Raw genomic sequence first — 457,622 nt, forward strand, 5'->3', positions numbered from 1 at the left:
GGGAACATGGTTCTTCGCTAGAAGGTGTGGAGCTTCCGTATCCCGCGGAAGCGCATACCTTCCAGCGGAAGTCGATCTTGTCTCAGGTACTCTCTCTTTGTCAGACAACCTAAGTCGGGTCCTTCGGGCTCCCGGCGGGTTGCGTTGGAGAAATGGAGACCTCGATTCAAGGTTGCAGCATCCATCTTCCTATAGAGATCGAGTTAGCAAGGGCAGTAGATTCGGTCCAAAGATCAGCTGTACGGTTCAGCATCGCGTCGCGTCGCGTCTCTCACTATTTAGCTTCGTCCCCATATTAAACCAAATAATTACTTGGTATGATTATCTAGATTTAAGCGTCGCCGACTTCATTGTACGCGTCTTCGTTACATGCCAAGTAATTAATAAACAAGTAGCTACTTCTCCTTTCGTTCCCTCGTTCTCTGCTTCGATCATCATTGTTTCATTGAAGGAAACATGTGATCGGCCGTCCAGTTGGTCCGAAAGATCTAATCGCCTTCCTTTGGTAGCTCGGTCGAGGGAATATGGTTCTTCGGTGGAAGGTGTGGAGCTTCCGTATCCTGCGGAAGCGCATACCTTCCAGCGGAAGTCGATCTTGTCTCAGGTACTCTCTCTTTGTCAGACAACCTAAGTCGGGTCCTTCGGGCTCCCGGCGGGTTGCGTTGGAGAAATGGAGACCTCGATTCAAGGTTGCAGCATCCATCTTCCTATAGAGATCGAGTTAGCAAGGGCAGTAGATTCGGTCCAAAGATCAGCTGTACGGTTCAGCACCGCGTCGCGTCGCGTCTCTCACTATTTTAGTTTCGTCCCCATATTAAACCAAATAATTACTTGGTATGATTATCTAGATTTAAGCGTCGCCGACTTCATTGTACGCGTCTTCGTTACATGCCAAGTAATTAATAAACAAGTAGCTTCTTCTCCTTTCGCTCCCTCGTTCCCTGCTTCGATCATCATTGTTTCATTGAAGGAAACATGTGATCGGCCGTCCAGTTGGTCCGAAAGATCTAATCGCCTTCCTTTGGTAGCTCGGTCGAGGGAACATGGTTCTTCGCTGGAAGGTGTGGAGCTTCCGTATCCTGCGGAAGCGCATACCTTCCAGCGGAAGTCGATCTTGTCTCAGGTACTCTCTCTTTGTCAGACAACCTAAGTCGGGTCCTTCGGGCTCCCGGCGGGTTGCGTTGGAGAAATGGAGACCTCGATTCAAGGTTGCAGCATCCATCTTCCTATAGAGATCGAGTTAGCAAGGGCAGTAGATTCGGTCCAAAGATCAGCTGTACGGTTCAGCACCGCGTCGCGTCGCGTCTCTCACTATTTAGCTTCGTCCCCATATTAAACCAAATAATTACTTGGCACAACTAAACTAGAAGATCGGAGGGACTTGGGTTCCTTCTATCTTCTTAGTTTGGTCATTCAGATTGTAAAATTGCGAAAGGGAGATCGATGGAACTTGGATTCCATCTATCTCCCTTTGGGTCTCCACTCGCAGCAACCTCCACGTGGTGAGACCTGGGTAATATTATTTAGCATTTAATTAATAATCCTTATTACTCTTAGCCGGGTAATGCAATTATTAATTAAAAACTAAATAATATTAGCAAATTGGCTGCGATCCGCCTTGCATAAGTCATCATAAATATAGAGTTTCTTCACTAGATTATTATATGATGTTCGGCCACCCCTGAGAAAAATTTTAATGGGGGATTTTAGAGGCCAAAATAAGATGAAAATCAAGAATACCAATTTGTTGATAAAGGCTTTGTTAAACAGTTATTAACATTTAAAGTTCCGACCGTACTGAATTTTTTTCTCAAAAATGCGCAAGATTTCGAGGGTGTCTATTCACTAAAAATGATTGTAATTGACCCCCGCAATCGAAAATAATTTTTTTAGAACGATTTGAAATTTTTTAATTTTGTCGAACAATTTCAGCACCTACAACGATATTAATGATTTATGCAACAAAATGGATCTTTTTGTAACCTCACTAAATATATTCAAGCGACTCTCTATGCAATATTTCACAACTGGCGTGAGAAAATATTTACAAAAACAATACTTGCGAATAATAAATTGTTTCTCTAATTACCAACTCTTCTATACTTAAGGAACCGTTGTTAATAGCGTTTCAATGTACAGTTCCAAGTGTATATTCATTATAAATAAATAAATTGTACTTACGTAAACCTTGAAACATATTTCTGAGTGAAAACAATTAGAAATTTTTGTAAATAGTCATTTGCGATAATGGAAACTTCAATTTGAAAAGAATAATCTTCTTATTAAGGTAATCGCATATGTGCGACGTTATAAAGTCAAAGCAACGTTGGTGGCGGAACTCATCGAGTCTGATAGTGCTGACATAAAACCCGTTGCGCAATTTATCGACCATTCTGTATCATCTCGGTGATCTTGCAGTGAATTTTAGTTAGTTAAACTATTCACAGGCTTCTGTAAATCTTTCGTCGGGCAAACAGAATGAGTAAGAAATCGACAATCAAGTTTCCTGTAAAACCGCCTGGCCAAGCAAAGGTGTGGGATGTGATCGAGTATGTAAAAAAGAATAGTAAGGAACCACCGGTGAAGATTTTCATTCAAGAAATACCCGAGGACAGGTATGAAGAAATGCTCGATCACATGTGCACACACTTTCTTGCCGATGAGCCCGTTTGCAAAAGCATGCGTAAGTTTACGAAATAACAATCTCTCGATCTCCCACAATTTGGAAATACCGATTTATTTGAACGAACAATTTAACACTAGGTTTACGGTACGCGTCAATTTGATGCATTCGGATTCTAAACTTAACGTTATAGGACTCATAAATATTATTTGTTAGCAATTTATGTTGAATTGAATTGATGTAATGATATGGATGTATACTCTAATTAAAAGAAAAACTGCATTTTAATGCAACTGTCAACGTAGCGAATTATAATAAAAATATGCGCAACGAGTGTCCGTAAACCTAGTGTTAAATGTACTTCGAAATAGCTGTTATTCTTTCGTAACGCATCAATTCGTCTATGTAAATATTCATATGTTATTTTCAAATTGAAAGTAAACATAAACTGAGAAATAAATCCCTACGATAAATTACCATAAAAACCATACGGATACCTAGTTTTAACTATTTGACATTTATCGAGCAAATTATGTAACGTGTTATTATTACTATAAAACGATGAAATTTCAGCTGTTGGACGTATATTATGTTGAAGCATACTGTTTGCGAAAATACGCTAACGGTCATGCTCCCTTATTTTACTGGCATTTGTGAATGTGACACGGCAAAAGAAAAAGTCCACGTAGCTGGTGTATTTATATTTTAATCACATGTTTTCGTATGCTTCACATTAATTAGTTACGCGAGGCTACAATTAGGAACAGAACGATATATGGCGAGCGATCAGTTTCGGCGACAAATAAAAAAATAAAATAGAACAATCGGTAAAACGAACAATTCGGCCTACAAGTTTTTGGGCTCGGACTATAATCCTTATTTTGTTAATATATTATTCCTCGATGTTTATAACCGTTCTCATTTATGTTCCGTTTCGTCACGTTTTATCTTCATAGTTTACTAACGCTCTTTAACAGCTAACACCGCAATCAAAAACGTGAAATTTTTACAATTAATAACCAAGCGTTATCCAACACGTACGATAAAATAAACAATTTTAACAAGCTTTATAAGTTGAAGTATAGAATTGGAAATTTATCATATTGAAAGCTAGCAAACAATTTGTATATCGATAGTTTTAGTAATGCATTTGATTCCATCGGATGTTTCAGAGGGGATAGACGACCCGGAGTACGTAGCAAATTTCCGAAGTCTTTGGAAGGAAATATTGCATCAAGGAGTGTCCGTAGGGGCGTTTGCGGAGGACCCTAATGGCGGCAAACCAATCGTCGCAGGTTGCAATGTGCTGGGAATATCTTTCGAAGGAGAACACGAGGAGATTGATCGTTTCAAGGTGATTCGTTTTCCTTTCTTCCTAATTCTGAGTCAATGAAATATGGACTCGGATCGGAATAAAAAGTTCCTTGCAATACGATTTACAGTCGGAAAAGGGGAAACGCATAACACGCTTTTTAAATGAACTGTACAACGAAGCCGGCGTGTACAAGAAATATGGAGTAGACAGATACCTGTCCGCCATTGGCCTGTCCGTGGACCCGTCGTATCGAGGAGCTGCTCTGGGCGCCCATATTCTTAATGCCAGGTACGCAAGCTTGTAATTAAACAGTCGTCAGTTGATTATAGCCATTTCAGTATTCGAAACGTTCGAAATTCCAATCTTGCTTTCGTAGTCTCGCGGGTTGTCACAGAGTTATCGTCGACGCTTGATTTCTGTCGCAGGGAGAAGATAGGCAAAGAGTACAACATTCCGGTAACAGCCACGATATTTACGTCGCCGATTGCACAAAAGCTGTCCGAGCGTTGCGGTTTCGAGGTGCTCGTCGCGAGAAATTACGACGATGTCCTGGACGAGGACGGTACTCTAATGTTTCCAGGTATCCAGGCGAAACGTATTACAGTGTCGGCCAAGAGGCTGTTTTAACCTGGAAGATTAGGTTGTAAATTTCTTTTTGTGCTTCAGCAATTACTTTGAGTTAGAAAGTATTTTGTCTGTAGAATAAGTACATCAAAATCGAATGAAAGATGTAGCGTATGAGATGCAACTGCATCCTGAGAAATTGGAACTCAGCTTGAACGTAGATGTTGCAAGCGGTTCCTTTGTCAGCTCGGATATCAGCTAATAGTAATTATGACGTAGAAACGCACGTACAACAATTTATTACGTGTTTCTTAATCCTAACTGACAGCATAATTGAATAGCACGGCAAATGGTATTGCGATTGTCCAATGCACAACCAAGTCCCTAAGGCTAGGCACGCATTGAGCAGGTTGAATGCTGCTTCAATCGTCGTTTCATTTCTGTTGCTGTTCTGTTCAATTATCGTTACAGAATAATCCATTGGATTAATCATGGATAAGTTGAATTTCTCAAACGTTTCTTAATCTTTTCGCTTCAATTTTAGTTTTTAGTTTTCTCAGACACTGTTAAAGTTGATTTTCAGGTTAATTAAACATTTATTAAATTGCCATTATTCTGTTCTACATATAGAAGAGTATTTCTTTCAAAGGATCCATAGTGACGGGTTGTCTTCGCTTTTAATTTCCCGTTTCCGCGAACGAGGAAATGAAAAATTACGCTCGTTTCTCGTCGCGCTATTTAATAACAAGTAACAAACGCTAGAGTAAAGTTTTCCACCGACGCAATTTGCGACGGTTTGTCCCGTAGTCGGTTAATTTGTCAGTTTTGTTCCCCTTTCGCGCGTGAAAACGACTTGTCGCTAGTATAGTTTCAAGCGTTTCGCGTCCCTGTGAACGCTATGACTGCCCTATCTCCTTTCTCAGAGGTATGCTGATGTTCTAAGGAAGACGATGCTTCCGAAGGGAATCGTTTCTCGCTGACGTTTGCTGCTATTAGCACCTTACAGGGTCCTTTCAGGGATCGAGGCAGGTCTGAAACACTTATTCAGAAACTCCTCACACCCCTTTACAGACTTCCCAATATATTATTCCTTTCAGGCTTGGAATTTAGACGCGGATTTAGCCAACAATGGAAGCCACGAGTTTCGAAACAGCTCAATTCTCCGTTAAATATTACGATCCTTCTTCTGAGAAACGTTCATAGCTTTATACTGTTTTCTAAATCGCCAGAGAAATGTACAGTCAGTTTCGATAAGCAAAAGTAACGAGTGTCCTTTGAACGATGCGTCCAGCAACGATGACGTGCCGCGAATGATCAATTGTCCGTTGTAGGCTGTTCGCCTAACTGTTTAGTCATCGATGCGCGCCGAAATGCGGGCTATCTCGCTTCCGTTGGTTTCTGATAAGCAAAGACATTCGAATGCATTCGAGACTTGCGAGACTCGGTCGGCGACGTACGCGTTTCGACTGGCTAGCGATCGAATGCGGGCGCGTAATTAATTCGGTGCAGGTTTATAACTGTTAGTATTTGATGTTTAAATAATTACAGTCCATCGCAAATAGCGATACATCTACGTATTTTATATTGGAATTGAAATTAAACGACGACCTCTTCCATGTTTCCATGCTCTCTGTAAAAGTTATATTTATGAAGTTTTATAAATGCACTGTAATTCTTTTTTGAATGATAATAATACCATCGTTATATAAACCTATATAATATATGGGCACGAAAATTATACATTAAATGTATAATTTTAGAGCGGCTTTTGTATCGTAACAATTTTTGTTATAACGTATAATTTTACAAACTGTTCAAGGCGAACACGTTAAGTAAGCCACCTTGTATATCGATCGACAGCCACGGTCGTTTTTCTTGGTCGTCCTGACCGTTTCTTTGATACGCGACTCCCGGTGACAGCAAACCTTTTTACGGTATAATCCACCGAGGCTTTTGAAATTCCTGTTTTTCACGAAATTTCTTTTACAAAATATCCCGTTTCGCGCGGAGCAACTATTTCAGAACGATTTTCTATGCCCCATTCTTCGCTGAACACGATACCTCTACAATTTTGACCAAAAATAAATTGTTGCGTTCTAACCAAAATACTCGGAAAGCCTGAACAACGATTTATTTACCGAACAAACTGTCGATCGATACGGAGCAAAGAGATACTTATTATTATCGTTTCAAAAGTTAATTCTGCCCGGCTTGTAGCTATCGCGATCTCACAAGTATTAAATCAGGACTGGTCCCGAATGAAAGACAGAAGAGACATTGACTTTCATGTAACAGGTTTGCACCAGAGTAACTTTAGTGAAATGGAACAATGAAGTACGAGTAGCACATGGTGGATTTCAGTCGTTCTCGTTGGAAAATATTTTTTTCAAATTTTGTTCTACGCAAACAATATTAAAAAAAAAAAAAAATAACGATCGATCAAAAATGAAGATATACGCATTGTATTAACTCTAAGGTTGAGTCACAATCATTTCACCAACAATGTTATCATCGGTGCGATTTTATCCACATCGAATTTCGTCGACAATGTTTATTTATCGTCTGAAATCGCCGATAATCATTTCACCCACACTAGCTGTCGTTGAACAAAGTATATGCGTCATAGGTTATCGCCTACGATGCATCATTATGTACAGGGTGTTGCTAAATCACCTGTCACAGGTGCCACAGGTAAATTCTACACCCTTGATATGATAGAAAATACATTACATTAGATCATATTGCACCGACAATTCCAGGTAAAATACTGTTTTTAATCAAAATAATTACAAAGGGTCGAACGTCACGCGGGACAAAATTTAAGGTATAAAAACATTTAGTATCACGGTAATCAAATTCTACGTATTCGTTTATATATTTTTATTAAAGCCTCTGTTACGATGGATGGGAGCATAGGCATAGAAAATCGAAAGGGGAGGGAATCGCGTACCGAAATAAAAAGGTTAAAAACATTGATCCGATACACCCCCGCGGAGGTAAAGTTCGCGAATGCCGGGACTACGGTTCCGGTCACGTTTCGACCAGGATCTTCTTCGCACATGCGTACAAAGTCATCAACTCCTGTGCACGCACGGTATTGGTCGCGGAAGTGTAAGTAAGAAAGCGGAGTCGCCGGGAGTTTGTCGCGAACTCCGCAGTCGCGTTCGGCGCGTCGTACGAGCAAGTACGTTCTCGTTCGTTCTGATCCCGTTTTCCATCTTCCCCCTGAACCTTTTCCCACGTAATCCTCCCTGTTTCGTTGTCCCCGTTGTATTTCATCGACTCCCGCGACAACGCCGTGACTCAAAGGGACGATCAAATATGTACCGATCTTAAAAAAAACGGCCCAAGGATTCTCGTCGAAGGTGAAAAAGCCAACGCGGCGCTTTTCTCTTGTTCTCCACGATCGTCCTTGCTATAATTGTCGGCCAGAATTCATTCCTAGTGCGACAAACATAATTTTATTTCAATAAGAATTACGACATATTTCTTTTATGTTCTTTAGCCTTTCTCGGTTAACTCTGTAATCGTCGTGATTAATAGTTGTCCTTTTCATTCTTCTTGAAAAGAAATTTGGCAAGGTTGAACCCACAGACGAGCAAAAGTATTTCAGAATGAATATTATATTCGAGTAAATGTCGCAAATAAATTGCTGTACATTGGTCTCTATTGGTTATTTATCGTTTGGATAAAAACAAACGCGTAATAACGACGAACAGAGGCTGTGTCTGCTTTTGGTTCGTTTGAAGAATATTTCAGTACGCTGTAGGTTTTCTATTAGAAATAATTCGTTCCTGTGAAAATCCTTCGACCGTTTCGAACACGAATTTATTCTCATGGGTTAATTCGATATAGTCCTCTCGAAATAGATCGAGCCGACGAAAAGGTAAAAGACTGTAACCTGTTGCGTGACGAGGAGAGATCGTCGACGCTCGTCAGTGTTTCTCGAAAGAAATATATTTTGTTAGGTTCGATTTCTCGAAATTGGATGCCCGACCGTTTGCAGTCTATCCTCTAGACATTCTGCTGAAGAAGATTCACTATAGTTTACTCTAGACTAGATCAAAGAAGTTCGTAGAACGATTGATTTTAGACCAAAGTCCGTCCATTGTTCCATTCATTCGATTGATCCCACTTCTCGGAAAATACACGAAACGACAGGAATCTGTGAAAAATTGCAGTGAAAATTGTGCAGTATGTATGGACGGATATTTTAGATAAGTTTAATGCAGGGTAAGCAATCTTCAGGTATCAACTTCCAGTTTAACATACGTTCGTAATTTGTGCAAAAAGTAAGAAAACAGAAGTTATTTTTCTTTGCAAAAAAGTAATTAAAATGTCACGTTCTAAATTGTAGAAACTTTCATTTTAGAAATAATTATTTGAAGAAATACATCACGATCTTTTGTTGTTTACTTGGAATATAGTATTTAAATAAAACATTCGACGATACACACTGTACAATTTTATATTTGACGTGGGTGTTTGCGTTCCAATAACACATACTGTTAAATTAATTCTTACATTCGTTAGGTTTCTCGGGATTGACGTTTAATATTTATTCGTATTCGCGCGTTCCGACATTTTGACGCACGCGAAAGCAATTAATCCATCATACGGCAGTATTCGCGAACGAAGGAACAAAAGGATCATTCACCGACGAAAAATTTATTAGGTATCAATTGCTCGCGAAAGTGAATTTGCCAGGAATTGGCTGGAACGCGCTGGACACATCGATTCGTAAAAGGGAAATAGAACACACACAGAACTGTGACAGGACGAATATTATCTCTGCTTCCTATCTCTGAACGAAACTTGCAAATAGAACGCGGAAAAGTCGGCTTAAAAATATGAATATGCCAAATCCGTTCTTTTTTTCCACTGCTTTAATTGCATTTGCCCATTGTTGGAGAACAATATTGCTGCATTTGTAATACGATTTGTGATTACAAATTTTTAATTACTTCGTGTTTAGTAAATCTACGCGATTTAAGTTTGATTCTCTTCAGTGAACGTGGGCAAGGTACGTCGAATCTTTTGTAGGAATTCGTAATAACGAGAATTCCTTGATCGAGAGAGTTCAGGCAACGTATTCAACAAAACTATTCCTTGTAAAGAGAAACACGATTGTGTACCAGGGCATGCAAAATGGAATAAAAAGGAGATTTATTGAAACATTATTTTGATGAGTATTTCGATTGTCGATTATTGAATAGAATCCGATAATGACAACAACGTTCGAATTCAAAGGATTAATATTTCAAACGCGTGTTTGTAACCTGAATTGAATGTAATATGTAAATACGTTCCATTATCAGTCTCTTTTATTTTCCAACGAAATTACGTGGATCACAAGTAACGAAAAGGGGACGACGCTAAATACGAGGATAAATTAATTTAAATGTTATCTACAGAAATGAATTTACTCGACCCAAATATTCTATTCCATAAACGCTTTTTGCGTTCCAAAAACGAAATTCCTCGTTGAGCAGGGAATTATGGTTGAATTATAAACATGAAAAGAAGAAGATCTTGATGTTATTACAGCGTTCATGGAATTTTTTCTTCCATTTTCCACGATGCTATATTTTCAACCTTTTGTAGGAACATTTTGTCGGCCATCTTGTGTTTATGAAAGCTGCTACGATAATGAAAAAGGACAGACAAAATCATATTCGTATTTGATACGCCAGAAACTGCTCGGTTCATCGTGAAATTCACCTTTTTATGAATAACTCTACGTTACGTTTGATACAAACGATATTCTCTCAGCCGCGGAAATAACAGTTTTCTTAAGCACGGAAGATGGAGGTCGTCGAACGTCGTCAAGGATCGTTGCTTGGATTTGTTCTATAGACGACGAATGTGCGTACATACGTGGGTATAAAGCTTGTACTCTACTTCCGTCATATCTCACCGTAGTGTCTTCGTTTTCTCTGTCCCGGTATCTACTCCTCGAATCTTGCGGAAAGGTCGGTACGAGAAATATATGGCCGCTATAACGAAACTCTCCCACGTAGCGAGGAAACGTTACTCCTTCTGAAACAGGTTCTTCTCTTCCGCAAATCCTGATTTTTACGAGTCCCATTTGCTACCGGTCACGTCGCGGCCTTTTGTGCGCGTCAACATCGTTATATTCTTTCTCTCGGTTAGGTTTCGTTCGAAAACATTCTACAGGATCCCAGCTACCTCAAATTATCAACGTCTCGGGTGAAAACTTTGATTGCATTAATTGCTAGTCCCGTCCGTTCGGGAATAAAATCGATCCTTCGTGCAACGCCACGCCAAACCCATTATAGCGAGCATTTGCCTACAGGTGGGCAACATTTTAGGGGAAATTCTGCACGCCAAAATAAAATATCAAGAATAACGACATCGTGAAAGACTTTATCGAAATTCGAGTGGACTAGTATAGCACTACAACTTTATTATGTTGCGTTAGTCGAAGAAAAGTAACGTCCAGTGATTAGAATCACCCTGTACGGTTAGCTAAATTACTTGAATTGGTTTTATTTCGCGAGTAGAAAGTTTTATCGTTCAATGATGGGTGATATAGCTCCTCGAGATTCAAAATGAATGTTTTGATGCGATAACATATCTTCTTCGTGTGTAAATAGCTGCATTTCAGTCATAGAGGATTTACGTTTTAATACGAGCGTCTCGCGCCTCTCGAAAGCTCCAGCGATATCAATGTACAAAGTTTTCAGTGAAAATCCACGTTTTCAAACTAGCCTTTGGGTCCTCTTTAGGAGACGTTAATTTTGTAGACTATATAAATGGAACGCGCACGGAATCGTCCAAACACACAGTGATTATAACAATAAAATAAAGACACAAGTATGAATTATGTTTATTTAATTTATAGAGTCGCTTTTGAAGCGAGTCTTGACCGAAATAGATTAATGATAATGAACGTTCGTAAGACGCGAGATATTTTTGGGAATGGCTGTTTCTTGAAAAAGCTAAAATTACTTCAAAGAAAACTTCGACTATGTCTATCTTTTTCCATCAAAAACAAATACCAACCCTTCGCTCAACAATACTGAATCTCCGTGTACAAAATCCTGCGGTATTTCCATTCAATAGTTTTAATAGGATTTCAGCAAGATTCTGTGTTTCGTTATTTGTACTTCAGCTGTCGTCGAATCGAATCATCAATACGCACCTTTTGAAAGTTCCGACTACTATTCTGGGCCTAAATTTTTCGTTTTAGAGTTAGGCGTGGAGTGTGGGTTATAACAGTTCTTAAAAGATGAATATATGGAACTAGCTAACAAGATCCCGACAAGATATAAACAGATATTACAAGATAACGCGACGTTGGATGAATTACAAGCACGATCGATTTTAGATTTCCATTTTATGAAGGCACGAAGTCCAATAAACACATCTGTCTTTTCGACGTGAAATATGTTTCTGGTTATTCAAATTTTCCGCAATTCGACGAACTATATTAAAACTAATACGTTGGAGCGATAATAATAAACGTTACATAACTTATACTCGTATTAGCTCGAGTAATTTATGGCCAAACTCGTTTTCGACTAAAGTTATCATTAAATAGACTATTTATTCGTAATGAGTTGTCGACTTTCAATTCTTTCAAAATACATTCAAAGGAACATTAATTTGCCGGTAAATATAATTAACATTTAAATACAATCATCGATAGTAGCTTTAATTTATATTAATTTAATCTCCCGTTATCAGAGACAAACCTTCAATTGACAAACGCAATAATTAGAAGTAAATATTTTATCATACTATTCGGTGCATTTAGGTGATGAATTTCATACGGTTAGATAAACGATCATCGAATAAAGTGGAATCGTATTATCTATAAAAATAGAGGAAAATAGAGAAAAATAATAGATCAGCCAAGAAAATTGTTGCCATCGCGGAAACGCAAATTTCGAAAGCTGGAGCATTTCCAGTCGGTTAATAAATTTATAAATTGCGAGCACCGTCGTTAGCTTCGTTACTTCCGTAGCCAGTCGTTTCTAGTGAAGTATTCTTCTCAGGGAATCGAGGTGGAAAATCCTAGTTCCCCGATCAAAGGACCATCGACCGATTCGTATAGTTCGAAAAGTTCCTTTGAATTTCGCCCTTTGACTGCTGGAAGGATGTGCAAAGATCGATCGCGTGGACTGTAACCAGGGGGTCGCGATAAATCGACCGAGTAATCGAGCAGCTTCCGGACGAGGAGATCATGAAGTCGTCCGGCGTTCGAAGCGACGAGTATTTTCGCGACGATGCTCGACGACGCGTGAGAACTTAAATCCACGGAACTGTTAAAAACCGCTTTGGACGACATGTCCGTGGAAGGTGACGCGGAACGGGGAACAACCGAAAGGAATCAAACGAAGCTGGACGAACCGAGTCGGGGGAATCAGACGGAGGATCGCTTCGACAGCCTTCCGGAATACGTCAACGTCACTTTGTCCGACGCGAACGCGACGGCCGAGATCGACTCCTTCTACTTCTACGAGGTGAGTTTCAGAAAACATGCTAAAAATACAGAGGAAGAGCGATAGCGATCATTAAAAATTCATGGACCGTTCGTTTCGTTAGTTTGCGTAATAAATTAAAAACTACGAAGTGTAGAAAAAAATCTCTGATCTTGAATTTTTATGAGAAGACTGGTGCAAATGTTTACGAAATTTCGCTGAGTATGTTTACTTCAGGCGTTCGCAAACTTCTGTAATTAACTGTATTTACATTTGGCGAACGAAGGGCTCTTGCGGTTCGGCTCATAGTTAATTTATACTCGATTCTCATAATTACTTAATCTCGCGCACACTCCCCTTTTAATTAGCATTCCCCACAAACCGCGCGAATCGTGTCGATGATTTTATTTTGTGTACTGTATCGCAGGTGTTAAGAGATTAACATAGGAAAGCCTGAATAGATTTCATGGGGTTCTTTTTCGCGGGAAAGCTTCTCGAGGAAAGCAAAGAAGGCGTTGGAAACTGCGAAAAAGCCCGGTTGCCGCTTCATTTTCTACGTCACTATCGACTTCTTGTATAAATCTCTCGCGCCTGATATTTCGGCGGGAAGTTCGCGAAGGTTTAAAACGAGGGGGTTGTTAATGGCGCCCGATCATAAATCGCGCAACGTTCCCTGACAGAACGGATGGATCCTTTAGAATTTCCCCGGTCGCGAGGAGAAGGTAGACACCTCCGGAAATTATTTCGTTCAACGGTTTGGCGTTTCGACGTAACGTTCAACGAACGCGGAAGTCGAAGCGTCGCATACGAATGAATTCTGGATGAAATTGGGACGGAGAAGATCAACCATCTTGTAACGAAACGTTCGCTCATCTTGCGACTCGGTGTCTCTCGGATCGTGGAATTGATAGAGGTCTGCAATTTCTTAGAAATGGGGACCAAAGATAAATTATTACGAGAGGAATCGTTAATTGAATTTTAAATGAAATATGAGGGGTAATAAAAATATTGTTCCATTAGGTATGTAACCATTATATTCTTGGATTTCGCCGGTGTCTTGAATCAACTGTTCGCCAGGTCTGATAACGCGTTTCTCTTCGTAATTGGATCGTTCTGTGGGAATTGATCCCAACGTTTGCTCATCAATTAATGGAACGAAATGCAACTATGCGCGAGTACTGGACAAACAGCGTTTGCAATTACCGGAAATTATATATTCGGTGTCGCAACGAGAACAACTTTCAACGACAGTTGTTTACTGTCTTGATGGAAGAGAGCTCTATTTTAAAAATAATCTAATTTCCTTGCGACACCATTTCGCTAATACTTTTCTCTCGGACAAAAGGATCGAAAGTGAAACGTTATTGGTGTTTTTTCGAAATATTTTACAAGCACGTTTTCATATAAAACGTTCGATCGCGATCACATTTCTTTATTGCGCCCTCATCGTGTACTGTTCGGGAGTGGTTGTGACAAAAGAAAGTTTAGATACTCCTAGAATGACGTATTTATGGTATACCTCGGTGGAACATAATGGAAAACTGTGATAACGTCGGATCCGCGTACTCCTTACGACCCGTAAGGTTTCTTTCATTTTCTCGCGATCTCTAGCAACATAAATTTTCTTGCAAACATCTCCCGTCGCTCAGGATAAAAAGACGATATTTCAGAGCGACCACCATTGTACCCGTTCGATCGCGATCAAACGATCCTACCTCCGAGGGATTAAAAATTGAAATCAGAGAACATTGACTTCTTTAGGTCTGGCGGAACTTTGCCAAGCTAAGAGTTAAATCAACTTCTGTCGAAAAAAAACAAGCACGAAGTGTGTACCTGTAATAGGAAGATAATTTCGTTTCTCGTCTTCTTCGAGACTTCTCGAACTGAAAGGTGCTGGGGCTGGACGAGACAATCCCATTTCCGCCCTCGGTTCGTTCGCCTTTCAGTCGAAGAACGTGGAAAGTATATTCAACTTTGGACGGGATCTATTATAGTAAGAGGATCCAACTATTTTCAAGCCGTTTTAAATCGAAGAACCTGATAATCTTATGAAATCTTCTTGAAAAGTTGTAGTTCGTGTAAATAGACTTTCAATTTTTTCCTAATTTTATTTCAAGCTTAATATCCAAACTGCGGACGATAATCTAGCACAGAGGCACGCTGATCCCCCGAAATTCGATTTTGTCCAATCGGGGTGGACCGTGCCGATATTTTCGACGGGCGTTAAAGCGAAATTTATGATTGTTTGAGTTCCAATGGAGATGGCTGTGACGTTCGGGGACCATATTTCTCCGGTGCTCTATTCCCGGCGAAGTGTCGAAAGAGAATCGTCGCTGTTCGAACGTGAAATTGTCGTAGAGCGCACGCGTCGCGTCGGTTACGGACGAGGATCTAGCCAAAACACCGCGAAAAGCGTCGGTGTTCGAATTAAAACAGGCGCCTGTGCGTCGTCTATGGTGATTCGTCAACGGTGGACGCCCAGCGTCTTGTCACCTGTGTTCCTTTTCCACCATCCGACGTGACACGTGTCTCGCACGCGCCCCCAAAAAATCACACGCGCGCCATTTACTACTAAACGACGCACGTCGTGCCAGCGACGCTAAGAATTCCGCTGGACGCGCGATAAAACTGTTCGTTGCGAGAAATACCAACGTAGCTTGTCGATGGAAAATATTTTAAACTAACCCTGAAACGGCACGCTGTCTTTTCGTATGTAAAATATACAAAATTCTAGAAAAATTCACTGAAATAATTTTTTTTTTTATTAATAGGTTACGAAACCTTACTGGGGGACTTAAACTTTTTATCTCTAGCTTAAGTTTCGATACATTTATTCTTACAAGGAGAGTTCCCAGATGGCTTAAGTATAGACAGTTGCCATTACATTACATTTTGTGGCGACGCTTACTTCGCTGACAACGTCGCTCCTCGTCGTTTCAGTATAATCGTACCCTAAGGTGGTTATCCTGGCTGTCGACGATCTGATCCTGTCACCTACTCGTTTCTTGCCACGGTTGCGGGTAACGCGAGCACATGGGTTCAGAGTCGAGCTTTGTAAAACCATCTCGACGAGTTCCCTCTTCTCGCGCCTCCGTTCGCTGATTGCAGAAACCCCGGTCGCGGGGAACTCGCTTATTTTTACTAGGAATGCGCGTTCGCGAGAAAAAGGGGAGACGGGAAGAACGGACGACGGCAAACAAAACCAGAATGAAAACAGCCGGGGAGGAAGGAAGGAAGGGGTCATTGACGCGATGCTGGAAACAGGCGAATGATAAAATTAAGCCCCGCGAGACGATCCCATCGTGAAATGGCAAATACTTGTTCCACGGTTTCCACCGGACGAGACGACGCAACCGGAAGCTACCACGGATCGAGGAGGGATCTAGGGACCAGGGGATCTGGACCACCGAGACTCACCCTTAACGTTCCAGGAAAAGAATTAAATTTACATTTTGAAATTGCACTTAAACGAGTCTTTGAAAAATTAAAACACGAATGAAGGTGCTTTTTGAACGTGCACCTAACTAACTGTAAATTTCTAGAAAATTTGCTCGATTAGATCTGAAGGATTAGATCTGTTTTACGGCCCGCCAGTGTCGACATTTAAAGCATGCTTAATATTGGAATACGCGATCTAAATAGGGCATGCTATTATTCATTTTATACGATGGAACCTTAGTTTATGTTGGACGGAGTCCAACATTACTTCGTATTTAGAATAAGTAGGAAACCAAATACTAGAAGCATAATCCAAATGAGGTCTAACCAAAGTTTCACATGGAAACTTAATAATACGAATATTTAACAAAATTTAACGTTTGGTGTGATTGGACTCTAAGGTTATTACTTCCTACAACTCCCATTGACTCAACAATTTTTAAATTCGATATAAAATTGGAAATACCCTAGAGAAATTCAATCCCATTTTGTTCTCGATCAACCACCGATTAAATTTAGCAAAATTGAGGTATAAAAGAAACTTACCGTGAATAAAAACATCGGTGATTAATTTTACGGTAAAGTAACTTGCAAGTTGAAATTTAACTAAAAGTTTATACCTCAGGATCGACGTTTGTTTCCGTACCGAGCTATTTTTTTTAGGAAACGAACCAAAAAGTAGGTTACCGAGGGTTAAAATAATTTTATTGCGCGGAACAATGAATTTCGGTGGAGTTTTATCGACGTCGTTGACGTCACGTCGCGACGCCTGAAAGTTTTCGCGAGCTTCCATGGATCAGGTTGATTATGCCTGCGAGAAAAATTATTATTCGTTTTATCGAATCGTTAGCTAGTGCGTTGCAGTAATCCTCTTATTCTTGGCTCATTTTCTACGTGCAAAGACTATCGGGACTGCTTGCAAGGGAAATATATGCTTTGATTTAAAAATCCAGAGGAGATTGAATTTTCATATCATAATGGGACTTGAATTAGCTCATTTCGAATGAATTATAGATTCAAATTTAACGAACGTTAAAATGGCACAGTATATTAAACAGATAATCAAATTATACAGTTCAATTAATTTATCATAACGTGAATTTTGTTTGTAAATTTGCAAATATATAACAATTCGGTTGAACAAATAGACGGAAAATAATTGAGTCCTCGAAAGTTTTGATTTGATAATTCTCAGAAAATTTTACCTTTGAAAATGGGTCACGTGGCATTATTGAGAACTCAAAATCGATAGATTTTAATACAAATAACTTGATTTCCTAAATTAAAAGTTTTAAAACAAATAGTTTGTAGTGGAGGTTAGTTCCAGCAATGAAGCAATCACAAAAATATTCAAACTGCAAAACTCGACAAACTGAAAGCACTCCTTAACTGTTTGAAATATTACAGTACGTTATTCAATATAATTAATGGTTAGGAAAATGTAATTATTTTTAAAAATAAAATTTACACCTGAATGATATACAATGTTCGACGTAACATTCGAACTCGGTTGCAAAAACATTTTTCATTTTCTAATGATACAAAAAAAAGAAAAATTAACGAAATGTTTCGCGAGCTTTATCGCCAGTAATTATTATACCGGTTGAGTCACCTAACTCGACCGCTTGAAATTACTCGTAAAATGTTCGTTGCAGGAAAAAATGTTTGAAACAAAGTCGTATGCAAAGTTTTAACATTATAAAAATTCTATTCGTGTGTTTTAATTTCCAGAATGCCCCGCGATCGGTTGTCATATCTTATTTTCTATGAATGGAGCAGGTTTTCCACGGTTCGCTCGTAAAGTATTCAAAGGTCGTATTAGTCGTTACGCGGGTAAATTGCTGGGCAAACGTTCGAGAGTTAAGAAAGTTACACGCACGCGATGATGTACACCAACGCCGAAAACTTTCTTAATTAAATGAAACTCCAACACACTCCACTAAGTGCATTGTTTCCCCGGCTATATTGTTCTCGGGCTAACAGCGTACCGAATTTCCCCCCAAACATCCCCCTCGAAAGCATCGTTTCCGTCCAACGATTATCGTTTACAATAATTCCAGAAGACAATCTCGCGTGAGAGTATTTTTTTCGTGAAAACTACACAACACTACTTCTAGAGATATTCTATGAATTGAAAAACTGTTTGTCGATTTCTGTACTAGAGAATAAATAGATAAAGCGTACCGAAAGATGAACAAATCGAGTGAAATCGCGCGAAAGGAGAGAAGAAGTCGGAGGAATATCGACTCGGTTGGCTTGCGGAGAGGAAGATACGGTACCCGCGATATCCATCGGGGAAGGTTGCAAGAGAATCTCATAAAGCTAGGCCGCAGTGCATTTAAACCGCGGAAACTGAGGCTGGGAGAGGTTTTTACGGGTTCAGATTGCGTCCCCCCGGTATCCCAATGATCCCGAAGATAGAAGACCGCGATGGAGTTGTTTACGGTCGCTCAGAGAGAATGAACCACCGAGATCCCCGCGTCGTTCGAGACGTAGGGAAGAAAAAAGGGAAAAGAAGAGAGAGACTGCTCCGTTGTCTCCGCCGTATATCTTCCCTAGCGGTACCTATCCCTTATCAGTACAGTCGATTACTTGATGGCCGAGTCGTGACTTTGCCCATCTTCGACCATGGCCGAAGAATTCGCGCAGAAAGTGGCTCGAACAAATATTTTCCGCCCTTACGACGGGTCGGGCGACTTGTTATTCAAATTTCCGCAGATAAAAAAAAAACACGTGTTTGTTATCGGCATTATTAAAAAGTTTGTTCGACTATCGTTCTTGCGTTTGTACATCCAACCGATAACCCATAATTATTCGAAAGATGACGCACGTTGCTTCGTTCATGTATTTAACGGTAGGGAAACGTAGCAGTTTGGTTGTTATTTTAGTTACATTTTATTTAATTTAATCTAGTCCAATTCTAGAATTTCGGCCTTCGAAAACGTTAAACGTTCGGAGTAAAGCGTTCGAGGTGTCTAAAGCAACCAAAAGATTGAATTTTTCCATCGCGATCAGCTTCATAGATTATTTATTCTAGGAGAACTCTCTGCAGCAGAAAGCGAAACGCACTGAGTGCATCGAATCGAGCATGCGTTTCAATTTTCATGGATTTTCCAATTTTTCCGTTTCCCTTCGAGTAAACAAGATACCGTTATCGCGTATGGACCATTAACTGACGGAAAATGCTTCAAACGTTGCCCTCTCCATTGATGAAATTCTATATTCTCGGGGCTCTAATTTCGTTATATGTTGCTGGACGACATTATTTTAAAATATGAAAATTCCTCTTGGTAGTTGGAGTCGAAACGTTAATGCTTCAATATTTTTACTTAAGGCAAGAGCTTTACAATTATAATACAACAATTGTGGGATAAAATTTCAATACAATAAATCTACTTTTACACAAACTTCAGTGTTCCATTTTCATAGCTAAATAAAATTGTCAAATAAGACTCGAGTGTGTTTTTATTAGAAAATAATATGTCTATTTTATAATATTAAATTCTTGTATATTCTTCGTGAAAGTTATTTGCATGTCATTAGTGGTTAACATGAACACTAACATAATGGAATTTCAGTTATCTTCTATTTGCGAAACAGCATGACATTCATTCCGCGACATATGCCGTCAGCCTGCATCGTTCATTAATGTAACAGTTCCTATACCGCTAATTGCACTGTCCCCGTTGCTCGTTAATCATCTATCGGCACCGATTGCCGCTAAACCGTACGTGCCTCCAATAATTAATCTAATTACACGAAAATTTTGGAAATCTCCATTGACAACAATTGAACGTTTCATTGTGTTCGAGAAATAATCAGGCGATTATTGATCAATTTTGAACCGACAAAATATCCACGCTCCTTGTGATTTTCGTTCATTTTCAAAACGGGAAGGAATCTGAAACTTTTGTTCGTTATTTGCAAGTTCGATAGTAGTAAATTATTATTTCCCAAGTATATATTATCGAGGAAAATAGGAGATTTGCGACAAAATTGCAGACTAATGGATGTCATTCCGTTCGTAACTATAGAAATAATAGTAAAATGAAGAACAATATGTGTAAGAAGCGACGTCGGTCGATAAAACGAGCTTTAAGAAGCTAATGGCACGGCGTCAAAGCAACTTTACAAGCCCACGGATGCAGATAAATTTCGACGAACCATTAACGGTTGAAATTCGCCGTTAAATTTGGAATAAGGTCGTCGGTGTATGTTTTGGACGTACCTCATCGACTTTACGACGGATTGCTACGTATTTCGTCGGTGTCGAAGTCTATAAATACTTCGTTTTCGTCGAGGAAAAATCACCACAGGTGTTGCGATGGACGTTCGTGGCGATTCCATGAACAAAAACCCCCTGTTTACGCCGGTTAATTAATTTGCTTTGGAGATTCAATTTTCTGGGAGACGCGAGATAATGTCAACAACGGGAATGTATCTTTCACGAAATCATGGCGAGACGTTAGCTCTCTGTTTCCCGGGGACACGCGACGAAACCACCGATGTAATTATTCTCGAGCTGACGCGAGATAAACGTTCACGAAACGAAAATTATATGGACACCGTAGAAACGTGAAACGAAGTCGAGGATAAATTCAGAGTTTATCGCGGTCCAATCGAGACCTCGATGCCGCGGCGTTAATCAAAGATGTTTATGCCTTTGAGCCAGTTTTAGCTCACGAATAGATTTTTCCGAATTTTCGCCGAAAAAATGTCGGGCTAAAAGCTATCTAAAAGGATAAACCTTCTCGTTTGCGTACTCTAGATAACGGTTTAATTTAGTTTGTTTAACAAGTGAGTCTGTAGATCACTCGAGTTTTCCGTGAAATATATTTAAAAATTCGAATTTTTTAAACTACTGTCCCAGAATAGAGTGGCAAATCGTACGTCTCGTTGGCTAAAAGTCCAAGTAGAAAAGGCACGTGTTTGGTAAGACAGAGTGCCAGCGGATGGCTCTCAGAAGCTAATGGACAGTTCGACGAAGTCGCAATCGACTCGTCGACGTTGCATCGACCCGTGGCCCATAATTACAGAGAATTTGCGGAGCTCGTAAATCTCACTTACGCGAAGTCGTCGCTGCACACGAATCCAGAATTTCTGATGTTAAACCAATCGTAACACGGATTCGACTGGGTGGCTGGAATCCTGACGCGTTCAATTTCACGGATGAGGTGCAATAAAATAGTAATCGACTCCCAGCTTCGATTAAAAACAGCGATTTAATAAAGTAAAAGTCGTAAATGGAAAGGTTTATAATAAAAGCTCGCAATCTTTTCTATGTTCGACGCTGTCAGTGCCTTTAACATAATCGTGACAAACAAAAACGTCGACTACAAGGATGTCGGTTCCTTTAATCGAACCTTGTCCATGTTCCATTCGAAAGAAACGTCCATCGATCAATTACTCGCATAAGCATATTCTCTTGTGCGTACGCCGTGTCGAATGTCGAAGTTGATATTGATGTCTCTATCGATGACATTGACATACGATATCCTGATCGATTTCCTTTTATTCGTACTTCCTAGGCGAAGATTACTCGAGTAATATCTCGATCGAAGAATCTATTCGAAAGGCTACTGAAATTCTGTTTCGTTCGCGATAAAACTATATTCCGACCGCGAAGTTTCACGCGACTCTTGAATATTCAGTTTCGCCCGCAGCAATAATGGCTGTACGCGGGGCGTTTTCATCAAATCCATCATTAGAACTTGCCACGGTCGTGATCAAACTGACGCAGTCGAAACGATCGCGTATATACGAAGTGGTCCGATCGCCATCGCGAAACTGCCGTTTCGACCTGTCACCGACTATTACGGTTTAAACGTTATTACGAATAATCGTCGTTCCCCATTGTTCTCTAATTACCTCGTAAACGCGACGACGACGCTCCCGTACCTTTCGTTTCCCCTCGGATGGAATTTTTGCGACGCCCGACGTTGTTGTTCCCTGGCTGGACGACAAAAGACGACAAAAAACGTACACAACACTAGTGAACGTTAAAATCGTTTATGGGGGACCATTTACGAATTAAAAGTACCATCGTTCGTTTATCCGGTACGTGGACGCGATCGAAACGGTAAAATTTGGATTTCAAGCAATCCTAAACTATGAAACCTACAATTTGTCGTAGCACCTACTTTTGCAGCCTCGTTAAAATTCATGAATACAATCTAGATTTATTTTCATCGGCGCCTTGACTTGGACAATGGATTCGATTTGTATTCTTTTTAAAAATCAACCCCTTTTCGCATCGTGAAATGCCAATCAGCTTATCTCGAGTAATTTGTAACAAGAACGATCTCGTAATAAAGCGTGCTTGGCTCTCGACTACGCTCCGTGCATCTTGGAACAAACAATCGTATTGAATGCAAACTTAATTACGCACCGAGCCAAGCTTATACTATTTCAGACTGAAAGAAGTAATATTAAGAAGACATCGTGGAGTTGTAAAGGCGCGTTTCATCTTGATTATTGTCAAAACTCGGCTGGATGCTGTCGAGTCACTTTAATAAATACAAGGAAAATACAGGGTGGCCCTTTGAGACAGATCATTCGAATAGTCTGTTTTTACGTATATCGACGTTATTAAATTCCATGCTGTTTTGAATTTTATTAAACGAGAGACAAAGATTGGAACCGGGTACGTCGCGTTCGCCAAAATGGCGCCATGAAAAGAGAATACGAAATGCACGGAAAGACGCGTTTTCCGCTACCGACTGATCACTGTAATTTCCAGCAACCCGATCGATATATGCGCCGTGTAATCTTAACGTCTGATATATGAGGCCACTTTTCACCGAGGACAGCCTGCCATTTTCGAGATTACAGCATCTCTTATTTCCCGCGCGTTCAACGTACCGCGAATAATATTCGTTAAAGTGTTCCATCGAACACGGAGCAAGAACAATACCGAGAAACGGTCGTTTCCGAAACAAGTTCGTTGTAACGTTATGCTCGTTCATAGAGAGAGTAGTGCTTTTGACGTAAGTAGAGGTATTATTAAATCGATATACCGAAGGAACAGAACTCCGTGACATTAGATCGTGAAACTTACCCGAGAGGATCTTTCGCGTTTACTGATGGCGGAAGTTGTCTTCCGCCGGAAGGTGAACCGCCTTGCGGGCATCTCTTTTGATCCAACTTTCAACAGACGTAAAATTCAATCTCCCCGCGGCGGCGTCTTTCTCATCCCCGGTGTTAAATACTCCGGGCTTTCGCGCTTCTTTCCCCACTTTCCTCGGTGCGCGTTTCTTCCACATTTTGAGCATCCAGAGATCGTTCGTTTACAGCAGTCGCGTCAATCTCAATTTAGCTCTCAAGCCAATTTACACTTCGCCACCATGGCGCGGACGAAAATATTTTAAAGACCATTTCTGTAATCGTAGCCAGCCATTAAACCACCACAGTGGAGCCCAAATACTTGTGTTACTTATTGTATGAATCCCGTCGAGATTACTGATTTGTAAAATCACTTGGTTAATTAAAAATTGAACGTAGAAATTCAATGGGAACAACGACAGAAGTATCGCAAAATTTACGCGCCTGCTGGATGCTGTTTTCCAATACAATATAATTTGTTGAAAGCAAAGATCAAAGGCTGGATATTTTTCCCTCTCATTTTCCAACTTAGTTTAGAACACGTATGGAGAGACGTACTGTGATGATTTTTAAAGCAATTTTACTTGCGTAACGACGTTTGCTTGAAGTTTCGCTATTAAATTCTAAACAAATTGCCGGACAATCGCGATTGTTTTCATATATGTCGCATTCCGAACGAATCGTCGTAACAGCTACTTCGCGATGCAATTGGATTCCATGCCGTTAGAGTGCAATCTCGAAAGTGTTGCAGAAGGCCAGTCCGCGATCAAAAAAGTATCAGGCGTAAATCGATGGCCGTACGATTCCCGTGGGAGCAATAAATCGCAAACGGGATTCCTCACGGTTTCTTCTAGGCGCGTGTGTCTGTATATGCGTGCAAGGGTTAGCAATCGACCCACAAAGAAGGGACACGTTAGAATTTTACAAGAATCGAGCCCCAAGGGGAAGCCAAAGAGTTCACTATAACCGGCGAAAAAACATAATCGAGATATCGGAACCAGGGCGATCGTAAATCTTAATTTAAAGCGAGAACTTTCGCAATTAAAATTAATTTACTCCTGAACACGCTTCGTGATCAGTCATGGGTAAAATAGTAATTAGTAAATCTTCAGCCAGTGGAAACAGTAGCTGCATTATTCCAACATAGCGCGTAAAAATCATTTTGAAAAATAAAATCGTCTGCCATAAAAACAGATTTTACTCGACGTTCGAAAATGAACGGGACAATGGTCGTGTAAATAAAACCGATAAAAAGCATGGAAAATCAATACTGCGCTTGTAATAAATAATAATAGTTGTATGTTTATTTTTATATATACGTTTGATACCCGAAGTTGTAAAAAATATATTTAATATTAGCAGAAAAACAGACTGAATCGATGAATATGTAGGTGGAAAGCAATGATGCTACAGAAAAATATTGCAAGTTACAAAAAAAAAATAAAATTGTGAAGCTAGCGAAGTTTTGTTTCGAGGTATGGTCGAGGGAAAGTACATTTCACCTGTGCCAACCAAACGAGCACTTTCAAACTCGCCTTACCATCGTTAACCACCGTGTAAAACTTGCCAGAAGCTCTACCTGCTTCGAATATAAATGAAACTTGCCGGGATTTTAGTACGGTAGTTAAAATTATTTCGCCGAAAATGCATTTCCCGCAAGTTTCCAGTGTCCCAATCATCCTCGGTTAACTTGAAATTCCTGTCTCCTCTCTCTCTCTCTTTGTCATTTTTCCTGTGAAGGAAAATTGCTTTATACTTCGTGCTTCGAGTTTGCACGCCTGTTTGCTCTTCAATCACTTAATTTAAAATGTTTCTTTTGCTGATACCAGAGCTGTTAATTTTGTGACCATCGTCGATGTTTACTTTTAGAATGTTCGGATAATTTTTGAAAATAAAATACGATTATAAAGTAGATTAGAATTTTCGTTTTGAAGGAGAAGACGGAAGTTGGGTGCTCGTTAGTATCTGATCCCCAATCTGTCGACGAACTAATCAGTGTCCAAAACAACAGTTCTGGCCAAGAACTTTCTGGGAATCAATAATCAGCGGTTTGACGAGAACTTTCGAACGTAGAAATTACCGGGACATTGTACGATGAAAGGTGCAAAGAATGTTAAATATCAATTTACTTGTTATAATTTCGCTGTTAATGGTATCTTCGTAGTATTAATTTGTGGGGAAGTTCGTAAACTATTCTTGCTGAGTTGATGCTAAGTATTAAATTACCTATTAACCCCGGAGCTCCATATTACTTAGCCCTTTAACGAAGATTTGAAACTGTAAAAAGTATAATATACTTCCGAATGGACGAATTTGATCAGGTTCACTTTTCCACGAGAGATGTTTTATGACCGTGAGTTGTGTGCCACAAGTGGATACTTTCCCTTGCAGAGAATAGATCGCGTTTTTGGGGGCGTCGTGGCCTCCAGGTATATGACCAAGCAGTTCACCGAAATCGCAGAGGTCAGCATTTCGGCAACCTATTGACCTCTCTTTCATGGCGTGTTTCTAAGGACTTCCGGATCGAGTGGCGTATAGAGTCGTCCAATAGAGAAAAAATTCCTTTCGCGCGATCAAAGCCTTTCTCGAAAGATCAGTCGTTTGGATTAAACTTCAAAAGCAACATTTTAGAGCATTGTTTAGAGTAAAGTCATCTTTCTAGCGTAAAAGAATCCCCAACTAAATTCAACTTGAAAATAACCCTCTTTTCTTGGAGTTATAATAACGCAAAAATTAAAAACATTTCCGCCAAGCGTCATATTTACGAACAGACAGTACGTAAAAATTCTGACGACCGTTTTTAGTCTCAGGGAATACCGAGATACAAGAAACCAAGGATGGGTTGAAGTTTTGACAACAACTTCCTCTTCGTTGCATTCAATAACAGTCCGGGAAAGTAAAATTCGTTTTATCGGATTGACGAGGATCCTTCTTCGAGGGGAAAAAGCAAACGCCGTGGCCACATTTTCCGCGAAGAAAAGCGGTGCACTTTACGGTTCGTCGTTTCGCGGCGAGGAAAGCACCCACCTGCGATAAAGTGATCATCTCCCGACTCTGCTTCGTACCGTTGCCACTTGATAAAGAACGTTTCCCGCTGAAACGACGAATCCGCAGGGAAAAAACAAAGAACGCTCCGATGCGTCCTATCGATCGCGACTAGAACGGAAAATTAATTCGAATTTGAACGACGCGATTCAAACTGCGGACGAACAATGCAACTTCAAGCGATTATCGAAAGCTTTGGAACTCCGTTCAAACGTGTTCGTCCCGACGAAGCGATGAAAAGTTTCGTTTCTACTTGATATGAATTCCGCGAGTACCTTAAATCAGGAATATTTCCTGCGACCGAGATCGTCCATCAAACGTATTTTTTAGAAGAGAGAAATTACAGAAATGCACCTGTAAAGGTGAACTTAGACGGGTTTCGCTTAACAGCAACCACAACGCTGAAATTCAACCACAGAATGCTGGTTTCTCGGAACCGTAGCAATAATTAACAAGGGCTTGGAATGTCTTGCGCTATTCCAATCAATTCTGCTCTATCGTAAGGAAAAGACTCGAGCAAGATAGGTTTTCGAGTTTTCAACTTTTTGATATAGAAGTATCATTGTTGTAATCTATATCCTAAAAATATAAATAAGTAGATAGAAATGTATTACTCTGCAACAACTTGTCTATCACAGTTTTCTATTTTCTCGTTAATTAATTTTATATAATGAACGCTGTCCGTTCGTGTCTTTACGAGTTTTATTTCGATCTTTTCCATCATGCTCAATTCTTGCCCACACCGTGATACTTCCACCATCCATTCGTCGACGACTTAATAATTTTTCCTATTTTCGTACGTCACGGCGGTAATAATTGCAGCCATCTGGATCGTGCGAATTACATGTTTTCTCGTCCATAAAGACGATATTTATTTTTCCACCCACATATATTGAACTGCGAATCTCAAACGAACGTGGTTTCTTTCGATGTAAATATGTGCATTCTTTCGTCCCAGGTTGTAACGTTCCTAACATTGACTTTAGCGCTAATTGATTCCGTAATTTGCTTGCAGACAGTCCCTCTACTTTTTTTTTTCTTTTAACACAACCTTTTCCCTTGTCTCTTGTTAATTACAACAGAAACCTACGCAGACTACGATGGAATTTATCGTAAATTACAGATTTTCTACGGGAAAATAAAAAGAATAACCGAACACGTGCGGTGGAAAAGGATACGAAATAAATCCATGATTTTTCCTCGCGATGGAATTCCGTTGGTCGCGTAACAATGTGCAATCTGCATTTTCCGTGCGTCTTGCAGGGAAGAACGTCGAACGAGCACAGAATGCACGCGCGTGTCTCTCAGCGAAGTTGAAACGGGCCGCGTTCGTCGAGTCTCAGCAGCCCAGCGAACACGACAACGGGAAATAGCAACGGGGATCTAATTCAATTTATGAGATACAGACCACGGAAGAAGAAAGAAATGGAAGTCCCATGGAGAAGGTTGATTCTATGCAACAACTTCTTTCTACGGTCCGGATTCCTCTAACTCATACGCGCGATATTTTCCTCCGTGAACGCGGGGGTGGTTTCGATCGACGAGCCGAAAATCATGACGTCCACTGACTCTCCAATAATTCTGCACCGGGGAAACTTATACTCATTTTCAGTATAGCTGCTTTTGTATTATAACGCAAGCAAAATATAATACTCAGGATGTTGTGTTATCGTTCAGAGTGACGAACGTCAAAACAAGTTGAAAATTGAAACATTTAATGGAAATTAAACTAATTGCAAGCGGAATATGTCGGTAAAAAGTGCTCGAGAAAGAAATGAACTCGTCTATTTATGGAGAGCAATAAAAGAGATAAAAAATGGGTTCGTTTGAAATACAATGAACTGGATTCTTGGACATCTCGAGTGGAAATATAGAGACCAACGCGTGCTGGACACGCCATTAGTCGTGGACCTGCTTTGATCTCGCCGTTGCTCGGATCGGCTTACAATACGCGATGACAAAGAGATGCGATCGCGATAGTATCTGACAACTCTGTGGATAAAATTCAAATATTCGTTGTAATTGAATTTGATACGAAATTTCAAGTAAAGACGTCCGAAAGTAGAGTTTATTTATTTGAATTCAAAAGTCAAAATATGCGTGACGTTTCGAAAGGCACAAAGTCTGAGAACAGATCTAGATCTTCCGGGAATGTGGTCGTGATATATTTTACATATCCGAGTTATGGTATCTACGTGATCTAGTTAGAATCTATAAAAAGTCTGCACAAACAATGAGAATCTACCGGGAAGATAAAAATTTATTTTCTCGAGAAACTTTGGACGTGAAATGATTACCGAGGACTTTAAAAAGGAAGGTCGTTGACATTTTTACGGGTCTCGATGGCGGTTATATCGAGAGGAGTCAAAATATTGTCATAAACGTGACGCAGGTCGTTCGTGGACAAAGGAACGTAGAGAAACTAAAGCGGTATTGTTAAAAATAGAGAACAGTCTAGGAAAACATAAGGGGGTGAAATTGGAGAAAGAACTAGCCAAGTCTGAGAATTGCTCTCCTAATAGAATAATTTAAGGTCCTCGTGTCTTGGAATATCGTCCAGCACACGAGTCTAGCGACGAAAGTTTCCACCCACGCAAGGACGGGTCAACGGCCGACTTTTCATCTCAATTTCTCCCGATGAGGACGAGCTGGGGGCATTCTCGTCTCATCAGATTTTTCGCGGCAACGAGCGCGACCCTCGACGAAGTACTTACTCCCCGTTAAGGTCGTCGTCGCGAGTATAGTCGATGAAACTTAAATAACAAGCTCTACCGTCGTTCCATTTTCTCTGGCGACGCTCTGGATACTTTTCCCCGTACATTCATCCTTTCGTTTAGATGGAAATTTCACTTTCGCGCAACGGCTGCCGGGGACACGTATCTCGAAAACTTTTCCTCGTAGTCGGCCGTGCCATGGAATAACCGTTAAGCCAGGAATTCTCCGCCGAAAATTCTATGCACGCTGCATTCCGCCAGAATTACCAGAGAATGATGCAAAAGAAATGGCCGGACGACTTCTAAGTGGGCCACGAATTACTGAGGGGGAGGCCACATTATTACACAAGTTCATTTTAAAGGACATTCTCGAGGGGGTTGAAATTACTTTGAGTGGAATGAGACAAATATCTATTGGAATATTAAAAAATTCCCCGAAACCCGGGACTGTTCAATGTAGCCGAGAACGAAGGCTGAAACAATAGACTGAGAATTTCAACGTGGGTGAGCATCGTGCTGCGAAGTTAGAGGAAGTAGCCGAAACTAAGTTAAAGCGTTCTTTACACTGGATCACTGAGCTACCGGAGATTCCGGTTTTTTGCGAAACTTCCTTCAGAATCAACATTTTAGGATTTGGAACAGTTTCTTGCTGGAAAGAAAAACTCATTTCCTAAACGTTTTAAACCCGAAACTGAAAAGACAGATATTTAACAGACTTGGAACAAAATGGTATTTTTATTTTGCAAATAGCATAAGAATGCTGCCATTTACGAGATGTTTGCCCAAGCACTGATGGACGTACGTCTCGTAGACGCATTTTCCGCGATTTCCCTGTAGTCTCGCGTACAATTGAATTTCGTTGGCGGAGAAGACTGTGCAGTTAGAGTGACAGTTCGTTCCCCATAACCGGAGGAAGAACGAGCCTGGAACAACCGGAGCGAAAACGAAAATCGCAGAGGTGCGATACGGTTCTCCCTGTTCGACAATACTTGTCGCGGGTTCTTTGTGATCGACGTTACGTGCACGTCGGGCTTAATTCCGAACTCTCGACGTCTTCCCCGTTATCGCTTTACAAACGACAGAAACGATTCCGATAAGGGCTGGAATACGTATTACGTTGGAGGGGGATGCGAGTCGGGTTCACCTATTCACGGCATCGTAATATAAATCCCGTGCACCGACGAGGAAACTCTCGACAAATGTCTCGCGAAAGTCTGTCGGATCTATTCCCCGCCCTAAACAGTGTATCCGGAACGCGAGTTAAGTAAAACTCCCACGCCCGTGCGAAACCGTGCAATAAAATGCGTCTCGTAGCGAAGGAACAATAACATAGGGGAGAGTCTGCGAGGATCGATTTACTTCGTTCTAGATTGATCCTGTTGTACAAGACGTCCCTCTCAAAGAATGACTGAAAGAGAAACAGGACGACCAAGGGTCCAGGGAATGGTTCGTGTTTAAATCGGTACCGTAGCTTGTGATGCGACTCGCGATACTTTCGAACACTATTTCGGCAATCTCTTTTCTATTCTATCGTGTCGAAGGCAATCTTCCGTGAAAGACAATTGCCCAGAACCGGGGGAGAGAATTCATTGGCCGTTCGAAGGAGGGAAACTTTTCAGTCGGATAGTTTTCTTTATTTTTTACGACGCGTTTCTTTCGGATTAATTGTTGATTTTCTTTTACCGGATACAGTTGTACGATCGCTAACACTTCTGTTTAAAACGAAGGTTACAATGTTGTTTGTTGAGAGATTTTTTAAAACTTTTGAATACTCGTTTCCTATCTACAAGACGTTTTAACGCAGTACGCCCACGCAAATTTCATTTCCTTTTTACGACACTTTTGAACAACTTGTTTGGATTACGCGCGTGGCAAGTTTCTGCGTGGGAGGATGTACCATGACCGAGAGATTCTAGCATGGGCGTCTCATGATTGGACGAAGACTAATCTCGTGCATCTTAAGTTCTCCAAAATACATTTCCTCGAACTACTCTGGGGTGACGGTCACTTTTTCCCCAACGAAGCAACAATTTTTTTTTATCTAAAATGATATAACCGGATGGATACTGACGCCGTGCGGCGCGTATAGTTTCGTTGTCTACAAAAATTGAGTGCATTCGACAACGTAATTATCGCGAGGGACGCGGAACCGTTCGAGGAGCAGAAAGGTTGCGATAATAAATTTTCAAGTGACTTTTATGAGGCGCGGTTCAGAGTTTCTGTAATTCTCAATCGATCGTAATAATTCCTCCACATTGCGTATCGCGTCATGAAACGCATGGAAATTATTTCCGTATCGTGCAAAGGTTACGGACATCAATAACTGTGAATAGGGCAATTAATGAAACGAGATATATTTGAGTTTGTTTCAGAGTCCTCGTCTATGGCTCATTATTTGTTTCATTCGCCATCCTGGACACGCTACATTTGTGCAGGATATTATTAATAGATAACAATTCGTTTTTAACTCAGGAATTTTAGTATTTTCAAACGAAAAAATTCTTTCCGCGAAGGGGGAAAAAAGAAACAGGCCCTTGACGCGACTTGAAAAGATTAAAAGATTTCGAATCGGTCCACTGGACGTGACAAGCACTATCGACTGATCGGATAAAGAACAGCGGACGTTATCCACGAGTACATACTTTTGTCGGTGGACCACGATAACGAAACATCGTGCAACAACAATTTTTATCGCGCTCGCCTCTATGTTACATCGTATAACACAAATTACGAGAGGGACGTTACAAAGACCCGATCGTCGATCCCGGCGAAGAGTTTGTCGCTGGTAAAGTGTCTTCATTTAACGAACAATTTATCGCGAGTCTTTACGGTTGGAAGATGATAGCCTATCTCGTTAACAAGCATTTTCTTGATGTTCCAAGCCAGCATGAAGCATGCCTCGAGTGCATTAACGCAAAACCTTGTATCTCGTTAACGACGCGGCAAAAAGATTCGTTTGCCCAAAACTGCAACATTCCATACCGCGAAACCTGTGCTGTATCGTCACTGTAAACAACTCACTGGCTCCCGAAACGATTCAACGTCTCGTTACTTTGAGAAAAATAAAAAGAACTTAACGGTACGATCGCTTGATTAAATATTTAAAAAAATTGTGGTCAACGATGACCAGAATTTTACTCGAATAATATAGCTGACTCGCAAATTTATTCCTGACGTTTATTCTAACGAACAGTTCAATTTTTACTATAAATAACAAGATGTCCATTCGTTAATTGCGAAACAACTTGTACAAAAGGACTCTGCTTTTCATCGGATTATAATCCATCGTGCTTTGAAATTGCACGAAAAAGATACCAACGACTCGTTGCGATATAAATAAACTGTAACATTTTTCACCATGACTCCTGTTAGTTCTCTGCATTTTAATTTATCTATCTTTACTGGCTGGCGACATCAACCGGTAGGCGAAAAAGAAAAAAGTAATAAAACGCGTTTGCAAGCTAAATGAAATATCCGATATCGTTATAGGGTAACATAAAAGAGAGCCGATGTTCAAAAGATGTTCCGCACCTGTACCCCTAAACGTGTATCCTATCTTGTTAATTAAAGGAGGTTCCGTTCCCCGGGGGAGCATTGAATTTCTTATACTGATTTTAAAAAGTTCGCGAATCTCTACCTGCAAATGAGTATGAAATACTATATTGCAAATGTTAAGACTATGATGAACATCCTATGCAAGGCTCCGAACAAAATTTCAATAAATCGCGTAAATCGTTTCCCGATAATCGCTCTTCCCGACAATACATTTTCATAGGATCTAGATTTCCGGTGATCGACGTCACACCGTATTGGCAACGATTGAACTGCAATTTGCAGCGAGGTAATTCGAAAGGAAGTCTCCGCGCGGAGCAGCGAGTTCCAACTTCCGGGAGTTGTCGTTAACCGTCGAGAAGGAAATTAATGATAACTCGCGATCACGTGTAACAGATTTTTACGGTTATACATCGCGCCTGTTCGCGGTGGATTAAGTGGGCTAATGTCGTCTCTAAACCACGGCCAGACTTTCTTTTAACGTCGTGCCGCATCGCCGCGAAACGAGACACTAAATCAGCGTCCGTGTATTTTTTCTCTTTACGAACCGCGAAATTACAGGGTAATAGAAACGACCGCGTTATAAACCATTCAGAACCACGAAATCGCTACGTCTTTCGCGAGTCGTCCCGTGTTGGATAACGAAGCGATCCCGTTTAAAGGACAATTTGTCTTCGACGTCGTTCCTACTAATCATCGTCCGCTATTTTAAATACAGAGGCGAAAATACCGCGACTCGCAAGAGTTTACAAGAGTAGAGGCAGTGTAAGCAGTAAAGAAACAAACAAATTTAGAGAGAACAAAACGCAAAAGGTGTTGCGGTTTTTCAAAGGACATACGACCGAGTTTACGCTGCAGCCGACGAGGAACGGCGCCATTTTTGAGATCGTAATTCACACTTTAATTTGTACGTGTTTGCTGCAGACTCGAGGACTGCTGGAAAATATCAGTTAACTGTTTCTCAGGGAAAACCGTGTGGCTGTGTTCCTCTCGATGGCACTTGACGTTTCGTAAGCCCCGCGGCACCACGGAAGGACAGAATTTATGGGCCAGTTTCCAAGCACAAAGAGGTCGTTCGCAAATTACGACGCGTGGATACACCCGATTTTGAAACTCGTTGTCACGCTCGAAATCCACCCCTGACAAATTGCGACGCAGATTCCGACACATTGAAACAAACCGTGACTATGGAAGAAGCAATAAAAAATGTTCCTTCATCCTATTTAAATAAAAAGAAATGTTTAGATTCCCGAATTGGTGTCGGTATTCGTTAAGGTATGGGAGTGCAAAAAACTGGAAGCGACCTTGGAAACTGGAGAAAAAAAAATTGACTATAATCATCTTAAATCTCTCGTTGAGAAGATCTGTTCATCGGCCCGAACAGCAGAATGATCTAAACTGATCGGGTTCTGCGGTCCACCCTGTATTTAAAAAGCTATTACGCGGTTGCTTAATAACTGGCCTGGTTGCCTCCATTAGCGATTATGGCTCGGTAACGCGTCACGGAGTGCTTTCTATCAATTTTTCTGCATACGAGACGAGTAACGACTTTCGTATTTTACGAATGTGATGCGTCAGTGGTTTTAATGATAAACCGCGGTTTCCTTGAAGCTGTTCCTTCATAATCGACCATACATTATCGATGGGATTAGCATGAGGGGACCGAAACGAGCCATCCGACGTAACGATACAGTTTCTCGTTTTCCATTCGAGTCAGATCCTTCGATCTTTGGGGTCGTTATCTCCCGGAAGCATCCACGTGTCCCTATTCTGATCGAACCAATGTTTAATAAATGTAAGAAACTCTTTCTTTAGTGAAAGTGTAAACAATTTCCATCCCTGAAAACGTTTTGATGCGAACAGTAATTTTTACATTATTTGAGGTGATCGATTTAAGCGATTGACCCCCTAGGTTTAGATTATGACCTTTCCTCTGCCCTATGGGTAGTATTCCACAAACACGGCGTTCTTGCGTTACAGACTAAATCGCGATCGAGTTTCGCGCAGTAGCGTGGGCCAGCGTTTCTGTTTTGGTTTCTGGAGTGTATTGGGTATCGCGTGATTTCCAGTCACGCGCGTATAATAATCGACCTGTTATCGGAGCGGAAACCAGCTCGCGCGCACGAAGCATGTAAACTAATGAATCGTCAATGGATACAGTCGAACGCATAGCGCAGAGTAACCGGGAACACGATCGTGACAAGTATTAATTTTCACCCTTTTCAACTCTCTTCAACAGCGTTGAAGTTTTCGGCTTTCAAAGCATGGAGCCGATTGAATTTTGTGTAAAAAAACACGGAAAAATATTTAACGTCGTTACGATGTACAAACTACATCACTATGTTATGATTAAAATACGAAATCGTACTGCAATCACTGCCCAATTGCGACGTAACCATAATCGTAAATCTTTAAGAAGCATAATGATTGTTTGATTATCGTTTGATTACCACGCGATTACCGTGCAATTACATACAATCATATCACTGCAAATGTAATCAGAGTTCATTTTGACCAACTCTGATTAAAGTACCGCAACGGATTCAGGTACGTGGCTGTGCTATAATATTTGCGGTAACGTTCACCGAAGGTTGTGGTACGTCGTTTGAAAATTGAACGCGGTCGTCGTCGGTTGGAAAATCAAAAACACGCGCGCGTGCACACGTGATCCGTATTTTCTCTATAAACTTTGGTCCGATAAGATCATCGTGATTATTATTAGTTTCCCCTAGTTAAAATTAATTTTACCCAGAAACGGATTTCAACGAGCGTGATCACTAGAACTAGGTGGAACTAATATTAATCCTACGATTTTAACGGGATATTATTTGTTCCAGCTAGCTCTGACTAGTTAGGAGACGTTAACAGGAGAACAGATGATACCTCGCTATCGTCAATGTATACAAACACCGCGAGAAGTAGAATTAACGAGTAATAGACAGACACACTTGCCAAGTCGTATTCCATTTTACGATGATTCGTTTTACGACCATCTCCACTTACGACACTTTTCAATTACGCTTTATGCTTCGTTCTTACAACACGCGATCCCCATTTAACTATCTTGAAAGGTAAAAAATAGTTTAAGCGCCCTAAAAAACATTAACGATATAGCGAAAATAGTATCGTGGGAAAGAAAAAATTTCGAAAGGAATTCCGCCCCTGGCTCGACTAAAAATCCGGAATGTAGAAAAAGAATGCGTTTCGAATTTTGCTCTTATTGTTAGCGCGTGACGTGCGTGGAACAGGATAGCGTTGCTCCGCCATAGAAGCACGAAATCCAAATAGTTAATCGAAAGCATAAAATTGCATCAGCCTACGTGCAGGCAATACCGCGCGGAAAAAACATGGATTTTCTCGGCGTCCTTGGTACGACCGTCTGGAAATAGTTACGCGTCAAGTTTCTCTGTCACAGAGGACGAACACACGATGACGTTGGAATCGTAAATTCGGTGCTAAACGAAGGGAAAAAAGGCGGAAGGCCAATGTGGCAGTTACGCGGGGACCTTGGTTTCCGTCGACTCGGCGATATCTTCTCGCCGATGGCAATTTGCCGTTCGAGAAGAAGTACCGGGACCGAGCCAGTCCTCCATTCTGGCCCCCTCAACCCCGAACGGTGTAATCCATGGATCAGAAACGTACCGGAGAAATCTCCCTTCGGCGAATGTATTCCCGAAAAATTCACCAAATCGAATAACGTGGGCAGATTATTGCCCCGCGGATCGAACTTCCCCACTTCCGATATTTGATTCATCCTCCAGGACCAAATCCTCGGATTGTTTCGACCGTGCATCGAGTGACGCTCTTTCCTCGTCGGAGAGGCTATCCATTATTTATGTGTTATGAAAGGATCTCGTTCCTGAATCATCGGCGTTTTACGCTTAAGGATAAAAACTTCGAAGATAAGTAGATAAACTTGAAATAATGCCATTGTCTCTTGAACACGGCCATCGACGACCCAATAAATAAAAAACAACAAAGCTCGAAAGTATTGTCTCCGAATCGCGTACAGACTCGCGTTGAATGTATTCCCAGTATCTAATTCACCGAATTGGTTTTACAATCTCCGGTCCCGTTTCTTCTCCGTGCGGCGTCAAAGTTTATTCCGGAACGAAAAATCGCGCCACGACCGCGTCTCCGGGGGGACACCTATTTCAACCTTGGATTACCGTGTCCTCCAGCGATCCGGCTTCATTTCTGCGACGAAATTAAACAGAAGCAGCTGGGAGTTACGTAAACCAACATGGCGTCATTTCTGGGCTCCATAAAAGATCCGAGCGCCGTGTAAGGTGAAAAGCTGACGCGACCACTCGAGAGTCTCCACTTGTGAAAGGCGTGGATATCGTTGCACGCACAACTTTTCCTCAGCCAATTGGCTCGCGCATAAAATACCATTCGGCCATTCTGTTCGAGAAACGTTCCTATTATCGAGCGTTGCCCAAGCGTTCCAATATTTGTTAATGCTGCCTCTTAAGTGGCTTTCAATTGGCCGCGTTGTTCCACTGATTATTTTAACAGCACGGATTTCACCGCCTTCTATTTCGACCAGACTTCGCCGAGTAACCTGCCACGATGGTTTGTAAACATACTGGTCCCATAATCCTAGACTTCTGCGCGAAAAATTGGAAATTTGTCTGGGCGTCTGATTATTTATAGTACAATCTACTTGCTGTACCCACGCCAGGATTTATAAGGAGATTATACTATGATCGATCAGACCCCTAGTCTGACGTTTCATCTCTGCACTGTACACTCGCATATACGTGCATAAAAAATTTGCTATGAATAGTCAAACTGTACTCGGTGTATTCTGGAACTTGTTTTATCGAATTTCATAACTTTTTGAAAAGTTTAATTAATCGCGCTTCAATTTGTGGCTCGCTAATAAAAAGCGAGTAAAAGGATTTCACAAAGTAGCCTGCAACGAGAGTTCATAAACGTTCCGGACTTTAAATCCTAAACGACCAAGTATTTTGCGAGCCAACTGGCCACGCTCCGCAGCTTTTACGCTCGTTCCTATTTTTTTTTCTTTTAACGTGGAACTTTTGTATCCGGTCGTCCAAAAGGTTGCCGACCCAGGGTGCAGATCAGTGTTTCTCAACATTTTTTTGCTCGTAACCCTCTTCTGGACTGAAGTTCGTTGATAAATTTATTTTATATTCCTTTCTTTATAAATATCTCGAGTACCATTATTATTATTGGTCGACAATCTGCCACGAAGTAACGATTAGCACACGACTACGGTGACCAATCCATGGAAAGCCTACTAGGTACATTTACGACTATCTGGGCACTAAGCTGGTCCATCAACATTGCATGGACCGGGCGGATTAACCCCCGAATGGCAATGAGAATTCGATATTAGCACGAATCACAAATTCCTACTTCCAGTGGAAAATAATTCGATCGACCCACACACGGATATATCAATTTCCATATCGAACGATTTACCATCGTAATTCCTTTAAAAAAAAGTATCGAGGGAGAGGATGAAACTAACGAATCGTCCCGATAGATACCGAATGTAAAATAAGAGGTATAATATTTCTGATTAAAGATTTATTCCCGTAATAAAATTCCAATGTCATTATAGCGTTGTCTCGAGCATGGTCGCGACGATATTTGCAAATCGTCGTAAAATTGAACCGTCGAACGAACATATAAATTGGTTCGTTAGTCCGAGAGTCGCATTGATATGCATTACTGAATCCTATACGGACAATCTAATCATATGGCGAATCGCAATACGAAAGATAGTCACGCCATTCCCACCGGATATAAACTCGTCAATTGTTCATCAATGGCGCATCAAGTACATCGAGTCCCATTAGCCGTTCTTTTCTAACGTGTTTCAATACGATCTCTCGGTCAGGGAACCAATTATCCGCGGCTTTGGTTTTCAAGCTACTAAAAGCGATCCGTGCTGCCTTTTAATCGCAAACCGTGAAAAAAAACGACCGAATCGGCTTCTCGCAATTAGAGTCGCGAGCGATTCAAACAAGACCACCGCGAACCGAAAAATCAACGCAAACATTTCGGCCGTGATTGGTCAATTACTTCTCCATACTTCAACTCCAATAACAGGGTACATAACTAACAGGCCAACTAAAGCTTACTTAGTTAATTAAACGCGGCTGTATCGACACGTGCAACGAACGCGAGTCGATTTCCAATCGAGGCTGATTTACGATTCATAATCGACACAGAGCGTGACGTATTAGTGAAATAACGGTGTCTCATTAATCAGACTCGGTACATTGGCAAACCAAGTAAATTGATTTCGACCAGATACTCGTGCAAAAGTACATGATCTGGGTATTTCCTGGTGTCGATTCAATTCACGCCGGATATTTAGCGGTTTCCTTGCTTCATCGTTACGATGCGATCTATAGACCTTTCTTCTCGACTGTGTACATTGGAACTGGAGTCCTCGTTGATCTTAATTTTTCCTGAAAATTTGGTTATACTAGTCTTTCGTTTCAGTGAGGTCGAATCGGGGAGGAATAAATTCCTCAGAAAAATCGGGAACCTCCAAAGAATCTCTGTCGTATGTTCGACTAGCCAAAACATTGAAACAGAGGAGTAATGTAACCAAATTTACGAGAACGGTAGAAGATGAATTCTGAATACGCCGAATAAGGGCAGACAGTCGAAAAGAAAGAAATACATCATAAACCATGTCGCAATGATAAAAGGAAAAAACCACTAGGGATCCAGAAAGTATGAGTTTAGGGTGGGTTGACAGAATAGGTCGAGGAGAAAATAAAAGACGCGAACGTGGAAAAGCATAAGTAAATATGTTGTGCAGATGGTCTCTGTTGCCTTATTTAGAGGTTCCTTGCTTCAAAATCTCCCGTTTGCTTGTTTAATTCATCTAATCTGCAGTACAAATAATTCTTTGACTACCAAATTTCAATTTTCCGGTTTCTATGCGCTAGTCTACTATTCTGACATATTCGATCGATATACGGTTTCGAAATCCAAAAAATTTCATCTTTGAAAAAAAGCAGCTTTAATCCATTATACTAGATTTTTGGATATATGAAACGACCAGTTTGAAACTGGCTGCTAATTGGGGATTTCAGTAGTACGCAGTAAACCCTCTTCTTTTTTTGAAAATCCATGCTTAAGCTACTTTTCGATCCTCGATTCCGAGCGATATCGGTCAAACTGTTATCAGGCATTACTTTAGCCCGGAAGTCAGTTTTAAATCCACGTACCAATATTCGTATTCAAATCTTTCAAAAACTCGTAGGATAACATTCGACGAATATCCACTCGTGAAATCTCCAAATTTAACGCGGTGATGAAATTCAATTTACAATCTAATAGCAAATGATGGTGGAGAGATGCTTCGAACTTCCAATGCCTGATAATTGTTTACAATGGAACAGCAACATTTCGATCGACGTAAATTTATCGATAATTGGAACGTTTGCCTTACATTTAAATAAGTAAATACGAAATCGTTACTCGAGAATGGCGGCACGGAAGCGGCGTGTGCTTCGGTGTAATTGCTTTAGTTTCGGTAACGAGACCGGAACGCGTATCTCCGAACGACCAGATTGGTTTAAATCGTGAATAGTCGGGGGTTGTATCACGCCGGTTATACGATACAACCGCCATAAGTGCGTGGTCGGTTGTTGCAGGTGGTTCCCTGCGAGATCCGCAACAATAAATTTCAGTCTTAACGATCCCCACCCACTTTGCAACGGGATTCCAACATTGGGCGTGTATCGAAATGGAAACTAATGATCTACCATTGAATTCGGAAGACCGGGTCGACGACTTTCGAGACTGCACAGGACGGATCGTGCGTCGTCCTACCATCGATTTTCCATAAATGACCGACGCCGTCAAATCCGGTGGAAATACCATTCGACCGGATTGCGGCCACCAAAACTTCTCCTATTTTGCGGTTGACAGGCTTCACGATTTACGCGCCAATGTCTACCGCGTCTGCCTTCGAGAACCTTTAATAAAGCCTTTGTCGCGATATTCCCAACGCAAAACGCTTTCTGACGCTTCAATGGCTTACAATCTCGTTTTCGCGATTCGGATCACCGACTCCGATTTCTTCCCTTTGTTCGAACGCTCCAAAGTTTCTACTTGTAAATTACAGAACCTTCCATTAATTTTAATTCTTCACGTAGAACAAAAATGGCCCACGAAAAATGATGGTAGTTTTACTTTATTTAAAGTCTTTATCGAAGAAACCATTATACGTCAGTGCTATAAAATATAGTACCCAGAAACGCGTCCGTCCAATAATCACTATTTCTACTTGCGTCCAAGTCCAAGTAGTAAAATTTTATTCTCTGCATTCGATTTGCTTGCTCGCGTAAAATCAACCCCTTCTCGATTGCACCGTCGATACTGCGAGAGCCTGTATATTCTTCACAAAATGTCACAAGTCTTTTAAATCTTGATTAGTTTGCCAAGAAATCTAAAATTAGAGATTATGCTGAAACACGGGAGAGGCAACTTTATTAGCGTATTTCCATATCCGTGACCGCCAAGGATAATCGAACGTTCCATATTTACGAAAGCATCCTGACCATGTGTACGACCCCCCAAGTAACGTTTCAACGGTAACCGATACTTTTCTATCGTGCATTATTTTCGCAACGTGAGCACAGTCGCTGAATCTAAATTCGATTCCGCGGCGTTTCCTGTGTGTTCTCCGGGCTCTTTACAAATTGCTCGTTTGCTCGCTTTAATAACCCTGTCACGAAGGGAATTTCTCGCAGAACTCTTGTTCTAGATCTCCCAGGAAAGAACGGGCACCATTAACGAGCGCCGATCGAGCGCGACGGATCTTCGCCCGCTTATTCGTGACTTGTAATTATCCCGCTAATAAATACACTGGGTCCGATAAGCGTTGATTTACGAGAACGCCTCGCGAGCCAAGAAAGAATATTATACGACGAGTCCTCCACTTAGGATGGCTTTATATTTTCACTTCCATTCCGATCCATCAAATTCATGATCAATTTACGTTTGTTCGTTTCTTTTGTTACAGACGGAACAATTCACGGTTTTGTGGTTGCTGTTCGTTATGATAGTCGTGGGTAATATCGCGGTGCTGTTTGGTCTCTTATGGGGAAAGCGACGAAAAACGCGGATGGACTTTTTCATCAAGCAACTGGCACTCGCAGGTAAGTCCATCCATTTATTTATTATTAAGAAATTGCAACGCTGTTAACGATAGTTACGAAACTTTTGCTCTTTGTTGAATTATGGCTTCGATTAACGATGTAGCGCAAGTATCGCGTGTCCTGATCTATCGGGTACACAATGCTCCTGTCTGAGAACTCGGACGAAGAACTTCGAGTCGAGATTGATCGCCGAACTTCTTCTCGCGAAGATAGCGCCTAAACGCTCGAAAGAAGGTCAGATAAATATGATGCACGAGGCACAAAATATCCTAGTCCTGAGAAACCCAGATATGGTCTCGTTAAATTATTAATCCATGCAAAACACGACTCTTTGGTCAGTTTGCCTCCGAGCATCCCATTAGTGCTCTTATTCTCTCATTTATTCAGACTATTTACAGTACGATGGTTTCACTTCCAGACGAGTAATCTCCTCTTTATAATACTCAATTAGAAAAACAAAATCCTGCAACGGTGAAAATTCTCTTTTCCGCTTATTATCTGAATGCATTAACGTAGAAGCAACTATCCGTTTTGAAACTCGTGCGTTTCCAGATTGGATCTGCGTTTCAATTAAATAGTGTCACGTTTAACTAGCTCGTAAAATTGTTCGACGATTCGCTGAAGATGTTATCGCGGATTTAGTTTATACACGATCCTATCGAGTACCGTATTTATGCGACACGTCGTAAACGGACTCCTAGAAAACATGGAAACAAAGACGAGGTTATGTCAGCGGGTGAGAACAATACGCGCGTAAAGTAAGATCGTAGTAAGATGTCAAACGTGTCGTAAAGTGACGAAGGTTACTTTTGACTCGCGTAACTTCGCCGTCGAAGTTCCTCAAAGGCTGTCGTCTCGAGCACAGGTTCACAGGAATATTGCTTCCAATGGCGACTTCGTCGAATGCACCATAGTTGGAGTATGTTTAACGAAGTGCTGCATTAACGATCGACCGAATATAATTATTCTGGAGATGGACGAAAGTCGAGTTATGGAGCCGTAAAGATTTATAAGTGTCAAGACGACATAGTTGAAATTGAACATTATTCTAGTTAAATAATAGGAGACGGCACGAAACCAACGATGGAGTTTAAAAAGGGCTTCTAAAAATTTATTTGTAGATCTTTTAATAAGTTTGTAAATTTGTTCGAATGAAAAACTAGAATTCTATAGGAAATAATATTCTCGTAGACTTTTTTGTCGGAAACCTTTCCCCGCGGAATGAAAAAGCATAGTCTTGTCGAGCTAATGAAGTATATTTAATGTTGTCGGCGACCTCGATTTTCACCACCTTCAAGATACTAGCTTTATAAAAGAAATTACGAAAGGAAATATAAAAGTATGAAAATACAGAAAGAGAATAAAAATGTAATTATAATATTTCAAGCGTTAATTAACGTATCTGCATAAAAGAACAAGTTTCCAAATATTAGCACAGAAATTAAGCATGAATAGCAAAGTTATACGATAAATAATCGTTGTAATGTAATATTCGGTGTTCGAATAATGGCGGAAGTAACTGTACGCTGACGTTTATCAGCTACTCTTACTTTGATTGCTCTTCACTCTTTTGTAAACCTTTCTCTTTGTTCCCTTTCAGTTTGTTTGTCTCGTATTGTATTTCCTGTGGCATCCTTCCGAAGCACATCCATTGTGCGTGCCGAGAAACCTTGCTTGCTAGCAGAAGCCGAGACAAAGACGCGGTCGTAACTTCGAAATTGTCTTCGTTTATTCTACTCGAAACGCCCAGCGTCCGCTGTCACGTCGTTCAACCCACAATTAAAATCACCCACCTTCGCAAATATGGAAGTAATTGTACGGTGGTGTAATAATTGCTACTATCGACCAAGTATTACACAAATGTTCCAATTTCCAAGTTTCAATTCTGCTCTCGTTCGCGTTCTAACATTCCAATCTTACCCGTTTATTAGAGTCTGACAAACTATTCTGAACGTTGACGAATACAGTTAAATGTTTGATAATTTTTAATAATGCGAATGATGAAAGAACCAAAACGCGAACGTATATTTTTGGTCCAACGTTGTGTACGTGTCCATCATGTTGTATAACTATGATCTACGAGTCAAAACAAGGGAAAAGTGAAGGCAAACACACGTTCGAAAGCGTTTTCCCTCGTTTGGCCTTATTTTCTCCAAGCACGTCGTATTGATTTCCCAGATGATGCTCGGAGGAAAGCTGTTTGCAAGTGCAAAAACGCGCCAAAATATAAGCGTTATTTTACAAGCCGTGTGAAATCGACGAACGTAAACCCGGTTGTCCATCCGATGACAATGGCCTCTCCGGTACTCGTAAAAGCTATAACAACGACGCGTAAACGTGGTCGTGTATCGGAAAACGAGTATCGTGGCACGAGTTCCTGGTTTTCGCACGAGAAGCGGTCGCGTAAGTGAGAACACGTCGTCGCGAAGAGGAAAAGAGGCCAAAGGTGAAATCGTTCGCGCATTGCTCTCGCTGTTACAGCGACTTCCGCTTTATCGGGTCCGGAGGAGGGCGCGTTTATTGTTTCGCGGATAGCTGATCGAACAGGGAAAACATTCGACGTCCATGATCGCCACGATGGAAAAATATAATAGCTTATTGCATCTTTAAATCGCATCAATAACGCGTACACCGTGAATATTGCAATTAACGTACTCATTAAAATATTCCGTTTAAATAATTATTAAGATTGAAACGATATTGGAGCAACGCGTTGGAAAATGTTATAAATTTAAATCGACGTCCAGCCTAAAATTTCGATTCGTCGCTTGCGAATAAACTTTGCCTAATTTCGCCCTGGTGGGATTCGCGCGATAGTCGATTCGAAATCGAGGAAAGTCAATTGGTTCGGTTGATGTGCACGAAACGAGGAATTTACGCGAGATCGAATTGTCGCTCGTTTCGCGGATTAACGCAATCAACGGCGGTATCGAATGGGGCATTTGCAGTGAAATTAGAAGACGAGGCGGTCGTAATTAAGACACCGAAACGAGCGACCGACAGTCGCCAGAAATCTGTAAAACGTAACGACCCGATCGGTTTCTGCTTTGAAAGAAAAGTGAACAGAGGTCCCGCGGACGCGTCGTAAAATTCAAATTTGCGAACGGTTCGTGAGCGATCGAGAACGATAAATTACACGGAACATAAAGACGTAAAATTTCAATCACCTTTTGAGAACTTACAACGAACTCAAAGAGATCGATTAATTCTTTCATCGATGCCTGTACGGTGACGATCGGTTCCCGTGATCCGCGTTATTATAGGACGATAAGTTCCAATCGAATTTCAATATCGGGGAAAATATACGGCCCGGTGCGCCCTTCGCGAGAGGACCCTTAGGGTGAAATCTTCTCACTCTCAGGGTTTTTTTTTGCTTTATGACGGTCAGAATGGCGCATCCAGGCTCGCAACACTCGATGCGATATCCTATAAACCGCTTTTTTATAGGCCTCCTCTCGTCACGCGGCAAGTCAAACGGCTCGTAAGATATGTGGTCGTTCTTTCACTCGTCGAAAGTCTACAAACATGATATGTTCGTCATATTTTATTTAACGTGTCAACTAGTTCTACGATAGTTTGAACGAATTGTCTTATCTCACAGAATCATTATCCTTCGTGTTATTGCTCGTCGTAATGCTTGTACTTAGAGTACTCGAAAGCAAACTATTCCTTGGAACAACGATACTACGAGCACCATCTCCTAGGAACATTTTTATTCTCGTTAATCTTTATCGACCCTGAGTGACGTTAATGTTATACTTCGACTGTTGTTATTTGTACGATGTTTGAATATTTCAGAAAGAAGTTTTATTCCCAACAGATTACTGTTCTTAAAGAGGAATAAATTCTATTTTTTTGGAACGTCAATGAACTTAATTGCGCCGCGATCCTTACCGCGGAATTCGCGGTTAACGAACGGGTCGCTTTTTCCAGACAGGCCAGCTTAAGTTCCGCGCGTTTATTCATTCGTAAATTAAGTGGATGCCGGGTGGAGGCTGTTTAATAATAGCGTCACGATGAATCATCTCGCCACGTTGCATTGCATATCTTGTTGCAGATTTATTGGTCGGCCTGATATCCGTCCTAACGGATATAATTTGGAGAATGACGGTGACCTGGCACGCGGGCAACGTTGCCTGCAAGCTGATAAGATTCATGCAAGCTGTCGTTACGTATAGTTCCACCTATGTTCTGGTCGCGCTGTCGATTGACAGATACGATGCCATCACCAGACCCATGAACTTCACTGGCAGGTGTAAGTACATCAATTAATCGATTAATCGTGTCGAGCTAATTGACAAAGCGAGGACAAGACCTCTCGATTTAAGCTGTCTTATTTCTTGAAATATAATTTTAGCCTCACCATTCAACAAGTGTGTGTCGTGATTTATATTTTTTTGCAGAACAAGACAGATAGAATATTTTTGTCTTTACCGAAATAAAATTGATCAAAGATCCAGAATGAATTTGCAAACTTTTTCAACGCGCCTAACTAATAATTCGGACTACCCGCCATGAAACGCTGGTGTACGACTATCGTGAAGTAAATAGTTGCTTCGATGGAGCCTGTAAGGCCATAAAGTTGCGATAGAATTACATCGTCCTGCTCAGCGACGCAATTTCTGATTTCAGTATCGGGTAAACGATATCGTGGCTCCACGAACGATCGCGATTTTCCATTTTCCGCCGCGAACGAAGCTCAGGGGAATCGTGTTCGTAATATCTAGGGGGTGATCGTCATCGTTATCTTCGATTGGTTCGCAAGCGCATTAAGGGATTGGCGGTGTACGTCGTCCGGAGGAGGACACTCGACTTTTCAACACCATCGAGAGCAAACAGTGATTCAGAAGTCTCGGAGGTTTCCCGTAGATATAGTACTACGGTTTTCCCTTCTTTCGCGTACGTCTACAGCCGCGGTCGTATTTACTGCTAGCCAAGAAATCGCTTCCAGCCGCCGGACTACCGAGATCGTAACGGTTTTATTTTCATTTTATTCCATCGGGCTATAACGTTGCCCCGAGTACAGTAAGAAAGGCCACGGCGGTGACAGGGTAGATCGAAAAGGTAAAAAACCGTAACAAAATAAAACGCGATCCTCATCATCGATGAAAGCTACAAGACTGGCATCAAACATTCATATTATATCTGAAAATGGTAACGAAGAAACGTAGATTTTAATACTATCCACAATTTGTACCGAATGTTCAATAAGACATCGCTGTTTGAGAAAAGAAATTAATTTAAAATGCAATAAAAACATGAATCACGATTCACAGTTTTGTTCCTTCTCGCGGACGTGTTTCCATTGAAAATAATGAAATTTCTGCATTATGAATATTAATAAATCATCGTTTAAAGTAATTAGCTCCGGTCGACATGAATATTAATCACGGACCATTTGAAATCGTTAAAATTCCATTTGTACGAATATTGATCAATTTAGCCCGTGCGATGGAGCAACAATAATTGGTGAATCGGTTCCAGTAATTAACGTAGTTTCACGATGTATATACAGTGTGTATATTCGATACTTTTCAACAAATTTAGCCAATGTTCTACCCTTTTAAAAATTATTCTACGCTTTTCTAGTGCTTCTAGAAACTAATTGAAATATATTGTTCAACAAATTTGTATTTCAAAAGTGCCTACGTCTCGATTATTCTCTTGGTCGGCAGCCAAAATGGCGTTTCCAGAGCGCCGCGACACTGCAGTTAATTATCCGAGCTGATTTAGATATAATCTCGAAGAGCTGTATCAAAGGATGCCGTTTCATAGAAACTCATTAACGCTCACGACGTTAAAGTTTGAATCTACGCAAAATTTTGCCTGTCGCTGACAGAACAGTTTATTTTACACGTTTGAAAAGAGGTACTATACGAGTGACGTTAATGCCGATCTTGTTAATAACAGATAAAAGTGCATCGTTAGGTTCGAGCGACGAACAGCTTCGTAGAAGTTTGTTTATTACAGCGACACGCGTAGTTCTAGTCCCTTTTATTATTTTTCTCCATTACACGACAGCTGTGGCGAAACTTTCACGAACACCACACCTAAGGAAACCCGTGGACGCCGGAAACTTTTGGAATCCACAGACCTACATTTGTTCATTCACCTTGGAGCGCAGTATGCGAACATTCAAGTCGTTTATAAAATTGCTATACCCTTCATCCCCCTCTGAGCAATATCTGTTGAAGTTAAATCGAAATCTTATTCTTATTTGTATTATCGTTCTTCGTTTACTTGCTTTAATTTAGCTTTTCTCTTCTTTATAACTGTTTTGTATTGTATGGGTTATAATATACTCTGAGAAGAACCGTTCATAGATCGCCTAAGTATAAAAACATGATATGCTTGTACAGACTAGGACCTTGTATATACCACGAGCTTTTGCATTTATGTAAATTTTTAATAACAGGGTGGAGAGCCAGAGCTTTGGTGATAGGCGCTTGGACCCTATCAACGCTGTTCAGTGCCCCAATTATTTTCTTGTACGAGGAAAAACTTATACAGGTAGTGAATATCTTATCATGCATCATAATACATTCTGTGGAAAAGCGGATTTTCTTGCGTGTACTATTAAGCCAGTGTATCCCAACCTTTCCTCAATTTTATACCACGTCGACTCCAGTATTTTGTTGGCACAAAACAAAGACTCCCGCTAGCATATACAGAATGGTATTTTAAATTTTTCACTCATCCCTAAAATATTCAAAATTGCCCCCAAAGTTGGAAAACACTGAGCTAAATATCGGAATTTGTCGAAAGTATGTTACAATTTGTTTGCAGCGTGTTCAGCGACGAGTAAAAGTGTGGTAACTCACGTTGACGAATTTATTATACTATTTATTTGCAAATAAACCTCTAACGTTTACTTTTGGACGTGGACGAAAGTAGAGGCGAAGATACACCCACATAATTGCCTACACTTTTTCTCGTCGCTGTAGTTAAAAAGAAGCGACTCGTGTAAACCGAGGGTTGGCAAACTTTTATGATAAACGACCGAATAATAAAAACTTTGGACTCTGCCAGACTACGAGATAATATTGAAAACATTATCTACATACTTACACGTATGTAAAATGATCACAATTTTTTTAGAATAACCTAATGTAATCAAATTACTTTTTGCTCAACTCTGGGATTCGAACGACAAATTCCTCAACCGCGTATTTTCTATACATCGGTCGTATTACGAGCATAATCGGGCAGGATGGTTTGCCAGGGGAAGACGCAATGTTGGATAGAGCTGCCCACCCAGACGCAGTGGAAGATCTACATGAGCCTGGTCAGCTTTACCCTCTTTATAGCCCCAGCGCTGATAATAGGGGGTTGTTATGCTGTGATCGTAGCTACTATATGGTCTCAAGGAGGGGCGCTACGTCAGGGACCTACCAGGGACACCAGAAGAGCGTCCTCGAGAGGACTTATTCCCAGAGCGAAAGTCAAGACGGTCAAGATGACCCTCGTCATAGTATTTGGTGAGTAAACGATCCCAATTACAAGCTTTGCCCGCGATTTCGTTCTACTTGATATTTTACGCGTCCACTTTTAAAGCATACAGCAATAAATAGCTTACCACGCTCGAATCAGAAAGACCCATTAACCGTACAAACGGTTCGATACGAAGGTATAAAAATTTAATGAACGCAAGTAGTTTTAGCTCGGGAATGACCAAAGTTATCCAACGATTGAAACTGCGTTTATCGGAAACAATAAAACGTAACAACGACCCTTCCCGTCCCTGCGATAAGCGAAATTGGTTTTCAAGATCTCTGGTACTTGTACAGATCGCTGGATCGCCATAGCGCGTGAAATCGCTGACCTATGAATCCATATTTTTTTCTTCTGGTAAGGAATTAAACGCGATACGAAGCCAGAAGCGTAGCTCGGATCGTAATAAACGAAAATTACTCGGGGCGTTCAATATTAGCTAATAATGTTAGCAATCGAGTGGAATTATTTGCACAGTAACTAACCTCAGGACGTCCCGGAAGATGACGACGCCAACGATATTTGTCAAACACTCTGTAGAAGCCTCAAGTACTTGACGTTCAAAGGACTATCGTCTTTCCTTTTATTTCACAAGGGAACGGTTCTACGTGTACCAGGAATTGCTTGGTCTAATCAGATTCGGTTCCCGACGATGCCACACGATGGAATTTCTTCCTTTTTTTTTAGCTGACGGAGGCTGTTTCGTTTGAAACGTATCAAAGAACTGAGATCTAACCGAACAACTCTCTCCGGTGCGCTCTTTGAAACAGAGAAAACTAGCAAAATGAATACGTATCATTTCCTTACGAAAGAACGACCACGGATCAATATCTCCTGCTAAGGGAATAATGGAAACGTTATTATATTTTTGGTAAAGAATTTTCTTCTCGAAAGTGCGTTTTTTTTTAAGTAGACGTTAAACTCTATTTTATAAAACAACTATTACATTTCTGGAGCTTTTAAAGAAGTCAACATTTCATCCAAGCAAACCAGAACCCTTGTATCAACACAGATGCAAACGTTGCATTTGCTGTAATAGAAACAAGATGGTCGTTCTACGCGCCCCAAAAGTTTCATAGTTCCCAACCACTCTGTCTATCGTAACAAATGGGTAGCACAGAGCTACTGGCAGCTTGCTATTTCACGATGTTTACGGTAGAAAGTATCGTTTTCCGCCACTGTTACCATTTATCCAATCGCGACGGGAATTAAGTGGTTCGCGTTGCCGAAATATGCGCGCGGTGTGCGGGTTCGACGAACCCTCGAGCACGTCCAACGCCTCTTCCGGAACAACAATAAACGCGTTCATCGATTACGAAGAGAAATCGCACAATGCACTTCGTTCATGTAAGTCATTCCTGAGTTTCTGCGCGTTCCGATCGGTCATTAACCGTCCGCGGAGTCACTTTCCAGACAAGAGATCTTTAAGGAGGCCCGCCATCTCGAGCAGTCTAAAAATAAATAAAGATCGAGAACTTCTTCATAAATAACTACCAAACGAAACGTTTAGATTTTTTTAGAAGTAAGAATGTCCTTTAAGAATATAGTTCAAAGTTCTCTGATAATAGAAAGAGTTTAATTCTCGTAAAGGGTTGATTAATTTGGTAGTAATTCGTCTTTTGTCCGGTCGAGTACCTCCGCAAGGAGGTTGACTACTTCCGGTTATTTCTTCGCCGCCACCGTCGAGAACTAAAGATAAACTTTTACCCGATTCTCCGATGTGTCTTGTTTAATCAGTCGTTTTATAGTACTCCTACTGTCTGCTCAAGGGTGAAATAGTGGGCGGTGCGAGTGCTAAAATTCTTATCGAAACGTTCGCGCGTCGTTTCGATTTAAAGCAAAATCGATCCACGTTCCTCAAGATAAACGTTTACAAAATAGAGAGCGAGTCGTTCGAAGTTTTTTTAAATTAAATAGCGCGCAAGGGTTAATTTACAGAAACAAATTTACGAAAAAGGAAGCAAAGAAACTGCGCGATCTTCCATCGTTACTGGCGGAAATTAATTTACAAGTCCCAACATCACCCAAACGTTTCCGTTCGCGACTTTTTCCATTTTCTCGGAAGCGCCATTTATCCAGATTCGACGGAGACGAAAAAGGGACGGAACGAGGTTTACTTTCAGTTTCCTTCAATTTTTAAGAATGTTTAAAAATTGATGAACACCTACTGTTTGAAATATCTTTATTCGATATGTTCTTCTCGTATCCTTCGGACAGCTTCATAATTTCGTATTCATAAAATTCTCTTTTTTTCCGCGCAAAAAGCTGATGCAAGTGCCGTTTAATGGCTTTCTCGGAATCGAAGCTCTGTCCATTGAGGGAATTTTACAGAGATCAAAGAACGGACGGTTATCCGAAGGAACAAGGTCCATTGAATATGAAGGATAAGGTGGGATCTCAGCTCCGTGATCCTACCTTCTAAAAAGCAAGGATAACGAACCGCTTCTGTCACACGCGTTCTTTGATGGCATTATCTCGTGTAAAAAAAGGTGGAAAAGGAACAAAACTACTTTTGGTACACGCGTTCTTTAATGGCATTCTCCCCGTACGCCTTTCATAAATTTTTACAGGTTTGCGCCTCGTTGTTCCCCAAAAATAAAACAACGTAATACGTCAGGAATGTTCCCTGTTCGTAAAATTACGTCGAAAGTACGAAACTTCTAACTATTTGGTTAAAATATAAAATATCTAATTTTGAAACCGGATTGTTCACATTGTTCTCGAACTGTTTCAGTATTCATTCTCTGTTGGAGCCCGTACATAGTGTTCGACCTCCTCCAGGTGTACGGTTACGTGCCGACGACACAGACCAACATGGCCGTAGCTACTTTCATTCAGAGCTTAACACCCTTGAATTCAGCCGCCAATCCGATTATATACTGTCTCTTCAGCACGTCATTCTGCAAAACTGTGCGGTGAGTATTCAGAACACCGAATATGGACTACTGAGAAAAATTTCGTCGAAAGCTATTACCAGGGACCAAAAATACAAACGATTATTATCTTCGACTCGAGTAAAATGTTTTTAAACTGTTATTTTTCTCTTTTGATCGTGGTCTTTATATTTAATATAAAATCGTTCGTTCTGGAGGAGCAGGCTTCGATCGAAGGGGATTTCTCGCGCACAAATATAGCGATAATTATTCGATAGGAACATGCAGGCGCTCTCGTGGGTTTCTGGATGGTGCGCGACGAATCCTCATCACTGTTTCGGCACCGGTGGTCCAAATAGTAGCACCAGGACAACGGTAACGACATCCTTGACTGCTCATTCCTCGCGGAGAAGCGGTCACATCGCGATGCTACACTCCACCGCCAGGAAACGGGTGATGGTGTCTCTGGTATAAACAGTGGACAATCTTAACGAGGTTCTGGCGTCTAGAACACTGTCCTCCGAACACTGCTTAGAACTCTTCCGCCAAACTTCGAGATACCACAAGTAACACGCGTCTCTGAAATTATGTTCCTACGATCGTGGCGATTCGGGATCCTCGGACGACGTTGACGCTTTTTTATACCGAAACCTCGACCCTCCCGTTGCCGAATCGTACCAAAGATTTCAAGGAATTGCTCGCGACCAATGGGACAACAACGACGCGAATCGCGACCAGCCATCAGAAACATAATTTACGAGACCGGCCATTGAAACGTGAATGATACGAGTTTTTTATTCCCGCATTTATGTGATCAGTATTCTATTAAAGGTCCGATCTTGCGTCGCGATGTCTCTTATCCGATATTCGACCGTCGCGGAAATATTGCGAATGAATTGTTCGCCGATGAAGTCGCGCCATTAGACGTTTATAAAAATTCAGGAGGACGGAAGGGACATTAGCGCGACAATCGATCGACCTACGTGAAAAATGATACGCTCAAAGTATACATGTACATATATACATATCGAATGGACGGCAGCTTCGTGTATATACTTACGTATAACCATAAATGTGTAATATATTAATGTATTCCATCCGTTGCGATCGTCGCGAAAATGCTCGTCCTCGCGCAATCTTGCAATCTTGCTCGCGATCGACGCGACAATAATTGATACCGGCGCTGAAGTTAGCGATGGGAACAATATTGAACGTAACTATCCAAATTTCAAACAAAAAATTGCAGACCTTCAATATAAATTCGATCGAATAAAAGACGTAAATAATTAATATGATAGCAGTCCCATCGCTAATCAAAGCTTCTCGAGATTCATCGAATTCAACGAACACATGTACAGTAAACCAAACAACCATCTTTGTACCTCCGAGCGATCGTCAGCACTCTGCGATCGGACTAAAAATCCGCGTAGGGATGCTTCTTTCGATTTTGATAAAATTTTCCCGTCGTTCAATTGGAAGTTTTGATCGTTTGCTTGAAATTATCGCGGAAGTTTGTAGCTCGAGCCTTCAACTTTTGTACCGTTACCGTTGGAAGTCAGAACGAAATCCTCGAAACCAGGAATGCGCTTAAACGCGACGCAGGTGGGTGAAACGCGCGCAAGTAACCAACTCTCTAGAAGTTTGTATAATCGTTTAGGCGACAGTAGGCAAAGCTGTATTTGTGACTCGTCTATTTATTATTTATTGTACTCTGTTTAAGGGGGAAGGCAGAGGGTAAGGTCGACACGACGCCGCGTCGTGCTACGATATTCGTATTTTCATCGATAAGAGATATAATTTGTACATACTGTCGAATAAACTCATCCATAATGCGCTACGAGTGCACTGTTTCCTTTTTTTGTAAATAAGATTGAGAATTTATTTCCAAGTAGATAACAATATTTTTCAGAGTACTTTTGGTAACAGTTTCAGTAGTAAAAGCTGAATTGCAAGTTCGTATTAATTATATCCTGCGTTGTCTACGGTTTCGACTCTTCGTCGAAAACAGCTCTTACAAAGCAACGTTCGCGAATGATTCTCCGGAGAAACGCGTGCAAGCAAATTTAACGTTCAATTTAGCGTTTCGTCGTCGTTGTTAATCGATTCGTGAAATTCGAGACAGACTAGCTGCACTTCGGTGATCACGTTCATTGCTCCATCACCGCGTTCGTCTGTAGCAAAGGGTAATTGCAAGATAGCATCCCCCGCTTCGCGGCATAGAGGAAGAGATTTTCCGATATCGCGAACACGAATTGCCTAGCTTCTCTAATTAAATTTTAATACTTTTGAACACCGTTCGTTCCAACAGATTTATAAAAGAATATTAGTCCTTGTACAACTAATGCAGGGTCATTTTCACTCAGGTAAGGTTTGATTAAACGTAGATTTTCATCGCCACCGTTAGTTACCTCGTTTCCTCGCCTTGATTTCTTGCAATTCCAATTTCCTCTAACTGATTAACTACATTTTCTCCTAACACTTTCTCTGTCAAGAGGGTATTCTATTGTAAAAGCTGCTTTTAGCAGGAACATGGTAACGCTTCAAAATTTAATTATAATTAAATTTTTGCACGCTTCGACCACGTTTCGAGTATTTCGCCCGACTATACAGGAGCATAATTAGCGCAACAATTTGAAAGCTATTCTACAACAGAGCACCATTCTCTTGCGGGCCACGCTTTCCATTCTGTTTTATATAATTCCGTTCGTTCGCGAAACGTTTTCGAGCTCGTAAAGAATTTACGAGCTCACGATGCCACGCACATGCCGACCGAATCACGCGGCAAGAACGGGACGCATTTCGCAGTCGAAACGAAATAAAATTTCGTCGCGTTCCGCCATTTCCTTTTACGGCCTACGCTGTGCCGGCTGTAAAATCCAGCGGTGCGGAGGCGCCATGATAAGTCAGATGCCGGTTGAACGATCGTTTCGCCCTTTTTATCGTCACTTATTTACTCCCCTGTCGGCCGGAACGATCCATCACGATGACGAACAGGGCCCGAATTAATTCTAATCCGACATCACAGCCCCCGAACGATTTTTATCCCGGCAGTTTCGTTTCGAAAGGTCGGTTTCGAACGAGTTTAAACTACCAGGATCGTTCAATAAATAAACAAAAGCTTTGGTTCGAATAATATTAAAGAGAGACTTTAAGAATGAATAATTGGGAATAAAAGCCCAACCGTGGCATTAAATTCTGATTTAACTATTCATAAATATAAAATTAATGTATAGACTCGATATAAATAGACCTTAAAAATTTAATATCGTTCGGAGGAAACAAATGCCAGCAACGAGCGATCGTACGAACCTAACCGCGAAAATTTCAGGTCAACGAGGGCGTAAATGTCACGTTTGCAACCTTATTTCGGTTTAAAAGACCACTATCGATATTATGTGAGGGTCCAAGAGGGTAGAAGAATTTCTCGTGATCCAGGTCACAGGAGACCTGTCGATCCTAAGCTTGGCTCTTCTTCGAGATCGAATCTCCCACATTATTGACAAGGGGAAACGTCCGAGTGCGATTGAACAAATTTCTTTACGTTGTTCCTTTAAGAAGAAATTGGTTTCGAGATGTCGTGCGTGCATTATCAGGCAACGGATCCTTCGAGGGAAAGATGCTGCTACGACACCCAGTACAATCGTTATGTATCCCCGTCCTATACGCCCAGAATTCGAACACCGGAAGCTTATCGAAGCGGTATGCAATCCGATTACGTTCCTCGTTAACAATGGATTCGTGTTATTTGTCGGTCAACCATTGTTGCATCCTTCAATAGACTTTGCACCGAGGTATTCACAGCCGTATAATGCTAACATAGAGGACACCGAACCAAAGCTTCCAACCCTAACTCGAACCTGGTTTGGTTCTCAATTTCGTAAAATAACTAGGGTTATTCTACGAAACTAAGTTGCTTTTATAATGCTACAATGTACACAAATAACACACTCACTGTAACGATTGTCCTGAATTTTATCGAGTACGTTGTACACTGGCTCTTACACTATCACGAAGAATTCAGTCGTTTCCGTGTACTTTCAGGGTATTATGCCGGTTGGAGACCTCTCGAGTTTCAATACAACAACGTCGAATACCCCACGGCAGGTAAAATGAAACTAATAGCAGAAGATCAGCGTCTTATTCGAAATCGACGGCAACCAATCCCCCTCTCACGAAAGATAGCCAAGTACCTGCGCTCTAAACCCAACAGTTTGAAAGTTATTACGGTTAAAGTTGTTGTGGTAGCGACGCGGATCTACGAATGTGTAAATCGTCGATTTGGAATAAGGTTAAAATGGTAGTTGAAATTGGGTAAATATGTATACGTCTGTCGATAGAGGTAACTGGTTTGATGGATGATATGTGTTTGCAATTCGAAACGTCGCATGGTATCGACAGTTCGTTCGTGCCGCGCTCTCTTAGCGTGTTTTTCTCGGGACGTGTTACTGACATCGCGGACATCAATTTACCGTTAAATCGCGATATCGAAAAACGTTTAGAACGAAAATTGAGTAATAGAATAAACTTCCTGTCATTCTACGATGATTCTTTTTAAATAAAATCGCCTAGATTTTCCTTTTCCGCGTAAGAAAAAGTAACTCGCGCGTACGAAAATGTCGACCAGCGCCGCGACACGGGATTCCTCAGAATCTAATCTAAAATCTGGAAATTCTCCGTAGCCAGAGGCGATCCGCCGTTTCCGGATCCTCGAATGCAACCCGGAAGGATGACGCCGTGCAAGCAGGAGGCGATAAAACACGCGGACGCGCTCGTCTTCGAGAAAATGCAAACGAGAATGAAGCTTCTCGAGGACAGTAATACGGCTACGCAGTCGCGCAATCAAAACCTTATAGCCGAGAACAAAGCCCTATCGTCCCGGTGAGTATTTGCGCGAACAATGGACAACCTTAATCGATATTCCCTTCGCTGATCCCACGAATACGTGCACGGAACTGTACACGATGGCAAAGATGATTGAGACACGAAGAATATGCCTTTGTCCCTCGCCCGTGTCATCAGCGACACGTTTTTCTCGCGAATACAAATTTTAATTGCGTACTCTGTTACAATATTTATTATACGTATCAATAATCCCAATTTATGTGATTGTAAGTCTGGAGGTGGAACAGAGCGAAGTGAAAAGGCTCGAAAATAAGATGGTATCTCTGCGAGAGGAGCTGAATGACGAGAAGTCGAAGCTGGCGGAGATGACGAAAGCAGCGGAGGAAGTCGGTGCATAAACGTTCACACGCGATCAACTCGTATTAAAAATGAAGTCTCCCTTCGATTTCAGAGGAAAATCGTGCCGACGATGAGGGACAGTGGAACGTCGACGACCAACGTTCTCTCTAGATTCGATCGAGGGGTGCAAGTATGGGCAGTGTGCGTGGGATGTCAGAAAAAGTTGGACGGTTGTGAGAAAAATCCACCCACTGTCACCATTACCAAGTGAATGTTTCATTCCTTCTTTAATCCGCTAATCTTTTAACGAGAAGAGTTTTCTGTATCGTAATAGATCGGAACTGGAAGAGCTGGAGAAGGACATGCGGACCCTTCGAGACACCATAATCGCTAGAGAGGAGGCGTGGGACAAGGCGGTGGAACGCGAGCAAAATTATAGGCAACAATTATTACGATTGACCACAGAAACTATCACGGCTCGCCATATATCCGAGACGCGTCACGAAGAGCTTGAAAATGCATCGAAAACGCTCACGGTAAATAAATTTAGAAATCTGCAAAGCTCCGTCGATGTTAACACTAAACCTACCAGCACTTCATGTACACCTATATATGTAAGTACACAATTTATGATCCAGTTTTATCGCATACCAGTCGTATAGTCAATAGAAATTGTTGAAACTTTTTTAGGTATACAGGGTGTTCGGCCACCCCTGGGAAAAATTTTAATGGGGGATTCTAGAGGTCAAAATAAGACGAAAATCAAGAATACCAATTTGTTGACGAAGGTTTCGTTAAACAGTTATTAACGTTTAAAGTTCCGACCGTACTGAATTTTTTTCTCGAAAATGCGCAAGATTTCGGGGGTATGTCTATTCACCAAAAATGATTGTAATTGACCCTTGCAACCGAAAATAATTTTTTCAGAATTAATTGAAATTTTTGAATTTAATTGTTAATAACTTTTTAACGAAGTCTCCATCAACAAATTTGTATTCTTGATTTTCGTCTTATTTTGAGCTCTAGAATCCTCTATTAAAATTTTTCCCAGGGGTGGCCGAGCACCCTGTATAGCGTCAAAGTAAATTTAAAAATAAACATAGAAGATAACAAAAATTATAGTAGTTGGTATAGTCATTCGATAGAGGATGAAATGCCCTTTAAAATGAGCGTTTGTACGAGTCGATAGCTTTATTAGTTCCGGAGATATAGCGATTTTAGTTTCGAGTTGATGCGATGGCTAGTTTCGAAGATACGTCGCGTGGTCAATGAAATTACTACGGCCCGTCAAGGTCGTTGGCCGCACGTGATCGTAGTAAATAGTAAACGTGACGTCACTCGGTCACTCGGTTAGTGGGTCAACGTGCGACAAGGAGGTCCGGCGCGACGCGTCAGACGGAGACAGAGATAGTCGAATTAAGAAAAATTACCTTTTACATAAATTACGATATCTCGAAAACGGAAAGTCCGATCGACAAAATTCAAAAACCCCTTTAAAGGGGAGGCTTTGCCGCTGCTGACGATGTTCAATAATTAATATAGCACTAGTAGTTTCGGAACTGCACGCGTCTAAAGTTTTATGATTTTTAATACGCGTTAATAGGCATTTCTAAGGCGCCGAGCGAGATCGTAGTCGAATTAAAAAAAATTACCTTTTACATAACTTATAATATCTCGAAAACGGAAAGTCCGATCGACAAAATTCAAAAGCCACTTTAAAGGGGAGGCTTTGCCGCTGCCAACAGTGGCTCAATAATTAATAAAGCGCTAATAGTTTCGGAACTGCACGCGTCTAAAGTTTTAGTATTTTTAATACGCGTTGTTCAACTGTTTTAAGATAGTGGAAACTGAAGATTCTTTCCTTTCGTCTTTGCTATACATATATTTCCTATTTGCATCGGAAGCTGACTAGAATTTGGTACCGTATTTTGTCCAGATTTTTACAAAAAAATATAAACCATTCAACCGGTCAGTTCTAACAGAGAATTATAGCTCGTGTTTCATTCACTGGTCATTTCCTGTGCAAATCTGTACGTAACGTTCTCGTTTAATTGCTTGGAACGATTGATACTAACGACATCCTCTACGATCTATTTTTTACATTTCTACGATAAAGTGTCGACATTCTGAGGCAATTTCTTCTGCAAGAAATAATTATTTGAAATATGCAAAACACTAAAACAGCCTTGGTGGATTTGCAGGAAAAGGAATCGGAATTGAAGTCGCTTCAAAAGGACAATCTATACTTGACCAAGCTAATAGCAAAATTATACAACAATTATCAAAGGTAAAGGGCTCTCTTGCTTCTAGAATTAAATTTGTTGTATATAACAAATAGATTGCATTGCAGTCTGTGAAACTAGTCTGTACGATTATCTCTTGCGAACGAAGAATTACGTTCCAGAAGATCCCGAGCGACCTGGTCCAATTTTTCCAGAGCTTCGCGCAACCAGCCGAAGTTTCCACTTAAAAACTTTCCCTGTAATCATTAATTAGATCTGGACTGCGCGTAATCGCGCGCAGCAGAACTAAGTCTGCGCTTGTCTTGGCTTTAAAGGTCGCCGAGGATCTTCCTAACCGTTTCGCGTTCATTGGACTGCACAATTACGAGTGGAACAAAGTTGGAAAGAATAATGAACCAAACTCGTAGACGAGTTTGCAACAAACAGTTTTCAATTACTCTGAAAATTGTTTCGAAAGCGCCTTCCTTTTCTATTGGATTTTCTAATATGAGCGACGAAACTTTGCACTACTTGAAATAATCTTATTTCAAAGTTGATGTAGACTATTTAGTTTCTCTCACTATATCTATATATAATGACTGTTTAATTATCGTGTTCAATTCGCAGCCGCAGAGGACAAGAGGAGTGTCGAAGAAGCAACTTAGCGGCAGATATAAATGAAAAGGAACAAAAGTTTATCGAGGAAGTCGTCCAGCGAGTATCGGCTGGCAAAAGCAAGCAGAAACCGAAGTCGAAGTCTGCCTATTCGGACAGAACCCCTAATCTCGGCACTTATCAAGCCAGTCCTCGTGATAAAAGTTCGAAAACAACGAAGGAGCAAACGGGATCTTTTAGAGAACCGAAACGTTAAACCAAAAATAATTGTATAGAGAGAAAGGGGCGTTTCGCGTTATTAAAATTTTTTTATTATTGTTTTAGAGATAAATTTGATTTGCTTAACTATTTTAAATAATTCACTTTAGGAATATATCAATTTGATAACATTAAATAATTAGCATACAAATTTGCCACATATTTCTGTTATTCTTACACCTTTTGCATAATATTCTTTCAATTAGAATAAACATTTAAAGACAGTTTAACAACTTATCGTTTATATCCTACTGAGGTATCCTATCCCTAAGATATGCAAGCACTTCTTCCGTAGATTTGGCTAATATTGCTTGTCTTGGTTGCTTGAAACAATTTCCAGACAAAAATAACATTCTGCAAAAATGTATTTTTGTAACTATCTTAAATGATTTAGTACGTACACTTGACACACCTTAGATTCTTTAAATTGCCAAGTTCCGGCGGTACATGTCCGATGTTATTGTTAGCGAGATTCAATATTGCGAGCTTTCGCAATTTTTGTAAGGATAATACGTCAATTTCGGATATTAAATTGTCATTTGCTATAAATATTTCCAACGATTCAACATCATATATGGATTCTGGTATTTCTTTGTACCTGTGCAATATATCGATACGTTAATATGTATTTTCTATAACACATTAGCTGTTACTTTCATTCTGCTCTTTGACATATTAATTCGAATATGGTAACTATTTATATAGTGTGAATACGCAATACCTGTTAAACGAAATATTAATTTCTCGCAAATATTTCAGTAAGCCAATGCTAGAAGGCAGCGATTGTAAAAAGTTTTTACTTAAATCCAAAGCTTGCAAATATTCATACTTTTCACCAATCCATTCTGGTATGTGAGTTAGTTGATTAGAAGTTAGTTTCAAATCACCAACTTTTGCAATTATCGATAACTGTTCAGGCACGGTAGATAGCTTATTTCTACTTAGATCCACTGTGCCTACATCTGCTTTACATGCATCTTCCAAGACTTCCTGTGGTAATTCAACAAGATTCTGCCCGGACAAACTAAGTAATTTTGTACTTTGCATCGTATATCTAAGATGTTATAAATAATTCAAAAATTACTTGTTAGTAATAATACTTTTTTATCCAAACAACATCCGCGCATACACGTACTTATCTGGATAAATATTTGTATCTGCATCTGTTATTAAATATTCGTTTGTACGTAAATTTGTACTGTTAATGCTCTGTCGTATGTGCTTCAAAATACGAAATGTACCGCATCGTATTATATCGGCTCTAACATTTTGTACATCGTTTCCTTCAATTATAAATTGTTTTAAATTTGGCATTATACCGACATAGCTTGGTATCCTATAAAATAAAGGTCATACTTAGAATGTTTGTTTTTAATATGTAATGATATATGTAAAATAACATACATAGTTAAACTGTTGTACGATAAATCGAGAATTTCCAGATTTACCAATTTTATTATTTCTTCCGGTATTGCATCAATTTTGTTATTTCCTAATGTTAATATTTTCAATTGTCCTATACCTTCCAAACAAGACATATCAATTTCCTAGAAATGACATGAAATGAATTTTGCAGAGTTCCTATTACTCATGACATACTACCTATTTTTTTCTTTTTTAGCAAGTGATTGTTATATTCTAAAATACATATATCATAATACGTACAGTAATGTCATTATCAGCCAAGTGTAATACTTTTAAAAGTGTACAACCAGACAGGTCAGGAAATGTCGTTAATTTATTTGTTTGCAACATTACTGTTTCTATCTTCCGCAATTCACCCAGCGGCGGCAACACTTCCAATCGATTATAGCTTACATCTAGCTTTTGTAACACTATTTTTAAAAAAATACACCTTCTATGAAATTTCCATGTATATCAATACCAATACTCAAAGTCAGGCATTTAAGTTTAGCCAAATCATTAAATGCTTAACCCTGCATTGATATAAAAACATAATGAGTCATACCTCTCATACTTGTTAAATCAGATGGCAATTCTTTTAACATGTTGTGACTTACATCCAAAGAAATCAATCTTACTAAATATCCCATTCCCAGTGGTAGTTCAGACAAACAGTTACATGACAAATCCTACATATACAAAAGTATTTCAAAAATTTTATTACATATAACTATACTAACATACATAAAAATTTCGTTATAATTTACCAGATGAGACAACATTATCAAGTCACCAATTGCAGGGTCTAGTTCTCTTAAAGTATTGTTCTTTAACCATAATTCATGTAATTCATTCAACTTGTAAAATTGATGTGGTAAGTTTTCTAACTTGTTATTTGATAGATTTAGTACTTTTAATTTACTTAAATTTCCAATCTCAGGAGGTAAATCTTCTAATATGTTATCGTGTAACTAAGAAAATTACATAATTTTATTTTATCAAACTTTCTATATAGGATATAGGAAATGTTATAACAAGTTGAACACGTACAAGTAATGTTGTCAATTCTGTTAAACATTCTATTTTTGAATCAATTTTAGTTAAGCTATTATGACTTAAGTCCAATATTTTAAGTGGCTCCTGTTCCCACCAACGTTCATCTTTATGAACATAGTCAAGCTCAAAATGTAGCTCCTTCAACTCTTCCTGTGTTAATTCATTTATACTCCATACTCTATTAGGTACTGCAACATATTTCATTAATTTTAACATGTTATAAATTTTCTACAATTAACTAATTCTGAATATAAGTTTATATTACACATATAAATTCTACAACTAATAACAACTTACCTCAACCCATATTTTTGGTGATCTTGTATGATATTATTGTGAATATTGCTTGTTCTATCACATTATTCATAGTCTAACATGCAAAGCTATCTATGAATTAAAATAAAAAAAAAAATGATTTCATGGCTATAACACAACTGAAAATATTATGTACTATATTTATTCAATTATTTAAACAGGATGTCTTACTTATTGGATAGGTGCAAGAATACAAGAAATGATATGTAGCAAAACATTGTATTTGTAATAATTTTAATTTTTCAACAATGAAACAATAAGAAATGAAATGCTGCTGATAAGCATGAAAGAGGTAGTGCAAGTTTTTCTAGACTATAGATGTTCCCTGATCACAAAGAATTAGTACCTGAATTGAGTCTGGCTAATATAACATAATATATTTCATAATACAATTTTGTTACTACGAAACAATGGAACAAAATAACAATATAAACAGTCTGTCATTCTCGACATTCATATAATAAATGCAAATTTTAAAAAACATTTTTGGTACAAAGTTTTATTTTTATTAATGCTGAAGATGTCTTCATTAAAAATGCTGAAACGACGTAAATTAAGAACCATCAAAACAATACGACAAATACGACGGAGACATGCACGTTAGATCATTTACGAGTGCAACATCGATATATCAAGCATTTAGATGATTTCGAAATGTGTTTAAAAAAATATCTGGACAACATTTATCTCATTTTTAAATGTTGCAAATACCCGTGTATAGACCTCTCGATGAGAGGTTTAAATTTCCGGTCTTTCTCGCAGATATAATGATAACTTCAGATAATTCAGCGTTATCATCATGTTTCGTTCGTTGTTTATACACCGCTAAATGGTTAATCCTTTTTTTAACACCACTCATACTGTACTTATTGCGAACATTGTTGACGGATTGATATCCGCAATATAGAATGATTTAATGATGAATTACCCCCCACTTTTTCATGACGTAACGTAACTACGTATAGTAGTTACAATATTGTAAATACATAGTTTTATCACAGCCAAGGTAACAGAAGTATAGAACACACCATTTACAGGCACAGTGTAAAGAGTTCTTACTAAGAATCGACTCTATTCCTTTACTTATGTAAGTTGAAGTAAGAACCTCTGATACAATCCGTTAGGTGCTCTACTGAAACATTAGTTTATAGTAGAGATTCCTGTTTCACGTGTAGTAAATGTACCCAGATTTCATTTATGTAAGTACATGGATCAATATTCATAAACCCCCTAGTCTGAATAGAATTATAAATACTAAATAGAAGTAGGAATGAAACTTGAAATAGAATTCAAATTTCCCTCCATGAGTGCCAGCATCGGCCATGAAAATCCCTTTCCTTCTGTCGCCCCCTTGAACTATTTAGTCTGTAAACAAGTCGTTTGGAGCGCTACCACAGGACCAGTAAAACATATGAGTTTGCTATAATGGGAGTTCTCTACCCCTGGTCGTTTCTAGACTCGAGTAGCATAGAATAATGACGTTTCACTGTTAAATATGATTGTGTTTACGTAATAAAATATGTAAAGAATTTAATAATAATGTTGTATATATATATGCTTTTATTATATTATTCTTTCGAGAAATTTAAACCGTAGTTGGTGTTGTTATTTTTACACCGATATTTGTTTTAAAAACCAGCATAATGAAGAGAGTTTTACGTAAAACGAGTCAAACGGAAAAAGCAATTACAACAAATAAGACACTAGTTACAAGCAATGATGCAAATACGAATAGTAAAAAACGAAAGGCTAATAATCTTCTGCTACCAGGAAAGAAAAAACAAAAAATAAATACAGAGGACATTATTACAGATAATGAAGAGTCAATAGATTCACAGAAAAAAGTACCAAAAGGTAAAAATACAAAAATTAAAAAGGAAGAAGCACAAAGCCTCAGCAATGGGAACTTTAAAGATATGCTGAAAGATGTAAATCAATTAAATTTTAATACCATAAAATGCAAAGATTGGACTGATGTAGATTATGTGAGTGAGGTAAACAATGTTAAAAAGCATATAGTACAAAATGTGGTGAAACTTTTCAATGAAGAAAATACAATTCCATTTATTGCAAGATATAGAAAGAACATGACTGGTGGTATGGAACCAGATAAATTGAGAGCATTGAAAGAAAGTTTTGATCAGGCTAAAGTGATTAAAAAACGAGCTGCATCTATATTGAAAAGTATTGATAAATTAGGACAATGGACACCTAATACACATTCTGCTATTGTATCTGCTAAATGTTTAGAAGATCTAGAACATATATATTCATTCTTCAAGCCTGCATCCAAGCGATCCTTAGCTGAAAGAGCAAAGGAGGCAGGTTTAGGACCTATAAGTAATGCTGTGATACAGGGTCAGACATTACCTCATTTGTCATCTCTTATCAATTCCAAAAAGGATGGTTTAAAATCTGAGAAAGAGATTAAAGAAGGTATTGTACATATAATAGCAGATATAATATATAAGGATAAAGCAGTGTTTGATAGGGTCAAGGAACTACAAAGTGAATCTATTATAAAAATACAAACTACAGAATGTAAATCTAAGAAATCTTCAGATATTAAAGAATCTAAATCCAAGAAATTATCAAACACCAAAGAAAAAGCTATTAATAGAAAGTATGAGATTTATTATAATTTTATTGGAACAAACAAAACTATTAGGCCCCATCAAATATTAGCCATTAATAGAGGAGAGGCACAAAAAATTCTTAGTGTGAAAATCATCTTGCCAGATTTTCTTGAAAAAGCATTTAAAACACACTGTTGTAAACAATATAGAGAAGCTATGGCATCATCTAAATTCCATGTTATAATGATGAATGATAGCATTGACTATGCTTATTCGAAATTTATTAGCCCTTTAATAATTCGTCGCGTTCGAAATGAAATGAAACAAAAAGCGGAGACAGCATCTATCGAAGTTTTTGTAACTAATGTTAAACAATTGCTTCTCACTCCGCCTGTACGCGGGAAAATTATTCTTGGCATAGATCCAGGATTCGTTCATGGTTGTAAACTTGCAGTAATTTCTGAACATGGAAATGTACTCGAAACGGGCGTAATATATCCGCACAATAAGACGAAAAATTCGTACGAGGAATCAGCTAATATTTTAATAACTTTAGTAAAGAAGCATAAATGTACAGTTGTAGCACTGGGTAATGCTACCGCGTGCAGAGAAACCGAAGCGTTTTTAAACAAATTAATAAAATCTGATTCGTCCGGTTCGATAGATATTTCGTACACGATAGTGGACGAATCAGGAGCATCAATTTATAGTTGTAGTACTAAAGCAAAATCAGAGTTCCCGGACCTTGATACCAACGTTGTTTCTGCTATTTCTATAGCAAGGCGTCTGCAAGACCCACTTGCAGAATTAGTAAAAGTAGATCCTAAGCATTTAGGTGTAGGAATGTATCAACACGACCTACCAGAGAAGGAATTAGTTGCTGCATTAGACGAAGTAAATATGACATTCTACAGATTTATTATTATTTAAATAATTAATAGAAATAAATAACGATGAAAATTATTGCAGGTAATCTCGGAGGTTGTGAGTTTTGTTGGGGTGGACGTAAACACCGCGTCTGAGTATCTTCTAAGAAGAGTTGCTGGTTTAAATTCATCTAGAGCAAGCAATATCATAGAGTGGAGAACTGAACATGGAGCATTCAGGAATAGACAACAGATATTAGACGTGAAAGGCATCGGAAGTAAAACATTCGAACAGAGTGCTGGATTTATCAGAGTATTGCCAGAAACTTCAATGACTAATAATTCAGTAAAAGTTAAAGGTGCTAAAAGTTCGAAGAACGCTCCTAATTTATTAGATCAGACATGGATCCATCCTGAGTCATATACAATAGCCGAACGATTTTTGAAGCATTGCGACTGTAAGTTAGAAGATCTTGGAACCACCGCGTTCATTGAACGAATAAAATCATTTGCCAAAGAAGAATATGCCGCTTTAGCGACAAAGTTTGGTACAGACGAGACAACGATGGAAGTAATAGTTAAGGGTTTATCTATGAAAAAAGACGAAGACATAAGATTAAAGAGTAGTTATCCATTGTTCCGAAACAGCATGCTTACGATTAACGATATAAGTCCCGGAGCAACGTTAACCGGTGCCGTGCGAAATATCACACATTTTGGAGTATTCGTGGATGTAGGAGTAGGCAGAGCAGCACTCATACCAACTAAATGGATGAAAAATAATACAGTTTCGATAGGTCAGCGCGTCGAAGTGAAAGTACTTACAGTTGATATTGATCGTAACAGAATTAACTTAGAATTAATGCAAGTTTTATAATAAATTGTATAATATGTTTGCATTGTATACTGCCAAATTTTATAATTTATTACGAATCTTTTGGAAATACATTTTATTTTTATACGTAAGTTTCTGTCTTTTGGAAGGTGAAGTACAATTCAAGATCTGTGGAATCAGATACTTTATAGAGAATGGATCATTCGATGTACATTTGTAATTTAATGTTTTCCCCCCGCAGAATAAAGATCTCTCGTGGGCTCTATGAATAAACATAGGTGCAGGACGTATTATACGTTGAACTGGCATTTGCATATTTCACGCGCCGCTTGATACGAATTAACGACTAACAATAAATTGTCCCTCGTCACTACCGCGCATTGACCTGGAATTAATCATTCCACCGAATAATATATGTGCATTTACACGTTTATTAATCGTTTTGATCAAATCATCTGGAAACTCGTGTCCCTTCATCGTATACTACAATTATCGTTTGTTATATTGCAATTAGATTCTTTCCCCTTGAAAACTGTTATAATTATAGGTTTGGGTTTTCGAAACAGTTATTCAGAATAGAAGTTCTTCGTAACAGTTTCGACCAGAACTTTTATATAACGGTTTCAAACAATTATTTTCGAAATTTTTCCATCCCCTATCCGAAAGTAATCTACTATTCTGAGCAGAGATAAAAATAATGATTTCAAACGTACTTGCGAGCCTGATTCGTTAAAATCATTAAAATTCGCGAGCGCGACCGCAGCTCCCTACTTTCCTGAATAGATGTCGCCAATTACACTCGTATAATTACCAGTCCGATTTCAAGTGTACACATATCGCAAGCCTCAATTTCCACTTAATATTCTCGCTTATGTATTCAGGCTGTGAACCGTACCATTTAGGAGACGGTTCGCTGAACGGAATAGATGGTGCAAATGGAAGCGTCGCGACCATGAGACGCCAGTTATTAAGATTTTATTATTCCTACGTATCATCGCAGTTACTTTACGCAAGTTTTTTCTCAGAATATTTAATAATTACTTTAATCATTCTTCAAAGTTGCGACCACCAAGATTCTGGTGTCACTTGCAACATTACCAGCAGGCTATAGAAAGCGATCATAGCGCTTATTATGGTAGGAAATGAAATTACAGGAACTTTTTTGTTTTTTAATGAAATGAAATCAGTCCGGTCCAGAATTGGGAATCAGTCGATTATCAAATGCGATTGAAAATTTAGTCGACAGAACGTTGCGAGATATCAATCTAATTCGATTCCAGACAGCAGAAAATGGAACACGGCAATCTTTCCCTGCTTGGGATTTGTATTAGTATTTGAATGTAATAGCCAGTGGTTAAAACTAACCCTTGCGTCGTCTTTTTACAGGCGACGAGACTGCACTATTTCTCCTTTTTCTCTGTCTGGGATCTCCCACCAGACTCTCTGCAACTCGTCAGACAATGGCTCGCCCGCAGCACCCGTTGCAATATGCTGGACTCACCTACGGCTTATGCACATCTACTATTGCAAGTCTCTGAACACTTTTACCGAAAGTGGTAAAAGTTACGCGCGGCCTTGGATCCTAATACGGTGAATCAGAAACGATCCATGGATAATGTAGTCACAATCAGTCGACTGAAGAAAAATACAAAAGCCTTTTGCTTGATTTTATTACGTACGTGAATTATATCCAAGAGATCCGCAACAGAGAGTCGAAGGAAACAATAGTCTCTATTTCCATACGCTATAATAACGTTGATGAATCGTTTCTGCTTCACCCGGTGAGACAAAAGGACTTGGATCCTACGTACGACCCTCTAACAGAGTCGAGGTCTGGAAAACGTGTTCCCAGATAAAAAATAAAAACGTGAAAATCTCTCGGTTCCCATGAGGGTACGCGCGTAGCCGGTATTAGCGCGCCAAGCTCGCCTCGCGCGGCCTTTAAATATTTAACAAATTCAATCTTCCCCATCTAGTCGTGGTCGTCGGGACTTCTTGGCAAAACGCCACCGTGTATACTACTTTCTCGCGTGTGCGCCGATCCCGGTTCGCTTGTTGCGATAATGCATCTGTAATTTCCCGCGGCTATATTTAGTACCTGTTTTAGCACGTGTTAGCGACCCTCTACTATGAGAGATAGTGGATGTTCCATCTGGAATATAGTAGCTCTCGTGCTCGTACGTCGCATCATTGTGACGTTCGCTACTTCGCCACTTCGCCTAAAGGCAGCATGCGGCCTTTTGATGTCTTCGCCGAGACCACGTCGCGTATTTTGTCAATTACGTATATTATCCGTTTATAAATTACACCAGAGTGTCTCGAATTGGAAGCACGTCGCACGGTGTTACAAAATGGGGTAGACGAAAGCATCGAATTAAAAATTTACCGGAAATTAGTAAGATATTCATCGTTGGAGTACTTTCTGAGATACACCTTCGCCCTAGCTCTAGTTTCAGCCCGGCAATTCCTCACAAGATTTCGCGCCATTGGCGAGTAACTCGACGCATGGCTCGAGCAGTATTTCACCAGGAAACTTTCCTCCGTCGTTCAGTCAAAACTGGCTCGGCTGTGTGAACAAGTTTCCTAAATCAAAGGCGAGGGTGTTTCATCGGATCAGGTCTCTCGCGAGCTTTAACGATGAAATATCTACGTAGCCGCGTTCGCTGGACGCAAAGAATAAAAAATGGAAGAAGATATATGGACGATAAAAAGTCTCTTCTTAGAATTTTTTTCCGCCTTATAATTTCAACAAAGAAGTTGTTTTACTTGGAATACTTAAGTAATATTTGTTAATTCGACAAATATTGTTTTCTTCTTATATATTCTGTGTCGTTGAACAGAGTTGTTTGTCAGACGTGTGTCTACGCAAGGTTTGGCGACTGCGAGGAAATAGTAGAGCGCACAAAGGAGGAACGAGAAACCCGGAAACAGGAAAACAACGTTCTCGAAGTCGGCCATATGCGACTCGTTTGATTCACGGACTCGCGCGTGTCTTGTAAAATTCATCGGAGATTCGAAAGACAATGGACGGGCCCGGAATGGAACGAGCTTAGAAGTTTCCTGATAGGAAGCATAGAGCCCGGTAGATTGCTTGCTGAAACTTTGAACGCGACCCGGAACGAAAACCCGTGTTTTCTGGAAACGATCTCTCCGACCGAGAACACAATAACGAAATAAAATCAGCGAGCACGATGCGTTCTCGCAGCTGAGCCACGCGTTCGCCTACCTTTGGCCTCTCGTCTAGCAATACGTGCACGTGTCGCCGGCGCTCTCGTCAAAGTATTCGTATCCACGAAACGTTTTCAACTTCGTGTCCATTGTTCGATGCACACAGAGAACTTTGTTTCAGCCACGAGTCGCGAATCTCCGCGCGTTTCCTTTCGCGACTCGCTATTGACAAATTAAAACCTCGCGGAAAGTATAAGGTGATCCGTGACAGGAATCGCTTATCAGGAAATCAAGAAAACTGGTACCCGATTATCCGAATAACTATCATAGAAGGTGGACAAATTTTTCGGTGAAATTAATTTGTGGGGATCAATTACAATAATTTTTGGTGAATAGACACCCCCGAAATTCTACGCATTTTAACGAAAGTGCTTATTCTCTCCTGTGTCTCTGTGGAACTTTTGAGAAATTTACGCGACTCTTCTAAGCATCTTGCGATGATATCTTGTCAGCAGTTATTTGTTTTTAGGAACTCTTCAACCGCTGTCAATCGTTAGAACGACAGTTTCGAGAGTCGAAATCCGTTCATATCGCGGACGATAAAATGTCCGACGGTGGGAGGAATCATCGGGGCATTAAGTACAACCGCAAACCTTCGAGCAGAGGAAACAACAGACTGTTCCGTGTGTTTGCAGCGGAGGCCCACAATGCCATAACGACAAAATGCAGGCAGATATTGCGCGCGGGTTGAGGCTGTAGGTGCAGCCCCGGGTGAAAAGTAGTTTCAGAGCGTCTACTCTAACAATAGCGCGCATGAAAAGAGAAGAAAAAGCGGGACGCATGAAAAGCGTACCGGAAAATAAAGGGAAGATAGCGAAAGCAAAAGAACGACGGAGGCGGAGAATTCAATGCCAAGGTTCGGCTGCGGAGTTAAATCGATATTCGATATTTTCAGCTGGCAGACCGATATACGATATGTCGCGTCAATATTATCGCGTTTCGCGTGCTCGATGATGGCCTTTCCTTTCGCTGTTGACGCCACGGCACCCGCGGGTATTTTTCGGTAAATAATTAATGATTGCGTACGCGACACCACGGATGCGCGAAACAGGTGTGCGATACAGAGAATGCAAAGAGACACCGGTACGTTAATAAATATTTAACACGGTCTACCGTTTTTGGTACGCGTTAAAATTCACTTCAGTGCCAAACGATGCAATGTATTTATCATTAATCCGTATTAATATATTTTCGTTTAAAACAAAGGACAAAAGAATGGCGATAATTTTGAAAATTCTCAAAAACGCGAATCATAATATTCATGGGCGTGAACAGGGTAGTTTGGATAGGAAAAAGTTCTACCCTAAGCACATGGTTATTCGATAATACAACCTTGATCGCGGATACAATGAAATTCTTATCTTTTGTACTTTTCTCCCCCGTCGCGCATTACGTTATTTACCTCCCTCTGCGTTCGAAGTGCTTCCGAAGATTATAATACTTTAGCCTGACAACTGAAACGGTCGATGCGTGGTGGCGTCTTCGGTCACGTAGGGACGATTTCTTTCTTATCGCGTCTAGCTCCTAGTTTTCTAGATCGTTTCACCTCAACATGTGAGCGAGCTTTCTATTTTCTATCGAAAATACATTCGAGGTGGGCATTGTACGTCGCATCGAATATACGTCTTCCTGGCCGCGAGTATTCCCGATCCCGCCCAACGCCGCCATCTGATTTATCCGATCGGTTGAAGGAAATCAATTGCGCTCGTGGAACTGTGAATAGCGGCTGCCAGACTTTATTTCGCCGTTTCCGGCGTATCCGAGGCTCGCGACGTTGATTAATTTGAAACGCGATTGCTTATCGATTTTACCCATTCTTATCAACGGGAAACACCATTTTGCCGGGTATCCTCCGTACATTTGTAATCATTCCAACGTTATGACACGCTTCGATTGCAATTCGATCGACTTTAACGATTTTACAAGTCCCCGGTACCTACGTTTGCAACCAGTGGTTCGAAACGGTTCATTTTCGAAACGTCGTAAGGAGAAATTAAATTACAGGGTGTTAACGTAGGGCAGCCACGTCAAATCCAGTTTAGAATAGTTATGATTTATGATCTTTGCCACGAGTACACGTACTTTACATAGACCCGAACAACGGATGATCTAGGACTCGTAGAGCGTTCATAAATTGAGCGTTAACACTCGCCCCTGTTAAATTTAGTACCCATCCCCTCTCCCACTCGAGCACTTAAATATTCCAAGTTTATTCGTAGTATTAAAACAGCTGTAAAATACTCGAATATTAAATTATTCAAATAGTCCGAGCCCTATTTCCGATGCAATTTATTTATCGCTCGGCGTATGATCAACTTTTATCGCGTCGTATCTTCCTGCCCCGCGCCATAATCGTATATAACCGTCGAATAATACGGATACGAGTGATCTGTAAATAATACGCGAAACTTAAGCGCGGTACAAATTGTTTCCACCGGTTGGTTGGTCGATGCTAGGCTTCAGCAGCGTGCAACCTCGTCGCACAAAGCGCTCCTCTACCGAAGAAGCTTTTTCCGGACCGTGCTTTCTTTACCGCCCTGCTATTTCGACGGCTTAAGTCCTTCCGAACCGGGGCTCGAGCGACGCTCTCGTAACAAGATATAATATTTATATAACACCGTGAAACTATCTTCTATAAACACGGAGAGACGAGATTTACACAGAGATAAAAGTCAGACGCAAGAGTTCCAAAGGAATTAAAAAATATCCTTGTATTTAAAGCGGGCATTACTATAACTCGATGCACGCTGTTCTACATTTTTTAACGAGTTTCAAATTACGTATACCTTGTACTCAACACGTGTGTCTTTATAAGAAATGTTACGTTGTTTTATTAGACTGTTAAAGGGTTAATCCAAACCGGGGAGGAACAGCTTCGTTCGCGCGTTGTTTTCAGTTCCCAGAGACAGAGATTTATCTTCGTTATAAACACCATCGATATTGTTTCGTCTCTTTTTGCGAAGCTGGCATTTTTTGTTGTTGTATCACTGTAGGTGCTTCGGGGATGGTATATTTCCGGCAGTGTCACGGGGAGGCTCTTGCGCGTTGTTCGTGCCCAAGCATCATCGCGACGCTGTGGTATGGCGGGGGTGTGTGCCGCCACTATGCCGGAGGTTACTTAATTTCGGTCGCGACTCATAGGAGGCTCGGTGATCCAATTATCGCGGTGCACCGCGAACGTGAAGTATGGATGACGCCGTGGTTGTAACCCTCCGTCCTGTCGTTGTCGAAGGGGAAACCCGTCGGTACCTGGAGCGGTAACGATCCTTAAAAGCGGAACGGATGGTGTCTCGCTCCCGGCATTACGGAGACGACCACCATGGGCGGATTTCTCTCCTCTGACGGATATCAATTCGTTTCCTTCAAAAAAAGTCGTGATCGCTGCGTTAAATCTCTGCGCACTCTATCGAAATCTTTCTCCGCCCCCGCGATTATTTCGCGTCGCTGCGTCGTTCTCTGCGTTTCGCTTTTAGAAGAACCGACCTACTTCCGGTTCCGCGCGTCTTCGATCGATCCTCGTCGAAATCTCCGACCTTTTCTCGCGTTCGCCGATTTAATTGCTTCCGTCGTTTCTCCGATTCGCCTAGATTCCATCGATCTTCGTTCCGTTCCTCGAGACTCGATTGTTTCGGCTGGCTCGTATTATTAACCCCTCGCGGACCCCGCTTTTTAGTTATAATTATTTTACGTATGTAGCTCGAAAGTTTCGCGGTGCAAAGCAATTTTCCTCGCCGGTCTTAAAATCCCGGTTTGCACGTTGAGACTCACGGTCGCGAAGAATTTAAAAGTGAAAAATCGGAACTTTTAATTGCGGTCCGTGTCTCGTTGTTACGCGACGGGAAAAGTCGCCCGTTGTCTTTGTTATCTGGACAAGCGTCGCGCGGAGCGTGGCAAATTCGAAAGTTGCGAACTAAAGCTGTTTCAATAACTGCAACTCCGCGGCGGACTTTTGGCACGATCGAGGTTGGCTGAGGGGAGACGGCGAATTCGTACATATTCATGGCAGCCATTTCGAATAGAATATCTACGCGCGACGCATAATATTCGTACCGGCGTATGAACATTGGACGTGAACCAACATCGAGTGTCGTTCCGCCTCAAATATGTACAATTGAAATGAACTCAGTTTATCTTTCCGTGCGTTCTGTCCTCCATTTGGTTGGACCAGTGTTTTCCAATGTTGGAAAGGGGGGAACACGACTCTTGGGGATGGGAATGTCTCGCGAATTAAGGAAGAATCGAAAGATGCGTAGAATTTAAATATTTTTTTATATAGGCACTTAGCATATAAGAAGTACAATCTTTCTGGAGACATTTTAAAGCCTTCTATCAAGGTTTAGGAAATCTCTATATTTTACAATCGAGCGCTCGAGTATTCGTGTTCCGTTTCCCGAAAATTTGAATCTTCGAAGCGTTCGAATATTCTGAATAGAGAAAAATTCAAGAAGAAGTATCAGGCCTGGGTGCAATCTCGTGTTGTCGTTAGGTTCACAGCCGTCGTTTGTTCGCGAGTCTAGTCACACCGGGCAGAAGCCAGAGTTGCGAAGTAGTTAGCCAACGGGGTGGGGAAAAAGAAATAGTTTTCCGCGCTACGCCACTGGACGGAATATTGATCGACGGGGTGCAAAGAGACTCTTACACTCGACGCCAGTCGCGAGCCAACCCTTACGTAGGCACTCGCACGTTCGCGTTATGCCTCGCGAGCCTTCCACGATGGAATCGCTATGGAACATTAATTTCTCTTCAATATTTCACTTCGTACGACTACCTTTGTCGGCCTCGACGAGTACAACGTACCGTGTCAAACTATGGAAACGAACCGCGACCAGCAAACCGACGGACAACGATCGCCGATGGTTTTGTGGTCCAAACGAAACGTTCGAGGACCACGAAAACCATCCCTTTAAGCGATTTACTTTATGAAATTGTCTCCTATTCTTTTCTGTGATTCCTCTTGACACTAAAACTACCGACAATTATGGTGTATTTATTTGTAAATACTCGAAGAAATGTATAATGCAATGGAAATAAATATTTTTTGAAAAAATCCAACCGAGTAAATTGTTTGCAACCTATGTTAGAAATTATTAATGGGTCATTTTGACCGCTTCGATAGTTCCAGTATTAATATCGATATGTATGGGATTCGATCGGATTTCGATATTGCTCGCGGTGTGGTTGTACCCATCGCTGTCGGCGGCAGTTCGTCGAGTCGTGAAGCGCAACTTCGTTTCGAAGAAATGAAATTTTTTTTAGGAAAATCCACTTCTCGCCGTCGACTTTCGCGCGACTCAGTTTGCCGGCGGCGGCTGGTATTAATTTTTTCAATTAAAAATGCCAAGCGCGCAGTCGGCCGCGCGCGTTCCCGGAGATTTTAACAGGGTGTTTCGTCCAAGTTTGCGGCGCTCTCGACGAATTAACTTTCAACGTCGATAAACGTATTTCCACCGAACGCGTTCCCATTCCTAGAGGTGGGTACAAGTTAGCATACTACAATTGCTAGCGGAACAATAAATAAACAGCGTTCTCTGATAAAGTTGCGCGCGACGGGGAGGACTTCGGTTTCGATAGTTGGTTGTAACTTCTCGGAAAATTCGAACCGCGAGGTTTACCATTAATTTCCGGGCAGGTGGCAGAACCGAGGCTGTCCTCGCGCGGATTTCGCCGCGTAAGGGGAAAATTGCATTCGCGTTCGTCCGATAAATCGGACACAGCCGTTCGTGATATTTAATTGTAGCCACCGTGGCGTGCATCGACGACGGCTGAATTCCCTCGCAGTGCTGCAATTAATTCTCCCGATCAACACTCGGGGATGCAAAGCGAATGTGTCGCCGTGTATAAACACCGCATGGAAATTCCGCGCGCGGACGATAAATCGATCTTTGCGGGGGAAATTCTCGAGTTTACACCGTCGCGCGAGATGTCTGACTGCTGTTTAATTCTGCGGTCATCCGGATACCAGAAATACCTTATTAACGCGTCACCAGCCAATCGGGTACACGATTTTCAAAAAATCTTAACACCTACGTCCTCGAAACTCAAGTAACTGATGGAGCAGTTGTTGGAAAATAACTACGTTATTGAAAATATCGTAAAAGCTAAAGCGACACTCATGTGTCCAAGTATGTGGCGAAGTATCTTTGAAGAGGTTGAATTCGATTCGATCATAGGCATCGACCAAACGCGTGTAGATAGTTTCTCGTATCGGGATGACAGGTGGGATGTCTCTTACGTTGATTTCTTGTTCAGTCCCACTATAATTTATCTCGTCGATCGTTCCCTCCTACAAATGTATGATGGAGTCAACGAAAGAATCGACTTGAACGACCTCCCGCCACTTGCACCGTCGAGGGGAACTTTTCCCCTTCTCGGTGCCTTGGCCGACGGCTTGGATGCTCAGAGTTCGACAGCCTTCGATGAAAGTAGCGATGGATTCGAGTATATCTCACGTGTTATTGTTGAATTGATCGATACTTTCGAATGGAATGTTAATATTTCATTTGTGCGCGTTTTACGTGTGTTCTCTATATTTGCATTTATCGCTAATCCACGTAATCTACGGTTTAATGATAATAATAAATAATTACATCAATGATAAATTAACATTATTATCGGTTGGTCGAATACAATCAATAACAGCATCGTTTGGCAAACGTGAAACCCTACGTAGAATACTGTGTATAACCCATTCAAATTATAAATAGAAAAAGTGTTGAAGTTTTAATTGTTCAACATTTCTCATTGGGGGGTCATAAGCTCCACTGATAATACACTCTGTATAAATGCTTCTACAGGGCATTGTTTCCTTAATTTTTGATTTATTAACGAGCATTAATTAATTTATTAGTATAATGAACCGTTCTCTATCCATGTATTTTCGATATTTCGGTTCTCGGGTAAAAATATTCCTGCAATGTTCTGTGTGGATTTGAGTAACAAAATGGACAAACGGTCGTATATTATAAATTATAATCCCGCGTTTCGCGTGGTTGTAAATCTCGTTACACAAACACGCAAGATAATACGCTCATCGACAGTCTACGTCAACTTAATGAAGCGAGGCAGATTCAAATGAATATTAACACACACTGACCGACGCTAATAAAAATATAACTGTTCCAGCAAATGCATACACGAAATCTTAATGTGGTGTTTGGTAGCATGCTGAAAGTGCATGTAAACATTGCATTCTTCGTGTTTATTTGCGAATGGAAGTTTCGCAACACTCTAATATTGTATAATAAAGTACCGTAGCCCATATTGTTCGGGAACGTTTTATTAAAATTCCAGTAAAGTAGACCAGTTACGTTAAAGTTAACGCGAATTATCGTCGAGGGAATGGGAGCACAAAATTGAGCATACCCAACCATAAAACCGAGCCCGCATATTGGATTTTAATTAATACAAACGGAAATCATTAGCTGCCAAAGTGGAACATCGATTAATAACGTTTCCTTTTTTATTTTTTTTTTTTTTTGCGGGCGGTTCTCTCCATTCCCCCAGATTGCAATAAATTATGAGCGGTTTGGCACACGGTATTCGCGGAATGCTTCCATCATCGACCATTCCTCCTTCGCGTGTTTCGTGACTAAATTGGACCAATATATTTCATTGTCGCGTAAAAAATTATCTTCGATCGTTCTTGTCGCGTACAATACATTCGTTCGCGTTTTTATATTTTTATTTAATATCGCGTACAGCGAATTCCACGAAACAAATGTTTCGATTAAATTGATATCGCGTTGGAAGAAACAATATGCAATGACCTAGTAATTTAAATTTATTTTCAGTCCAAACAATTTATCATAACTTTGCGTGGTATGAAAACAGTATCTCGACAAATCGAAACGGTGCAAATACACGCCAGGAGTAGATTGTCAAGAACAATTTGACGGGTAAAAGTTTGATAATCGTACACTGTCATAGCATGACACGGGGAGGCAGAATTCGAGTCGGTTCAACGAGAAACTGCGATGAAACTATTCAGCGAGCTGACGCGTTGCAAACTGCATCGCGAATGCATTCTGACCAGAATGGGGCGCCTTTGAATATACGCGGCCTGCTTTCGAACTTATTGCCTGCGTCCGAATTGGCAACGGCCATTAACACCAGCCGGATTCCATGGTATTATCGTGTTTATCCAGCCAATTTATTGCACGATACCAAGAACGCTAAACACCGGTAAAGCAGCTCGAATTACTCCCGGTAATGAAAGAGAAACACGGGCTGCATTTGAACAACGAGAAATTGCTTCGGGACTTTTGCTACTAGAACCAAACTTCTGATTTTCACGATCCATTATTCGAACGGCGAAAAGAGGAGTTAAATCTTTAACTGCGGCGCATTCTAACCCGGAACATCGCTTTTACGCGTTCACATGACAAAATTACTATAAACTACTTTGAGCTAGGTAGCGGATTCCTTGCAACGCGGAGTCGAGATGTCCGCGAAAAAGAATGGGCAATAAATTGCACGATTCCGCAGATTTTGTACAAGCCGCGAGATCGGCGTCTCGCCAAACTGAGGTTTTATCAATGGAGCTACATCATTTTTATATTTGGAAAGATTATACTTCCCAATACGAACCACGTCGCATAAATCAGCGATGGCTAAACCTTGTCACGATAGGAACCATATATCGTGTATCAGAAATACTCGAGAGCCGCATTCTTTATTGGAATGGTAATTTCGAAATATGCAGGATGTTTATCTATCGGTGATAAATATTTCAAGAGCTGATTCTACGGTCCAAAGTAAGATGAAAATCAAAAATGATAAAATTGCATTTGAGGTTTTTTTATGGAGCTACTGTAAATCCATAGATACCGATAAATAATCATAAACAAATTTATGCAATTGAGGTTGGCTGAGTTTCGTCAGCAGCCGACTGTATTTGACTACACCTCGACGGCGCAAGCGACGCGAAATTTAATTAAATTAGAAGTCCGTAAATAAGTGACATCTGGTCTGACCGCAAACGCGTTGTAGCGGCGATCGATTAAAATCGTAAGATAATTAGCAATTAGCGGCCTGTTCCGTCAGGACTAGACAAGAGGCTGTCGCCGTTGGGGCGAGGGGCAACGCGTAATGAACGCGAGCTAAGAGTTAAAATGTCAGAGGGTGAGGCACGTGCGTACGTCGATAACCCTAATAAAGTCGTTATTGCATTACCGCTTTCCGTCCGTCACCGAGAGGAAACTCCTCCGTTCCTCTAATAGAGACCACAGACGAAGGGAATCGAACGGCCGAGCGGTCGGTCAACGAGATAAACTAGTTTATTTCAACAACCGCGACGCGGTCCTTTGCGTTTACCACTTGTTTAGCGACGCCACGCATTGGGGGAGAAATTAATTTTTGTTTCTTTTCAATTCGAGTCTCAAAACAATCTATGCATTTCATACGTCTTGTATGTGGTATGTGCCTTCGACATTTCATTAAAATCGATGAGGATCGGTGTGTACTGACGTCAGTGCTCGAAGCAACTATTAATCCGCAACTTCGCGCCAATTATCGGTATCCATCGCGTTTTTCCAATGTGAGACGCGACGCCGCGACGCAGGCACGATCACGCCTCGTTGTCAATTTAATTCCCGCCTGTCGTCGACCACTCGAGGGAGAAAAAAAAAATAAAGTTCACTCGTTATTCGTACGGTGGCCATTGAATATCTGAATCTAGCCGAACCTTTATTTTCCCCTGTTCGAGGCGAGGTCGTTGGGCGGCGGTGAGGGGGCGGGCGAACAACGAGGGCGGTTTTCCCGCCGGCGTCTAGACGCCGCGGCGCCTGTTCTCAGGCATCAGCTGCTTACGGAAGTACGGTCGATGCTTGAAATTTGCTTTTTTTCCTCTTCCTTCTTTCCTTCCTGCTTCCACTCTTCGCAACGGTGTTTCTCTTCTTGCTCTTTCGCTAACAATTTCGATCGAGCCTTTCGGTTATTAGAGAAACGACGGGGCCGCGGGGGGGAGGAGGCGAAGTTCGACGATAAGCTCGCACGAGAGCTTTCCAGGAATGATAAAGGGCGTTCGAGTTTATCGGCGACGAAAGTTTACGGAGTAATCAGCCCTTTGATGCACAAAATTTCCTTCTTACGTTGGACTTCTTTTTCGATCGACCGACGCTCGAAACGTTTCATTATTTCGCGTTGCTTTAAAATTGCTCCTCCGTAGTTTGTGTTTTTAATTGGAAACTTGTAAGAACCGTTTTGGAAAGAGAAATGATCGAAATAAAAAATATTTTGTTCGAGACACGCGATATCAACCGTTCCATCGAGCTGCACAAACACACCCTCGCGAATCTTTCCTGGAAAACTCGATTCTCGACTGTTTCTCCCTTGGTTTCCTCTCGTCTAGTCGCCGACAATATCATCCCCTGGTGCGTGACAGCCACGACAACACGAACGTGAAATAAAATTTACCGCCTATCAGTCGAATCACTGGTGTACCAGCCTTTCTCAAAGCGAGGTCTAAGGCCTACCGTAAACCCTGGATGAGTAAAATGGGGTGCGGAACACCCTATTTTAAATCTAAACATCAAAAAAAGTAAACATAGCTGTCGGAACTCTTGGAAAGGAAAAACTTTCGTTGAAACTTCATAACAGAATATTCAAACTCTACGACAACATAGTTTAGATAGTTTTGCAAGCTTCCTAAGACGATATACCCAATATACAAATTAAAATATAGTTCGTAAATGACCACAACTTCTTTCGTTTAAACGGTCGGAAAAGTTTGAGAAACCCTGCGCTAAACATCTCCGTTTGTGTGCGTATTCTTTTACGCACGAGATCCCGGTCAGCGTCGATTGTCTTCAAAGGACAGAATGAAACTTTCGGTGGATCGCATGTTAGACCGATAAGAGCGTCTCGGTTCTTCGGCGAACGCAATACCGTGCTCTTTGTCGACCCTTCGAGCTTGTTGGCCATCCCGTCCGGGTTAATCTCGTCGTCGAAATCGGTTCCAATTTCCGCGGGGCGGAAAAAACGTGTAGGAGAAGAAAGACTGGTCGGGGGTGACACGCACACGCCTTTACGGCCCTGTCGCCGCGCGTCCGGGGAGCGGATTTTAATCAGTCGATGGCTCATGCGAATTAGAATGGGCTAAGGGCGGATCGATTTTTAATCTCTGTAAGAGACTCAAGGGAGCGCGCGTTACATTCGAAGCGCGCAACGATAGGTCGGGTACGCAACAACGCGTCGCGACGCCTGCACCGCCGAAATCACGTCCGTAACCTGATTTTTAACGCGGCGGTCACTAGTTTCAAACCGACGACGCGTCTTTGAAACGCTTGCAATAAACATTGACCCTAGGAATACTCCATCGAACTGTTTGTTACAATTTAAAAAAGCGTGGATCTTCGAAACGGTAGCATAACCCCTGGCTGTCTAGCATCCCCGAAATCTATTCGTCGTCCGTAATCGTGGCTCGACGGTGCCACGGATTTCGTTACGAGCGTGTCGGGTCATAGCGCGAGTGCACCGTAAATAGACAGTATAAGGGAGAAAAAGTTGCGGTAATTCAACTTGCTCGCGCTAGAGAAACGACGCGTCTGGCGAGGAACTGGTCGTTGGAAGTAAGACGAGCTCTCCCCGGTGCCGCGGGAAAAAGGAAAACCCGTGCGAACGAGGAAGAGGAAAAAAACGGGTTTATTACGCTTTCGCCAAGTTTTATGTCCTTTAATCTGCGCGACACGCACACACCGGGGGAATTGTTTTACGCCGATGTCGCGGCCGCGGGATTTTACGGGGCCACTTTGTATAGGACCGAACCCTTGCCTTCCTCCGAAACTTCGAATTGCGAGATTCGAAACGCATGGATTAACGCGTCGCCGGAATTGGGGTGGAACTTGGGGAAATATGGCGGCGGGATTGCTTCCGAAAGTAATTTTCCGACCGAGAATTTTATGAGGAGTTTGACGAGGGTTCGAACCGATCGACTGTTTCCTGATGTTTCTTTTCTATCGGGAAATTGTAATTGAATATAGAACGTATCGTTTTCTTTTCGCTGCACGGAGAGATTCTATTATGTTACGAAAGTCGAATCGAAACTATGAGAATTACAATTACGAAACGATTGAATTACATCGTAACGCGAGAGCAATATGCGATCTATTCGTCATTTTGCATATCGAAAATGTAATACTTTAGGAGATATTTCATATTTTATGCCAGGATATTACTTTATCCCAGCAGGTGTTCAAACGTTCCACCGTGGACGTATAAACATTTCATTACTGGCTTCTTTACATTTTTCATAACATTGTTAACCCTGGGAAGGTAAATTACTGTCACTAACGATGTCAACTGTTTCGTAATTTGTATTATACTGACTATTGTGGTAAAATTGTAGAAGCTTAATTCATTTTTATGGTCATTCGAATTATTAGATTATACTTAATCGATCGAACGTTTGTTATATGAAAATTTATATTATCGATGATATATGCGTCGCAATTTCGTTTCATTTCCTGGGCTTTAATAACGCCTCCTCTTTTACCAGATTCAAGGGACGCAATTTTTTGCAACGTCAAGTTACATTAATTTAACAAAATTAAACGTAGAATTACAATGTAAAACGAGGAAAGCCGGGGCAACGGACGTGAATTGCGAAAAACGATACGCTTTCTTGCATATATTCTGGTTAAAGTGTCCCTCGTTAGAAGTAAGAAAGGACTAATTGTTATGTACAGGGTGACTGTGGAGGAAGCAGAAACAGTAGAGCTAATTTTAAGTGAAAAATGTTCATGGACTTCCAACTAGATCCGAGTCCAAGTCGAATATTCAAGAGACCCTGGTAGTAAAACAAAAAGAAATAGTATAGCTACAAGACTCGGAAGGAAAATATCGTTCGGTTGTCTACATCGAAAAACCGTAAAAATTCATTGTTATTGGGCTAGTCCATAGTTTCGTGCGGTCTTCATTTCATATTGAGTGTATCTCGTAACAATTGTCTGTCTGCTATGTCTTATAAGCTATTTGATAGCTTTTGTTGTCTTCTTTCGCGTGCAATTGTCTGTAATTCCGCCTTCTCTCCTTGGACGAAGTACAGTTATCTTATCGATGATGTGCAAGGAAAATTCCGTGTGAGCAACATGACTTTGAAGCTTTCGATACTTAAAGGGTAGACCAGATTTTTTGTCGAGTGACGATAAAACCTGCCACTTGCGTCTAATTCCTTGGCTGAGACGACAATGGGTATTCAATCGGTTTCCGTCGTCGGTCTTTCGAAGCTACGGTGCTAGGTCGCAATTTTCTTGGAAGGCGAGCCTCGTAAAACACGTGAGCATTTTTTATTCCGGGTCGATGGTATGACGGATTTAGTGACCACGGATCGACCGAAGTATCCCATCTGGCCACGGATCAAGTCATTAAATTCTACGTGCTTTTAACTTCCGCACCGCTCCCTTCGTGTCGGTATAAAACCGTGAGTACAACACGGCTCTCCACTATGTTTCCCATCGTCGTGAAAAGAAATTCCAGAAAATACAGCCACCTCTCTCTCGATAGGACGGCATTCAGCGTGCACACGACCCGCGGAATCACGATATTATCGCTTGTACGTACACACCATCGACCATAAGTATAGGCTTCTCTAATAAGAACGATAGATCCTAAGATTGTCATAGTCGCCATAGTTGTTGTTCGTTCGTTCTAGTCACGCGACATTCAGAAAGTTTCAAGTAATCGCGAAGAGACACACGGTCGCTCAACGTGTTCACGTTACTCAAATTTATTATAAAAATTTCGATGGTAAGAGAAATAAGAGGATTACGACGATTTCGTAAACCGTTTTTAATGGAGTTCGATGGCCTCGAAATAAAGTAGACGGCCACTGGGATTGAATTATGGCGTTGCTGTAAGCCTTCGAGTACAATTTTGTGGTGGCTCTAAATGCTCGCAGCTTTATGGACACTCGTGAATGTTGAGGCATCATGTAACGATGCGATACGATGGTCTTCCGTTACGCAGTATTCTTACCTACATTATCTATGCAGGAAACAAGTTCGTTTTTTACGACGTAATATAATTTTTACAACTATTTATTACTCGTATGTAGGAATAATAATTAATGGATGCGTGTAATATTTTATTGTACCCGTTCGGATTATGACGGCTTCCAGTTTCCTTTATGACGAAACTTTTAATATCTTACTCCACAGAATGTATCCACAATCCTAACTATTTATTGTTCTTGTTTCTGTACGTGCAGTTGTTCATTAACTTTATTCCTTTATTCCTTTTAATTTCCATCTATTATTATTTATCAGATAGCGATCCTCGCGTCTCGGAGTTCTTCCTGCATTTAATCCACGCGCGAAACAATGCTTCTGCAGATGTGTTCGTGCTCGATTGTCCTCTGTGTCGTCAACAGAGCTTGGTAACCCCGAAAGCGGAGGAGTCCTCGAGTTTGCGCAAGTCTTAAAGTACAGCAGCCGAGCGGTTTTAAACGCTCGTCTCTGCTTCGTGAAAGCCTCGTGGATGTTTCAAGTAACGTCTCTCCCGTTAATAAGGATGAAAATTCCAATACCAGTTGGCCAACGGTCGACATCCTCGCATAGTTATCGGAATTCTCGTCGCACACGGACCGTCGAACCATCCCCATAAGAAACGTGAATGTTTTTCGATATTTCTACAAAACGGAGTACACGTTATTCGCGACCATAGATCATTCGTTTTTTAAATATTATCTTTCCCATCGCATTGTTTTCTTTTAGACTTCTTCGATGAAACGAAATTACAAAGAATCTACGGAGTAGCTTGCAAAATATGGTTTTTGGATTTTGCATAAAAACACCAATTGAAAATATAGAATAGAATATCCTTGCGCGAGACTATGATTTTAAGAAAATGAATTTCGAAGTTTCGACTGAAGCGTCTGCCCATTATTCGTCATTTCTACTTGCGTTGCTGTTCGTGCATTTATGGCGTATACTATCATGGAAAACACTTGTAAAACGTATGCAGGATATATTTAATCAATCACAGATGTTCGAACGATGGACATTTTTGCACCCCTAATACCAAGCGTTTCTCAGATATTCTAATTTTGTATTTGTCATACTATAGTCCCGTAGGGAGTTCGTAGCGTAATAAATAAATAAAAAAGACCCGTAAATAATCCAATAACGCACGCTTACGGTCGAACGAGCCCCGGTGGTCGAGGATGTTTATTAATTATACGAAAATTAAGTTGATTAATTCAGTGCAGTTTTCGTGTTGCCGCTAAACTGCCGATATTCCGATGCAACAGCGGCTTAGTTTTCATGTGGTTTGAACAGATCCCCGTTTGAGCTTGTATCGCGTTGGCCGCAGGCTTAACGAGGGCATCGAGCTCGTTACCGGCTCGATAATTAGATACGAGGGAGTCTCTGATTGCACTCGTCACCTTGTTTCAAAATTTCCTCGTTGCCTTTGAGACGACGAATAAGCAGGAATATCGGGGTCGCTCTTAACCGCGGTCGATGTTCTCGCAATGATAATTTAAATACAACGAAACATCTACGGTCTGAAGCAATCCGGGTATCGGCCTAATTAAACGAAAGAATAACGAGGGTTTCATTAGCCCATTGACGTAATAAATTTTTTTTCTTCCACTCATAGGCACTCCGAAGCTTGAATTTTTTTAGCGAAATTAGGGAACGTTATTCTCTCCTTTCGTTTGCTCGCGTACGAATCCAAGATAATTTTTTTGGTTTATTATTATATGAAAAAGCTGGTTATTTTTTATACTGAATGCACTGCCTTAAACTTTGTAAAAATACTGTTCCAAACTAAACGTACAGGTGGAATATTTTCGTCAAAATATGGGTTGCATTAGAGCGTTGATATACCTCTATGTGCAATAAGTTATACTAATTTATTTTTCGGAACAGCGAACTATGCACGCTGAGTGATACACCGTGACTGTGAAATGATGTATAATTTATGTCGTCGTTTCTCAACAATGGGCTCGATTTAATTAAGAAATATTAATACTGCGAAGGTCTGAGATACACGTGTTAATGAATGGACTTAACTGCTCTGACAGTCTCTCAGACGGTTGTTGAGACCAATGGGTTAATGAGATGTTGCCGTGGTAGCGGAAGTATATGGAAACGAGAATAAGAACTGGAAATGATAATTTCTGTGGTATGTGTCGATTGCACTGGAAATTTAAATTTTCAAGGCTTAGCTGCGATTGTATGCTCGAAGATAAAAAAAAAATTGTTAATTTTACACGAATAGTTGAAAATAAATCTACCGGTGCAAGGTTACAAGCCACGTGCTAGTTTTGTTTGATGGTGATTTCGTTAGATGTTAGTTTTGTCAATTAGCTCATAAATATACAGAGCACTATATATATTTCATACTAATCATGCTCGCCATACTACGGCCGTTGCATATTCTGTAACATGTCAGTGCCACGTGCTCTGTATATTTATGAACTTTCTGGCAAAATTAACATCTAACGAAATCACCATTAAATAACGCTAGCACACGGCTGTAACCCTTCATCGGCAGATTTATTTTCAATTACTTTTCGCGTGTAAATATATTTTCGATTCATGTTTGTTCACCTCGACCTTCCTTTCGAAGTATATTTTCCTTCGCGCACAGAAATTGTCTGTTTTCCAAGGAGGAAGCGTTCCAAAATGTTTGAAGACCACTGTGTAAGTGGTCTGGCCTCGCAAAATTTATAGCATCCCCCCGGAACGTTCTTCTCGAAGGGGGTAAGAAACGTAATTATCCCCAGACGTTCATCGATCGTTCGATTTCTCGCGTGATGCTTTAATCTCTCGAGTCCAAAATTCGCAATCGTGAGGGGTGGGGGCCGGAGATTTCGTGATTTGAGTAGCGTGGATGGCGGAAGAAAGGGGAAACGAAAGAAGAGCAAGGAGCGCGTATACATGTCCAGGGTGATACATTCGTATACACACGGATGGAACGTACGAACACGGACGCGAACGGATACATTGAACAGGGACGCGTGGGCGTAGATACGGGCAGACATGTACACCGGGCGGATTTGAAGAGGTTGCTCGCGCGGTCCATGGAACCGAAGGCAGCCTGAGAGCTCTCGTCGTAAAGACGGTAGGCTGGGAATATCACGTGCGAAGCTAACATGTCCTCAGGGAGCCAGAAGGGTGTCTCCTATGTGTACATAGCTGGTATCCGGGGACGCGTATGCGACGGAGTTCCTTTCTACCACATTTACAGCTTCTGCCGTACACACTGTCTGCACGCATAAGCTGCCCCAAGCAGCTTAGGTCATTCTTCCTATTTTTAAATGTCGCTAGACATCCTGCTCGCTACGTTCTATCCCGTTCGGACCGACGAACCTCGCTAAGACGTCTTACTTACAGTGTCCGCCATATAAACAGCAAAATGATTTTAATTCTCGTGAAAATTGATATCGGGTCGAATTTAAATCGTCTCAATCTTCCGTCAATTTTTTGTGATTTTAATGGGAAATATACTCGAAACTTGAAAACTCTATTCTTGTTTTATGTAGATTTACACAATAAAATGAACATCCCGTGCGGAGATGAAAAATTAAAATTCGAAACGTATTTAATTAAAGTAACCATCGACTATTATTTCAGCGTGTTCGACTGCGAATCGTACGATTCTCTGGAATTTTTGCAAATAAAATTTTCACGAAGCATATTCGGTTAATTTCAGTCGCGTTTCGAGTGCCTTGAAAAATGAATGCGATTTTTCAGCGTTCGTCCCTTGCGTCCGGTTCTTCGGATCTTAATTAAGAAAAGTATAACGAACAAACCGGATATAACACAAAAGCGGAAAAAGAATAATGTGCATTGTCGGCCGTTATAACAATGAAAAATTCATCGCGCCGCGTTTTATCTCTCTCAAACGGAGGATCAGGAGTTACTTGTTCCCATTCAATCCTATTCTAAATAGAAAGTAGACGATAAAAAGGACCAGACTTCGCGAGCAGACATTTTTCATTCGTCGAAACAATCGGTCCGATACGGGGTCTGTCCGTCAACGATTTTCGTTTGTCAATGTTCCCATCGAACTGGCTAATTATTAATCCTCGTTGCGATCCTGTTGTTTCGCGTACACGGAAGACAAACTGCCCGGAGAAACGTCACATTTAATCAAGTCAATTGCGAAATGAAGGCAGACGGGAAACGTAATGCGCTTAGCAAAGGAATAATCCCGAGAATAGCGTGTCGTTCGATGGAAATTGACGCGCTTTTTATCGTTTAATTGTTAGTGCAGATTTCGTCGTTCGCGTCTGTTGTGTAAATTGTAGAATACGGGGTGATATTTCCTTGTTGTCGAAAATGCGACACCGTCTGCGGTTCAAACTGCGGACCAAAGGGAATAGCCTGCAATAGGTAGATCGTACCGAGGTCCACGAACTACCGGGAAGCCGTTTCGCTGTTGTATTCCCTGAACCATATCATTATAGCGGCGTCGTAGACATCGTTTGTTCGCATGGCAAGAGATTCAGGGAGGTAACTTATGCGCGATTTTATACGATCCATGGTCCGATGGGAGTCGTTTTCGTTCGAATAACGGCCACGCGACAGCTCGTTCAAAGATTGAATAGAAACTTCGCTACGTTCGCTTCTTTTCTTTGCTCCCCGGTCCCGCATAACGGCGTTATGTAATCTTCTCCACTCGAAGAACGAATTTTCGGCCAACTTTCGAGAATCGAGACGTTCGCGGAAGTTTTTCAATCGAGAGCGTTTCCTTCTATCTTGCAAGATTACCTCGAGCGTGATTCATACAAACGATAATATCCGCAGTTTCTGAATCGATCGAATTAATTTGGTTAGCGAGTTGGAGTATTCCGAACCGTCTGTGTAGATTCAGAAAATTCGCGAAAGATCGGCGATTCCGCGATTAAACGTTTTGCGATCAAAGTGGAAGAACAGCGTGCATGTCGGACGCGTCAGACACAGCCAGCGCGGATGAAGGAAAGCGCTTGGGCCTTCTGTCTGGTTTTATCGAGTGTCGCGGAGGGAAGTTCCGCATAGTTCAACATTGTTAGACGTTAATTAGAGAGAGATTCTGAATTCCAGAGATGCTTGTTAGATAGCTCGCTAATGGCGCCCTGCGTACCACGGAAAAAGCCCTGAATGGTCGCGATTGTAATAGTCCACCCTCGTTTTACGCGGCGGAAACGTACCGTGTAAAAGAAATTAATAGAAACGTATAAAACTTGAGTCGAAATGTAGAAACGCGACGTAAAATGTAGAATAAATGTAGCGTGTTTCCAAACGCCGTGGAGAAGAAACGAAGAGGGAAAGCTGCAATTGCAGTTGGCAACGACATTTGATCTTCGATCGGTCGGAACCAAGGAGACCTCGAACCGTGGACGGGTCGATAGGCCAGGCCTGATTCCGCGGCCTAGCGTGTGCTAAACGAATCGTGATCACGCTTCTTCTCCGCTGCTCATTTTAGCGTAATTAGTAGCCGTGCCCTCGCAGGTTAACGTTCCGTCCCGAAGAGACTGACGTTGAATGAGTAATACAGTCGACGAACCCTCCAGCAGAGCTTCGGTTCCCAGCTTCGGTTTATTTAAATATTAGATCGTCCCACAAGCTTAGGCTTTGTATTGGAATTTAAAGCAATAAAATATACCATAGAATTTTGTGAAAACCTTAATTCCCTTCTTGTTCGATAAACTACCCCTACTTTGTAAAAATTTTATTCGATATTGTTTTGCTATACGCGTTGCAGAAAATAAATGAATATCGTATGGGATAGATTAACCCTTTGACTACGGTCGATTTTAGTAGTCAAAGGTTTAAAGCAGATGCGAATAAATACAGTACAAAATCGAATCGTAAAAATGTAGAATAAATAAGTGTTAAATACTTTTTGGAGAGAAACTTCGCAAATGCATGGATTTTAATGTAAAGATATTAATCTCAAGCGACGCTGGAGGCTGGAAGGTTCGTCGACTCTAACGCGTCGGCCTTTCAGCGGCGGTTCCTCGAGGAGTCGTAGACCCCGATTCTTCCGGAGGTTTCCAAGCACGCCTAAAAATCCGTGCCGCGCTCGCGACGCGATACCACGCAATCACAGAGAGGATAGTCCTTTTGAGTCGTTGTGAGCGCGACGTGGGGCGGGTTCGGGGTCGAGAAAGCTGGGAACGGTAAAACGAATGGGAAACAATAACGATACAGCGTTCCATAATGCATATCAACGGCTGCCGGGCTCTCATTTCCCGCCACGTTTTCCTCCGCTCGCCCCCGAGCCCTCGCCTCTCCCTCGCCAACCCCTCCCTTGTCTCTCTGGTCGGTACATCATTAAGCTCGCGTCGCGGCGCCCTCCAACCATTCTCGAGGTTCGGATACACCGTATTCCGTGTGCAGTTGCGATACGTGCGCACCCTAGTCTGATGCACACGACCTCGCAACCCCTACTGATGGCCTCAAGACAAAGATGGGCGAAATTTTATTCGAACAATAAACGACGTAACGATCTCCGCCAAAATATTCCGTATAGGATTTTTTATCGACGAGACAATGAGAGTCGAGCAAATAACAGACTCTATTTAGAGAGAAAGACTCGAGGGAAAAACCACCCTACGATCGAATATACTTTGGGGTGAGAATAGTCGTTTAGTACCTGTTCCAGGATTCTGAAAGACGAGAAGGCTGGGTGTTCCGAGTTTCAAAGTTATTTGATTTTTATTCTTCGTCCGAAATTTGTATCTGGATAAGAATTTTGCTCGTCTCCGAGGACCAGACCCACCCCCGAGCACCAAAAATATTCGAGCAGCTCGATATTCCCAACGAAACGAGCCGGTCCGGTCGTTCCAGCGATAGCTCCAAACTTTCACCCTTCCGATCGTATCGTGGAAACTATTGGATGTAAGAGAATTGCTAAAACCCTGCCACATAAGATATTCTATCTTGTACTTTGCGCTAATTTGTATTCCGAGCTGAATTCAGCGGTTCTTAGATCGAATAATAATTTCTATTTATTATTGTCGCGTCTAAAAATTGTAAATTGTGTCCCTACCATAAAGTGCACGATATCTCGAATGTCGTTGCGCGTATGGTGAAAAGGTATGCAACGAATGTTGTCGAAAATTAAATTTACGAACCTTTTGGTCCCATAAAATTTTTCCATGCGATCGATAGTAACCAAGTTACGAACCCTGCAAGAACCAGTACCGGAGTCCCGTTCGTTTGCGCCGTAGAAAATAATGCAATAGAACTATGGAGTTTCGAAGCAACCGGCCGAAAAGGGGGTCAAATATTCGTGTTGAAAGTATTAAAACGGACGTTTCCGCTTTGAAACTCGGCGAGGAAACTCGAACGGTCCTGTCTCCGGCTCGTCGCGAAAATGACGCGTCGGAGTCGTAAGTTTCACGCTCGCCGCGTAATTATCCCGATCTGAATCGTAAGAGGGTACAGCGTGCAATTTCCACGCATTCCTCGGGCGTTACATTAAACGGTTTCCGAGTCTGAATGCCCAGCGCCGGGCCCATCCTTTTCACCGTGAAAAATTTCTATTTATCCGTGCAGACTGAAAACACGCCCGGCTCGAAGCGGCCGGGGGGAAAAAGCCGCCATCGGAAGCAGCGCGCGTCTCTGTGCCATTCATCCGACGAAACAGGCGACGAGACGAAAGGACCCTGTTTACCCGGTTTATCATTTATTCAATAGGACCGGGCGAGATCGCGCCGTTCGTTTCTTCGCGAGAATCAATCCCGACTAAACGCTTCTCTGAGACTTATTGAAAGCGACTATTATGAAAGCGTCACTGTCGTTACGCGGGAACGCGCGGAACGTACCAGTACGTTCTCGGGGAACAGTCCGTCGCTAAGTACGATCATTAGAGAACGGTGGATCCGTCGCGTCGAGCGATGGTTTCTCAGAGAGTTATTGGTAGAGGGACGAGATTGTTTGTAGTTGCATTGAAAACGAATGGGACGTATTAATACGTGGCGGAAGAGCACGTCACCCATAATCTTCATTCAAGACGGAAGAGCTATCGCGACGCGTAGTTTTTACGCGAGACAGATACGTCGAACCTAGTGAAAATTATCGACGGGAAAATCGATTCCTATTGCTACCTACACATATGATTCCTATTTGCCAAAAGAAAATTTATCTCGTCCGTTCTGTCCAACCGTTTTGCAAAAGTTCCGTCCGATACAGCGAAGAAGCTTCCCTGCCTCTAAACGGTCCAGTAATTTGAATTATTTCAAAGTATGCTTGATTTAAGACCAAAGGGAACAGTCTGTAAAGTTTAGATTAAAGGCGCAAATGAAATCCGAGAGCCGGGGCACCGTTCGTTCCTTTATTTATACTTCGTTAATTTGTTATTCCCGGGCAACGTCGCGTTTCCGTTTATCATCGTCAAGTTTTTAAACGAAGAAAGACGGCGGGGATCGGCGAACGAAAGCAACGAAGTAACAGGAAGTAGATCGATAGGACGGATGTGCTTTAATCATTCCCTGAACACCGTTATTAAGACCTCCACCCTCCTCTTAAATAACCTTGACGGTTGGCAAACAATGCGATCGCTTGACATCGAATTAAACGTACAATATCCCGCGAAATGAATGGAACGTATTAATACATGTTTGAAAAGTGGAACGTTGCGATTTGCAAACTCCGGGGAAGACGAATCCGTCGCATTCAAGAGTGTCTCTTAAGGATGGACTTATTACGACCTTTTCTACTCGGGGGACAATGATTCGAGAAATTTCTTTCAATCCGCTCTTATCACCGCCGTTGAACGAGCAGGGGTGGAAGAGGAGTGGGAAAAGAGGACCTTATATAATATCTTTTTACGAGGGGGCGGAGTCGCTCGCAACGAACGTAACCGAAAGAAAACGTTTCGCACAATATTACTTCCGATGCGGTGTATAAACTGTCGCAACCGGTAGTACCCGTTCTTGGCGAATGAATTGAAGTGCAAAATAATTACGATGCACTGAATACGCGAGAGCTTTCCTTTCCTTGCCTCGTCTTTTCGTTGCTTTGTTGCTACCAGCCGTCGTTTTAAAAATTGTTCGCTTGTTCTTATGGTCGAGCAAAAATTCTATCGCTAGAAAACTAAAGCATTCGCGAAAAAGCAAACATTCGATGCATTTTATTTTATAGGCACGGGCTAAATTGAACGCGTTTTTTGAATTTTTTTAAAAAGAATGTCTAGACTACGATCGTCCGGTTCGATCTCCATCTCCAGAAAAATCCGTGTAACGCGAGCATTCTTTCATCGTTTGTTATTGTTCCCTTATAACACAGTATATTGTAGAACACGAATAATAGGAATTTTTCCATTATACTGTCTTGGTTGAAATAAACAGAGAATTCACCTCGTAGTACTGCATAATAGAAAGGAACGTAGTACTATACAGGGTGATCGACCACCCCTGGGAAAAATTTTAATGGGAGATTCTAGAGGCCAAAATAAGACGAAAATCAAGAATACCAATTTGTTGATGGTAGCTTCGTTAAGAAGTTATTAACGTTTAAAGTTTCGCCAATACTGAATTTTTTTCTCGAAAGTGGGTAAGATTTCGGGAGTATGTCTATTCATCAAAAATGATTATAATTGACCCCTGCAACCGAAAATAATTTTTTTAGAACGATTTGAAATGTTTTAATTTTGTCGAAAAATTTCACAACTTCACGAATTTATTTCTAGAAAGTGGGTAGGATTTCGAGGGTATGTCTATTCACCAAAAATGATTGTAATTGACCTCAGTAACCGAAAATAATTTTTCCAGAACGATTTGAAATTTTTGAATTTAATTGTTAAAAACTTTTTAACGAAGTCTCCATCAACACATTGGTATTCTTGATTCTCGTCTTATTTCGGCCTCTAGAATCCCCCATTAAAATTTTTCCCAGGGGTGGCCGAACACCCTGTATAGTGTAGCGATAGTTAGCGTTTGCGATTGCTAGGAAAACGTAGCATAACGCGTATCGGGATTGACGGTAGCCCTGGGGGAAACTTCCTTATTCTCAGGTTGTACGTAGATAACGGCCAGGCGGTTGTAGAGTCGTAGATATCCTGCTCCCGAGCAGTGGCCAGCGAATACATTTGGATGCCAGTAAATACTTCCGTTAGAAGAGTGCGCGGAAAATAAATTCCTCGAAATACGTATTGATTAGAAAAACGGAGATCGAGCGCGGAGTCGTTTGTCCGTTTAATGGGGAAGATCTTGACAAAAGGTCTACAAATCCCTGATAGGAACGAACGGAACACCGGCCGGGATAAAAGAATCAGCAAAAGTAATGGAAAGCGGAGCAGTAAATCTGCTGGGAAAGGGCTATCTGGATGCGGAACTTCCGCAGGAAATTTAAAGTATCTGTAGTTGTATGGGACTAACAGTCGAAGAAAGCAGTTGTTTCAATTATAATTGATCGTGGCCAGAGCTGGAATGGTTTAGGCGATTCCGTGAGGCTTCAACGACTCCACAGACGAGATATCTGTGAGATAACCCTCTTAAGCTGTGAGGAATCATAACTGGTGCAGCTAATACAGCTGCTTTGTGTTTCTTGGGCACTACCCTGAAAAGCAAACGCGAAGAAATAGTCGCAACACTAACAAAAATCGCGATCAAATACATATTATTTGCAACTTGCAACGCGAGTAATATTTATATTTCGCTGCACTACAATAAACCGTGATTAATGTTTAAGCGCAACTCTACCCTGGAAAAACAAACGCGAAAAATTTTCATTGTTCGCAACACTAAATTCAACTATAAAATTAATGTTATTTACTACTTTAACTAAGCAAAGAAACGCGAATAATTCGTACTTCGCAACGCTAATAACAAACCGCTATAAAGTTTTATTCGCGACACTACTCTGAAAGAAACCACGAAAAATACTTATCGTTCGCAACTCTAACTGTTATCATAATATATTAATATCAGTCGCAACGCTATCCTAGATGCAAACGCGATTAATATTCATACACCGCGACACTAATAAAATCGCGTGTTAAACAATGCGCAACGCTAATTTTTCTAATGCGTACAGCCGTTCCAGGCTGCCTCGTGATGCTGGAGAAGGTACCATCTGAAAAGCTACAAGTACTACAACTACAGGCAACTATAGTGACATCGTAGGAACATGGAATGACTCTCCATCCTCATCCGAAGATGAAGATGAATAGCCATTTGTTGCAGCCCACTCTTGCGACAGTTTGTCAGGGCCTCTTCGACTCCATCGAGTCTCTTCTTTCTTCGGCGGTCCTGCCAAAGCCTGAAACTTAAACCTACGCTTGAGATTCCACGCAATACACAGTCCTCCAACGATTCTACGAATCGTTATCGGACCAGGTGTGCAGAAACTCGAGCGGGACGAGCGTTTCGGGGAACCTGCCGCGAACGAACGCGACCGCGAAGAGCGACTGTAAAGCCGCGCGATTCCAAAAATCGAAAGTAGAGCCAAAACAAACGGTACAACCCGTTTGGATCGGCTAACGTTTCGATTCTTCAAATCGAACTACAGGTACAGGACCTGTGACAGTCCTGTCCTGACCCTACCTACTTATATCTAACACGCATACCAGAAAGTAAGTTACCTACCTACCTAACCCTATATTTAAAAAATTGCAAATCTCATTCTCGCAAACATACGCTCCACGGTTCTCACACATAATGTCCGGGCGCAAAAGCCTACACTAGAGAGGATTCCCCGGGGATCCTCCGACACCCGAACATTGCATACAACATTCACACTCTAAGGGTACGTACCAATCCTGAAATCAGCTGACAAAGGTCAGTGACTATTGCGTTTTTATACTCTATACATAAACATTTACATACAGCTTTTTAATTAAATTAGATAAAATATATTTTATTATGTTTATATATTTGTTATATATTTTTATTTATTTTATTATATTTGTATATTTGTTACTTCTCTACTATTTATACTAATATCATCATTGACTTTCTTAATTTACTTATGTCAAACTCAAAAACTAATACTATTAAGTATTCAAGAACCATTATAAAAATAACAAATAAAAGTTTGATATTCTTACTGAATTTCAGAAACATGTACTGTTACGAAGTACAATATTATTTGTAAATTATAAAGAATTTTAAAACGACGCATTTCCACATCCTAACCACACACACACATGTGGAAACTACGTCGTGCACAGCTCACTAACGCAATGTCAGCCGCTAAAGTATATTATTAAAGATTTTTACAAACTAAATCATCGTGCGCATTGCCTTCGCTCATGCAAGTAACACCTGGGCACGTGCATGAGTTTAGGCAATGAACACGGAAAAGTGTCCTGAAAATCCTGAACTAGAAGCTGGTTAATAAGTAACAAAGTATAACGAAACGGTATATCAAGAGCAAAATACTTTAATATTGAAAAATGTTATTTTTAAAGAAAATTATTGAAATTTAAATTTAATTATTTAAAAGGGCAAATGTTAATCAAGATGTTCCCTTAAATTAGTTTACTTTGAAAATTTTAGATAAGTCGTTCAAATAAATTTATTAAATTATTAATTAAAATATTAATTATCCTCGGTCGATTCTGTTGTCAAAGTAAATTTCTCATTGCTTCTTACTTTCACTCAAAAATCGACTAGTCGCGAAATGCTTTTTTGTACCTGATATATTATACATTATATGTTGCAAATAATTAAGGAAATGATCAATATTCAAAAAGTAGTTTTTCTGAGGTATTCATTTTATGAATATTTAATATATTAAAAAAACGAAATTTCTTGAACGAGCAATGAAAGTCTATAATATGTATATTCCATAATCATCAATGTATATTATAATTATTAATTTACATTTTAATATGAAGTGAGAAAAATATAAAAAGAGAATATTCATTAAGAGAATCATCACTGCATAATGAATTTAATAAAAAGTGAAAACATTCATACTATAAAAATTATTGTGTGTCATTTTATTGAAAATAATAATTATATTTGAACATTACTAACTTATATGCTCATATTCATTTAATATGCAGCATTTATCATGTTAAAAAACGCGGGGTACAAAAAAACCCTAGCCTAATCTACAAAATACAACAATATACATATGTTCCTACTCACGGGTAAAAAAAATACCCGTGGTCACTATTTGCCAAAAATACTACGTATACAACCGGGCACCCGTGTTGCTTCGGACCTTTCGTCCTACAACATGATTGGGGACCGGAGGGATAAAAAATCATAACTCACCAATTGTTGACTATGACGATGATGATGCTGCCCAGCCAAATACATCAGCAAAGTCATCTGCATGGTCCTGCTGCTGGTCTCCAGGATGTAAGGATGAGATCCATAGTCTGTAAAGCACAGAAAAACAATTAGAATCTACCGTAGAAATTATATACATTTAATAAATTAATATAAAAGATACTACGTTGAAAACTAATCACAAATTTTTGATAATTTAAAAAATTTTAAATCAATAGCAAAATTTGAAAATATTATTTTTTTCTAAACGTGCATAGAATAAAATAGGATGATACTTACGTTTTTTATTCGTAGACTTTCGCTCAATATACATATATTTCTCTTCGGTGATGCAGTGATTCTAACAACGGCGTCAATTTTAATTTTTAAAAGCAAAAAAAAAAAGAAATATTTAAAAAATGGTAATCTAACGCAACCGAAAATCAAAATCGGCGAACAAGAGGCTCTACTGTCGCGATTTAGAAAGCAAAGAGCCACGATGCTCTGGAAAAAATAATACAAATGCGCAATAAACACTGACTCGACCTTCGCGTATGCCTAAAGTATAAACCAAACTCTACTCGAAGCAACTGTGCTTCGAAAAACAATCAACTAATCTACGCAACAAACACTGATTCTACCGACCGCATTGCGCGCGGTCACTAAAATTTCTGGAAAAAAATACTGAAATAAGAAAAAAGGAATAATTAAATAATCACTCAGACTTGGCTATTTATAGACTTAGTATTAAATTTGACCGATAAAAACACAAAAATATATAAACATATATAAGTGCACACTCACTTGTTGTAACGAAGTTGATTTCCCGAATATTCTATTTCGCGTTCCTTCCATTAGCGAGCTGCAAGCATAATGGCGTCCACTGCATGCCGGTAGCGTCCTTTCCAGTCGAACTCGACAATCAAAATCTGTAACAGCAATAAAACACATATTACGTCCCAATGCGTTCGAATAAATGTACCTATATCTTAATTAAACATCGATTGAACCCGAAATATGGACCATGAATTGTTAATTACGCTTACAGACGTCATAATTGACGACAATTATGTATAGGAAGATCACGTATGAAACAGATCGAACATTTTTCGCGATTCCGATTGACTTGAACGTTAGAAACGTGTTCATATTACATAAACGCACCAATAGACAATAAAGGAAAGTACTGTGTGCGATTTGGAACATTAAGATGACAATAATTAAAAATTACGTACCTCATTAGTCGCGAAGCCTGTCAGTGCGTCTCATCATACAAGATTCCACAGGACGAATGGCGGACAGCAACGGTCGTGTCTACCGCGGGAGGTACCGGGTGGGGGGAGCAGGGCGCGATAGTCACGTACGCCAACATCTCGATTCACAATCCGTATTTCGGAAGAATAGGTTAAACCTTATATCTCGAATAAATGAGAATAAATAAAGTAAATACATAAAATAAATACAAAATGATAGCAGACAAGCAATTAATTAATGATTTATTGTCTTTATATCCTTCTGACGTCACAATAAATAACAGCCAATCACAGGCTCTGTTTCAAGAAGTAATATCGACCTGTTAAGTGACTCGTAGGTAACTAGATCGATTGAAATATATCAATTATAATCATAGAAACATAATATCTAAATATTAATTTTAAACTGAAGTGCAAGCAGTTTCTCTTGTGTATATTATATTTTCGAAGATTATTTATTTTAATTCATTCTAGATTTACATAAAAATCTATCTTGATCCTGTGTCGATAACATTGGGTTTGATTTATGGTAAGAAGTTTGTAGTACAGGCCTAAACGAAGTTTGGAGTAGATGTCAGAACAATATTTTTTCGTGACACACAGATTAAGGACACAGACAATAAGAAATGGAGATGTGTAAAGCAATTGCTTTTCGTGTTGCGCGGACAAGGAATTCGTCTGCCCAGCTGCAAGGTGAAGTCGAGATGCCGGCGGCCGCGAATATAAACAGAACCTAACCAAGCGTGGAAGTGTATCGGATGACAGTCCTTGGCTTTCGAATGCTAGCAACGGTAAGAATAAAATTACTTTTACAAAATACTGTAGAATATAAAAGAAATAGATACAGACAAGTAATAGTCCAGGGCAGTACTTAGTGGGAGTCAGAGTCCCATGACAAAAAGGAAGAACATCGTGAAAAATTAACGTCTTTCCATATTCTATATATACATATTATTTGTCTATTGTTGTTGCATTCACAAAATTTGTATAAAAAGCATTGATTAAAATAGTGATAAATAATGTATTTCAATCGATCTAGTTACTTACGCGTCGATTAAAGAATCGATATTACATCTTGAAACAGCGCTTGTGATTGGCTGTTATTTATTGTGACGTCAGAAGGATATAAAGACAATAAATCATTAATTAATTGCTTGTCTGATATCATTTTGTATTTATTTTATGTATTTACTTTATTTATTCTCATTTATTCGAGATATAAGGTTTAACCTATTCTTCCGAAATACGGATTGTGAATCGAGATGTTGGCGTACGTGACTATCGCGCCCTGCTCCCCCCACCCGGTACCTCCCGCGGTAGACACGACCGTTGCTGTCCGCCATTCGTCCTGTGGAATCTTGTATGATGAGACGCACTGACAGGCTTCGCGACTAATGAGGTACGTAATTTTTAATTATTGTCATCTTAATGTTCCAAATCGCACACAGTACTTTCCTTTATTGTCTATTGGTGCGTTTATGTAATATGAACACGTTTCTAACGTTCAAGTCAATCGGAATCGCGAAAAATGTTCGATCTGTTTCATACGTGATCTTCCTATACATAATTGTTGTCAATTATGACGTCTGTAAGCGTAATTAACAATTCATGGTCCATATTTCGGGTTCAATCGATGTTTAATTAAGATATAGGTACATTTATTCGAACGCATTGGGACGTAATATGTGTTTTATTGCTGTTACAGATTTTGATTGTCGAGTTCGACTGGAAAGGACGCTACCGGCATGCAGTGGACGCCATTATGCTTGCAGCTCGCTAATGGAAGGAACGCGAAATAGAATATTCGGGAAATCAACTTCGTTACAACAAGTGAGTGTGCACTTATATATGTTTATATATTTTTGTGTTTTTATCGGTCAAATTTAATACTAAGTCTATAAATAGCCAAGTCTGAGTGATTATTTAATTATTCCTTTTTTCTTATTTCAGTATTTTTTTCCAGAAATTTTAGTGACCGCGCGCAATGCGGTCGGTAGAATCAGTGTTTGTTGCGTAGATTAGTTGATTGTTTTTCGAAGCACAGTTGCTTCGAGTAGAATTTCGTTTATACTTTAGGCATACACGAAGGTCGAGTCAGTGTTTATTGCGCATTTGTATTATTTTTTCCAGAGCATCGTGGCTCTTTGCTTTCTAAATCGCGACAGTAGAGCCTCTTGTTCGCCGATTTTGATTTTCGGTTGCGTTAGATTACCATTTTTTAAATATTTCTTTTTTTTTTTGCCTTTAAAAATTAAAATTGACGCCGTTGTTAGAATCACTGCATCACCGAAGAGAAATATATGTATATTGAGCGAAAGTCTACGAATAAAAAACGTAAGTATCATCCTATTTTATTCTATGCACGTTTAGAAAAAAATAATATTTTCAAATTTTGCTATTGATTTAAAATTTTTTAAATTATCAAAAATTTGTGATTAGTTTTCAACGTAGTATCTTTTATATTAATTTATTAAATGTATATAATTTCTACGGTAGATTCTAATTGTTTTTCTGTGCTTTACAGACTATGGATCTCATCCTTACATCCTGGAGACCAGCAGCAGGACCATGCAGATGACTTTGCTGATGTATTTGGCTGGGCAGCATCATCATCGTCATAGTCAACAATTGGTGAGTTATGATTTTTTATCCCTCCGGTCCCCAATCATGTTGTAGGACGAAAGGTCCGAAGCAACACGGGTGCCCGGTTGTATACGTAGTATTTTTGGCAAATAGTGACCACGGGTATTTTTTTTACCCGTGAGTAGGAACATATGTATATTGTTGTATTTTGTAGATTAGGCTAGGGTTTTTTTGTACCCCGCGTTTTTTAACATGATAAATGCTGCATATTAAATGAATATGAGCATATAAGTTAGTAATGTTCAAATATAATTATTATTTTCAATAAAATGACACACAATAATTTTTATAGTATGAATGTTTTCACTTTTTATTAAATTCATTATGCAGTGATGATTCTCTTAATGAATATTCTCTTTTTATATTTTTCTCACTTCATATTAAAATGTAAATTAATAATTATAATATACATTGATGATTATGGAATATACATATTATAGACTTTCATTGCTCGTTCAAGAAATTTCGTTTTTTTAATATATTAAATATTCATAAAATGAATACCTCAGAAAAACTACTTTTTGAATATTGATCATTTCCTTAATTATTTGCAACATATAATGTATAATATATCAGGTACAAAAAAGCATTTCGCGACTAGTCGATTTTTGAGTGAAAGTAACAAGCAATGAGAAATTTACTTTGACAACAGAATCGACCGAGGATAATTAATATTTTAATTAATAATTTAATAAATTTATTTGAACGACTTATCTAAAATTTTCAAAGTAAACTAATTTAAGGTAAAATCTTGATTAACATTTGCCCTTTTAAATAATTAAATTTAAATTTCAATAATTTTCTTTAAAAATAACATTTTTCAATATTAAAGTATTTTGCTCTTGATATACCGTTTCGTTATACTTTGTTACTTATTAACCAGCTTCTAGTTCAGGATTTTCAGGACACTTTTCCGTGTTCATTGCCTAAACTCATGCACGTGCCCAGGTGTTACTTGCATGAGCGAAGGCAATGCGCACGATGATTTAGTTTGTAAAAATCTTTAATAATATACTTTAGCGGCTGACATTGCGTTAGTGAGCTGTGCACGACGTAGTTTCCACATGTGTGTGTGTGGTTAGGATGTGGAAATGCGTCGTTTTAAAATTCCTTATAATTTACAAATAATATTGTACTTCGTAACAGTACATGTTTCTGAAATTCAGTAAGAATATCAAACTTTTATTTGTTATTTTTATAATGGTTCTTGAATACTTAATAGTATTAGTTTTTGAATTTGACATAAGTAAATTAAGAAAGTCAATGATGATATTAGTATAAATAGTAGAGAAGTAACAAATATACAAATATAATAACATAAATAAAAATATATAACAGATATATAAACATAATAAAATATATTTTATCTAATTTAATTAAAAAGCTGTATGTAAATGTTTATGTATAGAGTATAAAAACGCAATAGTCACTGACCTTTGTCAGCTGATTTCAGGATTGGTACGTACCCTTAGAGTGTGAATGTTGTATGCAATGTTCGGGTGTCGGAGGATCCCCGGGGAATCCTCTCTAGTGTAGGCTTTTGCGCCCGGACATTATGTGTGAGAACCGTGGAGCGTATGTTTGCGAGAATGGGATTTGCAATTTTTTAAATATAGGGTTAGGTAGGTAGGTAACTTACTTTCTGGTATGCGTGTTAGATATAAGTAGGTAGGGTCAGGATAGGGCTGTCACAGGTCTTGTACCTGTAGTTCGATTTGAAGAATCGAAACGTTAGCCGATCCAAACGGATTGTACCGTTTGTTTTGGCTCTATTTTCGATTTTTGGAATCGCGCGGCTTTACAGTCGCCCTTCGCGGTCGCGTTCGTTCGCGGCAGGTTCCCCGAAACGCTCGTCCCGCTCGAGTTTCTGCACACCTGGTCCGATAACGATTCGTAGAATCGTTGGAGGACTGTGTATTGCGTGGAATCTCAAGCGTAGGTTTAAGTTTCAGGCTTTGGCAGGACCGCCGAAGAAAGAAGAGACTCGATGGAGTCGAAGAGGCCCTGACAAACTGTCGCAAGAGTGGGCTGCAACAAATGGCTATTCATCTTCATCTTCGGATGAGGATGGAGAGTTATTCCATGTTCCTACGACGTCACTATAGTTGCCTGTAGTTGTAGTACTTGTAGCTTTTCAGATGGTACCTTCTCCAGCATCACGAAGCAGCCTGGAACGGCTGTACGCATTAGAAAAATTAGCGTTGCGCATTGTTTAACACGCGATTTTATTAGTGTCGCGGTGTATGAATATTAATCGCGTTTGCATCTAGGATAGCGTTGCGACTGATATTAATATATTATGATAACAGTTAGAGTTGCGAACGATGAGTATTTTTCGTGGTTTCTTTCAGAGTAGTGTCGCGAATAAAACTTTAGAGCGGTTTGTTATTAGCGTTGCGAAGTACGAATTATTCGCGTTTCTTTGCTTAGTTAAAGTAGTAAATAACATTAATTTTATAGTTGAATTTAGTGTTGCGAACAATGAAAATTTTTCGCGTTTGTTTTTCCAGGATAGAGTTGCGCTTAAACATTAATCACGGTTTATTGTAGTGCAGCGAAATATAAATATTACTCGCGTTGCAAGTTGCAAATAATATGAATTTGATCGCGATTTTTGTTAGTGTTGCGACTATTTCTTCGCGTTTGCTTTTCAGGGTAGTGCCCAAGAAACACACAGCAGCTGTATTAGCTGCACCAGTTATGATTCTCCACACTCTGCGATGGTTGGACTGGATCATTAGAAGCAATGGTGTCCATGATCAGCTTGGGTCACGAAAGCTTAAGGTACGGCTACTTGTGTATCTCGTTTGTGATTCAACGATGGTCAAGGTTTCTGGGGTTCGTTTCTGATATCGATATCGATTATTGCTGCCTAAACGAACGTTTCCCTCGTCAAGGACGCGTATCGTCTCCACAGGTTTATTCTTGCTTCGTACTCGTGTCGGCTGGAAATAAATTTTCATTTTTAGACGACTCCACGGTCCGCCTTTAACCTTGCACTTCGCTTTTTTCGTTTGACCGATGCAATATATTTCATTCTCCTACTGTCCGGCGTATTACTATAACTCACATCTCACTATGGCTCGTTCCTGAGCACTGTGACACCTACACCTACAAACGCGTAGCATTTGAATTCGTTATTAAATACTGCACGCGATAACTCTTTATTATTTTCTTGTTGGTCTTCCCTTTTGCTTTTCCTGTTCTATTTATGTAGAACTGTAGATTTGATTTTTGACATTTTTTAAAATATGAACGATATAATATTTACGGTCAAAATTATGCAAGCTTCTGCTAACACTACGATGAGACGATTTGTGCCAAGTGACGCAGTTTCTCAGCTAAAAAAAGATTTGGAATCTTGCTGTTATTTTTTGCTTCGACTCGATGAATCTATCGACGTAATCGACACGTCAGTAGCTATTTTTGTTAGAGTGGTATTTAACAATTTTACTATTAAAAAAGAGCTTTTAAAAGATCGTCCCTCGACTGTAATAAAATTTATATTCGCCGTGTTTAGCAGAACGAAGCTCGATAGTTTCTTTGGCCGTGTCTTGTAGAGTTTTCAACTTAAGGACGATCAGAGTTTAGCGAGAGTGTAGGGCTTTTCAAGAACATGTAGCGAGAAAAGCGCGTGTAGAGAGCGTTCTAAAGAGATGAGGTTACGCGAAAGTATAGTCCATATTAATTGTAAAATGCGAAGGATGCAGTATGCAAATTGGTTGCACCGGTCACCGTAAGCTTAATCTTTTAAGCTTCTTTGCGTGCTGCACCATCGGCGCGAGCGTTAATTGAAAATCCATGCGATCCAACGTGCTTACGCGATTTAACGAGTTAAAATCGCTCGCTAAACACGCGTGGACCGACTTTCACGGGGTTTGTACAGAACATGGAAGCGAAACGGGAATCTCGCGTCTTTCAACCGCAGTAAAAGATCGGTTAAATCTCTCTTCGAGCAGACTTTGGGACTTACAGCGTCGAAGTGGATCAGATACTTTGATATACGAGCCCTTCCACGCCAAATCGATCACTTGTGTATCCGATGTCAGAGATTTTGTACAAATTAAAATATATTGCACTCTGCGTGAAAATAGGAGGGGTTTAAGTCCATAGTTTGTCTGTTGTTGAAATTGTTTAATAAACGTAGCCTCTTTTTTGAAACCGTAGAAGTGGTACCTCCCCTTTAAAAAAATGCAACGACGGACGTGTTGGCTCCATTTCAACGAACCACTCAGACGCAGACAATTAAACGGTGTCAGATTTTTGGCTGTTCTTTCCGATTTATTTACGGTTGGATTCATAACGCGCGCATCGTTCTCTCGGGATCATTTTTTAGGCGCCGTTAAGTCGGATCGACATCGGTCGCGAGAGAGAAAAGAGGATAAGATCGGGATACTCTTCTCAGAGTGCACCGCTAAGAAAATAATCGGTGTGCGGCCGCATAACCGACGGGATAATTACACGGACACGGACGTATGCAAAGATATTTCAGGGCGAGCGGTTCGCAAAGTCCAGCTTGACAAAAGGAACGTAAAATTAGTGGTTGAAAATTGCAGTGCACCCGAACGACTGATAGATCCGCCCATTCCTGGCATTTAACACTTCCACCGCGTATGCCGACCCATGATTTTCTCATTTGATCGTAAAAACTACATTTTCCATTTATTTTTTTTATCGCAAAATTATAGTATTATTACTGATCTAGCTTGCAACGAACATTTTAATAGCTTTTTAACCGAGTAAAAATAAATGCGACAACGATAAGGTGCTACCTGTCCCGTTGTCGGACAGGTAACGTGTTGTCCATCTTCCTAAGCAATCTCTTTATTATGTCATACAATAATGGTTTATATTCCGCGAGTGTAATGTCCGGTTTCATTTTCACGCTTCTTACGTTACGACGAAACGCGATACATCAGGGGACCTGGTTGCTTGTACCACGACATCCGCAGACAGGTATGCACATGGAGAAACACGAGAATACACGAGGTATCCATTAAGTGTCGAAACGCCTGTGGACAAATCGTGTGGTCATTGTTCACCTTCGATCAGATACGTTCCATCCGCGTGTCGAAGAGACTCGACGTTCGAAACCAGACGAGACAGATTCTAAATTTTAGTATTATTTCATTAATGACGACAGAATCTCCTTTACATTCCAATCGCAGTTCTCTGTACGCCTTCGTTGAATTAACCGTAATTCAGACAACTCGCCTGCAGTGTCTCTCAAACTTCACCTTCTTCAGATCTATAAATTTAAATTCTCTCCTAAATTATTTTTAATTCGCAGTCATTAGCCGTTACCCACGATAGAAAGTTCTTCTACTTCAGAAAAAAGTTTCATTGAAATATATTCACTATTGTAGGAGTTACAGCTGTTTCAAAATTGGATCATTTTCGTAGGGGTTCTTCACTTTATGGGGTTAAGGAGCAAGTTTCCGAATATTTTTAGAATTTCTACATATTCTTGATTACAGAACGCGTAACTAGGAAATCTAAGAATGTAAATTACTTTGAATATTTCGAGAAATTTATTCTTAGTACCATGACCTCGAACGCCAAACAATCGTCCGAAAAATAGAGTTCCAAACGAGAATGCTGTTTTAAATCAACCCTTAACGAGCGCAATAAATTCAGCGATCCTGCGAGGGTTCGTTTTCTCCTTGTTCTCGAACACCCTCGCACTCGTCAGACCCGTTCGAAACCACGAAAGTCGATGCTTCACAGAAGCATTCTTATCATCCCGTGGTCCCATGGATACGCTTCAAATGGTACGTGAGGTTATAGGTAAAATTGTGAATCTTCTTGAAGGTACCGAAGGGTCCAGTAGATCCTCGCTATAGAAACCTCAGGGATCAGTAACCGCACGAGTATACCGATACACACAGATCCTATCGACCGGCTCCTGTATTATTCTCTCGGTTTACATTAGACATTTTCCAACAAACTAAACTTTTCCATTTAAAATTCTTTCAGCTGAATAAATTAACAGATTTATAATTGGCGAAGGTGGAATCGGTGAAACAAATTAAACGTTGGGAAAATCAAAGGTGTTAGCAAATTCGAGGAACAAATATAGGGCTGATATTCTTTATTGCACGGATGTACCGATTACGTCGCGTCGTGTCGGAATACGGAATCAAAGGGTGAATTTTTTTGTTCCGTTGTGCAACAGATATCGCGCAGTACGAACTGCGTAATCAACGTTTGATTCCCGTAACAAAGCACGATCGCAAGGGCTTCATGTATTTGCTAATAATACGTAATTCCGTGGTGGAAAGTTTCCGTATGAAATATCCGCGTCGACCGGGAACTTCGCAGCCGCGGGTAACTTTTTTATTCCGATTATTCCGCGAACGCAAAGGGGTTGATTGCGAAGCACAGTTATTCCAGCAATGCATAAAATAAAGTTCATAATTGCATTCCCTTTTTGGTTCTCATTAGGCTCTGTTTCATTTAATTCGAGCGGCTTTCAAAACCCTTCGACTCTTTCGATTCTCAGAAGATAGCGAATCTTTCTTATCATTACACGGGTACAAAATGAATTAGATACAATATAGATGGTTTAATTGTAAGTTGTAGATCCGATTTTCGCCCTATTCGTTCGGTTCTGGATTTAGTTTCGACATGCCTTGTCTCTTCAATTGTGTCGCAAATTTTTGACACATAAATCAGTATGTGCCTTACAGTTTCCTCTGGAAGGAATAGTATCCGAATTTAGCGGGAGAAATAGGAGAAATTGGTAACGGGGATGGAGAGAACATCCTTGGTACTCTCGCGATACGGAGTTTCGATGTCATGCGAGTACGAACGATAATCGGGGGTGTCCGTGGGGAGGGGAGAAACCAGACAGGAGTCTCGAACTCCCGATTTCGCGGTGGTGGAGAGTGCGGGGGTGGAAATAATTCGCGTGTTAACGCGGAATCGTCGGGAAATTCCGCGCAGAGGAGCAGAGTGGAATCGAACGGGTGTTGCGAGATGCATACGGGATCATTGCGACCGTTGCCAAAGACAGGTGCGTACAGAGACGTCTGCGAGGGGGTTGGTTATCCCCATGGCGTGAAAGCAGATTGCTTTCGCGCGCGACGAACGGCTCTGCAATTTCTCTTTCTCGCGAGCAGACGCGCCCGCCTTTTTTTTCTACTTTTTCCTTTTTTCCCACGAAGCGACCGGGTCTCTACCGTAGATTCACTTAGCGCGTTTCGATAACGCGACACGCTCCCGGGAATCCCCATATCGCCGCGAACGAGGAACGTGACGTTTTTCAGGAATCTCGCGTTGTTCCGACGTAACAAAAATTATCTCGCGCGATTCTTTATTTAAATAATTGATAACACGTCCGTCTCTTGCAACGTAAGTAATTCATTTTAACCCTCTATAATCCAGCGTAACTCCGAAGTTACGTATCCATTACTTATATTCTCCAAGCCTGATTCGATCCTATTCTCGATAATATGGTGAAGCTTGGTACGACAAGGGATTAAATAAAACAGTATTAGACCGAGTTTATCCTCTGAATCCTTTAGAAAAGCACCGACTTCCAACGCAAATCGCCCACCGTAGTAAATAGATCGTTTATCATTGCAACTTGTTGCGAGCAACTTCGAGAAAATCAACCGTTTCTCGAAGCCGATCGGAGTTCTCGAAACCTGTCGGTCGCCAGACTATTCTGGCTGCCAGTTTACAAAGTGGCATCGTCGAACTAAAGTTCCATCGAACGAGAGTCCGGATCGTGAACGTTCCGCGCCCTTAGATCTCGGGTAAACGAGTGAAGTTCTCGAAGTCGCAAAGAAACGACAAAAGCCGAACCGATCGAGCATGTTTCCCTAATCTCATCGATTCCCACCCCCAAACCTCCTTCGAACGACGCTGGCGTCCGTCGACGTTCAAGTTGCTCTGTTAAGAGGAGACACCATCCCCAAAAGTAAGCAAACTTTGGGGATTTTTGTCATACGTATAATTATTCAATATTTAGATTCTTTCATACGGTGTTGCAGAAACTTTCAATTTTATTTTCCGATTTTTGAACTTTGTAAGATTTTTTTCTATTAGGGAGGTTGATCGATTTGGCAAACGAGTGGCTCATACGACTCTGTGTCTGTTGGATGGGGAATAATTCAGGTCCTATCGCGTGTATTTTGATAAAACGTGAAAAAATCGATTGTTTGATTTACAGTAATCAGGCTAGCCCTTTAATGGTCGCGTTGTCGATCGAAGCCCCACGGCAGAAGGCTTCCTCGCCCCATCTTCCATTCTTCTGGCGTGCCGGCCCCCGACAATGCGGCAGCTATCGACCGCGGACGTCGGACTTTAAAGTCGAAGAACACGTCAGCGATATCCTGTCCGGCGGTCTCCTTGAACCGAGATTGTCGCGTGCGTGGGGATATGAATAGCCTCGCGCCGACGAGACATTTTTCTCGAGCGAATAAAAATGCAACCTCCGCGCAACGGCGCCTGGGGAACCCTCGATGGCCTCCGCGAACGTTCGTCTTCCGGTTTCCGATTTCTCGCGGACCGTTGTTGCCTTCGTAAAGAATTTCCAAAAACTGCCAGGGCTATTTTTGTTAAAAGGGAAGATCAACAGTCTGTTTTCATTTTTATATGACGTTTTAACGTGTGGTGATAAGCAATTCCTCGTATTCTACTATTGAAACAGTATATTAACCTATTTAGAGCCAACGGACCGATGTATCTCGTTTGTTTACGTTCAGATTATCGTTCTCGACCATGTTAAAGCCTACGTCTCGTTCAAGTTCTGGTATGTCTATCCACTATTCAGTGTTTCTACTTATGTTACCTTCCAGTGTAACTTATCCTTAGCCTTGTGATCCTCGGGAAATCGAAGCTTCCTAGACTTTTCGTCGCCAGTCACCGGTGGTTGGTCGATGTCGTACAGGGGAAAATTCATGGTACCTCGATGGTAAACTTTCGAGATCTGGTTAACTTTAACCAAGCAAGATAAACGTACGATCCCGTGGCTGGAGGCAACGGTCTACGTGGACGTCTCGATTGCTTGGCTTCAGGAAAGCCCCGCGACTGCCTTCCAGGCGGCGCCGTCGCGAGTACGGTGCAGTTCATTTGAGCGAGTTACGCGATTAGGTTCACGGACCCTTCGCGGCTCCTCGTTTAATCTGACAAACGCGCCGGGACCTTTAGCGTCGATCCCGCCCGTAGTTCCGTTTGCGTTCCTTATTGGACAATTAGAGCAGTCCGTGGCCCGGACAGACTCGGATTGGACGATTTTACGTCCGAGCAAAAACGACCACTCCAACGAAATCTGTCTGAGCCAGCGTTAACTCCAGCATTCCGACCCTTGGGAGCCCTATTTATTTCCCTCCGTTGATACCGCAGACTAGAGCGACTGTTGTTTCCGGAGATTCGGCTTATCAATTTTTATCTTGGCAGAATTTAAACCCTCGAACCTTGGAGTATTTTGAAGTGAATCAAACTTCTTTTATAACCGCGAGTATCGTCGATTAAAATTTCCTGTCTCGAAGACGAAGGGGCACGCTCGACCGTTCCCTTTCCGGGCGACCCGTTTCGTGCGCGTAATTCGTAGCTGGAAAATTACGAATTGTTTAAGTGTATGTATCTATGTAGCCGCGACGAACGTGACCGTTTTGCGTTATGCGGCATAATTATCCGCGTCAGGTCCCGGGACCTTAATCAAACCATTATCGATGCCGCTGTGATTCCGCCGGCATATCTTAACTTTCTGCCCCCCTCCTTGGATTTAATCGATGTCGTCGTGTACGCGTCTCGTGCAAAAGGGGCTTGAAAGCTAAGGGGGTGGACTCTCGAGGTCCAGAAGTTTCCTCGGTTCGTCCTTAAAGCACGAAGGCCCCGTCACCAATTAGTTCGTGGAACAAGCTTGCGCTCGGATCAGAGAGACGAAATTCAGCCAAGTTTTTTCCTCTCGCCGGGCATACGGAATCGCGACACCGATTCTCGATTCAATCGAGACACCCGGAAAAGTTCGTCCAACTGTCGCGGACTCGAAACTATCGCCTATCGATCGGTCGTTTCGTTTGACGCGTCCGCAGCGTTCGAAAGTCAAGGTGGAAAGGAAGAGAAAGTCGTTCCGCTTTTCGAACTTCGTGAATGAGTTTTCAGCGTCTATGACCTTGTAGAAGAAGTCCCTTTCGTAGCGTAATATCTCCTAGGAAATTCAACGCGAAGGTAGAAGGTTCAACCTTCAAAGCGATCCCAGAAATATTATTCTACGACGGTCTGAAAATATTTGTTTCGAACAGTTGCAGTCTCTGCAACTAATACAATAATTAACGTCAATATTGGTTGGTCCGTGAAAGTAGGAAAAATACATTAATTAAAAACGAAACGTTTCCCAGACCTTCCGCGAGATACATCGACGAATAAAAGTTTACCGAAGAGTTCAGATAAATAGCAAGTCCGGGACAAGCTGTGTAAATGTTTGCATAAACGACTGGGCATGTTTGATTTTTGGAATTAATATCGTCAATCGTTAGTTTTGCGAAGTTATTGCTACGCTGAAACTGCATCGCTGATCATTAATATTAACAGTGATCAATTTTCGTGTTCCTCTCCTACCTCGTCGCCTTGCATAAATCAATACAATCAACAACCTGTTCAACGACAGAGCTTGTAGAGTTTGTAAAACGAGGATGGAGTCACGCTGCAAATGTCTCGCGTCCAAGATCGCAGATAAAAGACAGCGTGGGGAAAATATAATTGGAATTGAAAGATAATGAGTAAGATAACGCGAACGCACTCGTTAACGTTTGAGTATATCGTCAAAAATTTCTCGTTAAAATGAAATTACGCAGTAATTAGGAAACGTGTACATAGTTACGCGAAGGAACGAATAATATTTGTTTTTATATAAGCCTGTACTCAATGATTTATCGCGAACTGTAATTTTTGAGCAGGAATGGAATAATAAGACTTTGGTAAATCTCTCGAACGTCGTCTAAGAATAATTTGCAAACCATTCGAACATTCCAAGAAGGCGACGTACGTACACAGGATGGCACAAAACTTATTCCGACGTCACAGAGGTGCGAAGGATTTCGTAGAATAACATTGGTGACTGACATTCTACCAATTGGGTAGTCAAAACGCGCTTCGCACCACACGTGCATCTGTGACGTCAGAATAAGTTCCGTGTACACACGTGGTATTCAAAACACGTACTTCCACTTAAAACAATTCCTGCGATACTTTGGCTATCTGCACCACCTTGTGCAGATCAACCATAATCAACAATTCGATCGACAGCAGAGCGCCGGAGGCTCGTAACATCAAGGTTGTAGATACTTCGAATCTTTTAGGTTTATATTTATCGATATGATTCTTGCACTCAAGGTTATTTATCTGGTTTAACAACATCAAAACACGCAGCTCCATTTAGAGATTAACTCTCCCAGACAGTGCACTTCACGCGTTGAAGATCGTAGATAGAGAGCAGTTCTAAAAAGTAAAGTTCCTCTGAAAATCATCCACTCGTCGTAAAGAGGGCCTCGAACGGTGTTGGTACACGCGGGGCATATTCAAATCACGTAGCTCCATTTAAAGACGAGTCCCGTGTTCTTCGGATGAACCGCAATCAACAATCCGATCGACAACGGGGCGCCGAAGGTTCATAACACGGAGACACGGCCGGACTGGAAATTTCCCCGCGTCGAAGATTGCAGATAGGAAACAGCCTCGTAAAGGGTGGCGTCCCGAATCCCCCAGGTTTTTCACGTACACGGTAGCCAGGTCGTTTGAATCCCGTGGACGGCGTCGAGTCGCGTTGGCACCTGTCTCGACCACGTTCGCGAAACCGAGCGAAGTGCTGCTGAGGTGGTTGTCCGCTCGCAGAAAGGTTTGCGGGTTCAAGCCCGCTAGATTGGCTTCTTTGTTCGAACGGCCAAGAACTGTCCCCCATCTCCGCAAACCCCCTTTCCGCGCATCTTACCCCCGACCATCGTTTCGCCAAACACCCACCCAACCCGTCCTCGCGTTCCTTTCTTCCCCACTTCCGGCTTGGAGCGTTTTCGAGCGTACCCCTAGACCCCTCCCCGAGGAACCGGAGGTATTACGGAACTGACGTGCTACAGAGCGTGACCTACCTGTCAACTATTTTGCTCGTTTTGCTCGTTTTGCGGCGAGGTCGCGCGCGAGCCATCGTGTTTGTTCTTTTTACGATCGGGACCGAAATGAAATTAGCCGCGTGGTCGTTGCTCCTGGCATGGCGGTTTGGACGAAAGCTCCGAAGCCTCCCTGTGTCTCTGGTCGTGGACGGTGTTTCGGAGGGAATGCGGCGCATCGATCGGTCGTAATCTGATCTGCTGAATTACTGATCGAAAATGAGAATTGTACGGTCCGGTGGTAAATTGAAAGCACATACCTCGTTTGATGCACTCTCTATTGTCGCGAAAAACAGGAAAAATTGAGCTTTAAAGCTTGAACGTTAAAGGCTGATTAACGTCGTATGAACTTGAAGGTTCAAGCTTCAACGCTCAGCTCTGAAAGCTCTTGGGATTCGAGGAAGAAAATAAATAACAGTTTTTATTTTGGTATCATTAATAATTTACACAGAAAAATAGCCGTAGACGTCTATTGGAATAATCCAAGTTGGAATAATTCGATTTTAATTCGACACGTGCATGTGTCAGAATCCCAAAAGAGGTTGAGTACACGAACGGACAAGTGGTTGTGCAACGTTTGAATGGACTCTTGCTCCAACGGATCTTGACATTTTCCCGACCGTCATTTCGAATCAGGTGTTAGCTGGTTTGAGACGCGTTTAATAACGTACCATAACCTTATTTGGCAATTATCGAGAAACAACGGTTGAGTAATTATTTAATTAATCGACGGTTTGATCCTCCGAGTCGTGTGACCCTTTTCAGAATTTACGACGTTAAATAATGCAAACTGTAGAAATATCGGATAATTAATAGCTCCCATTCTTACGTTTAGGGTAGAAAAGTGCCGCTTAATCTTCGAAGCGCGACCCAAATTATTTAATGAGTATTATTTGGCGGTGTTAAGTCCGTGCCAGGTAACGTTTCGTTTTCAATTTATCTGGCGCATTAACGAGAGCAGAAGAAAAAACAAATCTTCCGATGTTTAATCATATTTGAGCGGACAGGGACCGAACCATCAGCGTAAATCACGTCCAGTGTTTCGCCCAAGAGATTAATTCGTACCGGGTTGAAAGTCAAAACGTGATCTACGCGTCCCCATTCATTTTCTTCTTCCGCGATCGTTCCTCGAGCAAACGCTATCGTTGGCTGCGGATTAAGCTGGGTCTATGGGACCTCGTTAGACCCACTGAACCCCGTTTCTCGACGTTACATTTCCCCGGAGCATAATTCGTAACAGGTTGAAAGTCGCCGCGTGACCTATCTGTCAATCACCTGGCTCGCACTCCGTGTCAAAACTTGTTTCTTAATATTCCCCGCGCCTTAGAGAGTCGCTGGAACGTGATCTATCGAACGGTTAACGTCTTCTTTTTGCTCTTTTTCGTCCATTGTTCTTCGAGAAAATCGTCGTCGAGCAGGAACAGTTGTAACGGGAAACGCTGTTATACAAGTTAGCAAGGAACTCGACTTTGAAATACTTTTTTAAATATGGTAGAGTACTAGGAGTTTGATCGATGCATCTTGTATCTTGAAGAAAGTTCGAAATTAGATGAAATTTTCACCCACTCAACCGCAAACTCATAAACTAAGAAGAATCTTTCCGGTCCAATTTTTTGCTCACCAGCCACGAAATCTCCGGAATCTCTTCCGCTAACTAAAGTTTCAGCGAAATAGGTTCGTTCCTTAGATCTTATTTAGATCCCAGACAATTTCTTCGAACTCCGACAGAACGCCGCAAACAGACCCGGTTCTTTCGCGTTTGTCCTATTTACTCGGCCGCTGCCGTGCCGTTTATTTTCGTTCGTTCTCCCATGAAACACGGGGCAAAAGAATCGATCAGCTCCAATTGGCACGACTTCGTTTCCTCTCCTCGCGTCTTAATTTTCCTCGATAATTGCATCATGCTCGCTTTTCGAGCGTCGTTCGAACGCTCACCGGGTAATCGATCAATTTCGTTCCGTGTTCTGGGCTCTCGTGCCAGTTGACCAGCGTCGGCGTTGACGTTTCGGATATGTTTGCCAAAGGTCGCTTCGTTAAAAATGCCCTTTGTCAGGTCTGGTTACCGACGAAGCGTCGAATCGATCCAGACGATCCGATGGAAAGGGCGTTTTCGTCAACTTTACAGCGGACGAATCCGTTCGTTAAACGGGAATGCACGATCGAGCGGGTAGTTCGTTTGTACGTGTTCCGGGGCTGTTTACTGCACTTCCGGTTGCTCTCGAATTAGGTCGACGGAGTATTTTATCGCCGGGAGCGTTAATTTGAAAAGCAAAGCGGTTAAGGGGGTCTTTAGTGGTCGCCGATAACGGATGAATCGATTGCATTTGTTGTTCGAAACAATTTTTTCCCCAATACTGTTATTGCGAAAAATAAATTGAGTCGTGGAAAAGTGTCGATGGCATCCAACCTCAGGTAACAGTTCGAAGCGGTTGTTTTCGGAACCTTTTCAATCTATGCCTCGCAATAGAAGGAACAATCCCACGTGAAAGGTTCCCGGCGTCTACGAGGCTCGCTCCCTTTTTTTGGTGAGAGAAAAGGAACAAAGATGAGACCGACATAACACCCACGTGGCGTTTTTCGTAGCAGCAAATGCCGCATTGTGCCGTGGCCCGCAGGCGGTATCGCTTTCGGTCCCCGTTCCATACGCTCCGCTGATAATATTATGGCAACGTATTGTTGGAAGGGCCCACGAACACGTCTGGATCTTATGAATCACGGATAACCATCTAAGGGTGAACTATTAATGGCGCCAGCGAACGCGACGCGTGCGGCGGACGGCTGCATAATCGACCAAATTATTATATTATTCCGTGAATATACAGGGTGGATCAGCAGCTTCGTCCATCTTGAATATCTTCACCAAACGATAGGGCAAAGTTAAAGGTATAGAGTTTCGAGAGTTTATTTATTTGTTGATTCGAAGACAAATGTGATCTAGAAGGGTTAATACGTTAGGAAACAATGGCCCTTCAGGCATATAATTTGAAAGAATTAACGCAGCCGAGGAGGAAATCGATAGAATTATTTGCATAATTACACAATCTAGTAGCAGAATTGGAATAAGGAGAGTTAATTCGAGTTTAGGCGCGCCTCCCAGCTGGAAACCGTCTCCCATAAAACGAAGTTCGTGTAGTCTAGTCTGCAGGGACATCGGTGACGATGTAACTTATTTCTTTACGAAATCTAAACAACTTTAGAAAATTAATTTGCATTTTCTACAGGCGAGGAAAATGTCGGGTAACGGGGGTAGTGCACGTGGATCGACGCGATTGTTTAAAATAGCGGAGCTATTTAAGGTGGACAAAGCCAGAGCGAGCCACCCTGTATAATGGCGGGTATCTGGTTGTTCCTGGAGGCTGGCCGATCCCTGCAATCTCCTTGGTCGATCATTGCGAGAACCGTAGATGGCGAGTTTAGACAAGGGCCCGCCGCTAAATGGATTCGCGCGGGACGAGTTAAAACGCCCGCTAGACGCTTTCACTAGATGGTCTCGCGAACATGAGCGTTCGACAGGCCAGCGGGTCGCAATTGCACTCGACCATGAAGGCGCGGACGCTCAAAGCGTCGCGAAGTAAAAGCGTGGCGAACGCTTTGCGATCTCTGATAGGTGGAAAATCTTGTTACGCGTCGCGCGGGCAAATGCGCGACACTTTTTTTCGCCACCGAGAAGTTATTCCCTTTTGATTTCACTCTGTCTGTCCGTGGTTGCCCTTTTTATCAACGATTGCAGTCGTAGAAAATTGTTTCCTGCTTCGACGAGGTTGACCAGTCGAAGCAAAATAGTAAAAGTCCCTTTAGTTTTCGCTGTATTATCGTTCCATGAAAAAGTCTAATTACTTAAATAGAAATTCAGGAAGCTGGTGGTTTAATAACAGCCACGAACGTCAGCATTTCTACGTCCGCCATTGGTCGTTGAGTTCGGAATCCTGCTTAGCCATTACGGCGAAGATGGCGAGCGCGAAAACATTGAATTAATAAAATTCGTTATCGGATGTAACCCAGATGGTCAGCGCGATTTCGGTTGGCAAAATGGAGTTTATTCGTGCGTCAGCGTTAAACTTCCGACGATTATACCGAAGCGTAGGTGTCCCCCCTCCACTACGTTCAGTTTCAGAGTAGGTAGCGGCGGTCGTGTTAAAATCGATTAAGCAGCGAGCTGAAATTTGTACAGTATAAATACGCAGCGTGGAACCACTTTCTAAAATGAGATTACGTAACGCGTTTAAAAGCTGTTCGTTGGATTGCAGATTAAGGTTCGTTTACATTGCTGCGAAGAAGACCCGCGGACGATGGTTCTAGCGTTCGCTGTGTTAAACCAAACGATGTGAAATATTTATAGGACGAACTTGACTAATTCGTACCAGTTAGCAAGAAAAACTTCAAATATAACTCGTTAATTTAGCTTATAGATCATTTATATCGAATCCCATTAGTTTGGCGTCTAATTTGTCAATGTTCACGAGTCCAGAAGCATCTACATCAGAGTTCACGAGTTTAGTATCTGTGGTATCAAGTTCTGTTTGTCCCCAATATCGTTTGTATCGCCTCCCATTAATCTGGTGTCTAGTTCCTCAAGATCCACGAGACCAATATTGTCTACATCAATATCCAAATGTTTGGTATTTACAGTATCGGGTTCTATCGATTCCTAATATTATTTGTATCAAATTTCAATAGTTTATCGTTTAATTTGTCAAATACCATCAGACCAATAAGGTCCACTTACACGGTATCTACCGTACCAAGTGTTATTAGCCGCCAAAATCCATCTTCAATATTGTTTGTATCAAATCCCATTAGTCTGATATTTGCATTTTCAAGGTTTATGAGTCCATTATCATCTCCATCAAGTTCCACAGGTTTGATGTCTACGCAATCAACTCCCATTGGTCCTATATAATCCACATCGGATCTCATAAGTTTGGTGTCTACTATGTCAAGTCTTATCGATCCAGTATCCTCTGTAACAAGTCCCACGGGTTCAGTCTTGCTTCTATCTACCTAAACAAAACTTTACTCTTGTTTTATCTACGTTTCCTCGCAACGGATCGTTTTGCATACAAATACTTGTTAATTAAAAGTCAATGAAACCCGGAAGAGAACCAAGCAAGTCCGATATGTGCATAGCGCGTAGGACGACAAATGTTTTGTAACATTCATCGTTTCTAGCGAACGTTTGCTTTAATTTAACTCTGTTCGTTTCCATCTCGTGCGTGGTATTTCCCTAACGTTGTATCGTCGCTGGCAGCCATAATTTTCAAACTCCGTCGCAGTTAACGAAAGATAATCAAAAGTTATTATTTTTGCATTTTGACGAATTAATTGTATGCTCGTATTTCGCGATATTCTGGTCCCGGTAAGAAACCGAGCAATTTTGTTTCGTTTCAAAGCAAATGATTTTTGCCGCGCCAGATCCTGGATTCCGACGATCGAGAAACGCAAGGAATCGATCGTCGAGTGGAAGGGAACCTCCGCATCCTTCTCGAAGAATAATTACACGATTAAACGGTTAATGAGCAACCGCGAGGTATAAGCGTGGCTTGTATGCATAAATTTACATTTCGAGGGTGGACTCGTTCGCGAAGGGGGGACGTCGACAGCGTCGCGGGAACACCGCGTGCATATTTTAGGAGCTGGAAGACCGCGGGGAAGACGTATATCAAAACGACGCCCACGCTCGTAATAACATAATCGGATGACCGTCGCGTTAAGCCCGGTGAGCGCGATATAAATTATGATAAATCGCTGCGTTTAATGACGCGTCGGAAGGTTGCGAACTGGACCCGTTCCACGCTCCCTTCGCGTTTTAAATCGTTCGACAAGTTTAACTTGCCCCGACAGTGTGTTCCTCGGACGCGTTAACACATTATGGGCCCAATGACGTGCAACGAGTCCCAAAATTATCGTTTTTTAATCGAGAGATTAAGTCCTCGTCTTTGACCCATTAGTGGTTAGCTTTGCACAGAGTGCTAGTATTCTTCCTGTAATTTCTTTAAAGAAAACACAATAAATAAGAGATCCAGAAGTCTGTTCATAGTAACATTTGTTTTAATACCGAGGAATTTTTATTGAATAGGAGCGTTTTACAGCCTAATCAAACCGCCTTTTTCTCCGTTCCGGCGCGGGCGTATTACGGGTTCGCTGGAGGACGGATTATTTATGGGCGAATTGGCGGCGGTGTACTGGTTCACGTACCAGTTTCTGGTACGCATGGGACAAGGAAGATCGCGTGCAATATTCGCCCGGTGTATCGCGTCTGTAACTCGCGGCGAACGTCGTCGATAAATTGGATTGAATTACATATGGCGGCAGTTCGTAAAACAAATTGGTCCGTGGGCCGATGCTGGGCAGAAAATTTCGAATCGTTTCCCGCGGCGTTCAGCTTTTCCAGCGCGTTGCGATGAACGAAACCGACTCACGCGAGGCGCGAGTGAATCACTCCGCGGAAGTGCCGCTAACATTCACTGACCACAGTCACGGTTTCTGGCAATAAGCGTTAAATGCACGGGACCGTGATGCGGCTCGATGTGTGGGAGTAATAACGCACGCACACGCCGCTTCCAAGACGTTGTTTTCATCCTGCGCCAGTGGTTTCCAAACGGGATTAAGAGCGTGAGTCGCAGGGAATGGTAGGTCGTGTCTCGAATTTTAACCCTTCGGCGGACCTCCAATTTTAGTTTAACCCTTCGTTATCCGATGTATCGATCTAGGAATCTTGGTCGATAGTTTGTAGCATACGATCGAGCGTCGGCAATTCGAATATCTTGGGAAGGGAACAAATCGAATTATAGAGATTTGAGAAAAACTCCTTTACAACCGAATATTGCAGTTTGTACGCGCGTGAAAGTTTCGACCTGCCTCTGTTAAGTGGTAATTATCTTAACCATAAGGAGAAATTAGTCACCGTGGTCGGTTTACCGTTAACGTTTCTATTATAGGCGGATGACTGCACGGCGTAAAACTGAACCGATGACAGCATTCGCTGGTTCCCTTATTCGCGACGCGAAAGAATAATACACGCGCGAATTATTTAAAATTCGCCGCTTTAAACCAGAACCTGTTCGTGATTCATCGTAACGAGAGGCGAGTGTAATAAAGTTGCGCCTCTAACCGAGGTGGCAAATTAGCATGCGCAACGTGTCGTCGATGGTCTTGCCTTAGCAATTGTTTCCGGAACAAGTTATAATTTGCCGGCCTCTGGATCCTCTAATCCAGCCATGTCAAAACACATGGCTCGATCCATTAAATTCTACGGCGCTCTTGATCGTTACAGTTCTTCTATTTTTTCTTATTGGTTGCAATTGTGGTACTTGCTCGCTATCCCTGCTTGGAAAACATATTTTAATATAGGAAATTTTAAAAAAAGACATCGAATCAAGGACTGGATCTGTAAATCGTAGCCATTCCTAGTAGTCAGGGTATCTTCGCGAAGACTGTTCGAACGTTTAGTCGTATCTTAGCTACTAGATGGCAGATCCTTCTCGCTTCAGAGTATGCGCAATCCGGAGGCTCCACGTATGGAAACAGGTTCCAACTGGAAGACGAGTCGAAGGCAGGATCTGCTTATAATAACCTCGCCGTAGAGTTCAGTAAATTCGGGACGAAACATCGTAATTTTGCTCCTTAAAATCAAATAAAGTACACCTCGCGCGCATAACTATTTGCGATAGTTCCCATTACGAAGGAAAATGACCGAAGCACAGTATCGGAAGTTTGGGTTAGGTAGTAAAACAGCCTCGTTCGCCGTACCTGGTCGTTTCATCCTGCTCGGTATAGTTCTTTTACGTACATTTTTATTCGGCGAATAAAGTCGTTAAATAAAACACGCGAAAGGAAAAATTAACGAAACGGGGATGATTTTATTTTATTGGCGAGTCGTACCGATTAGATAAGATTATAAAGCGAGCAATCGCAAAGTGTCCGAATGTTAAAGTTGCTCACAGTGTATAAGACCGCTTTTAGTTATTGCTACGTTCACTGTCGAACTGGTTTCATGCAGTCCGGCCGCATAATTACAGCACACATCCCAGGTGGTCTTAATAAATGAATACCGTAATAAATGACTCTGTCGCTAGCAAGAAGAAAAGGTCAGGTTTGAAGGTTTAAGCGCTTCTGAAAAAGGAAGAAACGTTCGATAATTGCGCAATATTATTTTTAACACGGACACGGCCGCTGTCGCTTGCGCGCAGTGGATTAACCGCGCAGTTTATGCGACCGCGGACGATTTACTGTTAAACGATCGCTATATTTTCTGGCACGTAGAGATTCAGTCTTTACCCGCGCGTGGACTCCTACGGTTGGCAGCAAATCCGCAACCGCGGCTTCCGTTAGAACGTGTTCGGAATAGGTTATGACGCACACGAAGACGATTAATTCGAAACGATGGAACTCTTTTATCCGCCGGATGAGGGAAAGGTTTGCCACGGTACCGATAACATATTTTCTTCCACAAATTTCAGTGTTCCGAAATCCTCTTTTCTCCGTAAGACCGTCCAGTTAATTTTGTACAAATTGTACGTACGCTCATATTACCCTAGAATAACCTTAAGGAATCATCCGGGTTAAATGCACGAAAGGGAAACGTTTATGATTCAAGGTGTATAAGCTCGGATAACACCAGTGGATCAATGCCACTCCTGAATCGAGAATCCGACGCTTATTACAGCCGATAAAACTACAGAGTCACGTTCTATCGCCATTGCCTACGAGAAAACCTCAAGGAAGAAAATAATCCCGTCGATTCTCGGACCGGAGTCGTCCGGGCGTCGTCGAGGCTCCTCGAAAGCGTACACCAGCCTTGCAGCTCTTTTTACATGGTCCACATTTGCATCGGCCTCCGCGTTGTACCCAGTTTCGCAGAGGGTGAATCTTTGGCCCGGGCTGCGTCGCGGGTTTCGCGTTCCCCGCGAGAGATTTCCCTGGCTAATCCCCTCGGTCGGGTTTCACCGACCAACGATCCCCCCATTGTCACGAACGGTCGCTTCGAGACGTCGCTAAGTACGACGGGTTCGACGAAAGCCCGGTATTTACGACCGGGTCCGGTGCTGTTCGCGCGCCTCCCCGGGAAAACTCGAAAAACCCTGCGAACGAGCCACCAAAACACGTCTGACATCGTGGACATAACGACCCAGTTTATGTTTCCAATTCACCCGAGGAAGAAAGGAGCGGATCCGACGGGAATGAGCGAAAGAGGGAGCGAAAGAGGTTGAACGCAGGGGAAACGGCTGACAAGGACATTGATAGCGGATCAGGGGGAGAGGGATAGGGATAGGGATAGGGATAGGGATAGGGATAGAAGAGCGAGCAGGAGGGAAATGTTTGAAGCAGAACACCCGTACGACAGCTGAGTCCCGGGATGAAGGCAGGAGAGGGTCGAATGGGGAGGTCGAGTGGGGGTGGGAGGGAAGGTAGGGGAAGAATCCGGCATGGTTAGCACAGACGGAAAGAGCAGCGACGGTGGTGGGGATAGCATCGAAGGAGCGACGGGGAAGGTGGGTGGTGGGGGGCAATAAACACGCCGGCGCCTCAGTATCGTCGCGTCCATCGAGGGAGTCGGTTCGTGACGATTTCGCGTCCTCCTTCCGCCGCGGAACAAAAGCTCCAATTCGGTCGGTTCGTTTGATTCACGCGAAAACTTGAATCGAAGAGCTATCGTGCGCGGTACGTCGCGTCATCCGTTCTCGACCGGAATCGTGCGTCCCTCCGCGTCCGAAAGATGCTCCGTTCCATCGACGACCAGGGCTAGCCTTGCCCTTGACGGAAACTTTTTGAAGTGATCGACTGTCGGCAGTGCGCGGCGCCGCGCACGACGTTTCGCCAGCTGGTGCCGGAATCGCGTCCGCGTGTGTTTGTGTTCGACGTTTTTTCCTTGTTTTTCCCCCTCCGCGCGTTTTCGCCAACCGACGCCGTGACAAAAGAAGACCTTATTTCCTTATACTTTCGTGCTGAGTTTCCATCGTTGAGTTCTATTTGGTGCTTATGGTGAATACGCCGGGGACGATAGCTCGAGGGAACAAAGGGACAGACCAGCGACATCGTCGCGTATCGATCGAGAGCGGAGCTGCGGTTGACGTAAGTCGATGAATTTTGTCCTTTGCGAGTAATGATCGAAACTGCGGGGTACGCGCTCTCGCGGACGCATCGGCGAACGCGTCCCTCGTCTCATCGGAACCGTATTATTTTACGTAAGTCACGTAGCCCTACGCGGTGAACTGGTTTGCTTCTCTCCCTCGCGCGCGTTTCTTCCTGCGCCTCGGACCGCTTGAAATAGTCCGGGGAGAAGTTCACTGCCTTCTGCCGATTGTGTCATCGAGGTTACAGACGACAACGCGATCCTACGATCGAACGACGCGCAATTGTCTCATCACCAAGCTTGTTACGTGCAATTTTCTACGCGTTCTCCTCGCGACGTCCGGGTGTTCTCTCACGTGGCTCGCGATAGGTTACGCGATAAGCCACGGCTTCGGAGCTGTTCTCATGCTTTTGTTCGACTTTCCGTCGTCGATCCGTATCGTCGATGCAAACGATGCACGATGATTTAGGCGCGATTCGCAGCAAAACGGAGCAACCGACGCGAGACGCTCGAAAAACGAAATATTTCTGGAAAAGGAACAAAAACGTTGCTTAGGCAAATGTTAGTCCCTGGCGTCAGATATAGAATGCTCTCCGCGTTTCCCTCCGACCAGATGGTCTATTCACATAACACTCCATTCAACTCCGTCACAAACGGCCTCCATGTTCCCACCGACTTCTTCCATTAAACTTTCGAAAATTTTCTGAAAGTTTACCCTCTTAATGGAAACTTTAATAACTTCGCGAGAGGGAGTGCCTTTTCAACCGTTCGATTCTTTTGTGACCGAGGCATTTTTATCTCTCAGCGGTCCCCTCGCCTCGAAAATGGTTACGATTCCGTTTCGAACGGAAATGGACTTGGCCGATTCCACGAAATCGCCACGGCGGTAAATTCGCGGAAGAGGTTGCGGACTCGCTTTGTTTACGCGAAGCGCAACGACTGATAAGAGTTTGGCAAAAACACAACGGATGAAATTGGTTCTTGGTAACGGTCAACGACGTAGCGCGCGATCGATCTCGTCGGCACAGCGATACGATACGCCGTGACGTACCGATCGTAACTCGAATTTATCGTCAACTAATTAACCATTCGTTTGCACGGTCGAGCGCGTTTCTCGTTTCAATTCGACGAGCTTGGAATTATCTTAAACGCTGAGTGCTCGAATTACCGACGGATATTCATTGGAAATAAAAATGTTTACGGGAATATATCGACCATAAAAACATCAATCGCCTTAACCGAGTGTTAACGAAACTAGGGAAACGTTGAGCGTTCTAATTAACATTTCCTCCGAGTGCTCTCGACCCGTTTGCTAAACGTATTTCATTTATTGCGATTAAACGGTTTGCTGCATAAATTAACAGAAATAAATCGAAGAAAATTTGGAGCAAATACAAACAAACAGACGTACAAAAAGGTAATTTTGTTTTTGCAATTTCACGTAAAGATTTTGTTTCTTTTCCGTTTGGGCTCGCGTAAATCTGGAAAATTGTGCAAAAGAAGGTAGTTTGGTCGTCTTGTTGCATTTCTGCGTAACATCACGGCTAAGGTATTAAGATGTTTCTCGTCGAAACGCCTCTGCCGCGTACGCTCCGTTAAATACTTTCAGAAACTCGCAGCTCGCGAGGCTGCGTATCGCGTTCTTGGTAAGTGCACCGCGCTTGCAAATGAAGTTCCGCCACTTGGAATAGTTGGACGAAGCTCACATATTCCGTCCAAGACTGACCCATACCCCGGGGTGCAAGCAGAGAGCTGTAAGACAGGTAGTGACGTCATCGACCCAGCTGCTTCGCTTTTGTACCTATCGTATCTGTCGGCGAACAGAATCTCGTGTCTTCTTCCCTCCGGTGTATTTGCATTTGGCTCTCCGTTCAACCTTAACGTTTAACCCCATTACACTTGCAAAGACGAGAACCATCGATGTAGTTAGATTCCTCGAACGCCCCGTGTGACACCAGAAATATTATTACTAAACCAATTTTGTTCAACTCTCTTTAAGATACAAATAAGCATTCTGTGAAAAGAAAAGACTCCACTTTTGGAGCAATTTGACCTCCGTACTTTTTTCAAACAGTCACACGGTAGAGTAGGGAGACGCTTCCCTCGAATTAACTGGTATTGGGGTAAACGAAGGATTGCAATTTCTCAACGGGACACGCGCATCCAGGTGTTCCAATTCGCTCATGCAAATATATCCCCGTCCCTGGCCGGTAGCGTCGTTCTCTCTATTTATCTCATTCTCTGCTCCGGCATCGTACCGAATTCATCATGACACGCAGTAAATGGAAAGATGGTCGCGATGCGTTCGGTGGAAACGCGGCCGACGGCGTGTCCTCGTGGAATTCCCTGGTGGATGGACGACCTCGGGTCCGCGGGGATCCGCACGGCCCGTGCAAGACGGCTGTTTGACGTCATTGACTCACAAAGAGATGATACGAACGAAATGAGTGCTTTTTGAACGAAACCAGGCTTAAAATCTAGGACGCGATGAACTGAAACAGATTCCAAAGTATTAGCCGTTTTTAATCCTTAACGTCAAAATTTGGAGTCGTTTTTAATTGCTTGATCTGAGGGGTCCTGATAAAATTGCTCTGTTTTGAAATTAACAAATATCTCTATTAACATAATCATGTGAAATCAATGGATAAATTCGGGGCAATAATGACAAGAGGGCCTTCGAATGGCCTTGAGCACTGAAATAAAAGAGATCGTTTAAAATTCACGTTGTTATTGCGTATGGAAAATGGTTCAGGTTATTTAAAAGCCACATTGTCATCGTGTCTGGAACATAGTCCAGATCATTTGAAAGTCATATTGTCATTGTGTGTAGAAAATAGTCAAGGTCGTTTGACAATCCTATTGTCATAGAATCCATTGTCGAAAGATGATTATACGGTATTTATAGCAATCAGAAATTGAAAATTGAAAAGACGAGGAACTATACTGTGGTATAACAGTGTCGATAGTATTGTAATTCTCAGTGAGCAGTTGGAATCTGTAGCTAGACTGACATTAAGATGCGTTTAAAGGTTGTAACAGAGAACTTGGAATTTATAGTGACGAAATCTACATAAATAAATCACAGTACTGATTCTCTGTTCGTCTAGTTGCCATTGCATCATGGTGTACTGTTAAAGTTGACGTTGAAAAGTACGTCTTCAGAGAATTATTTGGATTGCAATTAGAAATCTTTGAGGGCTACCCCTCTTAAGGGGATAGACATCGATTTTTCATTTGTTAAAAAAAAAGTTATGACACTTCCGAGGCGACTAGACACTACAATGGGTCCTTAAGTGGTTAAAAGAACGTCGCCGAATCGGTAGCGTGAAAGTACCTACTCTGGCAGAAAGTACTCGAGCGGTTGTAAGTACAAAACTGGAGGAAAGTAGTCGGCCGCGGAGCGAACCGGGCATCACAATCTCCGTACACGGGTAATAACTTCATGTAAGCGAGCAGTAGTTTGCATATCGTGCAGTCGCCAAGTATAGCGGCCTCGCATTCACGAGGAATACTTTGCGGGAGGAGCGGGGTCAACGACGCGAGAGACCCGTCTTCTCAAGCCGTTGCGACTCCTATCTACGGACGAAATTTCAGAGAATTCGTTGCATCGGTAAAAACGCAAATATACAGGGTGTGCCCCGGAATCGTAACACCAGAGATTGCATCTGGTGCGAAGACGAGTCGTAGTTTTTTGTTCTATTTACGATACTTCAACCGGGAGTACACGAGCTTAGAAAAATCTGCTGCGTGAAAACTGTTTACTAACGAAAAGTACTTTCCACCACTTTTTCTTTCGCTGGAGAAAATTGTAATCTAGGTTATTCGTGCAGTTAGAGGTGGTTTAACAGCAAATTTCACTCTTTTCCTTGCATTTACCTCGTTCTGCTACAGTTCTCCCAAGTGCAAGGACTTTTTAAAACTGCTCTCTTGTTTCCTGAAGAAAGAGTTGTTGATCCATCCGATCTCTTCTCTTCTCGAGAATTTTTAAATCCGTTTTAAGCTTTCCTCTTTCGATCAACGGAGCCACGAAAAGGGCCGGTCCAAGGAATTCCCGAAGCGTAAACGGGGAACAACGGGAGCCCTCTTTGGGTCGGCTGGCCATCGCGTGGAATGTTTTTCCACGCATTCCGGGGTAGTTTGGCGAACGGGGTCGAATTTAATATTGACACTTGCGGATATGCGAGCTTCGTCTCGTAGAATATCTGCGACCGCGCGATCGGTGCAACTGCAATCGCGACCAAGGAAAGTGCCAACCGTTTCGACGAGCAAATATGTTCCTCCGCCTTCTCTCGTATCTCTCGGTCTCTTTCACGCACGAGTCTCTCGGATGCATTTCCCGACGGAATCGCTGTATCGATGTACGACGTCGCTCTCGTACATCCACAGGCGTGTGTTTGGGCACGGTTTAATTGATTCCCCAGCCTCCGCTCGACGAATATGCTTTATGCCGTTGCGCCACGGGTCTCGGATGTTCCGTGCACGTCTGATTTTAATCAGTGCAGCCAAATATTACCGAGACTGCCTAACGTGTCATATTATTTATAGCGGATTTTATGCACCGTACTTTCGTGGTGGCTTCCCTCCCCCATACCATATGGCTTGCCGCGAGAGAAAATATATTCGTTCTTTCTATTTTCCACCGTGAAGAACTTTTAATTTAAACCGAACAAAGTTATCGAATGCAATATTTAAAACTTACTGGCTCGTGAATAGTAGCGAATATTAATTTTTCAGCAGGCTTTTCTACACGGTAATTGCGCCACGCGCGATCGGTAGAAGCGTGCATAAACATCGTCCTCGCAGTTTAATTGATTTCCCGCATTGTCAGGCGTATCCTGCGTGCGTTTAATTCCAATAGGATGCGTCGAAAAGCACTGGAGACGTCAGTCAAACATTTCTTCGCTCGTAGTTCCACGGACTTTCACAGATTTCCTGGGAACCGTTCTTCTTCCGAAGTAACGTTCCCCGAAGCGGAACAGAAGAAGCATAAAAGAGATTCCGTTGTCGTAAAACTTTTATCGCGACGAATGCCGTTTATTCTTGTTCACAATAAGGGGAAGTTCGGCTGCAAATTTTGCGGTGTAAAATATACGAGTACCTTTCATTCCATTCGTTCTGTTTCTTTTTCTTCTTCCAGAAAGAAAAGGAGGCTCCGGTTCGAAAAAATTTGGAGCTTCTGCGGTTGTACGTTCCCCTCGTACGATGATATTTTATATCTTAAAATTATTTTGGCAAGGAGACTTTCTACACGATTTCGAGCTAGGAATTTCGTTCCAGCTTGTATATGTATATTTTTTAAAACTCGATTCGAACGTAAAAATGAAGGGACCAGACGGGACCATTCTCGGCGAACGAGTTTCACGACCTGGGGTATTTTCTTTTACCCCACACACATGCTGGGCACGATCGATTTTTTACTTTTACTCGTGGATCTGCTTTGTGCGTCTGTCAAGCGCAACTCGCGGTTGACGAACGTCAGGAACACTTCCGGAAACGATCGAGAGATGCGGAACGATTGATTCCGTCTAGTAAATAGGAAAAACCATTATCCGCTGGACTATCTAGTGATCGGTTCTTTCTCTAGTTAAAGCGCGAATAGCGTGAACAATGACCAGGGCTTTCGATGCTTTGCAAAGTCCATTATTTCAGCAATTTTTTATTAATGTTACAGTCGTAGGTGCATCGATAAAACAGCAAAGAATTCTGTCGAAAATAGGTGGATCGTAAGAATTTGTATCAACATCGTGTACTATATTTAAAATCAACGTTAAATCTAAGATTACAGAAAGTTTGATCATAATTCTGTAAACTTCGCGGAACGTTGCCTTTAATTGTGTCATAAACCTGCGGCGATGACTTTTCTCGCTTTTGCAACTATCTTCCTCATTAAAATAATACCGGAAGACATCTTTCATTGGCTTATGGGCTCGATATAAACGACTTAAGCTTCCCAAATGGTTCGATTTAATGACGATCGAGTAGCTGTTTTCGCCAAGTGGTGTCGTTCAAAATATTTCCTAGATTTCTTGTCTTCGAAGATACGATCTTAATCTTAAAGATTTAAAACAATTAATTGTACGTAGCTCAAGCATTAAATTCAAAGAAAAGATCAAATTAAAGAATCTCGGATCTAATGATTGTCATTTTGATACTTAGGTTCGTAATATGAACGATAGCGACGTTAAAAAAACAAGAGATAAAGATTCGGCCCTCGTTGATCACTCTCCCTCTGATAAAACCGATCTGTTGCAGTTACTTAACCTCTTAATTGCCATTAACCCAACTCCATGAGCTATTGACCTAAAAAACTTGAAAAGGTTGAGGCCCACTTGTGATATAATAATAAATGGAACAACTTTAGTGTTTTTGTTGCTGCTTAGCATTAAAAATGAATACAAAGGAAACCTTTTCATTTTTTACATAGAATTTCTTTTTACCGGGACTTTTGCAAAGAAATTCGTCAGACTCTTTGTACTTCCGTTATGAAACGGTCTACGAAATGGCGGCTGTATAACACACAGTGTATATCTTTACGGATCCTCTGTCGCGAGAAATTATGAGCCATTCTATTTTGTTTTTCTTGGTTTTTCTCTTATATATTACCCAGTAACTTACGGTTTATTCGAGATAGTTCTTCTTTTGCTGAGGCGTTCTCTTTGTTTACGTGAAAAATGTATGCTGGCGGTCATGGTTAGGACTTTACGAGTGATTTAGCACTATAGCATCCATAAGTCACTGCAACTTAGTATTTCGCATCTACTAATCTTTCGTTTTAAATAAAAAAGACAATTTTCGTTTCATTTAATTGAAATATATAGAATATCGTAAATAAAATATCTTAAATACAAGTAAAATTCAAAATAGAACGATGAATATTAAAATGTTCGAGTATTTGAATAGTATTCGGATTACATGTATATTCGTGAAATATTTTCAATCATCGGATCGACGAGTCGCGATTCCGTCATCGATACTATGAGGATTTATTTGACCGTCGATAACGCTGTGATTGCGAGATTGTTTTTTTTTTTTGCGCAACAAATGTCCCGACGATTTGCCAAGCACAATTTTATCGACGTTCGAATCGCGTGGAACGATGTTAAGCCGCGTTTCCATACGCAGAACGTTCAGCACAGAAACCACTCGATGCACTTCGAGCAGATCGCTTTTCAAACGCGTGCCAAAGACGTTTTACGTTGCATGGCTCGTGTTTCCCAAGTGGAAATGTGGTGTTAAGTTATAGGTTTAATCGTGCGTTGAATGTGATTGTTGATTGATTTTTTATAGTAAAAAATTTGCATTATTCCCAGGGTTTGAATAAGAGTTTCAGAACTTCAGACAAGTCTGGAGTCTCTCAGATGTAAAATTACTTTAATTTGATTTCAAACTTCCATATGGGATAGGAAAATTAATTAGAGTAATAATTTAGTTGGCAATATTCGCTCGTGAAAGATTAGGACGTTATAAATACTATGTATCTATAGAGTCGATGGCCATTCATGTAGCATTACGTCTTTCCCTAGTCTAATTAAGGATGTTGTTAATTTTCTATATTTTTTTTATCAGTAAACCTCGACATTTATTTACGTTTTCTCGTTTGACAAAATTAAGAACCTTTATCGTCGCGCATTAACTTCCCACTTAATCTTTGATCTCATTATGAAACTGTATTGGAGATGGTTACGAGCAATCCGCGTAGCATTAAGTCCTCTTATTTGACATAGAGTCGTTGATGTAGTATGCATGGTTTCTCTGTCCATAAAGATGGTAATCCTTAACGACATACTATTACAGGAGTCGTTAACATAATATATCTTTTCACTGCGAAGGTTGGCAACACGTCGTTGAGTTTTGCCATTCTGTACAGCTGTATAATTCTACGTCTCAAACGTTGACCAACGCAGTACTGCTTTCTCCAATATGTTTTTCACATATACTGTCTGTCTTTAAAAGAGTTGTCCACCTAGTACTATGTCGTCCTATTCAAAAGATTGCCTATTTGGTACAATGTTTACACAAGTTTCTTGCACACAAAAGAGATTAATACCTGATTACATGATATGTACATTTTACTACATTTTTATAGAAATTATCTAATCGCGTTAAGACTCTTCGACAGTTCTATAGACTAGATTATTGCATGCACTTCTAAAGGAAAATTTGAGAGCCGTATATTGGAAGGAATGGCAATTATTTATCATAGAAACTGATATTTGGTAAAAGTACAGACGAATCAGGGTGTAGCTGCTATTTTAAAAACTAAAAGTCATTATTAGATCCCGTAAGCGATGTTGACACTAGTCCCGTTATCGTTGCCACCATTGCCGCGCAGAAATCGAGCTAGGTGCACTCTACACGCCTCTGTGTACAATTCACACGCGGATCCGGAACTGTGTGTGCACACGACAAAGGTTTACCTTCATTATCCATTACCAAGCCAGTCGAGTTCCGGGCGTCGATCGATCGATGGTCGATCTTGATCGTCAATATTTTCTCGGGACTGATTGAAAAATTCTGCGATGCTTTTACACCCGCTCAAGTTTCTTTTTAAAGATTAGTTCCTCAAATTTTCCACTGGTTCTTGTCAGAATTTTCAGTTTGCTTATAGTCTCAATCTCTCCTCAGATCTAATCGTGCTTAAATATTTCAAATAAAAAATTGTTTCTAATTTCCTAACGCGTAATTTAACGTTTCCGTCTCGATCTTCGACGGTTCTTTCTCCGCGAAGATTTAAATAGAGGGGAAAAGATTGCTTCCGTAGCAAACTAACGATCGATTGGATTCGGACTCCGGCGATCACGATCCATCGCGTTCGTCTTGGAACGAGACAAGCAAAAGTTTAGCTCGAAGAGGCAATTGCAGCTTCCAGGTTCCATCGACTTTTCCTTTGGCAAGCCAGGATGGATAGAGAGGAGAGTAGAATATCATCGGTAACGAGTGGGAGTCCCCGTCTGGTACGGACTCAAAGCTTTCGACGCTTTAGGCGTCTTCGGGGTGCATTATGCGCTCCCAAGGAACGGCGGCCAACGCTCGGGCCTCGACACTCTACATTTAAACGGGCCGCATCGACACAATAGGCTTTATGCTAGCAATCAGTATTCTACTTCCGTGACTAGACATCTAGGCGCTTCGTGTATCGATTCGCTTCCTTCAATGTCAATAACCTGTGCCTCGCTCGCTCGATGACTGACGTATCGCGAACGCGTGCTGTGCTCGACAAACCGATCGTAGATTCCACGGAGCAAGATTCTTTTCGCCAAAGAAATCGTGTGACGTGATCGAGAACGAATCCCAAATAGTTTAAATCGCAGATAAATACAGTGTCGAACAAATATTCTCCAACGCGAACGATTTTCTTGACCTTTGTTCTCTTTATCCTTTTACGAACTTCCTATTTCGTGAAACGTTATTAATTGAACGTTGATCGAAGAATACGTGTTACTAAGATTGCAATAATCGAGGATCGAAAGGGGTAGTTAATTTTTATTAATAGTCGAGAACTATTACACAAGAACTTCAATTTATATTTCGTGAATTTTGCTCGAACCAGGACTTTCATTTTCAATAATTTTTATTTATCCGTTCTCATCAAAACTTATAATGCGATAACTTTTATTATAAAAGTTTCGTTTCCACTGTTTCGACTCCGTCCGATACTCCATTCTGGTTGTATAACCGTAAAAATAACAATAATAATAATCATCGGTTCGGAAATAAAACCCCTGAACCACACTGTTTTCGTTTCATACTTTTTGCTGTGTTCGGAGCACCGGTGGAGTTTTGATAAAGGGAACTCTGTGACGTAATCTGTAACTCTTCGTTTTTCAGCGTTCGGAAAAAACCAACGAAACTCGACCGTGAAATTTATACCTTTAACAATACGCGATCGTGATATATATATTTTCATCCGACGTTCGGGCAATTCAGGAGCCGTTTCTCGTGTTTCGGAAAAATATATCGACAAACAGCGACGCGATAAATAGGTTTTGAATGGTGTTTGCTTTGCCCTGTGGATGCGACGAAACTGAAAATTGTTTGGCTACGCGTTTAAATAACTGGTACTCGCGGACTCGCGACTACCAGCTGGCAAATAAAGCGTCTTTGATGGATATTTACAGACGCGTTAGTGCACGGAGTTAAAAAGTCGTCACGCATTCTCTGACGTTTGGTACTTCACGTGCGCGCGGTAAACAGCGTTCTTGAAAAGCTTTGTTACTTTTGAGCACTGTCGCGCTCGCGCTAGTCAAAGATAGAAAGCTTGGGAAAGAATGTTTAATGCGCAAAATGGAACACATCGGTACACGCTACGAAACACCTTCCTACAAACCCGTTGAATGTACAGGGTGTTTCCTTGAACGCGAATATAATTTCAAAGACTTTTACGTTTCCACAATACGTGCTTCTTTTTTTCTTTTTTTAATTTCACCTGACACCTGTTATTCTCTGTATGAAAATAAATGTGCTCGGTACAGAGAAATTGTAAGAATTTTAGAATGAATCGCGTCGCGACCAGCAAAGATACATCCGCATTACAGTCTGTGGCACTACGCCAGTTTATTATTGATTCCCTCTTCTTCGTCCCGTCGTTTTGCACTAGTTCACCGAGAGTTCTTCAACTGCTTTTATACCCCCATGGATGCTCTTAAATATTTCACTATTGAAAGTCGCGGAAAAAGCACTGTCGTCGTTCGGTGTGCTTACAAATTCGATTATTTTCGCCAAAAAAACGTGACAGTGTTTCTACGAAATCTTTTTGTATCGTTCAGGGGCAACAGAGATCTACGAATTCGTACTTCCAGCGGGAGGAACGTGTTTGAAATCCTCCCAGGATCTGAAAATCTCATTTAATTTTCATTGTTCCTGGGGATCATTGAAATCGGGAATAATGACTGGAGGAAACTCGAAAACGCGAGCACGGCGTTCTTGGTGAAAATTTTAACGACGATTCAATGGCTCGGCTCGACTGGTTATGAAATCACCGATAGGGGCTCCGTTTCAGCGGAGCGTTAATTGAAAACAAGCGGTCCGCGATTAGTCGGAATCGTAAACGACGAAGGCCGACGATTGAGCGCGACTTTTCTCTCCGTCGAGACGATTGATGGCATTGAAACGATAAAATTCGTCCCGATAAAATGCACAGGCGAGAACCGCTTTGGAATACGTGAACGCTGGACGCTCGCGATCGACAGAGAGAGAAAGAGAGCGAGAAAGAGCGAGATAGATTAATTAGAGAGCATTTGTATTCCGTCGAAGGCCTAACCGCGAGCGAATCGTCATTCTTGCGCGATTCGTAGGACTTTGAGACTTTCTCTCGAGGTCATCTCCGTGCGTATCTCCGGGAATGTGTTGCACGTTTCGCACAAAGAGGAGCTTATCCGAGGTCCCGAGCTTGTCGTTCGCTCAACCCGTCCGTGACGTCATCGTAATTACTGAAATTACGTTGCTTCGTCGAGGAATTCCATCTCGGAGCTAGTTCGGTCGTTGGAACAGAGTGGCTGGATGTACCTTGCGGGAAGAAAAAGAGAATTGGACGCAGAGGATTCTGGACTCGAAACAAAAGGACTCTTCTACGCTCGCTCCTCGACGAGTGTTCAAAGTCTACCCGCTGTATTAATTCAGGTCTGCCGTAGAACGCTGATTATCCGAACCAATACAGCCTTTGTACTCCAAATTCGTACTTCTTTTTTAAAATCAAATTCATCCTTTTGTTTCGAAGTACGCTAGGACTTCATTTATCCGAACTTCTTTTATTCGTTTCTGTGATTATGAATTAAATTCCAGACTTTATCCTGCCATTCTGTAAATATTAAACATTTAAAGTACAAATGTATCACAAATTCACTAAGGAAAATATTTAAATATTTATAATTGACTAATCAGCCAGTTTGCGCTGAGAGATAGAGTATTGGGGGTGGCGAAACGGGAGGGGCAAGTGGCCAATTGATTTCACTGGCACTGTAACACGCTCCGTACTCTGTCATCGCGTTTGTTTCACAAAGGGAACGCGTAATTCTATCCCGCAGACGGCGGAATTCGCTGTAATGGGATCGAATCGATTCCCTCCGGTGAATTTTACAAATTTCGACTGCACTTTATTACAAGACTGATACATGTATTCCGCGAGATCGATGGGAGACGATTCGAGGGGGGCCACGCGAGCGTTTTCATGAAATTTGACCGAGTCGTCGTGAAAATTCCAACGGTGCGTTCGTTACGCGTAACCCGAAAACGAAAGAGCCCCCTTTCTTCCCTCCGTGCGTAGGAACGTTGCCAATTTGCACGTGCAAATTCATTTTGTCGCGTGGGGCTCGAACGTTGAATTGCTTGTGCTCGCAGTGACAAAAAAACGAAAAGAAGAAAAAAAAACGAATTAAAAGAGGAAACAAACAATCGTGCAAATAATGTCGAGTGTGACGGGTTTTCGAAAACGCTTCGACATCGAATTTTTCTCCTCGAACGCCCCAGTCCTCGCTTACCAATTCTGTTAGCTTTTTCTTTTTATTGTTTGCAGAAATTGTCCATCGGTCGCGTCGTAAAATTTGCAGCCACCGACAAATTGAAAATTTTACACCGCGTACGTTTTACCCGACGCGTGCTATCGTTGTTAGCGGATCGACGTATCGTTGCTTTATTCGTCGCGAAATCGGGCCCGAACGACGTTGTAAATTATTATTACGCTCGATGGAAGGGAACGCGAGCGCAGTTTTTGGCGACGATGTTGTTACAGCCTGCTGTGGACTTTTTTGTTTTTGTTTTTGCGCATATTTTGCACCGGACGCGCACGATGAAATTTATTTTCCTGCGAATTGGAATTTTATGAACGCGTACAGCAATATAACGTCGAAATTTTTCAGAAATTGTTCGCTCTTCGAGATGAATATTTCGCTCGTCCCATTCGAGATTAGATCGAGAGTTTGCATCGCAATGATTATAATTCATTATTATCGCAGTTTTCGTATATAAAGGAATGCTAATTATAAACAGAATGTTTAAAGCGTATTACCATTAAATACGGATCATTAAATCCTCCGTAGAAAATCCGAGAAGAACCTTGCAAATATGCCAATTCTATTTTATTTATTTCTATGCTTTGCGTTAAGAAACCACGTATGAAGAGTTTAAGTTGGAGTCATTTAAATCGAATAAAAATTGCTTAAAAAACCTGATCTGCAATATAGAATCTAGCTTCGATTTCTCCACGTTTCGAAAGTCGAAAGTTGAAATTAATATAGAGTTAAAGAAGCGTTTAGTTTTTCGCAGCTAATAAATTCTAAAAAAATTCAATACCGCCATGAAACTGACGAGATATTGCTGTTGGGAGACTTTTGTAGTCTCGTTGGGAACTCTGTCCGATAATATATTTGGCTTCATCAAGATTCTCGCGTCCGCGAAGAAAGCTAAACTGCGCGAATTAATTAACCGGGAGAATTTCTCGAGGCGGCCGCGGCGGTTGGCACAGATAACAAGGCGACGTAAATTGTTATAAAAATTCTTTAACGAGGAACATTTCTCACGTCGACGACGCGGCCTGAAAATTTAACGCAACTCGCGTTTCCGACGTTGTTATCGCGGCCTCCGTCGCGTCGATTTCGCGTAATTTTCCTTCCGCGTCGCGTGGGTCACCGTTAGCAACCGACGTGAAATTTAATTGCGATCAAATTTCTCCGCGATTAAAATTTATTACATTTTTCTTGCGATGTCGGAGCCTTGTTGTTTATTAATCGCGCACAACATCGTTCTTTACCAGGCAAAATAAAATGAAATAGTAACATAGTTTACGAAAACAGTTGAGTGTCTAAAACTTCGATCAGTGATTCGTGAATAATTTAGCCCTCTCTCCGTGCAAAGGGTTAAATAATTCGAACGATAGCAGGTCCACTTCGAAGGTCGACGACGCCATGCGTTTCGGGGCGGCTTCGAACCACCATATCGACGCGCGACGTCCGTGACGTCGTTCCGACTCGACTTCGAACTTTCCGACCGTGAAAAGCGACGGTCGCAGCGGAGGAAATCCGGGAAACCGAAATTTTAAGCTCGACCTTTGACCGAGAGTTCTGTTCGCGGACCCTGCGATTAACCTAGTTTTCGACTTTTGACTCGATTTTCTCGCATCCTCGGAAAGTGAATTAGTTCGCAGCGATTTTCCGCTCGCCAAGGGCCGGTCTGCAAATATTTGCATCACGACGACTACGTTAATTCGCTCGCACGGGAATCAAGTATAATTGAATCGTTACTATTTTCAAGGACCCAGAGCAAATTTTATTCGCGAATAACGGGTAGAAATTTTCGACTCGTAAACTAACTTTTTCTTTAGGTTTTATTTGTAAATTAAAATCCAGCGAGGGATTTAATAGAAAGCTAGCTTTCGTGCGGAGAATTCATCGTTGAAGCGGTTCCCACATGCTACGGAGCATCCTATATAATTATAAGGTCGTTTTTTTGCCAGCTTCAGCCTTGGAACGTACGCGTTTTAAACAAACATTCGATTCGGGCACGAGGTTGAAACAGGTCGACCAATCCTGCTACGTCTGCGGTTTCAAACACGGAAGCGTAAGCTCCGTGTGTAATTTCCACATTTGCAGTGGTGGCGTGACCTAGGATTATCGGTGACGACATTAAATTATTTACAGCGAACGTAGGTGTCGGCAAACCTAGTTCGACTTATACTCTTGTCTTCTTTTCACGTCGAAAGGCATAGAATCGTGTACAGGGTGGTCCGTTTCTCGTGGTAGAGGATAATTTCTTGCGAAAGTAATTATTTTCCAAGTTTAATCACTAGGATGATCATATACCTTTTGGTCGAAATAATTATGCTGAAGATTATGATAGAAATAACGTTACGTAACCGAGGATATTAAGCTAAGATTATGTCGGAGAAAAATGTCTGAATCGAATTTGCTGGTGATTAATTCTGAAAAGTCTAGGAGAGGAGCATAAAACGATTATCGTTGGTTAATTTCGCGCGGTAGTTTTGCACCGTTGGTACAAACCATAGGCGAAACAGTTTGGCTCGATCGATAGAATCGGAAAATCCATTCAGTCGGCCAATTAACGTTTAATTACAGGTTCTGGCCCACGGACTCCGGTACACTCGACGCGAGGATTCGAGGATTTAGGACACGAGGTCGGATAATTCTGGCGGCCCGCGGAAGAGATGATTAACCCAGTTTCAAGAAAAGTAAGTTTTACCGGGTTAATAGCTTCCGGGCTGATAAGGGGACTGGGAGAGCACGTATTAATTCTACGACAGATTGGGATGATTAACCGTTAGCCCTGTCGCGCGATGGAACTTATTGTTCGCCGCCTCTTCTCCCTTAATTCCTTGCAATTTTTGTGGCTGGAACGGCTGGCGGACGTGACAAATTCTCTGTCACCGATATTCTGACGTTAGATTGGACTTACAAATTTTTTGGAAAGTGACTTGAAGAAACGTTCGTGACAGTTTCGAGAACCTAAACCTACGTTGTTTTCAAGGCCCGTTTTTGACGCGTTTGGCAGAAACGGCGTTAAAAATGTTTTCCTGTTTCGTACCGGGTAGGAGATAAATACATAGACTGGAACCGTGGAAACACGCAGAGGTCCGTTTATCGTGTTTCTCGTCGAAGCGAGTGCAACCGCAGCCGATAATAACGCGAAGCCGCGATAAAGCGACACGAAGCCACGGACGATTTCTTTCCGTCGCCGGCGACGTGGACATCTGCGGACTCGCGAGGTGTTAATTAGTGCTAATTAATTCGAGCGAATGCTAATCGCTACTAATTGATTCTATGCTAATTAAGCCTTTTCCCACCGATAGGTCCTCTCGCGCCGGCTACCGAATGCTCGGAGCACCGGCCTCTGATCGATAAATGATTAAGTATTCAACACGCGATCGCGAAACGAAAAAAAAAAAAAGAAAAAAATTGCTGACGCCAGCAAAAAAATACAGCCGACCTGTAGATTCTCTGTTGCCACGAGACGTTAAACCCTAAATGGGCCGAGTCAGGCTTCGATGAACGTATTAGAACCTCTTTCGCGTTGGATTTTATTTTCTTTTTCCTCGAATAAAAAATTATCGATTGGGTTATTTATGTATCAATCGATCGACGATGCTTTTCGAGTTGAACCTGTTAGATAACTCCGTCTGGGAATACCGATTGGTAATTTTGTAATATTACCTCGGTGAAAATAGTGGAAAATTCTCTTCTTCTTTTATTTTTTATTTTCGACGCGTCAGTGCCCTGTAAAGGTGGTCCAGATCGCGTCGATAGGTTCGTTTCGATTTCTAATCGCGGCGATATCGGATTCCGAAAGCGTCGTTTGATGGAGCCATTGAAATACTTCGTCGAGCACGTTTCACGGCATCGACACTCGGACTTTTGAATTATCGCGTAAAGGAGAAAGGTCGCGCGCTGGCGCGTGATATAATTTAACTCCGCGTCGGGCAATAAACCCGCCAATTTATTCAATGCTAACCGCGTAATTTTAACGTCCTTGTTAAACCGTGCCACTGAACCATTTTCACGGCGGGGGAGGGCGCGTTTAAACGGCGTTGTCTCGCGAAACTTGGCAAATAATGCGTCGCGCTTCTCGGCGAAAACAATTTGCAAATTGGTGTCTCTGTAACTCGTTAATTGGACGAAACTGTTTCGCTCGATTGTGCGAGGCAAATAAAATACCGACGGAAACAGATCCATCCGCTCGCGAAACGCGCAAAACCAGCGGGGGGTACCCGAAGCGTCGCTGTCCAAATTAAATCGTCGCACTAATTTTCAATTCTGCAATCTTAGTTTCTTTAAGGGGAGAATTAATTAAGAAAAATATTAATAAACCTACGGTCATTAAATTTACTCTTGTCCAGTTATATCGGCGATCCCGTCACGCTGCGCGTCGTTTGGAAAATGCCCGGTTAACTGTTAGCTTTTAACGATCACTCTGGTCGAACGCGTTCGAAGAGGAGCAACGTTCGCACTTGGGCTACGTTCCACGACCGGACGTTTAAAAAAAGTGGTTCAGGGAGCATGTGGTGGCGGTCGGATGCGTTATGTCATCGAGGCCACGCATACGCGGTCACACGCACACCTTGGGGATTTCGTTTTATTCTGATTCGCGCGCTTCTCGAGCACGGCGTGACGAAAAGCTGCCCGCGAAAATAAATCGACCGTACCTCCTCCCTCCCCCCAGGCCGACCATGGAAACTTTTTAGTCCGTGAGTTTATAAAGCGCGATACAGCCCGACGGTTGTAAATCCCGTTTATTTCCGTAAAGTACACGGCCGTGCGTTGAGTTACACGTATCCGGCTGATTTGTGGGACTCGACGGAACACGGTCAACGAAGATAGCCAGCTTTCGCTGCTGCATCGCCTATCCTTCGCACGAACACGAACAAACAAAATTGCAATAAACTTTTATGAAGATGTCACGGCCAGGTACTGCAATTTATCGTTAACGATCGCGATTATAAAATTATAACGACGGGTAACCATATTTCGTTGTAGATTTAATGTTCAAAAAATTTGAATTTTCAAGTGTTAACGGTCCATTAACCTTCGCATGGGCGATCATTCGAATTCCTTTTTATTTCGTAAATGTTTGAGACATCAATTTCGTAAGGAAAGTTGGTGTCTGCGAGTCGTTTTCGCACCTGCTGTCTCGATCGTGTAAACCTTTCGGTTGTGATCTCTCATTTTCCTCGGGAGAAAGGTAACATCCGCGGCTGGTTCCGGGGAAAAATGCGAGAGAGGGAACAACGAGCAGCGTAAAGAAATAAAAGGAACGCTAGACGGCTAAGACGAACGAGCTCGAATGTGTCACGGCCAGATGTTAACGATAAGATTTATGAATTTTTCAAGTTCGCTGTCCGGGCTATCGTTGTGCGAGATCTCGTCGCGCCGGGTGCCCCGTTTCACTCGTCGACTCCGGGAACAATGCGATTTACCCGCAGAATTTCCTGCCGGAAACTTGACGGATGAATTTTTTAGACTCCCGAAAATTCTTCTCGTGTTTCTCTTTGCGCGACTCGAGCGGGTCTCGGAGACGTTGGTCCATTTCGTTGCGAGAATTAACACGGAAAAATACTTTTCCAGCATGCACGGTAAATAATCTGTGATCAGTATTGGTTTCTTACGTGTCTTATTTTATTATTAAACGATGGCAATATTTGGACTATCGTAACTTCGTTATTTCTGGAGTCGTTTCAAAAACTGAACCGTCTACTTTCACATTCCCGTGTCGAATTTCCCCGAAGATCCTCTTACGCGAGCGAGAAAGCGAAGACGATTTTACTCTGAAAAATATTTAAAATTCAAACGACTCCCAAAAGTTTAACTTTGAAAGCTTCCTCTTTGCAACGACCGCTTTGGAAGTTCATTCACGATCGTTTCATTTTAATTCATTGAAAACTGATGTAGATACCTTTTCGCAAATTTCCATTGTACAAGTGCTGTGCTCGAATCGGAGGGGGATGAAAGAACGGAGCAGAGGTTAGAGAAAATTGAGTTATTCGCGTGTTTTTTCATATTGGTTTATCACGGCGCGAAAGATTACACAGTGAACTGTTTCGCCGATCAGTTTCACCGTTGCAGTTGGTTTTATTAAGGTCAGAGGAGCCCGGGTACCACTAAAGGTTGATTTACACTAGCGGTTCGGTAACGGTACGGTTACGGTACGTTGTCTCTGTAGTCATGGTTCTGTCACAGCCACCAGGATTCGCGATATAGTGCCAGTCACAACGACGACCATTTCTCTCGGCACTTGCGAGTCTAATTTCCCTAAGCGTATTCAAGCCTTGGATCCGGTGTACACTGACCGCGGTCTCATTAAATATTATTCATCGTTCCTCGGTCGCAGAAACGTGTGCCGGCGTTGTACCACGTTGAATGCCACTTGAAGGTACCGTGATTATACCGTGACTGCACCGGTAGTGTTAATCAACCTTAATGCGGCACCCTTAGTCCTCCGGAGAACCTTAACGATCCAGCTTAATTCACAGCCCCGAAAAAGAATTTTTTCCGGGCAAATTAACCACGATGCATGTGCCATTCTTTTTTCAAAGCGTTCACCGATGTTTCGGGTACGTTGATAAATATTGTCAGTAAAATTATTCTAATGTAAATTACGACGATCGCGAACTATCTAAACCCTTAATGCAAAAATAAAATATTCTTTTAAAATATATATAAAAGCAATAGGAAACTAAGAACCCGTATTACCCGTTAATATAATTCGTATCGTACGAGGAGGATCCTCGTAGAACTCGATTTCCTGTAACACGTACCGTGTTAACAGCGTTATACAGGGGTCTAGTGTATCATTATTGTCACTCCTAGTCGGTTAATTGTCTTAATAGAATATAACGCTTGAATTAATGGGTAAAAATGATTTATCCGAGTAGATTTGTTCGGTGCCGTGTACGTTGCAGTGTGCAACGGCGGGAAAAATAATGGCGGGCGGAGAACGCCGTGAAATATCGTCGACGCGTCGTGCGTCGCACCCGGATAATACGAGCCTGCAGCGTGCCTCTTAAGTACTTTGCACTAGATACCGGTGAAAACATTGCAAACCAGTTGCCGACGGTCATAATATCGTTTTATTTATTGGCATTGCCGCGGAGCAGAGGCGTGCAATTGTACATACCAGCTGCAACGGTGGTCGCCGGCGCACCGTGCGCCTAACGATCGAGACAGCCGCTCGATCCTCGATCAACCGGACTTCTGGCTGCCCATGAATGCCCTCGAACGGAAGTCTCTCGGGAAATATTTCGAACGAGGTTCTTTGGGAAACCAGACACCGAGCGCCGTTTAGCGCCGCGGTGGCTGGGCTTTCGACGCTTGAATATTTTTCACGCTCGTTCCGCGGAGAACTTCGCGTATAATCGTAGCTTTATCCGGAGGAAAACAGTTCTAAAATCGTTATCGAACGAGCGCAGATTTTAAAGCGTCGCGATTTTTCAGCATTCCGCCTCGCTGGGAACCTGAATTTTAACGCTCTCGCGCTTTGGGGATTTTTTTTTCGACAGCAGAGATGAACCAAACGTTTATCCGAAAAGTTTTTAAAATTTCAATGTGGTCAGAATTTTAAAGGGTTTCTTAAAATATGCCAAGGAAGATAAGGGGTATAAAGAATTTTGTTCTTATTTTGAAGGGCGATGTATCACCGAGTTACAGTATTTTTCTACAGAATCCTGCAATATATAACCAGGTGGGCACTTACGCTTCAGTGGCCATAATTATGGATAAGGGCCGCAATAAATAACGCAAGGAAAGCTCGTATGTAAAGTCACCGAGACGGCGAATAATTCGCGCATAATTTACTCGTTTTCGATAGGGGTGGAATAACGTTTTCGTGGTTTCTAAATCGACGCAGTGCTTTGGAAGGAAATCGTGGATTCCGCCGAGGCTCGAGAATCTCTTTACATATTATACCCCGTTGAATCGAAATAACCGTTCGAAGGGATGCTTTTCCCGAAAATGCTGGCTGTGCTTGAGTTACGAGCGTTTTATATCGGAACCTATTCCGCTTTTTCCATTAAACGCATCGAGCTTCCTTTTTCTCCTTCAAAGTCCTCGGAATTCCTTCCCAATATCGTTCCGACTATACATATCGTAAGGTAACATCCCGTTCAATGACATTTGCAGCTCTCGTCTTGTACTCGATGGAAAAAAACGTAGCACTACGTTGTGCAGCGTTCCCTTTGCCGTTTCCGTCCCATTCCAGCGCAGTTTTCCTGGCGCAGATTGTGGACGAAAACGTCACGGAACCGCGCGTGCAATCGATATCCCATAAAACGTCCGCAATATTTATCAACATCCCCTGGCGAACGTGTGCACACGTACGAGGGGACGGAGGGGAAACTAGCGTTTCTGGCAGAAGGCCCAGAAACGTTTCGTGAATCCGTCGGTCGATTTCAGAGCGAGCCAGGTGAAAGGGAACAACGGTGAAAAAACATCAGGCTCAAACGAGAGAAGGCTAACGAACTAATTAAACTACTGTCCAACGTCGAAGAGCGGAGCTTCCGTTTGCTCGTCTTTTCTCTTTCTTTCGTGCGGGGTTGGACGTCCTCCTTTTTCCAACGAGTTCTGTTGCCTTATGTACACAGGACGCGCGACTGTTAAGGCGAACCCGCGACCACGGGACCGAGAACACGCTGTGGATTAATGAGCCAGCGCTACGCATCCGTGTCGCGTTTTTCGAACGACTCGTTTTTGCGCTCACGTACCAACGCAACGATGTCGGTGGCGATCCTAGCTGGACGAACCGTGATCAGAGTTTCTTGCAACCAGTCGATTTCGCGCTGAGAGTACTTTCGGCCATGAGAACTTAATCAACAATTCCGGGACGTTCTTGACATTTCGTTTCAGCTGGTTTCCAGCTACGATTGAGTTTGTTTCTCACTCCCTTAAAGAAATAATGAGGTTTCGTATTATCGCGAACGGATCTTTATTTTTGTACATTGCTAGGAATGAAATTTGACCGACATTGGTACGCCTGGCATGGACGCGAGGATTTAGAACTTTTTCTTGTCTAAATAGAGTAGGCGTTTGGAATTCGCGTAAGAACGTATCGGGAATCGGAAAGTTCTTGGGTAAACTTTCAGATTTAGTTCGTGCAAAGGTACATTGGATTCTTGAAGGATTACCTGAGGCAATAAATGGAGGGGTTGAAGTTTAAATAGGAAGGTATTTAATTAGGAGGTCAAAGTTAACTTCGCGAGAAAATTGAAGTTTGCATAGAGAATACGAAGTTCATAGGTTGTTCGATCGAAAAACAAATCGAAAGTTTCAGATTCACGTAATACGGAAATTGTAATTTAAACTTTGGCGCAATATAGTGTCTAAAATGTTAAAAGTACCTTTCGATCGGGTGTTTTAAGAAATTAACTCAAATTGGGAAAATAGAAGGTTTCTGAAATAGAAAATCTGAGCGAGAACAATTTTTAATCATGAATTAATCTCAATTACTGTTCAGAGAATAATTCCAAATAATTCAGAGGGAGATAAAGAGCGTTTAAAATATTAAAAATATCCTTCGTTGAGGGTGTATAATGAATTAAATTGGATTAATGGTCGTCAGGTAATCCAGCGCAGGATGAAAAGTGTTTAAAAAAAGTATTTGGCAAATACTTCAACTTAAAATAGAGAGCCTCTGGAATATTAAAAATATGTTTCATTCAAATTTTGTAACGAGATAATTTGAATCGGTGATCGAAAAGCAATGGAGCACAAGGGATGCCTGAAATATGAAAAATATCGTTCGTTGAGATTTTGCAACGGGTTAATACGAACCGGTGGTCAAAAAATAATTCAGTACGAGAGTAAAAATTTCATCGATGAATTATTTCTGGCAATATCGAGTTTCGATATTCAACGTTCCAACGCGTGAAAATTCTCGCCACCGTTGCGTGTATAGTGATAGATACGATACTCGAAACCAGTGTACACGGTCCCCGTGAACTGCTGACGGGGGAGTAAATTCGGCTAACGTTTGCTCTGCGGCGAAATTATCGAACGAATAAAAGTTGCATGGTTCTCACGGTGCAAACGATTCTGTCGATAGGTATTCACTTCGGACAATTAGTCGAACTGTTTTTCAAACAAAACAGTGATTTTGCAAATCGAATTTCCTCGAACGATATCTGTCCGGACCTAATTAAAAGCCAAATGAACTATCGATACATCTATTTCCATGTTTGTCCATTAAAACGATATTAATATTGCATTTCAATCAACCTCGATGTTCCCGAAATGTTTCTCTAAATCCATTCGTATGCGTATTCAATAATCGAACTCGTATATTGAAATTTTTAACGTGGTTTTGAAATTTACGGCAGGATCGCTTCTTTTCTGCATAACCAAAAGTTTCTATGGGAAGAGTGTGAATTTTAAACTCGTATAATATATGAAATTTTTTAAAATAAAGTACTATTTAAGGAAGGCATATTCGCGGGATAGAAAGGGAACATTGGGACGAAATAAGCTTTCGTTAAAACAAAAATGTCTCGTGAAAAATTACCATTGGAGATAAGGGTGGAGCGCGACGGGGTGGAAGGGCCGCAGGGCGAACAAAAGGAGGAACGTTTTCAGGAGTTCGCGCTACCGCGAGGTGGAGCTAATAAACTTTTTATCTGGAAGTTTGGGCGTTTCAGCGACCGAATTACAAAAACACAAACGCGGTGGCCCACATTACGGTTGAATACACGGCCCCGAGTCGTTGCTCGTGTTCTAGATAGCTACGAACCACCTGCATAGATAACAGCTTGCGCTATTACATACTGCACGGTGCACGAATCGAGGATCCCCGCTTTATAATCGTTCCTATTGATTCGTCGATATCACGGCTATGTATCTGTCGCACAGAGACCGAACAACGCGCTTCCGTTGTCGAAACGTATCCATCGAACGAAAGACAAAAGTCGATGTATACAAGTAGACCTTACAAATTTTTCGCCAAGTGACGAATCGAAAATGCACGATTGAATTTGACAAATTTATCGAATTAAATTTGGAACGCAAATTGAAGAGGATCACAAAAATAGGTGGCATTTCGTTCGGGGTTATGACCGACTCTGGTATTAGAACTCTTAAAGTAAATTTACGGATCTACGTTACACGATGAGTCATTTAAAATTAATTTAATTTTCTTTAATCGTATTATCCCCTGGAAAGAAGGAGTTAAAGAGCGATGCTTCGTTCCTGTTATATCGATCTTCCTACGGATAAACGTAAAGTTCCTGCAAGAGAAATCCGTGATGATTTCGTTGAGAGTAATGTGCATTATAAATCTACTTCGAAAAGATATTCTGCTTTCGTTTTAAAAGAGACAAAGGTCGCCTCTAAATCTTCGAAATGCCACCACCTAGAAAGATTTCGTTCCATCCCACTTACGTCATCCTTGAAACTGTGCTTTCAAACTTATGGTTGACCCATTTATCTCCGGAGATAATAATATCAACGTAAATCAAGATGGCAATTTCGAGTGTCTCACCCTGTGTACGATAAATTATGAGTAAATCGTTTTACTGCTACGATGCACCCTCGATTAATCACGTTTAATGCGACTTCCCTAATCCTTGGGAGTATCAGGTAGATTCAAAATAATATGTGGATTATAAATTGAACTCTGACGGAGGATCCAATAATCGAATTAGAATTAATTTTCTCGAAAATCTCAATATAGCTTCTGTTGGTAGGTTCGTGACCTTTGAATATTGATCTTTCTCTAACGCCATTCACTGTAAATGTTACTGACATATTCGAATTTAACTTTGAACTCCAGGATCGGCACAAGTTTCGTTCGTGGACCGATGCGACTGAAAAGCGAAGCAAATTATCGTAAAAGTGGAGGTAGTTTGTGGCGTCACTATGCAGGTGGCTTTGGGAGGCCAAAATACTTGGCTCCCACTTTACTGTACCGCCGGTAAACACGAACGAATCAACACAAATAGGCCCGCGCCGAGCGGGAACGATCTCATGAATGAAGAAATATATTCATTCGCAACGATTCATCTCCGCGAAATCGACTCCCTGTCAGCTTGGACTATTTCTGTCTCGTCGATCATCCGAATCCACTCGCGCGATAAATTTATCGACCATCCTCTACGATTCTATTAAAGCCCAACGGACGGAATTTCCGGTTCCTTCCCTCGAAATGTGCATTGCGATTGTTTTAGTATACATAATACTGCAAAATATTTTTATACGTATTTTATTCGTTCCAAACCATCCACCGACGCAATTGTCGTCGATCGAGGGACACGATTAGCATTCGCGTTCGTGATCGTTCGATGGCTAATTGACTCGTAACGAGTAACGACATAATTACCGGGGGTCTCGTTCGTTATTTCGACAAGACCGCGAGAGAAACGAAACACCGACGGATCCGAGCGGAAGAATTCTCGCTCGTTGGTTTTTGTTCGCGGCGTGCTCGTGCTCGTCGGAGACACGGCGCTTTCCAGCGTCGGTTGGCTCGTTTTCAGAAACGTTTCGTTGCATAAACGAGCGCGAACAATGGCAGACGCGAGCACGAGCAAACCGTAAGTGAACAACGGCACACGCGTGTTGCAGCTCGACGACGACTCCGGCGAATGCGGACTCTGTCTTTCAGAGCGGAAGATGATGGGAGAGTCTCTCGAAAGAAGAGCTAAATGTTCGTTGGTGTCGCGAAAGAAGTCTCTCCTCGCTTGACCCAGATATTACTGAAACTATTCTTCGTTGGCCTTCGTAGCTTCAGAATATTTTCAGAATAATTGCATCGATAAAGAAGGTAACGCGGTAAAAGTTTATAGAAATACCGGTTCCGGAAAAACGCGTCGCTTTTCTTGGAAATAATCAAGGAAAAATACCACTGTCTGGGCTTAGAAATAAAGAAGCACTCGCAGTTGCATCAGTCGCGACCGTAGACGGAACTTTTCCGCACGATTGCGACAGTTTCCCCTAGAATCACGATCGGGCGCCCGATCTCGTTACGTTTAACGATCTCTCTCGTGGCTTTTGATCCTGGCGATAATAAACAACGCTCCTCGCTCTGTTGCTGAAATATTTCGTCCTCTCTGGACTCGTTCGTCAACGGCGCCCGGGGTTTGTTCTCTCTCGTGGCAGCGTTTTCAGAACGTGCACGTAATCTTAGAACATGCTCTCGAGCTACGGACGAAAGTCACGGCGAGACGTTTAACATCCAGCCGTAGAAATTGACGATCGTTTCGCTCTATCCGGAGCACAGCAGGCTTTCGCGCAGCTTAAACTACGTTTCGTTCGTTTAATTAGAAATAAAACAACCGTGAAATCTTAGTCAGTCCGAACGGAGTCGCGCACAATTCTTACACAAGTTTCCAACAACATTTACACTTGCTTAAACTTTCCTTCGAAACGCTTGAAACGGATGGTATCCGTATGAAAATTTGAGGACATTTCTAGACGTGGAAAATGAGCATGGCAGGCAACGTGTTGGAGAAGAAGGCTCGTTAAATTTGATCCGTCATTGCCTTCGACGCCGATGGGAACACTGGCATTATTACCGTCACGTTGAGAACGTGATTCCGTGCCGCGCGGGATGATAGCGTGCCGTCGATACCAATTTTCTCCCACGAGTGATTTTCTAACGATCGAACGCGCCCAAGCATTTGGAGCACGATACTTTCACCCTAATCGATCGCGCGAGCCTCGTGATTTATAGGGATATTAAAATGGTCGCGTCGATCCTGGGCTTGGCCGTTCCAGCAAGCATCGAGACCGACGTTTCTTAACGTTTTATCGCCCTTATTTATGAAACGAAGGAAATGACACTTCCGGCCAGAACCGCTGGCTATCTTCGTCGCGGTACATCGACCGTTTCAGGCCTGCACCCTTTAACAGCTCCGAACGTTTTTGCCTACCGAATGTCTCCAATAAAACCGTTCTCACGATCAAAGGGAAGCCAAATCGTCGGAGATAGTGGCAGATAACGACGAACGAGGCACTGACAAAAATTAATGTTACTAGAAAAATTGATCGTTGGAGAGTATTCTAAAAGATACCACGTCACGATTAATTTTAAATTAGCCCAATTGCTCACAGACCTACTGGGACGAAATGTTAAAAATGTCTCCGACCGTAAAGGGTTGAGAATGTTCTCGGAGTATTGTGTTCTTTCGTGGGGAGTCCTATGGACCACCCCCGGGGCGACAGAAACTCCAGTCACGGCATCTGCCCGCACTCTTTCCTCGAAACGTCCAAATTGAAAAATTCACGTATCCGTGCAGCAAGTATAAAAGCCCACGTGGGTCTCTAAACATTTCGCGTTACGTCAATAACCCTTTCGGTCGCAATTCAAAGGTACGTAAGGTACTTTCGCGTTATCCGAGCCCCCCATCGACGTCTCTTAGAAATTCCCCCTTTTATCCCCCGCGGGGCTTGAAAATATTTGGCTTGCCGAAAAGGTGTCCGAGGGAAGATTTTCGACAGGGTGCCCGAGAACGTCGGGAAATATTTTCTTTTAATCGCCGTGGAAACGCGGATTGATAATGTTTCTCCGTTCCTCGGGAATCCTGGTCGAATCGGGTCGTATCTTATCGAGCGTCTCTCCGACAAGCTGCTCTTTGAGCACGAAGTACACGCTACAGCCAGAAAGAGAGTATCGATCTGCAACATCTGCGACATCCTCGTTCGGCTGCTCAAGAATTATTCAGTTCACGAGTCTCCGCGTCGCTACAAGCTGCCTCTTTATTTCGTCAAGAGAGCCGGGTTTTCGCTGGAATGGCAGAGATCACTGCAATGAATACGCCACCGCTTGTTACTCGAAACTGCAAGGGAATGTGTAACGTCGAACTCGAACCACGACAGAATTTTTTCCCTTCTTTTTTCTGCATCTTGTTTAGCACGAGTAATTGCGCACTGTGGGCTGCTCTCGAGCTACTTTGCTCGTGTAATATTCACGCGTCCGACGCTGTACGGAACTTCAGTTTTCCTAAAAAGTTTGGCTCGGGAAGAGCGTGTCGCCACATACGTTTACAGAAAATTAGAAGTTCGACTGAATTTTAATCGTTCCACGTTTCATTTTACTATGTCGTACTTGGATATCCAAAACCATTAACTTTATATTTGTCATTGTATCGTCCTGGGGATACTACCAATGAATTCTTGGAGTTTTCCCTGTGGAAATGAGTACAAACACGACTCTGCTTCAACCAACCACTTTCAATTATGCGAGTTGAAATTTTGAAAAAGCGAACAAAGTCGTTGTACTCATTTTCACCGGAGAAATTTTGCCAATCCATTTGTAATATCGTCAGAATAATATAATAAAATATATAGAAAGTGCAGATTCGACTAACAAATTGTTCTTTATGCCCAGGTCGCACGATTCTAAGCGAATTGTACACCGAGAGACTTGTGGTAAGTAATTCGCTGAATCCTATTAGAGTAACAGTCGCTGGTGAAATTCGCGCGAAACTTTCAGATATTTATCGAGCCTCCGAGCGTCCAAATATTCGAACGCGAAAGAATTCGATTAGTTCTAGCTCTGGTCGCTGATCAGCGAACGATCGTGTCCGGAAATTTGCGATCTCGGAGTTCCGCGTCAGTAGGACGGGCGGTCGGTCGATTTTATTGGTTGCAGTTATTCGATCGAGCAAAGACATCGTTTCCATGGCAGAAAACTGGCACACACACACCTGTAACGCGTATCAAAGGACATTGCAACCAACGCGTTGCTCCACTTTGTAGGTTTTTGCTCTCCGTCCCGGTACAACTGACCCTTTCGTCAATCGAATCAAACCGATAGAATTCGGTTGCTGTGGCAGCGCCTCGATTGGCACGCGCTTAGTGCTCCGTGGATGTAGTTCTACTGCACCCTAACTACTGAATGCGATTGATACGACCGATTGAACCTGCAACTGTTCTCTGACGCGTCGAATAATACATACAAGATGTACCATGCAAATTGGATCACTTGATTATCACCGGTATTTATAAATGTACGAATATTTAAGGCAGTCTCGACATTATCGAATTACTTGACGTATAAAACAATTTTTCTAACGCCTTCGATTTCGATTTGTCAAAGTCCTATTTTGCTTTTGCCTTTTGCATAGCGTAACTTTGGCGATCCTGTTGTTGCGTAGTTTCGTTACTGTACGCGGAGAATTTCCGTGCTTCCATTTTGTCCCTCCGAGATTTACTGCCGATTTTTATCCTCTTAGCGCCGTTTCGAGGCTTCGTGCATAGCGAAACCCGTGGATCCGAGGAGAACGTGAGCGAGAACGAGCCTCTTCCAGAAACTTGTTACGGCATTCTTCTCGGAAGTGCCTTCCGCATGATCGCATGAATGAATGAGTAATGCATCGTCATGAATTAAACATACGGACGCGTGCGTACTGGACTCTATCTGTCTCAGTTTCTCCTCTGCGTGTAGAATGCGTCGGTACATATTGCAGTGTTCATCGAAAATCTATCGGAACCTGGCAAAACGTACAACTATTAAACACGCGCGATATTTCCACGATCGGCAGGGAAATAATGGAGTGATTCGAGTGTTCGTTCCTCGTGCACGCTCGAATTCGTACTCGGAATTCGTAGAATCGAACGTTTACCGAAGATTTGTTGGAACACTTTTCGCGAACGGTTGCGCCACGTACAGGAATAGAATTTCCTGTAATCGATTACGCTCCGGTGGATTATTTATGTCTATTCTTCCTTTTTTTTCTTTTTTTTATAGCTCGTAGGGAGTGCCGTGTGATTTGTAGAGCTTGTTATCGGGACAGCGATGCACGATAATTTCGTACCGAGCTAAATAAAATAAAACAGTCTATACGTACGTCGATGGCTCGCAACAGATATATTGCACGTTCATTTTTAGCGTATTTAACGCGCGGAAATATTTCGGACAGACTTTTTCACGCTCGAGAATGATATTTGAATTTTATATAGAAATAGAAATTATTTGGGAATGGAGCTTCTGTTCGTCGCGATTTAAACGGTGATTGCACAAATTTCTGGTAACGGTATATTAAAAAGATTAAAATTTAATTCTACTTCAAGACATCCGGTAAAAGTTCGCCTACGTGGGTTAGTCAATAAGCGAGCTGCCCAATCATGGTAACTTCCGTTCTAGAAGAGTCATGTAGTTGCCACTTGATAGCTACATCGACGCAACATGGTTGTTGCTGCATAGCAAGTATCAACTGGATTGCATCGGTCATTCGTGTCTTACGGTATATTAACACGTTGACTGGCGTCACCCATATTTGGGTCACAAGGCTATTCCCTAAAAAGCAAATACAATTAATTCTCGAGGTAATTAGTATTCCGATAAACTGTTTAAAAACGACAGACAGCGTTACGACTGAAAATTCGCAACGGTTTTCCACGACACGCTAATATTTCCACCAGTGTTACACTCACGGTGCACCGAACGAGCAAAGGAAACTGGCCTAATTGAGCGAGCATAATTGAGCCTCGGGTGGCGGCTGCGAAGTTGTTCGTTGTGGACAGTGCAGTCGTAAATATTACGAAACGCATACCGTGCTCCTGTCCGCGTAATAAAGCAAAGTGTTCACAATTCGTAGACGCCTACGGTAGCGAAACCCATTACACGGTTAATTTTAAACCGAGTCGTTTTTATAATTTCTATTGGACACGCAACGGGTCGAAATTTATTTATCTTTTTATTCTCTGCTCAAAACCGTTTGCCTAACGAGACTATTTACGAAACTGTTTTCCATACAGAATATCGCCGCTAATAAACGTCGCGCGCGAGATCAAATGTATCATGCAATAACTGAATTTGAAACGCCAAGGCGGATGCGACGCGCGATATTTCCAGGTGTTGCCGTTGAGAACCTCCGCCGTGCAAATTCGTTGTTGCATTTTTAATCCGTTTCGTATCTCCGGCCTGACAGCTGGACGAATTATGTACAGCCGAGGCGCTCCAAACGGGGCCACCGTCCCCGCGTGAACTTTTCTGCACTCGGATGGTAGCTACGTAGCGTAACTGTTGCGCGAGAAGAAGACATTTCTGTAATTCACACGCGGCACAGGGCAGTTTTTCATCGAGCCTCCCTCCGGAGCAATAAAACCCGCGGACGAGGGTCTCGACCGATACTAAATATATCCTGGACCCGTACCCTACCAACGAAGGCGTCGAATCTTCAAGACGCTCGGTACGGTTACACCATTCGTCTGCGATCAGTATTTCTCTGCGTCGTATTATGTCTTTCTCTCCTAACTAAGAAACCCCATTGAAGTAACATCAATCTATGTTACGTCTACATGTTTGTGGAAGATACGTTTTACGTATCACTAAAGATTTTCACGCTATCATAATCCTATCGCAAGAAAACAAGATTTTGTCTGGGAGTGTATATTTTAACAAAATTAATCTAGACTAGAACAACCCCGTGAGTCTTTGACGTTGTCAGCGCATCGTTAACTCGAATGGATTAAATATACTACGTCGTCCGTTTAGATTGTACTCGTAACGAAAAGATCCAGATGGTGTCGCACGTTATTCCCAAACTCTTGATGAGCGAGCTCGCGTCGGGCGGTTGACGAGGGAAACTCTATCTAAAATCGTAATGTCCGACGGTTCTAGTAATCAGCAGTACGCCGCGTCTACGGATCGCACCGGAAGAGCCAAAGGGGAAAGAGAAGCACCGGGAGATAAAACTGCGAGAGGAAATGGATAGCGATTTTCTGCGGCGTAATGCCTGGAATATTCATCAGACGATTTGTCTTCCGGTGTAACGAAAAATCGCGCGCTGCTCCGACCGGTAAATTAATCCCCGGGGATATTTATGATTTTTACGAGCCCGGCGATAAAATTCCCGGGTCTTAAGCAGCGTCGCGTTAAACTGCGCCGAGGAGAAACGGAAAACGAGATGGACCAATTAAATCGTGAATTGTATTGCGCCCGACGTGGCGGCGCTTTTCGGGATACAGGCTGATCGTGACTATTGGAACCGGACGAAACGGTTCTGACCCACTCTGCAGCCATTTCGCAGTCGTTGCAGCACCCTCGATTCCACGATTTTCCTATTCAAACGCTCGAATAAAGCTTATTTCTCGTTTAAAATCGCCGGAGGGTATTAACTTTACGAAATAAGAATAACACGGAGTCGCCGATCCTAATGACACTTTCAGACACATAGTAAAGAATCTTAATTCGCGTGTATTTAAATGGCAAACTCGAAATATATTCAGCTTCCGTTTTTCCTCGTTAATAAGCGTGAATGACGCGTCAGAATGCTTAACGACACGCTAATATGCGTCCGTGTAAATGTTCGATGGCGCGCGTTCGCGGTTCAGCAACGAACAACTGCTCGTTATCGGACTGCCAGCAATAACTACCGAACGATATTTATTAACCATGGCCGATCGACGCGAATTCCTCGGACGTTCCGCGCGTACGCGGACCGTTTTTATCTGCGTGTCCCCGCGGTTTCGATTCTTGCTCCCCCCATTGATTTGTTGCCTCCGATAGAAGTAATGTATCCGCGGACGTACCGTTCGTTTTTCCAGTTTCTTCGAACGTAACGCTACGTGTTTTATTTATTACAATCGCATCGTACAGAACGCATTCGATACGTTTCTCTCATTAAGGTCAAATCGTAGATTTGAGACGGAACTTTTCGTAAACTTTGAGAGTCCAGGAACGCGAACGACTCCATCTGGACCTTTTCATTACGAGCGTAATGTCCGAGGATCGTTCACGGAAAGTTCATTACCGCTGTTCCGGTCTGGGAAACGACGCTAGGTGATCCTGGCGTGCGAGCAATCCGAGTTCCTCGTACTCGTTCACCGTCCAGCTTCTATTATGCTTTATACTGTACACATGCGATAATTAATCCCACGCGTGGACCACTCTCTCTCCGCAGCCAAAGACCCGTCTGCTAAATTACTACGTTAAAAGGCTGCATTCGGGTCTGTTTGACGTTCGCGCAATTAAATGCGTTTCGCGTTCCAAAGCTTTTTCCATCGACCTGGCGCCGCGCGCTACGGCAATAATGCTCGATTAGAGAACACGGAATTTTGTCGATGATTAATACTGGCACGGCTGATAACATTCTTCAAATTTTATGAAAGAAATCAAAGGTAGATTTTATTTGAAAAAGGATAGCTAAATAATTCGTTCTTATTCGAATCGTAAGATAGATTGGAAGCTCGAAGAACAGATTGGTTTGTTCGATCGGGTCTATATTCTTCTCCTCTCGCCAGTCTGGTGCTCATATCGAATTTTACAGTTGGCGAGCTGGATAATTAAAGTCGCCTCCGTGTACGTGACCTTGTTAATCTGTAAGAACGACGACTCACTCGCGGCGGAAACGAAATCTCCGAGCCGAGGAAGGGAAACGGGTATATTCTTTTTCCCATGACGACGTCACGGCCTTTGAGTTTCGTTCGTTGTCAACCGAGTGTGCACGCCGTCCATTACTGTCATAATACGTCCTCAACTACCGGCGACGAACTTCCTTATTTAACAGTGCTCGCGTGGCCGCGTGCTCTCCGCTCCCTCGATTCCGTCATACTCGGGTCCTCGAGTTTGAGAGTTTCTCGTTTGCGTGTCGCGAACACGGACTCACCTGCTTAACATAAATTGATCATTTGCATTAGTCTGTATCTGTGCACGTTCGGGAACCGAGCGATACGAACGAGCCTCCCGAGATTCTCTCGGCGTTATCTTGCGTCGCGTTGGTTCCGTCTCGAGCGAGAGAAAAGCCATAAACTAGACGGAGAAGACGATTAAATTGTACCGCGTTATTATTTCATTTTTTCCTCGGACACGACGTTTACTTTTGTCGTGTACCCCCGGTGTTGACAAAGTGGCAGAATACGCGAGACAGTGTCACTTGCACGTTAAATTAGCAACAGTTTACAGCCACGAAGGTTTTCTTCGCACTTGGACGAAGCTCGGAGTTAGCAGAGAAACTAATAATTGTTCTGGCGTGTTCAGAAACTGTTATGCAACATTATCATGCCCGTTGTATTACCGCGCGAATATATGGCCATCTATTCCTTACTTGTCCGAAGTGTCAAGGAGAACTCCCTCGCAGCACCGTGTCTTGTTAACTTTACGCAAATGTTACTAACTCGAGCTCTTCACTAATCCTTCGCGACGCGACGCTTATATTTCTCGCTTGACCGCAATCGATACTGTTCCCTTCTATGCGACACATTCTGTTCGACGGTTGTTAGTCCGTTCGAGGCTTTAATGGCTCGAATTTCTTTATATCATGAAGGTTCAAACCGTTTCAAACGTGATTCGAAGCTGAGCAATTTATTTTATTACTGATAATGTCTCCCATAGTCTCTCAGATTCTCTTGATACGCGTCTAAGGTCTTTGAGATTTTCAATATAAAATGGAAGGAGTCGAGCTAATTTCGCTCAGAACCAAAAGTGGCGTCGACCCACGGCATCCTTCGTTCCACCGTGAAACGTGGCGAACTTTTCCGCGAAGCAACGCCCACGCGAGCATCATTACCGAAGAAAGAAACGAAGCGGCGGTCACGCCGCGCGGAAAATGTTAAGACCTTCTCAGAAAACGACGCCGTCGATCGTCGGATAAAGGAATAAGCGGTGAATACGCCGCGGCGTGGCAATCGGCGCGGAAAGAGAACTCGGGCGATACCAAGTAGGCGAGAATAGATTCTCTAACGAGTTCACCGTCGAATCTCTTCCTCGTCGGGGCAATCTTTGCTCCTCCAGCAAGGTCGCCCACGAGATTAACCCCTTAACACTTGAATTGTTTTCTCAAAAGCGATCGAGTCGATTTTTTTGTACAGGGTGCGCCAAAACGATCTCCCGCATTTTGTATTCGCCAGTATTTGGGCTCTAGAGGAGTAAGGTAGACTATATCGAGCTCAAACCAATATATTAGCAGTGAAGAGACGAGTTAGAAAGTACATAAAAATCACTGCTTTCATTAATTCGACGAACATCATAATTTGTCAACTAAAAAATACTAAAAATTTAATCGTGTACGATGGATCGTAAAGCAGGGAAGAATACATAATCCCACATGACAGTTCTCTCTCCCAATAGAGCCGCTTCCCTTGATTTATGTGCGAACGTTACCCCCACTCTTTGCCAGATAATGCTAACGCTCGCGATTCAGAACCGACTCTCCCAATAGTATCGCGGGTCCAATGCAGAAGATAATACGTGTATACACATATTGGGATATTTCGTTCGATGGTAGCAATATATATTTAAATTAAAAGTATTCATTAGATACAATTTAATTTGTATTTATTTTATAATTACTCTGTAACTGTTCGATCGAATTAATCGCTATACGGTGTTTCCATTCACCTATTATTCGAATAAAATAGTGTTCCTATGTGGTCCCGAGCGGCCAAAATCGTTTGTCCCAATTATAGCCACCGTTTCTGGCCACAATGGTGACGTACACTAGGGCAGAGAATTGTCCCTGATTTAGAAGGGGCATTGTAATCTTCTGACGCGGGAAATTGTAATCTTCCCTTATGGGACCGTGTAATCTTCTGTTACGAGAATATTATGCGTATCGCGAAAGGAAGGACCAAGTCCAGTTAGACAAAAATTGGAGACACGAGTAGCGCGGAAAGACGATAACTTTTGCCAGGAACGAACGAACCTCGTATCGGTTAAATTGGAGTACGAGATAAATTTATCGTCTATCTACTTCCACTGTTATATTCTTTTTCAGAACCCAATTGTATCAAATTTAAATTTTTTAAAAAACATCTCTCGTCGGACGTGTTATGATTTGTGCTTCAGAATCGTGCCACGGTAGGAGAAAAATCTCGTTTAGTCACTTTTATCGGTAGCCTTGCTGTATATTATTTCCTCGAGGACCAAAGACAAAGCGTTCCGCGCAGAAACACTATATTCCGGCAATTTTGAGATTCCATTACAGAGATAACGAGTTTTCGAAATCGATCGACTGCTCAAGCCAGCCGGAGGCAATCGCTTATTCAATAGCTCCTCGTTGAGAGGCTATTCAAAGTAATCCCTTGAGTAATTCGCGTTCTGGTAATTCTGATGAATAGAGAATGCTACACCCGATAGATACAATTCGAAATCTTTACGGTGTACAAAATAACCAATGCTATCTAGACACTTTCGCGACACCTTTCTGCACCTACTGCATAATGCTGATGTGCTAATTCTTGACCACTTGTCTTTTTCTTGTTACACAAGGTTCGATTACACATCGATGGCAACAATAGAAGCGTCGTAACACTTTTACTGGCAGTCGTAGTGTTTTCTAAGAACGTCAGATCATTTTCATTCGAAACACAAGGTACGATTACGTACGATTCTTAAACAAACTTCACATGTTTCACAAACACGTTTCAATATCGTTCGTGACTGAGAAGTTATATAGTCGTAAATCAAATAAATAATTCCGATACATGGTGTTTCTCCCTGAAAGACGAAAAATCGCGACACGGTTCCTAGATTGGATCGACAAATGTTTGTACAAACTTCCACAAATAGCGGCGTTCCCTTGTAAGTGACAAACGCTGTTTCGCGGCAGGAACGATCAACGTGTTCATAAAACGTCATCAATCCGAGCTACTCGTCACTGAAAAATCTTGGGGGAAAAAATAGCAAACCGCGTTTGGACATCCACGATTAATCAAGCCGTTCAGGGTCCCAGGAACTGTCCACGAACGAACGTTACCCAATCGGTCGGTCCGTTCGCGAGGGATCATTAATCAACGCCGGCGCGAACAGCCTTCCCTCGCCATTGGACGGCAAGTTTGAGTCGTTCTCGTCGTTTCGGTCGTTGTCACGCGATGTTGGCGCGCCGCGGTACATTCTATAGCGACACCTTCGCCGACACAGTGTCACTCGTGTACACACTTGCTGGCCAGTGTGAGACCCGCTCAATCCGCACCAATTACACTCAAACAACACCTCGTCCAACGTCGTATACGGACATGTTATCAAAGAACATTTTTCTTACGCTGCAAACGAACTTTTTAGCGATCTTTTATAAACGACAATCGAGAAGGTGATGATCTACGTCAAAAAGCAAATCGAAAATTAGAGGTAACATTTTTCCATTCGAAGCTTCCTTTTCGAGATAATTGAGTTTGAAAGTAGTGTCTGATTTGTCTGTCCACGGCTCACTGATTCTACTTACGCCGAAGTCCAAGTAGTACTCCACCATATAAGGGACGATTGAAGTCGATTTTCCAAAGTCTAATTTTCTAATAGAGAATAAAATTAGCAAAGAAATATAAGAGGAACAAGAAGTTTGGATATTGCTCGTTTTCGGAGAAAATGTAAAAAGTAAAAATGGCATTTTCGAAAGGTTTACTGTGGAGTACCTTCTGGAAGCGTGTTATTGCGTGTGCAGTTCGCGAAAAGTGCACGTTTGGCAAAGCGTAAACGTCGTTGGTGACCGAGCATGTTGCGAGCACATGGTGCTCCTTAGTCCGACCATGTTTGAGAGAAGAAGCACCGGGGGAACCGTAATGACGCCAGTACGCATGCACGCGATCATCGCCACCGTGTGTGCGTGGGTGCGAAACGCACCGGTCACACACACGTGGTCATACGCAAACACACGCGAGAGGCCGTTGCGCGGCGCTTTCGTCGGGGACATCGCGCGCGCGGCTCGAGACATCCGGTACAATACCCTCCGGTTATAATGGGCCCGCTAGTTCCTCGCATTGTTCGAAGGCTGCATTATACGCGCGTAGACCCTACCGACACAGAGTAACGTGTACCGGCGCGATTCGAGCCCTAACCCACCGTTGCGTCGCGTATTATACGGGATGCGTCCTCGTCGGTTGTTACACGCGCGTAATATTGGTCGTCTCCGCGCGTACGCTCGAATCCGCATCGATACGCGTCGATTTATCGTCACCCTCGAAACGATCCCGTCTCAGTTTCCCTCGTCTTTACGTCTTTCATCCCCCGCGGCTCACGTGAAACACGATCGCGTGCTTTGGAACAAACAACGAAGTTAGCGGGGATGAAGAGATTCGACAGCGGATCATCCTGATTTCGTTTATCGCGTTAAGATCAGGCGGCAGTTTACTACGTTTCACGTTGCGTGTATAGAAAATGGGAGGAAGTATTTGTAAGTGCAATCAAAACATGATTCTCGTGACAAAAACGAGAAATATAATGGCAGATCATTGGCCACACATTATATTTGCAGTAAAGTAAATAACCTAACTAAAAATAATTTTTTCAGAATGATTTGAAACTTTTCATTTTTGCCGAAAAATTTAGGCACCTTCTATTATAGTTATTCGGATAACCGGGAGTTAAATCGTACATGAATGTTTGTAAATTGCAGGGATGATTCGTCGCCGTGAGTTTGAAGAGGTTTTCGGACAAGTTAATTCGTCATAGAGTGCACTATGCGGAGGTTTTTGAGCGACGAATTAATTCGCGTTTCGCGTTTAATAGGTTAAGGGATTAATATGGAGCCGAGTATAGCGTCGAGAACGCGTGGCAATGCACTCACCGTCGATTGAATTCGATAACCCGGACGTTTAATCCAGATTTCAGCCGGCGTCTGATGGGCCGAAATGAACTTTCAGTCGATTGATCTCGGAATTGGTTCGTCGAAGAACTTTGATGCGCATATCCAGCTGCCGATGTCTGCCCGCTTTAATATCACTTATTATTGATCCTTCTTGCTGATCGATAACCGGTCACGTGTATTCTATGCACGCAGGACGTTCCTCGTTATCATCTGGATCCGAAACAGAATTCAACGGGAAGCTTCATACGATTCGAAACACGGCCATTCCTCGCGCAAAAATCGTCATTTCACGTTTGAAGCAGGCAATTTCCAAAGACCATAATAATTTATTAATTGAAGTAGATGCAGTAGATCGTTGGGATCAAACTATATGATACATCAATCTCAAACTTCTGTAGAATGCTATCTTTCTAAATAGTGATCATAAAACACTATCGTAACTTCGTAACTGGAATTTCGTTCTCCATTTGTCGCTATAGTTTTGCTTGCCGAAAACAGCATCGTAGCGTCGGTTCGCGTGGTAAATCCGGTTCAACGGGAATCCTAACAATACGAATGTTTGCATTTCGACGTCCGTGGACGAAATTCGTGCGTCGAAACCGAAAATACCCAGCAGAAATCCACGAACGGCCGGTGCACGTGCGTCGAACCGTGAAGTACGCAAACGGTTCCCTTCCACGCAGCCGGCGCCGCGTACGAGTATCGATCAGAACATTCGACTCGTTCGCCGTTACTTTCGAATCTCCGGCACGTCTGCCCGCGAATAATCAGATCGCCAATTAAACGGTCCAATTAAAATAATAAATCAGCGCGCGCGGATCTACCGCTGGTATTTCGTTTTCCGCGGCATTTCGACAAAGCGTCGATTCTTTCATTCATTCCACTTTTTTCTCACCCTCTCGTAATTCGTTTCTCTTGTTCTTTCCCACGCTCGCAAACAGGGTCGAAATTACACGAATAATTTCGTATTCAAATATTCGATATTTGAATAACATTCGAATATTATTCTTCGAAGGAAAATGTTTTCGTACAATCATTGATTTTCGTTTAATTTTAAAGATGTTAGAATCATATTAACTTGTTACAAACTTAAGTTTATGAACTTATCATCAAAGGGGAGAAACAAAGTGTCGTTGGACAAGGAACGAAAAGCCTGGTGCTCGAAAATAAAAGAAGGAACGAGCCGAAAGAACCGCGAAACATTTCGCTGGCCGATGACCGCGTAATTGCCACTTCATTTTCGCACTTTGCGCGGCCGACAGCAATTAACGTGCTTTAATTTCATCGAGTGCCGCGTTGCAAAAAATGGCCAGCGGACCAGCCATGAAAATGCCCTCTAAAATCTGTCGCGCGTCGCTAAACCAGAGATGGGACAATTCCTTATACACTAGGGTGTCCCAGAAAATAGTGAATATTTCAAAAATTTAATTTATCAAGCGATATTTCCTTCTTATAAGCATTTCTCGATTTGTGTTAATCCTATTGGCAGTTCTTTTATTCCCCTAGTTGCAATTAACCCTTTGAGGGTAGTTGATAGAGTAATTCCTAGAATTTAAAATATATCTTAACGTAAAGTTTGGATTACAGAGGGTTAATGGTGGTTTTTCAGGGTCACGACGGTGTCGAGTCGCGCACAGGTGGGTGAGAATGAAAACACGACCGAAAATCGCTCTACGTTATAAATATTTTGGCGTGTCGGGGCCATCGAGCCGCGGGCAAGATATCGAATCCGTGGCAAGCTCTCGCGAAAGCGGTGGTCGACCGTCTAGACGTTTGATAATGGTGTTTTTATACGAGCAGTTCGCCCCGTGTAACACGAAAAGTCCCTAAGGCGCAGTGCGGTGGTTCGCTTGCAAAACGGGGCGAAACAGGGACGGAGGCCATGACTTAATCTGCCGTTATACGCTGCCGGTGTGTCATAAAGTTCTCAAATGGTTTTTAGAGGTTAAGACGGATCTGTCTCCGTGGACACATTATCCCTGGTATTACACGCGTGTACGTTCCGTCCTAATTGCGTCACGATTTTCGCGGAAACGGACAGACCATCTCGAAGAAATGAGAATGTCACTGACTGCACGGTCGTTTTAACATTTTGAATCTTCTAAATTTTGGGGAAAATCCTCCCTGGGAGTGTCGTACCATTTTGTAGAAGACTGTACAACGGTGAAACGCAACGCGACGAAGTGCGTGTACGCGGTGTCCAGCGTCGAATAAATCACGCTCTTCAACGGGAGTTCGAGGGTGTGCTGATATTGATGCGCGCCTCGTGGCTATCATTTATTCGAGCCACCTATGCTGTCGCGAATCATTGGTCGCCAACCACAGATTTTTAATCGATCGCCGCGTCGATTAAAAAGTCACAGAACGGTGGTGACCCTACGGTGTTCCGAATTTTTATATTTCATCCATCACAATGATATCGATACTTTCAATCGTTGCTTCTTGATGTACCACACACGGACAGAACGCGTTTGTGATCGAAGGGAAACTATTACTCGTCTCGATCGAGCTAATGATAGATTCTGCAGGAAGCACTTTTTACAGGGGAAACGATCGACGATCGATCGAACGAAATGACAGATATTACGGTTGCAACAGCGTTGGTCGCGGTCTAAATGAGCGATACTTCCGTTCGGGGGATCAAGAATTTGACAGATCATCTGTAGACTGTCACTCGCGGTTGAGAAGACGAAATTAGCAAACCATCCGACAAGACGAGCTCGTTGACAGCTGTCTGGTCGAAGATTCAAAGGCGGTCGCGGATAAAATTAACACCATTCGGACGTCAAGCCGGCGAGTCGACAGATTTTATGTGGACCAGTTGTTTCGGTCGCGCGGAAAATTAATACCAACTGCCGTCGCGAACGAAATTAGCGCCAATTGCGACCGCGGGCAAAAAATTCCCATTTGCGGTCGCGGTCGAAACTGGCGCCGCTTGCGCGGCCATAGTGACATCGGTACGCTAATTAAACGAGGCATTCTCGTCGAACTATTTCGAAACGTTCGCGTAATCACGGACAGCTTTTTTTCTGCCCCGACGCCACTGACTATGGCGAACGAAAACGCGTCGTGGATCCATAAATCAATCTGAACAGAGATTCTTTACATAGATTGTATCTGTCGATGTGATCGCAAATATTTGAAAATCCTGTTCGATCGCTACATTCTGAATGGACGTATCTTTCGGGGAGGATGGGGTCAATGGTATAACGCTTCGACTTCCTGCTGTTGTTTTTATTTCTAGGCTTTCTCTTCTGATTGTCGAACGAACCCGTGACATTTCCACAGAGGTCCGTTTCTGGACGCAGGTCCGTTTCGCAATCGAAGCGGCGCAGCGCAGATTAATGCGCGAACAGCTCGCGACAGATTCATTCACGTCGCGGAGTCAATTTCTGAAGTGGCCGTGAACGCTTCCGGTGCTAACGATGGCTGGAGCGGTGCTTGTCGATCATTAATTACAACGACGAGGAAAAAGTTGACGGTACGGTATCCCATAGACGAATTAGCATGGAGTCGGTTCGATGATCGATGAACGGATTCGTTCCCGTTCGCGAAACAGGAAGGGGGCGAACAGTGTTAATTACCGCGCTCACGTTACGCGTACGTGTGCTGTGTTCTTCTCCGTTCGTTACGTGCTTTATTTTTACGTCGAGTTTCCCGTTCGTCGAAAGATTTGTTCGCCTGGAAGACGATCCTCCGCGAACTTCCTACGGAGAAGATTTGTTCCGTAGCCGGATTTGAGGATCGGATAACTAAGTTTCGTCTAACTGCATCGCGTGATTGATTCGTCGCTGATGAGAATTCGATCCTTCGAAATTGTCTCCGCGTTGAGGATAGGCTTGTAGAGACGATCGACGGTTAAAATTTGTTAATATTTTTCTACTTCTGTCTCGCACAAGCATAACATTCGTAGTTTATTGTTCGACGATTGTTTCGAGGGATCTAGGTTTAGCAGAATTTGCCACCGAATCGTTCTTTCTTTCCAGGTCGCGGAATCCTTGGGGAATTGGTGTACACCGGGAGACTTGTTAAGTAATTTGCTGAATCCTATTAGTGTAACACCCACCCGGTGAAACTCACGCGAAACTCCGGCCAACGACATGCATTAGCTTTTTTCTTCTCCGCCTCGCGTGCCACGCCGAAGGAAACGCAACTGTAATCTGTCGATGCCTTGCGGAGTAATTAACTTTGAAAGAAAAAATTAGTTATGCGGTTGAGGCCACGTTCCTCGGTGAACCTGCTTATATCGAAGCAGGAAACGACGAGATCTATAAATACGTTCGCTCGTCGATCTATGTTTGAAGCTTTTGTGAAATGGTAAAACGTAGTACTACGTGATTCAGATTTTCGAGCTCGAGACGTAACATTTTTTGCACAAAAACAGGGAGGTTTTAAAAATCCTAGCAGAAAGTTACGACCCAATCCAAGCGTGGGTAGACCTAAACGAAGGCTGTTTGTATTTTAGAAGGTCGAGAAATTTTATCGAGCCAGTCTCCACGGAAACGGTCGTCAAAAGGTAGGGAAACTGGTCCACGGAACGCGGGTCCAGAATTTTCAATATCCAAGCTGGGAAAATTTATGCTGGCTGTATAGGGGTCGACCCTCTGCCTCTGTGTTTCTCTCGGAGAATTCCGTTCCGAAAAAAATCGCCCCCCGAAAAGCCGTACGAAGTTCCATTGAAGCCTCCCCACCCGCCTTGTAATCCACTTATAAGTTTTCCCTTTCTTAGGAATCGGCCGGGAGTCCCGAGGCGACGGCAAATAGAATTCTTCTTTATGCACGCCGCGCGCACACGAATGGCGCCCGCCTATAGGTGCAAATATTAGATGGCTGTTCTGATGGCTTTTCAGAAACAACTCTGTCTCTCTGCCGACCCGTACGGGGTTGCTGGCTTCGAAACGGCGAGACGTATCAGGAATTCGTTGCACGCCCCTTCGAGCCCGGTTCCCCCGACGGTGCTTTACCTCCAAGAGGTTACTTCTACCTATTCTTGCGCGTATTCATACAAGTTCGGTAGACTGGCGATCAAGACGGGGATCGGAGGATACGAAAAGAACGTTGAACGACCGTCGTACGTTCCGAAGAACGATCTGTGACGAGAAAATTCCTATCCCCGGCTCGTTGTCGTACACCTCCGCGTCGTACGTTTGCATCAGACCCGGGGACAATCTTGGCTAGAATTTTGTACGACGGCTGGCTACAAGATTTACGACTATCGCAATCACCGTTTTTATTTATCAAGGTATACGAAGTAGGACAGAAGCTCCGTTCGCCCGAAATGTTTTTATTATTAAGCGAGGTGTCCTATGCAATTGGGAAAAGTTACGTCTCTAAAACGGTTAGAGATACAGAAAAATGTCATAAGATGCATCTGGTTCTTCGCAGCGTGTTCCTTTTTCCTGGAAAAGGTCAGCCAATGCGCCATTTCATCGTTTCTTGCATGTTGCACCGGCATTCCTACAGTTGGTCCTTTGCCTTCTTCCCTTGAAGTTTTCTTTCCATAGAAAGCGAAGTAAATCGTTCTCTTTTTCTGCTATCTCGTTTTTCTCTTTACACGAGCAAGCAGCAATTCCTGTTTCGGATTCTAGAAGTCTTTATTAAATCTCTTGACATTTTCGCATAGGAAATGGTACTCGATTGGAATTGTACAGGTGGTGTAACGAGAAAAGAATGTAGCACCTTGTGTAAGTGGAACGTGGATAATATTTATTTTTTGTTTACCATCGATTACAGGCCTCGCGAAGGCTGACTAAAGTGTCTGACCCAGTACGATCCGCGATCCCTTCTAGAATCGAATACGCAGTTTCCAAAGTTAATCGAAGTTGACTAGGTTCGTATTTAATCTTTTATCTAAGGAAAATATTGAATAAAGGGAAACGTTATTTAATATCGAAATGTATACTACAAACTATGTACATATATGGACATAAATGGAAGCATAGCCGCGTAGCAAAGGAATCCGCGTAATTCGAGACCTTGTAACACGAGGACTTACTGCGTGTAACTTCGAAGCTACATAGCCATATATACGAGCATTACAGATAGTTAAAGGCACCCGGTCTTAGTAGAAAGTTACACATAGTAATACGTGGCGATGCTCGTTAGAGCTTCGACGCATTAAAACACGTAGTACTACGTCTACTTTACCTAACAAGTCTTAAAAGTTTTCAAATGCGCGCAAGATAAACGAAGTTCGACTAACATAGCGATAAGTGTGCCCCAAATGGGCATTGCTACGCGTTTCGAGTAGATTTCAAGAAATATGTGCGGCCTTTTCAACGAGGTAGAAAAATGGTGCTCGCTAGAATCGCGCGGCGCCAGTAAACGAGATTGAGTTTAAGTGGAACGTATGACCGACTTTCAACCGAGAAAAAGCGATATATCCTGGTGTCTGATGCATTTCCCGCCTGTACTTGAGTTACGAGTCGTACACGTGTTAGGATTTCACTGAGGACGGGACACTCGAAATCTTCGAAATCTCAGCACCCTTCGAAACTAACAAATTTCCTGCTCTCGTAACTCGAAACCCAGGTAAATAATAACTTGGATACAGTAAGGAACCTGTCGAATAGTTTTCTCATAAATGTAGTTATCAGTTTCTAGGATAACTGTTGTTTTTGGTCCCTGATTTAAAGAGTTTAACGCGGTAATTGACTCGTTCGACGGTTGAAACATCTTCGAATGCTTCACAGATTCGAAAAACTCGACCTCTCCAACGCGTAATCTTCGTCAAGTGATTCGTTCGATCTGTTGGAACAGAGCTCCTCGAAAGGTGTCGACTCTACCGTTTCCTGGCTTGGTATTCCATGAACGTTATCACGTGTGAATTCGACGATGGTGCCGAGTGTCAAGTGTGCGTCTTAGGTACGGTACGTGAAGATACTGCATAAACAGGCGTCTTCCACGGTTCACGAGCGGCGTTGTTTCGTCACGTTCGACCTTTCCTGGACATCAGGCGATAGAGACTTGAGCCCGCAGGACGATTTTCCACGCCCGTTCCCAACGACCGAGGTTTTTACCGCATGGGCTCGATAACCCGTCGATCGTCCGTCGTTTCATAATGCAGAACGCATCGCACGCCATTTTTCCGCCGTGAAATCGGCCCCAGTATTGATGGTACAATCGAAAAGGGGGCGATACTACGTAAAAAAACAAATCGAAAGTGAAGAATAAAATTTTTTCATTCGAAGATTCGTTTTCCGGAAAATCGACTTGAACTTCGGTACAAGTAGAATCAGTGGTTAGTGGGCAGACATGCCCCAAAAACGAAGCACCAAACTATTTTATCCTTAACGAATCTACATAGATCGTCTTGTAGGTAACAAGAACACATTTGCATTTTGTGAATTTTAGCCCAGTCGAATCACGGAATCTCTGCCAGCTCGAACCCAGACCCGTTAGCCATTACAGGAATAATGGACCAATTTATTTGCAACCTTTTCTGTATTCTTGATTTCGGCGAATTCGCAACGATCGTGGAATCTGGTCGAACGAGAGACAGACGCCGCAACTCGAGCATTTTATCGCGACGTTCCTTTTATAAACGACTTCGATAGAGCTGGCGTTACACAGTCACGCGGGAGAATTGAATTTTTCTGATGGGAACGCTTCGAATTTGCTTTTATCGTTTATAGAGACGGACGGTGGGCAAAGGAGGAGCGAAATTACCGGATCGGGGATCGAATTTATTTGGTTTTGTTATTTTCTGGGCCTCGTTCTTGCTGACTCGATGCGTGGCGATACGCAACGATTGGGAATAAAATGAAAAGGGCTCCGCGAGATGCGACGCCGTAGGGACAGAGGAAAATAACGAGCGAACCGTGAATAACGCTCGACGATTTATTTACGACTCGTTTCACCTTACGTTCGTACATTTTTTTTTTTTTTTCATTTACCGTTTATGCGTCGCCCTAACCATTCGACCGCGAACATCGATTTTAGAGAATCAATTCGACGACGTGGGAACGACTCGCGTATCTTCGCAATTTCGCTTCCAAGCGACGCGTCGCGCGTTGTTCGGGTAAATGGCGAACGTCGTAATTTGACGAATGTAATTGCGTAATTGGTGGAAAGTGTTGCGAAAGCGAAATTGCTCGATTCAATATCCGCGTAATATGCAAACTCATGCATATACATACTCCGTTAACGAACGCTGACCGCTATTCCATTTTCGTTGACAAATAGAAAACGTTCTACTACGTGATCCGAGTACCGATCTCGCGACTGTTAGTACTGATGTATTATCCAGTACGCTTGTTCACGAGCTTTGGTATTTTGCCATTTCTAGAGTTAGAATACAATATATCGTTACACAGAACAACTCTCGTGGGTACAAGTTTGCTTTAATTGACAGAAATTAACATTCGTGCCTTAAAATAGAGCATAACTTTCGTAATCTAAGATAGACGATGAAATACCGTGGATCACAATGCTTAAAATTATCTTTTGTAGTAATCGTTTGATAAATTCCGGTTTCGAAATGCTCGATATCTCGCGGGATGCCCGAATATCGTTGCTAAAAATATTCACGCAAGAGTGTACTGAAAATAGCGTCCCGAAGCGTACACGAACCGTAATTGAAGTAGCAACAAAGAATCAAGGGGCACAGTAAACGAGGCAATAAAATGTTTAGGTGTGGTGCTATAACAATCGTTGGTCCAGGGTCTCAGGCTCGGCACGACGTTGTATTTTCGTCGTTCTTTCTATCGTCGGGAACAATCGCCGGAACTCGTTAAAAGCCCTTACGTCTGTCAGTCGGCACGACGTACGTTAATAATGTACACTCTTCTGCATAACGATCGCCATGATCCTTTTCTTCGTCCCTCTACGCGTTCGTTCTGCATGCTTACTCTAAGCACGACACGTCAAACGCTACCAAATCGTCCGCGATCCTATCGCAATCGTCTGGGAAATTGCTGCGTCAACGGTATTTTCTGAATACCAGCGTTGACGTGTCTCCTCCCGGTGATTGCATTCGAGTTCACCGAAGCGTTCTGATACGACAATCTCGAAGGTAAACAAGTCGACTATTTGCCCGTGATCGATGGAAACGATACTCCAATTATCCAGAAGGAAGATAATCTAGCATCGTTTGCGGCGATTTATCGCTAAACACCGCGCCGCGTGCATCTGACTGCCCCCTTATTTTGACTGGTTAAAGATTCGACAAAGTTTTATTTTAATTTTTCTTTGGAAAATGCATTGTTTTGAAATTATTTTACATCTGGTCCCCTGCAGAAATTCGACAAAATAATAGGGGTGTAAATTTTCGATCTACTGTATGTTCGAATATCGATCGAGCATTCTCGGTTGTACCGAACATTCTCGGGTGTCCCGAAACTCTCGGTTACTCGGATGCCTCTGGCAAGAATCCGTTCTCAAGGATGTCTTAATTTTCTGTTGGCGTTCGCGAGGCCGTTGGAACGGATACAAAGTGACACGCGAAGCAAACCGCGGGCTCGCGTGTCGATCGAGGCCCGTAGATGCAACGTCACCGTCGACACCTGTTTCCGGGTATACCTTACCAATCGACCGTGTACACGCTCGCGTACGCATACACGCGCGGATGATTCACGCTAGAACCTTGTTACTGACAGATGCTCGAAGCGCGTATCTAAACGTTGCACGGGTTGATCGAGGTGAACCGATGTGAATCGCGCATTGTTACTGACAGAGTTATGCCGTGTATGCTATCGCGATAACGTTATCGCGATCCTCGAGCGTTATCGAGTTACGCGGTTCAAGCTCGAACGGTCGATGTTTAGGTATCGCGGTCCGACTCCGATACATTTTTATTTATTTATTTGTTTCATTTAATGCCTTCATTGCGCTGCAATAAAACAAGATAGAGAGGGAAAAATGAGACACGGTGAACGGACGAGGCTAGGCAACAGCTGTTTTACAACTTGAACCTAATCTTATAATTCTATGTTAACCTTGATCGGTTCGGATAGGATCGGATAATTAGTGTGTTTCGAATTGTTTTACAATGTTCTGCATTTCACGGGTGGCTGAAATTATTTAGGATTTAATAACTAGAAAATTATAGCGAAGGTTGATCGTTTCAGTGATATTTATAGATAGTAGTATAGAAACCTGTGTGGTCTTTTGCATGAATGGTTTGATATTTTTCGTGAAATAGGAGAAGCACCGTCGCGTCGCGTGTCACTATTTGACAAGGCTTACGAAATTATCCTTTGTACTCAGACGGTTAGAGGATAATATTAAATTCCATGTACATTACAGTGTACAAGAGATCTGAAGAGGTTAAAATAAAACGAACGTTATAATGCTGCTGTGTACAAAAGGAAAGAGAAGGAAGAATTATAAGAAAATGAAGCTTAAAATTTGGAACTGTCGTGTATACGTGTATTAACTGTACATGAATTCTCATTTATGAAATTATTCCATACGTAACATTAGAGTACGAGAGTTGCAATTATAGTAGCATTGACAGGAAGCCGATAATAACATCGTTCATAATTGTCCATAAAGAGAAAGAGAAGTCGAACAACTCGAAACTTACGGTTAATACATGTATACTGGATTTTTTCGAAAACGAAGGTTATTATTACTAATAATAATCGCATATAAAAACAGATTGCACCGTAAAAAGAGTCGAATAAATTGTACGGAAGAAGGAATTTTCATTTAATTTTCCAATGGCCAAAAAATACTGGCTAGATAAAGACCGTGGAACGTCCAGAGTTATGCTAAGCCTAAACAGTGATAAATTTCAATTACGGCGGACCCAGACAATGTCGCAGACTCGCGTTATGATAATGCTAAATTACGGTACGTCCAGACTATGTTAACATTAAATTGTGCTGGGTCTTGACTGGATCCGGACGTTAATACTAATTTATGTTAAGTTTAAATTCTAAATTGCTACGGTACGCGATTATAGCTGGTAGGTTGTACCGTCGTGAGATCGCAAGTCCTGTCTAGGACCGTCCTAGGACATTGGGAGGAGCTTCCGCGGGTAAAGTGGTTAGCCTGCTTGTTTGTATCTGAAAGAGAACACGAGTTCAAGTTCCTGCAAGAACGTAAATACCCCTCTTTTCGCGGATCCTACGTAACGTCAGCCTGACGATCTTAATGCTACGTTACGCTAAGCATTCTAATAAGTGGCTCTCCCCCCCTTGCGGGAATTCTTATTGCGGTCGCAGGTTCCGTTCGTGGTCTGACGGACGAAGTGGTTTAGACCCTAGAGACCTGTGAGTCAACATTATTTGCAGTCATAGTGCCGTTTTCTTCGCGCATCGTTCGATCGTACAAGGAAATCACGCGAAACGCAACGCTCAGATTTTAACGGAACTTTGTACGATGGATAGAAGATCAAACAATATTTATTCCGATAGCTCCACTAGATATCGATAAAATAATCTTGATCAGACCAGCCATTGCTATTTGGTGTTGTAGATTAATTACCCCCGTCTGTGTTTAAAAAAAGGAAGTCTGGTACTATATTTCGCAGCTTCCCCTCGTCGATTTCGCCCAGCAGGATCGCTTTCGATCCTAGTCATCGTGTCTGGGAAAGGGTTCTCAGGGACGGTCGTGGTTGGAATACTTGCGATCGATCGTTTCGATTCGGTCGAAAAAGGCCTGCCGGAACCATCGACGCGGAAGTCGATCGTAAAGTCGTTAGTCAGTTCCCGCGCTACAAAGCGTGGCACGATGAGTGGGTGGGGGTGGTGGAGGGTGGGGATCAGGGCCCTATCCGTGCGCGCGCGTGCTCGTTCTGAAGGCTTGCGCTCGCGCGAGCACACGGAGGCCGCAAGCCACCGTTAATTAAAGCTTCTTAGGACGGTCTGGAGTAGGCGGCCGTGTATGTAATTGTGCATTCCCCTGTTGGCAGCCCTGTTAGAGAGGCTTTGTGTCAAGAAGGGGCAGGGGGGAATTCGCGTAGGTCTCTGCACGCCCGCAGACAATGGTGGTGGACTACAATACAACCCTGTTTGTATTTCTGCTGCGCGAACCCCGCTTCGATATCATCTACGATCCTTCCCTTCCTCCTCCACCCCAACACCCACACCCACCCCCTCCTCCGCAGCAAAGTTTTGTCTCCGTCTGCTTCGACGACCCTCCTCGTCCCTCCGAGTTTCTCTTCCGCTCACCGACGTAACTTCTATCCAGGCATCTATCTCTCCCGGGCTCGGTGCTCGTTTTCATTTCTTTCTCCGCGATTCTCTCGGTCCTCTAGCTGTACATACATCTCCGCCACTCTCTGTCCCTCCTTCCGCAGCCTCTTCCCTCCTTTGTCTTCGTTTCAACGCCCGTCTTTATCCGTCTGTGCCCGGGCGCTCCTCCTCGTCCGCTCGCGATCTGCAAAACGACGGGATTTCCGACGGGGACGCGACTTTTTCGGTATTTTATAGGATTAAAAATTTTCCGCACGATCGTGCTGCCATTAATACTAATCTTCCTAGCGACTGCGTTAACTTTCCCCCGTCTTCGTTCCGGATGCGAGCGTTTATCTGAACCTTGCTATATTTCCGTCGCTGCGAAACACGATAAAGTTTCAACAATAACCGTTATCGAGGGAAAAATTTCAATCGTACCACGATATATTTTATACCGTACAGACAAAAGTTCAACCGTCTGATCGAATAAACATCACGAATAAATTGCTGGACATCGGTTCTATCGGTTATCCATTATTTCCGTAAAATAAAATTTTACTTTGTACAGAGCAGAAGGAGAAAGAACATTCGGATATACGATAGATAGAGAAGCGTAATAGTTGCGTTGATAATCGTAATTCCCGCGGACAGAATCGCTAGCAGCCCGTCAATTTTATCGCTCGCAACCAGCGAATTGTACTTTTGCCGCGGCGTTTTCTAAACGAGTGACTTTTTCCAATAAACATCCGATGGTCCTTTGAACTTTGCGTAACGCAAAAAGCGCGGAATACGCAAAAACCGCGCGTGATTATCGCGGAAAACGCAGTCGCATCGCGGTTTGAACATCTTCCCTCTGTCTTTCTCGGTTTCTCTGTTTCCATCTGTGGTGCCGATACGCGTTTCCCTTTCTGTTATCCTCTGCTTTGTGCTTTCTGTTCTCTCTGTTCGCCGGTTCCCTGGTCCCACTCGGTCCTCGTTTTCCGCGTTCCGCTGGTCTTTCTGCCTCTCTGGCTTTTCTATTCAATCGCCCTGTTACTTTGTCCCCGCCTGACGATACTCTGTCGTCGAGTGATCATTTCTGCGCCATTTCGAAAGCCAGCCGCGACAGCCGAGACGAAGCTGCAATTTCGACGAGTAATTGGCCAAGGCCGGGACTAATGGGCCCTAGGCCTCGTCTCGAATCCTCTGCTACCCGCCATTAATAACGTTGCTGATTCAAGCACCGTCTTGTCGCGCGGAAGATAACCAAAAGAGGCAATCGTCTCGAACGATCCCGCTTAACCCTCCAACGAGTGCCATTTTACGCAATTGCCATCGTTGCTATCTTCTATTTTGCCAAATCTATAAAGTTCTCTGTAAAATTGCATCGTGTAGATTCTGTACAAAGTTCGTGGGTCACGGTTCGAAGTTTGTAAAAATTTATAGGGCAGCCTTCGATTCTGTAGATTAACCAAGTTCGATCGACGTTCGAATTCTATATATCGTACGTTCAGATTAATCCTAAATTAGTTTTGAACGTGGAACACGGTCGAGGAAGTTCCTCGAAATTACGGATTTCGGAGTAAATCTTCTTCCCGAATCAGTTCGGTAGCTGGTAGATAGTTGAATCGTCTGATCTGTACTTCGAAATTTATATACCATGACTTCCTCGACAAATCGAGGATCATCGACCACTCGACTGAGTAATTGCTTTCGATTATCCGTAAGACTTCTTAGAACGCTTAAATTTATCTTCAAAGCGTACGATCCTTGAGATTTATCAGCACCGACTTTCATCGTCCTCTTCTTCCAGCTAAGAAGCCTTTGAATGCATATCGAAGTAACTTACTTCGCAAACTTAGATCAATTTTACTCTTTTGTGAAACTGTGGACGAATTAGCTACCTCGATGAAATCCGTAACGAAAGAGAACTCTTCGCAACAAATAATCGTTATTAATTGCAAACCTTGTAACAAACGAATATTTTTTCATATTAAATTCTGAACAAACGTTGCGGATATTCCTAAACATGGAGAACAGGTGTGTTAACTCGTAAATTGCGTTGGTACGTACGAACATCTTCATTGTCTGGTAATTACGTTCATTACATTGTTCTCCCGTAACATGCAAGATTTTCTCTCGCGAATTTTTATTAAAGAGAAAAGCGGTCCAGTACGCTAATAATCTGATATTCCCCTGGCACGAGAATCGTGATTGGAGGGAAGATAACGAACCATATTTGTCTCCTCGGCCGCGTTGATGTTTATCGAGTACGCATTTGCTCGTTCTATCGTTTCCCCCATCGTCAGTTCCTTGTTCTGGTCGGTGAACGGACCCTCGAGGACCCTCTCATTAAATCTCTGCTATTTAGAACCGTATTCCTCTCTCCGTCCATTCTTCGGCGACCCCCGAAAAAATTCATCCACGATTGTAGAGCTTCTGAACACAATTATACTTGTATTTGGACTCCTAGTTTCATTCTCAAAACAACTGTAAATTAGAACGAAAATGTGTTAGCTTAATATTTAATAATATGACAAGGCTTTTCCCTTTTAGACCTTAAAACGAATCTCGAGAATCGTGATAAAATAGAGCAGCTTAAAGTATTTCGATATTTTTGCCTAGACAAGAACGAACGATTCACGCGTGGTTGTTACAACCTGCGAACGTCGAGGTTGTCATGAAACGTGGAAACTATGGGATTGGAACCGATTCCGGGATCAGAGACGCCCGAACGCCCGCACCCCGTATAGTTTCGGAGTTGGAGGAGTCGTAAGTTAGCCGGATATCGTCCAAGATAACGAGAAATTCTTATTCCCATCCGCGTCGATTGCTATCGAGGCGAAATTTACCGAGCCCCGTTGTCTTCGTGACTAAGCCTAAGTTTGGTGTGAACGCACCCTCAGGATTGCTCTTATCGGCATCCACGCCGTGGCTCTGGTCGTTTTCCACCCCTTTGGCTTATCTCGGCGGTGCGAAACCCTCTTTAGCCGACGATTCCCCACCGTTCCACCGGCTGGAAACAATACCTCCTAAAAAGGTATCAAAGTTTTTAGCGACGACAAAAAACAGGCGAGAGGGGGAGAAACGTGGAATAGCTTAGAAGGGTACCAGGGAAACAGAAGCCTGGAGAACGCTTTATTTCGATGCTGCCGCCGCGACGTACCCTCTTTTCTTGCCGCTACCCAACCACCCCCCATTTCTAGCCCCCTCGAACTCGTAAAACCCCGTTAGATGCACTCACACCGTTCACGCGGTGCGTGCCTGGTTAAATGTCACCCCCATCGGCAGTTCGAACAACTTTTCCCACCCCCTGTCCCTTTCTCTCTATCGTTTCAACCCCCTTCATACCCTTATTTCTGCCCGTTCTTTCATTTTCTCGCTCTTTACTTACTTCGCCTCTCTACTAGTGTCACCCCTTCACCCTTTCGGGGTGCAGACCCTCTTATTTTCTTACTCTTTCGTTTCGAACCCCTTCTTTGCTCCTTTTCGAACGTGCTCGTCGCAATACGCTCACGGTAAAGTTTTACCAAAGATTTTTTTACTCTTTTGTTCACGTTATCGTGTCCACAAGATTACGCTCTTCCTGTTGATTAACAATAGATACGTGTAGTTTTGCTGTAATCTTTCTGGCTGCTGACAGGAGATTTCGTTATCGTTTCCCCATGTTTCAGCAAATCGAAATCACCTCGCTGAAATCCCAGTAAACGCTTAGAGGATACTTTGCCGGAGTCGAACGGGGCTTTGGTGTTGCAGCTGGAGTTTGCTTTGGCGAAAGCCATTGCTTAGTTCCCTTCAAATTGTAGCAGAGAAACCATTCCTTTTGCACGGTTGCAATCCTGCGGAGAAACGACTCCTTGTTATGCTTTGCGCGTAACGAGTTACATGTTTTTTGTTGGCTGAAGGCAATTCTTCCGAGTATCTGTGATCTGTCGTACAGATCTACAGATCTAAACTGTGCCTATGATTTCTCCCTTGCTGATAGGACTCTTATCGAATTCGAGGTTCATCGGAGAAATAATTTTATTCGAAGTTAATAAAAGGTTTCGCACGAATTGGTTGGTTGAGAATTTATATCGAAGCGACGAGTGTTATACTCCACTATACGTATCCCCTTTCGTTTTCAGCTGTCACGAAAATAAACAGTAGGAAAGTGGCGAAAACTTTGCGCTTTTATCCGCAAACAATCGGCGATAGTAATTGTGCTTGAAGCGGCCTCTCGTTTCGAGAACAAACAAGACGATTCGCCGGTTTTATGACAGTAAATTGTTTTACGTTCGCTTTCACCGACGGCAATTTCCTTCCGATTGATCCCCCTCGAGTCGAGGAGTTTCGTTTACGACGGCGCGGCGCCATTAATAACTCGAATTCTCCATTTGAGCATCGTCGACGCTGAATAATCGAAACCGCGAACTGATTGCGAAGACACTGAACTCCTTCGTTCCATTTCCCTTTCGTTCCGCGCGCAATTACGCGGACGTTCATTGTTTTTCCAGCACGGTTTCCTGTCGATATTATTTCCTAAACCGATAACCGATACGATCGTCGAATTTTACGGACCCGCGAGCACGGACGCGACCAGAAATTTAACGAGGGAGTTGCAAATAAAAGCCAACACAAACAATACAAATTTCGATTTCTGCTTTATTGCGTTGAAAACGTAAGATACAGTAAAATGAAATGATTATTTTTGGAGGGTTAGATTGAAAAATGTGCGAGCATCGCGGGGTTGAACGTCTGAACTTTGCGAGAGATTTAATTTATAATCGATAAGAGTGCAGGAACGATGTTGTTTTAACGGACGAAAATAAATTAAACATCTTTCGTTTAAACTGGCGTGAAAAAATGGATATTAATAGCGCGAGAGGGGTCGTAAGGGAGCATTTTCCCCTCTCTCCTTGGGTTCGCCATTGCTTACAAGTACATCGCCAACTTTCAGACGGATCGATTTTGATCAAACTTTTCACGAATGTTCATTGGTCCAGCCTACGAGCTATACTGTATTTCGTTCCTGCTACTTATCGACTTTACAAGAGAAACCACCCCTTAGACCGGACCCAGCCATTTTATGTTTGCCTGTAAAACTCTTGAAAATGTTGGAAAATATTTAAAGAAATACTTTCTTTGTTCCACAGATGTTCGATGAGATCCATATCCGGTGATTGCGAAGACGTATGAAACAGCTCTGGTAAGTTCGATCAAAATTAGATAAATTCTATTTTCTAAGAAACTAGAAACAAAGCATCGAACGATTTACTGGATATTTTCGAGACAAAAAAGTCGTAAATTAAAAAGTAATCAGTTTTCTACGTGGAAACTTTTCTAAACGAAAATTATTCTCCGTTGAGCCAGTATTCGAGAAATTATTCTTCGGCGTTTCGAAACGGTAGTACAAGTTCCTGGGAAAAATGTTATAACATCATTCATGAATATTCCTCGCGAAATATTATCTTCTACTATTACCCAGTTCTCTAGAGACGCGACCGAATTTCCAAAGTTGAAATTCTCACTGCAGTTGCAATATTAATATTCCTCGATAAAGTGCGCGAATATTTCAACCTTAAGGACTACGTACGATTAAACGTCCTTCATTTTCAATTATGTTGTTTTTTCACGTGGTAATTCTGCCTAAGAATTTTTTATAAGCCTCAATAATTTATAGAGAGTGTATATACAATAGCAAAGTATTTCTCGACGATGCACAAGAAAATAGTGAGGTGGCAAGCTAATTAAATCATGCGTCAAGAGGTCGAGGACCGTTTTAAGAGGGTGGAACGGAAGTAACGAAAGAGGAAGCGTTTCTTTCGGCATCGCGTCCCGTCCCAACGCCCCGTCGAGTCGCGTTTCGTCGAGCAACTCTTTCTGCTCTTTCTGGGGCACGTGCCCACGATGTTTAATGCAATTTCCAGCGACCTTATCTGTTCGGAGTTTGGTTCGTCGCGGCGTGCCAGCTAGTCAGCCATCCCCCGCGGGGAAAAGTCTCGCCCAGCGGCCGCCTAGGGGCAATAAATTGGTGCTACTCGAATCAACTTTTGAATTACGGCTCGAGAGAGCTCGTTACGACGGCCGGCGAAATCCTGTTAGCCGCGTTACAACCGTAATGAACTCGTCCGGCACGAAAAGGAACACCGCCGCGGACGGAAGTGCACGGGCATTCGTGCGATTTACCAGGACAGGGAACTCCGGCTTCTTCGTAGCTGCGGTTTCTAATTAAAAACAGGCGACACTTAACCACGCATCAAACCGTTCGTCCGAAATCTCCGTCCTAGAAAAGATGTCGAAGACCTACGAAGACTTTGAATCGTGTTACGTTTGAATAACAGAACAGGTACGAAGGACGAAGATCGTAGGCGTTGAAGAGAAAGAACTTGTCAGGCGTCCAAAAATCAAGAAGAATCGGTGTCGAGCATCGTTAAGGGCGGAAATCAGGGAACCAGCCACGATTGCGAGAGAAAAATGAATTCGGCGGTCCACGGACGGGCGAATCAAGCCCGAATACATTATCGATACCGCAGGATATATGGGCCGATTCGGTATCAGCCGTTGCTCGAATGGTCCGATAAGTTTCGCAGTTGAATCTGCGAAGTTAAGCGGATTGGAGGAACGGGAAAGGATTGCCGCGCCACACGCCCCAAACTTTCGGCCCCGTCGAGCTCAATCTGTAATCCGATATCGATTGAATTCCCTTCGATTTTTTTCGTTTCCCTTTTTTCCCTTTTCTCTCGTTTTCATGCGTGTCTCTCTCTCTCTCTCTCTCTACTTTTTGGTGCGTACTTTTTTTCGGTTGAACGACCGGCAGGCTTCTGTCGCGTTTACACGGCACGGAACACCGAGCGAATCTGTTCGACGGTGACAGGTGCTTCTTCCATCGAAATTGGACTCTACGGTTCCGCGCGTCAGAGATGCCGTTTCATTCGAATAATAGATAACGAATAAAACCAACGAGAGACAATGCTTTAGAGAAATAATGCTGAAATGCTATAAATGATTCTTGCAAAACCAAGTCGCAAGAAGACTTTGATTGTCAACACACCGGCATCGAAAATTCCGGTTAGACGAGTTATCTCCGAAACTGTAATAATTACGGTCTTTCTAAAGAAGCGAGTGCATTTGTTTTCCATAATTCGCAATACACAGGGCCAGTTTTTACCGGTTTCGCACAAAACTCGGTCGTGAAATAAAAGAGATTGGTAGGAATGTAAAGCAGTGTTCCCCGAGCCCGAATAAAACTGTTGCAAATTAGCCAACGTCGAAGGAGAAATAACTGTGAAAAAAAGAAGAGCCCGGCATTAATTAAGACTTGTTCGTTAAAGAAATGCATAATTCGCGGGCTGTTGTAACGGCGTTCGCCTTGAGGTTGCGTAATGTTCTCGGTTTATTTATTCGGCCTGCGTTTATTATGCAATTGGGGTAATGCGTTTAAATAATAGCGGTTACCTTTTAGAAAGCATCGGTTCTCCGTATTTATGCAACGCAATTTGGAGAATGTCGCCCGCTACGGATCGTTTGCGTTCCGTTTTTACGAGCGCGCGGAATCGATGGCGTCAATGCCTTTAAACTGTCGCCACAATCGACTCGTATTGAATGAAATCTCAAGCAATGGACCGCCGTAATAAAATACGCATAAAAGGACTCGTTAATTGTTCGCGATTCAAAGTTACTAAATCCGTTCGAGGGCCACGACTGCAACTTCAACCGCTTCGCAACCGTGGACGATTAATTTTAGTTTAATAGTTTTTATCTACTTGAATGTAAATTATTTTTTCTTGTACCATTTTAACCACTTATCTCTGGTTTAGAAATTTTATTTTAGCTTAGTGGTGTGCCTGCCAAAGTGTTTGTAAATGCGACGTGGTTCTCTAAATGAAATACTCGAGTTCATGAAATCCATACTTGACCCAGTAGGGTCGTGACCCCCAGTGGAATCGCTAGGTGATCATGCGCCCCTGCTGGGAACTCCAGTGGATTAGGGTTCCTCGTGTCACACTTAATGAAAATAAGTACATACATCCGTAACGTTACGTATTTCCTTCTGTTTTCTGAATTATCGAGTGTCGTCGATCGGATATTTCATCAATGGATTCTTTCATTCGATAATGTCGATATCAATTAACGGCGGTGATCATCATCGACAAAACCATCGCTCTGTTCCGCAAGATTATCAATTTTCCGCTGATAAACTCAATGGATGATTAATGCATCGCGGCCAAACGACACCGCTGATCGATGGTGTTTGCCAACAGACAGAGACAGATATGGATCATTTCGCCGTCGGTGCTCCGACTGGCTAATCGAGTTACGCCGTTGAAAATTAATTCTTTGTTTCTTAATCGACTGTATCGAGCATTTTTATTTCGCCTTTGTTATGCAATGCTTTCCTCGGTACGAATATAGTTTAGACAGTTCCGTAAGGGCTATTTAATTCTATTCGATTCTAAAAAAGAAATATTAATAAAGTTCAAAATGAACCCGGAGTCCACTAGGTGAAAGTCAAAGAAAATAATTGCGAGGAATGAAATCTGGGAGTGGAAAATTGCCATGACGAGGCACAATGTATGAAAAGGAACCCAGGGAGTTTAATGCAACTATATTTTTCCCGTTCGAAGTGAAACTAGCATGGTTTCTATCGAATTGGTTGATTCGCGAACGAGAAATGTCATCGCGAGGCTAGATGGACGTCGAATCAAGGGCCATTTTACTCTCTCCAACGAGCCGTCTGTCCTCTTCCGTCACGCTGATTACGCGCACTGCTTTTTACCGCAGCCATTGTTACGTTTCAATGACGACACGATGACCGTAATTGCAGCATCGCGGTTCCGCGTGCCGATCCGTTACGCAACGATGTATCGGCGAGCTTTTATCGAACCTGATCCATGTTCTTTCCTTTGGGGGATGATCGACCAAAGGGATGCACGGTACCGAGCTCTTCTAATAAATAAATATGCGAACAATAGACTTTGTCCTGACGAACAGAGATAATAAAAATACTAAAAATTTATATTTCGATAGAAACTGTACGTCTGATTAAAAATATCACAATTACTCGTCTATTATTCGCCGTTTGAAATTTTTATCAAAGTATTTTGCTCGTCTGTGGTTCCTCCAATAGCATGGGCGTCGCATCTTTTACGCGAGGGAACTGTTGCGGCAGTTAGTATCGACTTTTGCTGTTCCTTTAGCCCGGGAGCTTTCGAGGAAACTTTCTGACGTTGCTCGTATTCGTTTCTCTCGAAGTCGCGGAAAATGGCTCTCGAAAAATCTGTTATACGCCCGCGCGAAAGACAGGTGACACACGGTAAAGAAAGGGCATCGTTCTACGGCCGCGCCACGCGATACGTTTTCCCGTCCCGGTTTCGTATTTCCAGTCCGCGGAACAGCAAGCATCACGTACACACCAGGGGGGGTTCCACCGAGTATATTTCCGGTGTACGTAGCCCGTGCTTCCTCCGTCTGGATGGCAAGAATTACATTCCTATCGGATCGCCGTAACACGTACGCGACGGTGGAACTTTTTCCCGATACGTTTCGCGACTAATGGACCTTAACATTTTCCGCCAGAATTCGGCCCTCCTACTCTTTTTGTCCTCAACGACGCCGACAGCCCCTATTAAGTATCTCCGAACGTCCTTACAGGGCGATTCTAAAACGTGTAATCCAACTGTAGCTCATTTTCAAGCTGCGTTAATTTCATTCCGTAGAAATGAATTCAGAGGGGAATAGAAAAATGAGAGTCAAAAGTTTTTAATGATCACGCGATACTTTGGAAAGAAAGTTTGGAAAACAAGCGCACGTGTGCAAGTTGCGTAGAGAAAGAATCGTATCGTCAAAAGATGATTCCCATCGCGGGATTCAACCTTTCTTCCTCCATCGGTTCTTTGTATCTTCGCTGGGAAAAGAGCTGCATCTTGTCCTAGTTTCTAGAATCATCCTATATATACGGGCGTCTATAGGTCTCTTGGTGTCGATTCGATATTATCAGGATGAAACGACTTGGTCTTTTGTAACGTTGTCAAAGGAAGAGGATACGTGTTTCTGACGCGTATCTAGGTCAGATCTATGGAACAATCGATTCCTGTGTGATTCGTGTTCAATGGTAGAGATTCTCAATGGAAAATGGTCTCCCTTAATCAGTTCACCATACGTAGGGATGTCTTCAACGTTTATTGAAATTATAGACAAACAGAAACGCTCGATAGTTCAATATCTCAGAAATGTACAATAAAGGAGACAAAAATATCGAATTTAAATAAAGTCTAGATAAAAGAAACTTGTTCTTTGCTTTCTGTATCAGAGGATAATCTTAAATAAAGACTTTCTTCCGGAAGAAAGAACATTGGGCAGTTTTATCCAATAGGTGTAGCATTGAATAGCATAAAGGGACAAAAGCTTTGTAATGCTGTTATGCTCGAACACCCTCGTGAGGAAGCACGCGGTGAAAAAAAAGGAACGTGGCCCCGTTCTTATAAAGACGTTAATAAAATGCAAATCTTAACCTACGATACGATCTTAACTTTTATGTTCGCATTAACACCTTCGCAGCATCTTTATAGAAACGTGTCCACCATCCTTTTTCCATAATGCATTTCCTCAAGAAGGTGTTCGAGCACTCGAGCATTACGAAGCTTCCATTCTTTCGTAATATTTAATTCAATTAATACTGCACCACCGTGCGCGTACAATTATCATTCTGCGAATCCTTTCTTTTGTTCTGGGAACACGTTGAACTCGAACAAAACGCTCGAACGAGTTACTTGGCAAATTACAGAATATTCCATTAATATAATTACAGATTTTATTTTCACACGCCAACCTTTTATTAAATATTTTATAACGTGCAATCTTGAGAAATACGTGTTTTCTTCGTGTCATTCCAGTAATGGAAAACCCCCGCATCTTGTTTACGACCACCGAACGATTCGATCTCCTTTATCTTCCAATCATACTCCGCACTATAAATTTCATATTTTCAGTGTATGTCCAGAGCATTTTTGGCGGAAACGAACATCGTGCCCGATGCTTGGTATCGATTTCCGATTTTCCATTGTATCGACGGGGAAAAGAATTCGGCGAATAACCGGCAGCAATTTTAATTCAATTTAATAACGCTTTAACGAATCTCGAAACCGCTCTTTTTTTAACGAAACTCATTTCGCGTCGCTGTTTCATTCTATCGCGAGAATACAAATTTTTCCATCGACCGACGTTACAACGGAATCGTGGACGATGGTGTTTTGCGGCGCGACGTTAAAAATCACGCTCTTTCACGGAGCTTCGAACGCAGCCAACGACTTTTCCGATACGTTTCGCGGCTAATGGCCTAGACCATTTTCGCTAGAATTTCCTGATCGTCGTTTGCTTGCCAGTAGCGGTTACTGGCGGCCATTAGTATCCGCTGCGCGTCCGCCTTGGATCGCTATTTCCGCTGAAATCGTTGAACCGACTGCAGACGACAGCGGATTGATATTTTTCTTTAATAAGCTGAACGTTCCGTGCCGTTATAATGGGCGTCATTTTATGCAGCCGATACGGCCATCCTACAGATTTGTACCTTGCTCTGCGATCCGGCAGCTTCTAATTTTATTTTCTGCCCCAGCTTGGCCAGCTTACTATTCCATTCGCGTCGAAAGCGACGTTTAATAAAATCTCTCGTCTTCGAGGAACATAGGTGGAACAGTGATGCATCGATCGATGAAGTCCAGCCGCAATGAAACTCCGTTTAATGGAATTCGGTAAATCACCGAATGTAATTACGCGAGTGATTCATTCCGAGGTGCTTTCTTCCTCTTCTAGCGCGAGGTGCTTGTAAATAAATTTCTCCGCGAAACGAGATCGTCCGTTCGTATTGGATAAAAACGAGTCCGCGAGAACGGACGATGGTCGGGGGAAAAACACGAGAGCTCGCGTTCGGAAGTCGAACGTCACTGCTCGAGATCTCTCGGGAACGATGATATTTATTCGAGAGATATCCCAACGCGAACTTCGCGCTACCTAGATCCTGGTTTTCAACCTTGTTAAAATCACGACAGGAATTAACGAAACAAAATTAAACGTGTACCGTCATTTCATATAGAAATTAATAAAAAGAGGATTTGGGCGGAAAATATCATAGACAACAATATGTTCTTTCCGAATATTGTAGAAAATGTCTGCCCAAGGGTTTGATATCTCGAGATACGCCAGAGTAAAGCTGGGGGCTTCAATTTACCAGAGAAAATCCACCGATACTAGGATGTTGGCTCGTCGTAGGCGTGTTACTACTATCTCGCCACCATCCTGTGTTTTTCTAGCCGAACACCAAACCGGAAATCAAACTTCCTCCTCGCTTCCGGCCCTGGAATCACTCGTATCGCGCGAAAAATTAATTCGTGGTCGCGTGTAATGAAAATCTTGGAAGAACCCTGTCTCTTCTTCGATGGCCGCGTTAGACTCGTAAATCAGACTTATCGTCAAGATCCCTGGACGGATTCTCGAGCTTAGGTAATACAAAGTATGGTTTATTACTGAGACTAAGCTCACCGTGTAATTGTACGTGGACGCGTTTCGCTTAACAAAGTATGAGGGGAACGATAAATCACTGGGCGTAGGGAGACCGACCTTTGGAAACGGTAGTTAATCAATCCACGCTCTTTTCTTGCTGCGAGACAGAGGAGTCCTCCGAGAGGAGACGCCAGAACCTCGGAAAGAAGGCTTTCGTCGGTTATCTGGACGATTACTACCATCAGTTCACGTTGGAACTTTGTCACGGAACGATCGTTTATGAAAATAACAATTACGTACTCCTAATCTTTTAACTCGTTCATTTTTCAATGTTTCAAAAGTGACGCTTTACGCGTTGCTTCTCTCCCAATCTTTCCCTTATAACAGTCGATAGAGAATAAAAAATAAAATATAAAACAGTTTGATTTTCAACGAGGATGTAATAGCTTCGGTTTCAGCATATCGAGTCGAGAAAAATGATTCCAGGCGTGGTGGGTTGGGTGGACGAGGGATGGTAATTTGGTAATAATTAAAGAGGAAAGAACAAAGGGCGAAACAGGAGGGACTTATTCACGCGTCCCCGCGTTTTCATAAAGAGTCCCTGTACTGAAAAATATTACACGGTTGCGTGGCGTGTCCGTCAGTGTTTTGCGCTTATACGGGCTTTGAATTAAAACGTAATTTCGCGAAAAACCACGGCTGAAGGAAGAGCAACGGCGTCCGTCGGCGAAACACCGCGCGAAAGTAGAAAATCCGGGAAATGGAAGGCGTCGTAAAACGAAACATTATACATACAAATAGCGCCGTTAATAGATGCACCCTCCAACCCTCTCGCGGGAGTTTCGCGAAAACGTCACTATACTCCGGTTATCCAAATGTTTGCCCTCTTTCCGCTAAAACGCGCCTTAATGGCAGCGAGACACTTTTATTTCCCCGCGAACAACAGCGTTTCGCGAGCCCTGCGGAAAATACTGCCTCGTTAATCCCGCCGTCACGGAATATCAGCGGTTCCCTCCCCGACTGCTTATAACAAATTTATAACTGACGAAAATCACTATAATCCTTTGCTTGAAATTTCCTACGCGTCAAGTTGTCCCGTAAGTCCCTGTCGCGTTTTACACTGCACCAGTAAACATCTCGTTCGACGTTTCATCGTCGTTATAAAACTTTCTCTAATTTTTCATTAAAATGTTATTCCACCCTGTTCTTCGATTCATATTATCTACTAGAGCTATTGTAATTCATTTTTAAAGCACCGTGAATAGATCGCGACGGTGGAAGATCCTTAAATCGTCGCCGGGGGGAAAAAGTCGAAGCACCGTCGGAATTATGGGACGTCGGTAGGCGTCGCGGGGCGAATCTCGGCGCGTACACGTTGTAGCACGTTGCTTTACAGGTATACAAGAAACTGATGGCGACGCCTTGCCTCGAAACGCGACAAGAAACCCGTGTAGTTCGTCGGTCCGAGCGTGTTGAACAAAGCCAGGACGGTCGAAGAACAGCCATGAATGGAGATTTATCTTGTGAGCGATTTTCTGGCTGCTCGACAACGCGTGCCTCTAATTCTGTCGGAATCCACGGGCGGAAAATCCTACATAGAGCTACAAACCCTCCCTTTCCATAGAAATGTTAGAAACCGGACGTGACACAACGATTACTGTTTCAATCTATTAAATTTAAAGTCGAACCTTCGAATATTTCATCCAACATTTATTAGAAATAATTCTACGTTTCACAGTGGAACATTTACATCCAGAAAGAGCTCAAAATTAAAATTATGCGGGTATTAAAATTACGACCGAAACGTTGAGAAGATAATTAAAATTAACGTCACTCGAACCGTAAAAATTTTATAAACTGAAGCGGTTGGCCATATCCGTTTAAATACTGGTAATTTTATACGAAGGATCGTCGAATCGGGGATGCAGGATTTCGTTCGAAATGCTTTCTGGACGTCCACGTTTGAGCAGCTTCCGTCCGAAAGGCGGATAGCCAATTTTTTGGCACACGAGTACACTCGAGCGAGAAAAGCCCGGTGGAAAAGCTTTCCACGACGAGACCTAGGGGATAATGGGGTGGAGAGGTGATGCAAAGAGCGTTCGTAATGCAAAAGCTCCGAAAAACACTCAACGTAGAGTTTTCTCTCTGCTTTCTTCCCTCATCTGTCCTCGGTGGCGACAACTTAACGGCGAGATTCCCGTCTTCGATACTAAATAGCCCGACGTTACTCCCGCGAAGATCTCCACAGCAGCGAAAACGTTTTCGAGACGCGGGAGACCGTCTCCCTATCAATGTCGCACGGACCTCCCGTGGATTCAAAGGGATTCTCGATATCTTATTTCTATAGCTTGGCCCGGAATTTTACGAAGTTTTAACAATTAATTTCTATAATCGTCAAATCGAGATCGTCGTTCCAGCGAGAAACGTGTTTTACAAAGCCGCTTTATCGCCGGAAACAGAAGCGTTTGCTCGATCGAAGTGGATCGCCGGGGGTTGTTGGGGGGTTGGTTGGGCGAACAAATCAGCGTCTGTCAGGCCGCGACACACACAATGTGGCTCCGTGGCGTTTCTCGCGCGTGCAAACGTAATTCCACGGTTTTCCTTGACTTTCCATCCCGGCTCCCTAAATGGGATTCCTGTCGTTTAGATCTGAACCCGCGATGCGCCCTTCGGAATTCTGTTGCGCGTGCCTCGAGCTACGAAAAAATTAGACTCGTTTCCTCGCGAAATTACTTCCACGATATAATTCTGGCACGGGGTAGGGGAGAAGTTATTTCGGCGGAGAAATCGCTGGTCGGAGAGGAGAATCGGGGAGACGACGGGACAAAAGGGAAGCTACGGCGAAGGGAAAAAGGGAAATATCTTGACGGGGAGCATCGACAAACTGCCCCACTTTCTATTTTGACGAACCCTTTGTAGGTTTGTAGAGCTTGCGTTAAGGGTTGCGAATTTTTCTCTTTTTTTTTTAATTGCTTCGATCTCAACCATCAGCGATATATATTACAGATATTAGGAACGAAAGGGGAGTACTCTACAAATGGCGATATTCAAAGCAATTAGTAATAGATGTCTGGTATCCTAAAGTATAAGCTACTTACGTCAAGCCTCGCGTTTATGAAAATTAATTTCGTAAATTCGACGGCACAAAACTAATCCACATCGCCACAGTCGCGTCGAAAGTACAAAGCCTCCCATTACGAGAACTACCTTAGTAACATTCTGCTAATGAGAAGTCGAAACGCCATTATGGTACTCATGGACAAGTGTATGAATGCCTGTTTTAATCCTTCGTAATTCAACACAGTTTTGATATTACATAAGTAGCTTATACCCGACGATACCAGCCATTTATTTATACGGTAAAGTTATAGGAAATCGTGTTATCTAAAATATTGCGTGTCGTGTCTTTTCAGAATCCAATACACGATAAAAAGAAGAAAAGGAAGGTTGGTTTTCACCAAGAATTCTTCGTAAGTGCTCCACCAATATTTCCAAATTTCGTTTGCGCGCAAGTATCTTCGACAACGACGTAATTTAAGCGGCGTACGAACGAAAAAACGACGTCGTTCAGAATCCCGGCCGCGTTCAAAGAAAACGGAACGCAATTTGCATTTCCTATTTGGCCACCGGTTTAAATAGATTCTACTCCGCGGCCCCTTTACACGAAATTCGGGTGCAAACGTCGGAAATCCTATGTATACCGCGGCAAGAAGTCGGGAAAAGCTGGGGAATTACATTGGACCGTAGCTACCTTCTCGAAAACGTGGGAAACCGAGGGGTGCATCGGCGCTATTACGACCCCCGTTTTTCCGGGAAATCCTCTAACGCCCATCGGAACACGTGTACATCCGGCGCGTACAAAATGACGTACGTGTGCGGATCATAAGCGTGCCGGTTCCAATCCTCTTATTCCGACGCATTGAAAGCTTTCGGCTTTCGGGGCTCAAAATTTCGCGTAAACAAATTCTCGCGCCTCGAAACGGATCAATACGAATACAGGTATCGCTTAACGAAAGGACTATTCTGCGTTGCATCCGGTCGCCACGCGTTTCAAATCTCGGAATCTTAGTCTTTCCCGAATTTCAAACCCACTGTTCGCGAGCGTGTCTCGCGAAACCAAGTTTCTTCGAAACAGACGTTTCACCGCGAGTTACGTTCATTTTAACGAGACGCGTTAACGTTAGCTGCGAATGTTTCTTTCAAGAGCACGTACACGCGAGGAACGTTGAATGCGGTGTAAGGCCGTACGAAGCCCGACGGTGGTCGCTTTCAAGCATCTTCTGGCGCACACTTTTCCAAACAACGTTAACGAGGGTCCCCCTGCAGCAGGCGAGTACGTTGGCACACGTGTCGATACAGCTAAAAATGAACTCCCCGACAACTCTCTCGGGGAGCCGTGTTATCGACTCCGGGGCAAATATCGGCAACGGGGAACACGGAAAAAAGTGTGCCGTCGCGCGTGTAACGCGCGGGCGAATATATTTACGATCGGGCAGCAGCGTGTCCGGGGGGGCCCCGTAGCAAGTTTATTGTCTACAAGGCTGCCGGGCCATTAATTGCGGCTTTTAGTTCGATTATTTCCTTGGCGTGCTGGCGCGGCAACGAGAGAAAGAAACTCGATAAATGACCTGTTAATTTGTTGTAACTTAGCCGCGCGATCCGACCGTATATGCAGCCACGTACGAACGTAGGCACCGAATGCCACTGAAAAACCGGTTCTGGGCGTGCGACTTAGGACGCACGGCGTCGTTGAATTTATGTATACCCCGCTGTCGACAAGCTGCTACAAAGGTGACTCGCATTAATTGCATTAATCTCTCCGCGGGCGAAAAAAAATCGAAAAATCTCCGCTGTGACCCCCGGGATCTCGCGACGGGGGGGACACTTTGGTCCACGTGGTTCTCGAACTGACGTCGTCCGTCAATGATCGTTACGAGATAAAGTTGCAAACCGGCGTCTTATCCTTGCGCCATCGAATCCATTATCGTCGCGTGGGTATCGAACTAACGATAACTTACAAAACATGCTACTATTCGTTAGCTTGGTAGACGTGAAATGTCTATGCCCCCAAACTGATAGATTTCATCTTGCAATTCATCTCGAGCAGTCGAACTATTTCGCGACTATTTGGAATCGATGTTTGATGCAGTTTGACACCTTAAATCGTCCACCTACAGACCCCCAGTTTTCACTTGACCAAAAAGATCAGACTGTGACAGAACAAAAAAACGGAGAGACGGTTGAAAAAGTTGGGCAACGATGCAGAAATTTATGTACCTCTCGCTGTCGGCGAGTTTCTGCAAAAAAGGACTCGAATTAATTGCATTGATCTTTCCTCGAGCCATTAATTGCGCGTGACTCGGCTGCAAAAATATGCACGCTGGCCCTGAGATCTCGCGACGGGGTATGTACGTGTCCTCTCGGTTTTCGATCCCATCTGTAAGTAATTGGTACGGAACAAAGTTGCAACCCGATCTTGCAACAAGGCCTTGCCATCGGATCGATTATCTACGTGTCGTTGTCTGACTACCAAGAATCTACAAAACATTACGCGCAAGTGCTTGTTTCTTGAAAAACAAGATACAAGAGAAATATAATCGCTATTATTGCTCAGAGCAAGAATTTTATTAAACATTTCCTTAAAACGTACAGAATAATTGCAATTCTAAAGTAGATATTTTCGAGTGATCGATACGACAATAAAAGGGACGATGCTCCATAAGAGATGATTCCAGTGATTAAGGGTTGAATTCATTCCGGTATCCGACATCGGGATGTCGAGTAAACAAATAAGTGGATGAATAAAGAGCCGAAAATGTTGGCTAACGACACAGAAATTTATATGTGCCATCCTGTCGACAGGTTGCTACAAAGGTGACTCGGATTAATTACATTAATCTTTCCGGAGGAGATTAATCGCGCGTGTCTCGACTCGTTAAATCTGCTCGCTCAGCCCAGAGAATCTCGCGACGAGGTACTTGGACCTCTCGGTTTTCGACCCGACACCATTTGCAAACGATAGCTCGAATCGATTATCGTCGTAAGATTATCACGAACACACGTAATCGCCACTTCAATACAACATATTACAGTTTATCGACAGTGTCACAATTGCTCGATAAACTTAATAACGTTTCCACTTAATTATAGATTAGCTTCAGAATAACTTGTCGAATACTTTTATTTAACATCCTTGTGATTATTCCGTTTAATATTTTTGACTTCGACACGTATTTGTATAAACGTATCGATTTATGGAATCACCCGATAAATAACGGGTGAAAAGAATTTCTTCTTTGAACGATGGAACAAAATTCGCGCAACGGAGAGTTATGGGTTTCCACTTTCTACCGTTAAACGAAGGTCTCGCGAGGATTCCCGCGCGCAGGGCCCGCGTTATCAGCGATTCTCGATCGAATTCTGCGAACGAGCGCACGGGGCCCGGCTTTATTCAGCCGCGACAGGGAACAGACGTTCCACGGCGGGGGAAACGATTTTCTTAATTAGTCCCAGCATGGTCAGGTGCAAACCAGGAAGTCGAGGGACGCGCGGCTTTCTTGCGATCGCCGCGGAGATTCATAGACGCAAGCGTGCGCGCAACACGGTCCGCGCGAGGCAGATCGCCGCGGAAGATACACGCCGTTTCTCCTGGATTCCCGATCGCGAGGCTCTTTATTCAGCAAGCTGGTTGTTCGAGCGAGTATCCGTGAAATGGGAGAATTCAATCACGTCCGGAAATAATTTGTTTCCCGGTACGCTCAGTCGTTAACTTGGATCGGTGGTTAAGACAGTATTCCCGTCCAGACCAGGTTTCTTAGAAATTTTTTTTAAAAAAGAGTATCCCTTTTTTCGTTCGATTCGAGCCTACACTAGCACTACGTTTTAAGAGTCTTCACAATTTTTTTCGTAGAAAAATATTAAAAATTGTAGAAGTAACGACGAATCCAACGAAGGCCTTGGTATTCTGTTCCTGAATTACTTATTAGTATTCACGAGTCCATGTTGATATTAATAAGTATGTCATCGGATTAAATCCATCGCCAGTTATAGGAGTCGTTGATATTCGGGTACCGCGGGGTGATTGGAAAATTGTGTTGCGTGATAATTTAATGAGGCGTCCGTGTCGGTTCAAAGCGCGCGCTTTAGCTCGAGGTGCAATGGACGCGAACGAGCATCGAAAGTCAGGATGCGCGGTTATAAATCTTCTTTCAACGCTGGATATCTGGGCGCGCGTAAAATACGAGAGGCTAACAGGAAAGTAAAATAACTGCCGAATGAACTTTCCCAAAAGCCAGGAAACGAGGATTTTCTTTTTCATTTTCTCGCGACGTGTCCCTATTCTACGTAGATCACGATCAATCATGGAATAATATAAAATTCATCGTATCTAAATAAGGCTCGATGTAATTTTAGAAAAAATATCTACCTACCCTTACAATAAAGATAGAGAGTTGAAATTTGGTGTAAATTTTTGCTTTTAGCCTCGATAATAGATAATATTACAATTCCATATCAATTTAGGGGCTCTTTCGCATGATTTTTCGCTTACACTCCTTGGGAGAACACTGTATAACTCACGGAACTTGGAGTAAGGTCTCTAAAATTGCAGCAATTTTTGCTTCTTGGGCTCTAGCCATTTCTCACTCCCTCTTAGAGTTTCCTATAAAGTTTCCCACAAAGGGTCGCCACCGCCATGAATGCGAAGCAGGTCTTTGATGTATATTATGTACAACAGATCCTGCAATTGGGAAACTGGTGCGGAAAATTGGAAAATTGTCCCTCTTTATAGTAGCTTCGGCTCGAACCGGTTCGAGCATCTATTTTATTCGGCGGGTGCCTGCAGTGTTTTATTTCCACGAAGAAATTGCTCGAACGGGAAACATCGTTCCCCTTTCGGGTAATTTGAATAAACTAATTAGAAATCAAGTACTGTTTCCCTTTCAATCTTGTAATAAATGCCGTAAAAAGACCGTATTTATTACTTGAAACCAAATTCCGTGTACACCCTTTGATTATAGTGTGCAAGTGAATTTTCTCGCGATCGACCGATCGATCATAATTTCCCGTTCGTGTGGAACGTGTTACTGGAATCGTACCGATAATACTAATTTATTATCGATTCTCGGCTCGCCACGTTCACCGACACGTGGGCAGCGCGGGTCGACGTTTACCTGTACAAAATCCTGCACAGGTGTCACTTTCACGCCTTCTTTGGCGAGTGGTGCATCCAGTGCACTTGCATACGTACGAGCATGCACCACCATAAATCGATGTTCCGTTCGTTATTTACAGACGAATGTTTAGATTTCGTTCTTCGCGATTCACCCGTTCGAAATACGATTTACCCATCTCTGATGGAAACCAAACCAAGCAAGATACACAACGATCGTTTTCATTATATTACGTTATTGTTCGAGCAACGTCGAGTCCATTTTCCACGGCGTTGTGTACCCTATCAAATTATTATTAAACCCACGTTGCGATCTCATTCCGGGAACAAACACTGCTGTCATTTTCGTTTGCAACCCCTCGAGCACAAATTAATACGGTTGCTCGAAATACTCTCGCGATAGGTGTCCTAAAAAGCGTAACTTCCAACAAGCTTAACCAACATCCTAGGTCGCGATAACTGAAAGAACAAACCGAATTCAGTGGCGAGCGATAAGGAAACAGGTACAGTAGGCGTAGGAAGTATTCGTACAGCGAGCAGTCGCGACAAAAAGATCGTATCGTGTGTTTATTTAACAAACAATCGTGAAGCAAACAGTTTGCACGTTCTACGGGGATTGTAAGAAATCTAATCTATCAAAAATAAACATGTAACGAGTATTCGTATAATTCTTCGTTTATAAAGATTATGAAACAGTTCCCCGAATGAATCTTATTTGTTAATTGGCCCAATTGCTGTAAAAAATTCCGAGAAAATTATATTTGTATCCACCTCGTGGCCCAGTTTCCAGAATCTGTTCCTAGATCCTTTGTGCCCTGTAAAATTCTTAATAAACGCAATCGCGGAAAGTTTCGTTTCAAGTTGGCCGCCGCGCGAATACTCTTTGCGCCCGCCTTATAGAAACCGAGCGTACTTTCGCGAGCGTAATTAGCGAAGGATTTCTCGAATAACCGCATCGCGGCAATCGGGAACAACCGAAACAAAGATTCTCGATGTGAATGGGATTGAAGAGAGTTGCCGACGGCGGTGGGAAAGGTCGATTGCTGAAGGGAAAGAAAAAGAACTAGTCTCCTTTTCTAAACGAGCCAACGAAACGCGTGGCGATTGTGCGAGGTCTCCCTGAATTACGACACGGGGGAAATGATATTTCGCTAAATTGGAAAGCCTCGAAAAGCTTCGGGGGTGGCTCGGTGAGCTACCAATCCAATGAAAGGATAAGGTAAGCACCGTGGTTACCACTATCCCCGAGCATAGGTTGAATGTAACGCAAATGAGGCCGGCAAGTAGGAAGCAGCGAAAGGGTCAAATTGAAATTGTCGGGGGTGTGTGCGTTCAAAGCCGAACCCGCCGAGATAATTTCCATCGCCTTTTCCTTCCGTAATCAAACCGTCCCGCAGCTTCTGTGCAATTACGTTGAAATTGATTTAAAATCGGATGCACGCTGCGTCCACCTCCCCCACCCACCCGTAGAGATCGTATTACAATTTCCCTAAAACGTTTTGCAGAGGGAACGGGGAACCGGGTACATAATTATTCGATAATTTCCTTTCCCTTTTGATAATTCTTGACTCCTGTTTCCCCGGCTTCTTCTTTCGTTCTACTGTCGCCGCCCCCGAAAACGTTTCGCTGTTTTCGACATTCTCGAGCCTTCATTGTCACGACTAATGGAGAGCCGCCCGTTAAAAATATGACACAAAATTTTCGGGGCGATAAACACGACGCGTCCGCGATTATCCGACCGATGGGGACGAGGGTTGGTCGCCTAATCGAGGGAGTCGGAAAATTGGGGGATTTTTTTGTCACAGTCGGTGACTCTGAGGGCTGAAATGAACCAACATTGTGCCAGAGGCGAGCAAAATTTAATTCGACGAAAGAATTTTGCTCGTCTTTATATCTTACACGTTACACGGGTGGACATACATTTTTAGACCACCCTACGAAGTACTTCCACTAGGTATTTCAAATCGTGTAATTCGTGTGAATTGTTGCTCGAAACGTTCTTCTACCGCCGTACGAGTTCACTGTCCCGATAATGCCAGTCGTGTTTGTTAAATAATTAATTTCTCTATACGCGCCTTTTGTGCACGATGTAGTTGATCAACCAATTCCGGTGCATCAATAATTGATTCGATATTAATGCCAGGTTGTGAACGGTAGGCGTAATGAATAAGCCGTAAGAAGCACGGATGAACACTCCCATTGTAATTGGAACGTCGCGTTGGAAAACACGATGCAATATCACGCGCCGCCGCCAGTGATACTGCCATAAACTTCCGATCTGGCGTCGGGATTTATCTGGAAGGGTGTCCCATATGTCTCGACCACCCAGTTAAGAATGTACAATTGGTTTTGTCGAACCCATAATCAACGGTGTCGTTTCTTATAAGTTTGCAACGATAAACTTCGATCGCGATGAATCGTTACGCCACTGCACACGTATCAGCGGGCGTAGAACGCGTCGTGTATCCATCGTCTGGGTCGACGTGGGCCCACGTGAACGACACAGTCGCTGGTTCTGTCAACCGTACGTCCACGCGCCTCTGTATCACTCTGCTTTAACGCGACAAGATTTATCGACGCTGCTGAAAATGCATTTTCGCGTGCAACCCACGGATAAATTCGTCGTTGCGTGTCCGCGTTAAATGCCTGCGTCCATTGGCGCGGTGGAAGAATCAACGCCGTGGGACCGCCTAAAGTTCAAGCCTCGATCGTTCATCGAACGCGGAGAAAACTCGATCGTTCACGAGCCTACGAGTGCAAGTGATCTTTAAATCCATCGAGGAGAAGGTCATATCGTAGGACTTCCGTCTACTTTTACTTTGGAATCGGGCCGTTGGCCGTCCATAGAAAAGAGGAAAACATGGTCAATTTCTAAGGAACCAGTGAACCATCGTAATGGTTTTCGAATTCGTCTATCTTTGAAAGAAAACCAGACTGTAAATTTCTCATCGAGCGTTGCAAGAATAATATTGACTCTGTTCGCACAGAAAGACCCAAGAGAAAACGTTCTCACAATCGAATATACTTGAAGGCAAGAAGAATCATTTGAATACCTTTCTAGCGTGTTTCTAAAAGATGAGAAGATCATTCGGAGTTCTACCCCTCGGTGTTGCGGTGCCTGGGGGTGGAAAACACGTTCGTGATCTTCGAATCAAAAGGTTTTAGGCCACGCCTCACGGTACTGTTAGCGTCGCTACAATCAGCGTAGACTCGTCATCAAGGGTTGCGTCTCTGGGGTGGTTGATCGATAGACTTCTAAGAAAGACCGGAGAGATTTTTACAAACATTGCACGCTCGAATTAAGCGGGACAAGATCCTTGATCCTGAGGACCCGTTCCTTTTATAACTCGGATCACAAAGAGGAGGTGGAGCCAGGAGATAGAACAATATTCGTGATTTACAGATCAAAACGTTACGAGCCTTGTTATTCTCAGTTTCCCTACGCAGAATTACGATCATTGTGGTTTTGTTATCGGGAGTTATCCTGGGAGAGTCAATCGATGGGCTCAGTCGGTGAGAAAAATTCATTCCTACAAACATTGCACACTTTGATAGAGAATAACGAAGAGGAGACTAGTTATTTCGAGTCCAATAACCACCCTCTGATAATGGTAGAGATCCAGAGGTCGCAGACACGAGCTTTGGCGTTCCTAGCATCCTCCGCAGGTTACCTTCGTTGAAGACTACGCGTGGAAGTCGCTCGATAAACACGAGTATACTCGGATTGGGAAAAATTCGGGTCGCAGAGGCTTTGTCTGTTCGGTGTAGCTCGGTTGTTCCTGAAACGCAGGGAGGAGCAGACCGTCTATAAACTGACGAGCAAACGCAACGCCCACCTTTGTTCAGCCGACGCAGCCCAGTTGCTAAGCGCACACAGGGAGGAGTAGATCTCCTGTAGACTAGCAAACAAGAGTCCTCGACGTCGTGTATGCCGTCGAACATGGATAGGAAGGGAAGGGAGGAAGGCTTCGTAATTCTCTTCTGTAGCAATTAGGGAATTAGTCAAGTCATACGGTGGAACATCGAGTATCCGGATAATTGAGAGACAAACCAATTTAACGAATCGCCAACAGTTTACCTGCTTGATTATTTCGACAACGCTGTCGTTAACACCTGTTGCCAAGATAGCCTCGAGGATCATTACAAACGCCAGGACAATTCGTTGCTAGAGATCTTCCACCGCGAAATCCCTGTTCAAGTTTTTCGCTAGTCATCGATTCGCCTCAAATTGCGATTGAAATGGAACGATCGAAAAATTTCGAATAAAATCAGCGGCGCGTGGGCGTGTATTTTCATTTAGCAACCCGTCCAGAGACCTGAAAATACCAAGGTTACGCCACTGCATTTGTCGTCCCCCCGCGCGGTGAACGTGCTCGCGCCGCGGAGAGAATTCGGTGACCTCTGGCCGCGAACTCAATTTCGCGTTACATCCGCGACGAGTACAGTTATCAGGAGGCAGGACTCGTCCGCCGGTGGCTTTTTTCGTTAACCGAACGAATCGCGTCGCGACGTGTTGCCGGTTATGCGGCTTGGTAAATCGTTACGTCAGCTGCCCACCCGCTTGCATTGATTATTCTCGTCAGCCGCGCGCTTCCGCCGCGAATGGAATTCGCTGACCTCGATGAACTGGGAGACTCATCTGTTGGGTAGGTTCGTTCCGGTCGGTATCCATCGACGAGATAACAGGAAACAGTTTCCCGTTCAAGATTTCGTGTTTGGCGTCGAGATAAGCAGCCAGGGAGATCCGCGACGCCACCAAACCTCCAACCTTTAAATCGCTGTCAAATTACTTAAGTAAAGTTCTGACTAACTTCTTCAGGGATTAAACGACACACTAACATTGGTGTGTGTCGTGTGATTTGCCTGTGGGCTACGTCACGGATCATTACTCCAGTTATTTTAGTGCACTAACGACACAGAAACCCGTAATGAACACTTTAAAATCGACTGGGCAATTAACTGGTAGTAGCTCGGAAATCAATTGGGAACGGATACATCGATCGAAAGTTGACGTGAAATTTAATTATTAGCAATTTAGAGGTAGAATGTCTAATACATTCGCGATAAGAACTGATTGGTAATATTACAATGATTAAAAGTTGGCGTGAAAATGCACCGCTGGCGTTTTAGAGGTAAAGTATCTAAATCGTTCACGATATAGAACCGAATCGATAATGACAGTAATCGAAAGTCCACTTGGAAACGATCTAGCGGCGATTCAGAGATAGTGTTCGATGCATTAACAATGTAGAAACGAACTGGTAATGATACAGTGATTTAATATCGATTGGGAAATGAAAAAGCCACTCAGAGGCAAAATGCCTAGGATATTGAAGGAATAGAAAATGATGACCACTATGGGGTACAATGTCGTCAAAATGGTCAGGCAAAGACACAGCGATTTTCAAGGGTTTTGGAGCATGAATACGGATTAGGTGGCACTGGGTAAGGCTATCTCGAATTAGAAATATTACCGTGCGGTCCACGGACTAATAAATGGGCAACATCTGGTGGCCAATTTCGCCACGTGCAGAGGTTGAAGCTGGATGCCAAGCGCGTCATTATTGCGGTACATTATGACAGAAGTGACGAACGACGGAGAAACATCACGGGTACCAAGATAAAAAGACTAATTACATTGTAATGTAGCGTTTTCTGAAAGAAAGTGCCAATAAGAAGGACGCGAGAGGATTCATCATGCTGCCTAAAGGCAATGCGATGATCCGACAGAGCGTGGATCTCAATAGACATCTTAGTTGCCGCTGACACATGAATGATCGCTCGTGTACCGTCGAGAAATTTTCTTGCGAATCTAAAGCTGAACAGATTGCAGACTCCAATTGTGTTTAAATGTCTTCGACATGATTCAAATTAGAAACATTTCAAATTCCATTATAAAAAAATGTCAAACACATTTTAATATATTTTATTCGCTCGAACAAAGGACGGTATCGTTTCTCTTCGACGTTCGTGCGTCCCACGCTGCTCGCAGACGCGTCTGAAGGAAGAAGCATGACGTATACATAGACTCGTTTGTTCCACCCCCGCCGAAAATTCTTGCCGTTTCTGCGACAACATAAAAATCCTTTCTCCGGTCGTCTCGAGGCGTTACGCGCGGGTGCACGCGCGCTTATTCGAGTGCAGCAGAGTCGAGAGAAATTAAAAAGCGGACGACAGAAGGGGGTAAGTTGAAGCAGCCTGGAGGGTCGCGTCTGTCGCGTGTGCTCATCCTTGCGAGCGAGGTCGGTTCGCGTACTCGTAAATCGCGGATAGGCGTCTCCTTTTGGCATTCATACGAGCCACGTACGGGGCGCGTTTAACGAAACCCCGAGTTAGGTTTGTCCTACCCTATTCAACCGGTGTCGCGAAACGTGACGTCGTTATTCCCAGGCTGGACGATTTGCGGGGTCGTCGCCTGGTCTAAGCGAAACTAAGAAGACCCTGAATGGCATCAAGTGGCCATTAAAGGATCGCCTTCTTGCCAGAAAGAACGAGTTCGACGCGAGCCAACTGTTTTTTCGGGGAACTCGTCTAATGGAATTACGAGCAAAAGGTGTACGGATGCACCAACGGACCTGTATGGACCAAAGCTGTTGAAAGAAGTCGCCGGGAGCAGACACGGTGTCGCGGAGAATCAAAAAGACGGCGAGAGGATATTGTACGGGGGAAGTTGGAGAACGGAGTTAGAGTCTAGAGACGTCTGAGACCAAGGACTCAGGTGTCTGTATCGTTAAGCTGTATTTTAATTGCATGCTAAGTCAGCTGCATTTTAACACCGGTCGAATCGAGTTTCGAGTCTGGCGGTACCTTCCACGCTCGTTGGTAAAGGGATTTACATAAGTTACAACTCCGCCGTGGTCTCCCGTCTAGTCCTTCGGTTGCTTCGAATAGATCGACGAAAACACCTTTGGTACAAGCTTTCGCGAGCCATTCTTTTTTTTCCGGGATCAAACGTTTGAAAATTATGTTCATCTGGCTATTCATAGAAACGTATAACTGTTAGATCTGAAAGAAAAATTGCTTACTGATTATATTTTTTAATAACCCATTGGAACGACGAGTTTTGATATATTTACGTATACATTGGGCAGATGATTAATAGGAATAGGAGAAGAAAAATATTTGAAACCACTACTATTTAGTTGGCAGTCGCAGAGAGTCGACAAATGCCTGAAGGAAACTATTATCGACGTCTGTGCACAGGCGACGAACGGCTACGAAAACGAAGCTAGTCGGGCGCGTCTTAACGTTCCAGCGATGGCTTCTCACAAATTACCCCTAAGCGGAGCTTAGCAATCTTTTCCTACAGAAAAGGCGCTGGGCTTTCTGGCCGTTGTTGCGATTCAGTCTAGACGAACTTTTGTAATATCGAGATACAGTCGGCTCCCTTGTGGATTCAGACGAGGAACCAAGATCATTTCTTTTCCGCCAGAAACACACGCTTTCATCTCCGACCGGCTCCATCCGTGTGATGAAAAATAAAGGAAGAACGATTCGTTCGCGTTCCCAACGATCGTACGAATCAACGCGAAACGAAGTGATCCGGCGAGAAATATATTCCGCGGAAGCTACGATCATCTGAAAGCTTCCGAGTAAAAAGTACTCGAAAACTGGGTCCCGATGAGAAACGTTGACGATATTTTTCAAACGTAAATTATAGAATGTTTCTCGATCTTTTTTTGGCGCGTGGCCCAGATCCAAATATTATTTTTCTCTCTAGCCTCCTGTTAGCTGATCAAACTCATACTTAATTTAAAATATACAGTCTTCGATAATCCCATGTCCATTTCGATAAACAACTCAAAACTAACCAGAAGGTATCGTGACTGAAACGTCCAATAATTTTTAATTAAATGACGGATTTCTGCGGGCTTATTTCACAGAAGTACCTCTTGAAATTGATTGGAAAGTTTGCTGGAAATTGGCGGAAATTCTGTCGGAATACACTAGCCAATTCTATCGGGATGAAATAGGGCGTGGATAAAATATTTGTTTACGGTTTGTTTCTTTAGCAGTAAAGAAGATTACTCAGAAATTGCGTCCGATACAAAATTTCGTCGAGACCACGTTCCCCTTGCGTTTTGGTATCGATTCGAACCTGACGCGGAGTCACTTCTAGTAGTTCGAGCGTGTTTAAAGGCCGACATGGCGCCAGCCTCGAAGTGTCATAAATAACATTTCCCACATTCTGAACATTCAGCAAGCTAACGCAGGTTCCTGGACTAACCTCCAAACTAACTAACTTAATTAGGCCGGCACCGACCGGCCACTTAACTTCATCAGACCGCACTGTTGATCCGCACATTTCTACGCGAAACTTGGGAGTCAGTTTGCCTCATTGCTACCCAGCACTTGACCGGACGTACTTTCTGTTCAGCCAGTTTGATCTTCGTCTTGGTCGGAGGGAGCAAAAAACGTTCCTAGTTTCCAAAACATCGGACAAGACTTCGTTTTGAGAAAATAGAACTAAAAGTTAATCTTGAATAAATTGTCCGTGACTCGACTTTCAACGAACAGTTCAAAACTCATTGAAAGGAGAACAAATTTTAAAGAAAAATCGACAGGGATTAGGTGGACTTTTTCGACAAAATTAAAAAATTTATTTTTAGTTGCAGGAATCAATTAAAATCATTTTTAGTCAACAGACATACCTCTGAAATCGTACCCACTTTCGAGAAAAAAAATTCTTTACCGAAAATATACATTGAATGTAAGGTTTGCTCGCATATCTCGTTTATGTTTTGGCGTAACGAGCACCGTCATTCGGATCCTCGACTACAGAGGATAAGCATAAAATTTACTTTTTAATTAGCAGGAAGAGGAGGCATCCGAATAAAGTATTCTGTCTCTTCCATTTTGAAAGAATGTTTAATCAAAGGTACGTTCAAACGGTGTCCCGCAATGTCGGCAAATAGGAACGTTTCGCCGCTGCAAAAGCTTGAAAACGGTTTCGCAAGATGAGCAGCTTCGTAATGTTTACTCGGACGAGAAAACGAGTTGTTTCGCCGTTACGCGGATGAGAAAAGGACGTAGAAAATCTTTTCATTTCCAACGAACATTATGCAGGAAAGCAAGCGAACGACACTGCTATATCGGAATACAATGATTTTACATAGGAATGGTATAGTTACGTCGTTTTCTTTGTGGCGTCTAGGAAATTCACAGGAAATACCGTCGGGATTATCTTTCGCGATGGAATCGTTTCTGCTACCAAAAAGAACCGTACCCGCGTTAAAGGATATTCTGCGGAATATCAAATTCAGCGAGAAGTCGAATTTCAGATACTTAAGTCTATTTTTTGCCACGCTCCACGAATATACTGAAAATCGACCGGGCTTGATCGACACAAAATTAACGACATAAGTACAACGTTGCACCTGAAAAATTCAAATACGCTTTTTTTATTAATTACAAATTGTCGTAATTATTTTTTTACCACGCGATCCATAAATCTACTCTTGAGGTCAAATTCTTTCTTTTAGATTATCAATACTTTTCTCTGAAAGAAGGCCTCGATTTTAAATAGCGGTCCGTACGTCTGACCGTTCCGCGATAAAAATTTCCGTAAAAATCTATAACGCACAATCGACGCGATCGTGGGTTAACAAAAGCTAAAGACCGCGCCTGTGGAAACGATTCTCGAGAAGAAGTCGTGGCACGACGTATTGTCAGATAAGTCGTTGGAAATACGTTACTCTGTTCGAAGAAATACGGTCGGAAGCGGCCGCATACTCTTCATTTCCGGCGAATTCCGTGGCGAACGTCGATGCGCGATAGCGTCTCGTACGCCGACTCGAATTGGCCAAGAGAGCTTCTCCCACCCCCGTTTTCTTCTCTTTTTTTCGGCCAGGCACGTCAGAGCATGACAGCGATATCAGTTGATTGAATTCCATGGAACTCCTCGCTCGATGCCCATAAATTTCGCATTCTCATTCGGGGCTGTTGCTCGCGAGGGAGGAGTACCAGAGAGCTAGATAGTAGGGGGGATATGGAAATCGATCGGGTAGATACGTGAAAGGGAAAAGCGTGACGTGGGAAAGGAAACATCGACAGGAGCCCTCAGGGTTCAACGAGATTCTCGATTCACGGCTCGTACGAGCCCTCCGAAGACATTTCTCATTCGTGAATCTATGATTTCTTTCAATGACGGTGCCGATACCAGGAACCTACTCCAAAAATACCATCTCCGGATCGAATGCTCTCTTAACTGTATAGGATACGAAATGTTTTCGACCAACCCCCGACGATATTAAAGCTGATGGAAGAATTTATTCGAAATGGAAACGATCCAAGTTGGAATTGTATTGGGGAAAAATACGAAAGACGAATGTATCCAGGAAAATTGTTTTGGATTCTTGAAATGGAAAATCGAAGCAGGGAATCTTTTCTAAATTATCGTCGAAATTCCATCTGAACTCCTGCAAGAGTTTTAAATTTAAAAAGAGCAATATTTATCGGTTTGCATAACCCGAAACGACGGTTCAGAGTTCCGGTTCGCAACCCTTTCGACGGCCATTAACCGGGCGAACCCTCCTCCTTGACATCGGACTAACTCGAAACTATCTCGCGAATAACAATCGAACGAGGTGAATGTTTGACGGTTTCCTGCGGGATTACGACATCCTGACGACGCGGCGGTCGCTCGTAAAAGCAGCAGATACGACGATTCGTTCGGTGTATACCGAAAGTGGGTGGACACAACGCAAGGGAGACGCAACCTGCTGCCCCGGAGCAGCTATGTAAAGCGTACGTGGCTCTTGGCAACGCGACTCGTTGAATTATCCGAGTTAGCAGAAATCGCCGGAAGCCCGGACAGACTTAAGGCATCGGCTAACTCGCTGCATACTTGGGCAAACTCGTTCGTCTCGACGGCTTGGAATAATTAATAACAATGCCTTCCGGGCCAAGTAGCGCGTCTTTGCCCCGGTATCGCACACGCCTTCGAGTGGATGTGCAAGTTTTATGGTTTTCGAGAAATCTCCATGCTCGTCCGGATCCGGTGTCGCGTTAGGTAGGTTACGACACCCCTGGGGACTCGTATGACGACAGAAGCGAACATCCTTTCAATACCAGAAGAAAGATGATTACTTCAGGATTCAGGATTCTTCTTTCACTGAAATGCAATAACGTGTCTTTGCTGACATCTGACCTATTAGCTTTTAAAATATCGATGCGTTCGCGTATCGCGTACAAGATTATTCGGCTGACGGCGAACGCATTATAGATTTGGATCATAAATAGGATCAGGAGTTGCATCAGCGTGTGCCACGAATGACTGATTGAGATCTAGAACCAGTTCCAGCCTGATCTACGACGTTCCGTGCAAGAACGGTCGAGGAATAATGGGAAAGATTCTACAATACGATGTTGGTATCTCGCGATAGAATTACCCCGCCTCGAAGCCGTTGTAACACTTTCACGAGCGACTTTTTAATGCAACGAATGATAGGAGAGGCACTAGACGCGATAATGTTAGACCTAACCGAGTCCTGACCCTGCGCATTGCGAGAAAGCAGGCTGCACAAGGCGAGAAAATGACCCACGCGCGATTCAGCGTAAACGGCCCGAGCACGTGCAAGCACAATAATCCACGATCGTCGAGAAAATTAGCGCACTTTGGCTTTCACCACTTCGAACGGTCGTTTAACCAGCCGGATAAGCGGCCCAGTAAATAGATGTCCTATCAGATTATGTGTCACGGGAGCGTGACACGCGAACATGTTTTGAATTAACACGTTACAGGCTCAACAAACCGGGAGTCCGGTTGACTGGCATTGATCGAAAACTTGGATCGGAAAGATAAGAGAAGCACGCAGTACGGTTAACTCGTATTCTTACCAGAGACACCCGACGTAAAACTCAAACATCCGACTGTTGCCGTTTACGTTTGTTAATTCACTGGTATTATGCAGTCGAGATTATCGGGCTGTTTTGACTTGCAAACGGCTACAAAACCGTGTTCTTTAACACCCTCTCGACAAACATAGAATTTGATAAAAGTGCCGTCAAGAACCCGATACAAAGAGTAATCGAAATTTATAGAATTTAACTCGAGCCGGAGTTGCTGGCCTCGTTTCTCTTTCTTTTTTTTTAGGCTTCGTATCGTGTCGCGATAAATAAATGTATCAGGTGTAAGTAGCAGCTAATACATCACTTCGCGTAATAATCCATCAAGCGTACAAAAAACGTGCGAGACAGGTTTACTGTCACGCGACTTACAGAAGCGTCGCGCCTGATGTTCGTGACGAGATTGTTCGCAATTTTGTGAATGAATTATGAAATAATTTATGGAAAAAAGACTGCATTATCTCCGGGATGCAAAATTCGCCGAGCAATTGGTGTCATAGCAATTTCAACTTTCTTTAGTCTCGATAAAAAGTTCTACCGTCAGACATATGGTTCGCCGATGAGTTTCCCTGTGTCTCCAAAAAACCATTATGGACGATGTAATGACACAACTACGTAATGACTGTGTTTATAAAACCTTCCATGTCTTTAATTCCGTATATCCAAGGATAAAATGTACCATGGAATTAGAATAAATCTATTAAGTTCTTAGTGGCAAATACGTACACTGATTGATACCGCAAAGAAACGTGGTAAATTAGAATCCATATTTTTAAATCAACGTCCAAATTTAGTACTTTCTAAAAAAGTATGTTTGAGAAGAGTCGTGGAGGGCTACGACGAGGGAATGATAAAATAAACAGGCAAATGTCCGCGAATGAAAAATAATATTGTACGACGGTTCCATTGTTACGATCGTATAATGATTTGGACGCATGCATAATGCAATCTGCGTCGCAGAATCGTGCGATTTATCGAGGAACGTATTCATTAAACAGAAAAACAGGCACAAGTGTCGCTCGACCTCGTTACGCCCGTGCAATTATGTTGGATCCTCTTGCATTCTTGAAAATGTAGGAAATTGAAGGAAGGAAGAGGACAGGGGGAGGGGTTGGGCACATCCATTAAATTCATCTTCGTCCCCGTAAAAAGGTCTTGTCTCCCTCGATACAATTCTCATCGAAGCGTGCAGCCGTTCGCAGTCACGGCCCGTTGAATTTCAAGTTTCAGTTCTAAAAGAAGAGAGGAAGTGACCTGTTTTTTATGCCGAATCGGACTTTCTCACGCAAACCCTTAATTAATAATTCGCGAAAATGTAACGCGCGGAAATGCAAAGAGAAAAATAATGTTACTCCTGTACTAGGTAAAATTAAATTTAACCGCTTCGGTGGTTCCATTTTGCAATGTTAATATGCCCAAATACTCCCCAAATTTTATAGTTGCTTTAACAACTCCTCCATCAAAGGTTGCTATTGCCTACATTGTATTATACAACGTTACTTCGATGGATCCATGGAATAATAAATATAAATATTTGTACAATATTCTTGGATGCCAGTTTTTACTGGTGACACGTTCAGAAACACAGGAGGAGCGGACCATGCGATCTTTCAACAGGGCGCTAGGGTTGAAATCGTACAGAGCGAGGGTAAGTGACCTTGAGCAGTCAATATTTTCTACCCCAAGTGGCGCTCTTCGTGTGTTGACTGCGCATCAATTATACTCGGTGGAAGGAACGTAGCAAGGTATTCGAGGCACACTCAAGTGGCACGGAATGCGATAACCCGAGGGTACAAACCACCAAATGTGTTTCTCGCCACACAGTGACGCACAGACCCGCAACCACGTTGATATACGCAGGCTGTTAACGGGCCAAGGTGCAAGGAGCGTACACAATTCGTACCTGGGATCTTGACTCCCCATATCCAAGCATGCTATTCCTTCCACTGTTTCTCCAACCTTACTATACAATAGAACCTCGATACTGCTGGAAAAGGGGGCTGAAATGTCCTGCAATGGTCGAGGCTCGTGCAATAATCGAGGTAACCAATCCAATGAAGGAACTCGAAAGTTATACCTCCATTATCCATAGTCGCTGTTACTTCCCCCAACTACCCCCTTCGCTAAGTGACCCTCCTCCTACAAGAGTTGCAACTATCGAGGTTCCATTCTATTCCTCAATAGACAAAAGTTTTGCACAATTTGCTTTAGACATCCTCGCTACAACATATGTAGCACCCTTTCCCTTAATGTTTCGTTTGCCCTCGGGTCAGCATAATTGTGGAAACGCACATTTCGCAGGATGCAACGGTCGATGGTCGTCCTGTCGAAAGAATAATAGCCAAAGGTAAGCGCGGAGAGTCGCATAGCGGAGAAAACGGGGGCAGATGATAGGCCTCCTCTCGCCTGGCTCCTCTCGAGTTAAGTGGTTAGCTCGGGAAGCGGTTTCGATTAGCCAGCTCGTTGAACCCGTGGCTCGTCGAGCGACGCCGACGATCGGCGTCGTGCAAGAGGCCCCGCGAGGATTCCGACCGGAGGATCCTTCTTTCTCCACCCTCCCCAGCCGCCCGACACTTTATATTGCGTTTGTCTGCTCGTGATCTATGACGGCGTGAATTCGTTCGATGGTGAAATTGGAGGCAATTGTTTCGTCGAGAGGACCGCGGGGATGATCGTCGCTTTATTCCTCGACGATTCGGTACGAGCTTCGATCGTTCTCTACCCTCCGCCTTGCTCTACGTTAAATTTTGTTACCTCAATACTTAGGCGATTGAAGGGACCACCGATGCAAATATTAATTATTATGCATCATGTAAAAGTTATACTATATCTGGAGCAGATTTTTCCCACCGACTATTATTGGATCCGCCACATTACTGTTTCAGTATCAGTACAATATTAATGTATCTGTTCCTGAATCGATACAATATTAATATCCTGCGACTATGTCCATTCGATGTGATCATAAATTCATTTGCCCGAAGGGATAAAAATAATTGATAATATTTATTTTCGATGTTCTTATACTTCTCAGGCGGAAGTAACGATTATTCGTGCAAAGTTTCGTATCGAAATCGACGCGCGATGGTTAACGACGTTTCGACGTCAGCCCCCAAGCCTCCAAGACCACTACTTTCAATATGTCACAAGTTTGGAATTCCGGGTAAACTTGTTCCGGACGTTTGTCCCAAATCCATCAAAGTATTAAAGCGTAATGTTTTCGTTCGACGTTAACCGCGTTCTCGTTTGTTTCAGAACCCGGCGGGCTGTGACGAAGGAAAGCGCGACAAGAGGTGGAAATTCAAAGACGGGAAGCCGAGGAGGCAGGTGCAACGCTGTCGAGGGTGAGTGTGGCGTAGCGTGGATTTTAAGAATTTCAGACCCGGGGGGGGGAGAACGGTATCCACCGAAGAAGGATGCCTAACAAACTCAAACGGAATTTCGCTTATGACATACTTTCCCGTCGAAAGAACGTGTTTGCCGACGGCTTACGCCCCCGCGTCTTCCGCGTCCGTCTTCGGTAAACACGTCCTCCAGAATCCGCCTATGCAGTTCCCCCGTTGCACCGTTCGCGGATGCACGACGGATGGTGCTTAACCGATTTTACGAACGAATTCGCGACCGTTCCACGTGCATCGTAAACAACCTTGCCAGGCGAATTCGTGATGCGTTCAAAGGGTTACCGGGGTAGAAAACATCCTGTAGCCTCTGTTCGGCGCTGAATGGAACACAGACGTCGTATTGAATTCGAGGATTAGAACAGTCGGAAATGGTTTACATGTCGCTGCTCTTCTGTGAATCGAAAGACAGGAAGAAGCGAATGGAAACTGAAGTGGACAAACACTAGTGGCCGGTTCTGAGCCATGTATCGATCAGGAAGTATCGTTATAGGTGACTAGTTTCTCTGATTATTACTGTATGAATTAATCGATAATTGTTTAAAAGATCATTGAGGACATACCGTTACAGTATGATGATATGCTTGGTACTCCAACGAAATTAATAGAGTGTACATCCGAACAAAGCTGCCGAAGTTACCGAAAGCGTTTCCAAGTTTTACGACGACGATACTCTCTCGGTCCTCGTCTGACGTTAGTCCGTTTAAAGAGAAGCGTATCTCGCATAGTGGCTAGAAACTCGAGGCACGTTCTAATCGCGAATCGAATCGGAAAATGAACAGCTAGGAGGCCGGTCCCGTGCACGGTCGGTCGTGCACGGCGCCAAGCTTGCAACGGAAGCGGTTCCTGAATCATTGAAATCAGGCAGTCAGGCAGGCAGAATGCGATCCGCTGCATCTGCGTCTATCCGCGGCGGAGGAGCGTTGAACGCGATACGAATGGTTCTCGTGTCGTCTTTATTCCGGTGGCTGGGTCGGTCGACAGGCTGTATCTCAGTCTCCGCATCTAATAATAAACGGGTCGAGCATTGTTGGAAAATGGGTCGGACGCTACGGCATCTGCCGATGTATCGAGCGTCTGTACGTGTGCATGCACGATGCACAGCTACTTTCCTGCTGGCGCTGCCGCTTGCATAATGCCGCCCCCATCCTCGAGCTGTCCGAAGCCTGACACGTGGCAGGCCGAATGAATGCTCTCAGGAATCGGCACAGTTTCGAACTTGGAGCACTCGCCGAAGACGTCCTTCTCCGTGCCTTTCACAGACGCCCGGCGGACGTACTCGTTGGCGTCGCTTGGGGAAACGGAACGACGACGTTTCGAACGTTTCGATCAACCCCTGGCGAAAATTTCCTTTATCGGATACGGTTACAAGATAACTGGGAAATCGATCGAGGCTGTTGCGTCGCAAGGGTTTCGATCGGTTACAATTGGCTTTCTTTCTCATACCTTCATCCTTGGAATTTCACTGCACCCCTCCAGAGGAATCGGTTCTCTTCGATAAATTTTCTCTAATTTAATTTCGTATGCAATTTTTTTAGAAGAAATTTTGCGATTCCCCGTTACGCTTTTATCGAACTTGAAATTGTCTCGACAGTTTCCAGTTCGTCCTCCGACGCTTATCAGTCTTCGAGCGGAATTACGTCGGCCATGACGATCGGTCGCCACTCGGTCTGAGCGTCGACGAACGAGAAAACGAGGCGAAGCTAACCGTTTCGCTCGAAACCCACAAATCCAACTGTCGCGTAGGCGACACGATAAATTTCCGCGAGGTGCGCGGCTAAAGATCGACCGGTTGCCCTGATAATATAGGTGCGAAGGACCGCAAATCCAACTCCGGGCGAAACTGGGGCGATAAATTCACGTTTGTCTGTCGTATAAGGGACAATCAGTCGCAGGACACGGTGAAATAGGACCGCGGAAAGCTCTTTCAGCCTTTGAGGCAGTTTAATAACTTTGGTATTCTCAATTACGGAGAAAGCAATGACCGGACTGACGCCTGGAACCCAACGCGAGAGACAAATGCCGGACGATAACTTTTCCGTGGTGTGTTTGGTCCGCCGGAAGTTCGCACGTTTCTGCTCATAGTTTATAGGATGTTTTGTAACGCAGGGTACTTACCTAGACAGAGGATATAAAAGCAATGAAAAGGGTTCGAATAAACATGAACCCTATTTAAACTCGTTCTAAATAATCGTAATGGTCGTGAGTTTCGATCAGGGTTTATAGTTTCCGAAATAATAACCACGTGTTCTGTATCGTCCTGTAGAACGCCACGAAACTAAAGATCCGCCGCAAACTCCATTTGTTTGGTACTTTTCACAGTGGACCTATTTTTGGACCACAGAAAAGAACCGGCAGAAAAGTCACGACGATTCTCGCGAACCACACCTAGGGGAACCCCCGAAAGTTCGAAGTAAGCGGCACATCTGTTACAAACTCTCGACCCGTTTCCTTGACTTAAATTTCGCCGGTGGAACGGTGGTAAGAATTTGAAACTCTGCCCAGTCTCGCGGACTCTGGCCTCGTTCGTCACCGCACGAGTTAGGTGGAATACCCAGTTGGTCAGAAGTCCAGGTGTCTCTGACCACGACCGGGAATCACGACAGGCAAGAAAATTGCTTTTTGGTTCGCTTTCGAACTAACACCGACGTACAACTATAGACCGGAGGAACAGAGAGTCTAGTAAAAACGCGCCAAGGCACCGTGTCTCTAAATATATTTTAGAACTTACGGGCTGCATAATAATTATCAAAACGAATACCCTTATCTGATAGATATCAAAGAAATGTGTCTGTTTCAATGGATGACTACTCTCCGTTAATGAAGTTGAACAAAATTGTAACGATTTAAATAGTTGCCCGCGGATGCTGTTTCGTGTGCAACGACCAGATAATAAATTCTTTGGTCAGGAGCGGTATTGCGGAGTTGGTGGAACGTCAGAAGCGAATGAGATTCCAGCAAACGCGATTCCGGTGTTCATACAGCGGTTATAAATAGCGCGGAATAAGTAGCGCGAAATGTAGAGGCGAACTTTCCAAACTTGGACGGGAGAAATTTATTTTCTCGTTTTATCCGGGTTGTTCGGTTAGCCGCACCGGGGACGACCAAAGCAATTTCATCTCAGGTAACACAAACTGATATAGAGGAAGCTTTGTTCCCCGGTGAGCTGCGATACCGTCTGTCCTATGCCATGGGAACCTCTTCCCTTCCTTCTGCCGGCATCCCGAAACTGCCGCTGTCTGTTTCAACTTCCAAGCTCTCTCCAGTTCGGGATTAACAACGACGCGACCGCTAATGAAACAGGCTGTGGTCAGATTAAGCTGCTCTTCGCGCGGTTAACGACACACCTTCGAGGGTGGTCTCGTGTGTCTTCCTGCTCTTTCCTCTTCTCCCCATTTTCGTCATTTTCCTTCCATCGAAGCCTTTCCATCCACCCGTTTCTCAACTTTTTCATCCACTGCAGTGGCAGGGTAAACGTGTCATAGAAAGTATCGCAAAATTATAAGAGCGTCACTTTGTACGTATCAGGTATTTACAATTATTGGCATTCGACTCTAACAAATAACAAATATGAGAATTGAAAGTTCCGTGGCTCGTATTAGAAAACCCTATACTAAAAGCATCATCCAGTTGTTAGTACGAGCACACAACAGCATGACCCGAAGGTATTGATCGGCACTTGACACAAATATGAATTTCCCGTTGCTCGAAGCGTGCTCGGTGCATCCATCGGGACTCCGGTAAAAAAAGCACGAAACTATTTACGGCGAACAAGACGCATACTTGGTCGTCGTAAAAACAACAACGTTATACCTCGATACAAAGTGCATTCGCACGAATAACGGACCGACGTACGCCATATCTCTTTCTGTCTAGTTCCTCGCTCATCATCGTTCCCTTAATTAAGCGCTATAGACACGGGAAGGATACTCGCACGCAAAACCAGCACGGCTATTTCCCTTTGATCTTGCGGTGTAATTGAATTTTTTATCTCGCGGCGGCCATTTTATCGTTTTAAATATCACCGGTGCGCCAGGCACACGTCCGTTGGCCTATCGCGGCCGCGCTATACGCGACTTGCTTCTTGCCTTCTGATTTAATCCGGCCCCGGGACCGGAATTACCGTACTATTTTACAGCGCGCAGAGGGTTACGGCGAATAGGAAGTGCGTCCTCCGCCTAGGATATACCTCGGCCACTTTGTAGGTGAACACCCTACCACCACAGCCGCGATGAAACACGAGTCGCGGTGAATTACAACGTTGTCCCGCATAGAAGCCGCCTCGTGATACATATTGGTCCACGGCCAAGGCGGTTCCCGGCAGCCTCCGAGCGACCAAGAGTTACGACGACCATGGGAGGGAATCCCCTAGAGGAAGGGACTCGGTCTTCTATTCCTACTGCAGAATTTCAAAGGGCCCGGAAGTCTGGGTGGAAAATAAATGACCGATCGAAACACGCTGGGATTTGCCATGTTACGACATCCCGCCTGGAACGTTTCAGAATTTTGGACGATGGGTTTCGCAGCGTGAACGGTTAACGACTTTGCGTGGACATAAAAATAGACGTTTACAAAGAGACGCGGTGCGGTGCAAAGTGTCGAGGTATCAACCGAAAGAGTTACGTTGGCGTTACCCCTAAAAATTGTTGAAAAGGATTATAGTCGCCATTTTATGTCGCGTGCTCCAGAACGTCGGGCGTCGAACGAACCCCGTGTAATTTGGAAGGCATACTGCGAGAACGTTTGCAATTCATGACGTCCCGTGTTCTAGCATTCGGTCCATAAAGTGCTCGCGCATACAGTGACTGTTTATTCTCTGGGACGCCAGGAGACACCATTTCCATCTGTGTCGCGTTCAAACGACGCAGAATGGGATACTAATTCGAGCAGCGTCGCACAGCGACTGGATAGAAGGTGGATTTTGCCAAGAAGTTAACACTTTCGTATCCGTGTATGCTAAATTTGACCGTGAACGTGGGGAAATTATTAAAATCTAATAAAAATGGTATCATTCTTTCGTGTTAAAAATACAGGGTGTTCGGCCACCCCTGGGAAAAATTTTAATAGAAGATTCTAGAAGCCAAAATAAGACGAAAATCAAAAATACCAATTTGTTGATGATTCGTTAAAAAGTTATTAACAATCAAATTCAAAAATTTCAAATCGTTCTGGAACAATTATTTTCGGTTGCGGGGGTCAATTACAATCATTTTTGGTGAATAGACATACCCTCGAAATCTTGCGCATTTTCGAGAAAAAAATTCAGTACGGTCGGAACTTTAAACGTTAATAACTGTTTAACAAAGCCTTCATCAACAAATTGGTATTCTTGATTTTCGTCTTATTTTCGCCTCTAAAATCCCCCATTAAATTTTTCCCAGGGGTGGCCGAACACCCTGTATAATGCTGTGAGAGTTGCTAGTTTGGCGTATCCTTAGGTGAACCAACTCCTGTCTGGAAACATTTAGCACGATCAGCCGCCTTTCCTGTGAGCTGAAGAGCCAAGAAGGGCTAAGTTTCCCTTTTTTCCCCCCTCTTTTCTTGGTGCGAAATTAAAGATTGCCCCTCGCGAACTCCTCGAGTGGCGAATTTTAATATCGAAGCACTCCGTGATAAGCACTTTCGAACTTTCGGTAGACACCTCGTCGCGACTTCTTGGCCACGGATGATGTCGTCGATGATTCTAGCCTCGACCTAAGGTCGATTAATATTATCCGGCGCTATATAGCGCGTATAAAAGGTTTGATTTGTATCGGAGAAGTACGAAGGAAAGTACGACCGCAAATGAAATAATCGCGAGCCGGTACTATGCGCTCCACGTTCTGCATCTTCGACCTGGGAACCGCAAATGAAACCGATTTCTCTGCAACCGCAATCGGAACGACCGCAAATGAAGCCACACTAGGTGAACATTACAACACAGTAGGTGAAAAGCTGCTGGGTATAATCGTACGAAAGTGTACTAGGTTGGAAAAGACCATGGCAGCCGTAAATTATGCGAAATACCGCTTGAATATGTTCCATGAAATTCTCTATCGCTTCCAGTGACTTGAATGCGGGCGTTTGTTTCGCGACGAGACAACGGCCGTGAAATTCGAGTCGTACAGTTGATAGTTCTGGATTGAAATCCGAGCACGGTACTCGACAGAATTATAGCGACTTCTCAAGCTGAGGGAGCTTCAATTGCAAGTATCCCTAACGCGATTCGATGTAAGAAGCGAGGCAGTACTGTACTCGGTAGCACCGGAAATATCGAGTAGGGTTGCAGAGATTTTCGACTAACGGCGTTCGAGTACTTAGATAAATTCGAGTCAAAAGATTCTGGTGCTCAAATGGATTGCGTCGCGTTCACGGACCAATTAATTCAGGGACTCGTGGTCCGTTCACCTGACGGCGGACGCAATGGAGCGCAGAGATATATCTGAAATGTAATTCGTACGCGTAATATCCACAGGACTTCCAGGCAAGTGTATCCAGCGTTATCGCGCTGGGGACGAGAATTACCATGGAAATAGATATACTACCGGCGATTATTACCGGCCAGACAGAAAGTTACCGGTGTCCCTCGACTAGATCGACCAGATCGATACGACGTCCTACGTGGACCAAGGAACCTTTGCATTTATTATATTTATTATATATTAATTTAACAATTCAACTCCCACGCGTTCTCGTAAATCTATCTACTTTTCGAAATATTACTACATTATTTTTATGTAGAAAATGAACCACGTAACACAGCCCTATTCGTGCCTTTTGCTGGAAGGGACATTCCAGGAATGATTAACTAGTAATTAATTGCTGAACCTTGCCCATTGACCATAATTTTCGCTCTCAGTGGATGTCATTATTGCATAATTAGCACTATTCCGTTAATGGTGCAATTAAGTCGATATTATTTTAGACTTACTCGGGTACGAAATGTCTGCCAGGGTACAGGAGGCATTCAAATGCCCTCATTTAGGATATACTCGCTTAATCCTTTAGTCGCAGCCAACGTGGTAACAGCGTTCCGCAATTTTGCGATCCCAGAATTCGTCGTTGCTGATAAATATGAAGGTGGAAGGGAACCTTCCGTTAGAATTATATTGACATTATCGATAAAACTCGAGATACGTTTAAATCCATTACTGCGAACGAGAGGCGTATGGGCGAATTTCCGTCTCGAATTGAACGCGCTGCGAAAAAGAGGGGAATAAAGAAACGGTACGGTTTCGCTGAGCCAACAGAACCAGTGCTGATAGATGAGTGGTACCTGCGAACCGGTGGCTGGCAGGTCCGGTACACCGTCGAATAGCATTAGGGGCACAGTTTTAATCCGAACCAGGCGTCGTGGGCGTCGAGATCTTGTCGTTACGTGGCACGTTCGTGTTCCACGAGTCAGCCCACGTGTCCGCCATTTACCATTTACCGTGCACACCGGCCACGCTGGGTATCTTAGGAAAATTGGCGCCGGTTATAAGGACTACGCGCCATTCGGGAATCGCTATTGTAATTCGCGCGGGACCAGCTGCCGTGCTTCTATTCCACGGCGGAATCAATTTTTGAAACGTGATACGCGCCGCGTCGACCGTTTCTTATCGCGACGACGCGCCGTTTCTTCGATATATTAAACACCGATCGTGCGTTCAGCGATTTTTCTGCACACCGATAAATATCGGGTTCTTTCGATTACGTTTAAATTATATTTACGAGTCGAGTTTAGAGCGCAGTCACCATCGTTAAATAACAAACGCATCCTCAGCTTTCTAAATCCAGTCGGAGATCGTAGGACGATGGGAGATGCACCTTTTTCGCCATCAAAAATTCCAGAATCGCGACCATACGTCGGGATCGTACGCGTCGAAAGGAACAAGTGCAGCCGGCAGCCGCGAGCCTTAAAATTAATCTAATCAGACGCGGCGGGGCGCGCCTAAGTGGATTCGTACATTAACAGCGAGGGCGTTTAGCGAAGGTGGCCGGAGCACCTTCGAGGAGCCGTGTTCCAGTCGCTAGATTTACCTAGCCCTTACGTTGCTCCCGTTCATTGACTTGCAGAATAATTGGTAATTAGTGTCTGCGTGCAAGCGCGTCGCGGGGATGGCGTCAACTTAGTACCCGCTTAATGGAATTGCCGGGAAAGTATCGCTATTTAGTCGAAAATACGGTGTAGAACAAAATGATAACATGCATGGGAGAGATCCTCGTATCTTACAAGTAGCCTTAATTACCTATGTCTTAAATTTCATTTCAAGCGTAAGAAACTCTTCCTTTCCGAGATGTAAACACTTTCTGTTCGTCTCGAAATAGAACTACGGCCACCCTAACGTTTCGAGACACTGTTATACAAGGGTGGTTTACTCTAATATCGAGTAGCCTTTCCTTTCCACGTGTAAACAACGTTCGCAATACGCCAGAAAGAAAGTTTTAAGCATTTCCAAGATACTCATCTCCGAATCAAGTGTTTATATCTGGAGAAGGAAGAGTTTCCGGACCTCTGTATTCGTAACACCAAGGTTTATTCTATTTCCGGGGCATCTTGAACGTCTGATATTTTAAGTCGAGCTATTTTAGGAATACGTTTTAAATTTCAACGACGATCCTCTCGGAACGTAATTGTTCGACGCTTTCGACGCCGCGTGAAAAATTGACCCACCTTCGTCGACGGACTGTTAAATATAGATAACGATTGAAAATTCATGCGAATCTTCGGCTCGGAGAAGTTTCTGAAGTTTTCAGACTGCTCGTAAAAATTGATGGCGGCCACGGCCGGGTACGCGGCCGCTCCTAAAATAGAGAGCACCCCGGAGTCGCTTTTCTGGCAAGCCAGGGCTATAAAAAAGGGGACCGTCGGGGGTAAGAGACTACGGGGAAGTTATTTTAATGTGAAAGCTCATTTACGAACTGGCAGCGCCGAAGGAGCAAAGCTAATGGCACCGAATAAATTATCGTGCCATTCAAGGGCACGGAATGCCGGGCAAGATACCCGATTACCCGTGTCGGGTGATACGCTCTGCTCAATCAAGGCGTCGCATGCCAAACCTAATTAATTATTTTCAATCGGAGCCGTTTAAGGGCCGCATAAAGTCCTCCGCGCGGTACGCGATCAAGAATGATCACCGTGTACAGTGTAACGCGTTTACAAGCGACGTTTCTTGTTCGGCTTCGATTAATTGGTAGTTTATCGTTTCTGTCAGTCAAAGACGAGTAATTAAAACACCTGCAAGCGTTGCAAAATCGGTGGTCCGAAAATGGAGTATCGTGTGTTTTCGCGTTAGGCCTGTTCGTGGCGGTATCCAGAGTTTATAGAACAGAAAACAATATTTATAAAGAATTTAGAGAGTGGTGTTCGTAGTGGTGACCAAAGTTTCAGATACATTTCTGTCGCAACTTTTTATTCGAATTGATCCTGGATGTTCCCTGGCGACGCTGGTTGAGAGACGCTGTCGAACGGCGTCGCGACAAGTGGAGGAGCATCGAGTTAACCTTGACGCGAGAAATTCCGCTCCCCACAATAGCACTTGAACAGAATCGCGGAAAAGAATAAATTAGGACCAAGGCAGCCCCGTTTCTTCTTGGGCTAATAAACGCGTCTGTGGCAGGAACGGAACGATGAGGGCAAAGGAGGAGGTTTCGCCCCGTCGCGTGAATATTAATTACCAAAATTGTGGCCAGCGTACTAATCCCCAACCACCACCCACCCTCTCCCCACTCCGAACTCCGTGCGCTAAACGGAAGTCCCTCGTTTTAAGTTAATATCGCGGGCGGCGTGGCCCCGAGGCGGTTGGAAATTGTCGGAAGTTGGGGAGAGCAAGGAATGATTAAAGTCTTGCGGGCCCCGGCCAAGCTTTCAGAGGAGCCGTCTCCGTGAAGATTAGCGGCCGACGAATCAATTAGTCGGGCCGCCTGGCCGGCTAATTGCGAGGCTCTCACTCTCTTTCTCTCTCGCACGGATCGGGAAACGGAAAAATCCGACGAACAGACCGCGAGCGTCGAGAAGAACCGTCACCGCGATGGCTCGCGTCGCCTTTGCGAATACCCACGAAACACGGGAATTTCAATATTAGCTCACCCGAAACGAAAGAGACAAAGAAATTCCAGCGAACGGTTCGCCAGACGCGTGTCGCCTCGTCGACCTGTACGGAAGCCCCCATCGATTTTTCTTCGGGACGAACGGAATGCGTCCGAGGAATCTCGAAATTGGACATAAGGCAAAGGTACCAGTTGACCGCTTAAAGAATCCCAAATAAATGGTGTATTTCATTTATCGATCGTGGGATCCGCATCTTTGGTTCTTCAACCCCTTCATTTCGATGACTCTTCTACTTCTGCTGGGCTATATTGGCCTATCTCTGGATAATCGAGACCACTGTTGATCTAATCCACGGTTAATCGAGGCTCTACTGTACCGTGGCACGATTCGATCGAATTCAACGAGCTTGCTTTTAATCTGGACAAAGTTTCGACCATTCGCGTGAGCATCGCGAACCGAACAGTGATTATTGTAATCGGTAGTAGGACGAAACGCACAAATTGCGGTGAATGGGCCGGACGAAATAATCAGGAAAACAAGGGGCAGGGGGCAGAAACGTGACCATTAGCGAAAACGCGAAGGTGTGTGAGGCAGGCGAAAAGAGCAGTGGTCAGTGTGCATTGCGAATGCGGTGTGGCAGCGTGGACGACAATCGTTAAGCATTCGAGCGAGTTGCACGTGACCGGATCGACAATTCAGTCGATGGACTCGACCCAGCGCTCGCTTACACGATTATTTCGGGACACGTACCGGCGTCGAACTTTTAACCATGGTTTGGAAACGTCGCAGAATGTCTTCAAGATAAAGGAAGGCCGCGGGAAAAAGGAAGACGCCATATTGGAGAACGCAAGGGCAACTGTAAACCGAGGAAGAACACACGATATTAAGAAGGAATTCTTTCTTGATGGCAAGATGATATTCTTTGGATTTCAAAGACCCCTTTCTTTCTTGAGTTACCACTTATCTTTCTGTCTTAATCATCCCCTATTCAAGTTACATCTGGATTTTCCCAGGGCTCCCACCTTGCTCCAAAGGCTTTTATCACAGTTTAGTGCCTTCAGGCATGGAGGATATTAAAAAAACTAATAAGTAGCTTGAGAAAACAGATAATACCGTGATGAGGACCCGATAATTTTTCACTTTCGCGCGACAAGATCGACAATCTGTTATATTAGCGAACCGTGCCGATCAGGAGATGGAATATAATCGTTGGATGACGGTGTTTATTTATTAATTATTAATTTATCGTCGGCCGCTTAAAATAAAGCATCGTTAAAGCGGCCAACAGCAGGCCGGTAATTATAAGTGCCAGGGAAATTATTCGATGCTCGGGCATTGCCGAATTAACGATCTGTCGCTGGTGTTTAATTTGTCCAGGGTTATTTAATACGCATTATTTCATACGTTATATAGCAAACGATGCATTAATTCCGCGTTATTAGTGAACCGAGCGGTATCGGGCCGCGAAACTGAATTACGGAACGAACCGTTTGCGGAAAATGAAAATTAACGAAATCCTAGAATCGAACGATCTTTTTCCAATCGATATCGAAACAATTTCTACTTCGTTTGCAAAGAGTGAATTTGATTTGCAAAAAGGTAAACACGATCTGCAAAGCTTGTAGGCCGTTCAAAGGGTTTGCGACTCAAGAACTGGGGTGCAAAAATGCCACCCTTTCTTTCATGAAATTACTCGACGAGGCCAGTGATGAAAGACGGGTGCTCAAACGAAAACGAACCCGATGGATGAAACCGTAACTGTGAATTATCGATAATGACATCGAATGAAAATAATCGCACTGTTGCATATTGCATCCCGCGTAGCCTTATTTGCATCGCCGCGCCGGCGGCATTCCGTGGGCAACCGACCGATCGCGACACTCTATTTTAGCACGGCGATAGTGTAGGTCCAAGGGAACGTTTAATCGATAAATGCATATAGATTATCGTGCTCCAGTAAAATGCCCCCGCGCGATAAGGGAAACCGGCGATGTAATCTGCCAGCGAAATCTGAAAATCCCCCCAGTGTTAGCACGGTAAAATTTAATTGAAATGCTCGCAGGAACAGGATGAGTCTGTGTGTCGAACGTGCGCAACATCTTCGGGACGTTTGATATTCAACGTGCCGACAACGAAAACAATTTTCGAACCCAAGTGTCGAGGCTTTCGCGCCTCACTTTTTACCAGCGTTTAAAATTCACTATTAGCGTTTGTAATCGTTCGAATTTAAATTGGAGTGTGAGTACGTAGGCCGGAAGAACCCAGATCGTCGTAAGATTGGTTCTGAGTCGAGTACTTAACGATTGTACCCATTTGTGCAAGTCTAGAAATAGAAGACGTGGAACTCGTAGTGTCAAGATGTTTATTCGCAATATCTTTCTAATTATAAGCCACTAGATAAACGGCGATACGAGGAAATAAACTAGTTACGGTGGACTAGGTGCGATAAGACTAACAGCAGATTCAATCTGACCGCGAAATCTGTGAAGCCTCGTTTCGTTTTAATAGAATTCCAGTGAAAAGCATTGGCGAGCGTGCGCGTCGCGACGCAGCTCGACGCGCATGTACCTATTAACCTAACGTCGATTTATATCCGGGTGTAATAGCGCAGCAATTACGAAGAGACTTTGTCGTTTAATTCGACGGAAACATCGTTCCTGGGCGTTGGTCTTTCTCCGAGGCATCCTGCTTTGCTTAATTAACGCATCGGAATTTATTTTAAGAACATATTTCTGGACGCGCCGCGTAATTCCACGTGAAAATTACAGAAGAGAGCATAACGTATGCGCGAGAGTACGCTTCCCTGTGTAACGCAAATGGAAATATGCATGATGCCGTCGCGCGTTCGAAAATGCGGAAGCTTTTATGCAAACGCGTTCGACTTTCAACGAACCTGAAAAAGCTTTGATTTTCGCGATTAATCGGTTGAAAATTTATAAAGATATTCGACTTGGAAATCAAGGAACGATCCTAAACTATTGGTAATAAGCCTAACCAATAGTCTACACACTCGAATTGCCCGTTCAAGATGGCTGTTCTAACATCGACGAAATAATTTGAACCACTTCGTATTCAGTAATGGCCATTATTAATATTACGGATTGGCAATGCGTTTCGTCTGGTTTCTGGAAAACACGATAATGGTTTTCTTGTATCGTGTACGTTTCACACCCGAACCGGTTGCGAAACGTACTTTATTTCCTGATATTTGCATACAACCGTCGAGATCGTTATTTCTCAATTCCAGTTAGTATAACACGATCTAGCGAAGTGGCTAACAAGAGAGGTTAAAAAATCTCCCGCCACGTTGGCGCTGATTGCGCATACGCGTGTTTAAAATTACCCTAATTGTTCACATTTCAATGTAATATTTTAAGAAAATGTTTCTAAGCCCTGAACCTGAGAAAACGTAAGAAGGAAGAATCGATCAAGATCTTAAGATATTTTATTTTTATTAGGAAAACATAAATGTTACACAGGAAAACGTATTCTTCGTAAGAGCAGGGTCAAAGTCGTTTCCGTGTAAATCTCGAAACGAGTCAGGATAAGCCTTCGTGAAGCCGAAAACGTAAATCCAAGTCGGATCTGATAGTCGGCCGAACGTAAACGGTACGGCAACCTGGATCGTAAAAAACCAATTCGTTCCGGTTGGCAACGTGGAAAAAGTATAAGAGAGAATAATTCGCAAGAAGCACGGCAACCCTGGCTGCGCGCAAGGCCAGTTAACCTCTAATTAAGAGAAACGACTTCAATTATATGTTAGAACAGTGAAATACCCGAATCGCGACTCTAACAGCGAATTAATTCGTGGCAACGTTTTTACGACTCGACGGTGGACATCGGGTCGTTCGCGATCAAAAATAAATAAAAGTAAACGGTACAGTAATTGGCCATTTAACCAACGGCGCCCCATAAATAATAAATTTCCATTCCTGATTCTAAAATGAAATCTGAAAATGAATAAGATGATAAATAAAACGAGTTTACAACATCTAATAAACTGTAGCCACTCTTCTCGGATTATGTAAAAGCATTCTTCTTCGTTAGTTTCGCTTCCTTTAATCAGTAAAACACCGTTCTTTCGCTTCTTTTTCCCAACTTTCCTTTTACAGATACTTCCGTTCCCCTTTCTTTCATTGTCTGCTCTTCATACACCAAAATTTTCTCGAGGGTATCAGTTAATATAGCAGGTTTTCCTCTTTATTCCTTTCTTTGTTTGCAATCTAGGTCGTACTTTTGGGAGACGAATTTCTGGTGCAGCTACAGGGAACAGATCTATATGAAACGTCACCTCGAAAAGACGTGCTTAAAAGAATAGTCCGGTGAAAAGTTCCAATAACGAAACTAGACATTTTTTTACTATTATTTGAAAATTAGCGGTATTTAAAACTTCGATCGCGTCGTATTTACGCGTCACCGGGCAGAAAGTTTGCACGCCCATTGACAGTCAACACAGGTATACCAATCCACCACTAATTACTGTTGGTAATCAGATGTCTGACCGACGCAGCAAATTGGCTAGTTACCAGTTGCGCCAATAGTCAATACCGTGCATCGATCACGAGCCGCGGGTCAGCTACAACTGGTCCGTTGATATCTGCAAACAATTCACGTTGATTTTCGGTTTGTACGCGAGCCCCGATGCAACGACATAACGTGCTTCGACGCAGTGTTCTAGGGAATTTGTTAATCCCTCGCGTCGTGCCCAGGACTGGATTAATGCCAGCCTTAAAAGAATATTCCCTACCCTGTGTGTCTTCTCCCTGTTGGCTCACGTTGAAAGCGTAAAACGTAATATTAAATATCCGTAAAATAGTTGGTAGCCACCGTCGCATATTCCGGCAACTTCTGCACCGTAATAACAACCGTGTTTACGAAGTTCTCTAACAGAGACAGGGAGGCCACACATGGCACGCCTCGACGATGATGAGAGGAATAACTCATTAGCTTTGTAGCATAGCGTGCGCGCCACGGAGCCACGATACCGTCTTAATTATACGGCGAATTACATTAATACTGGATGACAGAGATTCCCCGCGCGAACGATCGTTTACGCGGGCATACATCACCGGTTGTCCAGGCCGAAAGTTTTTCGCATAATTTTCGAATAAACTCGAATATTTTCCAAGCGCAGTCCGAAGTAATACTTCCGCGGAAGGCCGGCGTAAGTTGTAAATCTTTGAAGTGGCTTTCGGAGAAGGAAAGATTTCCACGACCGTTCCAAGACCGAGTTTTCTCCAGCCCTCCCGCCCCCTATCCCACCCCCACCCACTGCCGGTTACTTATTTCTGCTCGCAGGAACGAGTAGGAAGAAGATAAAAGGGCCAAGTTTAATATTAAGGCAATAAACCCCCGCAGCCTTGAATTCTTCCGGGCAATATATCTTCGACTATGACATCGTGTTCTCTGGTAAACGCTGCTCCCAGAATCCTCCTTTGCCCGCGAAAGTCGAAACTGACGCGGAACCGCTCAAGGTATTTACTAAAGACATTTTTCGAAAATACCTCCAGAACTAATAATTTCTTTCCCATTTATCTTTCTTTCTTCCGAGAAACGCTGGTCCATGGAAGGGCAATTTGTCGCGGAACGAACGGATACCATCGTTTCAGCATTGGTTTCGATGGACGGTCTGGTCGTCTGGCAGTTTTTTCCCATCGGATAATCCCACGTTTATTTTCACGAGCGCTGTTTTCTTTGACGCGTATTTCAGGATTTACCGACACCGTGGCTAGCGGTACACGCATTTCTCCGACTCACTTCGCCGCGCAGCTAGCTTCATTTTCAACGAAGAGCAACAGTCGTAAATTATACGAATACGATTCGCCTGCTGTGATTCACGCTCCGCGAAAAACAGCCACCATCGCCGTTAAATCAACGGACCTTTCGACCGAGATTCCTCAAATTAATCTCCGGGTGCGAACGCGTGAATCTCAGGTGATCCCCGCGCGTAAGAATAAACGAGAGGATCCCCTAAGAAAATTCTTTTTTCGTGACGGATACGTAGCCCGAGTTTGTTCGCAGATACGCGTCAAGATAAGACGACTCCGCTGCGAACAAATTCCTCCAGCGACCTCTTAATTTGCAATTGCACAAGCCTTTCATTGACTGAGTCAAGCGTGCATGACTCATCGGCTTTGAGATATTAATTAATCGCGTTACTTCTCGCCTCGTATTCCTGTCTTCTTACTTTCTAGCGCTTCGCCACTGTACATAAGGAAGACGGTGCTGTAATTTATATCCAGACCGAGATTCGAATGGGAAAGTTACTTTATTTGAATAGAAATTGTCGGAACTAACGGTGGCTCTGGCGAGCGAAATAATTAGAAACGAGTTTGTATTCGAACACACGATATATATTTTATTCGTTGCACCGCTTCTGGAACTCGACGAGAACCCGGATCGTAACGGAATATCGAGTATCGGGAATAATCGATTCCAACGAACGAGCACTTCAAATATTTTGTAATAAAAATAATTAAAATAGTTCTTTATATCTTTGTTAGTTCGGTATAACAGTTATGCGAACGGTATACGTTAAATGAACAGGAAAATATGACCAATTCTCTTTTAACGTTTCGACCATTAGCATATGACTTTGTTCAAACAACAAATATAATCATTGAAATTTAACGATAGTAAAGGACGCGTAGTAACTTTGGAATGCTCAGTTTGTTTAAGTAAATCATGTGCAGTTTACGAAAAGTATTAATAAACGCGACACGGCGTTGCTGTCGATCAGAAATGGAAAAGTCGGCGCTGCTTGTGGTCACGGAAATATTAGTGAAAGTCGCGATGGCGAGATTATTAATGCGGACTGGTGGCCGCGGAAATATTAGCGAAACCTAACGATCGCAGGAATATACTTATGGTCGTTGATTATATTTTAACGCGAGCCTATGTTGGTCTTTCGATTCGGGACAACGATTTTACCGGCAGAATCGAGAAGACAATGCCCGTGCCATGGAAATCGCGCAACGTGGGAACGCGATACAAAATGTAAATCCAGCTTAACGCCCACGCTGAAATCTCTCCTGATCGAAGGTGCCCGGTAAAGGTATTCGCGCGGTTGCGCCGCACCACTGCTCTAACATTGGTAAACGTACAGATTGTTCGCGATTTATCGCTCGATTACAGCGTGTTCCTCGAATATTCATGAGCCGGAGGCATTGCTTTTTGAAATTTAAAGGACTGGAACGGCGTATTAAGTTGTAGCTAAACGAACGCGTGTCTTTGCAGCTGTCGTCGTACGTAACCAGTGACATTAATTATAGAGTGGAAATATCAAAGGGGCTTGGCGAAAAAATCGAACGGAGTGGGATTTTGAAAAATCGCAATCCGTGTCGCAGGCTCGAGTATTAAATTACTCGAACATTTTTAAGGCAGCCGCGTAACGAGATAACGTTTTCGAATATCCTCGGTTTCGAGGTACATTCGAACGAAAAATAATATAGTTTTACGTTAGAAATATGTAAATCTTAATAGAAACTGCTAAGAAACTCTAAATAAGGATCCCTGTCCGGGTATCGCGCGAGTTCATTGCATTTCTCCCGTAACAATCAGAAGTGTTTCCAACGCAGGAACATCAATTTCTCCTCATTGCGGGTCGGGAATACCATTCGACCAATTTCCTTCGCTATCCCAGGATCCGACCGATAATTATCTTTTTTTTTCTCTCGCGAGACAGAGACGAAGAGGGAACAGAGCAGAAATAAGGGGTGCGAGGGAGACGGAGGCAACGTTTGGTCAGATGGGGTTCGACTCTTGCCAAGCTGGAGGCCGCATTGCAGATGCACGTGCAGCCTCCATACGGATTTTCGATTTCATTTACTTTGTTTTCGCAGAGCTCCCTGCGGTCTGGGACTCTCAAAGAAAGCCTGGACCGGCGAGACGGACGTGAACGACGATTTTTCCTCCCGCGATATGAAAATGAACCATCGAACTTCGCTTTTGGCTAAAATCTGTGGAAACGAAGTAATCATTGGCGTTTGCGATTCATTTCAAAGCTTTAACATCCCGCACGGTAGTTTTCGTTGCAACTTTGTGCGATTCCGATGAAAACCTCGACGCGAATAAAAAGAACGAAATATTCGCTCAAAGTACCGAACCGTATGTTTCGATGTTTTAATTAACATCGAGTATTTTCTCTATTCCAGACCGCCTGACGCAAAGCGAGGGGAATACGCAAAACCACGGGGGATAAAAAAAGACCACCCAGACAGAAATACGCTTATCGTATCGACTGCACCGTCGAGAAAATCGAACCTCTGGGTTGCTCCTTCTTGGCACACGGGCATTGCGGGTCGGAGCGGCAAAGGTAAAAAGCAGCAAAATTTCTGCACGTTAAAACGCCCGGTCGATCCCCGCGGCGCGATGGGTTCTATTTGTTTTCACGTTCCGATTTTCATTTGCTTCATTTCCGCGGTGTGCCGTCTAACTCAGAGAAGACGGGGGCGCAAGCAGAGAAACGGCTGGGTTGATCGACCATCAGAATGTTTCTCCCTTCTTCCGGTTTCCTCTGCAGCAAGGGTTCGCTAGTCTCTCGATCCATAACTAAATTCTTACTCCGGCAACAAGACGCAGAATCATTCCCACCCAAGAACTATACAAAGCTCCTCTAGATAAACTAGCTTATCTTAATTGCTCGTATCTCGAAAACGAAGCTTCAGGATTGCAGAATGATGGAGAAGGGGAACGCTGAGTTTAAAAGTTCGTCGACCCCTGCTCTATCGAATTGCATCCCCGAACGCAAACACCCTCGAAGACCGCTATTTCCGATATAGAGGCATCAGGCGCATGTCGCCGCAGATTAACGATTCAGCCTGGTGACACGTGCATGACCTATCGGCTTGCAGCGACGCTGACTTTGTGTCTGCACCGCGCCGCAGCCCACGGATGCTTTGTTAATTAATTTCGCAAGGACGAGCCGCGAACTTATCGGAGGGTGGCGTCTTACCCCCAACAGAGGCTCCCGCGAATCCTCGTCGATAAGAATGCATCGCGGTTTCTTCGGTCTGGTCGATACCTCTGGTCTTTCGGTGACCCTGACTTTGACGGATGATGGCAACTTCTGCACCCCTTGCCGGCGGCTGTTATCCGGGAATGATAACGACAAGTTGGCGACGACGTTTCTTGCCGGTAGCAAAGAATTTTTCTCGATACTCCGGGCTATTGGTTCCGGTAAAGTTTTCGGTGGCCATCGGATTACGGCCGCCCGAAATTCCCAACTTTTTCGATACTTTTAACGAGATTACGAGGCATGAGTGAAGTATAAGCTGCGCCCCAAAATGATAGAGCCACTCTGGAAAACTGTGGTTCCACGTATTTGGTATACGTTAGGAAAAAGGTAGCAATGTTGCTAAAAAGCAATCAATTTTAAAATAAACTATGGGAAGAGGAAGAGTGTGTAATTTCGGAAAAGGTTAAATCATCCCGGTTGAGTTTGCAAACGCGTAACGCGATACGCAGTTTTAATGAAGCGCAAAGTTCCTTCGAGCTGTTTCGAGTTGATCTAAACTAAGCAGGGCGTTTTCCTGCATGCCTGTGGGAAGATTCGAGACCCAGAGCAACGGGGATAGCCCTCATGGTTGGGGTAGTGGCCTTGAACGGAAATTAACTCTCCACAATTGGTCACTCCTCCACCTTCGAGGGTTCGAGCAGATAGAAACGAGGGGACAGCTTGTCGATACTTTCCCTACTCCTTGACAACATTTTCTCGGACACTTCTTTTTTTAATTAATTTATTTAAGATCATACAGCGTGAAATTGATGCATCAAAGAATGTATCTTTATCAAATTATGTGGTTATCCTGAATATACGAATGGATATTTGGTTGTTAACGTTGTATGAGGGATGGGTAAAGTCACTCTAAGTCACAAAGTACAGATATCATAACCATCCGTTAATAAAGGAAGAAAGGGAAACGAAGTTAACCCTCGAAAGTATCTTCCTTCTTCCATTTACCAATTCCTCTCTGCGAAATCTTGACAAACCTCTTGATTTCCTCCGACCGTATCTTCAATTTTCCCTATCCAAGGTACTCTCTTCGTTGTATCCATTTATGGTTTGAAATAGGTCGGAGAAAAGTGTAGATACAACCGTTAAGTAAACTACATACACTTAAGAACAAAAGTTAAGAAACGAGTTACATGGTTGCATAGTTTTAGTTACAGTGGGATTTCTTAATATAGTGCACACGTTTATTAGTTTCTAATGCATTATTTACACTGCTGCACAAACGAAATCGTGAGAACTATGTCTTTTTAATTTCACTCGTATAATTCGGTGTATCTCATAATGATATGTAAATTGTAAGTTCCACTCTGAACTACTCTCTGCTCTCATAGTCATATGCTTTACCACTATCAATTTCTATTATTATTATATCGCTAAGCTTCATGTATACAATTGACCTTGTCTTGTAACCGCGTAAAATCTAATTAATTTTCGCTCGAGCTGATTCCATTATTGAAATCCATTTTTCTAGGGCTTCGAGACTTACGAAACAGACGCATGTCAGAATCGTTATCGCGGCCGAATTAAAGCAAACAAATCATTTCACGGTTCGTAGAATGATCCATAAAAAGCTTAAAAAACTTATTTATGGGCCGAAGTTGCCAACGTTTCGAGGTTCAACGAAATCTAACGTAAACAAAGATCGTCGCTTCTCAGACGCCATTCGAGTCGCTGCATAAAACCCAATGGCGACCGATAGTCGCCTCCCCAGCGCAAAGGGGTAAATATTATCCTTTGGAATCAATTGCTCCCGATGACTCGGTGCAAATGTAAAGTTTCTCAACTTTCGTCCGTAAACATAGATAGAGCGGGAGGCGGTTTTCTCCCAACAAGCTCGGATTGGCTGCGTGCAAAACAGGAGAAACACACTGGGACGGGATAGAAATCGCTGCAATTAGCGAAATAATTGGCAATTAATCAGCCCGGTGTTGTGCAAAAATCCAAGAGCGCCCGGCATCGGTCTCGGTCTAAATTCCTTGCGATTTCGTTCGGTCGTTATCACGCAACTTGGGCAATTACACGAATGACGTCTCATTAAGTCACGCCACGCTCGACGGCCGGATAATTGACTGACGTAATCGTTCCGCGTTTTGAGCCGCTTGTTGACGTAACGGGAACGAAAATCGAGGAAGAAGAGAAGCGGGGAAATGAAAATCGAACGGAGACACGGGGCGTCGTCGACGTTGCTGAAATTCCCCGGGAAAATTTCAATAAGCGATTCCACGACTTCGGGGGGAGAAGCCAGGAGATATCGCGTAAAGATTGCTTTAATAAAGAACCGGGCCCGGAGTTTCGGCTTTAATGCGAGTCAACTTCCTGAATAAAGTGCCCGGTGCTATTCCTTTCGACGGGGGACGCCGTCACGGCCGACAGAATTTCCAATAATAAATGATAAAGCGCCCTTGGTTGAATCCGATCCGCCCGCGAACGTGATAAATCTATTTCGTCGTTTCCCTGCCACTTGTGAATTATTAGCGAGGAACTCCACGAGAGTTCATAGGTGTTGATGGCCCTCACCGACGCGGACTTTTGTTACTTTTCCAACTGTTATCGAATGTAACAAAAGGGAATCGCTATCGATCAAAAGGACAATCGAGGAATCGTCGAAACGTTATATAATAACTTTTTTTTTTAATGGATGAACGGATTGTCTGCTAATTTTTGGAATGATTATTTTGCCGATGTATCGTCATCCGAAGAAGTATCACTAGAACTGAATATTTTGATTCCCTCGATTTCTACAGCGAACCACATTTCGTAAGTGGAGCGGTCTCTTCTCACAGAACGCACAGCTTTCCTTCTCAACATTGTTTCTGCTGGGATTATTAGCCCGTTTCGCCGTAAATTTCACGCGTAGCCAGTTTTCTCACATATAATTGCCGCAACGAAAGTTTAATTTATCCTCAAGACCATGGCATTTGCATGGTGGTCATCGGTGAACGGCACTACATCGTAAAATCATTTACGAGGGAAGAGCGTAAACAATTTCATCGACGCGAAAGAAATATTTGTTAAGAAACCTCGTACGGGTCGATACTGTTTACTTGGACCAAATTCTCCGAAGAACAACGACTGTCCCGTTAAGCAGGAAATTAACGAAACTCCGCGTTAAAAAGCGCAAAGTCGTTGTTACGGTAATAAGACCGTTAATCGCCACCCCTGCGGGATAAAAACGAACGGGGTTGCGCCTCGACGCGATAAACAAATTTATGGCCAAGAGGGTAGACGTCCACGCACGACACGACACGGAATAAAAGCGAAAATGCGACCGCGGAGGGAGAAAGAAGTCACGGAGGAGGTAACTAATAGCAATCTAATTAGCATGCCGCCGATCGCTGGGAACGCCCACGAAACCGGGGAAATTGCACGGTGGCAATCAAGGTGACGGTTCCAATCGTTGCGCTCGGTGGCTTTCCTTTTTCGCGAGAACGAAAAAGTCGCGCAGAGGAATTCGTTCTCGCGAGATTAATATTTATGTTCGATCAACCCCTTCGCTGTCAGGTTAAAAAACAACTGTACCGTGTAAAAAGTATGTTTTCTGTACGACTTCTACCTTTTCTAATTCGTTTTGCCTTGAAATTTCAACTAAGAATTATGTCCTCGAGTTTACGACAGATTTCATAGCTAATCAGCAGGAGACCGACGACATTCTGTTCTTATCTAGACGTATGTGCCAATACTCTTGGAAAGGTTAGTAGAGTGACGCGATAAGGGCCCGAAGGACGAACGAACTAATGAAATTTTGGCAAATTCGCCACGGAGAAGACACCTTCTCGAGTGACACGACGAAAGTTTTAAATTCCGTTCATTCAACTTTTTCAATTTTCGAGCAGAGTGCAGAGGCGTGTCCGGTGTATCGTTTCTCAGCCTGTCGAAGAACACCTCGACGAACTTTCGCCGTGTCTATTCGAACGAGACGTCTCTTTCTCGAAACTACTTGCAAATATGCAAACTATTACGCGAGAAAAATTTAAGACACTTTCTCAAATCATATCGAATCCTAAGTGTCTTGCGTAATCTTAGAAAAACAATTTTTGTACGAATGCTATCGAAGGGTACGAAGTAATTTCAAATATTGATAGGAAGAAAGAAATCGAGAACCACTTAACGTAGTCGTGAAAAGGCGTCGGGGACATCGAAACGAGGATTGACTTTCGATGCAGTTGAAATCTCGATCTAACAGAACTTGGAACTTTTTGATTCCATCCCGTCTACCAAAGTAGATTGATCGTCCGAAGGGCAGAAGCTTTCGTATTCCACTCGCATTAGTCTACAAGATGCAAATGCTGTATCGAAACTTCTGATTGGAAATGTACAAGGAGACAACACCGACACGTTTTCCAGCTCCCATCGATACGATTCCACGTTCAATTTACTTGACTCTCTAATCAATATTCACTTCTATTCTTATTGTTCGTTTTCTGAGAAAAATATATAGTCTGTCTTGCCTACTACGACCGGTCATCTGACTGGTCGAATGATTTATAGTTCTTTTGTAAAAAAACTGGACAAAATTTGGTATCAAATTCTGGTTAACTTCCAATATAAATTAAACTTTAAACTTTAGACGCGTGCAGTTCCGAAACTACTAATGTTTTATTATTTATTTATCCACTGTTGGCAGCGGTAAAGCTTCTTCTTTAAAATGGCTTTTGGTTTTTGTCGATCCGACTTTCCGTTTTCGAGATATCGTAATTTATGTAAAAGATAATTTTTTTAATTCGACTACGATCTCGCTCGGCGCCTTAGAAAGGCCTATTAACGCCTATTAAAAATCATAAAACTTTAGATGCGTGCAGTTCTGAAACTATCAGGGATTTATTAATAATTAAACCACTGTTGGCAGCGGTAAAGCCTCCCCTTTAAAATGGCTTTTGGTTTTTGTCGATCCGACTTTCCGTTTTCGAGATATCGTAATTTATGTAAAAGATAATTTTTTTAATTCGACTACGATCTCGCTCGGCGCCTTAGAAAGGCCTATTAATGCCTATTAAAAATCATAAAACTTTAGATGCGTGCAGTTCTGAAACTATCAGGGATTTATTAATAATTAAACCACTGTTGGCAGCGGTAAAGCCTCCCCTTTAAAATGGCTTTTGGTTTTTGTCGATCCGACTTTCCGTTTTCGAGATATCGTAATTTATGTAAAAGATAATTTTTTTAATTCGACTACGATCTCGCTCGGCGCCTTAGAAAGGCCTATTAACGCCTATTAAAAATCATAAAACTTTAGATGCGTGCAGTTCTGAAACTATTAGGGATTTATTAATAATTGAACCACTGTTGGCAGCGGTAAAGCCTCCCCTTTAAAATGGCTTTTGGTTTTTGTCGATCCGACTTTCCGTTTTCGAGATATCGCAATTTATGTAAAGGGGTAATTTTTTTAATTCGACTATCGCTGTCTCCGTCTGACGCGTCGCGTCGTACCTCTTTGTCGCACGTGAGTCGTGCTGACCTACCCCACGAACGTGACTGTCGTGACCTAGTTTCGGCGTAGTGTTTCCAAGAATTTACTACGCACTGTTTACTATTGACGCGCGAGCGAGATCAATGAATTCGCGAGCGCAACAACGAAACGTAAACAAACTTCAAACCCTTATATCTCCGGAACTAATTGAGCTATCGACTCGTACAAACGCTCATTTTAAAGGGCATTTCATCCCCTATCTGATGACTATACCAACTACTATATTTTATGCTGTCTTCTATGTTTATTTTAACATTTACTTTAACCCTATGCACCTAATAAAGTTTCAGCAATTCCTATTGATCATAAAGTTGAAGTACCAATCGTGCACGTTTAGAATAAAAGTATTAAATATTTTAATGCTTTAAAAATAATTATGCTGCATAAAAGAGCAAAACTTCAAAACACAACTATCTATAGATATAAAGCAAATTTAAGCATTTAGAAACTCTAGGTCACTGGTAGGCTATCAACAACGGTGATTGGAAATAAATCTGAATTTGTACCTAACGCGTTACAGCAGTCGATTGGACATGGTGGCTGAAACGTATCATCAGTTAACTCCATACATTCCACTTGCTTGACCTCTCGGCGAGATAAAATACCGCACGTGCTCCGAAAGACAATCGCGCAGCCGCGTTAAGCAGGTCATATAAATACAGATCATTTTTTTTAAAGATGACACATAAACCGGCCACTAAATCGATCGCATTCTATGCTTGGAATTCGGCAATATGTCCTATCAATTTCCATTAGCGCCGATGCTCGAGTGTTAAGTAATGAACACGTCGAGCGGTAAGTCTGGACTTTGTTCAGCCGCGTCAATATTCTCTGCCTAATATCGTAATTAACCTGCCCTGTGTCGGATCTGGGTCGCGTTGAACTCGAACCGTGATAAGCATGAGTGGTACTCCACCGAGGAGAGTTCCGAATTTGTCACTAATTCTGTGATTAATTCCACGGTAGAGGTAACAGTTACAAGCAATCCAGGTTACGTTTGGTTTAATCTACTCTGAACGCAGATTATGTCGAGTGTGAGGCGCTTTGTAGATAGAATTATAGTCCATTACTAATTTGATGTTAACTCTAAACAGTTTGTATTCTATTGAGATAGAAAGTGACTAAGGAAAAATATTATTTATCTTTTGTTTGAAAAATACATCCACGATTCTTTTCGCCAAGTTTGCGATCGATGAGTCTACGTAACTTTTGTACAAATGGATAGTTTTCTCCCACGTTCAATTATACTTGAACCTACTTCTGGTAGATTGTTGATCCCATTAAGAGCATTCCTACTATTAAGATCACTTGTCGTAATTTGTTAACTATTACATTTTTACTGTATTCGTACAATTTTTCTACATTTAGTTGCGTGGAGGAACCTGTACGAAAATCCCCATAATGTGAATCACGAAAGGGATTCGCATTTGCACGCCATTAAGTCTTTTGGAATTTCATCTATTCAGCTTAGGTATGCTCCAGACACGATAAATAGTGGTCGAACAAACGTGGGCGGAATTGCGGAAGAGAGAAAAACGAGATGGAGAGCTTAATTAACGCGTTTCGAGATATTAGACTGACCGTGGGCTCGGCGGAAGTTCTGGTAATTGAATACAATGCCTTCGTTTCCGCGATCGAGACCAGCTAGACTGACTGGTTAGTTGCCTTTCGGTCGAACAAATTGGAAACAGAAGGGGCCAATGGAGCTACGACAGCGGAATAATTTTTCAAGCAAAGCTTGATTGCAACGGCTGGCCGTGGATCAGCCGAGTTAAACGTGATACCAATCGATTGAACACGCGAACGTAAAAATTGAATTGAACTTTGTTGGGAAGCTCGAACGCTCAAGTGACTCCGATCCGAATCAGTGCCACTTTGAAGCTTTTGCTTAACAGGCTTGTCTCCTTTTTCGATCGCGAACAAACGTTTTAAATCTGTTCGCCAAAAAATTCTCGTTCGAACATTTTTTAATCTAGATTTTAATTACAAAAATATGCATACAATCATCTTTATTAGTATTCGTACAAACTGTTCCAATATTCCCTATCGTTTGCCCCTAAAATTGAATATCCAAAACGCAAAGCGGCTAGTGGATTGGATTTCCTCGCCATTGTTCGCCTAATAATCGTCGCGTTATTGTTATTACGTAGACCGATAATAATATTTACCACGTAGAAGGGATAATAGAGCTATTTGTTTCGTGCATCCTTTGAGCGAATGCGATCGTTGGCCAATCGAACGATGGTATGGTCTCTACAGCAGAGTTACGTATTTTGCTGAATAACGTTCTTCGCGAATGGAGATGTAAGATTCACCCAGCGCCGTCTTATTACGTTAATTTCTAAATTATAATTAACAGAGTTGATTTATACGCGACTCCCGGATCAACGAAGAGCACGATAATTAATGGAGGTTGAGAAACACGAGCGTTCGAGCATCAGTTGTACGTACGTTCGCTAATTAACAGATTAATTCGATGATATTTTATGATTTTCCGCTTGTCTGTTGTAGCTAGGTAGCTCCGAAGAGGAGAAAATAATTAATCGAGCGGCGTATCGTTACGAAAATATTGCACTGTTCTTTTATTATACGCGATTGTGCACACTACATACAATTCCTATAATATAATAAGTACAACTGTCATAAGTCTTCGTGAGAATTATAATATAAAAATTATATAATGTGGAAGAGTAGTGAAGCACGAGAAGAACTAAATTAGACGAAGGGACCAGTCGAAATCGCGATAAAATTCTAAGCACGATTTTAGTTACCTGCCACTCGTCTCTCTGTTCTTTGTCGGACCGTGGGAAATTAAACTGCCGAACACGATATCCGTGAAAAGCCTCCCCCAAAAATCCGTCGTAATTTACGAGCGTGTATAGCTTATAAATATTTCAAAGCTGGCTTTCAGCGGAGACTACGAACGAAGATCGTTCAGACGTGCTGCGACTCTGTTCCGTTTAGAAGGTTAAAACTCCGGTTCGGGGATTCTGGAGAACTCGATTCGGGGGATCAGAAGTTTACCGAAACATACTGAATTCGAAGTAATTCATATACTATGCAAACGTTCAAATTTAAGAATATCTCTTAATCACTTGGTCTCGTTACTCTAAACATCGAAGAACACGATTCGAATTAATTTGTTTTATTTTCTGTGTTTTCGAGGAAGGAATTCGATGAAATTCAATCGTCGATTACCGTACTTCGTTCGACAGTTTAGGAGGATCTCTGTGCAGGAGCATTCCTGACCGATGAGCATTTCCGTTCTAAATCTCTCTCCCTGCGGTCCGTTCAAACATGTCAATTTCCAATACTAATTAAATCGACCGACACACAGCGGCTACCGATTAAGGCAAACGCATCGGAACACGGCAGAATCGAGTATGTACAAGCTGGCTGACCTAAGACTGATGTCCCGACCTGTCTGAAACGAGGCCGTTGCTCAATCAGCCAAATATGGCGCGCCGCGAACGCCGCGGACGCATTAACGATCCTGTACGTTCAAGATCTAACAAGATAAGGAGCAGCTTCTCCTTACTTACAGGAATTTTGACATTACTCGTTACACGGGATCCAGCTTTTCCGACTATACGCGAAGCACGCGCGCATTCCCTTTGTTCGTGCCATTAATTAGCTCCAATGAGCCGATCAGCGCGACCGCTGCTAAAGGTGTTGTCGGTAATTGTCTCCCTACATGGACGATCCTCGCGTATCTCGTACGATTTCTTCTTTATACTTTTGGTATCGCAATGGCAATAAATATATACATTACAGACGATCGATTTTCTCCTTTGCCGGTAACCGGTGTTACCGTGACGATAAGTTTTCTCGTTAAAGATACTTCGATCGTTAGAAACGAAGGCGATCGGTTTTCCAAAGTTCATACGTTCGATGCTCCCTTTCGAGGAGTTACGATGATAAATGGGGTGATTGTCCTCATTAGCGTCGCCATTAACCCCTTGCTTTACGATCTATTCACCGGCAAACATATTTATTACATCGTGATTCAATTACAGCAAGTTCACCGTAAGTTTTCGCCAGAAATTCAGGAGCTTCGACGCTTCTTTTCGAATCTAATCTAATCTAATTTGGTTATGGAAAAGAACAGTCCGGTACTGTACGTTCAACGGTTCGCGCGCGCATTGCTGGGTCAAAGGGTTAACCGTCGAAGCGAATCGAAACCGGTAGGAAAGCTCGATGGTCTTCTTCGTCGACGATCCCTAAACACGCGCCGCGCGTGAGTACGGAAGACGATCCGTTGTGAAATTGAATTCCCGTCAGTCCACTGTAAAATTGAACTTTCTCTCTCTATCCCTCGGCGATAATGGTCTCGAAGCCCGGCGGCTGGTCCCTCAGTTCCCATTCAGGTGAGACATCTCAATTTGCGTCTTCGTCGGCCGCCACCTCCGGTAGGTGAATGTGCCGCTTTATTAAGTACTGAATTTGCGTCCAAGTGGAACGAGCATTGTCATTCCAGCGAACTAACTTCGACTCGATTTCCTTCTCCGCAGAGGTTTGATCCTCATTGTTCGAAATGTACCGCCGTACCCGCCAGCTCCATTAAGCAACCTCCTCCTCTCTTTTCTCGTTTCGCTTATACTCCCTTTGACTCCTCCAGCTCCGCCGTTATCGTCATGAGCAATCGCTGCTGAACCACCGTCAGAGACGCCGATGTCCCGCGGTGATGGATTTTTCTTTATTCCTCCCTTTCTTTGAGCCACGCTCGTTCTGTCGCCGATTGCTGAAAGTGCAGCCTTTCCGTGACGAGTCTCCGCGACGATCGAAACTCCCATATCTTGGGAATCGCTTCGCTGCTCCTCCCGGATATCGATTAACGTACGCTGGATCTGAATTCAGGATCCCTTGGTGCGATCAAAAGCCTGGAGTTCGATCTTAGAAAAGATCACGGTTGCATTTTTCAGACGTTAGAATTTTTCCCTGTACAGAGATCGATGACGGAGGCAGCTACGAGAGCTAAGGAATTCGCAGTACCCAGCAACGAGTCGACTATTGACTCATTAGTATCGTCTGGATGCCCGATGACTGCAAACTACGGCATTCAAACAGCTGTCCGGGAGATGTTAAAAGCGCGACGTTGGTCGTAACCGGGCATAAATGTTGCAGAGGCCACAATCCAGCTGCGCGCTGTTTAAAATTCATACGAAGCGAAGTCAAGGCAGGCCTGACCCACTTGAAGCTGGCAGCTACGGCGAACAGTGCCCTCCGTATTTGGACAGCAGCATGTCTAGCCCGCGCCGATGCACTCTGTTCATTAAATTCAAGACGGATAGACGACCTCGGGGACTTCAGACAACCCCAATCTCGCCGTGGTCGTTCCCCGTTACTACCAATACGTATCCAAGCTTATCATCCGACGCGAATAGCTTCGAACGGTATTCTAGATTCAGTTTCCGATACCCGGCGATCCACCTCCCAACGACATCGAACGATCTTCGATGATGCATCGGAACAGTGCTTCGGCATTTTACATATCTGCCCTGTGAATCAACTATGTTGACTTCTTCTTTCGAATGGTACCTTCGACGAGACACCGGAGACTCTCTTCTTGCAATCGAATCGCGACCGCCAGATTTCATGCGAAGAGACTTGAAATAACTTTTCAAAACCTATTGAGAGTTTCAAGACTTCATAGTCTTAAAAACTTCGAAGTATTACGAAACTGGGTCGCTTCTGGCCATTTTTACAGCCATAAATCACTATCTAAATCTACGATAAATCAGCATAAAAAATTGACCTGCCCATAGAGCGAGCAAAGGGGAAAGATCGCGTTTCTCCAGAAGTAATTTCACTTGGGAGTGATTTAAGGCCGCCCTGTAGGTTTTCAAACGGAGTCGTATAAAACGAGCAGAACGCCGACAATGGACACGATCCGCTCGTGTCAAGGTTTATCGTGGCTCGATTGATAGCCGAGGCCGGACACCGGTTCGGGACATGCGAGGGAATTCCGAAAATTCGGTATCGGTGGCGCGAGTGACGGTTCCGCGCGCGATAAGCCAACAACTGCCAGCATGACCTGGATATGGCTGGCAGTAAATTTTGAATGGTACCCGTTGCTTAACAAGCAAGACAATGAAGAGGCTATTCGCGCGTCTCGGTCGTATAATTTGCGTGAAACGGTTGGACCACTTGGAGGACTTCCGGCGCTGTTATCACAGACAGGGTATACGAGTGCACCCTAAACTTCATGCACTTTCGTCAAACAAATTTATTAAAAATGAAAAAAATTTTAAATCGTCCTATAAAAATTATTTTTGGTTGCAGGAGTCAATAACAATCATTTTTGGTGAATAGACATACCTTCGAAATCCTACCCACTTTCGAGAAAAAAATTCAGAAATGTTTTTAATAAAAATTTGTTCTCTACGCGCACACTTGGTAGCAGTTTTCACTTTCGGTTTGTTCGTGACTCTCGATGATCGGGGTTTAATTGCATTTCTGTAAGATATTTATAAAAGTCGTCGGGGGTCTCGAACAATTGATCGTCGCGAGAGAAGCCGAGAGACGGCTGAGTGCCAAGGGAAAACGCACTTTCACGTTTTCGCAGAGCTCTTACGCCCGACGTGGGACAGATTTACAGCAATTAAAACGCGCGAATCCCGAGAAACCCCGTTCACGCGGAGCTAGGATCCTCCACCGGAGGATTGGAACGAGCTTCGTTAAAATCATTGTGAAAATCAAGAACGTATTCCATCCAAACGTCTCCCTAGACTATTCTAAACGACAAGGTAACGAGTGCAGATAATACGCTATCTTCCTGATAAATTTCCCCCCATAACAGCGCTCCGTATTAAATAAATTCCTGCGAAACTTTGATGAAACACAACCAGTACCAGCTCTCGGGTAATCTATGCTAGTCAAAGATGAACCGTGTACAAAATTTCGACTTGCTCGAGAAGTCTTTGTTTAAATTTGCCCTCCCCCTTTTCAACCCTTTTACAATATCTTTTTTTGTTGATCCGCTATTGTGTACAGTGATTACGCGTGTCTTAAATCCAAGTAAAAAATGGCAGTTTATACAATTTCGCGGCGACAAAGGGTTAACTTTAGTTAGTGAACGCATGGCTATCGATAGGTTAGCCCCTCAGTCTCATGCTTTCACGAACTGCGTGTGCAATTAACGCATTACGGTGGGCTGTAAGCCTGCGAGCAGCTCGTGCGTGAAACAATATCGACAGTCGCGCGAGACAAGCAATAAACGGGGCGTCGATCCATCGAACGTTTGAATTTCAGCTCGTACGAGGGCCGAGTAATTAGGTGACCCGACTCTCGAACGCCCGATGTCATTATCCACACGGAATCAGAAGAAGGGACAAATGCCCGCCCCTCGCGCCTCCTGAGTAGAAACCCCCAACGATTCATAATTATCGCGGACCCGTTCTTCTCCGTCTTTCCCTTCCGCGGCTCGTGAATCGAGCCCCGGGTGAGAAATTAACTAGACTCCCGCGTAATTAAAGCAGTTTGTCAGGTAACACCGACGATGCAAATTACGCCCGACGTTTTCGAGACGACTGTCAGACCGTTTGTTGCGCCATCGCGGGACGAGATTTTGTTAATAATAAAAACAACCACTTGTAACGATGCAATTAAACAGCCGACGACCGTAGGAGCGTGTTCAGCCACTATTTACCACCCCTATAATCGTACCTAAAAGAGTAATCTGAACTCTCTGTTTAAGACCAACTCTATTTAAATATTTAAAATTTACGAGTCAATAGTACCCGCGCAAAGTACAGATAATATTCCAAAGTTGCACAAATCACTCATAATGGTTTGAAAGTCCGCGTAATCGTTTCCTTCCAGCATAAATAACCGTGTCGATACTTTAGACATTACACAGACATCTCGACATCGTATAGTAACTAGTTACAGAACGCAGATCTATGAAGGATACTACCTCCTCTTCCTTTCGACTCTCAGAAGTCTGCTCAATGTTCAGAACCACAGATCCCAACAACGAGAATTCCTTTCGACTACGTTTTCGGTTTGAATATTAAATTTTCCAAAGCTCTGCTTCTATGTGGTATGTAAAACTGGAATTCTAAATAAAGCTAGATAAAAAAACAAGTAATATAGACATTGTTTTTGGTTGTTATAAATATTCGTACAAGGACTCGCGTACTGTGCCAGTACTTATGTCCACCACTGTATTATTCAACACAAGCTATGAAGTATTTATAGTTCCCCGAGGTACACGACTATAAATGAGTTTCCGTTTCGCTGACACTAAACGACAGTCTGGATTCGTACAGAGAAGTCTTAACAAGTGCAAACACGGTAGCCATAATTGGAAAAGTCTGACGCCAAGATACGTATTCCCTTCTCATTAGTAGAACTAGTTTGTCATTAACACTCCGCATTTTCGCTCGTTTCGAGCATTCCCTTGTAATTTCATCCTATCTGTCTTCCGCGAACAGACAATTATTACGTCCATTAAATACGAATTTTAGATCACTCGTCGTTCTACGAATAACTCTGGGGCGGAATTCGAGCTTTCCATTAGTCGCGACAGGATTTCACGATCTTTCGACGAAGCGTCTCAGCAAACGCGACAGAACAAGCTGTAAATCGCACGATGGTCTTTGTTTTCATTACTCATATACTGGGTGTTTAACCATTTTCGAAATAAAATAAAACCAACCCTACTCTGAAGTAGAAAATGTCCTAGAGAGATGCTCGATTAACATTGTCCCCGTTTACGGACGAAAGAGCCTAAAAAGGACAACGAGAAGCTTTTGCGTCTGAAATCAGCATAATTTCAATGCAAACAAGTGCCGGGGGAAATAGCAAAATTCCCTTTAATTGCCTCCGGTAAATCCCCGAACGGTCGAGGCCTTCCCGCGACAGAAGGGGTGTTCTCAGACTTAAGAGAAATCACGAGTAACATTTCCACGGGGTGCTGTAACCGGGTCTGGTTTCGCTGTTCCAGGTAGAATGCAGCGATACGAAACGCGGTGCTCGTCCGCAACGAGGCGATGAGAAGCCTGAATGGAGGCCGAGGAAGCCTCAGAGCCCCCTGGGGCTCCGACCAACGTCTCCTCGTCAGTGTGCAACGAGATCAACCATAGCTGCGTCGCATCACAGCTGGTCTAGCTCGTAATTCTCACGAGTGAAGGATGCTGCAACGGGGCTGAAATCGAAATCATCGTCGAGCAACGAACCCAACCGAGGCCACGCGTTTCACGGAACCGTCAGTTCAGCCTAGAACACTAATCGTCGCGGAGAACTCTTTTAACAGACGGCCTGATCTTCCTTCATTTCCCGACACACCGACCTATTATCGAACAAAAGAATCGAATTACTATGACAGTAGATCTCGCGGGGGATCGACGCGCACCGGCGTACAATCGCAAAGAGCAACGAAACGTAATCGCAAACATGACCGGTGTCGTTTTAATCGGTTAGGCTCGAGTCATCGACGCGACGGCCGATCGTAGAACCGTGAAGATGGCCGCGCCGGTGATCGAGAAGAAGCGGTTCTTCTGCCGCGAATGGGTGTTCATCAGGCTGTCCCATTGCTTGGAGCAAAGGCCAGCCTCGAAGACATGCGGTGCTCTGATCGTCGGCGGCCCAGGAAGCGGGAAAACCGCCCTCTGCGCCGAACTAGCGTGGCCATCGACCGGCGCCAACGCTAAACATCAGAGATCGTTGAACAGGAGACTGCTCGCCAGGCATTTCTGCCAGGCAAGAAGCGAGGCTTCCTTGTCGCCGGCTCAATTCGTTAGATCTTTGGTTGCTCAACTTTTGCAGGCTAGCTCGGATGGTATTCACAGGTTAGTAATTGCGATAGGACTCACGAACGTTTAGGGTACTCTTGAGAAACCTACGATCTCGTTGATCCGAAAGTCGCGACCATGCCCCCATTTTGCAAAACGCTGGTTCAGAACGTCCGAAACTGTTTAAAATTATTCGTAGAGTGTCGACAAGCTCGCCGTCTCCTGGCAGCACTACTACGACGACTACCAACGCCACGTCGATCCCGTCGACTTCGAGGGAAGCAGTGGCGGAAGCTTACGCGGAAAAGCTCAGAACGGATCCGGATATACAGGCTGCCCTGCAACCGGACGTTCTCGACCGAGATCCCGACGACGCTCTGAAAAAGGCTCTGCTGTTTCCCCTGTTAGAGGTAGAGCCACCGAAGAGCTGCTTGTTCCTATTGGTTGATTCTATCGACGAGGGTCAAACCTTGAATCCTCCACAAACCGGTACCAGAGATTCGAGGAGAGAAAACGACAATGTCAGTAGGACGATCGCTGAATTATTGGCCAACCATCATCACCTGTTCCCTCAATGGTTGCTGCTGGTCTGCACCGCTCGACGACAAAGTAAATCGATCTCGCGGATGTTCACCGGATTCCGTAAAATCTCGTTGGACGACCTAAGGAAATCTCACGTCGTGAGAGACGTCCAGCAGTACATTCTTGCACGGTTGGATCAAGAAGAGGCGCTCAGGTAAATGACTCTGCTGTAAAAATTTTTTTTTTTCATGGATATCCTACGTGATTCAAACGTCGAATTAATTTTCCTTCGTTTCTTCGATCAGGCAGCACATCTCGTGCGACACGGCCGAGATGCTAAACCAGCTGCACATTAAGAGCAACGGTTGTTTTCTGTACCTGGAAAAAGTTCTCGACGGCGTGGCCGAGAACTTCATCGTCCTAAGAGAGGTTCGCGAGATACCAGGCACCCTGAACGGTCTCTACCTCTGGCTGTGCCAAAGACTCTTCAGCAGGAAACAATTCGCGAAAGTTCAACCGCTGTTAAACGTGATACTAGCCGCGAAACTGCCGATCACCAAGGAGATCCTATACAAATGCGTGAAAACAGCCTGCACCAGCATCACCGTGGAGGATTTCAATCGACGTTTACACCTTCTGCGCAGAGTGATCTCCGTGTCCCGTGCTGGCGCGCTGATGCTGTTCCATCATAGTTTCGCCGAGTGGTTACTCGACGTCAAACACTGCACGCAAAAGTATCTTTGCTCCGCCATCGAAGGTCACGCAATGTTGGCGGGTTATTACACTCTTCGCGGTACGGAGTTGAACCCTGACGAAATCTGCGTACTGGGTCAACACCTGCAGCGAGCCATAACTAATGTAGCCACTGCGAACTGCAACTTGGACGTCCACACGCTTCAGGTATTCTGGATGATAGGCAGCGGAGCGCCCATTGAAAATTGCTACTTGGACAGCTCCGAGTGCATCCTATGGCCCAGACAAGAGGTGAAATTACTGAGACTGCTCATCGACGCTGGAGCTAAACCATCCGAAAAGGTGGCGGAAGATGATGCCAATAAGGACGCTATTTCTTCTAGTCAGGTATTAATTTCTATTCCGACGTTCGCTGGTCAAAATCAATTTTATATTGTAAATAATGGTAAAACATATTGTTGTAAGTTATTACTTCGTTTATTCTCGTTATTACGATAAAGAAAGATACAAAAGTAGTAAGGTACAAGTAGGAATAGCCAAATCACGCGCAAGCCTGCTGGAACGAAATGTACTTTTGTCATAGGTCTCGCAAGATGTGAGCCCAATGGATGAATCTCCTAGCGAGTCATTAACGGAACTGCTCGGTGAGAGCGGAGATATCAATCAAACTGATTCTTGCGGACGAACAGTGCTGCATACGCTTGCTGCGGATGGCAATGCATCTCTGTTGGAGTTAGCTTTAGCAACGTGCCCTCAGGTGAGTTTTCATTGCCAATTACAACATATTTATTTACGCGGAACAGCAGAAAATATTTGTATTATACGGGAAGTTCAGCTAGTTGAAAGTAAAAACTGGTGCTGCACGGTGTTTCTGAAAATTAAAAAGAGAAAAGGGAAAACGTGTTAGTTTATGACTGATTCCTATGAAATGTACAGGCAAAATTGGAAGCCACTGACCGTCATGGTCAGACACCATTGAACTTGGCTGCCAGACACGGTTACGCGGACGTGGTCCAAGTACTCTTGTCTGCTGGAGCCTGTGCGGATCATGCGGACTGCGACGGTTGGACGGCTCTCAGAGCTGCTGCGTGGGGTGGACACACTCAGGTAATCATTCCACTACAATTAGCGAACGATCCAGGATACTTCTGAAATACATAATATAAACACTTAAGAAGGGATTCTTGTTTTTCTTCTTCATACATACAGGATGATCGGCCACCCCTGGGAAAAATTTTAATGGGAGATTCTAGAGGCCAAAATAAGACGAAAATCAAGAATACCAATTTGTTGATGGTGGCTTCGTTAAGAAGTTATTAACATTTAAAGTTCCGCCAATACTGAATTTTTTTCTCGAAAATGGGTAGAATTTCGAGGGTATGTCTATTCACCAAAAATGCTTGTAATTGACCCCAGTAACCGAAAATAATTTTTTTAGAACGATTTGAAAATTTTTTTTTTCGTCGAAAAATTTAGGCACCTACCCCCTGTCGATTTTTCTTAAAAATTCGTTTTTCATTTTTAGTAATTTTGTTTGACGCCCTACAGAAAAGTTGTCTAGTACTTTTTTGTAGGTACACATGAGCTCTACTTCGGAAAAAAGTTTCATTGTAATATATTCACTATTGTAGGAGTTATGGCTGTTTGAAAATTGGACCATTTTTATGGGGTTTTTCTCATTTTGCGAGGTCAGGGACCAACTTTTCGAATATTTTTGCGATTTGTACATATTCTCCATCAAAATACGCGTAGTTTGCTTTTTTAGACATTAAAATCGTCCAATCCGTTCAGAAGTTACGACGTTTTAAAGATTCACATGAAAATTCGGGCAGACATTTAAGCCTCAGATTATATTTTCGTTAAGGAATTTTTTTCTCGAAACTGAGTAGGGATTCGGGGGTATGTCTGTTGACCAAAAATGATTGTAATTGACCCCAGTAACCGAAAATAATTTTTCCAAAACGATTTGAAATTTTTTAATTTAATTGTTAATAACTGTTTAACGAAGTCTCCATCAATAAATTGGTATTCTTGATTTTCGTCTTATTTTGGCCTCTAGAACCTCCCATTAAAATTTTTCCCAGGGGTGACCGAACACCCTGTATATGTATATGTATCTAGAGCGAAAACCACGAACAACAAATGCACTGAAAGTAGGCTTGCTAGATTGTTGCAACGTGCAACTTTGATAAACGATCAAAAGGTGGATGAAAATCTAATAAAATCTCAACACTAAAATGTAGGTGGTCGAAATGCTCTTGACGTACGGAGCATTGGTGGATTGCGCTGACTGGGATCAACGAACCGCACTGAGAGCAGCTGCGTGGGGTGGCCACGAGGACATCGTTAAAGCACTTCTGCAGCACGGCGCCGACGTCAACAGAACGGATGACGAGGGCAGAACTGCCTTAATTGCTGCTGCCTACATGGGTCACAGTGAGATTGTCGAATACCTTCTAAACTTCGGCGCGGAGATCGATCATGCCGATAGCGATGAAAGAACAGCCCTCAGCGTCGCTGCTCTGTGTGTACCTTCCAACCATGGCTATACGAAGGTTCGTTTCCTCTCCTGTTTGAAAAAATGTATAAATCAATGTTAAAATCAACACTAAGCTTTGCTATTGCACAAACAACACACAATATTTGACTAATTTTCGTTCATTTTCTGACGGACTATACTTGTAACGAATTGTCATCGTAGGTGGTTACGATACTCTTGGAGAGGGGGGCAGCCGTTGATCATCAAGACAAAGATGGCATGACTCCGCTATTGGTAGCAGCGTTCGAGGGACACAGAGACGTTTGCGAATTGCTTCTGGAATACGATGCAGACATAGACCACTGTGACGCCACCGGACGTACACCTTTATGGGCAGCAGCCAGTATGGGCCATGGATCGGTTGTCGCTCTTCTGTTATTCTGGGGATGTTACATTGATAGCATCGATAACGAGGGCAGGACCGTTCTCAGCGTGGCTGCTGCCCAGGGTGGTACAGACGTGGTGAAACAATTACTAGACAGAGGTACAGGTGTTCCTATTTCATATCGATGTCTATTTCCATATTTTTGTTGCTCTAAGAACGAATGTATCAAATATATCTTGTAATCGTTAATCGATGAAACACGTATTACCAAGTGGAAACGTACGATGTATCAGGTTTAGACGAGCAGCACAGAGACAATTCGGGCTGGACACCGTTGCACTACGCGGCGTTCGAAGGTCATATCGACGTTTGCAAAGCGCTGCTAGAGGCTGGAGCCAAAATTGATGAAACCGACAATGATGGAAAAGGAGCTCTGATGCTCGCCGCTCAAGAGGGCCATTACACGTTAGTCGAAAGGTTGCTGAAACAGCACAACGCGCCGATCGACCAACACGCTCACGACGGGAAAACAGCTCTGAGGTACACTTTCGTTCTTGCTCTTGATATCAAACGCTAACGTAACATTTCGTCCAAGTGCCTTGCGTAAAATATTTTTTACCAATAAAACATGATCATAGACTTGCAGCTCTCGAGGGGCATTACGACACCGTAAGAGTGCTGTTGGCGCACAATGCTGACGTTAACGCAAAAGACGCGGACGGCAGAAGCACTCTCTACATCCTCGCCTTGGAGAACAGATTGGCAATGGCGCGCTTCTTGTTGGAACACGCACGCGCCGATATCGAAAGCAGAGATTCGGAAGTAAGTAACATCCTTGCGTAAAATCTCTAATATCACAGTAAGTATCGACGAGATCTGAGACTTCTTCGCGTCATTATATTCTCTAATTTTACTTATAGAATTAATTTAATCTGTTATAGCTGCAGATCCGTATCAAAAATTTATCATAACTTTACAGGGCAGAACTCCTCTGCATGTAAGTGCTTGGCAAGGACACGTTGAGATGGTGGCTTTATTGCTAACAGAAGGTGGAGCCAATGTAAACGCCTGTGACAACGAGAACAGAACTCCTCTTCATTCCGCAGCCTGGCAAGGTCACGCTGCCATTGTTAGACTACTTCTAGAACACGGAGCTACCCCTGATCACACTTGTAACCAAGGCGCAACAGCTCTAGGTAAGATATTAATTCCTGTTTAGAATTTCAAACGATGAAACGAGCAAAGAACAAGCTGGAATGATATCATATACGAAACATAGATCGCTATGCATCGTTAAAATTGACTTCATCTATAACTATAAATCAGGTATTGCTGCACAAGAAGGCCACGAACACTGTGTGCGAGCACTTCTTAATCATGGTGCTGATCCCAGCCATTCCGACCACTGTGGTCGAAATGCGATAAAAGTGGCCGCTAAAAGTGGCCACGACACTGTGGTGAGACTACTCGAAGAACATTCTGCTAATCAACGAAGTCTAAGACCTGGTATCAACGGAGGTTGGTTAGCTTTGCAACATCAAGTATAACGTTATCTCAAAACTCTATTACAATTTGTTTGCATATTTGATACAGGTGGAAGTAGTAGCGCTACTTCGGTAACGTCGAACTCAACGGCAGAAACAAAACCATCGTCCGCGATCCTAAATCCTCTCTCCACGCAGTATAGCCCTGCAGAATCGCCAGACTCGACGAAAAGACGAAGCTGCGTTTCCCTGGGCAATAACTCTAGCAACAGTAAATCCAGCAGCAACTTGACTGGCAGCACGAAAAGCGACCAAGGGAAATTCAATCAGAACTCGATGGTGAATCAGGTAATAAAAGTAGGTAACAATGATGTATTCAATGCTTTCTTCCATTAACTCGTAACTGTACTTGAAGAATTTTCAAATCCGATACCACTTCCAATCAATTCATCCATCACACGTTTCATTAACAGCTGCATGTTTTGTTAATTCTGTTCTATGCACTCGTGTACAGATCGTTTCTCTCGACGTTTTTTTTCTTTTTTTCTTAACAAAAGACATGGAAATACTTGTCTCTCTCTCACGAGTACAACATACTGGCACGAACCACATACGTATGACGTTCGATAAGATGAACGAAAATCTCCATTCGCTTCATGTAGAAACCAATTCGATCTATACACGCTATGATCTTTATAACAAAACCAAACGAACGAAAAAAGAAAAATTGGACGTTATCTGACTCCTATAATTTTAGACACCATTATCTTTCACACAACAACTCCAACAATGTTCGAGGGGAGCAAAGAGTCGACCGCTCAGCAAACTCTTGTCGCCTCTGAAAAGCGAACCGCAGAGTCCGATCTATGCTTCGCCACCTCATTCGCCATTAAGCGACAGCCTCATACCCTACTCACCTACGAACACGAGTCCACCGAGCGCCCAAATAGCAGCGAACGTGATACAAAGTCAGCTGGGGGTGTCTTTGTTAACCGGAAACCAAAATATACCGTACAAAACACAGATCGGAGGGTACAATCACACGCCAGCCATTTACGAACCGATCAACATAAAAACCGAGATCATCGATAAGAATGACGTTAGTAAACCGTTCGAATTGACGAACGAAATGTTAGGTTTAAATGTTGGGAAAGAGAAGAAGAACGGGCTCGACAAAAAGAGAATCTCGGCTGATACCCATTTCACTAGAGACACTCACATGAGGATAATTCTGGGGAACAGTGGAGCAGGTGTTGGGAGAAGCGTGAAACATACTACGGACCATACGCCTGGCAGGTAATGATTTTAATGTTTTAAACTTTTAATTACTTTAATTAATATATTAATTATAAACGTGCGTTTATTACTCGTTACTACTTTTTTTAAACGGAGTTTTTTATACAGTAAGTCCTAGAGTTACGCAAATTTGAAAGTAAATTAAATAGAAGTAATATAAAAAGTATTTATACGATTCGACTTACGCGGAAAACTTTGAAACGAATCGTCCGCGTAAGCGAAGGACTCACTGTATTCGATAACCATACAAATCTTTCAAGCAGAATCGTTTTTTTTTCGTTCCAGTGCAAGTAACGCAAAACCAAAGCGCAATGGCTTGGTTTCCAACCCAGCCATGAGATTAGTAGCGGGTGTTAGAAATGGAATTGAGAATGCAACTAATAGAAATAAACCTATTACAACGCGAGTAAATGGATTTCAATGGAAGGCAGAGGCACGAAAGGAAACACCTTTGTAGGGACAGGTATTAACAGTTTTACTTTTGAGGATCGCAGAAAACATCTCTGATCATAAAATCAATGTATGTTTTAAATAGACTATCTATTTTAAAGATGTGTAAAAAAAGAATAAACCATAGAAGTCATAATCAGATTTTTGATTCTTATAAGATTGTATAAATGATTAGAATGATGTACTTGCTGTATTTCTTATAATGCACTGTATTATTTCGTTATGCTTCATAAATATATGCAACAATGTTCATTAAATCGTACACTTAGAATTAGAATTTAAATATTTTCATTCCTTGAATTTCATTTAATTCGATTCCCAATATTAATTTCAAGATTATTGAATGATAAGTTCTTGGGTTTCTTTTTATTTTTGAAAATTTAGTTGTAGTTTCGTAAAATGACATTACAATATCCGAATGATTACACAATTTATAAGAAATAGATGTAGATAAACCTTATGCACTGTAATTGCAGTGTCCAATTTTGGAAGTGGTATCAGTAGATCTTTGCATTCCTTTTACTAAATCATAACTTATACATTTTGCATGGTCAAGAATAACTATGTATAACATTAGATTTTGCAATAAAATTAGTCACCTAGCGACCATGAATTTTTATACTTTTAATATTCTAATCTTTTCAGAATAATTGGTCTCACTAATCTACGTTTAAGTGTGTTTGTGTTGTTGTGTCGAGTTCACTTGTATGCATAATAATTAATTTTCATAATTAATTATGAATATAGATAAGGATCTAATTGCATTCGTAATTTCTGTGCTATAGGTTGTATTGACAGAACCACCTCAGCAGGGCACCGGGGTCCGTAATTGCGCCTGGCGAATCGTAATCACCAAAAAGCGAAAGTCAATAAACAAATTTTTCTCCTTTTATTTGAGCAAAATCAAATTACCTCACATGAAAAAGTGAAACAAAAAAGATCTATAAGAGTCCTGATTAAAAGGGAAAATGAAAATTGCGTACTATACAAAAAAAAACCAAATATTAAGCAGCATAGGAAAATATGTAGATCTAGATATGTAAACTTACGAAACATGACTTTGTATAAATGTAACGTTAATAAATTTCTTTACTGATCTCACTAATACTTCATATAAACGACAATGAACTAATTATTGGAACTTTAAGGATCGATAGTCATGATTTTAATGGAAGAACGATAGATTATGACATTTTTCTTCAGAAGACTGGATGCAGATGGAATGCATAATGCATAATGTGATGTTTTAATGATTAACTCAAAAGATGATGCAGAATTGTAAAGATATGTATAAATTATATTAAATGATTAAAGAAGTATATAGCATAATAATGCGAACTCAGTTACAAATACGTAAAATTATGGCCTGAAAATTAAAAACGTGTGTAAATACACATCCTTCATGTATTGTGCACGATCATATTTATTATATTGTAATAGGTGCAAAATAAATAAAAAGCAAAATATCAACATTATTTACTTATTTACTTACTTATGTACTACGATTACTGTTCAATAATGTAATTTTGTAATAATTAATTAAATAATCAGACAAAATCTCGTTCGTGCATTCGTAAACAATTCTAAACAGTCATCGATACATTTACTATCGAGAATAAGATATTTTACACGCGGTAATAGTTTCTATTTTTAAGTAATCTGCTACCCGTAACGTTTAAAACAAGACAGCACTGTTTTGAAAAACTACACGACAATATGATAAACAGGAAGACTTGATGCAAACTACATAAAACCGCGCTTTTATTTTATCATTTTATCAGATAAGAATTCTTATCTTTGTATATATGCATTAAGAACTAGACAATTTTATCTAACTAACGTTTATATCAGCGAACTAAATATAATTTATTTATTCTAATATAAAGTATGCATCCATGTGGATCATATACAAGTTATCGCACTATCGATTGTGAACATTAATAACAAATTAATATAAAATGAATGTGTTAAAGAATTTATTAAAACAAAAGCTAATACTACATACAATTATCGGTGTATCTACTGGAATTGTAACAGGTCTAATCCTTAAGATTTCTACAGATCAACCATGGTCTGAACGAAATCTAATGTATCTCAGGTTTCCAGGAGAATTATTTATGAGACTAGTAAATTGTTTAATATTACCTCTTTTAACATCTAGCATTGTAAGTGCTACTTGCAATTTAAAGAAATCAGGTAAATGTGAAACAATTAATAGTGTCATTATTAAACAATATAATTCATCTTTATATCGTTTAATATCGTAAAATCCGTAGGTCGCATTAGAGTAATGGCATTGTACTATTACACGACAACAACAATACTTGGAATAACATTAAGTGTTATACTTGTTGAAACAATAGAACCTGGAAAATTGAATAAAAATGAAAATATTGTATTACAAAATACTACCAAATATTTCATTACGGAAGATACGATTTTAGATTTATTTCGGTAATTCATATTGACATTTCCGATACAATTTTATTTCATATATTTATTCAATTTTATTTGTTTTTATCATAGCAATCTGATACCAGATAACATAGTGAATGCATGCATAAATCAGGTAATGGAATTTTTATTTTATATCCTAGTGGCCATTTCGATCGAACAAAAATTGTTAAAACAATACGAAAAATTTAAGATAGGGAAAGGACACTAGGTATCATTAAAATTTGGTCATCTAATTATTTTCGTTAGCTCTGTTTATTGTTTTTGAACGATGAATAAATTATATATAAATTTGTTTTCATTGTCATATTTTTGAAAAATTTTTCGATTATTTTTTAAGCAAAAAAACAATATGATTTTACTTGTAAAATCAGGTGACTTGTTTTAAATGATGCATCTTCTATAAAGATATTGTTTTAGTATCAGACTGTGTTAGAGACACCAGTAAATAAATCAGGTATGTTAGAATAATACAAACAGCTTTCCCTTGTATACACTGAACCGACAAACAAGTGTAATTATTATATTTTTCCTTATTTTATAGTACCAATAGACGAATGGAAAATAAAGCATAAAAATGTGTCAGGAACAAATGTTATAGGCTTGGTATTCTTTAGTTTAATACTGGGTATAGCAATTGGAAACATAGGTGCTAAGGGTGAATCTTTAAAAAACATGTTTCATTCTCTATCAGAAGCAATGATGGAAATTATGAATTGGGCAATAATGTAAAGATAATAATTACCGAATGCAATGGAGAAAATTAACGACTTTAGTAAATAATATTTATACCATATAGGATTGCACCAATAAGCGTATTCTTTCTTATCTCTGCCAAAATTCTGGAAGTAGAAAATTTTGGCAGTGTAATCAAACAACTGGGAGTTTATATATTGACTGTGTTCAGTGGTTTGCTTATACAAGGCTTTGTATTGCTCCCTTTGTTATATTTTATATGTACACACCAATCTCCATACAAAATTATACTTAAACTTGGATCAGCTTTTGCCACTGCATTTAGTACATCATCCAGGTAATTAATCATAATGAATCTAATATATATAATTTAAACAAAATTTGTTGAATTATTTCTTTTCAAAAAAATTTTAAATATCTAAAAATTATACTTTAGTACAGCTACAGTTCCAATAACAATTGCATGTTTAGAACACATTGGAATACCATCTAAAATAAGTAAATTTATTGTTCCAATCGGTGCTACAATAAATATGGATGGTATAGCATTATATGAAAGTATTGGTGCAATCTTTATAATTCAATTGCATGGAATAGAATATTCATTAATTCAAATAATAATAATCAGGTCTGTATTATAATTGTTTTCATCGATATTCTCATGAAGAAATACAAAATAATTAAATACAATTACACTTGTATGCTAACATTTAAAAAAAAAAATGTTATAGCATCACATGCACTATATCATGCATTGGTGCTGCTGGTTTACCTAGTGGTGGTTACGTAATGTTAATAATGGTACTAAATTCTGTGGGAGTTCCAGCAGAAGATGTTTCATTAATTATTGCTATCGATTGGCTCGTGTAAGCATCTATCAATCTACTTAAGTAATCTAAATCATTTGTTCGATGTAATAAATTAAAATATTGCTTCTCAGAGATCGTTTTAGAACCACCTTGAACATCATAGCTGATGCTCTAGGTGCTGGCATAATAACCCATTATTATGAAAAAAGTAGACAAAATTCTGTACCTGAAAACATTGAATTATGTACCCCAAATGAAATGACGAGATTATAAATTTAACTGTTGTCTTTGGCCAAGAATAAATCACAAGTCTGATGCGATTGGTCAATAAATATATTTTTATTTGTAATATTTCATACATCTTTACACATTCACTCTAATCGAGTACTTATCTATAGAACTGTAATTATTATAGATTAATAATAACATGATCTTGTATGGAAGACATTAAAACAACAATACCAAATATCTCATTGTAACTAAATGTATAGAAAATTAAAGAAATAAACAATTATTATTCTAAATTTTAAATGGATTGTACAAAAAGCGATTTATTTCTACCTAACCTAGACCACTAACTCCAGACATTTAATTTTTTAACCAGGGATACATAAAGCACAGTCATAATTAACTAATATTAAAAGAAATATGATAACAATTGTTTTAAACTAAAAATATAAACAATCAGTGCTCCGTAAACTCTGCAATAACCACTCGAAGGTATGTATAACAAGCATTTTAAATATTATTCGAATCTAATTAATACTTAATTAAGTTCTCCAACCATTTTTCTACACATCTTTTCACGTAAATAATTAATTATAAACGATTACTGGAAGCGATAAACATTTTAATCATGCTATTAAAAACTCCAATACTATTTATACAGACCCCCTCTCGCCCCCCACGATTTGGTGACGACGTATAGTATCGCCATCTAAGAACAGGTTTCAAACTAAAGGCGGAGTACAAATCCCCTCTCGCCCCCCACGATTTGGTGCAAACGTATAGTATCGCCATCTAAGAACAGGTTTCGAACTAAAAATTTCGTGCCAGGATCACAGAATGTATATGGAGGTATCCGGAGTACAGCTACCCCCACTCCTCCTACTCCTGATGTACACTACCTTGATTATTCATTAATAACTCATTTCCTGGGATTCAAATATGAACTTTTAGAATTGGAGAATGTAGTATAAACCCTTGGCAAGATTCAAGGATAGTTTTTAGAACCATGCCTTGCCTCGTTAAATAGTTATTAACAAATATCGGAAGTCGGAACATTTACGGCTGTATCACTGCCTGCTTTAATCGATGAATTATCAACTTTTCAGCAATAGCAGGCATATTTTGGCTATTAGAGAACCAAGTAGACATCTCTGGCAACATTCAAGGATCGATTTTGCTACGCTCCATGCTCTAATTAATTAGTTATTAACGATAGATGCCTATGATGTCACGTTAAAAGGTTAGAAACAGTGGGCCGACTGCCGATATTCGTTAATAACTATTTAATGGGGCATGGCATAGCTCTAAAAAGTATCCTTGAATGTTGCCAAGGGTCCATACTAGATTCTTAAACTCTAAAAGTTCATAATTTGTTCCCAGGAAACGCGTAATTAATAAATTAAAGAGCAACAATTTATTACAAGCCGAGAAGCACATAGTACGCTGTTGTCGCCGCTAGATGGCGCCACCATCCAACAATCAATAATTCTCTGCTTGTCATGAACTACTGCTCCTTAATTTACTAATTACGCCTTTCCTGAGAACAAATTATGAACTTTTAGAGTTTAAGAATCTAGTATAGACCCTTGGCAAGATTCAAGGATACGTTTTAGAACCGTGCCATGCCTCATTAAATAGTTATTAACGAATATCCGGAGTCGGCCCACTGTTTCTAACCTTTTAACGCGACACCTTAGGCGTCTATCGCTAATAACTAATTAATTAGAGCATGGAGCGTTGTAAAATCGGTCCTTGAATGTTACCAGGGATGTCTACTTGGTTCTCTAATAGCCAAAATATGTCTGCTATTGCTGAAAAGTTGATAATTCATCGATTAAAGCAGGCAGTGATACAGCCGTAAATGTTCCGACTTCAGATATTTGTTAATAACTATTTAACGAGGCATGGTATGGTTCTAAAAACTATCCTTGAATCTTGCCAAGGGTTTATACTACATTCTCCAATTCTAAAAGTTCATATTTGAATCCCAGGAAATGAGTTATTAATGAATAATCAAGGTAGTGTACATCAGGAGTAGGAGGAGTGGGGGTAGCTGTACTCCGGATACCTCCATATACATTCTGTGATCCTGGCACGAAATTTTTAGTTCGAATCCCGTTAGTAGATGGCGATACTATATTTTGTCACTTTTTAGCGCAATATTTAATCGTTTCCAGTGATCGTTTATAACTTATTAATTGCATTGAACAGTGTAAAGAGAAATGATTGAATAACTAAATGAAATTCAAATAATATTTCTAACTTTAGAATTTATAAAAATTAAGGAATTACTGAGATAGGTAGAGGAGAATTTAAATAAGAAGATGGAATATGTACAGTGATTTTTATTTTTTATCAATATAAATACAAGGAATGTTTTACACGTTTCTAACTTTATTAAATAAAAATATGCGTCGAAATCTTGATAGCCCGTTTTATAAATAAATTTAATTGATGAGTAATACGTTTTTATAATAATTGTTAAATGAAGGTATGGTGTATACATATGTACGCTCATACATAGGAATAATAAAAAGAATTGGCTTTGAATCAATAGTTAAAATATGATCCGGAAGTCTGAAAACGTATTTCCATAACAATTTCCATAACAATTTTTCATAATTTTTGTTTCATTATGATTCGAAAGCGAAAAAGGAAGACGCACATTTGTTTTCTCTCTCGGCTCTCTCGAGAGGGTCCGAGGTGCATCCGTGTTTACTTCGAACAGCTTCGGTGAATCGAGGAAGAGGACGTGTGTCAATTTGTCTTTGTCGACGAATGCATGATCCGATATAGTATGCGAAAATGGAATGAGGATTTCCTGGTGAACCTAGTGCCCAGCCTGGTAATACTGATTCCTGGTCCACCTAGTGCCCGATCTGGTAACACTGATCCCTACAGCCTCCCTACTCCCAACTAGCAGTGTTTCCAGATGCGACCGAAAGTTGCATCAGTGAAGTACCATGATCCAGTAAACATAGTTATCATATGGACCCCTGTTGCAGAAAATCAAAAATCTGAAGACAAAATTTATCGCGCGATATTCATTTATAACACAACATTTTTGTTTTACCTCTTCATTTGAGCTTGCTAGACTTTTAATGCCCGTATAATCATCTTTAATATTTGCTGTGCTGGCTATGCATTTCAGTGTCCACGTGCGAAGTTACCCAATGAAGAATAAGACTGCAGCTCTAACAGAATGACAGTAATTATAATTCACTTTAGCGTTTGTCAATTATTTTAAATGTAATTTCAATCTGGATCAACGTATTACATTTATGCTTCCATAATGAAGCACTGCGTTCTTTAAAAAATATTCTAATTCTAACTTCATGTTGTAAAACAAGTTTCTCGTGCCATAAATTAATAAATAGGATATATAAACGAGTAATTACACAAATAAGTTTATCAATAAATTGATATAATTTTTACAGTTTAGAAAGACAATGTCCTAGGTCGAATTAAATAGTGAAATGTTTATAGGAAATACGAATTCAATACCTACGTATTAACTGCTCGATCACTAACAATAAGAGTGGCATTTGTACGAAATGGCAATCCTGCACGTGTTAGTAGCGGCAACTCTGTACAGGCCGTAAGGAGAGAGACTTTATACGTTTGCCAGGTTTATCGATTTCAGAGGTTCAGTTGACTATAGTTTCTAGAGTTACCGTTTTTTAAACGAAGAGGTCGCTTTAAAATCACTATTTTTTACGCGGTCGGTATTTTAGTTCGTCTCACACGAAGTCCCATTGAATGGTAGATCTAGACTATTCTTTGTCTATGACTGTAGCATCGAAACATTCCCTAAAAACATTCAATCACAGATATAATTAATACAGCATTTTTTCTAAACATTCCCTTGAATTGAGATATCTATACTCTTTATTTCCAATTAATATGGCATTTCTTTAAACGCTGCCCTGAATTGATGCGCTATTGGATTATTATTTTGTCCCTGAAAGAATGAAATGCAGTAAAAAAAATAGTTCCATATGTACATATAATAGAAAACATATCGTACTCAAAAAGCAAAGCTGTTTGATACTAACGCTATGTTACATAAATGATTATCATATGTAACGTCACTGATTGACTAATGTAAAATGACTGTAGAACTTTTAAAAGTGATGTCCTTTCCGTCCTCGTCACACGCTTCGCAATAGTGTGGACCGTCTATGGAATCATATTATCAAATGTTCCTAAATCCACTGAAAATTTTATCTGCAAAGAAGTCTGTATGCAACGTTATACGTTCAACTACATTCTGCACACTCTATGTTGACAAACTAGCGAGCGTAACTAACTTATTTGACGAGGCACTACCAGCGGCGACTCCTGTGATATTTTCTAGAAGCGAAATGTCTATCTATGTGAACGCTATGTGTATAGGAGGAGATTTCAGAATGGCGACTGTCTTTACTTAGGGGAATACTTATTCCCGCCCAGAAATTGTGTAATTAACGTGTGTTTTTGAAAAGTTCCATGTGTTTTCATCGCATATTCACTAAAAATGATAATAGAGAATCCAGATCAATTCAAGGCGTGGCTCACCGCCGTCTTGGAGCCGCTGTAAGTAGGCCAGCTTGCCCGAGTACAGTTTTAGGTGTATGTGTATGCATTTGATGTTGTAAATGGCCGTACATGTGCTATGCTTTATACCCCATGCAGATTTATATTTACGTAGGGTACCTTGTCTGTTTCTAAATGATCTTCGATAGATCGTCTCGGACAGCGTTATCGCACCAGATTGATCGCGCTTTTGGTAAAAACCAATAGAACAACAATATGCCCGTTCGCGATATATTCCTCATGCAATTTGCAGCGAATACATTTCGAGTAATTGAGAGTAAAATAGTTAATTTTGCTAAGTTTTATTACAGAGCTTCAATTCTATGCATATTTCCCTAAGTATCACGAGCGGATGACCCTCTTTACTTCTTACTCAATTTCAGAAATTGGCTTATTCCATAACTATTTGTTGACAATACTGATTAATTGAACATGATCTCCTCTGCAAATAAATTCTGATTAAAGATATTCGTTTATCTAATACAAGATTTGCCTTGTAAACAACTTAATGATTACTAAAACATGTGCAAAGAAAAGATATTGAAATTTGTTGCAACTATATAAAAATATTAAATGTGTTATGAGCTATTAATATATCTTGTATCATATTTTTTGTATCATCACAAATAATTTTATTATTGACATATAATTGACTAATTACAAGCATGTAATTAACTTTATTTATAGATGTATAATTTATTGATCTAGTTTTTTTGTACCCTGTAACTTACAGAAATGTTATAATAGATTGCAATTGACTTATTTAAATAATGTTTATTATATAGCCTAATACTTTATTCTTTTGTCTGGTGGAAACTTATACATAATCATAATTGTTAACATGTATTCATCTTTCATGTAGACTGATATAGTAAAAACACCATTTATATTTTCTGCAGTAATATATAATAATTATATGTTGCATTAAACTTTCATACTGTTAAATACATTTTGTAACAGTCTATAATTAGCTAATCTGTAGTTAAAATTTACATCAATCGGAAATTAAACTTGTATAATTATTTTCTAATTATTCACATATAATATTAATATTATTTATTTACCTTTGCAGTTGTGATGCTGATCCTGCTGCATTAGCAAAATATGTATATGCCCTTGTTAAGAAGGACAAAACATTGGAAGAATTGAGAGGTGGAATGGTTGAACAACTTGATGTATTTCTGCAACATGGTATGTTTACATTAATTATAAGAACAATTTATTTGCATAAATTACAAATTAATTGTTTTACCATGGTGCTTTTCTCATAGAAACCAAGAACTTTGTAGAATTGCTATTTAAAACATTGGAGACCCAAGAATACATACTTCCACCTGCAAAGAATGATCCAGATAGTGGTGGGACACCACCAGGTGTAAATCCACCAGCACCTGCATTAGTAACAGAAAAAATAGCTGAAAGTACAATTCCAGTTACTACTGTGAATACAAATATCCCTGTGCCCCTCCAAATAAATGGATCAGCTCCTATGGCAATAGGTAAACGTGAAACTAGAAAATCAGACTCTGACAAAATTGACAAAGAAAAAGAAAAACGTTCACGAAGTCGGTAAGTTTAATTGAAATAACAAAGAAGGGGAAATTTATGTAATATATTTTTCTGAACCGTAAATTATGTTTGCTTTAGAAGCGGCCGAATGAGATCTAGAACAAGATCACGTTCACGTTCGTGGGAAAGAGATAGACGTAGATCTAGAAGCAGAGAACATATTCGCCGTGATCGAGAACGCGACAGAAGTCGACCCTGGAGAAACGAGTCTCCACCAAATACAAGACGACACGATAGAAGGTCTGTAATAGTATTACATCGCGAACAAAGTATTTCAATTTGTACATTTCGTTCTTCTCTACAATATTTGATGTTGCACGTAGACGGAGTAGAAGTCGTAGTACATCGCCAATACGACCCAGAATACGAGACGGCCCTGACAATCGTGACCACAGAGCACGATTTAGGAACAGGTCTCCAACGCCTCTTCGATCAAGATCTCGATCAAGATCATTAGATCGTAAGAAAGTAGATCGGTCGGAAAGAATGGATGTAGACAGAACAGAAAGAATTGAAGGAAGTCCTGGTGGTGGTACTCCAACACAGGATAGTAATCACGGAGATGTAGACATGAGGTTGTCTACTACTAGTCAATCAATTCAAAGCGTTGTTGCTGTTGCTTCTAGTGTACCAAATAACCAACCAGGATTCCAAACAAAGAGGAGGTGCAGAGACTTTGACGGTTTGTATTTTCCGATTTATTGATTGATATAGTAAATATTGCGTTACAAGATATTTAATTCTCTAAGAAAGAAACATGTACTTACAGAAAAAGGCTATTGCATGCGAGGTGATTTGTGCCCTTATGATCATGGTACAGATCCAGTTGTATTAGAAGATGTAGCTTTAAGTCGCGTTCTGACCTTCGGACCGCATAGTGCACAAGCACCGGGAACTGTACCTGTAACAGCAGTACCAGAACCACCTCAAGGACCTACAGGAAATGCACCACCTCAACACCTTCCTCTTGCGAGTTTACCTCCGCCTCATTTAAGAAATCAACATCATTCTAATATGGGTAAGCATTAGTTTATTAGTGTACTGTTGTATTAGTGTTTTAACATGCAATGAATTTTTACAGATGCATTCGCAGAGTATAATCCAGACGCGCCAAGCATGGAGCCACGAATGCCATGGGGAAGGCATCCCCTACCAGGACCTGGAATTTATGGACGAGGTCAAAGAGAATTAATTAGTGTGCCAGTTATTCCACATACGAACTCGTCTGAGATAACGCATACTCAGACGAATCCGTTAAAGCGTAAACAAGCATTCGATTTCAATCGTCTTGGACCAAAACAACGAGTGGTACATAATTCGGCCAACTGTTCTTTGGAACTGAAAAAGGTTCCTCGCAGCCTGAACAACATAACCCAATTGAATAATCACTTCTCAAAATTCGGTAAAATTGTAAATATCCAAGTTAATTTTGGTGGAGATCCTGAGGGAGCGTTAGTTACCTTTCAACTACCAACCGAAGCAAAGGCTGCGTACAGAAGTACAGAGGCTGTGTTGAATAATAGATTTATCAAAGTGTTTTGGCACAACAATGTTAACAATAACGCAGCTGGTGATGCTATTGAAAACGTACCGCCAGGTAAGTTTGTATAAAGTTCGTAATTGATTACATTTTTCTTTAAATAAAACAATTCAATATTTAACCGAAGACTTCATTTTATTTAGGATGTCGACCCTCTGTTAAAGAACGATTGGGTGCTGCTATACCCGCGCCAGCAAAAACCGAAGAAAATGAATATATTCCCACTCGTCGTTCAACCGAAGAACAAGTCACGCAAAGCTTGGTTCCGACATCGCCAAAAACCACCACCACTGTTCCTACGCGGGAAGATAAAGTACTTGCAATAAAAAAGACACAAGAAATACTAGCTGCTAAGGAAACCTTAAAAAAGAAACAGGAAGAGAAACGTAAAGAGGCATTAAAGTTAACCGCCGACCTGCGAAAAAGAAAACAAGAATTATTAGATAAGCATTTGATAGAAATTCGAGCATTGATTGACAAAGCCGAAAAAAATCCAGAACAAAAAGATGCACTTATGACAACGATAAAGACTATGCAACAAACTATTGACAATTTACGAAAGGATCTAGCTGCAAATGGTCAAATTGGTGGAAATAAGACACAAGCGAAATCCAGAGAACAAACCCAAAAAGAGATATTAGACGCTGAGTTAGATTTAATGACTGCTCAACAAGAGGGACAAGACGCCGGAGAGTTGCAAAAGAGATTAAACGAGCTACGAGCTCAAGCTGCTGCGTTAGGTTTAAATGCAGGTCCAACTGTTGGTAGAGGTACAAGATCCAGTAGAGTTATACGAGGTACCCATGCATTATCATATAGAGGTCGTGGTAGAGGAAGTTTTACTCACGTTTCGGTAGATCACAGACCGACGAGTCTTCTAGTCTCTGGTTACGAAACCGAAGAAAAGGCTGAAGTTTTAGCGCATTTTCAAGTAAGTATCCATTTATCCTTCTGCGTTCCAGTTCCAGCTATGCTCCCCACTGTATGTTGTTCCATTTAATTAATTTCTGTACTAATTGTGTGTTTCAGCAATTTGGAGAAATAGTGAATCAAATAGTAGATGATGCAACACCTTCAATTGTAATCAATTTCAAATCAAGAAAAGAAGCCGAGGTGGCTTTAGTAAAGGGACGCACATTTCAGGATAGATTATTATCTATAACATGGGTTTCCGGGCATCACTTACACCGTGGTGGAGGTGGTAGCAATACAAACGCATCAGTACAACTTTCTTCACGTTCCGAACAAGCACCACCTACAACAGATGAAGAAATTGATTTAGAAGTAAGCTCCTAAGACTTAAATTTAATTATAATATTCCTTCCTGTTTGGCAAATATTTCAGAACAATTGAATTAACATTTCCTGTTCTGTTTAATGTAACATTAAATTAAAGAAATAAAGAACCATTCTGTTAATTTTATATACGTTAAATTTGATTTGTAACAGGGTAACGTAGAAGCATTACTTCTCGAAGAGAACGAAGAAGAGGAGGATGAAGATGGTGAATCGCGTAGCTGGCGGCGATAGCAGCGTCAGCGTTATTCGTGACAAAAACTTGATACCAGCTACAATGACTGTGTGATGATCTGGGCAAATCAATACATGCTCAGCACCTGCGCCACTGCTGCACCGTCGTTTGATGCATCAAATGCCATGATTTTCACGAAAGAGTCAGGTTACGAGCTCATACACGTTATCATGAGTGTTACACTATTTGTTAATATTATTAAATATATGCGTGTGCGCGTTATAACGATATGAAAAATATATACCGTGCCGAGTTGCGCGTCGCAAAATAGAAAACTGATATGCAAGTTTCCAACAAGAAAAAATCTAACCAAAGGGTGTAACCGGATAAGATGATCAAAAATGACTCTAAATCAAATTGAACTTGTCATGCATCAATCGATGGAGGGCACAGAGAAAAACCTTTGCAATTTTGGCTCTAGTTATAGGATGAAACACAGTTTTTGCTTGATTTGTCTTATTTACATCAATCGAAAATTCTGAAAAAAATTAGGTATATTTTAGCCATTGGAATACACACCTGTGAATCTTTTCAGAATTTTTAGCTTCAAAACCGATTTTAAAAAATAAAAAAAATTTTTGAAATGCCGATTTCTTATAGAAATTACGAAATGTCTACATATTTTTATAGTTTTAGCACCTGGTTAGGATTATTAACATATCATTTTTTCAGATTTTTCAAGATGGGGGCACATATTTTAAAAAATCAAAAAGCCGGTTATTTGTTAGATTACTGACGACGTCAATCTTTTGACTATGTTGATATTATTATAGTTTTATTAGCTCATTATAATCGTTAACTTGTAATTTTTTCAGATTTTTTAGAAAGGTGCGTCATATTGAAAAAATTAGAAAACCATTATTCTTTACCTTTTCCATATCCATACAAGTATCACAATCATACGACTCATATAATTAATTTTTTAAATGGATATTATATCGAATTTTAAATAACGTGCATTTAGATTATTTTCTACAAAAAAGTTATCCTACTGCTTTAGTCTTCGTTGCTATCATCGTTGATTACAGGATGTGTTTCTTCAATAGCAAAAATTTTGGAGAGGATTTCTACCAGCAAAGTTTCTTTACCAGTTTCGTTACCAAACGAGAATCATTAATTTCCAATGTGGTTCGTTGATACCGTTTGCCTTAAACAAAAGGCATAACTATTTTAAATCTATTGTCTTCCAAATAGTTTATCGCGTCTCGAATATCATCAATTATGATCCATACAGTCTTCTCAAAATAAATATTTGTTTCCTTGTTTCATGTGATGCATTGATAGTATTACTTATAGAGCTGCAGACTAAGCAATATCTGTGACTTAAGATAAATCTGAAAAGTGGCATTTTAATATATTCATACTCGCTTGCCTGTCTAGAATCATTTCTGTTAAAAATGCAGAATGAATCTTCTTTTGATGGTACAGAATTAGATGATGATTTTCTTGGTGAAGAACATGCAACACAATCAAATAAAGCTTTTTTTAATACATCATGCGAAGTACTGGACAATGGTACTTCATATTCTTCTGTGTAGATATTTCTTCTGTTTCTATAACACTGTCCAATAAACTAAAATCTTTTTCTGTTGTGCTATATCCGCTAGGTATTCCTAGTAAAATTTCAAACAGGAATGCAGAAGTAGAATTGTTCCATCATTCTTAGTCTTTGAGGAGTATGAATTTTTGTGAAAAAGTACGATTTTTAGCAAAAATGAGATGTTGCATGAAAACTAAAAACTCTTTAACCGTTTGAATGGCAGGAATAATTTTGAAAAGCGTGTCGAATACTGCCACGCGAGGCGATAACGCTTCATCTGTTTCATATCGAAAAAAAACCAATCAGTAACATTAAATCCTTAACGCTCATATGTTTTATGGATTTTCAGTCGAAATTGCACAAACTTTTGTTTTGCCTAAATTCACGTCCTGTGAGCATTGTAATTTTGTTTCGCAATGCTAGTAGTCTACGCGTATTTTACGTAGTTTTAACTACTTTTGCTAAAATACACGAATGTTAAATGACTGACACCGTCAGTAATATGAAAAATTACCGGTTTTTGTGATGTTGTTCTGCCCCATTTTGAAAAATTTGACAAATATATATGTTAACAACCAGAACGAGGTGCTTAAACTGTTTGAATGTAAACTTAGTCATTTTATAACTTCTATAGCAAATCGGCATTTCAAAATTTTTTTTATTTTTTATTTTAAGTTCAGTTTTGAAGCTAAAAATTTTGAAAATATTCATAGATGTATATTCTGATGGCTAAAATATTCGTAATTTTTCAAAATTTCGATCGAAGAAAATAAGAGAAATCAAGAAAAAATTGTAAATTGCGATACATCCTAGAACTACCTCAATCGTGCGGATAGGAAACTGAAACTTTGCAGAATGGGTTTTTTCTCTGTATCCTCCATCGACTGATGCATGGCAAATTTATCTGGTTACGCCTTTTATCCCATTATTTGTAGAATAAAATCGCTATGTTTTGTATGGGAAACATCTTATTCTGAATTCAAAATCCTTTTCTTTCGTGTGTAGAACTGTGAATTGTCTCTTGTTATTTCTTTCGAGATATATCTATAATAACAGTAGACAGACTTTTAGAATAAGTAGATACTTATAATTTTCAGAAATTTTACAATCGAAAGTGAGGAAACTATATTTATAACTTGTAAGATACAAATACAATTTATTATATAATTACTACATAAGATATAGCGTATAACGCTTCGAAATAGTGTAATTTGTTTTTCTTTTTTACTTTCACTTGATGTACTATTTAAAGTTTGTTCCTGTAATGATGTACAGTGTAATGTATAATTGTCATGATTTCCTTTTATCAAATGTCAATGAAGCTAAGTTTATTAGAATCGAAAAAGCTTATTCGTGCATAATTTTACACTAGTTGTTTCAATATATACTAAAAACAAAATAATATACCATTGTTACAAACAAATTCTTAATTTTCAAGGTAAGTATTAAATTCCGCAATAAATGAAGCACGTATACATTCTACGCGAATTTTAGAGAAAAGAAAATCACAGACTATGTTTCAATGCCTTTGGCATTTCATTGTACATATGAATAAACTTATTTGATACATTTTGAAAATAATTTTGAGTAAACTCCTACCCAATAACTCATTAAGTATTACATTTTTCAATGATAGATTAAGCTCTAAATTATGTAGATGCATTAAATTCTTTAATTAAATTCTAAAATCTTAATCTACATAAATTTCAAGTTTAAAAACAAAGACAATTCTCTAGTACATAAAACTATTAATGTACAGATTTTTTGAGTATTGGGATATATGTAAAACATTTTTAAGATACTACCTGTAATGCATTTTAGAAGAGTACTTTTTTCATAATATATTTCGATATTAGTTTAATGAACAGAGTTTATTCAAGAATTTATTTGTCATATTACAAAAAAATAACTGGAAAATTCTTTGTATATTCCTGTAAATTTTCTAATCAAATTGACGACTGTAATATACGAACAACTATTTGTTTCTTGTTCCCATAATCTAGCAATACATACTAAAATACTTTGTAATGTCTCAGAATTAAAATTGTTATAACAAATAACACCTACTTTTAGTCTTATTTTTTAACGAAAATTAGTTGTATATTGAATTTAAAAAGACAGTACACATAATATAAGTAACTGAAAAGAAGAATTGATATTAAATGGGAAACAAATAAAATACGCATGCAATTTTAAATGAAAAATAATTATAACAAAATGTACACGAATTTATTTAAATTGCTCACATAACATTCACATTATGGGGACAACCAACTAGCTAATAAACTGCCTAACAATAATTGTGCGACTGGTAGTATAGACAGTGGCAAATTCACTGCCGGACCATGAGCCGAACCATGGTAAGCACCACGTAAAACCCAGCTGCCAAGACCCACTGACTTGTGTGTAGTTGTAAAAAGTGCAGCTAATAAGATATTCCGAGGTAACCATCGAGAGCACAAAATCCAACACAAGCAGCTAACAAAGAGTTGTCCCACGCAAGCTTGAACATGAAAGATACTAATACCATAATGGACTGATATAAATCGTGCACGTCAAGAATATTTTGACATATTTAAATCATATAAATACATGCGACAAAATTGAACAAAAATGTTCACAACAATTGACGTTAAACATTTATCCAGTTATATAAGTGTACGTATTAATATAATAAATACTAATAAACTTACCAATTAGTATGCATAATAACACATCACTGGCTTGTAAAGATGATGCATCTATTGATACAGCATCACAAAACCAGTGATATGCTGTAGCTAATAACAATGCTTGAGAAAACCATGGCGACTTAATTTTAAAACAAAAATCATACTTTAAAATAGTGAGTTGAATTGCAATACCAATGGCTAGTGGTACAATTGTACTGTAAATGGTTTCTCTGACATTAACACCGACCAAAGGAGGTGTAGATGCTCCTAACTGTAACAGAAATAATGTACTTTCTGGTTAAAGGAATTTTTATAAAATAGCAGAAGCGCAATTAATAATTTAAATTTTAGTAATAAATAATAATCGTGCGATTTACCACAAAGTACAGTAATACAGGAGATATGAATAATCCTGCAAAATGAGAAACTAAAGTTATTACAATACTTGTTGACAAATCTGCTTGTGCCAATCTACATAGAACAAGATTTGTATTCAATGGAGGTGGCATACAGTAAAGTACCTAAAATAAATAAATATATCTACAATTAATTATAATCAATTCATCATTTTTACTAATAAGAAACATCTGCAAAGTGTCCTTCCCCACTATACTTAATTTTTGGGTAATTTACAAACATGAAATTTTATCAAAGTTGTGCATAGAAGGGAGAGAGACACTTTACGTATGTGCCTTGTAAGAGTATCTTTATTTTTATTTATTTACTTCCATTCCCTTTAACATCCATATATTAACATCTGCATAAGTCAAGAAACATACTCCAAGCTTCATCAACGAGGGCATTAGGACATAGATAAAGATCATTGTAAATATTAGAAGGGAGTAATTGCTTAATGTTAAATAGAGAGATTTGGGATCACACAACAACCCTGCTTCTAGGTATGTTAAAGGCACTGCAAAGTATCGAATAATAATATTCCCATTCAAAACACCTACAATGCACAACATAAGAATAATATAAATAATTACACATAATTCTAAACTTAATTATTTTAATATAAATACCGTTTGTTTTCCCCAAGTGTGGTCTAAGGGATGCAAGTATCATACATAAAAGCATTGATAAAAAATATCCATATCTGTATAAAAGTTCACTTTGCCTTTTCCTTTGCTGACCTTCTTGTGTACATTTTGGATACATTGTCAAGGTGTATCTGTAATAATTAAAATATTTTAACAAATATAAATTATGAAAAAGTAATTTTATCAATGTGATTAAATATAAATAATAAAGTAAGTAAGAATGGAATATGATGTATATAATAAAGTAAAATTTAAATATTAATAACAATAAAGAAGATTCAAACCATTTTTGTAAAAATTAGAGTGTATTGGCCTGTAAGCATGTTCAGCCAATGCAGCATTTTTTCTGGATTCTTTTTTAGAAATGTTTCATGCAGTCTCCTTTAAAAGATTTTGTGTGTGCACACTTGGGTGAAATACTATACATCTAATCCTATTTCAACATGCTCAAAATGTTATAATTAAACAAAGCAAGCATATTTTATAGTTTGTAATACTGCAACAATATCTATTAAATATAGTACCTAGAATCATTCTCTTAAAAACTAATCTATACTATATCATTTTACTGCTAAAATCTCTATAAAAGTATTTTACCTAATAATCTTAGTACAAGATTAAGTAAAAGTTAAAGGATGGATGCACTTAAGGCAAAGCGTTATTTGTAAAACTCTGAATGCAATAAGATATAAAACAATATGTGCTACACATAACATAATTTCTTGTCAGTTATTCTCATCATTGATTGTAAATAAATGAAGATTTGTAGCGTATTTTCTTGGTGACTTAATGCAATTGCAAAAAACTGTATGAAATATCAGTGCTTTGTGCAAATTTAATTTAATTTTAAATCTTAAAATATAGTTATTTATTATATGTATGTATTTACTCGTTATTGTACATCGATAGACGTTTAAATCCGAAAATTTTACAACAATCAAATAAGAAAAATTATCTCGACTAATACGAGAAATAAATGTAAGATTTATATTTGTTACGATTTGGCAGTATCTCTTACTAAGTACTTGAAAAATATCAAAAATCGATAACTTTTATATAAATGTTTAATTGTTCTAGTCGTTATTGCATTTAATATTTCGACTGCCAAACATAAGCAACAGTCTGGCAGAGATGTCAGATTGAGCACCGGGTGCACTACTCAACTATGCCAGATCACGCGTACGTGAGCTCGTAGAATTTCGGAAGGTTGACAAAGAGAAACTGACACATGCTCTCTTTCTTGATTCTCCGAAGAAATCCGAAATAGTTTCGAACCGCCTCGTAGGAGTCAAGAGACCCGCCCAAGTTTGTCGTGGAATAGTTTGTTATTTTCAACGATAGATGGCGCTTATTTATCGACCTCAGGCCCCCTGGTGCTAAAACGCCCAAGTTTGTCGTGGAATACTTCGTTATTTTCAACGCTAGATGGCGCTTATTTATCGACCTCAGGCCCCCTGGTGCTAAAACGCCCAAGTTTGTCGTGGAATAGTTCGTATCATCCACGCTAGATGGATTTCTCGACAAACTTGGGCGTTTTAACACCAGGGGGCCTGAGGTCGATAAATAAGCGCCATCTAACGTTGAAAATAACGAACTATTCCACGACAAACTTGGGCGTTTTAGCACCAGGGGGCCTGAGGTCGATAAATAAGCGCCATCTAGCGTTGAAAGCAACAAACTATTCCACGATAAACTTGGGCGTTTTGCCATCCGGATTTCGAATGTACCCGGAACATTTTCAAAATGCTTGCGGCCTTGGGAAGAGGTGGCATGTATCTTATAGCTAAGGAAATAATGGGGAGAGGAAAAAAAAAATAAAAATGATGAGAACACATAGAATTCTTTAAATTATATCATTTATTGTCATAGATTAACATTATACAAGGCTTTAATACTTATATATCATGTCAATAGTTGTCAACGAAGGTCAGCAGTGGTTAGCAGGAGCCTCCAGAGACCAGCAGAGACCAGCAGAGACCAGCAGAGGCCAACGGAGGCTGGCAGAAGTCAGTAGTAGTTGTTATACGTTGTCAGAAATATAAGCAGTGGTCAGCAATGGTTAACAGAGACCTGTAGGAAAATTCAAAAGTACTTAAAGTATTTTGATTTTGAAACATTGTATTAATAATATACATATGTACGCTCATACTTAGGAATAATAAAAAAAAATTTCTTTTTTCTCAATAGTTAAAATATGATGGTGGGAGGTACTTTGCTTATGTTAGCTTACATAGGTCGGAAAGCAAAAATGCCTGGGCAGTCGAGATTCCAAATCGTAAAATTCGTTTTTGATTTGTAATAAATTTGTTTGATGCTATACGGAAATGTTACCTAATACTTTTTCGTAGATATCCACAAGCTCTACTTCCAGACTAAATTTCAATGAAATCCGTTAACTATTGTAGAAGTTACGGCCGTTTGAAAATTAGACCATTTTTATGGGGTTTTTGTCACTTCACGTAATTAAGGAACAACTTTCCGATTAGTCTTGAAATTTCTACATATTCTACACCAAAATACGCGTTGTTTGCATTTTGAAACATTAAAATCCTTCAATCCGACCGCATTGATTAAAACATTATAATGATTGAAATATATGCATGATTTTCAGAGAAACATTTTTAACCTCACATTATATTTTTGGTAAAGAATTTTTTTCTCGAAAATGCGTAGGATTTCGGGGGTATGTCTATTGACCAAAAATGATTGTAATTGACCCCCACAACCGAAAATAATTTTTCCCGAACGATTTGAAATTTTTTAATTTCGCCGAAAAATTTGTCTACCTATTGGAATTTTTTTCTCGAAAGTGCGTAGGATTTCGGGGGTATGTCTATTGACCAAAAATGATTGTAATTGACCCCCACAACTGAAAATAATTTTTCCCGAACGATTTGAAATTTTTTAATTTCGCCGAAAAATTTGTCTACCTATTGGAATTTTTTTCTCGAAAGTGCGTAGGATTTCGAGGGTTAGGTCTGGGTTAGATTACTATACATCCTATCGAAACACATATAATACATAGTCGGGAAGAATTAAACAGGAAAGGAATATATATACTGTCAATTTTCGTATTATTACGTATGCGTGGTTAATAATTTCGATTGTATATCACCAATATTATGATTCATAGTACAAACTTTTCGTTACGATACCATGAAATTATTAAACCTATAGAAGTTAACAATTAAGTTTATGTACACGTGTTGAATTATCTATTAAATTTTAGTATAAAGTACATGTTTTATATACCTAAACGATATCTACCATAAATGATACAATTAAGAATAGCTGGACTAGAATTTCTATGATTCAAATATCAGCATTTGATATTTATTAGAATTATTACATTACGTAAATTACACGATTAGACAGTATGAATGAATCTTACATTTACATTACTTTACAATTGTTTAAAGTATTATTAGTTTTAAAAAAATGTAAAAATAAATAACTAAGAAAATCAGTTCGTTAATTATCATTTATTATAATAATATTAATAATATAATATAATAATATTAATAATAATAAGATTAATGAAACAACAGTTCAGAGTGAATGTGAATGTGGCACATTACCACACACTTTAATGCCAGAAATTGGGGTCTACCCTTTCTGGCACACATTTAAAGACTTACACCGCTCGTTTATCGATTATTCAGATTTTTTCTTACAGAAGTTTGTAACTTTTATACATATCGCGGTTTATGACTAAATACATAACATTGGTTGGTAAACAAGGTTATACATAAGTTACAAGATTCAGGAGAAGTAACATTTAATTGCATTACCTTTAACACTTTGATAATGCAACAAGAAATTTTTAATATACCTTGTTGAAAGACCAAATTCGTATGGCAACTAAAAAACGCAAGTAGTTTGTATCGCAAACTACAACAAAAATACTCATAATATTACAAAGTGCTGCCCAGATATTTTCTAAAATTTTTTGTAAGTAGTAATGCAAAGCATTACACATGCTATTACCATTTTAATATAAATATCGAATTGCTTCAGTAACGCAAATATAAAAGATCACATATTAGCATGCTCAGCAACACGAAAATGTTAAATAAGGTACATACAAACAAAGGCAGTTTTTTGCCAGCTAGAAGCCATGATTTTATATAGGGCATCTAATAACTAATTTATACCGCCTTGAAGAACAAGAATATTCATCAAATGTATTTGTATGATACAGATCATCAAATTCATTACACCGTAATGAACTGTTATTCTTTGAAATTCGTGATCAAGAAATAAAGCTCGTACAAGAAAAAAGTTAAATAGAAAAGTTAATTGATAATTTATCCAACATGGAAAATATATGTCTTCAGATGGCTGAAGTGATTGCATGTTTTTTGTGAATTTTATGTTAGTAAATAAAATAAAGAACACCTAATCAATAATACCATCTACACTAGAAACGCGGATTATTAAACATCAGTATTTAGTCAATACATATAGTAAAAACACGAGAGAAAATTGTATAATACGAAATCCAGAGCATGCCAAAAACAATAGGACTAAAAAAAATACTATAAAAATAATTTAAACTTACAACATTTTACGTTCAAAGGGTCACTCTTTAATCACTTATGATTTTAAGAGTAGTTGTTCTTTCATATAAGGTATACACAGAGTGAAATTGAAATTCTTAGGGCTAGGAAATATGCTTGGATGAAGTGTGTTCTATCATGTCAGCTATCAGTTCTAATAAACGAAAAATGATTACCTTTCCATGTCATCAAAAATACATATATACAAACAGGCAGCGAATAATATCAATTTTTCGTTATCATATTAAAAAATATAACTCCTTAATAGCTACTGAGTTTATATTGTGAAAAAGTATAAAAATTAATCGATATGACATATTTAAAACAGCAGTCTTCTGTCAGAGTACGAAAATTTGAATAAACGAAAAAGAAAAAATCGTGAATTGAACATTTGACAAAAACCTAAGAGTAACAAACGATGGATAATACAGACGTATTAGTAATTAAACACTACACGATATGCAATATTGAACTACTGGTACATGTAAATATTGGTATATAAAAGTACAATGTATTAGTAACAAATAATTTGTTGCAGTCTACTACTAGCATTCCCAATTATTTACTACAATAATTCTCAAACAAAAATGGAAACACAATGATATGTAAAAACGTTTAACTAGTTAATTACTAACCAATATTAAAAATATTTACTTTACTTTCTTCTGTTTTTAACATTGCGTTTGTTATAATACTGTTGATTGAACTAAAAAATTGGAAATATTATATTATAAATGTATATCGTAATTATGCAAAGTAAATACGTAAAAACGTTGCAACAAGAACATTAAAGGCTCATTGTGAAATATGTAGTAAAATTATTCTTGTTTATTTTTTAAAGAATAGTTTTAAAAATTATATATATACTAAGATAATGATGAACACTGGCAATAATTGTTGGACACTTTCTAACCTTATACATCTACTTGTTATCTTACATTAAAAATCAAACACAATATACACAGATTAACAGTAATAAACTACTGTATTACCCATCTTTATATTAAAGTTGTAATGAAATGTAAGATATAAATAATTAAGAAATTACCTGTTTATAATTTTTTTGTAATTCATACTCATTTTATTAATGTAATATCTTCATCGTGGCAAGAATGATTATACCCATGACTATCATGCAATTTCACTCTGCATATTTTTTTTTGTATTTCCATATCATCAAATATTGATCATATTTTCACTTATAAATTACAGTTAATTCATATCACAATGTCAAGGCACTTAAAAGAATCATTTATTCCTTAAGCACCTTTACCCTCTCCCTTTCATCGTTTAGTCCGACACAAATATAACACAGAACATTCAGAAATTTGTAGTGCTATTACTTCGGTTGACTTTTTTACCCACTACCCGAGATGAAGTTCTAGTCGGCGTTGGTCTCAATTTATAACCTCCAGCATTCATTGTATTATTAATAGCAGCTACATTTGGAGCAATGGTTTTTAAACATTTAGCTGCTTCTTGCAACTGTTTTGACAAAATTTCGTTTTTTAGTTTTTCTGCATTCAGTTCTCGTCGAAGTTGAGCTTTCGTTTTATTTCCAAACGGACATAGTACTCTATGCTGAATAAGGCATACTGCTGAAGGTCTCATTTCAGGATTTGGATGAATCATCAACTGTAATGAAAACGAACACATTTATAAAAATAAATAATAACAGTCTTTTTATAAATTTTTACTTAATCAAAAATCCGTTGTACGAAAAAAAAAATATTTCAAGAATACTTACTTTGAGTAATTCATTAAGATCGCGGCTGTAATGTGGCAATTCTTTTAGATTTCCATTTCTAATATCATGCCATTCAGGCCCATTTTTCGGCAATGGACCTCCGCCGCCTGATTCATAAACAGTTAATCCCAAAGCAAAAATATCAGCTTTTGGTAAGTGGCTGAAGTCTTCGCGTAAAATTTCTGTTGGTAGATATCTACAATCTCCTTCTTCGACTTGAGGATTATTAACAGATGTAACATGACCTAAATCGCCTATTTTATATGTAATTTCTTCTTCAACAGTTTCTTCTTCATCAAATCCATCGTCTGCTGAATCGTAATTAACTGCTAGTAGCCTTTTTTCTTTTGAAATAAAAATGTTTCCAGGTTTGATGTCCATATGTACTAATTGCATGCTATGAATATATCTTAAACCTTCAGCAACATGTAGCAAAAGTTGTCGCATTTCTCCCTCAGTAAAATGTTTATTTTCCTTTTGTAAATTGGTAATAGCATCTGCTAGGCTACCACCATTACAATATTCATTTTGAATAATCATGTGATTATCTTCTGCCCATGCTGAATAGTATCGTACAACATGTTGATGTTTACCAAGTACAGCATGTGCATATACTTCGTTTAAAGCATTTTTTTCATTGATACTCCCAGCGACAGGCTTAATACTTTTTTTAATAGCATAAATGCATCCATCTAATCGATTGATACATTTGTAAACTGAACCAAATTCACCTGTACCAATCAATCCAAGTTCGTGGAATTCTTGATGATATCTAGGAATATTAGAATCTTGCAATGCCACACGCTTTGTAGCTTGTTCTATTTCGTTATCTGAATCATCAGAATCGGCAAGATCGAACTTCGGAATCTGAATATCGGGAGAGCTAATGTTGAAAGAAAAAACATTGTATTAGATAAATATTATATACAAAAAGTATACAATTTTTAATTTTACAGGAACTAAAAACATTATTGTCATTATTACTTTACTTGAAACTACACTATTTATTCTCTTTATTAATATATTTTTACTCACCCATTGAGACTACGTTTGGATCTAGTACGTTTTCTTGCAGTTAACAACATTCCATTAGGTGTAAAAGGATTTACATTTGCTGCAGGTTTATCAGATTTACTTTGATAATTGCAAGGTCTTGGTTTGTCTAATGAAAATAATCTAGTACATTTGGAAGGAAATGGAGTATGCAATGCACTCTTCTCCATTAAAGTTTTGGGAGTAGCAGGTGAATCAAAAAGACGTAAAGCCCTAACACGTTTATAAGGTGGACTACATGCCATTGACACTTTTTGTGTGCATGCATTCTCACGGGGAGGAATTCTTATCCTTGATGTACCTGCAACAAAAGTTATCAAAACCATTTACCAGAGTAAAGAAAATCAAATTAAATAAAATATATTTAATTTTATAAATTAAATTAATGTGTTCCTCTGTTCAGGTACAAATGAAATATAGAATTCTTTTATTTGAAATATAAAATGATGATTAGGTATATAGAATAATGCATATAAACATGCATTTAATTTTCTATTATAATACAGAAAGAAATAATTAAAACCACCATAATAATATCAGTACACAGTTCAATTACTTTTACTGACTACTTCTCAAACATCTTTCTACACATACACAATACGCATGATGCAAAACAATTGTCCAAAAACAATATCAATTTTCCTACATCATGCACAAAAATCATATAATCAAGCATTGATACAACTACCAATCTACTCTAAAACAGATTTCTACACTAATGAATGTTTAAACTATAAAATTAAATAATTTATACAGAAAGTATATAATAACATCAACAAATCAAAAAAACATATGCAGATAACTCAAAACACTTTATCAAAAGATAAAATAAATTATAGAAAATACTTGAAGTACTCAAAGAAGCAATATCATGCAGTACAAAATATTCAAGAGTTATGAAACTTTTTAAACGAATTCATCACTTTTAATTAAAAATTAAATAAAAATAGAAAGCATGAGATAGTATACAATATCTTTAAAGATACGTTACGATCAAGATGTTGTGTAAAAACAAATTACGAAGAGCATAAAATTTAAAATTATACTAACCTGTCACGTTACTGATCGGAGTTTTGTTATTATTAACTGGCACCGTTTGGTTACTTTCACTGTCACTACAGTCCATCGTATTACTAAATGATAACTTTCTTGGTTGAAGGGACGGTGAACATCCAAGATCCTCCGCCGAAGAGTCTAAAATATCGTCAACATCACAACCGGAGCTGTTTGTACGACAGCTGATATTCAGTTCCTCGTCCTGAATGTCGCATGCGTTGAAATGCAACTTCTGTGCGACTTCCATAGCTTCAAACTGTCACCATAAGTTCCCGTGCATGCAACTGTCCCGTGTACACTTCGTATACTAAACCAAAATCGGTACTAATTATAAAATCCTGTCAATTGCGTTTGAACACGTTCATTCAAACAATCGCTCGTACCACGCTACGTTCGTTATGGCGGGTGGCCCGATGTTACTTGGGAAATTGCTATTGACCAATCAGAGGCTTTCTTAAAAGTGAGAGTTTATTGAATTCGATGTAACGTGCTCTCCTATTGGATGTGATTACTCACAATGGTGGTACATAGTAGCGTCATCTGCACTTACTTTTCGAGGGTGAGACCATTGCGTAGTAATATTCTAAAAACTTTATATCACACTTTTATTCTTTGAAAATTTCGACCAAGATCGAAAGATTGACAATGATCTCATTCACCATTTAAAAATGTCATGCTCCTGTAACATATAAAATTATGTGCTATGATGTTACTATTAGTTGATTGTTTATAATATACAATTTAATTAATTTGAAAATATGTATCGCATAAAGCTGAATCGAACAAAAATGTTAGGAAACGATGAGCTTTTATGAGAGATATATTCAAATGTGTTCTAAAACTAAGTTTAGAATTAATTGAAATTAATTCGTTTACATCGTTTGATAAATTACGAAAAATACGTATAAACCCTTCACACGGTACTTCTCTTTTTATAAACTGTATGATTCAAGAAATCCAGACAAAACAACATTTATTCCGATTTCTCGATGAACGACAATATGAAACGTTTGATTCGAAGGAAGCATTTGACGACAAAAGAAAAATAGCATGCAATAAATATATTTTAACGCACCAAAAGAAGTACGGCAAAATTGTCTTCTTTATGCCTCTTGAACGAAAGCATCCAAGCTCTCGTACAAGGTAAGAAAAATCTTTTGCGTCTTTACCTTATCCAGACAAAGAGCCCTTTTCGTGAAAGAAGTTTTACGAAGAAGGCAGTGAAAGAATTTTTATCGAGCAGCTGCAACCTGTAGCGTTTGTATGGCGAACGCCATATGTGTTGGTGTCAGCATACACGATGGAGGGGGTAACATAGTAGTTCGATGTGCGATATGATGGAAATTTTAGTGCCCACTTCTTGTCTCCCCTCTTCTTCCTGATTCCTGGAGGCGGATGCATACTTCAATATTGCGTTTTGGCAATGGGCTATACACGTGTAGGGAAAATACGCAAAAAACTAAAAGGGCAAACAACCCTTGAACAAAATTTATTTCTTCTAAGATTATGAACTGACAAAATTTCACTGTTTATTGAAAAACGGGAAATACTTTAAAGTACATAATGTGTTTGAACAAAAAACTGGTCATTTCGTTTCCGATTCAGCCAAAAAATCCCTATCGTGTCACCTGCGCTACATGTTTGGATAATATATACATTTCTAGTTAACTATTCAAGCGTTGTCTACTTTTCAAATCACGTTCATGTTCAAACGTCGTTATCACGTGATCTTGAAACTACATTTATACGATACTGCAACTACACGTTTTTTCTAAAACAAGGCTGCAAACGTCACACGGTGGGGGTGTTGGGCTTCACGCGTAAAAAAAGTAAAACAACAGTATTTAGCGTCTTTGTCGCACATTGATCACTTCTAAAGGTTCGAACGACAAAAATAAAGAGGATGGCAGACGTGGAAATCGAGATTGCAGGTGACATGCAAATACCCCAACAAAAGCAAAAATCTGGCAGCGGGTAATAATGAAGACAAGATTTTAAATGTTCATTGTCTAACTAATAGATATGAAACGTTGATGGTGTTACTATCCCAATGATCTGTCACACTCTGTTGACCCATCTGGAGTGGAATTTTTTATTTTCAAAATAAGCTGATTGAACAAATTTCCATAGAAATTAGCAATTCAAAGAAACAGGAAAAATAAAACAAAAATTTATTTCTGACATGTCCATAGTTTCCATATGAGAACATTTCAACATTGAAATATGTGACCCAGATTACATATTATTGTCATTTCAGTGATATTTAATAACATTACATTATTCACATTTGCAAACCATAGATTCAAAGATTTTATATTGTTTATAAGTTAGATAATAATGTAGCAATGCTGTTGACATTTTATACAACCAATGCATTTTATCATTTAGGCTTGAATTTCTACAGATACCACAACTTCCACTTAGTCATATAGGGTACCCACAAGCTCATGAATGGATTGAACATCGAAAAGCTAATGTCAGACCATGGTCCTTGTTTCTTAATACAAGCAACTTTAAACCTCCACCCAGTTTCCCAAGATTGAGTAAAAGAATTGTCAGGAATATTGAATATTTTCAGAGCAATTATTTATTTGTATTCGTTGGACTAGTTATATATTGTTTGTAAGAATTGCTTTTATTTATCTTGATTGTATGTACAATATTTTCATCTCAAAAATAATATTGATCAAATATTAGGATTACGTCACCGCTTTTGCTGATTGCTGTTACAGCATCTCTTGGAACATGTTACAAAGTTTCACAACGCCATGCTAAACAGGAACTTATGATATTTAATCATAAATTAACATTAGCTCAAGTATATACTTTGGTTGGTGTTTGTTCGTTGCCAATATTTTATTTAGTAGGTGCTGGTGCAGCACTCTTTTGGGTTCTTGGTAAGAGAAAGGAATGCAATTTGAATACAAATTTTGTGTTAATTTAAAACAAATTTACATGTTTAAACTATGTTTTAGGAGTATCTTGGTTTTTAATAACTCTGCATGCAGCATTCTATAATATTGATTCTGTACTATGCCCAGGAGAAGATGAACTCAATTCTTTAGTTATGCAAGAAGTATGATCTGTATAATAGTTGTACATAAGAAAAAATGTATGATTTAATCTTTAAACAAAATATGAAAATAAATACAAAATTGCGATTGAAGATTTATATATCTATAAATATTGTAAAATATTCTAGATTTAGATAAATTCTTGAATCATTGAAACATTTGTAAGATATAATTTCTATAAAAAATCCATATATTTTATTATTAGAAAATAGCAAAGATAATATTAAATTCCACAATTTGTTGTAACGAAGATGTATTTGTATTATTCAGTTTATATATTAAGACCAAAAAATAATTTTGTACTACTAATGTTTTGCAAAAAATAAAATATTTGTGTTTATAATTCGAAATTAAATAAAATATTTGATTATTTATGTCAATCTATTACATTTCTATAAATAGCTAAGATTTTTAATGATGCAAAGTTTAAATCCGATATATTCTATAACCATAATCTTGTATCTTAAAAAATTGTTAACGATATATTCTGAATATCTAAGAGATCTTATGACTATTTAAGTGGCATCGTAATTTACATTTCATAGAACTGATAAATAAATAAATCTTTTATGCAGTAGAAGTTTATGTTGACCGCGTAATCATTTAACGCAATTGTAACTATATACAGTAGCATTTAGTCATCCACACATGACGTATCCATAGCATTAATTTCTTTTTCATCTCTGTAGCATGGATCTAAACACGGTTAACGTGTGTGTATACACGTAAATATACAATAGATTTAATAATAATAAATATAATGCTAAAATAAAATTTTAAAGTACACGTATAGAATTATAATATCGATACAGATGTACGATATCTTATTCTGTATCTTACCAGCATCCGGAACCAAAGATTTTCAATGGAAATATAATGAAAATTCTGTAAGTATATTGTACATTTGAATTATTGCCTTTTCAAAATAACTTTACAAAAATTATGCTTGGTTATGTATAAAATTGAGATTGTAATAGTATTTTTGCTAATCATATTTTATTTTACATATAAATTGCACTTGTACGTTTGTTTGGATAAAATATTTTTTATGTGTTTTATTTTCCAAACAGAGATTATATTACTATAGTACGTGTTTAATTATAAAGTTGTAGCATAGCATTAGTTGTAGTGTATTTGTACAAAATATGTTTAGTATTTTTTTTACAAATTCCTTTGTCTGGCTTGCATGTATAAATGCAGTTTGATTCAAATAAGTAGAATTTGAATACTGATCAATTCAATTAAAAATGGAAGAGGATGATGAAGAAATTTGTACACCATGGATACAGAAGAATAAAAATAATACATCTGAAACTAGTCTATATCGATCGATACAAAGTAATTTAAACACTGGATCTGTGCAAACATTATACCAAAGTGTTCGTAATACCTTGTATAACGATGTTGAAAGTATGAGCAACTTAAACAGTATGCAAAGTGCTATTTCTATGGAAGATCTTCAGCAACTAGATATTGATGATGTGTCAACTGTTAACAATGATGCTAATGTCACAGTTATTGATGGTAGTTGTACAGATTTAAGAAATAGTAGAAGAGGTTCAAAAACAGTGAGTTTAATGATATTCAACAATATATACAAATAAAAATGTATTAATTATAAATTATTGCTTTTTTCACAGGTTTCAAACTCTGAGGGAGCATTTAGTTTATACTTTCGTGATAAAATTCGTACAATTGATTTTATTCTTGTTTGGGATGAATTTGATACAGAAGCTCAAACATATCGTAGTATTGAATACAGACGTGTAAGTGAACATATAAACAAATGATTTTCTATAGTTTGATGTACACTCATAATTCACAGGTGTTTGAAAAGAATCTGGAGAAAGAAGGTTTACAACTGGAATATGAACCAGTGGAACCAAATGGTCTACATTTCATTAAACTACATGCACCACAAGAAGTGTTAAGACGGTATTCTGAAATACTAAAGCTTAGATTACCAATGAAGGAATTACCTGGTTTAACAATTCCTGACAATCGTAGCAATACATTAATCGACGAAGTTAATTCTTTTTTCAATAGAATTATGCAAAAATATTATATCGATAAAACGATTTTTCCGACATTGAAGCATAATTTCACGGCAGTTTATAGCCGTGATAAAGAGTATTTATTTGATTTAGATTCCCCTAACTTCTTTACTGCCGCAACGCGTGCCAGAATTGTGCAATTTATCTTAGATAGGACCAAGTTCACTGAAACCAAACATGACGATTTTGCATTTGGAGTAGAAAGGCTGATATCGGACAGAGCATATGTAGCTGTATATCCTTTACACGATGTAAGTTATATTGTTTCTATCTTGAATAGAATAGATTATTATTGATTAAGATATACTTTTGCTTAAGTTATGCATACGCGTACATTCTTCGTGGAACGTTACCGCTATTCATTACGGAATCCCCGACGTACCGTAATAATAATAAAACATTGTTTTTTTTATTTGCCCACTGTATACTTTGTGCTCACACCCTCTAAACAACCGATTAATCAATGACCGATTTTTATGGGAGGATTCGTAATAAATCGGCAAAGCCTCTTCTTTTAGAATGTAGCCATTCTGTTTGACTTTGTATTGTAAAATAGCTTATAGGATTTTCATGTCTTGTCCTAATCTGCTTTCGTGTACCTGTTCAGATAGAGTATACTTAACTGGAGGGGCATGTATTCGTAGTACAACCATCGAGGGCAATAAAATTACAGTTGGGTATTTAATCTTTACCTGAACCGTCCCATTCTACGAGTACGAAAGAAAGTAGGAAATATAAAACTTTTAAGAATTATTCTATCAGTTGAATAGTAAACAAGTTATCCAGATGGTGTTTCTTAAATGCTTCACTCTTTATAATATTTCTTTTAATTATCGTAATGTGCCGCATTTTACTATGTACCAAGAAGAAGGGTACCATAAAAGTAATTTCCTGTATTCGAACAATGTTTGAAGCGATTGGGGTCTAGCAATAAGCTCGCGCCCTCGAAGGCAGGACACGTATTATACCTGTAGTTTTATAATACCTGTTTTGCCCCTTATACCTGCGCGATTAGGGGACCCTTCGTTAATGCACGGTAATACTAATGTTTCAGAAAAATGGTTGGGATTCTCATTAGTTGAAATATGTCACTAAGTAAACGGTATTTCAATATTTTCTCACCGTTCAACGATTCCTTTAAAATTTGATAGAAACATACTGTCAAAATGAAATAATTAAACGTTGAGCTATCAAATTTGTCTATAATATAATATTTTTATTTTTAGGGCGATCTACAAGCACCAGATTCTATGAGATATCTTTTGTACACAGAGTGGGCAAGTGTACAGAAATGTCTTCATTATCAGCCTTTGGATTATATCAAAGAGTACTTCGGAGTGAAAATCGGACTTTATTTTGCTTGGCTCGGATTTTATACACATATGCTGATACCTGCTTCTATTGTTGGTGTTTTTTGCTTCATATATAGCTGTGTAACGTTATATTCTAACGAACCAAGTGAAGATATTTGTAATCACAATGGTACCATTGAAATGTGTCCGTTGTGTGATCATATTTGCGGATACTGGAATTTGAAAGAAACGTGTCTGCACTCAAGAATTACATATCTATTTGACAACCCATCTACTGTATTTTTTTCTATATTTATGTCATTATGGGGTACGCGATAGTATTATTTTAATAATTATGTTATAAGTACTAACTTTTAAAGCTTTACAGTTATTCTAATTTTATATTTGCTTTTTATTAGCTACGTTATTCTTAGAATTGTGGAAGAGGTATTCGGCGGAAATAACTCATAGATGGGACTTGACTGGTTTAGATGCACAAGAGGAACATCCTCGACCTCAATATTTAGCACGTTTAGCACATATAAAAAAGAAATCCCTTAATATTATTACGAATGCAGAAGAGCCAACTGTTCCATTTTGGAAAATGAGAGTGCCTGCCACGATTCTTAGTTTTTCCGTCGTTTTATTATTGGTACGTTCATTTCGAATAAACGAAGAATTTATTTGTGATAGTCGCTACCATTCTTTTGTAGTAAATTTTTTCTTAATCATATTTCACATTGCAGATTGCAATAGCGATGGCTGCTGTGTTAGGAGTTGTTCTGTATAGAATGTCTGTGTTAACTGCATTAAGTGTTTACGGTCATCCAGTGGTAACAAGTTATGCAATACTCTTTACTACAGCCACTGCAGCTAGTATTAATTTGTGTTGCATCATTGTGTTCAATTGGATTTACGTTTGGTTGGCCGAATATTTAACAGAGGTAGTATTACATAAAAATTAATTTTACAACTATGAACTTTTTTTATTATTTCCTTTGTAATACTTATTTTCATTTTTATAGATCGAACTTCTTCGAACTCAAACTGAATTTGACGATAGTTTAACATTGAAAATATACCTACTTGAATTTGTAAATTATTATGCTTCCATATTTTATATAGCATTTTTTAAAGGAAAATTCATTGGGTACCCAGGAAATTATAAACGTTTTTTTGAGTATCGACAAGAAGAGTGTGGCCCTGGTGGCTGTCTTATGGAGTTATGTATACAATTAAGCATTATTATGATTGGCAAACAAGCCATGAATACGATACTAGAAATGCTCTATCCGTTGTTTTTCAAATGGTTAAATACTTTAAAAGTACATGTTGGAATGAAAACGAAAGATGGGCAAAGAAAGAATGCATCCAAAAAGTACCTTCAATGGATCAAAGACTATAAATTAGTAGAATGGGGTCCAAGGAGTTTATTTCCAGAGTATTTAGAAATGGGTAAATGATAGTAAATTATTATAAACTCGTTATATGTATTTAAATTTAATTTAATTTCCATATCATTAATTTATTGTAGTACTACAATATGGATTTGTTACTATTTTCGTCGCAGCATTTCCATTAGCACCATTTTTCGCATTACTGAATAATATTTTTGAAACGCGACTGGATGCAAAAAAATTATTAAGAATGTACAGAAGGCCAGTAGGACAACGTGTTATAGATATAGGTATATGGTATCGCATTCTTGATTCCATTTCCAAATTGTCCGTTATAACTAATGTAAGTTCAAATATTTATAAAAAGAGATATATTCAATATTCAAGATTACAGTTTGTATTTACAATCGACATTTTTTTAGGCATTCATCATAGCTTTTACATCGAATTTCATACCAAGATTAGTTTATCGAATAACTGTTTCTGAAAATTATTCTCTAGAAGGATTTTTAGAACATTCTCTCTCGAAATTTGACACACGTGATTTAAAAAATGGTACTGAACCATTTCATATTCCTGATCAAGAACAAGTAAAAATATGTAGATATCCAGATTATAGGGAACCACCAAATTCGCCAAATAAATATGAATATACTATTATGTTTTGGCATGTACTAGCTGCCAGATTAGCTTTTATTGTTGTATTTGAAGTATGTTCACATTAATAATGCGTGTACGTGAATTAAGTCCTCGCATTAACGAAATTTATGTTTTTTAGAATATCGTGGCTCTCGTTATGATACTTGTACGATGGTGTATTCCTGATATGAGTCCACAATTACGGGATAATATTCGACGTGAGGCTTATATAACTAATGAAATAATTATTCAACAAGAAGCATCTCGAGCTTGTGGAAGATCAACTGATTTGAACGAAAATACAAATCGGTGGAACAGAGTCATGAGAAATAGTTTATCGAATTCTGAATTTGATTTAGAAATTCATGGAAGCCCTGTGTCTCCTGCTACTACGCGATCACGAGTTGGACCTGCCGCATTATAATAAACGTAGATCTGAGAACTACAATTGTGATACTAGTCTCGATAATATACACTGGTAATAACAGTCACAAGAATCGATAACGCTATTATATCACTTATAATTGGTCATATATTTTGACTAATGAAAGTAAATTATATCAGTCCAAAAAGGAGGAATAATTTCATTACAGAAAGCTTTAACTACTCTTATATCAGGAAAGTATATAATGTTAAAATACTGTTTCTCATTGTACATAAAAAAAAGAGGAATTATAGTAATTTAATTTATATTTGCAAGAATGTTATGCACTATGCATGTTACATTCTTATTATTTGTCAAATTATACGGCCATCCAGAAAGAATACTTATGCCTATGCAAAAATGTTATGCACATATGTATGTACTTTACTCAGCAACTATTGTGATTTTCATAAATTATAAAGTTAAGTTTACAATGAAACGATAAGAAAGGTCTAAGACTTTTTTTATATAAAGTTTATCATTGCATAAAATGCACTTAGGTAATCATTAGCAACGAATCTTATTGTCTACGCGGTAAATTATTTTATTTGATCTACATCGTGAAGTAAAGTGTATTTATATGATATTAATTCAGAATTTAATTTTATAGATCAATTTATAAGTCTTCCTCTTTTTAAAGTTCCTGTAAATCATATTACTATGTGGGACTAACTTTTAAGGATGAATTTACTACATGATATTCAATTTAGATATGATAGTGATTGAGACAAAATTTAGTTTGGTTTGTTTTTCATTTATGTCTCCATGACATATATTTTTATTAATAGTATAGTGAAATCTACCTCTACTATCAATGAATTAATTACATAAATTTGGACTATAATTTTTACAAAATCTATAACCCTTATGTATTTACAATTAAGAAATATATTTTAACATATTCAGCTGCCATGTCTGATGAATATTGATAATGTTATTTTTATGCAATTAATATTATACGATTAATTTTACATACGTACATATATGTAAATGTTATACTTTATATAACAAATGTATTTATGCATTAAATATATACAGCAAGATAAAACACGTATTTTCATTGAAATTATATTCATTATAAAAAAATATAAATTTATCTTTGAAATACATACGTTTACTATAATCCAAAGTACTTTTGGGGGACATCTAAAGGATTTTTGTTTCTTTTTTTTTGCTAACGCCGTCCTATCACTTCGAAACGTAGTAGTAATTTGCGAATATCCTCTTTAAAGATCATGTTTCTTTTGATATACTACACTAAATCGACGTATCACTAATTAGCATTTCTTACAACGTTATAATTACGATAAAAATTGAAATATAGATTTATAAAATGCAATTAGGATTTAGAGCCTTTCCCATTCGTAACTGTTATACCGTAATTACGCTTCTTATAAAAGTTTCAGTCAGGACCTTCATATAACAGAATCCCTTCAATCCCTGACTCTAATTTACAAATGAATTGATAAGTGAAACGTAAATTGAAGTTAATTTACAAATAAATTTTAACATTTTTATTCATTATTTGTGAATAAATTCGCTCAATCCTGATTGCCACATTAGTAAAAACACAGTATTCTAGAGGGCGATATCGCACTACCGGTGATAGCATGTCACACTGCTTTTTCTCTCCTTACTGTTCCGAATAATAAATTTGAAAAATTTACCACTTTTTTTTGTTGTTAAATATTAAAGGGGCCCTGACAAAATTTGGTATAATATTTTAACGTGTCTTTCCATTGAGACGAATAAAATTAATTCCAATTAATATGGGAACTGTTCGCGCAAAGGTAAGCGCTTATTATTAGAAAAGCACCGTATAACCTGAAATTAAGACTATTAATTTACACCATGAGTAATTTCTAATAATAATTTGTGGCACTGTTAGTTTTTGTTTACTATTAAGTTTATATATTTCTATTGATTTTATAGTATGTTCATTTTATGTCTAATACATTTTTTAAACATGCTTTGAATTAATATTTTTGTTAAAATATTTTTTAACAATTTTTTTATGTTTTTTTATCGTTTTAGGAAGCAAATATGTCTGAAAACTCGAATCAAGACTCAAATGATGCTATTCCAAGGGGCAGATATAATTCTAAAATGTCAGATGGTTCTGTAAGTAAAAATTTATGTCTTTATTTAAAAGATAATTTAATGAAGTAATTCTGTGCATTTATTTCTTTAGATATACTATTATTTAGGAAGTACCAATTCATCTAACAATTTTTATTTTCAGTCAGCATATTTCAATTCGGAAAGGGACTTATTAGAGAAAGAAGATACTAAAGAAAAATCTATTGATTTGCAAACAGTAAAGGCACGTTTAAATTTAAGTATATTATTTAAAGCACTATCTATATGTGTAGTATATGCATCAACATTTCAAATTTGAATGTTCCATAAAATAGACTTGTGATAAATTCTTGTATCAAATAGGCAAGAGTTGATAGAATACATGTAGATGGGCTTATGAGAACAAAGGATGACATAATAAAGGCTCAAGTAACAGACCTTTTTAAAGCTCAGGATATGCAAGATGTTATTATACGTGCTTATAAAGTCAAAGGAAAACTTGAAGCTTTAGGATGTTTTAGGAGTATTGGGATTTACATTGATACCAGTCAAGGTCCTCATGCCAGCCCAGAAGGTGTTGAAGTGGGTCTATATAATTTTATACTGATTCAACAAAAAATATATAATTTCTCAGATTTAATTTTTCTTAGTTTGTTATCAAATTATTTGTTTAAAAGTTAACAGATATTCTTATGAGAAACTCTACATTATATTCTATCCTAGATCACTTTTACTGTACGTGAAATGCGGCGGTTGATGGGTGGAATTAATACTATGGTTGGAAATAATGAGGGTTCTGTTATTATTGGAGCAAAGGCACCAAATTTATTTGGAAGAGGGGAACGTCTTCAAATGGAGTATTCTCATGGTACAAAAAGTTCAACTAATATAAATATATCTGCTGTCAAGCCCTTAGTGGATAGTTGGTTTCGTACAGTGTATGTAAAATTGTTTCTCTTTTGACGTTTAATATTTCTATTATTTACAGTTTGTTTTTTTTTTCAGGTTAACTGGTAGTGTGTACAACACAACCAGTGATTTTCCATGGTCTGGTTATCATCAATGTGACAAAGGCCTTCTATTAGATATTGCTCTTAATCCAGATGGAGCAGGTATATTGAAGCATAATTTACAATATGAAGCTACATATAGAAAAATGATTTGCTCCAAACAAGCATCGTTTCGCGTTCGTGAACAGTCTGGTCCAAGTTTAAAGTCTGCATTACGACACATTTGTTCTATTGATAAAAGGGATTCCTTAATATTTCCTACTATGGGAAGTCTCATACAGTTTTCAACAGAAATAGCTGGACTTGGTGGAAACATTGGATTTGTTAAAAATGAACTTATAATGCAATCTAATTGGACCCCGCATGAATGTCTTGCAAGTATCTTTCAATTTAAAGAGTAGATATTAGACCCTTTAATTACTTATGCTTGGCACAATTTATTATTATCATTAAAAAAAATTTAATTAGTCCTTTCAATTGGGTCTGCAATCTGGGCTGCTTCGAGGAATTAACGACAATATGAAAATAAACATAGCTGATCAATTCTTTTTGGGTGGACCAATGAATCTTAGAGGTTTTGATATGAGAGGTTGTGGACCCCGACATGATGGTAATTCGATAGGCGGCGATGCATATTGGGCACTTGCATTGCATTTATATACACCACTGCCGTTCAGACCCGGTCGACACGGTTTTGGGGATCTGTTCAGGTTACATGGTTTTGTGAATGGTGGAAACGTATCAAATTTCACATTTAAATTCGGTACGAGATTTTTCAGAATTATAAATATTTTCTAATTTCATTAATTTATTAATTTAACTTTTTCGGTTGGTATATAAAAAATAATTAAAATTTGATTATTTTCAGCCAACGATTATAAAGAAAACATGAAAATTTTCACAGAAAATGTTCGTTGTTCCGTTGGTGGTGGCATTGCAATGAAGTTGGGAAATGTTGCAAGACTCGAGTTAAATCTAGTTATGCCTTTGTTATTTATCAGAAGCGATGTATTGCAAAAATTCCAATTTGGTATTGGTTTGCAGTACTTGTAAACATTTCTTGCTTTGGGGTAGTAAATTATATATATTGTATTATTTTTTATCTCAATAATGTGAATATAATAAACTACAATTACGATTATAAATTTATTACTATTATGAAACACATTCTAATATCATTCGAAATAAACGAACGAAGCGTTTCCAATAAAAACTAGTACAAATTTGTATAAGCATTTAATAATTATTTTCACTATAAATGGTGTCGTTCTTCTGAATCCTAACATTCTTTAAATGTTTATCGAAACTATGTACACATAGAATAAATACGTTTACTTTTCAATTTGTATTAGACACGCAATATGTACGAATTTCTGCAGAGAAATAAAAAATTTCATCAGTTTCTATATAGTTAAAAATCAAGTACTACAATTTTTCTATCTGTACATAATATCTTGCATTTAATATTTCCTGAGTGCGAGACAAAATTTGTGCGTTGTTTTCAAATGATGCGATCTATCTATATCATTTGATGATAACTTACGCATAAATCATCAACAGTAGCGCCTCCTATGTGCATGAATCATGAGTGTATAAATTAGTTGAAAATGGCTGCTTGAAAATTGTTCTCGAAATGTGTGCTGTAATAATGTGTCATTTTACAATGGAATCCTTTGAAATTATTGAAAAATCAAAGCGAAGTATCGTACCTGAAGCAACAAGATTTATTAAAAATTCTTTGTTCAAGGATAACAAGTGTGTTACAGTAAAGAATCAGCCTTCGTATTGCAAGCAAGATTGTCTACGTGATTGCGGTTGTCACGGTTGTGGAGGCTATAATTGTTGTATGTATGCGTAGAAAAAATATTGTTGTATAGGGTTATTGCATTATAATGTTTGATATTAAATCATAATGTCTAACTGTACCAATGCTGAATATCTTTTTGACTTTGATTGCTTTGTCACTGCGATTTTTTTATATCAACCAATGCACTCGATAAATCCATGGCAAGATCACGTCGTAATTCAAACGTTATATCGATTTGCGAGTATTTCCAAGAATAAAAGAATTAATGGAATGTAATTCGTCACGCAGTTTTATGAATTTTATTACTGCTAAGTAACATGTATATATAGAATATATATTATAAATAATTCTTCCATCCATTGGTAGATGTTGGTCAAGTAATTTGATAAATTTGTAAATACAAATTCTTTTTTATTTATATATTAATATTTAGATGTAATTTTTAAATTATTACTTAAAACACAAGAAAAGAATCACAACTATTCATTTTAAATTTCATCGAGCTTTTGTAAAATATCATTAAAAATCTGCAAATTATCAATCTACAAAAACTTAATGAAATCCAAGTTGGACAATTGAGGTCCTTCCCTTGTTAGAAAAAAAATGCTGAATAATGTTTTTAATACACCACATTTTTTTTTATAGTGCAACATAGAAGATTTATGAGAACTAAGAGAAGTGCTAAAGGAATATCAATCTGTTGAATAAAGTATGCATGTAATTTCAAAATATGCAACTCCTCAAAATTTGGATTCTTTGTCTGAGTTTAATATTTCGAGTTCAACAATACCTTCTGCTTCCATACTTGATGTCTCTTCTATGCAACATCTGCCTTTGAAATTAACAATGGAGAAAATGTTTTCAATGAACAACAGTACATTAAGCATGGAGAATAATATGTCAAGTCCAAAGAAAGAGAACATGCTCCATAGTGTGTTCAATGCTTTCAACACAATATGGGAACGATTTTCCAAAGTGTCTGGTTCCTTTATGGCAAGCATTAATCATCCATTATCAGTAACAGTTGTTCATAATGAAGGTATAATTTCGCACGAATTTTTTAAAAATTTGACAACTAAAAGGGATATGTTGAACACTGATAATGTATACATTCAAGGCACTCAAATAAAGGAATCTTTAAATGTTATTGAAAGTATTCATCATGATATATTTGATGAAAAGAAACCTTATGAAAGCAGAATTTCTAATGAAAATATAAAGGAAAAATTAAATTACAATTACAAATGCAATGAGAACAAAAATAATGATGTAGAAAGATCTGATAAAAATGAGTCTGTTATTACACAAAAGAGTAAAAGTAATTCAATTGATTGTAATTACTTATTACCAACAGAAGAGTCAAACGAAATGTTGGCAGATACTTGTTTATATATAAATACAAACAAACTGCTTGTTGGAAATAATTTCCATAATTATGCAAATATTTGTAATGAAGATACATTTACAAACAAGCAAGTTTCTCATTGCATTAATGATAACGTGAACGAAAAACCAGCGGAGGAAGAATCTTTTTCATCGACATCCAGTTCAAGCATAGTATGCGTTGAGTCGAACAAACAGATTACAGTATCAAATATGTTGACAGATATGTGGCATAAAGTTTGCGACAGTGTGACAGATCGGTTCTATAAGACAGATTTAATTGAATCAGATATATCGATGAAAGGATCACATTCGCCGAAACAACGGCGGAAACTTAACACTATAACAAAGGGCAGAGGTCGAGGCCGAGCAAGATCGCAGCTGAGACGCTCTGGTGTAAGTCAAACTAGACATAGAAAGGAGCGCACTAAGCATGATTTAGAAGTAGACATTGAAAATGATTTCAAAAGTTGGCAAGAATTTGAGATGTATCATACAATAGGAAACAAAGAATTAGAAGACTGTTTTAGATTAGATGAAGACATGATAGACACAGTAGATACAAATAGTTCTATGTCATATACATTTGCTGATGTAGAACCTAAAGTTCAAAAGCCAAAGATATACAAGATGGTTGATCAAGATAAATCTAAATTTTCCACAAAAATGAGATGCATGCCTGAGTGCAGGGAAGGGATAAATGCATTTCATGAAGATTGTGTTGAGAATAGATACAATTCTCAGAGAAAGACTTTTCGACCACGTCTAATGTCAGAAAGTTCGATTAACTCAGAAGATAGTTACTGTATCGTATTTGAAACAGAATCTGAAGTAACTTACAGAAGTGATCTTGAGGACAGTGATGAAAGTGATATGGATGAAACCAGCGAAGATGAAGATAAATGCAAGGATAAAGAATCTGGATTTCCAGTTCAAAAAGTAAATAGTTATTTACATCTCCGAATTGTTTCTTTTAATTCCGAAATCATAAACATTAAGATTTTTATTGTAGGTAAAGTTTAATCTAAAGCCAATTGTTCACACAATGGTACATTGGGACTATGCATACCGTGCTGCTAGAAGAGGACCATGGGAGGAAATGGCTAGAGATAGGGAACGATTTAAAGGTCGTATAAATTGCATAGAACGTGTTCTTAACCCCATATTATCTAACCAACATCGAACTCACATTTGGCAAGAACGATTTGCAATTACCGAATGAAACTTGTATTCGTGATACTTGTAAGGTAATTCAACGGTATGCGTTGTAGCAGAAGAGATGATGTATTATAGTAAGAGAATATGTATTATTACAGTAGGGGTGTTCAACCTAACTGTATAATATGTCTTCCTGGATGACAACAGAGGCTGTGAATAAATAGCGTAGACATTTGTTTTAAGATATTTTTCATTACAATAGTACAAGTAAATTTATCATTGTTTGTGCTATTACATTGTTTCTTAGACAGTACATATTTGTCTTCGTTATAAATTTTTAAAAGTGTAAGCTTTAGATTCTTGTCAGTGACCATTATTTCAGAAAATGCTAAGGTTTACTTTATGCACTACATGAATTATATTAAATGATAAATATGATTGTAATAGTAGTAATTATATTAGTAATAATTAATTTGATTATATTTTATTAAAGAAAGATAAAAACATCATATTGTATCACTTAATATAATTTAAACTGTGTCATTGTAAATATAACGTATTTAACGAATAATAAATATAAAAATTTAAGTTACACTAGCATTTTTCAGAAATATTTTTGTGAAGTAGCTGTATACAAGATCAGTTTAAATATTTCTGTAGTATATACATACATAATTAGATAAATTAGTAGTCATCACTAGTCATTAAATCTGAATAAATTAACAATTTTTTTTTAATATGTTGAAAGAAGTTTAGTGGAAGGTGTTAATTATTCATATTTCTCTTGTTTAGTATGTGCCATCATCTCTTCTTCTATACACTTGTTTTATGCCAAAACAGAAATCTTATGATCATACATTTTCAACAATTAAATAAATTGTAGAATACATGCACTCTACAAATACATGAATTAGAATTACATAATTTAAACTACACATGTTTAAGACATTTCCATTGCATATAATACATGTTAGATTTTGTATGAAACAACTTAAATATACCCTCTTTGCATTAACAATTTACAGTGAGATAAAATTAAGTGGATATTATGTGATAAATTGTACCAACGTATTTTGCAATGAAAACTATAGATTGCAATCAAAATTGTATGATAAAATTTTGTATACAAATATTAACATACTTTAAACATGCCTTTAATGTGAGACATATGTCTATATTAGGTAAAGATATTTGAGATATTTTCTTTGACTTAAAAAATTTCTTATTATGAAATTTAACTAGAAACCATAACATTTTTAGTATAATGATATTTAATTATAAAGTAAAGTTTTAGTTCAGAACTCAATGTATGTTTGAATATATATATATAAATAATATTCATTTTGTTTACTATTCATTCAGATATATTAATTTCTCCAATTTTTTTCTTTGTTTTTTTTTAAAACATTAAATATGTGTATCAGTTAATAGGTTGTATATTTTACTATGATGTAAATTTATTATGTACAATATGTAGTTAAAATACTAATAATTAATATATGTACATACCATACTAATAATGTATTATATATATACATATAACATTGTACTTTAAAATGTCTAATTGAATTATATTAATTTCCTTCTTATAATAATTTAATATAGTTTAGATTTATTGTAATTTTCAATGTACACAAAAATGTGTACAAATGAAAATTAATCCTTATTAATGGTTGCATTCAGTTAATGTTTATTAGGGGTTACTGTGAAATTATAAAAATTACATATGTATTTAACATATAAAATAAACAATATATGTATATATTTAATTAAAATAAATGTATTCATCTGTTTTGTAACAGTCTATAAAATTTCTTTTTTTTATTACTCAAATGAAATAAAATGCTTTCAAAGAGTATTTGTTGAACAGTTGTATTTATTTCCCATTTTCAAAAGAAATGATTCTTTAATCTTTGTTATGTATAACTGATTTTACTATTTGTACTTAGATGCACATATTTATAATATAATATTGTATAAACATACATGAATTTATGAAAGAAGAATTTAGTGGCATATGGTAAGTCTAATAGTATTAATTTACCTGTCATGAGTAACTTGAGAAGTTTCTCAGAACCTAACAATGAAGTAATAATACAATTTGAATTATGCCAAGGGCAAGTTACATGATTGCAAGTACTTGATTGGTGGTCAGAAAACTAACGTTGCATTTACGAACCCTACTCCTTAATTGTGCACCTGCGGATCTATTTTGAAAAACAATATTCTTTCGACACACAGTCGTTTCGCGGTTGCGAGGCAATAAATACGGTGATTTCTAATAACGAATGATTTTATAGGTTACCGAGATGAAACATCAAACAGCTACTTTTCCTTTTTATTTCGTTATAATTATAGCTTTGGAAAATGCTACATTTAGCAGAAGTTCAGTTTAAGAACGATTGATTATGCGTCGCAATTCAATCTCATGAAAATTAATTTATATAGTGATTTAAAAATGTTTACCCTCACACACACACGCTCACACTGGTTACGAAAAGGGATCCTTCCATTAGTTGATACTGATAGCATAATTAAAATAACGTATGAATGACCAGAGTTACTGTAATAATTTATGTAGTTTCATGACCGAGATGCATATTTGTACGAAGCATTGCGACGATCGAGCACAGTATTCCAACGGTATATTCACCATTGTTCGAGAAATTGCTGAAAGTCCAACGAAAAGAACTGATACCCTAGTAACTGAACCGGAAGAGGATTGGCACGATTTTAACTGGATGATTGTCGCAATGGAAACAATTTCAATTGTTCCTTACAACTGAATTATTCTAATCACGAATAATTGCGAGCAATAACGTTGTTATTATTGCTAATAGTGGGTAGCATTATTAATGATATTCGCATCCGAATAGATGGTATAATGATTTTCAAGTAGTCATGATTGAACCTATAATTTGATTCTACAACTTACTAGAGGCTTCGTTAAAAAGTTATTAACAATTAAATTCAAAAATTTCAAATCGTTCTGGAAAAATTATTTTCAGTTGCGGGGGTTAATTACAATCATTTTTGGTGAATAGACATACCCCCGAAATCTTGCGCATTTTCGAGAAAAAAATTCAATACGGTCGGAACTTTAAACGTTAATAACTGTTTAACGAAGCCTTCATCAACAAATTGGTATTCTTGATTTTCGTTAATGTTTACCAATTGGGTATCGTCTGTTTATCTTTTTTCAAATAATAATTATTCATCATATCGGTAACGTCATTTAGAAAGATATTGTAATTTTTTATGCCAGTAAAATATAAAATTCGATAAAGACGTTGGACGAAAAACCAAAAAATAATTAAATTTTTATCTACAGGTTTAGTATTTCTTCTTATTATGATCTGTTAAATAACGATGGTCATCCATTTTTTTGTAATGTAATTAAAGCACTCCTTTTTTTATTGAAAGTTATTTGTATCGCGAGTTCAACGACGCGCATCAGAGGGCGATTCTAACGAGCTTGTCACCTCTTGCAACATCGTTTTCTTGGTTGTGATTTCACGCGGCACCTTTGTGTCTGCTGTTTGAAGAGAGAGAGAAAAAATCGTCGCTACTATTCAAGGATTATTCCATGCGATCTGCTTTCACCTTTTCACGATCGCCGATGCCGGAGGTGTAGAGAACCAGTTGTGAGGCCTCGTAACGCACCGCATAAAATTCTGAGTTCGAGATAAAATTTTAGAAGGTCCTCCTGACACGTCCGGTTAGATAATGCGGTTGTTCTAGTTACTAAGTTAACATCGACGACAAGATATTTATGTTCGGTAATACGGATCATGCTTTTTAGCCTTTCTTGAGTCGTGTATGGTCTGTCGGACCTGTCTTCAAGCGTAACTAATTGATGTGCCTACATATGTACATATACATATACATGTTTGCTGGATGAATTTCTTTTCTTTTCGTAGTTCAGACAGCTATACAACTAACGGAGTCCATTGGAGTCTTCGGAACAGTCTTCTGATCCGAATCCACTTGATTTTTACTTGTGGAGCCATTTGACGAAGAACACCTGATGATATTTTCTAGTGAAAACTGAAGATTTCGAACCTCATTCCTGACCACTCAAAATATCCACGTCAAAATGAGTTGTTCGTCACGCCTGGAAAACATTGAATCGAATAAACCGTTCACATAAAAACATTTACATTAATTCGAGAACCCGTACGCTATAAATTTCGGCTGAAGTTTTCTTTTACGGAATCTGTACTATATGTATACTGAATACGCATAAACGTGAACATAACATTGACGTAATGCAAAATTTTTAAGTACAGTTATAACAAAAATTTATAATTACGATATAATTTAACTAGATCATAACGCTACACGCATTAACGCCAGAATGCAACGTTGTCCGGTATAACTCGGCTGTTAAAAATTACATCATCCGCATATCCGGCACGAATTCACGTTTGTTTTGCTTGTACGAACAACAGGAACGTGGTTCGGGGCATCGGTGTATTTCGCAATGGCTTTCTTACAGGCATTGAACGACGGAGTGTTGTAAAACTGAAACTAACAGAAGACGAACTAGTCTACTTGTTACTTCGTTATTAAATACAGAGTTTTTCCCAATGCCCTTTCACCACGGGGTTGCCACTCTTTGGCGCGACTAGGTAAACGGTCTTCACGATAAAGAACTTCGTTATCAAAATCACGTTTAATTAATTTATGAAGTCACCGCCTTCTTGACGCACATAATACTTAAGATAGAACACATCAGAACTTCGATATCACATATAAAACTCGTAGTATGTTAGCACGTCGTCTGTACGTAACTGTAAATACATATATTTAAAAGCACAATTCAGTGAATTCTTTCAGTATTAATTTCCTGCGTAGAGCGCGATACGTTTCGCGTCTCAACAATCCCTACACTTGTTAATTACGTTCCAGTGTCCATCTGAAAAGAAATAACCACGTAGTTGTTTACGGATTTCTTTCCGATGTCCTCGAGTATGTTTGGTTTAGCCACGAGGTTCAACCCGTTGGTTTCCTTTCCAATCTTTGCCTTGTCGTTCGATTTCACCAGCGACTACGTCTTTATCTTCGCCAGAGCTTCCGCCAAAACTCCTCCTCTCGCTTTCTCTACCGACGACTCTTCAGCGATCGTGAGTTTCTCCCCAATGGCTGACGAAAATGACGCCGCTTGTTTAGACCTCAATCGCGCGATAGAAAAGGAGAAACTCCGTTAGCAGCTACATTCTCGAAACCCTTGTGATTTTCCACCTTCGAGTCGGTCAATAAATCCGACGGGCAGCGTGTCCCTTCCGTCATTGTTATTCGCGAACGCGGTTCATAAATTTGTTCATTCCAAGCAACGAAACATACACTCCGCGACGAAAAGATAGCATAATATGTAATTTTCTCAATCATCGTAAATGCCATTGAATAATAATAATTGGGAACTATGCAGATTAAATACGACATAAGACTTAAATCCGAACAAATTCAATAAGTTAATCGAACGATGACATACTGACAGTAACAATAAATCACGTACACGTGTCAGCGGTCGGTAACGGCTGGCAATTTCTGATGCTCCACCACATCCCGACCGAACAAGCTTTGCACTCGTTACAGTGGGTGGGACTGAGCTTTCGTGAACCTAACTGAGACCTATGGAAACATAGACTAGAGGTGACGAACTGGAGCCTATGGGCTATATTGAATCCTTGTTCCCACTTACTTGGCTCATAGACCTATAGAAAAGCGAATACCTGAAAGAGAATTTCGCCAAATTAATCTCTTATCAACTGAATTTATCGCAGAATGAAACGGTGAAAGTCAATTAGTTGCGCACGATACAAATCTGTATCATGTTTCTACATAATAAGTAGAAACGACAAACAATAAGTAAAGACCATTTGCAATCCAGTCATAAGATAACATTAATCATTTATACGCACGATTTGAACATTCTGAATTATGGAAATTTGGATGGAGTTTCCGTGTTTCTTTATTGTTGGCGAATGTATATAACAATTGAGCAGTACTCGAGGCAGTATTTTCCACGAAAAAAGAATTTAAAGATCATGTTACGCTTTCACGAGTTACAATAATTTGTAGTCTCGCACAAGCTGTACACAAATATGTTCGAGTTCTGCAACGAAAAACGGAAAATTAAGAATAATTTACGATATGAATGCGCGTTCTTCTAGATGTAAATCATTAAAATCGAAAGGCCCTTAAAATCGAAGTTTACGGTGACCAATGCCAAGGTGGTGTCGAGAAATACTGAAGATCTCTCGAGGAACGCTGCAGCCGCGAACTTGCGAACGACCTTGTAGCCGGAGAAAGTAACCGAGCTCATGTAGACGGAAGTCTAAGACTAAGTCTAAGCCTAAGCAAAAACCGACACAGCAGCCAAAGTAACGATCGCCGTTTTCAGCGTAGTCAGAACAACCATGGAAGCTGAAGAAGAGGTCGTCATCGTGGAAGGTGTGAAACTGAGAGCTATTGCTTTGACAATAACCGCCCGCACGACCTACCTACGACCTCCGCTTCGCGCGGAACACAAGTCTTTGTAGCGGAGGCCATGGAAATCGCGGAGGCGACAGTAAAAAAAGTTACGTGGGCACGACAATGATCAAAGTATAGCGAAATATCCGTATCCGCGATTTGTTATATGTTGATCACATATCCGAACAACTCAATAGTTACTAGCGTTGTGTGAGTCATATCGTAGCATGCAAATGTAACGGCCCAAAAACTTTGTGGTTTGTACTCAACGAGGGTATTGCTTAATAGATCACTCGAAACTGACTTCATTAAACTACCATATACAACGTTCTATCAAGTATACCTATCTTGAAACACGAGGAACACGGACCTGCTGAAGTGGTGTCCGACGAAGCACGAGGAATGCGACTAACCGAGTCTAACCGAGCGAGGCGACGAAGTTAGGGCAAGTTCAACCGTGATACGCATGCGTTTTCGAACCAACGAATATCCTAGAATTGGAAGAAGCAGTCGTTAACAGGATAATAAAATCGATTTACGTACAAATCATAATTGTAAGGATGACAAACTCTTGCAGCAAATGAATGCGCGTTTACCTTTTTCTTCCCCGTACCTTTCTCTTTGCCCTACCAGACATAAAGTCATCACCACATGGAGATGAAAGGTAGTCTGGCACGCAGCTAAACGTTAACGCTCTCGGTTACGCGTTGTTTAAACTTACTACTGTATATGCACAATACAAATTATGCACACCAAACCTGAAACAGCTTTAAAAGAAACGTTTACCTTTGGAATTGATACAAAAATGAATTGTCTATTTTCCATATATTCGGATATATGACAGACTTTAACGTTTAAAATAACCCGAACTTGTTCCTAACTAATGATTCAAAAGGTTACAAACGCTTCGCTTGGGATAAGGATGCCAGTGGGCAACTTTCCCTTTCTTCTTCACTTTCCTACTGCATGATTTTACTGTACGATACCGTTGGATAATTTCATCTTGCTAATTAGATTCCAGACGAATAAAATATAACCATGCAAGTGTTGCAAAGCTATCCGACACTATTGCGTTTGAAGATACTTATGTACAGGTTGATCAAGAATTAGGTGATCTTTAAGAATGTATTTTACGTATTATAATAGAAGTAGTTAGGAACACTAATTATTTACGGTAGAGTTTTGCGAAAGTGCCTAGAAAGTTCTTAGAAGTTTGATTTTAGTACAAGTATTAACTCTTCCTTCCTCCTGGTACAATCATAGGTTGACTTATCTGATTACGATGGACGAACAAAGAAGATGGTAATAAAACTTGTATATCTAAGCTTTTATAAAAATTTACGTCCTATTTTTGCACTGTAACTGTATATTTATCTCTGCATCTTCGTATAACGTATTTAATCTATCTTGATTATATAAACTGATTCATGAAAATGATTCGTATATTGTGTGCAACTCTGGTGCAACGGAACCATATTGTTATTACTGTAAGGTAATTACCGAACGGTATCATTAAAGTTTCTCGAAAATTCGATCATAATCGTATTGCATGAACTTATTACGCAAACGTTATTAACCGTAAGACGTTCAACCTTAATTCCTTCCTATTTTTTGTTTCAAATAGCCCGGAAGAAACTCTCTACGGCATTATTATTACTTATATCGGTCGAACGATTGCTGGTAGCCGTGTGTACAACAGAAGACCGTTAATTAACAAACTACTTTAACTTTAAAAGCAACGAAAGTTAGCAAAAAGTACAAATTGTAGCCCAACCAGGAAAAAACAATTGCCGTCAAAACAGCGATACGCTTTTACAAGCGTCTGCAATCGTTTGGCACAGTTTCGTGTTTAAAGAAGTTAATTCGTACATATAATTGTAAATAAACTGAATAGCAATACATTTTTATTTACAGATCCTTCTAATATTCGACCTGTATCATTCAATTTCCTTGTCGTTGCTACGCATAAATAACAGCATTGAGTAGATCTATTGGCTGTCGCTGCATTACTTTACCTATCAATCATAGTAAATTGCATGTTATGAAACATATGAATTTCTTTTCCTTCGGTTACAAGATTGTTGGAAGAAGTGATTTTATAATTCTCCGTATATTTATATGTATGTCCGTAAAGTAATTTCCGTCAAGTCTTTAATACAACGAATCCTAGTTTAAATCTTTTACTTAATTCAAAGAAAGGCTTCGGAGATTGTCTACAAAAAATTACGATGTATATAGAAATTTAACTTGTAGTGTTTAATCAACCTATCTTTTTCCCTGCAGTGTAATCCCCGAAGAAATTCAGTCGTTACTCATCGCGAAAAGCGCGAACGCGTCACGTGTAAATATGACAAAACGAGGCACGAAAGGGAAAACGAGTTCGTCCAGACTCTTCCTTGTGCAATACGCTTCGAGTCGCGTGACGCAGTCACGAATGTCGCCGATTGCCTTTGTTTATCTGTCCCAAATTGGGCACACACAAACGAATTGTAATATATGTATAGAATATAACACGCGATATTGGAAAACCTTGGCGGCGCAAAAACAGTATTACATTGATATTCAATTTGAATCGATTCAACTCGAGGTTCTGCATGAATAAATGTAATTCAATTAAGAGGATGAAAGTGGCGTCACAACAGGCCCGACCGAAAGACGGGACCGAGAAAAAAGAAAAGAACAAACAGTCTGTGAATTGAACCGGTAACCCACTTCGTCATATGTATCGCGGATAAGTGAAATGCATTGGTCGTGGATCCGATTCGATTTACATATTTCGATAGTGTGTGAGAGGAGCCGCATCAGGTGACACCTCCGATAAAAAAAAAAAACCTGACCGCGATAATATGCTTGCTAATACAAACGCTTGGTCGCCGCTAGTGGAGAGGATGCAGTATTCGAAAATTCACTATTCGTTAAGGAAGAAATGGCAACCACTCGATTGGATACGCTTTCTTTATAAAAATTAAATACAATAGTTTTTTATGCATCTTTCCTCGAGTAGTGCGACCAAGTTTCCCTCTTATAGTGTACGTACATACGCGTGATCGGCGAGGAGCTCGAGCGTCAAACGCGAACGATACTTTGGTGACTGGTGGTTCAAAAGGTGAGAGCGGTGTGGCTAGATTTAGCATAATTGAGTGCATCGATGACGACATTAGCAACGACGAATTTCCTTTAACGCTGAACGGAGTAGTGCTCCATACTTCGCGCAAATTCGGACAATCGAGAAAGAAGGCGAGTGTGAGCCTTTCCTTCGTGCTCTTGCAACAGCTGAAATCCGACCTCGCGACAATCGGCATGTGAGAGACCATAATGTCTGGTGGGGACTGCAGGACCCCGCCCCGTAGACAGCTATAAAATGCCCGTACGAGAATCGGACCCAACCAGTCTTAATCGGTACACGAAGGCCCTTTTTTTACCTTCCTTCTTCGATAGGCTCGGTTTTGATATCCTCCCTCTCCACATCATCCTGAGACCATGAAGCTCATCCCGATCTTGTTGCTTGTCGTCGGGGTCGTCTTTGCCGCCGAAGAGAAGAAGGAGGAAGAACGTCCTAAAACATTTAGAAGGCTCATTCCAGCCGATGTTCTTCGCGGTGAGTCTTCATTTTCAAAATTCTATCACCTCTAGTTTAGGTCTTGTCGTCAATCCCTTCGCCGGTAGACTATAACGCAATTATAGTACCGTTAAGTTTTTTTCCGTTAGGGATGTTGTAACGTATTAATCCCGTTGATCACATGACGTTGCAATTGCAGTTTTTCTTCCTACACAAGTTTAAGTAATTCAGTTCACGAACGATAAGTTTTAAACTTCGCAAAATTGTACAATATTCCGTGAATCTATCCTAAATTTTGTAGAAGAAAGAACATGACATGCAACAGATAATTTTCAAGAATAAGTATCACGATACACAGTGCAATTCTAGTGTATTTATATTCATGCACATTTTTTACACAATTTTCATCCGACAAACCGATCGTCAGAGCGAAATAGTTTCATCGAATCGAAAGAAGCGCGCGTACGCAAGAGTTTCGAAAGTAGGACGATTTTGACCACTTCAGACAGAATTTTAATAGAAATTATATTGCAAATATAATACAGTAGAAACCCCTTGGATTCGAATACCAATTATCTGAATATTTTACTATTCGAGCACTCTATGTCTACGAATAGTTTACCAGTTCTGTAACATAGTAAAAATGTGCTTAAGCATAGTTTCAATAATTCTGGATGCAAATGCTGTTCCTCCAGTTTTCCCATTCACAATTAAAAGAGAGCCTTGAAACGAGACTCTTTTTACCTCGTGCTCCACCATTGTGCTTGGCAGTCATCTCGTCGCGTTGTTTATCGAACCGAGACTGTTTCTAAGACAAATGGTCACATTCTTCTCTTTTTTCTCTCGAAGAAACGACGATTGTTCTCGGTGACAGGCGTGTCCGTCGACTTGTAAATCTTGATTAGTTGTTGCGTACAATTTGGGCGGACATGCGTGCAGATAAATAGGGAACAATGGTCGCAGCCAAGATCACCGGAACCGCGTGAAAGTTTTATAGTGTAACTCTCGCTCTTCTTGACCATATCCCACAACCAGGTTCGCTTCGTTTTCTCGCATGATTTTTCTTTATACGGCACGCCCTGCATCGGTCGAATGCGGCTCCGTCTTCAAGGTAAATTACCTTTTACGAAATCAGCGCCCGTAATCTGCAATTAATCGCATTACGAGACGCTAAACTGTGTCTTTTGTAGATTCGAGGTCGATCGCTCGATACGAAACAGTGTCAATTCCCAAGAACAAAATTCCACGTTCCTTATAAAAGAAATTTACACTTGCTTCAACTGACCGCCAGATTATTAGCAGCGACGACGCGTCGACTGCATAATGTGCATACAAGTGTGCAACGGAATAGAAATGGAATTGACGCATCTTATCTTACGGAAATCGTAAGCCAATAAACTCACGTAGCACAGTTATTACACTTTACATTGGTTATCGCGGGCAATTATTATTAATGGTTAAAGTTCCATTATTTTTCAAATAGTGAACAGATTATCACAGTGAATTTTATCGCACCTATTTTTGTTAATTTTTACTATTATCAAAAAATATATTTAAATTATTACGACTATACTTGTATTGCTTGTTGAATTCGTTCAGGTTCAAGTTTTATGTCGCAGTCAGTTAATATAAACACACTTGTTATGTATTTTTAAGCCCACTATCCTGCGTGGCGCAACGAAGGATATCTTCTCGATCGGTTGTCAATGTGTTAATAGTGTCCTTGTTGATTCTGATTCATACGATATCATGGATCAGGCCCCAGGCAACGTGACCCAGATACTCCCTAGATTTTGCTCCGAACCTAGATTCCGCTGAATAATCGAATTGCTCATGATCAGTCGTTTTAAATCCGAACACGGTGTTACGTACTTACTTTTATGTACGTTGTCGCGTGTCCAGGGCAATGTTCGAACACTGAGGACACGCTATTTATACGCACGCGGAATAAGGATAACGAGACAACATTGCATTACGAAATTCGAACAATAGAAAAGATCTGATACAACACAAAGATGGGCATAGCGTTCCTCGATCATTAGATAAATTATCAAACCAATATATCGCAACTTATTTGTAACATCGTGATATTAATCGTTGGAATAGGCTTCAATTAATGGGTGGTTTATCAGTGGATACTTAAAAGATTATTCGTGAAACGGTTCATTCGTTTTCATCGAAGTTAAGTTTCTTAGTCACGAACGTTTGGGTGTTCTCGTTTCAGAACAGGATGATCGCAGAAAGTAGAACCCTGGGCTGGGTCGTCCGCGATGAAAGTGTGCCCCGAATGAAAATTCGTTGTGAAAGATGATTGCACGTTTTCGTTGGTAAATTTTCAAACGAATCGTTTACCCTTCGATTATCCTATGTCGTGCAATTCATGATTACACGTTGCACTAGCGACTGCTTTATCTCCTGACTAATTCGCCGTAACAGAAGTCTCTCTAAATGAGACACGCACGACTGCCCCGCGATAAATAACACGTTATTACGGAGAAACATTAGACACTTGTCGATACGACAGCCTGTGTATTTGTTACTCGAATAGATGAACGATAAGAGGTATAATTATCCCTTACCACAAACTTCTACTTAATTAATTGGATTTCAAATTTAGCGTAGAAGCTTAACTTTTCGTGAGAAATAAAGCGAACAAACGTAACATTACACCTACTGACATGAAAGCTAATCCTTGCAAGCAGACGAATCTTAATGTCGGTGAAAGTCTAGAAGTCCGCTATGAATCATGTTCTACCGCTTCCTGAAATGGTTTTCTTCCCAATTATGTAGTGACGTTTATTTCACCAGCGTTACAATTAATTTACAGCTGCTCATTTTATGTTAAAACGCTTTTAAAATAAATCATACCGGCAGGTTACACGCACACGTGTATGAGTTTAATAAATTATCATGTCGATTTCAACGTTTTTGCCTTTTACCGCGTCACCGTTAGATTACTTTTTCTTGCCGCTGCAATTTTACAATGTTATTAATAAAATTACTCAGCGAAACGTGGAATCGTGTGTCTGACCCTTTCTCTTTTCGAGAGGCTGGTTTCTCGGCATACAGACAGTACAATACTCTCTCATCGCGATTTGTGTGTTCAGAAATTAATTAGCATCAATTGCATTTGATAAGGCGATTTTTTCACCGTAGTAAACGTGTTGTAGTACTTACAGTTTTCGAAAGAAAAGTGTTACGGTGTTGAATACGTACTCCAAGGTTCATCTAGAATGTCCGACCATCTGACACGAAACTTCTCGAACTACTTTCTTGGGATCCAGGTGTCCCGCAAGAACTGGTACCATAAACCGCAGTATCTATAGAGTTGGCGTGAACGTCCATCACATAAAACCTTCGGTGTAACGATGGCATTGAGAGAACTGTAACAAACACGTCACTACTTAAATAAATCACCTCCTATCTTTTACACTGAATTAAGATAAATGTGTAAAAAGGAAATATGTATTCATGTTACACGAAACAGTTGGATGACCTCTTTTTTAGACAGTACAGTAATTCAAGTACACTATTCTCCAAGTATATTCAACGATATGTTGGAGTATCCCCGATGTTCATTATTTACTAATTAGTCAAATGGTTTGACCGAGTGATTTTAATTATTTCAACCAATATAACCGTACCTTTTGTTGAATATTCACGTCGTTGTTTCCGTAATCAACGAGCTTGTGAATTTTAAACTAAAGGAAAAGAAACATTCGAAGCATATCAATCGATTCAATCGGAGTTAGCGAATAATTGCACAAGTGGTAACTCGATGTGGCAGTGAAGGTGTTTCTCCTTGAGGTTTTCAATTCGCAAATTACCGTCAACGAAACTTCTCCGTCGTGTCTATAATACATTAGGACGCGTTACAGTAGAATTCCCTTTTCTGCGACGTCTCTGTATGGGTACATCGAAAGGCATGACGATGCTGATTAAAACAGTTTTACTGCAGCACATAGGTATGTATATACATTAGAAAGTAACAACACCTTTCACGAGTGCATAGGTATACATGTATATATATGTGGCTAATGCACTGAATTTACGAGATCTTCCGGGTAGTGGACATCTAGTTATTTCTAACAGATGAACCAAAAGATATCGATACCGTTTCCAAAATGAAAAACCCCGTTAAGTTGTGGTATGTTTTGCTACATAAATATCATTACATTACGTAATTATGTATTGGATTCCAGTTTGTGCAATGTACTAATCCGATACTTCCTTTACGTAACATATTTGATGTAATTCGGAAACATGTTCTCCATATACTACAAGCCAGTTTACTGTTAGGATGAATCCACACACAATGTTATCGTATCGATACAGTGGTGTTTTTCGAACGATTGTTTATGATTATTCATGACACATATATGTATGTTTTGTTATAGATTTTCCTGGCGTATGTTTCGCTTCTACAAAATGTGCAACCATTGAACCAATGAAATCATGGGATCTGGCACCGTTCTGCGGTCGTTCCACTTGCGTACCAGAAGATGACAATTCTGGTCGCCTGTTCGAGCTTGTAGAGGATTGCGGACCTCTTCCGAAAGCCAACCCGAAATGCAAGCTTTCGGAGAAAACCAACAAGACAGCACCATTCCCAGAATGCTGTCCGCAATTTGAATGCGAGGAAGGAGCGAAACTCGAATACCCGGAAATCCCAACTTTGCCACCACCCACGGAAATCGTGGAGACCGAGAAGTCTCCGAAAACGGCTCCAGCGAAAGCTTAATACTGGACATAACATTTGGCCTCTACGAATCTAACTAAACAGTCAATTGAATAACAAAAATATTACTCGATTTCATGTTAGATCGTGATTTTGACACAAAGATATCCTCTACTGTTTTATTATATCGTTTTCCTATCGATTTCTAGTTAACGCGGTATTTTATATAATTTATATGACAATATGGGTTTCGGTTTTCTTTCACAATACATATTACGAATACCGCAACAATTTTACAAATATTCATCCTCTAGAATCTCTAGAGGAAATTCAAAATTAACTGGAACAGAAAAATACTAATCTGTTGGGAATTTAAGAGAGTAAAAGATTAAACAAAATTTGGCGCCATTGGAAAAGTAATCGTAGTTGAAGACAATATATGTAAAAAGAAAAGAGGAAGAAAGATTGTAACGTTGTAATAACAATGCATACCTATATCCAAGAAAACATTTCAAGGAGGCCACATAACAACTTCCTGTTACCTTTCAACGTGATTTGACTTCACGCGAGATTAAAATTACGTTGTATATAATTGATGTACTTCCATTTTTAAAGTCGATACACAATTCTGCAGAAACAAGCAGAAAAATAAAAATACAACAGCAATATTATCGTTAATGTTAGCGAATCAGCGTCGTTTTACAGCATTGTGTCTATTCAGTCTCCTAGTCCCGGAAATGAGATTTAAATGCTATCGTTTGTTCTTAATTTCGGTTGCAACAATTTTACCCCATAGAGAACTAATTTTCGTTTTTTTTCTGGAAATAGACAGTTCTGCGTATGTAATGTAAAAACATGTGTGATTGTAATTATATGTAATTAAATAAATATCTATTTAATTAAACACTCGTCTCATTAATACACATCATATGAAGATCCGCTACACGGTTCAGCATCGCGCCGCGTCGCGTCTCCTACAATTTAGCTTCATTTAGCTAATGGCAGCGAATTAAAAATAATTTCTTAAAATATCTGATAAAATTGTTAATAATAGCAACACTATACGCCATGTAAGGAAAGAAAGATTTTTCTACGTTGCTTAACCTTACCGATTTCTGTAATTCAATTGACCACTGGTTTTTTTATCCGATCGTACGCAAGTAAAGGGGTAGTTCCCTCATGGAATCAGTCTGCCATCAGACCACCTTTATGCTTTATTTAGAACCTGGAATAGTTAGGATGGTAACTTCCTCTTTGAACTGAAAGTTAAGTTGTTAAGTAATGTTTAAACGAAGACTAAAATTGGGCATAAGTAATGAAACTACAGACGAGGTATACGAGTAGACCTTTCACCCTATACATATATTTTTTCGGCCCATTTTTCTGGGGCTCTAGAGCCCCATTACTATTTTCGTGTCATTCGCAACATTACCAACAGATTTAGAAATGAATTTCAATCACTTCCCCATAGTCAACTCGCATGTGTATATACCCATGTATACCTATTACACATAAACGAGGTAAAGAATAGACCTATCGTTAGTGGGATGAACGCTATCGCTGTACGAGTATCTTATAACATGAGATACACTCTTCCAAAGTGGAACAAAATGTTAAAAAGATCGTGCATCAAACTGTAAGGGGATCCTCGTAAGAAGGCTTTGATCTTCGTAATAGTTTTAATGGATCGATGATCAACAATGACTAACTTATGGTCACTGGTGGTCAACAGTGAGGTGGACATCTAGGTCAGCAGTCCAGTGAAGATCCAAAAATGGTCAAGAGGTGGGACCAATCGAAATAGTATTGTTCTCTAGACCAAACGGTTCTTAACTCTTCACGTTGACACTGTCTCCCCACTCTTCGATTTCCCCACTCGAAGACTACCGCTGGACAAATTCTTCAGTACCCCTGGAGCATCCAGGGGGAACGGGTCTCGCGGGCCTACGCCAGGCCGTTCGTGGAGCGCTGACCACTGGGGACCAGGAGTGACCAGGACTGACCAGGACTGACCAGGACTGACCAGGACTGACCAGGACTGACCAGGACTGACCAGAACTGACCACTACTGACCAGTACTGACCAGCGCAGATCCGACTACTGACCACTACTGACCACTACTGACCAGTGCCGGACCGTGATGACCACTGGTAAGAATTATTTAAAATTGCTCTCCCCACTTCTATTTTGTCGTTCAATACCAATTGAACGTTATGGAACTGTTCATCGCTTTTGCTAAATTACGAATCGTTTCTTATGTTACAGCTGGACCTTTGGTGCTTCCTTGGTAATGGTAACTAATGCTCAACAAGTAGTAAGTTCACTTTACTTGTTTATGTTATTATTACAGAATTGACCAGTTTATTTTATTTGTTTGGTCATAATTTAATGTTGTTTGACTGTCCGGTTTCATCTGATTACTATGTTTTCTTCCTCTATTTCTACTACTGTCTTGGTTTTTGAATTGGCATGGTTGTGTCGAATCATATACCATTTTTGTTTCCATATTGTTTTATGAATTTTGATGTCAATAATTAGAATAAGATTTTTATTCTTGTTCTATCTCGCCAAGGTATTTTATTTAATTCTTGATTTTTCTTGATTTTCAATTCTGTTCAATCTTTGTTTCTGTTCGTCTTCGTTTGTATGGTTCTTCAGATAATTTTTGTAATCGTTTGCTGTTTTACTTCGACATTATTCCATGAATTGTTATCTCTCGTTACGCAAGTATAGGTAGAATACTTTGTTTCTATCATGTAGATTTTGTACATTTCCTTAAGTAGGTCTAGCATCGAGAATCTTATAGATTCTCACTTTTAGGTACATTAGCACGACAAATTATTCCATCGCTTCGTTTAGTTTGCATGGTGATTATTAAATTTCCTTTCGTATGTCACTAATATGTGTATCAATTTTAGTTTCAGATTATTCGCAGGGACATCGAGGGAGTACGCCACATCCGCCGAGGGACATTTAATTCTAAGTCGGTTAGACTTAAGCTTCGTCGCGAATCTTAAAATTAACGTCGAAGATTTCTTTATTGTACATATTTTCGCGTTTTACCAAGCAATTATTCAATAAGTAGCTTCTCGTTTTCTCGTTCCCTCGTTCCTAGCTTCGGTCACCGCTGTTTCATCGATTGAAACATGTGATCGGCCGTGTATCTGGTCCGAAAGATCTAATCGCCTTCCCTTGGTAAGCTTGGTTGAGGGAAAACGGCACTTCGCTGGAAGGTGTGGAGTTTCCGTATTCTGCGGAAACGCATACCTTCCAGCGGAAGTCGACTCTGTCTCAGGTACTCTCTCTTTGTCAGACAACCTAAGTCGGGTCCTTCGGGCTCCCGGCGGGTTGCGTTGGAGAAATGGAGACCTCGATTCGGGGTTGCAGTTATCTGTTTTCTTGTTGAGATCGAGTTAGCAAGGGCAGTAGGTTCGATCCTCGGATCCGCTGCACGGTTCAGCATCGCGTCGTGTCGCGTCGCGTATCCCACGATTTAGCTTCATCCCTCTTTTTAACCACATAATTGCTTGGTACAACTAAATCAAGGAACTTTGTTTCCTTCTATCGTCCGAATTTTAGCTTCAACTTGACTAGACTTGAGCTTCGACGTTAATTTTAAGTCTCTAGTGTATCTGCGTATGCCAAGTAATTATTTAACTAGTAGCTTCTCTCGACTCGTTCTCTCGTTTCTTGCTTCGGTCACCACTGTTTCGTCGAACGAAACATGTGATCGGCCGTCCAGTTTGTCCGAAAGATCTAGTCGCCTGCCAATGATAGATCGATTTCTAGAAATAGAAATCAATCTACCAAGGGTAGTGTTGATTCGATCCGAAGATCTGCCGCACGGTTCAGCATCGCGTCGCGTCGCGTCTCCAACAATTTAGCTTCATCCCTTTTTAAACAAAATAATTACTTGGTATTTAGACTTAAGTCTTTAGTGTAGTCGCGTGTCCTGCCAAGTAATTATGTAACAAGTAGCTTCTCTTTCACTCGTCTCCCGTCCCCTCCGATCACCACTGCTTCCATGTAGAAAGCAAGTGATCGGCCGATTAGCTGGTCCGAAGGGTCAGTTGCCGTCCTCTAGTGAGACGATCCAAGGGAAAGGGTATTTCGGCCGCAGAGGGGATCAGGGACTGTTCCTGTCTACGGTAGCCCCGACTCAGGATCCCTCTCTCTGTCAGACATCCCGAGTTGGGTCCATTTGGCTCCCAACAGGATGCTTGGGGGAAATGGGGAACCCGTGTCGGGTGCGTCGATTCCCTTACCCTTCGATCGGACTTGCCAAGAGGCAACGAGCTGACCCTTTTGACCTCGCTATTCGGTTCGCGTCTCTCGTTCCTTGCACTATTGCATGGTGCATCGCGTCGTATCGCGTCGCGTCACCCACGATATAGCTTCGTCCCTCTTTTAAACAAAATAATTACTTGACATGACTAATCTAGTTTCTAAGGATGTGAAAGAGAGATCGATGGAACTTGGATTCCATCTATCTCCCTTCGGGTCTCCACTCGCAGCAACCTCCACGTGGTGAGACCTGGTAATCGGTGTCACCCACGATAGAAAAGTTATTCTTCGTGGGTGACACCGAGCTAATGGCTGCGAATTAAAAATAATTTCTTAAAATATCTGATAAAATTGTTAATAATAGCAACTCTATACGTCATATAAGGAAAGAAAGATTTTTCTACGTTAATTAACCTTACCGATTTCTGTAATTCAATTGACCACTGGTTTTTTTATCCGATCGTACGTAAGTAGAGGGGCAGTTCCCTCATGACATCAGTCTGCCATCTGGTAACATTGCCTCGGACTACCTTTATGCTTTATTTAGAACTTGAAACGGTTAGGATGGTAACTTCCTCTTTTGAAGACTGAAATTAGGCATAAGTAATGCTATCAACTAACTATTGTTTCTGCAAGTTTATAAGACTGATTTTGATTATAGCAATTAAATTGTAACATAAGCCAACCTAAAATGCTTAAGACTGATTAATAACTTTCTTCAAAAAAACAATATGTCTTTTTTTATTTCATAATGTTTCTGTCTCTTTTATTTCTTCGTGTTCCGCTTTTAAAACAAAAGAGACAGTCTCATAAGCAGGAAGACCTTAACAGGTCTACCCTATGACGATTACTATAGTAAAAGGGATTCTAATCTAACCATATAAAAAACATTTAAAAATAAATTTTTGCATTATCAAAAATGTTAAAAGTTTCTTTAACGACGCCTCTATCAACTAGATACATACATGAATAGAAAGAACTTGAATAAAAGCTAAGATTTAAATAATAGTCGAGTTCTCACCTTCAATGGTTTCATATGGCTACAGTTCAAACACCGATTGTTTTATGAAAAAAATTTGTAATGAAGTATCAAACTCTATTGTATCAGCCTTTTTATTTGTATCGTAAATAGACGAGCGAAGATTTAGTTTTATTGTTACATATGCATATATGTTGCCAGCACGGAAAAATTCTTCCAGCAAAATTCGCTATGCCTAGAACCAAATTTAATGGACGTGAGTGCAAGCATAGTGACCAGATGGGCCACCTTTTTGCGCATGCGCATCGAAAATGGTTTCAGCAAAGTAGTAAAATCGAATAAAAGAGGGTATCGTATGGCCCAGTGTGTGATTAGATTAGAAAATGATATGAATTTTTGTGGAAAATGAATAGAAAAATTCCAAAAGAGAGACAAATATTGAAATAACTGTTGTAACATATCAGTTTACCACGAAATTCATTACATGAACACAATGGACTACGTTCATAACACAACAATGTTACGCGGTTGACTCGCATGTTGGGGGTCCACTAGACTTTACACCCTCAACATAAGCTAAGCACACCGCTGTTTTCCAATGCGCATGAGTGAAAAAGGCGGCTCATCTGGTCACTATGTATGCTACGAGCGTGAACTGGTTAAAATAAACGTTGATAAACGTGGTTGTTCGAAAGACTGTGTTTTCTATACAAGAATCTTCCAGTAACCCATAACAAAAATGAGTGAACTCGTTTGGGGAATAAAAAATGGTGATTTGGAGCAAGTGCGGGATATCGTTGAAAATAAGGCAAATGTAAGATGTTAAACCACCTCCTTTCTTTCATCTGCGTTTTGATTGTCGGCTAATTAGAGACGTCACTGTGATACCTTTCTTAGTATTTATTACTGCATTAATCTTTGTATTATTTGTTCTAAATGAAAAATTATCGTTAATAGATTAAAATAACAGTTGTAAAAATTATTTATACATTCATTCTAAATGAAAAATATATTTTTTCCTGATTAAACGTATATTCAGTTATAAATCTGTTTTTATTGATAGGATATTGACGTTAATCAAATGATTGATGGAAGAACACCACTGCACTATGCAGCCGATTATGGTCAAAGTGAAGTGATCAGATACCTTTTGGAAAAGGGTGCAAATGTTAATGTAAGTATATTCTAACTGTTAGATTAGTACATGCCATAGAAACATAAAAGTCATTTAATTTTTACAAAAATCCTTGCATGAACTAATCAAAGTACAGATTAAATTATTTACTTATGTCAGTGATTTCCAAATTTTTTGAAAGGTATTCCACTAAAGACAAATATCTGTTCAAGATATGTAGAATAAAAAATTTGTATTTTATTTATTTTAATTAAATAAAACAGTAATATCCTTAGCTATTAAATATAGTATAATGGAATAATAAAAATGAGTGCTCCATTATACTGATAAATCTTATACTTTGAACAAAACTATTATTTTTTATTTTAATTTAATGAAATTCTTTACTTATTGAATATAAAAAACAAATTAAAAAGAACCTCTAGTTACTAGATACACAAAAAATATATTCTTACAGTTGTCAAGTCCTGAATGTAAATGTATTAATATACAAAGAGATGTGTAAATTGTCTACATTTTTTGTTGTACTTCCTTAGAATTGTAAAGTGGCTTCTTAGGGTTTACAACAACTAGTTTGGAAAACACTGACTTATGTCTGTATCTGTTTTATATTTTCTTCACAATATGCAACTTTAATTCATTATCTTTTTTCTTAAGAAATCATATTTGTTTTCATGTAAATTTAAGTTAGAAATAAAACAGTATCTTTATGATATATATGCAAAAGTATCATATAAACTATACAAATGCAGACAACATATTTATGTACAGGCTACAGATAAGCATGGTATAACAACATTATTAGCAGCAATTTGGGAAGGACATACAAATTGTGTGAAATTATTATTAGAAAAGGGAGCTAAATCAGATGGATTAACACCACATGGAATCAGTTACTTGGATGCTGCTGAAAAAGAAGAGATCAAATGGCTGCTTAAACTTCACTAACATAAAGCCAAACAGGATACAGAGCGATAATTTTGTTATTTTAGTATTTTAATGTTCCTCATAGGAGTATTACAATTGCTTTGTCTTAATTTCTTGCATATGACTAGACTATCATATTTATGCACTTTAAATTAAAAAAATATAGATACACGAATGTAGTTTTATAATAATATATTGCACATCTGGAGCATATAATCATGAACTCATATTCTTACATGGTTATTCTTAGGGATGCAAAGTATCTATAATTTCAGCTTTAAAGTAGTATATCATACAAGTTCTTTTATAAAACCAACAGGAACAAATTTATTTTTAAAGCATGTAACTACATATAGCAAAAAATATTTTGATACATTCGTAAGAAGCAGCATCATATTTTAAATATGTGTTATTAATTTATGTATGTTACGAATTTTTTTGTACATTTTTTATGAACTACAATCGAAACAATAATTCCGCTTTATTTTAATATTTTTGCGAGAAAGTTATTATAAATATACAAAATACTAAATACTCGATACGAGATATACTTACATAATTTAACTGAGTTTCAAGAAAGACATGTATAAATTATAGAATGAGTTTAAAGAGCTATCTTTATGGTACTAATTACCTGACATGTCGTAAGAGATTTTAAAGGTGTACAATAATCAAAAATAATAAGCCAATGCATCATTGTTATGTATGCTGTTGTATTTTATTAAACCCGAATTTATCATTTATTTATTATTCCATCGAACATTGGAGTTTTAATAATTAGTGAAATTTCCAAATATCAATAAGTCTTCTTATATGCCAAAATTTATTTATTCAATGTCAATTACTAAACACACGAAGACTGTATTACATTTGATGGTCCTATGATATACATCTTTACAGAAATCTTATGCGTTTTATAGATACATAAAATGTATTATATGTAGCATATTAAAATTTTCTCAAGTAGATACTTTACAATTTCTAAAATGTAATACAGTTTATTTCATTCCACAGGTCTATTTCATCTTGTAAACTAATTTATATTTTAATAAATAAAAAATATAACAGGAAAATGAAAAAAATTTCTTTATAAATTTTATGCTTTTAAGTGAAATATTTGCATTTGTATTACAATTGCATGCCAAATAAATTGTCAATATTAATAAAAAATAATTAAGTATAAACATATCTTTTAATAATAAACGATGTACTTTTATTTAATATTGTAGAATGTATATTTAAAAAAAAGGGAACTAAATACGTTTATAAATCCTAATTTTATTATTCCTGTATAAAGTACCTCATACATTACAAAAGTCGACCCCTGCAATTAGACGCGCCACATTTGCATATAATAACTTTACCCGGTATACTTCCGACGTCATAGCTGTAATTCCATGTCAATTCTTGACCTGCTCTAATATAATTTAAAGCAAAAAATGCCACCCAAGGAAATCTTACATCATGTGTGTCAACAAATACATTTTGAACGAAAACGTTTGGATCACAAGAATGCTAAAATATCGCCAACAAAATTATTTTGAATTTATACTTATAATTTACTGTTCATCGAATTGCTCATTAACGTTTATATTTTAAGATAAAATTTGATACATTATATTTTACTTACATTTAGATAGCGTCCAATATTTCCAGTTGTTTTAGCATCCATTATATAAACAGCCTCATCCTCTCCAAAGAAATCTCTTACTGACTTAAATGTAGGTCTTTCTAATTGTGCTGGTTCTACTGTTGGATCGAATCTACTTGGTTCACGTCTACCGCTTCTGTTTTCTTCTTCATCGCTTATTGTGATTGTATCTTGATCATTCGGACGGGTTTCATTTATAGAAGGTTTCATGAGATTTTCAGAATTTTTAGTACTACTTCCGTCTTCGCTATTTTCTTCGGATCCGTCATGGTTAGGTTCATCTCGTTTTCGTTTCCTAAGCCGTTTCCTAAAGCATTACAGCATTGTATTTTATTAAAATACGAAAAAGGTTTGTACTCGTTAGATAATATTATTAATCTTTTTTTACTTACCTGATAGACGAAGGTTCCGTGGAATCTACATTAAAATTGACATATTTAGTAATATCAAAGTCTTCATCTGAATCATTACCATTTGTTTTCGTATTATCTTCATCATCACTTGTAATAGATTTCTTTTTATCTTCTGGAGTAGACAATGGCATTTCTGGCTCAAGAACATCGCTTTCGTAACCTTCCTTAATTCCTTCTACTACTTCAACATAATCCAATTCAGCAAGATATTCATCTCCATAATTTTTACCACCTTCGTTAGCTCCCTATAGTATGAACAAATATTAAAATGTTAGTATCTTTTTGTTTAATATATACCATTAATAATAGTTGATATTATATTTTTTGACAATTACCTGTTCTGTAAGTAATCTACCAGCATATATACAAATAAAAGATCCAAGAGGAATATCATTTAGACATCTTATGCCCCAACCACGAGGAGCCGTTTTGAATACTTGTAACTTTAATGTTAACGGATGTTGCACTACTCTATTGAGACAAGTTTTTATGGCACATTTACACCCTGAATTACATTCGTAAATTCCAGTAGTTACTGGTTCTGGTAAACGTTTATACACGTAACCAACAGATGTGTTAGGTACTCTTCCTCCAAGAGTTGCACCTTGTATTGTTAATTGCCAACACTGACACTTTGTTTTGTCCTATAAAATAATAAAATAACATCGATAAAGCGAAATTTAAACAAGACTTGTATATAACTAGTAATAAATATATATTGTCTTAATTAAACAAGCATACTTCACAATCATCTACGCAATCACAACTACACAAGAAATTCGGATTTAAATTAAGATTTACGCCTTCCGTCGGTTCTCTTTGTGTACTGTATCGTATAGTATCTGGTTGAGTGTGATCTAATTCATTGACACATGGTATTGGTACATTTTCTACACCATAACTGAGATCCTTAAAATTGAAAACATAATTTAATTACATGATACAAACTATTAACAGAATTTTATAATGTACATTGTTTACTTACCTTTATATTAATGAAACACTTATCTAAGACGAACTCCGCTAAACAATGTACCCAATAATCAAAATCAAAAAGATCAACAGACATTGGACTACCTGTTTTACGAAGATACTGATGCAACTCTTCCATATTTCGTAGTCTAACACCACACGGTGCTTGATACAATGTAATTTTTTTGCCTTTAGGATATTTACAAAGTTGTCGGTTCCATCCACAAAGTAATGGTATTGAAAGAGGCGAATATCCTCTTAGATCATCAGGTGTAAAAGATATACCCTCAACGCATTGAGGACCACATTTATGTGAAACGAATTTCTTTGTCTGAATCTTATTTTGTGTTTGATAATACTGTAATAAATAGATAATATCATTTCAAATTATAAATCTTAATTCATAATTCATTTTCAATTTTTTTGCAAGAATTATTTTAATTGCTTTATACCACATGCTTACAACTATGCTATGCGAAGGTTTCGTTTCCGTAGTAGGATTATACGTATTTGTATCTACAATAGTTTGTTTTTTACTAGTACTCTTTCTAGCGACAGCACGTGTTTGTTGTGGTGCAATTGAAGTAATTACACTTGTACTTTCACTTATTGTAGGCGCCTGTTCTTTCTCTGCCTGAGAAATTCTTTCTTCTTCATTCTCTACATTAGATGTGTATTCCACGTAAGGTAAATTGCTTTTCTAAAATATTAGTAAATTTATCTTCTTCAGTATGATTCTTATAAAAGTATGATAGAAAATAAATGGTTTATATACATTAGAAATAACAGGAAGTCGATGTCGACTTGGTGTATTAACAGATGCATGATGACCTTGTTGCCTAGCATTGGCTTTTAAAAGTTCAAGATACAGTGGTCCTAATCTGGCAGAACCTCTATAGATCCATTCTGTCCTTCCATCAGCATCAAAATGCATTTGCACTAAACTTGCATCAACTTGTACTACCCTAGCAATCCACCACTTGCCATTCCATTCTGTTTTTACTACTTGTCCTGTTTGCAGCTTTACCATTGGTCTTTCAGGATATGTATCAATGTATTTTTTCACAAAATCTCGAGATTCATTAGGTATATCTTCCCAAACTTTGGAAGAAGATTCAGCAACTAAATAAATGTGTCCATGCTCCACATATTGAGCATACCCATCATCGAAGAATACCAAATACCTAATTATCAAAATTCAGCATTGTATTGGAACTAAATTTATATATTGAAATTTTATACAAACAATATACCTATATTTATTTGTAGCTTTTGGTGGTTCAGCTATAACGCCGCTATAAAAATTACTAGATGAAACATCTCGGAAAACTGCAACTACTCGTGTACCAACTGGGATTATCACCTGGCTAATTATAGCAGGTGCAGTTTGTTTGCCAAAAACAGACTTAATAACTGAATTATATTTTTTTTGCAATAACTTAACACGACAATGTAGGGGACTTTTTGAAACTACAGTTTGGACCTAATAAACAATAAATTAAATATTAAATAAATATTAAAGAATGAAACTATTTTGACAACATCTAAATAAAAGTTAATCTATTAACTTTTCCCTTAATCCATGGCATAAGTGGGTGCTTCATAATATATACAATGGCATCCACATCTATTTGTGGTCTTACAAGTGGTCCAGTTGGAGGTAAGTCCAATGCTATAACTTGTTTATTGTCTTGTTCAATAGGTAGAATCTCAGGTTGATTATCCTGTAATACAGCAGGTGAGACTCGTACTTGTGTAACTTTTTTTGTTGCTACCAATGAATAAGAAACATTGTCGTTAGATACATCGTCAATTTGAAGCTCTTGAAGCATCTGAATTTGTGGTCTGAACTCATCGTATAAACTATTGCGTAATGTGTCCATAGTACGCATCAAGTCTCTAACAGTTCTGTCCAAAACTTCATTTTCTTCTATTTCAGAAAATTATATTACGTTATTTTATTTTACTATATATAAATACATGTTTTGCAAAATAATAGTGTACCATTTATATTATCCAATTGCTCTTTTAATATATTGTGTGCTTCATTAATTTGATAGTCAACATCATACTTTGTAAGAATATTTTTTAATGTACTGTCTAACATTTCCTCCATACTAATAAGCATTTCATCAGGTAAATACTTTTCTGTAATTAAATACAATACAACTAATCAATAACTTAAACATATTGCATTTGATTGTGTGATTGAATGAGTCAAGGTTGTAATTGGTATCATGTAAGAAAATTTCAATCTCACCCTCATCATACAAGTCTTTCTTTTTTTCATCATCTGAATCATCACTGTCAGATATTTCTACTTCCATTGTATGATCCGGAAATTCACATTTCAATAATGGTTTGTGATCCACAAAAGCTGCGACTAATTGCTATGAAAATTAATAGCATGTTATAACTATTTAGTAGAGATCAATATTGTTGCAATAATACACTAAGAATATAAGAGAAGGTATTTTAAACAAAAATATACCTTTTGATGGTCTAATGCAGCACTAAAACATTTTTTGCAAATCATACGTTTTTTCTTCTTTTCTGTATTTACTCCATAAAAAGCACATGCAAATGAAGGTGCCGATCTCATGTCTGTTCCAGAACAACATTGAAAATTTATGCAAGTACTGTTATAAGTTTTAGGACTTTTATTCTCTTTCATATTATCCTCTATTGCTTCTTCATCTGATACAAGCTCAATAACTTCCATTCTATATAACATTGAGAACAGTATTATAATTCTTTTAACAACTTACATAAAAAAAGAAAAACAAAGTTTTGTTTATTTACAAGTACACAATTACATACAACGATATAGGTTATGAACACAAATTCAGTTAAAGGTTAGTTATTTGAAACATAAAATGATATAATTTATTAAAACAAATATTCTTCCGTTAATAATAAATGGCTAAATTTCTTTATACAAATTATATAACACATTTTTCTAACAAAACATATACCTACCTGACAGTATATCAAAATTGATTTATTTTCAGTTTATATAAAAATGTTTCAACATTTCATGTTGCAGTAACCCTACGCAATTAATTGTATCATTTCTTACTATAAATAAATTATGATTTCAAAATTTACTAAATGACACTTTTTTGCCGGATAAATCGATGTTCCCTACCGGAACAGTATGGTCCAGTGTAGCTAGATTTGGCATAATTGAGTGTACCGACGGCCATACTAGTAACGACGAATTTCCTTAGCATCTAACGGAGTCGTGGGAAAATCAAAAAAGAAGGCATACAATTTCGAATCTTGACTGCCCAAACATTTTTATAGCCCGACCTTTATAGGCACATATGTATAAACAAAAATTTTTGTTCTTATTCCTATGAATGAGTATATGTATACATATGTATGTTATTTATACGATTGAGCATAAACAGCTGAGAAAATTTATACTCAATATGTAAAGAATAGACTTTGCTCATGTTCATGTTCAAACGAACCAGAGTTGTTCGTTCTGATCGTTGTCTGCGAAAGATCTTCGCAAACCAGAATTCTCGACCCTGAATGGAACGAGTAATTATTTTTCTTATTCAGTAACATAGAGTAACCGAGTTCAGTAAAAGATGTTCAATCTCAGAGTTGTTCGTAACACGAAAAATATGATTTTATGGTCCTTGAAAGATCTCTCCAAACTAGAATTTGAATGCTGCGTAGGCGCCATTCTTCTCGCTTGACCATCTTCGAAAATCTTGATTGAATGTAAATCTTCAATGAAATTCTTACTCTCTCTTCTCGCTCCGCCTTGCTTGATGGTTAAGGGATGTCTGCCGCGGGTGCGTCAAGGGGCTCGGTTTTTATGCAACATATTGGAGCCTAACTGACCGCTGATTGGCTGAGGGGGTCGCTAGTTGATAGATATGATCAATAATTCAAAATAACATTAAAGAATCATTATTTGAAATAATGGCATACTCATAGATATATAATAGAATTTCTACATATTCTTCGCCAAAATACGCGTTGTTTGCATTTTGAAACATTAAAATCCTCCAATCCGTTTAGAAGTTATAATGTTTTAAACATACGCATGAAATTTCAAGCGAACATTTCTGTATGTTTAAAACATTATAATGTAATTATAAGAAGTGCCGAGCTCAGGTAACATGGCTTGTATGGTAGGATATGTCGACTTTTCCTACCACTCCGTTTAACGCTAAGGAAAGTAAATACATATATAGTGCATACATATATTTAGTCTTATTCTTATTATAAAGGATATTAAATGGCACCTTAGATGATAAATGACAACACATTATTGTTACTTCTAAGAGAGTATAAAATGAACAAAAACATAAAAAATGCACAAGTCTTGAATATTTCTTTTATTTTTATTTTATCATATTTAATCAATATGTATTGTATCTACCTAGCCATTAGTATATTTAAAAATCACAGTCTTAGTTGAAGAATTGACAGCAGAAAATACTATCTGTATCCTATCCATATAATAAATGTTTACAATGTACATAGTTTGTTTCTGCATACATACACACTGTATGTATCCTAAATGAATAATTATGTATAATGTGTTATGTACAATAGTTTGGATTATGTTGATCTACACTTTCCATTGGTATGCACTGTTGTGCGTAATTTTTAGCATTGTATGCCCAATTTCCATAAACAAAGAATTTTTTGTTCAAACAAAACCGAAACCGTAATTTGGAATAAAGTCTCAAAATTGGTTTGTTTACACGAAACGGAATTATTTTTTATACAAAAAACGATATATGACAGTTTTAATTATATACAAAATATGAAAAATATTTAAATATAATTTAGAAAAATAAGTTTCTTGTAGAATTAAATTATTGCTTTAGGATATTCTTGCAAGTATATATCAGGTGTGTAACCACTTTCTTTTTATTCTAGTAATATACTTAATTCATATACCAATAGTTGTATTTTTAAATACCAGTACATAATATAATATGAAATATCCAAAAACAATATCTTTCCTACAATTATCTATAATGAAATATATCATTTATGTAGATAAAAAAAGTGTTTGTATTGCAAGATGAACAATCTTCAAGAAATTATTAATATATATTACAATATTCAATGATATATTCATTATAATTTTCGTCTAAGTGCACATGTATTGAAATTGTTATCTAAGTAAAATATACCAAAGAAGTAACACAAATTATAAAACAATTAATGAACAATAAATTATGGAAATTAGGCATTATATAATTTTCAAAGGCTACTCTCACTTGGCTAACTAATAAATTATTCATACAACTAAAAAGAAAAAGTGAATTTATTTACGTTTTGATTTAAATAATATGAACGCATTTTTGGTTTCTTCAAACCATGGTAATATTATTAAGATACATAGTCAATATGTACACATTTTTATAAGAAAATTGATAATAAAATATATTGTAAGAACATTTACGTATTAACAAAGATCGAATGAATCAGAGTATTAAAAATAGTTAACTCAAATAGAATAGCCTGTATAATGTACATTTCAGAGATCTCTAAATAGTACGCATCATGTATATACATCAAATTTCGTTATGTACATAAATATAGAAGTATCATTACTTCCAGCAAATTCAAATTAACTCACGATTAAAATTGGAATACTCTAACAAAAAATGTACTGGTTCAAGAAGTATACAATGCTATATAATTCTGCTTGCAGAATACAGCTTATATTTAATACATACATTATTTTTTAAGTTATACCTTTGGATATATTGTAAAATATAAAAATCAATCAAAATGATACTACATAAAATATATTATGTAAGTTTGTTGAGGAAGTAACAAAATTAAATTATTGCAATATTACTTTCTGAAATAAAAAGGAAATAAGCACTGATGTGATAAGATATAATATTAACGTATGAGTACAAAAAATATACTATACAAGGTATTTCCTTTAACGTGAACATTTGTAATATCTCAATTTCTGTTGAAAACACAAAGAAAACAAAAAAAATGATTATTTTAAACTGTTTGCAAAAATCTTCGTTCACTGAAATATTCCTTTGCATTTTTTGTTGACTCTTTTTGTATCTTAAAAAAAGAAGATATTCTAGATGTGTATCTTTAAGGAAATATCCTGTACATAAGTTGTATTCTGCAAAGTGTACATTGTAACTTGCACTATTGACAAAAAACCTTTCTTCACTTATTTTTTTGTTGTTGCTTACTTCATAAACAAGTAAATTTAGAAAAATATCTTGTTTACATTATATGAATTAAATCTTCTATTTCTTTCGTACACGACACTAATATAATGTCTTTTATCTAATCATTGTAACATAATAATAAGAATATGTGCCAACCTAGTTACAATTTCTTCTTGCATTAACTAGCAATTACTATGAATGCTTATATCTTCCTTTTGTTTTTAAAACACGAGCAGTAAAAGATATACCCCTCATGTTCAACAATATAAAAGCAACTCGACTCTTTGGTTACACAAGGGAGAGCTAGTTGCACACTTTCCTTTTTAAACTGTGACAATTAAATGCTTAATAAATGAAACAGATGGAAAGCACACTTCTCGTACATCAATGCTTTATGGTTTCAAAGATTCATAAAATCATTGATACTGAAATTACTAAGCAAATATCATTCGTTCATAAGTTGCAATAAACGCAAATATATGATTTTAAAAAAGAAAGATATACAATCGTAACTCAGTCTGTGTAGTTTTTGAATTATGAACCACAATGTGTTTGCACTATATAAAGATTATGTATACATTTTTAGCTACTAAAATTAAATTACCCAACAAAGTGGTATTTGTACCAGAAACAAAAAGGCAAATCTTGCACTCCCAATTAACATAAAAGACAGGAAAAGATTTCGATCTTTGTAGGAGAAATATTTACAAACATGGAATATAGACCATGAAATTAAAACTGTTTGCAATGGCAATCGAATAAATATAGTAAATCCCATATAAAACATCCCCACTACGTTAGAAAGACATGTATCATGAAAGTACTTGCCACCGAATCCGGTACAAAAGACGCTGTTCTTTTATCTATGCTAAAAAGGGCACCCGATCATGATTTAAACAGTAAATTATGAATTTACTATCTATAAACTTCTAACATGAAGATAAACATTCTACAAAAAGGAATGGTGTGTGATGTACATTACGATTAAACTTCCATGAAAATCGTCCTGTTTTGTTAATACTTAATCATTTAAAAATAGCAGAACCTCAACTTGCCTGTTTAAGGATATTAAAGTCTTAATACCAAGACTTTAAAAGAAGTTTTTAGTAGAACATTTTCGTTCCAACTTCATATTATGCGCAAGTAAACCTAAAACTTTTCTTTTTTCGATTTATATGTTAAAAAAAGAAAAAAAAAGACCCACATTCAAAAGTGAAGCACAATGAATGTTACACATATGAATGTATCAATATGAAGAATGGTATGCTTAAGGTACCGCTCGTATGTATGCAGCATGCATGTGCAATACTGTAATGAGTGGTGTGTGTGGCACCAGGAATGTAACGTAACATATAAGATATTATATTATATGCTGGTTGTCGTCAAACGGTAATGCACGAGATCAGCTGTTGACAAAGTTGACTGTATTGCAATTGGTCCCCACTAATTCTTCGCATTTTAATGCCTTTTACTTCTTTTTCTTCAGATTCACATACTCTCAGTTCGATTTGAACACCGCCTGGATATTCTAAACTAAGCCCACTACCTTTCACTTCTTCTCTATTAAAGATAAATCCCTTTGGTGGAGCTCTTGCATCTATAATTTGTTTCACACGGCCCAATATAGCTTCGGAATTCAATCTACTCGATTCATCCGATAAAGTGACTTCAACTTCCGTAGGTATTGATGTATTTAGCGGCCTACCGATACCTCGTGTGATACTGGGTCTTAAAGGATCACATGGTTCTGAGATAATAAAGCTGGGAAGAGGATTATAATGAGGTAATGTATCTTCAAGTGAATCAGGTGATGGAGATGGCGAGGGTGAACAACTGATAAGCGTTACTTGCCCTCCAAGATCTGTTATAGATATTTGAGGTGGCACCTACAACAAATAATCATTACATTGTAAATACTTTCGTAAAAATACTTAAACTATAAATTATATTATTTTTCAAATTATTTTCTTTAAAAAATAATACGGATCGCTTAAGTGACACTTGAAAATAATTACTTACTCTTGGTAATTCTACAGGATGTTCTTCCTGAATCATGTCCAAAGCAGGACTATTACTAGGTGAATAACTAACTGGTGTTGTTGCTGGTGATCTATGATGTCTTAGTGGACTCAAATCTAATGGCGTGGCTGGTGGTTGTGTTGGAGTACCATGTACAATGCTGCCTTGTACTGTTGCTGTGGTTAGTCCACTCAAACCTATTAATAAAACAAATAATTACTGAAATTACTTGAAGCACGATGAAGAATCTTATAATTTAATCTTAACATTTAAAATATTATTAATTGATTTAAATGAAAATGAATAAAAATTTGTAAATATATGAAGTAAAGAATACCTTGTGTGATTGCTGCTACCCCTCTCTCATGTACAGGAGATCCAGGTATACTTGCAGGACTATGCGACGGAGATGCTAACCTTTGCAGTTGTTGATACTCTTGTTGAAGTGCCTGAATTCCAGGTCCAGATGGACCTGAACCCTCTGATGCTCTCCGAACGGGCGAGTACCTTTCAGTGGCAACATGAGTGCTTGGTTCCTTATACGAGTCTCTATTACCAACTGAAAACAGTAAAATAAAATATTGAACTATGTATTTATTAAAATTGTGTAAAACGTACTTGTACACATCATACAATGTACATAAATATATAACGATGTTAATAGTGGATTTATAGAACGTAGAACAAATTTGTCCGAATTACATAAAATGCAAAAAGAAATCCACACAAGAATTACCAGTGCTAGTGTGGTACAAAGAAGTCTTCCTGTGGTGTGGAAGCGTTGATCCTCTAAGGTGAGTTGGTAAGAGTCGTGATGGAAGGTAAGCTCTATTCATCCTAGCTTCCACCTCCATAACCATTTCCGGATTTATAACTACATGCATATTACCAACCAACGAGGCATGGCAGTGCAGTGGACACAAAAAAACCATGCAAAATTAAAAATAAAATCAAATGAAACATTATATAAATGCTAAAGTAAAAAAATTTTTAAAGAACGTGGTAAATAAAATGCACATATGTGTTGTATTTAGAAAATAAAATAATATATAACGTGAAAGATCTATTTACATATAGTATACAATAAATCAAGATAATACAATAATTACAGTGCTTAATAAAGATGTGTAAATATGTGAAATACATGTAAATAAGTAAATATAGTTTATAGACTTACTTTATCAAGTAATTTTTACTGGTAGCTAAGACCGATTTATTGTAAAACTTATAAGTAAACATTTTCCATGCAATATAGTACTATAAAGGAGGAAAAAAACATACCAATATACAAATACTGCAAGAGCAACGAGGTACGAACAAGGCATAATGATCATACTTACAGCTTTAAAAACGAAGTAATATAGCAAGCTTTTAAACTAACTGATATAGCAAATCATAATAATCAAATCTCACTGAGATGGTATGAAATATGATGTAATAAAGTGCACCGATAATGTGCACACGAATACCTGAAAGATATAATAGTACCTGGTCTTTGCATGACGGCAGTAAGACCACTTCGTCTTCTTCTATCACTGCCTCCACTTCCACTTCCGCTATTATTGCCATTCGTATCTCCACTTCCACTACTGACTCCTACGTTTAATGACTGAGTACATGGTACAAGTGTTGGGCTTCCACTTTGAATCTGTTAATGGTACAAAGTTTAAATATGAACTTTAAGTAATTTTTAATATTTTTTACTATTTCTCTTACAGGTTGCAAATGTTCTCTACTGCCCGGTTGACTCCAATTTCCGTCGTCTCCACTACCAGAACCACTACCATGTTGTTGATAAAAGACATGAAGATTAGCTCCACCATCTGAAGCTCTTCTACCAAAACTTCCCGCTACATTCAAGCAAATATTTATTAAAAAATAACATAATTAATCGTTGGGTATCGTAGAAATAATTTATGTTACTCACTTGCTCCCATAACGGGAGGTGGTTTCAATAAATGCTGATCCTTGATTTGAAAGTTCTGTGGTGGTTGATGTTGAACTAAAGGAAGGTTTAATGGCAAATTTGTATGAGGTAACACCTGAGGATCAGTATTATTACACTGTAGTATAGGAAGGAGTCGCAGTGCCGGATCGCCCGATGTATGATTATAATTATATGGATATTGTGTAGGTGGTTGATGTGCTGTATCTCCAGGTCCTACTGTATGTCTTCTTGTTGTGTGATAAGGTGTACCAGGTGTTAATTGCATTCCACTCCTTTCTTCAGTTTCTGCTTCTGCATCACCATACTGAAAAAGAAAGAATTATAAAATAACGTTAATATTTACACAATTGAAATAAAACTATTTATAAATATTACCTTTTCTAATTGATGCGCTCCATCAGGAGCATAATCTCCTGGTATAGTTTGAATACTGGGTAAACTAGGCATTGTTGGTTCTAATTGATCAACAAGAAGATTATATATTGCTGATACATGATCGAAAGCATTCCCTTGAACTGCTTTTAATAATGTGTCTGCACTGAGTCCTGGTAATCTTAACATATTTTCTATTACTAACTGATTTAGCTGTAGTGGCACATTTTCAGAATTGCACCTACAAATACATGATTAAACAATCTCACAATATGACATTTTTAATTTGTTCCTCATAAGTGTAATGTATTATCATTAACATTTCTATGTACCCTCCTGGTTCAGGTTCTGTTACACCATCTCCGCCCATCCAGGAGTGTGCTAAAATCTGTGAGATACTTAAACGTCGTTCTGGTTCTACTACCAACATATGTCTAATCAGTTTCTCGCATTCTACAAAAACAAGTAAATTGCAGAATAAATCAGAATTATAGAAAACAATTGTCTGTAGGACAACATTTTATACCTGCAGACATAAAAAACGGTATTCTAAATTTTCCTGAGATTACTACGGAACGTAACAGTTGCATTGTAGGTCCATCAAATGGCAATGCACCACAAACCAATATATACAAAACAACACCAAGGCTCTGAAATCAATTACTTATATCAAATAATTGATACTGATTACTTAGGGTATTTTACATGTACTAAAACTGTAATAAAAAAAATACTACCGAAATTAGGACTTCAACAATTTGTAACATACCCATACATCAGCCCTTGGGCCATCATACTGTTTTCCTTCAAAAATTTCAGGAGCAGCATATGGTGGTGATCCACACCAAGTGCTAAGTGGAACACCTGGAGTATATTCATTACTAAATCCAAAGTCTGCAAGTTTTATATTATTGTCTGCATCAAGTAGTAAATTCTCAGCCTAAAATAATAAAATATACAGATGCATATAATTACGTGAAATTAATTTCATTTTTCTAAATTTCTAATACTTTAATAATTAAGAAACAGATATGCATTTAGACCTTAAGATCTCGATGAACGACTCTTTGTTGATGGAGATAACGAACAGCAAGAACAATTTGACGAAAAATTCTTCTTGCTTCTGGTTCTGGCATTCTTCCATTCCGTACAAGATGATCAAATATCTCTCCTCCAGGAGCATATTCAGTGACTAAATATATCATCTTGTCTGTTTCCATTACTTGATATAATCTTATGATATGTGGATGCCTTAATCGTTTCATTATGTGTACTTCGCGAAAAATTTTAGCCAAATTTTCTTCATTCAACTTTGTTTTATCTATTATTTTAATAGCCACCTATAATAGAAATATGATTACATATGTAATAATTACTTTAATAATTAATAAATGAAGGTCTCAATAATATTAATAATATATGTTATACATGATACATATTTATAAATCACAAAAAATTAATATTGATTTTATATATGAATTTAATTAAATACTTTCATAAGTATACCAATTTAACATTATAAAATTAAATAAATATATGTATTGGTATACATAATAAACCATGTGCACTGTCAAAAATTCTTTAAAATATTGAATCATTATAAATATATTTAATACATTAAGAAAAGAGTTATACTCATTACTTATTACGTGAGCTTCACACACTATTCAAAATATATAAGGCAATTATTAAATAAATAAATTCTATATTCTTTCATGTACTTATTGCATGGTTCTACAAATTAATTAAATTGTATTATCAAGAAACTATTCAATTATAGTACTATAACATTTGAATTGATTTTTGCATAAATAGAAAAGAATATACAAAGAGAAAAAAGCGACACAAACGGAATGTAAGTTGAAACAGAATATTGAATATACAAGTATATATCTATATAAATTTTCGTACAAACTAACACGCGATACTTTCATTTTCATTCTCAAAACGATATTTGACATGTAATAGCTGATAATAATTTGAAAAACATCGAAGAAACATATTTCAATCGATGTAGCAGTGTCTGTTGGTAATAGCGGTTTGCAAAACATTTTTTAAGCTTGCCAAGTCCCTTTATTCCATGACACCCTGTTATTAGATAGAAAGTCATTCAAAACAATAAAATAAGACGAAATTTACGCATTCACACTGTTATCCAAAGATATAACGACAAAATGACGGATTCTGTGTTTGTGAGAAAAATGTCTTAACAGCGGTCTTACCTTAGATTTTGTCACGACGTGGGTAGCCATTTTAACAACGGCAAAATTTCCCTTGCCAATAGTTTTCTCCAATTCATAATAACCAACACGGATAAGTTTGTTGACAGAAAATTCCTGCGAAACCTCATTGTGCGACGTCGTCGCGGATGCCATTTTTTAATTACTTGTCTCGCTCAACTCGTTACCAATCACTTACTGCTTAGTACATTAATATTTCCGATAGAGACGCCACCAGTCATTTCGATGCCTCTGCCATCTACCGAAATAGTTAAAATTAAAAAAATGTTCGCTATACACGGAAAATCGAGCGGTATCATTGCTTATAACGAACATATTACAACGATGTCTTATGTAAAATGTTTTATAACTATAGAATATATAAGGTTCGTTAATTTTCTTTATTTCTTGATTAAGCATTGTTTGTTTATTTTTTATGCGGTCAGGAGTAATTGTTGCATTTTCTCTCAAACTCATCACTAGAGGGCTGTTAATTCTCACAAGTTCTCATTTAAAACTTAATACTTTTAAATAGATAATCTTTTCAATCAGAAACATCTCTACAATTAAGACAATATTTGCAAAATAAGCATCACCGATGGTTTAATGAAATTAAACTGGTTTTGTTTATAACTTTGTAAATAAAAGTACAAAATTGTTCATTTCTTCCCCCTCCCCTGCTCATGTTCTAAACATTAATTTTTCTGTAGCCGCCTGTTACAGGCAACAGTATTTATGCAACTATATATAAGTATATTTTACAAACAGTACAATTCATATCAATTTAGATTTACTGACTTCTTGTTAAATTTATTAACAAAAGGTTGATGCTCCACTCCTATTTAGTTTATGGCGGTACATGAATATATTTAAATGGGTAGAAAAATGATTATTCCTTTTTAAATACATCAGTTTTCTGATGAGAAAGAATTTATTTTCGATGAATTGTTCAGATATACTATTGAAATACGTTAAATGTGGACCATATATGTAATCGAGGAAAATGAAAATTTTTATTAAATTATATTTTGTTACATCTAATATTGTGTCTTCTATGGTTGAAAAGTGGGTTGCTTTCGTATCATTGTTATACTCATAGTATTCACCGCGAAAATTGCTACGTAGACGAAAACAGATTGATAAGGATTGTCAAGAATTCATTTTTTAAGCAGAATGCAATAGTTAAGAATTAAATTCTTTTAACAAATATAACATAATTGATCGTTTGATTAAAACCGGAAATGTAAAAGTACTAGTTAGATGAAATAAACACTACTCATTTATTAAAAAGAATTATAAATCTTAAAAAATGGAAGAAAGTTCGGTTTTATGGATGCTTTCCTTCGTAATGCTTATTGGTTCCTGTATAGCTGGGTCCTTACCTTTAGTTATGAATTTGTCTGAGGTAATTTGTGTTTTGTTGCATGATAAATGAAAGGATAAAAGTTAATTTTTATCTATCATTTTCTGTAATTGTCATGCGCTTGAACTACTGGTTACAGATCCTACAAAGAACTCCATGATCATGAACATCATGAACCTTTAATCTTTCTAGGACAAATTACAACTGGTTTCGATACTTGGTGCTGGACTTCTTGTAGGCACTGCACTAGCTGTAATTATACCAGAAGGTATAAGAGTATTGTTTACTGGTGGAAACAACAGTGATCAAGGGTTTTACAGTTAGTATCTTATAGTAATTAAATTAAATTATAATAGTATTATTAATAAGTTAATTTATTTTATCTAATAGAAACAAAATGTTGTGTTTTTGTTATATAAAAAGGAATTAAGTATTGCATTTACATCTAAAACCAATTCAATTTATTACAAACGTTTTCCATGTATTAGTTTCTTATAAAAAATTATTTAATTTTTGCAGCTAATTAAAATATTTGAGAGTTAATTTTCATGTTATTTAATCAAAATGTAATTTATTGTTCTTGATCTTTATCTTTTTAGATGCTCCTCACTCCTTAATAGGTATTAGTTTAATACTTGGTTTTGTATTTATGCTTCTGGTTGATCAGTGCTCAGCTAGAAGAAATGGAGGAAGAGAAAGGAGCGTTACTGCTACTTTGGGCCTTGTAGTTCATGCAGCAGCTGATGGAATAGCATTAGGAGCTGCTGCAACTACATCACAAGCTGATGTAGAATTAATCGTATTTTTAGCAATAATGCTACATAAGGTACAAACAATGAAGTTATATAATATTCCTTATCTATAGTATATAGAAAATCGTACAAATTTGTAGTTTATATTAAACAAATAAGTCAAAAATATTTATAGGCACCTGCTGCATTTGGTCTTGTGTCATTTTTACTTCATGAGGGAGTAGATAGGAAAAGAATAGGTAGAAATCTTTTAATATTCTCTTTTGCCGCTCCTTGCCTTGCTCTTGTAACGTATTTTGGTATTGGAAAGGTAAATTATTATGAACCTATAAAATTTAGTTAATATTACTTGTATATTTGTAACGATTTAAGATTGTTATAATTTTTTTTTAGGAAGGAAAAGAAACGCTTAGTAATGTCAATGCAACTGGCCTGGCAATGTTGTTTAGTGCAGGTACATTCCTGTATGTTGCAACTGTGCATGTGTTGCCAGAATTAATGACGAGAAATAGCAATTACACGCATCTACCGACTGCCGAAAATGTGACAGTGTCTTCTGGACTTAAAGTTAAAGAAATATTAGTTTTAGTGATTGGTTCATTTTTACCTGCATTAATTACAACTGGTCACCATCATTGACGAAGTATCATACAGAACATTGCATTTGTGTTTTCACTATGTACAATATAAAATGTCCCCCTCATTAAAGGGTATAATTTTTTTACAAACTCCATGATTTTGGTCTAAAATCGTGAAACAATGTCTAAAAAATTTGTCAATTTAGACATTTTTTAAAATAATAACCAAGTGATATACTTTTATGTATTGTATATAACTGTAGAAATGGCATATCGTAATTATTATAAATTTGTAAAAATTTAAAGGTAGAAGTATAAGATACAAAACTATGTACAATAACTATAACATTTCAAATAAGTTTTCATTTTTCAATGATACTTCATAAATATTTATTGGTAAATGTAATTTTTGATACAAAAAATAATTTAAATTTTTTCTTTCCAATGTTGCTCTATGATGTTATTGTTACAGTATATTTTCTAAAATATATATAAAATATATACCTTAATAACTACGATTCATATAGTTATTTAGAATTAATTGAACAATACTATATGTGCACATTCAAACATTAAAATTAATCGATTTATTTATAGTATTCTATTTCATGTTTCTACTTTTTATGTAAAATATAAAAGAAAAAAATTTGTTTATTTCTAAAATTTGTCTTCTGATTATGACATACAACATTGTATGATCATGAAACTGAATTTTATAAAAAAAAAACAAAGATAGTTTACATGTTCTGCATTATTGTTAGTATGTTGTTATAATAATATGACTAGGAAAACAACTTTTATACGCATAAAGTATAATCATTTATTTACAAATATACAATAATTATTTCAATAAAAATGACATTTGACGTATATATTATTTTTTGTACACATATTTCCTGTTCAAATTAAAATAGTTTGTATTAAATCTCTTAATAATTTTCAATATATTTCCTTATTACAAAGAAGAGTAAAGTAAACTGTAAAATATAAAAGAATTTGAGAAAAAGAAATAAAAATCGAAGTGTTTATTGAAAATCGCAATATAATTCCAATAAGTGGACAATTGTTTTCAGATAACGTGATTGGAATACTTTCAAATTCGAGCGCTAGTATAGCCGGTGCATGTGTTCCGGAACTTGGGTGATGATGGTATCCTTTGTTATCACAAACCGTGGTGGCATACAGCTGTAATTCACAACAATGGTGGTGCCGGTCGTGTTTTAGGTTAAAGTTGCGTGGCTTCGAGTAACTTTAGTCCAATTAGCATTGTGAAAAATGGACAATAGGATCACAATATGTGACCCGGACGAAGAAGAAATCAACAATGAAATATTCCAGGATATCGAGCCAGTCACGTGGATCAATGACGATCCGAACTATGATTTGGATGAAATCAACATGTTCTTCCATAGGGTGGATTCTGATCAGATTATATACGAAGAAAAAAAGAAAAAATGTAAATTTATCGGTAAATATGTTATGGGTGATGTTCTTGGTGAAGGTAGTTACGGAAAGGTGAAAGAAGTGCTGGACTCAGAGACACTTTGTCGTAGAGCAGTGAAAATTTTAAAAAAGAAGAAACTTCGTAGAATCCCGAACGGAGAACTTAACGTTCAACGGTATGATAAATAAATTTTTCTATTCTTTTATGGTTTTTTTTTTATTTTCATAATAAGACTCATTATGGAATATTTTTAATTATTAGTAATATGTATTAGGTTGGTGCATGTAAAATGTTTAGGTTGATGTGAGTCAATTTGAACAATGTCTTTTAGAATTGCAACTTTCCTTGGATTTTTCCCTTAGTTGAGTCGTCAATGACATTGTCAACTTTTAATTTTGAAGGCTAACACTGTAACAAACATCTTACATTAGTATAATTTTTTTGTATTGTTGAATGTATTTGTACAATATCTATTGAATAGATTTTACATAAAACTCTTTTTTCTATCCTATAGCATATTAAAATTTATTATTAAATATTATTACATTTACTTATTGCAAATTTTACATTCTTAAGAAAACAACATTTCATGTGCATCAACCCAATATACAAATTATTAATTCTTTGTGGACTGGTGTCACTAAATAGATACAACAGACTTTCTGGTATTATGGATCCATGATATTATTATAAATATTTACAATATGTCTGTGATATCTTTTTCAAATAAATTAAGATGTTTTTGTTGTGTGACTAATACTTACTGCTAGGATTACATTTCTTAAATAATAGATAATGGTCCTTTCTGTACATATTTCTAATTGATCATATTGGTTTTGTGCCAAATGTATAAAACAAAACAGTAATGCAGTGGGCAAAAGTAAAGTATATTATTGTTGCAATATATGTTTATGTAAATCAGACTTGCATATTGTAAAAAACATTTGTTTTTATAATGTGCCAAAGGTTGTTTATGTAAATTAAAATTTATTACTTTTATAATGTAATCTTTAAGTAAATCATTTTTTTACAGCATGTTCCTAAAACTTCTTATCTAGGTTAATTCTTGCATGTTAGGTGGTCCAGTCCACAAAGGATTAAGATAAACACAGTACCAAATGAATTGTGTATTCTGCATTAAGTTGTATAATTTCTCATTAACTTAAAAAAAGACAAAAATAAGGGAATTTACTTACTTAAACTTTATATCAGTATAATGAAATTATAAAAGAAATTGATACATTACATGCAATGTAAATATTTTTGAAATTGTATTTTATAAATTATATAGTATCAATAAACATAAGACAGTAACATATTCAGTTTATATTATATAAATATTGCTAACATAAATTTATGACAAGAAATATAAATATTTAATATTAGAAACTTTAAAATGCATTCAGTATGATTCATTATGTATTCTTTCAATTTGCATAACATTTTCTTCTGAAAAGATTAGATTGGTATGCAAAGTTAACACATTTTTTTAAGTCATATATGTAATTACTTTCTATAATTCTAAATACTGTTTGTTCATGTTCATTAACAGGGAGATAAAACTATTAAGGATATTAAAACATAAGAATGTAATTAACCTTGTAGATGTTTTGTATAATGATGAAAAGGAGAAGATGTACCTAGTTATGGAATTTTGTGTATGTGGATTACAGGTAAAGTTTAAAATCCTTATACAGTTTATTTTAGAATGCATTGCACATATACATCTGCACAAATTGATACTTGATTATATTTATAGTTTCAGACACAATCCTTGAGAAAACTATCTCAACATTTATAAATGTTACACTTTTACAAAGATTTTGAAGCATTCTATTATATATATTGTAATAACTTTTAAAGTTCATTTGTGTCATTGTATGTCCAATGAGAATATAGAAAGAACAATTTTTGAAGTTGTTGATTTTAAAATGAGTATATTTGAAAGATATGAAACAACAAATACTTTTTCATACCATTAATTCAAGTATATTCCTTATGATATCTGGAAAGAATATTATTTTCTGCAATTGTTATATAGAATAAAGGACTGCATGGAATTAACAACAACTAGATTTCTATTTATTAGATCTTTTACAGGATATGTTGGGAAGCACACCACTCAAGAAGCTCCCAATTTGGCAAGCACATGATTATTTTTGTCAGTTGCTGGATGGTTTAGAATATCTCTACAGCAAAGGAATAGTACACAAAGATATAAAACCAGGAAATTTGTTGCTAGCTTTAGATGGTACATTAAAGATCAGTGATTTTGGAGTTGCAGAGGTATGTATTCAGTTTACTCTGTTTTCCAATTTTGGAGTAATCTTTCAAATTTTATTTTTATGTATTGAAATTTCAAAAAGCAATACTATTATGAACACCATAGACTGTTAAAATTTTACAATTTTGTAATCTTTCTATTAGGCATTAGATATGTTTTCTGAAGATGACACATGCAAGATGGGACAAGGTTCACCAGCATTTCAACCTCCTGAAATTGCAAATGGCTGTGAAACATTTTCTGGTTTTAAGGTAGATATATGGAGCAGTGGAGTTACATTGTAAGTGAATCTCACAAACTTTAACACATACAGATTTATATGATAAAATTATCAGTAAGTATAATTATTCTATTAATAAAGACGTGAATGTTTTGCAGGTATAATATAACAACAGGTCAATATCCTTTCCAAGGCGACAATATTTATAAATTATATGAAAATATAGGAAAAGGTGAATACACAATACCTGAAGAAGTTGAAGAGCCTTTAAAATCTCTTATACAAGGAATGTTACAAAAAGATTCAGATAAAAGATTTACTTTACAAGAAGTTAGAAAGCATCCATGGACTATATGCAGGCATCCTAAAACACAGGAAGAAGTGCCTATACCCCCTCTTAAGGGGCACAAGTGGCACAGTATGACTGTACTACCGTACCTGATGGAATATCATTACGGAGGTGACGACAATCCTACATATTACACTGAACATCAGTTAAATGGTATGTACTTCCTATATTTTCATTTTGCATCAGGCATTATGCATTATGGTATTCCAATTTTGTATTAAAGCTTAAATTTTTATATTATAGTATTTGATATTTTATTATTTGTTTGTTTGTTTGCGTGCGTGCGTGTGTGCTTGTAACTAATAAAAAAAAAGGTAAGGTAAGTGCATTGAGATTTGCATGTGTGGAACTATCTTAAAAAAGTATAAGAACCATTGATATTAATACATTTGATGCTTAATACATTATAATTAAAAGACTGCATTGTTGAATAGATGTCATTTAAATGTTATTATAGTTATAATAATAATATTATTTAGTGGATATGTGTGATTTGTTTAATTTGTATCAGTAAACTGTGTTTTAACAAAACGAGCACATCATTTGCATGCATTTGTTTGCAAACTAAGATTTGTATGGTATACTTTTATTGTTTTGTCGTAATAAATAAATATTGAAATAAATAAAACGAAAATTTTTCTTACAAATATGTTAAATCATACCAATTGTCTTATTACAAATAATTCCTTATGACACATCACAAAGGTGAAATATAACTGGAAAAATAATTCACCTATACAAATTATAGTCATAATAGAATAAAATACATAGGCAATTCAATAAAATACAGCTTTTGCTTTTCAGATTTTAAACGGAATACTGAACAATCTTTTTCAAATCGACTACTAGTATTCTTATCAAAGACATGCACCATTCTGTAACAATGACATACTTATACCTACCTATGATGTTGCGAGCTGATAAAAACGGGTACTCTCTATATAGTGTATACCCTGTTTTACCCCTACGTATTTTATAACGTTAAAAGTTTTATATAAAGCAAATATTGAATTGATATCTTTAACTCAATAGTGTTTGTTTTGAATAGTCATATGCATTAGCTTTTGCAATGTGCCATGCATGTACTAAAGTAATAGCAATAACATTACAATTATGACAAAAAGAAAATTTGTATTTTATACACTGCACGATTAAGCATAGTTACTAGTCTAACTTGTGTATTTAAAAGTGCATATTAAAATATTTTTAAAGGTATTAACCCTCATAATAAAAATACATAACAATCATTAATAAAATTTTCCTCTTTATCTAGAAGAAAAAAGACTTCAAGAAATGGATAGAATCAGTGAAGACCAAAAAACTACATGGAATAGTCACAACAGTAAACCAAATTCACATCAAAGTAAACGAAGATGGCGTAAACCAATCTCATGCATTAGTGTTAAGAAATTTCCGTCTTGCAAGCCATCGTGATTTGTCTTATTGTCATGCTTATCTTTTATTATATATTTTTCTGACTATGTCAGGTACAAAGTTTCTCTGAAGTGGAGATGACTGAGAATTTAATAAGTGCTGAAGTGCTAGGACAGTTACCTAGCTGCAGCTCGAATTGAGTATAAAATTTGAACTAATTCAAAAGCATTAAATGTAAACATTTGTGATATTAATATTAAATAGTCATAGTAGATAATTCATCATGCTCTATTAATGAGGTTAATGACTGGACGCCCAAATAAAGTGATTTTCTTTCGTGTGCCATAATGAAGTTACAATTATTAATGGTATCTATGGTTACGAAATTTTTTGTACAACTTTTTCCTCTTTCATTTCTTATTAATTTAGATGGTAAAGAGACATCAATTAAGAAAAACAGCATAAAGATTTATACAAAAATTTAGTAATAGTTATTATTGTCTTGTTTTATCATTTAAATTACTCTCGTGTTATTGGCAAATTGAAGATGTATCACTCTAAAGCTAATGTTGATAGCATTTTTTATTAATTTCATCATTATAAAACAAAAATGTTCTCTTCAATAATTAAGCAAAAGCAAAAAGTTTTGTTTGTCAAAGAAAAATTTTTACATTTCTCAAAGTTTCTATTTCAGGCTCCTTTATATATCATATTAACAAAGTATTTGCAACATAAGATCTCTGTAGTCTATATTGTCAAGGAGGGCAAGACACAGATTTTTCGAGCATATAATTTGCTTGGTGCTGGTTGATATCAAACGTATGTCACAAACATCGTTTTCAATCGATATTGAGAAATTCTCTCCAACATGTGTACATGTTAAGAATATTTTATATATAATTGTTATTTAGAAAACATGATCTGTGTTTTTAGGCTCTGCATATATTATAGTATTACCATTGTGAGATAACTTGCAGACACTTAACGCAATGCTTGTAACATGACTTAACACATAACAGATATCGATTTACCTATGATGCAAGAATGTAAGGATTGTTTCACATGTATACTTACAATAGATATTAATGAGGCGTACTTGAGTATTATTAAGGGTAAACATGATATTGTTGATTCATATATCTCCGTTTGAACTTCGTACTAAGTGTTTCAAATTCGTGCTTTAAAAGTATATAAAATATTGTCAATGTGGTGTGATAAACCTGACGTACGTTATCTCTGTATGCAGACACGTTACACACATATATTTCAAGTACGAATCATAAATTTAAGGTTTTTAAAATATGCGTTCGATCAATTTGTTTGGAGCAAAAATATATCGTATACTTGACACGTTTCCACGATAGAATTATTTATTTCTCACAGAATATATTCTTGGTGGCTAAAAAATTATAGAAATTCTACTATGGCTGGAATAAGTAATATTTTTTATCATATGCAAAGATTGAATGATATCGATATCGATATTATTTGAAATACCGTAATTTCATCTATATAATTTATATAAGAACAAAATCATAATGAAATGTTATAAAATAATGTATTACGTAAAATTCGAAGTATAACTAGTATGAAGTATAAATTGTTCTTTCCTTGCAGAAATTAAGGTGCCTAAATACTGCCAAGTACTCAAAGCACATGGAGAATAAACACACATTTTCTGATTGTACATATTATATATTGTTTTTATCTTTACATAAATAACAAGAAATCATAATTACGTTAAGTTAACTCGAATAAGAATGGAGAAAATAATAATAGAAAGTAGACGTTTAAACCAATTTTTTTCTTTTTAAATCTCTTTATCGTAAAATTGATTGCATATGCCGCATTGCAATAACATTGTTATAAAAAGGTGTATCATAATAATTTTATGGCGAAGTAAAATGTGTACATTGATGAAACGTGATAGCGAAATTTATATATTACTCTGTTAAATTTTTTTAATTATCGTATTTTACAAATTTAGAAATCTACAAGTGAAATTAACAAAATTGATAGCAGATTTAAAAAAGAAGACTTATACATAAAAAGTATATACGCATTATTTTTATATATTAGTCGATTATGTTCCCTAATATGTTTTTCAGTTATATGTATGTACATATTATATACACACAAGATACGTTCAACATGTTTAGATATATCTATAAAATTACCTCATTGATTTATTATGAAAACTGTTTTCAATTTTACGCTTTGTCATTTTAATTGTCAATTTATGTGCATGTCAAAAAGGTAATTTTCGTTTAAATTGTAAATAAAAATATTTAAATTCATAGATTCAGCTTGAAATTTGTTCAATTGTTACGTCGTTAAATAAACTTGTATATGTCACAACTAGTATTAATGTAAAAATGAATAATTTGTGTTGAACAATTCTTTGATACAGGCGTAATTTCAATTAGTAACATATATTTTTATTAAAATGTCAATAATGATAAAATAAAGTTGTAAACGCACATAATAAAGGAACATTGTTTAAAAGATTTTTGCTAAGTTGAGATATATCATTGAAAGGCACTATCTATATAGTTCAAAAGATTAACTGTATAAAAACTGTATATTATTGTACAGAATAATACTTGTTAATGTTTGTAAAAATGTTTACCAGAGGACATATATTCATAGAATTAAGATCTACAATATGTGTAAATTTATTATTTTTTCATTTCATTCATATGTTCCACGGAATAGGTACACTTGAAATGTGCTGTTCAAAAAAGCAAAGTGTAAATAGGTGTGAATTGTAACTTAAAACTGTAATGTAACTGTATTCGCATACAAAAAAAATGAAAGAACAATATTGTCATTGCATCTTATTTTTAATTTAATTTTTTAAAATACAAATTTACCTTTAAATTTAAAATAACTTTTGTAGATTATTAATTTTAGTAAAATATTTAAAATTGAAATAGTATAGACCAGATTGCTCTTTCTTTTTGTTTTTGTTTAATTGTTCTACATTCAAATCGATTTTATTTAATTCTTGAACATATATTTGCAAGATACTAGTTTATTATTGCAGTATTTTAATACATAGTTAATAGTCATAAGTACAGAGAGATAATTCACATTACATTGTTTATTAAGCACAACAGGAAATCTAATGTGATGTACAATTTCCTTTGTGGATAACTTAATTCAATATCGATATAATAAATTTGTTTTAACCATTCAACGATATATATAATAAACAGTCATGGAACAAATCATAATTAAACATTACTCAAAATAATGTACTTATTCATCTAAATCTTGATTTATTCGAAATCAAAATCTTACAATTTAAAGTCTTCACAATTCTCAAATGTTAGTAACAAAATAAATATTTATATACCTAACACATTTGGAATGATTTTGCAATAATTCTTTTCAAAAATACCTATAAAAGGTAATAATTATGTAACTATTAACAAACATCAAACAATCAAGTACATACATTCATTTACAACAAGAATTGCAATAAACTTTTGAAATAGTAATAGACACTAGGGGTGGGCAGGTTCTCGACATTTCGGGTTCGGGTCGGGTCGAGTATTTTTCGAGTCACGTTAAACCCGACCTGAGGCTTAGGTACCCGCCCACTTCTAATATACACACAGTAGATAGTTATATGGATATACATTACATCCAAACGGGGGCATAAAAATACATGTTTACAGTATGTATAATGTAAATTTTTCTGACAAATAAATGTGTTTACTATTGTAACAATCATTAAAAAGGTTTTATTACTAATATAGAACAAGTATATCTTACTATAAAACATAATAATAAATTAAAAGTAAAGGAAGCTATTTTTTGCAACTTATAGAAATAAGTTTTGTATCTACACAGACGAAAAATACATATCTATTTTACATACATACAAGGTGTTCCCGAATAACGTGTATAGGCGAGCGGGCGGTGATTCCTTATGGGAAAATAAGAAAAATAAAAAGAATAAAAATTTTTTTATTTCAATTTACTTTTCGAAATAATCAAGTTTGAAAATTCGCTCCGTGTTATACGCACTAATGGCTAAGATACGATTCGCTCAGTATTTACAGAATATTTACGAATTACTGGATTTAAAGAAAATTAAAAATGAATTAACGTCACCACTTAATATTAATTACAGAATTTCTGAAATTGATTACCTCACTTTCGCTGACGAATACTTCTACAGTCTTGTAGTGGTCGTTGAGGTTGACATGTGTATAGCTTTTAACAACCATTTTCCAAAAGATTTCTTTATATTTTTTTGTATCATTTTCCGATCGGAGATCCTACGAAAACAGGAAATCTAATGTCTACGATGAACCGACGATTTGAGTAGCATATCAAAAGCCGTAGAACATTGTTTATAAACATGGTAGACACTGTACGTCACATAACGAATTGTATCTCAGCCGTTAAACTTGATTATTTTGAAAACTAAGCCGAAATAAAATTAATTTTATTCTTTTTGTTTCTCTTATTCTTCCATAAGGAATCACCTCCTGCTCACTTGTACATGTTATCCAAGAACACCCTGTATATTGCCATTGCATTAAACATAATGAAGGTTTGAAAGCATCCATAGCAAAATAATAATTTGAAATTTTTTTTATAAAAAAATGCTTTGTAAATATTTAATTCTATCTCTTTTCCTAACAGAACTTTTAATCTTTCAGCTATTATATTTTCTCTTTTTTACATTTTGACTGTACATTTGTAATAGAATTGTTTTTGAATTATAAAATTCATTTCAAAATTTCAAGCTATTTATAGTAACTTATCACGTAAAAATACATAAAGTACTGCATAATTAAAATTAAAATAAATACTGTATTCTTTGATTTTTTAAATTATTTTCTAAACTTACTTAAAAGAAATGTAATTTTTCTAAATAAAATATTATAAAATATATTTTATAATGTTTATAAATTATTCAAATGCTTTACTTATCTCTTCCTATGACATGTATATAGTTTTTAACAACTTTATCAGATGTTCTTCAACTCACTTACGTTTAAGTGCATTTAAATGCAAATTGGTTAAGTACTTACGCACTATATATTGATTTTCATTAAACAACGTCTAATTCATTTCTACATAAACAATTATGGTTTTAAATTAAACATTCATTACTCTAGTCCGCCTTCCTCTTCTAATTTTGAAAGGAATTTTGCAACTCTGTAGTTTGATTCAACTTGGCGTGCCATATCTATTAGGCATAGTAACTTCTTTATACCAATAAATACTCTGTAACGAAAATTACCAAGATTATGTCTTCAAAGTTGATCTATTTTTACAACAGTCATTACTTTCTAATGTATAATTAAAAGTGTACCGTTTTCCTTGAAGTTTGGCATGTAAAAATGCCATTTCGTCTTTATTAAAGAGATCTACTTCTTCTACAACATTCAAGAGATGATCAGGAGTTGACAAATTGGGTACATGGAGAGTTGTACTAAATGCTGATAACATTTCCATATCATCCAGAACTTGCCTATGGGAAGTATATAAATCACAATTATTATCTTAATTATCGTAATTTTATATAATCAATTTGATAAAGATAAATGTTTTACCTGCGACTTGTAGTGCAGAGTATTAATAATTTGCGGCCACGTGGTGGTTGTTTTTTCAATAAAACTAAGAGTGCTTGCAAAGTTAAGTTAGAATATCGTGGTCCAATTGGACCATAATCTAACAAACGCTCGATATTATCAACTAAAATGCAACTAAGTTGTGAACGATACGCATCATCAAATATCTAAAAAATAAAAAAGTAAAATGAATATTCTGCTTATAATTGTTGATTCTGTCGTTTAACTTCGTCTATTTTTGATCGAAAGAAATTTTTTGTTTGCCTTTGAAATAATACAAAGTGTCAGAGAATGGTGAGAGACGCCAAAATATATAAAGAGATATCAAAAAGTCCTATATCATTTTATACTTTAAAATATACATTTTCAAAGTATGTATAAACAATTAATGTTTATTGACGTGGCTCCTGACAAACGCTATTTATATCCCAGTTGTAGAACACACATGCGCCAAAAATACAAATCGAAATACGAAAAGTATATATTACCTTTCGGATAGAAAGACATTTTGCAGGTTCAGTAAAACCAACCATGTCCTCTGGTGTGCATACTTTAATAAATGGAAAATCGGAATTTTTAGCTATTTGAGCAGCAAGAGCTGTTTTTCCACTATTTGGTGGTCCTTCTATAAGAACTGATACAAGGCCAGAACCTTCAGTAGAGCGAGCTTCTTGAATGTAGAGATTACCATCGGACAAAATTTCTGCCACTGGTTTACCCCAGTTAATAATACCTCGTGTAAGAAGATGATCCAAAGCTTCTGCACTAGTACCAAATGCCTAAAATAAATATTATATTAAATATCATATTATATAGTAATGAAAGTATAATGAACAAATTACTTTTTTTAATACTACTCGAATCTTTCTAAAATTACTTACAGGTTTAACATCATTTTCTAAAGCATGAAAGAAATCAGTTCTAGAAACCATAAGCTTTTCCATTGCAGCAGGATCCACTTCCACTTTGCTAGAGGCTTTGATTAATCTGTTCATAGCAGTACTTTGCGCAGCTCTAACTAAACCTTCCAATTCTGCACCACTGAAATTTTTAGTTTTAGTAGCTAATTCTTTCAAATCAACATCAGGTGCTATCTTCTTATAGTCTCTCATTCTGGATGTATGAATATTAAGGATTTGGAATCTACCATGTTCATCTGGTAAACTGATTTCCATTTGTACCTTTAAATATGCATGAGTTTTATTGAAATAATTATTTTTTTTAAATAGTATCTATATTCAGTTCAAAATTATTAAAAAATACCTCTAATCTACCAGGTCGTAACAGTGCTTCATCAATCATATCTCTTCTATTAGTCATACCAATAACAAGAATATTATTTAATTGTTCTACACCATCAATTTTTGCAAGCAGCTGATTCACAACAGTATCATGTACTCCTGTATTTCCAGCAACACTGCCTCGGGATTTACAAATAGCATCGATCTCGTCAAATATAATTATGTGTAATCCACTGTTTGGACCAAGCTGAGAATTAAATTTGATTCATCATTGTTTTGATATTCAATATTTTAATGAAATTTCAGAGAAAAGTAAAAGTGTCTTTATACCCTTTTTTCTTCATCTTCAGCTTCTGCAAATAATCTTCTAATATTAGCTTCACTTTCTCCAACATATTTATCCAAAATCTGGGGGCCATTGACGATTTTAGGTTCCCTGGCATTTAACATAGTCCCTATCTGTCGTGCCATTAATGTTTTACCTGTACCTGGTGGACCATAAAGTAAAATTCCTTTCACATGTTTGCAACCTAATTGAGTAACAATCTCTGGTGGAAAGACACGGGATGCAAATGCTCTTCGAAAAATTGCGCTAAACTCTTTATCCAGTCCACCAATTCCCATTTTTTGGAAGTCCCAATCGGGATTGATAATCGACTGACGAACAACTTTTCCTTTTGCTTTACCAATAAGATTCAAACTTGAATTATCTGCTTTTTCAAACTGTATTACAGTATCGCCCAAACATCGTCCCATTTGTGTCTTTTTAGGAACTGTATTTTGTCCAGAACTTATAGCAGAGAGATCAGCAGCTTCCAAATTTTTAACCACAAGACCAAGCATTTTCTTGTCTTTAAATTGAAACACCAACTGCTGACCCACGGTGAATGCCTGTCCCGAAAATTGCAATAAGAAGTCCTTGGCCATTTCATCAGTATTATATGGTTCCAAAGAAGTACTAAAATAAATTGTATTACAAATTATGTGACAAATATTACTATTATAAAATTTATTCTTATCAACATAAGTATACAGATAAAAAAATAAATGTACATACGACTTTTTTTGTAAAAAGTCAGCTTCTAGTACAATAGTGCATAAACATTCTGTACTTGAGGTAGGATTGAAGTGATAAGGTTTAACTTCAATATCTTGATTGAGGGAAAGAGTAGCCCATCTTCGCTGAGGTAAACTAAAACCCACAGTTCCCCTAGGTACTTCACGATGTCTTTTTACAGTAAATACAAAATGATTTTGTTCAGTAATAACTTCAATATGCCTAAAAAAATATAATTATATAAATGATTGTTCCACCATTTTTTACAAGTAAATGTACATATTCTTATGCTATTATATTATATTTCATATGATTTAATCTAATATTTCTTATTCTCAATATTATTATTTTGATAAAATATTAAATAACAATTTTAGATATGTAAAACAATAAAAAATTTATTCTAATATATGATATATAATTAACATTATATAGTCAATTTTAATACAATTATTATTAATAAACTAGAAATTATACAATATCTTTACCTAATTAGTTAAAAACTTTTCTAAAATTTAAATTGCATACATTACTTCCTAATTTTTAAATCCTCTTATAAGTATTAAATCAATGAAATAATAACAAGATGACATATCTGTACCTGACATCATCTGGGAAGTCATCTGGATTAATTATAGCACAATTACAGAGACTGAGTTCATCTGTGGGACATCTCACTGCCCTCATCCTCTGTGAATGAATAAATTTTATCATTTAACAATTGAGTTATATTCACTGAAAGCATGTAACATCCATACTCAAAGTATTGATGAGATTTGCAATAAGGAGGGGGAGGTCACAAATAAGTTATATTTAACTATTTTTTGAATTAGGTTTCCGAGATATTTGTTGCTATGAATACACGAGACGAAGAATAAAACAAGATTAATAATCATTTTTATATTTAAACTTACCATTACTGACATTTTTTTGACAGAATTTTGTGAACACAAGTCTCTACACAGTACGGAACCTGCAATGCAGGATATTAGGGCAGACAGTACAGCCAATAATATAAATCTAAAGTTGAACAGTATCGTGTTAGGAATTTTATTTTTATTCAATAGAAAATTTTCCTATAATCTTATTGCATAAATACAAAAATATTAATTTACCATTATTAAACAAATATTTTGCGTGTAATATAACAGTTAGTACATAGACATATAAATATTTATACATTCAAACAGTCATTAAATTCGTTTAAATATTTAAATGTTATATATTTCTATTTACTAAATATAAATTCGTAAGTAGAAGTATAGTAGAAATAATTTGATTTAATTTGTAAATATGTTACATACGTTTAACTAAAGGGCTAGGTACTGTAAACAATGTGATTTCGCTTGTTACTTTCATATGCTACCGCTTAGAGTGGTACAACTCGGTGTTCTACTATTTAGTATAAACTATGATATAGAATCAATTCATTTTAATAGTGAAAATCAGCCTTATCCTTTGTTATAATAAATACTCTTTAAAAAATGAAATTCTCTTATTCTCTACAAAACATTGTGTTACAGGTGATTGTGAAATAAGAATGTAAACAAAAACTCATACTATAGTTAATAAAACGAAATTAGAAAAGACTTCGGGAAAGAAATATTTATTTGCTCGACTTAATGAAAAACCAAATGGCTCGAGAAAGAAATATTCTTAATTTACAATTTAATCAGGATCAAGGTGACAATTAATTACGGTTTTAATAATTGGGTTATTAAGAATTATGACGTATTTAATTCTACTATTCTGAAATCTAATACTGTTATTGCATTGTTTCAATTCTTTCATAAGATTAAAATTTATGAAACTAAATATTTGATGATGGATTTATGTATATTTGCAACTGACTAACCTTTAAATTCAATTATTAAAATCTCAGGTTACTATTATTAATAATGACTCCCTATCATTTTTTATATTAATATGATTTTTTAATATTTTAATATCTTTAAAAAAATGTATATTTAATTTTTATTTTTCTAGGATGCTTTACATGTTGTATGGAATCTGGTCTTAGGGTATATAATGTAGAACCATTAGTTGAAAAAGCACATTTGGAAAATGATGTAGTAGGAAGTATAGCTATTGCAGAAATGCTTTGGAGAACAAACATTATTGCTATAGTAGGTGGTGGTACAAGACCAAAGTTTGCAGAAAATACAGTACTTATTTATGATGATATATCTAAAAAGTTTGTATTGGAAGTAACATTTACCAGTCCTATTAAAGCTGTCAGATTACGCAGAGACAAGTAAGTTTATTAAAAAAATTGAATTTTCTGTTCAGTGAAAATAAAGAATACATTTACTTACTTAGGAATAATTTTAAAAAACAGAATGATAGTAGCGCTTCAACGTGAGGTACATGTTTTTTCATTTCCTGTGCCAACACGAAGATTGTTAACTTTAGAAACAAGAGATAATCCAAAGGGATTAATTGAAGTTGCTACTTTGGCTACTCCACAAAAGCAACTTCTTGTCTTTCCTGGCCATAAACAAGGCAGTATACAATTAGTTGATCTTGGTACTACAGAAGCTGGAAGTTCTAGCACTCCTGCAACTCTTATGGCACATCAGGTATGCATATTTTATAAAAAAAAAACTTGAGTAAAGGTAATATTACCATGTCTCTTATTAGTACTTTATGTTTATAAATAATACTATTAGGGTGCATTGGCTTGTCTCGCAGTTAACAACAGTGGAACTATGATTGCAACTGCTTCCACACAAGGTACTCTAGTTAGAGTATGGGACAGTATACATAGGCACTTGCTGGTAGAATTGAGAAGAGGTGTAGATTCTGCTACACTCTACTGGTGAATATTATCTTTGATTGTTAAAAAATAAATATACATTTTGTAAAATATATTTGTAAGATTGTATTTAAAAAAAAAATTTTATGCAATGTGTTTCAGTATTACGTTCAGTAACGATTCTGAATATTTATGTGCTTCTAGTGACAAAGGAACAGTACATATATTTGCATTGAAAGACACACAATTAAATCGCAGATCTACGTATGTAAATAGAATTGAAATTTTAATTTGTTATAAGAAATCAGTGTTGGGCAATATGTAATTTAATTACATTTGCCATGATTATTTCTATACAGTTATCAGATTATATTTTACCTAACACTGCAAGAAAAACTGACAAAATCAATTTATTTTTATTACTAAATTAATGAACTCAATTTCTTTTTAGTTTTTCAAAAATTACATTTTTGGGAAATTATATTGAAAGTCAGTGGGCAATGGCAACTTTCACAATACCACCAGAATGTGCTTGTATGTGTGCATTTAGTACAAGGAATTCTGTAATAGGTATTTATTATACAGTAAACAAATCTAATATTATGCTAATATAAGATATTTATAAATACACTATTTATTCTATTTTTATTTTATATTTTTTTTACAGCTATTTGTATGGATGGGACATTTCATAAATACGTTTTTACCACTGATGGAAATTGCAACCGTGAGGCATTTGATGTTTTCTTGGATGTTTGTGATCATGATGATTTTTAATGTATAGTGTATATCATATTTATTCGTTTTTATGCCCGTAGGAAAGTTTCTAGTCATGCCAAATATGAAACTTCTTGCAGCAAATGTTTGTACAGCAATGTAATTAGATTAATAATTGTAAAAAGAGTGCAAGTCATTACATTTATTGATTTTTTAACTTAGTATTCTAAATATTCTTTAATCCATTTTGTATGCATGGATTTTTAGTGACTTATGCCCTCTCCAAACTAGTGGTCCAATTAGTATGTAGCAATAAAATTTATTTTATATCATAAATGTCTTCTTAGCAGCCTTCTTTTCCTACCAATATTACTTTCTTTTTAAATATTTTTTCTCTGAAATCTATAATTATTTTTGTGGATACTTTTCTTTTGCTTGTTGTTGTATTAATTCTAAAATAATTAACTTAATTATTTTATAATCAATGTTAAACAAAATTAATAATGAAAAAAAACGAGTTATACACACTATATGGTTCTGGATTAATCATAGGACTTATTATTGTGAAATAGGAATGTGTTCCTATAAATCCTACAAAACATCCTACAAATGCAACATATCGCCAACCTGTCAGTTGCATTATTACTGCTGAAACATAAAAATGTATAACATAAACAACATTATAAAATCTAACACTATACATTTATAAACTAGAATTTACTTAAACTACATAAATAGAACTTTTAATAAACACATTAAAAATTTTTTAAATGTTATATGATATTGTAAATTCAAATACTTCAATCACGTAACTAAACATACACGTTTTACTTCCTTTTTTTATAATTCCACACATATACCAAATTCTTATAAAACAAAAAAGTAACCTGAAATTTATTTGCTAGTAATGTATAAAACTGTTCTTACTCAGTTTTACTCATACTCTTACTCTTTTTATTTCCTAATGTAAGCATTAAAATTATAATTGTTTAATTTAAAATTTCTGTAAGAAAATAAATTATAATAAGTTTATTCTTATTTTTATCTACAAACATACTTCATGAATAGATCAATATGATGTAATTTAATACAGTTTAATACAGCCATCAGTTTAGATATGATGCAATTTTCGAAGCCATGCGTATTATTTGAAAATTATTGAAAAGTAAATTGAAAATGATCAACAAATTTGTTTAAATATTTAAAAAGGGATCTCGATTCGAATCTTATCGCATGACACTGAAGTTCATAACGTAACACCTTTACATCCATATTTACCCGGTCATCGGGGTCTACTTCGTCCCTAATTTTGATGCCCGTAATCCATAATATGTACTGACTACGTTGTGTACCTAATTGCGAATGCTCACCTTAAAATCTTGTTACACTAATTCACCGCTAGATGGTCTTCTAGATGAATAATGATATCCTACTTTCTCACTAGTGTTCAATCCGACATTTCTAAGTATATATACTTCTGGCGAAGAGAATCACTTGTACTTGCTTCGGCAGTACATATACTAAAATTGGAACGATACAGAGAAGATTAGCATGGCCCCTGCGCAAGGATGACACGCAAAATCGTGAAGCGTTCCACATTTTTTGTTATTTAAAATAGCAAAATATTAATTTAAATTCTACAAGAATATATAGCGTAAATTTTATTTGAAAGGATTTTTATTTTTTAATCTATTAGATGAATTTCATAGTTTCTAAAATAGTTTCCAATTTTATTGTTTCAAAATAGAAATTTCTATAGACTAAATAAATTTGTCATATTATTATTCTTGACTTTTTCGACAGAAATTTTTATGAGTTATATATTATAGTACAGATGAGGTATCGTTGACCAGTAGATAAAATGATAAAACCATCTACCTATAAAAGCATAAGAAATTGTATTTCCGGCTGTGCACTACGGTCTGAATTGTTGACAATGGAGCGCGTAATTAATTTAATTTCGGTTTAATAACATCAAAGGGGACCGACCACTTTGTTGAAAACTGTATTTTGAAAAATTGTCAAGACATACAATTGTTTGATTAAATACCGACTTATTATCCGGTATACCGGTTATTACATACAACAAATGTATGAATGATTTGTAATTTGTTAGAAAAATGTGGAAACAGTGGTTGTCAAATTTCATATTAGCCGGTACTATTAGATTTTTATTAATGAATTCTGGGTACCAAAAAGTTATTAGCGATCGTGTGGAAGTTTCTACTGCATTAAATTCTTGGAAAAGAGGTTAGAACATATCAATTTGTTGTTTAAATTTTTTGCATAACAATAATAAGAATTTGCTATAAAAATAATGAAAAACAAAAGTATGTACGTTTATAAATTTATAGATTAATTAATGGTCAACATGATAATGTATTAGTAATGATTATATTAGAAAGTATTAAATATCATAATGATGTTTTCTTATTTTTAGTGACTGAAGGTGTTCATTTATATAACTTTGGCATTGACCCTTACATGGGTGATTTATTTCATGAAACTCCTATTGGTTTATATATTTTTGATCTCATACAACGGCATCTACCTTGTTGGACTTTATTCTTTTTATTTATCTTCACTGACTTATTGACTGCTTTACTTCTTGCATTTACAGCAAAACAATATGCAACTGAACTGGTTAGTTTATTTTTATATTAATATTGCAATTTCTATAGAATGTAATTAAATTATATTGTTTAAATAATATTAATCACAGGCTTCTAGAAAAGAAGAAAAATTGCATGATGATGTAGAAAATCAAAATCATGGTTCTGCAATATCTACTTCTATGATGTATGTCTCAGCAGGATATTTATTTAATCCATATATAATACTAAACTGTGTTGGACATACAACAACAGTATTTACAAATTTATTGCACTCCGTAGCATTGATTTCAATGACAAAATTTTCTATATTTTGGAGCTGCTTATCAATTTCATTATTGACATTACAAGGACTTTATCCTATTTCACTTATGGTACCAACAGTTGTTTACATTACTCGTTCTAAGAGTACAGAACAAAAAAGAAATCTTATCATTTTTATTATTATGATATTTGCTAGCATGTTAATGACTCTATTTTGCATTTCATACTGTATCATGGGAAGTTGGTCATTCATATGGAGTACAGCAGGCTTTATTTTAACAGTTCCTGATTTACATCCAAACATAGGATTATATTGGTACTTTTTTACAGAAATGTTTGAGCATTTTAGATGGCTCTTTATTTCTTCTTTTCAAATAAATGTCAGTTTGCTGTATATAGTACCATTAGCATTGAGATTACGACATGATCCAATGCTATTAGCATTTTCTTATTTAGCAATTGCTGCTATATTTAAGTCTTATCCATGTATAGGAGATGTTGGATTTTACATGTCTCTTCTGCCACTTTGGAAACATTTGTTTCAATGTGAGTTTTTACTATAAACTGTATTATTTTTTATTTCTTTTCATAGAATATGATGATTTTTGTATTCCTTTTAGATACTCAGCAGGGGTTCATCATAGGCTGTTTCATGTTATTTTGCACAGTTTTTGCACCCACTGTTTGGTACCAGTGGATTTATTCCAGATCAGCAAATGCAAACTTCTACTTTGGAGTAACATTGGCATTTGCTATAGCACAAATTTTTCTGGTAACAGATATTCTTTTTGCAAGTGTAAAACATGAATTTGCAATACGTCATGGTATTAATAAAGATGTTAGTGGAAGTAAGGCAAAACTATTTTTAGAATGAAGTTGTATCTTACAAAGTTCAGTATTAAAACTGTTTATTAAAATTCTAAAATTAGATGACTGTTCTTCAATGACAATTTTAAACTATTTTAAATATAATCCTTATTTTTATGGATGAATATATTGACCTATATTAATTCATAAAATGTTTAGTTGTTAAAGTTCTTTAACACAAATTAGTATGGAATCAAAAAAAAGTAGATACTTATTTATATCTAATGTTTTATTTTCGTTTTTAATCATTTTTAACAAAAATAATATTAGACAAATTTATTTAAATTTAATTTTATGTATTTTCTCATCGTACAAATAATAATTTCCATTAAATAGTTGAACTAAAGCGTCACTGAATTTGTTTTAATTAATTATATCATTTTTATTATTTTATTTCGATCGTATGACTAATCGACGAGTAAAAATGTAATCCCAAATTCAAATAAATTTATACATTTACCATGATCAGAGAAATAAAATCGGAATTATAACTCATACAAATATTAAACAAATATATTCAAATATTATTATCAATTGCAAATGCCACTAACAATTTTTTATAAAATAATGTTTGTTTAAACTAAAAGATGATTACTATCTGATTTTTTTAATACATCTTACTACCTTGTAAAAGAGTAGTATGTACGGTAGTGTCCACTTAAATATCAAACGATCGGAATTGAGTGTGGATATTTAAACGGACAGATTCGTGGACATTTAGTGGACACTACTGTACATTGTTTCACGTTATAAAATTCAGTTTAATACTGTATTATATTTTCGTTTGTAGCTTCTTCTTTATGCAAACTTTAATTACTGTTACTGAATTTTCAATTGTACATTCCAAATTTAGTTCGTTTGGTTTCAATACACTGATGTGATTATAATTGAATACTTTTCACATAAGATCAACAATATTCTATAATGTTACATGCATTGTTCTCATCACAATATTCCCATAAAGTTTTCCAACATCTGTCTTTACATAGTACATCTGGATTTCCTATTACTATTACAAATTGTTTTGCTCTTGTTAGGGCAACATTGAATCTCTGAAAAACAACATACACTTGTATACTTTGGTATTATTATATAATATAAATTCAAATTATTCAAATTAGCAAATTACTTCTTTTAGGTATTGAATAAATGTATACCTTTGCATTTGATAAAAATCCAATATGTTCTTTATCATTATGTTTGAAGACTTCAGATCTTACAGTAGACAAAATTATAATTTCTTTTTCTTGCCCTTGAAATATTTCTACTGTTCCAACAGTTACATTATTTAACCCACATTTATTTAAATATTTATCAATCATAATTTTTTGTTGTTTAAATGGTGTTATAACGCCAATATCTTTCTCTTGAATTTTACGCGAACCAATTTTAGCACGCATTAGTTTTTTCATATAATATGCTACAATTATGATTTCTTCTTCATTATAAACACTACAAAACAATGCATTTTATTTTTGTTGTACATTGTACATAATATTTTCTTCAATTAAGTACGAATTTTATAAATTATATCAAAGTTACATTGCAATCACCTTTTATTTAGAGTTCTTTTTTCTTTACCTCTAATTTCAACAAACAATATAGGAAACGTTTTATTTAATAGTAGTGGCCAATTTAAAGTTATCTTATTTATATTTGAGTCACGACAACATAATAATTCATTATCATAAAATAATATATTGGACACATGCAAAATAGGTTCTTGGCTACGGTAATTGCGAATTAATTTCGTTATGTAACGTGAATTATATTCATTTTCCACTTTTTGATATGGTTCGCATTCCATTAATCTTTCTAACAGTGACTTTCCTAAAAATATAATTAAATTTTATATAAACTAGCAATAATCTTTACTTAAGTATTTCTTTAAAGAATATGAAATTACATTCACTCACCAAGTAAATGCTCAATTCTTTTACACCGAATTACGGGTCCCAGTTGATGAGGATCACCGGCAATAATAATTTGAGCATGTAGTGTTCCTGTGCATGTTTTATTTTGCGTACTTGATAGTGTAAATGGTATTAATGATTCTAGTTCTATACTTTGACTTGCTTCATCAATGAATATATATGAAAAATGGTCACTTTTTAAATTGAGCTTTACCAATCTATAAAATAAATTGTAAATCCTATTGTACAATTATTACTGTAATAGCAATGCCAACAAAAATGAAGTCAAAACATACCTTGTACATGTTATCAATGTTGTAATAACTACCCTTTTTAAAATAAAAATTTCTTTTGGCAAAAAAAGGACTTCACTATCAATAAAATTTGAACTAGGATAAATAATTTGATCTATATTTTCGCTGTACATAAAGAAAAGAAGGTAATAAAGTAGTAATTATTTATGAAAACAAATTTGTAACATCTTACCAATGTTTGGACGATGCATACATCCGAAATATGTCTTTAGAAGGAAGTAAAGCTAATAATCTTTTTCCAATTTCATCAGCAGCTGCATTGGATGATGAACATACTAAAATATTTTTGGACTTCCATTGGTTTCTAATCTATAAAATGATAAAAGTCTTAAGACAAGATATTTGTTCCATAGCACACGGATTAGCAGCAATTCGAGCCTGTAAATAGTTTACTACGGAATTTTGGCAAATAGTTTAAATCGGTTTATTTTTATATTACTTATTGTTGAGGGCCATTAGAAACGGTGCTGTGAGCAACCGATTCGGGCCGGATGCAAAATTTTGCACCCGGTACGAAGGAAAACCAAAAGATGATCAGGACCAAGGGTATATAAGCTAGGGCCCCAATCGCCGAAGATCAGTTTATTAGTATATCATGAGATCAATAGAACAAATTATCACGAGTACGCGGTTAAAGATTAATATCCTCAATGTTCGCGAACAGTCATACACTATTCTGTTCTGCATTGTACAACTACCGTGTCTAACAAATACATATACTCTTTTTCCGTCACACTTTGCCAACAATCATTTTAATCTAACTAATCCCGACCGACTTAACAGGATGTAGGGATATCATACTTCGTATTATTCCGGGTGTCGAACATATTCGAGACGAGGATTTACGACCCTCGTTGACGAGTCACACCGCAGACGCGTCTCATCCTCGAATTGTACAAACAATATTCAAAAGGTACTTCATTTAAATGTACAGTATCATAGATTGCACTACATAGATTATACCTGACAAATGGTTTCAACTAATGTTGTTGTTTTTCCAGTACCAGGTGGACCAAATACTATATATGGTGCAGGATATGCGGAATTGCTTAAAATATTAATTACTGCCTGTTTTTGTTCTGGATTACTTGCTACACTTTTATGGGCCCAATTCAAGTCACTATATCATAGCATAAATAAGAATGTAATATAAGTACAAAAATATAAATATAAAAAGGTAATTCATCAATTAATCTTGATAAAACTTACACTTGTAGTAAAGCATGATAATCCCTACTTATTTTAGGATAAATTAAATCGACCAAATTATGCTTACATATAATATGTAAAACATAATGACAACATTTTATTGGCCAATTTGATACACAGAAGTAAACAGTGACTTCTTTATCCTGGAGATGTTTTTGATGTTCCCTAAATGATTTTTAGAAATATTTATTACTTCTTGTAGTATGTAAAACGTTAATTCATATAGTTGTTCCAAAAAAATTTGTTACACATGAAAAGATTAACCTTCCATTATTTAATTAAAACAAAAATGAAATCAATATTTTCATTGCTTTGTAACACATTGTTTGGACCATATGGTATATGGGTATGTATTTATACTTACGTATTGAATAATTGTAGCACTACAGTTTTTCCTTCAATATCCACTATTCTACTATAGTACATTTGTGTTGAATTTATAATCTGCAATTTTACTATATCACCAAAAGTAATGAATGGGTCATTTTCATCTAGGGTAGGCACCTCAATAAGAAATTTGTTTGAACCTTTGCTACGTAATTGTTTAGTATTGAAATTATGCTTTGCTACAAGTAACTGACATTCATTGTCTTCTATATATAATAAAATTTTAAATAATATTAAATAATGTTCTGGTTTTATTTTTTTGATGTTTGGAAGATTATTGATAAGTCGTATATAATTTCTACATAATTGAGTATCATAAGGACTTTCTATTAGATAACATTTTAAAGCCTTTTGTAAATCAGGAGGTAGTTTAAAATTTTGTAAGGACAATTGGTTAGATACACCAAAACTGGTACAATGTCTGAAACATAGTAAAGCATTAAATATAGTTAAAATTATAAAACAAATATAAATCATTTCACTTACGTGCTTTTTCCAATAGTTGATCTTTTGTTCTTCTGTTTAATATTATTTGCCATTTCCAAAAAAACTATTTAAATAATATATAGATTATATTTATTTTGAATATACAGAAAAATATTTATGTACAATGTTGTTGCAATATTATTAGACTTTTGTTATTCAAAGATTGTAATGCAATAATTATTTACTTACTTACATAAAATTACTTTTTTCTATTATGTAATTATTGGATTTCTATTAGAATGAGGGAAAAACAGTAGTTTAACACAGCAAATATTCGTTTGTATAATTACTTTCAGTTAAAATGAACACTTGTCGTTTTAAGTAAAACGGGGTTTTCTGTTAACGGGTAACTATACATACTTATAAACTTATAGCAGTTTGACCATCATGCTTACGCGAAAAGAAGGCTAGCTGTTCCCTACTACATTATCGGTTTCTATAGTTACTTTTATAGTTACTGTTAAAAAAACCACATCGTTAATTACATCGTGACCGTTACATGTAATCATATAGTAGATACGTATGAATCATATTTAATAAAAACGTTATCTTATCTTATATTAGTGATATTTAAAAAATAATAGTAATTGTAGTAGTAAATCATTATTAATAGTAGTTTAATACAGGATATTTTAAAGGATTACATATCATCCATGAAAAATAAAGAGAGGAGCAGATATAAATAAATAGATCACCAGAGGTCAAACGTCAGGTGTTTAGCTGAATCAGTTGTCATTCGTTTGTTATGACACAAAACTGCTATTTTTTAAAGAATTGGTCATACTGATTGGGATAGTGATTTGTATTGGAGATTCAGTTATATTTTTTTTGAATATACATAGTTACATTTCATAATCCTTTGTATAATGTGTTATTATGAAAATACTTTAAAAATAAATCAAGTAAGAATTAATAATATTTTTGTGGTATAATAATTATGTATTTTTGCTCTTGCGAACCTCGGTAATTTATTGGAGGTCGTTATCTAGATAGCATATTGGGAACCCCTTATGCCTAATGTAAAAGAATCAAATGTGTTGAAGTACTTGCATGAAGTAATTGTTATCAGTAGCCCTCTAGAATTAATCCGAGAGATATTAAAAGTATCCTCGCATAATTTCCACGCATCGTATCTGGTAATATGCATCAATATGGACTAAGGTGGCCAGATTTGCCATAATTGAGTGTATTGGCGGCAACACTAGTAACGACAAACTTCCTTAGCGTTTAACGGAGATATGATCTACCGCACGAGCATTTCGACTTTTCCCACTACTCCGTTAGACATTAAGGAAGTTCGTCGTTTCTAGTGTCGACGTCGATGTATGTACTCAATTATGCCAAATCTGGCCACATTGATACGACCTATCATTTCTGAATGACCATTTAACAGTGTTCATGTCAATTCATGTGACATCGATAATTTTGACTGTTTTCTACAGTGTACAATCAACGATTTAATCGTAAGAAAATGGTAACATTGTATTTCACGATGATAAAAATATATTAAAATGTAAATGTAGACGACGTGAAACATGAACGACTTCGTATGTCGTCGAAGTAGATACATCAAATACGATTGTAAATAGTATTTTGCTAATTTGTACTTGGTATTTTTATTTGCATCTGTTACTGTTTTGCTGTTGTTCTCTCTATCAAAATTTGGAAGATTTCTACATTTTCTTTATTAAAAAGCCAAGAAAAAATGATTCATATGTGGAAAATCAGAAATTTTTCAGTATATGAGCTTTAAAGTATATTCTTTATTCAAAATTATATAAAGTAATTTAGGAAGCTTACGAAACGTAGGTATTTGTAATGAATTTAATTCTATATCTATGATTGTATAGTTTTTATTGTAGAAGTTCTTATAAGCAAACAAAAGAAATTTTAATAATAGTAAATATATAAAAAATGTATAAATGATTTACAGATATCTTGTAGTTGTAGCAAACATGTCAGAATTGATAGATAGTTCTGCAGAAAAGATTGATGTAGTCCTTCCCAGGCAAGGCCTACTATATCAAGAAGAAAATTTAGATTATATACTTTGTAAACCTAAATTAATTCCATTAAAATCAGTTACATTAGAAAAGTTGGAAAATATGCAAAGAGATGCAGAGTTAAAGATCAGAGAAACTTTGGAGGATGAAAACAAAGTGAATGATAATGAATAGGATGTAAAAATGGATAAAAAGCAGAATTAAAAATAACCAAAATGACTGTTGAAGCATTTTTGACAGACATTGTAGTAGCATTTTGTCTTGCTGCAACCTTATTGTATAAATATGGAAATATTTTTCGTCATCATATCTTTGTTACAATTTCTGTACTCATAGCATGGTACTTTTCAATACTGACAATATTTATATTACCATTGGATGTTTCATCGGTAAGTAAAACTTTAATAAAGTATGTAATGTTAATGGTTGTAATTAAGTTAATTGAAAGTTAATATTAATACATTAATACATTTTCTTATAGACTGTGTTCAGACAATGTGTTGAACAAAACATTCATAATGTCACTAAAGCAAGTTCTGATAGTACAACAACAATATCATATCACACTTGCAAAGAACCTTGGCCTTATGTTCCAGAAAATGTATTTCCAAATTTATGGAGAATTGTGTATTGGACATCGCAATGTTTAACATGGTTAATATTGCCACTTATGCAGTCTTATATAAAAGCAGGTGATTTCACTGTTCAAGGAAAACTGAAATCTGCTTTGATTGACAATGCTATATATTATGGGAGTTATTTGTTTATATGTGGAATTCTTTTAATATATATAGCATTAAAACCTAGTTTAGATCTTGATGGGTCAGTATTTTATGCTAATGTGTTAAATGATAGAAAAATATGTTGTATACTTACATATATATTCATCTCATAGTCAAAAGTTAAAGGCTATAGCATCATCTGCATCAAATACATGGGGTCTATTTTTGCTGGTATTACTTCTTGGATATGCACTTGTAGAAGTTCCTCGTGGTTTATGGAATGCTAGCAAACCTGGGTATACTTTAAATTATAGCTACTTTAAAGTAGCTAAATTAAGTTTAGATAAGTGTGAAGCAGAAGAAACAGTAGATGACATACTGGAGGTAACATTTCACACTAGTTATGTAGAATAATTTTCTATTTTCATTGCATTATTTATTTTATTGTTTAGTCTTTGCAAGCTGCTACAGTGTCTATTGGACCTGGACACCCTTTTCATTGTAATTTAGAAACGATTTTTCAAAAAATTCCTGCAGAATTAAAAGATAGAATGAATAGAAGGCAGTTACCAGATGACACACCAACTGACACGCCGTCCGAAAAATCTTTGATTCGTCTTCATAGACAAGTTGATTATTAATTGAAAATATCATATATGTTTAGTATACAAATGTGTACATAAATATTAATTTATTTATTCCTTCCTTAGACTATAAAATCGCTGCAAACATTACAACGTATAGAAACACAGTGGGGAATTTTAGTTGATAAAATAATTGATTTAGAAGATATAGCAAAGAATCAAGTCAGTCATGATAGAAGATTTAAATCAACTTTTCCTATACATCGCTCATTTCCACTTCGTGTTGTTTATAACCCAGTTATTGGTAAGTATTAAACGTTGATGATTGTAAAAGAATTTGTCTTTACTTAATGTTTGTGATTATTTTAAAACTTTTAGAATGGTATTGGAAATGTCTCCTGAAGAGTTACGTTCAAAAAATAGCAGCTATTGTTGTTGGGTGTCTTTCAGTAGCTGTTGTGTGGTCAGAAGTAACATTTTTTAACAAATCTCCAGTGCTGTCATTATTTGCTCAGTTCTTAAATCTAGCTAGAGAAAACTATGATTATTTTACAATTGAAGTGAGAACATATAATCAAATTTAATCATGTCAATACCCGAAAATTGTACAGTACGTCAATGCTAAGGGTTTTGGTTATTGACATAATTATTAAAAATTAGCAAATAATATTATTTATTTCGAGAATTGAAATATTTTTTTCCAGTTACTATCTACACTGATAATTGCGTACCTCTGTTACTGCGCTTATTCAACCGTTTTAAAAATTCGTGTCTTAAATTTATATTACCTGGCACCACATCATCAAACTAATGAGTATAGCTTAATATTCAGCGGTATGATGTTATGTCGTCTCACACCGCCTATGTGTTTGAACTTCTTGGGTCTCATCCACATGGATTCACACATTATAAAAACTCACATATTAGAAACTCATTACACTCAAGTAAGTACATTATGTTAATAAAGAATAATTGCTTAATATTTTATGGTTGATATAATTCATACTATAATTTATCTATTCAGGTAATGGGTCATATGGATGTTATTTCCATTATATCTGATGGATTTAACGTGTACTTTCCAATGGCTATTTTGGCATTTTGTCTAGCAACATACTTTAGCATAGGAAGTAGATTACTTTCTATGTTGGGTTTCCAACAATTTCTTGATGATGATGAATTTACAACAGATCTTGTTGAAGAAGGCCGGGAGTTAATAAAACGAGGTAAAATGGTGTTTGTGTAATTATTTTTGAAATTATTAGTATATTTGGCTTATACTGTTAACAAATGTAGCGGTGCTATCACTTCCGCACACATATATTTACGAATCGTTTTTAGAGAGGCGTAAACGGCAAAGGGCAGAAGATTCAATGTGCAGAAGGCGTGAACTTCAAGAAAGATTTAGCAGTACTGTAAGTTCGTCTCGTTACCGAACATCTCGACAAAGCACTGATACAGGCATGTAGTACTTATTCTATAGGATTAATATTAAGACTTACTTGAAGCATTCAAATTTGCGACTAATCAAATTATACATATTAAAGTGCGTCCTTTGAAGCGAGACGAGTCAGTAGAATCCGCAAGAGCTGGCCTGTTACGTGATTTCGATCTTGCGGATTATTATATTGGTACAACATCCGGTGTTGATAGCTATGGTGCAAATAATAGTTATGATAGAAACTATCAGGCGGATGATTTTTATGAAGAACGCATGGACAGTGCAAGAGCATTTACTACAAATACAAACCGTGTAGGTCCTCCACCAAGAGGATTGTTCGACGATATTTAAATGCAAATTAATACATACTGTTTAGTTTTATTCAATAATATGGATTACTAAACAAGTACATTTATAGTTAACAATACTCACATTTAAACTATCTATCCTTGGTACATACTAGAATTTTCTAATGCAAAGGTTGTGAATATAATTAAATTCTATGTTAGAATGGTAAAAATTATATAATGTAGTGATATCATTAATAGAGAATTAGTTGAAATATGCATTGAAAATGGGATTTAAAAAGTCTCAATTTTACGTACTTTTACAGCTTATTATCAAGTTATTTAACAAAATAATAATGGCATGCATGCATATACATAAAATTGTCACTAAAGATTTTAAGAGTTAGATTAATTTTATTCATATTTGTATCTTCGACAAACTTTTATCATCAATATAGTAATAATACATCAATTATCTATGAATTGAGAAATCGTAGAAATAGTTTTATTGATCTAATGTAAAGTGTTAAATTTCATATAATATTTGATATATTTTTAACAATGTATGCATAATATATATAAGTAAACATTACATATTACTGTAGTGAAAGGGATTAAAAACAAAATAATTATAATTATAATTTTAGTAAATTTTAAACATCTCTTGTTTCAATTACTTTTTTTTATTTTAAAGAACAGTATGTTTTGAATTCAATATACATATAATTTTTATGTATACATTTCTATGCACGTAAGTACAGCCAACTGTACATTACTTATGACATAATAAAGTAAGTTTAGGAGAAAGTTAATTTTAAGTATGAGGCTGGAAACAGTCGAGCGACTTTGCCATTGCGACATCGCAGCGATTCTATGTTTTTCCTTGTTTTGCAATTAAAACAATGAAGACGGAAAATATCGATATACATGTCATTAATCGATTCGCACGACTATCGTATGACTATCGCACGACTCATCATTACTGCTGCGACACCGTAACAGAAAAAGTTGATATTGTCTGTCTTCGTTGTTTTAATTGCAAAATTAGGAAAAACATAGAATCGCTGTGACGTTGCAACGGCAAAAGTCGCTCGTCTGTTTCCAGCCTTACGTGTTCCTGCAGTGTATATCATAACAAAATGAAAGTAACGTATTGATTTTTTTTATATTTAGAACAATTAGTTATACCATTATGTAGCCTTACATAAGGTAGTATTTATCATTCTTATCATAATATTGAAACATGCTATGATATTCAATAGGAAATTATCTATTACATGATTCTGTTTATATTTTAAGAATAAAATTATTTAAATAATTGTAATAGCAAATGCCAATAGGTATTTATCTTTGTTACGGACGTTAAACGTTCAGTGTTATTATTTTAATGAAGTTTTAACAAATTGATATTTATATTTATTAAATTCTACACATTCTCAGTAAAGTTTCAGATTCAAAGAGACTTTTATTTATCTCGATAACAATTAAATTTTATTGTAAATAGTGTACAAACATTCATATTATATGACTCGACGCGTATAATAAAATTTATTTATTGTTATACGTCAGGGGTAAAACGACGAGCTTAAAAAGGGATGGAATCAATAATGTTTTTTTTTTTATTGTGCAAAATCAAATTATGTATATCAATTTTATTGCAAATTTTTCATACAGTTATGGAAATAGTTATGAAAATATGTATTCAAAATATATCTGCAATATTAACAGTATCTGCTAATAAATATTTAATGTATTAACAAATTGTAAGCATACAAATTTTAACAATCTTTTGTTTTATGTTAGATACAAAATATATTTTCAAGATTGTATTCGTGTAGTAACAGTTTTTTATAATTTGAAAAGTGTATCAAGAATAAATATCAGACATATGTTAATAAAATACGAAAATTTCACTATATGTGAAACTTATGTTCCTTTCTTTTTATATTTTTGTGCTGTTAGTAAAATTGTAGGCATACAATTTAAAAAAAATATCCTACATGATTATACTGAAACAAGAGCAAATCAATAAATCTTAAATAATATTAATAAACTGTAATTAATTAATAGAATCATAATATGCAGTATAGTAATTAGCAATGATATATCGAATTCATTATTTGAAGTTTGTATGCGACAAATGCATGAAAAAATAACATACTTCATAAATATTTAATTAGAAGTAAAGAATTCATAAAATTTTTAACAATTTATGTTCTACGAACTTTTTTAAAATAAATAATATTCGACCAAGTGTATATGATAGTATTCACTTAATAGTTGTCGAATATATATTCAATGTAAACTTTTAATTTAATAATTTTTTCAATAAATACCAATAAGTATCATTTGTATTTTAAATAATTTTTATAAACTAAGTAAAAGTGTTTTCCTCTAATTTCACATGATCATCATAATTCTTATGTAAAGTAAACTATATAAAATGTAACTGTTGCTAAAATGAAGAATGAAAGAGTATAAGCGATCACTATTTTTATTATTTTTACGTGCTCTGATTGCGAGATACGATTTTTTCCGTGTCTGTATCTGGGACTCGTTAATTCTGGCATCAATAGTAATGGTTCCAACAATAACAAACTGGACCGATTTGCACGGTGTTCGATCACATCATCTTGTTTCAGACTGTGAGATCGAAAAACATCATTACGGTAATTCATCCAATTCTGCAAATCGGTGTTATATCCAATGTGTTTTATAGTGTTCAGAATATTATTATGATTTATATGAAATGTCATGGGTGCAATGCCATTATTAGATATTCTTTTATAAAAATTACTTGCACAGCGATGATACAATTCTGTGTTTACACTCCCCTTCACATCGCCGTTTATGAGAAGAATATTCGGTTTTAATGCCGTTTTCAGATCAAAAATATCTTGTAGTTGACCATAAAAATAGAATATGCTGGAGGCATTAGTTTTTAAGTAATTATAAACTATCAAGCAATGTTGATTGTTATCGTACTGCGAAAATAATGTACTGCCATGTTTACCATTTTTTGGACAGTATTTGAAGCATACAGTATCATTTTGTTGAAATTGATGAGCTTCTCTGGCATATAAAAGTTTTTTCCCGTATATTAAACGGTCAGAGTATATTGGACTGTCTTTTAAACTGGCACATTGTTTACAAATTTTTTGTCGTGGAAGAAAAAGTGTATTTATTAAAGTCTTTGCTGTAGTTGGACTATACTTTTCATAATAATCCATAATATCACATTCAAGTGCATTGACTTCTTCATAAACATGATCCACTTTTGATGAGTATTTTATATATGTGTTATAGTCCTCTGCATGTTTCTTTATGAGTATATTGTTTTTATCGATCAGTTCGTTCTTAAACTTATCCGAAGGTTTATTTACGTATTTTAAAGGTAATGTTGATTTGTGAGGTTCGTTTTCTAATATCGTTGAAAATTCTATAGTATTTGACAAGGTTTCAATCGCTTCTGCATTAGTAACAAAAGTAGAAGATACGTATTCATGTTTGACGTCTGATTCGCTTGCAGTTTTTTCGGGTTCCTGAATTGAAAAAGAACTATCGTTTGTAGAACTCACATTAACGGTTACAAACTTGCACGATGGCATGTTTGATTTGTCTATGTGCGAAATACCATATGCGTGTGTTTCCGTGCGTTGTTTCTCTATAATTGTGTTCGAGAGGTGCAATTTGTCATCGTGTTCTTTATGTCTAATTCTATGATCTTTCTCTAATTGCAAACGTTCTAAGTGTAGTTGGCGGTGGTGAACACACGCAAAATTATATCAATTCGTTCTTTCAATTTCTTCAGATCGAAACTCCCGTTTAATCTTGTCTAAGTCGTAAAGAACCTGAAATTAAAAATATAAAAATACATAATAGAAATATTCAGTTCTAAATCTTCTGACAAATATTTGCAGTACAAATAGAAACCTCTAGTATAGAAGAAGCACTCCAAGCTTGAGTTCTGCAGCTATCCTTACAAAATTGTCCATCATTATTAGTAAGTTCAGGAAGACCTCTCCAATAATTTGTTGACGCCTCTATAAAATGTCGAGAAATGATAGTTTCGATTGATTCGACCGTACGACGTAATTCTTCTTTTCCTCCGACTAATGGAGCAAAATATAATTGAGCTCGAAGGAAATAACCCACGGGCCAAAGCCATTCCTGTAAAATACAATAAATTATATTACTTTTATTTCAGAGCGTTTTATAATGAAATATATTTTCAACACAATTATTTACAGGTCCTTGATGATAATTCCAACCATGAGCTAATTTAGTATCTCCACTGTTGTTAGAATTATCATAATATCCATTATATGCCCAATCAGCAGGATCTAATGTTTTCATTCCAAGCGGTCCTAACAAAATTTCTTCTGCTTTTTTCAATGCTGTCCATGCATGTTGCGGATTAAATAACTCTGGAGCCTTTACAAATATTCATATCTTAATATCGTGTAGTTAATGTCTTTGTTATATTTTATTTAAAGATAAACTATGAGAATGAAATACTTACAACCACCATTGCGATAGGGAAATTTGGTCGTAGTTGATAATCAGCCCATGCTTGTGTTGCTCCATGGCTATCTTTAAAAATTCCACGACGATGAATAAGTTCTGGTTTCAGCTCTCCCTCTGTTGGTGTTTCATTAATATAGAAGTACTTTTCAAAGTTTAGTGAAATCTTATCTGCCCACTGTTTATAACTCCATGTTACCACAGATCCTGTAATAAAGTAAAACCGCGTAATGGCAAAATGGAATAGAAGTAAAACTAAACCTGAAGCTTATCTTACCATCACGGTTTTTTCTCTGTACACTACCATAAGGGAAAAGGTTTTGCTTATACAGTTCAGCTAAGAAACTAAGGATACTCTTATTGAGTCCCACTATTTCAACAGCTGAACCATCTCTTGGAGTAGCAGGTTTCCCTTTGTTACCAGCTTTTTCAGAAGATCCCATTTTGTCCATCCATGTACCACAATTCGCATCATTTCCACCAAACACAAATCCAGTATCTGGATGTACTCCAATTTGATTATTGAAGCCACGGTCTGTCATGTGTTCATCAATTTGTCTCCCAGCATTTCTTTCTCTAAAACAAAGCCCTTGAAAATGTACCAAGAGAGCTTCTTGAATGACATCGTGTAGCGGTTGTTCCTGAAAATACATTGCAAAATATGGTATATCCAATACAAATATTTATTAATTTGTTTACAATAAATTATTTTTACATACTACTTGACCAGCAGGCAATGCTGGAGAATCATCAGTCGGAAATAGTCTTGAGACTTTATCTGTTAAAATTTTCAAACCATTTGGCACTTCTTGTATATAACATTGTATTGTGTACAGCCACCACCACAAAGCATCTCGACAATTATATCTGAGAAGTATTGAAGACGTTACTTAGAAAATATAAAAATAATCATAAACTATTAAATGTAAAAGTTTATTTTTTACCTAGCGTTTTTTCCTTTGTCTAGTAGATTAGGAATAAGACCATGTCGCAAAGTTCCTGCATAACCAAGAATAATGAATCGTGCTTCACTATATCTGCCTGTTAATATAAGTAATCCTCTTAAAGCAATAAATGTGTCTCTTCCCCAATTTCTCATGTAACCTGTTGCAAAATGTGGCAAACCGGCAGATAACGTCATGCACATTTGTTCGCTTTCGCCATTATATTGTTTAACTGTTGGTTTAGGAGAATCTAAATTTGGAGATAAATCCGGTAATGGAGCTGATCTTACTACGCCTCCAACTTGTATTGAAATTAAAGATAAAATTTTGACGAAGGTAGAACCATCTTTCACGAAGCTAAAAGAACATAATAAATTAGTAAAAATAAATATAAAAACATAAAAATCTATCATTTGATTAAATACCTTGATGTTAAACTATAACATTGCTCAAGAAGAGTCATATAAACATTTACGATTATAACGTCGAAATAACTGGGTACTAAATAGCGAGGTATTAGTTTAAATGGCTCTGTTGCTTCTTCAAGCCATATTCCAAGATCTTTAGTTCCGTCGTCTTCTTTTAAACGTTGCCATGTGTAGTCTGTATATGTTTTTTTTTAAATATCAAATCTGATTAATTATACGTTACACGACAATACACAATACGTTGGCTGTAGTATACTTACCTATCAACCAATTGCCCTGTCTGAGATTAATGCACAGCGGATGGCCTAAATCATTATTTGGACGAATATCCGCTAACAAAGAAATAACACCTGAAAATTTAAAAATATTTCCTTGTATTGCATATAGGAGTAAGTAGAGAAAATGGATGCATAATTTACCTTGCAATCCTGCGTAAACAAGGGGGCCGTATCCAGGAATGTCATACACGCCAAACCTATTTGAGGTTTCATCGCGCTCTTCCTGATCGCATCTATACAAAGCTTTGTTTAGATCTACCAAATCCATGCGAGAAGCAATAACACGTAAATCTGAACTTTTCGTCGATGTTACTAGCGAAATAGTATTATGAAGTTTTGCAAGAGCAGGCTTTATGTTAGCGTGCAGTGATACCCTAAAATTCAATGCATCAGTGTTTATGTTTCGTGTTAATTTCTATAAAAATAATGTAGGTAAATATTACCGTATAGCAATGATAGAACCAGGTTGAAAGTTCACAAAATTCAGTTGAGTTATTTTAGGATCTCCGGAATCAACTTTTTCCAAAATATCTGAGTCACAAATCTGTATATGTTCTTTGAGATTTAAAACATACTCCGAGAAACCATTTATATAATTTTCATCTCGCGCATATTTTTCAGAGCAGAGGAAAGGTGAAGTGCCATTCCTAAAATCACCATGACATCAAAATGAGTTTTAAATATATAATAACAAGGATTCAAATGTTCTTACTTTACTCCCATGTGAGATAAAGATGCTTCTAAAATAATTTCTTCCACTACTCCTTCTACTCGCAATGGTTTTACGTGTCTTCTCAAATCATTAGCATTAGAATCTGGATGCTTGAAAGCTGTAAAAGCGACTAAAACTACGCTATCATGACTCGTTGGAGAATGTCTTGTTACAGCTACAACATCGCTGTCTATTTGGTCGACAAAAACCTGTAATTTCAACAATTACGATTTAAATAATTTGTTTAAAATAAATAATTTGTGTAAAACACATATTACAATAATGTACCTGCGAAAAGTTCTGTTGTCCGAGAGTATAATGCAGATTATTTAATGCTTTTTTCCCTGCAATTATACCAGTCTTTAGACCTACGAGTCCAATACCATCTAAACATTCATCATCTGTCCAGGAAGCATATTGTCTTGTTTCATCTACTACATGTATCTGTAAACATTAATAAAGATTTCCTTAATGAACATTCATCGGTTACTAAATTGATTCAGTTATTAGAGTCCACTAATAACTAATACTTTAAATAAAAATATAATGCATGTAGTGGAACTTACATGATGAGGAACTAATTCATCGTATCCTCTGTTGCTGCCACTAGCACATGCTGCCATTGATACGAGTGCTGCGCTTGACAGTAAATCAAACGTACTGCGTTTTTCCATTGGACTTGGATTGTCATGAGTTAGATCTAAGAAGAGGGCATGTGCTATACCAGGTACCAAAGGCCGTTTACGTGGTTGTAAAAATGCTCCAACCGGTTCACCTCCATATCTATACACCAATCGACCTTCTTCATGACTGTCCCAAGCAGACATGGCTTCTGTTGTGCATAATGAAATGAAACATTTAGTAATAATTTACATTTGTTTCTAAAATCTTGCAACATAAGGTATATCTACATACCTCGAATTAAAGAAGTGATACCAAGTCGATTAACAAAGATATTGTCTTTTTGATCAGAATTAGTAAATAATTCTGCAACGACGTATAGATTTGGACGGATCCGTCGAGCAATATCAAGCAGGTACTGAAAAATTATGAAATGCATTTAAGTAAATTTAAATTTATATATACATTTTTAAGAGTTTTACAAATTAAATGGTACCTCTGCAACCGGAATAGGTGTTGAATGACAATTATCTAGACGAATACCGTCAAATATTTTAGCCGTCTGTTCAATATAAGTAGTCATGTGTTGCCATAAAAAGGGACAATCTTCTGGTTTATCTCCGTATCTATAATAAATGCAATGTAATTATCTTACAACATAATAATAATTTTCCTAGAGCAGTTGTATTACCTTAACTTGACACTGTCACCCCACGCAATAAGTTCTCTTCTTATATAGATGTTAGAATCAGAATCAGCAAAATTTTTCAAAGGATCACCATTCATCACCCACCCATTATGAGCCATAAGATAACATCCTGCATCTGAGTACATTGTTGCTTCTCTTTCAGTTAATGTTTGAGGCGCTCCATAGTCAGTAAAATATCTAAATGAAATCACGATAATAATGTAGTGCATTTTAAAATAAGTTATACCTGAATGGTACAATGATATTGAATGTTTCTAGAAAATACATACCTAGGAACAAGCGGATTTCTTTCACTTATTTCTTTAACTCTTGGTCCATCTGGTTGTACTCTAAAATATCTTATACCAGCAATTGTATTTTCAACAGCAGCATTCAGATTATTTTGTACTTCATTAATGATAACATCATTAAGTTCTTGTAATTTCTTTCTTAAATCTTCTGCACAACGCTTTAAACGAGTTTCTTCATCAAAACAGTCAGCTCTGTAATAATAAATGTTACAAGCAATAATAAAACAAAAATAGTAAACAAACAAAAACAATTATACATTAATATCTTATTTATACTATAATTGTAACACAATTTACCTATATATATTATATTTTTGTAGCGAAAGTTGCATATTTATAGTTGCTTTTAGCCTGCGGAATTTAGGGTCTTGTATCACTTCAATGTCTTTCAATATTGGCTCAATAATATCCTGAGGCATTTGATTTCGTGCTAAATTCAAGAATTCAGCAATAGTTTCATTAACGTCTAATATATATAATTCGTGTATTTTTACAAGCGGTAGAAAATATGTATGAAGTGCATGTCGAATTGACTGTAAAAATAAAAACTAATAAATATATAAAATATATAAAATATCACTAAATACTGTATAATGCATTTGTTTTACATTTAAATGTTCTTCAGTTTCAACGACTGAAGGAATACCCTTAAATTCCCATTCACCAGCTGCTACTTGTACTGTTAATTCAAATAATGCAGCATCCAAAATATATGCAGGACGCAAATGAGGACTATTCAAACAATTGTATGTACATTCCGGGTGAGATACTAAGAAAGGACTCTCATTAGCTGTATGATTTAAAACAATGTCACATATACTCAACACCTGTAACATACAATGTTTAAAATAAAATATTACAAACTTAAAATTTAATTATACAAATTTGTATTACTTACATTCCATTCATTACGCATTTTAGTAACAAGTTTTTCAACATCATTGAATGTAACTGATTTATTATCATCATTAAAGGAAGAATTTAATTTTAATTGATCGCTAAGACTATAAGATGATTTAGAATATCCCAATTCCTAAAATATTATGCATTAAATATAACAGTATACATATTATCTGAACATAAAAATATGAAATCCTTTAATATAATATATAAATATGTTACCTGAATTGGTGTGAAATGAATTACATTATAACCAGAATTTCGACCAACTAACAGCTTATTTTCCCAGGTGGAGAAAGGTCCTAAACATTTTGCCAAAACGGTTTGACATTGGATACAATCTAATGGTAGGATTTCTCCATTTTCTCCTACTTTAAGTTCTGGATCCACTAATAGATATCCAGAAGCAATGGGTTTTACACCTTCAGCACTAAAAAATTAAAAATTTTTAGAACTATTATATTAGTGTTTTTTGTACAATAATACTTACTTAGGATCTGTAAGATAATAATGGAATGAACCAGCCAAAGACAAGCATATGCTGGCTGTCTCATTTAACCATTCTAATGAGTAGTACGTGTATCTTTCAAATTGTTGAGTTCCACCTAAAGGATGATTTATGAAAAGATCAAGTGTCCTCCCAAGAAGAGAAGCACCTAATCGAAATTCCACTCTCCATCCTGATAAAAATTACATTAATCTATGAAACTATTTTAACTTATTTGTACAAGAATTATAAATAAAATAAATCTGTTACATACCTTTTTTTAATCTATACAATACACCATCAAGATGTTCACCATTATTTAAAGTTAAGACTCTTATTTGTTCAGAGTCATTACTTTGAGTTGATGACACCTGTTCTGTCATATTCTCGACTAGTACCTAAAGATACAAATAAATAGTTTAGACTATCTATATTAATTATTTTATGAATGTATTAAAACATTATTTTAAGATTGTAAATTGTGTTCCATTAATCTTAGATAAATTGATATTGATATGTGGAAAAAATTTTTATATTATTTTATTAATATTTCCATAATTTCTCAACACTTATCTTATAATACAGTATATTATATCACTAATTTTATGAACAACACAACACAAGATTTTTTATAACTGCATATATATTAAACAATAGAAAGAAGTTGAAACAAGAAAATTTAACAAATAAGGAAATATTGTGACTGTTAAGTTAATGAAAAAAGTTTTAAATTAATGCACAACATATATTATATGTATCCATGATACTTTTATAAGACAAATTACTTCTGTGGAGATTAGTACTTACACGTGAAATGTGGTAAATGGATAAATACTTAGCCCACAAGTCCCTTAATATAAGTTACTAGCACAAAGCAGCTAGCAAGCGTACAAAAAGCATATTATATTACAAAGTTACGCTGCATGAACATATATAATACCTAGAGCTATTCTCATTCTACATGCTTGGATTATCTCTTTGTAACAGTATAGACAGAAGCAACTTGCTATCATATAATACTAATTGTATATTTCATGCTATTATTTTTTATCTACCCACTACTAAATTTAATTTTAACAAAGTTGACAAACAAATTATTAATTTCAATACATCACCACTATCCCAATATTAAAGTATTAGCCTGGAAATATGAAATTTTAATTTTCTAGATTCATATTTTCATTTCACAGAATCTTTGATATATTTAGTATTAAATAAAATATATATTTAAATATATACTTATGATATCCTTGAATTCTAAAAGATCTTCTTCCACTAAATTATCACAGTTACACTAGCCAAATGTTATAAAGACAATGCATTATCAATAATGCATTAGATAATTAAATGAACTATGGTACTCTTATAACTCACAACAAAAGATATAAATACAAGGGGTTATTAGAATGTATCATAGTACCTATTTAAACTTACATAATAACAAAGACATTTTAAGTAGTGGCATTTGTAAAGACATTGTAGAATGCTCCTAAACTTCCTTAATAATACCTTTGCTGCATTTCGAAAAAAATTATTTATTGCAAGTACTGAATCCATTCTTAACACAAATAAATCATATAGCTGAAATTGCTTGTTACTAAGAGTAATGAAGTCTTTAAGTTAATTTTATATTATCACATCTGTTATCACAGTATTTTTTTCTTTTACTTAAGCGAAGGCCATTTTATCTGTTACCTACAACAAACAAAAAGGGAAGCCATTTAATTATAAAAAATTGTTATAAATTGCTTTTAATGTATAAAAAAAAAAATAATAAATTAAGAGTAAAAATAATAAACCATTTGCATTGGTTACTAATGTTTATTATTCTCTCATATTAAAACAAGATGATGTATTAATAAAACTGTTTTATTTAACTACTTTGATACACATAATACATACAAAGACATAAAGTTTTTATATTTAAATAAAATAATACTATTTACTGTTGTTGCTTGTATTTTCTATGGGATTCTGAAAAAGACATTTTTATAGATATTTGTGTGCAAAATGAGATTTAATCTGGATCACCAGTTAATTGGATCAAGTATTCAAACAAAAATGTACATTTTTTATAAAAGTCATAGGAATGATAAATAATTATGTTGAAAGCTGCTATAACATAGCTATGATTGTTAGAAATTCAAATATATATTAATATAAAATTGGCTCGTAACAATACGTCGTAAATGTATTTAATGGGTTAATAAATCCAAACAAAATCTTAGTTTACACTTTGCTCTGTATAACTGAAGCATGCAATTTAAAAAAGTTACAACTGCTTAGAAAACACATATTACACTTTTCTTCTGAGGATATCCTCTTGTATCTTTCATTTTTCATACCTGACTATACTGCTAACGTAAATTTTTTGAAACGATAGTTTTTATGCTCCCATTCGAAAATAACAGGAGAAAAATGTAAATAAAATAACATTAATTTAAATTCAGAATCTGATGTATTTCTTTGTAGACAAAAGTTTAATGTAATTCACTGTACAATTTGTTATTTTATAATAAATTAAGAGTAACGCGTTTTGTTCGAATTGACCTCTACTTTACGAAGAGAAACTTTGAAGGTCATAAAAATATAAACATGGTTCAAACTAAAGGAACGACGGAAGAAGCAGACGACAGGTTGTAGTTTACAACAAATTCAGACTCATTGATTGGATGTTGAAATACGGCAACTTTGTGTTCAATCTTTAAATAGGAATCCTTTTCTTTTTCAAAAAGTTCATTTTAAAGGCCAGTGATTAAACGACACTTTGATTTTCACTTATAAATTTATTTATGCAATCAACTTAACACAAATATGCTATTCGAATAATAAGTAATAAATAAAGGTTATTTTATTTGAAAATCTGATTCATACTACAGAAACGAAATATTATTTCATTTGTTCTAAATTTCTAAAATAGTATTCAGAAATACTATATAATAAATCTATTAAAATAAATTCTAATTCATTTTACACAGCTCTAATTATTCGTTTTCATGTATACTTCTTAAGATTACGTACTATACAATATTTGGTTATATGTATACATATGGATGTGTATTTATATGTTCAGTCTTTACGATATACCTACTTATATATCGTACACCCACATATACATATAATTAATTTTATAAATTAAAGCTGTCGCATATAATGAGTGTAATCTAAAGTTAAAAATAAATTGAATACTTGTAATAGTTGATTTTACATGAAGCAGTATTTTATTACATATATTTGTGTAATATTAACAAAATTTCTAATTATATTTTTTTCACGAATATGCAATATATTTGATGACAATCTATAAATGGATAATAGTAGTTTTTTAAAAATCATTCTAAATTTAAACATTTTCAACAAAAATAGAACATTCACGAGGAATATGAGATACGTAACATTATAAGAAGGAGTATGTTTCATCGATCATTTTTTGAACCAAATAATTAAATGTACATATGTACGTACATGCAATACGATTAATTAAAAACCGGTGGATATTTCGTGTCATTCGCTGTCATTCGCTTTCTCTTTCGCACCTTATCTCAAAATGGCAGCCTCTACGAAAGAACTGAGTAAGTAATCCCGAAAAAAAATCAATTAGTTTTGTTTAAATTTGTTTTTTTGGTAGCGACACAAGCTACATCATTAATTATGTTTTCGACTGTTCGATGGAAATGTTATTGCTAAAGATTACAACAGCTTCAAAGATATCATAGCTCAATAAAGAAAGTCAGTTGTCATGCCGTGTTGCAGAATGCAACTCAAGCATATCAGTCCTTTTTCTTGTGGTTTTCTTGTGTTCGCATTTAAATTTTCATTTCATTTTGTAATTCTTTTCTTACCTTTATGTAGTTTTTTATTTTATTTCCAGCACATGTATGCATCTATCAAATAAATAATACTGTATACACTCATTTCCCTTTTATCATTTAAATACTTATAATATTTTAATATTTACGATATTGTTTAAGGATTAATTTTTGTCAATTATAAAAGCAAATTACAATCTTTATGTCATTTCCAGTGACATCAAAGTTTTGAATACATACTATGTTTATTAATACTATAGTTGTAAGTAATTGATTATTAGGTTTTATAAGTTTTTTTCTTTAATACTTAGATAAAACACTTCAACTAGGGTTGGTTAAAATCAATATTATTTAATATCTATAAACAAATTCATACACAGATGAATGAATTGTCATATATGAATTTATTGTTTCATGAAAGTCTTGCTGGAGCTAGTGTTTCTCAGATTAGGATCTGCAGAGACTGATGAACAACTACAGAAATCAGTCTGCAAATTTTTGCCTCCAATATTGCTTAAGTTATCTAGTTCACAAGAGGTTGTCAGAAAAAGAATAATGGAGTTATTAATCCATATAAATAGAAGAGTAAAGAGTAGACCTCAGGTTCAGTTACCAGTTGAGGCACTTCTACTACAATATCAAGACCCAGCTGCTAGTTCATTTGTAATTGTATGTTACTACTAAAATTTATTAATTTAAATAATTTTCTACAGAACAAAAAAATTAATTGTTTGATTATATGTTTACAGAATTTTACAATAATATACATAAAACTAGGATACCCTAGGATGGAAATGCATGAGCAAGTCAAGTTAGTTCCAAGCGTACTAAATGCTATTGAAGGAAAACCAATGTCTCACCAAGATAGGTTTGTTATTAACTATTTAAATTGTTAACTAACATTTAAACAGTGGTATTGAGACAAATAAATATATATAAATAATTATTTCAGCTTGATGCTTATAATTATGCCTGTGTTGGGCCATTTTAATGTCCCTATGAATCCAATTAAACAGACATCTCTTCTTGGTTTGCAAGATAAACCTTATGTAGCAAAACAGTTGCTTAAGTTTATGCTTGATGTATTATTATTACCTTATGAGTAAGATTATTTATTATATAGATTACATTTCAATAATTTCGATAATTTTGATTGTTATCAGCTATTTTATTCGATTTATGTAAAAGTAATTATGCCAATTTAATACTACAGAAAATTCTTGCTATAGATATGTAGGACAAATGTCAAATCAACAACCAGGTCAACCAATTGATTGGTCACAATTTCCTGTGCCACCAGGATTAAGTGAATATGCATTTAAGCGAGTGATCGGCGAAAATCCGCCAACAGTAGAACAGCTTGAACAAATAAAGCTGGGAATTGTTAAATTTCTAGCTGCTGGATTTTTTCCTGATTCAGATATTCTCATACATGTGATAGTAGCAGATGCAGATACTAGATTTCGTGTTGCTATTGCAGGAGAGTTGACATTGAAAATGATTGTTAAGTATGTTTTAAAATGTATTTGTATAATAATTGTTTTAGTAAGAACTATTAAATATTCTGAAATTTTTTCTTGGTAAATCTAGTACATTAGACTGGTCCTCAATGCAGTTAGCTGTGCCACTTTATACATTATTTTTGGGTACTGATGCTTTAGCTACACAAAAAGAAGTTAAACCAGAAGTAAAACGACAACCTGCAAGTATCCGAATTCGTCTTAAACTGATGCATCATCTTTGTCATGTAACTAAAGATGGTTTTATTATACCGCCATGTATTCAGGTATGTTATGCGAAATTATATTATATTTTATGATATTTAATTTCATTTAATTTATAGGTAGTTTTCGATTCACTTTATGGAAAAAATACCAACACAAAATTAAAATCAATGGCATTGCAATTTGCAGCAAATATTGTACAACAGTGAGTTTAATGTATCATAATTATTTTTTTGATCAATTGAGATATTAGTACATTTCAAAGATGCTATTTATGTACATGTAATAATATACTTAATACTTTAAGGTGTAGCCTTGCACCACTAGCTCGTGTGGGTGGAGTTATGTTAGATGGTATGATAAAATTGATTTCTGAAGGAGCCGATTTTCGTCATATAATAATGGCATGTACTGTTGTTAAGTTATTGGTACAAAGAATTCCGTCACTGATCAACAAAGCTTCTGATTTATTGCGTAAATCATTTGATACACTTGTGTCGGTAAGTAATTAAAAATAAAATAAACAAAGTGGAAGAGGTGTGTATACATATATGCTATTAGAATTTTTTATTTTGAGCCGATTTTGTTATGGCATTTAAGATGGAGGGTGATTTTCAAAGAGAAATGCGGGATGCGCTGATTTCCGTAACGTCTGCATTTGTACTTAATAAAGACGATGAAGCTAATATAGCTTTAGTGAATGATTTATTGGCCACTTACGTTGAATCACCAGAATTTAATGTCAGGTATGTATATATTGATTACATGAATTGTACACGCATTCAAAAGTAGTATATTTTGTATTTCATATATAAGGTACTTTTTTTGAGAACAGATACATGGCTATGCATTATGCTGCAAACATATTTCCTTCTGAAGATGCACCTTCTCGTTATCTTTTGTTGTTAGCATGCGGAGATGATAAAGATGAAATACGTACCGAAGCTATGAATGCTTTGTATAGTGTTATGCATACAAATGAGAGCGGTAAACAGGATGGTAATCAAATTTTGTTACCAGATTTTCAAAAACTTGTTATTTATATTTATTCAAAGATGCAGGCGAGAATGCCCACTTCTAATAGTGGAAAAGTGAATGTTGAAAGTAAAGTACTTCCTTATAGTGTCACTATTCTTACTCAGGTAATTAATTCAATGCAGAAATAATTTATTTTGAATATGTCACATTTTCCTTTTTTTGAACAAAAAAAAAGATAATAATTTGTTCTGTTATAGATGATTACTTATCTTCGTCTTTGTTTAGCAAAAAGTGCTAATGTTACTGTATATAATGAATCGTTACAGTATTCTGACGAAAGTACACCGTTAATTGCACGTTATTTAGAAAATCTGTACAAAGATCAACCAGAAACGTTAAATAATTATTTAGATATGATTTTAATTCTTAATCACGCATCTGCAGGTAAAATTATTAATTATAATTACAGATATTAATTAGAACTTCTTAAAGGTAGCGAACGTTATATTATGATGTATTTTACTTAATATAGATCAGTCATCTCTACAAGCTTTATTGGAAGTGATTGATTCTGTCCCACAATATGTAACAAAAATTTATGAGAAAGAACTGTCATGGCTTCATACTTTAATTGTATCTACCAAGTCAAATGTAAGAGAATTAGCTGCTAAAATTTATAGTGTAATGACTGCTCAGCTTTCCATAAACGACTTTGAGACTCAAATTTCCGAAATTATGAACATTATGAATAAGAAGAATTTGGAAGCACAACATGGAGCATTATTGACCTTAACATACATGATGGAGAGGAGAATAATTTTTAGCAAAACTGATACAAATAATGCTGTATTTAATTTAGATATTTATGTTAATGTTGTGAAAATGATATGTATGTATATATGTTTCTGTACAACTGCGTAAAATCTTCATATTTTATTTTGAAAATATTTCTTTTAGATACTTACCTTCGCGATGGTACAATTCTGTTGATGGATGCTGCAATTCAAAGTATTGGTATTTTGGGAAAAACATGTAGTTTACCATTACCTAATGAAGGTGAAGATGAACCAAATAAGAAGGCAATTGTAGAAATACTATTTTCTCTATCGAATAATGTAAAATTAAACTCTAAGGTTCGTTTTTGAATTATTATCAATTGTGTTATATGAATTATTATAATTGATAGTTTGTGTATATTAATCTTCATAGATAAAAGAAAAAGCCATTCTCTCGTTAGGATATTTGTGCATAGGAGAAGATTTTCCACATACTACAGAAATAGTAAATAAAATAATTTCTATGGTTAAAGAGGTAATGTAGTTATTGACATTTATATAATTAAATCTTTGATGGGTAAACAAACTTTGAACTTAGTTTTATACATTTTATAGACAAAAGACATTGAAATGCACTTAGTTATGGGAGAAGCATTGGTTTGTTGTGTTCAAGGTCAAGCATCTCCAGAGCATGAAGTACATTATAGTAACGCCAGTACTGAACTTTTAATACGTACATTAGATGAATTACTTAGAATACATAAAGATCCACATCCTAATTTAAGACAGGTATTCATTTAGTAGTATTTATGAAGTTACAGTGTCTTCGTTTCCTTTATTGTAAATATTTTTTTTTAACAGGCGGTCTGTGTATGGTTATTAGCACTTTTAAAACATAATATCCGGAGAGAATGTATTAAAGAGAGGTTTTCGTTATTGCACAGCGCATTCATGAATTTTCTTTCAGATGACAGTGGTATGTAGTACTTTATTTTTGTTTACAGAAGAAAAAAGATTATAAAAAGATTATTATTAAAGCGTGTTATTTAAATTGTAGATATAGTACAGGACATAGCTGCAAAAGGCCTTAGTTTGATACATATTAATAGTACGAAAGAAGAAAAAGAATTTTTAATTTCTAGTATATTAGAGCAATTTACAAAAGGACATAAAGCTGTGCAACAAGTTACACCTGATACAAAATTATTTGAAGAAGGTCAACTGGGAAAATCTCCAACAAAGTATGATATATATATATATAATCTTATAGTTTAGTACGTTTTGAATCTAATATTATTAGTTCAATTATATAAAGAGTATTTTGTTTGCAGTGGGAATTTATCAACGTATAAAGAAATTTGTTCTCTGGCTACAGAATTACAAAAACCAGATTTAATATATTATTTCATGCACATAGCAAATCATAATGCAGTATGGACGTCTAAGAAAGGCGCTGCATTTGGATTTGCAGAGATTGCTAAAGTAGCAAATGATGAATTAAATAAGTATTTGCCCAGTATAATTCCATGTTTATATAGATATCAGTTCGATCCCACGCCTAAAATTCAACAGAGTATGTCTAGTATTTGGCGCTCAATTGTTCCGTCAACGAGTAAAGCTGTAAGTAATAATAGTTATATAGTAGATATAGTAAAATCCTCAGTTACACAATGAGCACTTATAATTATGTTTTTTACCTTGATAGATCGAACAATATCATAAAGAAATATTGAATGATATAACTAACAATTTATTGAATCACGAATGGAGAGTGCGTATCAGTTGTTGTAATGCGCTTGCAGATTTATTAAGAGTAAACGTTTGTTTTGATCTAGCAGAATGTGCGCCTGAATTATGGAAAAAATTATTTCGAGTAATGGACGACATTCATGAGGGTACCCGATTAGCAGCCACAAATACAACTGAAATGCTTAGTAAAGTAAGTTCTGCAAATCCAGTTTTATGGAAAAATATAAGATTAGTATTACTTTAATTGTATTTCATTACATTGCTGACATTTTGTATTAATTTATTAATATAGGTTTGTATTCGATATTCCGATGCTTCTTACGGTAAAGAGGGAGAAAAACTTATACAAGCAATACTACCAGTATTATTAGATATTGGAATTATTCATGTTTTGAGTACTGTAAGGTCAGTGTCCCTGCAAACAGTGTCGCAATTAGTTTCGAGCGCTGGTAGTTTGCTTAAACGGTCTCTAGTCATTTTAATTCCTGCTCTTTTGACTACGACTGGAGAATCGGAAAATCCTAAGGCTTTGTATTTATGTAACTTCTATGCAGCAAAATCAGGGACACGGGACGCTATTGATGATATTAGAGCTGCTGGTGCTAAAGCGCATTATGCTACTAATACAATAATGAAAGTGAGTTGTAATGCAAAATCTTTCAACCGAATAAGGATTATATACTTTATTAATACTTCGTATTTATTTTAATACAGTGCATACAGTATATTGACACAGAGGTTTTAAAGGAATTAATGCCAAAAGTGATTGAATTAATTAAAACTAGTGTGGGATTTGGAACAAAAATTGCTTGTTCGCATTTTATAATTTGTCTAAGTGCTCACTTTAAACAAGAATTGCAACCTTATACTGGTAAGTAAAAGATTATAACATACACTTACTTTAAAAAATTGTATCTGTGTTCTATTCATTGTTCGTAAAGGTAAACTGTTATCGGCTTTAATGAACGGTCTATCGGATCGTAATACTGTTGTTACAAAAAATTATGCGACCGCTATTGGACATATAGTTGGATCAGCAAAAGAATCAAGTCTTAATAAATTATTTAAAACGCTTAACACGTGGTATATAGAACGAGGTTTGTGATAATTTTTGAAAATTATGCATACGTGGAATTTACAAACGAAGAGTATTATTATCTTATTTAACTTTAAATTCTAGATGACACAACTAGATTAGTAATTGGAAAAACACTGCAAACTATAAACAATTATAATCATGAGATATTACAAAATTATTCAAATATTGTTATACCTCTTACATTTTTTGCAATGCATATGCCCAAAACACAAGGTTCGTAGCGTAGTCTTACAATTTGATTTATAAATAATTTATTATTATATTGACTTCTGATATTTTAATAGAGAATGAAAATATGGTTAATTTATGGGTTCATTTATGGAACGAGATAACTCCGGGTACTGAAAGCGGAATCAGGCGAAACATAGAAACAATAACAGAACTTTTACGTTCATCTCTGGAATCGTCATCGTGGAATGCAAAATCCCAAGCAGCAAATGCAGTTCATACCTTAGCTGAAAAATTAGGCAGCGATATTGACCCATCTGTGAGGAATACATTGTTAAAAGTGTTAACGGATGGCTTACGTGGAAGAACTTGGGATGGAAAGGACCGACTACTAGATGCGCTCGCTACGTTAACATGCAATAGCAAGTATGCATGTAAAAATATGTTCCGTTTTAATGATTATATATAAATATGATTTATTGTACTATAATGAATATTGACAAGAATGTCGTGTTTGTATCGTTCAGTTTTGGAAATACGATGTTTTGATTATAGACAAGCTCTCAAAGAGGACCCTGAAACATGTACTGTTATAGTACAGGTGTTACTTAGAGAAAGTAAGAAGGAAGCTTTAGAATACCGTCGTTACGCATTACAAGTATTTGGTATGGTCTTGCACGAATTGGATATTGATCAATTTAAAGAGATATACGATATGGCTGAAGAAATTTGGACAACGGTATGTACTATCATTAAACATAATATGATCAAATATTTTTCAGCATTGTTACATAAGCATTGTATGGTGTAGTTACCAAAGAAGGACGAAAATGAGTCACTAATCTCTGATGAGAAAGTAAAAAGAGATGATAACATTATGAAATTAAACGAAACCGTATATGGGATACTTGGAAAAGCATGGCCTGCATCCTCTAAAGAGACTCAAGGTGATTGCCTCATGTTGTACTATTAAATATAAAATATTTACATTATTCCTTATTTATCTTCTTTTGGTTTAGATAAATATTGTGTAAAATTTATAACCCATTATGGTACAACATTTCCTGTGCAGTCTACACATATTCAAATGTCAATGTTGACAACACTTAACTTATTTGTTGATAAACTTGCCTTGCTCAAAGTGAATAGTTCAGAATTGTCAATCAAAGACAAAGAAATGTTGGATTTGACTTGTGAAACGCTTAACAAAATAATAAAATATAGTATAGGTAAGTATACTTACACAATTCTTGAATGCAACTAAAGATGTAATTAATGTATTTTTTTTTAATTAGTATGTTTATCTGCAAAATTTGAAAAACTAATACGATTTTATGCTTCCGTATATTTCTTACAGGTATTTCGTATACCAGAATAAGGAAAGAAGCTTTAAACATAGCTGTATCTCTTGGTAAGAAATTACGTGATACTGAAAATATTAAACAATTTGAACAAATGACCGTAATATTCCAAGAAATTATGCCACAATTAACGAAGGATAATGCAGAAATTCAAATTAGGCTTATGTATATCAAAGAAATATTTAAATTATGAAAACACTGAATAATTTTAGTACTATCCAATCAATGTTGTGTACCTTTAAATTGGTGACTACATTTTTAGTCACGTCAAAATAACAATGATGAAAAAGTGTAATATTTGCCAATGCCTGTTCCTTTAATACATCGTCATAAAAGTGGCTAATAATAACAGTAACAACAATTGTCTAATAATACATAATTTAAATTTTACTTTAGCACTGATATTTTTGATAATTTCCTATTTTTTTATATTAAGTTGTAAAAAGATAGGAAAAATATATTTATATATATATATTTGTCTCTGTACGAGTTCTGTGCAAATAATACATTACACAAATTATGTTGTTTGTAAACATTTTCCTTTTTAAGGTTGAATGTATTTAAAAACCTTCTTGAACTAACAAGACTTATATTTAGAATATCTTTTACTACGATATTTTCGCATACTTGGTAGGTAAGTAAAATAATGTGTAATATATAATTAATAGCTGTATTATGTATCTTTTTGACATAAGTTTAGTATTTATATGCGTTACAAAAAATTAAAAAATAAAACAGTAATCTTGGATTTGAAGTATGAATACATTGTATTTATATTACAAATAAAATACAGTAAATGAATTTATACTCAGGTAAAATATTGCATTTCATAAATTCTGATACTTGCTTCTAAAATGAGCATTTTTTTTATTCATAATTTTACAGTTTATAAACTAATGTTTTATTTAACTTAATTTTGTAAGTAATATTGAAGCTCCTGAATTCGACTTGGATTTTAAAATACTTATCATTCGTTTCAGTTTAGAAAGAAGAGTATCTGTAGTTGACTTTGTTTCATTTTCTAATAACAATATTAATAAAAAACATCCTCTGTTATATTCTATCCATTCTTTTATGACATTTGTCTTCAAATGATTAATTAATACATCTCCAAAAGTAGTTTCGCCTTTTGTCAGTAATATCTTATCATTCTGTATAACTTTTTTTAGCATCATGTGTAAACCTGCATGTTCAACAGTTTTGCGTTTAACACCGTTTTCTGTAATCCTTATTTCCGGGTCTGTGATAAATGTAGCAATGGATTGAAAAGCTTGTTTCAGCTTTTCTCCAGTGCCTACTTTCAATATTGCTAAAGTTACCATTGCAATAGAACTGTTTGACATCCAAGTTGCTATATTTAGTGTTATAGTCTCAAGAAGCGAATCAGAAATTGAATCAAGAAGTTCTTTCTCTCTAATGTTAGCAGGCTTTTTACTTGTTTCATTGTTGTCTCCTTGTTGTAAGTATTTAACTATACTAGGAGGAAAGTAAAAGGAATTTCTTCTAGCTATTAAATATAGAATTACATGTTTTCCATATTCATTTAATGCTATATCTGTCACATCTTTCTGAATTTCTGAAAGGATAATTTTCTTTACGAGGACAGTATCATCTACAGAATCAAATAAAGCTAATAATATTAAATATCCATGTTCGGACATACAGATAGATTTTACATGATCCTTAAGAGATTTCATTATAATTTTTCTATCTTTGTTTGTACCATGCCATATACATGTTACAGCATTTTTTGAACCAGGTTTAGTCTGAGATAATTTTACTATGGAATCTCTTAACATAACTATCATTTCTGTCCTATCTTCAACAGAACAATCATTTAAAAACTCTAAAAGAACATATTGTACAAGTGTGAAGTTCACAAGTTTTTTATTCAGTATTCTCATTAGATTTCCTTTTACAGCTGATAATGTTGCTGATTTCATGTTCTCTGTATTTTTATACACATCAGACAAAGTTTTAACTTCTTTATCCTTAGCTTGTTTATATATATCACCATAAAATTCCTGTTTAAAGTAAATCTTCTCAGTATGTGTTGTCCACTGTGCATACATAACTTCTAATAATGGTGCAGATACAGAGTGGCTCATAAATTTCACAATGTTACCATAACAAGTAGAAATTATTTCATGTCTGATTTTTTGAGATCCATATTTTAACATGATTTTCACACAATTCTTTGCATATTTTGATAGAATCATAGTTAAAAGCAAAGACTTTAATTCATTAAAAATGATTATTCGAATTTCTGAATCACTGTATTTAAATATCCACTGAATAATACGAGACATATCATGCATAAGTATTACTTTATTATAATAAGTCTGTAATAAATCATGTGCTTGTAAAATTAATTTTTTTCGTTCTAGTTTTGTACAATCAGATCTGCGTAATTTTTCACCAATATGTTTTACTGTGATTGATATATCATAAATATTACTTAATTTTTTTGCTTTATATTTGTCTTTCAATTCCTTTTTCTGTTTCTTAATTTCAAGCCAATTAGGTTTTTGTCTAAAGATTTCATTCATAGTTTTAGATTTGTTCATTGCATAATTTGTAACACATTTATGCAATGGTTGGTTCTCTTTGCTAACATTTTTTACAGGTTTTTCGTATATTCCCCTTTTTTGTTTCTTGATCCGAGATTTATTGTTTGTAGTATCTTTAATGTCATTATTCGTAATATCATTATTGACATCATTATTTATAGATTTCTTATTTTCCCGTACTTTCAATTGAGTATCAGCATTTAATTTTCGTTTCACCATTTTATTCTAAAGACAAAATTAAAATATAGAATACAATAAATAAATAAGAGAACAATGTTTACTTACGTTCTTTTACGTATAAAATGCAATATCTTTGAATATTAGTGCCAATAAATGATCAATATAACCTATCAAAAAATAAAATTAATCTATCCAGTATTTTACTGATTATATGATATTTGAGACTTCTATAATGATATGCTATTAAATACAAATAAAAACGGAACTTTTAATGTAAATAAAATCTTTTAAATTAAATTTCATACTATGTATAATTACTTCTACATATGCATGATTTACATACTGCGATCACGTAACCAGTGTAGTCAATGTGGCCAGATCTGGCATAATTGAATGCATCGACGACGACATTAGTAACGACGAACTTCCTTAGCGTTTAACGGAGTGGTGGGAAAAGCCGACATATCCTACGGCAAGAGCCACATGTTACGCCAGGTCAGCACTTCATGCAACTTCGGGAATTCGATAAAGAACGTGAATGGAAGCCTTTCCTTCTTGCTCTTGAACAGCTGTGTTCGGCTACCCCTGGGAAAAATTTTAATGGGAGATTCTAGAGGCCAAAATAAGGCAAAAATCAAGAATATCAATTTCTTGACTGAGACTTCATTACAAAGTTACTAACAAATTAAATTAAAAAATTTCAAATAGTTCTGGAAAAATTATTTTTGGTTGCAGGGGTCAATTATAAGCATTTTTGGTGAATAGACCTACCCCCGAAATCCTACCCACTTTCTAGAAAAAAATTCAGGACGAGCGGAAATTTAAACGTTAATAACTTTTTAACGAAATCTCCATCAACAAATTAGTATTCTTGATTTTCGTCTTATTTTGACCTCTAGAATCTCCCATTAAAATTTTTCCCAGGGGTGGCCGAACACCCTGTATAATGTTTTAAACATACGCATGAAATTTCAAACGAACATTTCTGTTCAATTTTCAAACCATCATAACTTCTACAATAGTGAACGTATCTCATTGAAATTTTTTCTGGAAGTAGAGCTCATGGATACCTACAAAAAAGTATTAGACAACATTTCCACACAGCGTTAAACAAATTTATTAAAAATCAAATTTATATTGTTTTAAATTTGCAGCCATTAGCTCGGTGTTACCCATGATGAAGAAGTTCTTCATTGTGGGTAACACCGATTACCAGGTCTCACCACGAGGAGGTTGCTGCGAGTGGAGACCCGAAGGGAAATAGATAGAATCTATCCAATCTAAGTTCTATCGATCTCCCCTTTACAGACCTAGAAACTAATATAGGAAAGAGAGAGAGAAATGGAAGAGAAAGAGATAGAATTATGCCAAATAATTATTTTCTTTAAAATGGGTTTTAAAAGAGGGATGAATCTAAAATGTGGGAGACGCGACAAGACGCGATGCTGAACCGTGTAGCAGATCTTGGGATCGAATTGACTCCGCTTGATGATTCGATTTCTACAGGAGAACGGATGCACGCCCCTGAAACTGGTCTCCATTTCTCCACTGCAACCCGCCGGGAGCCAAAGGACCCGACCCAAGCTGTCTAACATAGAGAGAGTACCTGTGACAAGGACTTCCAACCGGAAGGTATGCGTTTCCGCAGGAAACGGATACTCCACACCTTCAAGTGGAGTATCATTCTCCACGAATCCAGCCAACAAGAGAAGACGATTAGATCTTTTGGATTAGCCACACGGCCGATCACATGTTTCCTTCAATGAAACAACTGTGACCGAAGCCAGGAACGAGGGAATGACTGAAAACGAGAATCTAGTAAATTGAATAATTAATTGGCAATTTGCGCATACACTAAGAGGCCGAAAATTAACGTCGAGGCTCGAACTAATCAAGTTAAAAAGGAAATTTAGAATTAATTTAAATTAATTCAATTAAAGAAATTAGAAAAAAGAAATGTTCGACGTTAATCTTAATATCTTAAATCTAACCGCACTTACATACTATCGCATCTATGTTGAACCCCTCGGTCGGCGGATGAATCTGGTTTTCCAGTAGGTCCCTCGGAATTGATCTAAACAAAAACTCAAATAACAATTAATATTTATACAAGAAAATATCAATTCACCAAATACCTAGAAGAAACACAAAAACAAATATGAAAAATAATGGATCGAACAACCCAACGAAGTATAAAAACAGTGGAAAAATATCATCCCAACGAAGAAAGAATAGAACTTCCCAACGAAGTAATATGGTTGAACTCAGATTGGGCAAAGAACCCAAAGGAAAGTTCTTTGAAACCAATAACACGCGTCAGAGTACCCCTGGCGGCTCCAGGGGTACTGAGGAGTTGGTCAGCAGTAGCCAACTTTATACCGGGAGGGGATTATGGGTTGCAGCCATTCTGCCAATCAGCGGCCAGTTAGGCTCTGCTTAATCGAAAGTTTAACAAAGTTGTAAGAATACCGAGCCCCTTCGCGCGCACCAATTTTCCGAATAATCTTACATGTTTCCACATATTCTCCACTAAAATACGCGTTATTTGTCTCTGGAAACATTAAAATCCTCCAATCCGTTCAAAAGTTATAATGTTTTAAACATACAGAAATATTCGCTTGAAATTTCATGCGTATGTTTAAAATATTATAACTTTTGAACGGATTGGAGGATTTTAATGTTTCCAGAGACAAATGACGCGTATTTTAGTGGAGAATATGTAGAAATTCTATTATATATCTATAAGTATTCCATTATTTCAAATAATGATTCTTTAATTTCTTTTGATGGACAATTCGTCTATCAAAGTTGCACAAATGATATCTGGGTCACTCTTCCTGGTCCGTCCTTTTTAGTCACTAGAGGAGCCCCCTGGGGCGCTCGCGGGAGTTTTCCCTTAACCACAAAGCAAGACGGACCGTGATGCGAGATGAAGAAATTAATTGAAGATTTACATTCAATCAAGATTTCCCAAGATGGTCAAGAAGATGTTTCACGAACAGCAGCCAAGGGACAACCCGGGTTCCTTTGAAGACGAAGAAAATCCCATCTTTGGGAACAACACTTAAAAACTGAACAACTCTTACATTAAACGACCAGAGACTGAACATCTCTGTTAAGAAATAACTCTGGTTTAAAACTGAACATCCTATATTTGCCTATATAGGCAAAAAATATAATTGACACAAATTTAATTAAATATTAAATAAACATTCCTTTCGTAGTCCTTTCCTCTAGTCCTTTCGTAGACCAAACTGTCTTAACTTTGATTTTGCATCTCTCCACTAGAGACCGTATTATTTGCCATGAGTATTGTTTTTTTGTTTCAGAGAATAGCTGAACGCTGCCGATAGGTGCTGCCAACTGGTAGCTACTTGTCGACAAGTAGCAATAATATTTCATTATCAAATTATTAATATATGTATTGAATTTACATGCCTATTTTGTTTCATTTCTAGGTTTTCATTGAACATTATGTATAACTTCTTTTTCGAAATATCGTTTTTTCTCATGTGCCATGATTTTTATTTGTACAGCAATATTTTACTAATATGCTTTTTCGATTAACTTGCAATTTTCACTTTTCACTTTCATTTTGTGAATTTTTGTCTGTTGTTTTACAGGTATAGATAATACTTCGTTGGATTTTGTTATTTCTGAGATTAATTAATATTTTTATTTTGTACTTTTCTTTTGGTCTTTCTTTTTGTCCATTCGTTCATATTATTAGCATATGTATAAAATTTATCTGTTGATTTTGTTTGATGTCTAGGTGTTAATTAATTTTGTATCTATGATTCTTTTTCTATTTCAGCATTATTTCTCTAATCAGTTTAATTGTGTTGATATTTGTAACATTGCATGAAAATAATAATAAAATATCGTTTCTTTCATGTCATGATTTTTATTTGTGTAACAATATTTTATTAATATGCTTTTTTCGATTAATTTGCAAAAGGTCTTAACTAATAACTTTTATTTTGCATCCATTTGTCGACAAATAGCAATAATATTATATTATCAAATTATTAATATATGTATTGAATTTACATATCTATTTTATTCCATATTATGTATATTATATGCATATGTATGTATATTATTAATACGATTGAGTATAAAGACCTGATTGAATTTATACTCAATACATGAAAAATGGATTTTGCTCATGTCCTGTTCAAAGGAATCAGAACTGGTTAGGTGAAGTGCGGGTCGTGTACACGAATATACGTTGAGGAAAGTTTAAATACAGTGAAAAAAGAATTTATTTTGGCAGTTGTTTCGACTTTAAAGCCTGCAGTTCATGTCTAATCGCTGTAAGAAAGATATTCTCGTCGTAATCGTTAATTTGAGGTTAGATCGATGAATATTTCCTCGTGCGTATCTCAGGATCGTTGGTAGTGGGATGCATATATTTGTTACGTGGTTGAAAATTTTGATAGATTGTTTCTTGAAAACTCTAAAGATGACAAGATTCTTGGAAGGGACAACTTGTCGTCAATAATGTGTTAGTGTATTTCATCAAGGTTTCGAAAAATATCATCAGCACGCTAAGGAGCATCAATTCTCTTACTCGCCAGAATTTCGACTCACAGGTACGATAATCGTTGCAGAGTTCAATTACAATCATTTTTTATGAATACATATATCCCCGAAATCCTGCGCTGTTTCGAGAAAAAAATTCTTCACGAAATCGGTAGGTGGACAAAAAAAAAAAAATTTTTTAATTTCAAATCATTCTGGAAAAATTATTTTCGGTTGTGGGGTAGTTTATCAAGAAAGACGTTGGAAATTATTTTCAAACCATTTATTTTTCAAGTATTTTATTATTTCAAATAATAATTTTTTGCCTATATAGGCAAATATAGAATGTTCAGTTTTAAACCAGAGTTATTCCTTTACAGAGATGTTCAGTCTCTGGTCGTTTAATGTAAGAGTTGTTCAGTTTTTATGTGTTGTTCCCAAAGATGGGATTTTCTTCGTCCTCAAAGAAACCCGGGTTGTCTCTTTTTGCAGCATCTTGACCATTTAGCATCTTCTTGGCCATCTTTGATCTTGATTGAATGGAAATTTTCAATAAAATTCTTCGTCTTATCGGTCCGTCTTGCTTCGTAGTTGAAAGATGTCTCCCACGGGCGCGCCAGGGGGCTCGGTTTTTATGCAACTGATTGGGACGACTGTCGGAGCCTAACTGGCTGCTGATTGGCTGAGGGGGTCGCTAGTTGATAGACGAATTGTTCATCAAAAGAAATTAAAGAATTATTATTTGAAATAATGGAATACTTATAGATATATAATAGAATTTCTACATATTCTCCACTAAAATATGCGTCATTTGTCTCTGGAAACATTAAAATCCTTCAATCCGTTCAAAAGTTATAATATTTTAAACATACGCATGAAATTTCAAGCGAACATTCCTGTATGTTTAAAACATTATAACTTTTGAACGGATTGGAGGATTTTAATGTTTCCAGAGACAAATAACGCGTATTTTAGTGAAGAATATGTGGAATCATGTAAGAATATTCGGAAAATTGGTGCGCGCGAAGGGGCTCGGTATTCTTGCAACTTTGTTAAACTTTCGATCAAGCGGAGCCTAAGTGGCCGCTGATTGGCTGAATGGCTGCAACCCGTAATTCCCTCCCGGTATAAAGTTGGCTGCTGCTGACCAACTCCTCAGTACCCCTGGAGCCGCCAGGGGTACTCTGACGCGTGTTATTGGTTTCAAAGAACTTTCCTTTGGGTTCTTTGCCCAATCTGAGTTCAACCATATTACATCGTTGGGATGTTCTATTCTTTCTTCGTTGGGATGATATTTTTCCACTGTTTTTATACTTCGTTGGGTTGTTCGATCCATTATTTTTCATATTTGTTTTTTTGTTTCTTCTAGGTATTTGGTGAATTGATATTTTCTTGTATAAATATTAATTGTTATTTGAGTTTTTGTTTAGATCAATTCCGAGGGACCTCCTGGAAAACCAGATTCATCCGCCGACCGAGGGGTTCAACATAGATGCGATAGTATGTAAGTGCGGTTAGATTTAAGATATTAAGATTAACGTCGGACATTTCTTTTTTCTAATTTCTTTAATTGAATTAATTTAAATTAATTCTAAATTTCCTTTTTAACTTGATTAGTTCGAGCCTCGACGTTAATTTTCAGTTTATATTGTACATTTTATTTTAAGCGTAACATGCCAAGTGATGGATTAATTAATAGATTCTCGTTTTCAGTTATTCCCTCGTCTCTAGCTCCGATCACCGCTGCTTTGATGTAGAAAGCAAGTGATCGGCCGTTAAACTGGTTCGAAGGGTCAGTTGCCGTCCTCTGGTGAAACGATTCAAGGAAAAGAGTATTTCGGCCGTAGAGAGGTTCAGGAACTGTTCCTGTCTGCGGTAGCCCCGACTCAGGATCCCTCTCTTTGTTAGACATCCCGGGTTGGGTCCTGCGGGCTCCCAGCAGGATGCTTAGGAGAAATGGGGAACCCGTGTTGGGTGCGTCGATTCTCCTCCTCTTCAATCAAACTTGCTGAGAGGCAACGAGCTGACCCTTTTGACTTCGCTATACGGTTCGCGTCCCTCGTTCCTTGCACTATTGCATGGTGCATCGTGTCGTATCGCGTCGCGTTACCCACAATTTAGCTTCATCCCTCTTTTAAACAAAACAATTATTTGGCATAATTCTATCTCTTTCTCTTCCATTTCTCTCTCTCCTATATTAGTTTCTAGGTCTGTAAAAGGGAGATCGATAGAACTTAGATTGGATAGATTCCATCTATTTCCCTTCGGGTCTCCACTCGCAGCAACCTCCTCGTGGTGAGACCTGGTAATCGGTGTTACCCACAATGAAGAACTTCTTCATCATGGGTAACACCGAGCTAATGGCTGCGAATTTAAAACAATATAAATTTGATTTTTAATAAATTTGTTTGACGCTGTATGGAAATGTTGTCTCATACTTTTTTGTAGGTATCCATGAGCTCTACTCCCAGAAGAAATTTCAATGAGATACGTTCACTATTGTAGAAGTTATGATGGTTTGAAAATTGAACAGAAATGTTCGTTTGAAATTTCATGCGTATGTTTAAAACATTATACAGGGTGTTCGGCCACCCCTGGGAAAAATTTTAATGGGAGATTCTAGAGGTCAAAATAAGACGAAAATCAAGAATACTAATTTGTTGATGGAGATTTCGTTAAAAAGTTATTAACGTTTAAATTTCCGCTCGTACTGAATTTTTTTCTAGAAAGTGGGTAGGATTTCGGGGGTAGGTCTATTCACCGAAAATTATTGTAATTGACCCCCGCAATTGAAAATAATTTTTTTAGAACGATTTGAAAATTTTTTTTTTTTCGTCAAAAAATTTAGGCACCTAACCCTTGTCGATTTTTCTTAAAAATTCCTTTTTCATTTTTAGTAATTTTGTTTGACACCCTACAGAAAAGTTGTCTAATACTTTTTTGTAGGTACCCATGAGCTCTACCTCAGAAAAAAGTTTCATTAAAATATATTCACTATTATAGGAATTATGGCTGTTTGAAAATTGGACCATTTTTATGAGGTTTTCCTCATTTTTCGGGGTCAAGGATCAACTTTTCGAATATTTTTGGAATTTATACATATTCTCTAGCAAAATACGCGTCGTTTGCTTTTTTAAACATTAAAATCCGTCAATCCGTTCAGAAGTTATGACGTTTTAAAGATACACATGAAATTTCGGGGAACGATTCTGGTCTGAAATTAAATTTTCGGTAAGGAATTTTTTTCTCGAAAATGCGTAGGATTTTGGAGGTATGTGTAATGACCAAAAATGATTGTAATTGACCCTCACAACTAGAAATAATTTTTAAACAATAGACACTCTGGAGATCTATCGCTAATAATTAATTAATTAGAGCAAGGAGCGTAGTAAAATTGGCCCTTGAATATTGCTAGGGATGTCTACTTTGTTCTCTAATAGTCAAAATATGTATGTCATTGTTGAAAAATTGATAATTCATCGATTAAAGTCGACTTCAGATATTTGTTAATAACTATTTAATATATAAAAATTTACTTTCCTCTGCTTTTCTCTCATTAATTCCTTAATTTCTTTAATTCTAAAGTAAAAAAAAATATTCGAATCTAATTAAGTTACTCAACCATTTTTCTATACATTATTTCATCTAATTAATTAGTTATAAACAATTTCTGGAAGCGATACTTATTTATTTCAATATTGCGCCAAAAGTGACAAAGTATCGCCATCTATCGGAATGTTAGAGGAAGTATCTAGAGAACTGTCCCCTCACCCCCCAAGGTTTGGTGCACACGAATAGTATCGCCATCTAAGAACAGGTATCGAACTAAACAAGTTACAGCTACCCCCACTCCTGCTACTCCTGATATGCAATATGTACCTTGATTATTCGTTAATAACTCCTTTTCTGGGAATAAAATATGAACTTTTAGAATCGAAGCATATAGTATAGACCCTCGGCAACATTTAAGGATACTATTATAATTTTCACACCTTCTGGAATTTTTTCTAGAAAGTGGGTAGGATTTCGGGATCGATTACAATAATTTTTGGTGAACAAAAATTATTGTAATCGATCCCTGAATGTTGCCAAGGGTCTATACTATATTCTTCGATTCTAAAAGTTCATATTTTATTTCCAGAAAAGGAGTTATTATTGAATAATCAAGGTACATATTGCATATCAGGAGTAGCAGGAGTGGGGGTAGCTATAACTTGTTTAGTTCGATACCTGTTCTTAGATGGCGATACTATTCGTGTGCACCAAACCTTGGGGGGTGAGGGGACAGTTCTCTAAATACTTCCTCTAACATTCCGATAGATGGCGATACTTTGTCAGTTTTAGCGCAATATTGGAATAAATAAGTATAACTTCCAGAAATTGTTTATAACTAATTAATTAGATGAAATAATGTATAGAAAAATGGTTGAGTAACCTAATTAGATTCGAATTTTTTTTTTTACTTACCCCTTGTTGATTTTTCTTAAAAATTCGTTTCCGATTTTTAATACCTTTGTTTGACTCCCTATAGAAAAGTTGTCTGATACTTTTTTGTAGGTACTCGTGAGCTCTACCTTAGAAAAAAGTTTCATTGAAATATATTCACTATTGTAGGAATTATGGCTGTTTGAAAATTGGACAATTTTTATGGGGTTTTCCTCATTTTACGGGGTCAAAGAACAACTTTTTCATTATTGTTAGAATTTCTACATATTCTACACCAAAATATGCGTTGTTTGCATTTTGAAACATTAAAATCCTCCAATCCGTTCAGAAGTTATAATGTTTTAAACATACGAATGAAATTTCAAGCGAACAATTCGTAAATAAATCAATCGCATTATTAATGCAAGTATGAAATTTATTAGTCACCAATCATAACAGCGCTATACCCACACGTGAAACTTAAGAGTATAGTTAAAAATTACGTTCGGCCGTTTCACGTGCATTCGAACGTGAAACAGTATCGAGTTTACAAAGGACATACCATACTAAACATAACATTAAGATATAGCTTTTGTTGCGGAAGTACTATTCAATTAACACAAAATGTTGTTTTAATATATAAATTTATAATGATTTAATACATTTCTATTATTTAATTTAATATAATAACATTAATGAACTAGTTAAAATAAAAAGTAATAATACAATTTTACGTTTACAATTATTCGTGTATAAATCACTGTGTGAGTGAATATATTTGGATGTTTTCTTTTATATTATGGGCCATCTCTCATTTATCCGCGGAATGATTGGTTATTTCATAAAGTTCATTGGCCTTTGATAGGTATTATGTTATAAATGTACGTTAGTTTTACTTTACATTCTTTTTTTTTATTTTTTTTTTTATTTTATTTTGAAGTGCACACGAATGCATTTATGATTCCCATTGAGCTTCGAATGAATTTCATTTGATAATCTATCTGATCCTTGAAATAACGTGGCAACAGTCACAGACACGTAACAAGCTAGGATTCCAACAGAAGGCAACTGATTGCTTTAAGATTTATTGGCTAAGAAGTGTTCTTATTTCTTTGTGCATATGGCAAAGGAAGTCAACGTAACTAGGACTTCCGTCATGTCCTCTATCTTCAACCAAAAAGCGACGCAATACCATTTCAAGTTTTTCTCGCTGTCTTACTATTGTTAACTGTAAAGATTCAATAGAATATAATTATAATTAAACTTTTATTTTAACTTATATCTTAACATTCACTTACCCTCATGCAACGATGTCTCTCCATCCGTACGCGATTAATAATCTCTGTTATCCGTTTGTTCAGTTGAGTATCTAATACTGGCAGTGCTTTACAATCTGTGTCAACTTGAACTACCGATGGAACTCCGAACACTGCTTGTACCCATTGTGGAGAAAGTGCCAGGCCTAACCACAGGAACATATGGATACTGTTTTCTAAAAGATCAGAAAATACAAAATTAATATACAGGAAAGCTTTGAGAAATAGAGAAGCTGCGAATGATACGTTTACCAAGTAAATATGCGCCGTCATCGGCGAATTTGTCAATAGAACAGCGCAACATTTGGGGTAACTCTGTATCTTGTGGGTCGATATCGTGTAAAGAAAGTAATCTCGGATAAATATACACAACTGATATTGAGATAGGCATTGTTGCAACTGCTTGCATAACAAAAGATCTGCTATCAATAGTCATATCAGCACCTAAAAAATTAAGTTATAGTATTATGTTTACTGTATCAATGACGTCACTTTACAGTAATAACACTGTCATAAACGTAAGATATCAGATACTAAGTAAATAGAATATAAAAAAGTAACTATACCTCCAGATAATGCGTCGCTCTTTAATAATGAGTTGATGTAAAGTGGAAGTAGCTTCATGCACTCTGGTAATATTAATTGACCAGCGTTAGATGGAGAAGCACAATGTTTGCGATATGCAGCCAGCATATTTGCGCATCTTGCGACTAAATTATCCTTTACAGTTTTTGGAGTTGATTCGATCAGTTTGAAAACACCTAAATCATTATCAGTTCAAATTTATGATTCTCAGTAAATGTCAGTCCCTTAATAAATACTAATGGCTTAAATCTTACTTAGTTTAGAGAAGTAATTTATAATAGCATCTAGGTCACACACTCGGTATAATTCAGCTATCTGAGACGAAGTTTTTAAACTAAGATTAATGATGCGCAATCTTCTGATTCCGCTGCAAGAAGTATATAACAAAGCTGCTTGAATATATACACCTTCATCATCTGTCAGTTTATCATCGTGCTTCACTTCTACAGCAATAGCCTGAAATATTTAATGAAAAAATTTGTTGTGTATCGAAAAAATAATATAATGTACAAAATTCATATTATAAATAATACTACCTTGTTGCAATCTATACTAGCTAATTCCATATCTGTTGTATTTGACATGAAGAAATGTCCGAAGAAATCAGTTGCTCGAACACCAGTAGATGTACGTACACGCATAATAGCATCAAATGCAATCGGTCTACTAATGTTATTAATAACGTCTGAAATTAAACGATCGCCATCTACGTCAGCCTAAAAAATGAAAAATTAGAAATGATATTTATTTCCTACTTATGTGTTGCAATATGTAACATCAATATTTATCACCTGGAAATAAGTATATTTATAAACTTCTCCACCGGTTAGTCTAGCAATTTGGCCTATTGTTGCAATGTCCACGTACGAATTGTTGAAAATAAACAGGTCTACAGAACATCCAGCACCTACGCATTCTTGTCCTAAGTTATTGTAAACGTTATTTTGCGGGGCTAAAATAGGAAGTTAATATTGTATTATAGATAATTAAAAATACCTACTTATACATGACACTACATGAATAATTTACCTAACACGGTTTTTTCTTTCTCCGTTCCAAGTACAACTCTATCATCACGATTTTTTAATTTACCAGGGGCTTCAGCAATTGGTAAAGAGGAGTGGAAAACCATTAATTTTCCAGCACAGTCTGAAGTCTAATTATTAAAGTTTGAAATGATTATTGGGTTCGTTTTAAACATTCCTGTTTGCTTTACATTATTAAAAAATGTTTAAACATATAAAATATACCGTCAGTGCTTCTAATCCAGCTCGTATTGCAGGCGCAAGAATTGTTTCTGTTTCGCGAGTATCTGCAAACATGGCTGGAATTTGTGTCATTAAGCTGTCAATAACTGATTCGCTTTCTTCAATATCGCATAAAAATCCATCAAGAAGTGGCATAAATACATCTTGTATATCTCCCACAACCATCATTTGTGGTTGAGCAAGGCAGGAGTTAATGTTGTAAAAGTGTACCGTATTATTGTATGTTATAAATCCTACTTTCATGTTCGTTTTCAATTGACCAGCGTCAACGGGTAGGTTCCGCAAAATTGATTTCATTTCCGCACAAAGTAGACTGACTAACCCAGACTTAACTGTGTTGTATGATACATCGATTACGAACACAATAGCTGGTGGTTTCGGATAAGTATTGTTCTAGAAATGAAATTTCGAAATGAAAATACGACTAATTAACTATTAGATTAAAAACTATTCAAGTTTTTAAATCTGTTTCTTACTCTACAATAATCTTTTGTAGCAATATATTCGTATGTTCCTAGCATTAATTCTGGTCTTTCATAACGATCCATACGTTGGCTGGTATGATCTAAATGTTGAAAGTACTCTGCTGGTACTAAATTAAGAAAAAAAAGCAATAATTATTATGCTATATAACAAAACTTTTGATTGCAATATTGGCTGTTATAGACTATAACAGAGAGAAAATATTGCCATAAGTAAAAATTTGATCTCACTAAAAAATCATGCGTGTTTATGAAAACTAAGAGTGACTAATTAATGCTGTTGCCAATCGTGCTTGAGACAAGAAACTGCATAAGAATTACCCAGTGGTTATTGTAAAATTGGAAAATAGTTTCTATTTGTTGTATTATACTTAAGAATATGGTAGAAAAAAATTAATTTTTTACCTTCTGTCGTTGCTTTACAAAACATACACTGGAACTTTCTACCCGCATCAATAAATTGCATAAATGGACTCATATATGCTTTACACCGTACACAACGAACTGGACCAATCTCTCCCATATCTACAATAGGTGGTTCGTATTCGCCTTCCGCTACACGGGCCATTGGACTTACTATTAGACCAAACGGAACATGCGTCTGGGAATACAAATTATTATACAGATTACGTGAAATGAAATTAATAATTTGATGTACTCAATGTTCAATTTACTTGTTTTATAATATCTGCTGTGGTAGGAACAGTGTACATAGTAGATCTGATATATCTGGGAGATGCATTTCCTTGATCTTGGGTTACGAATGTGGTAGTTACCAATGGTGGAACCAATCCCCTTTGATTTGTTATAAATACACCACCTCTGACACATTGGTCTTCTTGCATTACTTGGATCTTCATAAGTAATTGTATTTAAAATTAGTTTGAACTATCAATACATAGCAAGATCATACTAATCTTTAGTCGGATTTCTTACTGGGCTTGGCATCAGTTCAGGATCCAAATGTCTAGCTTGCTGTGGTTGAATACCAGGTTGATATCCAGCTGGTGCTCCAAGTTGTCCACCTTGATATGTACCTCTTTGAGTATTGTACATATCCTGCAATAAATAAAAATATGTAATGCAACAGGAGATTCCTCGCATAACTTTAATAATTTTCAATTGCTTTAAAACTACATTAAAAGTATTTCTACAAACATACATTATTATAGCCTTGATATCCTGCTTGTTGGTAGTTAGGCATTGTACCGGGTGGATTACGATTAACCCCTAATGGATTTCCCATACTTTGTCTCTGCATCGGAGGTCCAGTCGTGTACTGTTTCTGGGCCGATTGTGCTACATTCATGGCTGAATTTATCATTTGTCCTACAGGTTGACCAGGTAATGGAGGGTGTACTTGTGGACCAGATACATTTTGTTGTCCTACTAACGGCGGTCTATTAAAACTCTGTTGATTTGTTGTTGGAGGTACATTAACATTTTGTTGACCAGGCATTGGAGGTGGAGGTATATTTTGTTGCCCCATTAATGGAGGACCAGATAGATTTGATTGACAATGCAAATTAGATGCAGCCATATTTGTTGATTCTGGATAGGAATGTCCAGGTTTCTGCTGTCCTTGTAATGGAGGATATTGTTGTCCCTGTAAAGGTGGTCTTGGAAGTGGAGGACCAGATATATTTGACTGTCCTTGTAAGGGTGGACCTGATAAATTTTGCTTAGACATTTGGGGCCCAGATATATGTGGTTGTCCTGGCATTAATGAACTAGAAAGACTTTGTTGTCCAGATAAAGGCGAATTTGACACATTCTGTTGTCCTTGTAATGGTAAATTAGAAAGATTCTGCTGTCCTTGTAATGGTAAATTAGAGAGATTCTGCTGTCCTTGTAATGGTAAAGTAGACAAATTATGTTGTCCTGGCAATGGTGAAACGGTAGATTTTTGTCCTGTTGGTGGTGGTCTGGTAAATTTTGGCTGTGTAGATGTATCAGTAACATTTCCCAAACCAGACTGACTCTGTGAAGATAATCCTGCATTGAATCCATGTTCAGGTGATAAAGTTTGTCCAGGGTAATATTGTCCAGAAGTAGTTCCTGTAGAATGTCCAGAGAATGGAAGACCAGAGTGAGCTGTAGAAATATTTGTTGAAGTTGTCGTTTGTTGCTGTATATCCTGTCCAGAAATAGATGGTCCAGATTGTCCACCAGGATCAGTTTGCCCACTAGGTCCTGTTACAGTAGAAATATATGTAATACATATGTTATGAATTCCACCATTTAATTACTGTTTTTTATACTAATCACTACCTGATGGTGTTGCATCTAATGCACTGTTAAATCCATTGACATTTGATAGTGTAGATACTGTTGGGCTACTTTTGCCAGGTAAAGGTGGTGGAGGATAGTTTTGCTGTATATTAATAAATATACAATGTAAGTTAATACACCAAGCAAATAACAGTGAATAATATTGATATTATTACTGTTATTTAATTTAATTTTAATTACCCCAGATGATGGTCTTTGTTGATCTCCCAAAGACATGTTTGTCATTTGATTAACTATACTGTTTTGACTTGTTAGAGGTGACACAATATGTGGACTATTTGTTGATAATTCATATTGAGTATTTACTGAAAAATATAATATTATAATTGTAAAACAATAAAAGTGTTTTAATAAATAAAAATAAAAGTAGTTTATTACCTTGTGGTTGTATATGATTCATATAATATGGGGCTGTAGGTTGATGCAAATTAGTAAGAGGAGGTCCTTGCATTGGTTTTTGAGATGTATATGCTTGTGAATTCATTGGGGGTCTCTTCACAACATTTGATGGAAGATTAGAATTTAATTCCTCATAAGGAGATGAAGTTGGAGGACCAGGATAATAGCCTGGTTGTTGTGCCTGTTGCTGCTGTTGTATATATTGGGGATTCATATTTTATTCTAAGGAAAAATGACAAAGAATTTCATTTTATCAATATTCATTATACTTCATTAATTATTTTAACAAATGTCATTTTTCTAATAAAAATTATTTATTTATATAAAATTACTTTAAAAAATGAGGTATGACTGTATTTTAGTTTTCTAATATATATTAGTTTTATAATTATATATTAAAGTTTATATTAATTAAATACATACATTTATGTATTTATATAAAAATAATATAAATGTTAAAGAAATAGAATATATTTACAATTTGACATATTTATAAAATAATATTAAGTATACAATATTTCATATAGTGTTAACAGATTGTATATAGAATACAAGAAATTTATACATATACATATATTTAACCAAATGCATTCATTTATTGTAAATACTAAAATTGCATAAAAATAAAAAACAACAAGATGACTAGAAGGTTTATAAATTTGTAATTTGGAAACAGACGTTCAAAATATGCTACGTATTGACAGACGTAAGATAACCTATACAAAATTAACTTTATGATTAAAATGTGTTACATCAGATGCTGATTATGTGTAGAATTTATGCATTAGTTATTGGAAAACATTAATCCTATACTGTGAATAATCATTAAAAGTTGTTGCTTTACAATAGTAAAAGAGAACATAAGCCATTTTGCATACAGTAATACAAAAGAACAAACCACATGAACAAGAATTTTATAGAATACTCGTGAAATATCAATTACTTACGTTGTGTCGTTAAATATATTTGAATCATAACAAAAGTTAATATTGCCACAAATGTTTACAATAAAATGAAGAAAATGTATTTCACTGCAATAGTGACTGCTGCCGATGCCACGTAAGGTGGCATTGCGCATGCGCTTGATGCACGTTGACGAGACCACGTCATAATAAAAATTAGATCATTGTCAAAGGAAAATTTAAACGAAGACACGGATTTGTTTTGTTACAGTGTACATTTATTCCTTAAAAGAAGTTTATAAAAACTAAAATATTTACTTCACTGTAAGAGAAAGTATACGTTGTAACTTTACGGTTAATCAGTTGGTACCTTCATCACCGCATGGTTTAAAAGGACAGCATTAATATTTTTACTATTCTAATAATTAAAACTATATTTCAAGTTACATCATTTTTTATCGATGTCAATGCTAATTATTAAGTACAATACCTATTGTGTTTACTCAAGTATACTGTAAAAACAAAATGTCATTAAGAAAATAATCGAATTACGTAGATGTAATTTGTAAAAAATTACCTGTATCGTTAGTATACGATATAAATGAATTATGTAGACGAGCTTTATTATATCAAGGACGCCCCATAAAACGCTCAAAATCACATCAACCGCATATATTTTAATATCACAGTGCATGTAGATAACAATTATATGCAGACATATGTACGTTATGTACAGAATCGATAAAATTTTGAATTGAAATATATATGCTTCGTTTACGAGAAACACTGTTTTGCATAGATTTAATTGTAGCAGTTTTACTAATTTCACTCTGTAAACTGAACGTTAGTTTAAGTAATCTGTTTATATATACAGGAATTTATAAATAATTTTACGTATTGAAAACTAACCAGTATCTACATCAGACGATTCACTAATCGAAATGGAACTCTTTCCATTCGTAATGGTATTTAAGATCGAGTTTATTTGTTCAAATCTGAATTTTATTTTATTTATCAATACTGCAAACGAACATATTACGATGGAATTGATAAAATCTGGTATTCGGTCTAACATCCACATAAAAACGTACATATAATTTCCAGCATTAATTATAAATCCATAATAATCCAATAAATTGGAAAGTATTATTACGAATATTATAGTTGTGATTTGGATGACATCGTTTTTCATGCACCATGCATGATCGATCTCCATGTTCAAGTATTTCACATTTTTATCAACGCTATCTATTTGCTCATGAATTGTTTTTATTTTGGTACTATAATATACACTTGAAATCATCATAACAGGTAATAAAATGATGTTCGTGTAGTATCGAATTTTTCGGATTTTGATGATAGAATTTATGCTACTCATAAGTTCCAGCATAGAAACTGCGTAATGGTTTACACACGCAAATAGGGCGTAATAAAATGTTAGCAATATAATTACATACAAGTAGTTCAGATACGGAATTTTGTAAAATTTAATGGGGTATAATCCTAAAAAGAAAAGGTGGAGTTTAGAAATACTTATTAGAAGTTCTTATTTACTAATTATATTTAACACGATGAGTATTTTAATGAATACGATTATCACGAAGAAAATTTTGTCACATGACGTATTACCTAAAAGTTTTATCACGCCGAAGAAAAATCGAGATTCTTCGTATATATTAGTGGGATGGAACCGCCCCATGATTATGGTTCTTCACTATGTGACTAACGAGATTCATAAAGTGTTTCATATTATATTACGTTCGTGTATACAATTTGTCAATAATTTCAAGTGCATGTTAGGTAATATTGCATAATTAATTAAAAATTTTGTTATCCAAGATTTAAAATCTGTTACAAGCACCAATATTTCTTGCTCAAACATATTGCTTCTAAGCATATATATGTATATATAAATGTGAATCGTAAACATTATCGATATATTTATGCATTTTTATGTTAATAATTGGTATGTATTTTCGGATTAATCGACCGGATATCCGGTCTTATATGGGGCCGGTTAAGTGGAAGTCTATATAGAGAGTACACGTTACAGGTTTGTAGAGAAGCAGTTTCTATTTTGTTGCTACATGGCGAAATCACGTTTTTCCAAATTTTTTATTATGGCTTTTTATATGGATATTTATAACTGTTATTTATATAATATACATTATTGACATGGGGAGATTTGAAAGGTTAAAGGTCTCATATGAATTTTTTGTGAGTAAAACAATAATAATACGAATAGGTTTTTAGTAGGTGAAATGTAGAATTTGTTATTGATTTATTAACTTAATTATTATCTAAGTAATTAATATCTACAAGGAAAAATCACTAGTGTTAGTTAAGTACTTCTTTACGGAACGTTTGGAGTTATCAAACACTAGTGATTTTCCTTTGAAAACTCCATCCTAATGTTTCCATCGCAAAAGTTGTCAGCCATGGAGCCTATTATATTTAGAACCTGTGCTTCCATACATATATGCGTAGTGAATAAACGTTCATTTCGTATGTGGAGGCAGAACAAAGCAAAATGGTAATGTTAGGTTATAATTGAAAATCTGATACATTTCACGCCATCCTATTAGATGTAGTAAAATAATTTATAGAAAGTGAGACTATGAGCACTTATAAATTTTGTGATTTGTTTCAGTCGGCTCACAAAACGTTTATTATCAAGCGAAAGCTAGCTAAAAAGCTGAAGCAAAACAGGCCAATTCCCCAATGGGTCAGAATGCGCACTGGCAATACCATTCGGTAGGGATTATTATGACGTTTTATTTAAGTTACTTCTATTATTTCTGTCCATAAAATTTATATTATTTTCAAAGAGTTCCTCTAATTGAAATTGTAAACTGAATTTCAAATTTAATGGTTATTCGACCACAGTTCATATAATTTTGTTTCTTTCAGGTACAATGCAAAGAGGCGTCATTGGAGAAGAACGAAATTGAAGCTGTAAATTAATTTTAATTTATGTTTGCTTCAATTTTGCATTAATGTATATTAAGTATTCATCCTTAAATAAATTTAAACCTTAATATGCAAACTTGTTTTTAACTGTTCTAAGTATTACTGTATGACCAACTTTGTTACCAATTGTGGCATATGTTATTACGATTTAGTACATCTAGTTAAATATAGCTGAATCTATTTTTTTTAAACAAAACAAAAGTAACAGAATAAATCTTGCATGTTAATGATTAAGATTTTTGGTTTATTTTTATACATGTTATAGATTATAGCGAATTGTGCACTTTACGACGACGCATTTTATCCATCCAATCTTGTAGTAATTCTTCACCATCTTTAGGTGCTGATGCATAATAATGTTTTGGTGGTTTTCCTTCTTCTAAACGCACGTAATAATGACAATATTTATAACGTACTTCTCCAACACGACCTTTGGCATGACGACGTACTCCTTTAATTATTTTACCTTTTGTTGCAAATGATTCGGCTAGAAAAAAAATATAAATATACAGTTATGGAAACATTTAATATGGTTATTAATATACTTACCAACCCATAAGTTACTCTTAAATTCAATATTATGTTCTTCTACAGCCATCTGTTGTGCCTCTAATATAATTTCTTTTACAATAGCTGCACCTTTTTTGGTCATAAAACTTAATTGTTTAACAGCTTCATCTACAGTCATACCTCTCACAAAGCAAGCAATATACCATAGTTTTAGTTGACTGTACTTTATGTCCTTCTTCATGTGACATACATACTGATAAATATGCAAAAGTATTATTATTTATAGGGCCATAATGAATAGAGGAAAAGGTATAATAGTTCTTATAATAATAAATACTCACACCAGGTCGTTTTTCTTCACCTTCTTTTTGTGGAGGAAAAATAACTTCATTATATTTAAGAAATTTGCACTGTTTTTCTTTTGTTTTTCCCTGATCTAGTATAGGAGATCCATGTATATTAGAACATGGAATAGCGTACAATGATTGTAATATATTAGGTGAACAATTTAAGTTATTTACACTAAATGGTTTACTTAATGCAAAACGTACATATTGTTTTATACACTGCATTTTCTGTAAAAAACATACATTAAATCAAATATAATGGGATTAGATAATAATATATTTATAAAATTGATAGATTAATACAAATTGTACGGATTGTGATAAGAATTTGAGATTCGGAAAACTAGTAAATATTAAAATATAACCTTTACATTAAAAGATAATATTAATGTTACACACGATCTATACAATTAAACATATTAAATATATACATACTTATATTTATTTAAAGCTCTTCATAAATATTTGAAAATTTTATCAAATTACTGTTTATCAATATTACACTGTAAAAGACGAATATTTATATACAAACAGATGTATAGTACGCCACATTGATAGTATGTACTGTATTGAAAAAGGCTAGATTCCGACATATCCTATCGGACGAGCTATTAACACGAACAAATTGTCATATTTTTCATCTAAATATATAAACTATAATTTGTTAATAAAAAATAATTGTATTTTATTACATGAAAAAATTCCTTACTAGTATTTTAATTATTTTTCTATACGCAGTTGCATATTCTGTTATAGTTAGGAAAAGCAAAGTCATATTAATTTGTATTTTTAATAGATATGATTACATTTGAGCAGTGGCATTAATCAAGTTACAAATACTGCATGGAAAAATGACAGAAAACAAATTTCTTTTTTATTTAGTTCAATGAAAATACGCTCACGTCGCTGTAAAATGTTTTACGAAAGTCTGAACAGTTTCCTGTCTACTATAGTTATCTTTTATTCGCCAGAACGAATTTGAAATGCACGTAACGGTTACAAATTTGTTCCCTCGCATAAAGTCGTAATCCTGCCTCTAAATGTTTTATTTCTTGTTATTTTCTTTTATAGAAAAGTATACTTACTGTAGATTTCATTAATTATCATACGTCAAACAAACTGAAAGTAAGTATTTACAATGCTTTAATGCAATTATACAATATTTGTATTCTTGTACAGGGTGTTCACGCTGATCTCTATTTTGTTTACAACTTAATTCATTGTACTCGTTTTAAACAGACACTACGAGTACGATAGCAGTAATAATAAGAAATAATTTTTATTATAACGTTTTTTTTATTTCAGATGAATGAAGATACAGTTCGTGTTGCTGTGCGCATCCGTCCATTAGTAAAAACTGAAATTCAAAAGGGATGTCAAACATGCTTAAATGTTGTCCCTGGTGAACCACAAGTAATTATACGTAATACAGATAAAGCTTTTACATTTAATTATGTCTTTCCTTCTGATGTTGGCCAAGAAAACTTTTATGATACAGCTATTAAAGATATGGTAAAGAATATTTTTCAGGGTAAGATTATAGGAAAATGTCTAATTGTATCAAGTAGTGTAATTAAATTTTTTAATAAGATTCATAATACAATTATTTATTTTTTTGTAGGCTACAATGTAACTATATTAGCTTATGGTCAAACAGGAAGTGGTAAAACCCATTCAATGGGCACGAATTATGATGAAACAGAAGATATGGGTGTTATACCACGAGCAGTACATGATATATTTGATATAATTTCATTGAAAGAAAATTGGAGTTTCAGAGTAACAGTTTCATTTATGGAACTATATCAAGAACAATTGTATGATCTTTTAACTGACAAAGAACGTAGTCAGTCTATTGTTGATATTAGAGATGATGGAAAACATATAAAAGTTGCTGGAATTGTAGAGAAGGAAGTGACAAATACAAGAGAAACATTGCAATGCTTAATGCAAGGATCTCTAGGCCGTGCAACTGGTGCTACAGCAATGAATGCTCAGAGTAGTCGTAGTCATGCAATATTTACATTATGTATATATCAATGCAAAAAAGATGATCCGTGAGTTTTTTATTCAATGACTGCAAAGTAATATTACAATTATGGTTATATATTTATGAAATACTTTAAAGATATATTTTTCCTCTTCAATATATGTCAGTAATACAGCAACAACAGCCAAGTTCCATCTAGTAGATTTAGCTGGGTCTGAACGTAGTAAAAAAACACAAGCAACTGGTGAAAGATTTAAGGAAGGTGTCAATATAAATAAAGGACTGTTAGCATTAGGAAATGTTATATCTCAATTAGGTGATGCTAGCCCTACATCTTACATTGGTTATCGAGATAGCAAACTTACGCGATTATTACAAGATTCTCTTGGAGGCAATTCCATGACACTTATGATAGCATGTGTCAGTCCAGCAGGTGTTTATGAAAACGAAGTATAAATATTACTACTTTTAATAATAGTTTTTAAAATAATTCATGCTATTTATGAAATGTTTGCAGATTATAATTTAGATGAAACTCTAAGTACACTGCGTTACGCAGATCGAGCACGGAAAATAAAAAATAAACCTGTGATAAATCAAGATCCACAAGTTTTAGAAATTAATAGGTTGAATAAATTGGTACAAGAATTGAAACTTGCTTTGGTAGGTCAAGAAATCGGAATGTCTTGTCCGCTTGAGCATAAACAGCTTGAAGAAAATAATAAGTGTTTGCGACAAAAAATAAGAGATTTAACAGAAAAACTACATGCAAATTTGATAGAAGTCGTAGTTATGCACGAAAGAGCCGAATTAGCGGAACAAGCTAGAGAAAAAATTCAGACAGATATGCTGAAAATATTAGAAAACTGTAAAGAACTTTTAGATAATTTTGATAAAAATCCAGATACACATATCGAGCATCGTACAAAATTAGAAGCTATATATGTACAAATTCTTGGTAAGTAACGTAACTCAGTATAGCTTAAAATAAAATTTGTACAGGCCAAATATATTTTTTTTTACTTTTTCAAATAGATATACAGAAAGATCAGGAAAAAACATCGGAGGAGCTTATAAATTGTGGAATATCTGTTACTTCAAAAACATTTACAATGGACAGTGATGAGGACTCGAAACATACATCTGTAAATGATACAAGTTCTGAAAATCCAGACAGTTTAGACGATTTCGATAAAAAACACGAAGAGCATACTTTGCTTCAAGTCAAAAGAAATAATGAGGTACAAAACATAAATAAAGAACTGGCTATTAAGGAAAGTCTTATGTGCCAGTTGTTAAAAGACTCTTCTCAAATGATGGATTATTCTAAAGAAAGACTAGAAATGGAACAAGAAATAAAAACGCTTCAAACAGAAAGGGATGAACTTGTGCAAGCGCTGCAAAGTGTTCAAGCAAATAGTGTTAGCTCAAAGTAAGTCTATTTATTATTCTTTAAATTTTCCAAAGTGATTGATTTATATTTCATCTCCGAATATGGTATTTTGAGATAATATATGAGTTGTTATGTAATTTAAATTGTATATTTACAGACTGGCAGAAAGTCGGCGGAAAAAAGTACAAGAGTTAGAAAAAAAAATAGGGGAATTGAGACGCAAAGTTTCCGAGCAAGATAGAATAGTAAAAATCAAAGAGAAACAAGATCAACAAATAAAAAATTTATCAAATGGAATGCAATTGTTAAAGAAAACTAGGGTACAATTAATTAAACAAATGCGTATTGAATCTGATAAATTTGCAAAATGGAAGGAATCTAAGGAGAAAGAACTGAATAGATTAAAAGATCAGAATTTAAAGAAAACTAATGAAATGACTCGTTTAAAAATGTGGCATAGTAAACAGGAAACGGTGTTTAAAAGAAAAATGGAAGAAGCTTTTGCTGTCAACAAAAGATTGAAGGTAGTAAATTATAAACAAATTATTATTTTAATGACTTAGAATTAATTTCTTTTTTCTTGTAGGAAGCTCTCGATTTACAGAAAAAAGCAGCGATAAGAAGGGAAAATATGAACAATAAATCAAATAAGATTAAAAATTGGCTCATTCAAGAGTTGCACATATTGGAGAGTACTGTTGATGCTGAATACTCACTAGAAAATTTAATGCAGGATAGAGCATCGTTGACACGTGTGCTAGATAAATTGCGAAATAGTAGTGATACAAATGAGGAAAAGATTTCCGAAATTATTGAATTTCTAGATTTGCGTAATACACAAATTACTGATCTTCAACAGAAAATTGTTGAATCAGATCAAGGTAAGAGTATCTCATATGAAACATATCACTTAAGTGTTAATATAATAAGTTGATATTCTCTGTCAATTAATTGATTATTCGTGCCCATAAATATATATCTGTACATGTATTTATTTATTTAGAAAATAGAAAACATTCGAGATGGCAACAGATACATACAATAGATGATGCAAAAACTGCTCTTAAAATATTATTTAAACATACAGCAGAAAATAGGAGAAAACAATGCGTAAAGGAATTTGAGTACAAGGATCTTTTGGTTTGCTATTTAAATTATGTTTGATTTATATTAATCTTAAACTTTAAGCCTTGCAATGTATTTAATACTAAACGCAATTTTAGGAAAAGTATGAAGAAATACGAGCGAAGGGGACGGAAACATGCGCTTCACAACAGTTCACAATTGCAAATACAAATTGCATTAAGCAACTTGAAAACGAGGAAATCGACAAATTAAAAGAGGAATTGAAACATTACAAAGAAAAATGCCAACATCTAGAACTCACGGTTAAATAGGCTTCTTTAATTACATTAACAGTACTTGTACCGAAAATTTTATGTACTTTCTTTTTGCTCTTACAGGTTTTAAGTGAAATCAAGGATACGAATACAGTAGTGAAACCTAAAGCCAAACGGCAAACGATGAGAGTTACAGAATTAATTGATGAAAATACGTATCCTCTGTCAGATGACAGTATTATTGATGATCCTGATAAAGATCCAGATTGGGTACACACACCATTTTATAATCGCATTCAAAAACTTCAGGTAATTAATAAGAAATAAATAAACATTAACAGATACGATTTTACATTATAAAGAACAGATAGCACGATCTTGAGATTATTTATTTCTAGAATACAATCAGAAACACTTCGCTTGATCACACGATACGAAAACGATCGGTGGAAGGGGATATAAAATGTGGTTGTAAAACAAAATGTTCTACACGTATTTGCTTATGTTTTAAGAATAAAATTGCTTGTTCCAATTGTAGTTGTAATACAGAAAATTGTCAAAACAAAGATAAAAGTAATGTAAGTTGATAATTAACATCAATAATAAATTTTTAATATTAGCACTATTTTTAATCAAATATTCTTTCAGATTAATCGGACTTTGCTCTTACAGTATAATGAAGACAAAGAAACCAATGAATCAATAAAAAAACAAAGGTATATTTAAACAATACTTTTATAGTCTCTTGTGTTAAAGATTTTAAATGTCTTAATTTTTTTTCAAATAGACTGGTGGAGTAACAACAGTACAGAAGCACAAATTTAATTATAAATAGTTAATTTTTTATATAAAAATAATGTTATTTCAAGCGATTTTGTAGTGTAACTCATTTTACGTTACTTCCCTTTAATGTAGTTTATAAAACATGGCGGTCAACTTATTTTATAAAAACATTTTATATTTAACTGTGCTAGATTATTAACACATTGTTGCTATTAATTGTATATAAAATGAACAACTGTTATTACATATTTCGTAAGTACTCGAAGTAATAAGCAATTTTATGCTTTATTTCATTTAGAAATTTAATCACTTCATGCTGTTGTAGGTTAAGTTCATTTTATTTATTTATTTTTCAGAACCGATTATTTAAGTATATGTCAAAAAAAATAAATGAGTAACAAAAAAGATATGAACACGTAACAATTTTTTTCGACAAATTTGTACATTTTTTATTATAAAAATTTAACTGAAACTTACCTACTAGAAATACCGGTACGATATCGATATCGACGATATCTCGAAATATTTCGATATTCAACCTGTAATTTAAGACTCTCTAGTTTAGCACGATTCAACTTGCGAGAATTGACTGTTTATCGTAGCCTTCTGGTGGCGAGTCTAAATGATGTTGGTGTGTCATGACGCTTTGTGACTTAAAAATACAAGTAGTAGAATGCACTACTTAGTAGTTTGTTCGTGATATAATTCATTAAATTGCAATGGCGGAGAATTAATAAAGTGGTCGAATTTATTTACTATTTGCTCTGTCATCACGTTAAGATTAACTTTTGTTAAGTTTCCCATAACAAATTATGGACAGTAATAAAGATGAGGCAGAACGGTGCATGGAACTTGCTGAACGATATCTCCGCGAAAAAAAATATGAAGAGGCCGAAAAATTTGTACGTAAAGCACAAAAACTTTATCCAACGATGAGGGCTGAAGGTAAGCTAATAGAAAATCCACGTCAGTGTTTTGTGCATAACACATTAATTGATTGTTATCCATCTTTCGTTCTATATATGTATATTTAGTCACAAATCCTTCGGCGTCGTTATTTTATAACGTTTCCCGTCGTTGTCATGTACGATTAATAAAGTTTCAGCTTATGCAGCGTTGTTAACTATTTAAGAAACCATTTTAAAGTTTGCGATGGGATATTTTTAACAATATGACCTCTGTAATTGTACGAAAATTAAATTATTTTACTTGCACATGCTCTCATTGTTGAGTCATGCATTTTTTAAATTCGTTTGAAAAAAAAAATGGGTACAAATAAATGGAAAATACAAATTTGGATAGTTTTGTTAAATTTAAAATTCCTTGATGTAACTGACTTATATTCACAGATGTGTTAGCAAAAGTGGCAATGCTTTTGAAACAAAATCAAAAGTCTGAGCCTGAACCTACTGTTAGAAAACGTCATACAGCACCTAAGGAAGCTTCACATGTTCAAGCTTCCACTGATTATACAAAGGAACAACTTGAACACGTTAAAAGGTACACGTGTCAAATAAATTTTATGGTGTATTAAAGTTGTTTAAATAAAGATATTAAAATGTGTGAATGGAATAAATCTTTTCCAGATAATTGTATTTTTATAATTGTATTATATACTTATTAATGCAGTTAAACAAGTACCCATAATGTAAATAAATGTACATGTAATATTGTCTATTATTATTAATATTTATACTATGACAAATCATATATGTAGATTGTTTTTTATAACAGAAATATTAGCATAAATGAATTACTTTGATTATAGAATTAAAAAATGCAAAGATTATTATGAAATTCTGAATGTAACTAAAGAAGCAACTGATAGTGATATAAAGAAGGCATATAAAAAGCTAGCACTTCAGTTACATCCAGATAAAAATAAAGCTCCAGGTGCTGCTGAAGCTTTCAAAGGTAAGTGCAGTTTGTTAAAATGTACTGACAATGCATGTTTCATACCATATATAATATACATTATGTATAGCTATTGGAAATGCTGTTGCTATTCTTACTGATGTGGAAAAGAGGAAACAATATGACATGTATGGTCCTGAGGAGGAAAGGATGCAGAATGTTCATGGACGTCAAAATCACTCACATTATAACTACACAAGAGGATTTGAAAGTACTATTAACATATATCTAATTCTCTATTAGGAATATGTTATGATATACATACTCATTGGTGTTTATTAATAATGTAATTTTGTGCAGCTGATATTACGGCAGAAGAATTGTTTAATATATTCTTTGGTGGAGGATTCCCACAACAGGAATTTTATATGAGACGTCCAGGTGGAAGATGGATGAGACAACAAGATGTACAAGCTCAGCATGCTCATTCTCAGGTATAAAAATTGAGATAATGTTTAATTAGGTATATTTAATATCAAATATCAGTTTGAATGTTCCTAAAAGAATTGTAATTTTTTTAGCAAGCAAACGGATATACTACATTCCTTCAGATGTTGCCTGTTTTGTTATTAATATTATTGACTATGATGAGCAGTTTCTTCATCTCAGATCCTGTATATAGTTTACATTCTAACACGTGAGTGTCTTAATAATTTATTATGAGTACTTGTGATAAATATTGACAAATAAATTAATTTTAATTAAATAATTATATGTGTATTTTAATCCGTGCACAGAAAATATTCTGTAATGAGAACTACTCAAGGATTAAAGGTGCCATACTATGTTAAAGAAAACTTTCACACTGAATATCAAGGCAGCTTAAGAAGACTAGAAATTTCTGTTGAAGAAGACTATCTGCATAATTTAAGACATGCATGTTATAGAGAGAAAACTTATAGTAAGTATTTTATTATTTTTTAAATTTTCTAAAATAGGGTAATATATTTCTAGATCTTAAACATACATTTTTTATTGTTTAGAGGAAACAATGATGTGGAAAGCAAGGAACTTCGGAGATCAAGATTTATTTCATAAAGCTAAACATATCGATACGCCCTCATGTAAGAAGATAGAAACAATGCAAGGAGCATAGCGGCACTATGTAATTTAATAGAATTCTATTGTAGATAGGTGTATATTGTATTTACACGTGTGTAGTTGCTGTTGGATGGAGTGAAGAATATCAAATATAATATAGGGACTATATTATGTTCTTCGCATCCAAATTTGTAAATTATACTAGTCCTTGGTCTGTTATGAACTTTCACATAGGCCGTTTGAGTTGTTCCATACTCAAATTGTAAATTATTTGATACAGAATTAATTGTAATAGTGTGTATGGCGAATCTGAGCATGAAATATTGATATTTAATTTAACTGAAATAACGTATAATTTCTAGTTTATTAGACCGAAGGATGTAATTTTACGGTACAGGAACTACACGTTTATTAATTTACATATAATATTAGATTAAATTGTTTATTTCCTATGGTTACACAAGAAAAAAGAATCTACTGAAGAGCGTAATTAGAGGTAAATATGATTTTGAAGTATTTCCCATGATTTATGAATACTCCTGTGCAGTTTGGATGTTAAAATACACATCGATTCTTGCCATGTTGCTTATACCACTGATTACAATTTTGTGACGATAAATTTATACGCTAACGTTGATATAATGATACCGATGACATCTAATGTTGCGACATTGAAGCTACTTATACATGAAAATGTTGTAGACGATGAGATAACTCATTGAACTTCAATATTAATCGCATAAAATAGAAATATATAAATTGCACGAAAAGATTTAAGCTAAAATGATTAATATTAGAAAAAAAAGGAAATTAAATTATTGCAAGCATTTTTTTAGATAAAAAAAAAAGACAAATTGTTTCGAGGTTCAAAGAACGGATTCAATTTTCAAGGTCTAAATTGATCGCAGTGACGCTTAAATTAAAACAAATTTGCGTTTTCCGCGAAGGAAAGTAAGCAAGTTCACAATATTTGTATCCAAGATTCATAATGTAAAAATACCAATGTTATCAAAATTTGTCTCGATTTACTTTAAGGACATTTTCTTCGATGCAATATGCAGGGCATTTCAGTAATCGACAAACAATAATCAGGTGGGATATGAATTAGTAATACGTGGATCAGTATCCTCTGAGAAGTTATGCTGTGACATCTTCTGAGATAGGTGGAATTTGATCTTTTTACACCGAAATTCTTTAAGTCTGGACTTGAAGATTTTCAAAGAATATACCCGTTTGTATTATGATTATTGAGGCGCTCTGTATGTACTCTGTATGCACCGATTACATTACTTTTGTCATCAAAAGAAATGCACGTTGTTAAATGCATGTATAAGCGACAAAAGGAAATGATAGTTTGCGATACATACATACGCGTTGTTTTACCAATGAAATTAGTAGGATGAAAGTCGCGGAGAGGAAGTAACTAGAGACATATACTTTTAATTTGTGAAGTTGTAATAAGTGACCTTCGTTAAGCAGCCAACGGAAAATAGTACATGCCATCGCGTACGATAAAGTTTTATACGTATAGACACAACACTGAACAGGAAAACATTTCTATATGATCAGCCTGTAGTGTGTGTCTCTTATTTATAAATTACAATGTTGCATACGGATAATACGAGGCGACGATAAACGCTCGTTTAGAGAGAAATTTTTCTACACGTGACACTGGAGTTTTTTCAACACCAATTGTTATCTTTTCGATCGATCCAGCGATCGATTGATATACAAAATTGTAGATTTTGAAATATTTATGCATACCTATCTTCGGATTACACACATCGAATGTGTTTCACGATTTGTTACAGCCCGCATACGTTTAATGGCACTTATTTATCTGAATCATTACTCTATATTGTATATGTCAAAGTATTTTAATTAGCTTCGAAATAAAGAAACTTCGAACACCAGTCGTTACCAATTACGTTTATAATGACTTCCGTTTCTGTGATCATATTCAAGGTTGTCAAGGTTGTAATGCTTAAACGATCTATTTTGATAAAAAAATTGTCAACCTTCGATACAAATAAATCGTTATAACTCGAGATCGTCAAATCGATCACGTCATCGAGTACAAGAAAAAGTTTCTTACGAAAGTACGATCATTATACCATAATCATTGGTGTTACGAAGTATTACCGCGTTGTTTCGTCTAGAGAAAAGGGAGGTTTAGCTTTTTATAATTTGATTCTTCTCTTGATTTGCAAAATCTGCAACAGATGATTTTTGATACGTTTGGAAAAAGCTAGTCGATGCTCAAATCGGTGCACGACCTTATGCCCGCCATTTCTAACGGGTCTCGCTAAACGGGCTGTAAACTTCGTCGTCGCGATCTTCGTTTCGTCATTACTTTCGGAATATACAGGGTGTTTGGGTGATTCTACATGAAAAAATAAATCTAAAATATAGAATAAAAATTTTACAACATAAACATCAATCGAGACAATGATCTACAGCGAGATATGTTATAACAAGTCATGATCAAATGCACGCGTAATCGGCGAAAATTCAAAGCCAATTTTCTCGAAAATAAAGCCTCGCATGAAAAATTTTTATTCTATATTTTAGACTTATTTTTTCATGTGGAATCACCCCCTTTTCGCTTGTACCACCAGTTACCGAACACCCTGTATTTCTGGTACGTTGTAATCGATGCAAAAGGTGAAAAAATATTGTTTTTTTGAACCTGTTATACCGGAGTTCTCTCTTAATAAATACGGTTCAAGGTTGTCGAAAAGAAAGCTGCGTCGACCGGTATTGACATAGTCCGCGCGGCATTGAGCGGCCGCCAGGTAAAATCTCACCTGTTGAATGCCAGGTGAAATGTCAGTCGATGCACCCACGTGATTCGTGGCGATTCCAGCTAGCCTCGCGAACCTCGAGAAGCTGTCGTGCCACTTTGACGTCGTGTATCGTAACACATATCTGATCCGAGATATAATAGTCGATCGTTTTGTCGCGCGGCGCGAGCAAACAGATCCAGATAGATACCGTTCATTTAGATCGCCCGGTACGCGTGATCGACGTTATTCGAGTGTCGTCGGAATTTGAGAACGCACCAGGTACGACTCTCGAGACTCTTCGTTTTTCCGAAAAATAAAAAAAAAATACTGCCTTTAGTTTTCCATTCCATTATCATTGTCAAAAGATTTTATTCGGTATTCGATTCTCGTGCCGAGAAACTGTTACCGGGGTGACCTTTTCCACGCATCTGCGAAGAATTCCTAACGTTTTTGTTGCAAGATTGCAAAATTGCGTTTCGAATTGGAAATCGGAACCAGACGCGCGTGAAAGGGTCGATACCAGCGTGGCCATCGGTACATAACGCGCGGCGCAAATTAGATTTTTAGCGTTCTACTTTCCCCGACCGTTGCACTCCGGCAGGTGCAAAGATTCCGCTCAAATTAAGGATGCGTGTTAAGTGTTCCGGCGAGGCAGCGGGAATCGTCGCGCGACTTTCGAACAGTTTCGACGCGAGCTTCGAAGCTTCGCTTTTTCGATCCCCACGTTTAATCTGCTCGCAGACGCCGCGACGATGGGAGAGTTGGTCTGCGATCGCGAGAGTCTGAAATTCGACGAGGCATGTCTGCAACTGCGAACGGACGATCAAACGCGGAACGCGTGGCTCTACTTGCTTTCCTCTGACTGCGCCGCGGTAAGTTGTGCAAGAACGCTCGTTTCACGCATGCTTTTGCATCAGTTTTCTATTTATTTATACCTGCACACGTTCCTTTCCGTCGACGTAACGATAGTATTCTCAATATTCTGCGAATGATCGATTAATTTGTTGCAGTGCCCGTACACTAGGATTAGACGAATCGTAGCGAATTCGAGTTCCAGCGTAACGATCGATACGGTCAGATCTACGACTTTGAGGATTTTGGACGCTGAGGATCCCAGCGAATATATATCCGCTAAAAATACAAGGTATATTTCATTAACACTCGGGCCCCAACGTAATAATTATATGTAATTGATTATTTTTACTGATTTCTATTGTCCGTTAGAGTTTCTTCGGAATCTTCAGTTTCCACTGTTTTAGACAGCCTAATAACGCGTATTAAAAATGGTTGAACTGTAGACACGTGCAGTTCCGAAACTACTAGTGTCTTATTAATTATTAACCCCTTCTCGTACTTTAACGAATCTGACTCGTGATGAAGATTTTGGCCCAAACTTGAATATCACGAGTCAGACTCGCGAACAGAAAGTAATTTTTTTAATTCGACTATTTCTAACTCCGTCTTTGTCGCACGTGAGTCGTGACCCAGTTTCGTAGTGTTTCCAAGGATTTACAATGCACTGTTTTATTTACTATTTACGCGCGCGCGGGGTCAATGAACTCACGAGCGCAACAACGAAACGTAAACAAACATTTTGAACCCTTATATCTCCGGAACTAGCCACCGCATCGATTTGAAACAAAATTCGATAAAATATAGTATAACCTTCGCTGTTCACCCCCGACTTTTGTAGTGTAAAATACTTATTCACAAGATCAAATAAAGTGTACTAAGAATATTCCATGTTTCAGTAACGTGATTTGCGAACTGACGCCGAATTTTGGACAATTTGGTGTGTACGAGTTATCGATACAAAATGGAGGCTGCGACGTGAGTGTCTTGAACGGATCGACCTACCCTTATACGGGTAAGATTTTTGTTATTTATTCTAACCAAAGACGTTAGACGAAATTGAAACGTAATCCTTTTCAGAACTTCTCGTCATTCTTGGAGTATTCGTACTGGTCCTGTTCGGTCTGTCTAGTCTAAAATCGTTATGGCATGCGTGTAGGAAGAAGTACATAAAACGTCAGGCGGACGACGCGACGAAGCAACCCTCGAAGCGTCGAGTGAAAGCGATTGATACAGTTCGAGGGTACATTCTTTAAAAAATACGTTCGTTTGGAACGTGTTTGTAATCTTCTAACACACAATTTTTTGTATCGAAGCGTGAGCACTCTGTTAATGATATTCGTTAACGATGGATCCGGCGGTTACAAGACTCTGGGCCACGCGACTTGGAACGGCTTGCTTCTGGGCGACCTGTTGTTCCCTTGTTTCATATGGATTATGGGAGTTTGCATCCCCATAGCTCTAACTAGTCAGATGAAACGCGCAACGTCGAGACGCGTTATACTATACGGGATCGTTAAGGTGATTAACGATCGTTACCGATGATTGTTAGCGAGTCAAATTTGCCCCATTTTAAATTTCATATTGTCAACAGAGGAGCATACTTTTGTTCTTGATCGGTATATCGCTGAACACGGCGAGCACTGGCCCTCAGCTGGAAACCATTCGCATATTCGGTGTTCTCCAACGTTTCGGTGTAACGTATTTGATCGTCGCTTTGACGTACCTCTGCTTCGCGTCGAAACGATCAAAGAAGGTACAGCTAAATGTACGTATGATATTTCGTAAGTAAAGATCGTCGGATTGAACGAGACTTTTCGTCCACAGTCTCCGATGTTCCGCGAAGTGCAAGATTTGCTGCTGCTGCTACCCCAATGGTGCGTGATGGCCGTCATCGTGGTCGTTCATTGCGCCCTAACGTTCTGCCTGGACGTTCCTGGATGCCCCACGTATGTACGTATAATACGATGAACAACCATCGCCTGATCGCGATGTCATTAAACGAATTATTGTTAGCGGATACCTCGGGCCCGGCGGTCTTCACGACGATGGGAAGCATTTTGACTGCGTCGGTGGCGCAGCTGGTTACATCGACAGAACTATACTGAAAGAATCTCATTTGTATTACTCGTCGACGGTTTATAACTTTGGCCCGTTCGATTCGGAAGGAATTCTGGGTATACGGTGCTCTCTAATATCAAATCGAGTATTTACCGTCGTCGCGGCGTTTACGCGACAATTTACAATCGAACGTGCTTCGTGTGTCAAGGTACGCTTACGACAACGTTTCAAGTGTTCCTCGGTTTACACGCTGGCATAATTATGACGACGTACAAGGACTGGAAAGAACGGGTTGTCAGGTGGCTTGTGTGGGCCGCGTTTTTCGGTTGCATAGGCTGCGGCCTTCACTTCGCCAACGTCATTCCAGTCAACAAACACTTGTGGTATGCGATCAGAAAACGTTTCGGTATGCACGACATCGCAACATTCGACGATTCGTTGAATTTTTTAGGTCGCTGTCCTTCGTGCTGGTGACGACGTCCTTCTCTCTCGCTTTCCTGACGGCGTGTTACTTACTCGTGGACGTCATTAAAGTTTGGAACGGTGGCCCTTTCCGAATTTCTGGTACGTTAATTTTAAGTGGACATTTTTTGGTACCTAAAAATGCTTGCAACTTGTTAACCAGTGTTATAGATACGGTCAAATAGCAACCTAATAATTCTTGGGTTTGATTCCTTGTAGGAATGAACGCGTTATTGCTGTACGTGGGCCACATGCTGTGCTATCAAATTTTCCCCTTCCATTGGAGCGTCGGGAACATGGAGAGCCGAGCTCTGCGTTTGATCGAAGCAATTTGGGGCGTCGCTTTATGGACGATCATCGCATATATCATGCACAAAAGACGAACGTACATTACTCTGTGATTTAGGTACGTCAAACTAATTTTAAAGATGGATTATTACAGTAGCTCGATATACTTGTAGCGGAACTTACAATCATAGTACAGAAGCGCATACTTATTTTTTTTTTATTATAAAAATAAGTTTTAGGTTAAGTTTATTTTTGTAATATGTACATGGACAAAGAAAACCATTGCGATAGATTTGTACGAAGTAAAAATTGAGGCGATCTTTACAAATAATTTATTTTACACAACTTACATAAATAGCACAATGACAGATCGAGGTAACGACAGTATCGATACAAACATACTTTTAGCCGGTTACTTCGCGTCGATCTCTTTTCTCTCTAAACGAAGATATTGGTACACGAGTGTCACAACGAGGCATTGATTCTACTTAAACAAACCGCATGATTTGGGTTCGGATTGCTCGGCCGTCGATCGACACCGACGATATAGATAATCGTTTCGCGAAAAATGTTCATCCCTTAGCAATGTGCACACACCGGTGGGGATTACGACAAAGAAATAAAAGAGGGGGGAATAAAAGAATCAAGAAGGACGAAATCTATCGGGCAACGAGCGCGATGGACGACGAGAGATTACTGGGAAGGTATCGTCAGCAGAATCGCGACCATCGATAGCCGTCGTGTAAACAATTGTTACGGATCGTCGTTGTAAACAAAATAAAAAATAATAAAAGAAAAGAGAAAACACACTAGCAATGCCATGTTTCCTAAGGTTGGTACCCGCCTTTGTTCAGTAATCAGTTGCATCGGGACCTGAAAAGCGAGAGAAACGATCATTAATATTTATTTCCACAGGACGATCGAGTTTCGTACAAGATTGCGCTCCTACGAAATACTGGCGAGCATGTTAAGACGCTTAATTCAGTTTCCCTGCCATCTGTTTCTTCGAGCGAAAAAATCGTTCTACGCCAGAAACAATTCCGTGCGTTATTCGAGTCTATGATCGGATCGAAGAAAGAATCGACAAGGAGAATTCTTCCATTTTGCTGATCGTATTGTTGGATTCTTCCCTTCGACCCGATTGTAATTGTGCCACAGATAACGACGACGATATAGTGTCCATTTCCGGCGATAACCGCGCGAATGATGATTCCGTTTGTAAAATTGAATCGACCAAGGCAGCAAATTACATTAATGTGCAATTTATTTAAAGCGTGGATTACTTTGGCGAGCAGCTACCGGAGTGGTTGCTATCGTTTGAAAATCAACGATTTATCGTTACTGTAATCGTTAACGATAACTTGTTTATTAGCGATTTAACGCTTTTTCGCACGGATATTTCGTTGCGTAAATGAGACGTTAGTACAGTGAATTGCGCATGCATATTAACGGTTGCTGCAAATTACAAACACCATATCCGAGTAACAACGATTGCTGTTATTTGCATCGCAAGATGCATCGTAGCTGATAGTACATAAACGCACGATCTAGCATGCATAAAACATCCAACGCGACCGCTTTTATTATCTACAGGGTGTATCCTGCAACACGATGCACGATTTTTCAACCATTTGACATAAATTTTGACAAAAATTGATTGCTATCAAGCGCGCAACAGACGAGGATAATAAAAATTTGACAAACAGTTTGTTTTTACAAAAAAGTTAAGGTTCCCTTGGGTTTTTCAAACGAGACCACATATTTGCTTTCGTATTATATCGCAGAGAACGCATATTACACGATATTTTTACTTGTAACATTTTTGCATTCGGTAATCTAAGGCCAAACGCGTTTAAATATGTTGCGATTCTAAAATTCTTGTAACGCATCACCAATAAGAAAACAAGAGAAAAGAAAACGTTAATCATCAAACTTGTCAAGCGTGGATATTTCAATGTTCGCAAAACACTTCCGCAAAAAAAAAAAAAAAGGAAAACAAACAATAAACTCGAAGAATTAATCGGTCCAACAGGAAAAACAAACCTAGCCGCGTCGAGGCGACGTCAACGTTCGACGCTGGTTAGTGACAGATTTCAGCAAAAAAGAAATAAAAAAAGGTACAAAAAGTACTAACAGGGTGGAGGTAGATTCGCGAAGTGATGCTCAAAACAACAGTGAGAAAAAAATAAAAATTAAAACAAAACGATCACCCGTGGACGGGACACGTTTGCGCCCATCGAGGGCGACGCAAACGAGAGAGATGCGAGCATTGGTTGAAACGGTTCCGAAAATAAATGTTTCAAACTGTTACGTATCGATTCTGAATCAAAATAGTTATGGGGACCGACGAAATGTCATAATTGTTACGGATATATCGGTTCCAGCCTGTATCGAGCTTGGTGACGATTCTGTGTACGTACAAGGCGACACTAAATTGTTTATTTATTACACCTTTGGAGGAATATTAACGCATTATACACGACAGATAGTTAAATAGACAAGTGTTATAAAAGGAAATTGAATTTCTCGAATCTTCTTTGTTGCAACGAAGTGCTACAACGTTTCTATAGAAACTATAAATCTACTAACTATAACATTTCTCGGTCCCCGTAACAGTTTCGAGCACCGAAACCGATATTGTAACGGTTCTCCCTGGCGAGAACAGAAGAAGGAGGTGATAGATGAAACAAAGTGAACAAAAAAAAAAAAAAGAAAAATTCAAAATCGAAGAAAAAAAAAACTGAAATAAAGTAGATAGACAGAGCGATAGATGAGTATTATGGAAACGATATATGTACCGATAGAAAAAAAAACCACGTAGCCTGCGTAGCCCCCCCGGGCATAGTCAGCCCAGTCTTGCGAATCTAGAGAAAAGTTGCGCGAGGCTCGTTCCGTGGACCGGTTGCTCGCGGCCAAACACGGCCTCATTCTGGCCCGGGCCATCAGCAATGGTCGGCTCTTAGGTTCACGTAGGACGTGGGATCGATTATGGTCGGGGAATCGGTGGTTCTCCGCGTTTGCAACGCCTGGGGCACGCTCTTGGTACTCTTGATCCGCGGACAGAGGACGTTCACCTTGTAGGCCCACGGTGGTCTGTTGCTCTCGAGGGCCTTGAAGGCCAGTGACGGGACCGCGTCGTGATTGGAAACACCCGGGGACTTGCTTGTCTTCCAGGCCTGATAATAGGCGTCCTCCTTGGCGGCGACGCGCTCCTGTCGCGTCGGAGGGTGACGGAATCCGTCTCCGTTCTGGTCTGGCACCCTTTGGCTCGCCAACGAACCGGCGTTTTCCGCCTCGTGGAGCCTCCGCCAGGACTGCTCGCAGACTGGCGAGTAGTCCGGCGAGGTCAGGCCGCTGGAATAATTCGAACAATAGCTCTCGTCGTAGCTGAAGCCGTTCTTCAGAGGCAGGCTGAGGTACTCCCTACCGATAGCCGCGTCGTTCGTTTTCTCTGCGTTCTCCGATAGCACCGAGTCCTCGTTCAACAGCTTGAACAGTCTGGAGTGCGTCTGGGTCCTCTGGTACTTCCTGATGTTCTTCGACGAGGTGCACTCCGAGTCGGTGTCCACCTCGGAGATCATCCGACTCATGTCGGACGTGACGCCACTGTCCTCGTCGTCCGTCTCCTCGCGCGAGTTCTGCACGCTCAGCAGATGCTTCGATTCTCTGTTCGTTTTCTCTTCCTCCCCGTTGCACTCTCGCGACCTATTCTTCCGTTGTAGGTTCGCGTCTCTGTCGGGCTCCGCGGTCCACTTGCACTCCGAGACCACCACTTCCGGTTTCAGGACGTTCTTGTTGTAATCGCGAGCCTCCAAGTCGTTCGCCTCGATCTCCGTAACGTTCGAGTCCCTCTCTTTGCTCGAATCGTCCTCCGTTTTCCTCGACCTGATCGTAAACTCCGTCTCGACCGTCTCCTCCACGTTGATCCTGCTCAGTCTGGTCGGTATCTTCCTCAGAGTGAAGTTCACGTGGGGCACCACCGGCTCCTCGTTCTTCTCCGCCTTGGCCTCCATTGTCCTCTGGTTCTTCGCTCTGCGTTTCTCATCGGACGTATTTTTCACGAGAAAATTCGCCGATACGTCCTGGTTCTTCGTACTTCGAGCATCGTCTTTGACACAGGGTCTCTCGGGCTTGATGGTACTATCTCCAACGATCACCGTGGTGACGTCCTCGTTGTTCTCCGACACGGAGAACTTGAACCTCAAGGGTAGGCTGACGCTGACGGTGGTGGTGTCGGTTTCGTCGGGAGGATCGTCAGTAGCTTCGAACGGCCGAGGACTCTCCGACTCTGCGTGCTCCACGTCCTCGTAGATGACGCTCAGCTGATGAGGGAACGCGGACGCGTCGGTCTTCCCCGAGTCGCGTTCCGTCTGCTCCTCCGTGTCGGAATCGCAGTCGGTGACGTTCCTCTCGGACGAGGACGAAGACTCGTGTCTGTCGTCGCAGGACTCCTTAGTCCTGGTCGCGTTCCTCTCGTGAGGATTCAACCCGGTGGAGTAGGCCAGGTAGGAATCGGAGTCAGAGTCGTCGGAGGACGTTTCCTCGGCGTTGTTGTCGCTGCTGCTCTTCGACGACTCGACGACGGACTCGTTGTCGGTCTGTGACTCCGAGTCGGTCCCGTCGCTGGAGTCGCTGGTGTCTATGTAAGTGTAATTGGGCACAGCGACGTTTAGGCTACCGTTAGTCTTCGTCTCCAAACGATTCGGCTTCTCGACGTCCCCGTTAGTTTCCAATGCGATCATCGTCTCTGGAATCTCCTCCTCGTCGGTTATGTTCATCGCTGTGGTGCAGTCGCTGTCCTTGCTGTTGGTGCTCGCGGTTCTGGACATACTGTTCGCTCTGGCCCATCGGGGCAGACCGTTCGAAACCCCCGTGTCCTTCAGTACTTTCGTTTCGTTGCTTTTGTTATCCGGAATATTCGCTGTCAGTTCATTATTGGCCACTTGATTGCAATTGTTATTGCTTTGCGGAGGCGCGGAAACAACGCACGTCGGATAAACACCGGCGAACGTTGTTTTCCCGGTGTTCGTTGGATCGCAAGGCGGATAACCTGTGTAATTCTGATTATATATCGGGAAGTAAATGTAGGCTGTGTTGTCGGCGTGACAAGGATAGGAGTCGTTCGCGACGCCGGGACAAGGGAGAGGATAGTAGCCCCACCAGCCACCCTCGGGACTCCAAAATGAAGGACAAGGAGGGAGGAAGACACCCTGCTGATTGCCCGGCACGTTATTCTCTGTTTGGCAGGTGTAATCTGCTTGACGATTTTCTTGCGTGGCTACAACAAACAGCACAATGCATTCAGACAAGTTCAACTGTTCCCATTTTGGGGGGTGTGGTGTGGTCTTGCGTTCTTTCCTTTCTTACTGTATTTTTTTTTTTGTTTTCGATCGTTCCTTTTTTCCTCCCATTTTCCGGTTTCGTTTGGTTTTTTTCCCCCCGCGCACGTCTTCGAAGCGTCTGAATCAGGACGGTGGAAGGACGCACGATAGACATTTACATCGCGATCTCCTCGATCGGTAGGCCTTACGAATACTTTGCACGCAGTACTTGAAGTTAGAGACCGGATCAAGTACGCTGCAAGTACGCTCGAACCCTCGATAACCACTTTAAAATATATCTTGATCGAACATGACCGAAACTTTTGCAATTATTCCTATTGTAACGCGTACGAGGTAAATGTCTAACGCGGACGAACTTCTGATAACTAGAAACCGAATAGATAAGCGAGGTGACACGGAACTGGAGCATCTGACGGCAAGGATAAGCGACGTGTAATCGGACTGTTACGAGAAAGAAAAAAACGTCTGATCCTGTGTTCAAAGGAAAATCATCGAAAATTTCGTCAACGCAAAACCAGCTGGTCGATGATCTCCGACGGAAGAATACTCGAATTGAACGGCATTTCTCCGTGTAAAGCGACGATTACGTTCGAGAAGGAAAACATGCTCGTAATATTCTGGACGGAGTTGTGTCGAGGTACTATTTTTCTCTCTTTTTTTCAACAGTGTAACTCTGTTTGCCTTAATCTATCTTAAGGAAATATCGTTTCACGAGAACGGAACAAACCTAGGTTACTTGCGACGCATAGTTTGGTAACATCATGTGTCGATTTATCTCGAAGAATCTGACGAAACAGTGAAAAGATAAATCCATTCACAATGCGTCAGATTTCGTGCGAGTATTTCATCAAGATAGATTCGAAGTTCATCGTTACAGCCTCGACGATTCTGTCCTGTATCAGAGTCCAAAATATTCGTATCCAGATACATGCAAGTGATCACTTGTAATTGTAATAAATCCCAGCGATAGTAAACATGTGAAATCATTAATCTAACATGCAACATTCCCGTTAAGTACCCAGTCCATTCGTAGCTTGCAATGCTTCCGTATTAATATCTAGAGACTATTCGTGTACGACGTGGCTATATCGAGTCAAACGTACGACGACAAACGGACGGATCAAGGAATAGTACTACGATACTATCGAGTCGATCGAAATAGATCCATGATTCACCTGCTGAACAGTGTTTACGTTACGCACTTAGAGTCATCCCTAATAATGATCGCGTTTCAAGTTCACCGACAAAAAAAAGTCTCGTTGCTCGATACACTGTGTCGTAATTTGACCATCGAAAATTGCACATTGCTGTGATTTCGCCTTCGTTTGGTTTTCGCGAGAATAATTCGCGATCGAGGGACCCGCGAACGTTTCTCACGCTCTCTGCCCAGAAATCGGACCCAAACGCCCAAGGAATTTTCGTTATTCCTGTGAACACAGGATTCGGGAATGTTCCAGCGACGGCACGCAATGATTATTTTTCAGTTTAATCATTCGTTAGAATGGTGAGACGCTTGTCACCGAACATTAATGTACAAAAGGGTCAATAGAAGCTTTTTGCGATTAATCTCATGGACGAGTAGCGTGTTTGGTTTTTCTGCATGAAATATGACGTGTGTACGCCCGAACGGATTACGTATTTAGGTGATTTGATGGTTCGATTTTCCCCTGTCGATACTCACCGACACTCTCCGGCGCCGTCATTGCTTGCAATATCCTGAACGATCTCGACGGGATCGCGCTGCCCATGTATTTCTTTGGTTCCAGAACCTGTTGCTCGCTCGGCGGCAAGTTCGCTTGCATTTCCTCTGCAAAGTTCATCGTTCGGTGTAAAAACTAACTCGAAGCCACGAATTGATAAGATTTACTCACCAAAATTCTTTGAATTTCTGTTCTGCCGCTTATTTATGGCGGACGGTGGCCGTGGAGCTGTAACACGTTATTCGTACTTAATATCTCCTATCCGCCAGTTTTACGCTCGAAATAAAAAATATAACGTACTCGTAGGCGGGACGAGGACGTCGCTGGAGTCAGTCATGTTTTGCAAGAAGCGAAAAGCACGGGACGGTATCGCTGCACCGCGGTATCGAGGATTCTCCTCGTGGTGGAGGGAAGTGTCGTTGTCGACTGTAAGAAAACCCAATTGCAACGAGGAACAGAAACAAACTGAAAGTTTACCGCTCTTACGATCGTACTTTGTTCCTTGATTTTGTTCACGAAGATCCTGTCGTCCTCCGACAACTGTAGTTTACGAATCTGTTCTGAATCGACGTCGTTCGGCGCGTCCGTGTCGGTGATCTTTTGAAGAACACGGAACGATCGAGACTGGACTGGTCCCGAATCCGACTGTAGAGCTGGCGGTGGCCCACGTTGCTGTATTCTATCGACAATAGATCGACGAACATTTTCAACTTCTAATTACATCCAGATTTAGATTCTTGGGTCTCTAATACCGGTAACTCACACTTTCACAGTCTGATTCTCGACGTTCGGTCCGTTATTTTTGACCATCGGTTGAGAGTACACGACGTTCGAGGCTGGTACCCCGGTAAGTTTCTTGTCGCTGCCTTCGACCATGATGGGTATAATGAAGCTACCACCCGTCGACGGTATAGGCTGCTGTTGCACTTGATTTTGGACTTGATTCTGAACCTGGGGCTGTCCCCATCGCTGTTGATGGTGAGGACTCGGTTGCTTGAACTGATGATGGCCCTGCTCGTGTTTCGCGTCGAACACGGACGGTCTGTCCTCGATCTAGACATATCAAATCGCCAATTAATCGCGTGAATATGCAAAGACAAACGCATTGTTCGATAAAAAAAAAACTTACGCGAATCGGTATCACGCGTTCTTGATTGTTCTGTTGAGTGCCTGCAGGGCTGGAGAACGGGCGTTTCTGTTGTTGCTGTTGACCAAACTGCTGAGGCTGCTGTTGTTGCTGGTATTGGTATTGCTGAGGCTGCTGAGAGACCGGCCTCTGCTGAATAGGTTGCTGTTTCTGCTGAGTCTGCTGCCACTGAGGCGGCGACGACGGTTGTTGTTGAGTTTGCTGAACCGACGCGTAAACAGGCGGCGACGTGGGGCTATCCGGCGACGAGCTCTGCTTGCTCGAACGTTTTGCCCACTCAGGCAATTCCTCCTGCGGTTTGTTCTTGTTCTGGAGCCAAGGCGTTGGCGCCTTCGCCAGGGTCACCTGGGTCGGCGTGCTGGGGCTCTCGGGACTGCTCGGTTGAACCGGAATCGTCACCACGGGCGTCGCTTTGGTCTCTGCTTTGGCTGCTGGCTTCACCGACTCCGGTTGCTTTTCCGGTGCTGGAACTTTCGGGGGACGTAGATTTATAAAATGGAATCCCTTTGGCCTACGTAGAAGCCTCGAGGGACAAGATCAATATGACTTTCGATGAGTCCTTAAGTGGACCCTCGATCTCAACTGAATTATTTTACTTAACGTCGATTTTCACCAAATTGCTAAATAAAGGATTACATAAATCCGCTCACCGATGGAGGGGATCCTGTTGGCGGTCGGTGTCGGGGGCGTCCTGACAGCAGAGGGTTGGGGCGGAATATTGGTCGGGAAGACTGGGATCGCCACTTGGGGCTGAACGAACAAATTAGCCCCAGCGTTCGCCGCTGGCGTCGGTTTCGGCTCGAGTGCCGATTTCGGGGGGCCTTCGATACCCTCGTCGTTCGCGTTTTTCGCCACTCTGCGCGCCATTCGCGGGCTCCGGATCTGAGAAAGGTCCAGCTTCCCGCCCATTCCCGGCGTGTAGGTGAACGGTTTCTTATCTTTCGTCAGCATAGCGTTCTGAATGGCCGCCGGTGGCTCGTAGGCATCGTTGTTGGCGATCTGGGGCCTCCTTATCCCTGGCGCCTGCGGATGCAAGCAAAATTAACGCCTGCAACGTCCGTCGATTTCAAAACGAAGGTATTCGAACGATGACACATAACGAAATAGCCGTTTCCAACTTTAAAGATTCCTTACTTCAACATTTTTGACTACGTCAAACGTAAACACGAGCGTGAATCATACGTCGAATTATGTTTATCTACCGAGGCTTCGAGCTAACGTCGTCGATCACATGCAGAACATGTCGTTACTTTATCTCTCAAGGCTTTCGACGACCGTCGTCGAACGAAATTAAATTTACTTCGCCGAATCAAATATTTGTCTTCGTTTCTCTAAATACGTTTCGCAACGCGAGTAACTTTCTATCCCTTACCATTTTCGGTACTCAGCAAAGACGGATCCACGGAGAAATCGAAAACGCGAAGTTTCTTATCGTTCCTGCGTCGTTTAAACCGATGGGACTCGCTCGCGACGAGCGACGAACGCGAACTGTCGAGACTCTCGACTTACCTCGACGGTGTTGATCCTCATTGCCGGCACCTGACCAGGTGCTGGAGGCGGCGGGGGAGGTGGAGGTGGCGCGGGACAAAGTCCTGGAACGATTAGCGTTTTAGTGGAATGCTAACGAGGGCCCAGGTATGCGGGCCCTCCGTGTCCTTTGCGTTGCTCTTTCGCGCGTTTGACGCCGCTGTGTTTGCCCAAGACTTACCGCGGTCTTCGACTCTTTTATCTCGTTAGATTAAAAATCTGTTAGCGGCGACCGCGAGTTTACGACGTTCGGCCGGGTCAGTGGATTTTCACGAATTTCTAAATCCAGAGCCAACGTTGATCGATGGAATCTTTTTCATTATTTGCACGCGTTGCGTTTTACGGCGTCCCTGTTCCCGACCGTTTCGCAAGCAACGAAAATCACGAGGATTATAAATAATTACTCGACGTGAATATACGTACCTGTCACTAGACCGTCCGAATTCCTGCAAAGAGAATACGTTCCATTAATCGCGGGTCTGAATCGTACGAGTAAGTATCTTTTTTAGTAAGATGAAACTGTATTTTTTGTTGGACTTATTACAAAGAGCGCGTTGTTCGGCGAAGAATTCGGTACGAGCTTGCCGTTGGATGCAATTACACCGCTCAGGATCGTTCGGGGGAGTATCAATAAGAGGAACACACACGTGGAATATCCACCGAAAGATACAAGGCAAGATTCGCTCACGCCGAATCGCATACCTGCCTTATCTGTGGAACGCAGTTACTCGAACGTTGAGTCACATTGCTCGTATTGGTATTTTAGTGCACCTACGTGAACCACGCGGTATTTGCGAACATACCGGTGTACGGACCGCTGTCAAAACGCGTCGTTTCGACGGCTTTACGATTGTGTCGGTGGTTGCGTTCCAATTACCGTTTCGAGGACGTAATTCTTTCGATGCGGGGCATGCAATGGCACGGTTGCGATTCGATTGAATTATACCAGGGTGCACAGTACTCTGGAACGCGACAATGTTTTAGAATAAATGAATTTTTGGACATTTTTACTCTTACGAAGCCTTTGAATGTTCGGGGAATAGAATGCTGCTAAACGCGAAGAAGACGAAGCGTTTTCGGTGGAGAGCTCGACGACCGCGTGATTCGTATCAGCGCACCAGCTGAGACAATAAAGGAACCAGGTTTAAAAATACGTGTGCACGAAGCGAACACCGATACGCAAGGTGAAATTTGTCACTTCCACGCGCGAATGTACTTGAAAACGAGTCACGATTTATTTATCGCAACTCGCATCGTTGCGTTTGAACTGTTTTTGGAGCTATCAAGGAACGAGCTACGAATGGTAACCGAAGTTGTCACGACCGCGAATTATCTTTCGATGACTCGACCGTTCTTCCACAGACGAGGTATACGAATAGACCTTACATCCGATGTAAAAAAATCTGGAAAAATTATTTTCGATTGCAGGGGTAAATTACGATCATTTTTGGTGAATGGACATACCCCCGAAATCCTACGCAGTTTCGAGAAAAAAATTCGAGTAAGTGCTGTAAGTATTGGGTGAAAAAAAAGACTTTCGAATCGTCTTGGAAAAATTATTTTTAGTTGCAGGTGTCAATTGCAAGCATTTTTAGTCAACAGACATACCCCTGAAATCCTACTCAGTTTCGAGAAAAAAATTCCTTACCGAAAATATAATTTCTGGCCAGAAATGTCTGCCCGAATTTACATGCGAATCTTTAAAACGTCATAACTTCTGAACGGATTGGACGATTTTAATGTTTAAAAAAGCAAATGACGCGTATTTTGCTAGAGAATATGTATAAATCGCAAAAATATTCGAAAGATTGGTCCTTGACCCCGCAAAATGAGAAAACCCCCATAAAAATGGTCCAATATTCTAACAGCCATAACTCCTACAATAGTGAATATATTTCAATGAAACTTTTTTCTGAAGTAGAGCTCATGGGTACCTACAAAAATGTATTAGACAACTTTTCTGTAGGGCGTCAAACAAAATTACTAAAAATGAAAAAGGAATTTTTAAGAAAAATCGACAGGAGGTAGGTAAAAAAAAAAAAATTCGTATCTAATTAAGTTACTCAACCATTTTTCTATACATTATTTCATCTAATTAATTAGTTATAAACAATTTCTGGAAGTTATACTTATTTATTCCAATATTGCGCTAAAACTGACAAAGTGTCGCCATCTATCGGAATGTTAGAGGAAGTATCTAGAGAACTGTCCCCTCACCCCCCAAGATTTGGTGCACACGAATAGTATCGCCATCTAAGAACAGGTATCGAACTAAACAAGTTACAGGTACCCCCACTCCTGCTACTCCTGATATGCAATATGTACCTTGAATATTCGTTAATAACTCCTTTTCTGGGAATAAAATATGAACTTTTAGAATCGAAGCATATAGTATAGACCCTCGGCAACATTCAAGGATGCTATTATAATTTTCACACCTTCTGGAATTTTTTTTAGAAAGTGGGTAGGATTTCGGGATCGATTACAATAATTTTTGTTCACCAAAAATTATTATAATCGATCCCTGAATGTTGCCAAGGGTCTATACTATATTCTTCGATTCTAAAAGTTCATATTTTATTCTCAGAAAAGGAGTTATTAACGAATAATCAAGGTACATATTGCATATCAGGAGTAGCAGGAGTGGGGGTACCTGTAACTTGTTTAGTTCGAAACCTGTTCTTAGATGGCGATACTATTCGTGTGCACCAAACCTTGGGGGGTGAGGGGACAGTTCTCCAAATACTTCTTCTAACATTCAGATAGATGGCGACACTTTGTTAGTTTTAGCGCAATATTGGAATAAATAAGTATAACTTCCAGAAATTGTTTATAACTAATTAATTAGATGAAATAATGTATAGAAAAATGGTTGAGTAACTTAATTAGTTTCGAATTTTCCTTTTCTACCTACCCCCTGTCGATTTTTCTTAAAAATTCGTTTTCGATTTTTAATACCTTTGTTTGACGCCCTATAGAAAAGTTGTCAAATACTTTTTTGTAGGTACCCATAAGCTCTACTTCAGAAAAAAGTTTCATTGAAATATATTCACTATTGTAGGAATTATGGCTGTTTGAATATTGGACCACTCTTATGAGGTTTCCCTCATTTTTCGGAGTCAAGGACCAACTTTTCGAATATTTTTGCGAGTTATACATATTCTCCACTAAAATACGCGTAGTTTGCTTTTTTAAACATTAAAATCGGCCAATCCGTTCAGAAGTTATGACGTTTTAAAGTTTCGTATGAGAATTGCATATCAGGAGTAGCAGGGGGTAGCTGTAACTTGTTTAGTTCGATTCCTGTTCTTAGATGGCGATACCATTCGTGTGCACCAAACCTTGGGGGGTGAGGGGACAGAACTCTGGATACTTCCTCTAACATTCCGATAGGTGGCGATACTTTGTCTCTTTTGGCGCAATATTGGAATAAATAAGTATCGCTTCCAGAAATTGTTTATAACTAATTAATTACATGAAATAATGTATAGAAAAATGGTTGAGTAACTTAATTAGATTCGAATATTTTTTTTTACTTTAGAATTAAAGAAATTAAGGAATTAATGAGAGAAAAGCAGAGGAAAGTAAATTTTTATATATTAAATAGTTATTAACAAATATCTGAAGTCGACTTTAATCGATGAATTATCAATTTTCCAACAATGACATACATATTTTGACTATGAGAGAACAAAGTAGACATCCCTAACAACATTCAAGGGCCAATTTTACTACGCTCCTTGCTCTAATTAATTAATTATTAGCGATAGATCCCCAAAGTCTATTGTTTAAAAATTATTTCTAGTTGTGAGGGTCAATTACAATCATTTTTGGTTATTACACATACCTCCAAAATCCTACGCATTTTCGAGAAAAAAATTCCTTACCGAAAATCTAATATGAGGCCAGAAATGCTTCCTTGAAATTTCATGCGAATCTTTAAAATGTCATAACTTCTGAACGGATTGGACGATTTTAATTTTTAAAAAAGCAATCAACGCGTATTTTAGTAAAGAATATGTATAAATCGCAAAAATATTCGAAAGATTGGTCCTTGACCCCGCAAAATGAGAAAAACCCCATAAAAATGATCCAATTTTCAAACAGCCATAACTCCTACAATTGTGAATATATTTCAATGAAACTTTTTTCTGAAGTAGAGCTTATAGGTACCTACAAAAAAGTATTACACAACTTTTCTGTAGGGCGTCAAACAAAATTACTAAAAATGAAAAAGGAATTTTTAAGAGAAATCGACAGGGGATACGGTGTCTAAATTTTTCGATGAAAAAAAAAATTTCAAATCGTTCTGGAAAAATTATTCTCGATTGGGGGGTTAATTACAATCATTTTTGGTGAATAGACATACGCCCGAAATCCTACCCACTTTCTAGAAAAAAATTCAGTACGGTCGGAACTTCAAACGTTAATAACTGTTTAACGAAGCCTTCATCGACAAATTGATATTCTTGATTTTCGTCTTATTTTGGCCTCCAGAATTCCCCATTAAAATTTTTCCCAGGGTTGGCCGAGCACCCTGTATTTTCAGTAATGAATTTTTGTGTTTGAATATATCGTGGAGGAAATTTCTTTACGGTCGACTCCACGCGTCAAAACATTGGAAGGGGATCAAGAGAATGGCTTGTTTTTCAGTTTTATTTTCGATGGAAGGTTTTGTAGAGTCTATTGGAGCTGGTAGAAAATAACACAAAGCCCGTTAGACGCAGTGGGTGGTCCTATAATTATTACCACCTCGATATTTCCGAAACTGTGACGGTTACGATACTGGTCCACAGTTCTGCCTCATCGTCTACTTCAAAACAGTGAAAACAATGCCCAATGTTCCTTCAATTATTCCTAAATATTATTCTGCGACTTTCATTCACGTATCCTATAAAATTTGTTCCATTTGTACGTATTGTACAGCAGTTATTCGTTATTTTTTTTAATAACGTGCAACACGTTCGTGACACGAAAAGTGGCCAGCAGTTAGTCGACTGACGAAATACCGTTTAGTTACGATTGTGACGATCCGCTATTTAAAGAGACGATATTTTTACAACGGTTTCAAGGAGCAGTTACTATCTGCTCAATATTGATACACATTTATTTTTACTATTCGCACTCTGTCGGTTCTCTGTTTCGTCAGATGGGTGATTGAACTTTTGAAAATAATTCCCCGCAGCTTAGACCCGACTGATTGACCGTAAATAAATCAGGTTTTGCCTCTTAAAGCCGCCATTTACTATCTTAATTGCGATCAACTAGATAAATGTACAAGACAAGAAGAACGCGAGGGTATTTAGCACAATTTACGTAATATTAAATATTTCTCTTCTAAGAAGTGTGGAAACTAAGTGATATTCCTCCACGTCGATTGTAAAATTTTATCCAATATCGGTGGAAATTAATTGTCGAGCAATTCCAAGTGTTTTGCAAAGATTTTCATTGGAGTTCGACGAAGTCGCGGCAGACTTCTGGTCTGAGCGAAAATCCACCGTTGTTAATAATAGTATTTTTGGAGAACAACGCGTATCAACGGCGCTTTTATTTTGGCGCGCCGATCGTGGCACGTGGCGTTCGTTTTATACATAGAATTGGCTCGCTATTTATTTATTTATTCATTGCGCTGAAATTCCTACGGGATTATCAGCGTAACAAATTACATAAAGTGAAAACACGATCGAGCCTCTCTTTTTAAATCTTGAGCATCGATCGTCGCGGATTCTTTTGCACGCGTCATCGAGGGTGTTTGTTTTTTTTTTAAACGCGTCGATCTTGAGTAGCCCACCACTAATTTTAACATCGAATCAGACGCGTGACGTCACCGTCATGGTAATTCTCGGCGGGCGTTCGACTTTCTCGGGAAACTGATCGGTCAGTCAGTGATGACTGTTCGAAGCGATAAACCGCAATAAATTTCCAAAGATGTCAACCTCCAAGCTTCAACGAAAATAAATATCTACCCATAGAGGATTCTAGAGGCCAAAATAAGACGAAAATCAAGAGTACCAATTTGTTGATTGAGGCTTCATTAGAAAGTTACTAAAAAATTAAATTGAAAAATCTCAAATCATTCTGGAAAAATTATATTTAATTACAGGGGTCAATTACAAGCATTTTTGGTCATTACACATACCCTCGAAATCCTACCCAGTTTCGAGAAAAAAATTCGAGAAAATACTGAAATTTTTAGACGAAATTAAAAAATTTCAAATCATGCTAAAAAAATTATGTTTAATTACAGGGGTCAATTGCAAGCATTTTTGGTCATTACACATACCCTTGAAATCCTACCCAGTTTCGAGAAAAAAATTCGAGAAGATACTGAAATTTTTAGACGAAATTAAAAAATGTCAAATCATGCTAAAAAAATTATGTTTAATTACAGGGGTCAATTACAAGCATTTTTGGTCATTACACATACCCTCGAAATCCTACCCACTTTCAAGAAAAAAATTCGAGAAGATACTGAAATTTTTAGACGAAATTAAAAAATGTCAAATCATGCTAAAAAAATTATGTTTAATTACAGGGGTCAATTACAAGCATTTTTGGTCATTACACATACCCCCGAAATCCTACCCACTTTCAAGAAAAAAATTCGAGAAGATACTGAAATTTTTAGACGAAATTAAAAAATGTCAAATCAAGCTAAAAAAATTATGTTTAATTACAGGGGTCAATTACAAGCATTTTTGGTCATTACACATACCCTCGAAATCCTACCCACTTTCAAGAAAAAAATTCGAGAAGATACTGAAATTTTTAGACGAAATTAAAAAATTTCAAATCATGCTAAAAAAATTATGTTTAATTACAGGGGTCAATTACAAGCATTTTTGGTCATTACACATACCCTCGAAATCCTACCCACTTTCGAGAAAAAAATTCGAGAAAATACTGAAATTTTTAGACGAAATTAAAAAATTTCAAATCATGCTAAAAAAATTATGTTTAATTACAGGGGTCAATTACAAGCATTTTTGGTCGTTACACATACCCTCGAAATCCTACCCACTTTCAAGAAAAAAATTCGAGAAGATACTAAAATTTTTAGACGAAATTAAAAAATTTCAAATCATGTTAAAAAAATTATGTTTAATTACAGGGGTCAATTACAAGCATTTTTGGTCGTTACACATACCCCCGAAATCCTACGCATTTTCGAGAAAAAAATTCCTTACCGAAAATCTAATATGAGGTCAGAAATGTCTGAACGGATTGGACGATTTTAATGTTTAAAAAAGCAAACTACGCGTTTTAAATGCGAGAATCGGTCAGTCAGACGATGACTGTTCGAACCAATAAACCTCAATAAATTTCCAAAGATGTCAACCTTCAAGTTTCAACGAAAATAAATATCTATCCATAAGAGTTCGTGGATCACAAGTGATTCATATCAATTAATTGCATCGTTATTGCAGTTACGATTCAACAACCGATCGTCGAGAAACGCACCCTGTGGGGGTTGGAGGTGCACGAAAGGCTGTGGTTCTGAGTTTTCGGGCGGATCGAACGGAATCGTCGTCGATCCCTGGCAAAAGCCGGACTTTCTCGGAAAAGCTCGGTCACGGCGAATCGAAGGCGCGATGTCGCGATGCTCGGAACCCAGCCAACACAGGCCGTGGTGCGTACAAGTGTATTTAGGTAGATACGCGAGGCGGAGTTAAATTTAGCGCGGTCCGACCTGCGCGTTACCGCGCCGCACAAAATGCTTCCGATTATTTTATTTTTAGGGTTTCAACGTCGCGGTTTTTCCGCGGAGGCGAATAAGACACCTGACGGTGCCCGGTCAAAGTGACTCGCGTATTTGCAAAATAACAAATTCTCGAGCACGAACGCGCGGGGACACGTTTCTCGTTCTAGAGCCCTCCCTAGACATCTGTTTCCAACTACGAAGCAGTGTTTTCGCTTATGTGGATCCGCGTCTAGCCATAGAGGCTACTTGCAATCGAAGACCTCGGTTGCTAGCTATTGTGAGATTCGTTTCTGGTTATGGAGACCTTATAGCGGTGTGTTTCCACCTGTGGAGGCTCGCTGCGTCAATAAACATGTGCTTCTGGCTATAGAGGTCTGCTTCAAGCTATAAAACTCTGCCTCCGCTAAGAATTGTTTCCACATACAGGGTGTTCGGCCAACCCTGGGAAAAATTTTAATAGGAGATCCTAGAGGCCAAAATAGGACGAAAATCAAGAATAAGAATTTGTTGATTGAGGCTTCATTAGAAAGTTACTAAAAAATTAAATTGAAAAATCTCAAATCATTCTGGAAAAATTAATTTCGATTGTGGGGGTCAATTACAATCATTTATGGTCAATAGACATACCTCCGAAATCCTATCCAGTTTCGAGAAAAAAATTCGAGAAGGTGTGAAATCTTTAGACAAAATTAAAAAATTTCAAATCATGCTAAAAAAATTATGTTTAATTACAGGGGTTAATTACAATCATTTATGGTCAATAGACATACCTCCGAAATCCTATCCAGTTTCGAGAAAAAAATTCGAGAAGGTGTGAAATCTTTAGACGAAATTAAAAAATTTCAAATCATGCTAAAAAAATTATATTTAATTACAGGGGTCAATTACAAGCATTTTTGGTCAATAGACATACCCTCGAAATCCTAACCATTTTCGAGAAAAAAATTCCTTACCGAAAATCTAACGTGAGGCCAGAAATGCTTCCCTGAAATTTCATGCGAATCTTTAAAATGTCATAACTTCTGAACGGATTGGACGATTTTAATTTTTAAAAAAGCAATCAACGCGTATTTTAGTAAAGAATATGCAGAAATTATAAAAATATTGGAAAAATTGCTCCTTGACCCCGTAAAATGGGAAAAACCCCATGAAAATGGTTCAATATTCAAACAGCCATAACTCCTACTATAGCGAATATATTTTAATGAAACTTTTTTCTGATATAGTGCTCATAGATACCTATAAAAAAGTATTAGACAACTTTTCTGTAGGGCGTCAAACAAAAGTACTAAAAATAAAAAAGGAATTTTTAAGAATAATCGACAGGGGGTAACCAGGTTTTATCGAAAACGACAGAGAGTTAACAGATCGAATGGCTCACGTTTTCGAGCTTGCTAGAATATGGAATGCCTATAATAGAAAGAATATGATTTTACATGTGTTCTCGACGCGAAAGCAGTTTCGCAAAAAGAGGCGCGCAAGACGATGCCGCGTCGAAAGAGAAAGCGCGGGCCCCGCAAAAAGGGGCCCGTTCGAACGACGCGTTCATCGATAGTGAACGGGTTGTCGGCCAGACAAACAAAATGAGCTGCAAAGACTGCCGGGTGCACGCCAAACACTCCATTTATGGTCGATTTATGTAGGGTTTTCCAACAAGAGCGATGGAACTTTCGATCGTCGTAGTTATATTTGTTATTTACTTGTTCGAGCCGTGTAAGTCTTCGTGGGAGTTATTAAAATTTTATCTCGTGCGATTGTTATAATATGTGTTCGTGAAATAACAAACTAGTTGAACCGAAAAGTGTAATTTTTCTTCCGTGACCGCATTAATTTGGCTACGTCCGCGTGCCCGACGTAGACTGATGGTAGAAATGCTATGCAGGGAACGTTGCTATGTAAAATATTAAGTGTAATAACTCAAATACTTTTAGAAATATAATTAATTAAAGTACCATACCATGTTATATAGACTACGAATATCAATCTCTGTCATCGGAACACCGTGGCGCAAACGGTGTAAGCAGGCAGATCGTGTGCTTTGAGGTCGCGGGTTCAGACCCGTTCACCGACCATTTTCTTTTTCCTTTTTGGTTCTTTTTACCATTGCAACAGGGATACGTACGATATCGAATCGCTGTTGCGTATACATTGAAAGCATAGAGAAATACTTCGACAGTGCATCACGGACACTTAATAACAAAGTGTGTTACGTGTCTAAAAATATCGAGTTATTGCATCTAATATTTTACAGATAGCAACTAGGAACCTGTGTTGAATCATTCCACGAAAGTAGGTTAAGGGGTTACGCCACCTTTGCAGCGAAGAAAAGCGAAATTTTGTTAAAAATTGATAATTAAAATTAAATGGTGTTGCATTACGCGTCGTAATGTGCAGGGGGTTGACTAACGTATGCAAAAGCGAGTGCAGTACAAGTTTAAGCTACCACGTGTCGCTTTATGGCTATTGTTTCTAAATAGAAAGGTGAACAGTGACGAGAATTATTGTTATGCGAACTAATTAAAAGTTTTAACGGTTTCGTTCGACCCTTGGCTTAAACCGACCGGTGGACCAGCGTGGTAGCGCGATGTGAGCGATAGACGACGCACCGTTAAAAATACACCGAGTCGGTCGGTCCACCGCGGCACGTGGCAATGAACAATTTTCTTCTACCTTCTTGATCAAAGGGTCATTCACACCTGCGAATTTCCCTGATGACGAGTTCGTTTCGAGTGGCGTCGCGCGACGATCGGAATCGTATCGGGGATGCGAGCAAGGTTCCGAGACGTTCAAAATTGGACGATTCGTAGGCGTGGACCTAGAAACCCGTCGGTGTATTTCCATCGCGTCGAACGTTCGACGATCCTTGCGTCGTGAAAACACGAGTTAGATCTCGATGAATTTTACTTGAGGATCTTATTAATGACTAGGCTAATACGACGAAGCGTACAACGTTATCAAGACCTTGATAGTGAAGTATCTACAAGGTCGCAAACACTTATCGAAATTTGATTATTGATTTAGGATCGTGCCACTCCTGTGTCCTGTATTCCAACGTTTAATTTTTAGAGTTTCGATATTTCAAAGCAAAGCTAGAACCAAACGTTTTGGGAATGGCCGGTCGCGTTGCGACGGTTTCGAGCTGACCAACGTCCAAAACATTGCTTTTTTATTCTCGCCTCGAAATTCGTGGACCGTTCCAAGCGGGACGTCCAAGACTGGATCGGACGTGGGTGTGTGTCTCGGAGGAACCTGGCTAACCGTGAGATTATACGTTCGTGCGAAACAAAGGACATTTTCGACGATTCGCTAGATAAATGCTAAATAAATACAGGTGGGAGGATTGGTCCGTGATCGATGATCTTGCACCTTCGATTTTGAAACGAGAGGTAATCGAACGGTCTGGATGCATCGATTATTTCATCGAGCTGCTCGTCGAGATTACTCATACGCTTGGATATAGAATCGCGACGTGGGTGGCGACTATAAACATGCCTCCGAGCTTTTCTTGCTCCGATGCATCGAATTCTATAATCCCAGAAGGTGCTCCGCGTCTCTGTTCCCTTTTTCTCGTTACAAATAAATGAAACGAGTTGTTTTCGGCTTCGTGGATCGAAACGTATCATTTTCGTTTCTATATATTTATAAGGGCGATGTTGGATTTCTTGCCACGATCAACCCGTATAAAACGACACGATACAGATGGGACTTGTTGCAGCGAGGTCTTGAAAATATGAATGATCCGAGTGTTCTCGGCGGAGAATCTCTCCGTTGGTCGCTTCGATGAATTCGCCGCGATGTTTTCCTCTTCGACGACGGAATATAGGTCGAGGAGCTCTTTCTTGGAATCGTCGCAAGGCCTATCGTCAGAACAGCCATCCTCAAAGAACAAGTTCCGCGCGATTTACCATTTTTGACTCGAACGAGTCTCGCCCGGAGCATCGGGAGATAAAATTTTCCACGCGAAGGCTCTCGAAACGCCGATTCGAATCAGGAAACGGCGTGGAAATCAATGGAATCAGTTTGTATTCGAGGAAGTTTGATAGACAACGCGTTTAACACGAACGAGAATAGAACCCTAGGAGTCGTATTATAGACTCTATCGACAAGCAACAGACCACAGATAGACGAACGAAGAATTTCTGGTGAACGGAAAATTTAATTATACAGGTGTACGAATATATAACGCAGAACATAACGGAGTGCATGACACCATGAACGCGAAGCGAAAACATCCCGACCTTTCTCAATCCCCTAACGTGCTCCAAAAAGCTCCCGCTATTTCCGTACAACCTGGAAACAGAGAAAATCAACTGCGCAGATTACCTCGGTCACCGAAATCGCGACGACCGTCGTTGCCCCAAGATCTCCTACAAAGCACTTGGCTACCAAACCTCTCCAAACTATTTGTGAATAATGCTGTTTATCTAGAAAGAAATCTAGAGAACCGTTACACCATCCTCCAAGTACGAATCCGAATAGTTTCGAACGACGAACCAGGAACCAGTTCCACCTATCCTACCATTTCTGGCAGCCAAGAGACGCGACGAACACCACCGACGGTCCTCGTACCACCGGTCACATACAACGGAAAGCTCGAACGCGGTTTGGATTTTCGTAGGTGAGCGCAAGGGAACTAGCAAACGTTACGGGAAAGTCCAAGTCTTACCCCACGAACGCCGATGTGCTCATGTCGGTGTGTCTTTGGTATCCGGTGGACGATACGAAATCCGGTGTCCCGGGTAAGCTCGCGCCGCCTCGTGCCGCTTTCCACCAGCCGATAGGAACCGGTTCTCTCTGGCCGTGGTTGTCCCTCGGAGGTCCGTGAGCGTACGAGGAGGTGGAAGGTGGCGGATATGGAAAGGGACGAGCAGCACCGATGCCGACACTAGCGCGCGCCCGCTGCTACTGCGCGCCGATTCCTTGGCTGCCGGATCTTGCTGCTCCTACTCGACCGCCATTCCTCTCCTTCGTCGCCTGATCGTCGATGGCGCGTACGGACGAACCGGTGTTCGAACGTCGCGACGCCCAATCGACCAAGATAGGCTGCCCCCCAGCCACCGGAAGGAGCACGCTTCTCCATTTCGACACCGGTTCTTAGGAGACATCTGTGAGTTTTCGTTGCAACGATCCTCCACTTTGTTAACGGGTTAGCAACCCAACAAGTTGCAAACGCATCGATATTATCAACGAACTATGAGACCACTTAAAATTTTAATAAGAGATTCTAGAGACCAAAACAAGACGAAAATTAAGAATACAAATTTGTTGATCGAGGCTTCGTTAACAAGTTATTAACGTTTAAAGTTCCGCCTGTAGAACGACATCGCGCGTACGCAGCTGTTCGCAGATTGCCGTTCTACAGGCGCAACTTCAAACGTTAATAACTTGTTAACGAAGCCTGGATCAACAAATTGGTATTCTTGATTTTCGTCTTATTTTGGTCTCTAGAATCTCTCGTTAAAATTTTTAATTCCTTCTCCAATTCATAAGTTCAATGAAGATAAAAAATGTGCACGTTTGAGAACGATGCGATCGGGGACGCCAAACGCGGCGATTTTCGCGATCGTAGAAAGCGTGATTCGTTCCAGCCGATGGACGACGGTGCCCGAAGAAAATAATGGCGACGGTTAACGCGGCAGGTGGTTTCTTGCCCGACAAACGAGCTCGGCGTAAAAACGATGTTTCCTGATCTGGTATTACACTCGTATCGCGATCGCGGTTCTTCCCCTCGGCGTTGGTCAACCGAGACGAAAAAGCGACGTCGATTTAGCTCCGGGAATAAACAATAACGCGTATCGTACCCGTATCGTGGACTTTCTTCCCGCGAAACGCCGACAAGAAGCCGTCGGGTCCCCTTTTTCCGCGGGCAAAAACCAAAATGCGAGATTGCGTGTCGCGAAAGCGCGCCGCAGAACGAGCGAAATCTCCCGAACGATATTGAAACCGTGCTAGATCGACCGTAAAACGCCTAACACGATCCCAATGGCCGACATCGGTTTCACTGTCGTTCGAACAAGAAAACAGTTTAATTACAAACCCATACAATACAACAATCGACCATTACTTAAAGGCTAAATACGTATCGTTGTTTTGCAAAGTGCTTAATAGGGTCTGACAATTTTTAACATATTCTCAGTGACCTTCGAAAACTGAACCACCAAAGCTACTAATGATACAACATTTTTAAAATCTACTGGAGGACACGATCCTGTCGAATTCCTCTTCGTGATCGGAAGTGCTCAGCATGTACGCCGGAAGCGTCAGCCCGAGGACCTTGTCGAAGACAGGTCTGGTCTCAGCCACGTACTCGTAGGCCTCTGCTTCCTTGGCCTCATCCTCCTCGGAGTTCTTGGTCCCAGGTAACTCCCTCTTACTGTAAACATTCTCGCTGGCAGAAGCGTCTGCGTCCAGAGGAACATTGTCCATGCGTTTCTCGATCAACATTGACCTGGACTTCTTAACAGGCTCCACCTGGACCTCCTTCGACTCCGCGTACTCCGCTTTGTCTTCCCCAGGTTCGTCGGCGGTCACAAACGCGCATTCCTCCTTGTGGAAGCCTTTCTCGTCAACGCACTGGTAGCAGGTCATCTTATCGCGCATCAGTTTCTTGCAATTAGACCGATCCTCCTTTTGGAACTCCTGCAGGACCTTCTGTATCTCTGCTTTCTTCTTAAAGGCGTCGTAGAAGTCAGCTTCCACCTTCTTCGGGGCAGATTTCGTCGTGAACTCCTGCTTCGCCTCGGGTTTGGACTCGTAGGCTCGTTCTTCGAAGGACGATTTCGGTTCGCTGCTCTCCTTGTTCTCCGATCCGTCGTAGGACCTGTCTTCAGCTTTCGTCGGGGTGCCAAAGGACTTGGACTTGGTGTAGGAGAAGCTCTTGTCGGTCGGCTGGTACCTGTAGGAGCACTGCTCGGAGTTGCTTCCGGTCTTAGGGTCCTTGCACACCTTGCAGGTCATCGAGTCCTTCTGCACCTCTTTGCAGTTGCTCGGTTCCATGCTCTTGGCGATCTTCTCCGACTCCGACCTGGACTTCTCGTAGTCGAAGGACTCGCTGTCGGAGCTAGGCTCGTCGTCCTTGAAGTAGGAGCTCGATCCAGGCGACTGGCGTTTCTCGTAGTAGCTTTCGGGGATCGAGTAGTCGCTTCTGTACTCGTCGTCTCTCTCCAGCTTCTCCGAGGATTTACCTTCGTAACTTGGACTGTCCTTGGACGAACGCGGGCTCCCGATGCTCTTGGAGCTGCTGAATTTGTAGACCTTGTCGTCAGGTTGATAGGTGTACGAGCATTTTTCATAGTTGGCTCCTGTGTCCGGGTCCTTGCAAACCGTACAGGTCTTCGAGTCCTTTTCCACTTGCTTGCAGTTGGACTCCTTGGACTCTTCGTGGGATCCTCTGTCCGGTTTCTCCGATTCGAGGTCCGAGCGTTCTCTGACTGGCTTGCTCTCGAAGTCCTCGTCCTCTTTCGACGCTCGTCTTTCGGGATTCTTGTAGGAGCTCGATTTGCTGTACGTGTACTTCTTCTCGTTGGGTTGCCGAACGTAGGAGCACTGCTCGTACTTGCCGTTGCTCTTCATGTCCTTACAGACCATGCAGACCATCGAGTCCTTCACGACTTTCTCGCACCTCTCGTCCTTGTTTTTGTATTCCGCCGGAACGTCGTCCGTTGCGTCCGAGAACAGCTTCTCGTTGAATCTGTACGGACTGCCATGATCCCTGTAATTATCGGAGCTCTTGAAACGGGAAAATTCCTCGCCAGAGTTCGATCGTTTGCTTCTGAAGCCCGACGGCGTCGCGACGACGTCGTCGAGGTCGCTAGAGTCGGTTATTGGTTGAGAAACATAGACGCATTGTTCGTAGGTGGATCCGTTCTTAGGGTTCTTGCATTTGTAGCAAACCATGCTGTCCTTCGCGTTGCTGTCGGACCGTTTGGTTTTTATCTTCTGACAATAGGGCAAGCCAGACTTCAGCGCGATGTCTTTGTACTTCTTGGCGTCGTTCTCCGTGATTGTGTAAAACGGAGACACCAATTTCTTGAAGCTCTTGTTCTCTCTGGGTATCTTCTTAGTGACGAACCATTCCTTCGATTCGTGGAAAGGCTCGGTGGAATCGACGGCTGACTGTCTCTTTTTCAATTCTGAGAAACGACTGAAAGATGGCGAATCCTCGGAGGGACCGAAGTCCTGGCGAATCCATGGATAGTTACGATCGGCAGGTGATTTGAAGCTTTCTTGATTGAACCTTGCGTTTGTCGAGGCGCACAAGATAGCCAGCACGAGACACACCTAAAAGAAAGTTCAAGCTATTGAGAACGTTTTTCGTTTCAGGAAAATATTTGCAAGAAGTATGGAGATCTTCGAGTGGTAACGAAAAGGGTTACCAGGTAGGAGCAAGGACGATTTACCTTAGAAGCGGCCATCCTGTAAATCCAGCGATCAGTGAGCTTAGTACGTTTCCGGTTCCGGTTCGACGAGCCACATCACTTTCCCATGAAATGATCTCGCCTTGGCGCGGAAAGGCTTTATATTGACTTCGTGATCCAAAAGGACACACCCCACCTTCGTCTTTGCGGCACGGAGTCAGTGAACACCAGGCGCGTTGATCAGAACGATTTGAATCAGCGACCGTAAAACAGTGCCGGACGTTGTCCGGCCGCCTGTGGCGACTGATAAAACTGTCATTTTTGCCTCGTTAAGAGCAAAAAGGCTCCCAGCGACTACACGGGCGTCGATTCCAATCTGAATACAAAGAGAACTATTTCTTGCGACCGACAGTTCAGAGACACTTCGACTCTGGAAGCTGTTTTACTTTCGACGCCTTGTTTTCCGTTTCATTTTAATTGACCAGAGGTTGTTACAATGGCGCAAGAAAGTAATTTGACGATAGAGAAGATCATTTCGACGATACCTGCTTTTTATCGACCATTTAAAAGAAACCTTTATCGTTGGTGTCTGCTCCAGCTACATGGTTTTCTGAAATGATCTAAAAGGGCGATTCTGGGTCCGTCACTGCGACAAAACGTTACGAATCGCAACGATACAGACGACTGATTGCTAACTGCTCACTTTCATTTATGCAATTCCGTTACCGCGTTCGAACTAAAAAGTCACTCGAGAGACGAAGCTCCGTCGCGAAAAAATCGCGGTCTGGTCGAGCGTTATTTTCGCGACAAGAAACCGTTAACGCGGATCTAGCGGCTGAAAAATGCAGAATATTCAATTTGAAAATTTCTTACAGTCGGGGATCGTTAAACACCCTTACAAGATACAGTCATTTCGTGTGCAACGATCTGATATCTTAGAAGAAATGTTTGCAGAATCATTTAGTCAGATAGTTGTTCGTGCAATTTCACATACCAGTTAGCTTCGCAATAAACTTTATTGATCCACAGCTGGAGGAAACAGATGTCGTTCGTTACAATTACGATCTGCGTACAATCGTTTCTAGAACTTACGTTAAACGATAGCAAAGTTTTGAAAGAGTGAAAGACACTGGCCGTTACGAAGGGTCGTTGTATAAAGTTTATTCGTATCGTCGTTGCTGTGCAGTGATGTTTATTAACAATGCGTATCGTCTGATCTTCGAAACATGGTCGTTTATACAGAGTAAACATATTATCTATTACATATTAAGAGTTTTCACTCTTTGAAGGTAAAGTTGCGCGGATACACCGAGATATGAGAAACGCGAAGGGGGTTCGTACTTTTTTCGAAAAACGGATTAGTGGGGGCGGGTTTCAGCTGCAGCTTCGACGCCATCTTCTGTAGCATCACCTTCTCGTTCTCGACGCTGTTCGGTTTCTTTTTCTCTTTTCGTTTGTCCTTCTGCGAGTCGCTGCGTTTGCGATAATAAAGGACCTCGCCGGCCAGGGTGATCATAGCCAAAGCCAGCCCAAACAGGGTTGCTATGAACACTCCGCCTACACGTTGCGTTGGCATTAATAAAATAAAACTACTTAATCAATTGAAAAAGTAAAACAACTGACCCAAACTTTCCAGCGTGATTCCCTCGTTGTCGTCAGAGTCCAGGCACTGGGCCTTCAGAGACTGGTTCCAGTATTTGGACGTCAGAGTCTCGAAGTACCTATCCTTTTGTAGATCGAGGATTCTGCAACGAACCGATCGAATTAACCCCTTACCGTACTTTAACGAGTCTGTCTCGCGGACAGTAAATGAGGATCGTGACTGAGTTTTAGTTCCTATCAGTACACCGCAAGAGTTGGTCGCGATTTGGGCCCGGATTTCGTCGAGTTAAACGGGAATCGGTGTGGGAGGGTTGGTCGAAACGCGTACCTTCTGCTTATTTCCTCCTGCAGGTGACTTCCTTGTTGTACGGCGATTGCGTAAGGTTGCTCGGCGAACACCTCGCCGACCTCCGTCAGATTGCAGTTCCTAGTTACTTCATACTTTATCGCCGACGAGTCGTGGATGAAAGCGAATTCTGAGTTCTCGCTTTCTATCACCTGAACACGGGACAAAAAAAGGCGGCGGTGCTTGTCAATGATTTTCCCTAGCGTTCGTTCCTTGGACGATTACCTTTCGAAAGCCTTCCTCGGCGCTCGCCACGGGCCCAACTTGCGTGATCGCCTGCAATATGTGGCCGTATTGTTCTTTGATAGGGTAATCCCAAACTCTGTACTCCACCTGGTCGCTCGTGCTGTTCAGCGTGATCTCCTTCCACACGCTACGGACCAGTCGAAGGAACAAGAATAAATAAGATCGATAAACTCTGTGTTCGTTTCGATGGACGAATCATCGACTCACGTGTACAGCTTGTCCTCCGCGTTTTTCATGTTCATGAAGTACTGGTGGACGCTGGAATTGGCCAGAACGGTGTAATTTATTCGCGACTGTCTCGCCAGTTGCTCCAGGGATTGCACGGGTGTCTACATAGAGAGACGAAAGTGGTACAAGTACAAATTGCCAGAGGTAATCGAACAGCAATCGAGTCTACTCTATTAACTGCACATTGGAAACGAATATGTTTACGAAAACAGTCGAGGAACCTGCATTCTTTCCACTGTGAGAAACGCTGCCAGATTTGCAGTGAACGTGGCAAGCATCAGAACAACGAATAGCCAATAAGCAGCTACGAGGGTTCTGCTCGACAGAGCTTTGGGTGCTTCGCCTCCTCCTTGAGGCGTGAACGAGGTCAGGGCGAACCAGAAGCTCTCCTTCAACGTGAAATCTCTGCAGAAAAGACAGTTGTCCTATTTAAAAATCATTTCCAATTATTTCTTCCCAAATAGGAACTGTCCTCTGATCCTTTCCATTAGATTTCAATATTTGGAAGCGAATCTACGCGATCCTTACCGACAAGGATATGGATAGAGGCGTTTGTTGTTCCTTGCGCTGTACGGGGAATACTTGTCCAATATCCAAATCATGATTCCTGTCAGTGTCAGTGCTCCCACGATGCTCAGCCACACTTCGATTTTGAGGACCGTCATGAATTTGAACAATGACGGTTTGCGGACAGGCTTTCTAATCACTTGCAAAGAATAATTGCGCGAATACAAGTATTAATTAGAGATAGAACTCTCAAGATTAAACAGAGAGGTCACGAGAGTGAAGTGCCCTGAACACGAGTAGCTGTGCAAATAGAAATTCCTTACCAATAAGTATACCAGACTGCTCGAAGTAAGGGGCAACAAAATCGATGACCTCCTCGCGCTCTGATGTCATTGTCAGTGCTGCAACCACGATGTCAGTTTCCTGTACGATGAAATATTCTCTTTTTTATAGAAAATATTTTCTAACGGGTCGAAGACACTTACTCCTTTCGCGAGATCACCGATCAAACCATTCCACTGTCCATTGGCCAATTTTTTCCCGAATTGCCGATCTTCCGGCACGATGAGATCGTAATCGAATTGCATGTCCTCGGCTAGCTTCTTTATGAAGTCTATGCAGTAGCCATTCCATAATTCTTTCCCGTTTTCGTCCTTCATTACTTTTCCAGCTGCGTCTACTTTGGGCATCACCCAAGGAATTGCCTGACGCGATATTAAAAATCGTATTAAACGCTGCACCAAAATACGCCATTCCAGTAATTCGAGTAGAAGATTTCGTCAAATTACAGGCACAGTTCCGATTCGAAAGAACTTCTTTGCAGGCTCTATCTTCTTTCCCTCGACCTCCTTTATCTTGCTGCGTCTGGTCCAGGTGGCCAGTGGCTCCAAAACTCCATTTTTCATAATCTCCACGTCAATTTCCGCTTTATACGTGATCAGTCCTTTGTCAGACCAGTAGTCGAAAGTATCGTTGCCTCCTAATCTCTGACGGCCACGGAACCATTACGATTTAATAATCCACCAAACAAGAAACGAAGCATTGTCTAAGTTCGCAGAGTGACTCACTGCTATCAAGTTTTTGTTGAACGTCTCGGATGTGTGATTTGAAAATGTTTGAGTAGCGTTTGGCGAATTGCACCGAATAGATTTAGGCTCCACGTTGATCCCTGATTTCTGAAGGTCGCTCATCAAGCTCACTAACAGGCCTAATAATCGTCTAAAGTAGTGGGGGAATATCTGCGTAGACATGGAACGAAAGAAGCCAATTATCCGTGGATCATGGAGATCAGGAGTAAGGAATAGAAAAATCTTCAAATACTTGTGCATCGGGGGGACAATTGCAAGATGGTTCGCCGATCAACCGACAACAAACGTCCGATCGCATCGATAGAACGGTCACCGAAATGTTTAAATGTAAATCGCTGTTTAGGTACTTGAAGTCCTTGTAATTGTTGTCGGTGAACACCAGGTTCCATATTCCGTTCCTCTTGACCAAGCCTCCCTGAACAGCCTGCAAAGTTTCGTAGCGTTACGAGACACTGTTGTCTTATAGAATTTTTAAAAATGACCCTAAACGCGTAAATCAGTCACCGTTCTGAAGAGTTCCTCCATCTTCGCGGTGCTGGCATAAATCGCGTAATAAGATGGCGACGGTCTCATGCTGCGTATCTTGGACACTGTTTTGTCCGTGAACTCGTCGATCACGACCAACCGTATAATCGAGTTCCCGATCAAATAGTACAAACTCTGATTGAGCTCTGCAAGAAGTAAAGACGTTTTGTCAAACAGTCGCCGGAAGGTCAACGAATATCGAGGGAAGAACGAAGTCAAGGTACCCCTTTCATCTTCGAAGATCAGTCCCACGTCCGTCGCGTTCTTCAACATCAAAAGATCATCGATCGCCTGCACGTACGAATTTATCTGGCAATCCCCGCGTTTGTATATTATTCCGTTCTCGTCGGCTACGTTTCGAAGCTTCTCCCAACCCGTCCAAGTCAGATCGAGTATGATACTGATTCCCTTAAATAAGGCAGCACATACTGCAAGTTGATTTTAACGAAACCAGAATAAGAATGGCGCGGCTACGGCGGAGCAGATTAATAATAGAATGTTGCTAACAATAGGTCCGGGTACAAACATGCGAGTCGTGTCTGTTTCGAATGTTTGATGGATTCGAGGCATCGATACCATTTTTTGGATTTTAAAATTACTTTGGTATTGTACTCAGACGTAAACACGGCTCGCAAGGTTTCCCTACTATTGCTACGTTGCTTCTTTAACCTTTTTCGAAACTGGCAATCACGTTTGCTCTGTCCACTGTGACCGTAGAAATGTGAACAGTGATGATGTCTGCGCCGAAATTCTTTTCCGTTTGGGGTATAGCGTCGTTCAGAATGCTCAGAAACGGCGTGTCTGGTTCCTCGACCACGATCACTATAAATATTTTCGTACTATCATACGGATTCCCTATTGTAACATTTCACTGAAATGCATAATATTCCAGAAGCACGCGACCTCGTTGCATCTACGACATTGCATCGTTAGATACGCGTTTATTCGAACAGATAGTATCTAATCGTGCACTAATTATCTGCACGTTACGGATGATCGTGAGAAAATGCACGCCAATCGGCGAAGCTGCCTGTTCCTTTAAAAAATACTCGTAGAGCAGTTTAATATGTTTCCTACGTGTCCTTTTTATTTCCCTTGATCATCGTCGATCGTTGCTTAAAACGTTTCCTTTTCGTGTCAAGGACCACGGACGATATAGTGTCGGCACTGGAGATGGGAATGTTTTAGACAGACGTTTAGCATGTAAATAATTCAGCAACAATAAGGTCGGTTTTCGTATCAAGGTATCGGAAACGAATAAAACTTTCATACGATCCAATCAATGTTTAACACGTTCGCTACCACGCGTCACACACAGAGTTATGATAACAGGGCTGAATTTATGTTGTCGACGTTACAAGAATATCGTTGAAAATACTGTAAAATAAAACGTAGAAGCATGAACAATTCGCTCAGCACTTAACGCGTTAAACGAAAAGATATCATCGGTAAAATATCTTCTATCTTCTAATGTATCCATGTTCGAAAGACATAAAATGTGACTATAGATTAAATCGGGCATTGTTATTAGTTTAACTAATACGCCTGGCAAACCCGTATCAGATTATTTTAATCACGTTAATGTAAAAGCATGGTACTAACATCACCGTCGATTCTTAACGCGTAAAATATTCACGATCGACAAATCCGAATTTATAAGCCAATATGAATTTAAAATAAAGATTCATTAGTCTTGGGACATTTTCCACATCCTAGCTATTTAGAAACAAATTTTAATGTCAATTCTCTTTGAAAATAAATGTAACTTAAAACAAAAACAAGAATCACGAGCATTCGACATCGTTACAGTTTAAATATCTAATTGGTAAATTCAATTTTAGGATTTTTCCGGATGACTCATGGTAGCGAACAGAGTCCACCATCGTTCTACTCGCCATATTCGTTAAATTTTTTAAGGTATCGACGAACAAAATTTCTGCGTACCGATTTGAGTGGTTCGAAAGTTGAAAAGTTACCGGTGAACGAGACTTACGCATGGCCATCGGCGTTTGACAGAAGGATGAACCGAAGATCGAGGCGAGGATCAACAGACTCGCGATCACCGTCGTCTCTGACATTGTGGAGAACCGGAGTCGGTGCCGGATGAACGAACAGTTGTATACCACGCGAACGAACGGAGAACCTGGAGGATAACGACGACGACGACGACGACGCCTGCGCCGGATGGACACGTTGACTGCTTATGAATATTGTACCGATGCCTATCAAATCGTGATCCTTATCCCCCGTGAAATGCACTTTACCTACGCGGACGTAGGAATCGCGACGGAACAAAGAACCGGCCACGATGTGACATCCTGCCACGCTACGTCTTCCATCGAGCATCGATTTATCGGTCGACCTGTCGGCCGCCAAGGATTACCAACCTGATTGCACGCGGTCGATGGTACGGTTCCGTGAGTCGCGAATTATTTCGCGTAAAATTGCTGCCGGTCAAGAACGCGATTC

At 38.6% G+C, this 457,622-nt stretch overlaps 39 protein-coding genes, 2 long non-coding RNA genes and 1 other non-coding gene across 96 annotated transcripts; 26 read left to right on the plus strand and 16 right to left on the minus strand.

Annotated features, from left to right (window-relative positions):
• The first annotated feature begins 2,363 nt into the window (after window positions 1-2,363).
• On the plus strand, window positions 2,364-5,112 carry LOC143340186 (arylalkylamine N-acetyltransferase-like 2). Its single transcript, XM_076761852.1, has 4 exons — window positions 2,364-2,683; window positions 3,796-3,977; window positions 4,066-4,226; window positions 4,364-5,112. Exons 1-4 carry the CDS (start codon window positions 2,479-2,481, stop codon window positions 4,563-4,565), a joined length of 750 nt encoding a protein of 249 aa, XP_076617967.1. The 5' UTR covers window positions 2,364-2,478; the 3' UTR covers window positions 4,566-5,112.
• A 7,218-nt stretch (window positions 5,113-12,330) lies between these two features.
• Ccap-r (Crustacean cardioactive peptide receptor) lies at window positions 12,331-54,162 on the plus strand. 4 transcript variants are annotated; one of them, XM_076762937.1, is made up of 7 exons: window positions 12,331-12,991; window positions 41,822-41,957; window positions 46,015-46,212; window positions 48,373-48,467; window positions 49,167-49,435; window positions 52,183-52,363; window positions 52,610-54,162. In XM_076762937.1, the coding sequence occupies exons 1-7, from the start codon at window positions 12,815-12,817 to the stop codon at window positions 52,793-52,795; spliced, it is 1,242 nt and encodes a 413-aa protein (XP_076619052.1). In that variant the 5' UTR covers window positions 12,331-12,814; the 3' UTR covers window positions 52,796-54,162. The 4 variants fall into 4 exon arrangements, with proteins under 4 accessions (XP_076619052.1, XP_076619054.1, XP_076619053.1 ...); XM_076762939.1 differs by having other exon boundaries at window positions 12,594-12,991; window positions 52,600-54,162; XM_076762938.1 differs by having other exon boundaries at window positions 12,594-12,991; window positions 49,180-49,435; window positions 52,600-54,162.
• A 2,042-nt stretch (window positions 54,163-56,204) lies between these two features.
• Window positions 56,205-60,634, plus strand: LOC143340703 (uncharacterized). Its single transcript, XM_076762942.1, has 6 exons — window positions 56,205-57,199; window positions 57,435-57,555; window positions 57,615-57,769; window positions 57,837-58,038; window positions 59,704-59,789; window positions 60,352-60,634. The coding sequence occupies exons 1-6, from the start codon at window positions 57,033-57,035 to the stop codon at window positions 60,593-60,595; spliced, it is 975 nt and encodes a 324-aa protein (XP_076619057.1). The 5' UTR covers window positions 56,205-57,032; the 3' UTR covers window positions 60,596-60,634.
• Window positions 60,628-64,452, minus strand: LOC143340700 (leucine-rich repeat-containing protein 40). Of its 2 annotated transcripts, XM_076762935.1 has the most exons (10): window positions 64,084-64,443; window positions 63,052-63,245; window positions 62,769-62,972; window positions 62,567-62,690; window positions 62,263-62,432; window positions 62,002-62,144; window positions 61,733-61,933; window positions 61,319-61,651; window positions 61,010-61,195; window positions 60,628-60,951 (listed from the first exon to the last, which is right to left on the minus strand). In XM_076762935.1, the coding sequence occupies exons 1-10, from the start codon at window positions 64,229-64,231 to the stop codon at window positions 60,846-60,848; spliced, it is 1,809 nt and encodes a 602-aa protein (XP_076619050.1). In that variant the 5' UTR covers window positions 64,232-64,443; the 3' UTR covers window positions 60,628-60,845. The 2 variants fall into 2 exon arrangements, with proteins under 2 accessions (XP_076619050.1, XP_076619051.1); XM_076762936.1 differs by lacking the exon at window positions 61,319-61,651 and having other exon boundaries at window positions 64,084-64,452.
• Window positions 64,453-64,853: 401 nt separating this feature from the next.
• Window positions 64,854-67,775, plus strand: LOC143352117 (S1 RNA-binding domain-containing protein 1). The gene is made up of 2 exons (XM_076784386.1): window positions 64,854-66,842; window positions 66,918-67,775. Exons 1-2 carry the CDS (start codon window positions 65,016-65,018, stop codon window positions 67,689-67,691), a joined length of 2,601 nt encoding a protein of 866 aa, XP_076640501.1. The 5' UTR covers window positions 64,854-65,015; the 3' UTR covers window positions 67,692-67,775.
• Window positions 67,776-123,576: 55,801 nt separating this feature from the next.
• LOC143340268 (uncharacterized) lies at window positions 123,577-253,051 on the plus strand. Of its 16 annotated transcripts, none has more exons than XM_076762008.1 (22): window positions 123,577-124,108; window positions 139,175-139,287; window positions 151,914-151,954; window positions 179,285-179,337; window positions 190,040-190,096; window positions 209,899-209,987; window positions 228,207-228,367; window positions 243,481-244,324; window positions 244,467-245,003; window positions 245,095-245,869; window positions 246,066-246,239; window positions 246,419-246,589; window positions 247,726-248,037; window positions 248,184-248,505; window positions 248,640-248,886; window positions 248,985-249,168; window positions 249,326-249,542; window positions 249,673-249,864; window positions 249,940-250,187; window positions 250,588-251,126; window positions 251,412-251,589; window positions 252,362-252,502. In XM_076762008.1, the coding sequence occupies exons 8-21, from the start codon at window positions 243,999-244,001 to the stop codon at window positions 251,581-251,583; spliced, it is 4,416 nt and encodes a 1,471-aa protein (XP_076618123.1). In that variant the 5' UTR covers window positions 123,577-124,108; window positions 139,175-139,287; window positions 151,914-151,954; window positions 179,285-179,337; window positions 190,040-190,096; window positions 209,899-209,987; window positions 228,207-228,367; window positions 243,481-243,998; the 3' UTR covers window positions 251,584-251,589; window positions 252,362-252,502. The 16 variants fall into 16 exon arrangements, with proteins under 16 accessions (XP_076618123.1, XP_076618125.1, XP_076618133.1 ...); XM_076762010.1 differs by having other exon boundaries at window positions 190,040-190,072; XM_076762018.1 differs by lacking the exon at window positions 228,207-228,367.
• Window positions 253,052-253,171: 120 nt separating this feature from the next.
• Window positions 253,172-255,808, plus strand: LOC143340622 (excitatory amino acid transporter 3). Its single transcript, XM_076762800.1, has 9 exons — window positions 253,172-253,772; window positions 253,853-254,030; window positions 254,103-254,145; window positions 254,451-254,487; window positions 254,575-254,758; window positions 254,830-255,063; window positions 255,163-255,354; window positions 255,458-255,592; window positions 255,667-255,808. The coding sequence occupies exons 1-9, from the start codon at window positions 253,535-253,537 to the stop codon at window positions 255,806-255,808; spliced, it is 1,383 nt and encodes a 460-aa protein (XP_076618915.1). The 5' UTR covers window positions 253,172-253,534.
• Window positions 255,809-258,090: 2,282 nt separating this feature from the next.
• LOC143340724 (uncharacterized) lies at window positions 258,091-260,092 on the minus strand. Of its 2 annotated transcripts, none has more exons than XR_013079495.1 (5): window positions 259,819-260,092; window positions 259,438-259,724; window positions 259,268-259,350; window positions 258,837-258,957; window positions 258,091-258,759 (listed from the first exon to the last, which is right to left on the minus strand). It is a non-coding gene; the product is annotated as an uncharacterized LOC143340724 (long non-coding RNA). The 2 variants fall into 2 exon arrangements; XR_013079494.1 differs by having other exon boundaries at window positions 259,272-259,350; window positions 259,819-260,080.
• A 61-nt stretch (window positions 260,093-260,153) lies between these two features.
• On the plus strand, window positions 260,154-268,064 carry Swm (Zinc finger protein swm). The gene is made up of 10 exons (XM_076762965.1): window positions 260,154-260,338; window positions 261,411-261,529; window positions 261,610-261,907; window positions 261,986-262,147; window positions 262,231-262,589; window positions 262,677-262,925; window positions 262,989-263,504; window positions 263,591-264,378; window positions 264,477-264,731; window positions 264,896-268,064. Exons 1-10 carry the CDS (start codon window positions 260,280-260,282, stop codon window positions 264,974-264,976), a joined length of 2,886 nt encoding a protein of 961 aa, XP_076619080.1. The 5' UTR covers window positions 260,154-260,279; the 3' UTR covers window positions 264,977-268,064.
• Window positions 268,065-268,109: 45 nt separating this feature from the next.
• Window positions 268,110-271,526, minus strand: LOC143340721 (sodium/bile acid cotransporter 7). Of its 9 annotated transcripts, none has more exons than XM_076762976.1 (7): window positions 271,416-271,526; window positions 270,215-270,363; window positions 269,915-270,141; window positions 269,711-269,729; window positions 269,567-269,601; window positions 269,211-269,460; window positions 268,110-269,020 (listed from the first exon to the last, which is right to left on the minus strand). In XM_076762976.1, exons 1-7 carry the CDS (start codon window positions 271,460-271,462, stop codon window positions 268,776-268,778), a joined length of 972 nt encoding a protein of 323 aa, XP_076619091.1. In that variant the 5' UTR covers window positions 271,463-271,526; the 3' UTR covers window positions 268,110-268,775. The 9 variants fall into 9 exon arrangements, with proteins under 9 accessions (XP_076619091.1, XP_076619088.1, XP_076619086.1 ...); XM_076762973.1 differs by lacking the exons at window positions 269,711-269,729; window positions 271,416-271,526 and adding exons at window positions 270,517-270,613; window positions 271,122-271,390 and having other exon boundaries at window positions 269,567-269,710; XM_076762971.1 differs by lacking the exons at window positions 269,711-269,729; window positions 271,416-271,526 and adding exons at window positions 270,517-270,665; window positions 271,122-271,390 and having other exon boundaries at window positions 269,567-269,710.
• A 2,004-nt stretch (window positions 271,527-273,530) lies between these two features.
• On the minus strand, window positions 273,531-279,993 carry LOC143340720 (wee1-like protein kinase). Of its 3 annotated transcripts, none has more exons than XM_076762967.1 (6): window positions 279,723-279,993; window positions 279,031-279,326; window positions 278,642-278,954; window positions 277,574-277,892; window positions 276,539-277,421; window positions 273,531-276,426 (listed from the first exon to the last, which is right to left on the minus strand). In XM_076762967.1, the coding sequence occupies exons 3-6, from the start codon at window positions 278,892-278,894 to the stop codon at window positions 276,112-276,114; spliced, it is 1,770 nt and encodes a 589-aa protein (XP_076619082.1). In that variant the 5' UTR covers window positions 278,895-278,954; window positions 279,031-279,326; window positions 279,723-279,993; the 3' UTR covers window positions 273,531-276,111. The 3 variants fall into 3 exon arrangements, 2 of the variants coding, with proteins under 2 accessions (XP_076619082.1, XP_076619081.1); XR_013079493.1 differs by having other exon boundaries at window positions 273,532-275,497; window positions 275,840-276,426; window positions 278,642-279,326; window positions 279,723-279,992; XM_076762966.1 differs by having other exon boundaries at window positions 278,642-279,326; window positions 279,723-279,992.
• Window positions 279,994-280,328: 335 nt separating this feature from the next.
• Window positions 280,329-282,095, plus strand: LOC143340723 (prenylated Rab acceptor protein 1-like). Its single transcript, XM_076762977.1, has 4 exons — window positions 280,329-280,621; window positions 281,036-281,269; window positions 281,345-281,544; window positions 281,623-282,095. Exons 1-4 carry the CDS (start codon window positions 280,551-280,553, stop codon window positions 281,727-281,729), a joined length of 612 nt encoding a protein of 203 aa, XP_076619092.1. The 5' UTR covers window positions 280,329-280,550; the 3' UTR covers window positions 281,730-282,095.
• A 248-nt stretch (window positions 282,096-282,343) lies between these two features.
• Window positions 282,344-288,571, plus strand: LOC143340343 (anoctamin-1-like). 6 transcript variants are annotated; one of them, XM_076762173.1, is made up of 12 exons: window positions 282,362-282,446; window positions 282,534-282,608; window positions 282,922-283,289; window positions 283,362-283,487; window positions 283,547-284,026; window positions 285,002-285,395; window positions 285,487-285,719; window positions 285,814-286,011; window positions 286,093-286,522; window positions 286,602-286,807; window positions 286,887-287,174; window positions 287,243-288,571. In XM_076762173.1, the coding sequence occupies exons 3-12, from the start codon at window positions 282,969-282,971 to the stop codon at window positions 287,525-287,527; spliced, it is 2,961 nt and encodes a 986-aa protein (XP_076618288.1). In that variant the 5' UTR covers window positions 282,362-282,446; window positions 282,534-282,608; window positions 282,922-282,968; the 3' UTR covers window positions 287,528-288,571. The 6 variants fall into 6 exon arrangements, with proteins under 6 accessions (XP_076618287.1, XP_076618291.1, XP_076618288.1 ...); XM_076762177.1 differs by having other exon boundaries at window positions 282,363-282,446; window positions 282,976-283,289; XM_076762174.1 differs by having other exon boundaries at window positions 282,388-282,446; window positions 282,565-282,608.
• Window positions 288,572-289,093: 522 nt separating this feature from the next.
• Window positions 289,094-291,848, plus strand: LOC143340203 (sorting and assembly machinery component 50 homolog B). Its single transcript, XM_076761881.1, has 8 exons — window positions 289,094-289,317; window positions 289,562-289,648; window positions 289,770-289,850; window positions 289,970-290,188; window positions 290,330-290,544; window positions 290,612-290,990; window positions 291,085-291,379; window positions 291,485-291,848. The coding sequence occupies exons 1-8, from the start codon at window positions 289,297-289,299 to the stop codon at window positions 291,667-291,669; spliced, it is 1,482 nt and encodes a 493-aa protein (XP_076617996.1). The 5' UTR covers window positions 289,094-289,296; the 3' UTR covers window positions 291,670-291,848.
• Window positions 291,849-292,195: 347 nt separating this feature from the next.
• Window positions 292,196-296,623, plus strand: Ppp1r15 (Protein phosphatase 1 regulatory subunit 15). 2 transcript variants are annotated; one of them, XM_076762312.1, is made up of 4 exons: window positions 292,196-292,460; window positions 293,069-293,132; window positions 293,203-294,745; window positions 294,819-296,623. In XM_076762312.1, the coding sequence occupies exons 3-4, from the start codon at window positions 293,243-293,245 to the stop codon at window positions 295,026-295,028; spliced, it is 1,713 nt and encodes a 570-aa protein (XP_076618427.1). In that variant the 5' UTR covers window positions 292,196-292,460; window positions 293,069-293,132; window positions 293,203-293,242; the 3' UTR covers window positions 295,029-296,623. The 2 variants fall into 2 exon arrangements, with proteins under 2 accessions (XP_076618427.1, XP_076618426.1); XM_076762311.1 differs by having other exon boundaries at window positions 293,069-294,745; window positions 294,819-296,621.
• An 8,190-nt stretch (window positions 296,624-304,813) lies between these two features.
• Window positions 304,814-310,582, plus strand: LOC143340445 (uncharacterized). Its single transcript, XM_076762393.1, has 2 exons — window positions 304,814-305,039; window positions 309,398-310,582. The coding sequence occupies exons 1-2, from the start codon at window positions 304,922-304,924 to the stop codon at window positions 309,739-309,741; spliced, it is 462 nt and encodes a 153-aa protein (XP_076618508.1). The 5' UTR covers window positions 304,814-304,921; the 3' UTR covers window positions 309,742-310,582.
• Window positions 310,583-315,542: 4,960 nt separating this feature from the next.
• On the plus strand, window positions 315,543-317,709 carry LOC143352068 (myotrophin homolog). Of its 2 annotated transcripts, none has more exons than XM_076784274.1 (3): window positions 315,543-315,755; window positions 316,005-316,115; window positions 316,848-317,709. In XM_076784274.1, the coding sequence occupies exons 1-3, from the start codon at window positions 315,681-315,683 to the stop codon at window positions 317,022-317,024; spliced, it is 363 nt and encodes a 120-aa protein (XP_076640389.1). In that variant the 5' UTR covers window positions 315,543-315,680; the 3' UTR covers window positions 317,025-317,709. The 2 variants fall into 2 exon arrangements, with proteins under 2 accessions (XP_076640389.1, XP_076640390.1); XM_076784275.1 differs by having other exon boundaries at window positions 315,543-315,749.
• Window positions 317,710-318,145: 436 nt separating this feature from the next.
• On the minus strand, window positions 318,146-323,812 carry Egg (SET domain bifurcated histone lysine methyltransferase eggless). 2 transcript variants are annotated; one of them, XM_076784268.1, is made up of 15 exons: window positions 323,019-323,812; window positions 322,531-322,762; window positions 322,300-322,429; window positions 322,044-322,187; window positions 321,845-321,969; window positions 321,608-321,763; window positions 321,293-321,522; window positions 320,815-321,223; window positions 320,503-320,739; window positions 320,053-320,397; window positions 319,809-319,976; window positions 319,403-319,711; window positions 319,047-319,312; window positions 318,634-318,961; window positions 318,146-318,518 (listed from the first exon to the last, which is right to left on the minus strand). In XM_076784268.1, exons 2-15 carry the CDS (start codon window positions 322,759-322,761, stop codon window positions 318,312-318,314), a joined length of 3,285 nt encoding a protein of 1,094 aa, XP_076640383.1. In that variant the 5' UTR covers window position 322,762; window positions 323,019-323,812; the 3' UTR covers window positions 318,146-318,311. The 2 variants fall into 2 exon arrangements, with proteins under 2 accessions (XP_076640383.1, XP_076640382.1); XM_076784267.1 differs by having other exon boundaries at window positions 321,608-321,969.
• Window positions 323,813-324,397: 585 nt separating this feature from the next.
• On the minus strand, window positions 324,398-332,957 carry LOC143352066 (serine/threonine-protein kinase SIK3). Of its 2 annotated transcripts, XM_076784269.1 has the most exons (13): window positions 332,786-332,957; window positions 331,607-331,903; window positions 331,333-331,503; window positions 331,090-331,213; window positions 330,896-331,016; window positions 330,567-330,804; window positions 330,171-330,495; window positions 329,960-330,093; window positions 329,732-329,891; window positions 328,980-329,117; window positions 328,581-328,802; window positions 328,244-328,440; window positions 324,398-328,110 (listed from the first exon to the last, which is right to left on the minus strand). In XM_076784269.1, the coding sequence occupies exons 1-13, from the start codon at window positions 332,936-332,938 to the stop codon at window positions 327,607-327,609; spliced, it is 2,784 nt and encodes a 927-aa protein (XP_076640384.1). In that variant the 5' UTR covers window positions 332,939-332,957; the 3' UTR covers window positions 324,398-327,606. The 2 variants fall into 2 exon arrangements, with proteins under 2 accessions (XP_076640384.1, XP_076640385.1); XM_076784270.1 differs by lacking the exon at window positions 328,980-329,117.
• Window positions 332,958-333,594: 637 nt separating this feature from the next.
• Window positions 333,595-336,000, plus strand: Zip102b (Zinc/iron regulated transporter-related protein 102B). Of its 2 annotated transcripts, none has more exons than XM_076784271.1 (5): window positions 333,595-334,187; window positions 334,338-334,464; window positions 334,745-334,971; window positions 335,073-335,207; window positions 335,291-336,000. In XM_076784271.1, the coding sequence occupies exons 1-5, from the start codon at window positions 334,092-334,094 to the stop codon at window positions 335,534-335,536; spliced, it is 831 nt and encodes a 276-aa protein (XP_076640386.1). In that variant the 5' UTR covers window positions 333,595-334,091; the 3' UTR covers window positions 335,537-336,000. The 2 variants fall into 2 exon arrangements, with proteins under 2 accessions (XP_076640386.1, XP_076640388.1); XM_076784273.1 differs by having other exon boundaries at window positions 333,614-334,187; window positions 334,285-334,464.
• A 588-nt stretch (window positions 336,001-336,588) lies between these two features.
• Lkb1 (Lkb1/serine/threonine kinase 11) lies at window positions 336,589-343,421 on the plus strand. 3 transcript variants are annotated; one of them, XM_076761897.1, is made up of 7 exons: window positions 336,589-336,624; window positions 336,700-337,094; window positions 338,472-338,592; window positions 339,020-339,205; window positions 339,347-339,483; window positions 339,582-339,925; window positions 341,046-343,421. In XM_076761897.1, the coding sequence occupies exons 2-7, from the start codon at window positions 336,751-336,753 to the stop codon at window positions 341,204-341,206; spliced, it is 1,293 nt and encodes a 430-aa protein (XP_076618012.1). In that variant the 5' UTR covers window positions 336,589-336,624; window positions 336,700-336,750; the 3' UTR covers window positions 341,207-343,421. The 3 variants fall into 3 exon arrangements, with proteins under 3 accessions (XP_076618012.1, XP_076618011.1, XP_076618014.1); XM_076761896.1 differs by lacking the exon at window positions 336,589-336,624 and having other exon boundaries at window positions 336,636-337,094; XM_076761899.1 differs by lacking the exons at window positions 336,589-336,624; window positions 341,046-343,421 and adding an exon at window positions 340,577-340,702 and having other exon boundaries at window positions 336,636-337,094.
• Window positions 343,422-344,140: 719 nt separating this feature from the next.
• Window positions 344,141-350,036, minus strand: LOC143340213 (vesicle-fusing ATPase 1). The gene is made up of 10 exons (XM_076761895.1): window positions 349,953-350,036; window positions 349,640-349,728; window positions 349,039-349,260; window positions 348,312-348,939; window positions 348,004-348,228; window positions 347,622-347,921; window positions 347,229-347,519; window positions 346,723-346,907; window positions 346,482-346,640; window positions 344,141-346,393 (listed from the first exon to the last, which is right to left on the minus strand). The coding sequence occupies exons 1-10, from the start codon at window positions 349,962-349,964 to the stop codon at window positions 346,276-346,278; spliced, it is 2,229 nt and encodes a 742-aa protein (XP_076618010.1). The 5' UTR covers window positions 349,965-350,036; the 3' UTR covers window positions 344,141-346,275.
• Window positions 350,037-350,398: 362 nt separating this feature from the next.
• On the plus strand, window positions 350,399-352,846 carry LOC143340536 (WD repeat domain phosphoinositide-interacting protein 4). 3 transcript variants are annotated; one of them, XM_076762619.1, is made up of 7 exons: window positions 350,399-350,561; window positions 351,025-351,292; window positions 351,377-351,617; window positions 351,708-351,856; window positions 351,956-352,057; window positions 352,245-352,363; window positions 352,461-352,846. In XM_076762619.1, exons 2-7 carry the CDS (start codon window positions 351,042-351,044, stop codon window positions 352,568-352,570), a joined length of 972 nt encoding a protein of 323 aa, XP_076618734.1. In that variant the 5' UTR covers window positions 350,399-350,561; window positions 351,025-351,041; the 3' UTR covers window positions 352,571-352,846. The 3 variants fall into 3 exon arrangements, with proteins under 3 accessions (XP_076618734.1, XP_076618732.1, XP_076618735.1); XM_076762617.1 differs by having other exon boundaries at window positions 350,401-350,721; XM_076762620.1 differs by lacking the exon at window positions 350,399-350,561 and adding an exon at window positions 350,784-350,920.
• A 1,150-nt stretch (window positions 352,847-353,996) lies between these two features.
• Pig-u (phosphatidylinositol glycan anchor biosynthesis class U) lies at window positions 353,997-356,624 on the plus strand. The gene is made up of 4 exons (XM_076762616.1): window positions 353,997-354,760; window positions 354,951-355,153; window positions 355,233-355,932; window positions 356,007-356,624. The coding sequence occupies exons 1-4, from the start codon at window positions 354,631-354,633 to the stop codon at window positions 356,258-356,260; spliced, it is 1,287 nt and encodes a 428-aa protein (XP_076618731.1). The 5' UTR covers window positions 353,997-354,630; the 3' UTR covers window positions 356,261-356,624.
• LOC143340771 (U6 spliceosomal RNA) lies at window positions 354,007-354,113 on the plus strand. The gene has a single exon (XR_013079505.1). It is a non-coding gene; the product is annotated as a U6 spliceosomal RNA (small nuclear RNA).
• A 32-nt stretch (window positions 356,625-356,656) lies between the features above and the next one.
• Window positions 356,657-361,838, minus strand: LOC143340533 (putative helicase mov-10-B.1). The gene is made up of 11 exons (XM_076762614.1): window positions 360,752-361,838; window positions 360,563-360,626; window positions 360,054-360,497; window positions 359,690-359,854; window positions 359,444-359,600; window positions 358,653-358,789; window positions 358,463-358,585; window positions 358,170-358,384; window positions 357,807-358,083; window positions 357,411-357,705; window positions 356,657-357,305 (listed from the first exon to the last, which is right to left on the minus strand). The coding sequence occupies exons 2-11, from the start codon at window positions 360,613-360,615 to the stop codon at window positions 357,162-357,164; spliced, it is 2,010 nt and encodes a 669-aa protein (XP_076618729.1). The 5' UTR covers window positions 360,616-360,626; window positions 360,752-361,838; the 3' UTR covers window positions 356,657-357,161.
• Window positions 358,679-359,985, plus strand: LOC143340538 (uncharacterized). The gene is made up of 3 exons (XR_013079460.1): window positions 358,679-359,393; window positions 359,482-359,657; window positions 359,727-359,985. It is a non-coding gene; the product is annotated as an uncharacterized LOC143340538 (long non-coding RNA).
• A 48-nt stretch (window positions 361,839-361,886) lies between the features above and the next one.
• Bbip1 (BBSome interacting protein 1) lies at window positions 361,887-362,739 on the plus strand. Of its 6 annotated transcripts, none has more exons than XM_076762622.1 (2): window positions 361,887-362,036; window positions 362,496-362,739. In XM_076762622.1, the coding sequence occupies exon 2, from the start codon at window positions 362,518-362,520 to the stop codon at window positions 362,737-362,739; it is 222 nt and encodes a 73-aa protein (XP_076618737.1). In that variant the 5' UTR covers window positions 361,887-362,036; window positions 362,496-362,517. The 6 variants fall into 6 exon arrangements, with proteins under 6 accessions (XP_076618737.1, XP_076618740.1, XP_076618739.1 ...); XM_076762625.1 differs by having other exon boundaries at window positions 361,889-362,025; XM_076762624.1 differs by having other exon boundaries at window positions 362,010-362,143.
• Window positions 362,740-362,780: 41 nt separating this feature from the next.
• Window positions 362,781-367,517, plus strand: LOC143340532 (LMBR1 domain-containing protein 2 homolog). The gene is made up of 10 exons (XM_076762613.1): window positions 362,781-362,954; window positions 363,047-363,387; window positions 363,461-363,671; window positions 363,740-363,916; window positions 363,998-364,175; window positions 364,250-364,431; window positions 364,576-364,815; window positions 364,896-365,097; window positions 365,213-365,332; window positions 365,419-367,517. The coding sequence occupies exons 1-10, from the start codon at window positions 362,781-362,783 to the stop codon at window positions 365,661-365,663; spliced, it is 2,070 nt and encodes a 689-aa protein (XP_076618728.1). The 3' UTR covers window positions 365,664-367,517.
• Window positions 367,237-378,135, minus strand: LOC143340531 (glycogen debranching enzyme). Of its 3 annotated transcripts, XM_076762611.1 has the most exons (26): window positions 377,838-378,132; window positions 376,927-377,187; window positions 375,767-375,890; window positions 375,496-375,685; window positions 375,228-375,435; window positions 375,004-375,138; window positions 374,714-374,932; window positions 374,403-374,638; window positions 374,085-374,297; window positions 373,798-373,992; window positions 373,603-373,732; window positions 373,401-373,524; window positions 373,052-373,317; window positions 372,774-372,929; window positions 372,486-372,694; window positions 372,217-372,420; window positions 371,915-372,147; window positions 371,756-371,845; window positions 371,493-371,670; window positions 371,068-371,424; window positions 370,843-370,990; window positions 370,401-370,764; window positions 370,122-370,330; window positions 369,848-370,033; window positions 369,533-369,769; window positions 367,237-369,450 (listed from the first exon to the last, which is right to left on the minus strand). In XM_076762611.1, exons 2-26 carry the CDS (start codon window positions 377,047-377,049, stop codon window positions 369,385-369,387), a joined length of 4,800 nt encoding a protein of 1,599 aa, XP_076618726.1. In that variant the 5' UTR covers window positions 377,050-377,187; window positions 377,838-378,132; the 3' UTR covers window positions 367,237-369,384. The 3 variants fall into 3 exon arrangements, with proteins under 3 accessions (XP_076618726.1, XP_076618724.1, XP_076618727.1); XM_076762609.1 differs by having other exon boundaries at window positions 371,756-372,147; window positions 377,838-378,135; XM_076762612.1 differs by lacking the exon at window positions 376,927-377,187 and having other exon boundaries at window positions 371,756-372,147; window positions 377,838-378,133.
• A 739-nt stretch (window positions 378,136-378,874) lies between these two features.
• Window positions 378,875-387,751, plus strand: LOC143340530 (proteasome adapter and scaffold protein ECM29). The gene is made up of 28 exons (XM_076762608.1): window positions 378,875-379,064; window positions 379,723-379,970; window positions 380,051-380,169; window positions 380,254-380,403; window positions 380,531-380,809; window positions 380,892-381,087; window positions 381,145-381,230; window positions 381,333-381,525; window positions 381,626-381,771; window positions 381,861-382,167; window positions 382,261-382,447; window positions 382,536-382,892; window positions 382,961-383,136; window positions 383,213-383,314; window positions 383,395-383,568; window positions 383,641-383,755; window positions 383,837-384,020; window positions 384,111-384,399; window positions 384,485-384,718; window positions 384,821-385,165; window positions 385,243-385,399; window positions 385,470-385,625; window positions 385,709-385,840; window positions 385,912-386,221; window positions 386,351-386,534; window positions 386,607-386,742; window positions 386,815-387,024; window positions 387,153-387,751. Exons 1-28 carry the CDS (start codon window positions 379,040-379,042, stop codon window positions 387,347-387,349), a joined length of 5,394 nt encoding a protein of 1,797 aa, XP_076618723.1. The 5' UTR covers window positions 378,875-379,039; the 3' UTR covers window positions 387,350-387,751.
• A 61-nt stretch (window positions 387,752-387,812) lies between these two features.
• Window positions 387,813-390,261, minus strand: Peng (Pumilio and CPL domain-containing protein penguin). The gene is made up of 2 exons (XM_076762615.1): window positions 390,012-390,261; window positions 387,813-389,951 (listed from the first exon to the last, which is right to left on the minus strand). Exon 2 carries the CDS (start codon window positions 389,943-389,945, stop codon window positions 388,062-388,064), a length of 1,884 nt encoding a protein of 627 aa, XP_076618730.1. The 5' UTR covers window positions 389,946-389,951; window positions 390,012-390,261; the 3' UTR covers window positions 387,813-388,061.
• A 9,499-nt stretch (window positions 390,262-399,760) lies between these two features.
• Sec24cd (COPII coat complex component secretory 24CD) lies at window positions 399,761-406,289 on the minus strand. The gene is made up of 18 exons (XM_076762141.1): window positions 406,145-406,289; window positions 405,177-405,419; window positions 404,979-405,103; window positions 404,778-404,880; window positions 403,669-404,699; window positions 403,443-403,565; window positions 403,181-403,360; window positions 402,912-403,107; window positions 402,501-402,616; window positions 402,007-402,417; window positions 401,786-401,912; window positions 401,548-401,708; window positions 401,293-401,472; window positions 401,011-401,212; window positions 400,738-400,932; window positions 400,424-400,615; window positions 400,154-400,347; window positions 399,761-400,083 (listed from the first exon to the last, which is right to left on the minus strand). The coding sequence occupies exons 2-18, from the start codon at window positions 405,409-405,411 to the stop codon at window positions 399,940-399,942; spliced, it is 3,915 nt and encodes a 1,304-aa protein (XP_076618256.1). The 5' UTR covers window positions 405,412-405,419; window positions 406,145-406,289; the 3' UTR covers window positions 399,761-399,939.
• Window positions 406,290-406,570: 281 nt separating this feature from the next.
• On the minus strand, window positions 406,571-407,864 carry LOC143340653 (uncharacterized). The gene is made up of 4 exons (XM_076762864.1): window positions 407,729-407,864; window positions 407,009-407,602; window positions 406,677-406,936; window positions 406,571-406,611 (listed from the first exon to the last, which is right to left on the minus strand). The coding sequence occupies exons 1-4, from the start codon at window positions 407,796-407,798 to the stop codon at window positions 406,603-406,605; spliced, it is 933 nt and encodes a 310-aa protein (XP_076618979.1). The 5' UTR covers window positions 407,799-407,864; the 3' UTR covers window positions 406,571-406,602.
• A 687-nt stretch (window positions 407,865-408,551) lies between these two features.
• Rpl39 (ribosomal protein L39) lies at window positions 408,552-409,145 on the plus strand. The gene is made up of 3 exons (XM_076762149.1): window positions 408,552-408,632; window positions 408,750-408,853; window positions 409,010-409,145. The coding sequence occupies exons 1-3, from the start codon at window positions 408,630-408,632 to the stop codon at window positions 409,056-409,058; spliced, it is 156 nt and encodes a 51-aa protein (XP_076618264.1). The 5' UTR covers window positions 408,552-408,629; the 3' UTR covers window positions 409,059-409,145.
• A 147-nt stretch (window positions 409,146-409,292) lies between these two features.
• Mrpl22 (mitochondrial ribosomal protein L22) lies at window positions 409,293-411,201 on the minus strand. 3 transcript variants are annotated; one of them, XM_076762146.1, is made up of 4 exons: window positions 411,012-411,201; window positions 409,921-410,154; window positions 409,619-409,832; window positions 409,293-409,556 (listed from the first exon to the last, which is right to left on the minus strand). In XM_076762146.1, the coding sequence occupies exons 1-4, from the start codon at window positions 411,021-411,023 to the stop codon at window positions 409,336-409,338; spliced, it is 681 nt and encodes a 226-aa protein (XP_076618261.1). In that variant the 5' UTR covers window positions 411,024-411,201; the 3' UTR covers window positions 409,293-409,335. The 3 variants fall into 3 exon arrangements, with proteins under 3 accessions (XP_076618261.1, XP_076618263.1, XP_076618262.1); XM_076762148.1 differs by lacking the exon at window positions 411,012-411,201 and adding an exon at window positions 410,292-410,682; XM_076762147.1 differs by lacking the exon at window positions 411,012-411,201 and adding an exon at window positions 410,362-410,678.
• Window positions 410,908-415,678, plus strand: Klp3a (kinesin-like protein 3A). Its single transcript, XM_076762145.1, has 14 exons — window positions 410,908-411,051; window positions 411,232-411,457; window positions 411,548-411,983; window positions 412,084-412,349; window positions 412,434-412,874; window positions 412,952-413,348; window positions 413,467-413,833; window positions 413,896-414,190; window positions 414,313-414,449; window positions 414,533-414,697; window positions 414,773-414,958; window positions 415,048-415,227; window positions 415,298-415,365; window positions 415,437-415,678. The coding sequence occupies exons 2-14, from the start codon at window positions 411,232-411,234 to the stop codon at window positions 415,447-415,449; spliced, it is 3,177 nt and encodes a 1,058-aa protein (XP_076618260.1). The 5' UTR covers window positions 410,908-411,051; the 3' UTR covers window positions 415,450-415,678.
• Window positions 415,679-416,084: 406 nt separating this feature from the next.
• LOC143340730 (dnaJ homolog subfamily B member 12) lies at window positions 416,085-420,311 on the plus strand. The gene is made up of 8 exons (XM_076763000.1): window positions 416,085-416,377; window positions 416,782-416,932; window positions 417,201-417,346; window positions 417,417-417,557; window positions 417,647-417,780; window positions 417,868-417,983; window positions 418,084-418,247; window positions 418,330-420,311. Exons 1-8 carry the CDS (start codon window positions 416,245-416,247, stop codon window positions 418,440-418,442), a joined length of 1,098 nt encoding a protein of 365 aa, XP_076619115.1. The 5' UTR covers window positions 416,085-416,244; the 3' UTR covers window positions 418,443-420,311.
• Window positions 420,312-420,920: 609 nt separating this feature from the next.
• On the plus strand, window positions 420,921-425,641 carry LOC143340729 (heparan-alpha-glucosaminide N-acetyltransferase). Of its 2 annotated transcripts, none has more exons than XM_076762998.1 (11): window positions 420,921-422,045; window positions 422,184-422,317; window positions 422,925-423,040; window positions 423,106-423,268; window positions 423,342-423,546; window positions 423,620-423,793; window positions 423,853-423,974; window positions 424,042-424,202; window positions 424,295-424,469; window positions 424,538-424,650; window positions 424,768-425,641. In XM_076762998.1, exons 1-11 carry the CDS (start codon window positions 421,926-421,928, stop codon window positions 424,947-424,949), a joined length of 1,665 nt encoding a protein of 554 aa, XP_076619113.1. In that variant the 5' UTR covers window positions 420,921-421,925; the 3' UTR covers window positions 424,950-425,641. The 2 variants fall into 2 exon arrangements, with proteins under 2 accessions (XP_076619113.1, XP_076619114.1); XM_076762999.1 differs by having other exon boundaries at window positions 423,620-423,781.
• Window positions 425,154-447,285, minus strand: LOC143340731 (uncharacterized). The gene is given in 13 exon segments (XM_076763001.1): window positions 425,154-425,672; window positions 425,674-425,709; window positions 427,911-430,114; window positions 431,860-431,985; window positions 432,050-432,106; window positions 432,179-432,304; window positions 432,373-432,557; window positions 432,642-432,931; window positions 433,008-433,495; window positions 433,676-434,048; window positions 434,535-434,617; window positions 434,976-434,998; window positions 446,921-447,285. Coding segments are annotated over 13 exon segments (4,041 nt in total). The 5' UTR covers window positions 446,944-447,285; the 3' UTR covers window positions 425,154-425,645.
• Window positions 447,286-448,437: 1,152 nt separating this feature from the next.
• On the minus strand, window positions 448,438-450,668 carry LOC143340623 (uncharacterized). Its single transcript, XM_076762801.1, has 2 exons — window positions 450,654-450,668; window positions 448,438-450,534 (listed from the first exon to the last, which is right to left on the minus strand). Exons 1-2 carry the CDS (start codon window positions 450,666-450,668, stop codon window positions 448,438-448,440), a joined length of 2,112 nt encoding a protein of 703 aa, XP_076618916.1.
• Window positions 450,669-451,731: 1,063 nt separating this feature from the next.
• Ir8a (Ionotropic receptor 8a) lies at window positions 451,732-457,261 on the minus strand. Its single transcript, XM_076762943.1, has 16 exons — window positions 457,147-457,261; window positions 455,823-455,975; window positions 455,378-455,581; window positions 455,133-455,299; window positions 454,861-455,052; window positions 454,608-454,778; window positions 454,329-454,526; window positions 454,026-454,244; window positions 453,864-453,963; window positions 453,562-453,739; window positions 453,255-453,438; window positions 453,013-453,134; window positions 452,785-452,932; window positions 452,542-452,711; window positions 452,235-452,356; window positions 451,732-452,168 (listed from the first exon to the last, which is right to left on the minus strand). Exons 1-16 carry the CDS (start codon window positions 457,229-457,231, stop codon window positions 451,888-451,890), a joined length of 2,694 nt encoding a protein of 897 aa, XP_076619058.1. The 5' UTR covers window positions 457,232-457,261; the 3' UTR covers window positions 451,732-451,887.
• Between the last annotated feature and the right edge of the window lie 361 nt (window positions 457,262-457,622).

This window comes from Colletes latitarsis, chromosome 3 (genome assembly GCF_051014445.1).
Source record: "Colletes latitarsis isolate SP2378_abdomen chromosome 3, iyColLati1, whole genome shotgun sequence".
NCBI classification, from domain to species: Eukaryota; Metazoa; Arthropoda; class Insecta; order Hymenoptera; family Colletidae; genus Colletes; species Colletes latitarsis.

Bases quoted from the DNA above. Each gene is read 5' to 3' on its own strand.
- LOC143340343 (XM_076762172.1), top strand. From the start codon at position 282,969: ATGGAAGAGGATGATGAAGAAATTTGTACACCATGGATACAGAAGAAT. The intron at 285,720-285,813 runs GTACGTTCATTT...TTCACATTGCAG, and splicing joins TTTCCGTCGTTTTATTATTG to ATTGCAATAGCGATGGCTGC. The intron at 287,175-287,242 runs GTATGTTCACAT...TATGTTTTTTAG, and splicing joins CTTTTATTGTTGTATTTGAA to AATATCGTGGCTCTCGTTAT.
- Mrpl22 (XM_076762146.1), bottom strand. The intron at 409,833-409,920 runs GTGAGTATTTAT...CATATTTATCAG, and splicing joins GTGAAGAAAAACGACCTGGT to TATGTATGTCACATGAAGAA. The intron at 409,557-409,618 runs GTAAGTATATTA...TTTTTTTTCTAG, and splicing joins TAAGAGTAACTTATGGGTTG to CCGAATCATTTGCAACAAAA.
- Lkb1 (XM_076761897.1), top strand. From the start codon at position 336,751: ATGGACAATAGGATCACAATATGTGACCCGGACGAAGAAGAAATCAAC. The intron at 337,095-338,471 runs GTATGATAAATA...GTTCATTAACAG, and splicing joins GGAGAACTTAACGTTCAACG to GGAGATAAAACTATTAAGGA. The intron at 339,484-339,581 runs GTAAGTGAATCT...AATGTTTTGCAG, and splicing joins TGGAGCAGTGGAGTTACATT to GTATAATATAACAACAGGTC.
- LOC143340533 (XM_076762614.1), bottom strand. From the start codon at position 360,615: ATGGCAAATAATATTAAACAGAAGAACAAAAGATCAACTATTGGAAAA. The intron at 358,084-358,169 runs GTGAGTGAATGT...TTATATTTTTAG, and splicing joins AAGAATTGAGCATTTACTTG to GAAAGTCACTGTTAGAAAGA. The intron at 357,706-357,806 runs GTGATTGCAATG...ATTGTTTTGTAG, and splicing joins AAAAGAACTCTAAATAAAAG to TGTTTATAATGAAGAAGAAA.
- LOC143340536 (XM_076762617.1), top strand. From the start codon at position 350,661: ATGAAAAACCAAATGGCTCGAGAAAGAAATATTCTTAATTTACAATTT. The intron at 351,618-351,707 runs GTATGCATATTT...TAATACTATTAG, and splicing joins CAACTCTTATGGCACATCAG to GGTGCATTGGCTTGTCTCGC. The intron at 351,857-351,955 runs GTGAATATTATC...AATGTGTTTCAG, and splicing joins GATTCTGCTACACTCTACTG to TATTACGTTCAGTAACGATT.
- Klp3a (XM_076762145.1), top strand. From the start codon at position 411,232: ATGAATGAAGATACAGTTCGTGTTGCTGTGCGCATCCGTCCATTAGTA. The intron at 412,350-412,433 runs GTGTTTATGAAA...AAATGTTTGCAG, and splicing joins AGCATGTGTCAGTCCAGCAG to ATTATAATTTAGATGAAACT. The intron at 412,875-412,951 runs GTAAGTAACGTA...TTTTTCAAATAG, and splicing joins TATATATGTACAAATTCTTG to ATATACAGAAAGATCAGGAA.
- Peng (XM_076762615.1), bottom strand. From the start codon at position 389,945: ATGGTGAAACGAAAATTAAATGCTGATACTCAATTGAAAGTACGGGAA.
- Ir8a (XM_076762943.1), bottom strand. From the start codon at position 457,231: ATGTCAGAGACGACGGTGATCGCGAGTCTGTTGATCCTCGCCTCGATC. The intron at 452,933-453,012 runs GTGAGTCGATGA...ACTGGTCCGTAG, and splicing joins GCGGAGGACAAGCTGTACAC to CGTGTGGAAGGAGATCACGC. The intron at 452,712-452,784 runs GTAATCGTCCAA...TCCCGTGTTCAG, and splicing joins CCGAGGAAGGCTTTCGAAAG to GTGATAGAAAGCGAGAACTC.
- Ppp1r15 (XM_076762311.1), top strand. From the start codon at position 293,135: ATGCATGTAATTTCAAAATATGCAACTCCTCAAAATTTGGATTCTTTG. The intron at 294,746-294,818 runs GTAAATAGTTAT...TTTTTATTGTAG, and splicing joins CTGGATTTCCAGTTCAAAAA to GTAAAGTTTAATCTAAAGCC.
- LOC143340720 (XM_076762967.1), bottom strand. From the start codon at position 278,894: ATGGAAGTCGCACAGAAGTTGCATTTCAACGCATGCGACATTCAGGAC. The intron at 277,893-278,641 runs GTTAGTATAATT...CTTTTGTTGCAG, and splicing joins TCCGATCAGTAACGTGACAG to GTACATCAAGGATAAGAATT. The intron at 277,422-277,573 runs GTGAGTAAAAAT...TTTCAACATTAG, and splicing joins TCCAAACGTAGTCTCAATGG to CTCTCCCGATATTCAGATTC.
- LOC143340531 (XM_076762609.1), bottom strand. From the start codon at position 377,049: ATGGATTCAGTACTTGCAATAAATAATTTTTTTCGAAATGCAGCAAAG. The intron at 370,034-370,121 runs GTAAGTATTTCA...ATATTTGTAAAG, and splicing joins TCCCTATCGCAATGGTGGTT to GCTCCAGAGTTATTTAATCC. The intron at 369,770-369,847 runs GTAAATAATTGT...TGTATTTTACAG, and splicing joins GGAATTATCATCAAGGACCT to GAATGGCTTTGGCCCGTGGG.
- LOC143340203 (XM_076761881.1), top strand. From the start codon at position 289,297: ATGGGAACTGTTCGCGCAAAG. The intron at 289,318-289,561 runs GTAAGCGCTTAT...TTATCGTTTTAG, and splicing joins TGGGAACTGTTCGCGCAAAG to GAAGCAAATATGTCTGAAAA. The intron at 289,851-289,969 runs GCACGTTTAAAT...TGTATCAAATAG, and splicing joins TTGATTTGCAAACAGTAAAG to GCAAGAGTTGATAGAATACA.
- LOC143340445 (XM_076762393.1), top strand. From the start codon at position 304,922: ATGAAGCTCATCCCGATCTTGTTGCTTGTCGTCGGGGTCGTCTTTGCC. The intron at 305,040-309,397 runs GTGAGTCTTCAT...GTTTTGTTATAG, and splicing joins TCCAGCCGATGTTCTTCGCG to ATTTTCCTGGCGTATGTTTC.
- Bbip1 (XM_076762621.1), top strand. From the start codon at position 362,485: ATGATTTACAGATATCTTGTAGTTGTAGCAAACATGTCAGAATTGATA.
- LOC143352117 (XM_076784386.1), top strand. From the start codon at position 65,016: ATGAAGAGAGTTTTACGTAAAACGAGTCAAACGGAAAAAGCAATTACA. The intron at 66,843-66,917 runs GTAAATATGACA...AAATTATTGCAG, and splicing joins TAGTTGCTGCATTAGACGAA to GTAATCTCGGAGGTTGTGAG.
- LOC143340213 (XM_076761895.1), bottom strand. The intron at 349,261-349,639 runs GTACAGATATGT...ATATTTTTTTAG, and splicing joins GACTTCCCAGATGATGTCAG to GCATATTGAAGTTATTACTG. The intron at 348,229-348,311 runs GTATAAAGACAC...TTTAATTCTCAG, and splicing joins CTGAAGATGAAGAAAAAAGG to CTTGGTCCAAACAGTGGATT.
- LOC143340653 (XM_076762864.1), bottom strand. From the start codon at position 407,798: ATGGGGCGGTTCCATCCCACTAATATATACGAAGAATCTCGATTTTTC. The intron at 407,603-407,728 runs GTAATACGTCAT...TTTTCTTTTTAG, and splicing joins CGGCGTGATAAAACTTTTAG to GATTATACCCCATTAAATTT. The intron at 406,937-407,008 runs GTTAGTTTTCAA...ACTAACGTTCAG, and splicing joins ATCGTCTGATGTAGATACTG to TTTACAGAGTGAAATTAGTA.
- Rpl39 (XM_076762149.1), top strand. The intron at 408,854-409,009 runs GTAGGGATTATT...TGTTTCTTTCAG, and splicing joins CGCACTGGCAATACCATTCG to GTACAATGCAAAGAGGCGTC.
- Zip102b (XM_076784271.1), top strand. From the start codon at position 334,092: ATGGAAGAAAGTTCGGTTTTATGGATGCTTTCCTTCGTAATGCTTATT. The intron at 334,465-334,744 runs GTTAGTATCTTA...TTATCTTTTTAG, and splicing joins CAGTGATCAAGGGTTTTACA to ATGCTCCTCACTCCTTAATA. The intron at 334,972-335,072 runs GTACAAACAATG...AAATATTTATAG, and splicing joins TAGCAATAATGCTACATAAG to GCACCTGCTGCATTTGGTCT.
- Pig-u (XM_076762616.1), top strand. From the start codon at position 354,631: ATGTGGAAACAGTGGTTGTCAAATTTCATATTAGCCGGTACTATTAGA. The intron at 355,154-355,232 runs GTTAGTTTATTT...TATTAATCACAG, and splicing joins AACAATATGCAACTGAACTG to GCTTCTAGAAAAGAAGAAAA. The intron at 355,933-356,006 runs GTGAGTTTTTAC...TATTCCTTTTAG, and splicing joins TTGGAAACATTTGTTTCAAT to ATACTCAGCAGGGGTTCATC.
- LOC143340622 (XM_076762800.1), top strand. From the start codon at position 253,535: ATGAATGTGTTAAAGAATTTATTAAAACAAAAGCTAATACTACATACA. The intron at 254,031-254,102 runs GTAATTCATATT...TTTTTATCATAG, and splicing joins ACGATTTTAGATTTATTTCG to CAATCTGATACCAGATAACA. The intron at 254,488-254,574 runs GTATGTTAGAAT...CTTATTTTATAG, and splicing joins GACACCAGTAAATAAATCAG to TACCAATAGACGAATGGAAA.
- LOC143340730 (XM_076763000.1), top strand. From the start codon at position 416,245: ATGGACAGTAATAAAGATGAGGCAGAACGGTGCATGGAACTTGCTGAA. The intron at 416,933-417,200 runs GTACACGTGTCA...CTTTGATTATAG, and splicing joins CAACTTGAACACGTTAAAAG to AATTAAAAAATGCAAAGATT. The intron at 417,984-418,083 runs GTGAGTGTCTTA...ATCCGTGCACAG, and splicing joins TATAGTTTACATTCTAACAC to AAAATATTCTGTAATGAGAA.
- LOC143340723 (XM_076762977.1), top strand. From the start codon at position 280,551: ATGGCAGACGTGGAAATCGAGATTGCAGGTGACATGCAAATACCCCAA. The intron at 281,270-281,344 runs GTAAGAATTGCT...ATCAAATATTAG, and splicing joins GGACTAGTTATATATTGTTT to GATTACGTCACCGCTTTTGC. The intron at 281,545-281,622 runs GTAAGAGAAAGG...ACTATGTTTTAG, and splicing joins AGCACTCTTTTGGGTTCTTG to GAGTATCTTGGTTTTTAATA.
- LOC143340700 (XM_076762935.1), bottom strand. From the start codon at position 64,231: ATGAGTGGTGTTAAAAAAAGGATTAACCATTTAGCGGTGTATAAACAA. The intron at 62,691-62,768 runs GTAAATTATAAC...TTGTATATGTAG, and splicing joins TGATAATGTTGTCTCATCTG to GATTTGTCATGTAACTGTTT. The intron at 61,934-62,001 runs GTATGTTATTTT...TTTATTTTATAG, and splicing joins TCGTACAACAGTTTAACTAT to GATACCAAGCTATGTCGGTA.
- LOC143340729 (XM_076762998.1), top strand. From the start codon at position 421,926: ATGGGAGAGTTGGTCTGCGATCGCGAGAGTCTGAAATTCGACGAGGCA. The intron at 424,203-424,294 runs GTATACGGTGCT...TCGTGTGTCAAG, and splicing joins CGATTCGGAAGGAATTCTGG to GTACGCTTACGACAACGTTT. The intron at 424,470-424,537 runs GTATGCGATCAG...TGAATTTTTTAG, and splicing joins CCAGTCAACAAACACTTGTG to GTCGCTGTCCTTCGTGCTGG.
- Sec24cd (XM_076762141.1), bottom strand. From the start codon at position 405,411: ATGAATCCCCAATATATACAACAGCAGCAACAGGCACAACAACCAGGC. The intron at 400,933-401,010 runs GTAAGATTTAAG...ATAATGATTTAG, and splicing joins AAATTACTTCTCTAAACTAA to GTGTTTTCAAACTGATCGAA. The intron at 400,084-400,153 runs GTAAGTGAATGT...GAATCTTTACAG, and splicing joins AGAGACATCGTTGCATGAGG to TTAACAATAGTAAGACAGCG.
- LOC143340186 (XM_076761852.1), top strand. From the start codon at position 2,479: ATGAGTAAGAAATCGACAATCAAGTTTCCTGTAAAACCGCCTGGCCAA. The intron at 2,684-3,795 runs GTAAGTTTACGA...CGGATGTTTCAG, and splicing joins GCCCGTTTGCAAAAGCATGC to AGGGGATAGACGACCCGGAG. The intron at 3,978-4,065 runs GTGATTCGTTTT...TACGATTTACAG, and splicing joins AGGAGATTGATCGTTTCAAG to TCGGAAAAGGGGAAACGCAT.
- LOC143340703 (XM_076762942.1), top strand. From the start codon at position 57,033: ATGCAACCCGGAAGGATGACGCCGTGCAAGCAGGAGGCGATAAAACAC. The intron at 57,556-57,614 runs GCATAAACGTTC...CTTCGATTTCAG, and splicing joins AAGCAGCGGAGGAAGTCGGT to AGGAAAATCGTGCCGACGAT. The intron at 59,790-60,351 runs GTAAAGGGCTCT...TTCAATTCGCAG, and splicing joins TTATACAACAATTATCAAAG to CCGCAGAGGACAAGAGGAGT.
- LOC143340532 (XM_076762613.1), top strand. From the start codon at position 362,781: ATGACTGTTGAAGCATTTTTGACAGACATTGTAGTAGCATTTTGTCTT. The intron at 362,955-363,046 runs GTAAGTAAAACT...ATTTTCTTATAG, and splicing joins TACCATTGGATGTTTCATCG to ACTGTGTTCAGACAATGTGT. The intron at 364,176-364,249 runs GTAAGTATTAAA...TAAAACTTTTAG, and splicing joins TGTTTATAACCCAGTTATTG to AATGGTATTGGAAATGTCTC.
- Egg (XM_076784267.1), bottom strand. From the start codon at position 322,761: ATGGAAGTTATTGAGCTTGTATCAGATGAAGAAGCAATAGAGGATAAT. The intron at 321,224-321,292 runs GTATATTGTTTG...TTTGATAATTAG, and splicing joins AAAGCTACAAATAAATATAG to GTATTTGGTATTCTTCGATG. The intron at 319,313-319,402 runs GTAATTGTCAAA...TTCATACTATAG, and splicing joins GTAGATTACTTACAGAACAG to GGAGCTAACGAAGGTGGTAA.
- LOC143352066 (XM_076784269.1), bottom strand. From the start codon at position 332,938: ATGGCATCCGCGACGACGTCGCACAATGAGGTTTCGCAGGAATTTTCT. The intron at 331,504-331,606 runs GTCTAAATGCAT...TTATTATTTTAG, and splicing joins TCGTTCATCGAGATCTTAAG to GCTGAGAATTTACTACTTGA. The intron at 330,094-330,170 runs GTGAGTAACATA...GCTTGAATGTAG, and splicing joins ACCTCCCGTTATGGGAGCAA to CGGGAAGTTTTGGTAGAAGA.
- LOC143340721 (XM_076762968.1), bottom strand. From the start codon at position 271,462: ATGTGTCAGTTTCTCTTTGTCAACCTTCCGAAATTCTACGAGCTCAC. The intron at 270,142-270,214 runs GTATTTATATTA...TGTGCATTGTAG, and splicing joins ACACTTGGGGAAAACAAACG to GTGTTTTGAATGGGAATATT. The intron at 269,711-269,914 runs GTAAATAAATAA...TATTTATTTTAG, and splicing joins GGATGTTAAAGGGAATGGAA to GTACTTTACTGTATGCCACC.
- LOC143352068 (XM_076784274.1), top strand. From the start codon at position 315,681: ATGAGTGAACTCGTTTGGGGAATAAAAAATGGTGATTTGGAGCAAGTG. The intron at 315,756-316,004 runs GTAAGATGTTAA...TTTTATTGATAG, and splicing joins TCGTTGAAAATAAGGCAAAT to GATATTGACGTTAATCAAAT. The intron at 316,116-316,847 runs GTAAGTATATTC...ATTTATGTACAG, and splicing joins AAAAGGGTGCAAATGTTAAT to GCTACAGATAAGCATGGTAT.
- Swm (XM_076762965.1), top strand. From the start codon at position 260,280: ATGATAATAGAGAATCCAGATCAATTCAAGGCGTGGCTCACCGCCGTC. The intron at 261,908-261,985 runs GTAAGTTTAATT...TGTTTGCTTTAG, and splicing joins GAAAAACGTTCACGAAGTCG to AAGCGGCCGAATGAGATCTA. The intron at 262,148-262,230 runs GTCTGTAATAGT...TGTTGCACGTAG, and splicing joins ACAAGACGACACGATAGAAG to ACGGAGTAGAAGTCGTAGTA.
- Ccap-r (XM_076762937.1), top strand. From the start codon at position 12,815: ATGTCCGTGGAAGGTGACGCGGAACGGGGAACAACCGAAAGGAATCAA. The intron at 12,992-41,821 runs GTGAGTTTCAGA...CTTTTGTTACAG, and splicing joins ACTCCTTCTACTTCTACGAG to ACGGAACAATTCACGGTTTT. The intron at 49,436-52,182 runs GTGAGTAAACGA...GAACTGTTTCAG, and splicing joins GACCCTCGTCATAGTATTTG to TATTCATTCTCTGTTGGAGC.
- LOC143340530 (XM_076762608.1), top strand. From the start codon at position 379,040: ATGGCAGCCTCTACGAAAGAACTGA. The intron at 382,168-382,260 runs GTAATTAATTCA...GTTCTGTTATAG, and splicing joins GTGTCACTATTCTTACTCAG to ATGATTACTTATCTTCGTCT. The intron at 384,021-384,110 runs GTATGATATATA...TTTTGTTTGCAG, and splicing joins CTGGGAAAATCTCCAACAAA to TGGGAATTTATCAACGTATA.
- LOC143340268 (XM_076762008.1), top strand. From the start codon at position 243,999: ATGGCCGCGCCGGTGATCGAGAAGAAGCGGTTCTTCTGCCGCGAATGG. The intron at 246,590-247,725 runs GTAATCATTCCA...ACTAAAATGTAG, and splicing joins CGTGGGGTGGACACACTCAG to GTGGTCGAAATGCTCTTGAC. The intron at 249,543-249,672 runs GTAAGATATTAA...ACTATAAATCAG, and splicing joins CCAAGGCGCAACAGCTCTAG to GTATTGCTGCACAAGAAGGC.